The sequence below is a fragment of the Anas platyrhynchos genome, chromosome 1, assembly GCF_047663525.1.
Source record: "Anas platyrhynchos isolate ZD024472 breed Pekin duck chromosome 1, IASCAAS_PekinDuck_T2T, whole genome shotgun sequence".
NCBI classification, from domain to species: domain Eukaryota; kingdom Metazoa; phylum Chordata; class Aves; order Anseriformes; family Anatidae; genus Anas; species Anas platyrhynchos.
The window spans coordinates 101945290-102522005 of record NC_092587.1 but is presented as its reverse complement, the minus strand read 5'-3'; the positions used below and the strand labels follow the sequence as shown (position 1 = coordinate 102522005).

At 37.0% G+C, this 576716-nt stretch overlaps 1 protein-coding gene, 1 long non-coding RNA gene and 1 other non-coding gene across 16 annotated transcripts; 2 read left to right on the top strand and 1 right to left on the bottom strand.

The window, feature by feature from the left end:
* The first annotated feature begins 105377 nt into the window (after positions 1 to 105377).
* Positions 105378 to 105533, top strand: LOC113842469 (U1 spliceosomal RNA). Its single transcript, XR_003495004.2, has one exon. It is a non-coding gene; the product is annotated as a U1 spliceosomal RNA (small nuclear RNA).
* Positions 105534 to 108890: 3357 nt separating this feature from the next.
* Positions 108891 to 576348, top strand: ROBO2 (roundabout guidance receptor 2). Of its 14 annotated transcripts, none has more exons than XM_072025792.1 (30): positions 108891 to 110139; positions 159285 to 159611; positions 421677 to 421834; positions 423724 to 423844; positions 433151 to 433289; positions 447876 to 448003; positions 451411 to 451422; positions 466438 to 466562; positions 470682 to 470853; positions 477129 to 477334; positions 480885 to 480966; positions 481721 to 481886; positions 483629 to 483795; positions 487814 to 487935; positions 494936 to 495167; positions 500726 to 500850; positions 503677 to 503848; positions 509783 to 509965; positions 519793 to 519835; positions 521444 to 521571; positions 526996 to 527325; positions 527693 to 527818; positions 532153 to 532309; positions 538217 to 538477; positions 541684 to 541892; positions 550862 to 551044; positions 555745 to 555915; positions 563455 to 563715; positions 568201 to 568302; positions 569484 to 576348. In XM_072025792.1, the coding sequence occupies exons 1-30, from the start codon at positions 110085 to 110087 to the stop codon at positions 569486 to 569488; spliced, it is 4668 nt and encodes a 1555-aa protein (XP_071881893.1). In that variant the 5' UTR covers positions 108891 to 110084; the 3' UTR covers positions 569489 to 576348. The 14 variants fall into 14 exon arrangements, with proteins under 14 accessions (XP_071881893.1, XP_071881925.1, XP_071881927.1 ...); XM_072025789.1 differs by having other exon boundaries at positions 108892 to 110139; positions 527044 to 527325; positions 568201 to 568401; XM_072025795.1 differs by lacking the exon at positions 527693 to 527818 and having other exon boundaries at positions 108892 to 110139; positions 568201 to 568401.
* Positions 376922 to 396925, bottom strand: LOC139999094 (uncharacterized). The gene is made up of 4 exons (XR_011804145.1): positions 396837 to 396925; positions 387888 to 387947; positions 383409 to 383447; positions 376922 to 377157 (listed from the first exon to the last, which is right to left on the bottom strand). It is a non-coding gene; the product is annotated as an uncharacterized lncRNA (long non-coding RNA).
* Positions 576349 to 576716: the final 368 nt, after the last annotated feature.

The following is a 576716-nucleotide window of genomic DNA, read 5'->3' as shown; positions in this document are numbered from 1 at the left end:
TAGACAGAAAGAACATAGTTTTCATTATTCAATGACTGTTCTGCTTTTGTGTTTTCCTGTAACCATAATGTAGTCTGTGAGCAAATGGTCCTTTAATGCATTAATTTTATTCAGCTAAGGAACAAGTTTAGTCATTTTTCATTATTGGTGTGACATTATTTCATAATATTAAAATCATGAAACAGACTATATAAATTTAATCGGGTATGTATGGATCAATTGTATTATTAATAGAACATTCCAAGGTTTCTGAAAGCTGTACAGCCATAGGAACTTTAAAGAATAATATGCACTTTTTTAAAAGTAACTCTGTATAATGTGTGGGTGATGTTAGAGCTTTCTAGCATGCCTTTTTCCATGATAGCATGCCAGATACATACTGACACATTATGTAAATTTGTCATTGTGATTTACAATCTTTAATGACCTCAAGATGCTCCAGACTTACTTTTAGATGCACATAGACAATAAATGAAGAACAGTAAGATGGATGAAATTAGGCCAAAAAGTCAAGACATGTCAAAGGAATATGAGTGGCAAATATGAAACAGTCAGCCAATATAATTTTTCCTAGATGCTATGCTGAACCGATATAAATATTTGACTTGATGGGTTAAAAAAAACCACCCAGCAGCAATATTTTCCTGAAGGATGTAGACTCCAGCAGTTATTTTCTCCTATTTTCCAAGCATACTGTGCAAAAAATTCACGTAGCCTGGATGAAAGAAAGCACAGAAGCATACAGACTGGAGAGAAAAGAAGGAAGAAATTTCAGTCCACTAAAATAAGAGCTTTGTTTTCTTAAATTTACACATAGTTCATAACATCTTCCTGTTTCAGATTCAAGTAGCATACTTTCTAACAACAATCACCAAGAGCGTAATAGGGTAGGAGATAACTTCAGAGTTTTGGAGATGCAAAATAGTTTTCTGTCGTTCATGCTTTTACTAATGTTACGTTTTAAATGGTTATGAATGGAGGTTTTGAGATTAAAAACCTCTATTACTGTATTTGGGAAGGTTAACAAAATGCTGGATAAGAGTGTGTCTACCTAGGTTACTCATGTGTAACACTAACAAAAAGTAAGTTGATTTGAAGTACAGTAGTTTGGAGATCAAGGGCTACTTTTAAGATCAAGTCTTTTGAAGCAGAAGATACTTTTTTTTTTTTTTTTTTTTGTTAAATTTAACAACTGATCAGACAGAAATTGGGATTGTAGGTTTACCATTGGGATAAGGAAGCCCTGCAATCTGGAACATTCTCAGGTCCTATTGAGTTGCACTGGAGTTAGTCATAGCCTCCTGGAGGGACAATGACAGAATCTGCTCTCAGGTAAAGATGTTTTCATGTTCACCTGAGCAGAAATCTTCAGTTTTGAAGTGACATTGCACAAACGTGCATTGAAACTAGAACGTCAGGACTATGAATGACTGTAAAAACTGACCTTTGCTTTCTCTGTCATGGTTCCTCCAGATCAGAGTTGATAATTTGCACAGCAGCATGAAGAAGCTGTTATATGTATCACATCGGTTTTGTGTCATTAGTTGTCACAGCTATCAAGTACCTGTTGGCAGCTCTAGATTCACTTGGGATTCCTCATGAAGCCTCACATTAGCAAAGCTTCCTGGATGTTCTAAGACTGTCTGTACAATAAATGACTCAAGTTAAGACTGAGATTCAAGATATGAAACAGAAGCTGACACAGTAGTTCTGTTTTCACTTCTCTGATATATGTGTGACCATCTATCAAAGTGTAGTGACAAAAAGTGATTGCTATTCACTCTTATAAAGGAACCATGAAAATACAATTAAATTTGGTTTCTACTACAGTCCTTAAAACTGAACCTTTGCCACTTCCTCTGAATAGCCTTAAACTCAACCTCTCATGTAGATCCGCTTTTATCAGGTCAAGGAAAGGAATTTTATTCTCTTTCAATCTCTCTATCCATATGAATATGAATGATATAGGAACTAAAAAGTAACGAGGTAGAATTATTACTTTCAATAGAAGGATGAGGGTGAGTTTGTCTAGGCTTTTTATAAAAGAATTGGCAGGATATTTGCTTGATATTTACTGTTTAGACCATGGTGGACATTTGTGGGTTTAGGAAAGGACATGAAGTAAAAGAATTGCAAAATATTTTTCAGAGCAATGGATAGAAAAATGGAAAATAAATAGCAAGTTTAAAACCTTCATAAGAGTTTATTTCACTGTGTAAATAAGCAGTTTACTTTGCTATTGAGTAACTGGTGTTTACGTTTGCTGCAGAACCTCGTTCAGCAGCAGCTCCATTGTGTTCCATGGGCCTTGGTTCAGCAGCCTGTTAAAGGCAAATTCAATACTACTTCTACTGTGTTTTAGTTGCTACAGATTTTGTATTCTGTTTGGTTTACTGTTTTTCCTCAGACTTAATTCAATGACAATGATCTTGCTCATTTCCAACAACACTTTAAACAGCTTATGTCAATATTCATTTTCCTTTGTAAAGGCCGACTCACCATTTGATTTATTTGCTGACATGTTTAGCAAGCTTTCATCCAAACCCATTGTCTTCTTGCCTTCTCCCTTTTTAGCAACCACTTCTCCAGTGTAAAGTATTGAAAGTTGGGTGATTTCTTTGCATCTGATTACTGTCCCATTTGTTTGTTTGTTTTCCTGTGGAAGTGACTGTATACTTATGGAAAAAAAAAAAAAGAACAGCATATGCATGCAATCCCCTCAGCAGCCTTACAGCAAAAATATGGTTTAGTGCCTGAGTAGTTATCATGCCCTTACAGAATCACAGAGTGGTTGAGGTTGGAAGAGATCTCTGGAGGTCATCTGGTCCTACCTCCTTGTTAAAACAGGACCACCTAGTGCAGGCTGCCCAGGTCCATGGTCAAATGGCTTTTGTGTATCTGCAAGGATGCAGTATCTCCACAACCTCTCTGGACAACCTGTGCCAATGCTCAGTTGCCCTGACAGTAAATGTTCAGAGGAAACCTCCTGCATTTCTATATGTGCCCATTGCCTGTCCCTGAGAATCACTGAAGAACCTGGCTCTGACCTCTTTGCACCTTCCCTTCAGGTATTTATGGACATTGATGAGATTCCACGTCAGAGCTTTTAGGCTAAAAAATCCTAGCTCTCTCAACCTTTCCTTACAGGCGAGATTCTCCAGTCCCTTCATTGTTTTCATGGCACTAATGTGTGTATAATTAAAGCAGTCTAGCTGACTGTTACTGGGACTGTTACTTTTTATCACATACCATGATGAAAAGGAAGAGAAAATCTGGTGAGAAACAATGCTATAAACCATGGTTCACTGAAACGTCAAAAAATTTATTTGAGAACCACTGTAGAATACAGTGAGAAATGTTTGAAATTTCTGAGTTCTTATAGCTGTCATACCAGAATAGTCCTACATGATAGAAATAAATATGATTTTGTTTGTTTGTTTGCAACACTATTCATCACTAGACAACTAACTTGGGAAAGGTGAGTGATTTATTATATTTTGAATCAGCAGTGTTTCAAGCATATTTGTTTAATTTACAAATTCATCTATAACACAATACATCTGAAAATCATCAACACTGTGAACGGTATGGAAAATGGACCTTTAATGAGATGTGTCAGAGCTGTTATCACGTAGCTTGTTTCGAAAATGAGAACATTCAGCATACATACAATTACACACCATATTGTTCTGTGGTAATGCTTCATCCACGTGCATAACAGTGTTTTGATTGTGAAAAATATTTCCAGGCATGGTATCCTGTTCCTTTTTTAAATCTATCAAGTGGATATTTGGTATATTTTGGGAGAAGAGAGGAGAGCATGAAGATTTAAAAAAAAAAAAAAAAAAAAAAAAAAGAAAAACTTCAAAGTGAAATTTTGAATCAAGTCAGTTTAGATGTGTATTAAACAAAAAGACCTAAACATATACAAAATTCTATGCTACTACTTAAAGAACATTTTATACTAAGATATGTTAGCTATTTGAATAAATTCTTATTTCTTAATAAATGTAATGCTGTGTGTGAGAAAGCATTCTGCAGATTACATGAGGTTTTTATTTAATTATTTTTATTAGGGATAGAGGATAGGCTGGGATGTGCAAGCACTGAGTTTAATTTTTGACTTTTAGACAGTCTTGAATAATAATGGGAAAGCTAATTAGAATGAGTCAATGAAAATATTGTTACTGATTATAATGGAATCAGAATTCTATCTTTAAACTTCCATGAGTCTGTTTCCCTTTCATAAAATGAAGATAATAGTGCTTACCAGTCTCACATGGGAGCCCTAAGAATGAAAACATTACAGGAAAAATAATGTGGGTCAACTTATTACTAAGATAATATATAATAGGTACCCAGTTATGATTCATAGATTCAGTGATCAGATCAGGTTACAAAAATCTTTTTCCACATATGAGATGATGAAAATATGTTTTCTGCTCAAAATATAATTAAAAGATTGTTGAAAATAGCTTCTCATTCAGATTCTAAACATAGTAACAACAGAAACTGTCACTATTGCAAAATCACACTGTGAATGTAACTGGCCCTTGCATTTAATTTTTGGTAGTCATGAAAGTCAAGGAAAAATTTATTTTTCTTCCTCCTTCAAAACTGGCGTTCCTTTAGTGCTCTTAAGTAATACATATAAATCTTTCTTTTTCATGCACACTGCTACAAATTCTTGTATATAAGAAGCCAAGAAAATATTAACTCTTTACAACATTTTTTGATTAAAACTCCAAAGACAAAAAATGAGATCATGACCCAAATTAAATACTGTCCCTCTGTCATCAAGTTATCATGAAAGGGGAAAGAAATCATTGAAATTGTTATTTTGGAGAAACAAAATGTTAACATGATTTTTTTGCCACAGCAGCCTTTTATTGGGGTGAAAAAACTGCAACATATAGGATGAAATGTTTGAAATTAAATAGTGGATGGGAGAAAACAGTCAAACTGAATTCAATCAAATGGAAATCAGGTTTCATGACAGCATAAATGAGTGAAAGGGAGTGACCTCACTCCAAAAAGTATAGAATATGGCAAAGTAATCATTCATAAATGAGTAAGAAAGAGAAATGTTCATGCATTCTCTGATAAAGTTTTAATAGTGGAGTGGTACACTATTGAGAATGTTTAGGTGCAGTTTACACATCCTGAATAATTTTAGTTGTGATGGTGCTCTTGTAAAGTTTTGTATGTGTTAATTGTTACATTAATTCCTGATTAGAAAGGAACTCTATTTCTGCAACTGCTTTCTGAAAGCCTCTGTTCATATTGCTGGCAGGAAACACTTACGGAGAATATGAATAAACTACAAATTTGTCACAGAGACTTGTTAATATACCTGTAGGAGGGGAAAAAAAATCTGAATGAATTGTTTCTGTAATGGCAAATGAAGTAAGAATTGTCACCCAAGCTTTTTTTATATATATATATATATATATATATATAAAAAATATGTTGTTGTTGTTGTTACAAATATTTGACAAATTTCAAGCATGTATTTTCTGACTTCTTTGGTAATTTCTAACTCTGTAGCTGAAGAACATGACTACAGACAATTTTTTCTGTGTTTCTCACAACAAAAAGTAGTGTTTACAAATATGTCTATTTGCTGGGGCCAAATCCTTTAACCTACTGTACATTACAGGTTTGGAGAGGCCATTCTAAACCTATCTGACTTTGGTGGGAAGCTACCTCGAGTAAGGCTCACTCCTAGGAAGTGGCTTGAAAGGTTAGTAGGGAAAAGGTGCAGAACAGTAATTTGCTTTTTCTCTGAACACAAAATCTCATAGACACATGATTAAATTACCAAGTAACAGGCTTAAAATAGAAGGTAGTTCTTTTGTTGACTGAATTCTTTCTTAAATTGGGTATGTTACTGTTGGATTGTGCTGTTGATGCTGAATGCATGAATAGGCTCAAAAAGATGTTTGGGGGGGGAACACATTTTAGAAGGTAGAGCCTTAGGATACATCTAGAATTTCTGATTGCCAGAAATACAAAGAGTACAAAGATCACACCATATTCAGCATTTATAAGCACTACACAAGATCAAATGATCAAATGTTGTTTGTACAGTGTAAAAGCTAGGCAGCACATATTGGTTCCTTTTTGTCCCTCTGAGTTCATTTCTGCAGTAAATGTCTTACTTTTCTTCCAGTGAATATTAGATCATTCAGTGAGAGAGGAAGTGTGCTTTCACCATTCTTTCACTGCAGAATACTTGTCTGGTCTAACTCTTTTTGACAGGTTCTACCACTGTCCCCCTTTTACCTGCTTCTTCCCAGAGAACATAACAGTCTTAATACATCCTAATAAAATGAGCTGTTTCAAGATAGTACAGTCTTCTATTTTACCCACAGATATGGATAAATATTTGAAGCAAGAAAAACTTCCCTCAAAATTCATGTATATTCTCAAGAAAAATTGAATCTTCTGTTGTTAACCTTGCATTCCTTTAATAGTTGCTCTGCTATTTGGTACCAGTTTGTATGGCTTCTTCTTCCTCCTCCCTGAGTCTTGAATACGGTTGTTGCTAACATACCCACTCAAAATTCTTTCTTGCTTAAACTAATTCATTTTTTATTATTGCATTTATTTCTATTTCAGGGAGAGATAAATCTTGCCAGCACAGCAAACCTAGGTAGGTGATTCCCCATTTAGCAGTTCCCCTTTGTTCTTTCATCAAAAACTATTGTTATGGTCCTTTATTTCTTATTCTGCTTCATTTCCTTCTGATTTTATCTTTATGGAGCTCTGCAAGACAGTATCAAACAAGTCCACTGAGGTATTTATAGATAGTGATAGTAAAAATTTGTTTAAGTGCCTGCATTTGAGTAACCTGAATTTAAGCATGTTTCACTTACATTTCCAATAAACAATTGAAATGAAGACAAATTTTCAAAATTTAGATTACTCCATAGAATACGCAAGGAAGTCTCCCATGATGCAAAGGGTAATGCAAGTCCATACTTTTTTACATACCTTTTAACTTCAAATCACGAGTGTTCTCCATCATAAATTATTAAAATAGTGCTTTAACTCACAGAAAACGTTTAATCCATCAGTAAAATAATGAAATAGTTTATTTGCCTCTAATCTGCACGTTTTGTTTTTCTTTTAAACTGGAATAATCAGTTATTCCCTGTATTCGTCTGATTCCCCATCTACAAAGTGTGGGTAATGCTTTCCTCTTAAAAATCATGAGACAATATGTTTAAAGCAATCTCAAATCCTCAGGCTTAAAACACTCTAGAAGTGCTATGTATTTTTCTTTGGAGTGTATTTATAATCAAACCCTTTATCCTAGACAACAAAATTATCTTCTCTTAATGGAGATTTCATTCTTTTTTTTTTTTTTTTTGTAAACAGTATAGGAAAATTGCAGTCAGCATAGCAGTCAAAATCCTCTAAGAATTACCCTTGCATGTGCTTCTGCCACAAGCTAGTGATTAGATTAGCTGTGTGCATCATTTCACATAAACTGGGAATAGTGTTTGGAGAGGGTTGTGTGATGTTAGCAAGTTAAATGCTAAGACCTTGGCAATCTGCATATATAAAACAAATGTTTTCATAATATGAAAAATAAAACCATTCTTTTCTCACAAGATTGCATAATTCCAAGATCATCATCCATCTGTGTATATCTTTTTTTCCTCCTTTTCGCTTACTTTAATAGCTTTATTTTGCAACTTAATGTTTTTCCACCAGCAGGTGAAAGCATTCATAAATCTGTCACGAACAGTTGCCAATGAATATTCATATCTGAACTGTCTGATTGCAGTACTTTTGACATTTTTATTTGATTCTAGCAGGAGAACAAACTTAGACATGCTTCTTATTTCCTAAAGTATTCCAATTGATACCTCAGTATTGTATTGCTGAGTAAGTTAATGTAACTGACAACATCAAACTATTAATTTAGAATATAAGCATACATGAAAAGACCATTTAAAAACTAAAGTAAAATGCTCAGCAACATGATGAAGGAAGGCTACAAACATGTATGTTATTTCTAAATTTGCCTAATGAGTAAAACGTTTTGAAGATAAAATTTCCTACTGTTCAGTCACACATTTATTTAAACCTCTTGGCGGGGGTGGGGGGGATAGGCAAATGGAATAATGCTCTTTGGTTAGCTAAGTTTGCCTGTCTTTGCAGAATTTTTCTATTCTGTATTGGCTTTGCTATTTAATCATCAGATTAAGTGAGAAGCGTGACGTAGCTCTTTATTGTTTTGGCTGCTGCATTTACGTAGTAGCACTTTTGTCCTTAACATACTAGGTCAGTCACGATATTTTTTTCTACTTGTTTGCTTTCTATGGCTAATGTTCTTTTTTCTATGAGCTCAGCCAAGTATAACATGAAAAGTGTGTGCAATTTTTTTGTTTGCTAGGGTTGTTTTTTTTGACAACAATCTTCAATCTATGCTTACCTAAAACCAAGAATCTTAATTTTGCAGTCCTTATTCTCTGGTTAGTCTTTGGAAACCCAAGTTTCATTCCTTCTCTCAATTAAGAGAAAAAAAAAAGTTACTGTAATGACAGGCAAGAAACATATACTACTGCTGTTTTTCTTTAAGCAGTCATGTAAAATAGGCAGAAAAATATGTAATTTATGGAGAGATAAGATCAAACTATAAGCTGAAAAACATGAATGAAGGTCAAAGGTTTTAAGTGTGGTTTGTGTTCCTTACAGAGAAAAAAAAAAAAAAAAAAAAAGTGTATCCCAGGCATAGGATTTACAAATGTATGTGCTATCAGTTTAGATGTATGAGGAGTGGATGAGGTCACTTGGCCTGTTCAGCCTGGAAAGGAGGAGGCTGAGGTGAGGCCTCATCACTGTCTACAGCTTCCTCACGAGGGGAGGTGGAGAGACAGGCACCGATCAGTTCTCTTTAGTGACCAGTGATAGGACCTGAAGAAATGATGTCAAGCTGTGACAGAAGAGGATCAGACTGGCTATCAGGAAGAGGTTTTTCACCAAGAGGGTGGTCACACGCTGGAACAGGCTCCCCCAGGGAAGTAGTCATGGCACCAAGCCTGTCGGAATTTAAGAAGTGTTTGGATTGTCATATGTCCAATAGATCATATATCTTCATCATATGGTCTGAATTTTTGGGTAGACCTGTGTGGAGCCAGGAGTTGGATTTGAGGACCTTTGTGGGTCCCTTCTGACTCAGGATACTCTATGATTCTATGATTATCTTTTAATAGTGACGGTAGAAATAGGTTGACAACCTAATGAAACCTTCAGTTGTGAGTTGTTATTGCAAAACCATGAAATACCTTCAACTCTGAAGATAGTGCCATCAAAGTAACAATAGTATTTTTCAATCAAGTCTTCTAACTGTTTCACAGGATTTACTAGCCGTAATTAATGAGATGTGACATGATTTACACCTTGAATACTCAAGTACCACTGCCAAGTCTCGGAATTTAGCAGTCACAGGCAACATAGATATTGTGAAATCATTTATCAGTTTTAACACAATAAGAGTTAACATAAAGAGTTAGGATAAAACAACACTTACTATATCTTTAAATAAACTTTTAAACAATTAAAAAAAAAAAAAAAAACAATTAAATAAACAATTTAAAAAAAAAAGTTTACTTTCTGGCTGTTCCTTATCGGTGTTAAGAACCTGGCAGTTGGTGAATGAAATTAATATTATTATGTTATTCATTAGCTGTTTGGAAGGCTATGTCAGTTTTAAAAACAGGATTCCAGCTACTGGGTCACTTAATCATAGCTGAAAATTAGACCTAAAATTAGATCTGTAAAATCAAATCTACATTCAAGAAAAAAGAAAATGGGATTCAAAAGTGTCTATCTCTATAAAGAAACAAAACTGTCCAGCTGACTTTACATTAATGCTTAATAGCAGCTTTTCACAATCTGTGAACACTCGTATGCCTGTGTATTCTTCAATCATGAAGAATATCACTGTTTTCTAGAACCAGGTTTATGAATGAATGCAAAATAGGTAATTCTATTTATGCATAAGGTGGTGAAATTTGGCTTACATAACTGGAAATAAGGGATTACTGGAAACTGTGATAAAAAGCACGTTTTGATCCTCATATTAACCTTGTGTAAACAGAACTGTACTGATTATTTGATAATTTATTAATTTTCCAGGAGCAGTGGACAAATTAATGCTTGCTAGATCACAATTGAATGAATGATTTGAACTCCTTTACAAAATTCAGTTCTTAGTACAAAAATAGTACTTTTGATCTTATTAAATTTCTCTGCACTATACTTGGTGATTATTTGTACTCTTTTCTAAAGGAATGTCAGGAAACAGTTAAAAAGCAAAAGCGCATAACTGTAAGTCTTGAAGAAGGCTACTTGTATCAACCATACAAGTTTCCCTACTGTAGACAAGGATTTTAAAGAAGTAAAGGAAAAGACAAAGCAAAACAAACAAACAAACAAACAAAAAAAAAAACACAGCACAGTGGTATCTACATTTACTTGTGTGGTTTCTTTTTCTTAGAAATATTCAAATTCTCTTATGGAGTGGGGGGGGGGGAGGGGAGAAAGAAAAAAGAATGTCTACAGGAGATTAGAGAAAAATACTGTAACCCTGAATTCAAACCTGTACAGAGCACCAAATTCCAGTGAATTCTTAAGTGCATGTCCTTTGTTCTGTGTCAAATTCTTATATGAAAAGTTGGGATGCCACTCTTGATTTGAATAATTCCTGGTATTACATTGGCTCAGTTTTTCTGTTACAAAATAATCAGAGCATGGTAAACACAATGTATGATAAGGGAATATTTGTATGAGTATATTTCTAGAGTTTTTGTCTTGTGTAGCTATTTAGAACTGCCATTTCATTCAATAAAATTTTTGGGAATCCCAAAACCTTATTGGATGATTATCCATCCAAAGCAACAAATCTTCAGGAAATTAGAGATGGGAAAAAAAAAAAAAAAAAAAAAAAAAAAAAAAGGAAATTTGAGGAGAGTTATCGAAGTAATGAAAATATTTAATTCATAAGGAATACGTGCACAGGAAAAAAAAAAAAATGACCAAAATGAGGTATAGGTTAAATGTATAACTCAATTCTGATGAGCCATTTGAACACATTTACTCCTTAAAAATTTAAAACAAACAAACAAACAAACAAACATCCAAGACAAACCCAAGCTCATGTTATGCACACTGCAGGGCTAGATCTAATCCCAGTGTAGCTTACTAGCTGAATGTATAGATCTTTAACCTTATCAATGTTAGGAAATAATGTATTTTTCAGTAACATTTGTCTACACTCCAAATGTACTATAATTTCAGCTTTGTTACTTTTTTCTCTTCTATGTGGTCTGCAAAATACAGTTACTTTTAAGCAGATCCTTTCTGTTAGGCTTCACCAAGCAAATTGCACTGTAATAGCATCTATTTGATCTTTCAATACCTAAAAACTGCCTAGAGGCTACATGTTTCACTTCATTTCATTGGATCAAAGAGAGGGAAGTCTAGGGTTTTCAAAGCACGTCCAGACTCCAAGTGGTGAAAAGTGTTCTTTTGATTTCAACCATCCAGAACAAGCAGCATGGATTTAGTATGAACCCCATTAGTCACTGAAGTCTATTCTATTTAATAGTGAATTATTTTTTCCAAAGTAGCACAGTTATAAGTTTGTCACAGACAGTTCAGTGTTACACTCTTCAGATGTTTAACAAGGCTCATATAAATACAGGTTGAAACAGATTTGCTTTTAATTACATCCTGATTTTATACACAAAATTTTCTTAGTGAACAAATGTATGTCAGTGAGTGTAAGTTGTATTCATGTGCTCTTTTCCTGATGCTGTTAATTTAAGACACTCAAATGGAATTTTGAAGCCAGTTAAAGTACAATTTGGATATTATCATGAAACGCTGTTTTGCAACAGCAGTGAAAGTAGCAGTAATTATCCTTCTTCTTCTAATGTCTATACATATCTTTAGCAATTGTGTTTGGGAAAGCTCTAACAGCTGTACTGTGCAAATGTCTAGGAGCATTGAGTCATATTTGAATCTGAAAGAAAAGATGCCTTTTAAACTTGATATCCCTTTTTTGAAAGAGCTCTAAGATGCCAAAAGAATGCAAGAAAACAACTTAAGTGTATTTTAATCCAACTTTTGAACTAATTTTAAAATTTAATAGGTGAATCTTCAGTGGAAAGCAGCCATGGTAGTATTCAGCTACAAAAATCTGCAGAGAAGTTCAACCAACTATATTGTTTTTAAATTCTGGGTTAAAATGAATGTTCAGATAACTCCCTTATTAAGTCTTTTAAAAAAATTAACAAATCGTTAGAAAACACAGTCCAGGAAACAACCCTACTTTGGCCGAAATATGACCTGGATGATGTTATATATCTCTAATTCCAACACGATTATATCTACTGCTTTTCATCTTTGAGTACATTCAGTTGACCTTTTACAGTCACTGTATCATGCCTTACTCTTTAGCTGATTAAACAGCATAATATTCAGAACTGACTAGTAGCTTTCAGGAAAATAAATATCCAATAGGTTTTGATCAGAGAGATCAAGAAAATATTAATACAGTGCTGTAAACATCAGTAGGCTTTCAGTCATAAATTTGAAATAGATGCTGACTTTTTTCCTTTTTTTCTTGAAGTATTTGCAGAAGTGCACCTCTGCTGTATGCTGCATTTCCTTTATAGGTTTAACCTATTTCTTTTCAACAGGTGTTTTGAGAAGATATGTAGTATAACCCTTACAACAGTACACTTTTGAAAATGAGTCATGTATGGAAAAAGTAACAGAATCTTGCATATGTAATTAGATTGAATTAGCTGTCAGAAGAGGGTAATTTCCAGAAATTGAGTAGTAGCACCTGCACATCTGAACAACTACTCTTCATCCCATGGATTTCTCAAGAGTCTGATCTAGTTCAGTCATTTACTAAATGACTAAATCACTCAGCCATTCCTACTGCTCTTACAAGAGAGAATGACTTAAATGACCTCAGTGATGTAGCTAGAGCAACATCTTATTAACAAGTTGTTTCTTTGTAAACTATGTTCTCTTTGCTTCCTTTCAACTCTGCATTACAACACTGAATTCTGTGGGAATTAGAAATTTCTGCTGGACAATCATAAAAAAAAAAAAAAAAAAGAATAAAAATATCTAAAAAAACAAACAAACAAACAAACATGAAAAACACAAAACTGTGCTTCACTATCACATGTTTCATCTGAGCTGACTCTTCCTGAAGTGCAGCTATGACGTCACATAATTTGTAAAAAAAGATTTCTGTAATACAGGAATGGCATTCAGATAAAGTTGTCCCCTGTATTTTGCTGATTTCATGTATGCTCAGCTTTATTTCTCTTGATCTAAGACATATCCACTTATATATTTTAACACTTTTTTAAAAAGAATGTTATGCATTTGCTGAAATTTTATATATTATAAAATGCCCTCATAAGGTTTGTAACCAAATGTTAAATCTCTATATCCAGTGTTCAGGTTTAAAATGTTAATGGATGTCCTCATCTGAACTTCAGAGCAGAAGGTTTTTGGGGTTTTGTTTGTTTGTTTTCCTAAATACTTATTGTTTACTTTGAGGTGTTAAAAGTCTAGGAGCTAATGGGTTGAACTTCAGAATTCATTCTTTGAAGACTGCCAGGTTTAACCTAAAATGTAACAATGCTACAGGATTTTTTTTTTTTTATTTTTTTTTTCCCCACAATAGACTAAGTAATCTGTTTCTACCACTACCTCACCCAAAATATGAACACTGAAAAAATCTTTCTTTTTTTTTTTTTGGATAGTATCCAGGACACCTTTCTTGACCTCTGTTTTCCAATAGCTTTGTCAGCTGGATATGTTTTATGGCAGCCTGCCTTTACTAAAGTAACCATATATGAAAAACTTTAAAGGTTAAAAGAACCGCACATACAAAAAGATAATATTGGATTTCAAAAACACACGTGTTAAAGGTAATATCTCTCTTTATCACACTTCAGTCTAATGTTAAATGAAAGCAGATGTACTCTTGTGGTCTGATCTAAAGATCAGGAAGGTCAGCAGGATCTTTGGTAGTTTCTATGAACATTTGTTCATAGTCTCTCAATTAAACTTTCTCTAATGGGCTAAGTCTAGGGACTCAGAAAACTTGTTGGACCAGAGAATTACAAAGGTTTACAGCAGATATTTTGTATGCCAAACTTTTCAAACAAATCATTAAATTATTTAACTATCTGCTGCACAACTGTGTAGCAGTTTAAGTAGGTACCTCCACCATAATTATGAGACTACATGCATCCACTGAGCCTGCACGTCTGCTGCTCCTCCCAGTTTTAGGTCCCAACATCTCATTCAAACAATTTAACCTACACCAGTAATAACTTATCTCATATCCAGGTATTTCCTCAAGCTTTAAACACTTTTTTTCTAACCAATATGTATTTGATTACCAGAATGGATTATCATCCATTTCAGCTGTTTTCAGTTACAGTGCAGCAACTTTTTTTTTTTTTTTTTTCCGCATTCTTTATGGTACCTTGTTTTATTTTGATCTTCTGGACTGGGCAGAGGGTTATCATGTCCTGCAAATTATATGTCTGTATAGATTTTTTCATGTATTCAACTTTAAGCTTGCTACTCTTCTATTTTCATGCTTTCACCCCTTTAGACTCATAGCAGTTTGCACTAGGTACATTTAATAGAATATTTTGAATTGTTTTCAAAATTTGAATCATTAAGTCAATGCAGATAAGAATAGAAAATACATTTAAAGAACACCAGTAAATGTAATTAATGCAGGTACAGATGACCAGACATTACACATGGCCCTAGGAAATAGCAGTAACTATAGAAAAGGTTAGAAAATAGTAGACTTGAAGTTTTAACTAACAGCAAATATTTCCAGCACTGCAAGTCTGAAAGAGGAGATACACTCTTAAAAAAAAAAAAAAAATTAAGGCTCTGCCTTAATTTTAATTTTGCATAATTAATTTAATTAATTTAAAATAATTAATATTGTATAATTAATTTTGCATAATTTTTAAAACAAATCTTGACAAAAAACTGACACGTTTACTAAATTCAAATTGATCCTAGTAATATGTCATGAAGCTCATTAGGTTTTAATTTTATTGAACTGTATTCAGTATATGGAAATTATATTGTTGCTATAATTACTTATATGGATTAATCATACAAAGTTTTAATTTGGTTCTGAACTTCACAGAATTTCTAGGTTGGAAGAGACCTCAAGATAATCGAGTCCAAACTTGATTTACTTAATTCTGTTTAGTCGGATATATTGGAATCACCTTTTTTATCTCAGTGCTGGTAATTTCTTCCAGTGAGAACAACTGTGAGTTATGGTACACAAGATATGTGACAATCATTTTCTATCATAACATGTGAAAGTAAAGCTAAACTGCATGTTTTCCACAAAACTGCTTAGCAACAGAGTCTAAGAGGTATGTGTGTATTGTGATACACACTCCTCTGAAACAGAGCAAATGCCAGGACTAATACCTGTAACATTTTAATGAAACCTCTCAAAAAAAGTTTTTCATTTCACAAATCTGCACAGCAAGAAAATAAAAGTTGATTTAACAGGTATTTCATATATAAAGACCACAATTTGACAATAGATTGGAGTTTGGCGACGGAAATAAAGAAGTTTTAAAAGCTTTCATCATAAGTGATTAGCACAATGACAAAAGAGAAGCTAAATATAATGACTATAGGAACCTCAGTGTGGGCCTATTTATTACAGAAAAATGAGTATTTGTTCTCCTTATTACAAAGCTGGATATAAAATTCATCTTCTTGATGAGACATGATGGGCAAACAAAGGTAAGTTCCATTAAAAATGTCCAGTAATGGACCTTTGGAAAGGAGTGGGAGAATTTTCCTCTGTAGTGTTATACACTGCCTAGCTACAGTTCTCCAAATATTATAATAGAGTTTTGTTACATTTAAGATATGTGTTGGCTTCATTCTAGATAGCAAGATTGTTTTCAATATTTTTATCATAGGGATCACGTCCTTCTCATCATTTCACAAAGCAAAAGATGCTTTATAATTTTTCTCAGCAGATTACAAATATGTATTTAGAAAGTTGTTTTCAAAATCATCACTTGAGGTAGTTTCATGAGTGTATAAATGACCAACATTTCTATCTGCAGAGCTCCAAGAACCCCATGTAAATAATACACTAGAGTAAATTCATGTCATAAATTTACACATCTATTTTATGTCTCCAGTCCAGTATTGCTTCCAGTGTTCAACATCATATCATTGTTGGCTGCAAAAATGTCATGACATTCAAAATTCTAGATCATGAAAAGTTACAGAAAATACTTATTAAAAAAAATATATAACTTTCTTTCCTTTTTTTTTTTTTAATATTTTATTTTGTTTTCTACTTGTCCATTTACCAAAGCATGTTTTCTCTATGCCTTACAGTAATTGCAACAACAGCATGTTTGAGCTCTGTGAAGTTTCAGGAGTGTGTTCACTTTAGTGTTAAAGTAATAAGCAACAATGTGCACTCAACATCACCATATGATCTACATCACTTTATGTTATTATCGTGCCATAATCATCCTTCTGTATTTTAGCCCTGATAAGGGATAATATGTATAAGCCCAATATATAATGCTTTAGAGGCATCACAAACATCTAGGCAGTGTTTACAGGAGTGCAGTATTGGGCAAAGATATCTTCTAGTTCACATTAAGCATTATAAAAAGTAATTAATGTCCATTGTTGATTGGTCACTTAAGAAAAGTTAAACGTCTGCTGAGAATAAGTTTGTGTGCTCCCGGGCAATGAAAAATGATTCAGAACTATTTCAGTTTTCTTAAAGACTTGCTACAAGCTAAAGATTGTTCCATGTTGAACCAAAAGGATGCAGTTGGACTTATACATATTTAATTGCTTTTATTTTACTAGAGCTTCCTGTAGTTATCAGAGCTGGAAGAGAAAATGTGTAATAAAGTTAACTTTATAATTTGGTTACATTCCCTACAGACCTAAAATACTGGTTTACTGGGAAATATACAGGTTATCCAAAGAATTTTTTGTACTCTAGAATTATTTTTCTTACCCATGTTAGTTTCATGATCTCTATAAATTTAATTCTTAAAGCTTTAATCCCAAATACTACTAATAGGAATAAGTAGGAATAACTCTTTCAAGTTTAAGATGTGTAGTTTATAAACTCCTCACAGATTGTGCGCTTGCCTGGGGAAGGGGGGGGGGGGGGGGGGGGGGAACAAAAACAAAACAAAAAAAAAAACACCTACAATTGATATTACATTGTTAGATAACCAATCACATTAAGATTACTTTCCAAATCTGTGGGTTTTATTTGTTTGTTGCAGTTGGACTTGTTGTGGGTTACCAAAACAAAGCCATGTTAAAACCTAAGGCAGATGTCTGTATGTTCTTTGTACAGAGTAAGACAGATTTGGTTTAGTGTTTCCTCTGTTTGCATGCCTTGTACATGAGTGAAAAATACCTAGAGCAGAACCATAGTGAAATGGTGTGTGAGCAGGTAAGGCAGAGCACCACATGGTAGCCTTTGCCTAGTAGTTGTGATTTAATTAAGTCTTAGCTGGTTTCAGGTAGCTTGCAAAATAAAGTTTCTGCCTGTTGGTGGACAGCTATGTTGTATCTTGTCTGAAAGCTCACCTAGTGTGTTTACATCCCATTTTACAGATTGTGCTAGTGAGAGATTTGTAAGGCAGAGGTAGCTTTCTCCTGGATTTGTATCACCACTCACAGGGCAGAAGCTCTGCAATTCTTCCATACTTTTCATTGTCATCTATGTGATTGAGCCCAAGTAAGGGCAGGAGCAAGAAAATGTTTCTGTTCTAGGGACAATGATCTCAGAGGTGCCTGTATAATGTGATTAATACTGCTGGCCAGACAGAATCCTTGAAAAATCAGAATCTTTCTTTAGTCTCTCAGGTCCCACAAATTACCCCATCCAGTATTCATGTAATTCTTAAAAATGATACTGAATGAAACAAATCAGATACCTTGAGAAACATGAACAATTCCTGATCAAATCTGTTAGATGAGAAACTTAATTGAGGTTTTCTTTAATAAAACAGACAGGAGTCTTATATTTTTAATGTTTCTGTGATATATTTATTCCAAAATTAAAGGAAAATCCTAGCAGTACAGCGCTACCATAGGCTGAAATATAATACCCTGTTCAAATTTTGCTCCATGTGCATGACCATCAAAAATCAGTTGGTCCCCACTTGTTGCCAGAAACTCAATTTATTTTGTTAGGATTATAAGAGGCTTGGATGTAAAGCACCCGGCGTGGGTGGGTGTTTCCTTAGGGAGAAAATGAACAGAAAAATATTGACCAGAGAACCTCTCAGTTCCACCACTGCACAACTCAGTTTGTACCATGTAGTCCCTTTTTGTTTTTAAACAAAGCCAAATATCAGTGATATATAAGACTGCAAAAATCTCTACTACAGACTGCATCCATCATGCCTGAAAAAGGCAGAACAAATTCCTCCCCCATGAATGCCACCATATTTTATGTACCTCAGTCCCTTCTGCAATGGGGGTATGATAAAGCATTTAAGCAAGCCAGTAGCCTGGCTTGTCCTGACATCGTGACCCTAATACAGGTCAGACTTTTGAATTCATTATTGCTTCCATCTGTGTCATATTCTTCATGCATCATACAGGTAGGTAAGGATCTGTAGTGTTTTCCTTTCTTAGTAGAATCTGCATTATAATGAGGGTAACATTTACCTATAATTGTATGTTGTTTAAAAAAAACAAACAGCAAACAATCAAATAACAACCAGAAAACCTAAAAACTTATAGATTAGATAATAAATAAATAAATAAATAAATGAACACAAGCTAAATGCTTTTTACAAAACAATTACTTCTCTAAAACTTTTTAAACACCCACTAAACGGTCTTGAAGTTTTTTTTATTTTACTTTGATTTAGATTGTACACCCTTTCAAATAAGAATTATTTTGTTTAATAATTAGCCATGTGACTAAATTTGTTGAGAAAAAAGTACTTTGTTAAGAGAAAGCTTAGGGAAAAATATAAGCAAGTCTTAAACATCATCTCTGTTATGTACCTCTCATCTCTGAATTTGTAAGTCCGTTTTCTCTTAGTTTATAACATTATTTTTGATAGAAATTGCTTATGCTAGGGGACATTTATATATAAATTCTGCTGCTTATATATCGGCTTTCTGTAAACACAGAAATTACTCCTAGAGCTAGTAATTCCACTCTGGAATACACAATGTAGATACATTGCATGCAAAAATGTTGCTTATTAAATTAACATTAAAGGCAATTATCTCTGGTATTTCTCTGAAGATTTTGGAACACAATGTAATAATAGCTTATCTTCTCTGTTAAATTCAGTGTGGCCCACTTAACATGACAATGTGAAAGAAAAAAAAAAAGAGCAAGTAATGTGAAAAATGACTTGCCCTTCTTTTCAGAAAGACCTTTCTGCCATATCCTGATTGCATTTGAACATGTCATCATGCTAGAAAGTGTTAGCTAAAATGTTCTGGAAATTCAGTACAAGAAAGCAAGGATAGGTTTACTGTCTGCTAACAGGATTAAACTGAAAGCTGGAAACAAGTTTTCTTCCTTCCAGTGTTTTAGAATATGTTCCTAATTAGATTTGCTTTAATCTTAATCAAGAAAATACACATTGAGTAGGGAGAAGGCAAATTGGCATGGAATCATTTGTAAGAAACAAGATGAACAGGGTATATATGGCCTGGCAGTGCAGGGACATGTACCTGACAGGGCTTCTTACTGCTCTCGAAAAGTGTATTCTTTGCATAGGCATCCACTCCATGCCTTTGTTCTGATGTACTTCAGAGAAGTACTGGCCAGTGTGTGGCCAGGTAGCCAGTGTACCTGAGGTGGTACACCATAATTTTGCTGCCCTAGGGCTGCATGTGGAAACGGAAAGAGAAGGAGGTCTCCTCAAACATTTCCAGTAGGAGGAACGGGGGGAGAAATGCTTCAGGTTAGTAGGAAGTAACAGTGGTTATGTTGTGTTTTGGTTTGTTTGGGATTTGTTGTAAGGCTCATGAATTCAACCAAAAAAATAGTTTCAGCTCCTCAAAATGTGTGCACTTCTGACTGGAATGTAGGAAGAGCATTCGATAGTTTGGACGCCTGTTTTCAGGTTAAAATTAGATGAAGGATATGAATACACAGGAAAATTGAAGCAAGTTATTTACTCATTAGAAGTCAAGTAAAACAACAGGAATAATTCTTAAACTGAATCATTTACAGGCAAATTTTCTGTGTTTCCCAGGGACCTTTAGGCCTATAAATAATTCATGACCTTCTATTTCTATAATGCTTTTGATTTCTTTCTCTGAAAAAAAAAAAAAAAAAAAAAAGACCAGGTCACATGGTCAGAGTTATCCTTTAATGTCCTTTAATATGTTTTTTCACTTTATCATTTTTCCATTTTGCGGAGGAATACATTAGCCTTTGCTATTTACCCTTGAAACATCTTTTACAGTGAGTTTTGAAGAGAAAATGAATAGTGAAATACTTGTTGCATCAAATATAGCTGAGGGAAAAATTTTACCTGAAAGATTGAAAATGTTCAGGAAAAGTATTGTCTCTTCAGGCTTACATAATTTTTTTTAAAATGCCAACTGGCTTCTTCTAAAGATTCAGATATCAGCTCCTTTTTTTTCTAATTTTATTTTTTATTTTTCCCTTTTTTATTTTTTCCACTGTGCATGTTCAAGCTGCTAGAGAAAAAAAGTTATAGATTTCATAATATAGCAGGACAGCATAGTGTTACAGTGACCACAAAACAGGACCACTCAGGCTCCTTACTGTTTTTCTATAAAGCTTAACCCATGCTTCACCCATCTAGTGAGACATTACAGATCCTTCATATTTCTGTGGATTCAGGCTAGTAAAGCTGTTCCTCAACAGACTCTTCCTGATCTGAATTTCGGATATTTTTGGATATTACACTGTGTAACAAGCCATATAAATTCCTCTAAAATTAATATAAGTTTCCAGAGGCAGGAGTCCATTCCAAAAACAGATTCCAAACTATCCCAAAATATGTATCAAAATCAAACACTTTAACCTCTGAGACTATTAAGGTTTTGAAAACAGATCCAAAAAAAAATTAGTTTTATTCCAGGCTTTTTTTTTTTTTTTTCTGGGACAAGACTTTATTGACATTGAAGGATGCCTCAGTGATGACTTGGTTAGTCCGTCTAGAAAGCCAGTCTATTGAGAGGAGTTGGAAGTATTCACTTTTATGTATGCATATAGGCATTTATTTATTTATTTAAACAGTGCTGCCTTTCCAGCCTCAGGAGAGTTCTTCTATATTAATTGCCTCTGTGCTTAGATGCCTCCAATTATTAACCTGCAGGTGTCTCTAATCACTGTATATTCCCATCAGGTTTAGGTTGAGGGCTATAAGCTATGGTGGTTAAATACAACACATGCTATGTGTTTTTTGTTTACTGTTTTATATCTGAATTTGGCATCAAAGACTTCAGAAAACAGTCATAAGCAATCAATTCTTACTAACTGTAGCACCTTGGATCACATTTTCCTCCTCCTCTTCTTTCTTAGGGAAAATATTTAAAGACAGTCTGTAGGCTAATACAAGACGAGTTTTCTGAACGTTATTCCATAGATTTAACTTGGAATCTGGTTTAGTCAAGAAAGCCATCCAACGCTTCTGCTATCCAAAGCCACAAAAATCCTATCTGGAAGTATATGTGTTTTTGCTAACACTTCAGAGCTAGGATATTTGAAAGTACAAGGAAGCAGTGGACTCCGTGTTCGTTTGTATAGGGTTATCATCGTGTACTCAGCAGTAAAATTGTATCTAATTATGTTGGTACTAGACTGAATCTCTTTTAATTGATTAATTATAATTCACGTGTAGATTAACAGCTTTTAAAGGTCAAAACCTTTCAAATTGCACTGAGTACTTGTTTATCTCTCCCTATGCTGTGTAAACCTGGTATTCCACTGCAGTCTGAGAGCAACACCATAATTACAGATTCAAAGGATGACAAAAATTGATTAGCAACCAAGGCTGGTTAGGAACAAAGGAACTGAGTCTGGTTATTCTGTTCTCCCTTCTGAAAAGCAAGAGTTTTGATTGCATTTTAGAGCACAAGATTTTGACAGCCTAAGTTCTTTTAGGAGTAAATGAGCACAGTTTAAATAAAAGGTATCATTGGTTATGAAGCTGGCACACCAAAATCAAATATTTATTTGTTCTTTAGATTCCAAATAGCATGAGATGCTGATATTATTACCTTTTTTAAAAATGTGCAATTGATGCAAAATTACTTAAACTATGTTTAGTCTAAAGCTCCATTATACTTTGTTCTTTCTCTCACTGAGGTGCTAACACAGAACACTATTCTTTGTATGCGCCACCCCAAGGGCTTCAAAGTGGTTGAATAAAACATGTTATTTTCACCTACTGGAAATACCCCCAATGCTTTCTGTACTCTACAAGCAGCATGTGATTGTTATCACATTTTTTAAAGTGCTCTAAGTGACAGACAGAGAAATGAAAAATATCAAAGTTTTCATTTGTGGTGGAAATGAAAATACATTTTTCACAATATGGAATTTGCCTGTATTTCTAAAAGAAAGACTACTCATTGTTACCACCTTTGAGGTATGGTATCAGAAAAGAGGGGTCTGTTGTTGCTAGCTATTTGACATGTCTTGTGATAAAATTAGCATTCTGCATTTTTGAGTGATTTCTTCTTTTTGTGACCCCTGGTATTCTCTTGCAATAGGGAAGAATTTAAAGCTGAAGAATGTTATTCTCTTTAAATACTATATAAAACCTCATTGGAGCTACTTTTTTCATTTGTTAATTTGCCAGCAATATGTGAATAATATCCATTCCTGAAATACTCTATTTTGCGTAGGAGAAGAAATTAAGGAAACAGTGAGTGTCATTTGATTCTGGATGTGCAATTAAAAGCACAATGTTGTTTCTCAGAGAAAGACAAAACAAAGAGAAAACTGGCAGTGCAGTTTATGGGAGAAGGCAGACCTGGAGGGAAAAGCTACCTTACTTCTAGTCCTGAACCACCATTTTCTGGGTAATGTTGGAGTCTGAGATACATGGATCCTTGCAAAGGAGACAATGCAGTGAAAGTTCACTGAGAAACTTGTTTGAATCCTTGTCTTCCTCCTATCCTATGCTAAAATAGAAACACAGTCAAATATAACAGTGTAAAAATACAATCAATGTTATTAATGGTTATATGCATGTTTTGTCTCCCTTTATTTGGTTAGGTTCCTTCCAAACTGCTTTTCATTTATAGACAGGTTCCTTCCAAGCTACATTTATCTTGTAGGCAAGGTACTACTAAATACAGTTTATAAGGTTGTCCTATTGAGTTTTGGAAGTGATTATGAGCATGGCACACCTCAAATATATATGTATATATATACAAATACATACTCTATGAGTGAAGTAAAATACTTCAGGACAGTACCTGACATGTATCAAGATTCATCCCTCTTGAGTTGGGTTTGTTAATAATAGGTAATCTTATGACAACTCAGATTCTAGGGTACAAAACATCTTCTGATGAAGTCTTAGCCTCACTGAGTTGGATTTCAATTTTTGTGAGAACTGGAATTCACCCTTTTCATAAAATTTTTTTGGAAGGAGTTGTATAAGTCAGCGGGAATGTGGAACAGGAAGGATAAATACATCTTTGAAGAGAACGATGAAGTAAACGTTGGATAAGAACACAATAGCTATAAAATCTACTTTAAAGTTCTTTAGTTTTTCAGGGCAGGTCAGGTTGTCAAGACTCCTTTAGTTCAGAAATCAGGAGAGGTATTAAAAACAGAGGAAATTATAAATGTTAGAGTTAATTTTGGCATGGTTACTAAAATGACCAGAGTCAGAGGGATGTTGCTTAGAATATGTCTATAATCAGTAGGAAAATGTTTATAAAAATAAACTTTACACATTTGCATTCAGTCCGCAAAGAGCACAAAGTGCACAAAGGAACTATGTGAAACCTCACAAGTTTCTATGCCATTTGTTGCTGGGCAGTATTAGGGTAGACATCATTGTGCTGTCAGCCCACATTTTGCAAGGAGAATAGACAGCCAAGTAACCGTAATAAAATAGAAAGAACAAAGATGCTGGGAGGAAAGATCCTGTCCTTTCCATGGCCCTGTTGGGGCCACCAGTGTCAGAGTAGCTGCTGTGGGGCTGGCTCTCTCTGCAAGCCCCCTGGCTTCCCCATCACTTCTGAGACTTTCTGTGTTGCTTCCCCTCTCTAAGCCAGGCATTGAACACAAGTACCACATGAAAACTGACTTCCTACAAACATTTCAGAGCCTTTCCTGTCCTCAGTGCTGAACAGTGTGTTGCAGTTCTGAATGGACTGAATTAAATTCCCATCTGCCTGCGAGTATCAGAAACAGGCCTCGTATGAAGTACATATTGAGGGAAAGAAGATGCCATTATTTTTTATAGTGGTGCTGATTATATAGTAACTAAATCTAATTTTCATTCATCTGACTGCTATAACAATGAAATCAATTTAAAAGTCACAATTGTCAGCAACTTGGCAGAACAACAGTAAACATCTAAGCAAGATTGGCAAGGGAACTTTGAGATATTAAGAAAATGTGCATTTAAACAACATTAATCCTCACTTTCTTTATAAGCTCTTCCCTTCTAGGCTCCTTGGAATTTAATTTGGCTCTGGCTCAAAGGAGTTATGAATGGAAGTAATTTAAAGATGGATGGATGTTAATTTAAAGATGCTGTCGTTTTCTGACAGAGCCGGGTACTGAAGTGTAAGAAAATATATAAAGAAGATAGCATGTAATCAGGAAATGCCAGTCAGGCAACAATTTGATAAGTTGATGAGAAAGAGACATGATGCTTCTAATAGCCTTTAGTCTCTAGCAAATACAACACATTTGATGAGCTAATTTCTGCTATGATGCACAAAGCAGATTTCCTAAATTGTATTCCTCAATTGTGTATGTTTATACCATAAATGGTGATTTTTTTTTTAAATAAGAGTAATATCAATATTATTTCCACTAAGCAGTAATGTAAATTGTTTAATATATAAACATTAGAGTGAATTGGAAAATTAATTAAAAGAACAAGTCACTATAATTATGATAAATAAAGCTTATCTTTATTGCTAGCATGCTTCTCCAAGCAATCTGTCTAAATGAGAGGAAATTATATACCATCAACTTTCCCAAGAGCTAAAGTCTCGTTTTAAATATCAGGTATGCTACAGTGAAATAAGAAAGAAATCTGCTTATTCAGTATCATGCTTTAAGGAGGTTTATAGAGAGACTGAACCTGTTTTTCCACCTGCTCTGCATTAATGGAATACAATTGTTGTCCCTTATAAGTTACTGACTCATCACTGAATTTCACTTACTGTGACTAATTTAGTCAGATTTCTATGCCAGGCAAACTAGTCATTATACTCTAATGATAATGTAGACATAACCACTAAATATGCAACACTTCTCAATTTGGGGCATTTGATGTTGTTTGTTGTGGTATTTTTGAATCATAGTATTCTCAAATAATATCTAGTATATTTTCACATTCACCAGATTGTAGTCACCGTTTCGAGGGAAAAAAAAATGTCAGCTGAATGTTCCTACAATTTACCATGCTATTAGAAAATATATAATCTCTCAGTCCCCTCCTGCACACTTCTTCTCAATAATGTGTTTATTTAATGTATTGGGAGGAAATTAGATGAATAATTATTCACATTAGTGTTGAACAAAGAAATATTTTCTTAGGTTGAAATATGCAATATGAATGCAATGTGCATGCAATATGCTGTTGAGTTCTTCATTGCTGCTTTAGTCCAATAACTGTGGCGATCACTTATTACAGCTTCCAGAAATCCTCCTCTGAGTTCAGATGTAGGGAAAAATAAAGTAGATTAGAAGATGCTTGTGTATATGTGGGATACGGAGAGAGGGAATGGAAATAAGCATCGCAAATCTGCACCCTCTTTTTAGTACTGGCTAGTACTAGCCTAGTGCAGCCAGGGGCAACTTTTCCTCTTCTTCCTCCTTCTCATGCACCTCCTCCTGGTCTGGCATTGGGCCAGTCTCAAGGTGCTTCTTCAAGACCTCAACCTGTTAGTCTAACATTGTCCAACACAGCTACTACTGTTGGGGGATTGGGACTATATACAGATGAGATTTAGACCATTACTTCCTGTGTCTTCTTGGTTGCATAATCATATAGAAAAATTACTTGTTCGGTTGAACTAGATAGTATTTGTGCTCACAGTTATAGTTCCATACCAGAACAGTCACATTTGTTGGGACATGGTAGAGCTCTCCAAGTGACATCATGCATTTTGTAGTTTATAAATCACAGTCTGGACATCCACACTACCCCCCCCCCCCCCCCCCCCCCCCCCCAGAAAAATGGCTTTATCTCACGTTGCTGGGAAAAACTTGACTCCAAGTTTTAATTAGTGCCATATATAGAGGAAGATGCTAATTTATTACTTAATTGTTTAGCATAGAAGTTCACACATGTGGCAAGTTAAAAATCTTACCATCTCTGATTGTTGAAACCCTTCAAGCTCAGTTTCCATTGTTCAACCTACCACAATCCTCAAAAAATCACATTAATGTGAAGATAAATTCCCCAGCAACTTTAATGAGAAAAGGGTGAACTTCCTTCTAAAACCACTTGTAGATCACAAGCTATCAAGTTAATTGTATACATTTTAATATTCTTGCCTAATTTTACTGTACAAATGAGATACTGAAAGCATATAAAACTCTTGTATTAGTACCTGCAAGTATTACTTTGGCAGAGATTGCATGAGTGGTTTCAAAACAATGTCTCTGAGTCTTCACTGCAGCTGAAGTCCCTGAAGTTAGTCAATCAATATTTGCAGATTATCTGTCCATGACCATAATTTTACCATTGTGCTTAAATTGATCAGGTGACACTGTGAAAGAGTTCTCTGGATCTGAGAGAATTTTTATCTCTTATTGGATTTATTCTGATTTCTCCTAATTGCAGTATTTCTGCCTTAAAATAGAAGAGATGGGATCTCTCTACAAAAACTTTTTACTATGTAAATAAATTTATAAATAAATTCTAAGTAGCAAGCAAAGTTCTTACGTTTTTGTGCTCAGTTAAACTGTTACATAAAGGAACAAAGAGGAGTCAAAAAGGAAATAAGAACTGTCATAGTATTTCCAGAAGGAAGAGCTATCTATATGCCCCTCCTAGAAATACTGACCACTGTCAGTGACAGAGGACAGAACCCTTCCTTAGGATTTGTTGGGAAAAAAATCGAGCTTCAGACTGTGTCACAGACCCAGCTAGCTAATGGAACTGAGCATAGTTATGAAATGTTTGATTTTTGCCACATGCCATCCAACAAGTGGGGAGGGCGCCCCATGGCAAGTTTTTCCAGGCATAGGGGAGGCACAGTAGAAAATTGAGTGTGCTAAATTTCCACTGCCACACAGGTTTTGTCATATTTCCCCAGAGAGTAAGGGTCAGCTTAAGCTCTGGTAGGTGACTATTTCCACTATCCTAATGTTTTTAGTCTCCCTGATGAAAGCAATAAGATACAAAGCTGGGACATAGAAGTTTCACAGCCTGTTCCCAGTTCTAGCAGAAGCTCTTGACAAGGTCCTAAGACATTGCTATATAGGACCTAGGTCCTAAGACATTTAGGTATCTACCCCAGGGTTTAACATCTCTAAAACAAATGTAGTAATTCTTATCTTCCTTCACAAAACAAACAAAACAGTATAAAACCTACTACTGACTGACCATAGGACAGGAGTTATTACTATGCTAATTCAGTCATTAACTGAACTAAAACCATTTTCATCTCATTTGAAACTTTAAAACGTCATTGACTGCTGTGAAAACCACTAAATACATGTCTTCCTGTTTCCAAGAATAACGATTTTATATTGTGGTTGTGGGTGGGAGGTGGGACTTTCTGAACAGTGATAGTCAGTATATACATACATACATCTCATTTAAGAATCTTTTCTTTAGTCTAATCAGGGCAAACACTGAGGTGTTTTATCTTTTCAAAACACATACCTAAACCAAGACAGCCTGGACCGTTTCCTTCTGGCCCAATACAGAGAACCATTTCCCTTGCTCCCAGATGCCCCAGCTGGTGAACAAAAGAGGACTGCCAAAGCAGGGTAGAGAGATGGGAAGATGATGAGAGCAAAGGATTATAGAATCATAGAGTCATAGAACCACAGAATGGTTTGGGTTGGAAGGGACCTTAAAGACCATTCAGTTTCAACCCCCCTTCCATGGGCAGGGACTCCTCCCACTAGACCATGTTGCCTAAAGCGCCATCCAACCTGGCCTTGAAGGATGAAGGCCACTAATATGTTTTTACTCTAGAGCTCAGAGCAGTTCCCTGATTCCCAGTTTTTCTACAGGTCTTGTAGAAGCAATGAGTAAAAAGCTGTTGCAACTGGTCACCTCCTTCATTTATTTTTATACTGAAGAAAATCTGCGAGAATCCTGACAAAATCAATGTCTTTAGATTTACACCAGCTTATTGGTTTTTTTGGTTTTATGCTGAAAGGTTTTTTTATGCTGAAAAGTTTTTATGCTGCTCACATGATGCAGACACCTGAGCAGCTAGGTAAATAACAAATATAGATATACACTCAAAAAAAAAAAATCATAATCAGAAACTCACCACGGGGGAATATTTCTTTTCTGTACAACACAGCACTGAGTTGTCATGGCTTAATCCAAAACAGGGAAATGATACAGATAAAAATAATACTTGATAAACTAAAAAAACTTTTTTTATTATTATTATACAATAAATATCTGGAATATGACAGGGGTTTGTTAGTTAGTTAGTTTGATTTTTGTACTTGCTTTGTAACAGAAATGCATGATGATTTCAATATAATACCTGGAAATTAATCTCAAGAAATTCATCACTTTTAGTGGGAGGAGACTTCAAATTTGCTTAGATAAAAATAATGGACAGAAGTACAATTCATTCAGGGATATAATTTATTCAAAATATTACAATTTTATATATCTCTGTATATTAGACATCAGTTTTTCAAACTACCTAGCACGCAAGCACAGATTGTAATACTCACTGTCTATTGTCTATACTCTCCTACATATAAAGACATAAGACTAAGAAAGAGAAAGATCTCAGTGCTTCCTATCCCTTAGTCTGAATTTCTAAGCATGCTTACATGGCTTGTCTGCACCACAGAGCAATGAGTTCTCTGTGGACTAGAAAGACCAAGACCCGGGTTTAGAGGGAAGGAAAAGCCTTCCTTTTGGAAGGAAGAGCAGCTAAAAAGAGAAAGGAAAGTAGCTGAAATTAATAAATAAATAAATAAATAATATATATATATATATAAATCAGGTTTTTGTTGCTGATTAAATGTTTACTTTAAAATAGTCATATTTACTTTCTTTACACATTAATGTTTTTTCTCTGCACTGTGTGTACAGTGTTTGCAAGGTCTACAGCTAAAATCTGACGCAGGCCCTACCACACTTTACATAGCAAAAGACTCCCCCAAAGAGTGTTATTGCATGTAATTTATGGATTTGTGCCAGGAGCTGTGGAAACTTTAGAACAGTGCCTTTTGCCTTGTGTTATTTCCGCTGTCTAGAGGAACACAACTCATAGTAATTCTAAAAAGGGCAACAGGGATAATTGGGTTCCTGCTGCTACACATGTTTATCAGTGCACTACTGCCAGATGTAGGACATATGCTACAAATGGTCTTCCTATCCCCAAAAGGATTAAAAAAAAAAAAAAAAGTAATAATAATCCTTAGTTTTCCCCACCTCCTTGCAGTCAAATTAGTCTAGCACTGGGACTAAATCCAGGAAGGGTTTTTTTAGCTCTAATACACAGACCTCTTAGCTTAATGCTTTTATCTAGCTGATGGCTTAAGATGAGGGATTGCTTTATTTTGAACATAGAATAAAAAGTCATAGATTTGCATGAGAAATTTAGAGACTGTGTGTGGTGTTTAGATGTTTACATAAAAGTTTATACAGTTTATGCTTTGTGGCTGTTGAAGATTGGATTACTACTCAAATTTTCATATCAGGTATTTCTTTACAATGGTGAGTGTTGTTTGATTAGATGCTTTTGTTCAATGTGCAAAATAAATGAATAAAAATTATTCTTAATTTAGACTTTGCTCAAGAAGGAAACATCTGAAAAGAGAAAAAGTCAAGTTTAATTCAAGATTTTGTGAGCAAAGTGTTTTATTAGACCCAAATGATAAGGAAATATTTAAACTATATTTCAGGAAACTTTAATATTGAATATAATTTTTAGATTATTAAAAAATTGGGAAATACTTACATTTATTTAAAATTTTATGCATTTTCAAAATATGATCTTTAAGTAACAGAACTAGAACCCAGAAATACTGACTGCAAATCCAGTTACGCTTCAATTTCTTTCTGTGACTCTAGTTTTTACCATGTGTCTTCCTTCTTCATCTGTAGAAGCAATTATGCTGCTGTGCTGTGAAGCCAGTGAAGTAGTCCAATACCACCTTAGTCATGTAGGACTTACACCACAGTGAAAAGTGTTCAAAACTCAAAATGAGAAACACTTAGAGAATTGACAGCTTCATGTATATGGGATAGCATGAGGCCTGCTAGGAATTCCTCCTCTTAAGACCATAGACAGCACTCAGACATCATCTGAAAAAAACAAAAAACAGTGAATAATATAAATCTGTGGAGCATAAGTCTCTAAACAGACTCAGGGTGGAAGATAAACTTGTGCAGAAAGCAAAAACTACATATAAGGAATATAAATATCCATAGTCTGTGTGGAAAAAAAAAAAATGGACTGAGGAGGGATATATAGATAAAAGCTGACGCAAAAGTACTCACTAGTGATTAGCAAATAAAAGCATGAGTGTTTTTATAAAAAAAAAAAATAGAAAGAGATGTAACTGAGACTATGTAATGCTGCATATAAAATGTATCATTTGGAGGTTGGGAGATAGAGATAATCCCTGCATTGCTCCAGGACAATGGGGTAATGGGGTACACTAGAAGTGTTGCTTTAATTTTGTTTCATTGTTATTTCCCTCGCAATGACATTTTGGGTATGTGGCTTGTGACTCAGAAAACATTGAGATATTATTTTTGTTAACAGAAATGTTAGACTAAACAGTTTCAAAATGCCAAGTCAGTTTAAAATGGCACTTACTGTGTGGACACAATTTATCTCTCAAAAAGCATGCAGTTTGCAAATTCAGAACTGATTCACACATATATCAACAGACCAACGAGGTATTCTTTAAGGATAAAATGGACCTTTTTTTACCCTTTTATACAATGCAGTATCTGTACAATAATGGATTTATGTTCAATTCACATTTAACATTTTAGAAGATTGTCTTTAAAAAGTATAAAAAATGTATTGACTAGGTAAAGAATAATGTTTACCTTCATCACTCTGGGGTGAATGTCACGTCAATGAAGAGAAATTGTAATCAAATGAGGGAAAAAATGTTGGAAAAAAATGACATTTTCTTGAAAAAGTTTAGTTTTAGTTTGACTGCAAAGGGAAAATAATTTTAGGATCAGGAACATTCCCCTTTAATTTTCCTTCTGCTAAAACTTATGACCACAGCTATATGGAGCCCTTTAGAAGTTGTCAACATTGAACTGTGTCCAGAAGCAATGATGCAGTGAGTGCTATTCCTTGAAAAAAATAATATATCTTGCAGGTAGTAGCACTCAGCAAGTAGAAGGGCACACCTGGTACAAAGCAGCACTTCAGGGTTTGTTTCCTTTGGGCAAACGAAGATCCTGAATGAGTATCCTGGATTGTAGTAGGTATTTAAGCATAAGAGGTCCAGCAGTTGGTTTGAGATAAAGAGGAGTGAGGAATGCATTTGGTTCAGAAAACCCATTTGGGGGCTGTCTAGGTCTTCATAAACATGAAATGAAGTCACATCACCATAACATTAATATAAAATGTCAGAAGCATGTTACAAACTTAGTTCAGAAGTATTGTATTGACCACAGCTGTCATTATTCAGCATGGACAGCAGACCTTGTGTTATGCTCCAAATTCTTCTCCCCATCCTTGGTATTTCATTTTCCTGCTGTCAGAAATATTTACATTCAAATTGTTACACTGTATTTTTTGGGTTGTTACCTTCGTGTCTCTCTGTTTAAGAGATATTCCTTATTCCTTTATGAACAATTACCATTACTTATGTATGGGGAAAAAAAAAAAAAGAAAAAAAAAGACTTCTATGAATCTGCACCTGAACTGGAAACTAAATTTAAATCTTGAATTGCTAGTCTGTTATTTTGAGGACAGTGAGGCCGATGAGCCTATTCTCATTGCTTCTTCAGCAAGATTAGTTGACTCCCTCAAAATAAAAGAAAAAAACGTTTTGTGGGTCTGGTGAAAATGAAACAAGGTGAAATGCCTTGTGAATAGGTAGTAGTTCCCTTTTGTTCTAGCCAAAATTGTTATTAGTAAGAGCATAGAGGTATTATTAGCAGTGATAAAAAAGAAGGAGCATGTCACTTTACACAAACACCCAAACATTTCAGTGCATGGCAGATTACCCGAGCCTCTTTTTCTCTGGGAAATTTTGCATCAAGAAGCTTAAGAAAGGAGTAGATTAGGTCAGGCAAGCAAACCCAGATATAAAGACTGGGTTGTTTTCGACCAAGGGGAGAATTATGCACTAGACTACACTGCCAGTTATGAGGTCTTTGGCACAGGCTAGCACTATAATTTGCAATTGCTTTTTCTCATCAGCATATTTAGTAAGATAAAAATATTTTACTATTTATTATCTATACATAGATTGTGACCAGCTTGACACAAAGCATCAAATGGTGTTTGAGGAAGAGAAAAATATATTCCTTCTGAGTTTAAGTAAAGTTGTTTTAGAATAATTTAGAAGGGTATAAGCAGAAAATTCTCTTTGGAGTGAATTGATAACTGGGTATACGATTTAAAACCAAGAATTACTGTGCAGATTTCTCCTTGAAACATGTCTTAATTTCCATGTCCATGCTTTGAGTCTTAAATTAAAAGGCTAGTAAGCACATTTACCATTCTACATTTGGGTTAATTTTAGAGCAGTGCTTTGATTTTTGTTCCCTAATGCTCTATTGATGACCCCTTTTCAACTGCCCAGAAAGGACCACCCTGACTAAAATGCAAGGCAGTTGCTGGAATCCACGTTAGTTACATGCTCTTCTTCCCTTTGAGAAGAAATTGCCAGCTGAGCAGGACTGTAATGAATTCTTATGTGTTTTGTAGTGTGAACTGCCATCAATTAGGAGCTAAGCTGAGACCATCAAACTCATTTTAATTAGAACCTCTGATTGGATTTATGCCAAGATCCCAAAGGTAAAAATCTAGTACACAGATTTACCATCTTCTCCAAGTGAAAATTTTAATTCTAGTCAATTCTCCTTGCTTGCTGTGAGTGTGTGCATATGTGCCTGCATTTGAGGTTAGACTTTATTTTCATATGTGAATAGTGGAGATGTTCATACACACATTACAGTGCTAAGAGCATCCTATTATTCCATCCCTGTCATACACCATTCCATTTCTACTGGCAGGCAGAAAAGCAATTTTATCTCTCACATTTTTATTGTATATATTTAATTTCTAATGAGATTCAGGGATTCTCCATTCCCAAGGCACGCTATCTTTCATTATTACCACAATACAATAAAATGTATAAAATAATAACAGAGAATAATAATAATAACTGATGTGTAATTATCAACCTCATTCTGTCTTGAATCTGTTGTTACGAAGTCTGACAATTGTATCTTAGTAATATGAACACCTAACCTCTGGATGTTGCAGCTTGGAAAGATAATTTCTTATTAAGTTTTACTATTATTATTATTTTAACCTTCAAAATCTGTGATATGAAATTCATGCTTAGAGTTCAGTAAGCCATATCCCCTTCTCTGAAATGCAAAATGGTTTCCCATATGGCTTGAAAAATATGCAAACATGCTTTTTGTGGCACAGAATATGTCTGTATATTGCATGCGTTTGTGTGTAAAGAAAAATCCATGTGTAATGGTCTCCAGAATAGCCTTCATACTGAGTAACTTTGAGATCGGTGAACCTTAGAAACGGAATGATAGCTAAGAGATAGTTTTAGAGTTAAAAATATATATATGAAAATAAAAATCTATAGAACCCTATGTAAATAGCTGGAGGCTAGAGGAATTAGACAGAGAAAAATTGTGTCTGCTCAGGGAACAGACAATTCAGACCATGTTGTTGACCCATTAAGCCACCTATGATAGCACTGAGACAGAAGCCAGGGACTTTAGTTCAATCCCCAATTAGGTCATCCAATCAAAATGTATTTAGGAATACATCTAACCAGAAGAGTATCAGGATGTCTCAACTCCTTCCCTTTCTGTATACCGTTGACTAAATCTCAGGCAACAGCACTGGGAACAAAATAAATACAAGACCACTGGTATACCAACAGCTTGCAGTTGCACTGAAAACATGACTTGAGGTATAAATGCACATTCATATTGATGACATGTTTCAGGGGTACCTGTTGAGACTTAGTTGTATTTATAGCACAATGGGTATTATTGAAACAGTATTATATACATAACTCCTTTCTCCATGGCTTAACTTTTTCTTGATGTTTAGGCCAGACCTCAGTTTTAAAAATATTTTCAGGAAGAGCTTATAATGTTAAAAATCATGGAACACAAAAACTAGTGGTTCTCAATGACATTTCAAAGGAGATTCAGTGCTTTATGTAGTTGTGGTGGTATTTTGTTGTTGTTTTTGTGCATGGCATGGAAACATTCCAAAGTAACCAGACATTTTTATACAGTTCAGAAACTCTTTAAAGATCTTAACTGAACTCTGTCTTGTGAAAAATCTAATATTTTAACAAACATTTTATTTATTTATTTATTTTTAATCAAGTATGTACATAATCTGATTATCTGGCAGGTTCAGGTTCTTGGAAAATCAAATCACTACTGGTGCCAAGTATTTACTGAAAAAAAAAAAAAAAAAAAAAAAGATGTTGAAGGAAGAGCTTGAATTTCTTGGATTTCAGAAATCTCTTCCAGGCTTATGTTTAGCAATAAGCTAAAACATGAAACATTTTTTCCTGAAGTGTTCCCAGTTATTGTCATCGTGTTACCTATGGATATTATGGGTTCCTTTTCTGGGGAAGGGTGTTCTGTGGATACGTATATGACTATTTATTTACCTTGAAGTGAAGTGCTGCTTAGACAAAGTGATTCATCTGCAGTTTTCATGATATGAAATAATGTTTATAGTGGGTTTTATTTTCTTATGTTTTCCATTATATTATGAATATATATATTTTTTTAATCGGGTGAAATCTGATAACAATTCAAATGGGCATTGAGTAGTCACAGATGCAAAAATTCATAACTGGCTATATAAAATAACAATGTATTCTTCCTGAATCAGATGTTTTGTGCACAGACTGCTGATTTTTAATTGGATGTGTACTTACAACAAAGATTTTGATTACAGTAAAAAAGGTAAAACCTCTTATGCATCTGGGCATAAGCATCTGGTAGAATGTATAAATAAAATACTAGACTAGGTCTGCATCCAAGATTAACCATCCCTGTGTGCCAAGTGTCATATTTGCAGAGGGAAAGAACTAAGTGAAAACCTCATCACCCAACTTCTGCCTTCCTCTAGACAAAATTTTAGAACAATGAAGGGTACAAGGCTTTCAAACAAAGCAACCCTTTTCTGAAGAGCAAGTCCTCTTTTGCAGATTATATTCAGCAGAAGCATTTCCCCCCACTACAGCTTGTGAATCTTCAGCTGAGTCAAGGAAATGATATGATGTTCAGCAGACTCCAGTCAACAGAGATTACATTCTTTGTACCATGAGAGTAAGGGAAAAAAAATACATTTGTTGAGACCAAAGGGCACACAGAGGCAGCCTCTGAGTAATTCAAACATAAACAGGAAAGAAACTTGATAGAAAAGCTTGGCACTGTTCCATGTCAAGGCTAATTACTGCCGCTTTTTTCATGCAAAGTTCTGAATTAATAAGGTAGAGAAAATAGAGAATGGAGAGCATGCAGTTTTGTTCAAGGGTACAACTTCACCTTTAAAATCCTTTGCTTGCTCTTGAATTTAGAAGAATCCATAAGAACCGTTTCACGAAAATGTGTTGGCTGAAACAGTGAAAACAAACAAACAAACAAATTTTGATTTAATGGACATACAAAAACTGTTGTTAGGATTCCATGGTTGTTGCAGTCTTATATTTTGTTAATCAGAGACACTGGCAGATTTTATGTATGATAGGTTAAATCTTATCTGCCTAGTGTTATGCAGCTAAGCAATTGATTTGTTTTTTCCTATAAATATTCAAAAAAAAACTTTTGAAGTGCAGTTTACTTCTTTTAGCATTAAAAAAATATGGATATAATAATTATGTAAGTAAAATGACAGATGTAGGATTTCAGCATGTAAAGTAAAAGACACTCTATTGTTTAAGGTAAATGTGGATATAAACCAAACTTCCTCTTCAGTTTTGGCACAACCCTGAAAATCCTGCTCCAAAGTATAAGGCCTCAGCCTGGTAAACAGTCCATCTGAAGGCAATGAACTAGCTTCTTAGGTGATGCATTTTAAGGGAGAGGAAGGGGAAACAGGAAAGGATCAATATACATATATATATATATATGTATATATAAACACACATACATATATAAAAACAAAAATGCAAAAAACATTCAAAAATAATTTTAATAAACTAAATTTCCTGAAGTGGAATCAGTGTCCAACCACCATTTATTTTTTTTTAACAGAATATGAAAGGAAGAAGGACTTCCAACAGTTGACAACCCTTCCCTCCCCCTACCTCCCACTTCTTTTTTTTTTAAGAAGTAAAAGGGACCTCACTTGATATGTTTGAGGACATTGTCACTGGAGTGTAAAACATTAAAGCTGGCTGAGCAAAGGGACAAACCGCTTTCCTCCTGAGATCTTTCATGATGTGGAGACAAGATTCACATTCCATATCAAGCAGTTTTCTCATGACTAGAGTGCAAAATAAGCTGTTTCTAATCGATCTCTTTGTATAGTACTCAAATAGATGCGTGTGTTTTTGGGTGTGTGCATGTTAACTCTTGGGAAAAAAAAAATAAAAAATCCTGGGAACTGATAGACAATTGATAACAATTATCTGTTTAATTTTGCCTTGAACTTAATGCCAAACAAGCAAGGGTTCATGTTTTCCCACTACCACTTTGATGTTATATTGATTGCTTTGGTCAAAGTGAAAAGCTTGAAAACCAGAAAGTTGCAATAACTTTGTATAGAATGCATACTATCACTTTCTGCTTTTTGTAGTTGAAGACATCCCTTGTTTACTAATGACTTGACATAGCTACAAACCGATTTTATGTGTGCAGCCTTACACACCCTACATATATGTGGTCACTGCCAAGTGCTAAGTATTCTCAGAGTTCAAAAATATCTATTGCCTGGATGTGTTGCTCAAGTGACATCATTCAAGCAATTTTAGCACATTTTATGAAGGCAATATGAATACCACATTTTAAATTTGCCCAGGTCCTCTTGCCATTTTTATGTCAAGAGCTGGAAAATACTAGAAATTAGATCCTTTAGTTTCAGTCCTGCTTGCCATTCTGCATGGAAAAATGTGGTTACTCTACAAACTGTACTTTTTACTGAGTGCACAAGTTTGTGTTCTCAAGGCCAAGAACATTTGATACTTCCAGGCAGATTAAGAGCAATTCTAACAGCATAAATGCAGGACACAGTATGAAGGCAAAGACAAATCTACTGTTTCACTGAAGGCCATTAAATACTGTGATTTTTGGCAAACTTATCCATTACTGTGTTAAACTATAACAGAGATACGTTCAGAGGGGAAACAGTATCCCCTTTGTTGAGCCAGAAAAAAAAATCCTGTTTCCAAACTGCCCTTATAAATTCTTACTGAACCCTTTCAAGTAGCTTGCCAAAACATTAGGCAGTTTTAGGAGAACACTGGGGTGCAGATTAATTCTTAATAAATTGATTGATATTCCTACAAGTAAGCAAGCAGTCTGTGTGCTCAGATGCAATTTAAGTCCCGTGTATCTGACAGTTTCTTCTATAAATTATGGTTTAATTCTTTAAAAGACCAGTGTGTCATTTGTATTAGGAGCCTTCAAGTACTTACAGTTGTTTCACATTATAGCTTATTGTATTACAGTTCTGGTATATTCTTTCTGTAAGTAATCTTGTGGGAGCCAAAGAAATAGGAGCCCTTCAACATGCAACAGCAATGACTTTTCCATGTTTCCGTTATGAACTGTGGTAATGGGAGAAAAGGCTGAAGAAACTAATGGAAGCTTCTTGAGCATCCAGTTTTCTTTCAATTTGATTTTCAATGGTTTTGTTATTATTACTACTATTATTAAAAAAAAAAAAAAAAAGAATCAGGGGGAGTCTGATCAGGGGGAGTCTGGTGCTTCCCTCATGGGCAGTAAATATTCACTGAGTGTTGAGTTGAAAGAAATGGAGAAAAGTTTACTAAAGTAAGTTGTCAGGGAAGAACACAGCCATATAATATATGCATCTCTTTGCACAACTTTGAGCAACTATAGTCAGTCACAATGGATATATATTTTGCAAATGCAGGCAAAGCTTTTTCTATTTTTTTGTTATGATTCCCCACCCTCCCCTCCAGTTTCACGTGGACCTTAAAAAGGCTTGAGTACACTGCCTGGGTCCCTCTTGAAATACTCATGGACAGGTAGCAGAAAGAAGCTACCGTTCTTGTCCCTGGTCTGCTGAGCTCATCGATAGTGCTCCCATGTATTGTCACTGAAGCTCAATTGTATTTATACAATTCAATCATCTTATCTGCTAGAATAAGAGAAGGGGAGACTTCCATGAATTACATCAATTTGGACAAACGATCAGCCTGTCATCCGATAGAGATGGGGAATTTGCTGTTTGGCCACCACAGTTCTGTGTTTGTCAGGGGCCTTCCAGCACTTTTGCTGCTACTAATCCTACCATTTGCATACAGCACCAGCTGGTCAGAGAGCTGCCCATGGCAAAATGAACAGGTGGGAACACCCAACAAATCTGGCATATAATTTCTGGAGAATGAGATGCATCCCTGTCAGTAAACGTAAATTCCCAGAAACCTAAAACTCCATTTCAGTTGTTTTGGTCTGGATGGTTGTGGTGACTGAGTGGAAACCCCAAAGAAATTGAAAATTTTCAGATAGAGAAAAAAAAAAGGTATGATGAGCCACTTCAGATAAGACTTCACAAGAGCTGAAATTGCCCTACAGGCAAAAACCTATTATCATATGAATTTCCAATGGAAAAGTGTGAAGAAAGAATACATAAACATGAAAAGTAATAATTTGATTGCTTTGAAAGTTGACCACATATTTGTTGCAGATGTTTGATTAGGACCATTAAGGAAAATAGCATTTTATGTGCTTCAGCTATGCTTTTCTGAGGAATAAGTGTATTTTTCTACAACAAATATGACACAGAGTCACTGAGTTTTGACTGGGAGGGTGTGTTCATTTTTTTTTTTTTTATAATTATTGTGATTTTTTTTCCCAGTTGTCAACATATAATTTTTTACATACATAGAACAGATGGATGATCAAATGAAAGCCTTGCATTTCTTGTTTCTTAAACTGAGTTTTTATTCATATACACGTTTAAAGATAAATATCCTGTAAGCACCATTAGAAATCAAACTAGAAACATTTTTTCAAACAAAATGAAACTACCATATATTAAACACGAGAGCAAAGATTACACTAAACGTCTTTTTTGTTGTTGTTGTTTTGTTTTGTTTTAGCATATTTTTATATCACACAATTTCCGTCCTTTAATTATTTCCATAGTTGCTTTTAAACTTTTGGGGCTACTTTTTGAAGAAATTGGATGTACATGTAATTTCTAGTTCACAAGAAGTTGCCAGTTGTTTAGATTAACAGGTGTTTGTCCAGTGAAAAATAGGTTCCTGGAAAGCACTTCCTAGAATTTTGGGGATGAGAGAGTGTAAATTATTTTATGTTTGTTAAATACACATATATGAGACTAATTTATTTAATTTATTTATTGCATCACTTAGCTTTTTCTACTAACTTTGCTTTTAAGCCAAATCTCAACCTTCAGTCTAATAAAGAAGTAGTCCAAGGATGCTAGTGACTAGCACCTATGTATGTGTGTTGGAATTGATGCCTGTGTTTCATTTTGAGACATACCTAGACAATAAGATGTTTGAATCATGGAAAAGGCCACGTTGAAGAAGAGCATTACCTCCCAGCTTCATCTGTTTGTGTAGCCACAAGTTTCTGGAAACCTGAGACTATATATGATATCTAAAAGTACTCTAACATCTGAAATAAGCTCTTTATTTCTTCTCAGAGAAGTGAACTTTTGAAAAGTATGATATTCAAGTTTTGAAGCTAACTGTCATGAGTGGGCAGAGGAGGAATGCTGCTGAACAGAAACAAGTTAAGTATTTTCCTTTTTTAAAGCAAATCTTTGAAAATATCTTATAAATATAATTCTGCAGGAAAGGTTCTGATTTATATTAACAGATCACTGAATATTTTGAATTATTACTTATGTAGTGTTAGAGCTACTAATTTGGTGCACATATATTCTGATACAGTCTTTTTTTGGTCATTTGATAATGGCTATTCTTGCATATGCATACTTTTTCCTTTATACTTTTTTTAACTTTTCTATGGATAAAAAGCTACAAACCCATTGTGGTGCCCAGGTAGTTGTACAACATACAATCATATACAATATTCATGTATACTGTAAGAACGCTGTGCAAGTTTCTAGCCAACTCAAAACCACAGGGGCCGTGGTGCCATACTGATCATTTCTAGACTGTTAAAATGTACTTGCAGTTAAAATATATATATATATATATTTCTGATATATAGAATCCAAATAGCTTATATATGAACAAAAATATTTTCTACTTTTCCGATTTTCTTAATATGCATCCATAATAAGGATGGGATACCATGGAGGCTATTTTATTGTCTCATTATAACGTAGTTCATTGATCCCAATCGTTAAATCATTTTTATGGCACATTAAAAATATCATGATATCAGGAAACCTGTATGTCAGCTTGAGGGACTTTTCTACAAACCAAGTGCATTCCACATGGACACTGAAAACAAATCATAGCAGTCTATTCTATAATTGACTCATATAGGCATTTTCCAATCTTGAAGTCTTTGCTCAAATCGATCTTTGCTCAGACTGGGAAAAGGGCTTGGAAATAGCTGAGTTTTTGTCCAAGCTTTTTGTTATCCCTTACAATAGAAGCATTTTTTTTTTTTTTTCTGGCAGTGGTGGTAATGTTGTGTTCTTGTTTTTGGTGGATTGCATTGAAATACTTAATCAAATATTGATAAAAAGAACATCTATTCTGAAGTAAATTTTCCATCACTTTTTGGTATTTGATTTCACTGTAAAGAGCAAGAAGATTACGAAAGCAGTTCATGATTTGGCATTATTCTGTTTCAAAATGCATGTATCATCCTCTTTACCAGACCTGTAGTAAAATATTGCACTAACTACATTTTGACTACACCACAGAAACTCAGTAGCAAGCATCACTTCTCAAGCAGTAAAGTCAAGCATCTGATTCTGATGTCAGATTTGCAGCATGCTTCACTTCATATTAGGAAAGACTTTCTAAGTAGCATGTGCACTTATATCTATCTACCTTTCAAAGAATGAGCCTTGTTCTATTTATCTTTTTCTTTCTTTTAGTCCTAAAGTTTCTTCCACTATTTGTTAATAGTGACGGTTTCCCTCCATTTCAAAGATCAAAACAGTAACTGCTGAAACAGCAAACATTTGCAGCCTTCATTTTTGTCTCCAGCCTTCCTTTGATATTCAGTCTCTGTTTCTAAATTCAGAAATGAATGTGAAATTGTCTGGGGTGGATGCAGAAGGCTGTAGAAAATCATCCAAATGTAGTTTTAATACGTTATCTTATGCTATATTAAATCGGAGCTGATAGCACCTTTGCAAAGCAAAATGAATCCTATGGAATCTGAGCCAGGGGACCTAATCCAAATTTTTTGTCTAAGAAGAACTTCAGGCATCTGCTCAGAAAGAACATAGTGCCTGCAAATACCTCGGTTTATATTCCATTTCCTGCAGAGCTTGTCATCAAAAACTCTACCCCTCTCTTTACCTCACAGAAATACTTGGGCAAGTTTTGTAGCTGTTATGAACCATCAAAATTTATATGAAGTAATGCCACTTACTAAAAACTGAGGATATTCTCATTTTTAGTTGCTGTTTTTTTCCAGGAGGAAAGAGGTCTCCTTCACTCTTCAGATAACTTCATTATTGGGAGGGTGAATACTAATTTTCTAGCTCATTCTAATTCTCTAGGGATAATTTGGCTGCTGTGCAAAAATGTAAAATGATTGTGTTTCCAACCTGGTTTCCCAGACACCTATTTCTGCATAGTTCTTCTTATGTGTTTGATGGGGGAAGATCATCCTACTCAATTAGAGACTCAAAGACTAACTTTTCAGTGATGATTATGACATGATAAATCATGTGAAAATAGCCTGATCAGTTGATAAATCATAGTTAACAAGTAATAGCTAATAACTAATTAGATGCAGTTGTTTTTTGTTTGTGTCTTTCTGTACTCTGAGGTGAAAAGAAAACAAACTAATTTAATGGTAGTATTAAGGGAACATTCAAAGCAATGGAGACTGTATTCATGTAAATACAAGGGAAAGTATATATGATATTTGTATTACTCATTGCATTAGTATTCTACCCAGAAATATTTACAATGGCAAAACATATCTTTGCTAAGAAAATACGTAGTATATATATTTTTGCAACTGTCTTTTAACACAATTTTAAAGAGACTTCATAGTAATGTCTGGTTTTGTATAATCTTAGGTATACTTATAAGATATTATTAATGATTTTCCCCAGGGTTTGTCTAGTGTGGTTGTAAAATACTGAAAAAAGAAAAAGAAAAAAAAAAAAAAAAAGTATGTATGACCTGTCCGAAAGAGTAAGAGGTGTACTTGTCTCAACCCATGCATAACCTCCCTTCTCCTGTGTACTCATAATGTGTACACTTTCTATTTCTATCTCTTTTTTTTTTCTTTTTTTTTTTTAAATCAGATTTTATATGCAAAATGAATTCTGTGATGTGAACCGGTTTAATCTACTGAGGGCTAGGTTTTGCTCTTTGTACCTATCTGTGGAAATGAAGTGATTGGCACTTAATCAGTTCAGGAAATGTTGTCCCTAAAGAAACACTCCTCTTGTACTGACATGAAATGGTTTACTTCATTTTCTTCTAAGCACAATAACTTTGGTCATGAACAGCTCAGAAAGGTGGAGAAGAAAGCAGTTTCATTTCTCTAACACATGGGATAAACATTGCATAGGTAGTTATGGTGACTCATCTACGTATTTGATGTGGAAGAATAAGAGTATCTTACAAATGAACACAAATGCAATCCAGAACAAGGGAAGTTTGGGCAAAACTGCATGCAAATTCTTCAAGAACCCCTTTACAAGGGTTCTGAAAATAAAGCAGTTCATTTCACTTTCCCATTTGACAGTTAGGCTCCTTAAAGGACCAACTTTTGTGTCGTTTGTAGGTTACTTTGGTGTTGAGCATCCATCTGCTGGGAATATAACTGAGGCAGGCATTTGATCTCCTGCCAGTTACAATTCATCAATACATCAGTAGCAATCAAATGTTGCTAGCTGAGCTATTCTTGTGGTAAAGATTAACATTATGAGCCCTCTGCCTACTGCTACTTGGACTTTTCCATAGTCCTTGATCTAGTTATGCACAGTTTTTGTCAAGTACAATCTTGAGACTTCATATAGGACTCATGTCTTGCCAGAAATCATTACTTTCCTCCATGACTGTATACATTTATTTATCAAAACTGTTACCAGAGCCATAGACTCTACAGTGGGATTCTGTTGGTATAGGTGCCCTGTGTATATGCAGCTGCATTAAAATGAAATTTCCCTTGCTGCAATAAAAGAACTTCAAGCATTCAGCACTGCAGTAATTGCAATGAATACTTTCTGGCCAGCAATGAGTGGGAAAACCCATTTTCCTCTGACCTGCAAGCTTTTTTTTTTTTTAAGTATATGTTGATAATCTTAGAATTCAACACAGAGACGTAGTATAACTCTCATCATCCAAGACATTGTATTTGGAGGGAAGTAATTGATTGCTGGTTAGTTGTAGCTGTGACTTGGGTTTCGATTAGAAAAATAACTTAAAAACTCTAACAGAAAGCAGCTATTTTGCACACTGCTAAAAAGCATTTGTGTAAGTTTGGTGTGTTTGACTCATGCATAATGTATACTCCTTAATGACCTGCATAGCCAAAGGATGGCACTTTAAATTGATGAGTGTGATATATTCATACGTAGAACAAATTAGTTTAAGGACAGATGAAGAATAGATGTGCAGTCCAGCTAGCATGAACTGTAACAATTATAGAGATTATTACAACCACAGTCTAATACCTTCCAGACATCAGAAATCATTAAGTGTCAGAGTTATGGAATCTACAAGATAGTTTATCATAAAAAAATATTATTGTATTACAGCAGTTTCAATTTTGCCGCTATATTTGATATTAAAATATATCTACTAAAAATATTTATTTTCACAGGTTTCTAACTTAACCTTATAAACATGCTCAAGAAGAACCATGACAAAAGAATGTGTACCCCACATGAAAATGAGAGGAATACAGACAGGGTGGTGAATGTGTCTTGGAGCACTTTGTTTCCAATGCACAAGAACATGTTTTAAGTCAGTAAAAGTCAGGGTAAAACTACTAATCTGAGCAAAGCCTGTCTCTCGGACAGGTGGGACTGAAAAGAGCTCATTTGCTTGAGGCTAACTTTGCAAATAAGTCTTTTAGTCATATCTATAACAAGAATCTGTAAAATATTATAATATCAGAACTCACTTCAGACTGCAGTTGTGTTAAAAAGTGAACTCGAACCAGACCAATAAATCCTAATATCCACAAGTTTGCAGGTGTACTTTGAGCTGAAAATGGTTAAATTTCATGAGTTGGACTACTCCCAAAAATTACACTTAAGAAAAAACAGTTTGAAAGCAAAATTGATTAGATATGACATTTTTCCTGTTGCAAAGGCTATGAAGGAATGACATGACTACTTAACTGGATTCTTTACTACTCTTAATCCTTCCATTTACAGTTTCACTGGCAATAACAAGTTCTTCAGTCACAAGGACTTTGCTTTTTACCTTCATAAGATAAAAAAGGTAGGTGTATGCGCCTGTACCCGAGACTACCGTGGCAATGATCAGGAAGTAATCAGGAAGTTTATGAAAAATGAGTATTTCTTCTTTTAAAAATGAGTTATTTTGAAATATAATTTTCAACATAACCCCAGACACTTAAAAAAAAAAAAAAAAAAAAAAAAAAAAAGCTATCCTTTACCCAAATCATGCTTACTCTCTGACATTCTGAGCAAATGCTGTGCGCACATTCATACCTAGATATACGCAGATTCATACATACAAGCCATGGCGTTGGTACTGATGCTTAAATTTGGGAGTCATTGTTAAGCTCCAGTATTATTCCCATGCCACTCATGGGAAATGGTAGAAATGCCATCATCTGGATGAGGAGTTGGTAAGACAGTCCAGCTGCTGGGGTGCTAACTTAGCTCATGGAGCTGTTTTGACCATAAATACATTACATTTAGGGCCATTATACATTAGATATTTAAGGTCAGATGCAACAATTACTTAGGTACCTACTACTTATCCCCAATGCTACTCAAATTTAGGTACCTGCATTCAGGGTGCACCAGTGGTGCTTACAAAAATGTAGTCTGACTTTTCTTCAAAGCCACAGAGAAAAGTCAGCTGAAGAGCGTTCAGTTTACCTGATATTTAGGTAACTAGTTCATAGAAGTTTAAAAATGAAATTTTGTATAAACAACCATAAGGAGCTTTATTATACCTAGGACTGTATTCTTGGAGTGAGCTAGCTTGGGGCTGCGTGGTGAGAGACTGAATTTAAAAGCAAGAATCCTAACTCTGGTTCAGTCAATCAGCTGCCATTGCCAGAGCTGAAAGTGATACAAAGCCCCAGACTTTCTCCCTGCAGCTGTATCTCCTTATCATAACAGTACATAATGATGAAAAGTACAATTCTTATCAAGAGAAGGAAGTAAATGAATGTGTTTTTGTTTGTTTGTTTGCACGAAAACAAACAAACAAACAAACAAAAAACAGCAAGCCAACCCTTGATATGTTGCCTGTCAACAAAATGCTATGAATCTTCACATGAGAAGTTTCTTGGTTATAATGAGGTTTATATGTAGATTTATTTATTTATTTATTTTTAATTTTAGTCAGCTGCTTGCATCTACTCTAGATTTGACTACATATGGAATGCACAACATGAAAAATAAAAATAAGGAGGACAGCATTTTGTTGTTAAATTGATGACAAGCAGGTATTTTTGGGATATATGCATCTAAATTTGAAGTTTTCCAAAACCATTTGACCTGGTTATTTAGGCAGCTAGCTGCTGTTTGGCTGCAATGGATGTTAAGTCTTAATTCTTCTCAAGATATGGCAGCTGAAATTGTTTTCTTCATAATAGCCATCAATTACTCAGGAAGGCATCATGTGAGGATTCTAAATGGAAGAATAACAACAAAAATGTGCTCATGCTTAAACTGGTGAAATTCAAATTTAGGTGGTGAGGCAAACAAAACAAACAAACAAAAAACAGGAACAGCTATCATTCTTTTCTGTTCCTAGTACTTTTTAGGCAAATTTTAGACAAATTCTGCTTATGGCAGGGCACATTATAACTCAAACCCTCACAAACACAGCCATACTATTCATGAATAATATTTCTGCCTTTAAGACCAGAAACACTGTAACATGATGTAACAACTGTTACGATAACTGTAAGCTGATGCCAACAAAATAAATAAATAAAACAAACAATTAAATTCAGTGAAAGGCTGTTATATAATAATAATAATAATAATAATAATAATAATAATAATAATAATAATAATAATAATAATAATAAAAAGGTTCCCCACCATGATTAAAATATTTGCAATGAAACCATGGGTAATCCATAATGAAGTCAGATTTTAAACTTTTCTTATAACTCCACAGTCCACTTCTGTAGTTTTAGACCTATTATATAATCACTCTCATTATTTTATAGGTCAGTTGCTGAAAATATTCTCAAAAATATGAAAATCACCCAAAGAACCGTAAGATTTCATCTTTAACATTATAGAGTATTTAATTTCCATGAAGTTTCCAGTCTATACCACTTAATGAGATCCTTCTCCATGTCATACATAAAATATTATTTTTTTCTGTGTAAAGTTATTATCTTCCTCCAATCATTTAATATTTTCAATTCAGACAGCAACTTGTTGATTCCAAAATTTTTATAACAAACAACATGTTTGTTATACAGTTCAGTCAGGTAGTTTAAGAAAAAGTAACTGAAGGTGTGCGCACAGGTCAAACTCTCAAGAAAAGAGTCTCTTCCAGGTTCAAAGTGGATTCCACCATTGCTCACTTCATCCCTGCATACAAGTGGTTAAAAGGGAATTGAACACAGTTTAGCTTCTGTGCAGTGAGTCCTCTTGGCTCCCTCACCTTGCCCTCATTCCCACACAGACTGCCCTGGAATGCCATCTTCCGCTCTCCCATTACATGGGTTAGGATGGTTTGGTATTTGGTGTGTGCAGCAAATGACAAGAGTGCATGCTCTTGCTCTCTAGGGGAGTTGTGCAGCCAAGTTCCACGCTGCTGCAGCTTCATTGCTAATAATAGCTTTAAAATAGCTATGGCTATACTAAAGCACAAAAGTAACTGAAGTAGATATACCCCAATTATGTATTGACTAGTGCACAGAGGACAGAAAATAGCGAGGGGTTTCTCCCATGGATTAAGTTGGTTCTACAGCACTGACAGGACTACAAATTTGGCAGAAACTTTTCTTTTATCTGACTGTGCAAAGACAAGGAGACCAGAGTAAGAGGTAACTTTTTCCACTGCTACTCTATGTTAAAGAGCAAATCCTCTACCCAAACTATTTCCTGTATGGGATAGAAATACAATTTAATAAGTAAGCCTGCTTTAAGCTTCTTTTCATTATTTTTATTTAATTTCAATATTTTTTTTTTCACATATTCTGACAATATGTTATTAGTACTCTTCCCAGCTATTTAGAAGGAAGTCAGGAAGGTCTATACTGTTAAGTGCTGCTTTGGTGCCATGGGATTCATGTTCAGGGGATTCCTTTTCACAATGTTGTAACCTCCTTATCTCAAGTTGACATTGCACACTACTCATAACTATCTGTGGCAGAAGCTTTATCAGTACCTTCAGCAAGAAACACTGCTCTCTAGTTCAAATAAAGTCTCTGTGTTTACAGTTAGAAACGTCAATCATTTTGGTCTGTATTCTCACTGTTACTTAGTGTCTTGCTTGTCAGTGAATAGCTCCCTGGCTTTACCAGAAACCCTGATATAATCTGGAAAAAAAAAAAAAAAAAAAAAAGGAAACAAAAAAAGCAAGGAAAAGTCTACAACAGTGCACAATGCAGAATGTCATTTATTTATTTATTTATTTATTTATTTATTTATTTATCTATTTACAAAAAAAATACTTAATAAAAGGGATCTACCTAGCTGTTGATACTTTTTTTTGTATCTATTTCTGTTGCTTAAATCTCCTAGCACTTCAGGAAACATTAGGTAGGATATGATAATAAAATGTTGTGGAAATTTTGAGATATTTGGGCTCAACTTTTGATCTGTTTTCATGACACAGTTATATAGATATAATGTGCACCTTTCCAGAAGTCAAATTCATTCTTTCCTTTGCAGTGGACATCAACAGCATGCATGCATTCCTTCCTCATGCCAAAATATAACTTAGCTTAGTTCATTGGCTAAGTCCCTCAGTCATTCACATTTTCAATGTTATGTGTACTTTGTAGTCAGTGTGTCTTCACACAAGTCATGGTTAAATAATACACGCAAGGTCAAACTACAAAGAATCCAGTTGCTCTGGCAGAGAAAGCCATTATAGAAAATGTAAGAAGACTACAGAATCCTTTTGCACAAGGTGTGTTCTTCACATTAGTATGAAACAGCCTTAACAAACTAGACACTTTAGTTGTGCAGCTTCAGAAAAAAACTTATTTTCTCCTTCGTCTCTTTGTAAGCTTTCAAAGAAATCAGTATGTCTGTAGTCTAGTTAATCCAATAGCTCTTATTCCTCTGGGTCAAGGTTATCCAGTTGTCAGATGGGATATAAGTTTTCTGTAAGACACTGACATTTGGGGGCTAAAAGGTCGAATCTGGGATTGCTGCTTTGTTCTGGTCATTTTGCTCTGCATAAAATATATAATGTGGCATCTTAAAGATCACTTGTACTGGAATTTCCAAGTCAGAGTGGCAAAGTTTGACCCCAGTTTCCAGGTAGTATCTCCTCTGTCAATAAGAACAGGTTTTGTTTCTCCACTGTTTTTTTCAGCATATGTGACTCAGTATTCCACTGGGTTGTCACCCACTATTTTAATTTGTGTGGTGGCAGATTGTTGTCCTCCTACAGTTTTTACCAATTTTATAGGTCATTACTAGTTGACTAAAACTGGTGTAATTCTCCTCTGCCAGCTGATATTTAATAATAACTGTCATTCCTACCCAGACTGTGCACAAGTAAGTTCTGACAATATGTAACTCACAGCACATATATGGATCAACTATGTTACATTCTTTTGTCAAGCCATTTACTTGACTGATAAAAATCAAGGAATGAGTGGATGAACCTTGAGAGGAAGCTAATTCATGTGTTTATTGGGAATTTGATCCTATGTTGGCCTCTTTATTTGGAATTATCAGAGTTTTGTGCTAGAAATGGCTTATTTAAAAGGTAACACTAGGAAATGTGTTAGCTTTACTCTTTGTACTAGTTATATAACGCTGAAGACCTGAAGCAGGGTGCATTGAATGTAAAGTCATAGAAAAAGTGAGATGTGATGGGGCTTTCCTGCCCATGAAACCAAGGTCAATTGCTTTATTTGCAAACTGTTTAAATCTTCTTGCATTCCAACTTTAAATGAGGAACTGCCAAGATTTATAGTTCCTAAGGGGGCCCTAAGAGCTCCCTACAGTGAAAAAGTTGGAGTGAAAACATGTCTTTTACTTCCCCTAAAGAAGAAGTATTGTGTGCAGGTAGGTCAGAGAAACACGGTTGGTTCACTGCTGACTTACAGTATGACCTGAGCAAGTTATATAAGCCCATTGTTTCTGCTTTCTTATGCGTAAAATAGGCAAGATATTTCAGAGGCTGCTTGTGTACTTTAATTGGTTGAGTGTTTCCTATATAGAAGATAAAAGCAGATCACGGCATGTTTAAGCATCACATTTCCCTTTTATTTATTTATTTATTTATTTTACCAACATGACCAGAGTTTTCATTCTTCCTCTTACACTTTGCCTGTATTTGGGCCTGAAAGTTCTTTTTCTCTCGCATTCTTCTCATCCAGTTTTTTTCTCTTTCTTTTTTTCTTTTTTCTTTTCCTTTTTTTCTCTTTCTCTTATTTAATTTATTTATTTTCATCTTCTGTGTGCCTTTGTTCTCCCTTTCTTGCCTGGTTCATTCTGCTTCTCTGCCTTTCGTCCTGCTGTTTCACTATATTCACAACATAAATCATTTTTATCCCAGGGTCTTGCTGAGTATTCAATACACTGAGGCACGTTTTTACTGCTCTCTGTGTAGACACTCTGTGAAACATCAGGCCCTGGAGGATGTGTGGGTTCTCACTTCACATTCTCAAGTACTTCTACCTCCTTTGTGCAAGTGCTTCAAGGTCTGCTGGAGTCAAACCAACCCTGAGAAGCTCAGGGTTACAAAAAGGACAGCTGCCATCCTTGATTTTGCCTGTGATTCTGGTCAGGAATCTCCCAAGGAACTTTAATTTACAAAAAATGCGACTGCTGAGTCATAATCACTGACTTGGAGGGGTCTGAGAGGCAAATCAGTGAGCCAACTATTGATTGGACTGTCATTTTATGGTGCATAATACATATGCAGAGGTGTTGGGAGGGAAACAGGAAGAGAAGGAATTGCCAGACCAGAAAAGGATGAAAGGAGGCTTGAGGGGCTGGGAGGCCAAGTTAGCTTAAAGAGGCCCTGTGCCAAATAGCAGCATTCAATCTGAATGCTTATATTGTTACAGAAATGATTTAAGGTTGTCAAGCTTTGTCGTATGAGTGGAGGTACTGCCTCAGTGCAGAAAGTGCAAAGTAATATATGAACATTGCAGCACAGTGGTACACTTGCATCTTCTCTGACACAGCAAACAACAAAAATTTCTACAGGCAAATAAAGGCAGTCTTTTAGAAAGAGTACATTATCCTTTTTTTTTTTTTTTTTTTTTTTTTAAAAAAAAAAAAGCTGTCTAGTCTCATTCATTTTATTCCTAGTTCTTAGCTGCCAAAACACTCACTTCTACACAGGGAGAGCCAAAACTGACTCCCGTTGTTGGACATCACAGAATAGATAGAATATTGGCATACAGTAAGTGATTGCTGCCACTCTCCTCTGCAAACCCCATATTTTTACTGTTCTGTCCTGGCTATGCATTGATAGATATATTTTCTCCCTGTCAATTTATAAAAGCTACAACTTGTGAGCCTAGAAAAAGTATACCTGGTGGTCTGAACTCAAGGATTTCAAAAGGAATATTAAGAAGGTTTGTTGTAGAATAAGGTTTGCGAATCACGGTATAGTTCTTTCCTGTTATATTTCACCCCCAAATAATAGCTAAATGAAGCATCCATTGCATGCTGGCATATTCTAGCACTCGTGAATCACATGTTGACTGGAACTTTACTGACAGGTTGCAATTCTCTTTTAATATCTTGTGATTTATCTGTTGAATTATGTATTCTGAGAGTTTCAGACTCTTGATAGGTACACATTTATGGATTATTTTACTACTATCCTCTTACTCCCTCTTACTCCTACCCAGGTGCAGAAAGAAAAGGCTCATCATTGCGTGCAGGTGTAAATGCAGGTGTAAAGTGGGAGGGGTAAAGAGGAGTGGGATCACAATGAAAGGTCTGGAGGAGCAAGGTACTGTATTTTTTAAAATCCTTATTTCTTGGGCTCGTCTTCACTGTGGTAGGGACTGCTTGAAAATAAATGTTTCAGGGTGTAGTTGTTCATTTTTAAACTCTAAGGTTGTTTGGCCCGACATAACCAAAACAGAATGTTCTCAGGTATTTAGTCCTTGTTATTGTGAAAAGAAAGTCCAACTGGTCTCCTTGGTTTATGTTTCCAATGTTTTCTGTGCATATGTCTAACCTTTTCATTGAGAAAATGAAAAATATGTTTATTAAATGACCTTTAGTTTTTGCTATCTACTCAAGCATTCTTTGTAGTGGCACAGTAATACCATTACCTTGACTTTTGTATCACTCATACAGTTTCTCTTCATGCCTGTCACTAACATTGGCTGAGCTAGTAAGTAGTAAGAAAAAAAGATGATAAAAAGGAAAAAGCACAATCTGATTTGGATTGTTAGGAAATTTAGTCCTCTAGATATGTTTGTTCCAGCTATGCTTACTTATTGTTTATTTTTACATTTTTACCTAGTGTTTTCTATTTCTTTGTTAAATTTGTTAATCTTCAATCTAAATATGTTTAATCAGGTATATATATGTGGAGAAACAAAGTCTAGGACAAGTTTAATGTGAGATGTTTTTGGTCTGAGTCATAGCTGTGGTTTGCCTTGATGTAAAACCTTCTACAATACCATGCTGTTACACTTCCACGTGCAAAACAGTTGCATTTCTTTGAAGTTAAAATGAAAGGGCTTCACTGTTTTCTCTGTCTTCAGCATAATCAAGCAGTAAGAGCCTATTCCTAAATCCTACATTTAACTTTTAGTCTGACCTTGGATTAATCCCTTTACATCACCATGCCTCTGTTTCCTTTCCTGCCCAGGATCAGCATGCAGTGCAGTGAGAGTTGGGGGAGCTCGGTCTTAATTCTTTAATACAGCTGGAAAAAATCCCTCAAGACATAAGCTAACAGTTTTCAAGCCATGCTTGTTGGCTGTGTTCCAGTTTGAGTGAAGCACAGAGCTACAGGACAACTAATATGGCTTGAAAATATCACTTGAAAGCCTTGATCTTGATAACATTTTGACTAATGCATAACTTGCAGAAAGATGTTTGGTTTCTATCTGAAAATATCAAGAGATTTACAACATGCCACTTCTTTTTTGTAATTTTGTCCTTTGTTGTGCGATTCATTTCCAAGCACATTGGACACTGTTGTAACACATAAATTTAATAAGAAAAGTAATCTACTCAGTTTCCTTCCTTTTCCTGGTATGTAGGAAAGAAGTATGGAGTATATACATTTAAGAATAAGTGACCCCGGGAGTTCACTTGCTTTGCCAGTGACAAGGACTCCTGAAGCAGGGCCGATGTGCATACAGATAGATGATTTCCTGTTGTTTGTTTCTACTCTAATCAAGCTGATTGGGATGAATGATAATGGTGATGTCTTTCTCACATACCAGAAATGTTCTTTGCTTGGGAGATGGAAACCATTTGCAGCAGCAATAGTAGTTGACTTAAGATGGGATATTTGATCATTACCTTCATAATGGGAGTAGATGTTTTTTCACATATATGGCTACTTATGAGTTTAGAAAATAACACCATGCTTCATACATCGATCTGAAAAAGCTCTTTGTAAAAAGGGTCAGCACTGTTATTCCCACTGAACAAATGATGAAATGGATGAACAGACATACAGAAAAGCTAACTCTAGGTGATGAGCAGACTGCTGGCAGGGGACTTGGGTCCTTACAGTCTCCTAGTCCCAACAGTCCTATGACTCCCCAAGTGAAAACCCTGAGCCAATTTACTGCCGCTACTTTCCAGAAATTAAGAGTGTTGGTCCCAAGAACAGACTATTCCTTAAACAAGCCATGGCCAGATTTGCATGAAGTCTATTTCTATTCTGATGGCTGGGGCTTGATAGTTCAAAACCTGTCGTTATTTGTATATGGTCTTGGAGTCAAATTCACTCTTCAGTACCAAAATACAAAATACAAAACCATTTTCATACAAACCCATGGGTTCTTCGAAAGGGAAATATAAATTTTGAAGTCTTGGGTAGGGATTCTTTTATGTGCAGGCTTTGTGGAGAAGGAAAAGCATTGTCATTTTGGACAGTACTGACACCTACCTACACACAGACAGCATTCTACTGTCTGTCCACAAAGCTAACGGAGGACATGTTCCACATGAAAATTAAAAGAAGTGGCAATTACAGTAAATCATATGTTAACCAAGATTTGTGCATGATTTTTAAATTTCCCATTACCTTTTTGTTATCTAGCCATTCATTGACTTAATTGATACACTACGTATCTTCTTTTGTGCCAGATACATTTGTTTTCTTCCTCCTAGGTCACAGTTTTACAATTATCACCATAGCAACATTCGTGCTATAATAAGAAGATACATCTTCTGAATGGCTGGTGATACAACATTAACTGTTAGAACATAACATTTTTCATGTTGGAAACATCTGGAGTTCACAACTAGCAAAGATCTGTAAAAATGTCTGTAGCTCTTTAATAATCACCCAAGGCTGCACTTGCAAGCTTTATTACGATACATTTACAAACATTCCTCAGTCACCAGCCACGGAATGTGATAAAACTAAACTTTATTCCAACACAAAAAATTAAAACATAAAGTTCATTGTACAAGTCATGTGGTTTAAAAGAGGGAGGGTGGGGGGAAGGATGGGGAGAGAGAGGATTTGAATTGCCCTTTGTGCAGAGGCCTTTATTTTAGAGTTGGGCCATATCCCATTCCTCTGCTATTCCCAGCCTATTACCTACAGCACTAATATTGCTATTTACTGGCTGATTATATCCTCCGGCAAGATTCAGACTGTGTCTACTTCCCTGCTGCAAACTAATCAGTTTTCAAAATTAGTTATTGATCTCAGGCTCATTGTGGAGGACAAATTTAGTGGCTGGTTCATTGAGTATCAACAGTGCCACTCTTTGTGTGAGCCGCATAGAAGTGAAAACAAACAAGATATTCAGGCCCTCATACATATAATCTAATATAAGGACATACAAGGCAAGTATAAATGTAGTGCCAAATGAAATATATATATATATATATATATATATATTTTTTTTTTAAGAGAAAGATGACCTAAAGCAATACAAGGCAATACATTCCTTTGTTAATGTACACATATAATTACTACTATGTTTTAGTAACTCTTAGTAAATATTCTATCTACTGTGCAGTGTTTTTCTAAGTCAGAATATATGTATCAAAACTGTTACTGAAACATGCTACTGTTACTTAATTTGAAGGTGGCTTTTTTGGTAGTTGTTGGTTTTGTTCTGTTAAGGGTAGGAAATCATGTAACCGTAGACTAGTTTGAATTAGGAGGAACTTTAAAGACCTTCCATTTCAAGCCCCTCTCCCATGGGTAGGGACACCTCCCACTAGACCAGGTTGTCCAAAGCATCAGCCAGCGTGGCCTTGAACACCTCTAGGGATGGGGCATCCACAGCTTCTCTGGGCAACCTGTTCTTGTGCCTCACCACCCTCATAATAAAGAATTTCTTCCCAATATCCAACGTAAAATCTCCCCTCTTTTAGTTTAAAACTCTTACCCCTTGTCCTATTGCTACACTTCCTAAGAAAGAGTTCCTCTTCTCCTCTCCTTTAGGCCCTGTTTAAATACTGGAATGCCATTATATTTGTTTCTCTAGGCTGAATAATCCCCACTCTCTTCATAGGAGAGGTCCTCCAGCCCTCTCCTTCCTGGAACTCCATGGGAGTCCATCCCCTGGACTCACTCTAACAGGTTTGTGTCTTTATTATGTTGGGTGCCCCAGAGCTGAACACGGTACTTCGGGTGGGATCTCATGAGAGTGATTAGAGTGGCAGAACCTCCATTGATCTGCTGGTCCTGCTTTTTTAGAGCCCAAGATATAATTGACCTTCTGGGTACTACAGCATACATTCTCAGCTTGTTGTAGTTTTTCATCCACCAACACCCCTAAGTGCTTCTCTGCAGCAATGTTCTTAATCTGTTCTCTGCCCAGCCTGTATTTGTGTTTGGGACTGCCCTGATTCAGGTACAAGACCTTGCACTTGGCTGTGTTGAACTTCATGAGGTTTGCGTGAGCCCACCTCTCAAGCTCCTCAAAGTTCCTCTAGATGGCATCGCTTCCCTGTGGTGTGTCAACTGTACCACTCGACTTGGTCCACAAACTTTCTGAGGGTGCACTCAAATGAGTTTATCTTTTCAAGATAGACCTTTCTTGATATTTTAAGTGAGAAAGGTGTTAGACATGAGGAAGAAATTCTTTACTATGAGCATGATGAGGCAATAGAACAGGTTGCCCAGAGCAAGTTGTGGATGCCCCATCCCTGGAAGTGTTTAAGGCCGGATTGGATGAGGCTTTGAGCAACCTGGTTTAGTGGGAGATGTCCTTGCCCATGGTGGAGAGGGGTTGGAACTGGATGATTTTTAAGGTCCCTTCCAACCCAAACAATTCTGTAATTCTATGACTATATGGATGAAGTCAGAAAGATTTTCAAACAATAGGTACTTTGCACTTGTTTTAGTGAGAAAAAAATGTATGGTCATTATCTATTGCCTAGTTCTGTGAAACTGTGTTACATGTTTTCAATTATTATGCTGTTGTTACTTCAGTTTTGATGGGAATTTATCGAATGCAGCTAATTTTTATTTGGGAAAGTTTCCTTCTAAGAAGTTGAGAGAGAAAGATAGTCAATAACCCAATGTTTTCCTGGAGAGGAAAGAGCAATGTCCAAGTTGTTTCTTTAACTGAATGGAAGAATATGAATGCTGGGTTGTGGTGTTTCTAAATTTTGTCCCCAGGGAAAACTCTAAAAACAAAAATAACTTTAATTCTTTTTTTTCTGAGAAAAAAAGTTCTCATATAGCTTCAGTTGCAAGAATGTATTTCTTAGTCCCTTTAGGAAAAGTCATAGTCCATAGAATCATATTTAAAATATGGAAAGTTTCCAAAATACACTTAATAAGTGTTTATTGCCATCCCACTGCCATAATTTAATAACTTGTTTTAAAAATCAGTATTAGATTTTTTTTTTTCTGTTTCTTAAACAGTATTATCAATCTTTGCACTGGAAGGAAAAAAATATATTTCACTGTTGAAACAGCATACAAAACATTTATGAGGTATATATATGTATTTGAAAATTAAGTTAAGGTCAAGCCTTTTATTTTATTATGAGCTCCTTGAATTTTATTTCTAGCCTTGTACTTAATGTGTCCAAAACTGAGAATGTAAAAAACACTATTTGTACAGTTTTCATTAAAAACTATAATTTTCCAAAATTCACTCAAAACTTAGCCCAATTTTCCCCAAAGCTTTATGAACCTGGACTGTATTTCTGATTTATAAGAAAACCGTAAACTGTATATATGCTCCTTGGCTTTGCTTGAGTTCTGACAACTTTTTTTTTTGTTTTTTTTTTTTTTTAATGTGCACAAAGTTTGGAGCCTTGATGAATAGTTGGTGGTCTGTAATTATTCCTATTTCTCTGATGCATATGTATATATATCTCCAAGTTTCTGGAACAAAAGTTTTTGATTTGTATTGATACAAATTAGAAATTACTAAGAGTTTTATAACAAAGTTCATTATAAGTTGAGAGCTTAATTCCTGCATGTGTAAAACATGTACAAAAGACATTTAGAGCTAGAGTGCATAAACAATACAGATCCTAAGTACCATGGGAATCAAAGAATTCTTAAAGGAGAAATAAGAGTTAACCTGATTCATTCTGTATTCCACAATCCGATTTTGTTGTATTGTGTTGTGCTTGATACATGTTTCCTGTTTTTCCACAGTTCTGGAATGAAGAGAGCATGTTCTAGAAATGCGTTTTCACTTTTGCACTTTTAGCTATTTAAGATGTAACGTATGTTTCTATACGTTTCACTACAAAATCTGAGTTAATGCATTCTGTTGTTCGCATATACTTTGAACCAAACACTCTTTTGTTTTCTGCATTCCTGCATTAAGACATCAAAAATACTTCAGTTTTAAATCTGGATTTTTGCTTTGATCTTCTTAAGCAATAGTTAATATTTACTCTATTTATTTTTTACTTGCTATGCTGCTACAAAGAGTAGAAACTCTTAAAGCTGGCAGGTCATTTCTTATTTTTGTAAATATAGTTCTTTTCTTTCCTTAGAGCATGAAAGCTGTAGAATCACTTTCTCCCTGAAAATGATATCTGGAGTGAGGTAGCATATCTCTATTAATTTCAATAAAATTATGCTCTAAGAGGATACTACAGAATTTGACTTTTTTTTTTTTTAATTCTGTATAAAGAAAAGCAGTGCAGAACTTTTTCTTTCATTTGAATTATATGATTTGAATGATTTAGATATGATTTCCTTAGTGGCTGTTGATGCCATAAATAACTTCAGTAAAGTTTTTTTCTTCAGGTCTTCTCTATTCTTTAAATCCAATTGCATCTACAAAGAAAAAAATATTTTAAGAAATATGAATGAATTAAATATTTATCTAATTCAATTTGAAGATGTGCACTGAAGTCTGGAAAAAAACATCTACCTGTCTCAATGAAGCAGTCAGTGAGTAAAGAACTTTATATACAATTGGATCTATAAAAATAAGTAAATCAATAAAATTATTTTAGAACTCCATTTCAAGGCTATATATGTCAGTGAAATGTTCCATGCTCAGGGGAATTAGTGAAATTAAAAACTATATTACTTTATATATAAAATATAATTTGGGCATTCTCTGTCTGCCTGTACTTGCTCTGCTCATCTAAAGTGAATGTTTCCACTGGTATCTGTATTGATAGTCATACAGTCAGTCTTTTGTCCCAGTCTTTTATTAGACTAAAATTGCACTGAGTAACATGCTTAGAAATGTTTTGATGCACTCAGAGATGGAACTGAGTAACTTTAAAAAAAAAAAAAAAAAAAAAGTAAAAATGAAAATGTAGAAGTCTGTATGCAGGATGCTTTTCTTTAAAGAAACAATCTCTCAATTTTAGTGAGTTTTAATTAAGAAAAAGATGAGGAAATTCAAGTTCTGAAACACTCAGAAGTGAAGATGTACTGCTAAGATACTCGATGCCAGTAGTGAGGCATAATTTATAAAAAATTTTTGGAAATTCGGAATTCTTGAGATGTTCTTGTACTGTTACACTAAAAATGGTACATACAAATGAAGTAAACTTTAAAATTGTATTTAGTTTTGATCAGTTTTGAAATTGATTTTCTTCCCACATTTTTATCAATTTTGTGTGGTTGTATGCCAACTGAAAATATTTTCATATATTTTAATTCTTATGGAATTTATGGTAATTTTATAGAGCTTTGTTTTCATATGGCAAAGTGTCTGCTGTTTTGGTTATCTTATATAATAGTCTTGAATTTAATATATGTATAAATATTTACTGTTAATCATAGACTAGAATCATAGATTCATTTGGGTTGGAAAACACCTCTAAGATATCAAGTGCAACTGTTCCTATCACTGCCAAGTCTATCACTAAACCATGTCCCTAAACACCACGTCTTTTACCTCCAGGGATGGTGACTCATAAGAGATTCTTGGTTAAAGTGTTTTTTTTAACTTTTTTAATCTTTTAACTTATTTAGTATTGCTTTGAAAATTTTCAACAGTTTATAGATTATCTTTGCAAAACATTTTAAGTTGAATACTTTCAAGGCAGGAAATTCATTCTTAGGGAATTATATTCTCATATTCAGTAAGATAATGAAAAAGGTAGAAGGCAGATATTTCTTCCATAGACAATTCATCAAAGTAGGATATGGGTAGATTTTCAAAGCGAAGATAGAGCACGGTGTGCCAAAGCCTCCCTGAATGTCAGCACAGCTATGTTCCTATGGACAGGTAAGGAAGGCAGTAGGCACGTCTCACTATCTTGGCACTTTCAGCTGCAGTAACTGAGGCCAAGTGTAAGCCAGCAATGTCAGTATTTAGCATGGCTGCCTGTGCTCCTGTATCAGAGGAGACAGTCTGTCTGCTGCAATTACAGATATTGTGTGTGTAAGACTGGCTCAGAAGCAGCTCCCAAAGGTTGGCAAAAAATGCGGAAGTCACCATCTTCCTGTGATAGGCCAGTTTTACAGGCAGCTGTGATGAAATGGAACAGGCTGCTGGTTTGGGGACTTCTTTCTGTGCCTGGCTCACTTGAGCATACAGCTGAGGAAGGGATTCTTCCTTTTGTACACCACTAACACTTAGATCACCTTACACTAATTTATGCCAAGAACAGCACAGTGAAGGGTGGCCAAATATGAGTACTTTGTGAAGTCTCTACTCTCTTATTAGTTTACCCACACAGAAAAATATATCCCAAATGATCCAGCTATGTAGAACAGTCTGAGAAAATATACTGTGGGGCTGGATCAAGAAAAAAAAAAGTCCTCAGTTGTGTGTATAGTAAGAGTTATCATACTACTGACACATTTCTGGAAAGCAGAGTAGCCATTCTGATAACATCCTACCAGATTCATACCTGCTTCCTAAGAGTAACACAACTAAAAGCAATCTGCTGAGAGGCACTACATGTTCCCAATGCTAGATTAACATGATTTTAAAAGAAAGAAAGCAAAGGTGGTGAATCTGCATCCTCCCTTCGAGTTTAGTTACTAAATAGGCCACTACCTGTGACTACAGGTACATCTCTAGCATTAGGAAGTTATAAAATAAAGTAAAAATTATGATACAATAAATGATTTAATATAATTTTCATCTGTCCTTGCTGCCACAAGTCAGGATTAATTGAATATAATCACTTATATGACAAGGATGAAAACATGGCATCGCCATTCCCACTCTGAGTATGTTCATCATTAAATGGCAAGCACAGATGTAGGGTGAGTTCAGTCTTTACAGCTGTAAAGATAAGTTATGGATGTAAACTCTAAGCTAAGAGGAGGAAAAGTCCATGTGATTTTGAGTGGTTTTAACTGCTTTTTTTTGTTGTTGTTTTTTCATTCTAAATCAGTAGCTGCTAACAAAGCTAATCACATTAGTACAGATTTAGCATCTAGCATAAATTAATTTATCTGTGAAATGCAAGGTGACTGCAGTTGGAAGCCGTTTGAAGATGCTTAGCAGTGTACAAGCTATCCTCACACAGGGCTGGTATGTGCATTCACTGCAAGTAGTAGTTTTGTGTTTTTAATTTGTGTTGTGGCTTTTCAGTCCAGAATGAATTCATCCCTTCTGAGATTTGATTAAAGAATGACTGGATAAAAGCTTTTATGGCTGATTCGGGTAGAAACATTTTTGCATTTTTGGTGCAGAACTATTTTATGTGGATTTTTTTTTCTAGTAGAAAGTGAAGGGCTTAAAATGTGCAGTCCTCCTTTACTTCAGTAGTGCTTGGAGTTGAGTTAAGAAATCCAAATAGTGCTAAGCAGGTTAATGTTATGGTGCACTTAACAGGATTCCTACTATTTAAAATATTCAGGTTTGCTTATACATTTTCCATTGAAGTTCAAAGCACAGTATTTGGTTCGTTTAACAAATACAGACACTCCATTAGCCCTCCTCACTACCAGCTTCTCATCCCATATGCCTGCTTGATCCATCTGTCATGTTCTGTCGAATGTAAGTGCTCTCAGGGAGCAGCCATGATTTCACAGTGCATAGTAAAATGGGACTTCAACCTGAATAGCCACTGAACAACATGGTAAAGTTTTAATAATAGAAAAACAAAGGGGAACCTCTGTAGTCATGAGGACTACAGACAGGGAAGAATGGCTACATCAATGTAAATATGTGATGGACAATAAGGTATCTAAATCTTCACTAAGTGGATTACATATGGATGATAATATCAGGTCAGATTATACTGTCAGTACTCTGTCTTTGAAAATACCCAATAAAAGGTGTTGAGAATAAAGCTTAGTTGGCCAAGTATTCTGAATCCTTTCCTGGTGCTTACCTCCTTGACTTAAAGAAAATAAAGAAAAGAAAAAAAGCACATAAAAATCTATGAATGTAGCATTTTAGAGTAGAAATGGATGATACTGCAATTTAAATATGTATAATTCAGCAATCTGGCCACTGATACTTACATACTTCAATTAATATTCAGGATGTCTCCATAATAGTAGTAGGAAGAAGACCTGTTTCAGTAGTTATTGTCAAGATTTATGTATTTATATACATATAAATACCTTTTTCCCTCTCTGAGCTTATACAAATGAATAAACACATATATGTAAAGAGCATACACCTATAGTAGAAATCTATTAGAAATCTGTTATCTATTATATAGTAGAAACCTGATTGTGAGTACGGCTGTGAGTATGATGGTCCAAATAAGTTTTACCCTGTTTTTAAGAGCTGTGTTTTTTCTTTTACATTTCAATTTGCATCTAATAAAATAATCTTCTTGAAAATTTCATGTTTCTTTTTATAATGATAATAAATTAATGTAATTATGGTACTAAAATTTTATCATGTAATATTTTATTTTATTTTTCTACTTGAGTTATTTAGACTGCATGCATGTCAAGGTAGTGCATAGCAATGTAAGAACAGATGTACTAGTTAAGTTATATAGCCACTATCCTCCTAGGAGAGTAATCAGTAAAAGTGCTTAGGATAAGAGTTTCATAAATGGCTAGCTATTGAGCATTTTCTTAGTATATTCTCTAATTTTCAGACAGTCTGTGGCATAGACATTTCCAGAGCCAGAGGCTGCATGCACATCTTTGGGCTTAATGGCCGTTAATGGATCTTTTTTTCCTAATCATTTGCCTAATTATTTTTTTAACTCATTTATCCTTTTGGCCTTCACAACATCCTGTGGCCATGAGTTCCACAATTTAATTATGTGTTATGTGAATAAGTACTTCCTTTTGACCCTGGATGCATTAAGAATAGTTTATCTGTATTTCTTTATTTCTTTTCTTCTCCTCTCACCTTCTTTTCACCTTCTTTTCTGTTATTTTTTTTTTCCTTCCCCCTCTTCTTACCTTGATGCCTATGTAGTAGGATGATTGCTTAGAAACTGTGATCTTTAGATTTTTACCTTGGTGTTCTTTGAAGATGTCCTTTTTCATGTTGACATAAGCAAGTATATGGACTCTAAACTGTACATGAAGGTTTACTGTATCCCAAACCATAGACAAAATATATTTCTAGTCCAGCCATACAGTATTTTAATCCTTTTTGTTTACCAGAACTTTCTCTCTCTTATTTTTGGGGACTGTCTGTCCACAATAAACTTTTGTGGTCTCATTTTTTATGAATCTAAACCTCTAAGGGTTTTGAAGAAGGGACCTTGAAAGACAAGAAGAAGGAAAAAAAAAAGTAAGAAAGGAAAATACTATAAATTTAAACTAAAAGGCCACAGAAAGACTAGATTCGGCCCAGACAGTATGTGAGAAAAAGAAAGTCATTCTTCATTTTTTCCTGTTAGATAAATCCACTATGGTCATTGGCAGATCCTGCTTTACTCTGCAAATGAAGGGAGTTGTTGCATCTGTCGCTGGTGAATTTGGCCCAAAGGAATAAGGCATAATTGAAAGTCAAGACTTGATCATTATAAATAAGGAAGTCAACTTCTTTAACAGAAGTGGAAGCAGACGGGAGCTCTGGATGAGTATAACATGCTTCAGAATTGAGTTATTTTCAGTAAATAAGTGTGGACTTACAGCAATACCTGAGGTGCTGAGGTCTGAAAATGTCAGCTTTATGACTTTTGATTTAGTCTGACAGTGGCAGAAGAAATAAAGCAAAGAGTAAGTCTGATAAAATCTCTGAAGCTAAGGTTTTGTTTCAGGCTAACTGAAAGAATCACTTCTCTGGAGAATGTACTTTATTTTAATATGACTGCTAGCTTTTTTGTGCCAGTTTTATTTTAAATTTTTTTCTTCATAGTTCTCAGGCAAATGTTCTTTCAATGGTCTTGTAAGCCAGCCTCTGCCGACCATAAGACAATAAATTATAATCCATAATGTGGATAATATCCTTCTTAGAGAGATTATCACAAATTATTTCACACCCTGTTGAGCATATCATGACTCCTGGTGTCATGCTTGGCAGTTCACTGTCCTCCAAATGCACTGCCTGGTGGTTTCCTATATCCTGTAGTTCCTGACTTTGTCATGTCTCCTCCTGTTTTGCCATCATCATGGAAGCAAAAGTCTATGTGTAATGCTGAAGCTATGAAATGATATTTCAGAACCTTAGAGTAAACGTACAATCTTCTAGTAAGCTTTTGATACATTTTCCTGTAAATCCTTAAATTGGCTATATCACATATTGGCTGCTCCACTATTTGAGAGCTTAATCATTTTATATTATTGCACCTGAAATTGTTCTTTAATAGGAAAAGTAATACAGCTTAATTATCTTATGTAGATATGAGGTTGTTATGAGGCTGTTTTTTGGTGAGCTAGGCCTGCTTGTAAAACACATGATCTTTTTTTAACTAAAGAAATATGCAATAAAGCTAATAGAATATGTATCTTATTAGATTCCGTTTGTGGTAAATGATGATGATCTAGTCAATGTGAATTGTACTATCTCATCTCCAGCATGTTTTGAAAGGACAGCTGAATCAACTGGTGAGTCTAATTATTTCTTGAAAGGGGAAAAAAAAATCGTAATGAAAATATATTTCATACCTGATTTGATGTCACTGATAGACCAGCAACAATAAAGGTCTGCTCCCTGGATTTGAAGGGTCCTTAGGCTCCTGCCACATAAGGAGGCAAAGGGTTGGTGGAAGCAACATCCTGCTTGCTTTTTCTTGCATGACTGGAGTTTAGCAGATCAAGTCTACCATTTCCTAAACATTTTCTTGTTATGTTTAGGGTTTTGGAGCATTGGCATAGACAAGGAATTCAGAATTAAAATCAGGACAGCCTCAAAACATAGCTGACTGAAATGTTTATATGCTTCACAACATATCCTGTCATCATAGCCAAACTTCAAGGAACAGATGATTTCTGCTTGAGAAAACTACATTATGAAAATCTGGAAGGGGCTCAGCGTTACGAGTTGTTTAGACTTCTTAAGTTGCATTGTTTAGTGTAAAACTTGAGGATACTGTTCCTTTTTTGGGAAATATGTAACAGCTTGCTATTTCAAACCAATGCATGGTTCATACATCATATTAAAAACTAACTTATTATCAGTGTAACATTCATGCTGTGATAGGGCTGAGTAATATTGTCTTAGTTTGTAGCATTTTAGCTTATGACTGATTTTTAAATGTCCACTGAATAGGAAATAATGCTAATCTAAATATTTTATTCAGCTAAGAAGTAACTTATTTTAGGTTTGCCTTTAAAAGTCCAAAAGTTGTGTTGGATTTTAGAGCTGATATCTTTCATTTGCAACCACAATACTACACTGAACAACTTCTACACCCCTGTTTCTAGTGAAGCTGGGCTTTCACTAAAGGAGTCCTAGGACTTATTAGGAAATGGAAATACTCATCTGTATTTTTACAAACAGCAGCGGTTGTCGACACAGTATGTTAAAATAGAGAAATAATGCTTATAGAGAGACTTATCAGAAAGGTAGGACCTTCTCACAGGGGACTCTCATGTTCCAGTATGCCATGCCAACGCTAATTTGATCAGTTTTAGGGAAGGCAAACCATCAGTGCCTGCTCTAGTTTGCGCTGTTGGAATCCGAGCTTTCCCTTGTGGTAAAACAAAACAAATAGACAAAAAGCATGTGTATACATATACACACACATATACATGTATATACAGGTATATATGTGTGTGCATATATGTATATATAAATATTTTTGTATATTTTTTAACAGAATGGGCCACTGGTACTTTGTAAACATTGTAAACTTTGTTTACTTTGTTAAAAAAATAATAATAATAAAATAAGTCTTTTTCTTGCCATCTAGAAAGAACTTAATTTCTCATCTTGTTCTTTCTCACACTCAGTTCTTCTCTTTTCTAGTCTTGATGTCATAATTCAATTCTACTATCACAAATCTTATTCTTTGATGATAGTTTGATGTGTCTTACACTATACAGAATTGACATAGAACGTGTGGTAGATTACTAAACATAGAGGCATTGGCTAGGACTGCTGCAAAAAAGCTATCCACGCTACCACTAAGAGTATCACTAAAACTAATAGACAATGAATATTTCATTAAATACAATAATGAAATCAATAGCTCTCCCCAAATCTACTAAATTCTGAGTCAAATATTGTTGCTTGTGTATGAATGCTTTATTCCTTTTTTTTGTTTTTAAATAAGAATGACAACTGAAAAGCAACAAGCTTTACTTAGTAATTTCTCTTAGGGTATATTACTGATGCTGACTGATGTTTGAATACAAATGCTCTGGTCCGATGAACATATCCTTGATGGGTATGTAGAAGTATTCTACACATATCTAGAAATATTCCAGGAATACTTAATGGGGAGTAAGAAAATTGAAAAATTTCTATGGGAATATGTATTGAATCAAATCTGGGTAAAGTAGTGATTACTTTTGTTTAATATTTTGCATATTTTTTGTGCAGTATTTTGGAATCTGTATCCCTAGTTTAGAGATGGTGTTATAATTTCAGTTAATAAGGGCATTGTATATTTACAACTCTGGGCTGTGCCAAGTTGTGGTACTCTGATTGCACTACTGCTCTTATCCAGACCAATGTATCCTGACCTCCGTGTCGTGGAAATGAGGATCTGCAGATAAGACCTTGATAGGTGCTTGCTACTTAACAGTACAGGGCTGGGATGCAGTACACATCTTAAGACCTGATCACACAAAAGCTTCCCACTGCTTTCTTTTTTTTTTTCATTCGGGGGCCTTCAGACCCCTGAGTTCAAACACACCTTGAGCAGCTGGGCACAATGTGCTTCTCTGTGCTGTCATCAGGTGTCTTCACCATTGCAGACCTATCAACTCCTCCTTCTCAGGAGAGAGAATAACAAGCCAGTGAGTTGTAGATATACTTGCCCAAAATTAGTGGTTTTCCTACAGATTGCACTTGAGCTATTTCACCAAAAATAGCTGATGAAAACTGTGAACATCAATCCTTAGGAAAAATTAGGATCTAGGTCTAGGCTCAATCCTGTTTCAGTCTGGAATGCATTTAAACACAAATCAAACCCATCCCATGCTGCTCTAAACGTTTGCATTACAGTCACGTACTTGTATTATTTTTGAAGTAGTCTCTTACAGCATTATGCAAAAGTTCTCTGCTGTTTCTCCTGTAGAACATCACTGTCATGGGAAACAAGAACAGCTAGAATTTCAGGCACAGGAAAGGATCAAATATCATAACTATTTGTACTTCTGTGAAAGACAACAGAACACAAGTTCACTGATTTAAGCCTGTGCTGCAAGCACATTTAAATGTTGAATACACATCTGAACTCCATCCCATTATTGCCCACGTGCCTTCACAATCTAAGCAAAAATTCCCTCAGACACACAATGCAATTGGTACTTTCTCTGCTGTGTTTATTCCATGTTTTAAAATTAGTACAAGTAAAATATGTAAGTAACTTAGTGATTGCTTGAGTGGTATAATTTTTGATGTTTTGGAGTGTATTTTCTGATTTTTTTCTTTTTATCTGTTTATGTATTGAAGTTGAACTTTTTCTTCTGTGAGAGAATTTCTTAATTCTTCCCTGGTGTTCTCAATCAGTTCAGTCTTTATTTAACTAATCTTCTGTAGTTCTCCACTTCTCCATGGCTAGTATTTATTGCTAGCTGGGTCTCCTAAAATATACCCAGAAAAATAAATGCTTCAGAGTTGCTTAGAATAAATATTCTACATTAAAACCTTGTCTGCCCCCTCCTTATAGTGAAGAAAACTACACACAGCTTCTCCTAGTTTATGCCTGTTTAAGGTGGTTCAAGGTGATCTTAAAATGTCACATTTTAAATGCTAACTTTGTTTCCTTGCAGTCTATGGGCAGCTATGGAGATTTAGGTTTCCCGTCTTTGATTTTATCACTGTGTTGCTCCCAGGAACTAGAGATTACTAGAAAAACACCCTAGTTTTGATTATATCTACTTTTTGGATTGTTAGGTAGCATTTAGCTAATATATTTTTGAGGAGGCTGTAGGAACAAGTTTACTATGCTTTTAGTTATCAGTAGGGGTGCTAGAGTAAGCAACAAAAGTGGTTTATGATGATGGGAGAAGTCTTGGCACTCATTGCACTGCCTGAGTTTCCTGATCTGAGTTTCCTGATCCTGTCCTAAGAACTGGGGGAAATTCACATAAAAAGATATGGAGCTATTAATACACTGAAACAAACTGAAAACTAAATGATAACATTTACTAAATGCAAATATGACCCAGAAAACTACAGCTACAACCAGGTCTCTCCTATTCTTTTTCAAAATATGACAATGGTTAGGCTATGTGGGATAGATAAATGTCCAGTTGTCATTTCATTTCACTTAAATCCACTTGATCAAACTAGAAGAACTAAATGCAAACTGGCAGTCACTCTTCCTTCTAGGAAGCTAGTCGATATTTAGTCCATGTGCAGCAGATGCGTAGCTAATGCAATAAATATGGTTCTTAAATTTTCTATATATAAAGATGAAAACACCAAGTATTTTTTAGCTCTCTCTTTGCATTTCACAAAGAGATGGATTTATCCTGTATTCCATATTTGAAAGGCAGACAATTGCTGTAAGTGATTCCAAATACTTTTGGACACTTGTTTATTAGCATAAAAGATTAAAGCTTTGTGAATAAACATAAAAACTCCGCAATTCAGAGAACCACAGCTTTGTAACTTCAGAAATCCACTTGTGGTAGCTTCTTGAGCTAATATATTTATAATCCATACATTGAAGTTATTCAGCACTTAACTGTTTTATAAATACCATTAAGCATATTAATCAGCAAGCTTTTGTGATTTCATTCATAATGAGTCCACTAGAATTCCTTTCACTTTGTAAAGTCAATCTTTCCTTTTCCTATGGTGTTTTGGGGGGTATCAGCTTAGTTAATTTCTCCAGGGCTTTATATCATTCTCCCCCACTGCATGCAAGCAACAAAGAAAATGCAGGAGAGGTTGAAAAACAGAATACAAGATGAGTGCTCAAAAATACTTCAGTAGTTCTAGTCAGATTTTTTTTATATATTATTTTATTTTTTTTTTGGTAGCAGAGTGAAATATCTTGTTCCACATAAACTGGGTTACCCAACCTTGTGTAAACTAACCTTGTGCACTTTCCTTCAATTTTAGCTATGCATTGATCATACTTCAGTTTAATTAGGGTGAAGGTTTCTACATTACACAATGCAATATAATATTAAGCATGTACAAGTATTTGGCTAGATGAATATCTGCATTTTCACTTGTGAAATCAATTACAGTTTGAAAAATACTGGAAATTAATGAACCAATGTGTATATGAGCAAAGATTTTATGGTCATTTAATGAAAAGTGCTGGCTTTGTTAGGTAAAAACTGAATGTTCACTCAGATCGATAGCAGCTTAGGGTAAAGGTTATCTAACCGTCTCACATCTTTCTGTTGTTTACTGCTTGGTAGAGTAACACCTTTCTCAGCAGGGAATGAATGAAGAAAAGTTTGTCAAGGCTAGAAAATAATTAATTGGTTGAGGTCATTAAGGAAAATCTGAAGTGTCAGTGAAAAGTTTCTCCATGAATTCTAAAAGCATGCAGAGACCCGCCAGTGTGGGGTAAGTGTATTTACTACAATTACTAAACAGCCAGGATATTTATGGCTGAAGAATTTGACTTTCTCTTCCCTTCTCTCCTGTTATATGAAAAGTTTCATTTTGCAGTAGGTGTGATATGACAATGTCTATCTCAGAAACCAGCCTGCAGCAGTAATGTTCGCAAGTTTCTTCCCATATTAATGTTTTCTTACCAGGCTGAATTGACATATTCATATACAAACACTGGAAATGTAAAGTTTAGCCAAGCACAGGTAACTCTAATGTATGTTTTTCCCTGTGCCTTTTTTATTTGTGTTAGCAGATTACTTTCTCTCTCTCTTCTAAGAATATTATGCTTTTTATATGTCAATAGCCTGCCCTGATATAAATAACCTGCAACAGATATAAAATAAGACCATTTTGCTGATTTTTCTGAATATTGCCACTGGAGACCAGGCTGAAGTAAAAACTCTCATCAATATGGAGCTTTGTATGCATTTTGCAACTAACAGAAAAAGTCTAACTTTCTTGTCCTCTTTCAAAAATCCAAGAGACCTTGATTCTGCATATAAAAGCTCTGGCAATAAGCCTGCAGATCTCTTTTCTAAGTGTATGCCAAGAGTTTAAGTTGAAAATTTAAACAGAAAAGATTTGGGGCAATATGGATAAAAATTCTGTCCTCTCTTTTCCTCAACTTTAAAACCCATTCCTTTTATGGTATCATAATCTCAAAAATATATGCAGTATTCTTCAAAGCTTTCCTTCACTTTAGCAGCTGCTCTTGATAACAAAACAAAGAAAGATAAAAGAACTCTCTGGAAAAACCTTCATTTTTAGCAAATAAATAAATAAATAAATAAAAATGTTTCCCTGCTGTTCTTTAAAGACCGTGTGTTCAATATCTAATTCTATTTATATGGGTCACTAATCATTATGGTTTTGTATTGTACTGTCCAGTTCCTGTGGTAGGTCTTAAAGCAGTTAGCCAGTGTGGGGAGGTGGCATGTATTCATCTGGCAGCGTTTCCCTTTGTTTCAGGAACAGCAGTGCTGCATCAGCCAGGATCACTACTGAAACAATCTTTTCCTCATATTGCTAACAGTTGAAGTTACCGTACTGGTAAGGTGGGATAGAAAATTGGCTTCAAATGCGGGCAGTGAGTACATTGAAGGATAACAGAGATGTTGCCTGTTTAAAGGCAAGGGGAGGAAAGGAACTGATATGAGGAGGCCTTATAGATAGGTTTTACAGGTGAAAATTCCGAAGTTTCTTCGGTCTTCGGAAGCTTAATTATTAGAAAGTAGTATATTCTCCATATAATTTTCTCATTTTGAAGTTATTTTTTTCACTCTTGCTTTTCATTTTTACAGATTCCTTAATTATGCAGGTGGGTTTATTTCTTCTCCTTGTGGTATTTCAATATACAGGCATGTTCATAGCTGAGTATGTTCTTCTCAGATGTAATTAGAGTATAATACTGTGTCCCTGGTGAATGGTAAAGAGCTGTTAATTTACACTTAGGAAAAATATTGTGTGTAGAATCACCTGAAAACACACATTTCTTGCTGTTTTATGTAGAGGTGTAGTACTCAATATTATTAATGGTGTGTTTTGGTTTAGTAGACAATGCTGCTATGTTTCAACACTTAGATACATTCAAAAGTAGATCCTGGTTTTAAAAAAAAAAAAAAGCCATTTACTTAAATAGCCTACATGGCAGGCAAGTATATGAGAGTCAATGGAAATCAATACAAAATGAGACATTTCTACCACCGAGCTTTTAGAAGAGATGTATAGACAAGGCTGTTAATTGGTTTTCAATGGAATCGTTTTCAGTGTTGTTCATAATTATTCAGTTGTGTGTGTTCTCAGTCCACTGTAATGCCTCCTCTTAGCTTCCAAACTGTTCACTTTCAATGGAACATTTATAACAAATGGCATTAATTTTCAATTTTCTAGCAGTTCATTTTCTATAAGCTATATTTCTCACTACCAAAAGGCTGTGTTTTCAGTGTCTCTTCAATTGCCCTAACTTTTTACAAGAAATATGTTGTGAGCAAAGTTTAAGAAATAATTTATAGTTTCTAGTCTCCAGTTCAAGATATTTTAGTGGTCATAATTATTCATACAGATTTTTGATATGCCACGTCTGATGTTGTTGCCCACTTCCTTTCCAAAAATCCCATGGGAATAAGCCCTGATACATGTGTCTCTCCTTCTGCCTGTTCCTCTCCCATCAGAGTGAATGATAATTAAATACTGACTATAAAAAGAAAGAGACATCTGTCCAAGAATATCATCATAATTTTTAGAAGTTTGGTCAACTTTTGCTGTACATTCAACTTACTGGCTAGATCTGGCTATGTTCTGCTTAGACAGGGAACTAAATTACTGTGTAATATAACACACTTTAGTTGTGCTACAGGGGTTATGCCTGCTTTGAACACAGTTTAATTTAAGCAGCAGAACAGTGTAGAGATGCCTAAAATATATCTGCCAACTCTAGGCATGTCAGTTCAACCTCCATTACCCTGACAACTTTGTGCATACTATATATAACTACAGTGTGGGATAGCAAGTCCTGCGGCAGGGGAAAGATTTTCACTGGAAACAATTCTGTGAAAGCTTTTAGGAATATAAGCTGGGAACAGCCCTACATAGAAGTAAGGCTGAATACAAGCTGAGTTCAGAGACAGAAAAGATACCTAAACTTAGAAGAATGCTTCATCCCTCAAATAATACAGTGTGAAAACCATATATATTTCGGATGGGAGAATAATTTTAGCCTACAAACATCCCACCCCACCCTGATTTGGGTCACACAGAACTTTCTTGCTGCTATTTTGAATTACATCGAACACACTTATAAATAGGTGAAATAAAACTTTTTTCTTTTTTAATAACTATATCTGAGAACAATACAGTAAACCATAATAAAACATTTCTAACAATATTAACTTAAAATTGTGTTTTCTCAGATATTGAATATTAAGAAAATAAGAAATATCCAATGCATCAAACTGCCCTTCTGAGTCAGCAGATTCATTTAGCCCAGTATCGTGCATCTTGGAGTAGCTGATCAAGACAGTTTAAAAGCAGACTATGTTCAGATCTGTTGCCAGCATACTCTTCCATCAGACGATATTCTATTTATCTGCTTCACACCATTTATGATTTCCTTTTTAAACAACAACAACAACAAAATAATCCCCTACCAGTTGCCTCTATTACTTGTAGCTCTTCTCTGCAGAAATGTTTCTATAACTCCTACCCATACATGTCATCATTCTATGTTTATATTACTTGTACCATATAATTTTTTCAGAGAGCATAGCCAGAACTGCACACAGTAATTAGTGTGGGCACACCAACGATTTACAAGCAGTTTAATATATCTTTGTTTATATCCAGATTTCTTTCTCAATATCTCCCAACAGTGTTTGCCATCTTGATGACTGTTGATGACAGCTAAACCATGTCCAACATTGTATATGTGTGTTTAAAAAACAAAAAACAACAAACAAACAAACAAAAGAAAACAACAACAACAACAAAAAAGAACAAAACACAAGCATTAATTCATGTTTATTGATAATGAATTACAGTTACTGTGTTATTTATCACTGGCTAAATTCATTTGATCATTTGGGGCTCTTATTCAGTTTTTCAAATACAGATTTAACTTGACCATAATGAAGAATTTTGTATCATCTGCAAGCACTGGCAACTTTTCTGATGGCATGTGAATGGAATGGAATAAAGCGTATGGAATGAAATGAATGAGACAGATAACCACAACAAGGAGAAGGTGATGACTGTTAGACATGAACACTTTTCTGAAGCAGTCATCTTAAGTTACTGCTTGCAAAGACTATTACACACTGCATTTTCTTGTCTGTGTTTCTGAGGAGTATAGTTCTGAGGAGCTACTTACTGTGGGAATGGAGGTTTTACAGAATTAGAATCCATGCTTTCTGCAGCTAGAAAATGTGTCATAGAAGAAACTGTTACCTAGAAAAAGAGGGAATCAAGCCTGTTAATGGATGACTTTAAATAGTGATGCCTCCTACAATTTGGTCAGGATTGCTGTTTATATTATGCCACTCCCAAGGCTTAGCTCAGTATATTGTCATCCCTTTGTTACCACGTTAAGGTGTGCGGTCATGTCTATTCAGGACTTTTATTCAGGACTTTTTTATTACGGCTGAGGGCACTGGGCCTGTTCAGCCTGGAGAAGAGGAGGCTGAGGGGAGACCTCATCACAGTCTACAACTTCCTCGTAAGGGGGTGTCGAGAGGCAGGAGACCTTTTCTCCATTAACACCAGCGACAGGACCCGCGGGAACGGAGTTAAGCTGAGGCAGGGGAAGTTTAGGCTCGACATCAGGAAGGGGTTCTTCACAGAGAGAGTGGTTGCACACTGGAACAGGCTCCCCAGGGAAGTGGTCACTGCACCGAGCCTGACTGAATTTAAGAAGAGATTGGACTGTGCACTTACACATGGTCTGAACTTGGGTAGACCTGTGCGGTGTCAAGAGTTGGACTTGATGATCCTTAAGGGTCCCTTCCAACTCCGGATATTCTATGATTCTATGATTCTATGACTACGTTAGACTTCCTATAATGATGTATACTGAAGTACAATGAAGGTAACATTTAAGCATTATTTTTTCCCTTTGACAGAAATATTGACAAACTAATTGTATTCTGATGTCTCAGGCTTAGGCTTCACCCCAATTGTCTCTCTCTCACCTTATATTTGCTTACATAAACACTATTGAACCTATGGGAAAGAACTGTCCAAAACTGTTGTACTTGTATAGACTTTGACAAAATTAAATATATTTAATTCTTGGGAAGTTTCAGTGAAAAGTTTGATACAACGTATCTAGGTCTTTGGCTAGCATGAACAAGAATGTTCCTGTGTTCTGCTGAGGGATAAGAAAAGAGGACGTGGAATGGATGAATGTTTAACTTTCAGTTGTGATAGATCATTTCTGAGTTTTACCATTTCTCTTTCAAATAAGGATATATTACCCAAATAATAACCTTTCCTTTAGTGATCCATTGTCTTATACGTGGTTTTATTAACTACTGTAAACTGGGCTTCTGTGTTCTGTTATTAATATAGGGACATGTTATATTTCCAGGACTTTTGTCTCTCCAAAAAATGTGTGGTTGTATTCTTTCAGGGTGCATGGTAAGAAGCGTTGACTTAACTTCTTCAGATAGTTCTGTACAAGAGCATAAGAATAGTAATACTGGCTGTGACCCAACTTCCTTCTCTTCTGGCAATATTCTATGTAAAATACTTTTTAAGAAAGATTATAATAACCTAACAGATGGCTTGTGTAGGATAATCTGACACTGATCACTTATACTTAAAGGTCGTTTTAAACCCAGAAGTATAATTCATTTCCCCATTTTTAGTGCTATTTATCATAACCAAATATTATTTTATGTATAGCTATCTCTGAATCCTATATTTCTCATGTTAACAGCAATCGGTTCTTCAGTCAAATGAGATCTCTTTATGAAAAAAATTCTATTTTCTGAAATTTTATTTTTCTCATGTTATCATATTAGAAACTTCACCATTTTTTTTTTCTCAGCAATAAATCTCATACTTTTTCAATCCTGACATTTCTTCCAGATTCATGATCATTCTCTAAGTTCACGATTTATCCCTACGTACCTCATTTCCAAAGGCTTCCAGATGAATTTTAACTATCACTAATAAAATTGCTTTTCTTTTTGCCATATTCATGAATTTACTTCTTATTTTTGTCCCTGACACACCTCTAAGCAATATGAAAGGAAGCTTCATCAGTGTGAAAAAGCTTTTGGGAATTAGGAGACCTAAGTTCAAGTACTTCCTGTTGATCAAATCAGAAACTTTCCCATAATCCTACCTGCAAAATGTGTAGTTGTTCCTATCTCACAGAATAGTGAAAATAAGAACAGTAAAGGCTACAAGAACCCAAATTATATAAATACCTCAACAAAGTTTCTTCGATAGAGAATGCTACAGAAGTGCAGGTTAACTCTGTTTGACTATGGGCAGCCAGGACAGTGTTTTGAATCTAATTGTTTTCTGAGAAAATATGAAATTTAAAAGATTTTGACATGTAAAAGTACGTAACTGTTCCCTTCATTACAGGAATATATATTTATTATATATATATATATATGAAGTTGAAATACAAGAAATTATAATTCTGCCTGGCAAAACCAGATTAAGCATTAAAACTATGACAGGAAGATTAGCTAGACAATGAAATACAGTATTGGCCTCTTTCTCACCCCATAAGAGCTTCTTTAAAAAGCAGGCATAGATATAGATAAGGAAATTATAAACAGTAGCCTTTTGTTGTGAAGGGCTTTTGGTTTAAAAAGCCTAAATAAATAAATAAATGTTTTATTCCACGTTGAAGTAATCCCATAATCCTTAGAGAATGCTGTTTATTTTTCCTAAGGATTTCAAGGATGCTCCACACTTCCTCATGAACATATCTGGGCCACACAGCATTACTGATGATAGAATTGCCACTGAGTATACTTTACCAGCTGATGCACTTCCAAGTACTTATCCCATTACGCTCTAAAACGTGTTCAGTATCTCATGCCTGTGCATCACTTTTCATTTCATCTTCAGGTGTAGTTCAGAATCTCAGCAAGTCTTCAAAGAGTTGCATTATCGAATGCTGAAAAACTGTTTGTTAGCTTGTAAGAAGCTGTGTCCGCTAACGTCAAGTAGATATACCTGATGCCACGTTTCTCAGAATCATGAACAAAGTTTTCACAATGACAGTGCCTTTATCTCTTCAGTGTTTTCCCCTTGGCTCTTCTCCTTAAGATAGATCAGTCTAAGTTACAGTTGATAGACGCTGGCCTCCCTGTAGCAAGGCAGGCTTTGGTCTAGATCTCAGTAGTGAGGTGACTTATTCCATAGCTAGAGGAAACTGAAGTTTGGGTTTGTCTTTGTGATGCTAATGAATTCTCCTTTGCTTTGGGATCTGGTGAGTTAGATGTTACATTTTTTGCCTTTTGTTTCTTTAACAAGCCTTCACAAATTCCTGCACTGAACAGCATTTTCATTTAATTTGATCTCTGTTTTCAAATTTATGGATGTGGTTCCCAATCAAGATGAATTCTATAAAGTAGTTTTGACATTTCAGCAATGAAAACATTCCACCATGCATAGGTAAGCCTAAAAGACAATTTTTTGAACGTTACAAGCAGCAGGAAAAACAAGTGCCTTTATATTACTATTACTTAGCTAGGCTTAACTATAGTTTCCACTGTATGACTCAGCAATAATTCTGTTAGCAATAAGAAACTTCGGGGAGTATATTTCCAAGCAATTACTATACTTGGGTGATTAAAGTAATTCTAGATATGACCTTGTCCCATATAACACCGCTAGCAGTATATTATAATATTACAGAAGTGCATTGCTTGTCTCATCTCATTGCTTAATTATAAAAAGTATGTAGTAAATACTCCATAGATATGAAGTGGAAACTTGTGGAACCAATACCAAAACACCCTCAAATACAAAATTATAAAATAAAGTGTAAAGTATGACTCCTTGTTTTGCCACAATATCATCTTTAATTTTATGATAAAATAAGCAAATAAATCTATCCATTTTGGAGCCATGCAAGATGGAAAGATCATAATATAACGTAATAATACCCCTATTCTTTCTTTTTACTACTTTCTTTCTCTGTTATTTGAGGCCCTTTGTGTTAATGAAGTTAATAATATCTATAAAATGAAGCAGTTAAATCAATAATCTGGTTTTCCTCAAAGACTTTCTTTCTCCTTGTATCAAAATTGAACCCAATTCAGAACAAGTACATTAAATTCACCTCTATTTCCTGTTCAACTTTCTTCTGATATGCACGTGACTGAGATTCAAACTAATTCTCAGGGAGGGGGGGGGGAAGGGAGGGGAGGAAAGTTACGTAGTCATAGATAGGATAGTCTTGTTTCTGTCTTCGTTCTAAGGATAAGAATATTATCACTATTCTGTGCTGTAGGAAAAAAAAAAAAAAAAAAAGAATCCTGAAGGAATATGTGAACTGATTATCTATTTTTCCTTTGTAGGAAATGTGTATGCAAGAAATTTCAGTTATGACACAATAATATATATAAATTTAGTCCTTATAGAAGTATTTATTCATCCTGCTCAAATGCCAGATGGAATAAATATGAGTCAATTCAGTTCAAAAATAAAAAAAAAAATGGGAGTTTATTTCACTATATAAAAGTATAAACTTAAATTATTTTTTATGTGGCATTTTACAGGATTCTGAGGCTATAGTTCCTCAAAATTGTTTAAAAAGGCAAGAATTTGCCTATACTGAACTTAGACATTAATAATTGACGTATAGGGCATTTTCTAGAGATTAATAGCTACCTGGGAGAGCTGATGGCCTGAGGCAAAGCCAAGGGCCATTACACCCTGGTTGGCTATTAAATCCCCAGGAAATTCCTAATACTAAGGTCACGATTGTTATTGCAGTCCCTTTCTAAGAAGGAAAACAATCTTGCTTTATTTCATCCAGTTCAATGCTTCATTTTTAAATGCTGTAAGTAAAATGATTTCAGTTATGTTGTTTGGACTTCTCTAGGAATCTAACTCAAAACCCCTCAATGTCAACAGAAAATCACATTTTTGTTCTGACAGCCTGTGAATCAGCCCCTTCCTACCTGTTTACAGACAGCAACCAAAATACTTTTTATCTATCTAGTACATTACCAAGGTTAATTCTTTAAAAGGATTTTTATTTTTTTAAGGTTGAAAGAAAAATGGTACTCCCCCATATTGTTGTGAAAAATGTTAGATCAGTAAGAAGTACTAAATTGTATAATTTATTTTGCTAAATCATAGGCAATATGTGCAGTCTGTTCCAGCCATTGCTGTACTTTGCGTGCAAAATCACCCATTTTATAGCAACTGGATGTAATTCACAGTACAGCACACCACAATAATATATAAGACGATCAAAACCAGAACATAGTCAGTTCTCAATATGGAAATACCAGCATATTATTAAGGAAATCAGTTACTTGGTAAAACAAGTAAGTCTGGCATCACAGAAGGAAAGGGGAAACAGTCATATTTTATTGTCAATAGAAGTCATGAAAGCATGCATATTAGATTAGAACTAACCTAATTGGAGATATGGGTGGCTTGTAGTACAGTTGTAGGAACAGGCGTTAATTTGTGTCATGCTACGGTATGTCACTACCACTTGAAATTCCATTGGGCAATATTAATTCAAACAGAGGTCTAGGCTACTAATAAATGAGGTAAATTGAGTCAATTACTAATTTCATGCTTTTCTGATTTTTGGTTTGGATAGATAATATCCACAATTTAATGCACTGTCCTCTGGAGATCTTTGCCACTTATGAAGAACATGTGTTCAGAGAATTATTTATACTATTCAAACATTAATATTGCTTCTGTACCCAGAGCAACAGGACAAAGGGTCAGAAAGAAGTCAGGTTTAGTCTGCCTTTTCTTCTTGATGTAAATCTTTCATTATTTTTGTTTTTCCAGTATTCAGGCAGATCTTTAGTTTCTCCTTGGTTATTGTTTTTCTATTTGCCTTTCAATGGCACAACCAAGACTTCATTCATGTGACTGGATTTCTTATCAATATCTTGTCACTACTTAAAGTAGTTGGGAAGAATATTTTTACCAGTGAAACCAGGCATGGGCAGCATTTACACCCCTCTCCTGCAGGAGAGACCCCAAAGTTGGACTTGAATCCCATCCTCAAATGGGGATTCAAGGATTCAAATGGGGGTTCTCCTGTTTGCTACTTTTTTTGAGACAAAACTCTCAATATAGCACTGGCTCTGCCACTAAACTATTATTCCTCTCCAGCCTGTGACTGTCAACTCCAGCAGCTCACTGGCTACACAGCCTAAGGAGCACCCTGTGATCCACCAGTTCATTTCCAAGTATGGGACATGTGAGAAAACCCACTTCTAATAGAGTCTCTCCTACTAAGTCTCTCTCACTGTAATGTAAAATGCTAAATGTCTGTTTGAGAAAAAACAAAGCAAAATAAGCATGATGTTTTGACCTGTGCTGCAGAATTGTCTGCCTCTTACTGAAATGGCATGCTATTAAACCTTTCTAACTGAACTCACCACTTTTTAGTTCAAGATGTGTATTGCCTGTTGTAGTTTCTTTCCATTTTTCATAAATGCATGCCAATCACTTACAAAAGTTAAAATAAATCAGGTCATAAAGAAACCCAAATATAAACTACTTAATGGGGAATTGTACTGAGGAAAAATAACACGATGCAGAATACATGTATCGAGACAATCTTTCTCCTTGCTACCATGGAGCAAGCTGAACATTTCAGCTTCTATTATACCTATTCACCTTTTTTTTTTTTTTTTTTTAATTTAGATCTAAACTTAATGAAGTGACTTCAGAAACATTATTTTGTGAGTTGTGTGGTGGTTTTTTTTTCTCCTATTTGTACATTTTCCTCTGTAGAATGTGTTCCAATCTGGCTTTTGCGCATACAGAAGTTCAGCCTTTCAAAATCTTTGAAGTCCTAAGCAGAGAATGAATTGTGAGAGATAATGAAGGTAAATTATACTGAAAAAACCTTCTATACATATACAAATGTTGGGGTAATCAGGCTGATGGAAAAGGAAATACAGAAAAATGCAGACGGCAGCTAAATGACAGTTAAATGATCTGAAGCCACGGTCCCATCTTTCATGGTTCAGTACAGGTCATTGGGTGAGTTTTATTTTTTGCACTGTTCTTTGTCTGGATTTGTAAAATGAGTATTCATGCCTACATCTTGAGGAGAGGTTTGAATCCCTATATCTCATGGCCATAAATATGGCTATTCAAGTTATGTATCTATTCCCTTCAACCAGAACTTGCATCTATTCAACGTTACCATTTCATAACTGCAGACATATTCTGATGGAGCTTTCCTTCTTTGTTTTTCAGAAAAAGAAAAAAGAAAAAAAAAAAAAGAAAAAGAAAAAAAATTGTTTCCCAAAATACTGGCTTTATTTTCAAATAATTTTTTTTGGGGGGGGAGAAAAAAAAGTATATATTAATTAATTCCTTCAATATGCAAGATCATCTCATTTTCAGTAAAAATCTTTTCCATCAAACCATTTCCACAGAACTCAAGCTCATCATTGCAAACCTGAAAACTGTTAATTTCTTTAGAATTGTCACTTGCTTAAAATCTTACTTAAGCACATGTTTTACATCATGGCACAGGGCTTTCTCTAACACTACTTTTTTCAAAGCATTTTTCAATGTAGCAATTGAAAGTAAGGAAGAAAAAAAAAACACTTGTGTGTGAAATATCAGTCTTCAAATTCAGATAAAATTGAATATGACAACGTATTAATATTAATAGTAACCTATGTGTAACATGAACATCTCAATAACTATTCATTCTCTAAGTTGATAAACCAACAATGATTGTATCATTCTGAAAAAACACTGTAAGGCTTTAAGTGCAGGGCAGAGACAGTGGAACTGAATTATGAAACAGATTGGTTCTCTGCTAGGTTTGTACTTTGCATGTTTGTGAGGATATTAACCTCAGGATGGGCGTTGAGTGCCCCCTAATTACACACTCAGGTTATTTTCAAAAGCTTTTAATCAGACTTTCACATAACAGTGAACATGAAAAACATACAGATAAAAAGGGGCAATGCCTTTGAATTTACATGGGCAGATAGTATTTTCAGCATTCAGCAGTAATTTTTTCTGTTGACATTGTAGATGTGCGGTTTATGCCATCTGGGTCAATAACCTCCTTGTTTCAAGAAAAATGGCTTCTTTTTTTCTGGAATGTTTAACAGACAATTGTGGAGATTAAACAGTAGTTTTTACATAATCTTTTCATTCGTGAGTTAAGAAGAGGTGGACAGGATGCATATAGAACAGTATTTGTGGATTTTTATTTTTTTTTTATTTTTTTTTACCAAAGCTACCATTGCAGTGGAAATCCGAAAATAAATTACTTTTTCATCACCACCATTCAAATTTTTTTTTTACATTTAGTCAGGTTACAGGTTTGCTTAAACCCTTTCAATGAATTTAAAAGCATCAAGGAAGTGATAAAGTACAATGGGTACAAATCCATTTCAGTGCTGAAGTTTATACAAGCTCCGTCAGAAATATTCTCCAGTTGTGACTTCAGAACTCCTCAAAAGGAATTCTAGTTCCACTGAAGTTAAGGGAAATGCTTCATTTGATGTCAGTGGGGACAGGATTACATCGTGGTGTTTGCCACCATGGATGCTAATTTTAACCCTCAGGAAAAAAACGTATTTGCCAGTGTCCTCAAAGCAGAACTTTGCAGTATTTATTATATGCTGGCTGCTCTCCAAGACAGTGCTACTTTTGTCTGCCAATTCTGACTGCATATAAATGAAATCTGGGTGAGGAACCATGAAGTTAGCCATTTTTCTGTCTTCTCCTGTGTTTTTAGCAGAGACTGATTTTGTTAGGTGACTAGTTTTTGTTAGATGCTGACATTTTTTTAAAGAAAGATTCACAATAAGATATTATCACCAGCCTTCTAAGAAACTAAATGTATCCACTATCCAAGAAAAAAGAATATAGACATGACCACCAAATAGATGTCATTTTTATTTGAGAAATGTTAGACTATTTGCTGCTTTGAAATATGGGTTTAATATCACATCTTAAGAGGTAGAAATTTAGAAGTTCAACTCTTGGTATAATTAATTAGTTGTTGGTGCATGGTTTTTTACTGCAGTGTAAAATTTATGTCTAGAGAGAGGGATACTGAAGCTCTGGCAATGGCACATTAACAACTGCTCCCATAAGGCTCCTGTTGGAGTTTTCACAAGGGAGAACAACAGCAACATCTAATTAATGGTGTAAAAGCTGCCTAGTTAAGGCTTGCAAGCAATTGTGTAGGTGAATGATAAAATAATTTCTTACATTTAGCATAAATGTGTGTAATACATTCTATGGTGGTGTTTGCTTTTTTTTGGTTGGTTGGTTGGCTTTTAGTTTGTTTGACTTGGAAAGTATGTCTCTGTGCCCAGGAGGAACACAGGTCTGCCCAGCACATGTATTAAGAAATAAATTTTTAAAATTTGTTCTCATGTACTTGCTGTGGATATGTTTATGAAATGTAACTTGTAAAGTATGTGTACAGATGGTCTCCTCTGTTCTGAACAAAGGAAGTAAGCAGCTGTATAAAAGAGTAGATAAATACTATTAGCAGTACCAGGTGTTCATCTTGGTTTAGTCTGTGTTTTGGATGTAAACAGTCCCTAATTTTTGCCAAAGCTCTTAGGAGTGAAGAGAGAACTTCCCTCTCTGCTACTCCTTAAAAGTTAACCAGTTGTCCAGTAGATTTAGTGATACAAGTCATAACTTTAACTCACGCAGTTTTGTGGACAGCCTGGATATGCAGATGGCCCTGGCATATCATTTTGTCGATGATGTAAATCACTTCTCATTGAAACGTAGCATCCCAAGCTGTTGCCATTTAATTGTTCAGTTTATACAAAGTAAATGCCAGAAGAAAAATCTGAACTGCTGGCATGCTTATTCTGTGAGGTGCTGCTTGTTTATGGCTTGTTTATGACACTGTTTTGCCACCTCATTTGACTTATTTCTGTCAGTTTTGGTGCCTTCATAGCTCTTTGGTTTGCATTCTTTTCTTTTAGCTCTCTGACCCAATCCAATAAAAAGTTTAAACTTCCTATTTCATATTGAAATAATATATATTTTGCTTAATCTGTGGCTCTGTAGTTTCCTAGAATGGCTGGTCAAAATAGTTTCCTAACTCTCTACCCAATAAATTTATGCAGATTTGAAAATTTCTATTTGTCTACAAAGTGGGAGTCAAACAGGGGGAAAAAAAATAAATGCTATCTTAATATCATAGCAAAGTAAAAGTAAATAGGTTTCCTTGTGCAAACAGGTAAGATTTCACACTTTGTACAATGAACTAAAAAGCTTACTTTTTCTTTTCCAGAAAGCATCTCCCATTCCTCTGGTCACATTTTCTTTCTTAGATCAAAACATTGCCTTTTAGATTGGGAAAGAGGCCATCTTTTCCTCTGTATGTGTACCATGCAGAACATACTATGGATATAACTCAGCTACACTATAATCTATGTTTTGTGACACAAAAGAATGCATTTGCTTAACTGCAAGTGACAGAACTGGATCATAAGGAATATGCTGGCTAACATGCCTTTAGTGTGCAGCAAACATAAAAGTATATGATGCAATTAATTAGGAACATATTGGAAATATCTTTGTGACTGTGGTGGATTTAAATGGCAATGAAAAGATTAGCTCCTTGGTCAAGCCTCTTAATTTAATGACAAATGTTGCAATGGGATAGTATTAAATACTCTGACAAGCATGCTCATTCAGGCTGGTAGTGTTAGAAATAATGCTTTAGGTGCATTTAAAAATACAGTGGTTGGGCTGCAGGAAAGTGGGGCCTGAGAGAAACAGAGGCTGTGGAAATAAAAATAAACTGATGTATCAGCTTCTCCACTCGACTTATGTTGTAAGAGGATTAGGTAGAACTACTGATTGTATAGTTCTGATAGCATAGTTCTGATAGCATTTAATTGGTTGAATTTTAGAAATGGAATTGAAGTCCACAGTGCTCTTGGACTTTTGGTTTAACTCTTAGGTGTGGGATCAGGAATTGGATTTTATCATTGTGGGTCCCTTCCAGCTCAGGATATGCTATGATTCTACTCTGGTTGTAGCAATTATAGGAAAGCATTACAAAACAGAACACTATATTGACACTTTATTTATGCCATTTCATATTTTTTCTCCCAGCTGTCAATCCATTTGGTCTGTTTATTGATATCCTTATTTTTCAGTTTTCATGGGTGACTTGCTGTGCTTATCCCACTGATACCTACAAGTGTCATAGCTTTAGTTGAGGAGGTAGGAATTTGGTTATGATAGGATTCATGTACTTTAGATTAAAAATTCTTAAGACTATATCAAATCTGTATATTTAAAAAGCAGGAGAAGTGCATCATACCTTTCAAGACATATAATCACATCAAAATTCTAGTAAAGGAAAAAGGAATAGGGAAAAGAACAGGTCAGAAAAACAAATCAGAGTTCAGAGATAATGTACAAGTCAAGATGAATAAGGTCTTGCAAAGAATGTAAAAAATAAACAGAATAATTATTTCAGTCATGTAAGTAAAAGGAGAAAATGGAAAGAGTCAGTATGCATTACAAGTTCATTATATTTCAAAACTAAATAACGACTTCACCTCAGCTTTTAAAAAGGAAGATGGTTTTGACCATGGAAGTAAATGCAGAAGGCACTATGAGGGCATGAGAAATTCCTATAGGTAAAATAGAAATGAGTTTATAAGTAGTGGTTGTTCTTTGCCAAATGAGCAGAAGAATCTTCATTTCAGAATTCTAACCAAACTGGTATGTGGAGCCATAGGTCACAAGTGTTTTCAACAAATGTATCAACTAAGATTTCACCAGGCTTGGTAATTTTTATACTTGGGGAAAAAGAAGGGAAATAGTATATAATAATAGTCTGACTACAGGAGTATGCAAAATTCTAAACAATTATACACGGTAGTAAAATTAATTTAGATATAATGTGGTGTACCAAACATATATCGTGTCAGTCTATACTGATAGTATTCTTTGTTTCCAGACAAATGTTTCAGACTTTAGGTGGACCATGGCAAGACATTCTTAAACTGCTATATGAACAAGTCTTATTTAAACTGGAGAAAGTCAGAGTTAGTAGGGAAAAAAAAAAAAAAAAAAAAAAGAAAAGAAAAAAAAATAGGTGGATATATGAGGAACTAGATAAAGAACAAATAGCAGCTGTGAGTAGTACCAAGGACTTAAGCATTAGACAAAGGGGATCTTAACCATTTGTTTTGGACATAAGTCTCAGAACTGATTTTAATTACATTTTATGAGGATGTTGATTAAAAAGGGGGATCATCCTGACAAGATCTGTCAATGAGAAAAAGAAAATAATATAAATACAGAAGAGAATTGAGGTACCATATAATAGAAATGTATGATATAAATTATACAAAATTCAGTAATACAGAAGGCAAGGGTTTCTCTTTGGAGTGTGAGACTTTTGGAGTATGGAGAAATGCCTTAGGGTCAAAAAAAAAGAGTCCAGTAATTCATAGTGGTCATAGCAGACCACTATATTATAAAAAGTCTCTCTAGGGAGAGCCTTTATCAGAAAGATCAGTCACAGGACAAGAGGTAATGGTTTTAAAGGAAAAAAGAGTAGGTTTACATTAGATGTAAGGAAGCAATTCTTCATTATGTGAGTGGTGAGGCACAGGAACCTGTTGCTTAGAGAAACTATGGATACTCCATCCCTGCAAGTGTTCACAGCCAGGTTGGATGGGGCTTTGAGTAACCTGGTCTAGGTTTCCCTGCCCATGAGAGAGAGGTTGGACTAGATGACCTTTAAGGTCCGTTCATACCCAAACTATTCTATGGTTCTATGATTTTACTATCTGTCAATGGTCTCAGTCACAAATTAAATGAAAGTGATCCAATATATCTGGAAAAGTATTTTTAGAAGAAATAGAAAAGCAGTATTACTATCATCAGAGTGTAGTAGAATAGGATGTATGGTGCTGGCTGTCCATGTTCAAGAAGGATGAACTGGTATGCATACAGCCACGTAGGGCTTGTTTAACCTACCAGTGTAAAGGCTGAGAGGAGTTACAATCTCCATCTTATAAATACCTTAAGGGGTAAAAGTCAAAAAGAGTAAACAGCTATTTAAACTCTTTAAATGTTAGCAGCAGAAGAAATAGATAAAAAATATGGCTGGAAATAAATGTGAAACATCTCACTAGAGCACTGAAATTCTGGAGATTGTCTGGCCGAACAGATACACTTAGGATGGAGCTTGAAAAGTTTATTAAAAGGGTTGTGTAATATGACTGATATTAAAGGACTGAACTCAGTGATACTGAAGAAGCTGTCTTTCCTGTAGTTTCCTATCTTGACAACAGTGAGAAGCACATCTTATGATTCTCATTGAATTGTATATTTTTTCTTAAGGCACCCTAATGTGAAGAAAAATAAGAAATAGAGTCAAAATTTGGAATAGAATGTCTCCCTCCATATGAAATCCAGATTGGAACATTGGACAATGCCAGTAGTAACAGAGTTCTGGCTGCAAAACAGTCAATTTATTGACTCATTAACAGTTCATAAAATTTAGTGCATTCTTCTGTTTCTTGTCACTGGTAAACATATGCTCTGAATTTACAATGGGCTCTGCAGTACCATTCCATAAATATTAAAAATAGTTTTGTGATCATTACGATGAATATGTTTCAAACCACAGCTGAATTTTGATCTTCAATAAAAGAATTGCAAATTGTGTCAGACAAGTTCATGTGATTCATGAACTTACTGAAATAATTCAGTGTGCAACTCACTGAAAGCCTTCATGAAAATATTTTAAAGAATCTGAAAGCAATTTCTGATCATAAATATAATTCTAGGTGTGGATTAAACATATAGTTGCTAGTATGTTTACCTTGTAAAGTGTGTCATAAGCTTTGGAACCTGTGAAAGTACATATGCAGGACACTGATAAACCAATGGAATGATTATAGATCCTTTCTGTACAAGATCAAGACATAAATGCCATTTTATCTAGTATTAAAGAGGATATGGTATATCTGCTCCTGCCAGAGTCTTGTAATCTTACTCATGTTGAAAAGTGGTATTTACTGAGTAAGGGAATTATCTAAAACCTGTATGTCAAATTGTACCCATCATAAGCACATATTGATGAGTTAGTTAATGGACTGAGTGCTTTACTGTGATGTTTCTGTTCTTCGTATTTATACGTATAAAATTCTAGTGCAATGCAATGGCTCAGCAATTAATTTGAGAAGCAGGTATATTCTATAGCATATGAGCTTCAACTGTTTCTTTTTAGCAGAAATGTGATATAGCAACTGTTTTTTTGACCACAAGGGGAAAATATATAATATAATATATATATATATATATATATATATATATATATATATATAATATATATATTATATTATATTGTATATAATATATATTATATGTTATATTATATAATATATATAATATAATATATATATATTATATTATATATATAAAATATAATATATATATATATTTTTCTTTTTTTCTTGCTTTTTTTGTGAACTTCCTTGTTCAGCTGGATAAGCCCCTTTTGTAAATGATTTTAGCTGATAGGTTCTTCAACAGTATCAAATGTAGCCAGCAGTAGACTCCTACATGTACATATATCTCTCTCTATATATAGATGTTATTTCCTCAGAAGTATTTTTTCTGGCAGTCCAGTCTGATTTGATTTGATGAGGTTAAAGAGGCAGAAAAGTCATACCTTTTATATGCAGATGTGATACTAAATCATCAAATCTGTTGTCCTCCAGTGGCAAAGAACATATACTTCTATAGAAACCCAGCATTTTTTCCCCTACAAGATATAAAATGGATTATTATTTTTATAGGTATAACTGGATTGTTCAAGTACACGCATTTGTAGAATAAAGTATATTTCATAGGGAGAAAGAGATCCTACCTCACTGACTATGTCTGATACAAGGTACTACATTTTTTGCTGCTCTTCAGTAACTGTGCAAAAGAAAGTATTTATTTCCACTTCACAAAGCAAAGTCCACCTAAAATATACAAGCAGGAAAAATATCACTGAGAAGGCTACAAAAGGTGTTATTTTTTCAGCCTAAAGTAAAGTTGGAGCTGACTGTGTAAACATGAACTTTCCATCTTGTCCTTAAGGCATCTCCACGCAGCTAGCTAGTGTATAGGCTGTTTTCAATAACTGATTAAAACATACAAAAGAAATGAAAGTGACAAGATCACAGGGACTGAGATTTGTTCCATAATGTACTTGCCTGTAATGTTCAGAGTTTTTATGGGAAACAACATATTAAATATGAAATTAAACATACATGTATTTGCAATCAAGATAAATATATCCTAAGCAAATGATGCATTAATTAACACTTCCTGCAGGAAATTGAGTAACAGTCCAAATTCCCTTTCAACTGACAGGTAACTTTCATAAATTCAGAGACCTGCAGCCCAGAAAATATCACCTAATCTGGTCTTCTGAAATGAGACTGATACCATTCATCTTCTAATAATCCCTGCACTCAGTGTCTATGCTTTGTTACTGATCTGATGAATGTCCCACAGAAGAACATTTAATCTCAGTTCTAAATAATGGGGAATAACCTACATTAGTGGGTAATTTCTGAGTGATCGTTTTCACATTTTTGTTAAAATCTTTATATCGAACTTTTCCTAAATCATTCCCTGAAGACCTGTTATTTTAACTCCAAAATATCTCGCAAGTATCCACTAAATCCCTCCTAGTTATCAGAGCATGAATTAAAAATTAGACACAGTATTCTACTGATGTCTGACACCAGATGATACAGCAGTCTCACCTTGATTTACATTTACAGGCATCAGTAATCTTTATGTATAGCCGTGTGTGATCATGCAACTAACGTATGATTCTTAGACCACATATTTAAAAAACAAACAAAATACAAAAACTCTTTAATGTCGTGTCTTGGCAATTATTTGCTTTGAAAATTTAACTAGTTGCTTAAATGTAAGAATTGTTCAAATAGCACATTAAGGCATTGTGCAATTTTATGTGAGGTATTATTTATTAGGTGGTATATAATTATTATATAATCAGAGTGAGAATGGTCTAACACGTAATTGGACATCTAAAACACATTTTTAATTATTTTACAGTTTTTAAATCTGATTACAGTATGGTAGTATTAAGAACATGGATTTAGCTAAGACCTAAAATGATCAAATTTATTAGCATATCTGACAGCATTTAATGGTGAAATATATCTTATTTAAATCTAATAATTGGCATCGATCCTGGCAAGTTCAGTAAAAGGGAGGGTGTTCAAAAAGAAGTGCAGCGTAAGTCTTGGCAATGGTATTGGTACTGGTCAACAAGAGGCACTATTACACACTAGGTACGTATTAGTTCCTAACAAATCAAATTAAGCGCATTTAACAGGCCCTTCAAATATATTGCCACATATTAGCAGTAATTCCACTTCTAAAAGTGTTTTACATGGGACAGATTGTAATAATAAACTGTTGCATGAATCCTTGCCTCAAGTTATGGTAATACTGTTATATTCATTCGAACACACTGCCTGAATAACTACTGAGCCTGTATCTGACATCCCATTTGTTTTCCTCCTCCTGTACTTTCACATCTCAGCTTGCAGCTTCCAGCTTTGCATAGGCACTGTCTGGTGTTAACCATATGTAGTGTTATTACTCATAAACTACAGCTCTTTTATTTCAAAAAGCTGTACTGACTTTTGAGATAAAACAACAACTCTTTTAGAAACCAGAAATCAACTTCATGAAGGTAATCTTATGTCTTTTATTTTATTATATATATTTTTTTTTATACTTGGGAGCAAAGTGGTTATAATTTCTGTGTTTTGAATAATACCATCCATTGTACAACCAAGAGTATCTGAACAGTCTACACCTAGTACTGGTTTCCAGATAAGTAAGTAAATGTCCTATTATGCATCAGATGTAAATAGTTCATTTTAACTTGTCATATTACATTGATCAGCTTTATATTACACACTAGTGTCATTCATAGCAGCAACACGAAAAAGCCCTTACTGAAGTATTTCTATAAACAGCTGAAAAAATAATAATAGAAAAAGCTGATAAGATCAAATATTTAAAATCATGTTGTAATTGTAGTTTCTCTTCACTTAGCAGATATCTAAGACTAACTTATTTTAAGTTCTCTTTTTCACTTTTATATCAATGGTTAGTCATATGCCAGCTCTTCTGGGAATTCATTAAAGAAGCAGATAGTCTCCATGGGCTCAAGAAACTGTTCTGCAGCCTGGAATTGCTAGTGTTCAGGGGCACACTGTCTCTCTGCCCACATTATAGTGGGTAAACAGGAGTAGGAGGTGTTGAGACATTTCTGAAACTATGCCTGTAAAGTTATCCAGACAAATGCAAAACCACAGACCACAATTACTTGCTGTTTGCATCTGACATCATTTTTCAAATGGCCAAAAAATCTCTCATCTTGCATAATAAGGTACATGCATAGCCAATAATTACTGGATATAAATAATTACTATTTCAGTAGTAGCAGAATTACCTATTATTATGCCATAATAGGCTTATTTTTAGTTCACAGGCAGAAAAGGAGTGATACATTTGTTCAGACAGTACAAATCCAGCCTTTATACAGGTATATGATCTCAGATGTCCTTAGTTTCTTTTTCTGTGATTTATGCATTGAAAATGACTTTCAGCTTGTGGGAGAGGGTGGGAGTTTATTCAAAAGCAGAGGGGTCAGAAAGGAGAGAAAACTTACCTGAACATTTTTTAAAAGCAAGTATACATTTTGATAATTGTTATGTCTCACGGGTCTTGCCCTTAAAATAAATAATTATAGGAGTGGCATTTAATAATTTAATCCAGTGGTATATTTAAGGTAGTTCCTAGAATAAATATTGCCTTTCAGAAATTAGTCTGAATCACAGAGATGTATTTTCAGACCAATAAATCCAAGTAAAATTTGTGAAGCAATAAGTTCAACAAGAGTCTAAATAAAATGTGGCACAGTAAAGTCTGAGAAGGAGAGGAGTGGGACAGGAAGGAAGGGGAAGCACATTAACTGTTGAGCACTTCTCTTAGAAACTCAGCAGAAGAGTTTCAGATCATTCTGGAAATAAACTGCAAGAACACTGGCAAAATTGCTACCTGTATCCTCATACCTCAGGCATGCTACTTTGCAGCTCAGTATTATTTTGTGTCCAAAATCCACATTCTTGCTAAATTGTCTTTCACTATTGGTGAAATATCTGTTCAACATTTTCCCTCCTCTAAGAAGCCACTACTATCCTAAATTGATTGGTCAGCTTGGTTTGAGGTAGCCTACAAGGAAAATGGTACTGAAAGACCCCTCAAGCATAGCACTTATTTCTGAGGACAATTCTCAACAGTTCAATTAAATATAGAGAGGGGAAAAAAACAAACAAACAAACAAAAAAACAACCAACCAACCAAAAAAAACACTTTTAATAGAAAGACTAACTGCACCAGCAAGAAGAGCTGAAGCTAGAGTAGTGGAAGGTAACACCAGTGCACACAACAGGTTGGATATCAAACAGGTACAACACAATCAGTGATAGCTCAAGTTGTTCATCTCTGTCTCAGATTTTTATCACTTGGACATGAAACAGATCACAGAATTAAATGAAATTATTCTTTCTTCAAAATGTTCTTTGCCAAAACTCATTTATTCTTGAATTCGTCTACAGGCATTACAGTTTGTTTTCTCTCATACATCTTTTTGTGAATTTATACTTTTATTATAAATTCTATTTAAAAGATTAACCTCTACACATACTTGACATTTCAATTTTAAAACTAATTATCCTATTGTTGAATTCTATACTGAACCTGGATGATCCCAAAAATTATGCCACAGTTTTAATACTATTTTCTTCCTGTTACTATGACTTTCTCAAACTTGAAAAGCTTGAGAAAGTGTCTATCTATATTTGCAAAGTTGGGAGAGTTTTGGTAAGGCATAGGACAGCAGAGAGAGAAAATTCACAAAACTAGTGTTTCTATGTAAAAGAAACTACGGACATTATTGACCTTCACAGTACTTACTGAAAAATATGAAAGTAACAGGGAAAATAAATTAAAAAAAAAAAAAAAAAGAGTGTTTTTTGTTATGTGCAATTAAAGAAAAGGCTTAACCAATTAAAACCAAGAAGAAAGGAAGGAGGAAAAAAATGCTTAATCAGTTCTTTATGGTGCATAGACAGAAGCACTTATGCCAGTGCAAGAAGGAAAGCAGGATAATGAAGTGAAGCTGAGATTGCTGCTTTAGAAGGCTTTACCAACCTAGGCTGGTTCAAGGTGTATGCAAGTGACAGCTTTACAGCGTAGCTTTGTCTATCAATTCTCACCTGTCTTCTTTCTCTTTCCCTTCATTGCTACTTTTCTTGTCCCTCTGTAAGCCTGTTTAATTCACTACAATCACAGAAAGTTACTCAACCACAAAGGAACAAAAGATGTTATGTTTTGTTTTGTTTAGTTTTTCCTCTGATTTTAATGAATTAGATTTGTTCAGTGAAGGGGAGGGAGCAAGACTATATAGCTAGGATCAGGATAGGTAGAAATGATGATTTAAGTACTGGGATGGGAAAAGGATGGTTGCTAGACTTCTTGTAGCAGCAATATGTTGTATCAGCTCAGCATCCTGTGAATGTTAGGCTCAAGGTGGATTAGATGATGTGACTTAAGCTGATGTAAGAAGTTCCTGTCACTGAGAAGAGATAAGCTTTCCCTACTCACATGATCCCCTTCCCTCCCTTCCCCAGTTTTGCTCTTGGTACTCACTGAACCTGTGAAGAATCAGTCCATCCTGCTAAGCTAGCAAAAAAATAAATAAATAAAAATGAATCCAGAATAAAAATATGTGCCTTGGAACTAGGCAAGGAAAGTGTTGGACTGCATGGTCAGGGTCACATTCAGGAAAGACAAAGTACTGGGAAAGAAGAGGGTGATTTTCATTTGCAGTAGTGGCAAGGCAGCAGATCAGCACCATCATAAAATGTAAAAACACTCACAAAGTGACAAATTTGTTCTAAATAGAGACAAGAGATTCTTAGTTGACTAGCTCTGAGCACGTGATTATTCCATTATGCTTTGATATATATATTCTCTTAGATATTTTTTTTGTTAAACCAGTTATTCATATAGTATGAACAGTTCTTCAGTTTCAAAATGCAAAACAGGGCAACTTCATGAAAACCTTTTTAGACATATAGCAGATATACACAAATAGTTTTAAAATATTTTAAATATGTACACCCAGCAGCTCATAACTGGATAAGTTAAGGCCAGTTTATACATTTTTCCTAAAGTGATGAATATTTTTTTCCATCGCTTTTTTCTTTAAATGAGTTTAATACAAAGCACAGAACAAACGTCATTAGCATTCACTTTCAACAAGGAAACAACATAGTTGTTGTCTACATTCATTTAATTTATCACTTCAAGCAGAGACTGCACCACACTGATTCCTAGTAGACGGAGAGCAATGTCTACATATTAACAAAGTGTTTTGCCCTGAAGTAATGATGTGTAGCTATTAAAAAAAAAAAAAAAAGTTTCTAGGCTGATCTTCAGAGCAGCAGTCTTCATATAGAAAAGGTGACATAGTAACTACTTGCCAGGAAGAACATTCCTTGATAGTCTCCTAACTCCAGCCTCTGGCTCTGTCTACAGAGAATGGAGCACTGTGATTGTCTGCAGACTCTCAAAACAATCTAAGAAACAGAAACTAATTATCCTACAGAAAAAAAAAAAAAAAAAACAATTTCAAAACAGTATCTGGGATAAAGACAGCATTCTATTATATTATGTTGCAGCAACAATACTTTGGAACAACATTGGGAAGTCCTTATATATTTGTGATTCATTACAGCTTATTTTTTAGATTGTGAAGGAAGCTTTTCTGAAGGGTTCTCCAAAAACACAGGAAGGAACAAGCTGTAGAAAAAAAAAAAAAAGTATTAGGTGAACCTCATATGAAATCTATTGATATCATTAGCTTTCTTAAAAACATCATTTTCACATCTACTTTCTTTTACTCTCTGAGCTAGATGTCAGATATTCTGGGGCAGGTAAAGATGGAGAGATGAGCTTTGGAGTGGTTCAAATTTGAAAGTTTGCGAATATGCAAACATTACCTTTGCTTTCAGTGGAGGTTAAGTATTTAAATTCTACTACATTTTTAGCAGGCATTTTTAATCTTTAGATTAAGAAAAAATAAAAAGTATTAAGAGTATAAAACAAAATTAATGAGTTTCTTAAGTACAGTATAGAATAGATTAACCAAGGCTTGCACACTATTTGTTTCCTTCCAGTTCAGCTGACCATTGAAGATTCTGAGGAAATAACCTTTCATAAAAAGTAATCATGAAGGCAAAAATCATTTTACGTAGTATGGCTGTTATATTACCATATCCAGATGTTTCTTTCTTTAACCATGTTTAATTCTATTTATGTGAGCTTTTACATATATGTACATACATACACGCATATAGAGAGCAAGGGGTAACAACAGTAGTAATAGAATGTAACAGATTTCTAATGTAAGAACTTTTGTATATTTATCTCAGATTTATGAGATGCACGCATAGAAAGCTAACAACGTATTAGAGATTACATCTCTTTGTTGTCTGTGAATGATATATTAAGTGTACACTCCATTTTCATTCTCCTTGGACCATCTTCTCAAAGGCTACTGTAGGATCATGCAATATTAAAGTTTTCTTTCTATCCATGAATCAAAGCCAGACTATGCAAATTTTGTTCTTCAGCTCCATCCTCCAGTCAGATGATAATATATTTATGAAATGGAAGACCTATTTTTAGCTGGATATTTTATGTTTACCTATTATAGAAAAAGCACTCTTCTGAGAACAGAATTCAAACCTCTGAATCCCAAATCAGAATTTTCCCATAACTTCTTCATCTTGCTAAGTAGACTGGTTCACAGCCTTGTCTTGCATGCTAGACTGGGCTAGAAAATTTCAACTAGATTTTTATGTTTCTTCAAAAGTATGACTCAGTATAATTGAAATTATACTTTTGGTGGAACAAGTAAAATGATTTGTGTCTTGCTCACTGTCATGACAAGTACGTTTTAATTCATGTTACAAAGTTTGGACTTAGCTGTTTTCAGTGAGACATAACACAGGGTTTAATGATGATTTATATTCTCTTTATGTGAAATGGGAGTTACCACAGTCTTGATGTATACTTCAGGGCTAGTTTTCAAGTAGTGTTCTGAGCTAAAGGTTTTATATTTTAAAGTATTTTTTAGCATGCAGTGAGTGCTTTGCCTTATATAGACTATCCTGGCTGAGAGTTATTTCGGTTAATTCTCTTAAGGGTGTTACTTCTTGGGAACTAGTTTAGTCATACATGGTGGTGCTAGAGTATATATCTGTGAAATCCATATGTTTTAATTCTTTTACTCACCTTATCAAATTACATATACCTTTTCTTAACTCAGCAGCGTTCACCTCGACCAGATAATGGAGGAAAATTGTAAATTGACCTATTAGGTAGTTACCCCTCTTTGAGAGCCAAATTGGAAATTTACCTCCTGGTATGTAGATGCCCCCCTGGATTCTTCCTTTCTTTTGATTACTCTTTCAAAAGATATATCTTTTCTGGAAACTAAAAAGGAAGGAGTTAAACAGAAGCTGAAAGGAGCTTATATCAAAACAAGAGATGACTGTATCGTAGTGGAATTAATCAAACTTGGTGATAAGACAGACATATCTAATTTCAGAAGCTACAAAAAAGAGTATCTTATCAAAATTGTTTCAGTGACCTCACTTCTTAACTTTCAGAGGAAATGCCTTCAGAACACAACTTTATGCTAAGGAAAAAGAGCCAAAAGAAGTAGACAGAACAATATTATTGCAATTATCAATGGATTTTTTAACAGGACTTTGTTTTTGTTTTTTTTTTTTTTTACAGCCTCCGCCTCTTATTAAAAAATAAATAAAAATCACCAGTTAAAGGAATTATAGACTATTTTTATTACTAAAGAGTTGCATGGACATACATAAATCACATGTGGCTATGATCTCAGTTCAGAAACTCGTTCATAAGAGAAATAGCAGCATCACATCCAAAACAGTTAAACTGTACACAGGAATGCAAATTGTACATGCCTGTATAAATAGAAATGGTATCATAACCATTTCTGTGTGTAATATTCAAACAAGTTTTGACAAGAATAGAATAACAGTAGGATGTTTTATCTTGAAGTCCCTTAGTAGTCTCAACTAACCATATGGTCTACCTCCAAAATATTACAGTGATTCAGCTGAATTCTATTTCTCTGTTGGACCTCTACAGAGAAGGAAAGGCAGAAAGAAAGAAAAACAGCTCAACTGTTGCAGGAACACCTTGACTTCTACGTAATTAGGAAAAAAAAAAAAGTGAACAGAGTGATCACCAAAGAGTCTTTGAACAGACGAGAATCATACTTCCTGAGGTACTGAGAAAACAAAAGAAAAAACAATGTTTTTATCAGCTGCTAGGAGTAGTTTTTAGTGTAGAGATCTGTGACATTCTGATAAAATACATAAATACTTGTTTTTTGTTTGTTTGTTTTTCTCCTGTGGCCTTATGAACACAAAAGAACAGCAACATGCAGCCAATACTTGTACATGTATTTTGTGACTTATGTTTTGTCACTATTTTCTTTAGAGGGTGACTTTGAAGCAGATATATCCTTTGGTACAATCCTTCCCATCTTCTTAAAGATCATACGTGTTTTCTTTTCTGTGAAAATAACAAAAACTTAATGCTATTAAGTGTAGTTTCTTTTCTCATGTCTGCTAACCTGACTTTGTGTTCCTGCTTTTTCACCCTGAAATGCTTTTCTGGTCCCATTTATGGCAGCTCTTGTTCATTTGAGTTTTATTCCCTGGCCTTTGCCTTGACTTTTTTGATCAGTAACTGTTTCAGTCCACATGAGATAGCTTCTCACCAAGCCTATCTGTGCTGCTTGATGAATCCTGTGGTAATTCCTATTAATACTAGGTGTACAACTACTGAAATTGTACTTTTTATACTGTAATTGTACTTTTTATGTGGTCTGAAAGAAGATGGTGCTTAGCACTTCAAACTCCCTTTAGGCAGTCCGTAATTTAATTTCTAGATCTTCAGAATCTCCAGATCAAAGACTGCATGATAGAAGTTTTCATATGCTGCCAAGACGAAAATACTTAGATAGGTGCCTGTTAAGAACCTTCAAAAGAGACTAATTACTAGAAGCGTTACTTGCACTGACTTGCAGCACTAGAGAGACTTTCACACAGATGCTATCAGCACTGTGAATCACCTTTAAATAATTTTGATAAAGCTGGTCTTGGAGAAATGTTTTTTGTTTGTTTGTTTGTTTGTTTTTCTGAAAAATTGTTTTATACTTAGCACCAATCAATATTTTTTCACAATACAGACCAAATAAGAACTAGTTTATAATATCATCAGTCTGAATACCTATATCTACAGTCGATAATTCTTTAATTTTTGATAGTCATAAATTAATACAGATTATGAAGTGATTAAAAAAACGGGTAAGTACTATACTAAAGCTGTTGCACTCTGCTCTTTTGCTTAAATATTTTAGAATGTAGAAGTCACCACAGACATCAGCAGAGTTCAGATGTCAAACATACAGTAATGCCTCTCAAAGAAACGAAATATAATTACAGTTTATCAATAAAGATTTCTCTTTGAACGTTTGGATTTTAAAAACAGAGAATTGCCTAATGTAAGTGCCTGAAGAGCATATGACAGCAATCCTACTGTTCAGCTTAATGAGCCTGTCAGTTCAGAATATTAAGCAGTTTGATTTAAGCATCTTGAATATGATGTAGACCTAAAATGATAATGGGAAGGAAGAGTTTGGAAAATGTAATAAAGGACACTTTTCACATATAAAACGTCTTCTATCTATTATATACTATTTGCCACGATAATGAAACATGGTTGTTAATAATTATAGCTTTAATTTCTAGAGACTAAAATAATTCAAATCCAAAAACTTCACTGTGTCTTAAGATTTTTCAAGACAAGTCCTCATAAGAATCCAAGGGTTCTTCACATTTACTTGCTTCATCCCTCACTTCATTTTTTTTTGCTCATCTTAACACTCTTGTAAGGAACACCATCCTTAGTTGTTAGATTCACCATTGTGATTTGACTTAACAGCAAAATTCTGATAAAGTCACTACTTACAAATCCAGGATTTAGCTGTTCAGATGTCCTAACCTCTCTGTGCCACTCTTGCATCTATAATCTTATTCCTAGCAGAACAGACATGCATGTATCAGACATCAAGCTCTGGAGTCATTGCTCTCTTCTTTTTGTCACGTTGGTGCTAGCAAAGGCTCTTTAGTTTTTTCTACACGTTGTCGAGGACATGACTTAAGCAACTGTAAGCTTTAGAAACTGGATCTAGTCCAGAAAACTCATATAATTCCTGTTATAATATTTTCTGAAGAGAGAATTTATTTTTTTCTAGTTGTTCTGATTGGAGTTAATCAGAAACATGAAAGATATTTGTAATAAGTTTTCTGAATACAAAGGAAAAAAAAAAGCACTTTTCTGCAAATCTGTTGACTACTAATATGTTCAGACATCTATAGATTTTAGAAATACAATCCTCATTATTTTTAATGTTGAGTAATTTAAGTGTAAAAACTGTAAATTGTTTATGGCTAACAAGCAAGCTCTTTCTTGACTCAGAAGTTTAGATATTGAGCTTACACTCGCTAGTGTTAGGTCAGAAGTTGGACTCAATGATCTTGAGGTCTCTTCCAACCTAGACAATTCTGTGTGATTCTGTGTGATTTAATTTAAGCAATGCATATTTATGGTCATTTGAAAATTAACACGTCCAAACTTCAGTTCTAACTGAGCATATGTTGAATCACTAACCAACTTCCAGGCTACGTGTCAGGAGAATTAAATTGTTTCATTCCCACCCCAATCCTTCCTCCAAGAAAAAGTCTTTACTCAGAATTCTATGCCAGGATTGCTATGTTTAAATGATTGGCACAACAATATGTCCTTGCAAAACCACTGTGGGACAGTGGTGGGTGACAATAAACTATATCACAATTTAAGCCAATTGTCCTTGAAATGCAGATCACTTCTAAGGATTCTCTAAAATGCCCAGAGGAAAATAAATAAATAAATAAATAAAAATTAAAATCTGGGTGGTCTGCTTCATTATTTCAATGATTTCAGTGATATTACTTTTTCGAATGGATACTGGAAATGACTTCTAGTGTCTTCTTGTGAGGATTCCAGTCCTGTAAGCACAGGACTATCTCAAGTAAATTCTGTGTATATTTCAGTGAGAATACCTCTTTCCTTCTATTCTTCCATATGGACTATTGTTTATTTGTTTGTTTAATATCAACAAAAAATTATAAATTCATCATACATCTTCACTATCTGATGCTAACTATAGGCATAAGTATTGTAATTTGAATTTCATACACAGGGCTATTTACCCTTTTTTACCTTAAAAATAATCTCGTGGCTTTGCTCCATGTATCGGCTCATTTTCTTTAAATCTGACAATTTAATAGACATGCCACTTACAGATTAAAGAGCTTGTGTGTGTATTTCCTTGGGAAATGATACAAAGATAATTTTTCACATAACTTTTTGAAGAATCACAGAAGACTCATTTCCTTTAGAAAATTTTTCAGCATGTAATTAAATCCCACTGACATATTACTATTTATATTACAGAAGTTCATAGATACACAGACCTAGCTACAGGATCTCATTGTGGTAGTTGCTGTTGAAACCCAACTCTTTCTTCACTCTCAAGATAAGTACTTTCTGGGCCGTGGCAGTGCAAAATACCCCATTCTTTTCAAGGTTGTCCTAGAAAGCTGAACTATGGCTGATTGTCTGGGAAAGATAAGCTTACAATTTGTTTCTCTTGTCTTCAGAAAGCTGACTCTAAAATAATTTAAGCTGGGAAACAAGTAATAACTTTTGGTCATCATCAGCATGAGCAAGATCTGAACTGATGACTTAGGTTGAAACGTGCTAAATTCCACCATCAGCTACAATATAGTAAGCTGTATAGTGAGAAAAAATGAGATTTTCTGTTATGTGTGTAGTGCACTTTAAATGTGAAAGAGTCTTCCTAGCTGTGGCAGTAAGCAGCTTTGAGGTAATTACTATTTTGTGTTTCAGTTCAGAGACGGACATTAAAATGAGTCATTGGCTTCTGCTTCTGTGTTCTGAGCTGGCCCCTTTGCATATACACTTTTATTGGTTTTATAGGAATGGTGTACTGGCACAGCTGCTTCCAGTACAATGGGATATGCAGCATAGAGAAAAAACATTCCCACATATTTTCCTGGTAAAAGTTTGGAGATTTTGTATACAATTTAAGCAATTAAATCCTATAATAGCTTTAACAGCAAAATATACAAAATACTGTAGTTCCTTTAGTGATGACATAGGATACTTGGTGTTTACATTTGTACTTGTTTATTTGTCATTTTGATTAAGTGCATACTCTTTAAGGAGAAGTTTTTGAGGCTTGAGGATTTTTTTTTCCTTTTATATGTTTCTTTTCAACTTACTTTTGAAGTTTATGGCAGTCTTGGCCACTCACTTAGTCTATCATGCATGTAAAGGGCATTAGCCCAAATTCTGCTGAGGGAATTCTCTGTGCTTCAGCTGCCTTTAATAGGATCACACTTTTAAAGAATAAGTCATATACTCAAACAAAAATTTAGCTAGAAAAATAAATTACATCAGCAGTGAAAAATCGTATGACTGAAACATCAATTCTAATTTAAAAGCATTTCTTCAGACAATGCAAAATGTAATTCTATTGTTGAAGTGAGGCAAGGCTGTTCTGGGACAAAACTAATATAAAAGTCTGACAAATATTGTTAATAATCCACTGATATGTATAACTGATGAGAATAGTGTTGACAGCACCATATTGCAAGAAAGAATCATAGCCTGATGGGAACATTACAACCCACTGGTAGAAACACGCAAGAGCCTCTAATACGGTTAGGGTTGCCTCCATAGCGATGGACCAGATTCTCAGGAGCTGACATCTTCATAAATCAGCAGCTCTGTGGTACCACAACAGGTCCCTGGTTTGACTAATATATGATTACAATCGAGGACTTCAGTGCAGCAGAAATCATGCTAAGCAATAACCTATCCATGCCATTGACACTATGAAGGCCAGAGATAACAAAGGGAATTCAGTAGTCTGACTTCTATAGATCATAGCTATAAAATCCAACTAAATTCAAAAATCATTTAAGATCAAAAGACAACTGGTTTGTGTCTATTAGAATTTTCAGTACTGCTCTTCTTGAAAGATGAAGGTGAATTATTAATGACATCATAAATCTTGTTTCCTATACTATTAAACTTCTTATCATTAAGAATATTTGCCCACTTACAAATGGGTATCTGCAAAATGGACATGCACATATGGATCTCCTTGTACGAACTTCTGCCCCATTAACAACTTGTGTACATATATAGTTACATATTTCCATTTTAAAAGCTGTAATTGAAGTGTAAATATTGTTGACTAATGTTGCTGGCTGTCAATATGCAGTTGTTACTGAAAATGTGACATATGTCACTTAATGATAGCATTAGCATGTTATTTATAATACAATTAAATAGGAGCATGGTGTTTAGTTTAACAGTTACTTGTGTATTGTGTACAGCTATAAATGTTGTGTTGCTGTATTTCTTGATTTTCTGTTCCTTCAAGCTCAGGGTTGTTGTGGTTTAACCCAGCCGGCAGCTAAGCACCACACAGCCGTTTACTCACCCTTCCCCCTCCCTCTCTGGGATGGGGGAGAGAAACAAGGAAAATGGAGCCTGTGAGTTGAGGTAGAGACAGTTTATTAAGACGGGGAAAAAAATAAATAATAATAATAGTACTACTACTAATAGTGTGTATGAAATAAGTGATGCACAATGCAATTGCTCACCACCCGCTGACCAATGCCCATCCCATCCCCGAGCAGCCAGCCCCCCCACCCCGGCTAGCTATCCCTATATATTGTTTAGCATGATGCCATATGGTATGGAATCAAACTGGCCTTTGGCCAGTTTGGGTCAGCTGTCCTGGGTCTGTCCCCTCCCAGCTCCTGCTGCACCTCTAGCCTGCCCGCTGGCAGGACAGAGTGAGAAGCTGAAAAGTCCTTGGCTTAGTGTAAGCACTGCTCTGCAATGATTAAAACATCAGTGTGTTATCAATGCTCTTCTCATCCTAATCCAAAACATAGCACCCTACCAGCTACTAGGAGGAAAATTAACTCTATCCTAGCTGTAACCAGGATGAGGGTGGAGCAATTATACTTATTGGTGTATGAATGTGTCTGATTACACTGTGATAGAATACATTCCTTTTCTGAGAACTTCACCTTTCTAACTCTCATGTACACAAGGTGAGATCTTATCCTCTTCCAGTTCTTCATTTAGAATGTGCTTTTTTAAATGATACGTCTGTCTTACGCCCTCTGGAAATCTAAATTGTCATTTAAAATTAAACTTAACCTGTCAATTAGAAATGGTTTTATTTTCTTGTATGTAAATGAGGGCAGAGTTTGTTAACTTTTAATAAAGAATAATGAGTGAGTAGATCACTACATTATCAAATGAATAAGTGAAATAATTCTTGGAGTCTTATTGTATTTGTAGTTGACAGAGTATATCTTTGATGTCCATATTTATGTAGGCTGGCACTTTATCTCAAAACATCATATATAGTAATTGACTTTTCCTTCATTAGTTAAACATGCATGACTTACACAGTCCTGTATGTGAGAGAGGGAATGGAAGATCCTTACGTACCAGGCAGGAATACTCACATTCTTTGTTACGAATGGGAGATGTAGAGCCATACTGATACTGTGGAAATACTATTGTGTAAGAGGAAATCCCTGACACATAGGATATGCTAGACATGGCTAGACATAGTCTGTGTAAAGATTGGAAGGGACCCACTGTGTCCTGCCGCAAATAATGAACCCCTGCTACAGCCTGCAACGTAGGGAGAGCCATAAGGTTTTTGTGCAACTTACCACACTTGGTAAAAGATTATTATTTTTACATACTGCAGTTGCAAAGGGAAGTGTTTCTAATTGCAAGAAAGCAAGAAATGATCAGCTATTCCTGTAATATTCACTGTGTAGTCTACATAGGAGTCACTCAGGAAAGGCTTCTAGCATTGCAACAGAAATGGCTTAAATCAGAGAAAAATCAAGCAATTATTTTGTAGCTTGTGTATTTGTAGCTTGCGTGTGCAGTTTTACATGATTTTATAAGAGAAGTTTGGACAACTGGACATTTTAGCACATAGTTCTCGAACAAAAGACCTTGTTATTCACTGTCAAACAAGAGGACATGCATGTTCAGAACTTTGCCAGTAATGCTTGTCATAGAATCATGGAACTTTAGAAAATTAGTCAGAAGACCTCTGGATATCATCTAATCCAAATCAAAGCAGGCTCAACTTCAATGTCTGTATCATTGTCTGATTAAGTTTTTAACACCTCCAGTTATGGTGACTCCACAGCCCCCTTAGGCACCTGCTTCACTGTCCTCATGGTAATAATAATAATAATAATAATAATAATAATAATAATAAATTTGTTTCCTGATGTCTAACTAGAACCTTCCCATATTGCAGCTGCTGTTCATTGCCTCTTGTCCCATCCCCATGTACCTCTGAAAACAGTCTGGTTCCATCTGCTCTATGCAAGTCTATACAAGTCCATACCAATCACAACAACTTTGAAACAGTTTTAGTGCCTATGATTATGACAGGCATTGTAGTCTTCACACTATAGGTTCTGAGATTCAGCCACTACTATAGTAAGTCATGTATTTCTAATGTACTGTTCTTGGTCCTTTACTATAAAGATGTTAATCTTTCCAATCCCAGCTCTGGATATATCAAAGGATGGTGTGCTGCCATATTTTTCTCAAAAGAAAAACATAGACGTGTTTCACGCAGCAGTAAAATTATCAATTGTTTTATGAATGTCACGGCTAGATTAGAAAAGCTTGACTTTCAACTCTGTCCTCTGCCCCCAGAAAGAAGAAATCTGACCCTGTTTTTATTTAGTCCATTTTTTTTTTTTTTTAAACTATGTATTATTTCTCTACTTTCTTGAATTTTTTACTGAGCTGCAAAGTGTGAGTTGCTATCTTTTTCTTTGGGCAGTAAAAGTACATCCGTAGAAGAAACAGAAAATACGATCTACAAAATCTTTACATGGTAACATTTTAACTATCATATAAATATTTGTGCTTCATTGCCTACTCTGAATCTCAGTTAAAAATAAAAGAATCAAGTAGAATTTATTTTAGGTGAGGTTGTTTTTAAAATTGTCAGGAATCCGTATCATCTTTCTGTTACCAGCTTTTGCACATTTAATGAGCTGTGGATGCAAAACTTAAAAGGAGCATATGATGTATATCAAAAAACTTGTAATAATTTAATTTACAAAATATTTACTTACCAACAGTACAGATCATTGTGGTGAACAGTTATCTGTACTAGTAATTAAATATAGTGCAGAGAAGCTAACAAAGATCAGGAGGTTTCAAAACAGGGTTCCTAAATGTTGTTTGGCTGGAATTCCTGGCAGGGGAGACACCATGATCAGGCAGATGGTTTTCCTAGGGTGAGGCTCATCCCCTGCACTCCGAGTGTGCTGACCCCTGAGATTTCCCCCAATGCGGGAAACTCAACTGCATAATTTGTTATTCTGTGATTCCTGTAGGAACAATCTGAAGTCAGGAACCTTATTATTGAAGCAGAAGGTGGTCCTCTGCACTGCAAGAGATAGGTGTGCAATAGAGAATAAAAAATATGCCTCTCATGCCCATCATTTTTCTTTCCTCCACATGAACCATAGAAGTTGTTCTAGCAAAGGAGGTTAGACAAACCTGTGATAGCCAGTACAGCAGAAAAACTAATTTTCAGGGTCCTTCCATGAGAAAGATCTAGCTACAGTGCTTATACTCTCTTTACCAACACATCAGCTTTTTCTGGACTGAGTTCTTCAACTACTTTCCAGCGTCCAGTCTTTGTATGGAAGATCCCATTGCCTGGAGCAGGAGTAACACCCATGTTTCAGCATTTATAAGGATTAAAAACTATGAATCCTGTTCTCTCATCATGTATTCAGTAGTCTGATGACATCAGAACCTGGTGACCTGGAACAGAATAGCACAGGAGCCACTGGTGGCAGAGGAACAAAAAAGTATATTATCCTGGAAGTTTAATGCGTATTGAGCATCTTTCCCCTTTTGTTCTTGTGTTTCTGAGGCAGCCTAACATTAGATATTCTCAGTTATCCTCTGGAGTTGTATTTACTCCAGAATCTAAAAAGACCAGATTCTAATTTAAAGTAGTGGCCCACGAATGGCCATCACATATCGAGCATATTACTAGGTATTAAAAATCTCTAGCCACTTCAAGCAATTCCTGAGTAAGTAGCTCTAGTATTTGGAATAAATTATATATAATCCATTTCAAGTCATCCTCTCCCCTTTAAGTGGATAACAAAAGCTTTTTTATGGCAACCAGCAGGTAGAATATATTATATGCATTTGTAACATTATGTTATAAATGGTTGGAAGTTTTACTATTGGTTTAGAAGAAAAATGCTATGAATGGTGGAGTTCACCTGAAAAGAGTACTACTCTTACAACACTTACTTTAAACACTAGATCTGATTCTCATATAAAATATTTTAATACATTAGCATAGGAATCCAAGGTAGAAGCAATGAAACTTTTGCTTTTACTGCTGTCATATATCTGATCTTACCGTTGTTTTGCTAAATTAGTCCTGCTTCATTTGTTGAATGCCCTTCATATGAATCAGGGCAATCTTACCGTGTAATTTCCTTGTTTCAAAGTCCCACCTCAACAACACTCTTTGAACTGAAGATTTATGTGTGCCAATACTGACATGTCTTTTCCTCATCCTGCTTACATAAGTATTTCATCAGGTGGCATATTGTTCATAGCCAAACAAAGAGTTGGCACATGCACTTCCCCCATAGAGGCTTTGCTGTTCACGCAAAGAACATCTGTCTAGTTGACCATGTTCATAGGAGGTTACTGAAAGACAAGAGAGAGAAGCAAACTGTTTTTAATTCTTGTATCTGGACTACATCTCATAATGGAAGCAAATGCTGTTCCAAGCGAACTATGCTCATAAGCCAGTGACTCTCATCTGTGACATGTCATGTGCTTGTAAGCTGTAACACATGTAAACCTCAACTATTCCCCTCCAGCAGGATCTCCATATGACATTTCATTTTTTTGGCTTTGTTTTGCACACTATTCAAACATAGCCCCATTTTCTCGATTTGAGCAAACAGTAACCAACACAAAAGCCAGTTTCTCAACTCTTTCAGACCCTGCTATCCATTTCAGAGGACTGTTAACTTTTTTCAAAGGAAAACAAACAAGCAAACAACAACAACAACAACAAAACACACGCTGAAGTAAATACAGGCAAAATTATACTTAAAAATACTTGATTAAATTTGGCTGAAACTTTTCAAAGCTTTGCAAAGTGATATTCTGTAGAAGTGAATGAATAAAACAGAGGCAGCTATAATGAATAGCCCATTGATTTCCCTTAGAATGTTTATATGAGTCATTATGCCCTTTTACAGGTACCTCTGTACCTAAGGGTTTTAAAGACTGTATACATCTACCAAGTGTTCTGGTCTGCATCAGCTGTTATTAAATTTATCTTAAATTTATTTGAGAAGCACAAAAAGATCTCTACAGTGCATAACTATTTCCGATTTTAAATTCTGTAATAAACAAGCCAGCATTTTCATGAACAGTGTCCTTGAAATGTCCACTGAAAAGGGAAATATTCTTTAATATTTCATATTACACACATTGCTGTTAGGCAGGTGATTTATGGTTTTCTGGTTTTGCCAATTCACAAGCACGCAGACAAAGAATACCATTTTGATCACCTTACCATGGTTAGCTTTAATTACAGCCTTCATCACGAGGTAGTCTTCAGGCATATTAATATCTATTTATCTACTGGGCATACTGTAAGTATCAGAGGACATTGTTCCCTGGTTTGCATAAAGAGGCTTTGGAGGTGTCTGCTGGCTTTGTATGGAACAGCAAGAATCTTCTTGGGCACTTAAAACACTACAAACCTCTCACACTGTCACTTTTGGCAATATTTGTCACTGATTACACGACAACTGGATAAGAAATAACTTGCAGATCATTTATTGGCATATGCGTGGGCAGTGTGTGGTTTGCAGGAATATGGTTTGGATCTTCTACATGAAGAACTTACTTAAAGAATCTCTATTATATAGATATTTCTAGCGCATGCAAAATAAAAAGCAAGAGACTCGATAAAAGAAAAAATATTTTGGATTAGTTGCCTAAGACGTATGAAGTGTTCCCTCCTCTTTAGGTAGCCCTGCTCACACCCTTAGTGCAGCAAAGCACAACTCTCACCTTTTCATTCAGCGATTAATTTTTACCTAGTGTCGTTGTCCAAAATAATCATATATTATATATTATATATTATATATTATATATTATATATTATATATTATATATTATATATATATTGAAGAGGGACGTTGATGGTTATGGTGTATATGTGTGTGTATATATATATATACACGTGAATATATGGTGTATATGTGTGTGTGTATATATATATAAGCTAGCTAAACGCACTACCCTCGTATCTGAGGGGTTTCTCTGGAAAAGTTCCGTGCCACCGTCCTTCTTCCACCTTCTCGGCGGCAGCAAAGGCTCCCCGTCCCTCCTCCCACTCACAGATCCCCCCTCACGGCCACGGCCACGCGGGGCGACCTGAGGCGAGGCGGCCGCCGCTGGGCGCTGCTGCCCCGCCCGCCCGCCCGCCGCTACGGGAGGCAGCGGCCGTTCCCCTCCGGCGGCCGGTAGGGGGCGCCCGCGCTTCACCGTGCGGCGCTTCCCCGCCGGCCCGCCAACGGCTGCGGCCGCGGGGGTCCCCTCGGTGCCGCGCGCTCCCTCCCTGCCCGGCGGGACTCGCCCCTTCCCGGGGGCTCTGCCGCCAGCGGGCGGTGCTGGGGGGCGGGAGGGGGGGTGCGAGGCAGCGGTGCAGGGGTGTGAGAAGGGGCACGGGGTGCGAGGGAAGGGGCGCTCGGCGGTGCCCCGTGTGGCGTTATTCATCCCCCAGCCCGGGGGCTGCCCGGCCAGCGCGCCGGGGAGCGAGGCGCGGAGCAGCCCCAGCCGCTCGCCCACGATCGCGGAGCCCGTGCCCGGTGCCCGGTGCCCGCCCGCCGCCGCCGCTGCCGCGTGGGTGCGGGGCGCAGCGCTTTAGTCCCCACCCCGCAGCCTCCCCTCGGCAGGCAGCCGCGGGAGCCGCCGCGCTCATTCTCCTCCCTCTCTCTCCCTCTCCCCGCCAGCCCGGGGTGTCCGCGGCGGCGGGAGGCGGAGGCGGCGGCAGGGGAGAGGCTGAGGCGAGGCTGAGGCGGTCGCCGGGCTGCCGGGGCCGCCCGGGAGGTCCCCGCGCCCCCAGCCGCACGCCCCCCGCTGCCACAGCGGCAGCAGCGGCTCCCCGGCGGAGTTGCTGCCCTCCGGCAGTTCCCGCTCGGGTTTCCAGTGAGGAGGGAGGTGCAGGGGAGAGAGGCGGCTTGCTTCGCAGGGGATGCTGAGAAAGCCGGTCCCTCCTGTAGCACATTGCCTAGGCGTTCCTATTATGGAAGTTAAGTGAGAAACTCCGCAGCTTGAACTGATTTGGGGGAGAGAGAGAGAGAGAGAGAAAGGAAAAGGGGTAGGGGGAGGGAGAGAGGCAAGCAAAATAGCCGAACAGAGCCAATGGTTTTCCTGCAAAGTGCCGGGAAGTTTGCGGAACACTTTCTAGGAATCAGGTCCTCTCTCAGAGCCTCTCCTTGTCCTCGGAAGAAAGAGCTGGCCTTTGGATTGCCATGGATCCTAAAGAGGGGCTTAGACACACGTGAATAATTCCCCTGCTCGGGCTGGATTGGGGGGAGTTTAGGAAGGAGCGTGTGTGCAAAGCAGAAGCCTTCGGAGCTCGCTCCCTGCTCTAATCTGTATGGATCTAAAAGTGGCACACTCAAGACCTTCCCATCTGCAGCTTTTCGCTTCCAGGCTTCCCTTTCCGCTCTAAGTAGCTGCTAGGAAACTGAAAACTTTTGGACCCTGCGTCTCGCTGGCTTTGGATACTTTTTTTTTCCTTTTTTTTTTTTTTTTTTTTAATTCTTTTCTTTGGATCTCTGTGGAATTGGTCTCGCAAACGATCGGGATTGCTTTTAATATGTCAAAATGGGTCTGCTGACGCCACTCCTGCTCGTTGGATTTGCATTTTTTCAAGTCTATGGTAAGTTGGCTTGTTTTAGCTATGCCCTTCTGTGCAGAATCCCCCTTCATCTGAAGCTGATTTGGGACAGCACATGGACAGCATTATGAGCTTTAGCGTTACAGAGCCTTAACTTTGTTTCTGGTATAAAAATGGCATTTGGGGGCGGGAGGGGGGGCGTGGGGGGATGGAGAATATGTTTCCAATAAGCAGCCCTTCCCATCTGCTAACTCAATGGAAAAGTAGTGTAGGAATGGTTGAATATCGGCTTGAGGAAGCGGGGAAGGGGAAAAATCCCCGTGCTAAATCTCCTATTTCGCGGTGCTGGTGGTGGTAGGGAAGCGGGGAGGAGAACGGCGAGGCAGGGAGCCGCTGTACCTGGCGTTACTTTGCCTCCTCCTATTGTTAAACTTTCCAGCGGGAGAGCCAGCTGATGAAATAAATCGGCTAGCTGTGCTTCCGCTCCAGGTGAGGCGAATTGGCCACTTTCCAGAGTCCCTAAACGCCTCCTTTGGCACGGCACGACACTACCCCCATGCCCCGCGGGGTCGGGCAGGTGCGGCCGGGGGGTTGGGGGGTCTCCCCGACACCACATGCCCTCCCCCCGGCCTTAATCTGCCCCCCGACACCATGTCCTTCCCCCCTCCGTTATGGGCTGCCCCCAGAGAGCGTGGTCGTGAGGGGTAGGAGCGCTAGGGGGAAAGGCGTTGTTGTGCTGGGTTTTCTTATTTATTTTTATTTTATTTTTTATTCTGGTGTCTTTCCCCTCCTCTTTTGGGTTGGCTCTGCCATGCTTCTGGCAGTTTTCAAGTTCAGGGAGTGGCTGAGGGGATATAAAGGAGCATTTTAGGGGAGGCACGCTTTGGTAGGGCGGAAACTTCAGCGCAAGGGTAAATTCTCTTTGGGAGTGGGGGCTGGCGCTGTTCTGCAGCATCGACGTTAAATGCATTACTGTAGCTCAAGCACACAAGTAGAAAGCAAGCATCTGCACGGTCCTGCATGTGCGTGTGCTGGGATCAAATGTTTGGCAGCCCTCCTACCACCGGGTATTTGCATCTCTAAGCAGTCTGTCAGGCTGCGGGTGAGTTTAGGCTCTGGGACCCTGGCTATTTCTGCCGGTGAGAAAAAACTTTGTTCCAGGAAGCTACTGCTTGCAGCATTGACCGTGTCAGCCCTTAAGCGAGGGCTCTAGGATTATTGTTTGCAGTTACAGGCTGCTTTGGGTAGTTCTGCCCCTCCTATCATCTCCCCCCACCCCCAGCAAGTAGGGAGGCAAAAGAGCTGAGAAGGGAGAGACACTGTAGCGGTGCTTTACTCTGCTGGCATAATAAACTGTGCAGTTTAACCTTTGGTTTGGTCTACCGATAGGAAAATGGGTTTTGCCTAATGTATGTACATGCTAAGCAGAAGGAAGTCCAAACTGTGAAAGAGTATAGTAGAACATTTGCATCTGTCAGCATGGTCATGGTTTTATGGGTATTCTTTTTTTTACCCTACTGTAGCATATTTTGATTCACAACTTTAAGGCCACCCCTCTCAGAGGTACCTTTGTATACAAACTGAAAAGATCAGGCTATAGAAATGTAATTATTAGTAAGCATTTAAAATTATACATAGCTAGAAGGAAGACAATTAAAGTGCTCAGTGGAAGTGACAGAGAGAATCAGAGGAGCTTGGTGTTACAGAATGTAATTAATGTACCAGGCTGTTTGGAGATACATGAAACAAATGCAATTAACCAGCTTGCTGGAACGACAGAGCAAGACATAATTTATTCTGGTTTTGTCACGGGGAGCACAAGTAGAACCTTTGTTCTGTTTTAGCCTTATAGGACGAGGGTGGGGGTGTGAATGAAGCACGTAGCTAGTGTGTAGCCGGACCGTTGCAGGGGAAAATATGCCACGAAACTGCCCAGAATACAAACTCCCCTTTCCTGGGGAGAGGTTTCAGAGGCTGTATCAGGTTTGCATGTTAACAACTCTTTAAAATAAATAAATAAAATAAAAATACATTAAAAAAAAAAACAGTGACTGTGTGGATAGCATATCATGACAAAGTACAGTCAAGCTGTCATTGTATAAGTGACTAACAAGTAGCTTTGGAGAAATACTGGCATGCAAGCTTGGCATAAAATACTTTTGTCCCTTTGGAAGCATAGTAATTGTGATTATACCTTTGGGTGACATATACCACCGGTTGCTTTGAAAAGATATATATCAACATTAGCACTATTTATAATACTTGAAGGAAAAAGGCAAACCCCAATTGACCACTAATTTAATAAGTCCTTGATTGGTTTTCTGTCTTTTAAAGTTACCTCCTAATGCATTTCTGTTTTTGAGGGTGGTTTTGTTGTTATTTTTTTTTGGTTTGGTGTGGTTTTCTTATTTATTTTGCTCTCTTGTTATGAGGTCCAGAGAAAGACATCACCATCTGATGCATGATAGCCATAATTTTCTCTGTGAGATTAACTTTATTTAGTGACTTTAAAATGGTATTACACAGTGGTGTAGATCAACATGGTAATTTTTTTCATCTGTGTTATTTTCTCTGTCCATGCTTCTATGACACCTGAAAATTGCAGAGCTCAATGGAAATGGCAGAAAGCATGTGGCATATATATGTTTTTACTGTGCTTTTGATTTTCTTGTAGCCCTGCCCATATTCTTGCAGTCTGTTCAGGGAATAACTGCAATTGTCTTCTTTTTTCTTTAGCTACCAATGTTGGTTACAGTTCTTTTTAAATAAGTAAATAAAATATTGGACACTGTACCATAAAATCAAATGCTAGATGTTAGAGTTAAAATAGTTAATTACATATTTTTTCATAGGGGTCAGTTGACTTTCATTGTTGTGTGTTTTGTTGTTTGTTTTTTTTTTTCAAGTCTTTCTTCCAATCATTAGTAAAGACTGCAAGAAAGAATATTAATAGAAAAGTTCCCAGCTACTGTGAACACTGGCATGTGGACATTACTATGGAAAATAGATTGAATGGGCCAAATTCAGCCCTGGTAGGACTTGCAGTGCTTTCAGTGAACATGACAACCTTTTATGTCAGGGCTGGCTATTTAGTCTGTCTGGCTCTTGAAAACTGCAAATGTGGTAATCTTGTATGTGATTGTGTTAAATTTATGCAAGAAACATTTTGTAAAAGCAGCCTTTTGTCTTCATATTAAAATTTTTCAAAAAGCTCATTTTCTTAATGAAAAGTATGGATCAAGCATTTTATCTTACGTTTCCTATTTCTTTTTTTTTTTTTTTAATTTGTTTTATTTCTTCCACTGGTGAGGTACATATCTGTGGCCTTCTGCAGATCTCAGTTGCCCATCAGAGAACATGGCTTACATACAAAGCTGGAGTATATTCTTCTGGTGTGTACTTGAGCTGACAGGGTCTTGATCTCTCATGTTGAGTTTTGCTGTTGATGGATAACCTTTGCTTCTGTGGAATGTGTGCATTTTAATACCTTAAGAGTAAAAGTCTGTTGAGATGGAGATTTTATGTTTCTGTTTCCTTTATCTTCTTCCCCAGGACCCAATTCTGCAGAGCATTTAGGTGCGTGCCGCTGTTGCTTACACAGAACCTCAGTGAAGTTGATGGGAATTTAAACATGTGTTCCAAGTTAATCATATGCTTGAAAACTTTGCTGAGTAGGGAGGAATTTATGCCCATGATGAAAAGTTCTGCTGAATTAGTCTTAATGTTGTGCTTGCCTTACTTCCTTTCTCCTAGGTTGTAATTGCAACAGCATATATTTATGTGCAAAAGATAGGCAAAGAGAAAATGCTGTCATAGCACTTCCAGAGATGGATACGTTTGAAAAGTAATTTGATAGTCCAAGTAATTTGTTTTGTTCATTTGCTAATTTGCTACACTGCAAAAGGTCTGATATCCCACAGTTCTTTTAGAAAAGACAGAATATCTTTTGTTGTTGTTGTTGTTTGTTGTTTTTTTTTTTTTTTAAATAAAAATAAAACTTTTCAGTGAATTCAACTTAGTACAATAGTCCTTCCATTAGTAGCTTTCTGGAATGATGAGGTTGATGTTGCTTGTGGAAAACATGTTGCGAAGTGAGCTAATTATAGCAATGTGAGACAAAGGTATACAGTCTTAAAAGTAGACAAAAGGATGTCAGTATATTTTAAGGACGCATAAAAAGCATCAAGCGCATGCACTAAAAAATTCATTGAGAGAAAATGGAAGCATTGGCTAGTCTGTCCGGTCAACTCCTTTTCCAGGAGTTGCCTTTTTATAGCAATGCTATGTAGAGTCATTGTACTAACCTCAAAACCTGCTCTGTCCACTGCTGAACCATTTAGTGAAAATTACTAAAGAGTATGCAATGGCTTTTTAGCCATTTGCTACCCTTGAATTGCTATTCAAATATTGATCTCAGCTAAATAGATTGCTAACAGGTTCTGTACATTCTGTTTCAGCCACCTAGGAGGAACACTGCTGTCAGGCTTTATCTGTTATCTCAGCTGGCATGGCAGAGGTTGCTCTTCCTTGTGGCTGCCATCTGGCTCACCACCTATGGTACCAACCTTGCAGAGGATACTTAGTAATCACGTTGATGCTGTTTCTTGCCAACAGGCTAGGTTACTGGTTCTCATTTCTAAATTTCTCATGGAATCTCTTTATTTTGTGTGCAGAAGAAAGCATGAATTCACTCTTCCCAAATATTTATTTATTTATTTATTTATTTATGTCATTTCAGACTGAGCAGGTATTTCCTATGTGTGAGTACAGATTTTTTATTTTTATTTTTACAGAAAGTTTATTGCATTACCCAAGTCTTCTCACATGTTCATTTTTCAAGCATGCATTCCATATACATTTGGAAAATTCCTTTAAATTTTGATACAGAGGACAATGCAGAATCTAACAATACAGAATTGCTATTTCAGCTGTAGTGCTGAGGCTACCTTTTATACAGGACTATTCATGTGGATTGCTACTAATGAGATCTTTGCAAAACAATTGCACATAAGGAAGGATTTGTGGATGTAGATTTTAGTTTCATCATCTTTACTCTCAGACCGACCTTGTACTCTACAACAGAAATGGTAGATTTTCTGCCCTTGAAGTTATACATCCAGAGGTAAGAATGAGTTGTCAATGCTGTCCTCATCTCCAACCCTTTCCTTAACAAAATAAGTATTGACCACTGGTGATTAATAGTTTTCATTATTGTTTTAGATAATTAAACAATGCCTTGTTAATTTAGGACCTGATTCTGTACCACTGAAATCTATAACAATTTTTGTATTCAGCCCTCCATGAGGAAGACCTTTGAGAACAGGTGATATCTTGAGTTATTACAGGACATGCATCTTAAATCATTATGTCATCTTTATAAATGCAAGTTTGTTGCAAGATAAAGTTGGCTTGTTCCTGCATCCTTCTGTGGAGATAGCTACCAACAAATAGAGGGTACAAGTGCATGTTGCTGATTCAGTCCTACCTACTCCTTACTTCTATAGTGCTCTCCTTACTAGTGCAGAGTATCCCTTCCTAATCAGAAGTCTGCTGCTTGTGCTGGGTTTTGGATGTAATGATGTGAATTCTTAATATTTTCCAAGCCAAATGCTCATGAAGTAAGAAATGGCTTTTTAATTCCATCTCTGCAGCTTATCTTGGCTTTGCTGCCATGGAAGAGAGCCAAGATGTGCTCTTAATTTTATTAAAATAATATCCTTCATAAATAAATACATGAGCAACAATACACAAGCTAACCAGTAGTACCCATGTAATAACCTGCTGGTATGTTCATTGAGCTGCTGTGCTCTAGTAGCCAAGCCTAATTGAGATTCATCTTTGTATTATGGACAACTGTGATGTGAAGATGCTAATTTAAACTATATTTTGGCAGAAGTTGCTTGTGTATATGTGTTGAATTTGCGGTCTTCACTACTCTTCCCCAGCTATTTTTTTGGCTAAGCAAATTGTCTGTAAACTCACTAAATAATGCAGCTCTCCGCAAGTTATCACATCAGATTAACAGAGCTCTGAGCTAACTTTCTGGTTACAGCCTAGGCTGACTTGCAAACATCTTTTCCCATGCTTAATTTCTTCCTGAGCTTTAGTTGCACAGCAAAACCCTATGTTAGTGAAAACCACATAGCTTCATTTTGCGTAATGTTAAAAATGACTTGTTTGTTTTGCTTTGTTTCCTGTTGGAATTATCACCTTTGGTTTGCTGATAACTGAAGGCCACAAATCTTTTGGTGACTCCAGTGTATACTTGAAAATCAATTGAGATGGGTTGCTTCCAGGTCCCATTGCAAATTCTGTATGCCATTTATCTGTCCTGGTTGTGAAGATAATTATTTGGCTCTAACTACCTGTGTGAATGATGACTGGAAGAAAACAGAGCATTTTCAGATTAATTCCTCGTCATATCAAGTGCTCACTGCAAGAGCAACCTTGATGGTTTGCTTTGCTGAATTTACCCTTCTTGTCAGTGCATCTTCATTGTACTTCAGTCCAGCTACAGTAATGCAGACTGCGGCCTGCATTTGTACAGCTTTATACTTGGTTATCATTTACTTTTTCTTTCATTGCTTTTCCTCAGCTTAACTGAGACATCAGTTTGTTTGGTCTGACACATGGAAATGACCTGGTAGTGTGAGCGGGGATTTCAGGGGCTGAAGTATGGTCTTACTCGTGAGAGTTCACCTGGATGATTATGCCACAGAGTTGTAGCACATGGTCTCTTAATATGTCTTTGTGTTGCTGGTACAGCTTCAGCATGGTGTGCCAAGGCCAGGAGAGTCTCTATAATGTGCTTGTCAGAAATGAAGATTGGACAAATAATGTAAAGAATAAGTGGCCAGCAGCAAGTTGTAAAACACAATAAACTCTGTATTTCACTTGTATTCATCACTTGCCATTGATTGCAGGAGAAACTGAGTGGAAAAAATTTAACCTTTTAAAACCAAAATGTCAGGTAACTAACATCGGTCAACTTCCTTCTCATTCAGACTGAATGGAGTAACTGTTCATGCCAGGGTACCAGCGGTACTTTTTTACTGCTGTGAAAATGTCAAGAGTTAAGAAGCAGTTATGAGAAGTATTTTAATGCTGTGTGAGCCCTGTAATCATGGTTTCTCAAACTGTCATTCTGTGCAGTTTTCAAGGTCTGCATGTCCTGTAGCCCAAATGATTTCATCATGGCAAAAGGAGTGATCAATTTTAGCCTAAGAGATTATACTGTATCCTGAAGAGAACCCTGTAAATACTGGGTGGGTGCTAGTTCATGGCATATCAATATTACAAAGCATTCAAATGGCATACCAAAAAAAATGCTGTTAGACTTGGGCTCAGCACACTATGTCCCCTTCAGGACCTGGAAGTGCTTGTTGGTCCTGTGAGCATGAGGGTGCTCTCTGGGGAGAGGAATGACACCGTGAGCTGGGAGGAGGGGGATATGTGCCTGGTTCCAAGCCAGGGGCTTGATGGATTAAAGGGCTGCCCCATTTTGAAGCAGGGAGTGAGGGGAGGGACAGAATAGCAGGGGAGCTGGGTTACAGGGAATGCGGCACTGGGAGTAAAGAAAGGAGCAAAACGCAGCTGTTATGCTTAACATAATAGTGCTGATGCCTAGTAACTTTGGTGGTGTTTTATACACAGTGTGCTTAGGCTTTATATCATTGCTATGTTATTTTTGCATCCCTTATTCATGGAGAGAAGGAACCTTTCTGTTAAACTGGTAGAGACCAGATTTATTTGGAGTGGCTGCAAAACAATGCTACATTGTAATTTGACGCAGTGAACTAGGTGAGGTGTTCTTTATCTTTAACTTCATGTACTGCAGAAGTGTTGTGATAGATTGGCTGGACTTCTTTTGCATATATACTTTTATGATGTGTAAAAGAAATTCAGTGGGCTAATTAAAATATTCAGTTTAAGTCAAGGCAACAGGTATTAAACAGCTATTAAACAAAAAACCTTATTTGGGGAAGAAAATAATTATCAGAAATACTACAGGCTACTACTGATTTTATCCTTGATCTATTTATTTCATCCTTTTTGTTACCAAGCTGGATGTTAATCTGGAATGCTTTGATTTCAAACTAGTCAATGTGATGTGTCTGTTCAGATGTATGCCTGAATTATAAACTTCTTCTGTTTTTGTTTTTCCGTCTGCATGAAATTGATTCATTAGCATAAGGTGTGTAATATGGTGGTTACCTAATGAGATTAGGCAGTTTTGTTCCATAAGATAGTCTCACAGGGTAAAAATCACAGCACGTGGAATAATGGGATCCTATGATAAAATTGCCTTTTAGTACTGCTGTCTTTAAGACTCTTAAGAGTAGTTCTGTGTGTGTGTAGGTCCAAATTTAATATATATATATATATTTAATAAAATCTGTGTTCTGTAGAATTACATATAGCCGTATGGATACACACTTATGATGAAGGAAAGTAACTGTAGAAACTGTAACTAATAGAATATAATGTCTCTGAAGGCAAAACTATAAACAGTAGTAGAAACTGTTAGAACACCGAATTACAAGAAAATGAAATATGTGACAAGTAGAAAAATATATCAAATTAAATATGAATCTGTGTAAAACACAACTGTTTACTATTATTTACTGAGTTCTTTCTGACAACTGATGAATTTAGGATGAAATGCCAAAGAACATATGTCTGGCTTTGTATGACCCCAAATTTCTCTGTTCTCCCTTTCAGCAGACAACATGTCCTTTTCCTTAAGTGATTTTTGGTTGCTAGGAGAAGTGCAGTAGTCTGCCCTGCTCTTACCCAGCAGTAAAACCGAAGAGTGTATTGAGGTAGAGAGAGGGGCAAAGCGTAGCATAGGCCATGAATCACAAGTTGTCACTAGTATGTCCACTTTGTTCCTACTTTTTCTTTGAAAACTTTTGTTTTTCCTAATGGTGTTCCCTTTCAGCTGATCCCTCTAAGCCATTCAGAATGGGGGAAAAAAAGTGCTGTTAAGAGTCCACTCAGAGGAACAAAAAAAAAAAAAAAAAAAAAAGGAGGGGGAGACTTTGAGAGTTATTCACGGGGACACAGTGGTAGCCGTGCACAATTCAATGAATAGCTTTAGTCGGCTGCTGTTAAAGCTGGATGATTGATACCTGCAGGTTTTGGTTGCTGGGTTGTTTTTTTTTTGTTGTTTTTTTTTTTTTTTTCCTAGGACAGGAAAGTACACAGAATGTCTTCATAGTAATCCTGCCTGTTTTCATGCTTAGATTTTGAAATTGTTCACATACTATCCTCAAATTTCAGTGTATGCAGTGTTCTCAAAGCATGTATGGAGAAATCAGATGGTAATGTTGCATATGTTTGTTGAAATTAGAAAGAGAAAATTGTTAATAATCATGCTACACTAGTTTATGAAGTCTTTTTATTGATTCCCTAAATTATGCTCTTTAAATTAACTGTGTACTGTGGCAAGAATTACTTGACCATCACCTCAAGTAATGAGCTAAAGGTGTGCTTAACCAGATGTCATTGGCTACTTCTAAACCTTTGCAATGAAAAATGGTTTTACGTAGCTAGGTATTATAGCAAGTAGAAGTGATTAGAGAATATTGTTAATATTAAGAATATCAAAATCATGAGAATTTTGGCAGATTTCATTTGAAATTGATTGCAGAATGAACATATAGAAGATATTCTTTCCTCAAATGCTGAATGAAAACCAATCCTTAAAGTAGGTTTAAAACAAAACAGTCTTAAAATAATGATTGTTTCTTGAGAAACAGAGCTGAAATCACGCGTGCAAGTCCTGGGGATGAGGACATAGAAACCATGACTGCAGGGAGCTGTGATTTGTGCTGTAAAAACAGATGACTGTGAATACAGCAGGCCCCTCTATGTATCATTCCTTAACAGAAATAAGTGCTGAATGTCTTAGGATCTCATTACCAATTTAGAATATCTTGTTGACTCAATTTAGTGACATGCAGATAATAGAGAAATTCAATGATGATGTAATTGGAAAAATAATGCAGCAACTTGCACCGATTTGTTATTCACATTTGAACAAAATAGGTTTCACCCATACTTCTGAGGTTATTGGGTGACCTGGCATTACTGGATTCAGTCCCAGCGTAATTTAATGGGATCTGTGTCTGTTTAGGTCAGGGCTGAATTTGCCCCTGGGGAAAGATGAAGATGGAAGAGATGTAAGTTAAATTGCAGGGAGCTCACTCTATCTTGCAGTCTGCTGACAGTGGGGTGTGTGTAGTGTGGGTTGCTTTTTTGGTTTGTTTGTCTGTTTTGTTTTGTTTTTCCTGATCCACACAGGATTTAGGAATAATTTAACTGCTATCTAAAGCACAACTGAGTTTTCAGTTACTTCTGTGAAAGCTGCAATTGCTGAGACCAGATTTCCCTCATAACTTACAGCAAACATTTGCCTTAGTCATTCTTCAGCGTTTAGTCCAAAAGTGTTGTCCTTCCTCCTGCTGAAAAGTGTGTGGGAAAGCAGACACATTTTTGTCATGGTATGTGGATATTGCTTAAATTTAATAAGAAATAATTAAATTAAATACATTTAATAATAAATAAATAATGAATTAGCTGTTAATATAAATGATGTGCCCAGTGTCATTCAAGAAGTCCATAGCAGAAGGGAGAATGAGATCTGGTTTCTAAGAGCCCCGGCATGGCTTAGGGCACAGGGGTAACTTAAGCTGATGGTACTACCTGCAGCTCTTTACCTTCCGTTGAAAGCCAGGGAACTTTTGAGGTATAGGAGGACACAAATGGTAGAATCATGGGCCATACATCTGTCCTCTAGTGGTAATCTTTCTTCCTGAGACTCAACAGTCCTATTACACTACGTTATTGAAGAGAACAGGCAGAGAGGGTGATTCAGCACAGTTTTTCAGCACAGGTTTTGGGAGTGGTTGGTGGTTGGCATGTGGGAAACCAATGCAGAGAAGGAAGTGGTTCTCTGTTTTATTTGATTGTGTTTTGTTTTTTTTAAAATTATGCAGAGCATAAGAGACTGACTTAAAACTAACCATAGAACTGTGATCAGAAGGCTTACAGATGCAAGAAGCTTCACCTGCTCTCTCTCCATTAGGCACTCACCAGTCAGCCAAAATAATGATGCACAACACATATCCAGTAGTAAACAGCATAGTCAGCAACTTGAGAAAGAAGTCTGTAAAACCACACAAACTACATAACTTAATCTTCAGATGAAGGCTGGCTATTAACTTAAGAAGATCACATTCAGCTGTATCTGCCACGAGGACTTTAACTTTCAGTATTATCTGGAAACACATTAATCTCTTAAAACCCATTTGTGATAAATTTGAGAAGTAGAAAGGCAGATGCATTATTTGATGAACAAATTTCCTCTGTACCTCTTAGCATTTCTGAACAGGCGTCTTGTTAGGCTGCTTTGTATTTCCAGAGCAGTGACAAGGTTGAAATAAGTTCGTGCACTGTCTGGAGGAAGAATCATACAGGAGTTAGTGGTGGTTTGAGGGGGATGGAGAATAACTGTACACAAGTGTTAGTCTCTTCTGCAATCTGCAATGATACTTTGGGCATCTTTTGACATAGTCTCAGTATGTATTTTAAGGGTCCAAATCTGTATTTTACCATACATTTTATCATCACAGTCTAGGCTAGTCTTTGTTAAAGGATACGTCATGTTAATCCCATGGTAGTCCTGTTATGGTAGCATACTGGTGTTTCTGTGTGATGGGGAATCACCAAGAAAGATGCCTGAGAAACTGTCAGAGTCTGTCTTCAAATTGGAATGAACGAATAATTTTTGAATACCTGATATGTTTTGCAGTCATACCCAGATAGACCTATAGAGGGAAGAAGGTCTCAGCTCCTCTCATAAAGGAGCTGAGAGCTGGAGCCATGTCTCAGCGTGCTTCTTGTATATTACTTGCACCGTGGAAATTCTGCTCCTGTGGAAACTATAGATGTGAAATGTGTTAGCAACACCTAGAATAAAGCATAGTGTTTTTCTTGTATGCCCAGAATACAAGGGCATACAAGTATACATCTCAAGATACAGGGGCATACATCTCTTGTACCTATTCAGGGTTCAGGGTGGGGAGAATTCTAAGGTAAGTTTTAGAGGCAGATGGATTCTTGAGAGGTGGAAATTTCTCTAGACAGATCCATGCAATGATAGATGCCCCCTTCCCTTCCCTCCTCCCTTCTTTTTTTTTTTTTTTTTTTTTTTCCTCAACAGCTTTGAAAATTAATTTCCTAGTGCTCCAGACTTTTGTTTAGCATTTTGAACAGACAGACTGCATTCTCACATCTAACAAGTGTGATATATTAAGCTAGGGAGAGAAAAGATAGAGAAGGTTAGTTTTAATATGGACTCGGCTGGAGGCATGCTACCTAATGAATCACTAATACTGCATCCTGCAGTGTTATGAGTGCTAGTGGTCTCTTGTCCAAATATAATTCTTGCCTAGCTTCCTTCGCTTTCACGTCTCACAGGGTCATATCATAATTCTTGTATCTGCTTTAGAAAGATGCTAGATTACAAGTTAGACTAGCCAAGATAGAGCGTTCTGAACAAGTTTCTTTGGAAGCAAGACTCTTGTGGAGAAATTTTAATAGACAAAGACAGGAGTTTGTAGGAGCAAAATTGTTCAGATTGGCCAGTGAATATCTGGAGTGGAAGTATCTTCAATATTCTATGCTGAATGTTTAGGAGGCCTTTCAGGTCATATTTTGCTTGTGTATCTTAAAGCTTTTTAAAACTTGGTATGAATTGGTTACATGTGCGTGTGATATATAAATAACACCTAACTGAACGTTGTAAGCAAAGGAAATAAATCAGCCAGTGATTCTTTTGGCTATACTCTTGGTACAACGGTCTTGGAGAACTATAAATACATATCACATATTACTTTTACTCGCTTTTATTTTTTTGCAATCTTCAAATGGCAAATAAAGCCATTTAACAGACTTTAAAATCATTTGGAAGATAGTTACAGCATAGATCATTTTGAGGAAAATAATGAATGTCTTTGTTTAAAATATTTTAGTAATGTCTAGATGTTGGAACAAATAGATAAATTCTCAAAACAAATGACTAAAGATGTTTCTTTTGTGTCTTCACGGAAGAAATTCTCTAGAAGGTTTATAAACATTTTTCTAAGTATAGTGTCTTATCCTTGGACTTACCTTTTTGTGGAAAGAGCTAGGCTGGGGGCAGGGGATTGGAAGAGCAGTTTCAGTAAGTATAGTGTAGCCTAATACATCTTAGAGAAGTAAGGAGGAAAAAAAATACCTATCACACAGACATATTATTACCTTTTTTTCCTCCCTTCCAAATATGTCTAAATCAGCAAAAATATTGCGTGGTTTCGGTAACACTTTCTTTAAAAGTAGGTCTTGCTTGTTTTTTTTTTTTTTCTTTTTCAGTAATGGAAGAGATTTTTCTATGTAAGAATTTTTGGAGGCTTTGTAAGCTGCCTGTAAATGTGGAAAAAAATAGGTACAAGATTGGTCCGCCAAAGTGTTTGAGTGTTCATGGAATTTGTATGTAAGGTAATGTAAACATCACTAGTTCTTTTTCCCCTTTCCCCTTGTGGGGGAAAGATCAATACTTATGGCTTCAGAATACTTCCCTTACCAAAATGAGAGAGACAACAACGATGGATATGGTTAACTGTCTGGCAGCATGGCTGTTATTTTTATAAACCAAATATTTGGAACTTTTAGGGAGATATTGTTAAAACATAATATTCCTGCCATCTGCCATTTCTTGCTCACTTCAGTGAGATGCTTTGGAGGTAAGTGAGAAGTGCTTCTCAACAAATTCAGTATTGACAGAGTTGAGAACATTGAGACTTGGTGAGATTCCTTTATTATATAAATAGGTAATAGAAGATTATTAACAAAGAGTAAAAACAAAGGGGGAAAAACAGTTGCTATAGATTGTGCTTTTAACACTTGGCCACATAAGAGGAGAGATTCATGGTATACTTTATAATCTACATATACATTTATTTTTAATCTCTTTAAAGTGGTCTGAGCAGTTGGACTAGCCTTATGATAGAAGCTGCAGAACACCAGCAGTCTAGATGAAATGAATTAATGAATTTATTTCCAACCAAATTTGAGAGCTTAAGATTCAACTTCACATGTGCAAATCCAAACAGGAACACAAGAAGAAGAAGAAAAAAAAACACCCAACTAGTAAATGTCCTCATATGGATAATATATTTTAAGATCCCTATAAAAATATTGTCTTCTGAGTGTTTTGTGGTTGCAAATAATGGAATTTGGATTTTGTTAAAAATGTAAAGTAAATTGAATAGAGTTTATGTATAATAATTTATAATTGGAATCCTAAGAGATAGTAAATGTTAATTGTAAGCCTGAGAGCCAAGACAAAGAGTGCCCCAGATGAACCGGGCATTTGAACAGTGCAGGAATAAAAATTGCCTGGATTTTTTTCTTCCACATTGAGAACTATTGATGTTTGTACCAAAACTTGATTCAATGTAGCTTGTTCACTTGTTGAAGATGAATATATAATAAAAACAAAAAAATGCTTTAAAAAAAAAAAGCATATCTCAAAATCAACATTGAAAATATTGAATGAAGAGAAGATAGATTTAGATTCAGCTTGCACTGCATTCGTGAAAAAGGCTGCTGGGGAGAAAGGTAGAGGTGACCACTAGATGACATTATTTTATATTCATGAACATTTGGGTCCCCAGCGATGGTAAAATGTCTACTTTTTTTAATATTTTATAATAGTTTATAGTAGTTCTTATGTTGATGACACAGCTTAGGAATTAGTAGGCTAATGCTGCTCCAGACATGTTTTGTCACATTTATTTGCATTATGCAAAGATTGATAGACAGTGAATTGCACCTACTCTTATGTTGTGAGAGATTTCCATACATGAAGAGGAAGATGATTATCCACTTTGGTGTTGAAGTTTTTTGAGCTTTGTGACTCAAAATATATTTGACTTTGGTTCCTTTTGTGTTTTTAGGTATATTTAACATTAAGAGGGAGGTTTATATTTATTATAAAAGGTATGGGTGGGTTATTGGATAAAGTGATGGCCTTTCACCTCTAAGGCAACAGTTTAATTTAAGTGCTGGATCCTAAGTTAATTGAGATGAATGATTTTAGCTTTGTCCCTGGTGTAAAGTAGTCTGTATTACAAAATCACCATACATCTGTTTTTGCAAACTTGATAATAATTGGCATTCTCTTAGGACTGAATTGGCATTGAAAGAGAACTATTTCTTATTGCTAAGGAAGGTGTTCCTTTTAGGTCAGGGTAAATGTCATTGTCAGATCTGTGAAGAAAATCTGCTTCTGCCTCTGTTAATAAGTCATTGCTGAAAGATTTGTCAAGAATGGTTTAAGTGTGTACTGGGTCTGGCTGGGATGTTAACTTTCCATGCAGCAGCCCATACAGTGCTGTGGTCTGCACTTGTAGCTGGAACAGCACTGGTATCACACCAGTGTTGTATCTGCTGCTGAGCAGCGCTGGCACAGCATCGGGACTCTCTCTAACACTCCTAGGGGTGGGCAAAAAAGTGAGAAAAGAAACATCACCAGGGCAGCTGACCTAAACCAACCAAAGGGATATTCCATACCATGTGATGTCACACTCGGCAATAAAAGGTGCAAAAAGGAAGAAGAGGGGAGGGGTGGGCTCTCGTTGGGAAAATGTCGGTCCTCCTCCCGAACACCGGCTACATGCGTTGAGGCCCTGCTTCAAGGACGTGGTCAAGCATCACTCATTTGTGGGAAGTAGAGAGCAATTTCTTTCCTCTGCACTTCTGCATAGCCTTTAATTGTTGCTTGTTGTTTTTTTTTTGTTGTTGTTTTTTTCCTTTTCCCCTTCCCTTTTCCCCTTTCCTTTTTTTTTTTTTTTTTTTTTTTTTGCTTTAGTTAAATTGTTTAGATAATAATAATCTTTCTTTAATAATAATTATTATTTTTTTCCCTTTAATTAAATTATTCATATCTCAGCCCATGAGTTGTTCTTTACTTCTTCCCCTCCTCATCTCAGGAGGGGGAGTGAGAGAGCGGTTGTGGTGTTTAGCTGCCTAGCACAGAAAAACCACCACAAAGTGCTACAGTTTATCTTCTTAACTAAAACAAACAAACAAGCAACCCCCCCCCCCCCCCCCCCCCCACTTCAGATAAAAAGAGAGCAAATGAGAGTGAGAGAGACCTTATTTTTTTACATCTTGTAGCAACTCAAATGCTCAGAGACATTAAAGTAGCCTAATTCATCATTTACTAATGACAAGTAGCCTAAAAGTTCAATTATAGTCTTTTGAATGTTCTCAAAGAAGATGTGGAAAGGAATACAAATTAATGTAATGTCTCATACCTCCCTGTTTTAGCTGGCAGGAGAAGACCTGGAGGGATGTAGGACTGAAAACAACTTTTAATCAGCGCCTCAACCCCTAGCATGTACTGAAGTGTCAGGAGGCAACGCAGGAAGCTGTAGTTGCATTTCAACCACTGTAGTCTGTCTGCTGTTATCTAAGGCAATGTTCCAGTTGAGGGCATAATGTGTTAGGTGCTATATTACTGTAAGTGGAGAACAATCTTTCCTCAAACCTGTGGACTTCATGCAAGAAAATAATTGGCATAGGGGTATAGAGAAGACAAGGATTAGGGAAAAAGCTCAGGAAGATGGTAGGGACATATTTGCCCCTTGTTTGCTCTCTTCAGGTACCAAGAAGAGAAGCAATCTTAAAATGGAAAACCTTTTAAATTGCATATATTTATATTTCTGAGCTAATTAAGGAACAATTTTCTTAAATTCAGGGAAGATTACAGTATCTTTTTCCGTTGATAGATTATGTTCCTATTTGAAAACAGATCATAAATCTTACTTGTTTTGGCTATAAAAAAGGTATTGAAAAATTATTAGTAAAATACATTCAGTTTATCAGATATCTTTTTAAATTGAGAACCTGAAAAATGCATAGTAACATTTGTTTCATTTTTATAGCACATGCAGTTATAAAGGAATCAAGAAAAAAAATGCTGCGTGTCCATAGAGAATTTATATAATAAGTTAATATACATGTCCTAAATCTGAGTAAGTAAATATTTGGGTCTGTAGGTCAAATTCAATTATATGTTTGAAAATGTGAACCTTTTGTTTTGATAACAGGTGTCTGTGAGAGTGCCCTCTTCATTTGTCATGCTCTCCAAAAAAAAATGTGGAATTTACCGTCTTATGTTGTGATTCGTGCTAGGTAGTTACTGGGATTTCTAGTGATAATAGGTGGATAGAGTCCTGTGATAAATTTTCTTAGATGAGTAGTTTTAATAAAACATGCTCCTCATGTAGTCTTTTGCTGTATCATCTGTAAAACTTATTGGCAGGAATGGGAGATGTGATCTGTCCTAAGCCTTAAGTAGCTAAAAGGGATTAACTTTACAAAGAGGATTTATTAATGAAGACATCACACTTAACCAGACACACAGAAGGAAAGGCGAGAGTTGTTGATCAAGGAATCATTCTAGAATCATTCTAGCTACTTGTTCTTCTTGTTGTTCTTCTCTCTCTCTCTCTCTCTCTCTCTCTCCCCCCCCCCCTTCTTTATATATCCAATTGGATACTATTCTCATGTTTTGTCTTCTTGTCTTTATAGTTGTTTGCCATTTTCTTACTAACTGGCAGTTAGAGTAAGATACAGTCTATGAACAGACAGGCATGACAGGAGAACTGTAAGCTCTGATGACAACCTGTTTATTGGTTGTTGTGCTACTTCATTTTTATATGCTTAGGGGTAGATCCTGCTACTTGAGTCAGTAAATAATTGTTTTTTGAACTGATGATAGTGGGAATTCTCTTCAGGATATTTTTTTTTTTTTTTTAAAACCAGTGAGAGATTAGCTTTGTGAAATTCGGGGAGAAAAATGCACAGGCTCTTGTTTTTGTTAGGCTTTTTAGCTTAAACTTGTGATTGATATTTCAGTAAGTGTTAGTATTATTTTAAATATTTTTTGATTGAATACTCCTGCTTTATTTCTATTCTGTAAACTACTAATTAGCTTCAAAGTTGGAAGCCAGGCAAGCACAAACAAGGTTAAAAAATGAAACAAATGGGAGGAAAAAAAAATAAAAACAAAACCAAGGAAGCAAACAAAAACAAATAGGAAAAAGAAACTTCCCACTGAAAGTCAAGAAGGTATGGTGACAGCTGACTTCACTCTCATGTAGTCACTCTGTCTCTGAGTGCTGGCTTCTGTGATTATTAGTTGGGAAGGGCAGGAGGAGGTGCACAGAACTGCATAACCTCTTTTATTAATGAGTTGTTTTCTCCTGAAAGCATTGTGGTCTTGTCAGAGCACAACTTTGTAGGCAGAGATCAAGCAGGTATCAGCAAGTTAAAAAACATGCCTGTTGCTGCTGATTCCTTCCCCTGCTTTCTTGTCATGTCAGCTACAGGTTCTGTGGTGAGACAGGCCACCTTACTCTACACTTCAAATGCATCTTTGCTGCAAAGAGTTGAAGCAGATTTTAAGCTACTTAAGCTACTGTTGTTCTAGCTGCAACAGTCTAGGTTTTGGCTAATAGAGCATGACGTAACTTTTTGTGCTCTCTAAAACAATGTTTTATTGTATGTTTATATACACACAGACAATTGTAATTACTATATGAAGCGCTACACTGTAGGTGTTCTACTTTACTCTTAGAGAACATAAAGATGTTATTTGTAACAAAGCATATTGTTTTAACTGAATCAAATATAAAAGTGAACAGTCAATTATGAAGTAGTTTTCAAATAAGGAATGGTAAAGCTATTGCTCTGCCAATCAGGCTATGATCTTTCTAACTATATGTCCTACTAAGAACTAGTTAGAACATATTCAAACAGAAGTTTATTCTAGCCTTCCAGCATATCCTGCATTTATCTGTGGCTTTCATCTCACAAATTATTAATGCTGTTCATATGCAATGTATATTGAATAGTACAGATAGGCATTACAGATAGGCATTGCTTTTGTAGCTTTGAAATTACTTCAAAATGATGAAAGTTCTCAGCTGTTATTGCAGATGACTAAATTCAAAATTCAAAGTTACGCTGGATCACACCAGTTGTCCTTTGTCTCATGGTGGATAAACAATGCATTTTGGAAATTAAAATAAAATAAATTTTAAAAAGTGGGACCAGCACTTAATGAATCATTCCCAGCTTCTAAGTGTTTGTGGTTAATTTCTTCTGTGAATTTAGCCAGATATATTTTTTTAAACCCAACAATTATTTACTCATTGCTTTTTGAAGTCTTTCTGAGCAGAAGTAACTAAACCATTCCAACAAACCATTCTGTAGTATTTGCTGGTGTCTGTCCATAGTTTGTTTCTCTTGCCCAGTTTTAGTAAAGATTACCAACAGATCTGAAGACATTGCCATAGACTTTTTTTTTTTCTCCTGTGGTCAAATAAGATAATATAAAATACTAAAAACAGGCTTGGCACCTGTTGAACAGAGAACCAAAGTAATTTTAAAAATGCAGGAAATTCTGAATTATTATTTTATTTTTTTCACAACTGTAGTGATTTTGCCTGAAAGGTTAGTAATATAATCATTTGAGTTTGCTGTATTTGCTTCTGATGCTAACCTTTAGGGTAGCTGATAAACTGACTTTCTTCTGGCAGGCATCATTAATAGGAGGCTCTGTGTTGTCCTGAATAATTTTCCTCACAATTAGCAGCATTGATCTTGTAGGTGCAGCAGCAGCTGAAGTTCCTTGAGGCAATCAGTGAGTGAAACTGGTTGAAACATGCACTGAACTGCAAGACATTTGTTTCTATTTGTCTGTTGCAATGATCACTTTTTTCTATTTCTTGTTGTTTGTTGGTTCATAAATGTAGTTTATTCTTTCTGCTTAGATCTATTTCTCAGTTACATTTCAATGTAAGAAATGAAAGCCTGGATTCACTAAGCTGTTCTCTGGCCGATTAGTTCTAATTGGTAAGACACATAATCCTACTAGCTCAAATATAATGGAAGGTATGGAAGGTGTGTTTTTGTTGTTGTCTTTTTTTATTAAATTCTGATTGAAAAGCCACCTTTATGCAATTATAAATTAATATTGATGGTTTGGGCTCCAGTAGAGACTACATGCATGTTCTACCTATTAACAAGATTCACAAAAGCTCTTACGGAAATGAGTACATCATTTGTGTGGAAGTTAGAGAAATCAGCCCATGGCTTTTTTGTGATAATATCTTGCCCGTTAAGCAGGCTGTAAAGAAGGAAAGCTTGGTGCTCACATGAGGGAGTGAAGTGGGAGCTGTAGCTGTTGAAGAACATAAAAGGCTTGTAGGGCTGTTGAGGGAAGGAGAGAGTGACCTCTGTGCCAGACTGGCTTGTAATGTATTAAATGCAGATCACAAGCTGTGGGCCTAAACCTTCCTTCTTGAACTCCATTAGTAAAAAGTTACCCCAAGAGTTGGTGAAAGTTAATTTTAATGCAAATCTTACCATGAATTTTCGTGAAAAACAACATTCTAGATAAAACTTTTAAGACAAAAACTTTATTTTGGATATAACATTATCTCAAATGTCTGTCTTCACTGTACTATTAAAAAGGGGTTCAACAAATCACCTCCCTCGTCCTGCTGGCAATGCTGCTTTTGCGACAGCCTAGCATATGGGCTGCAAGCATGCTTTACCAACTCACGTCAAGTTTCTCATCAACCAACACTCCCCAGTGGGCTGTTACCAGTGAAGACTGAGGCAAAGACTCGTCAGCTCCTCACCCATCCCCAGGTGGATCTCTATGCCCTCCAGCTGCTCATTGACATAAGGGGTGACACCTGTTCCTCATCTTCCTTTCCTGTTATAGTCAACACACCAAGCATAGGAACCATCCCACCACATCTCCATGATACCAATGAAATTGTAGCCCTGCAGGTATGTGTACATCTCCAGCTCCTCTTGTTTATTCCCTGTGGTATGTGTGCTAGCATAGCAACATTTAAGCTGGCTCCCTGCTGAAGCTGATATGCTGGCTGGAGCAGTTGCAATTCCTTTGTGCTGTTCCTCAGGTGCTCTTCCACTGACCTGTGATCCTTCTCCAGGCTCTGGGCATCTGTTGCTGGCACTGGCATCAAATTGGTAGGAGTTGGGTGGACTGAGGTTCCCCTCCCCTGCTAACTTTAGTTTAAAGCCCTCTTCAGCAGCTTGGCAAGTTCTCTTCACCAGGGCTTTACTGGTGCATTTTCTGGGCATTACTTGAGTTTAAGGGGTCATCCCTGCTGAAAGCAGGTTCTGTTTGTCTTTTTTTTTTTTTTTTTAATCAACTTGTTCAATGTCAAGGTTGTTTCAAATTTAATTGGATGACTAGTTTTTATTTTAGAAATAGCATGCGGGCCATAAAGCAACATTTGTTTTTCTCAGAAAAGGATGAAAGGAACACGTTGTGCTGTCCTATAAGTAAATATATATTGCAGAATTTCCATAAATACTGCTTTATGGATGCTGCTGCTGCTCCTTCTAGTGTTTCCAGCATCCTGAGGAGATTTTGCACTGTGAGTCTCTACAACTGTGTTTAAACACATAGCAAAGCCCTAATCTGTAGTTAAGCCTTTTCTGACAAAGTGTGGAAAGCACCTTACACTGCTAGACTTACGCCAAACTACAATGCAAAGTGAAATAACAAACATTGTCTGGTAATCTTGTCCTATTGAAAACAATTTTAAAACTTACAAATTGATTCAAGTACAAGAAGAGGGCAAGTCTTTCTAGAGTAATTTTAGCACTAGATAAAATTACTGGTGATAGTGTCACTGTCTTGGTGATTTTATGAGAGGAAATTTGTTGCGTTATTGCTGTAGATAATGGGGGAAATGGATATGTAATGTAAGTCCTGATGGGATGCTAACATAAATGATGGATTTGGGTTATAAACTCTGTTCTGAAACATTGATGATCTAATTTCTTGATATCAGCCTACCTATCTGCTCTATCAGTGTTATAAATATTCTTCCGAATTTGTCATGCAATAATCATCATTTTTAAGATTTTTTGTTTTTTCTTTTGGCCTCATAGGAAACAGAAAATCTTTCTCATCCAGTGAGGAAATTGTGTGTGTGTGTTTTGAGGTGTATATATAAAGATAATAGACATAGTCATTGTATGGACTTTTTACCTTTTGGAAGGTATGAGTTGGTTATGTTATTGTAGTAATAAAAACTAGTAGTGTGGGAATTTCCATGGAATGTATGTAAAATTTATTTGAAGTTATGAAGCCTTCTTTTCATTTTGTGACTAAAGTAACATTAGAAACATGAACCCTAGCAAAGTGAAATTGTCTCTCAGTGGTTCTAGAAACACAGATATGCTTCCAGGCATTTCAAGAGGACAGAGGGTAAAGATCAAACACAGCAGACCATGATCTCACAGCTAAATTTTGGCTGTGACTGTGCAGCAGCATAGTAGGAAGAGTGGTATCAGCCACATGTTATTGTAAGCCATCTGTGCATGCAGAGTATAGGTCAGGAAGGTACCTCAGTAAGATGACAATACTATTTATTATATACAGTTTCCATCAGTAGATTGCAAATTGTTTCACAAACAAGTTATGCCAATATCTGCATTTTAAAAATATAAAAAATGAGGTAGAGTGAAGTATCTGCCATGTATCAGGCTGATGACAGAGCCTAGAGTTCAACTCATATGTCATGTGTTAAGGAACACGTGTGACTGTACATAGGTGCCGGAGTGGCATATGCACCCTGACAAAATGAATTTGGTTTGAAAAGAATCATACCAGCACAGAATCCAAGCAAATGTCTTGCCATCCACAGGGAGAACAAAGTGGTGACAGAAATAGAGGACGTTATTTTGTAGCTCCCACTGTGTTTAGCTGTTCTTATATATGATATCCTGTTTGGAAGTGACAAGATTTCTTGTTACTTTGATCCATCTGATAGCAAATCTGCGTGTATGGTGCATATGGTGCTATGTAACAAACTTCAAAATTTGGTACTTTTCTATTTCAACACTTTCTGAGCAAATGTCCAGCTTGAACAAAAACAAGATTAATGAAATCAATATCTAATGCCAGTTTAACTGTGAAAATATTTCCAGGTGAGAACTCAAAAGCAAAATAAAATATCAAGGATTTTGTATTCCTATAACAGAAGAAAAATGAAAATCCATTTTATGTTCTTTAGTAATTGCATTTTTTTTGTTTGTTAGAGAAAGAAATACATGCAATTTTAGGGTACAATTTTACCTTTTCTGTAACATTTTAACATAGTTTTTGAAAGTCATTAGAATTGCCAGTTTTGCTTTGAAAGAGCACATCCTGTAGGCTGTGATAATATCACTTCCTTTAGGTAGCAGCAGCAGTGAGAAGCAAAGACTAACATTAGATATGTGTGAATTTAGTCCAGATCAAAATGTTCTTGTTTGAGATAATCGTAAGCAGAGAATTTTACAGTGAAATAGGGAAGAAATTGATTTGGGCTTTCAGATCTGGAGTGAGTGTAGTTACACTGTTACTAATACAAAGGGATTTTAGGAAGTTTGTAGAATGGCTAGGAAAGAAAATGTTATAATCCAGAAAAACTCAATAATCAGATCTTATGTGTCAAGGAATAAGATGACTGCCAGAGACCTCTGAAAGGTGTTTTTATACTCATCCTTCTCTACAGTGTACCCTAGGTATGATTAGGATTTGTGTGAGTGCTAGGTTAGCCACTGCAAAACAAGGGAGATTGTGGCTTAGTAAAGTCACTCTTAGCAATAGTAAGCTATTAGAACTACCTCGCAAGAGGATACAGTGAAACTAAAACTTCTATTGAATATAAGCTCTGTATGCTGGCTTTCTGCAGATGGGAGAATTTAGCTCTCTAACAAGTGCAATTCTAAGTCTCCTGATGTAAAATCATGTTAGCAAACTAGAGAAATTTCAAAAGTAATGACGAGATAAGTAAAACCATGGAAGAAATTTTATGAAGAATTAGAAGGGAGTATGCCAGAGGAGATTTATTGGGGAAAAAGAACTTTTGAATGGGGGAGGGGGCGAAATCCGGCAGACAGTTACTGTTGTGTGAGTTGTATGTGATTTTTTTTTTCCTCATCTTTTGCATGTTTCTTCATATTCTCAGGCAAAATACTTAAGATGAGGGTTAAAACTTAAAGTATATCTGCATCTTACAAAAAAATACGATTGCCACTAATTTAACAGAACCTAGAAAATTGCAGGTTCTGATCAAATTGAAACACTGTTAGACATTGAAATGCATAGGTACATGTTAACATGAGGAGCTGTAAGCATCTGCAAGTCTTTCAGAAGTGTAGTACAACGTAGCTTAACTGAGTATAATGAACTGGAATTATGCACATGAAATTTTAGTCTTGTGTGGAACACTCTTGGGTAAAATAAGGGAAAGTAACTGATATTTAAGTCATTTTAAAGTGGACTGAACAAAGCTAGATATCACTTTGTAGCTGACGGACGAAAATGCTTAACAGAGAGTAAAAGAAGATGTGTTTGATTTGTGTAATTATTCTCAGATGTATGAAATTACTATATCCTAAAACATCATCTTAGGCACAATGTTTTAGGCATTTAACACTGAGAACTATGTTGTGCTGCAACAATTGTCAGACTGACAGACTCTGAGGAAGATGATCATGAAAAGGCTTGCTTCAAAAAAGGTTTGTAAAGCATTGGTTAAGTTTGCTATGATTATTTTGAGATAGAAGGAAGGGAGTGAGTGTATTTTGTTCTTCTTTTCCTTAACTCCCCCAATGGGGCTGAATGATTTTTTAACTATGAACAATATCTGTAGCTACATAAATAAAACATGCAGCGTTTGATCAATGTGTGGACTTCAAGGAGTAACCTGATCACCTGCAGGTGTTTGGGAGCTGCCCACGTGCAGCTCTGTACAGCTGCAATGAGTTTGCTTTCCTTTCTTTCCACTCTGAGCACAATCATAGAATGACTCGGGTTGGAAGGGACCTCAAAGATCATCCAGTTCCAACCCCCCTGCCATAAGCAGGGATGCCACAATATCGTAAATAAAGTGATCGTAACATCATCACGTCATCATAGAATGGATGATGTACTTAGCAGCTCATATGGTGTGGCAGCTTTTACAGGGCTAAAATTTTGAAAAGATCTGACTCCATTAAGTAGCCCAATGTTCAGTATTAATCAATGTGCCACTTGCTATGGGGAAAACTAGCATTTCAATCTAACTTGTTTTATATTTGCAGTTGAAGAGGTTAAATCTAGTACTTGATAACTGATGGAGGAAGAAGTTTGGAGGAGGGTACAGAAAGGGAAGAGTTAGGGGAAAATATTTTCATAATCTTGAAAAAAATTGCAAGTGAATGTCAAGCAACTACATTGAGACATGTTACTGGTACAGATTTGTACTTCTGCTTTATGACAATAATAATATCTGCATATTGTAATCATTTCAGTTAATTTTTGCAACATTTTTCTCTGTGCTAGGTTGTGGTTTTGTGGGTTTTGCCCAACTGGGTAGCTGAACTCGCTCCCCCTCCTCAAATGGAAAGAGGGAGAAAATGGAAAGGGCTCAAGGGTTGAGATAAGGACAGGGAGATCACTCAGCAATTATTGTCACAGGCGAAACAGACTCAGCATACAGACATTAATGTAATTTATTACCTATTACTAACAAGCTAGAGCAGTGTGAACCAATACAAACAAACAACCCAGCTCCTGCTGCACCCCCAGCCTCCTCGCAGGCAGGGCATTGTGAGAAGCTGAAAAGTCCTTGACTTAGTGTATGCACTGCTCTGCAACAATTAAAACAAGTAGGTGCTCTTTCTGAGAAGAAATGTCTGTCAGGCATTTGAATGGGTTGCTTAGGGAAGTGGTGGCGTCACTGTCCCTGGGGATGTTCGAGGAAAGGTTGGACCTGGTGCATAGGGACGTGGTTTAGTGGGTGACATTGGTAGCAGGGTGATGGTTGGACCAGATCATCTTGAAGGTCTTTTCCAACCTTAACAATTCTGTGTTACACTGATGAGAGGCTAGAGCCTGACCTGGAAAACGTCGTGTAGAACGTGTGGAACAAGGTAGATAAGGCTGCAATTTGCTAGGTCCTGCATTTTTGCCACCTAACCTTACCCATAAAACTGGCCTAGAAAGCTGTAGAGGGACTCTATCAGGGACTGTAGCCAGGGAACCAGGAATAACGTCTTTGAACAAATGGAGGGGAGATTCTGCTTGGATGTGATGTGAGGAAGAAATTCTTCACTTGGAGCACAAAGCACACATGGGAATTAGGGCTGAAGATGCACCTTGCATCTGTTCTTTTCTGTAAAGAATAGAATGAAATTACCTAAAAAACAGTGTTAAAAATAAACCCAGGGCACAGGATGAGAGGTGGAGGGCAGTCCCTGTGGCTAAGGGGCAGCCTTTCTCTCTGGCAAGCCAAATGGCCTGGGGGAGCCAGCCCCAGAAAAGGGGCCCTTGTCCCCCCCCTCCCCCCCAAGCATCCTCCTCCTCCGTGTGAGGACAAGGAGGATGCCATGTTCCAGGCCGCTCCCAACACAGCTGCCTTTGGCCACACATGGACCACTCCATCAAAGAGGCTTGCTGAGGTCACGGTGGCCACCACTGCCCTGCCTTTGCTGCAGGCCCTATAAAATAGGACCCCTGCAGCTGACCCACCACTCACTGAGCATCTCGGCCCTATGACTGACAGCTTGTGCAGCAGGAAGGAGACCAGAAGAGCAAGACGAGCAGCAGGCCTCCTTGGTGTGCAAGGACAGCGATGCAGTCCAGTGAAGCACCAAGAAAGAATGCACCTGACCAGGAGATGTGTCGTGGGCGGAGGGATAGCGCTGGTGGCACAAGAGACACCAGTGCCCAAGGGACCTCTGGCGCCCAGCCTACAGACAGGTGGTACCATTGGCACTGCAACAATGTTGGGAACAGGATGGCCCCTCAAGCACCCAGCAACAGGGGGCCTGGGCCATACCATGGGAGCAACAGTGGTGTGGGGTGAAGGTGGGAACATCAGGCAGAGAGCCGTGGGGAGCAGAGGTGTGCCCATAGTCTGGAGCACAGTGTGGGATACAGTAATGGCCATAAATGAGACAGCAGTGTTGGACCCATGCATGAAAATCAACCCGACAGTGGCATGGGAACAAGGTGTGGGACTGGACGTCCCCCTGGTTCAGCACCGTGGCCTGAGAACATTCCAGATGGAAGGCATCCCGTTTGGGCAGTCCCGGGCAAGGACTGGCTTAGCCTTCTGCCAAACACTGTGGAGCCCGTGGAGCTGGATCCACCAGATGTGGAGGAACTGATGGAAGTGGATCCACCTCAGCCAGAACAGACCTGGGACTACTGTGGTATGTCTTTGTGCTCTGCCATCTAAGAGCACCGACAGCATCGCAGGAGTGCCTGGAGAGCCCCCTACTTGTTGCTCAGGCTCCATCGCAAGCATTAGCTTGGAGCCACTGCAGGCTTACCTGCAAGATGTCCTGGTAATAAACAGCTCTTGCCTATTCTCAGGGGTTTTGAGTGCTTCTTTTTTTTTGTGGGGGAATGGGCTAAAGTTGCACTAGGGGAGGTTTAGGTTAGGTATTAGGAAGAACTTCTTTACTGAAAGGGTTGTTAGGCATTGGAACGGGCTGTCCAGGGAAGTGGTGGAGTCACCCTCCCTGGAGGTCTTTAAAAGACATTTAGATGTAGAGCTTAGTGATATGGTTTAGTGGAGGACTTGTTAGTGTTAGGTCAGAGGTTGGATTAGATAGATGGTCTTGAGGTCTCTTCCAACCTAGTTGAATCTTCCTGCATGGGCTCCTCTCCACGGGCTGCAGCTCCGGCCCGGGGCCTGCTCCTGCGGGGGCTCTCCATGGGCCACAGCCTCCTCCAGGCCACATCCACCCTGCTCTGCTGGGTGCTCCTCAACGGGCTGCAGCGTGGAGATCTGCTCCATGTGAGACCCATGGGCTGCAGGGGGACAGCCTGCTCCACCAGGGGCCTCTCCACAGGCTGCAGGGGAACTGCTGCTGTGTGCCTGGAGCACCTCCTGCCCTCCTGCTGCACTCACCTTAGGGGCTGCAGGGCTGCCTCTCACTCCTCTCTCCCAGCTGCTGTGGCAGAGCAGTATTTTCTTCCCTTTCTTCAATCTGCTCTCCCAGAGGCCCAACCAGCATCTGTCCGTGGCTTAGCTCTGGCCAGCAGCGGGTCGCTTTGGAGCTGGCTGGAGCTGGCTCTGACCTGATATGGGGCAGATGCTGGGCTCTGCTCACATAGGCCACCCCTACAGCCCCCATTAACAAAACCTTGCCACGTAAACCCAACACATAGGTAACTGCAGTGACTTTTTTTTTTAACCATTGCTTTCTGTAATACAAGGGATGGCTTGAAGTTAACATAAATATGATACAATTTGAAAGAGATAATGGTGCACAGTGGAACCACAACACTGGGAGAGTGAGGTGAAACTATGAGGTGATGCCCTTTCAGCAGAGACCATTTTTTCCCAACAGAACTGAAATCTAATTAAACAGATTTTTTTATCCCTCATGTATTTAAAAAAACAAAGGTTCAGAACACACATTCAGGCATCAAAAGACCAAGGGAGCTGCATGATTAATCTGAAGTAAAAGTACAGAAGTCTTTCATTATTCATCAGTTAATGACAGTTAGGAGCAAGCTGCAATGTTTCGATAAATGAGAGATGTAAAGTGCTGGTGTGAAGCAGCCGTCTTCTCCTCAAAGTAGAACACAAGACTCAAACAAGCTCCTCAATGAAAATGCTAATTCCACATGATTAATCCTTTCTTCTCTCCTGTCAACATGAATATTAAGTAACTTCCTTTCCAGGGTCACTGTTGACTTGTAGCTGCTTTACTTCAGGCTCCCACACACAGCCTGACCTTAACACTTAAAATGGCCCTTGTTGTTCCTGCCCTTTTGAACTATCCTTCTCGCTCCTCCTTGTCATGCGGAAGGAAGCTTTTGTGGGCTGACTTGCAAGTGGCAAGCAGGCTGGGCTCAGGAACAGTTGCTCATGGGCTGTGTGGTGCTGACTGCTCCTTCCTTTAAGTAAGTGGTAGCTTCAGGGAAGTTAGTGATGAGTCAGCATTCTGGTTCAGGCAAGGCAAGAAAGGGCTGTTCTTCTCTGTGCATGTGTATGAGAGTGGCCACAATTGCTGAGCCGTAGGTTAGAGTATTTCATTTGTCATGTCTGTGTGGTTTACAATAGCTAATTTTCTTTAGAGGCCTAATACTCTAAAATATTGTATTGCTCACTGTGATGCAGCCATGCTTTCCCATGGGTGATCTCTCTCCATTTCAGTATTACGTATAAGCTAATACAGACTTAAAGGTAAAAGACACAGTATGCTAGTTACCACATACACATGGGTATATTAGCCACTGTGATTAAAAAATTGAATTTCAGTTTTATGGTATTTGTGTGAGGAAAAGAAACAAGACCTGGCCTACAGCTCAATCTTCGATGTAGTTCTTCACAGCATGCAGAGTAAATCTGTAGCATAAAGATATTATTAAATCAATACAGGCATGGCTATTATAAAAACTGATTTAAAAGATGACTGTGCCCTGTGGATGCATTCCAGATAATAACTTGACCCTCTCTTTCCTTTATAGTATCCCACAGTGACCCCTGCCACCTGCATATACTTTAGTTACGTTCCTCTCAGCTCTTAATCGTGCATCATGCCAACTGTTCCTTCGGTGTAGAGGGGCTAGCAGATGGGGCATTGATGCCACATAGGTTCTTCGACTGTTAATGACTAGATACACGGCCCCTCCTCTTTTGTGAATATCTGCAGTATCTCTGGTTTCAGCCAGGTTACTTAGAGTGTAGCAATGTCACTTCTGGAAAGTGGAAGTCTCTTATGGCACGTTAAAACACACTTTAAAAATGTAATTGTCACTCAGAGTGAAGGTCAGGTCTGCTTGATAAAGTTTTCAGATAGATTGTGGACGCTTAAGATTTGAAAATAAGGAGCAGTTTGAATTGTTTCTGTAATCTTAAAGGAGAACAAAAACTTCTGCTTATTCGTCCCCGATTATAGAGGGGAACCAGTCTCCCTGAGACAGGCTGTGTAAAATCAGGTGTCTTAATTGGATGTTGGTTAGGTTCTTTCTGTGGTCATTGAAAAGACTTGTGTTAATGGTTCATCCTGCTCCTCCTGACCTTAAAAACTATATTAGGGTGGTATGAATCTCTTTGGAACCACATTTGTTTTCCACTGAATAATAAGCCTGGATGTGTAAGTTAGACAGCTAAACTGAATTCTCCATTTAAGGCGTCATTTCAGAAGAAAGAGCTGTTGCGATGGGGAAAAAGAATTAATATATTTCTACCAAATGCTTAGATCATGTGAGAATTAAATACATTTTGTGCTCATCTATTCACTGATAATACAAATCCTGAGCGTAAGTATGTGGTCCTGTACTTTCTAAATGGATAATGAAAAAAAGAGACTATTGTTTTTTGCAGCTGAGAGTTTGCAGATGCCTTTTGTTATGAAACTGAACTCTGTGTTAAAAAAATTGTGATGAATGTTTTACAATTTTAGTGATAAGCAATGGTATTCAGAGTGGATCTATCTGAGAAAGAGCTGACTTGAAAATTATATTGGAATGTAAAACTTACCAGTTCCATAATTTGTCTGATAATTCTCATAGTGGTCTTCCCCTCCTCTCTCATATGATCTTCCCCTCTCCCATGCTTCTATTCCTTATGGGATTGTTGACATATGTCTTTCAAGTAAGTTATGTTGAAGCTGCGACAGGGCAGGATATCAGGACGAGGTTCTTCACTGAGAGGGTGGTCATGCACTGGAGCAGGATCCCCAAGGATGTAGTCAAGGCACCAGGCCCGTCAGAGTTTAAGAAATGTTTGGACTATGCTCTCAGTTATATGCTCTGAATTTTTGGGTAGACCTGTGTGGAGCCAGGAGTTGGATTCGATGATCCTTATAGGTCCCTTCCAAATCAGGGTATTCTGTGATATATTCCTGTTCATTTTTTTGTAAAAGTATGATAGTGTGATATGGATAGTTATGTTCAGGAGCTGCTAATAAGTGGGAGAGTGCCATCAGTTGGTAAGTAGGATTTGCATAGTTTTTGGTTAAAATCTAGGTTTCTATTTTGCTTCGAAGTAGACTGAACTTGTAGAGTGAAGTTTATTTTAACCTCTGCTTAGGCTATTTACTCTCTGTCAGAATTGATTAAAGATAACTTTGATTATGGAGAGAAATCTGATGTGCTCAGCTTTTACGATTTTCTTCAGTAATATCGTGATATCACCAGAGAGGATGAGGATGTCATGCTTTGGGCCATGTACTGCAGTGCAGTCAGAAGGCAGACTCCATAGTTGTCCTGTGTGTTAATTGAAAAAGACACTGGGAGGCTGCAAAGGTGTTAGTTACAATTGTTATGTTCAGTGGAACTGTTTTGAGGTGAATTTTTAAGACTACCTAATAACTTTTTTTTTTTTTTTCTAGAGAAATATCTAGAAGACACATACATAGTCCATAGAAAACCTTGAAGTTTCTGTTACTTAGATTGTGTGTGTGAGATCTCCTGTTTTAGAGAGGTCCAAAGTAGGACTTGCATTTGGCTTTGAACATGTTCAAATGTTGGCTTGTTTCTAGTATTAAGGTATTTTTGCAAAGAACAGATGATTCTGCTTAATGTTTTTAAGTACAAATTTGATTTGTTTTTATAAATAAAGGTGTGTGTGTCAGTATTTTTATACCTATCTATCTGTGTGTATATTCAGCCATATCTCTGTAAAGTTTTCTCATGCTCTGTGTGGGAGGTTCTCTCATGACATTCATGTTTGTCTTTCCCCCAAATGTGATATGGTTTACTGATGAAACTCATTAAATTTATTTAACTTCCAAAACTAAATATCAATGTACAATCATTGCATTGTAGTTTTGCTTATTTGATTAATTAAACTGTAATGGCTTTATTGAAGCTACTGACTCAGAGTAGTGCTCTTGCACTGGTTTTAATTAATAAAAATAGGATTTTTTTTCCTACATCTTCTTGCATAGAACGCATTAAATCTATCCTGATCTTTCTAATGATTCTGTCACCCTCTGCCAAATTTCTACAGACGGGTTCTAGGTTGTGGCACTGGAAATGCTTACAGACAACGTGCTGACTATTACATACAACGTCCCTGACTATTTGGCATTCATGCTGTGTGTATTGCTAAGGAGAGGCAGGTTAAACAGCAGAAGCAGGAGGTTAGATAATCTAGCGTCATAAAACATGCAGTAGGTGAGAACTAGGACTCTTCCTGGATATAGGCACAGGTCAGTATAATTCTGTTCTATAATTCTACAGAATACAATGTTTTTCAGTCTCTTAGCAGGGAAAAACTGAATTTGCTTGGGTATCCATGCTGCCATGTAGATGAACAATTGGCTGAAGGCTGTAAATAAAGGGTTACAATAGATAGTAATAAACTGATTTAAAGAAAGGCATCAGTTGGTTTGCCACAGGGATCTTTTTATTTGGATTGTGTCTTGTTTAACATCTTCGTTAATAATCTGAACGAGTGGGTAAACTGCATGCTAATTAAATTCACAGATGATACTAAGCGGGGAGGTGTTGCAAACATAGGGTGGCCAGATTTTCTAAGTGAAAATCTGACCACCTGTCATGGCAGGCACACAGAGGAAGGTTTTTAGCAGGGCTGAGGGAGGGGGTGTGCACAGAAGGACTTGACAGCTTGTGGGAGGGGAAGGAAGGCTGCCCACTCCACCCCCTCCTTAGCCAAGCACACCCTTCCTTTCCTTCTCTGGCATCCTCTGGCCTGAATCCATTGCATTTATGCTGTTTGCTGCCCTCAGGTCATGAGAAATTTACTAGGTACCTATTAGCTGAAAAACCAAACCTCCTAATTGGGGGAGATATGAAAGGTTGAGAAGACAGAAGGAAAAAGAAGCAAACTTAAGACAAATCATCCTGGTAAGCCTATCTCCCAGTGACTGGAAATCTGGATGACACGGGTATTTCTTTAAGATGAAGATTGGAAGCTGAACCTTTCCCAGTTGCCTGATTTATGTTCTTCTGACAAATGTGGACCTACATATTTTATATAGAAGCTCTAATAGCAAAAGGGCACTCATGCCTCCCTCTCTGTATCTGTAGACTTGTTTAATGGTTGAATTTACATAAGTGCTTGTGGACCAGCAGGAATGTAGCTCATGGTGCAAGGCACTGAGTAAGTGCCTTATGGAAGTCTTCTTTTCTCCCCTTTTTCCTGCTTATGTGAGATAGAGACATTACTCCTCTTGTGGCCCAGCCTGTTTTGTTTTGGTTTTCTTTCATTTAAAAAAAAAAAAAATAATCATTTTTTTCACATAATGTGGCTTCAGAAAAATTCAGTTCTTATTCTTCTGTCCTCACAGGATTTTGAAGTTTGAAAACACGTTAACTATAGCAGTCTGTGATCACATGAACATATGAATAATGATATGCACTTCTATAATAATCCTACCTTCAGCTTTCTGGAGATGTCCTAGCCTTGATCAAGGGGAAAGATCAACTTTGTATTCTTAATAAGGCAACTGATGTTAAAAGGAGAGGTGCTATTCCTTCTGCCTCTTACTTCAGGTCCTTGCCTCAGAAGGTTGCCTTCATTCTTAATTCCTTTTCTCATCCCACTAAGAGTGTATTCTGTAGCCTGAGGCCCTTACTGTGGCAAGAGTTTGGGGGAAACCAGAAGGACTATAACTTCAGTTAGTCACAAAGTCTTGCTCTGTTTGTACACTTAGTTGTGTCTGTGTAGAAGCTGACTCACTTGAGAGAGGGAGAAAAGGCTTGAAGTTTTAGGGTCTGGCAAAACGTTCTTTTGCATTTTCTCAATATCGTGCATTTCTCTTGGAGGCTTATTTAGACAGTCCCTTTGCTTTCATCAAGTTCAGTGGCAGTAATGCAGAAACCTCTGCAGTCTGATGTTGCATGTAGATGTTATGTGTTTTGCTGCAATCCAGTTCCGTATTTGCTACCTCAAACAATAGATGGTTCAAAGTGTAATGGCCATGTGACAAATGATGAGCATGTCATACTGCCTTCCTGAAGCTTTTTACTCTTGGCTTTTGTCTCCTAGGCATCTTTCCCGGGCAGTGTTATGCAAATTAACCAATTAATGACAGACAAAATGGCCTTCCTGCATCGCCATGTTTGTAATAAGAAGGGCAATGCTGTAAGTCACGTACCTATTCAGTGTGCTCTGTAGGCCACTGCGAGGGCATGATTAGCCTGACTGTGGAAGACAATTGCAGAGGCATCTGCTCGGTTAATTTTGAGAGAAAATTTACCAGATGGAGGCTGAAGATTTAAGTGATTAGAAGGTAGTAGATTGGAATACAAATTGGATTAAAAGAAATTAGATTGATATAAATCGAATTGAGTCACAACAGTTTGTGTTGTTTGTACCAAGGGGCAGTGGATTATGGGAGAAGCAGATGCTCCAATGAGATAGGAATTAATGTGGCTTTGACGGTCCATCTGGGAAGGCCTGAATATCGAGTACATCCCTAATCTCTCTCTCCATTTATCAATGCCATAATGTTAATTAGTACTTCATTCATTAAGTTACTTACAGAGGAAAAAATCTCACCCCTAGCCCCTCTCTGCTTGAGGATTTGCTGTTGTGCCAAGAAATGGAAATCTCTCTTTAGCTGAGCTAGTTACAGTTGACTCTTATGCTAGACCTGTGTCACTCTCCTCAAGCTTACTGCTGCTTTTGGCATAAATGAAATTTATTAAGCTTTGTTTTGCAATAAACTTCTCTTCATAAATCCAGCAGGATAGTTATTTGAAGTCCTGTCTTCATGCCTATAGCACATCAATCCCTAGCTTCTAGTAATAAGCTTCCTTCTCATGGCTTTAATAAGGTATTGTATATATTCTATTTTATGTAGCATTTTGTTTTATGATCAAGATGTAGATATGACATTAATGGTGAGAGGCAGATCTTCTTTGAGAGGAGAGAGAGGGAGGAGAAAAAAAGACTTACAAGCATGTTTGTGTATGTAAAAACTCTGGTAGAAAAAGTTGTGTGGATGAAGTGCTATACCCAAAACATCTGACAAGAGGCATGTCTTCAGGTCTGCAGAACTGGCTGGTGAGAGAACTGCTGGCTTTTAAGTGTGTTTCTCTTACTTAAGCTGTATTATAGAAGGTATATATACTTAAACTATGAAAGGTGACATGACAGCATGAATGATTTTTTTCATTAGATGGAGGAGAATTACAAGAGGAAAGAAACCTGTAGAATATGTAAAATATACCAAGATTGTGAAGGTATTACCTTTTTTTTTTTTTTTAAGTCACAGTCTTCTGGAGATTAAAGTGGGATAATTAAATTTAAGTATGTTTAGTAAAAATACAAAAGAGAAGAGTACTTACTTTTCTCTCTTCCTTCCCCAAAGTACGTATAAATATGATGCAGTAAGGTTGTATTCAGCCACTTGCTTACAGTGCAAACAAACATTGGAAAATGCAGGTCTTCATGCTAGCCTCTTCATGTCACCCTGGAACTTGTCTTTCCATTTTTCCATAAATAGTTTTTTTGTTTTGTTTTGTTTTGTTTTTTCTTAGAGGAACACGCTTAAAAGCCAACAGTTCCCTAGTTGTGACTGCCATTAGCAACAGTAGGATTACTTGTCTATGGCCAGGTCAGAATTTGGTCTAAGAAAGCCATTGAACCAGTGCCTTCAGTCTGAAGAGAGACATTTCTGCTGTGTGCCGGCTGTGATTGTAAATAAGAGAAACAGCAGAGGTAAGAGAAAAATCGGTATTGGCTACTTAAAAAGGATTCAAGAATTGGCACAGTTACTGGGAGTGTCTGTGCTCAGTCACCAGGTCCAAAAGCAGTAAGTCAAGTTCTGGCTGTGAAAGCTGCAGACTTACAATTTGTGATCTAATGGAACAGATAACTGGATGGCTTTTCAATGGGAAGAGGAAACGAAAAAAAGATTCTTCTTTTTAAATAGATTGGAAGAGCTCATTTGAGTCTTGGATAACGAAACATACTACCTTATTAGCTACAGGTTGCAAGGTAAAAAGGTTACAAATTAAATGCATACACTGAAGCATGTGTGAAACGTGCATAGAGAGCAAAAAGAAAGTAAAGGGCACAAGGAAAGAAATGCTTTTGTGAAATTGGATGTTGGGGTGGGTGGGACGGAAGCAAAACAAAAAATATTTTAAAATATTTTAATTAAAGACAGTGTATGAGGTTAAGTGCTCTCAGGTGAGCTGAATTGTACTGTATGAAAGAAAAAAGAGAAAAACTAGAGTTAACAAGATATTTGCAGACAAATTTAAATGCTGTCTTAAGTTCAGTAATTACTACTGATGAGAATTTCCTTGCTTAGAGTGTTTTTTTAATGTTTTTTTTCTTCGGGTACGGGTGTGATAACTGTTAAAAGCTTGTAGCATTTTGGTGATCAAAATATGCAGTACACAAAAAGATGCAGTATTTGCAGTAAAATATTTATTTAAAAACATCTTCTAAAAACTCCCCTGCTAAATATGTGAAGGGACAAATACAAGTCACAAAGCACTGGAATAAAAATCATGGTAATCTTTTTTTGTGTGTTTAGGGTGTCAGGAATTTTATCAACATGACTTACACAGAAATAGCAAGTGATTGAACTTTCTCTAAAAGTTGCTTGTGAGCATGGGGAACTACGTGTATCTGAGTCCTTAAAAAACAAGCTAGCAAGAGGCATTTTCAAATGCCCTTTAAATCTTGTATTGCCTGTACTTATTCACCTGGTTCTTGTATATTGGCATATATAGCAGAGAGACAGTTGTGAGGAAGTTTATGCTGATTCAGAAAGTCATTAATCCTAAGCGTGTGAAGGAGTTCTTACTCAAGATGGGGTTTAAAAAAAAAACAACAGTAGAATTAGCAGCTGTCTTTGTAAGAGCTTGACCTGTTTTCATCCTTGGATTTTTGGAGAAACTTTTATATCTAGGTGACGCTTGCAGAGAGAAACTGTTAGACAGATGTCCAAAGTGTAACCTGTAGGTTTCTATATGAAAGGACTTTTGGTAGCAGTCATGTTACTTTCAATTTTATTTTGAGATTTGATGGTGAATTAATATTAATTGGCTGATAGTTTTTTAGAACTTTACAAATGCATGTATTTTTTTCTTTTTGGATGTTTGGCTCAAGTCTTACATAAGGTATTGGTATTGTCTAGTGGCAATTCCCTGGCCATCCATAACTGGTGCCATTCAGTGGAACAGGGTGGGGAGCCTTTGCTGCCAACGTCAGCAGTGAACTCAGTGGCAGTAGGGAACAATTTAGAACACCAAGGTCAAGTGCCTGACATGCTCACAGTAGGAATCCCCCACGTTCTTCAAAATATTATGAAGTCCATTTCAGATGGGTGAAATTACATTGATTTCCATAACAGTTGTCTAATGTTCTTATTTTTTTGTAATACTTGGAGCCATGGACATTATTTTCATGGTATTCAAAATGTATAATTGTTTACATCTGCTAACTTCATTAGGATTTTTCTAAGTTGCAGTATGTGAGGATAGCTTTGTTGAAATGTGAGGGGACCAAACTATTGCTTTCCAATCACAAAACTTGTATCATTTTAACCCCCTTGAGATTTATCTGTCCTTGTTTGACTGCGGGGCTTTTGCCTAGCTGTGAAATATTGCAGACTTTCAAGTTGCAGGATAGGGGGAGTGTGTTAGTGACCCCAGGGAGGTTTTTATGAGCATGAGGATAAAGGAAGAGATCAAAAAAGTAAGTTTCCTTGCTTTAAGTAGCTGTATGTACTGTCTTCTGTGAAGGTTAGGGTGGCAGAACTACCTGAAAATATGGTCAAAACTTGTTACTTGTTGTGTCGTGGAGAGATCAGTTATTGATCAGAACTAAACTACAAGCAAGAAACTTCATCATTGTTTATAATGGAGAAACATTGAGAAATTTTGGCTTATTTTTCAAAATATTTATGTGCAAGCTAAAGACCAGGTCATTTTAAATTTTTTGAAGAGACTTTCTGAAGACATGTTCCAAGTATTTAAATGGAGAACCATCTTCTTTGCAAAAATCAAAGTTTTATAACACTTTATTTGCAAAGTCACTCTGATTTCAGTCTTACTTTGCAGCAATTGTATCCTACTCTGATAGCTATTTGACACATGATTCTTGAAGGGATCTGGACCACATTGTCATTTGAAAGTTATTATATAGCTATATTTTTCAGTTTAAATATATTTTCATGTTTACTCATTTTTAAAGGTTTTAAGTAATATTTAAATGATGTCTTGGATGGTCATTATGATCTGCGAATAGAAAGTCAAACTATGGAGAACCTGTGGTTATCAGTCCTTATGTGTAAAAGCATAAAATTTACTCGCACTTAATTAACCATTGTGGCTGTGTGTTTTTGTTTCTGATTTTTAAGCAATGGTATGTAGGAGTATTAAAAGCTTCACTTTGACTGCCTAATAAGAAGCCATTGTTAGTTCCCCAGTGCTATGTTGATAATGTGCTGGCTGTATAGTAAGGAAGTTACTGTAGGTCTGTAAACAATGTCTATAGGTTCGTTCTTGACCTGGGAAAGACCTAAAAGCTGTTTGGTGGTGTTGGGCGTACACTCATGCTTAGTTTTGCTTAATTCCAGAGTGGTTCTGGAAGGTTTCCGAAGGAAGACCTGTTGTGCTTGAGCTCTCCTGGATGAAAAGAGTGTGGAAAAAACCTCTTTGTATCTGTTTGATGCTTTTGTTACATGGTTTGTATATTTCACAAAGTAATTTGTACTGGAAGGGACCTCTGGAGGTTGTCTGGTATGTGTGTGTTTGTGTGCATACATTTCATACACATACACATGGCATGCCTTTGTGTATATATGCTGTGTGTAAATACATATATACCATACATACACAAACCTTTTCATTTGCTTTGCTTTTCATAACTGGAAAAGTTTATCTTCTTTCTTTTTCTTTTTTTTTTTTTCATTCTTGGCATGATTTTTATCATCTCATTGTTCAGAGCCACTGAACATTTATGGAAACCCACACTTGGAGTGGAACAGCTATTTTAATTTCAAAAGCCAGAGGTTTTTGGGGGAAAAGAAAATAAAAGAACAAACTACTATACATAGGGTGTGGTGGTGGTGGTGTTTTTTTTTTTTAGTTAAATAAATAGTTGTCTGTTGGCTGCCTCCAGGGACCATGCCTACAGTAGATCTTTTTACTTCTTAACTGAACTCCAAACCAGACTGCTTTGCCACAACCAAATCAATATACTTTTCTCATTGAAGCAGTGACTTGTATTCATAACATCCCTTTTCACTTGGGAAAAAGTGATTCATTTGCCTGAGTCTGTACACTACTTTTCAGGGATATTGTGATAATATTCACTCCTCTTATAAATGCTTGTGAGAATCTCACACACCTAACAGCGGAGCAGTAGAATACAATGACTTTGGGGGAATAGTAAGACCATGTGAAAATATTACAAAACAAAGAGCACAAGCATCAAGATTTAAGTTGAAAGAATGTAGCTAATCTATTCGCAATCTGGACAGTGCTAATACAGTTCTGAAAAAAAAAAAGTGCATTTTGAAAAGGAAGGGAGGTAGCTCTTCTTATTTCAAATTATATAAAGATGATCCACTAGGAAGACTCTTAATCAAGATCCAATTTGCACAACTGAAAACTGCACAGAACTGTTCTGCTCTGTGCTGGCTGTTCTGGTTTCCCATCCGTAATGCAACTGAATTCTCCCTGCAGTTGAAGTGTGAAACTTGTATCTTGGTGTGTAAGAAAAATTTTGGAAAGATGTGAATTGGAATAAATTTCCATTGAGTCTGCATAGTGATTTTGGAAAGTATTCCTTAAAATAATTTCATATAAGGAATAGGGTGATTATGTTGTGTATTGGATTAATGTCCATGTTTAAACAAACAAAATGGAGAGTCAATTTCATATTTGCAGTATTTCCTTATGATTAAAATTGATTACACCTCTCTTAGCAAAGTCACAGTTTTATACAACAGAAACTTAATAGGATCAACCTTGCAATAAGATTTGCTCAAATATTTTTAATGACGGTTTTATTGATCTGTCATTTCTGTGGTGTCTGCTCTCCCTTCTTGGCAGACATGCGCTACAGGAAAGGTGGCTTATCTGCAGATACATGTCCTGAGGAAGTTAGGGTGTGTTGGTTAATGGATTAATTTTGCTCTAGAAAAAGCTTTCAGAGGACCTTGTCATAGCTGGCATGGCTTTGAACAACAACCTTACCTTGGAAGCCGTCATATCATTGGAGTCTGCTCCCATCTGCCAAATCTCAGGGGAGAGGGAGAGATTGTAAAGTATAAATCTTCAAAATGTAATCTTTACCCTGTCACTTTGCCTGGAGGAATGTGTCTGGGATAATCAGCCTGATTCTGGTGCATCAGCCTGTACTCCAGTTGAGTTTTCTCATTATCTTGAATTTTTTGTACATTATCTTTTGTTCAAACTAGGATGTGACTGACTGGATCTCTATTTGAGATCTCTGCTCGCTTTCAGTCAATTCTGTGGTTAAAAGGGTAGTGAAAGCAACACACTTATTCATTATATCTAACAGATATGTATAATAAATGTGTCTGATAAGCACTTCCTAAGTGGAATAAGGCATATGAAGAAGCAAGAAAATGAACAGTAACTGTGACTGGCTTTCAGTAGATTTAACTAAGTAGCTGCAGGGGTGTCTTTTTTCAAACTTAATGTTATCTCATATGAAAGTGTTAGTTTCCATAAGGAAAAAGGAACTCAAGCCTGGCCATGTGACAGATCCTGCATAGCCAGAAAATGGTCTGCAGATGCTATTGTAGCTATCCATCATGTCCATAAAGCACATCAGTCATTTAATTGTGATTTTAATAACTTAATTTCAGTTGTATGGGGTTTTCTTGTTTGTTTACTTTTTTTTTTTTTCTTTTTGTTTGCTGCATGGGAAATACCCAAGACATTAGGATAAAAGAAGGTTATTTGACATTAAAATACAGTTTTGGAGCTGTCTTCTCAGTAAGATCAAATATATTCAGGCCCTCTCCTTCCTGTGTCTACTAATTTGTTGTAGGTTATTTTTTTTCTATTAGTTTTGGTGTTTCTTTTTCTGCTAACCAGGCTGTTTGCACTCTCTGAGGAAGAGTGCCTCATTGGCTCCTGCCAGTGTGCATTCAAAATACTATTCAAAGTGCATTCAAATTACTATCAAAGGTACAGAACAAGCTAGTAATCTCTCAGAGGCAGCAGTTTGCTTTCACTCGTAGCTGGCATAAACTTTCAAATGGCAGTATGACCTTATTGGTAGATGTTTCTGTATTCCACTACTGTTTTATAATAAGCTCTACATTATGAAGTTTCAAGTTCAGTTGTCTTTGAGATGTTAATTCTTCTCGGACTAGATATAGATAAAGGCCCTTTTTAAAAATGGCCTTTCAGAAATATCGAACTGAAAATGTTTTAAATGTAGTACACAATGCAATATATATTTTTAAGCTCTGCATAGCACATTTCTTCTTTATATATACGTGTGTGTGTGTGTGTGTGCCTGTCAGTATTTGCACAATAGAAAATTGTTACCTCTGTATTTTGGAGTTATATCCTAGTACGTTAGCAGCAAAGTAAAAACAGTAGGGGGACAGAATACTAGATAAGTACTCTATAGTAAGGACAGTGTCTTCTGGTATGAGTACTTTTAAGTGGCTGGTAGTCTTACTATTGAAAATCTAGTCCCATCTTCCTTTTTTATCAAAATACATTAAAGCTATGTCTTTAGAATTTTAAAGAAATGAAAACGTGAGTCTTCAGAAAGACTATAAAGGAGCAGTAGCCTTAGAGATGAATTTAGAAAGGGCTTTTCTGTGTGTAGGCACTCAGGTAGTAGAAAGCTGGAAAAGAGGTGTAGAGATGCAAATTGATGGTATGTGAAGTGGCAGAATCACTAGTGGAAAGTGGCGACAGGAGGAGATAAAGTCAGAAACAGGGAGAGAGGGAGGGAGGGAAAGAGAGAAAGTACTGAAGAGACTCCTGAAGGGAATTCTGAGATGTGTATTGTGAAATACCATATCACAGCATTAACGTTTAAGATGATACTGTATACATATATGTAATTGCTCATCAGTTATGATAAAATCCCTAGCCTTTCTGACATGTATTCTGTGCCTTTCTATTACTTCTGATTAGCTCAGTAGCCATGAATGTTTTGCTGACTTACTTTAGGAATGAATTAAATCACTATGAACTTGGTCTGTGCTGTTGCTTTTCCTGTATGGCAGACCACTTGCTTATTAGCTGCTTATGTAGAGAGGAGGGTTAATAGGTGAAATCAGCTTTTGGTCTTGATATGAAGCTAATAAATTAAAACTGGAAGGGCATGAAATGTTGTAAATGAAAAGGGTTTTCCTTGACATTTGAATGATGGTGGCATAGGAGAACTAGAAGATGCCAAATGCCTTTTTCTGTGAAGATATGTGTATAGTACCCATTCATCCCATTACCTTTTGTGAAGGTGTGGTGAAGAGGGTGGAATATTGACTGTTTTCTTTTCTACTTACTGCTGTGTCTCTATAGCAAATCAATTACTTTGATTTTTTTGATTTTTTATTTCCCCTCTTTTAGTTTAAGACCATTCTCCCTTGTCCTATCATTATCTACCCGAGTAAAGAGTCCTTCTCCATCCATCTTTTTTGTAAGACCTCTTTAAGTACTGAAAGACTGCAATGAGGTCTCCCCAGAGCCTTCTCTTATTCAGGCTGAACAACCCCAGCTCTCTCAGCCTTTCTTCATTGGAGAGATGCTCCAGCCCTCTGATCATTTTTGTGGCTCTCCTCTGGACCTGCTCTAACAGGTCCACATCTTTCTAGCGCTGGGGGCCCCAGACCTGGAGACAGCACTCCAAGTTGGGCCTCATGAGGGCAGAACAGAGGTAGACAACGACCTCCTTCAACCTGCTGGTCACACCTCTGTTGATGCAGTCCAGGATGCAGTTGTCCTTCTGGGCTGCAAGCAAACACTGCTGGCTCGTGTTGAGCCTTTCATCCACCAGAACCCCCAAGCCTGCAGGGCTGCTCTCAATGAGTTCCTCTCCCAGTCTGTACTCGTGTCTGGGGTTGCCCTGATCCAGGTGTAGCACCTGGACTTGGATTTGCTCAACCTCATTCGGTTCACATGGGCCCACTTCTCAAGCTTGTCTAGGAGCCTTTGGATGTCATCCCTTCCTTCTGTTGTATTGACTTCACCACTGCTTGGTGTCATAAACACCATGTTGTCCATCACATCTGAAATGAGATAAAATGTCTTCAGATGCCCATAGTATAATGTGCATTCCAGAATTATTTTTTTATATTTTTGTAGTATTTGCTCACTTTTTACTTTCTTTTCACTAGTTTGATTAGGAAGTAAGCGTGCAAAGTATACAAAGTCATAGGACAGAAAAGGAGATCAGGTGGCAAATACATTTCAACGGAAGTGCTGCGTCTGTATATCTAGTAACTAGAGCTTCGTTTTTGCATTTTTGTGGCAGTGTTTCCTCCAGCAGCTTCTTCTCACGCAGCTCCAGCTGGGTTTCATATATTCAGTGTCCTGACCTTTGTAGACATTAACCATGACTGATGAAGAAGTGATTCACATAAAGGTAGATCTGAATGCAAACATGCTCATTACCTGTGAAGTGATAGTTGATTACAGATCTATAAAGTCAGCAATTATTATTACAAGAACTACAGCATTTCCCATTAGCTAACATTTAGCAGGTCAGAAGTTGCCAACAGGCTTTGATATCTGAAAATGAAAACTGTGCTTGTTAGTGACAAAGCATTGTCTTGCAGTATCGTAGACAATACAAGCTGATAACTTGATGTTCACTTTTAAATGAAGATGACTTTATTAATAAGTAAATGCAACAAAGAACAGCATTACCACTTCTTGAAAAATTTAATTCAAGAGTTCATGAGCCACACTTTAGTTTTCCTTTGTTAACTGTGCAATAACTTATATTTTATTATGTTATGAATTTCAGATATATTCTTTAGGAAATATGGAAAAGGTCTGCATTTAAATATAAGTATTGGCATCTACCAGTAAAGCCAAAAATGATATAACATGAAAGCTAGACTTAGACAATTCAAAATTTTACTCTTTACTTACTCCTGTCGATGACTGAAAACCTTGTATAGAGCTTTTTTACTGAAATAAGTGTTTCTATTGGCTGAATGGCTTTGAAGATGATTTTTTTTTTTTAATAGAGTTAGCTTTATAACTGTTTCTTTTAATTCAGTGCTGACTTGTAGCTGAAAGTTGAACAATGTTAAATGGGGTGAGGGTGAACAATAGCCAACAATTAAACAGCAAAGTAACAGTTTACTGTTACCTGGGGGGGGAAGCGAAAACGTTTTAATCTGTAAAGGTGAAAAACTCACATGAGATAAAGCCACGCATTAATACTGTTCCATAAGTTATCTCCTGCTACTGTAGTAGTTCTCATTTGCTCGCTGAGGACTGTGAAATTCCCTTAAGTTACTGAGGAAATACTGCATGAGAGCCTTGGCCATGTTACATTTCCTAGCTGCAGGAGCATCTGATGTACTATGGCAGCATACATCACTTCACACATCTCCAAATCCACGTTTTCTGAAAGCCTGAATTATTTCTACTAATAGGTTTCTAAGTAGGTATGAGAAGCTGCTTTGCAGATGCTGCTTCCTTCCTTGCCTCATCGTCGTTTAGAAATCAAACAGAAAAACACCGTCTGAGGGAGAGAAGTTTGAGCTGTCTGGTATAGTGTGGTGGTTTTGGCTGTAGCAGGGTCTCAGCAAAAGTATTAAGACAGAATGTTTTTTTTTGTTTTGTTTTGTTTTGTTTCCTTCTTCCTTGAAAGCTACCACATTGAACTAATATTAAAATCCAGAGACATTGAAATTGTTAATTTTTTATATGAGAATCTGAGCTCAAAGAAGATAGATTGGGATGGTTTTCAATGTGTGGTGAATGTATTAACGCAAGCACCCCCACATTGCTGGGGTGTGTGACCAGCAGAGTTGCAGGTGACACTGAGGTTGTGTGAATGCTGTGGGCTTTTTCCTTGCTTTTTGTGATTTTTGTTTCATGATAGCATCAAGGCAGAATGTTACTACACCTAATTCTTTTATAACTTCACTTGTTCTTGTCCTCGATTTTTTATTGGCATTAATATAAGAGTATCTGATTTTGTGGCAGATGCTAGAAATGCAATAGGATTGCTGATTTTTATTTTTATTTATTTTGGTTCTGCCTGACAGAATTTGTAACATATGAGATGAGGGTTTCAAGATACACCAGAGAAGAGTATAGAGAGGCAAGTTGAACAGAGGTGGCTTATGTCTTTTCATTTGTTGCAGTGATTTTAGCACCTTTTTGTTTATTGCTGTAGTATAAACAATGAAACAGTAATTTCAAAGGTAGAATACTGTAATAGGCTTGCACTTCAGCTTTTTTCTTATGTGGTGTTTTTCTTGTTGTTGTTGTTGTTTTGTTTTTAAAGGTGGCTTTAATTATTCTGTGTAGTAATAAGCAAAAGTGTGAGCCTAAAACTTTCTCTGTGAATTAGTTGATAAGACCTATATGAAGCTACTCTTCTGGAAATGGGCAATAAGCAGCCATCCATCTGCAATAACTATGCAAACTCAAACACACAACAAGCATTAGAATATTCTGTGAGTGTGTTTTCAGAGAAGTATCAATGTTTCCCTTTCATAGGTGCAGCTTTGAATTAGTCATGGATATTGCAGGACATTTCCAAAGGTGTGGTTTTGTCCAACAGCATGTAACAACTAATTTGAAATCGTTACAGTCCATCATGGTAATGGCTACTTAGGGACTCTTAAATTCAGGGGTTATTCACATGCTGTATGCATCCCTGAGACGTAAGTGTATTGGAAATCCTTGAGGGAAAAATTGAGAAGGAAGCTGCACGGATAGCCCAGGATGCAGCACAGACTGCCTGCTTCAGTGAGGCACCTTGCTGTCTTGGATAGGCTGTGGTTCCTTCTCACTCTCCAGTGAAAGGAAAGAAGGTATCTTCTGGTCAGTTAGCTCATGGGATTGAGCTAACTGTTTCTTCTATTTCTTCTAAATTAGGTTGTATCTGGGGGGGAGGGGGGGGAGCTACAGTGGAAGAATCGAAACCTAACAAGGAAAACACCATATGACACGGTCACTTTCAGGCACGTAGACAGCCAGAAAAGAAGTGATGGGGTCAGGTTTTTGGTTTTGTTTGCTCTTTTAAAATCGGGGTATCTTTTTGGAATAGCTGTTGGTGCTCTGTTTATATTTGAAGGAGGAAGTCCATGGTTGATTTCTTGTGTGTTTTCCTTCCCCTCTCTTAAGTGCACACCGAAGGAAATGACTTGAAGCAGTTGATTGCAGAAGGTACACCCAGACATCCCAGGAGTGCGTAGTATGAGCCCCCTCCAAACATAGTCCAAGCCTCTCTCCTTGCTCATTGGCACCATCTCTGCTGCCTGCAGCTCAGCCCTTCCTTGAGCACAGACGTTAGTAACCATAAGTTTTGTGATTATACATTAGTAATGAAGAGGAAGCATTAGTTGTGTTATGACCTGAGGTGAGGCTTTGAATTGGTCTGTAGAAGGCAAAAGGTTTCATTTGTAGTGGAAGAAAGCCCTTTTCACGGGATTGGATAAGGTCTGTAGTTGTCCGTAGAATGTGCTGCGTGGACTTCTGAGCATTGTCACCAAATATTTGTGCATCAGAAAACTACTTCATATTTTGGATTTGCACTTTTCATTGTTGTTACAAATTTGGTTACTTTTTGCTAACTGTCTAAAAATGTAGTGAGATCTGCCAGTCTTCTCTGACTTCGGTCGCTCTGAAATTCTTACTGGTAATGTTAGGAATTTCTTAACGCAACTGGTGAGTGGCTTTGTCTTCAGAGTAAGAAATGAAATAAGCTGGTAGATATGTGTAGAGAACATTATATGTGTCTCAGTGTTTGCAGTTTACTTTTTTGTCCTATGTATTGTGAAATTCATAATCTATAATGGTGATTTCAGTCTTTTTCCATGTTGTGTATGCAGTCACAGCATAGAGATACCTAAGTTTAAATTCTCCTGTTGGATTGTAAATGTAATTTTGACAGTAGAAGGGGCAAATGAAATACTTTTTTACTATTCCAAGTGTGTTCTAAGTATATCTGTTTGTGTTTTGGTATAAATTGTTGTGCGTATATGCTAGCAGTATGGATTTACAGATACCTTGACTGTACTGGTAGTAGAATCTGGTAGCTGCTGAGAGAGTCCATTTGTAGAGGAGTGGCATAGCACCTTATTTCTATGCCAAGCCTTAGTTTAATGACCATAGTGTTAGTAAGACTAAGTCCAAAGGTGGATTCAGTATGTAGAGTGGGTCCTTATTCCTTTTCTCATAACTTTTGGAATCAGTGAGGTGTTGACAATATTTTTAAATGTATAATGCCTAGAATATAGTTAAGATACTGTTATTAAATCTTGTTTCTACTACTCAGCAAAACTGCTGGTCAGAAGATTGAGACAAATGTTTCACTGAACTGCAGAAGCTAATATAGACCTTGTATTTAAGAAGTGCGGCCCAATTGTGCTGGAATGGCAGCACCACTCAAAGGATTTTTATGACCCATGCTAGAAAAGATGGTTTGCGCTAGCAATTAGGAGGGCAGTTTTTATGAGGAGCAATTTAGAGGCGTGAACCACTGTGATGAGTTTGTTGCAGAGAAGCTGTTTGCTCAGCTAATATATTCTAATTAAATATGCAGTAATGAACTATATCTGAATAGTTGAAGCTCAAGTTAGGAGTGCTGGACCTTGTGTTTCTGTTGGGTGATGCTGTTCTTGCATATATTCATCTCTGCAATTTGCAAATAGCTGTAATGAGGCGCATAACCATTTTGAAAAAATAATAAACTTTCTTTGGGTAAAAAAGGGTGTTGCAAAATTTGGATACTGTTGTGATACTGGTTGTTTTGGTTTGTTTTGTTTTGTTTTTCACAAGAGTTCAGTGAAGGTTCAGGATGCTCTGATTTTGTGAAACTGAACTATGAGGTAAAGTCTGTGATGGAAGGTTGGCACTGGATTGTCTCCAGGATGATAAACTCAGTGCTTATTGCTTTCTCATACCGTACTTTTATGGGGTCTCCCCTCCTTTAGCACCTCTCCTCTCTATTCCAGGTTGTTAGTGATGGGAGTAAGGGTGTGTGGGCAAAGGATGGAGGACAATGATCCAGTTGTGCTTCTTTGCTGCCCCGGGCTGTAGGAAGGCAACTGAGTGTAAAGGAACTACAGAAGTAGTGTTGAAGTGTCTGCACAGCAAAATACAGAGCAAGGCACAAAGCTACTACTGTAGAGTCCACTAAATTACTGTTGTATGCCTGTATTATATTTGTGTGTGTGTGCGTACATACATGCAATTCACTGAAAATTTCTGAAGTGTAGTTGACATTAGAGATTTCCAAATAAAAGTAGAGATTATGAATGACTTCAGATACTTTAAACAGCTAAAACTGCCAACTAGTGCACTAGAAATTAATAAAAGAAGGGATACTTGTCAGGATTTAATTGTTCTTTTTTTTTCTTCTGTATTGGGATTTTTTTCCTTTGCTTTCCATACATGCACAATGCACACTATTAAATGGCGCGGGGGGAGCTGGGGTGGGGGGGAAAGAGTTAAACAATGGGTCCAAAGGACTTTTGGAGATGTCCATATGCCAAGTCTGACAGATGAAAGGATGGGAGAGCAGTGGCCATGAGTGGCATTTGAAAGGGTGCAGGGATCTATAAGCTAATGTAAATAGAAAGATTTATGTTCCAAGGAAAAAATGTCATGCTGGTATATGTAAGAAATTCTCTTACATACACGTCCAGTCTACATGTGGTATGGATTTGTTAATGTCTTGGTCAGAGGTGTGTGTTTCTAGTACAAAGTCTGGTTATTAGCTGTGAAAGTCTGTGATACAGTCTCTGACATCAGGTAAAAACAATAGCAGATGATGTCATCTGCGTACAGGTTGTCTTTTTCTTTTTTGTGAAAATTTTGGCGGCATTGAAAGAAAAACTTGTGAGAACTTTCTGTGAAGCCAAACGTACAAATAAATTACTCTTCCCCCACTCTTTTCTTTTTCTAGGATCTCGTCTCCGCCAGGAGGACTTTCCACCTCGGATTGTTGAGCATCCTTCAGATGTGATAGTTTCTAAAGGAGAACCAACGACCTTGAACTGTAAAGCTGAAGGACGGCCAACTCCCACTATTGAATGGTACAAAGATGGAGAGCGAGTGGAAACTGACAAAGATGATCCTCGCTCCCACCGTATGCTGCTGCCTAGCGGATCTTTATTTTTCTTACGAATTGTGCATGGACGCAGGAGTAAGCCCGATGAAGGAAGTTATGTTTGTGTAGCAAGGAACTATCTTGGAGAAGCTGTGAGTCGCAACGCATCTCTGGAAGTGGCATGTGAGTAAAGTTTTGTATGATTAGCACTGTGTAAGTCTTTTAAAGTTGCTTTCACACTCTTATCCAGCACTCGCGTATGTTCAGCAGTTTGGGAGATGAATGCAGGTAAGTGTGGCATTTTGTCGTTAGCTATAGCTCTTAGTCAAGGCATTTCTATGTGCATTTATTCAGTAGCAGTGACCATACAGAATGTGATTTATACTGAAGTAGGATTCTAACCAGTGTATAATCATGATTGGCACAAGCATGGACAAAGGCTAATCTTCCTCTAAAGAATAATCTAATTTCTAAATTATGACTAAAGTTGGTTATACTGAAACTAATGTGGAAAAATACCTATCATTTAATATAAGGTGCACTGTCTGTTTCTCTTTATTTAGTCATCTGTTACCTCAACAGAAACAGACAGCTTCTTGGCGACTCATGTTCTGTACTGCTGGAAACCTCAATGCATGCTCCTTTATCATAAACTTGATACAGGCATCATTCATTATGTGAATGGCAAGTGAAATTGTTGGCCATTTCTCATATCATCCAGAGCAGTCTTACTCTCTATTGATTGTCTTAAAGGAGAAGTCATCACTGCTCTTACAGAGACCACCCAGTATGCATGATATGCTTGCAGTAGAGTTACCAGAGGCAGTCATTATATTCATATAGCAGACAAGCTCATCGTACATGAAATACAGTGTTTTGTATGTTGATTTTTGCTGCTTGGTCATGTTGGGGGAAAAAAAAAAACTTTTTTTTTTTTTTTAATTCAGAGTATCAACTAAGAGTAGCTCTGTTTCGTCACATAAATGTGTGTTTTAGTAGAATTATAAATGTTGTCCTCTTCCTGGAATTCAATTTTCCCCCCACAGTTCTTTATTTGACACTAGTTTCAGCAAAATGTGTATGACTGAAGTAGGGCTTCAGCACAAACTTGCATCACTTATTTGGTAGAGTGGATTTAAGTATTCACAAGAAGGCATAGTAGTTTAAATAATGAAAAAGCAGAAAAGAAAACAAAAATATTCCTAATGCAGTCTGCAGACTCTCATAGCTATTGCTATGTAATCTTCAATATTTTCAATAGGTTTCAATATTTTCATAAATTACAGAAAATGCTATTCTTGAATTATTTAGATGTTGGCATAGGCCACGTAGAACAGACTTGTTCACTGTACTTCACCTGTCGTAAGCAAGAGTCGGAATTGTTTCAAATGAAAAATGAAAACAGGTTTGTTGTTCATTCAAGTCACTAATAAATGCACATGTGCTGATATAAGCTTCAGAACGTTACTCAGTTTTGGTAGTTATTTAGGACTTGAGAAGACGACTGATTTGTGGAAGGTTGAAAGCTGGGTGAGTATGACTATATATAAACTTGAACTGAATAATTTCTGTTTGTATGTGTGGTTTAAGCTGTCTGTAGAGAAATCCTATGTGAAAAAGACAAACATTTTGAAATCTTTATGGCAATCCTGTGGAGATTCAGACTTCTCATTTTGAAGTTCAGAAGGTTGTTCTAGGTATGCTTTGAGTCATCAAATTGAAGTGATTGGTTATTTTAAAATTCAGAGGTGTTCTATATTCTGTCGATTTTTACTGCTCCCTTCTTCAGTGGCCTCTGTGTGACTCTTGTTACAATATCCGCAGTCTTTGGAGTTACTTTTTTAACCACTGTATCTGGTGGCAGGTCATGCATGAACTGCATGTGAGACAGTAGAAGACTTCAAAATAGCAAAATCAGATTTCATTGTCAGAAGCATTTTAGAGAAGGGTCATAGAACATGCAACCTGAGATCTGAAACCACAGCCAAAGTTTCTTCAATAGCAACATGCACCTGACACCAGATTATTTTACTGTTTTCATAGCTTTGAAATGTAACTGACTGAAATTTTCCAATTAAACGGTTTAGCAGTCTAAAGCTGGCATTCCATTTCTACTTAAATTTAATGGTGCTTTGTCTTTCCTTGAGCCATACCATGGCTGTGCTTAAAGGAAGGTATTTTCAAAGGGAAAAAAAAATGTGATAAATGTCTTTATTACTTGGTTAATTTTAGAGATTCTGCTGTTTTATCCTCCCTGGTTGTGAAAGCACATGGCAATGCTAGTCATATATCAAAAGAATACTGTGGAGGATGATAGCAAAACTGCCCAGTTTTCTTTGGGTTTGAGACATTTTTTGTTTGACTTTTGGCTATAAATCAAATTTTCAAGTGACTTTCAGGGATCAGCTATTTCAAGGCTCTTAACTGTTTTTCTAATGCTAGCATTTCAGGACTGAAGAAGGTGGGCAGGCCCTGCAACAGTCCAGTTGCAGACTAGGGAAATGAGTTGTTGCTGACAGTCTGCTGTCAGCGGGACGTCCTCCTACACCTGTGTCCCGCTGCTGCTTAAGGAGGTTGAGCTGCCTGGGTACCACGGCCCTGCCTGAGGGAACCAAGACAGCCCCATGCTATCAGGGCCTCCTTGTGCTGTCTCTAATGGTGTTGAAAACTGCTCTTTTCACACCGAGCTACACTGTTTTCATCACCAGAAAAAGGAGGTTATCCTTTGCTGACAACAGGGTTTTGGATTATTAGCTGACTGTAGGTGGCCTCAAATTGTGCCATTAGAGACAAACCGCTGCTTTTTGTGGGTCTAAAATGCTTGAGTCTGCTGTTTTCCTGAAAGAATCAGTAATTGTTTTACTTTGCTTATTAAATTGTCAGTCCCCAACAATGCGCACTTGGAACTTTTGAATGATTTATGAAGAAATATATTTATTTTTTTCGTATCTGTTAAGTGTGGTCATGCTTGTGTATTCAAGTGATACAGAGATGTTAATTGTGGCTCATTCTTTTCTCTTTCCTTTTTTCCCCTCCATGGACATCTGGCACTGAGACTGAAAATCTTCTGATGTATCTGTATTATTATTTTATTTTTATTTTTTTGGCATAAAGACATAAGAAAAAAACTTAAGTTAAATTCAGTTGGTTCATGTAGTGATTCAGAGTGCCGAATGTGGCCCATCTTGAATACAATCACTTTCCCCCTTATTTCTGGAGTGGTTTTTTTGCAAGTCGATGAAGTCCCTAAGCTCTTTCTGATCTAGGAGCAGTTAACTTTCCCAAGCAAGATGAGTTTAGATGCCAGCCCACCTAAAGCAATTAAGTCTGCTTTTAGATCCATGCCTACTCAGAGCACGTGCATAAATCAAGAGCAAATATTTGGTTGTGCCGATATACTCAGAAAAACAGAACCATGGAGTCACAGAATATAATTCTCAGAAAACAAAGTCTCAAAGTCAGTGGAACAGTGAGGAACTTAGGCTTGAGAAGTTACTTAAACAACATCCTTAACACATATGACATGATTTAAGAACCTTGTCTTTAATTTTAGAAGTATCCATTCCAGAGGGATACCTAGGAAGAAATAGGTGTTTGTATTTGAAGGCACAGTTTACGATTGATATGATATATACCATTTCATTCTTGTAATGCATTAATCCATGATGTGCTTTCTGTGGGTCACTTCTCTTTTTCCCTTTGAGGAAGCTCCTACAATAAGAAAGAAAAAAATAATGCTAGCAACAAAACCATTCTTCCATTGTGTCTGTGGCAAATTCTGATGTATTCATATATTCTATGGTTAAATCTTTTAAAAATAAAGTTTCTAGTCCTAAAACTATTTTTAAAATTGTATTCAAAAGAATAAAACATTTCTTCTCATTTTAGTGTATTAAAATGTTGCAGTTCCTTAAGTGAAACTGAACAGGGATTGGTATTATTAGAAATATCTTAATGATGAAATTGTCTTGAGAGGGTTTTAGAAGAGGGTAGGTTTGAATTAATCTTATGAAATTATACATTTTATAAAACTGTTTTAATTTTTGGAAGCCATTCTTTTAGACTTTTAGTTTTAAAATGAAAGCAGTTTTTCACAGTGTAAGAATTAACAATTGAAACTATGTGGTTGAGCTTTCCATTGGGAATATCAGGAGATGCATTTGCAATAGCTACCCTAGATAGGATTTCAGTTGCAAGCACTGGGGTGCCACATGTAAGCAACAGAAAGAGCACGAGGGGTCCTTGCACTGACTCAGGCAGCCTCTGATCCAGCCTGAGTCAGCAGCAGCCCCCAGAGAGAGCAGCTGTAGCCCCAGGTGTTAAATATGTGACAGCAGCTTGATCTATCGACCGCTGTAAGAGCGGGCTTTGGCCTAAATGAAAATTCATGAAAAATTGATGAAGTCCCCAGATTATTTTTTCCCCCTTTTCCTTTTTCAGTGCTGTGCCAGTGCAGCGAGGAGAGATTAAATGAGGTGTTGAACGCTTTAGTGGCAAGGAGGTTGTGGTTCAAAGGTCGTGGGTCAAGGGATGGAAAAAAGACCAATTTTCTACCTTACTTTCTTTTAAAAGAAAACAAGGCTTTTCAGATTAGCCGGGATTTACTTCCATTTTAATATAAGAATAAAGCTCAGGAATATTCACAAATAAGATTCCTTTCTGTGTGGCTTGGCAAAGGGTAGGAGTGCGTGGGTTGGTGCTAATAGAAAACAGTAGAAGACTCAGATTCATAATTCAATTGGAGAACCAGAAATAGATTGAATTTTGTGACGGCTGTACAAATTTGGGCTTCCATCTCTCCAAGTCTGTGCTTGAACTGAAGTCATTTGGAGAAAGAAGAGGTCTTGCATTATTTATGTCACAGATTGCTTGAATAGCAGGCTTTGGAACACTCTCCAAACATAATGATCCTGTTTATGTTAAATCCAAAACTGAATGATGTTTTATCTGTAACAACAGCAGTTACAGTAGTACACTGAATTTAGTGTGAAGAGTCACCAGTGTATTCCAAAGCAAGCGTAAGCCACATCTTAAACATGGGAGGCAGTAATTTTACAAATAAAACAGATATGTTGCAAGACTAAGTGAATAAAGGCTGAGAGGTATAAAATGCGTGCTGTGTGATCATCTTTGTACCATAATGCTAATGACCATTTGGTGAAGCATCTGCAAAAGACTACAATATGTTCGAAATAATGGAGTTCATTTGAGATAGCTAGGATAAAGATCACCTGTAAAATAGCATTAAAAACAACAAAATGCATGACTGTAAAATGGGTGGATAATTTTTCATCTAGCTTCTGTTAAACATATAATTTAAATATAAAAATTGTTATGAATTCTGATACTCATAATTTCAAAGTCCGGCTTGCTTTGGTCAGGGTTACTTCGGATGGTGACATGTGAAGTGTATAAGTTGATTTAATTGAATCCCTTTCATCCTCATCCTTCTCAACAGTGTGTGAAAAGCTTCCTATCTGAACCTGCAATCTTTTGCTCACATTAAGACAGAAGTAATTAGTGTCGAAATTGAAATACTGGAGACTGCTTCTTACAGTGTGGTGGATGAGCCATAGTAGGACATTGAAAATCATTGTGCTTTTTCTTGCTTTTCATTTTTCTGAGAAGAAATGTAACAAACCATGACTATTATTGCAGCACACTTAATGAAAACAACATTCTCCTGGAAGAAGAAAATACATAAAATTGTATCTGGTTAGATAACCAGAGACAAGTCAGGATTTGTAAGATGGGATGAATGTTTTTAACCTGTGTATTTCTGAAGCTTACAGTAAGAAATTTTTGTTGATTAGGTTGAAACTATTGGGAATACCATTGTTAGAAACCATTAAATAAACACACTTTTGTGTAGGGCATAATTTAATTCTGACAGTCATTATTTGAAATGAGAGGTTAATAAATACCAATGAATGAAGGCGTATCAGATAAATCAAGACATGACTAATGTCTCATCCCAAAGTCCCCTTTTGATCAAAAAGTTCTGATTATTTCATACATGTATATTAGTTTGGCTTTTAGCTGTGTGCATTTCTGCTGCTTCTGAATTCATCTGGGATTAGAAGTATAAATGCTTGTAAGGGTGTGATTTTTGCCCCAGTTGCCAGAGCAGATTAGTATTTTGTTAGAGGTGCTCTTCATTGAGATAAGCTAAATTGTATCTGCTGATTTTAACACACTTCTCACAAACTGTTTAAGATTATGCTTCAGCCTTAATACCCTCGATGTGATGAAAACAGTACTTTCTGTCCTTGTCCAGTAGGATTTAAGCACATGACTGCATCACTAAATCTTCACTTCTTACCGTTTGACATGCATATCTAAATGTTTAATTCGAGGCCAAAAATGCTAATGGCTTATCAAATCTAACAGCTATCACACTGATGGTTGATCCAAAGATATTTAACATGATTTCAGTTGCTGCAGAATGCTTCTGATTTCTCCATTTTCTTCTTCTGTCTCTTCTTTGTACTGTTGTCATCCTATAAAAGATTTTTTGTGGGTGTTCAGAACACAATGAGCGCGAAAGAGAGATGTTCAGGCTTGCACAAAATAAGCAGGCTTTGGTACCTGAGGAGTGTTCACTGTGAACGCCTTACCTTAGTTGGTCATGTGTGCTGAGAAGATGCCCAGTGAAAAATTTCCTTAACAGCAGGAAATTGCTTCCAGTGTGTAAATGAATTCCTTCAGAACTGGTCAGAATGTCTTTACAATGTACCCCATTGCTCTGTGTAGACATACACACTCTAGTACTATGCCCAGCTTTACCGTAGTAAAAGCTAACATCCAGAGCTTTCCAATTTCTCTCATCCAGAAATGGTTAAAGAAGCTTTCTGCAGGATCTCTGCTTTATTCCTTGAATTTTTCTCTCCAGGGTCTATACTTTTTCCCACCTAAAAAAGAACTTTCAGCATATACATTTTAGAAGCTATTTGCAGCACTCTTGATCTGAATCTGCTTCTAATAATTTCTTACACATTTCCTCATTTGATTTTTATTGGCTTACTTCCTTCCCTTTGCCTTTGATTTTTTTTTTTTTTATCAAATCCTGCTGCTTATATATCTTTGAATGTTCTACCTGATAAAATGTTGAAAGCAAAAGAACTGTTGATGACTTTACAGAAACCTTGAAAGAGATCAGCTATTGGCTGATCTTCTGTTAGTGTGGATGTCTCGTACTCATTTTTTAGTTGACATTTCTCTGATTTTTAGTTCATTTGGGAAATGAAGGAGAACAAGATAACACTGCATTTTTACACCTCTGTTCCCTTTGCTTAGGAACCTATAAGCACTGTTTGAATATTAATTGGAATATTAGCTATTGTTGGCTTGTGCTTCAGACATGTTGTACTATTCTCCAATGTCGAATAGGCTTAAAAAATACTCATTTGAAGCAGTACTCCAGACCATTCATTTGCAAATGTTGCATGATCTCAATACAAATGAAGTTCATTACTATGCTAATTAACGGCAATTATTAGGGTGAGATAGGTGGATATTTTATATGTATGTATATACACACATATATGGATGTATGTGTATAGCTTTTTATTCTGATAATCACTGTATTTGTTTGAGAAAATCATCTCTGAACAAAGACGGGAAAAAAAAAAAAAAAAAAAAAAAACAAGAAAGAAGAAAGAAGGCTGAGATCCTGGTTACCCTTCTTCCATCCTTGGAGGACTAAAATTTAATCAAGACTTCGGTGGTACTTCCACTTCAGCAGCTCTCACAGATGTTGTACCTTGAATAAGTTACTTATACTTCGAACTTATGTGGGAAATGAAGTAGTGGATTTTTGTTCCATTCCTCTTACTTGAAGTTTTCAGGTGGCAGTGGTGTGAATTTTTACTGATGCTTTGGAAACTTCCTCATCATGTTAGAGGAGGGAGGTGCACAGTTACTTTCTGCTGTCTCAGATATGTCTGTTGTTGTATAAAGGGATGAAGAGATGTGAAGAACTAGGAGCCCTGGGTCATTGAGAAACCTGTATTCTGCGCAGCTGTATGTTATAATTCCATGCAGAACCATTTCAAGCTACCCTTTGAAAACCAATTTGTTTGGTTTCTCCTTAATCACCTGAGCTCACACCAATCCCTATTTCTGTTGGAAGCCTGCCTTAGAACTTAAGTCTTCCAATGGGGAGAAAAATAGTTCTGAAGTTTCCAATGTAAAAATAAACATGCTTTATTTACGCTTGTTCTTGTGATAAGATTTTTCTTTAATTCAGTTTATTTTTTCTTCTTTGCATTTATAGACCACGGTGGTGTAGCTTCTCATGCATCCTGTTGCTAAGTTTAACAAGAAAAGCTTGTCTTCTTTTGGAAAATGTTTACTTGGTCCTAACAGTCCTTTCTTCACCTGTTCTAGTGTTCATTTATTTTCTGAGACGTGGGTGGTTTAGACTGCATGTAATATTTAAAGACTGGCATGCCATGCATTATGAAACAGCTTTTAATAACTACCTTCTCTGTTCCCTTATCTATATGTCCTATGATCATGTTTGACTTTTTTTAAGCATTTGGTAGCTCATTAGTCATTCTGTAGTAATCTGATGCAGATCTTTCTCTTCCTCTATAATTTGTAACGGATGACCTTCTACTTTACAGCAAATTTCCCTGTGATCAGTTCTAAAGCATATGACGTTGCGCTTTCCAGCTTATCTAGCATTTCCTATGCTAGTCTTCAGTATCATCCAGTTCTTCCTGTTTAATATGATCCTCCTGTTGAGTCCTGCTGGGCTTGTTGCCTAATCTTGTACGTCAAAGTAGAAGGTGGCTTTGGCATTCAAAATTGGTGGTCTCATAATCCACCTGCACTGTGCAGGAGAGGACTTCAATTCTACTAATTGGACTTGAACCTGTCTCTTGCCCATCCATTATACAAAATTGTTAAATGAAATAAATGGGAAATAGATGCGTTTCTGCCAGCCTATGAACAGAATACCAACCCAGCCTGTTAGAAAACCTGAGACATGGGAGCATCACTTGTGGGAAGGAAATTGTTTCACTGACTGTCACTCTGCTTCTGTTGCATTTCAAAACAACAATCTGTGCATGAGAATCTTAGAGGAAAATGTCTCCAGCTCAAGTGGATAAGGTGGATTGTGATCTTGCAAAATAATTCATGTTGGTTAATCTTTCGAATTACCTTTAAACTTTAATATATACAGTCCCTCCTCTGCTCTACACATGCGTGCACATACAAGTATATTTTAGAAGAACCTAGTCATGGAAAAAGAACAAAAGAATTCATTGCAACCCTCTAACTGCAACTTTGGGAATTAATTATTGGTGCTATACATTGTGTTCTTCATGACTGACAGTATTATAAAAGCCTAAAGCTGACAGATAATAGGATGATCGTCTTATATTTTTAGCAAAGACAGATAAGTGCAATTTTAGGTGTGGTTAGGATGTAAGAATGCCTATTTTTTATCCAGGGGAAAAAAAAAAAAAAAAAAAGAAAAAACACAAAGAAATTAGTGACATCTCAAGACAGCATTTAATTAATTTCCATGTTAAATGCCAATTCTTCATGGGTTTTATTTGCACATATAGCCTTTAGAATATGCAGACTATCAGCTGTGAGCATGAACAGACACTTTGGTTGCAATATGGCCATGCACAAGGTCTGAGAATCCTACCTTTTTTTTTTTTATTATTTTTTATTTTTTTTTTTTTTATTAAATGCAATGGTCACCGGGGTCACACCAGTTGGGCCATCCAGCCCAATGTCTGTCTTAGTGTCAAACAAAGACTCTGTGAGTTTAATGTGAGTTTAAACACCTTAAGTGGTTCATTCACCTCATGGATTCCGAGAGAATGCAAATGTTAGATTAAGAAAATTGGGCATTGCCTCCTAACTGGAAGAGAGGCAGTTGCAAATAAGAAGAAACAAACAGACTGCTTGTTTGATTTGGTAGCTTTTTGCTGTTTTTAGTAACTGTAGCAAGCTAGCATCTCTCCTGAGTCCACAAATGTTTAGTGGACAGGCAGATGCTCTATCTACTTGATACAATTACTGTGATAATTCCTCTTCATCAGCCCAAAAGGTTTGCTTAACATCTTTAGAGACCATGAGAAACACTGGCCAGTAAGTTTCCCCAATTGGAAATGCTGCAAAGGGTTGTTCTCTTCCCGCCCAGCTCAATAGTACTTTGGAAATGGCTCTTAATCCTAACATCTTTTCAGGCTGTCTTTTCTTGTCTTATTCACAAAACTGTTGGGAGGATTTTAGTTTGTTTGTTTGTTTTAAGTTTTATTTCTATATGTAGCTAGTTCCTCTAGGAGAAGAAAATATGTGCATGCAAGAAAAGGCCCTGGCAGTATTTTAGAACTCATTTCCTTTCTTGGTTAGCATCAGAAAAGGCCCAGGTAGTATGAAATGTGTAATAGGTGAGAGCATCTGTTAGGGATGAAACACTGAGTCATCTTAGTAATTGAGATATTTGTTATCTTTACTTCAAGATTGCCCATGTGAAAGAAGTGTGAACACAGAATTACAAGTTCCCTTTCTTTCAAATTAAGTTGGCAACAAAGCCAATATGAGAGGGAGCAATTTAGGTATACACTAGATATTACTAAAGCAGCCTGGAAAGTTGAAAGAACCTTTTGAAGGCATGTCAGGACGGGTTTCTTTCCTAGCAAAGTATCTTGGTTACTAAAGAGGAAAAGATGAAAAAAATAAACTCGCATTTTTAAAAACCTATTTTATTTTCTGTTTCATGTATGTTGTTTCTACCTCTGTCATCTAATTTTTATGTATTTCTTCTATATTTCAAGTTTAGGACCAGGAACTAGAAATCATATCTTCCTTGAAGTAGTCCAGTTCTGGGTTTATTAGATTATGTTTGCTGTTTGGATTGCTGGAGGAAGAGAGAAGTAGCCTCTAGTCTAGATACTCATCTGGGAAATGTGATGTGAGACACTGCATGTGCTAAAGTTGGAGCCCCTCCTCATTCAATCAGCATCTATACAATTTTTATCCTACCCTTTCACTGTAGGAGGAACGTAAGTACCTGATTCAGATTTGTAAATTCCACTCCTAGAGATGTGTGCCTAAAACTCAGTGGTGACAATTCTGAACATCAGACTTTTTTGAGATTCAGAGACATCTAGTCAATGTCTTGTATCATGTTGATTGCAGAACTACAAGCGGAAAGCAAATCTTCTGATTGGTAACATGATATCTTAAGAATATGAAGGATATTCTTCATTTAGTTTATCTCCCTCTGCTTTCTACAAAAAAAGGTGATTTTTTTCATGCTTTTGTTCAGATTGCGTTCCCATCTGAGCAGCATCTGATTATGAATGTATTAATTTCTTGAAGTTTTTGGCTTCTTAATGTTTTTTGTGTTATATGAACTTTGATTCTGTCAAACTTATTGAATGATGTGGATTTTTTTTCCTCCCTTGAAAAACACTCTCCCTATATATATATGTGTATAGATATGTATATATAAACTTTTATATATATATATAATTTTTTTGAGAAGTGGGTCATAGGGAAAAAAAATCACAGAAGTCCAAACTAAAGGCTTCCTTTGTCTCCAAGAAATTGACATCTAAAACAAACAGATGGGTAGGGTGGGGAAAGTAGGTACAGCTTGATCAGAAAATTGTAGAGCTACTTTTTCCCCTACCACTGTAATTAGTGTGAATGATATCTCCACCAGAACCCATGCATTTGCATTTTTGGGGGGGAGAAATTAGAAGTGGGGAGTGTGGGGCAGAGGCCTTGCATGCACCTGTTTGAGTGTGTTTTTTTTTTAACTGGATTTTCTTAGCAGATACCTTGGTCAGGTTGTAATGGTTGGCTTTCACTTACTAGAATAAAAGCATGTCTGACTATTCTGCTTTTAATTCACTTCCTAATTTTGCCATTCATCAAAATATTTTGACTAGTAATCATAAATACACTGTGCATATATGCAGACCTAGGCTTGTATGTCACTTTTCTCATTATACACCTGCATATTGAACAAATGAGGATTTAGTTTCTGTCATTTTATTCCAGTGCTGCAGATGTGCTTAGAAATAGTTTAATAATACTTGTTTTCACCTCTCTTGGAAATAATTTGGCTTTTGCAGAATGGTTCATTACAAGGAATAGAGATGTAAAGAATGGAATTTAACAGCTCTGAGAAACTGTTCTGTTTTGTATCTGCGTGTCATTATAGTCCTAACAGTGAAATACAGATCATAGCATGCAAAATATTTATTTATTTAAGGGTTCATATTCCTATTGCTTTAGCAAATTATAATGAGTTATTGGCAATATTGTTTGGGATCTGTACAGCATACAGTTGTATTAAATATATATGATAGAGTTAAAATATAATGTAATTTTAAATTTATATATAAATGTAATTATTTGTATGTGTGTGAAATACATAAACATTTACTCTCGCTGATGCATATTGCTGTTCGTATACTGGACAGTGCAGAGGTTCCAGTGTTGTTTGTCGCTGTCTGTACTTTAAAGAAGCTTCTTTGTTAGGAGCATAGTCTGTGTAATACAACTGAGTATAAGATGTATGCATTTTTGTCCGCTCTCACTGTATACCAGAGACGGTCATTGTATACTATTCTTGCACCATTTCCAGTAGTCTAGCAAATATGCAAAAATAATTATAGAATAAATGCTAAATTAATACTTTCAAATGATTTTTAGTGGTCTTTTCTGCAGCATTCATGCTTCTGCTATGAAAACATATATCGGGTATTTGTTAAATGCTTATTTTTGTTGTAGTTTTTTAACCAAGGAGACAAAAAGCCCTACAAAGTCAAGGGACAGTAAGCATCTGTACTTGTTTCCATATGCATCAACTGCAGGAAATGTGCACACTTCTGCCATTCTTCCACCATCCATGCCAAACTCCTCAGTTGAGGTGACCTCTGAAGTGACTGCTGCAGTGAGTGATGTAGTTAATGAGATCCAGCGACACCATGACCCTGACCCTCTCATGGCCCTGGTTCTCCTCATCCATCTTCCTAGCCCCACAGGCTGTGATGTGCTGGTTGGAAACAGGATCAAGCAAGTGTGAATAAACAAGTTCAAAGCTTTCTGTCATGGCTGCCAACACAGAACATCAGGAAAATGAGACATTAATAATGTGGTACTGGGGAGGCATGTTGCTTTGCCATGAGAACACCTGGGGAAAGTACCACTTTCTAGGTGATCAGTTTTTTACATGCTAGGAAAAGTTTGTTTAAGACTTCTGTGAGGATCTGGTCTGCCATTCTTCTTAGTCATGAAGCTGGCAGCAGTCAGAACAGAGATAGAATATATCATCCACAACAGTGTTGAAAAACCTGCAAAGAAAGCAGCATCCTTTGCTTGTATCATGTGCTATGTGGGCTTAGATTCAGCAGAAGTAACTGGAGACTTTTTGTCTTTTTCAGTCTGATTAAGGAATATTTTACAAGAGGAGTTTTGGGCTTTGTGATATATTTATATATATATTTGTGATATATATGTATATATAACATGTATATATGTATATATTATATATATATATATATAACATATATATATATCACAAATATATATAAATATATATATGTATATCACAAAGCCCAAAACTCCTCTTGTGTGTGTATATATATATAATACACAAGACTTATTGAGGGAGGTATATATACTCCTCTTACTATATATATTATATAATATTATCTTATTTAATTATTTATCATATATTTATTTCATATATATATATAGTTTTAATGTGGTTTCAGCTTGAATTCATACCTGCGGGTAAGATGCTGAGATAATAAGATACTCTTTTACTTTCCTGGCTGTCAGTGCTTCAGGTTGTACCTATCTTCTCTTTGTTGAGACACTTCCTTTACCCTGTGGCACTTTCTGATCAGTTGACTAGTTGGGGATTAAATACATTCATTTAGTTCAATGGGTCAGAGCTGTTGTGGGGGTAGAAAATTGCTGATGGATTATCAGTTTCATCACCTCTGACATCTGGCCTTAGCATAGTTCATCATCTGAGCATTCATAACGCATTTGCCCGAGCAATAACATGCTCAGCTACCTGTGTGATCATGGCTCTGGGTACTGGGAACATTGTGTTCAGGATTGATAGGACCAGTGTCACAGAAATTAGAAGGGCATCATCTTTTGTGGTGATAAAAGCTCCCATTAGTACTAACTACTGGAGAGTTCACTGGGGTCAGTAGAAAGCTTAATAAGTTACAAAGATGTAATTCACCTGTATTTATCTTTTCCTGTAGTATTTCAAGAAATAAAAGTTCTTTTCAGAATTGGAGGAGCTTTGACTTTTTATGGTTAACTAACTGTACACTTATGAGGCAGAAAATAAGTTATGATTTTTGGAGCGTAGAAGTGGCTATTTCATACTGAAATGGGTATCTTTCTAGAGACATCTTAGTTTCATTCCTGTTACACAGTAAATCTTATTATTATTGAATGACAACTTAGAATAATATTTTTTTCTACTGTCCAATCCTAAAATTACTGAGGGTGAGCCCAGTTGGAGATGGTGAATTACTGCATTGCTAGGTTAGAAGAATCAGAGACTTCTTATGTTGAAATTTGTCATGAAATAGGAGGCAATATGGAACATTTAAAGAATGAAGAGGAACAGCCATTTTGGACACCAGAGCACTGCCAAGACTGATAAAGAAACAGTGGGTATCATGGTGGGGAAATTAATATTTCAAAAATTACTCTAATAATTGAGATCGATCTTCTCAGTGTTTTTATTTGGTTGTTGTTGTTCTTGTAATTACACTAAACTTATACTAAGGAGATTTCCACTGTTCCACTTGTGGAAGTATTATGTTCATGCCTTCTAGGTTTTGGTCTTAAGAAAATAAATTGCATTTTTTTCAGTGGTATTGTAGCATTATCTATCCCCATAGCACCATAGCACCTTCCCACCACATTCCTGCGGATTCTTGTCAAGTGTGGGATACAGGGTGTTAAAAGTAAAGCTAGTTTGAACTTGCATATGTATTCAATAACCAGATATCCACCAGTTCTTTTATCGGGCAATTCTTTCCTTCCACAGAAAATGTTGCTACAATGTGGAAATGGTTAGTAAGACAAATTCCTTTGCTCTGGCCTGTTATTTCACTGAATAATCCTTGTGTTTCTCATTTGCATTATGCACTTCAGAAAGAGAGCTCATTTTTCTACTAGATATGCTTTTGTACTGTTATGTAGAAAGTAATGAGAGAGGGAGAAGATGTGGTAAAAAAGAATAGTAAATAACTGGAATGGAAAAAAAAGTGTGAAGATAAATTATTGAGGAAAAAATACAACTTTTTGTTCTTCAACAGTTAAGGCCCTAAGGTAGGATTTTTCATTTATTGGCTGTATTGGAATATTTCATGACTTACGTACCATTTCAGAGAGAAAACCACTTCAAGTTGTTATTTCCTCATGTTGACATATCCTTATTTACTGTAAGCACTCAAGATATAAAACAAAATTAGAGGCCTGTGATAAGGTTATTACAGGATAAAAGGGAGATACCATCCCTTGTTACTGAAATAACTTAATATGTGGAGCTATATTGCAAGACAGCAGTTATGGAATATTGGCCATACTCTTCTTGTTCTAGCCATTGTGGTTGCATTTCTTTACCTTAATTTAAGGGTGCTGCTATCCTATAACAGAGTTTACTACCTTTCCCTGATAGTGCATACATCTTGCTCATTAAGTGACACTTAAATGTGACTTTATAGGGTATGTATAGTTATCTTTTAATTAAGGCATGTTTTATAGTCTTGATAACAATGAATAGGAAGTTTAGTTTTTCAGAACATGTTGTGATCTGCAGTGATCTTTTGTAGTGGAACTGGACATCGAGTTACCTCAAGTTACTGCTGCTGAAGTGGAAATCATGACAGACCAGGTATTTAACAGCTGCATAAAGAGCTGTGGTACAAATGTGCTACCCTACCAAAAACACGTTCTTTGCGGATGATGAGAGGGGTTTTATAGAGAAGGGAAATTTTCATCATTTAAAGTGCAAAAAAGCTTCTGTTTCGCATTATAGTAGCTGTTAAGAAATGTCTTAATACAATTGAAACTATTTATTTTACCTCTGTAGTGGATTAATAGTCATGTTATGGATAAGACTGGTAATTCAAATTCTTACAATTTTTAATCTAGTGTTTTTTTTGTTTGGTTGTTGTTTTTTTTGAGAGGCTTGAGAAATTTTCTTTTTCTTTCCAGTTCCGAGTCTTACAAATACCTAATCCCTAGTTGTCTTCTTTTAAATTATCATCCACTTTAGGAGCCATTTAATATAGCAGTTCTATAGAGATACCATTTAATTCCAAAAAGTTTACAAGTATGACATTTGAAACCTTTAATGTCATGTGCAGCCAAGGGGAAAATATGATGCTTTGGGAGGAAGTACACTGATTCACTGATTGAATTAAAAAAAAAAAAAAAAGTACTGTTGCCTCCCCCTAGGATTAAACTACAATTTTATTGATAGTACTGAAATAAAAGTCAGACCCAAACCTTTCAGTAAGTGCTTGTGTCAGTTAAGCAATGAATGGATATTGTTCATGCTCATAGGTTCTTTCACGGGCTCAAAATATTGTCAGTTATGGAAATGAAGTTGAATTAAAGTTTTGTGGAAACAGGCTGCAGAAACAAATTTTCATCTTCTTGTTCAGTTTGTAATGTCCATTCATTGAATGAAGTATTTGCTAGTGTAGAGTTTGATTTCCTCCTTTTAGCTAATTGTCCATCCAGGTTTTTCAGAATGGATGAAGGTGTGCTATGTGGTTCAGCTACAGATCTGTGTATTACCACCTCCTTCTCTTTCACAAAATGACAGTTAACACATCTTTATCTCAAAAAAGAGTTTGTGAGATGAATATACTGCTGATGGGAAATGCTAAGATAACACGACTACCACAGATACTGAGAGACATTCTGTTCCTGTTGAGGAGAGCTTTGTTCACCCATTTTATGTGATCCATATTTAATCACATGTGCAGCTTTGTATGCAAGTCGTTCCTTGAGCCCAGCGAGACTTCACATGCATATGGTTGTTCTTTTTCTTACATGTCTGCAAAGGCACATTAGTTTCAACTGCATACTTGATTTTTTTTTTTCTTTTTGATAAATGTCTTGAATATATTGAGAAGGGGAAAGTGATAAGAAGGCATTAATCTAAAGTGGATTATCCAAAAGCATTGAAGAACACATACAGTACTTGAAATTACTTTTAACCTAAGGTTGACATTTGACTTGTTTTAGAGTTGATAATATCCTTTTGAGATCTCTGATTTAAATCAACCTCATTAATTCTTGTGACTTTTCTTGTTTCTTTTTATTGACACATTAGCTGTATTATTTTAGAAAATGAATTCCAGTTCTTTGTCACAATTCCCTGTTACAAAAAATGAAGTAAGGTTAAACTACATGTATGCTTACAATATGACAATAGTTCTGCTCTTTCACTCGGGGAAGCATGCAGGAATTAACAAGTTAGACCCTAGAATTTGCATCAATTGTTGTGATGTCAAAGCTGCCATATTAATATTCTTAGTTTTCCATTTCAGCGGTTACGTATAATACAGATCAATCTAATGAGGTTTCAGGTACACTAAGTACTTTTTGCTTTTACAGCTGCTTGGGCTTGAGTTAAAAATAAGCTTTTTAAAACACATAGTCATAACTGATAAAAACTTCTAGGTTTAAATAAAAGGGAAATTTAATTAGGAAGGAAATTAGCAAGGATGTAAGTTTTGTCTTTTTTTTTTTTTGCTTTGTTTTGTGTTTTTTTTGTGTGTTTGTTTGTTTGCTTGTTTTTAATGAAACATCCTTGTATTGAGAAGCAGTGTTTAAATCTTTAAATTTGTAGAGTTTGTTTTGACTAAGTTTTTAGGTGGTCTTAGGTGGGCCTAAGAATGACAACTCATCTTACAAAAAAAAAATCTTCTTTAACAATTATTGAGGTAGATGGTGCTTAGTCCTTTAATAGCCAGGTCTATCAATGTATTTTCCCATCTAAATATTGACAGAAAAAGTAAGAAAGCTTCCTAAAACTGAATGCAGTGCCCTAGAGTATTCAATTCAGAGTTGCAGTATTGAAGCCTTTTCAAATTTATGCCAAGAGTGTGAAGGTTTTGTGTGTTATAATTTAACCCAAGGCTTTGTTCAGTACACTGCATTTTACTAATATACCAAGTGTTAAATTAAAAAAAAGAAAAAGCCTTGTGATGTCTCATCATGAGAGCATGGTGTTCTCATGAAATAATGTCACGAACAGTGTCTGATGTATTTAAAGCTGAAAACGGATGGCATTTTCTTTTTCTTATCTCCTCTCCACCTTTCTGGTCCTTGGCCAGTATGTGCCTGCATTGCTTACATTCTAGCTATACAATATAGATAAATGTGGACAATTTCATGGTGGTCGCCAGCCAGGAGCCAGAGGAAATTGTGTACTCAGAAACGGTGATTTTTTTTATTATTATTATTATTTTTATGATTAAATCTGCAGATAAATTGGTAAAAGAATAAAGCCCTGTGTCTTGAATGTAAAAGATGAGTGGTTTTAATGAATAAACCTGTCTATCTATGTAATTGAATAGTTTTGAAGAAATGTAACCACTGTATCTCCTTATGAGTACCTGTGGAGATGCCTCTAAATGGAAGAAATTGTAGATTTTGGACAGTACATAAATATCAATTTATCTTTATGCTCCCCTGCCTGATATTTTGTTTTTGTTTTGTTTTAAGATCTTCACTAGGGTTCTAGCATAGAAGATACGTTATTAGGGAACAAACCACAATAAAACTTTTTTCTATTTTCTACTATACATCGTAATTAAGGAATCAGATACTGCTGGTTTATTTTAAGCTAACATTTTTAACAACTCTTTCCTAAGATTGCTTCAATAAAAGGCAGGTATGTAAAGATAAACCAGAAGTTATTTTGGCTTCTTATGGCATGAATACTTGAAAACTAATAATAGTGTGATTTCTAACTGCCATCTGCATGCCATCTGTAAAATGGGCTAGCCTAGGAGTCTTGGAAAGCCTTTACCAAATTTATTTTGGGTGGAGATTCTGTTAAAGGAAGTATGCAAGTACTTGGAAGCAGGAAGGAGGGTGATTTGTGCATCTGGGTTTCAGTTATTTCTGGGTGTTTCTGATTCTTGTTTGGCCAGTGGGCTTGAGAGGTGCACGTGGCTCCTGCATACCATTTCAATACGGCTCATGGAAATACCAAGCTCTGACTTGTTTGTCTGGAGTGCTTTAGTGTGGTTGGGGGTGAGGTCCGGTCCGAGCATGCAAACCATTGTTTGAGTAACCTAGGTTGCCAGCAGCTAAAGCAGAGCAGAGGCATTTGTTACGTGACATGTAGATCTGATTTTTTATTTATTTATTTTATTATTATTATTTTGTGGGGGTTTTGCTTGCTTGTTTTTGTGTGTTGTTTCTTTTGTTGTTGTTTTGGTGTGTTTTCCTTTTAATTTGCATACAGCAGGGATACATTTGCCTGTGATGTGATTTTTTTTTTAATAATGTAAACTTACGTCTGAAATATGTATATGTTGTATATACATCTTATGTAAATGTGTATTTATGTAGATAAAGGGTTGCCTGTCAAACATTATTCTGCTTTTATCACAGTAGTGTGCAATTACATGACCATTTACTTCATTTTCAGATGGACCACAGTCTGAATCAGTGCCCAAAATGGATGGTGCTCAGTTATTTTTCACAAGATGTGAAAAATAACATGTTCAATGTTTTGCTCAAACTTCAATTACTGTGTACTGCTGAAATCATAATTTAAGTGAGGTGATGTTTTTGTGGCTTTTTGTTTGTGTTTTTTTTTTTTTTTTTCCTCTTGACAGTTTTTAGTATTGTTCTCATTCCAGTTCTTATCTTGAATATAGGAGGCAACATTAGCAATATTATGCTGACACAGAACAATGCCAGGGTACTTAAATGGTACTGGCTAAAGAGGCAGCGGCAAATACAGAGCTTGGGTCTTTCAGACTGACTTTTTTACTGTTTGTTCTTCCATGACTCTCTCTTGACTTTTGGCCTGTCCAGGGAATGGAGAAAGAGTATCTTGGTGTTAGGATTATTTAATGTGTCAAAGACTGAAGGGGAGCAGTGAAATCTGAATATCTCACTGATTCTACCACAGCTCTGACTTTTTATGTCAAATTCTCAGACCAGTGGTCTAGGCCAACGGACAATTCATCAAATTTTCATTCTTTTGAAAGGAGCTTTGCAACAGGTACTAGAAGATAGATCTTACAAGAAATCAATAGATTGTCACCAACTGGTGAGACCATGTCATAGTACAATTATACAATTAGTTCAGCTAGTTCCTTTCTATAGTATTTCACTTAGAAATACTTTGCTCAAAAAGAGGAAGTTTTCTAAATTTTCTGTATTTGTAAGTCAAATCAAGATCTAAAACCTTAACTGATGACTTAGCTTTCTAGCTAGCAGGCTAATTTATTTTTTTTTTCTCTCTTGTCATTTGGAAGTCTTAGCTTAAAGAAATTATTAGACCACAGTCTCTCTGTACCTGCACCTTTCACCTACCTCTGTAAGTGCAAACAGTAAAGAACTCTGTTGTTTGTACCTCTGCTGACTTTTACATGCACAGAGCCATGGAGTGCTGATAAGTAATACCAGAGAATCCACTGTGTGTAAACAGTCTTACAGAACTTGGGAAAGTCTCATCTAATAAGCAGATTGCAAAGGAACGCATAGGTATTTCTGAGCCTTCCATTCATGAAAGTTCCCGTTTTTGCTTGAACTCTTGATCTTTTTCATTCTTCAAGTAAGAAAGTGGCTTTAGCTTCAGCTTCCCTAAAATAGCTGTTACTACTGATTTTTTTTTCACATTCTGTCCGTTACATCTAAAATTTGTAAAAGCTAGTTGAAAGTTAGCGTAAGTTAAAACAAAAATGCAACTTGAACTGCACTTTGATCCTTGAGGGTGAGTGTATGTGAATATATGTATTTAACATAAATGCATTTCTATTTGTGTTCCAGTATATTAATTTAAAGCAGTGAAGAATATTCATCTAAATCACCTGCTCATGTTATCTCCTCTTAACCTTAGTGTGTGATTTGGTAGCATTATAGTTCAGCAAACAAAATGCACAGTATTTATATATTAATGAAACAAATATTTCAGAATTTGTAGTAAACAGATGCTATTTGTTTTTCTCCTAACTGATGAAATAATAGAGATATCTAAAGCCACATTGGTTATTACTATTGAATGTCACTTGATACTCATCCCCTATATGGAGATCTGATCCTTGGTGTGGACTTCAGCATTTCAAATCAAAGTATAACAACAACAACAAAAAACAGACATAAAACCCTTCGAAAGCTTACCCACTGGCAAATTACTCTTTTATGAAGCCTTATCAGGGCCATAAAAAAGTGGCAGTATGACCCTTGTGTATCGTGAGGAAACTTGGTGACATTTAGCCAAGTGGCATATCATCATTCAACTGAGGCAGAGCAAGCAAAGGATTGGGTTAAAAAAAAATAATAATATTAATAGTCTGTTAAGAAGAGAAATTCTGGAGACCACTGTGAAGTTGAAGTAAGGCTTCCTATTGTGTATGCAGCTTCCAGCCGTTGTACACATTTGACCCCCAAATGACAAAATAAATGAAAGCTGCTCTTCAAAGTAATGCAATCAGTTCAAAAATATTGTGCTAATAAAGTTATAAATTCTAATTGAAAGATTTATGGCAATCCATTTAGTTGTTACTAGGTTATTTGTGACAGACAGATGCAGAGTAACCTGATTAGAGCCAGCATTGTGATGACTTGTAACTGCGGAGGGGAATAAAGCTTTAAACCATTGTCATAGCCCATTCTCTGAGATGCATTTGGAAGCTGATTTAAAAGAAAATATATGGCCATTAGACATGCGTTTGCAGCTGCCTCAAATAGGTTGGCCCAAACAAAGTGCTAAAGTGACTAGTGGGTCTTTCTTTACCTAAGTTTTAATTTGTAACTTAATTTTGCAGATGGGTTTAGAAGATATTCTATTAAAACATTCTCTTCAATAAAATGAAGTTTTCCATTCATGTTAGGAGAAAGAGTCTTAGTTCTGTTAATGATGGAAGTCCTGGTAGGGACATTATTCTTTTGGATTTGATAAACTTTATAAAAAAGATACTGCCTGTATGAATATACCCTTGACAATATTTTTTAAAATATTTTTAATAAAAAGATGAAATATCCGCGCATTTGAATGAAATATAATTTGTAATTAGAAGAGCTTAGCTTTGTTAGAGCTAAATAAGTTTGATTGGTTCTAGAAACAGAAGGATGCTAGCTATTGTCTGGTACGTGTCCCTAGACTTAATACATAAAACGGACATTGTTTTCATATTTTCCTTAAGGTGTAATGTGTTCTAGTGGTGATGCCTGTAGAATCATTCTACAAGTTAGAATCAAGTCAATTATGTGTTTGTTATGCTTGTTGACCTACTTATTGTATTCAGGATTAAGATAGGAAAAAACTGTTTTGTTTCATCAGGAATAAAATGTATCAATGTTTGCAGTAATACTTTGGCACTGTGTATTGTAAAGCCATTCCTAGTCAGTCCTTTAACTTCAGTATACCTCAGTGCTTTGGCATGATAAAGCAATGAAGTGATCCAAGTTCAGACTTATTGGCAAATGCTGGTCTTAGCCCTTCTGATTAATACAGATCTTCTGCTGTAATATGGGAATTTACATTATATTCAAAGCTATCAAAATAGACACAGTAGCTGTCAAAGGACACAATTTTGACACAGCTACTCGTGTATTGAGAGTTAAATGTTTTTTATGGCTCTAACCTTTTAAACTAGTATGCTTTACTTACTGGCATTCATTTAAAAAATTATTTGTCTAATGCTATACAGGGATGAAAGAGATACTAGTTTACCTGACAGAGGATGAATTGTAGATCTGATCAGTGAATTGATTATTAAATTCTCTGTTAACGTAGAGTAGGGCAATTTCTTTGGCAATTTACAATACTGGCTAATTTCCTGTTAGTATTGACTAGTAAGTGAATTAAAATAGTAGGACCCCCCACCTAGGTGGGGGGTTGGAACCAGATGGTCTTTAAGGTCCCTTCCAACCCGACTCATTCTATGGTTTAATGAAATACCAAACAGGAAAAATTGTAAAGTGTGTGTCTGTATTAACAGTTCTTGTAAAACATCTATATGTTTTTGTGTATAGTAATCTTTTTTTTCTCTCTTTTTTTTCTCTTCTTTTTTTTTTCCCCCTCTAATGTAAGGCTGCTTTCTGCACCTTACCAAGCTCTGTTATCACTTCATATGAAGAGGCCATGTTTGACTGCCTTCAGGATGACTTCTTGTGAGTGCTGTGATGGGGAAAGAAAAGCAAAGAAACAGAACCTCGCCCCTCTCTAAAAAATCAGCTTTTTTTAATGTAGTAAAATTCTCTGAATACCTCCTGACGATATCAGGAGGAAGGATCTCCAGAATCCTAATCCTAATCTCTGGAAGGATTTGGGAACACCATTAGTGTATCTAGTTCTTTACCACCAGACACCTATGTACTGGAAACTTCCCTTTCACTTTGCCATCAAAATCTACCTAATAAATTGGTGTTTATAGGTGTGGATTACCAGCTTCCAAGATCTAAGCAGCAAGGTACCTTGAAGATTTCGTCAGTGTAAAGAATGTTCAAGACCAGGTGAACAGGATCTTCCCTCCAATTGATATGAACACTATTCAAATAGTGTTCATGTGAAGCTCAGGGGGTCTGGAATGGTTGCATAATTCCCAAAGCGATAGATTAGCATGCAGAGAACAGTTGAGATGGTCAAAGGTGCATGGTAAATGTAATTCATCGCATGGATATTACTGTTCTGTCTGTGTGGTTTCTAGGGAAGCAGCCTAAGCACGATCTGGAAACTGGCAGAACTTCTATTTTTAATCTGAGCGTCCTTGTTTTTACATAAGTTTTTAATCATAAGTAGCAAAATCAGTGTGATTAGAGCTATTGGTACAGCCTTGTGGAAAATGTTAGAACTGATTTACTACAGTGTAGGAATACTAATATTAACCACAAACTATTTTGATATGGGAGCAAAACAAGACACAGATCTTGTCATCTCTGAATTTTTATTCTGCTTGAATGTGACCCTTGCGCAAAATTTATAACTCCAAACAGACTGTATTAAGGACTGTAGCAATGAAATTTGGTATTTTCCAAGGCTTCTTCGCTTTGGAATTTGAATTGAAGCACAGAATTGTGATGTGTGGAATAAATATCTAAGCTCTTTATAATCATTATTGTTATTGTCAATATCTTAGTATGTTAAGAAGATTTAACGTAAGGGACTGTTTAAATAGTTTTGAGACCAGCTTGTAAGCTGATGGTGCGTGGACTCTGTATTACTTCATGTAAATTTTGTCTGTGTGCATCTCTGACAGCCTGGCCTGCTGCTGCTAACAAAAGTTGTGGTGCAGCTTCACCACATCTGTAGCAGTCCAGGTGATCCTACAAGGTGTGCTGCTGCACAACTGCCATTAGTTCCAGTAACTCTCCTTTTAGAAGATTAGGGTAAGCAGCTTTGCTGCACGTATTTTTCCCTAGTTTAAACAAACAAAAAAACTGTCTCCAGATTCCCCATTAGGAATGGTTAAATCTAATTCTGAATCTAACGCTCAGAAGCCAGTGGTCTATTCAAAACGCAAGATAACCATGTGCTATTTTAGCTGGGAAGAGAAGCTCTGTTTTGCTGGTACTCAAACGTGTATTTGGCATATCTGTTCTTCTCTACCTCATTGCTTCCTAATCTCTTAAGTAGCGTTTTTGAGGGCTTATTTTTGATTCACTGACGTGGATGATCCTAGAACTTGAAAAACTTTGTAAACGAATAAATATTTGTTGCAGATAGGACAATTTTAATTTGGGGTCAATTTTAATTTGTAGTTGCAGTACACCCATACTTTGTCAGTCAGCGAAGTGGCCGAGGCAGTGCTACACTGAAGAGAATTGAAGAACTGCAGGGAAGGGCTCAAGCGTTTGTCGCGGGTGCGTGCCACTGCCGCGCTGGTTCAGTTCAGGATCCAAACTGCTGCAAGGGGTGTGTAGGGTTTGTTCTCGTCTCTCTCTGTGAACACTTGAGAAGCCTTTTTAGTACCCTTTTTCCTACTACTCTCCCTGATCAAAGCATTGCTTGCTTACTGAGGCTCTTAGAAGATAATCATTTAATAGCAACTCTGAGCCAGGAGACAAAAGGAAAGGTAGTTGAAGAACTCATTGCTAATTTCTCTCCCAGTGTAATCAAATCAGTACAGCTCTCCAGCCAGGACTTATAACCCTTAATAAGTCACTCTATTCGATTAAGAGGAATTGATTTTCTTCTACCGTGGATCATAGTGATTATGACAAATATGGTATCTGCTGCTCACTTCCCTATCTTCCCTGCTAGTGTCCATTTGTTTGCAGGGACGGCAGGTAAACGAGCCAGAGAGATGACACGGTGTCATTAACTGCAGTCAGTGTCAGCGCCTTGACAGCCGTGGAATTGAGTGGTTCCCTAGATCAGAGCAGAAGCCAGTTCTGAGGGTCTCGCACAGCAATTACGTACTTCTGACAACTCTACTGACAGCCTTAAATGCAGGAAATGATGGGACAGTAATTTGTAATTGCAACTAGGAGAGCAACTGGCAATCGGTGATGGTGTGGTGGCAGCATACGGGCCATAGTTTAGAGGTTAGCCAACATCAAAGCAGATGGGAGAAGCGGGAAGGAGAGCTGTCAAGCTGCCATGTTTCAGAAGCAAAACAATATTGACCTTATCTTCAACCAGAGGTTACCAGTGGAATCATTTCTTGACAAGGTTACCTATTTGTTTGCTTTCCCTGAGCTTATTGGCAGTGGAACATTTAATGGACTTAAATTTAACATAATGAATTTTGGGGAGGTTGGGGGTGGGGAAGAAGGTAGGGTAAATGTCAGTGCTGTTCCAGATAATTTTAAGAATGGTCACATAAACACACATAAATGTGTTTTTTTGTATGCCTAATTCTTTGGGCTATAATAACAGCCAAACAATAAAACAAAGTGCTTTATCTACGGGGAATTTTTCTTTCCCCATTATATAATAGCAGCCTATATCTGGATGTCTGGAGGTTCTCAAGCTGTAAACCATACAGCAGGTGCAGATGAACTCTGGGAAGGTAAATTCCTGTTTATTTTCATCTGTTGAAACTGCAGTAAAAATGAAGTAAAACACAGCAGGGTTTTGTTTGTTTTGTTTTTCCCCAGAAGTATTGCCAAACCCACATCTGGTTATCTGCTTAAGAAGCTTTATTTTCAAAACTATTTAATTACCTTCTTGCTGAGCAGGGGAAACTAAATGACCATTGCAGTGTTGAACTGCATAATCTGAGTAAATGAAGGAAAAGTTTTCAAAATCAATATGTACAGTCTGACAACCTGCGTATCTCAACCCACAATTTCTATAGGGGAATCAATATTTTTGTCTGTTTTGTTTGTTTTAGGACTTGATTACATTTGGTGGTATCGTGAATAAATATTGAATCCCAATGTAAAGCCTAAAAGATTTCAAGTAAGGAAAATTACCTCCCCTCTCAACTGTTTTAATATTGAGGTGTCTCAAAGGTAAAACTTACTACTTCATGAATTTTAGTTGTTCTTTTCCAATTAGGTTTTAGTTCATATCTTTTTAACTTTTACAAACTGAATATTCCACAGGAAAAAAAAAAAAAAAAAAAAAAAAAGGTTTTGCTGCCCACACTGCTGCGACTGTGGTATTTCTGAGATGTATTACATCTTAAATATTGCAGCTGTTTCATGCAGTTGACATTTACTTTCACTGAGTAGCTACGTGGAATGGTGGTAAAATGGGAATCAAATCACCGGATGCTATCTCATACTATGTAAGAAAAACTGCTCTTGAGTTCTGTTCAGATGGCAGTCCAATAGTTTTGGAGTACCTGAAATCCTCAGACTTTGGATCCAGAGACAGTTCAGAGGGAAGCAAGGTAAAGATGAAAAATTTTTCAAGTTTCAAAATTCAGAATAATTTGAGAAACTCGCTTTAGTAAGGGGGGAAAAAAGTTACCTCCATTTCAGTAACTATTAATCCCTTTTTAAGCTTTATTTGCAAGTTGGATTTCCGTAGTTTCACCTTCCAGCCATGATATACTGACATCCTGTAATAGGATGAAACTAAGAGACAAACCTTGAAATATAGCAACTTGCATAATTTTTCTACCTCTTTGGTAGGTCTACTCTATTGAACATTAAGTATCACATTCTAAGTTATGATTTCCAAACTTCATGTTATTATGCTCCTCCTTTTTTTTTTTTTTTATCACGTCATTGTTTTAAATGTACTTTAAAAGTGTGGAGACTAATTCTGGGCAAAATATTGCATGGGTAGTCTAATCATTGGCAGACATACTCTGGAAAAATACCTTTACTGTTATTCTCTCAGATCTGGAGATCATTGTAGCAAGTTCAGGTGCACTGTTAAGTCAGGTGTTTGTGTTCCCATAGTAATTTCTATTTTCCTCTAGTATACAGTCCTCTATTCTGTCATGGTGGCTTTGTTTGTTTTGAAATACTATCTTACCATGGATGTTGAATTGTGCCCAGTTTTCCAAGCAATACTTATTTATATAGATTGCTTACTACTTCATTATCAATAATGTGTGTTGTCTGAAAATTGGATTAGTAGTGACCTTATATTTTCTTCTCGATCACTGACACAGATATTGAATTGTTTTGAGGGTGTGAACCAATGCCAGCAGGACTCCACTAGGAACTGGCTTTTTCATCAGTGATTCCCCAGTGATATCTCTTTTTCTGGATTTATCAATTACCAGTTTCAAATCCACTTAGCATGTGCCACGTTTAATTTGTACAGTGCTAATTTTGTAATGCAAATGTCATGTGGTCAGATTCTTCCTGTCCTATATAACCTTTTTTCCACGAGAATTTATTGATCATAATGTAGTGAAACATGATTCATATAGTCAGCAGCTTTCTGAACAGCATATTTGAATTTTTTATTCTGGATTATTGCCCCTTTTTAAAATATATATATATATATTAGCAATCTTGGCTGTGTAGTGCAACTTTGGCTTGAAGGATGTTGCTTGTTGGTGTTGTTTTTGATCATGCAGTTCTGCTCTTGCTGTGAGAGAAGCAAGACAGTCTGCTGAAGTACACCAGTGCTGTTTAGATTATGAGGCTGTGTTAAATGCATGTAAAACCTGTATTGTAGAGTAGATAGTGGAATATTCACCAATGTAAATGTTTCATGATTTAAAAATAAAGGAAATTTTTCAGCACCATATTTTATTAAGGCTTTAACTGGTCATACTTATTATTTTAGTAGGAATGGTTGCTGGAAATAAATTTGAAATTTAAGTGACTCTTTTTACCCTGAAATTACCTATGTAAACAAAGCCTTCCTGTGATCAACTCATTTCTCTTTAAGGCCTATAAAGTGATCTTGGTTGGGTCCTCTGTAGATATAAGCCTTGTTTTGGCTTATGCAATTTAGAGATGTTGGAACATAGTTAGGACCACAGGGAACCCATGGTTAGAGTAATAAAGAAGGGATTCTTGTTCTGTGTTGGGTGTGCATGCTCTCTCTCTCTCTAACAGTGTTTAGAGGATACTGAATATCCCTTGGTCAAACTATTGTCCATCTAGGAAAGATGTCAATGACAGCATTTGCTTTTTATATATTACCTTCTTTTTATATACCTTTATGTATTCTCTGCTTTTTATATATTACAGATTTTTGCTTCATGTGAAACATAGTATATTCTTTTTTTTCTCATCATCAAGTGGAGGTTAAAATTTTCTGATATAAAGAAAATAAGCATATGATTTAGTTGCTAGAATTTCTGTAATAATGAATGATTAAGGGTACTTGATGTTATAGGGATGATTGCATTACCAATGCCTCATTTAAATAAATACTTTTCACTGAAAATATTAGCTAAAATGTAAGCTATGTGTCAGAGCAGAAATTCCAGTGTGTCTTGTTAGAACTGGTCTTCAGTTGTTCTCTTAATACCTACTGCTATTTTTATATAGGAGGTCTTGTCAAGTTTACTAACCCAGGATTTTTTTTTCCTTTCTTCAAAAATGCAGTAGCCAACTTGAATGAGCATCGACAGTTAGCATTACTATAGGAAAAAATGATTTTGTAGAAGGCTGTATTTATGTCACAAAACAATATTACACATATAAATGCTAAAAATTGTAATCAATATAGATTACAAAATGCGGGAGCTCTGGCATATCCTTGAATTTGTTTTTTTTTTTTTTTCTCAAGTACAATGTGAATTGAGCTTGAGAAATTGAGTGTTGCTTGATGGTCCTAAGCAAAATACTGTGGCTGAGATACAAGCCCTTGAATGGTGAATTCAGAGAGGTAACAGTCTTCTCTGTAGTGAGAAAAAAAATAAAATAAATAATAATAAAAGCTGCCATTAGATGAAGTCACATGCTTATGAGATAGAATCACAAAGGACCTGAAGGAATGGTTGAAGAACATAACACAGTGAAAATCACCAGGGTTCCTTTCTGACTTTGTTGCATTTGTTAGCTGCTTTCTGTGAGCTCATCTGATGCTGGAAGTCAGAGAAGTCTCAGTGGACATTTGATGATTGCTCATGATGCTTACTACATCATTAGAATTTTGAATAGAAACAGTTGAGGATATAATTAATTAGTTTATGTTAGTAAAGTGCTCTGTAAATACTAGCTATTATAAAATAAACTGACAGTATATTCTGGAAAAATGGTACAAGCATCCTCATTACTGTAAATCATTATGTTTGCTAACAGAGTTCTGCTTACTATTAAGGAGAATTTATTACTGATGAAGGGTTCAAAAGTGACCTGGAGCCTTGAGTCCTTAATTTATCACAGGAGCAGGACATTGCTGACAAAAAAAAATAAATGTTGTGGTGCTTCTAGTGCACCCTAACCTTGACCCAGATGAGACATCGCTGGGTATGATCAGGTAATTCTTGCTCCATGCCCTGTAATTTGTGACCTTTCCGTTACGATTACCAATAAGGATATCCATTACTCTCTGCTGAAAGTTGAATTTTATTAGTATTAACTATGATTTATATTACACTAAGGTCTAGAGAAATGGCTCCCCAATGTTGTAAACAATGTAGACAACAAAAAGACTATCCCTGCTCCAGAGAACTTGCATTTGCACTCTCGTGCTGTGGGCACTGGCACTTTTAGAGATGACTGTCAGTTAGACTGCCTTGCAAGGAACCCAGGGTATTGTGGGCTGAATTATTTGTTCGTAACAGTTGGGTGCAATCTTTAGGGTGATTTTTATTATTTTTTTCCTCCTTTCCTTCAAAGCAAGGCTTACTCATATAACAGTTTAAAGTCTTATTGCACAGCAAGTTGGTAATGTAAGTACTAGAATCTCTAGCTGATGGTCTCCAAGTGCAATCTCAGGGCAAAGCTTTCTTGAGCATTTCTATTGCTCTGAAGGGTTTTAAAATCTTTGCAGTTCACTTGTGTCATCATAAAGTTTGATACCAGCAGTAGCTGACTTCTTCAGGTCACTTTTTTTTTTGCCTGTCTTGGTATTTATTAGCAAAAGTCAATTTCTTTCCAATCAAGGCAGATTCTGACAGCCTCTTATGTGAATGAATAAAGCTATGGTTGACACATTTGTCAACATTGACATCTAAAATAAATAGAGAAAAATCCAGGATTAATCTTTACCTTCTTGTGATCAGGTGAAAGTGAAAACCAAATGGAGTTGGGAAGGGACCAGTGCTCAAGTGCACTGCCTTTGCCAGCATATATATATATATGTGTATATATATATGTGTATATATATATGTAGTGTTGTGAAACAGTGAAACATTCCTCGGTTTACAGGAGTGAAGGACAGTATTCAGCCTACTCAACATGCCCTTTCAATGTATACTTTCAGAACATTTGCTTTGTGTTCTAGAAGAGTGGAAGTGCTCAAGTTAAAGCAAGTTTTTGTTGAGGCCATTGATTGAATGCTGTTAAGTAGAACACTTACCTAATTCTGTTCATGGCATCAGAGAAAGGCTGGGGTTGGAAAGGACCTCAGAGGTCATCTGGTCCAGCCTTAACATGGGGTGTGAGCGCTGCCAGCTTCTCTCCTGCTGCTCGGGTCTGAGGCTCCTCAGGTGTCGTGTCTCAGAGAAGATCCTGTCTATCTCTCTTTTATCTTCTCTAGTACTTAACAGCCTGCTCACTTCCCCCCACAAACCCATTTGACAGCAGAGCTCCTGTGGGACAGGGGACATCCCTGCTGGCATCAGAGGGGCCCCAGGCACTCCCTGCAGCCTGGGGCTCACAGGGCTGCGTCTTTACCAGCTCGAGTGCTCTCTGGGTTGAAGCCTCCATCCTAGCAGGGATAGCTGCCCCAAAATCTGCAGGGGAAACGGCTCTGCAGCATGTCACTGCCATGTCCAGGATGCAAATCTGTTGCAGGGATCTGAATTTGACCAAGGCACCCTTCTTTGCACCCGTCCGTGCAAACAGCCACATTTGTTTTGTGCTTCTGGGAGCTGATCTCAGCGCAACCAATGCAAAATGTGGTCTTTATGTAATGCCTTTCAGTCTTAATCTTTCTAGGCTCTATTTACTAAATCATTACTCTTTCAACTGGATCATACACTACAATATTTTTCAAGCTATCAAAGTGACATATGAGAACTTTTTATGGAGATCAGTATTAGAAATGTGAGTGTCACTATGGCTTATATATATGGATTTATTTGCCTGAGAGAGAACACTGAAAGCAAATTCTTTTAAGTTTTGACCTTGATTAAGTTAATTGATAAAAGACTATATGTGTCATTCTTAATAAGTTTCAGAGGCACTGAAATGGGGGGAGGCCTGTAGACATTGGTATGTTAATGATAACAGTCCTCACAAATCATCTTGAAAATGCAGATTTGGAGACTTAAGGAAAAAGAGCAGGGAAGCCTCTGTTTGTAGAAATGTATATAATACCAGGTTTTGTCTAAAAGAGTGTTACCAGAACTGGTTGTCATCAGTTTCCATCGTTCCAGTATTTATAAATAATCCTTTTAGTCATTCACCTGCTTTGGTATACAGAGAAATAGTCAAACACTTTCTTGGCAATACACAGGTATTTTTGACACTTTTTTCATGTCAGTTATTCATTATAGTAACGGTACTTTGTGATGTGCAATTTCTGGATTTATGACCCATTCTCGATAAGCGTGAATCCAGGCTGCATGTGCATCTTTGATAAGGTTCTAATTGGATAGCAGTGACCTTTCTGAATGTAATTCTAGGAGGAAGATTAAAAAGCAGTCCAGAAAGTGACAGGTTTGGGACAATAACATATGAATTCAGCTCTGCTGGCAGGCATGAGATGTAAGCCATGATAAATTAGAGGCAGGGCAAGCAGGCTTGCTGAATGATTGTTCATTTCTGCTACATCCTTGGGTAAAATCCCGTGAGTAGTGCCACTGGTGCCATATTTTCCCTATCCTCCAAATTCAGTGTGTGTTGATTATACATGCTAAAAAATTGTACTAGAAAGTTTCGGAAGACAGTGAACAGAGCCTATGGAGCAGTACACATCTGAATTATGCTGTCCCTTCTTGTGATGGTGGTCGTGCATTTATTGCCCTCATTGAACTACTTGGCTTTACTTGCTGCTTTTTGTGGCTTTTTGATCTAATTAAGCTATTAAAAAAATAGCTTTATCCAGTGTTTGATTAAGTAGATCACAAATCAAAACTAAAATCAATCTGAGTCTTCATGCATCTTATTTTTTCCCTTTGAAAGTAAGACAATCATGAAATTGAGTTACAGAACTTGTTCTATGTGCTTGGTTAGAGGTAATGAAGGGATGCACTGGAAAATGAAAACTTTATAAAAGAAAAAAAGTTAAAAATTCATATAAAAAGTTAATTTCAATAAAAATTGGTAGTTTGGTTAACTTGGCAATTTTCCAGAAGAGTCATCAGATGCTTCCTGGATGGATAGATTACTTCTGTTACTTGATAATATTTGGGGAATATTTCAGATGCCTTTAGATATCTGCATTACTATTTCTACGTATTTGTGGAGAAAAATTGACAATGTAAGGCAGGGGAAGAAAGCAACAGAGACCTGTGTATCAAGTCTTACGTTGATCTTCAGGTTTTACATAAACACGTTTTAAGGCCTGTTTTTACTCTTTAGAGCCAGTTTTTGCATTGTGACAAAAATGTTAAGAGTTTGAAGTCACTTTTTACCTCATGGTGGCAAATGCTCTCTCTGCTATATGAAATCTGAGATCACTGAACTGAAGGGAAAAATATTTTGACTGCAGGAAAACTAAGTGAATAGCCTGCTTTTAAAGTCATGTAAGCTATCTCTATTTGGTCTCCAAAGTATGTAGTGAAAAATTCAAATGGACACTTGCTTTAGTTTTTGAGATAAAGTGGAGCTGAAAGGAGAGAATAGTTACGAATATAAGTAGGGCTCATGGTATCCATGCGAGTACAATAGAGGTTACTGAAGTTGTAAACAGAGATTTGTAGTTTTATTTAGGTTTATAAACTTAACCCCATGGAGAATAAAAAGTGATTTTGTAGTTTGATAACAAACAAATTTAAATCAGACCTCCCCACACTCTAGTGATATTTGAGAAAAAGGGATGGATTTATGTATTAATGCCTTAGCTTATTATATAGCATGCTAAATAAAACAAGCTGTGGTTACCTCTCTGATAGATTATGTTTTACCTTAATCTGTCTTGAAAGGCTTAGAAAATGGATCATTGTAAGGAACTGTCAGACGTTACTGCCCATAGTTGTCATTAATAATCTGCCTAATGAAGATACTTAAAAGTAGATAGAAAATGAAATACTCTCACCTTTCATAATCAGAAAACTTCAATTTGGCAGAAAAGTTTTTAAAGTGAAAGGCCAGATGTTAGTCTAGTAGAAGCAGAGAGGCTCAAAAGGGAGGCTTTTCCACTCTTTCCGTACCTTATCAGGACAAATGCCCATGAATCAGTGAGAATTTGACTCCTTGAAGGACAGGTACCGGGGTGAGACACCCCAAATGGGGGTGGACTCCCTGCCCTGTTGCTGTCAGGCAGAGGCAGGGGACCTAGGAGTTGAGGAGGAATGGAGACAGGTCCCTGCTTGACATCGCAGGTGATGCCCCCACCCACCGGCCCCACCTTCCCAGGTACCCTTACATAACAGGTTTGAGGCCTTGGAGCATGTGGAGCTTGAGAGACTGGTAGCTGAGGGAAAGGTAGAAAGTCTGCCCAGGAGGATGCCTAAGGCGAGGAAGTCGACTCCACGCCTCAGGACTGCCTCCACCAGGACAGAAAGAAGGGTGATGGTTGTGGGCAACTCCCTTCTCAGGGGAACAGAGGGACCTATTTGTCAGCCTGACCCTACCCAAAAGAAAGTCTGCTGCCTCCCTAGGGCCACGGTCAGGGACATTGCCAGAAAGCTTCCCAACCTGGTTCACCCCTCTGACTATTATCCTCTTTTGATAGTCCAGGCTGGCAGCGATGATGTTGAAGAGAGAAGCCTGAAGACCACCAAATGGGACTTAGGGGACTGGGACAGTGAGTGGATGGAGTGGGAGTACAGGTGGTGTTTTCATCTATCCCTACAGTGGCAGGGAGGGGTACAGAGAGGACACGGAAAGCCCACCTGATAAACACGTGGCCAAACCAGGATGAGGAGACTGACGAGGAGTTCTACAAGTAGCTGGCAGAAGTTGCGAAATCGTCAGCGCTTGTTCTTGCGGGGGACTTCAACTTCCCTGATATATCCTGGAAGCACAACACAGCCCAGAGAAAGCAGTCTAGGAGGTTTCTGGAGAGCGTGGAAGATAGCTTCCTGACACAGCTGGTTAATGAGCCTACCAGGGGAGGTGCCCTGCTAGACCTTCTCTTCACAAACAGAGAAGGACTGGTGGGAGATGTGGTGGTTGGAAACTGTCTCGGGCAGAGTGACCACGAAATGGTAGAGGTCTCCATTCTTGGAGAAGCCAGGAAGGGGACCAGTAAAACCGTTGTATTGGACTTCCGGAGGGCCGACTTTGTGCTGCTGAGGACACTGGTTGGTAGAGTCCCTTGGGAGGCGGTTCTGAAGGGCAGAGGAGTCCAGGAAGGCTGGGCACTCTTCAAGAAGGAAATCTTAATGGCGCAGGAACGGTCTGTCCCCACGTGCCCAAAGACGAGCCTGCGGGGAAGAAGACCAGCCTGGCTGAACAGAGAATTGTGGCTTGAGCTTAGGAGGAAAAAGAGGGTTTACAATCTTTGGAAAAGAGGAAGGCCACTGAGGAGGACTATAAGGATGTTGCGAGGCTGTGCAGGGACAAAATTAGAAAGGCCAAAGCTCATCTGGAGCTCAATCTGGCTACTGCCGTCAAAGACAACAAAAAATGTTTTTACAAATACATTAATGCAAAACTGAAGACTAAGGAGAATCTCCATCCTTTACTGGATGCAGGGGGAACTTAGTTACAAAAGATGAGGAAGAGGCGGAGGTGCTCAATGCTTTCTTTGCCTCAATCTTTGGCGGCAAAACCAGTTTTCTCTGGATACCCAGTACTCTGAACTGGTGGAAGGGGATGGGGAGCAGGATGTGGCCCTCACTATCCATGAGGAAATGGTTGGTGACCTGCTATGGCACTTGGATGTACGCAAGTCAATGGGGCCAGATGGGATCCACCCGAGGGTACTGAGAGAACTGGCAGAAGAGCTGGCCAAGCCACTTACCATCATTTATCAACAGTCCTGGCTATTGGGGGAGGTCCCAGTCGACTGGCGGCTAGCAAATGTGACGCCCATCTACAAGAAGGGCCAGAGGGCAGACCTGGGGAACTACAGGCCTGTCAGTTTGACCTCAGTGCCAGGGAAGCTCATGGAGCAGATTATCTTGAGTGTCATCACCCGGCACTTGCAGGGCAACCAGGTGACCAGGCCCAGTCAGCATGGGTTTATGAAAGGCAGGTCCTGCTTGACAAACCTGATCTCCTTCTGTGACAAAGTGATGCACTTGGTAGATGAGGGAAAGGCTGTGGATGTGGTCTACCTTGACTTCAGCAAGGCTTTTGACACTGTTTCACACAGCATTCTCCTCAAGAAACTGTCTGCTCGTGGCTTGGACTGGCGTATGCTTCGTTGGGTTAAAAACTGGCTGGATAGCCGGGCTATTAGGATATTGGATATTAGGAAGAACTTCTTTACTGAGAGGGTTGTTAGGCATTGGAATGGGCTGCCCAGGGAAGTGGTGGAGTCACCATCCCTGGAGATCTTTAAAATATGTTTAGATGTTGAACTTGTTAGTGTTGGGTCAGAGGTTGGACTTGATGATCTTGAGGTCTCTTCCAACCTAGACAATTCTGTAATTCTGAGCATGCAGCAATCTGGAGTGCTCATGTCATGATATGTCCCGAAAGTTGTTTGTTTGTTTGTTTGTTTTTTGGTATGCCACATTGCATATTTGTTGGTATTTTAAAGCTTTGAATGTTTTGAAGCCTAGTCTTTACAGTTACTGACTCAGTAATCAGGTAATCAGTAATTTCAAAATATAGACAGAATATGTTGTATGATATGTTGTACTGAACTCATGTAGAGTTCAGTAACTTTTTAGTAGTAATTCAGAGCAGTGAGTTAAAAGTGGCTCTCACTTTCAGAATATGTGGCTAAAAAGAAAAACAACAACATAATAAGCAGAAAAACTAGCAGGTGTGCAATAAAAGGCAGTACTCACTACTGTAAATTGATGCTGTTGTACTGGAGCTGGTGAGCTTGCAGTTTCTGTAGTGACTTTAGGCATTTCAGCTAATTTTCCTTGTTACCATACTTTTTGTTTTGTGTTCTTTTTTCTTAAATCTAAATGAAGTTGCTGCCTTACTGCATAACAACTCTTATAGATGGACATAATCAAGACTTCTAAGATAGAACTTGGAGTGTTGAGAAGTGTTTTTTCCTAACTCAGTCTAATAGGAAGAGAAAGGGGAGGGAGGGGGGGAGGTGGGGGGAAGAAAAAAGCTTCTACAGTGAGTATGAGCACGTAGTGAGATATAAGACTGTAATTGGAATTACTTTCTCATGGAAGACTCCATTTGTATGTTTTGGTACTGGAAGATCACATTTTATATGGAAAACTCATAATACACGCAGAGCTATTTGTTTTATTACAAAGTTTGCACTGTTAATCATCTCTTTACAAGCAGACAATGATGCTTGTGGGTGAGTATGTACCACCTTGCAGTAGCTGTTTTGATGATAAGGAGCAGAGCCCACATTCCAGTTGCTTGTTGGTGTGCTAACCCTGGTGCTTTAATGTTTTGTGTGGAAAGGCAGCATTTGTCCCCCACAGGCGAACTCCCATGCTGCTGTTCTGTAGAGAGCCAGGAAAATCAAAGAGCCACCTACTGACCCTACCTATTGTCTGTCCTTGTCGCCTTCTATCAGTAGCATGCCACAATCAGCAAGCTACATGTGTACCTCATGCTTGCTTGGGGTTTGGCAGCCCCGTCCCTTGCACCTGTTTGCTTATGCATGAGCTGTGCATGTTTGAATCCAAACAGCTGACAGAGAAGGAAGGCAAAGGGGGAGGGAAGTCACCATCAGGCGCTTTTCGTTACAGTGCTCAGAGGAGCCAAGGCACAACAATGCTGTGGAGGCAAGGAAACATTGGCGCAGTCCACCAGCATACTATAAAACTCTAAGTTTTAGCAGATGTGGACAGTTGACCAGGGCATAGCAGTTAATAAATGGTCTGAGGAAAGAAAGACATCAGATTTTCCTATTTGCTATTGTTCTTAGCTTTGATCTCAGATTACATAATGTGGGGATGATTGGAGAATCTGTACCTTTCTTCAGCAGTCCCTTGCTCATGATGTAAGTTGATTTAAGTGCTCTTCAGCATGAGTAAGGATGACAGAATGTAGCCCATTTTCTGCTAACTAATATAACCAGTCCTCTTGGTCTTGTTGGCATACGTTTACAGTTATTACAGATACAAGTTCATTTATTTATTTATTTATTTTACTTTTTGTTATATAAGATTCTGCATGAGAAATATCTATAAATTTGTGGAGCAGAAGCACAATAAAACAGACTCCACGTGCTTGTACTTTCAGTGTTTTGAGAAAAGTACAAGAAAAGCTTATTCCAATACAACACCCTGACAGTGGGTGCGGAGCCTTGTTCTTGTTCTCTCATGCATACCTGCCCAGAGAATTGATTGTGCTCCCCTATGGACCGGTATAAGATACCATCTGTCAGGCCCCACCTTTTTGGTGCTTCTTCCATACATTTCTTACCTTTTTGCCTAGGTCTCTGCTTTAAAAATCATTCTTTCCCTCAAGGCATTGTATATAGATGCTGTCTAATTTAGCTACTTTTACTTAGGATACTTATTGATATCCTTATTGAGTTGAAGGTAATAATCTCTGCAAGTGATAGCAACACAATTGCAATTCTAGAGTTACATACCTAAATGTCATCAAATAAATGAATTAAGCCTGAATTAAGATGATGTATAGGGGATAGATCTTTGCTATAATAGAGGAAATGCCTGAATAATTTTGGTTCCCATATCATGCTCTTCCTATGCATATAGAGGTGGTGTTAGATCCCCTGAACTTAAATTGCTAAAGCTTAGGTCATTAATATGTATTCCTTCACAGGGAGGTAAGCATCTAAATAGCTTTGAGAACGTAGGCGCTATGATTAATTCTCCTTTGAAAGTAGGTTTTGTGATCTGAAGATATTTTTGCAATTTTGTTCTTACTCAAAGGACCCATGGACACAGAGAGCTATAGAAGAATGTGTGGGACTCAGAGTTACTAAATTATTAGTGTTAATAAATCTTATGTGCTTTGTCAATGAACGTTTCTCCCAAATACATATATGTAATTACAAGTACTGTACTGATGACTCCTTTTTCCTCCACTTTTAAGTGGTATCTTTATATCTTGATGAGAACCAACCCAAATTTAGGATGACAGAATGTTTTCTTTTCCTATAAGGCAGGAATGTTTACTTCCATTACATAGAGAATGGTCTTTAAATGTGATTTCTAAAACAAATTTCTGCTAATAAGTTCGTATCGTTACTTGAAGCATTCCTAAAGAAAACTTTTCATAAGGTGAAGTTTTCGTGCTATAAATTGTGATTTCAGTAAATACTTTTGCATGTTAAAATGAATTTATTTTATATAATTCATTATTAAGTCAGAGAAGTTCCTGTGCTTTTTTTTTTTTTTTTTTTTTCTGGTGTGAATGAGCCTGTGCTTCTAATAAGCTTATTTCAGTGTTTCACCTCCAGTCCTTTGTCTCATACAGCTGTTGTCTGACAAAAAGGGAGATGAAAGGAAAGAACACATTCCTGTGACACATTCAGCTAGGTTAGAAAAGAAGTGTTGAGTCCTGCAGTAAGGAGAATTGCATTTGCAATTGAATATGTGTAATGAATTCCGGAAAGACGATTCCTCTTACTCCTGTTGCCCAACAAAATCTTAAAGCTGTTGTCTTTCTGTACCCCACGCAGACTGAACAAATGAGCACTTTAAAACTTTGTATAGAGTTTCAGTGCTTGGGCAGAAGGCAGTAGTACATCTGCAGGTCCTTGCATGACTAATTTCATGTCATCAATGGATCTTTACTGCCCTTTAAATAAGAATTTATAATAATAATTGCAAAGTTGCCAGATGGTTAGACTGGTAAATTTAAAGCCTCTGAGCTTAAAAATATTTAATTTATATTTACCTGTCATCCTTGAGCCCAAAAACAATTATTTTTTTTTTCAGTCATTACTTAACACACTTTTTTTTTTGGGTTCCTCATGCTAACTCATTTACTGTGATGCAGTTGTCTTTTTCAGTAGATGTTTTTTCTTTAACAGGGGTTTTCATCAGATTGGCTCTATACTTACAGAGTCTGAAGACAATTAACTCAAAAGCACAGGCAGAGAACTCCCTTTGAATTCAATGGTAACAGTGGGAATTCATCCACATTGTGTCCCCTTCCCAGTGGGACCATGGCATACAAAAACAGCTCCCTTTGGGAGCTCATATAGCATGTAAACCCTGTCAGGTTTAAAATGTCCAGGGCTGACTTGTGCCATCTTTACAACCTTTAGAAACATAGGAAATGTGCCTCAGAGGGCTGTGTGCATATTTTCTGTGGCACCATATAGTGGTTATCACCTGTGCGGCACAGACTGTGAGAAGTGCTGTAACCAGGCTATCTATGAAGAAAAGCATGAGCCTCCATTAGTCTGACCAGCGTTCACACTCTGTGGGCTTCAGAGTAGGAGAAGTGGCACTGTGTCCCTGTCCCATCTCTTCCCCTGCTTTAGGGACACAATTCCAAAAGATACTGCAATTACAGCTTCAAAGACAAAATCAGATTTCAGGTTATGAAAATACAGTTGGATACTATAGTGGTTTATTTAAAAACAAAACCACCACCAAAAACTTTCCTCCACCTATTTTTTTTTTTTTTAATTTAGCTATTTTAAAACCTTTTAAAACCAAATGTAGTCACTTAGATAAATGGTTTTGTTTGTTTGTTTGTTTTTGTTAATGTTCCTGTTTTGTTTTTGGCAAGATATTTAAAGCATATTTCACCAATTTATATAAATCTAATTCCTTTCCTGTTTTAAATCTAATGAAATATAAATACCTTTACCTGGTAATTTTTTTCTTAAAGTTAACATTCAGCTATGTTTCTAGATGTCAAGAAGCATTGCTTAGATACACAAGAGGCACAAAACCTGATGCAACTGGGTACTCTTGCTGGGGTGTAAATGCAACTCATCAGTGGTATATTACAATTAGCTAGGACTTTAGCTTCTGTAGTGTTGTGTTTTTATTGTTACTTTAACATGTAATAGAAACAAAGAACTATGAAAACAACACAATCTATTGTATGCTATTAGTAGTAACGGTTGTATTATTCAAATGCAGTTTTCTTGTAAGTAAAGCAGTAAAAACACACCCTTTGGGTTGTTCTGTAGGGCTTAATTTTTTAATTTACTGGATGTATTTGGGTTTTCCTTCAAGTTTTGTAAATTATATTAAACACATCTACTTTCTTTGGCACTAAAAGTTGGTGTATCAGTTTCATTTTGAAAACTTATTTAAACAATTGCCTCTTAATATTTATTTATTTATTTATTTTGGGATGGATTTTGCCTGTTTAGCTACAGTGTATATGTGACTTCGTTATCTTAAGAACTTAAGATCGTTAAGTAACCAAACATGCAAATATAGTGCTTGGAAGCCCTTTGAATTTTACAGATCTTATGATTTCTTCTGTACAGGTAGATAGTAGTATTTAGAATAGGTTAGCTGTAGTGGTTTTGTAGATTTCTTTTCCTGTTCCTGGTGAGCTTTTCTATTATGTATTAACATGTTCAAAATATATAGAGATGCTTTGACGGCCTCTGGTGTAAGGCAGTAAATTTATCAGGAGTCCAGTACTGGTCGCAGAGTGTATATTTTCACAGGTCTCCTTGGTTTTATACATCTTTCAGTAGATTTAGGTCTTTTACTACCATTACTCAGACTCTAACATCCCTCCCATCCAATTCACAGCTTGAACTTTGTCACCTACCAATATATGTATTTGCTGCCTAAAAAGCAAACTGTTGAAGCAGTGCTTTATGAAGGATAGATTATTGGCTTGGTTACATTCAGCTTTGTCACAGGCATGATCTGAATAAAATATTTTGGTGACAGACTCTTCCATTTCCAGCTTCTTCCTTCCCTTCTCATCTTGTTTCGACTGTCAAGTAACGTTCTTTTTTCTCTTTTATTTTATATTCTGCATATTTTCTTTTTAGGTTAATCACTTCTAATTATGGTTATAGATAATTTGTGAAATAACAGGGAACCATATAAAAAGCAGGAAAGCAAAGGTAAAGTGCTTTCCCAGGAAAATCTGAAAATTGGATAATTTCTTTTCTCTCTCTCATCTGTCTGCTTTTTTTTTTCCTCTCTCTCCCCCCCCCCCCCCCTTCGCTGAATGTATAATTACCTCATTGTTTCAGTAATGTGAAACAAAAATTAGATGCAAGAGAAAAATCTAAATAGAAGGACTCTAAATGCTTTTTCAAAATGAAGAATTTAACTAAACCACTCTAAAGTCCCCTGCTGGGCTCAGGCAAGCTGAAATTAATTCAAGAAGGCAGATAAAAATTTTAACCAGCCCGAGTGGAGATGACGGATGTGACAGCTCTCAGTTAAAATGTCTTTTAGTGGCAAATGCATGCATATTAGTCAAGTGATGTGACATAACTGTCCTGGGTGAGAGAAGATGAACCAATGACCATTTGCATTGAGAACAAAAGAAAATTTTGAAGACTAGAAAAAAGAAAAAAAAAGTTAACATCCTCTTTCTATATATATACGTATACACACACATATATATATATGCACATGCGTAAGAGTGAGTTAGCCTACAAGATCTTGTGGGTGATGGGAAGTCATTTATGATGATTTTTTTTAAGTTTTGTTCTAATAGAAGAATTCAAAAACATATACAGACTTGTTTGAATGAGATCTACAAAAAATAGTGTTTGTTTTTTTTTTTTTTTCCTTTTTTTCCTGTGCATAATTGACCAAAAAAAAAATGTTGAGGTGTATGTTGCTAATCTATACACATTGCATTTTACAAGTCTTTTTCTTATGAAAGATGTTTTGGGCTCCTTCAGTGAGTTCTCAGGCTGAGCTGATGTACAGATCTAATGCAAGCAATCTCCCGAGGATGCAGTCCATTGTGAAACACTCCAACAGAAATAGATGACAATAGGAATGGACTTTTAAGAAAAGAAATTATCTGTGAGTAAAATACTTTAAGAAATCTTGGTTAGTTTAACAATGTGGTTTTTATTTTATTTTTTATTTTATTTTTAATATGATTTAGGAGCATATGCCTCCAAGTCACAATAGCTCCCAGTTAGAGCTGCCCAGGTAATTGAGTTTCAGTATTCTTTTTCTTATTTTTCCTCACTATAATCAAATTGTATTATCATAATTTTGTTATTAGGATGCACCTCTTACTGTGTATCTCAATAACATTCAAGGCCACATCTGGAAGTTACTGTTGTTAGAATTCTGTGAAAGGGTGGAGAGTAGGGGCACTGGAATACCTTGTTAATATCAGTGGATTGTAAAATAAGACCTCCTCCTAAACACTGTTGTAGAGGGAATTCTACCAAAGGATTAATGGTTGGAACATCAAAACTGATCAGGCATTTGGGATGGCTATTTTTGGTATTTCTCTATGTGAGAATGTCCATAATTATTCATCCCAAAAATGTAATTTTAATACCCTATCTAAAAATGTGTATTTTCTTTCCAGTTCTGATCTTTATAAAAGTCTTTGTGCAGCTTGCTAGATTATTGTATTTCACTTCAAAGAAGTAGTATTCATTAAAAGAGTTTCAACTATTGAACAAAGTACACTAAAACAGGGTCAGAGGGGTAGGAACCATAAAATGCTGACCTGTTCAGAAATAAACTGCAATTCAGCAAGCCTACGGCAAGCTACTCATTAACATTTTAACAAGGGTAGCTAATAGCACAACAATCTTATTACAATGTATCTGTATACATTTGCTCTGCAGATTTTTTTTATACCTCCTCTTCGCGGTTTCTTTTAAGATAATACTTTAAAAGTTGATCCAAGCTGGTAAGAGCTATTTTCTAGAGACTTTTAGTCAAAAGGAGAACATTTGATTTATTTATTTCAATTAGAGATAGCCAAACATGTTTGGGGTTATTGGTATTTATTCTGATACTCATTGTGGGCATGCACAAGAAAAAAGGGAAGATCAGGGTGTAAATCAACTGCATTTCAAAGCTACCAATTTCCAGGTTTTCTGTGTCTTCATTAAGGTCTTTCTTGTCACTGTTGGACTAGGTGCTAGTTTGCAAATGGATGTAATTTCAGTTTCCTGCTCTGTCAGCTATCTCCCAGACCTTGAACAAACTCCCTTAGTTTTTTTGTGCTTCAGTAACCAATCTCTAAGATGAAGATGTTAACTTTTCCCAGCATCACATGGACACTAAATATTAACTGCTTTTTTGAGTCAGAATGTGAGAAGAGTTAATGTACACCCTTTCGGACAGTGTACAGCCTTTCTGGGGAAAAAAGACCAAGGTAATATCTATAGGCTTGTGCCTGACAGCTTGGAGTTTTCTGTTGTGTATCTGGAGATGGCAGAGAGCACGAAAAAGATGTGTGCTAAGATCTAACAGCTTTAGGTTCCTATGTCTTTCAGTAAACTAGATAATGAAGAACTGTAACAGAAAATACATGGACTAAATTACACCAGAATAAACTCCCCATGTCTAAGGTGTTTCCATTTAAAAATTTGGTTGCTTTGTTAAGTAAGCTTAAGCTATTAGGAGGTACTCTAACTTACTGTGCCTATCGTGGTACCTACCATGATATTGCCTGTCTCCCTTGCTAAGGAATATATTGATATTTGAGGAGAAGGGATGTTGCCAACAGAGGAGATACCTTTGATTGGCTTTCCAAATTACATGTAGTTAAGGAATACTTGGTTTCTTTCTGTCACACTAAAGTTATTTCAAACATTAAAAAATATCTTATATAATTGTTTGGTATATATAAAGTCCATATGACACTTTTAAGTGAGTTGATCTTAACCAAGATTAAAATTACAGTTTTTAAGACCTTTAAGGTATACCTGTTCATTGAAGACAGCAATGCTCCTTTAACTGTCATTTGCACTTGTATTGGGTGGATTCTGCCTTCAAAAATGAAACAGTTGCTGCCAGGTGTCTTTTATATATAAATACATACATTTTAAAAAGTCAAAAAGGAAACAGCAAAAATATTCTAAGAAGGAGCACAGAATGTTTGTCATGACTGTCGATGGTTTCAGGTAGTCTGGGAAACTTAATAATGAACTCGCTACAGGTGATTTTTTGGGGATGCCCTTTGGATTTATTTCCTATAGACAGATCCCACTTTATACATTAGTAGTCAGTCACAAAGCAGAATTCATGTAAAAGGTTTCATTTGGTCTAAGTAAGAACTTCACCTTCCTACAACCTCTGTTTAGGATTTTGTAGCAATGTCTACCTTAGTGTGTAACTCCTGTTACTTCTTTATATATAGGTCTAGCAAATTTGTACTGTTAAAACATTTAAGAGCACCAGTGACTTTCATTCTTTTCATATCTCTGTGGCATGTTTGAACCCATGAACATGTTTGTCTGAAGGTGACTATTTGCAGAGAGAGCTGTCTAACCGAAAATGAGACCTTGTGAGAAAATACATAAAGATAAGCCAACGTCGTAAGAAATGGATGTGAAAGCAATGGCAGTGGTCAGGTTGAGTTAAGAGTTTTTCAACATCATATTGTGAGGTAGTTAGTGATTGATTGGAGTCCAAACCAGATAAAAACAATTAATCATTTTTTTTCTCTGTAGTCATAACTTGATTATGAAAGGGACCTACAATTAGGATGTCTTTTGGGGTATAGAAGAAATCCATTTACTTTCACAAACAACTTCCAATGTATTTGTTAAGTATATATCAAGGTAATGTAGGAAAACTAGTATGATTAAACTCAGTGCAAGATCTTATGGAAGAGGGAAGATGATACTTATCTACCAAATATTTAAGCAAGTTGTTTTTAAGCATTCACACTTCGAAGCTACAAACTCAAAAGAGCGAAGGTGCTTGCGTCTAAGTAGGCTGATTATGATCACTTGCGCGTGACACAAGACATGGGATGCCAGTTCCTCTTGACTGGCAACAACAATCTGGTCTTTGGACAGATCTTTGGTCTTAACATAGACATCACATTCCTTATTTTTTTTTGTGGGAGCAGTGTCCTGGGAATAATATCCTTCATTATCAATATAGGTCATTCTTTTTAAACCTTTGTTCTGCTTGTATTCTGGTGCTTACACACACACATTTCCATTTCTATTTAGTTTATACCAGTCCCTATCTGGTACAAATCTGTACAGTAATCTTCTAGGGAAAGGTATGTACTATTCACTCGATTGTAACTCTGATTTTTAACATATTGGAGATGAGGATCATTATTTATCTTCTGTGACGTTGGGTTACTTACATATCTCAGGTGGAACCTGTGTTGAGGTTATTGGGGTAAATAGAGTAAATTCAAGTGAAACAACAAAGTGGCTATTATTCAGTGTTCTTTTATCAGAATCACTTCAGGTACGGAGAATTTCTTAGAGTTTTTAACAACATAACTAAGGATGAAGCTGCTATTTAACCTGCTAATAATAACAGGCAAGATATTAAAGATCCTCTGCTCCTGGTGCTTTTAGCTCAAATTTTTAATTGCCTCGTGAAATAGATTATTTTGTTAGAAGCATCGTGCAGCTACTATCTTCATTTTCACTGGATTAGTCTTGTAAAAAAAAAGTCTGAAAATTAAGGAAGATGTATGTTCTAGATCACTTTTCTGATTTGAGTATTTACTCTAATTTGGATCTGACACTCTTAATTAAGTTACTGCATTGTTCTTTTACTCATAATGAAGGCAGGCTAATCTTTAGTTATGTAGCAACTTTGGTTTGCAAAATATGATATTTCCAATTTGCATGTTTTATTGGTGCAGACATATAAGCTTTTTGAACCCAGATGCTGATACTTGTCCATTCCATCTGAAAGCATGAGATGTGAGTTGAGGCTAGTGTTTGAAAGACCTCACAAAAAGAAACTGACTGATTCAGTGATGGTTGCCCTCCAACGAAGATGTGTGTCTATCAGAAGAAAGTTTATTTAAGCAAATGAAACTACTAAAGAAATGACAGATCAAAAGGTCACTGTTCAAGCTCTATTAATTCTTTATTAAAGGCTGGACTAAACCTCATGGTTTCAAGAGACTCATAAATTCTTCTATTTGTGGGGTATAGCACCTCTGATCTCAGTTGTGATTAACAAATGATTGTCATGTCACAGTGAGAAACTGTGGAAGTCATTATGCCAATTTGGCAAGATCTGGAGGGACATCTCCATTATCTTCCTCCACATTACGCTTGCCAAAAGTCATCAACTTATTTTTGACAGACTTCAAACAAAATTCTCTGTATTATGGAACGTTAATCAAGTGAGTAGTCTCATGAAAGGAATACTTGCGAAGTTTATTCAATCTTCTGTTTTTGTTTAGGAAATACAATATTTCAGTTCTACAACAGAGGCGCCAATGCATTATAGTCATTGAATGAGTTGTTAGCTATTCATTTTTTCTACAGAATATTTACAATTTTGCTAATCCCATGTAGTAAAAAAAAAAAAAAAAAAAAGGCAAAGTAAACCATGTTTTTGTGTTACTTGTGTTTGAGAGAGATCAAAATGAAATTACTGATCCAAAGCCTAGTGGATATCCAGCTTCTATCCTTAAACCTATTTATATATATTTTTATATATTATAAATATCATATTTTTATATATTTTTGTATATTTGTAATATTTGTATATATTATATTTATATACCTTATACCTATTTGTATATTTATACCTATATAATATTTATATATTTATAAATATTTATATGTAGTATTTATAAATATTTATATATTTATACCTATATAGCTATACCTAATAAAAATGGAAAAAAAATACAAGGACAGAAATAAAGTTCTGAAGTTGCATATGATTTAACATAAATCATCAGGTGGTACTTTGCATTTGAGTTTTCTAGTCATGTTCAACTTTGTTATTTATTAGAAAGCTGAAGTACAAGGGACGTCATCGTCCAGCTGCTTACAGGGAAAGAACAGAGACAATCTATGTGTCACACAGCTTGAAAGGTAGAACAAGTGGTTTTGAAAATCATCTGTTATGCCTTTTGGAATCACCATTCAGCCTTCTTGCAGTTTAGAGCACTTGCCGGTTGGTTCATTCCCTAAACATGCACATCCTGTATCCCTCATAGAACATCTTGAATTCAATCTTAACTTCACAATTTGGTGGTTCTTCAGACTCTGGTGTTCATCTTTATCTCCTTCCTGGGGTGCAACCTGTCATTAAACCACTTAGGCAGACATTGATCATTAGATGGTTACAGATAGAATTAAGAACTTAGTATTAGAATGTTCTGAATGTTGAAATATTGGTGATCATTGAAGAAAGTGGTGCATGTGTTAGGTGGTGAGTTTTTGTGAAGTATGACAGACGGTTTTACTGTTGGGATCTGTATACAGTTACTGATGCCACCTTCAGACAGCATTAAGGCACCTTCTGCTTGTTTGTCATTGTAAGGAGAATTACATTTTAAGACAATGACCAAAACTGAGAAGTGCAAGTTTTGTTTCAAAGTCTGTTTGATGTTGATGTGTGTGTGTGTTTTACTGAACTCCTACCACCCATAAAAAGCACTAACCAATGGTTTTACTCTTTCTGAAAATCTTACTTGGTATGAATGTGGCTGCTGGCCGTTTTTCCTTTCTAAAGGAATAGGCGTTGTTGAGGTGATCTTGTTTTATAGGAACTAAACTTCAATTGTTCAGGTGGTTAGTAGGGTAATGCAATAAAAATATTAACAAAATATATTTGGGATAAACTGGCACTAGTGGTAACTGTCCAATTTTGAGTAATATTGATGTATGCTGGAACAGCATTATTGAAAGATACATTAGATATTTGAAGTAGGAGTACCAATATTAAAGAAATATTTTACTGACTTCTCTTCAGCTGTGAGAGAAGTTGTACACAGTAGTGTGCTATGCTTATTACTATAGTGCGAAGAGACATCAGATTAATAGAAGTTTGAAGCAACATCCATACTTTTAAAGCTGTAAAACATTTTTATATATATTCTGCTGTTACTGAACATATTCCAAGCACTTAGAATATACCATCTAATAATCTAAATAGATTTATTCGTACTTATGTTAGTTTAAAATATATGTATATATAATTGATAACAATGTGTGTTTATGCCTTTATTATTTTTTTATGACAAGTTATTGAGTGATATGCAGAGAGAGAAATGCACAGTGGTTTTATGAAATGGAAAATTCTCTCTTGTGCTCCTCTTCATTTTCTCCTTATGATAACGGCTGATTGTCACTCTGAAAGAAAAACAATATGCTGCCTTTTTTGAACACTAAAGTTAAATCCTGTAGATGCTGCAGCAAGTCTCTCTCTTTTTTTTTTTCCCCTCACAAAATCACAGACATATATTTAGTAAATCTCAAAGTGATCTGGGAAGAAAAAAATCCTCATGTATTGCAGATTATATCACAGTGGTTTTAAAAACGTTTCAAAATATGGATTATTAACTAAAAACATTACTAAGCAATTTTAAATTATGGATCATTGATTCAACAGAGCATGTTCTCTTCTGCAGTCATTCTGTGAGGTTCAGCAAATCTCTCCTACTGGAAGTTGAAAATTATTGATCCAGTATCACAAACTAGTGGCCTGTTACCATTACTCTGTTTCAGTAAGTTATTTCTCTGTAATACGTAGAGGTAATGACTCAATGAATCCTTGCTATGGAAGTTCATAATCTGTGTGTTATTGTCACAGAATACTTGTATGGCAATATCATATGTTGTCATTGGTTATGTGGAGATCCTAAAACAAAGCAAAATATCACCCCCAAAAACAAGCAAGTAAACAAGCCAAATGAACCATCAGTTGTCCATTGGTGATTTAGTCAAGTCTCCTTGTTATTCACCACTCCTATAACCAGCAGTTTGTAGATAGAATTACTTAGATCCCAAAATATGATGTCCTGAAGTCAAGTGAAATCCTTCAAATTTATAACAGTGTTTTATTTGAGACTGCTGATGGTAGCTGTTGCAGGAACATACTCTGCAATCAAATTGCTTGTGTTGATATGTAATAGGTTTATTTGTTAGTGTTGTTATTAAGTTTCTTTATGTTGTACGTACCTAGAGGTCTAATTAAGAATCAAAACTTCCCGTGTACTGTTCCAACATGGGGCATTGCACAAACTGTGCTCCTTAGTCACTGATATTACTGTGTTTCTTTTGAATCTTACAGTAACTATTCCCTACAATACCTCCACTGTCATTAGCAGTATTATTACAGATGCTATTATACCTTTATGTAGCATCATAGGTATAAATAACGCTTTAACACAAAAAAGCTCATAAAGTATTTTACTGAAAAATACATTGTATTATACAATATAATATAATACAATATAATGCAACATAAAAGCACAGTGAAGTAATACTATATATTTACATAATACAAAAAAGATCGCATTACAAAAGAGGGACTGTTTAGATATCACTGGGGAGGGCCTAATGGGGAACTAATGAAAGTGCTTGATTTTAAGTGGGGACTTGAATAAGGGAAAGCAGCAGTTGCCAGAAATGAAGTGGGAGATTTATCAAGCTCTGCCTTTTTTAAAAAAATAAAATAAAAAAATCTCAGGAGCAGCTTTCTAAAGGATATATTGCAGGTAGTCAGCTTGGGAAATGGAAGTTCCATTTCTGTGAAAAATCATTTAGAACCCATCTGTTTATATTTCACAGAAGTGGTGAGTGCAAGACATATAAATGATTGAAGATTGCGTGACTTGCAAAGGGCAAAAGTGTGAATAAGACTGTCTGTTTTACTTCTCTTGGAAAGAGAGTTGCATTTTATAATCCTGTGCCTAAAATTGCTTCATCTGATGCCAAAAAATTAATTAGAACTAATGCACGTGCACTTATGAGGTGGGATTTTTAGACCAGTTTGGGGGAAATACGGAGAATATCCATTTCAAAATGGAAATTGAGTGCTAAGGCTCTCAACCTCTTAAACAATACCTAGTTATAAATGTGGATAGCTGAGGAATGTTGTTGCCCTACTGTGCCTCATGGAAAGAAAGGGAATGTGAAAAGAAAAGGTACTCCATAATATACCATACAGGGAGTGCGTGAGGCCTACCAAAGGAGATAGAGGGAGGAACAAGACATATCCATAGACTACAATTCCCTAACTGCTCATTCAGCAGAGGAGGAGCACGTATGGTCCATTTCTTGGCTGCCCTAGGTTGTCCTCAAACACCCCCATAGGCACCAAGTGAGGTAGGTGCTTGCTGTGCCATCACAGCAAGTGGCTGTAGAAACTGAGCTAGCTTTAAGAAGCAAGTAAATGGCAGGGTCAGACCCACAGCTGCTGTGAATCTGGGCAGGTGCATTGACCCTCTTCTGATTGATGCCTAGTCTGCAGTGGTCTGTGAGGCTGCCTGCCTGTTAGTTCTGTACAACGCTGTGTGGTACTGTGTCAAAAAGGTAAAAAGGATTCACTCTAAATCATGTGACTTGCCCAGCAGCTCTCAGGGCGTATCACAGCATAAACAAGTATCCTGGTACCTATGGGAGGTTTTGCTTGTACTGAGTAGTACCCTTAATATGTTTAAAATAGATTCCTCCTGTATCAAAATTCTACCTGAAGACGGTCAGAAAGAGCACGAACCATTTCCCTCCTTCCAAGCCTTTACATTTCAATGTTGTTTCTAAAAAGTCTTGCATTTACCCATTTTTCACTTTGTGCCATCCAGAAAGGAATACATACTAATTCATTTCTCATGCTGCACAGGAGCCACAGTGTGAGTGGCACTAGGGGAGAGTCTGGGGTATGGAAACCTTGTAGGATTTGCCACCTGGGAAGTTTCTCTGTTTTTATTCTGATTCTGTTGAGTTACAAGCATCAAGCCCTCGAGGGAGAAAGCCCTACTTGACCTATTTTTTTTTTTTTTTTCTTTTGAGTCATATTGCTTCTTTATATGTGTATGTTACTGACAAAACCAAATGAAATGACTTTTTATGTGTCTGGAGAATCCTCTTACAAAAAAAATCACCCAGTCTGAATCAGGTAATACTAAGGTTTATTTGATACTACTGCATCAGCTTATATTCTGGTGGTTTTATAGGCTATTTTTCATTAATTTTAGTGGGGAGAATCTTGAAACTGTTTTCAGATAAAATCATTTAGACAGTTTCAGTGAATTCCCACAAAACTTCTGTATTATTTTTAATTGTTGTTGTTTAAATGCCCTAGCAGAAGCATGCCTTGAAAATGACTGTTGTGATACAGACTAATAGAGTAGGTGATGCTGCTATAAAGTATCTTCATTTATAATGTTCAATTCATTGCCTGCAAAGAAAGGGAAATTCTGGCCCTACAAAGTCTACGATCAGTGTAGTTTATCTTGTCTGAGAACTAATTAAAAACCAGGAATGTTTCCCATGTGAAAATTTAAAAATCAACTTTTTTCAAAAGTTGTTCATAGTTTAAAGGTCATGTGAGCCTTGTGGACAAAGCTTTAGAAGAGTTCATTGACAAGGTAATAGTATTTTTTGAGAGAGCAGATGTTGGAAACAGATGCCACATATTTTTTGTTTAGCAACACCTTTTCCTGAGTTGTTATTCTCTATTTACAGTACTATGCCATAAATAATGTATTGACTCAAATTACTTGCTGTTCCCCTGTATTCCAGTGATACGCATCATCATATACCTGGGCTGAGCTGGCTAAAGTGGAGACACTTGCATATTTAACAAGAATGCCTAAAATGTAATCATTTCAAGGCATGGTGGTGTGTTCACTTTAAGTGAGAGGAGTTTGAGGAAGGAGGAGGCAGAATTTTGATTCACCCTTTTCTTCCTCCCTGCTTCCCCCCAGTCCCAGAAGATTTAGTTTGCCATTGCAAGCTACCAGCTACATTGCTGTCAGCAAACTGTTGCCGTTTTATGTATAAATTGAACTTGATAATAAAATAATTCAATTATATATAAGTTAGGATATTACTGCTTGCTGATGGTTGCTGTCAGTGAATTTCACAGGGAGTTATCTGTTTTTAATCTGTAGAGAAGCAAGTTATAGTGTCTGCAGTGCAGTCAGGTTGCGGGGCATTGTTTGTTTCTGGGCTCAATCTTGCCTCAGTCTGTCTGCAGGGAGCATCACAGTGGCTTTCTTGACAGTTTTAGTATAACTGTCTGGGTGAACTCCAAAGAAACCTGCAGGTGTTCTCATGGGGATGAGGATTTTCAGCTTTTAATGTCAGTTTACGAATAATAATAATAATGATAATAATAAAGTCTTTTTTTTTTTTTTTGGTAAACAATGTCAGTTAATTCGGCTAAAAAGTCAGAATAAACTTTATTAAGTATTAACTGACACTTGTAGAATATTAAACTCGAAGTATCAAAAAATTTGATGTTCTTAATGTTGATTCTTTAATATTTATTATATATTTTTCCATCTCCTTTTGCTATTGTAGATGTTTGTTTTTATGGACCCATACAGGCCTTACATATATAGGAAAGTTTTAGTGATTTAACTTAGAGCAGCTCTAAAAGCAGCTACATAGACACCTCTATTTAGATTTTAGCATTTTATTCAGCTTCTCTTAATGCCTTACAGACTGAAAGCAACAACAATAAGCCCCTTTAACTGAAATGGCAACTGTATTCTTTCAAATATTCAGGATAATACAAATGGAGATCATATTATTTCAGGAAAGTTAGAAGGAGTGTCCCTTCAAATACGTAAGTCTTATCAGTTATGCTTTTGCATATTCTTTGCAAATTCATACTTTTGCCAAAGAGTATAAAGTATAATACAGGAAAAACAACTTTAAACTCTGTATGTACATGTACAGGCAAACTTATAAACATAAATACTAAAATATAAATCCAGTTTGTAGGTGATGATATGCAGGTTGACTTCATAAGCTCAGTATTTACTTTTGAGACTTTATGTACATGGAAACATACACCAATTAAAAGTAGAAAGCTGAATGTATAATTAGAACAGCATGCCATGGAGTTGCAGCTGGAAAGACTTTAGTTATGGAGTCACTAGGCTGTAAGCATCAGTATTTCTAGATGTTTGTATCTACACTACAGGTATAACTTACTGAAGAAAATGTTCTTCACATGGTGTGTCATACTTCTGAGATCCCTTTATGTGGCATGTGATACATGCATGATTATGAGAGTATGATCAAAGCAACTAAATCTGAGTTGCTTTGAAATGAAAGGATACTCAACTTCTTAGTTTAATATTACTTTTTATATGAAAATGTTTTTCCTCAAATTGTGAGCAAGCATAATGCTTTGTACTTACTGTGTAACAGTGCAAAATAACTTCATTATTTTCTATAATATTTTTGTTCCTATTGCTAAGTGTTACATCCTGCCAGGCTGCAATCAAGTGAAGTTCTCTCTAACCAATGGTTGAATAAACACTTCAGACCTAGGGATTTGTTATGATGAAATATTTATTTTAATTTTACTGGAACAGGAAATTCAGGATGTTTTAAACTCTATCCATCTACTACCCAAGTAGTAGGTATGGGAGCTATCCTGCAAGGCTAGTCATGGTTTGACCATGGTATTTAGATGCACATAATGTTGGTAAACTTGCTAACATTGTTCTGAATTTGTTTACTGCTGTTAAGAGGCCTTCAACACATATTCTATATGCTGTAGATGTATAGTAACAACAGTACCTGTTTTGATATTATGAATCTGTAATGCTAAATGTGCAAAAACTCCATAGCAAAAAAAAAAATCTATGAAAATACCCTTAGTTTGGAATCCAATTTTTCAGCCAGTACATTCTGAAGACTGCCTAGCATAAGGGATTCATCTGCAGTAGAAAATAATAAACATTTCTTTAGAAAATAATAAGCATTTGTCCATTAAAGGAAGATTGGAAAAGCTACATAATGAAAGAGAGAGGCCAAACAGTGAATGTCCATAGTTGTGATACAGTCATTAAAACCTATCAGTAAACTCTAGAAGTAATCAACAGATTGCCTATGTGTTACCTCCCCAAATGAAGGCAGAAAAGCTCATCAGCAGAAAGATAGTTTCCAGAGCGTTCATCTTCATGCTGCCCTATTTGCATGGAAATACTGTTATTGGCAGACATCACGTGGCCCTAATGAGAGCAGGTGTGTTCCCTCATGGATCCCAGCCAGTTGTGGGTGGTAATGAAACCAATCTGTAAATGAGATTTTAAAGGGTGCAATACTTCATCACCAGCACTGTTGTCAACATGCAGACGGCCCTTCCCTCTATTTAGAGTGGAATGCGATTAGGTGCAGATTAAGAGTGATGACAGAACAGAGTTCAAAGCACACCCTCCATAGTGTCAACAGGCCCTAATGATAACATACTACTGCTTCCCTTAAAGAGTTTCATGTCTTATTCAATGTAAATGGTAAAAATGTGGCATTTTAGAACCAATGATGTGTTTTTCTATCAATGCTGTCATAGTAGGCAGCTGCTGAAAGAAGAGCCGTTTGTCAGATCCCATTTTCCTCAGTGATTCATCAACAGTGGCAGTTCATGCATGCAGTATCAGAATGGGAATAAATAACTTTCAGCAATGCATTGTAACAGTGTACTGTTTTATTAATCTGCCGCATACTCTGATGCAACTCAAGGTGCCAAAGATTTTGGGTAGGTTCACACGATCATGTGTTCACTATTTTGCAAATCACATGGCAGTTTTGCAGGAGCAGGACTCAGGAATGTTAATGAGTTAATGGATGAGAAAAACAAAACCGCACTGTCTCATTCTCCCTGTTAGGAGTTTTACACTACCCAGAAGTGCAATCAGTTTGGTCTTTTCTCTTACTCTTAAATTCTGTATTAACAAACTACAGTCATTCTAAGAACAGAGGAATCAATGTAATAACTGTACAATAACTCAACATTCAAAAGTAATTCAAATCTAATTTATTCAAATAGTACCTACGATCACATATATCACTAAAATGGATGGTTTGACTTAGTGGTAATAAAATAAGGGTTTCTAGTCCAGAAGAGTATTGGCATTCACAAAACATTAGTGCTCAAATGGTTCTGTGTGTTTCCGGGTGTGGCGTAAGTCAGTAGATCCATGACCTCAATAGAAATCCAGATCCTGGCTATGTTTAGCTGCCATCTTGGGAGGGTAGCATGTAGCTTGAAGTTTTAAAATGCCTGAGATGGATTAGTTTCAAGTACCGTGTGTCTTTGACAGTTTAGGCTTTGATGTGAAATGATTAGAGAAAATGGGAGTATAGAAAGCCAAGTAAAAAGCCTAGCACATCATAGACTTCTCTTTTGAAAAGTAGGTATTAACTAGTGCTATGAGAGTTTGACAGATTTTCTAGTGGGAAATGCTGTGGAGGGTTTGCATAATCTGATGCAGGGTGCCTGAGTCATTGGGCTACCACACAGAGACCATGGGTCTTGGGCTCCGCTGGGATCCTTCTGCCTAAAGAGCAGAGGGTAATATTGCATTGTATATGTAATAGTTTCACCCCACCTTTGTGTGTGATTTTTTTTTTTTGAATAATAGCAAATATCAGTCTTTTTTTTTTTTTTTTTTTGGGGGGGTGGGAGGGTGGGTTGAGGAGGTAGGGTTTAATTTCCCATTGAATTTCTGTTTTATACTCTGAGTTCAAGACACTCTGGCAAGTCCTTCAGTGTGAAATATATTCTCCAGGGTTTGCTGAAAGAATAGGCATTAAAAAAGTCGTTTCTTTTTAATCCTTCTTTGTCCACAGTAGCTAGTACTTGCAGAATTTGTACTAGGGAGCAGCCTTCACATAGTCTTAGAGGATAAAAAGCTTCTAAAGTACAATTTAATAGGAATTCAATTGGCATAATGATTATAGTTTTCAGTAGATATTTTTGTGGTTATTTGTTTTGTTGGTTCATATTCCAGCCTTTCAGCTCACCTGCCACAGTTTTCCATGCTGCTTTCTTCAACCAAAATGTAGGAGAAACACACACAAAAAAATATGTTCAGGATAGTCTGAAGGGCACAGCAGTTGATCTCTCCTGTGACAAAGATGATACTGTCCAGCAGGACCCTTTGTCTAGAGCTGGATAAATTAGCATCATAACAAGACTATAACAAACACAAGACCACTACTAATTACTGCCAAAGCAAATGTACATGCATACATGTAATCATAATCTTCTTGTGTATCATACATACGTATGTGCCAACACATAGACTAGCACATACAGTATACATTAGTCACACTTTGTCACAGCAGGGCAAGTTGAGTTTTCACGTCTTCTTTTTCACAGAAGAGCTCGTTTACACATCTGTTGCTGGAGAAGTACAGGCAACTGAGATATTCTTTTCAGTGTGGAATTGGTAACTTTTTCTGTGAAGAACTTGCTGGTATTTTTCTGTTTTATTTGGTCAAGGTCTGACCATAACCCCCAAAAAATGACCTGTGCTGGAACATCCTTCTAATACAAGTAGTGGGCCAGGAAATGTCACTACAATTAAGGTAATGATTTATCAGTTCATGAACAGGATTTATGGATATTTATGAGAAACCAAACTCTAGTATACCTGAAAAGGTTTGCTCTTACATTCCTGATTTCATTAGACAACTTAACATTGCCCCATTACCCAGGCTGCTGAGTGGGTGATCACGGGATGCAAAGATGCTAAGGTCCTAGTTAGAGAGCAGCACGTGTTTACTGACAATGAAACAAAGGATCCTTTCTCTTCTGAACTACAACTCTATGCAGCAGATAGTTGCGTGAACTTTATCAGCATCAATTCACACGAATTTCCAGGTGACACTCCTCCCAGAGTGCATCTTCTTGTATTCCCATTCAGGAGGCATCAAGGGCAGAAGTTCTAAGAAATTAATGTATAGAGGATAATATGTTTTCAAAAATAATAAGTGCCTACACTTTTCATGTATTTATCATATAATTGCATGGTGGTTATTAGTTAGTAATGGTTTGTGAAACAAAGTAAAAGGTGCAAGTTAGATATAACTGTTCTGGGCATAAATAACCACAATATATATTTTCTTTTCTCAGCAGGTGATGAAATGTATGAGATTCTCGTTTTCTTAAAAAAAAAAAAAAAAAAAAAAAAAAGTGTAAAATGCTATTAGAGCATTTTATGTGATCAAATAGTTAACTGATTACATGAGCAATAGAATGAGTACTCTGGTGGACAGTTAATTACAAGCTTACTTCACATAGCTGTGGCCCTTGAAAGAGCTTGGCTTCAGAAAGACAGTGAAGCATGACTGTCTAGGGCATGTGGGTCCCACAGACATTGAGCTGTTTATTTAGGATTTGAGGAAAAAAAAAAAAACAACAGCACATTATGGTTATAATAACCACATTGAATTAGATTTTTGTACACCAAATAATTGATCCTTGCATGAAAGTGCAAACCTAGCATAATTTTCTAATGCTTCACTTACTAATGGAACAACGTAAAACAACGTAAATGTAGAGACACAATTGTCTGGGAATTTTATCACTATTAATTTACCAAATTTATTAAGTTTATGAATGCAGTCTCATAAACAAAATTCATGGTTTGCTCTCTACCCCCCCATCTCCCCCATCTCAATTTACACAACATAAATATCAGATGATTTGGGAATGTTTTAGGAGTCAATATTTTCCTTTCCTTGCTCCAGTGGAAGCTCAGTGCAATAAGATATCTAGGTGCAGTTCTGGCCCTGAATCTTCTTTTGAAGGCCCAGGTGGGCCAGAAGAAAAGGCTACCTGTTGTGCTGTGTTCTAACTATCTCCCACCTTGAAACACTGAGCAGTAAGCGGGGATCATATACTTTATTTGGTTGGGATCACTTCATGTGAAGGTTACATGCTACCGTGAAAGTTTCCTTCATAGTTTTTTCTAACTTAACCAGTGATTACTAAAGAGTTTTATTACTGAATTCTTCAGCCTTTTTATGAGGAGCTGGAAGCAACAGTGTAAAAATCTATGTGTATTAAAAAAAACAACAACAAACACAAGCAATTAGAAAGGAGTATTGTTTCTGTTGTGTTTTAGTCTTTCTTTTTAATTAAATTGAAAAAATAAATATCTTGAGAATAAAGAAATACTCTTTTATTTCTGAAAATAATCTTATACATGTATCCATTCTCTGACATTGTTTCATTTATTACTTTTGTTATAAATTTTCTTGAAATGGATTTTAGATAGAAACTGTAAGTATGATCCTGGCCAATGCATGTGGTTTTTCTCCTGACCCTTCATTCTTTTTCTAATTCTTGTTCAAAAATGCTTGACATAAGATCTGTGTCATCAAGGATTATAAATGATTTTTTGGGGTTAGAAAAATACCAACATATGGTGGTATACCTAAAAGTCTTTGCAATGGTAGTTTTATTAATTTAGGCTTTGTTTTGTGAAAGTGATTTTTTACTGCATTCGTAATGGAAAGAAAAAGGAAAATTTACCAAGGCAGAGTGGGAATACTGTTTCTTAATCTGGCTAGTTATAAATTTAATGAAAGTGTTTGTCCTTTGTTTTGTGTTCTTCCATTTGAAAGGAAAGCAGTTCACCTAAGCAGTTCTCCTGAAATGTGTATGTATAGCTACACACAGGTAGGAGAATATTAAGAAATTATATTGATAGGTAGCTATTCAAATGTCCAGTGAATATCCTTTTAATCCTTAACTTCCTCATTCTCCTTTTTCATGTTCTGTACATTTCCTTCATCTTAATGGTTTTCAAGGCTTTTATACATTTTTCTCTGTGGTCAAACCTACTCTCTGGGAATGAAGAACCTGCACAAAGAGCCTGCAATTGTAACACCCCATTAAAAGTCAAACACCCATGAATATTATATGAGTGAGAATTGAGCATTCCCACTAGTCAGAAAATGTAATAAAACCAGCTGTGGTCTTGGGCAGAGGATTTTCATCACTTATTAATCCACCGATGTTTAAAAAATAAAAATAAAAAAATTAGAAAAACACCCCCCAAAACAAAAAGTGTAACAGTAGAGTGCAATGTAATGCTCTAAGATACGCATTTTATAATGCCATCTCTTAAACTAAACTAAAATAAATCTAAAACTAGCTGTGGTCTTGGGCAGAGGATTTTCATCACTTATAAAGCCATAAATGTTGGAGGAAAAAAAAATCCAAACCAGAAGGTAACAGTGTAACAGTATAGTGTAATATAATTCTCTATGATGTACACTTTATAATTCCACCTCTTTAAAAATATATAAATCTATAAGCAGTCTATAACAATGGTCATTTATTCCTACTCAAATTCTTATTTTGAATCGTATGCAGTCCCATGCATGTTAATTTCCATTGACATTTGCCTCTTCCTCTCTCTCTCCCCCTAGCCCTCCATGTATCTGTTCTAAGGGAGCCAAGGTTTATTAGTCACACCAGGAGATGATCTTAACTACCTTTTGCCTGGAATTTAAATGGGGCCAGTCTAGATACTTTGAAATTAAAATAAAATTTAAAATTAGTACCCATGATTATGAAACAGGATGTGAGAAAACAGTCAAATGGGATGGGTTTTTTTTAGAACAAATTAACCATCTTTGATACTGCTATATATAGTATTTGGTAGTTACTGACATTGGACTGGATTTTGACAAGTGTTTTAGGCATGTGAACATATGTGGAAAGGACTAACTTCCTACCTGCTCTCAACATAGACTGACTGAAAGCTACAGTGCTGAACCACAGGCGAAGACACTGGCAGCTTCTCTGTCAGCATTCAGAGAAAGGGGTTTGCATACGCTCTGTGGATGTGTGAGGCACCAAAGAGGAGTGAGCTACAAGTGTGACTCTAATTTTAGCATCTCTCTTATTGGATGCATGACAGAAAAGCGCAGATTAGGTATAAATTTATGCTGCTAATTCAGATTTATCCAAACATTTTTGATAGGTGAACATGACAGCAGCCAGGCATTATGCCATGTTGTCAGTCTTCCCAAAGTTGCTGCAAAAGCATATGGCCAGCACAGAGTTCATATTGTGTGCTGCGGTGCAGTTAGCAGAGATCAGATTTTGTGTCCTTGCTGATACAGGGCGAATGCATACTTTGATCAGGAACAGAGATCTGCTCTAAGTAATTATAGAATTGGAGCCTCAGTGGCAGTACTGAATGTAGAGTATTTTATAAACTGTATACTAGCTAGGGAATCACCAAGAGATACTGTTTCTGCTGCCTTAGTTTAGCATAATCGAACATCATCTTGTTATGACATGAACTTGAACAGAAATGTTTGTACTCACTGTAATGAAAAATGAACGCTGGAATTTAGCACGTTTATTTGATACTTCTGAAGGCAAAATGAAAATGTAGGAGTAGTTCCAAGTTACATGCCTGCATATCGTTAGTTACTATTTCCATTTCAATAACAAACTCAGATTCTGAGTTTGTCAGAGTCAGACTTTAATATCTCTTCTTTTAAGAACTCCTGAAATCACAAATGGTTTCATACGTGGAGTTTGCTGAGGCTTATTTATTAGATAAGTGAATTTGAGGTGAAAAACACTCAGGTTTGTATATATTGGTCCTTATCGGCAATATATTACCGTATTCAGGATAGACTATTTAAAACTTTAATGGAAGAAGTAGGTTGTACCTTAGTGCAGAACCCTGCATTTTACCTGAACTTATGAATTTAGAAGGAAGTTATGGAAAGATGCAATTCTCTTCCAAAGCTTTATCAGCTCTCCTAAGTACAACATCATAAAATTAAAGAAGTGTTCTGTTTAAACCTTAAACCTTTCTAAAAGGTTTTAATTAGCAATTTAATGATCAATGTGAAGGAAAATGGAACTGTGTTTGCTCATTAAATGAAATTAAATTAAATAACACATTTTGATTTTGTAAGGCAAGCTCTTGTTGTGACAAGCGTGAATGTTTCTACGAGGATTGATTAGCCTTTTGGCCTCTTTGCTTAATATTTTAGCCATTCTTTTATGGAAGTTCCTGTGTGTCTCCCATCAGGAATATTGGAATTTGGAACCTTATCTATAATTGTCTACCAATAGGGGTGACACGATGTCTCTCCGCTGCATTAACTTTATCGTTCCCTGTAAAACATTAACACAGCAAAAATCTGAGCTTGTAAATGAGAGCCCTGTCTTCATCTTGATCAGAGAAATGAAATTTGTAATTCAAATGAGAAAAGTTAATGAACTTAATGCACAGGCTGGAAAAAAGTGTTGTAATGTGCCAATTTGGTCTGCCTGTGGGTGCTTCCAAACGTTCCCATTAAGGTATTGATTGTGTCCATTTAGCAAAATGAAGGGGACAGTGAACTCCCTAAAGGTTTGCACATCACACCAGTAGAGGCCAGATCCCCAAACAAATGAAACCTATCATGATAAGCCTTAAATTTCTTTTAACATCTGAATTTAAGAATGTGTCTATTAATGCTATTGTCTGCAACATGTTTTGGCCTTCTAAAGCAGCACAAGAGGTGGCCTTTTGTGTTCATGTGTATGTAGAATTTAACGTTCCCAAGTTCAAGTAATGGCGGAGGGTCTCTCATCACATAAATAGTTGCTGTATTTTTATAGGAACATTTATCATTTATTATGATTGTGGTAACAAATTGGAAATTCAAATTTTGCTACTTAGAGAAAATACAATTTCTGTACTGGTTACCACCAGTTGTCGTTTTATCTGCTGTCAGTAGTTGTTGATGTCACACAGCAGGTGTTCAGGCATGCTTATGTGCACAGAGCGTTATTAGTAGGGTCCATAGCTGATGGCATACATCAACTTCCAAGTTACCTTAGTGAGATAAAAAATATTAACAAGGAGGAGAAAGAAGGACAGAGGGGGAAGGGAAGATTTCTCTGTAGTGGCTGGCTGAAAAGAGAAGCAAAGAGAAGCGAAGGGTGCCCCTGGGCAAGGGTCTTCTGCAAAACAGCAGGTGGTTTCCCCAGACACTTTTCTCTTACTACATAGTATATCAAGACCTGCTCAAATTCCTGGCTATTTTTTCCTGCTCATGATGCTATAAGCATTTGTGAGTGTATGTATTATCAGGTGCAGGTCTTGCACGTTGGTTGGTGGTAAAGCTTTGTGTGCATGAATGTTACAGGAGCCATCCCGTTGGATCTGTATGCAATTAATCTGTTATATTATCTGTGGGGTGCTAAAGTTTAACCTAAAGGACACAAGGGGAAGGGTGGGGAAACCTTAGCCTGGGCTTAAAGGTTAAGAGCCTGGACCATGAGGTAGAGGGTGGTTCAGGCATCAGCAAGTCATTTTCCCCAAGAAACCAGCACAGCAGTGGTCAGTGCTGGCACCAGTGCAAGGCTGCAAGCAGAAGAGCACTTGGGGCAGTGGGAAAGACATTGCTGCAGTATCGTCAGGGTGCATGCAGATGGCAGGTCTCAAGGTTGTTAAGTGTGGGTCAGGCTACAAAATTGGAAATGGAGGACCTCTGGTGCTACAAATGCTAGGGCAGTAGGCAGCATAGCCATGCCTCCTGCAACCTGTATAGGAGATTTGGTACTGTAGTAGCACCAGTTGATTTCTAGATGACTTGTGTACAGAAGAAATGTTTACAAGTGATGCAACAGCAGCTGCTGACTAGCCCCTCATGTCAAATAACAGAATGAAGTTCTAATCTACAGCTGCAGTTGGAAATTTGCTTTTTTTTTTTTTTTTTTTTTTTTTGCAAGTTGTGGAGTGAGCCTCCTGACAGCTGTTTTGTTCTTCCTACAATGAGGAGAGTGGTCGAGTGGTCTCTGTGAAGATTCATGTCCCATGAGTTGTGAAAAACTAGGTTTTTTAACTTGAAAGATTGTGTCTACCAGCTTGCAGTGATTTTACTGTGTTACCATGTTAATTGCCTACATTAGTAGGTTAGTAGGTAATACATAAACAGTTGGGGACTTTGTGCTTAACAAAACGTTCTGATTGCCAGGCAATATTTTCAGCATGTAACTACACTGAAGTTCATTTTAAATAAGGTTGGTTTTAACACAGTATGCGTGAATTTCTTGTAAAGCATGGCTATATAGAAATACAAGTCCACAAGGGATAAGTAATAAAAATAAATAAACACACAGTGATTCTACATGGATTTTAGTTGCACTTGTAAAGAAAATAAAATTTAAGCAAGAAAATAAATCTGCTAAGCTTCTTGTGACTTGAAGTAAATATGCAAAAGTGATAGGACTAAGATACTTTCCATGAAATCAGAGTTTACTACACCCCCTCCAAAAAAAAAAAAAAAAAAAAAAAAAAAGCTTCATGATACATTTAAGTTTGAAAGACCTGAAAGTGTTTGAAAGGTAGCCTGTGCTAAATGCAGACCTTGAGCAGTGGCACGCCTGAGCATAGAACAAGTCAGCGTACTATTGATTGGAGTACGGTGGGATAAATGTGTGGCTTCTGCCCTTAATGGAAGCTGATTGTTCAGGGATGTGCCGGCAAGGCTGGTCGATTCTTTAGCTGTTGTTTACTGGGGAGGACGATATCAATTTTCCAGAGGGATGATTGGTGGGATGTCAAGGCTGTCACCCTTTTCTTCTCATCTCTGACAGACAGCTGAGTGACAATTACAGTGATAGGACATTGTCTGCATTGGCATATACACCAGAGGATAACTGGCAAACAAAAAAAGGCAGCAGCATTTTAAAAAAGATATAATCAGCAGTTGTCAGGACTAGTTACATATATGATGTCTGAATAATAAGGCCAGAGTGTCCCGCCTCAGACACTGACATAAACTGTACTGTGTATTCCTCAAGCCGCATAGAAATTAGCCCTGGGAAAGTTATTGACTGTTGCTAGTGGTAATCTAATTGGGAATTAAGTTTCAAGGGACTGTGTTTTCAGGTGACTCCCTGAAAATGAAAAACAGCTTTTCTGCAGAACTTCAAAATGCTGGAGACAACTACCAAATTTATAAACTAAAAGGCCTCTTGATTCTAGGAATCCTCTGTTGGAATTTCTCCTGAATACTACCCAGACAGCTAATCAGATAGCAGACTCTGAGGGTACTTTGTGTTTGTGATAGGTATTTAACCTGCCAGCCCAGAACACACAGGCTGAACTTTAGATCTTTAAAGCCTTATTTTACACTGCATAGATAAGCATATGAGGTGTGCATAAGTATTTCTCATGAATTAATATCTTGTAGTAGATACAGGTCATTATGTAGAAGACTTTGTCCCACTCCTATGAAATCACAGGTAAAGTTTCATTTCAGTAGTGCATGTTGAGGACCGAGGATCCTAATTATGCAGTGTATTAACTGCTGTTACTTACTGTGGCTTCTGGAAGTTGAGATTAGAATAAGTCTTTAGGGGGGGGAAAAAAAAAAAGAACAGAGGAATGACTCATATGTAGACTAAAATGTTAGATTTGCAGTGCAAAACACATCTGACTTATCTCCAATCAACGGTATTCTGCTCTTCACTGCTTTTCTTGCCACTCCTCCCAGAGGCTCTGGATTGAGTGGACCTTTTCAAAGGCTGTTTCAGATGTACTTTCCTGAAACCTCAATTACTATTTTGACAGAACACTTACATTTATTTCAAACTCTTACCTCAAATATTCATCATGCTGAGACCTTTCTCTGGTCTGTTTCCCAAGGTCTTCAGCAGCAAGTGCAGGAGAGAGCAGAACATTTGGCTCCCCACATGCAACTTGCCCTGAAGCAGGGAGAGGTAATGGAGGCAGCTGCTTTGGGAGAGATCACGTTCTTTACCACAGACCTGTAGCTCTGCACCTGGTCATAATGGACTAAGAAAAAAGTGCAGTAGTGGTCTGTAGTTCAACAAAACCATGCCTCTCCAAGACAAATGTATGAATACACTAAGGGAATGTGAATGTTTCCTCTCAGACCTACAAGTTATCAGTGCAAAGTGGTAGAGAGAATCTGCAATTAAGAATACATAGCATGAATGCTTCTCAGGCGAAGCAATGGTGTTGCATGAAACCCACTGCAGTACTGTTTGGATAGCTTCCCTACCTACTGAAATCCTGAGTGCTAGTTGTGGTGCGTACTTGGTGCAGTATGGATTTACACTGTTGTAGATAGCATATGGTACGAAGACCACATACATTCATTTTCATCAGTTTAGGCCTCTCATCTCGTTTTTTTTTGTTTTTTTTTTCTCTTTATAATCTCTTTTTGTGTTGTAACTAACTTGTTCCTTTCTCTTTTTTATTTTGCTACTGTGCTATTTTCCCTCTCTTTCTATATAGCTTATATGCATGCCCCTTTTTTCTCTGTTTTTTCACTGTATGGTGTAGAGATTTTTATGGATGCCTCAGGTTCTTGTACACAGACCTCTCAAACCACCAAACCCAAACTTCTAGTCCAAACTTTTTTGCTCAGGCATGCTTCATCCCTCCATTCTAGGCCACTGCTGGCCAAAGAAGAATTAGAACTAAGTACAAGGGCAAGTTGTCCTGTTGTACCTTCTGGATCTCGGTGGAATAATGTTGGAACAAAATTGAACAATGGAACAAAAAGAGAAATCTGTTTCTGCTGATGATGTCTCAGGCTGGAGACTCTTGAACCCCTGGGACTGTTAAAGCAAAACTTCAAAGCTGCTTCCTGCTGATAGGACACAGGTACAGTGGCAGCATTGGCAAGGAATTGATCCAGAATAGCTTCTCTCATACATATTAAAGAGATGTAGTTTGCACCTTGATACAATGTCATTAGGCGAATATTAATTTACTTAATAGCTCACCTTTCTTGTCTACTGTTGAAACACGAGCATTATCTACTGATGCTGCTGTGTGTGGAAGTTACAGTTTATTTTGATTTCCTTTTTCTTGAGTTTCTGGTATTCTTTCTGCTTGCACCCAAGATGAAATTGTGTTAGTGGGCTTAGAGGAATCTTCTCAAGTAGGAGATGTGATTTGAGACCTGTGAGTTTCCAGGTACCAGAAAAAAAAGTCATAACAAATCATACTTTGGGATGAGTTGCCTCTTACAGTAGATGCATAATAATACAACATACGAAGTTGGCTGTCTCCTAGCCAGAGAATTACATCAGACATTTATCTTCTCTTTTCTGTTCTGTCTGAAATTCTATTTCGTTGAGTGCTTTTTTCCTTTTTCTTTTGTTTTCCCCCAATCTATCCTATAGTATTTTTCAGGTTGGTGACTGATGTGAAAGACAGATATAGTGATACTGGCTTTTTTGTACTTCTATTTCAAAGCAATCATTCTCTAGCCTGTAAAAGAATAACGATGCTTGTTATTAATATTGAAGTTTATTTTTGATAGGTCTCACGAAAACACCAAATAAATGTGATTATGAATTTCTTTTTCTAAGCCACCAGCTAATTGATTTTGCACTGGGCTCATTAAAAATAGATACTTAGCCTTTCAGAGGACTGTCTGGGAAACCTAAGGCAGGGCATGGCTCCTCAGGGACACCATTGACTGACCATTCCATCAGGCAGGGAGAGAGTGGTCGTGGTGCTTGTCAGAGCTGAAGTATATTTACTTCATCTCCCTGCAGATAAACATTTGCAAGGCAAATAATAAATTAGCCATTAATCAGAAGAGTGGCTGTGTTTGATGAACCCTGAATAGAGTGGAGATGTCAGGTAACAAGACAGAGTAAACTGACGTTGTAGATTGAGCCATGTGGAAATGGCTGCTAGCAGTTTTGAAAGCTTTTGTACTGTGTTTTCAAGAGACTCTCAAGGTTAAAGTAAAAAAGACTGAAGATCTGGGGCAACCAGAGGTTACTGGTTTTCAAGATGATAGTATTATGCAGTTTTTCTACTGAATTAAATCTGTATCATTCCTCCAATGCACACCTCTATGTGATTCAGGAAAAATACAATTTTACAGGAATGGTACAAACTGCCCTATTATTAGCAAATTATTCAAGGCATACATTTGTTCAGTCTTAATGATCTCAATACATCTTTGGGTGAAAGTTCACATTTCTGATTGACGGTGTTTCTTAAATATTAATTTCTACTATGTTAAGTGGATGTTTTTACAGCTTTTACAGTGTAAACAAAAGATTATTATTATTTTTTTTTTTATCAAAATGTACTGGGAAAACAGTAAGCAAATTCTACTCTGTTATTATCCAGGCAATTTTATTAAGGATTGGGCGTGCATTAATGGCTATTATTGTAAACAGAACTGAAAATAATGGCTGAGTTTGGTAATTGCTGTTTTTGGGTGCTTCACTTGATCATCAATCTAGAATTTTTAACTAGTCTAGGGAGGCTTTAGGTGGTCAAACTACTACTAAAAATTGGACAACTGATGTTTCAAAGTGATTAGCCCAAATGAGTTTTTCTTCATGTAATATAACCAAAGATAATAAGTAATTTGGAAATAAAACATGTAGGTATGCTGTAAAATTTCCAAAATTGAAATAAGACTTGTAGTATTTAGTATTTTTCTTTTTAACTGAGAGGAAAAAATGGCAATTCTTAAGTTGCACATCAGTTGTTCTAGTAATGTGGTATGAACTCTGCACTGGACATGTGCTTGGCCTTCAAGTGTCACAGAACAGTGTGTTTGAAACAAACTGACCTTCACCTTGAATACATTCTTTTAATAAATAAATAAATAACAAAACCAAATAGAGTTGCAAGTTTTTAAAGCAATCAGAATATTTGAAACCTTTAATTTCATCTCCACTTGTTCAACACAATATAACTCCTAGAAGTGAATCCCCTGGCTCTCAGAGGAATATCTTTGTTTTGTAAGATTAGCTGTGTTGTTGTTCGTTTCGAGGCTTGCCTTGGCTCTTGAAATTCAATAAGAATGTTTTTATATGCACATCATCCAGGGCTGAAAGGTTTTTTAAAAATTTTTTTTAAAATTAACTGTTGCTTAATAATATACTTGCCATGAGTTCACTTGTCAGTTTTTACAGGTCACGGATTATCTTTTCTCTTCTTTTGCTCTGTCTGAATACAGAAAAGAATACCCACAGAGGGAGAAAGTGTTCTCAAATGTAGATGTTATCTCTGTTCTCTTGTGATTACAGCAAATCTCACCGGTCGTTTATAATACCATAACATACCGTTCATTTTTTAGTCAGCATTGTGATTCCAAAATTAATGGTGACCCTTCAGATTTCAATTTTCTGTGGATTTGCTAGGTTCTTAACTGAGCCTCAGAATGTGATGCTGGCCTTTAATGTCTGTTTTCAAGAATTACAGGATGCTGGTCAGTGAAATAATTTTATACACGTGGTAATGGAAGCACAGGACCGGGGTGGAATGTTTCCTTCAGTATTTTTCTTAACTCTGTTTTGATATATGTGTATTTTTCCATTGTGATTTGTATCTAATATATCTGTAATTTGGGCACAAATAGCTGATGCCCCAGAATGTGCACGAGAACCTCCTCATCAGGTAATATTCAGAAAACTGACCTTGAAAAGACAGTCCTGTGGCCAAGTGGCTATAAGTCTCATGACTGGAGTGTTTCAGGCCATCTGGCACTTTGTCTTCGGGAAGGATTTGAGTCTGCTGTATCCAGATAGGGAGATTGAACACTAACTATTGTAACATTGGATTCTTATATATTGATACTGAAACAAGTGTTTCTTAGGAGGATTCCCAGGACCCAGTGTCCCTGAATGGACAAAGGGTATAGGACCTAAGGCCAAAGCTTTACGTCACCCCTTGGCTGGCTTTAGGCTTCTGCAGAATGGTTTTCCTTTTCTGCAGCTGGATGACTTGGTCCTTACCCTGTCTGTGGACTTTAAGAGGTGAACAGGAGGCTGGACTACACAGAGTGAATCACGTACCCAGAAGGCAGATTTTGAGGCACGGCCTTTTTCATGTTCCAGGTGTTCATTTCTTCTAACTTCTTAAGAATCTGTACCTCTTTGAAAACAGTAGTTTGAGAATATACATCACTTTAAACCTTTTTAACAGTTTTGATTTGGGATTTCTACTTCAGAGGAAGAGGAATGGCTTTGATGGCGATAAGAAAGGAAGTTTTTAGTATTATAATAACATGATAAAAAATAGAATGTACGTTATACAGCAAAATAGGTTTAGCCCTAGTTTGTGTTTGTGCAGTAAAGGTCTGTTGGAGGAAATGTTTTGCTATGCTGCTTAAGGATATCTGAGTCTTTCTTGCTCTCAAAATGCGTTACGCTGATAGTGAGCTCGGATCACTAGCTCACCTGTGTCAGGTAACCAGGTAGTCTGAACTTCAGCACCTTAATTTATTTCAGGCTTTTTGGTAATTCTCAGGTTTGACATTGTCACTGTAGTCTTCTAATTCCATAACAGTACAGTGGGGATTATAATTTTTCCCTGGAAAGGGATTTGCATGGCACTCTGAAATAAGGTGAGAAAGAAGAACCCATCCTTCTATTCATCTGTCAACAACGTTGCTGGTAAATAGGAGAAAATTATGATAGCAAAGGACACCCTTTTAATAAGTCTTGGTTATCAAAGCAGCAGGGGAACTGGGATGATGCTAGTCTCATATGGTATTTTAGCCATTAAAATGGATAACAATAGTATAAATATAAACAAGTGAATTATACAGTTACTTTGCTATCAGTATCACAAAATTTTTAATACCACAGTATAAACTGGTACTTTCCCATTGAGACATCAGTGTGAGACTGACTAAGCACATTATAAAACCTGGTCAACCTAGCTATGGATATATTACAGTTCTGTAAGGTTGGGCTCCATACCTGCTCTTGCCATCTGTAATTTACCTTTGCTCTTTCCTTGGCTCTAATTCCTTGTTTGAAAATAAACATCCTAGTGAGCTGAATGTCTGCTAAGTTTATCTTCCTTTTTCCTCATTCATATTGAAAATACGGTGGCAGATAATGCATCTTAAGGTCATATTATGTTATGTAAAAAACTAACCTGACAGCACACAAAAATGGAGAAAGACAAGAAGTTGAGGCTACTGTGCTCTCTGACTTTAGAAAACAAAGGTCTGTCTGTTAATTTGTATCTTTTTAATTTCTGGTCAGCATTAGAATAGACGCCATTACACCTGTGGCCTGAATTTTTTGAAACCATAATTTAACAAGTGATCTTCACTTCCCCACTTCCCAGGTTCACTGATTCTATTAGGAAATCAGAGCTAACACTGCTTTCTGAGGTTGTTGAAATACTGGCACCTACTACCTAGGCAGTGATTTCTACTTTGCCTTTTCATGGGCTAATTTGTAAGACTTAGTAATGCTTAAAAAGCCAGACAAGATAGTATGGAGCTTTGCACATTAACTCAGATCACTTTTTTGAAATCTGCCCGCCCCCTCCCCCCCCCCCCCCCCACACACACTTACACGCACTTTTTTTTTTTTTTTCTGTTTAGCCAATTGCATGGTATAATTACATATGTTGCTAACAAGGACTCTGTAGGACAAACTCAGTAGGACTTTAAAGATTCTCTGGTGATTCACCGCAATTTTGTTTTCCCAGCAGTAAAATTAGCAGAAAAAAAAAAAGTGTATTAATTGGAAGAGATCCATCATGCAGCTTCTTGTATTTTATCCCTGTTATGTCTGCTTTTCAATCGTGTACTCTAGTATGAGCACTTTCCTTTATACCTGTCACCAGAACATATAGCAAAGTGGTCCATAAAAGTTGTTAGTTGCTGAATTGCATTTTCATTTTCAAAGCTGTCTGATAGCATGTTGCAGTTAAAACTGTCCGGCTACCCATAACTGTTTCAGAATTCATAGTCTATCAACTTGTGAGTTCCGTTTGGCTTTCCCGCAGAAAAGTTCTTAGCTTTATCACTTGGTCTTGGTCTTTTCACTTTATGGTAACCACTCCTTAATCATCCAAAGACTGTGACTCATGTTGAGGGCACAGTAAAAAGAAGCAAAATGAAGATCTCCTGTTCAGGTGAGGGACAATCCTGGATATCGGCAGGGGCAGATTCTTAACCTCCCCCCCCCCCCCAAGCTCAGTTGCAGATTTGAAATGGCTCCTCAGGGCTATGGCAAACAGTGGGCTCCTGTCTGCCACATGACATCTGTAAATGCTGAGCTGTCTTGACTTAAGGAGGGTTGAGTTGCTCCCCTTGCTTTTGTAAACACATTTGTTTCTCTTACTGGTGGTGTTTCAAAAGGAATCTGTGACTCCTATTTATTTGCTGAAAGACAAGACTGAAGTGCCTGTCTTTGTGCGGGAATCCTCAGCAGTAAATGGGATCCCAGGAGTGGTTGAACAAAAAGCCAAACACCAAACCAAAACAGTGGTGTTGAGAGCGGAGGAAGCACTGTGCTTACATCTTTCACACATCCACTCTAACTCCTGGTTTTGAGATGTACTTTCTTCTCTGGAAGCCAGATAAAGATACAGCATTTTATTAAAGGCAATTCTGCCTGCTAATTTTACACATACTGTGGAGCAGGTAAAAGGTAGAGCAAAATATATACCTCACCGTTTAGCCATATTTCAGTTGTTGTGAACTGGATCGGTGTTACCTTTGCTTGCAATTGGGATGAACTGTCCATATGGAGGATGTTGCCAGAGGTTCTGAAAACTGCTTTTATTTTTTATTTTTTTTTTCCTCTTACTGTTACTGAAGTAGTGGTTTTGAATTACTGTCTACTTCGCACAAAATTGAGTTTGCCACGGGAGCAGTAGATGGGAATTTTAAGAAGGAGCAGTCCCTGTGAGCTGCCAAATAGTAGCATGTGTGGGTCAGTCTGCGCTACAAGTTGCACCTGGGGTGGACTGTGCAGAGGAGATAAAGTTTCACTAACTGGACTCCATTTGTAATTAGATAAGGAATACTGACAGGAGCAGTGAGTTAGTGGCTCCCCTCCAACGAGAGCTATTGACTTAACATTAGGTTTTGCATGAGATGGTGATGCAGTCGATAAAAGCATCAGGCCTTGTTTGGAGTAACACTGCCGATTGCTCTCTAATTTGCTGCCTGGAAGTGAGCCACAGATATTTCAGCCTTGTGTTTAGTGTTGATGAGATCTAGAGCGAACATTTAATCTTCTGTTTACTAGCAAACCACTTGTAACGAGGATGCAGCTAACAAAAGGCTAGCTCTCTGAAGGCTTTCCAGCAGTAAAGCTTTGTTTTAGCTGTAACCGGGTTCAAAGCTACAACTTGATATAGGTTGTTCATTTTGTAAACTATAGCTTAAGGCAATCTGTTAAACCTTTGATGGGTGACTTTTTTTTTAAGGTACATCCGATGTTTATCTTGTGACTAAAACAGCATTTATTTTCCAAATTACAGCAAAGTCTCAGCTCTTCAAAGTGCCCTAGATGGCAGGGGCTGCTTCCTCACTTGTACGGTCCCATTTCTGAGGGCCCCAGGACTGCAGCTGTCTGCCCATGGCAAGCAGATTACAGCACCTCTTCTCCAGCCTCCTTCTTGATCCTTTGTCATGCTTCTTACCAACAGTGCCTTACAAGTGTCATGAGCTTTTTGCATTCATTCATTCAGTGAAAAATTTAAAGAAATGTTTTGTTGTTTTTTGGTTTGTTTTTTTTTTTTTGTCTAGAATGTTATATGTACATAGTGACATGTGATTTGCCTCATATAAGGAGCACAGGCTAATAACTTCCAGCTGAAGTACAGCTTCAAGTATTGTAAGCTAGCAAATGTCAAATGAAGAAAATACAGAAGAGGAGAGAGAAGTGTTACAGTGTTGAAGTGTTTTTGAAAACAGGAATGCATTTGTATGATTTCATTTCGGTTCTGCTTCCAGGAAATTGGATAGTTCAAGTATCTAAAAAAGAAATCTCATTCTATTCTCTGGCAATTGAAACTAAATACCTGGGGGTAGGGGGTTATAAAAATAAAGAGTAATGTTAGATTAGGAGAATTTTAATTTCTTGTCTTTTCATTTATTCACACCAATTTTATTTTTCTTTATTATTTTTTTCTTTATTTGCTGTGCAATGTTAATTTGGCTCCTTAGCAGTGAAATATCCAAATTACTAAGTGAATGCAGTAGAAAAGAATGAAATAACACACCAAAGCATACACAGTTCCTCAAATCATCATTAACCCTAACTGTAATTGACTTGCTTCAAAAGAGGTCAAGTGGCACCCGTTCATGACCCTTCCCAGTTTCTTTGTAGTTGACTGGTTTCCCTAAAGATGTCCTCCTCCTTTTCCCTAAAGATGTCCTTATTTAGTGTAATAAAAAGTCTTGAAAGATAGACTAAACTGTTCAAAAAGAGATTGTTAGAGTTTTATCAGGAGTTCTTGAAGTTCAGGTATTATCCATAGGCTTGCTGCATGTCAAAAGAGCTAACACAAATGATAACAAAAATACCTCCTGCTTGCTTGCCACTTGTATTGCTGGCATCCAAACCAGCCCATAAGATTTATTGGAACTCTTGAGTATACCTAAATGCAGGATTCAAAGTCTGGGCACAGAATCTCAGGGCCTTAAGAAATCCTTTCTTTGGTGATATCACTGCCCTCTGCCAAAAAAAAAAAAAAATAAAGGGGGGGGGGAATATATATATATTTATAATGCAGATGTTAACACCAAATGACTTGATTTAGAAACAAGAGATAAAATACACCTTGTATTAATAGCAAGTTTAGATCAACTCTGACAGAAATTCCTGTCATCCTGTCAGCAAGGTGGCAGAAAGCTGGACCTGTATAGGAGTTGGGCTTCAGGCTCAAGAACAATCTTTGTGTTTTAGATTGCTTTAGCTCAAGGAGATCCAGATCCCTATCCAGTCAGTGAGGTCGTTTCTGAGGAGATCAGTTTTCTCAGCCTTTCTATAGGTCTGCTGATAGCCTTTGTCTACATTTGATAACACTCGAGTACTTTAGCATGGGAAAACGGAGTTGTCCTTGGTTCAGTTGATCAGCAAAACTTCTTAGTGACCATTCCTGTATTTATCTAAAACTTAAAACGAACAAACAAACAAACCAAAAAAATAATGTCTCTAAGAAGTTTGGTTTGTAATTTTTTATGTGTTGAAACCATTCAGACACAGTGACAGTCATGCTCCACAAAGCATGAAATTTATTTTCGTAAATTTTGGATGACTATCATGGGCTTTTCAGAGGTACTTTGGAAGAGATGTGTAAGCTGAGGGAGCCTCCCAGGAGCTCTTAGTAGGGCAGAACACAAAGAGCAAAATGACATGACTTCAAAGTGGAAGGCTTGATAAGGTTGTAATCCTAACAACACTAGTTGGAGATGGGGAACTGAAAAGGATGGATTTTAAAGTCCAGGAACTTGAGAACGAAAATCCTGAATTGTTCTAGAGAGACTGGTGTAGGAAAATGAATGCTTCATGGGAACAAGGAGGGAAACTAATTTAAGGAAATATGTACAAGTCTGATTTTTTCTGCTTCTGGAAATAATTCCTTATGTGAAAGCAAGAACAGTATTTTTTTATTTTTATTTATTTATTTTTTTTAATTGTGTGTAGGTCTGTTTGCATAAGCTAGTATAAACTACAACCTGTCCCTTACAAAGTCCATCCGGAGCTGGGATTTCTGGGAAAAAGTGCATTTATTCTAAACTTTCACTGTAGATACTCATCTAAATTTGGGTATCACCAGTAGTGTTCTGGTAGCTTGGCGAGTGGGTTGTATGAGCTTGTTTCTGTTGAGAGCTAGCTCTAATTAAGAGGAGGTCTATGCACAGCAATGCACTGGAGAAGCCAAGGACTAAAATAGCGTGACTGTGATAGAGGGAAACTTGAAGAATGCTAGGCCTGTTTGGCTGGATACCAACAGAGCAGTTCTGTGAATGTGTGGAGGAGAAGCTTGGACAGGCTGATGGTGTCTGAAATGTTAAATCATCTCAGAAAACCCTCAAGTGAGAGTTAGAGCCAAAGCCAACTGTAGCCAACCGGGAGAAGAAAAGCATTGGTTTTTAATCAGAATTTGAACCTATTTACTAAAAATGCATACATCTGTGAAATTCTAGCAGGTTATTTTCCTTAGTAAGTAAATTTCCCTGACAATATTTGATTGGTCTTTTTTTTCCTTGGTTTGGTCCTTGATTCTAAGAGTGTAAAGCACATGCAAAAGTGTAAAGCACATGCAAAACAAGCAAACCAACCAAACAAATGAGGAAGAAAAACAAACAACAACTTAAAAAAACAAACAAACAAAAAAAACCCTCTTCCGTTCAGATATACATTTAACTAAGGCAATGGAAGGTCATGACTACATCTATTACCAATAAAAAACGTTTTATTAAAATTATTAATGAATAGATCAGTTGTATTTACCATACTGTGTGTAAAGGTCATAAGAAGGTACAGAAAAGATAGGAGAGATGGAAACAGTGTCCCACTCAAGAGAAGAGCTCTTTGCAAACAAAATTAGGTTGTGATGTAGGCCCAAAAGAGTAGGTTGAAAGTTGGAGCAACTGCAGGACTCAATTAGAGATGGACTAATTTGGATATTTAAAGGCTGGAGAAACTATGCCCTTAGTGAGGTTAACAGTATTACTGTTCTCTGTTTTGTTGAAGGGTAGTCTTTCCCTCAAAACATAGAATCCCTAAGCCAGTGTGACAGATACTGAAACTCATGCAGTTGTGTTCATGCTCTTATAGCTGCTCATTGTAGTGATTTAATTGAATTAATTAAGCCAGAACAGTAGTTGAGCTCTGAATAAGTTATCAAAACAGATTTAAGAGAAGAACCAAAAAAGTATATCTCCCAGATTTTGCCTTTCATGTTGGAAACCTCTTTGTCCTCCTTTGGTCATGCCCTTTAACAATCTGAATGTTGTACTGAAGTCCGGAAAGTAGTTGTGGTGGGCATCTCAGGAGCCACTGTGGGTGCATATGGTGTGGGACCGAACCTAGAGGCAGGCTTCTCAGCCAAGACTGCTGTAAGGAGTGATAAAATAAGATGTGGTACCACGTAGTGGGACAGGTGGCCTGCCAGGAATGGGCTTTTTCATGAGTAAATGATGTATAAAGTTCTATTCAGAGGCTTGTAGGGCTAATCATTAATTACATGCATGGTTGATCAACCGTAGGTTGGTAGGATCTATATCAAAGAGGATAAAAAGTTAAAGTCCTGCAGGAAACCTTCATATTTTTTCTTATAGTGGTTTGAAGCTGATTTTTTGTCAAAACATTTTAAACTTATAACTTTAATGCTGCTTCTTACATATTTTGCTTGTTGTGTTTTGTTTAACTTTTATTATTTTCCTAGAAGATTGAAGTAAATTGTCAATTCTTTTCAATTAGAAATTGGTACCTTCAACAATTTGCCATAATGTGCTTTGGTTAGTTTCACACTTTTTTTTTCTGGAAGAAGCACCAACTGTCCCATTTAAGTTGTAGTCCTGCTTCTCTTCCAACAAATAATATATTTTCAAGGAACAATATTGTCTCTTTATATAATATATTTAGAGAGACCATATTGTCAAGGAACATGCACTAAAGAAAACCCGCCAGTTCATCTAATTGTCATCAAATACATCTGTATACCAGATAACAAATGTGTAACTAGATAGTCTTATCGTTAGGGTATACATTTTGATTCTTTTTTTTTTTTCCCCACAAAATTACTTCACGAAATACTCCTAACTACTCATGAAAATTCACTTGCCGCTGACATACAGCTGCCCTCAAGGTGAGAGAGAACCTTGTAGTAGCACCTGTACTACAGTAAATAAATATAGCTAATGAATCGAAACTGTAGGTTTCGTTAGGCAGAATGTAATTAGGTAAATTAGAATTTGGACTGGATCCTGAGAATAAATGCTATGTGCTATTAATGTTGAGAGGACTTCATCAAAAACAATAACAACAACAACAAAAAAGAAACAACACCACCAACAAGCAACCCAGGGCTCCCAGAAATGCAGTGCTGCCTCACTCTTGCCCTGAGGTGCAGATTGAACACTATGTTGTGTCTCATCCAGTCTCTATTAAAGTTCATGGGGAAGAAAAATCCCCTGTTTTTAACAGGCTTTGAATCCCTCCCAGGGAGGCAATTGTCAGCCATCAAATCATCAGACTGCTTCCTGGTGCACCTGTGTTTTCCTTGGAGGACTCCCATCCAAACAGGGGAGGCACAATCTTGCTCAGCCCCATGAGATCCCAAAAGATCAAAGCCTGAGGCAGAGCTGCTATAGAGGCATGAATGGACGAGAGGAACCAGCCACAGTGCAATCACTGAGCAGGGCGATTTCCTCTGGGAAACCTTTTCAGTCCTCCATAGGTGATAGCCATGAGGAAAACCATGGCCAAGAAAAGAAACTGAGTGATGTTGGGCTGGATGCAGCCACACGGTGGTTAGGGGAAAGGGCACACAGCTGTGTGCATGCTACTTGGGTTGCAAGATAAGGACCTTGCAGACTGGATGAGATCCATGGCATCAGCACAAAGGGCAGCCTGCTGACTTTCCTCCCTTTCTCCTATAGATCCATATCTGTGAAGCACCAAGAAAGAGGTTTTCTTTGTGATGTCTTGAGTAAATTAAGATTAGTAGGATTAGTAGTTAGCTTCTACAAGTAACTGTAGGGTAAGAAAACTTGCTGAAATCCCTAATTCTCATAAAAACATATTTAAAAAAAAACTCTAATTACCATAAAGACGGCTACTTGATATCAATCCCCTACCAAAGTACTGTCAATTTTCTCTTAATCTTCCGGGGCTGTGGCTTTACTCATGATATAAAGATAATTGTGCTGTTCTTACAGGTCTACTCTTAAACCTTGTGATAGTCAACTGTATTAAATCTTTCCAAACAGTCATGTGCCCAGAATACCTACAGGTAATTAGGTCTTGTTTTTTAAGATTGGTATAAGAATAATTACTCTAGAGGCATTCATATTACTGGTCAACACACCTGCATCTTAAGAGACAGCGGCACTAATTGTTAAGTGTTTTTTGTTTTTGTTTTTTTGCCCTTGTGCAGCTTACATCAGCCTACTTTGCAAAATCTAAGATTAGTAAAGCAATTTAGCTTTTGTTTGGTGCTTTAGAGGCTGGAAACTGAGAGGATTTAAATTTTGATATGGGGGGTGGTAGGGAACAGCCCTCCTTGTGCAGTCTAAAGTGAATTAAGATAAGGAGAAGTTGTGTTCCCTGGAAATACCAATTTTTCTCTTGTCCTGTATCCACTCTATATTATTGGTCATGAGTTTGCATAGTTCATACCACCTGGCATATTTGTTTCAGTATGCATTGGATTTTGTGGAGTATGGATTTGAAGTAACTTGTCAATAAGAAATACTGAACTATAGTGTTTTGATCACCAGTGAAGCCTTTTGATACAGGAGGAAAATGACCTGTGTTGCTATCATTTTCAGTATGACTGTACTGGGTGAATTTTAAAGTGAAAGAGGATAAAAATGCTATCAGAGATGCTTATAATATTGAGTACTAAATCATAACACTGAAAAACTACAGTTCTACAATATTTCTGAGATCTTTTTTCTTAAAGCCTCTAGGGCCCTGCTTTAATAACGAGGTTTATGTAATGATTTGTTTTGTTTCTGATGCACAAGGGTAGCATCACATATTATTCTAATGAGTACAAAATTAGGAGCACATTAATTGTTTAAAATCAGTTTGAGCATAGGATCTACAAGTGTAGAATTTTACCATTTTGTGCAAGGTGCTTTTCAGATTGGGGCTGTCAGCTAGGTAGTTCATCTGGAACATGCACACCCGGAAGTCCCTAAACTGCAGACAATTTTGTTAGAAAGTGAGCCTACAGCTGGAATGATTTTGTGTTTACAGCTGTAGTCGTCCTTTCTTTAATTTACAATTATGTACATTGTTCAAATAACAAAGCCTCTGATATGGCAAAGGTCTCTAGCTGTAGCCAGTGTAGAAAAGGATAAAAATTGCAACTATTACCTTATGACTGTATTCTTTTATATTTCACTGCGAAGACCAAAAGCCAATTTAAGATTAATCCTCAAAACCATGGCCATTTTTTTCTGAGCTTTGATTGCTGCCTGCCCTTTTGCTGATGGCTGCTATGCTCTTTTGGCAAGCGAGCAACAAGGAGGAAGGCTGCCCCATTCCCTTTGTCCTGGCTGCTGTGCCATGCCCTGAGTGGCAGCTTTCAATGAGGCTTCCCAAAGCCATGCTGTGGAAGACTGAGGGGAGAGGACTGGGTGTGAGCGCCTGATGGGCCACCGAAAAGTAGCATCTGGGGCTGGGAGGCGGCACAAGGCCGGTGTCTGAGCCATGGCAGACAGGAGGGTGCTCAGCCGGGGCTTTTCCTGCTGCTGCGGGGCCTAAATCCTAGTGGCCAAGGCAATCAGCAAGCTGTGGGTGCAGGGCAAACCCAGAGAAAGCGACCTGCCAAGACAAATGCGTTTCATAGGAGACAATGCTCCTTTTTTGTCTAGCCTGCTTGGTTAGTCATAGAGGTTTTGCTTTTCCAGTTACCTGATCTGGCAGACACAGGGTCCCGGTGCAAGAATTTTCACATAACCGATTTCATCGACGGTGTATACAAAAGAACGCATCCTGCACAGATGATGATATGAATTTTTTGAGGAGCTGTGAAAAGGGTGTCATGGTGGTATTGCAAACATGACCTTGCATGTTGTACTTCTTGTGAGTTTAGGAATCCATTTTGGCTATGGGCATTTTTCTCCATTTCTGTTGCTCTTTTTCTTGAAACCATGTACTTTGTGTCGATCCCATGAACCAGCAGCAGGAAGAGGGACCAGAATTATTGTTGCTGCAAGTAATTTCACGATCTTTGGCGTCAGATCAGCAAGTGACCATATACAAAGAAAAAAGCCTCACAGAGGCTGTTTTCTTCTCTTGTTGCAAGGCTCCAGGGGTGCTTGTTGCTATTATTTCTTACTGGATGTGCAGATAGTTTCAAAAAGCCAATAACTGTCATAAGAAAGTGTGGAATTCTTCTGTTCAGTGTGATTTTTTCAGAATTTTGCTTATCCATTTCTTGATTTGCTTACTCGTTTGTAGTAAAATAGCTAAAACTAAGAGGTCAAATGTTTTCTAGGTAAGCACACTGTTTTCAAAGACCAGTAACTCACAGTATTTTCAATATAAGTATATGGGTTTGGAGTGATAATGATTTCTGTTATTTCTACATTTTGCCAACTGTTCCTCACAATCTTTCCAAAGCCCTTTTATAACAAAATCAGACCCTGTAATAGAAAATTTGCATGAAGCTCTAAGCTGTTACCTTTCACTTACATTGTAGAAAGCACTTTACACTTCTTAGGAAATGAGAAAATGCAAAGTTTAGTCATTTAACAGGGATGCACTTTTATGATAGGAAGTGAAAATGGAACGAGGTATCCTAGAAACTGGAGAAGTATGTCATTGTACATCTCTGAAAGCTTCTTCGTTTCATGAGCAGCAGGTGAAGTTGCACGTTAAGGAGCGTGACTACCCACCCATACAATGCTTCACTTAAAGAGCTGTGATTTGTAGCTTACTCAACCAGAAATTTCTTAAGACAAGGATAATCATTCTGAAAGGAAAAAGCACACAAAACCTGACCTACTAGCCTCCTTTTTTTTTTCTTTTTTTTTTTTTTTTTCCCCTCCTGTCCTTTAAGCTTTAATCTCATGATTCATCCTGTGGAGGAAAAAAGAATTCTATCTCCTTTTCAGATAGTGTCATAATTTATTCTGAGTGCAGCAGGTACACACTGCTATATTTGCTGTAGTGCACTCAAGTCCACCCCCAAGGGACACAGATTGGAATGGAGAAAAGACTGATGTTGCCACGCATGTTTTGGCCTTTGAGCTGCTTGAAGCCTATTGGAAAGAATCACGGGATTCTTTCAAGGCAGGCATGTGAGAACATTTCCATTTTTCCATGATAATTGTTATGTATATTTCCAACAGTTATCCCTGCAGCACCATGCCTGTGTAAGTTGAGGTGGGATTGAATTGGCAAGAAGGAAATAATTTTGTTCTGGCAATTTTTCTGGCAAAGCCATCCTGCTGCACAATATCCGAAAGCTGTAGCACAGGGGTGGATGGTCTTTATTGTCACAAAATCATCGCTTCATTCCTCAGATATATTGATCTCCTGGAAAAGATACTTTTTCTTATGAACGACACCGTGGCAAATTTAGTTACAGAAGTATTTCAGTCCCGTTAGAAAAGGGAGGAAAAAGAAAATAAAGTGGAACTATGAACAGAGCTTCAATTTTAAATTGGAAGCTAAGAATGTGTTCCTTATAGAGCAGTCCAGCAAAAATGCTTATGTCTTACCTCATTGGTAGGTGTTGGTGAGATGAGGAATAAATATGTTGGTTTGCTTGAGTGCTTGGAACATATATAGGTTAGATGCAAAGTTACCAGTATTAGTGAACCTTCAGCACTCCTTTATTGAAAGCACAGTGTGCTTGCTTTTTTTTTTTTTTTTGTGCATGTCATTTTGACACTATTCATAACTTCTCAACCTTAATATTTAGAAAATACAGGGGAAAAAAAAAAAAAGAAATTTAATTAAAACAAAAGCACATGCATGGGACATAATCTGGATTCACAGTCCCTTGTGAATTGCAGGCAATTCACAAAAAATTGCAGGCAATTTTTTTTCATTTTTTTTATATCAGAGAAAACAGTATCTTTCATCCTTGAAAGAGCAGATGCTTTCCCTTTTTTGCTCCTCCACTCTCTCAGCATCTTGTGTCTATTTCTGAGACCACTTAACACTTTTTCTGATGTAGTAATAATGTTGATTAAGGGTGTCCTAGAAACCCCTAATACACTTGGAGTTTTACTGGAGGGAATAAATAAACCAAAAACTTGTTACTGTTTGACTGGGGAATGAGAATTCTTATAAAAGTATTCTGCCAGGGGAGAAGAAATTTTTTGCAGTGGAATAAACTCGATCAGTTGAAATTGTAATAGCCAAAATGAGAAACGAGCTTTTGATCAGAAATGTTGTGCTTTGTCATAAAGTTAATTTTGCTCTCCAGCTGAAAATGCTCCATCAATATTATGCTAGCCACTTTATATTTTGCTAATAATAACAGTAAAAAATAAAATAAAAATCCATCTTTTTTTTCTTCTGGTAAAATGTACACTGACATACCTTTATCAATTCCATTAGTACCTGAATTGTAACTGACAGTACATGGGGGGGGGAAGGGAAGTTCCAGAAAGAGAAAATCACTGCAATGCAATTTTACCGTGTTGATTTTTTGTTGTTTTTTAAGTGTGTTAACTGTTTCTGTCCCTACAAAAGTATGTAAAAGTTTAAAGAGTTTACAAAATGGGAAAGCATGTAAGCCACCATGAAATAGTTCAGCCCATGTTACCTTAGTTAGTTAGTCCTGATGTGCAAACTACAATGTTTCGGTCCTTGGTCAGTCTCAACTTTGGCGGAAATTGGTAATTGTATAGTTGCTTCATGATGTGGCTAAATGTGCACTAGGGATTAAGTCGAGATCACAAATCTCTTAACTCATGACCTCAGACAGACATGAACGTTGGCCTCTGGAGACGAAAGGTTAATACACAACCCCACTGCTGCCATCTTCCCACTGTGATTTTTGCCCTCAGTAAAATCAAGAAGTATAAGTAACTGTGGTGTTTTTTTTTGTTGTTTTTGGTTTTTAACATAGATAAATGTGAATACCTAGTAATTACATGGCAAAGAAAAATAAGAAAGTACGTACCAAAAAGTTGTAATGGGAGAATAAGGAAAATTTATAAAGCTCAGTTATAGAAACACAAGACTTTTGAGTGTTTCTGACAATTCCATTTACTCAGATGAATCTCAGGAGATCCAGGCTGTGACAAGGTAACAAACAAACACACAAATTGTCTGAGACTTTAACACCGATCTTTTAAAACGGAACATGGTTTTTAAAGAATCCTCGTTCCTGACAACAAGAATTAAATTAGATCCTTAAATTTCTTGACTTGTGGTATCAATAAGAATTACTGATAAAATATGCTAAGCAGAGATGGTTCAAGTTATAAATTACATTTCCTTTTATGAAAGGTGGTGACCTGATGAATCAAAGCACAGCTGTGGAAATGACTAAGGTCTTTGCTAAAGTGAAGGTGATATTAGTGACCTTAAAAGTGAGCTAAACAAAAAGATTGAGAATTCTCACAGATGATGCAAGTTTAGTGTTGTTAGAAAAATGTGTTGTGTTAATATTTATTTGAGAGCAAATATCACAGTATGAAATCTCTATTCAATCAGAAAAGAAGAGAGAAAAAAATAGTTAATGCATTTCATTTTTCAGAAACTTTATTATGATTCCCTTCTTATAAAATTGCCATTGTAAAAAGCATTTTGGCTAGTATGTTCCATGCAGAATTGATGACTACCCTAGTTTTGGAAGTGATTTTTTGTCAATTTTAGTGAGCAGAGTGCTAAACAAAAAGGATGATCTCCCAGGACCATTGGATTGGAGATTATGTAATGGTTCCTAAGGAAAGAGGTACTTCTCTAGAATCCAATCCTAAAATCAACAGGGGCGCTTTCATGCAGCATGTGTTTTCCAGGGTGCAGAGATACCACCCAAGACTACTCTTGTACTTGCATGTCAATGTGTGCCATCCTGGGTGGGTAGGCCTCTAGAGAGTGATGGATGAAATGAGCCTGATCTCATCCCAGGGCTGGTCCAGTTGCAGAGCAGGGAGGTGTTGTTCCTTGGTTGGCGTGAGGTAAGCCTGCAATTTAAATCAAAGCAATGGGCATGACTCTCATTTTTGCATTTAAAATGGCTGTCATGAGAAAGACTGCTGTGAATAGTAGAGGAGGTTTAAGGTAGCTATTTAAGACTTTTATGTAGTTAGGTTGAACGAGCTCTTTTGTTGTTTAATAATGTTACTTATCTTGCAAGTCACTTTTTTTTTTTTTTTTTAATAAGCATGATTAGCAATTTGAACCTTAATTTACAAGTTAGGAATTTACTGTATCTCTCATACTAACAGAGAAAATAACTTCATTAAATATGAAGAGATCTTCTTGAAATGTTCAAAACATAATGACTGTGTTTCTAGGGTCTTTAGGACATTTGCCAAACCAAAGCACTTCATCAAATCTGATTGCCATGGAAAGCAAGATCACAGACGTTTCATATTTAATGTGCAGGCTTTTGTATCAGTTTTAAATATACCTTTTTTATTAAAAAGTCCATTGAGATAATAATTTGTTTTCCTGTCAAGCACTGAAAAACTGTCTGAATGAATGGTAAATTCTCTACCAAGGAAGCCGTGCTTTGTTTTCCCAAGGCTGTATGTTCATTTAAAGTTATGAATTTTCAAGAAATCCCATATGGTTACACTTCCATTTTCTTAATGGAGGACAGAACCATTATTTCCTTGTAAAAATGAGATGAGCCTTGAGCAAGCTTGTTAGTTTTACTAACAAGTCCATTTTGTTAATTTTTTTTTTTTTGACAGCACATTCTCTCAAGATTGTGGGAATAAATCAATGCAGAATGGATAGAGAGGTATCGGGCCTCGACAGGAAAGCATTTCACCACATGATTAAGGCTGTACTTGCATACCAGAATGTTTCACATCCACCCCCTGCTTAATTTCAGGTCTATGATTTAATCTTTTGAAGTTCAGCATATGGTTATTCTTCCTAATTGGGGCTCTAGCTGAAGCATCTGATATATACATTTTGGCATTCTTTCATTTCCCTACGATGCTCCGTTTCTGATAATGTACATTTTTCCAGCACTTCTATAGTTTGTGCCTACCATGTTCATAGATCATACCACCCTTTGTATGCTCTTTACTTTGTATGACAACTGAAAGGATAACTTTTGAGGCAGCATTCACATGAAAATGGCTGTTTCAGCACACATCTTTCTTTTAACATGAGTTACGCTGCTGTATACCATAGACAGTCCTTCGTAACATCAAAAGTTTAGAAAAAGATATTTATAAGGTAGGATGCAGAATCTATTATTTTAATGAGATACTACTCCTCTGCTATGTAAAGCTGACATGAATATTTATGAACCAGACACAAAATCTACTTGCCCACCTTTCATTATGTTGATGAAATTGTAATGAGATTTTACTCGCCTGTCAAAAAGTTGCTTCCCTTGGATGAATTAGCAAAGAGAATTTTTGCAGCACAGTTTTGCACACAGTTTCTTGTCTGAGTTTTCTGTCTGAGTAAGAAACTCTCAATTTTCTACTAAGACTAAGGAATATTTTGTAGTTGAAAAGATCCACTGTAGTTGCTGTACCCTATCTGGAAGATAGGTGACAAGAAGAAAATGCATTTCAGACTGCACGATGCAGATGAGGGTGTTGAGCTCCAGTCTCATCTCTTGCCCGAGGCTTATTAAGCCAGAAGCACAGCGCTGGCGCCCGCTCTTTAGGCAGGGCGGGTGTTGTCCTGATGCATCAGGGCAGCCCACGGCATGGCAGACCCTGTGGGTGATAAATGTCCAAAGCCCTCCAGGCTGACTACACATTTTTCATCATTAATCCAGCCTATTGTGAGCTGGTCACTCACATTGATTCCAACTAGAGGGCATCATCTGCCGTTAAGAGGGTGATGACTCGCTAAAAATGAAGGCCTGAGACTAATCAAATATAGTTAGAGCCTTTGCTGGCAGCTTGCTTGGATAGCTGTAGGGCACTAATAGAAAAGAGCGGCAGACGTGGGCAGATCCCTTCAGGCCCTGTGCGGCTTTGTATAGGAATGCACTGGTTTCCTTTGAAAGCATGTCATGTTATTAGAGCTATTATTGAATCAAGCTCTCTTATGAGAAATTGTTCTCTTTTCACATTTTTTCTGGATGTTTTGTAATTAAAGCCAGAAAGAGGGGTGAATTTGGAACAACAATTTAGCACCCGCCCTGTCAAGACAAGAGCGTGCTAAATGATCCTGCTACAAAGAGAAAAGAATTCCCTCTGCAGAGATTTTTGTCTGCCTGTCTAAATCATCTCCGTGTCCCTGTCTTTCTACTTAGCTACTTATTTATCTATTTATCTAAAGGCTTTGCAGTTTTTGTTTAAACGTACCACAAATGCCTGGCTCAATGCCTTAATCAGTGTTTGTCTTTGAGTAGTTTTAATTTGTTTGTACAGAATAAGTCCAGCTGAGAAGTAAAGACTGGGGATCTGTGTAAATCATAGCCTGGAGTACAGATACAGAATTATTGTGTTTGTAGGCAACTGTCGTCTCTGCTGCAAGAGGAGGAGGGTTTCCCCCCTCACTTTTACCCTCTTCGCCTCACTGAGCGTGTCCCATGTCTAAAAGTTCACATCATCACTGGAGCTTCCCCCCAAGGACTTACCCATGCTGGAGAGGTCCCTTTTCAAACATTTACTCATTGCTGGCAAAAGGCTTTCGAGGAGCCCACGCTGCTGGAGGGACCCACCCCTCCCACGATGTTTTTTCTGGGATCATCCTACCGAGAGTTCATGTTGAAGAGTGTCAGCATTTTTAATTGGTGGCTCACAGAGCTCTCTCCTTGTTAAGTGCTTTGCCCCCAGTTAAAGGTTGATAAACATGGCAGGCAGTGTTCTACTTTGTTTTTATTATGAGATGTGCAAATGATGCCTAGTGGCAACTTTTCAGAAGGTGAAACTTGCTCTTTTAGAGCCTTATTTAGTCCTCTTATGAACAAGTTCAGCTTCCAGGTCATGCTTTCTTAGAAATCTGTTTATGCTACAGGAATAACCGCTTTATGCTGGGGAGAACTGCTGAGAGTGCCAGACTGGGCCATTCATTTAGGCATAATACATTGATGAAGTGGCTTACTAGAAGAAAAAGGAAAACAAAACAGAACAAACAACAACAAAAAAAGCCACAAAACCAAAACCAAGGCTAGGATTTTGCAAAAACTGGGGCAGCTGCTGATTGGAACAAGGGTTAAAGGAAATTCCCTGCTGCAGACTTGCTTCCACTCAGACAACTTCACTGAAAGGAAGCTAATTCAGAAGCACTGAAACCACTTTGTGACTGGCATCAGTGCATGCTGTGTAGGAGCCATCAGGGAATTTGCTTCACAAATGCACTCTCTACAGCTGTAAGCTAAGACATGAATGTAGACTCAACCTAAGGGTCAGATTTGTGAAAGGATAAGTGTGACTTTGGTAGCCAACACCCACTGAATTCATCTAGGCTGCAAACTTTTTCTGCTAACCCAGAGGTTTCAAAGCCTTTACCTATGCTGCTGTTGTGGTGAGTAACTTCATAGATCTGAAGCAATGTAGAATGAAAATGCCCTCCATGAAGACTTTAGAGTATTTGTTGTTTTTATCTAGAAAAAAAGCAAGATAATTCAATTAGTTATGGGATGACTCACATAAAAAATTAATAGCACATTGTTCTGTACTTCCTTGGATTGTTTAGTTTTGTATGGTGGCCATTCAGTGAATCTAATATTTGAATAAAAAAGGTAAGACTATTTTGTTGTTGGACATCAATTTCAGCAATCCATATCTTTTCAGAATCCCAGGCATTTTGTATGGAAATACTTGTTGGCATAACAGATATTCTGATAAGCCATATAATGACATTCCCAGATTTTTCAGGATTTATTTAATTTTCCTCTGTCAAATCCAGCTACACTGTAGACCAGAACAAAGAATATTTGTGTTCATACTGTTGTTTGCTTTTTTAAAAAAACACTTTCTTGGGTTTAGTGTCTTTGTGCATATTGTTCTAGCATTGTAGATTGTTTTTTAACGTAGTTTATGGCATCTTGGTAATTTAATGGAGAGAATGTTATGTGTATTTCTTGTCTATTCAGCATCTTTAATAAAGTGAGCTATTTTAATTTTTCCTCCTCACAAGTAAATGAATGAAATATTGCTTTGCTCATGCATGCAGAAGCTGAAGAAGGATTTTACAAATAATATCAAAGAGGAGAGTAATCAACCAACTGTGAAATTACTGATCATCTGGATTTTCCCTCTAGTTTTGACTGCATATAGTGAACTGGAATGAATGCATTTTCAGCATATACAGCACTTCTGCCTCATAGCAGTTTATACCAATTTGCTTCTCTTGATTACATGTCCATCTTACTAGAGAAGAACTACTGTACTAGGTGGTTTGTAGCATATTTTCTGGTGAAGCTTCATGAGAGGTTATATGGGGCTGGAGAGAGGGCAAAAGCCTTGCTAATGCATATTTGCCCTTAATGTCCTTAAGAAAAACACTCTGAGGAAAGATTTTCCTTTTAAAAATGGAAATATCCATTCTCCATACTGTTTTAATGTAAACAGACACCACAAAACTGATGTATTAAAATCCTTTTTGCACTTGAGTTGTGTATAATGAATTGAAATGATCTTTTTTGTTGAGTGCTGAGGATTTCAGGAGTGTTTTAAACATTAACTTCAGTTGCTGGGAAGGAATGAGCTTAGTTATCTAAGGAAGTCTGAGGTACTGCTAGTTGATCAGATAAGCAGAGCTGAGCCTTTTCTTAAAGGAGTCAGGCTTTAGGAAGTTATAAATAAGGGAGCCTCAAGACTGATCCATTGTCATGCTTGTTGCAGTCTTCAGCTGCCCTGCATTACCTATGTAAAAGGGTGATTGACATCATATATGATGAAAGTAAAGCTTATCGATGTATCTGTGACCCTGCGACAACAAAGACTTCAAGGCTTTAAAAAATAAAGATTTCTAGAGTGAGTTTGGCATGTTTACAATAAAATGGGTGAGATACTGTGCTGTGGTCTCAGTCCATCATCGCCTTTAAAAACAAAGAAGCAAAGCCCTTAAGGGGAGGTTAACATGAAGGCTGGGAGCTGCATTCACAGTGCATAGAGGCTGTACTGTTTCTGTAGGGGTAAAGTTGCTTTAAAAGGCCCCTGTTGCTGGGGGCTAGAAAAGAGTACTGGGGGCTTGTCTGGTAGGTTGCTTACTTTTTGCTGGCTGACTTCAGCAGTTCTGAGCACAGCTTCACCACATCCCCAAACAAGTCCACTGACAAAACTGGAGGGGCCAGGGAACTGCAAGCCAGGTGACAGGAGGACATTGCTGGTGGAGGGTGTAATGGGAACTTTGTTAACTGGCATTGCAGGCAGAGAAAACTTAAGGTCAAATTACACCCCAATATACTTGAAGTTAAGTATGTGCTCAAATATTTCGCTGTTCTGGAGTCTGTATTGAGTAACTTAGTACACACTCTTGCTTGAAACAGTAAAGAAGTGAGGACTGTAGTGCCAGAACTCTTTATTTTTTTAATGCTGTGTTTGTTTTGGAACACGTTTAAATTAAATTTGTAAGTGAAGTTGGGTTAAATGTTATTTATTTGAAGCATTATAACCTCTTTTAACAAGCCTTAGCTTTCTGTGCCTTAGTTTCTGTGTTCCTTAGTTTCTGTGTCCTTTCCAGACACGCAGTGGCTTTTCCTTTGTCCCTCTGCAATCCTCTGTTCTTGTTTGTTTTGTATGCATGAACAGAGGTTGTATAAGCACAAGGGTTATTACATGCTTGTATAAATTAACTGTGTCCGGTTCTGTGATGCTCTTGGACCCATCTTTTGTGGAGGAGGGAAGAGAGATTTTGCAGTGCCCCAGTGACACTTAGAGGCTGTGACAGGCCTCGGGGCTTCACCCATATGGACATTCCTGCTGCAGTGCCCCCAGCAGGTTGCCCCAGCTGCTCCCTGGTACTTGCTGATGAGGGGGAGAATGGTGTTTCCGCTTGGAGAACTGGTGGAACTGTTCCTGTGATGAGGTGCCAACATATTTGAGGCAAAATGAGCTGCATTAGCTTGAATGGCTTAGATCTTTGCTAGGGTGACTTAATTGGACTGAAATCACTCAGAGAACTCATGATGCAGGTAGTACCACCAGAGTAAGAAAATTGGAGCTGTATAGCAGGTTGCAACTGCAACCAGCCTGCGTCTTTTAGCAGGAAGAGAGGTGAGAAGAACCACTAAAGTCGTCTCTAAGTGCTGTTCAGTGCACTGGAAGTGTTGGGTGTTAGAGACACACATTTAACACACATTTTGTTCTTTTCTTGTAAAAGAACAGTGTTCTGTGGTGAAGGAAATAACTTTTTAACTGTAGCATCTGTCATGTGTTCTTTGTAATGGAACCACAGCTTTAATTCCCTTGCATTCGCCCCAACTATGAGTGTTGCAAAGTAATGAGGACACATCCGCCACTTTGTTCAGCTGAAACAACCTTTCCAGGAAAGAAAACATGACTGCTATGTAGTGTAATTAGTCAGATTAGTGGGCATGAAGGTGGGGGTGTGCCAGGACCTCATGCCAGCAGTTGTTGTTTTGCATGGTCTTCATAATCTTCATATTAGAGGTAACATTTTTCCTGTCGTTGAGGTGTAGACAGAGAGATGCTTTGGATGTATTAGAAATAGTGGCTCTAGAGGAAATGGCAGATTTCCTTCTGGCTGTATACATGCATCACGTTATAGGAACAGCTAGGAACAGCTAGATTTGCTTAGAAACTCACTTCTCAGGGACCTAGCCAATTTATCACCAAAGAAACAGGGAAAAATTAAAATTACCTTTTGTCCCATGTATCATCAGCATGATGATGCCTGAATTTTGAGAAGTCCCATCTGCACAAAACACGTTAATATGTCATGCAAATTTGTTGTGTTTTAATCTTTTTTGGTGTGCCTGCAGTAGAACAACAAAAGGCGGTAATGGAGAGCAGCAGTTCCTAGAGCTGTGACTGAAAGGATGTAATAATTTTCCATTGTGTCAGCAAACATTGTGTCATAACAAGTGTTTTAATTATGTTTTTAGATGTTCAGCAGGTAGATATTGGTTGTGTTAAAATTGTTATCTTTCAAACCGTGTCTTTTTATGACCTTAGCATTCAGTATCTGGATGTACGCCCAAGGTCATGCATCTTGTAAAGTTTATGTGCATCTTGATGTGGCTGTGAAGAATGAAAGGTCAGTACGTGCTTGCAACTCTCCAGTATGCACACAGTGTGGCTGCTGGAGCCAAAATCTTGGTGTCTCAAAGAAAATTTTGTTAAGAGTATCACAGAGAAAGGAAATGTTTGGCAGCGGCATGTTTAGGCTCTGCAATGAACAGTGTGTTTTGCAGGTGTGGAAATTCAGAGTCCTACCATCTTTAGCACGTGATCCCCCTGAGGTGTAAGGGTGATAAATGTTCCCATCAGATTTTCAGAAGACTTCCAAGTGTGTTTCATGTTCATATTGATCAGAAACATGCCAGGACTGGGTGAAGTTTTGTGTCACGCAAGGTGCCTTTTTCAAGTATCTGTTCTTCCATCACAGCTTTGCTTAGTGACAGTGGTTAATTAGAAGCTGTAAGGAAACATGAGCCTTGGTGTCTTGCAAGTTCGACAGTTCTTGTGTTGCTGTTTTTTCCCCCACTAGAGATTAGATTTTCAAAACTTGTGTGCCTCTTTGCATTATTTAGCTGGCTGGTACCGGCGTAACATATTTAGGGGAGTAAGTCTGCTTGTGCACATAAGCCTGAGGACCAACACCTGCACCTCCATATCTTTCCTGGTCTTGAGCCATGCCAAGCATTGATAAGTAACTTGAAAGCAGGCAAGCAGAGGTGCAGGGCAGAATTTAGTCATTTAGACAAGAATAAAATGTTTCACATTAAAAAAAAGAAGCGTGCTTTTTTATTTTTATTTTTATTTTTTTCCTATTTCCTTCCATTTTCTGTGTTACTGGGATCTGTCTCAGACCTGGCTTTTTTTTTTTTTTTTTTTTTTTTTTTTACAAGAGGTGTACCTCCTTTTGGGGTTACTCTTAATTTAAGTCTTCAGGCTGACTTAATGCATTACTAAAAAGAATCATCTTGAAGCAAGGCTACACAAAGTTCTCAGAATTGTCTAATCTTTTGGGCAAACCTCAAGTTTTGCATGTCTTAAGTGAGACATCTCTAAAGTATATGGTTTGCAAAAGGCAGACAATCAGTACTACAGGAAAACTATGTATTTTGAAGAAAAAAAAAAAAAGGAGAATATCATCTGGGGGATCCTGAGGTAAAAGTGATCACAATCACTGGTAAATTAAAAAAATAATGATTTGCAATATGAACCATGTTGTTAAAGATGGAATCCTGTTATTCTTGCCAATGTTTGAAATTGATCCTTCTGTACAAAGCCCGCCCTTGGCCCATGCTGTGCTGTACTTCCACTTGAATGCTATTTGGAGACTTCAAGTGGGGCTTAGTGGCAGGTACAGTTTGGGCAGTCCTTCTTCAGGTTTGACCTGAGTAGGAGCAACAGGAAGTTGCATAACATAGCACCAAAACAGAAATTTAATCCACAAAAGGAACTCACGTTGTCTTTTGTGGCCAATGTAAATAAGGAAATTAATATGAATGCAGTGTGCTTTTCCAAATACTGTTAGACTCAGACGCATGCAAATGCCTTGTGATTAAAATGATTAAATTATCTCCAGTTATAAGAATAAAGCAGTAATAAAATGATTTTAATGCACACCAAGGTTATTGCATACTTATGGCAAGATATTTGGTTACAAATAAAGTCCACATATTCTTTGTGTGCATGCTCTTTAAATGTGCAGCCAAAGAAATCTGTTTTCTATTGATCAGAACATGTTACCATCCAATTAGAAATAACTTGAACTTGATCTTTGTGCAATAAGTGTTCTTAACTGGATACGTGTCCATGGTACAAGACGCACCACGCAGCAAACATCCGGCATGTTAGCAGATGACAGGCCGAGCAGTGAGTTCATCTGAGGAGTGACCTCTCCTTTCCTCCTACAAGGAGGCGCTCAGGAAGGCAGCCAGGGGATTCTGCCCACACCCTGCGTGGGGCTGCAAAACGGCCACGTTTGGGCTCCTTGTTACTCACTGCGGGCAGATGAATGTTTGCAGGCACTCTGGAACCAGTCTGTGATTGCATGTGGAGGCACTTTTGTCAGAACTATTGTATTTAAAATGACTTTGGTGTTGCACATAGTGTATGAGTAATCAAATAGTCTGACCAGTTTTTAGCAATCCAACATGGACATTGAGGTGTGTGGCTGTATGCCTGGGAACTTCCCTCTTCAGTACATTGTTTAACGCCTTCTTGTTGCCCCTGACCTGCTAAACAGTCCACTCATGAGAGCCTATTAGTCCTGACCTAATTAATATTAATGGGCTGAAGCTACTTATAATTTGGGTTTAAACAGGCAATCAATCTCATGTTACTTCTGAATGGCGCAGGCCTCACTGCTTTGTGCCCTGCCCTATGTCAGTATCCTCAGTCACCTGGAATTACTGTTGCATTTAAAAATATATACCTGCAATGTTTGCCAGTACATAGTTCTAGAAGTACGTAGAAATTTGTAATGGTGTTGAAAAGCACTGGCCATCCTTGTAAAGGAAGGTCAAAAGGCAAATATATTTTTTTATTATTTGATTTATACATGTATTTATACATACATACATACATCTATATATATATATTTAACAAATCTGGCACTCGTTATGTTTGAAAACAAAGTTGGTAAGATGTCATGCTTTGAGGCAGTGATGTCATCTTATGGCAGTTCTGTTCATTTTGGAGTTGGGGCATTGGCTTGAGACTTGAAGCTTTGCTTATAGTACCCCATTCAATAGATAAATAGTCAAATATTTAGTTTTGAGTGAGAACTGAGAAGCTATGCAGTATCAAGTCATGAAGAGAAATACATTACACTGTTTTGTCATTCTGGTTGGTATCATGCCACTACTTCCTAATGGATAACGATTGTATAAGCAATACTTGGTGGGCACCCTGTCAGCTTCTAGTGTCTTTTTACATCTCAAGTGAAGAACAGAAGGTAAAATATTTTTTAGCTGCAAAATACTAATTGAAGCTGATTGATTCTCCATTGCCTGACATCCCCATCAGTCTCTTTGCAATTTGAGCATCGTAGGATATAACCTCTTGTTTAGTCCCATACAATCTAACAGAAAGAATGGCGAAGAATTTTTGTTCACCATAAAATTCTAAATTTTGGTTAATGTAACAGAATTCTATTATTCTGTATTCTGTTTTTAGATACCAACAAAAAAAAAAAAAAAATTGTTCCACTAGTTGTGCTTAGGGTGTTTAATAATAGAACACATCTGCAAGATTTGAAAAAATCTGTACTGTTTTTTCAGTTGTTGAGAATTCTGTTAACGTACTAAAATTTTCATTTTTGTTCTCTTCAGACATCATGGCAAAAGCTGCATCAGTAGAAAATATATTTGAATTAGTAAACAGTAATAAAATGATAGTTTAGAGATATTTTTTAACATGGTTATCCCTTCAATGGGATAGTATTTTAATTTACTATAGAAAATACCCTAACACTATAGGATTTCTGTTTTTCTTTAAGTACATTATGTTTTAAAAGCATCTCACTCCATCATGTTCTTTTAAATATAATTTAGCTCTTGTATAATGCATTGTATCATCAGATATTCTACATGGTATTCTAGAGTGTATGCTATTTATATATCACAAGCACTTATTCATGTAAGCGATGCATTAGAATAATTTTCCTGAATACAATGCATGATTAAAGGACAATGTCAAAGTAATTTTTCAAATAATGTCCCCTTTCCCTGTTGTTTATAATAGCTTTTTGGACGAGTAATACTTCAGGTATATTCATCTGAAATCAAGTAATGTCTCAGAACATTTTCTAACTTGCCTCAGCTAATTTTGGTAAGCTAATGAAGAGAGATTAATATCTGTTTCACTATTAAGACATTAATGAATTTTAAGTCCTGAGCACCCAACTTAGCCATTCATCTGTCCTAAGAGACAAATTATTGCATAACTTTCGATAATGCTCCAGAGTTTTATTACATCTATAATGAGAATACTTGTTTAAACAGCATCATTTTTATTTTAAATGGCTAAGGGGCATAAGCCAGGTGAAGTATAAATAACGCTGTAACTTGACTGATGAGGAAGTTCTTAACATATTTCAATAAATGTCTCAAGTCACGTTCAGAGCAAAAGCCTACCTACGCTTGTGTCCTGACAGAAAGGGAGCAGGGACGAAAACTTGTAAGTTATGCTTTGAGGAGTTTTGCCTCCTTCCTGTACTTTTTTTTTTTTTTTCGTTGTTTTTATAACTACTGTGAAAAAGTGGTTTGCCAACCTGTTAGAAAATACTGAATTGTTTTACCCAAAATGAAAGGCCTATTTTTCAAAGGTTCCTTCACTCTAGACCTTTGGCTACCTCTGGCTTCTAAGTAGCATGCCTTCTATAGGCATTTTGCTATGAGGGATGCTTTTAAGGAGTTGCACTCCTGAGAGATGTTCGTGTATCTTGAAGATGTCACCACTGGGTAAATGTACAGAGATTGGAGCCAGAAGTGGCCTTTATGTTTTATAGATGTGTGCAGTCTTTTACATGAAGGATCTTGATCCTTGATGGGTGCCTCTAAGCTGTTGCCACAGTAGTAGTAAGCTGTTTCTGCAGATTCTGTAGAAACATTCACAGAATTTCTCTGCGAGCTGCAGAAAGCCTATCTGGGTCTATTTCTCTCTTCTAACATCCTCTGTGCCAAGAGGGAGGGGTGGGGATTTGCAAATGGTATTGGGTTAATTGTGGATGGATTCACGTGGCTGGGATTACATAATTGATATCTGTATTTTGCTCCTTCTGTTGAGATCCTTGGGCTTAGGTTTTTCTCTCTCTGCCTCATACCCATTTTACATGGCCCAAGGTTCAGAGAAGTTTTATTCAAGAAAATCTGGATTGTTCATCTATTTCTGTAATGTAGTTCCACTTACTACATCAACATTATTTTGCTGTTTCCACTGATTGGTTTTCCTTCTCTATTTTTTTTTCTTCTTCATTATTTATCTGGGTATTGCAGAACTCAAGCGTATTTTGCTCAAAACTTAATCAGCTGTAGAATTGGCACCAATCTCATTGATAAGTCAGTTGAGTCCCTATTTATTTCCTTATTCTAAATATGAAGGTCCATTGCACTCTGCAGACATCTGGTGTTTTGGACACTTAAAGCTGCAGATCCTGGACAAGTCTGTTCTTTCTGTTTAAATATGCATGATCTGTTGTTTAGGTAATCCACCCTGTCAAAACAGCATCAACCATAATACATCGCTGACCTTCTCTTTTAGAGAGGACTGGAAAAGTCTGCTCACGCTTGCAACTACATTGGTTGTGTAACAGTTTTTATATACTCCAATCTGTGAAGCATCATGAAGTATAAAGGCTGTTGCATTGTAACATTTGTTATAGGTAGCTTCACTTATTCATACTTTTTATTTATTTGGCCCCAGACAGGATATGACATTAATCTTTTACAATGCAATCTTGATCCTAGGGATAAGGGAAGGCAATGAGATAATTTGGCAAGCTGTAGGGCTTACCTTGCAGCTTGTTCAAAATATATCATGACAGAAGTACTGGTACTTGGACTCCCTCCTGACCTTCAGTCGGGAGGAACTGCAAGAGCCTGAAGTCTTTGTAGATGTGTTTTGGCTTTTGGTATCGAGGGAAGCAGGCTTAGCATCTCTGTGCCTCCAGTGGCCCCTGGAGATTGCTCTGGCGGACAGCAAAGAGCCGCGCTCCACTCGTGTGCTTCCTCATCAGCTGAGAAGCGCTGCAAGTGTGTGGCAAATGGCTCGTGTGGCGAGCTGTGTGCTGCGTCGAGACGATCCTCAGCCGGCCAGCTCAAGTAGTTTAATGACTGAATTGGTGCTGGACTCTCAAGAAGCAGAAGCCTCTTGGGATGGCATTTCACACAATTTGTATTACATGCAAAAAAGGCTCTGGGTTTACAGTCAAGCTGTGGCAGTTTACCTGCCATGTTAACATACCCCTTTCAGCGAAAATTACAGCCTGTGTCAAATGAAATGAATAATGTCTTTTGATTTGATGCATTTTTTTTTCTTGTGGACAAGCAAAAGTTGAAAGTGGTTTCTAAAGGGTCTTCTGAAATCACTCATTTGCTATCTCTGCAACAATTTTGAGTTATAAGACTTGACCTTGCCTCGACTTGATATGTTTATGGATTTCTCTGCTGTAATTATGGGAGATGCCTTGCAGAATCTGTAAAATTACAATTGTGTAGAAGCTTTTCAATTTGTTTTTCTAAAGAAGATTGACTACACTCATTTTGTTGTTTTTGTTTGTTTTTAACTCTACAATGGGAAGTCTTGCTATAATGACAGATATGATTTAAAAGGGACAGGCTTGTCTTCCTGCTGATAGATGTATTTTTTTAATAGGCACTTAATCCTTGTGAAAGGTGCCGGATTGTGACAGCATTCGAAGATGAATTCCTGCATTTTTCTGCTGAAGTTGTACAGCAGAAGACAGTGGCAGGGCACACTTCTTACAAACATCTGAACCCTGACCTAGAGAGATCACCTTTCGAGATGAGTCTCCGTGCCCATTCAATCCTTGACCTCCCTGCCGGGAGTCTATCAAAGTTGCCAATTTATGATGTGGACCCTGGGCTGAGAGTACCAGCTCATTTCGAGTTGACTACCAAACCAGCTGTGAATGATGGCAACTCGATAATGACCTGGAGGTGGTTTCAAGCCAGTGGTCACTGGGGAAAGGCTTCCATCCTATTACAGATCTTTTGAGCCATGTAGCTTGCAGAGCAGATGCTCTTCTTCATTGTTGGAAGGTTTGGGCTTTTTAATTTTTATCCATATTCTGTGTTTATTTTCTTAAGGTCTTCCATGCATTTTATTTATTTATTTTTTTTATGTAGCTGAGTGTGGGGGGGGAAATAAAAATTCTAAGGCTTGCTTTTACATCAGGAGTCTGAAAATTCAGTGTGTGCACACTGAAATCACAGAGAACTATATTTAGCTGTGGCAGGTGCATTGGCCTGTTTTTTTTTGTGACGAATATAGCGTGTGAACAGAGGAGGAAGGTTTGTTTCTCTGTGTTTCTTCCTTCTGTGCACTTCCTTCTGTCCTTTGGATGTGGCAACAATGGCAGTGGCCATTCTGCAGCAGGTTCAGCAGAAACTCAGGGGTGCCTAAGCAGATGCTCCCCAACTTCTGCAAGGAAAAGATGGCATGTCAAAAGTTTTTGTTTGTTTGTTGATTGTTTTTAGGCTGGGGGGAAAAGTATAGATGTATATAAATATATCTTCGTGTCAGTTGTAAGTATGTGCACCTATTTAGGTATCTTGTATATTCTGCAAATAATTTGATACGTGCACTATACATTGATGACGCCTATTCTGCATCTTTGGTAGGCTTTATCCCTGTTGTTAGTAGGTAACAGGAAAAGTATCTTTGATCTCAGTGGCATTGATTCAATCCTTTGTCCTTGCTAATATTTTCAGTAAGTTTCTTGGGCACACAGAAAAAAAGAAAAAAAAAAAGAAAGAAAAAAAAAAGAACTTTGGAGTGATATGCAGCCTATCTTTCTTATTTTATTATTAGCCTCCTTTTACATTAGGAGTAGTAAGAGCCAACTAATGCATTTTGTGAGATTTTTCTCCCTTATCTTTCCTTTAATAATTCATACAAACCGAGCCTTTTTTTTCCTTTTTTTTTTTTTTTTTTTTGTACAAACGGTATGGTGTCAGAGCCCTTTTCCTCTTTCCCATTCTGAAGCATTTGAATAACACTGCTCATTTGGAACCTGTCTTAACCTCAGTAATATGCTTAGGCTGTTTGAATTCTTGTTCTCTTTTTCCTCTTTGTTATTCAATGTACAATTTGTTTAATATGGCTGTAGCCATGCATTTCCAGTCAACCTTGTATATAAATTCCATAATAAATTAAATAAAGCTCTGTATGGGTCAGCTTAGACTAGCCCGATTAAAAAATGATTTACTAAAGAGATAGAGGTAGCAGGATGGTAGAACGTGCTTCTAAATCAATTATGAGTCCATTCACTGTCGGCCTATTGTGCGTAATAGTGTATTAAAATGCATTCTATATTGTTAAAAAAAAAATTGACTCTTTCATTGAAACTGAATTAGCATTTGCAAGCGCATAATAGTGTTTGGAAAGCTATAAACATTTAAATTCAATCCTTCATTGTAGGCTAAGTGTATACTGCTAGAATTGTAATATCCAGATAAGTCTTTATGTTGTGCTCATTTCATTATTACAGCAAGATGTTCACCATACAAAAGGTAAGATTGGGTCAACACTTGTGTTTATAAGCCCATAATTACAAGCGGAAGGCATTACCACTAGGCCGTAAAAGTAAAATTCACTTTGAACTGAAAATTAGTGTCTGTATATACATGCATTTCTGTGTATGTATATACACACACGTATACATGTATTTAAGCTTCTGTTGCTAAATTTTTGAAAAATCCACTTAAAGAAAGTGTCCTAGTCTGAGTGCATTGGCTGGTCCTGTAAAACAAAACCACAAAACCTTCTGGGCATCGTAGCAGAAAATCCACAGCCCTCATCTTCAGGTTCAGAATCTTCCTGCCTCCCAGCCGCCTGCTGAGGTCACACTGGGGTGCACCCTCTGTACCCCCTGGCCCCGAAGCCTCTCCTCTCTCTTTTCCTTGAGAAGAAAAGGCACGGTGCAGCCAGACAGGCTCTCCAGTCCCAGTGGGCTAGAAACGAAGGCTGCCCCTGTGCTTGCAGCTCAGCACAGAGCCTGTCACCTGAGAGGCGCTATCTTCCTTTCCCCGCACCAGCTGTGGGATGTCTTGGTCCCAGACAGGGGTTGCGCCTAAGGGATTTTGGTGGCATTGGGTGGCCTGGCTGTAGTTACACGTGAATTCACATGCAGCAGACACCGACTCCAGTGCCCCCACGGCAGGAACGAGACTGCAGGGGACACAGGGGAGCTCCCTTCCCCAGGAGCATTTCTCTCTGGGGACAAGTACTGTCTTTAGTGAGATTTGGTTTCTTCAAATTCAGCTAATTAACTTTTATGGAACAAATTCCAAAGGAGCTGAGACTACAGCTTTCCTCTCAGTTTTACTTACATGTCTACTCTGTATTTTCTGTATGTTATAAAATAAGTCTCAACTCAATCTGAATTCAGTAATATTCATAAAAGGAATATTCATAAAAAGTATAAAAGGCAAGTAAACAGCGCTGGATGTGCGGGGAGTCTACGCTCCACCAACACGCATACACGAACATCAAACATTCTAAATATCAGAACATTGCTTTACATACTAAACCCGAGTATGCCCATACAATCAGAAAAGGTAACAAACAATTCTTAAAGTTCCATGACTGAACAGTCTCCGTTTTCCATTCCTTTTCTTAATTACAAACAAGTCTCCATTTTCCATTCCTTTTGAACAATATGTCTCGCTCTAAGTTGTTAAGCAACTCGGTCTTCAGGCCTTATGTATCCCGTTTTTCCCGGATCGAAGAAAAGCATATCCATCTGCTTTTCAAGGCCAATAGGCCTGGGTCAAAAGGCACGTCCAGGTCACCAGGGGGCGTAACAGCAAAAGCCTTCGATGGCTGTAGCAGCAGAGGGGCCCATGGCGTAGCAGTCGGATCAGTAAAGGAGCCCGCAGCTCCCTCACTGTCTGGCAAGCCACACGTTTGTGATTGTGGCCCCACAGGGCTCCTTAAGGCCTCAGAGACTGCTCGCCAGGTGCCGAGCAATCCCACTGCAACCTTGCCATTTTTAGTTGCAGAGTCCCACTCCTTGACCTCAATTTGGTCCCATATTTCAGGATCATAAGCTGTCTGATTGTCAATAAAGAGAATAAGCTGTAAGGTTACCAGGACGGTCTTTGCTCCTAAGGCCGTATGATTCCCCATAATGCGCAACTGCTTACCAGCGAGGGGCAGTTGTGTGCGTGGCTCCGCTTCTCTCAGCTCGAGCTTCTCTGCAGCTCCAGTGCGCCCATTTCCAGCGACTTTCAGTACGAGCTTCTCTGAGCGGTTTGCCGAGTTTGGCTGAACCTATCTTCATGAGGCGATCAAAGTGCCTGCTCCTGTCCTGGTCTCCATTCTCCAAGCCTGTTCCTTTACATTCCTTCTTTCTGCCTCCCCATTGACGACATAACTTCATTACATCGTGTTGCCTTTTTTTTTTTTTTTTTTTTTTTTAATCCTGAGGACAGGCTCCCCTCTTATACCCTTTTCCCCACAACAGTTCTTTTCAAAACAACTTTTCATTGGTCAAACAACTTTGCAAATAACAGCAACAGGAACCACCCAGCAACTTCCATGCCTTAATGGCTGGAGAAAAAGCAACCGGAGACTGCATGGAGTCTCCTGAATCACCCTTCTTTGTTCCCTCTAAACTCTTTTACATTCCTGATGGCCTCATCGTTAAGAGTCTGATGTTATCATCAACCACGGGGTATGCCGACCCCCATGGCCACACTCCCACATCTCCCCCTTCTTTATTAATATCAACCATTTTCTCGACTCGAATTACCACTCCATATATAACTTTACCAAAAGGGAATGAAATCTACAGGAAAGAGACTGAGCAGTGTCATTTTATTGGCAAAGTTTGAGAGTTTTAGAGAAGTTATATTCAGTTTTGTTTCATAGGGTTTAAATACTGAGGGTGGTGTTTAGTCCTTTTGTCTTCTTTATAAACCATGTTTGCTTCCTTTATGTATTGTCTTTTTCCTTTGGATGAACATTCTCCCTTCCCATGCACACACATGATCACTTAAGTACATAAATCCACAACAAGCGGCTTTTTGTATCTGAAGCAGATCAGTTTAAAGCAGTGCCCACAGCACAAGAACAGAGGTTGTATGTTTATAAAACATTTGGGGAAGATGAACAAATAATGGATTATAATCTTTTGTGACTTGGAAAACAGGTAGGGAGTGGGAAAAACCCATTTTGCATAGGCTTTTATAGAGTCTGGTGTTCATACCGGAGTTTCCACAACTGCATGAACAATTCTTTCAGCCTTTTGAGTTTACTTACATTTGTTGTTCTGAAAAACTGTGTGTAATTTGTGTTGACAAGGAGGATGTTTGCGGAAACCTGTGAGAATTACCTAAACATTTTTGTTTACACCCACAAGGGACATAGGCCTGAGCTAGCATGAAGGCTGATTTATTTCTTGTCCCTGAAGAAATATAGACCTTCAGATCTCTGAAAATATCAGTTGAACCATAAATTCACTACCGTTTATTTCCAAACCAAGGAAAAGCATGTATGGCTTTAGATGTTGTGTGTTTCAAGAAAAATGTAATTTTATAAGTACAATTATAGCTAACTGTCCCGTGGAAATACAGAGGCTGTGCCTCTAGGTAAATATAGACATATGTATATTTTACTATAATTTCTTAAGGCTGAGATGGGGAGAAACTTATGTGAAGAGGAATAAAACAGTCTGTCAAAGTGTTCATACTGTGGAAAAGTAAGTTAAGGTTTCGGGTTGATTTTCTCTTAATTTGTTGTAAGTCTGATGTGGTTTGCTCTTCTTATAAATTTACATGATTTTTTTTAATAATGCAAATTTTGTATGTTACGAATTTTTACTAACTAATATTGCCTATTCCCTATAACATTTAAAAAAAAAAAAAAAAAAAACGAAGACACATTTTGGTAGATTAGCTACCACCTGATGCTCAAAGTGATGGTCAAATGTTAACCTCACTTCAGCCTCTAGGTTCGTAGTATGATGCAGGAGCTAGCGAAATGAAACAATTGCTTTGTCCAGCAAAAAGGTGGTTTCATAAGAGGACTGAACTGTGATTAAGTGTTTCTCCGCTGGTGATTGGAAGTATCTCTCTCCACTGGATCAGGTAATTCTAAGGTTGTGCCTTTACTCGTTCATGCTAGGCCGCTTTTCCAATAAAATAAGAAATGTAGAACCCACTACACAAATGTAATATTAACCTAGATTTCTCTGAGGACAAAGGTGAAGGCTATAGGGCTTGCCAAAGGCAAAGAAAGAAATGATATTAAAAGGATATTAGAGAGAGAATTGGATGTATGGGACTGTACAAAGCTGGAAGGTGTTGGAAGATTGGGGTGTATGAATTCTATATTAGTTTATGTTTCTGTTAGGCTCGAGGAATCTAACTGATGTTTTAAAAACTTGAATTCTACTTTTCTTGCCCTACCAGAAATAAATTACAGGTAATGGATTTCTGGAATAAAAACAGGGTTTCAGACAGAAGAGGAAGAACTAGTCATGCAAAAGCAAAGCCCAAAGATTGTCTTAGAGCAGGCTTAATTTCCTTGAAACATGTTGGGTCGATACTTGAGCAGGACTGTGGCTGTCCAAACCGTGCTTGTTCAGAGAACAGAATGAAAAGCAGAAGTTTTATTGAAATAAGAAACTCCTTTTTGAATTTAAATCCTGAAGTGACCCATCAGGCTTGGGGATTTTTGATGCATAACTACCAGGAATGCTCAAAGGCACATGTGGATTTTTTTTTTCCTGTTTTATCGTACATATGTCAAAATTACACATGTAAATGCTGAAATGCAGTTCATGTCTAGCATGCATGAGCATCATATTGAGCAGAGATGATGGTTTCATTGCAGCTAAATGGGGTGCAATCTGGATGTATGTTTGATGCTGTAGTGGAATAAATGTAAACATCTGGAGAGATGTTAGGATAGAGTACTGGTGGGAGGAGGGAGTGCATCTGAATCTATTTTATGAACATCTCATTCATGTGCAATTATGCAGCTTATGTTCACTTGTGTTGCAGTTAGCCTGAGATCTGTTACTGGTGAACGTTTGGTGTTTTATTTTACTACAGGGGCTGTGAGTGTCACAAAAGTCTGGAGTCCCTAGTACACACAACAGCCAAAAAAAAAAAAAAAAAAAAAAAGCTTCATTACATTGTGTCTGGCTACTTTCAAAAAACTAAAGATTAATTACAATAATTCTAATTTTTAAATATCGTTAAAAGCATGTGCTTTGAAACTATCATGGGAAACGTTTTGAAAGAGGGAGAGAGGAATAATTATTGCTGCAGTATATACCATATAAAGTAGACTCTCTGTAAACTTGTTATATTATATTTGAGCCCAAAGATAATGGCTAGAGAAGAATTTAATAATGACAAATATTTAGTACTTTTGGGAGTTCTGTTCTTCGTTTTCACTCCTTGTATGAGAAAACTCATTTTGTATTGTTCTAACTAGGAAAAAATCATATCTTGATTTGACTGTATGGGGGATGGTGAAGCTTCTTTAATCCTAGTAATTGAAAGTCAGAGGTGAGCAAAGACAAAAGGGCCATTCAGATGTTAGCACTGTTTTACAGATGATAAAGCCAAATCTAGCAATGGCAGTTGAGATCGGGCATTTGGGGAAATTATTTTTGCCTGGATGGTTTCTCTGTGTCAGCAGAGCTGACCTGGCTCCTCTGCTGATCAGCTGGTAATGCAAAAGACAGGACCAATTTGGAGAGAAGCTGCATCTCCCCCTCTTTCCCACTCCTATACCTGCATCCACCCTGTAAGTGAAAGGGGGCCTGGCTCCTCAAAGTAACCCTTCCCAGGCATGTTGGTCACGCCACACTGAGTAGGACCAATTCACCAATCATGTAGCACCAGACTTTGAAGTCCTGCTTGCCTGAGTTACTGTTGCTGTCTGGAAAATCTTGAAGTCTGCTGCAGGTAGCAGATAAACATTCTGCAGTAATGATTTCCCAGATCCCTGTATGGGTAACACTTTAAATCTTTTGGCAGGGTGAGCATCGGTGAAACTCCTGAGCCATTTCCAGGTTACAACAGTTCAGAGTCTCTACTCAGCACCACGGTCCATGCTGCATTCAAAGCAGTGTTTAGGGGAAGCAGCCTGGGGCATAAGGAATAGCTGGTGACAATTATTTGTCCACAATAGCTACTGTGTCTGGTGGAGTAAGCATCGCTACAGCAGCAAGCTATTCGCACTGCTTTTTGTTGGTTATCTGACAAACCAGTTACTTTTAGAAACAGGATCATCTTGTTAGCAGAACAATCCATTTCCACTCTGGCAGACAGCTGTTGTCCAAGGACGATATTAGATGCCGGTAAATTCCATTGTGCCTCCCACTGTGCAGCTCTTCACTTCCATTCCAGCTGCTGTGTGAGCAGGAGGAGCACGCACATTGGCTCACCAGTTTCTTGGAGGACGTGTGTCTTGCCTGGGATGACATTGTGCCCTTGGGCCTGCAAAGGACTGGCGTTAGTGAGCTTTGGAGAAATACCTGGCTGGGCTCTGACAGCAAGAAACAGGAGGGAAACTTGTGTGTTGGAAGCTTTTATTTGCCCGCCTGCCATGAGAGGGAAGGCTAGGCTTCATGGTTTATGGGTTCAGCATCACAGATGATGCTGCTGCTCAGCAGCCATTAATATAGCTTTATCTATAATTAGTGAAGGTCTAACACCTTTCTGGCCATATGGAAAATGATAAGTTAGCTCCTGTCATAACAGGAAAATAATTATTGGATAAAGTATAAATATCAAAACATGATGAATAATGGTTATCTCAACAATCCTCAGCTGGATAAAAGTAGCATCTGCCTTCACTTTGTGAATATCACACATGATTAATCTGGAGATGGCAGGGTGCTTTCTCAGCTGTGCTGGTGTCCATGGGGCAAGCCTGGCCAGGCAGGCAGTCCCATAAAGGAGACTAAGGCAGGAATAATTTGAAGCCCTCACTTACCCTGAGGCTCTGAATCAGAAGTTTTCACCCAGAAGCTTTTTAGGGAAAAGTAGGAAATAGTGGATAGGGGTGAGGTAACAGTGTAGCAAGGGCTGGAAGTATGCAGTTTGCTTTTACAATTTTGTTTGTGGAAAGTGCATCTAAACAACACTTGGGTTTATTCTTAGAATTTCTGTCACGCTTCTTATGGGAGAATTTCTGTCAGCTCTTGCCTGACACAGAGCCGGCCCTCCTTTCACTGTCAGTTCACCCCTACGTATACTTTGAGTTTCCAGTTTCATTCAGGTACTTGACCTGACAAAATGGTTGAAATCTGATTCAGTCTTCCACAGTGGATGCTTTGAAAAGCCTGTCACAGGCTTCTGCTGAATTGAACCCTTGACGAGCTTTGGCATTGCCATCACCCTGGCAATGCCCAAAGACATTACTCTTTAAGATAGAGAAAACAAAGATCTTTGAGTCTGTGTTAAAGGGGGAAGAATAGGGGAGCCAACCCCAATTCTGAGGGAAATTCACTGATAAAGATAGATAAAGAAACGAGAACTGACATTTCCCTTGCATTGTTCCTGTGGAGGCTTTTGAAACTAACTGGGTCTGGTCTCAAAATTATGAAGTATTTATAAAAGCTTTGCTCCTATTTGAAATGAAAGGCATTGGCATAATACTCCAGCAGGTGCTGAGGTTACTACTGTAAGCTTAGTGCTAACCATTGATTCTCCCTGATTTGGGAGACTGAAGGAGGACTGTGCCAGCAGAGAATTGGGACTGGTTTTCATATTTGTTAATTTCATATAATCTCAAATATCTGCACATGGGTAGAACTTCTTAGCAAAGAACCTTTTTTTCCTTTTTTTTTTTCTTATTTTTTTTTTTTTCCCCTAATGAAACTGAGTTTTCTGTGGATTCTGCATGGGTATTTACTGCTTAAAATCTGCTTATCTAGCTTGAGGTCCATTAGCTTCCCTTGAGCTCTGGGACATCACCCTTTGCCTCTGGAAATTAAATATTTAATATTGCTTTGTCTGTGCTTACTTTGAAAAGCATTCATCTTTCATTTGGGTACCATGTCAGAATTCATTGGGAAGCAACAGCTAATGTTGCCAGCTGAAATCAAACCTGACCCTCTCATTCCCTTTTTACCCTCAGGGGCTCTGTTAGTGTTACCATCTCAGGAAACTCTAGGGTTGCTCATGATGAAATGAAGTGAAATTAGGTCCCTAGCAGAAGGCGGTTTGGGATCGTAAGGAGCAATGCAGAAAAGGACCCCTTATGTTAGTTTGCTGGTAGTGAGATCATTCTTGCTTGAACAATTCATGCAGGATAACATCATACATGTATGTATATGACTAAATGCCTTACAGTGGGCAAGGCAGACTAAATATGTAGGAAGCATTTCTTCTTTTTCCCTTAACAGCATTGCTTGAAATGAGCAATGCATGTATAGAGGGGTTATCCTGCCAGCTAAAAATGTGTTTCTTCCAGGAAGAGTATGAGATGATGGTGTGACATGGAAACAGAAAGGATGTGTGTGGTTTTAATATATTTTAAATTACATTTTTGCGATCTTTTTATTTGTATCTCTAGTTTTTATGGTGACCTACCTCAGTGCTTTGCCCATGAAGCATCCTTCCTGTCATTAAATGTAGTGAATTTATTTCTAAAGTCAGTGGACAACTTGCATATCGTATGTAAAGATTCAATTCATATCAACACTGAGCATCTCTTCTAAACCTGTAGGTATTAAAATTGAGAATGGTTTGGAGAGACTATCCAAATATTTAGATGGGTCATATCAGCATCATTATAAACAGTCACCCCAGTTCGTAGCTCTTTCATCTTCTTAAAGTGTTTTTCAAAGATTTTAACAGTGTAGGTAACATATCTGTGGAGAAAGATGCTTATATTTTATGAGACCTTGTTGTATGTTGTTAAATAAAATACTGTTTTTTTTTTATTCTTGGCTTGGTAGTTGAAAAAATGAAATTGTATCTATTCAATAAATTTATGGATGTTTGTTTTGGATTAAAAATAAATATGTAAATAAATAAATAAAAAGTGAAATGCTTCTTCCAGTTCTGTTCTACAAGTTTAACCAATCAATTATATAATTCTTAATTGAAACTACAGTTGGTTAAGGTGTCAACTTTTATACTATATAAAACAAATATGAAAGAGCAAATATTTTTTTTTCTGTAGCATTAAAGGAATAAATATTGATATAAAGACAGTATTTTTCTTAAAGCTTATGGTAAAGTCTTAACGAATGTTGTATATGATGTAAGGCACTCCTGGGAAACAAGGGGATAATATGGTGTTATGACAGATGTACACTGTGCTCTTCTGTATTTTTAGGTTATTTTAGGTACCCTTGAGTTCCTGGGTTATGAATGTTAATGTTATTTTAAGATGGTGGGAATGTTTTAAATCTCTTAATTTGTTTTCTTTTTCTATTACGTCCAGTCATTATACACATCTATTCTGTTACATAGTTGGTTTTTTTGTTTGTTTGTTTGTTTGTTTGTTTTTGATATGTGTGTTTTACTAGCTCACTTGGATGCATGTTTCATGTAAAATTAGGTCAATATTTAATAGAGGAGGGATAAGATTTCATTCTTCCAAGTATTTGCTTTACTCTTGACTGGAAACAAAAGAAGAGAGGCTAGAATGGGCTTAGTCCAGGCTTGGAAGCAGCAACTGAAAGGTGCAGGGAGATCTCCCTCCCCATGGTGTTTCAAGCAAAAGGATGATTGCCTGATGGTTGGGGTGCCACAAGGACAGAGCATCTTGTGCCCACTGGGGATGACCAGAGTGCAGCTGAGGGCTGTGCTGCTTTCTGTGCTCAGCAGTAAAATTGTGTGAAAGCATATGCCACAGCTTCTAATAGTCTCACAGGTTCTTCAGTTTGTGTCCCTGCAGTGTTTTGGCCATTTCAGGAGAAAGGCTGAGTGGGCATTCACTTGTGCGTAGTCCATCTGCTCTTCTTATCCTACCTGTTCTGACTCGGGTAAAGTGTAATGGCTTGTTTGAAGATTTAAACTCACAGATTACATTTTTCCCCATGTTTGAAAATTTTACCTGTTTTGCATAACATGTCTTTAACAGCATTATTCAGTGAACAAGAATCTCCTATTTCCTTCTCAGAATGTGCTTCCAGATAAATTTGGGGAAAATGAGATCATGACTTTAAGCAGCATAATGTTTCTAGTTTATTAATATGCCAAATAACATGTCAAAACAAGAAATCAAATGCAATTTGGCAATTCCTTCCTACAAAAAAAAAAAAAAAAACACAAAATAGTGCTGCGCACAATGTAGTAGGAATCTTAATTTGATCTCGTCCCTCTAGATTGAAGTCAGCCACCAAGTTTCCAAGTAAATTTAATACCCTATAAATGTGATTGATTGCTGATGTGGTAATACAGTTAGATGCTGGAATGTTTAATAGCTGGAGAATCCATTTAGAAAAGAACAAGGATCTTGGGGTTAAGATACTGGAGTATTTTCAAGAAGTGTAATTTCAATTCTTAGCTTTGGGATGAATTTGGAATAAATTGCCTTCTCTATGCCTCTCTTTATAAATAGGAATTTCTGTCTCATACCCTACCTGGTGGGCATGAACAATGGTATAAACAATATTGTACTGTCAACATAGTTTACAACCTGATGGCTTACATCTATAGTTTTTATTATATTTAGGAAAAATCAAATAGAGAAACGCTACATACAGCTTGTATGGTTTTTGAAGATCGTAAGCAATTGAGAAAAAGGAAGGGAGAAACTCATCCCAGTTTGGTGTCTCAGCTCACATACTGTCTGTTCTGGATGCTGATAATTGTAGTTCTGAGAACAGTCGGAGGCTTAACAGCTTTTGGGTGCTGCTAGTTCTGCACTTAAGATATGGCATCTTATTAGTATCTCACTCCCTCGGTAACAATGGATCTTTACATTTAAAATGTTCTTTTGCTTGTATTCATACATACAGGAGCCTAATGATTTTAGCTTTTGTCCTTTTCCACTAAAAAAAAAGGTGAATGTCAAATGATTTCTGTGACAATTTATGTCAAACTTGTGCCTTCCTTTTTTTCCCATTAGACAAATCCATCCCACTTATTATCTGTTTAAAAAAAAAAAAAAAAAAAAAAAAAGAAAGAAAAAGAAAAGAAAAAGCTTGCATGTGGTGTGATATGAGTGCATAAAAGCATGCAAAGACAATGCTGGTGTGACAGCTAATTAAAAACAGGTACTTTAATGCTGAGAAACAACAACAAAAAAATCTTTCAACTTGCTGAAAACCAAAGTGTTGTGATGGCAAAACAGAAATGCAGAGGGCTTTTTCGAAGGACAGCTTGAAAAAAGATTTATGGAGTAGAAAGGAATATGCATTGTTGTGGCTCCTAATTGACAAGTTAGTGTTGCTTTGGTACTTGGAGACTCACTGTGGTTTCAAAGCAGGTATGGGTGACTTTTCAGTTTGTGATACCAGATACCAACAAAGCAGAGCATTTTAGATCAGTCAGATCCCCTCCAAGTTCCTTTGCGGGTGGTCCTTCAACCTGATAGGTGAGTAAGTCCTCCAAAATACTGCTCAACCTGATGAGATAACTGTGGTATTATTCATGCTTGCATATGTCAAATATGTATCTGTATTTTTATTGAAGTGTTCTTTTTGGCCCTAATACAACTGTTAATAGCCAAGCAATAGTATCGCTGGGAAGAGACTGTATATTTAGATCACTTACTTGCTCAGATCTGAATGCAGTTTTTAACTATATGTTTTGAAGTACAGATGTATTAATCTGAAACCTTTGTGTATTGCTAAGCTTCCTTCCTTTATTGCCAGAAGGTCTTATGATAAACACAGACACTTTGCAAAGCCCTGCCATTTGTGGCAGGGTAATTTATAGAGTGGCTTTACTTAATATTTTAAACACATCTTTTTAAGTTCCTTTTTAGATCCTGTTTTACGCTTTTGCTTTATCATTGTGTGCATGTGCTGGGCTCCTGTTTCAGTGAAGCCTAAGCACGTACTAGGCTGCACAGCAAGGAAGCTGGTGGTTAGAAGATGGGATAAGGTTATTGCCACTAATGCTTATCCTTGAGAGAAGGCTAAAGGGAAAATATAACTGTTGTCTTTGCCTGGTGGGTGACCACAGAGAAGGCATTCACACTCTCCTTTGAGGTGTGCAGCGAAAGGGCTAGAGGCAACAGCTACAGGTTGCAGCAAGGGGTGTTTCAACTAGATAAGGGGGAAAATTCTTCATAATGAGAGGGGATTTGTGGCAATGACTGGAGAGGAGGAGAAGTCTCCATTACTGGAGGTAGTCAAAACCCATCTGGAAAGAGTCATGAGCAAAATGACCCTGAACTTTGAAGTTATGCCTGCTTTAAGAGGAGGATTTGAGCAGGTGACCCCAGAAGGTTTTCAACAAGGATTATTCTGTGATTCCATGATATGTGTATACACATATTAGCAATGGAGTATGTATTGGCTTGTGGTTTGCAATTGGCACAGACTTGCAGAGTGTTAAACATGCACAGGTTAAACAGAATTCGGAAGAAGTGGCATTCCTTTCAGGAAAAAAAAATAAAAGTAACATCATACAAGAAACTGCAGAAATGTCTCGAAGTGGCAGCAAGATGTCATTTGTTTGGCAGATAGAGATAACATTTAGGCCTTGTGGGAATAGATTCCTTTTTCCCCTCCTCCTGCTCTGTTTTGCTTTTAGAACATGCTTTTGGCAATTGAAAATGTCATTCTATGCATCATGTAACACTTTGGTTGCAGGTTCTAAAATAGGACTCAGATGAGGGTGCAGTCAACAGTTGAAACCAACAACTGTACATGGAGAGCAGACATAAAAGACTTGCACTGAAAAAGATGAAGCCATTGCTGTTTCATTTTTGGAGTGCGTTGGCAGGAGTTGCGATCACTGACATTTCAGGGGCAGTTCCTGAGGAGTGCAGAACTCAGTTGTCTTGCTCTGTTATTGCCACGTCAACATTGACACAGTTTGTTTGTGCAAATGTGTTGTCAAAATGAAAGCATTTGTTTTAAATCAGTCCCGTTTTATTTCAAAAGTGAAGGAAGATTTTGGCATGTATTTTGCAAAGCCATAGGAGATAATGTCTAGGAGGCAAAGCAGCAGAAAAAGGGGTGTATGGTGTGTTAGAGATATGAAGAAGCTGTTTGTACAATACATACAACAGCCTGTGAATGAGTAGCTGGTAAATTTATGACCATCTAAACCTCGTTTGACTTTAGAAAACAAGTGTGTCATGAACTAGAGCACTGACTATGTTCCTTAAGGGCCTTTGTGTGTCCAGTTTTAAAGCAGGAAGGAAGATAAGACCTTGGCAGGAGTATCATGCATTTGGGGGACATTTGAGGGATATGGAATATTGAGATACAGTAAATGACGGTGTGGGAGATTTAGTTAGGCATGTGTGAGCTTTCTCTGGATATTTGCAGAGGAGTGTAGTAACCTTTAATAAACCCTGGGAATGGAATGAAACAAAATCCCACAGGTTATGGCCCAGCTATATAAAGCTTCAGCCTGAATCCAACAAACGTGATGTGAACTATTTGAAAACATGTTAAATTTCCTGTGGAACAGTGCCCCTGCTCAGGTGTTTATTGGCATTATACCTTGTACCTGAGGTGGTACAAGCATCACGTTTTACCAAATATGTATAAGACTTCAGGGTAAACACTGTTTTTGCCCAGAATTCCACCTTATGTTTAGGAATTTCAAGCAACCTCTGTGATTTATAGGTCTGAATTGGTGTGGTTCCATGGAAGCTGTTTTAATATGCCTTGATAATCCTAATCCATATCCCGAAGCGTGAAGTTAAATGTGAAAGTGAAACGGTAACTGGTGTATTTACAAAAGAATGCTGTAACTGTGCTTTCTCGATGACATTTTTATTCGACATAGAACATTTTTTTAATGAGATGATCTCTTTTTTGCTGCCCTATATAGTTGGAGAACATGATATGCAGAGACCAGTCCCCATGTTTGTGCAGAAATCCTCCTGATTTAGCGATGCTCTTGTATATCAGGATAGCTAGCCTCCATGCTTTCTGTATAGATTGGGATCAATACTAATGGAACACAAGCACTCAACAGAAGAACAGCAAAGAGAAATCCCAGCTTGTATTTTCATGAAAAATAACCAAAATGTCTGTGCAACGCCTATAAAGACTTTTAGCCACTTTGAAATATAAGGCGTGACATGTTGTTTTAACTTATATACAACAAACACCACATTTCTAAAGTTGCTATTTGCTTTTTTTTTAAAAGATGAAACTGATGATAGCTAAAATGAAATGAAGTAAGTTTTATGCATGTTGCATTTTAACAAGTCTGCTGTCTCATTGGAATGCACTGCCTTCTTGTGCTACATTTTATTTTTGGAATTTAATAAGGCGCCTGTCATATCTGCCTCAAGGCTAAAGAATATCATGAGGGAGAAATCCAAAGTACTGTCATGTTTGACTGACAGGGGGCCAATTTTAATTTTTTTATGGGAGGTGGCTGATATTAACAGGCTGTAGTGCTGAAGATGCATTGCTCTACCATCTGCTTTAAACACCCTGTGTTGATGAGCCAGTAATGACGTTGCTCAGTGACATTTATCAGGTGAATTTGGCTCTGGCACTCAGTAGAGGATTTTCATTAAAAAATTAATTCTGTGCATTTTACAGTGAAGCCCATTGTGATGATAGATTCTGGGACAGTGCCATATATCTCCAGAAGCTGTTCTAATTACCTGAGAAACTTGGGAAAGCAATAAACTACTACTTTCCATTTCTTGTGTGTATTCCTTAGCATATAATTAACACACTGGCTCACTTAGCTTAAATCTCTAAAGATCTATGTCTGTGTGATGATTACTAGCTCTTCAAAGCAATAAGCAAATGCAACTCAGTGTTTAGATGAGAGTAGGATCAGCAGCCTTCCTGAGGTACGGGCTGGTGGTGGTGTTCTGTAAATGTGCATTACAAAAGTGAGTAAGATGAAATAATGGGGGAAAATGATACAACTTGGGTGAGCATTTTAAAAAATGAAGATGGGGGAGGAGGGGGATATCTAATCAAATATTCCATCAACCACTTCAGTCCAAAGGGGGGAAAACCTCAAAGTTTCTGTTCACCACCAAGTCAGAATATGAACAGGCCTGACACCAAGTCAGGCCTGGACGCTGCCTTAATTGGAGAACTGGAGGCTCTGAGGATGCTTGCTACTGATATAAATTGTATGTCTTCTGTTTCAATATTTGTTGTAATATTCATTCAGCTTGTTAACATTATTTCTCATTAGCTTTCCACTAGGAAAAAGAAAAAAAAATACACCAAGATCTTGTCTGAGAAATTAACACTGATTCTTTAAGAGGCAGAATTGCTTAATTAAGTTGGGCACTTAGTGCAGCATCTTTTCCTGTTCTTAGAGACGTGCCAGATCTGCATGTATTCCTTCCCCAGCACAGAATGACTTTCAGGTGACCTGAACAGAACAAGTACTCTTAGCAGAGCTTTTCAAGCTCCTGTAAGTGCAGCTGGTGGGTGGCAGCACTTTAACTGACAGCACTGGTAGAAAGAGTAAAGGCTTAATAAAATATAGTGAGTGGGGTTATGGTTCAGTGTTCATTAATACTCCTCTCTGTTAAGCTAGATTATTTTGCAGTACTGATTTGATTTGAATCAAGGCTAAGCACAAATTCTGCTGAATTAATTATAGCACGTGATAAGGTGTTTGTGCCAAGTTTATGCAGCTAACTAGAAGAGATGATGTTTGTTCCAACATATAGTTACAGATACATGCAGAGCATTTCAGGTGCAGCATGAAGGCCAGATTTAATATATTATGGAATATGACCATATAATGCCATCTAATGACTGGGGATATAATGTCTAAATAGAGCAGCAGAAGGTACAACTACATTTTTTGTGGATTGAGAAATACATCAGGCAGATTGCATAGCATACTGCGGCTGATCATCAGAATACTTTAAAAAGCAGCTTAATGTGAACCAGGTAAGATCTCCATTAAAGTCTGTGGAGTTGGTTTGATTGGACATTTAATCTAGTCAGATAATTTTGGATGATAAACATTCTGTTTAAAGTATTATGATTTTTTTTAACTCCTCACTTGTTTTTTTTTTTTTTATTTTATTTTTTTCTGGTCACATGATTGATATTTAAACTAAATATTCTAACACCGTTTTTATAGAAAATTAAACAGTATTTTTCAGACTGCTTTGTTCGCCTGGTGGGGGAAGCGGATTCTTTCTCTGACATTCTCTGATGTGTTTCACTTTCCCTCTGTGAGATGGGGATACTTCTTCATTGCTTAGTTTATTAACGTTAATATTTACATGTGTATTTGGTTCTGCAAACCATTTGCTGTAGAATTGACAATAGCCTACACCTGGCTTGGGAGTTCTATACTATTAAGAGATGGAAAAAATAATATTCACTTAATGGGAGCTGTGGAAGAGTCAACTTTGTGATCTTATGAGAACAAGGTCTGTTTTGGGAGAGTTTTGGTGGCAGGCAACTACCGTATGTGTTCATCACCTTAATGTGTACCTGCAGAGGTCACCTGGGTCAGGTCTTCAGGCAGCTTTTCTAATCAGGGACCCCTGTTAAGTGCTCACTCGAACAGCCCCGGCTGCTATATGATCTCCCTTTTCCCATTGATGTGTTCCTTGTGCCTCCCTCACTCTCTGAAGTGAATGCCAGCCAAAGGAAAAAGGGAGACTGGGGTAAGGCAGAAGGGGCTTGCTCAAATGCAGTTTCCTCCTTCTGAGCTATCCAGTTTCTAAACCCTCCATTTTCTGCTCTTCTCAAATAGAAATGTTTCCAGCCGACTGCCTTGTCCAGGTGTTACTCCTCCTGTTACCTTTGAACCTTTGTAGTGTGCTGGACCTCCTGCTGCTGGTCGAGGCAGAGTTAAATAACCGTATGTCTGCCTGCTGCAGAGCTCCCTTAGCTCGTCACTCACAACCTGAGCAGATGGTTGTGCTTCTCAGCCTTGAGAGACAGGCCCTTTCTCTTCAAAGAGCAAATTAGCCCATGGCTGGAGACTCGTGGAGGGCTTGCTTTGTTTCTTGCTTGTTTTCCTACATCAGGAAATATCTGTGGGGCTTAAACATGAGTCAGTCAGAAGTAGCATGAAAACCAGCCAAATAATAGATGATTGTCACAACAGGAACCTTTATTTAAATGTTAGTTTAAACCTTAAACAAACATGATTTTTATTTTTGTGTGCCTAAATGTTCATTTGCAGCTATAGCTTGTTCATTTACTTGCCCACCTCTCAAGGCTCTGCCTGATTATTTCACATTTGCAGCACTTCGGACAGATGCTGTCATTCCCCTTTACAGGGAAGCAGGTTTAAAGCCATAAGGTTTTTTTAATCACCAGCTGCTGGTCATGAGTGACAAACCATGACACAGAATATGTCTTTTTTGCCTGGGTCTTTCATTTAAATTAAAGAAAAAAAAATGCTGATGAAATGATTTCTGTCCTTTTTTTCTTTCTTGTGAAAGAAGCAGTTAGTTCTGGACATCCTAAGCCTTTTTGACAAAATGGTAATTCATCACGGTTCATTTCAGCCACACTTCTGAAATCTTTTCATACTTTTAGCACTAGAAAGGTAGATTAGGTGCATCCCTAGTGTTCTGAAATTGGAATTAGGGGCAAGAGGCAAATTGCTTTCTTGGAAAGAAGAAGTGTAAAGGGGATCTCCTCTTCTCCTGCTCCCCCTTTTTTTTTTCCTTTCACTGCTTATTTTCTCCCAGGGTGTACAGTACCAACAGCTGGCTGAGGCCAGATCTTCAAAATAACAGGGACTCTGAGGAGAAGAAAGGGCAAGAGAAATGAGAAAGGAAATATATTTTCCTTTGATCAGAATAGAGATTTGAGTTGACAAAAAGGCTTCTATGGATATCAGCAACTTAATGACAGACCAAAGAATTTTGTAATATTTATTGTTACATCAGAGGTGTTGCAGTCATAGTCTAAGCATGTAAAATAAATATTTTCAAAGTTATTTTCATCATGTCGAGAATATGTGGGTCTATTTTTCCAGTGTTTTCAGCAGTTGAAGTGAAGTACGCTTCCTTCCCCTTCCAACCATGTTTCTCTTATGATCTTGAACTTCGGAAGAAGTCATGTGAGAAGCTTAAAACCTAATGTTTGTCTAGCACAAAATCAACAAATCATTAGTTCTGCTGCTCAAGTTTTGTATTCCTTACCTATAATGTTATAATGGTGTTAGAGGGCACAAAGATATGAAGAGAAGTGGAAAAAATTCCTGTTGAGTGGCTGGCTGGCGGTTTAGTGGCTTAGTACTCCAAAGGTAAGCATGCCACAGAAAAGGGATTACAGGAGAAGGGGAAGAGTGCCTCTAACTGCTTGTGGAGCAGCAGGTTTCAGAAGAATTTCCTGTGCAGCTGCCTGATTCATAGTGGAAACAACTGGCATGAAGTACAGGAATTGTAGAAGGAGAAGGATTTTATTAGCATGGTAAAGAAATGACATTGGCATAGCTGCTCCTAGGATGAAGCATGTAGAGCATTTGGAGTTGGAATCATCTAGATGAATGTTAGTTCCTAACAGTTCATAAGAACTGTCTTCTTTGTATATAGAGTTACTCAAAAAGCAACAGTGTTTGCCTTCAGTGAGTAAGTGCTGTGATTCCCTCCTTTTTCCCCATAGAGTGCAAGAGGAGAGATGTTTATTACTAGGGGTTACTAAACCCATAGTGAATCCTCAGTAATACAGGGAAGAGAGCACTGATCACATAAAGACTGGTTTAGATGTTAGGAAAACTGTGCCAAAAAAAAATAAAAATAATAAAAAAAATGTAACATTATCATAGAAAGGAGATTTCTTTCTCGGTGAACCAAGCAGACTAGCCAGATGCATTTATTGGGCACTACTGCCCAACAGTTTGCTTCTGTTCTTTGTTTTCTTTTCTTCGAGTGCTGAAAGCCTTAATTCTTTAGGGAATATAGTTCTAGTGACATATATCCTAGTCTCCTTTTTATTTATTTTTCCACAGCTCCATTTATTGCAGTTGTTTCTTAATTCCAATTGTGTAAGTTTATTAATCTATAAATCAAGCCACAATATCCCTTTTTCAATAAAGGGACAGGAAATAAGGGGATGGGGTCTCAACAGGTAAATATTTGATTGGTGTTTAGCATGAAAGAAGTTATTACGTTACAGCCCTCTCCTAACAGCATGAATACAAAACCTTTTGACGAGTAGCATCGTCATTTGCAACAGAGAAGCTGAAGTTATACTGCTGCCTGAACATTAACCTCTCTATGCAGGAAGGTTAGACTCCATGGACAGGGAGATGTGCTAATTTAAGGGTGAGCACTTGCAAGGTGATCATGGCCTTTTTTTTGTCATATCCATGAAAACAGGTCATTAATTTCTCAAGTTCAAGCAGAAACCAAGAATATATATTGTTGTTCTTGAGATCTATAGGTCCAATATAACTTGTTTGTACTTATAAGTTATTAACATTCTGTCGCTTAGCATACCATGCTCAGAGGCATCTGTTTCCTCCACTGCTATGTCTGCCTGTTTTGAGGCTCTGGTCTCTATGACTGTCAATCTAAAAATGTTTTTTAAGTGTTACAGTCCTTTTCTACATTGGAATGAAAGTTACCAGACAAAATCTCAGAGGGGTTTTCATAATATCTTAAACTTTAATGTCTTTTGTTGCTTTTTCCATTAAACTCCTAATTTTGTCAGAAAGAAGAACAGTGCCAGGATCATAGTTATAAGTTTGTCATTATATATGTATAAAGCATCAGAAGAAACAACTCAAAGATATTGGACATATGTGTATGATCTAGTACAAGCCTTGTCTCCTTTTTGCTATAATCACCATATGAAATCACAGTCCTACAATGGAATTCAGCTACATGACCATCGATTTTTATGTTTCTGAGTAGAATTAAATCATTATTCTGTCCTTTTTATAGTGAGTTTTTCTGCAAGTCCTGCTGATGAACTGTTTCTAGTTTAAGCCAATTCTCAACTCTTCAGTGAGAATTGGCAGTGATTTACATATGTCAGTAAAATTCTTTATGTATTTAATGTGTGGACACTTATGTAACAGTATCCTGATGTTAGTAATATTCTTAAGCACCTAATAAAATATACCGAACAACTATGGATTCTTGACTCTTATAGCAAACCAGCATTATTGAGTTTTTGTTGTTGTTTGTTTTGTTTTGTTTTTAATCAAACTGTGAATTTCACAGGGTAAAAGGAAGGGGTAACGCATTTCCTGAAATAAAAAATAAGAGGTTTTATCTTCTTCAGTAGGAGAATTAGGGAATTAGGCTAGCATGCCTAATTTGCCCAGTTTCAGAAACCAAACCTGCTTTGATCTTTTTATTCCTCTCTTCCTTAAAGTTTATGGTGGATTTTTAACAGACTAAATTTCTCCCTTAATTGTCCAGAACTGGAGACTAATACTGCCTATATTGGAAAAAAAGGAATACATGTAGTCAACTGAAAAGATAGGATCCACTGAAGTATTCATCCAATTTCCTGAACATTGTATAAGTGTCTGTAATGGAGTCAGAAGATCTGCTGGAAGCGGCAGATATTCTATTCTGCACCACAGGACACAAACCCTTTGAAGTATATCAGGTGACTCCAGTTGCCATGGTCTTTGAATTTTTTTTCAGTTTGGTTTTTAAATGGCATGTAGTTTCAGTGGACATAATTCAAATCAAAAAAAAAAAAAGTAATATTGTAGTAAGTAGACTGAGATCTCTGAGGAGTCTGAATTCTAAATTTATATGGTGCATTTTTGTTGTTGTTGTTTATTTGTTTCTTGAGGCAAAATTCCCATGGACCAACAAAATAATTCAAAATGTCAAACCGAAGTTGAATTCAGTTTAGGATAATTTACACTTTCAGTGCTGGTATAATTTTGAATATGGAACATGATCTTGTGGTTGAATCAGTGTTTTTCTATTTATCTATTAAGACTTCTCAATATTTATTTGTAATGTGTCAGATTCTGAGCAACTCCTGTGTGTTTTCCTTCTGTTCTGTTATCTCATTTGATCTATTTTTTGTACTAAAGGAAAGATTGCCAGTAAAATTTGGAATATGGCTGAGGGGAAAACTGGAGGTGATGAGCAGGTGAATTCATATATCCCGTGTTTAAGAAACCAGACAGTGTTCTCTTCATGGAAATCAGTCACTGTGTGCTTAACCTGACATCGCTGTGTTGAGTGGCGGAGGTGCTGCTATTTGACCTCTGTCTCTGACCGTTCCAGGGCCAGCACTGAGGGCCACACGTGAAGTGGCAGCTGATGGCTGCAAAATCCAGGTGCTGGTGTCTGGAATGTATTTTTACAGCTGTGCCATCTGTAATTTTCTTTTATTGTGTCTTAGTCTGTCTTCACTTCTGCTGGACAGTGGAACTTCCTTTGGGATGGGTCAAACTACTGGTGTTAGTCCCTTATCATTGGTGCCATTTGAACCACTGAAGTGAGAATGATTTACGTCTGTTGGTGTATCAATAGCATCATTTGAAAGAAGCAGAGCAGTTGGTCTTGAAATCAGGAAGGTTACCGGATGTGTTTAATATTACACAATGTGCTATAGATTCGTTGCTCTGCATATCATTTATAGGTCAGAAATAAAACCATTACCCTCTTGTCTCAAAGCACATCACACAATTGTTTTATTTTATCATTTGCTTAGATTTGATGCTATTTCTGTACCTTTTCTACCACCAGAGCTGGTGGAAGTGTTTCCTTAGCACCAAGTGTTTGATTAAAAGAATAAAAGTATACTGGCTTGTTAATGAAAGGGAAGATAACGTTTAAAAATATTATAATAATAAATAAATAAATAAAAAGCTTGTTAATACGTAAGATTCTCCCTAAAAATAAAGTCAGGATTTTCTGTAGTTTTAGTTGTTTTCTGCTTTCCCCCACTGTGCTAGGTAGTCTAGTTCTACTGTAAATACATTGCTACAAATTTCAATGGGCTTCTATAACATGGAATTGTAAAATGTCCAAAAATTGCATGTTATGTTGGCTGTGCAAATGTTCTCTGTCAAGAAAATATGTAATTGCGAGAGCTGGACAAATTTAATTATTAAAAGTGGTAAAGAGTATTTCTTGGAGAAGAGCTCTCATGTAAAGCAGTGGAAAATTGCCTATATAGAGCAAGATAATATAAAGTCACATATCAGTGAGGTAGATCAAGGCCTTCTTGTAAACTTTATGCTGCTTTACAAAAAATTACCAAAGCTGCCAGAGCAAAGCAGAATGGATCATGCTTGAACCCTGCTCTGTAGCCCTGTGAGAGGAAGGGAGAAGGGGCTGAAGGCAACCGTGCCTGGTAAATAAGTCCTGCTAATGTGCAGGATGGAGGGAACAGCTGAGCAAGCCTCTCTACCCTGCGCTGCTACCCTGACCTGCAGGACACTTCTCGGGGTGAGAGAGAGGTCAGTTCATTTTGCAAACTCAACAAGCCATTCAATCCTCAACTTGTTTGCTGTGGCTGCCAAGGGTGCCAATTAGTGGCAGCTGGATTGGTGGCGTTTGTGATGTGGACAGCTGGCTGCTAGGAGCTGAACCGAGGCAATTCTCTCCTTCCACATGGACACAAGAAATTATAAAGGAAGACAATAAAAATGATTTTTTTTTCTATTTTTTTTCTGGATGATCAATTTTATTTATTCAGATTTTATCTGTCACTTTTTTTTTCTTTTTTTTTTCCCTCCAGCTTAGTGGCATTATATCAATATGATATTCCAGATAACCAGCAGTGCTGGTTGTGATACATACTTCAGTGTAGTATTCAAGATCATCTTGTCTAGCCAGGGCATCCCCATTGTCTAAGGTGATGTGAAAGTGGACTAGGTTAAAGTAAGGACCTGGTAATCCTGTAAGAGTTCCAGTAAACCATGAGGAAAAATTTCAGTTGAAATATTTGGAAGCTTTTTTTTTTTTTTTTTTTTTTTTTTTTTTAAATGTGAGCTAAGCCGGTACGTCAGTTCAGATGCTGACAGCCCAAAAGAACAATTACATTGCCTGACACTATCTTCAGGCTCAGAAGAGAGGGCAAAGGTGGTAAGATGAACTATCCTTCTGTCCTTAGATAGTCTGTCTGGGTCATATTTAGGTGGCTACTGTGGCAAAGTTTCTTTTACTGTCTCTCTTCTCAAAGTTAGAAGTACTCTATCATTTCCTGTGCAAAGAAATGGAAAGTCTGATGTGTAAAAGTTGACTGAGTAGTAATGAGACAGATTTTTCCTGAAATCTTTGCATTTCAGATTTCAAAAGATTTTTTTAAACCTTTGAAACACTCTGAACATGTTCTTTTTTGAAAAGCATCCTTGGCAGAGCAAAGGAGCACACCATCACAAAGCTGTCTGTTTTCTCAAATAGTAAGTAGAATGGAACTGGACCATCAGGCCTGCTTTAGCTTCTACAGCTACATAGCTTAAGTTGAAACCATGAAAATAGTTCTTTTTGGAACTTGGCAACCACATAGTAAGAAGTAATAAATAAGCGAAGTACATATGACCTCATCTATAGGAAACCCTATAAACTGTAGCAGCTTTTTTAGGTTGTTCTGTTGCCAAAGAACACATTTCAGACTTCATCTTGTATATGAGTAGGATTTGCAAAGACTTTACTTTTATTCAGTAAAATACCATTTCTTTGACTGGCTTCATCTCAGCCCTACTGAAACATAATGCCTTGAGGCTGCCTATGCAGTAATTTGCACTGCTTCCATTTTGTACAGTCTGTCTTTAGCTGGAAAAATATATATCTTGAAAAACTGTTATGCTCGTTTTCAGTAATGTTTGTAATGCATACAGCAGCTTTGTGTTGGAAAAAAATCTCACATAAGCAAGAGTGACAGCAAGCAGATGACCTTTTCCTGACTGCCTCAGTCTTCCATAGTACCTGTGTTCAGAATTCAAAAGGAAATCCTGTGTAGGATGGAATATTTTTCAGAAAGCATTCTCTCTACATGTGTATGCAGAAATACGTGTCCATGTGTAGATAGGGACATTAAGAAATTAGAATTTATATCCACAGCCCTAACAAAAATTATGCCACATAATTTTCCTTCCCTGTTGTACTCAATGGGATGCACAATGGTGCTGTGTGGTGTTCTTTAACAAAATATGGTACCTCATATTCAGACCTATACCGTATAGTACCCTGCTTCTCTCTTATCACCTTGCTTCTCTTTTATATGGTCTTACAGTGCTTTTTTACCTTCTCAATAACAGTGGTAATTTGAAATCATTGGGCCAAGCTCTTTATAGGTTTATGATTGGACCCGGCAAGGTGCTAGCTACTTTTTTCACACGGTGAGACTCCCACTAAGATTAATGAGCCTGTCAACTGGGGATTTGGAGGCAATGCTAGCTCAAAGGTCTACTTCCTGGCTCTTCATCATCACCTCACTGGTGCAGCTAAACATCATCTCTCTTTCAGAAATGCTGCCTGCCCCAGAAAACTTAAATATTTTGCAGAAGAAAAGCTATATATCAAATGATGATAGCACTTGATCATCTTCTGTTCGTATCTGAACATCCATCAATTGGCATATTGTCAGCTTTAAGTAGAGAAGGGTTAAATACGTGCCTTGTTAAGTAATACTTAATGATTTCTTTATTTTATTTTATGGGACACTCATACTTCTGTAGTTAAAATTAACATCCAAATTATATTGCTTGTTCTGTGAAGACTGTAGGTAGCATAGCAACAGTGATCGCATAAATGTTTCAAGGAAACCAAGGAAGTTAAATCTGTTGTGAATACTTGTAAAATTGCTAAGAAGAGGTCTTCAGAGCCATTTCAGAGGGAAAAATTAAACATCAAGGAATGCTGAAAACCAGTATGTAAGGATAGTATACCAATTTCTCCATGTTTTCTGCATTTGGGACAGGAATTAGAGCAAATGGAAGACATAAGCAAGAAGAGTTTTGAAAGCACAGCCTGTAAGAATGCATATGTAGAGTATTTGATTTCCTACTTTATTTGGTTAATGTTTGAAGTAATTTAATTTTCTTTTTTTGATTACGGATTTACTTTAAGAGAGTTAAGTGTTTTTGTTGTTGTTGTTGTTTTGTTTTGTTTTGTTTTGTCTGTTCTTAATGCTGGTTTAGTATAGTCTCAAACTGCCCACAGAGGTTATTTTCTGAGTTCATTCAGTCTTTAGCACTTTTCTTGGTACAGTATGTCAATTAATACTGGATTATCATGGTGTCTTGTGTGTAGAAAACTGTTTACTGAGAATCTGACAAAAAACAGCAACTTCTTTCATATGGTCAACCAAAGAGGAGTTACTGAAAACTTCAATTATGTAATGTGATTAGATGAAAAGTTGTAGATGTTAATACCTCTGTGTTAAGTGTTGTAATCCATCTCTTTTTGTACTAGTATGAAATTAAATGATCTGAAATTATATGATTCATAAACCTGAATAAAAAAGTAAATCTGAACAGACACAATTTTTTTTATCCATAGACTGATTGTAGAGTAACATGTACACTATGCTCTTAGACTGATGCTTTCGATTATCTTAGGCCCATAGGTAGTTTTAGAAAGTGGTATAACAGCAGCAAAGGGATAATTGTGATGGTTTGAAGTAAGGTCTTCTGTAAATCTGACTGCACTCAAAAGCCTACTGATGCAGGTGTTTTTATCTGACATGTAAAAAATGGGACTGTGATATAAGCGGAAGTGTGAAAGTTAGGATGGGACTGGGTCTGCTCTTTAGTACAACACACCTTCAATGGGCAGCAGTTGCACAGCTGTCAGCCGGGGATATAGGGCTGGGGCCTGGGCACCTGTAAACATGCAGAAAATGCACAGGTGAAGAAGACAACTATAAAATCCTACTTTTTAAATTCATCTATTTCTAATTTTTGTTTTAGAGCCCAGGTACTATGGATCAGATGGATCAGGTTGTACTTGCATAAAAAGGAAATAGGGCAGATGGAAAAAGCTGGGGTGTGTTAGTACATCTGTCTGCAACAAAATCTGATTGTGGAAAGGACTGGGTCAGTGTGCATGGAAGGAGTGAGCAATAACAATAATAATAAAAAAAGCAGTTTCTTTGTAAGTGGGGTGGTCCCTTTAGCTCATGCATTAGTGGTTGCACCACAGAAGACTAGTAATTTATTGATGCAGATGGCTATGTAAAGTGCATGCAATTTGTGAGGGGGCTTGACCCTTGACTGATGGGCCATATGTTGCAAAGCCCCAGAGGCATCATTTGACTGAGTTCTCTTCCTCTCTCTGTCTCTGCACCTATGGTCGTTGTTCAATCACTGCATATTGAACTATAGACTTACTAACTCCCCCAATAAATCTCCAACTAATGGCTCACAAAGGCTATAACTTAACCCTTTACATACAAAAAAGTACATAATTTTGCTTTGAATTGTTCACACTAGTTGAAATAAATATTACATGACCTAGCTAGTTATCAGGGACCAAGATGTCATAAAATATGACCACCTGCAGGTTTGTCACTGTCTGGATAAAACAAGTTCACTGTGAGCAGTCTCAAACCTTAACGATGTGTCAGAGTTATCACTGGGAGCTGTGTTGTACATTCAGTTGGACATTACTGTGGAGCTGCATTTCTAAAATACCACTGCTGAAACACAGCGGAGTATTGAATGTTTCTAATTAACTGCCTTATCTTGGTTGCTACTCTTCTAATAGGGTTAATAGTAAGTTTGTCATGACCTGGGCACGTCTTCAACTGCATGGAAAATTTTGACAGACACCTTTATCCCAGTGGACAGGCTTTCCATAATCCGTTAAAATGTATCCACGTTCTTCTCTCATGCAAAATCCTTTCTTAAGAACGGTTAATGTATTCATGTGCAGTATAATTACAGCTGCAATTTATTTCATATACTATCCTTTATTCCTTAGACTGTAAGATGCTGTAAGTCACTCCCAAGCTAGACTTGACAAATGGGGGCCTAAATTGTTGTGTTCTGCAGGGGGCTGTAGGCTGCTATTAAACAAAACAGCCCTGTTAGGAAGTTGCTTTTTGTCATTAAGCTGTTTTTATATAAGAAGCAAAATAAGCTATACAAAGCAAGACCTGGTGGTTAAGTCTGTAGAAGATTAGTACTGATGTAGCTTTTTTAAATATTAAGCGGTGACCCCAATGTAATTCTAGGGTTTCAACCTTAAAATGAAGACTTGAAATTAGACGGGCTGAAAATTTTTGGTAAATTCAAATAATCCAGGAACAAAATGCTGCCAGGTGGGTAACAGCTATTCTTTCTTTGCCAAGTGGTGCAGAGTGAGAACTCTGCTCAGTGGAGGTCAGTGGGAGTTTTAGAGTTGCTTGCAAGGTCCTCATTTTACCTAGCTGAGGCACATGTAGGTGAAGGGACATTTATTTTTATTTTTTTCAAACCTGTAAAGTCTTGTGTGGTAATTTCACATGGGAAGCTTTTTCTTTTAACTCTCCCAAGCTTGTTCTGGCAAAATTCCCATCAATAGCGAGGTTTTGTCTGAATAAGCACTGTGACAATGCCTAAAAAGCAAGCACTTGGTTACATTTTTATATACTTCTATGCTTAGAAAAGCTATGAAAACTTTAATTCACTTAGGCAGTTGCTGTTCCATAGCATAAAGTATGTGTACGGGTGATATTTTTCTTTGTTTTGTATATTACTTTTTTGAGGTAGAAAATAGAAAACAAATCAGAGCGATTTTGAGTTCTTGTGTAGTCAATCTGAACTCGTTGCTATGGTATGAAGAAAGTCAATGCATGTAAATGAATAAATTCATTCCTTCCTTTCTTAAAACTGCTTCCTTAGCAGTTTGTGATGGAGTTAGGAAGTGAGATTGTTTCAGCACAAATCACATGCATTAATCATGCATGTATTTGTTTCCAGTTATTTTTTATTAAGACTTGTAGTTTTAGGGAGTTTTCACATGGATTCTTTTTCTAGATTGGAGGCTTTGTACCATTACTGTATTACTAGTCTTCAGGCTTGAAGTACTCCATGTAACCAGAAGCCACTGATAAGCATTCCCTCCTGAGGTTATTATTTCACAATTAAAGTGATGATATTGAAAACATCGATGGCAGGGGGATTTGCAAGGGCAAAGGTCTTTGCCATTGCTTAGAATACCAGAAGCAGTTGAAAACATCAGTTTTCACATTTCCTACATGCATTAGTCCCCACGGAAAATGTGCTTTTATGGGCTTTGGCGTGTGTTCTGAATGAATTGGGCTAGGCTATAATTTAATGTGTATTTTGTATAGCTTCATCCAAAATTTGTTCAAATCAAGTATCCCAGGTGTGATTGTATACCTCACCTGATTTCTGTAGTGACTACCTTGGTTCAAACTGAGTAGTCTTTATACCCATTACATAGCCATTCAACTCATTCAGACTAGTCAGTCCTATTCAAAATAAACAAGAGTGTTAGGATCCCTCTTATTTAGGAGAGCAATAAGGAATTTACTGAGTAGCTTTGAGCTAGAACAAACAGGATAGAACTGTAGGAAAGTGTTGGGGGCTTATGCAGACCGATCATCAATCACTTTACAGTAGCATTTCTGAAAAACCTCAGTGTCAACAAAATGTCTAGAGGTGACCAACAGAAAATTCTACATTGCAGGAAAAGCTATTAAAAGCCTACTGCATCCTGTGGTGCATCAAGCATGGCATTGCCGGTCAGCTAAGGGAAGTGATTGTCCCGCTCTACTCTACATTGGTAGCCTCACCTCGAGTACTGTGTGCAGTTCTGAGCACCACAGTACAAAAAGGATGTAAAACTGTTGGAGAGTGTCCAGAGGAGGGCTATGAAGATGGTGAAGGGCCTAGAGGGGAAGACATACAAGGAGCGGCTGAGGTCACTTGGCCTGTTCAGCCTGGAGAAGAGGAGGTTGAGGAGGGACCTCATCGCAGTCTACAGCTTCCTCACGAGGGGGAGTGAAGGGGCAGGAGCCAATATTTTCTCTTTAGTCACCAGTGATAGGACCTGAAGGAATAGTGTCAAGTTGTGACAGGGGAGGTTCAGGCTGGACATCAGGAAGAGGTTCTTCACCGAGAGGATGGTTGCACACTGGAACAGGCTCCCCAGGGATGTAGTCACGGCACCAAGCCTGTTGGAGTTTAAGAAGTGTTTGGACTGTGCTCTTAGTCACATGGTCTGAATTTTTGGGTAGACCTGTGTGGAGCCAGGAGTTGGACTCCATGAACCTTATGGGTCCCTTCCAACTCAGGATATTTTATGATTCTGTGATTCTATTTGTTCCCACTGCTTGTAAAAGAAGTTGTAGAGACCAGCCTGCAAGAATGGTGTTAGTGAGCATGAACACCAGTGAAAGCCATTACCCTCTTGAGTTCCAGATGTCAGACTGTGGGTTATCACTGTCATACTACCTGTAGTGAAATGCACCGTCTTTAATGAGTTTGGGGTTTTTAAGAGGCAATAATGGATTATCTCTTCTGTCAACCACATTTCTATCCACTTCTGTTTGTTTTTCTGATTTTCAGGTAGGGGTAAGGAAATACCGGTTGCAAGTTAGTGTACTTACACTCTTTTTTAGAATAGGTATCCTTATTGAATGCTCTTCTGAGCTGAAAGGAAATTGAGAGAACAAAAAAGATTAAATTAATTCCAGTTGGAAGCAGGGCAATTTTCAATAGCTAATACACAGCTTTTCCAATTTAAAATTTGTATGCAGCATGGGAATCGATACAAACTAACTGCTTGGACAGCAGTCCAAAATTGTCCTGCAGGTACTGATCTGAGAGAGATCTTAAAAAGATTTGAAGTTTACATCAAAGCAAGCACCAGAAATTCTGAATTCTCCTCCTTCGTGTGCCCCAGTACGTTGTATAATCCCAAGCAATTTGCTGCTCCTGGGCATGCCTGAATTTTTCACCTGAAATAGTTTGACACTTTTGTTTCATTGAAGTCCATTACCTGCCTCCTGTCTCCTAAACAGATGTATAAGCTAACAAAAAATCCCTACATAATCCCAGAATAATAAAGTGTAGGTATAAAAAGTAAGCTTATTGCTAGCAGTATCTTTAAATGTAAATCTGATACAAGCAAGTCTTCGTTGCTAACTGGCAGAACAAAGCTTCATTTAAAAATATTGTGGTTTTTTTTTGGTTTTGGCCTTTGGAAAAGGTGCAAAGAGAATAGGTCAAATGGTTCTGTGCTGCAGCTTGAACCACTTTTATAATTGGGTCAGCTGAAAAAAAAAAATCCTCCAAGAAAATAAGAGAATTGTCAGTTCTGCCATTTTAGATATAGAATAATGTTCTTTGATGCCATTGAAATCAAGCTGTATAAAACCTGATGTTGCTTTCATCAAATTATATGTTTTTAAGGGAAGGAGACCTTCTGAATGGATTTTAGAGATTCAGAAAATATAATAAAAATCAAGGGCTTCACCAGACCCTTTTATTTGAATAAGGGTCTTTTTCATTTAAAGTAGAAACTTTGTTTATATATGAAAATGTTTTTTAGTACACAAGAATAGCAGAAAGATCTCGTTATTACAAAACTGATTTATTTTTGTTCTTCTTCATCTCCCATTATAGTTTATTCATAGCAAGCTTTTATCCTGTAGAAACAGTAATTGAATTGGTGTTGAAGAGAAAGTTGACACACATAAATAATAAAAAGGACAGCTTACGTGTCTATATATTTCAGTTGTATTTTCATTGTGACCAAAGGCTCTAAAGACACAAATAATAAATTTTAGCTCCTTCCTTCAAGATTAATATATTATACCATAATATTTGTTTATGATACAGGTAGGATAGTTAAGTAATATCAAATAAATCAGTGTCTTTTACCACTATAGCCTGAGGCACTTTATTGTATTGTATTTTCTCTCCCTGCATGAAATTTTAGGCACGTGATTTGGTGTACTTGAGATATACCTAATGAAAATAAGGCTTTTGGGTTTCTAATGAAAGTAAAGAGTACCAAGTATTTACCTCATTTACTGAAGACGTGATAAGGATGGTTTGGGGTGGTTCTAACTCCGCTAATGATACCACATGATGCCTTTCTGAAAGAGACATCTTCACATATTTAGACAAATTACCAGTGCTAGCACCTGTGTTTTGTATTTGCTGACTCATGTGCTATTAAGTGTGCTTAATGGGGTGGATGTCAGGAAGAACTAATATGACCACTGCTAGGGCATTAACTATGGTGTGGTTTTTTGTTTTTTTTTTTTTGATTGCTGTTGGTGGTAGTTTTGTTTGTTTTCTTGATAATCCTTTTGTGTATGGGCTTTATATTAATTCATACACAAAACCTTGTCCTTCTTACCTTATATTTCAAGAGAAGTGTGGCTGAGACCCATCGTTTCCAGAGTTCTCTGTTTGCTGATGAGCTCAGAGATTTGAGTCTGTTGTAAATAAAACTGCAGAGCAATCTCAGTGGAACAAGGGAAGCTCAGGGGCACTGAACAGGTTCTGCAAAGTTGTTACATGGCGCTGCATGTATTTTAATGTGCACTACAGGTACCTTTTGGTTAAAATACTGAAAGCACATACAACTCCTACTGCTATATTCATCAATACTGTGATGCTTGCCACAGTATAAAAAATAAGAAATCCCTTTTCCTTCATGATTGTCAGACCCCTGTATATTTTTCTTGGGTGAAATATGTAAGAAAGGTCCTTTGTGTATTTATTTGTGTGCTGGTTGCAAAATAGAGTGTTATCCCTAGATAGAAATTAACATGTCAGGCATTACCCAGAAGAGTATTTATAAGAAGCAGTTGAAGAATTAAGGAACAGCAGAGTTGTGTAAAGCAAACAAAGGTACACAGTATGATTAAATCACTGCTTGATGTGCTATTCTTAGACAGTTTGTTTGCCACAGAAATCCTCCCATTATTTTCCTATTTTTTGTGTTGGTCTGATTTTAATGTTCCTGTGAAAAGCTGATGGCTTTAATAAATAGTGGAAACCAATGCAATAGGAAGGCAGAGTGGAGAATTCATTATCTATATGTCAAAAGCTGTTTCATGGATATGGCTGCTTTCTATATCATGCAGTGGAAGCTCAGGAATGTAGGATAATGTCATAGCAAAAATGTTGTTTTCCCCATTACATTCCCAGTACAATGTCTCATTGTTTCTTCATAGAATAAATATATTCATTCAATCTTTCATGCAGGTTTTGAGGCACCTTTTTTGCCTTCTGAATGCTTTTATTAGGTAATGTCATGCAACGTGGCAGTATTATTTACTGTGACCTTTCTGCCTGTAGTTCTGGTTTTAATTTTCTTTCCTTCTTCATTTAGTGAAATAATACATTTTTCCTGCAGACAGCTTAAGGGGACATTTAGTCTTAAGCATTTATTTGGTTAATAAAGGTACGAATATTGGAAGTAGTAGGTGACTGTAATTTTACTCTGAGTGAAAGTGTTCCATTTCTGCAAACTGTTTTATATTATCAAGTTCAGCTATCAACTAAATACTTTTAAATAGCTGATTAGCTGAGGGTGAGGAGAACACCTGTTGATAAATGATATTATTTCCCCCACCAGAACATTAACAATTTTCCTTCAGTTGAACAGAGTATTACAATAATGAAGAACAGGACATGTTATCTTTTCTAATGTGTAGAAATGATGGAAGGAAAAGAGGAAGAACATTTAATATTTCTTTTAGATTTGTATTCATGTGACCTGTTCAGGTGTGATACTGCAAGTATTTTTGTTTTGCTGTGTTTTCAAGACTTTAGAAGAGTGACCTGTAAAACTATTTGAAAGTCATAGCTAGAGACAACATACAGCCTCACAATAAAATGAAACAGAACATTCCCTTGCCAGTGTTGTTGTTCACCTGATGGTTTGGCTGGTAGAAGATTGGGATGTTCTGGACATCATATGTTGCAATTTTGAGGAAGCTATGAAAGTTATGCTTTACGTTTCCAAAATGATGTTGAGTTTGTGTATATTCTTACTCTGGAAATGAACAAAGAAGAGGGTCTTCAGATTTGTTACAAGTTCCCTTTTTACAAATGGGTAAACTGAGGCACAAATAAATTCACATGCCTGTTCTTTCAGGAACAAACAAACAAAAAATAAAAATCAAGAAAGAATCAGGAATAGAATAGAATCCTGATCCTCTGCATTCTTTATGTAAGCAGTAGCTACTCCACATTTAATGAAAGATTAAAACATTTCAAGTCTTGCATTAAGAATGACTATGCAGTTTGTGCATAGGAAAGTGATGAGGATAAGTTGTTTCACTGATGACAACTTGCTGCACTTTAAACAGTCCTTATGAGTTTAAAAATAAAATAAATAAATAAAAAAAATTCCAAGATACTCATTCATCAGTTTCAAAGTCTGTTTGCATGCGTAAGCACATATCCAAAACCATGTAGTTTTGAGATTAAGTTGGAAATCTCAGAAGAATAAACTTATCTGTGGGTATCTCTGGTTTCATTTACATTCAAAATGAGATGACTCTCTTGTTGTGAAGAATCCCTCTTTTTTCTCCTTGTCTAACCTGGGTTTTCTGCAGGCATTGCTTAGAAGTTAAAGTAGAATTTTATAATTACCGCATTAGTATATAGCCCTAGAAGTAGAGCTTTTATTTTAGCCTAAAACATGTATTTCTAAATGTATTATAAAGAGAGAATTCTTTCATATTTTTGTTGTGCTGCAAAAAAAAAAAGATTATTTGCCTTCAGGATAGTCTATCAGAAACAGTATATTACTCTTGTGTGGGTAATAATACAGTTGGAATTGTCTTTCTAGCCAACAGGATTAAAAGCTAAAAATCAGCAGCCTTCCTCAGAGAGAGAGAGAACTCTGCAAAGTGTACTCAGCCAGCAATCAACCTCTACCAAATTGTCCCACAAAATTGGGCAGCTTGGTCTCGTGTCTCATTTGTATTTCAGGAGGTCCTTACTCAGTGTTGTCAGTGGGTGTCCAATTGATGCTGTAAACACCTGATTGGCACTTGTCATTTAAGACTTTGTACTTCATAGTGAGCTAATAATGTAAATTATATAAATCTTAGAAGACCATTCTTTTTGTAACACAGCCATCTTTGGTGTACAAAGAAAACAATGGGACTTTGAAATTGTACCGAGCTAGTAGAAATGAGATAGACTTCAGCATCTCTGAAGGAAGTAAAAACAGCTTGCCAGAGGAAAAAAGTGGTGAAAAGCAGCCACTGCAGATGGTGGTTCAGCTGAGAAAGCAGAATCAGAAAACAGCAATTGATTCACTAACCATCACAGCATCAGTCCATTCAAGAGGCCTGTGCAGATCCTGTTGCAGGCCTGCTAAATTAGGCTAAATTAAAGCAGGCTTCCTGGAAAGGAGTGAAAGGGAAAGTAGCATTAGGGAAAGTAGGAGGGCATCTGAGTCTATTGATTCTGAATTTTTCATCAGTCATGTGAAATTAAGATCAAATTACATGCATATTGTTGCATTATAATTCTGCATATTCATTTATGACATTTATTGGCAAATTGCAACAACCTCTTGCTGAATGTGCTGTTTAATAACAGGTTCCCAATGCTATGCACCTAATTTATCAATTCTTCTCTGAAAATTGCAAGTAGTTCCTTAAGTAAAACAGTTTATAGTGGTTGCTCTTTGCTAATGGTACTGCACAGTGACATCAAATATATCATCTGCTATCCTAAGAAAAGAGAAATATCATGGTATCATGAATATCAATTATGTCATAACACTTGGTAAATGGCAAATTTTTAATGGGAGCCACATTATGCCTTAATGCAAGCCAATTTTACAGTGCATATAACTGTAAAATTTTTTCCTTCCTTCCAAATAAATTGTCTCTTGTGTTTCATGAGTACCAGTGTGGTAATAGGTCTTGCAGTGAAGATGACAGAAGTGCAAATTCGTATAGAATAAAGGTTTGTCTTAGAATTCTTGAAAAACTACATTTTCTCTTCTTTTCTCTTCTCTTCTTTTCTGCCACTAGAATATTTTATTTTGGAGACAGTAATTACTTTAAAAGCATCTCTTTCCCCAGACTTTAGCATATGTATATTAGAATGTGTTCATAAGGAAGATATAAAAACATTTTTTATGCTAAGCTAGGCAATCTATGCAAACTGTTGAACTTGATCTATATAGCCATTTTGATTCTATGAATAATGTAAACTTACTAAGGCTAGATACTTGTTTTGCTGACCTTATTGATTTAACTGATTGAATTTTGTTTTTGAAAGGACGTTGTCAACTCTGTAGAATAGGGATGTATTTTAACCTTCCTTCAAATGTGGTAAGGAATAACTGGCAGGCCTTCTTTTGCGGTTAAGTTGCAAAAGTTAAGTGGAGAACAATCCAGTGAAGCTTTCACTTTTGTGAATAACCACCAGTAGTCAAAAGCAATTCAGTAAACATCCACCTCGTCTCTTTTCAGACACACAGGAATATTCAACAGTCTGAAAAAAAACGTTGTGTGTTTCATCATTGTCAAGTGAACAGACTGAGATTTTGAGCTTGATAAATCTAGCTGTACAGCATGACAGTTTCTGATGGGAAGCGGGAGCAATAGAGATATCATGGATATGCTGAGGCTGAATCAGTCTGTTTCACAGCCTCTGAGAAGATGACTTGTTAGGGAGAAGGGCTTAGTGAATAAAGTGCAGTCCTGGAAGTGAAGAGAAGTGAAGAAAATTGAACAGAGTGTAATATACCTTCCCGTTGTTGTTCCTTTTGCTCCTGAGAATGTTTCTGTGCATTGCTGATGAGCTGCTTTATTTATATTTTTTGTGTGTGTGTGTGTGTGTGTAAGCAGGCTACCTTCAAAGCTGTGACTGCAATTGATTGTGGCTCTGTCTTTACTGTTGCACAGGTCTGTTGACTTGCAACCTGTGATGTTCTGAATATTTCTCCAACAGACAAATATTCAATTCCTGAATGTTCCATCATGCAAGGAAAACAGTCAGTATGCATGACAAATGGCTAAAATTCACAACTGTGTTTTGTTGCATCATTGTTACAAGCACAGTCATATACACCCACTACAGCCTCCTAGTAGAAGTTAGCTGCAGAGTTCAATCTTCTTACTGCCAGTGCTGATTTTGGATGCTGAAGGTGAAGAACTGTGGACAGATAAGCCAAAGAAGAGAGTAGCATCACATGTGTTTCTATAACCATATGTAGTGTGATTCATGGTCGACACTGGTTCCTTCTCACATTTGAGAAGTTGATCAGGTGTAGGGATAAGTAGACATACCAAGGAAATAAAGCTGATATGTTCAGTTTGCAAGGGAATGTGACTAATTTAGGTAGTGTGAAGTTTGACACACAAAAAATTGAGGCATTTTTTCTGTTTCCAATACAATTGGTCAGATGCAACCTGCTATTGAATTAATTTGCAAAGTGTTTATTCAGAGTTGAGACCTTGCACAATGCAAACAACTTACAGTATACCAAAATGTAAATATCACAATATAAGAAGGTTAAGTTTAGCTTTCATACACTTGCGGCTTCTAGTCAAATATTTTGTTGTCTAGGATGAAAGAGGCAACTTTTTTTTTCACTCTAATTTCTAGTTGGGTGGTACGAAGTCCAAGTCATCTAAAATAGTCATGCTTGTACATTTCTTCTTTTATTTCTTTTTGTCCCATTCTTGTTATCCCTGCCAGAGGTTATTACATTGGTGGCTTACTGGGACTATGTTTTCTTTGCTTTGCTTTCAACGCTTTTTTCTTCATTATCATCTAGCCCTATTAAAAAAAATATAATAATAAAAACGTGATTAAGTGTAAGTTCATAAAGCAGATGTTTAATATGCACAATCACAATATGTAACCAGATTTAATATTCAATGCACCATATTCTTACAAGTCATGTATATGTAGCAAATGGTAACATTTGACTGTTCTCTGGTTGGACTGTACCATGTATGCTAACATTTCTTATAAATCACGATGCGCTGTGATTAAATTAGTTGATTCATTCTTAATCCAATAACTCAAGCAGTCCGATAGTGACAAACCTGGTACTTGATTATTGTGCAAGCTCTAAATCAAACATTCAACAAGCATGAGAAAGAGATTGTTATTACTACATAAGAGATTAATCATGAGATTCAGTTTTGTGAATTAAAATTTCTGTTTGGATTAGAATACAGTTTTTCAAACTTCAAAATTGTGCTATCTTTATTTGTCTCTTTCTCACTGTTTGGTTGTTGGTAGCAGGCTTTCAGCCCAACTGCTTAAAACCTCCCTAAACTCCCATAAACTTTCCTAAGTTCCCCTAGTTAGCAAATATTCAGGTGTGTTCTGGCCATGTAATTTTTAATGCAAGCTGTTTTAGGCAATCTATGGTGGCTTTGTCTGTTGTCTCACTTTCTATGGACTCCTAACTAGATCTGAGTATGTTAGGGAGGTGCTGTATTAACAGAGTAAAGGTTCAGCTTTTGAATGCCATTTTCCATAAAAGAACCCTAAATTTGGTGAGTGCCCTTGCAAATCAATCTGTATTGTATTTGAATGTAGCACAAGAAGAGATTGCATGACCCATCAAGCCATGAGGGTCCAGGAAAAGTCAAGGGCTCTTGATGTGATGGTTGCATGGCCTTCACATGGGCAGGAGTCCTGAAGCTGGCTGCAGCTGGTGGGAATGCCCCAGTCTCCCCACCATCTGGACAGGAAAGTTTCCCGGCAAGGGCTTAAAGGCTACAATGAGCCTGGATTTTGTGAGTAAATTGAAGGTATTAGTTTGTTTGAGTTCTCATTTAATCCAGTGTTTGGAGCTACTGAAGAAATAGACTTTTCTGGAGAACTGATATTCTTTCAGCATTTTACTACAGATTTGCCTGGAGGTATAGCAATTTTATTCCCACAGGTAGCTGGGAAAAAAATCCAAGAGCAAAAACAAACCACAAAATAAGCTTCCAATATATCTGGGCATGTGTAGGCAGTGTAACAGGTTCTGCTGAGGGATCCTTGCACACAAGGAAGATTGATGTGGATGATGAGACATGACTGCCAGTCATCCCCTCTTGATGTAGTGAAAAGCCTGGGATGGGAAGAGCATGGGCAATTTCAAGTTAGCTTGTAGAGTCATTTTATGGCGCTTTCTTAGCAAAAAGGATGTCTGTTTCAGTTTCTCTTGAGTTTCTTGTGAGTGTGTAACAAGATGACAAAATATTCCGAGTCCTGGCACAGAGCAAATAATCTCACATTTGAAAATACTTTTGCTTATTTCTGTGTCCCATATTGGTTGTTTATCTGATAGTGATCTCCATTGAGGGTATCTTTAGCCAGTGTGCTTCCGTGCATGGCAGTCCTCTTCCGTATCCAGTCACAGTTGACAAAATTGTCCTTTACTAGAGGTAAAGGAAAATATGGTCCATGTTCTTTGAACCAACAGGCAAAAAGAGTGGGGGAAAAAAAATAAAACCGACATTTTGAGGCAATCACGTACAGCTGGTTTAGTCTTTGTAATTTAGGGACCTAAAGTCCATCTGTTTAGAATTTGGTTGGCACAATCATTATACTGAGAGCATGTTAGCATTTGCTCACTTTCCACAAGACCACCCAGACATTTCCAGTTATTTTTAAACAGGAGTTGCTGTGAAATTGACAGTGTGAAGAATGCAGCGATACTGTTCTTTCCATCCCCTTCTATGTTCCCTTCCTATCCCCTAAAACAAAGACAGTATTTCAGCTGTGCACTACTCATTGAATTGTTGTAAATCTGCCCAGAGAACAAATAAAGGCATTCAGGAGCTTCTAAAACCTTTCAGTTACTCTCAGTCCCTTCTTTTAGTTAGGAAATTGATTTATGGTTGTGATAAGATGCTGCAGCATATATTTAAAAAATAATAATAAATGAAATATTGTCAGGATGATTGCATAGAATTAATCATGCAAAATATCTGTAGCCATTATCATGTCACAGATTTTGGGATGCTGTCTTCTAGTACCATTGCTGCATCAGACAAATCTGAATCTGCTCTTCAAGAAGTTTATGTCATATGAGCTGTTGGAGAAACTATTAGTTGCATAAAATCTGTAAGAAAGTTTTAGGCAGGCCTGTTTGCTGCTGTGAGAGAGGAGTCAAACACATAACCAATAGCTAGCTTATTATAGAACAGTGTGAAGCAGAAGGCTTGTTTCAGGAGCTTACTGAATTTTATAGTGCATCTCTTATACAGTTAGGGTCATGCTATTTTACTTATTTATTTATTCAATTTTTATTTCTGGAGCACAGCAGCATCTACATCTTTTATTTTTGAACTGTCATCCTGATCATCCTAAGATGTACTCAGATTCAGTAGCTCTATATTAAAACATGTAATGCATGTATTTATTGAAAGAAATATGAAAATGTATGAAAATTGTGTATACTGTTTGGATGGAGAATTAAAGATGATAACCCCTTTTCACCATTCAACAGAGCATGAAAGAGTAAGAGAGATTCAAAAACTTCATTAATTGCTGTAACATGACGTTACAAGCCACCTGCACTTCAAAGAATGTACAGTGAAGCAGATGGATTGATGAATAAGCCATCAAAGATTTTAAGAATGTTTGTTTTAAAAATAAACTGCTTTCTAAGTCATTGACAATCAAAGCATACAGTTTACAAAAGTATCATTGCTCTTTTTTTTTTTTTTTCTTGTATCCAACATACTTTTTAAAATGTCTTTGGGAGTGAGATTCAGAGATGGCATTTTCATAAGCAGTGACTGCAATACATTTGAAACAATCTTCATGTCATAAGAAGATTTATAACTCCCTATGCTCCTTGCACATCTAATAACTGAGGGCAGAAGTGGCGTGTTAGTGGTTTTTTAATTTGACTCTGCGGGCCTGGGCCTCGAAGAGGCACAGAACTAGCTCATCTGACTAGACTTCAGAGTAGTGTGGTAGATGCGGCTCAGGCATGGAAGATAATGTACTAATAGTCTATGCTGCCAATTGTACAAAAATCTTGGGTTTTAACTTCTTTTGAACAGAATTAGTGGAAATGCATGTTAAATAAGTGTGTTTATGACTGGTACAGCATAGGTCTCCCTCATCAGAGGGCTCAGGAGTCTTGAACTGAAGTAAGCATGTTGCACAGATGTGGTTGATGTCCTAGGTCCGGTCATTCCAATCATAAGAATGTTATATATGAGGTGGGGAGATGTTACTGTTTAGAGCTAAATAAAGATATCCGGGACATTGCAGAGGGAAAATTAGTAACGTATCTCCTCCCTTGTGAGTTTTGCTACGTATTATTTTTCTTCTAGAATACTTTGGCTTGTCAAAATTTATTTTTGTGGTTAAACATTGATTGTATCAGAACTTTGCTGTAAAATTACTTTTGGACTGACTTGCAGTGTAAATTCCATTTTCACCTTCATTTCCTGAAACCATTATAAAAAGAAAATCTCTTCTAATTTTTAATCCATTTTAGGACAGTTATAGTGTCTGTTAGATGAGTACTTCTAAGAGAATAACAGATGCATGTTTTTACTTTCAAAAAAATAATTCTTAATTTTGTGATTTGATTAGATGTTGATTGTGCAATAAAGTCTTTTTTGAAATAAAAGGGGGTGGGGGGGAATGGGAATGAACGTCTCAAATTCAGTTAAAAGAAAGTAACAGTAAGCCTTTTCTTTCTTCCATGTGGAAAATATCTGAATGTGAAGAACAATGAAAATTATTTAAATCTGCTAGAAAGACTGGAAAAAATGGAAAGAAAATCAGGAAAAACTCTTAAATGCTTAGAATATGTGATTTTCCATTAGTGGAGCAAAAGCATGAAAGAGCAACACTTAATTTTTATTAAACGCACTGAGAGCAGGTTTTTTTTTTTTTTTTTTTTTTTTTAGTCAGGTAGTGGTATACTTGTCTAGATCTGCAATTTGGTGAAGAACATTCAAACGAAAAAGGGTTAAAGGGTTGACCTGTCTGCAGATAGCAGGGCAATTTAGTCCATATAGACTGAGTCATTTTCTTGCTTTATGAGAAAAAGACACAGATTCGAGGAGGATGAAAAAAATACAGCTGTGTTGTGTCAAATTTGAGTTCTCCAAAGTTTGAAATGTATGATTTCATTGTGTCCTTTCCAAGTGGTTTCATTTGACCTTCATACATGCAACTGTGAGCATAATAGACTAAATATTTACTGAAGTCTTCAGTGATGAGTATTTGAACAGTGCTGTTTTTTTTTCTTGCAATACCAAAGAACAGGAATAACAAAAAAAGAAGAAATAATGTGCTAATTACCGACATTTTATACAAATACTTAACAATGTAGGAGAAAACGTTCCCTTTTGGTGGTCTTTTGGGGTATTTTTTTTGTTTATTCTTTTTTTTTTTTTTTATGGGGGGCATTGTACATTTTATTACTGGTTGAAATGGTAGGGAGGAAAAGAAAATCAGGGAGAAAACCTTATTAGCTTAAAGAGATCTTTTAAAAGTGGGAGAAAAAAATAGTTTCATTGGGCTTATATTTGCTACTTTACTGAAAAATAAAATGAGGGCATCTGCAAAAAAAAAAAAAAAAAAAAAAAGTTAAAACTAAAATCATTCCTTATATTAAATGCAGAATTACTTGTGAGCCATCGCTGTTCAAAAGCATCCTTCTGCTTGAGAGACTGGAGGCTGGTGGGAATGAGAGAGGCTGTTAAAACCAAGTGTTTGTACCTAATGTTGAGCCGTACCCTGGCCAAGTCGGTCTGTGACATAAGTGTACCTCAGGAAGCAATTACTTTTTTCTTGCATGAATTACTCATACCTTCCAGGATGGTGGGTGAAACACTAGCTGTAATAATATATATATAGTATTGCTACTTTAAAGGAAAGAATTCGAGAGCTTGCAACTCTTCTCTATAAGCCAGAGTTCCCTCATTGTTTTTCCTATTTCTCCTCAAGATAACGAGATAAACTAAGCTTTAGTGAACTATTATTGACTTCCCATCTTCCTTTACATGGAAAATGATTGAGATATAATCACCACCTGGTGATTATAAACTTGATTGTTTTTAAAAAGGGTAAAATTTGTCATTTACATTAAGCTAGGTTTCAGTACTATTATTTAGTGTACATCACTTTAGTTGTTCTGATGATACCAGTCTTTTAAATGCCTGAGATACACAGAGGCTGCCAATATAAGTCTCTAAATAAGACAGCACTTCTGGTTTCCCTTGATTCTTAGCATCACAAGTGATGATGCAAATTAAAGCATGCTTCAGTGCAGTTGGAAAAAATCTGAGATACTAAACAACAAAAAAACCCTTTTGTGATACAGGCATGATTGGAGAGATTAGAAGGCACAAAATAAGGGGGGAGCACGCTATTTTCCTCTTGAGAAAGAGGGATTTGTAGTCTTTCAGATAGCAACTTACCCAGATTTCACTACCACGTCAGTACTTTGGAGTGTCATTTGAGAAATGACTGTAGTTCAGATGTGGTAACTAAGTGCTTTGATGTCTCTGTTCATCCTCTGCAGATCATAATCCATTTTTCTCCTCCGATCACCTCAGACTGTGATGTAAATCAGCATAATTTATATGCACTGCTTAGAAGAGGGTCTGGATGTTATTGTTAAAAATGTTAAGGAATCTGATTAAGTAATGTGTGATCTTTCTATTTTGCATTTTTTTGAAAGGCTCGCTAGCAAGAATGTTAAGTGTTTTTTTGTGAAGCTATTGTTGTTCCAACAGCTTCTCAGAATGAGATTAAAAGTAATGTAAATATTTGGGGGTTTTGTGGCTACATTTTGTGACAAGCAATTAGCTTCTGTTGAATTCAGTTGTGTTTTAGTGCATAAAAAGCATCATAGTTTGTTTTTCCTGCTGTTTTGTTTTTTGTTTTTTTTTTTTTTTCTCCCCTTATAATACTGAGATCAAATATGTGACTGCAAAACTGGTCAAGTGTGAAATTGTTTCCCTGTATTGTAGGAGATGGTTCAAATGGCAGCAAGATCAGGAAAATTATTGTGAAGACTTTTTAAGTGGCGCTCAGAAACATACAATATCACTAAATCATAAAGATAACAGCTACAAGTGTATGCAGTGCTTGCCTGATAAACTGTTAATATTAATAAGCTCTGTCTGATCAGGGCCTGCGTTAGCTTTGGCAATACCTGTAGCCATTACCACAGGTGGAAAAACTGGTATGGATCTTATGCCTTATGGCAACTACCACTGACAAGCAATTAGAGTTCATTATGACTGTGCTTATGCTATACTAATTAACATTCCTGTTGGGCTGTTTTCCTTGTTTGACCGTGTAACAGCCACAGGCCTAATGATCTCCATGAATAATCAGCTAACGAATTACTAAATGTGGTAGAATTTATACAAAGCACCTTCAGACACATGTGATTGTATTTTCTGGCAAACAGTGTAAGCAAGACGGAATTTACCCCGAAATCCCTGTGTAGTAACTGCACAGGGAGGCCAGAAGAGACTAATCTTGAACTTGCTCATGCCCTTGTGGCTTGCTGCATGTCTGTCTGCAAAGGCAAGTTATAGCAATCAGAGAGTAGGCCAGTATATGATTCAATATATGATGAGTTACTTAGTTGGGTGTGCTAAGCAAGCTTTGCTACATACAGACGCTCCACATCTTCTTCAGATGAGGAGAAAAGTGCTGTTAAACTAAATGCTTTGTCTTCCATACGCCAAAAAGAAACTGACCTTCCTCTTTTGGGTCTTGTTGCTTCCAGTTTTGAATGGGGACCTTGCAAGTCATAAAATCATCCCCACAAGTACTGTGGCTAGTGTCAAATTGTGTCCTGGATCATCTCTTATAAATTTCTGACAACATGTTTATGTTGTAGAGGTCTGGAGGAAGACTGTGTGGAAGGCTTGGGGGATGAAAATGAGATGGACAGGGTTTGAGTCATTTGCACTCAGGTATAATGTGCTTTTTTATACATTTTGTGAATTGGAACTACTTTTTGTTAACATTTGGCAAGCTTATTTTCCCTCCAAGGGAGGTGTTGAATGCAATGTTTGCTGTGGTCAGAGACTGAGGAAGGCAAGGTGGTATGGCTCCATGGTGTTACAATCAGATGGCAGACAAATACCTCATTGCGCTGATGCCCAGGGGCAGAAGCTCTCGGATGTGTGAAGCATTTCCTGAGCAGGGTAATGCACTGCCTGCTGGCCATAACAGATAGTTCGTCAGTTTTATGGCTGGCATCAATTTGAATACATTAAGTCTTGAAAACACATTTTCATTTGGGTTCCTGAAAAGGCAAAGGATATTGAATGGTTCTGAAGGAGAACAAAAGACCCATTATATTAGGGTCTTATTTGCCTCATATATTGCCTTTCTTCATTATTCATGCTTACATTAGAGACAAATATGTCAAGGTGGAAGTTACCTATCTTTATTTTACTTTTTGTTCAGTTGCTAAGTGCCAGGTCTCTGGCAAAGGACAGTATTATGAATAATGTATGAGAAACAACCTGAGGATGCTATCCTTTGAAATGACTGCTGTGAGAAGGGTAGTGGATCATTCAGAGTGCAGTATCTTTGACACACAAAAGCCCAAGCAGTTTACTGCATATATGAATGGGGAGGGGAAGGCATTCTTGAATACGTCTTCTATCCTGGCAAAGTAATGGAGAAAGCAGGGACTGTGTAAAATGCAAGTGATGACACTTTCTTTCCTCTGTCACTTTCTCTCTGACTTCTCTCCTTAAATTGCATGTAGAGTTAGCTGGGAAAATTCTGACAGAACGGTTCTTCAGAAAACTCTGAGGCACTGGTTTCAATCTCATTGTGTGAGATTCACAAGTGAAATCCTGACCTAGTTTTCTGCCATTTTGCCTGGGGATGTTAGGGAACCCGGCTGAATGTCCATGGGGTATCTGAGGTATGCTGCACTGTTAGCTTGTGGATCCACAAGCCATCAGCTTCCAGGGCTTCTTTCTCAGAGTAGGAGCATTGAAGCATGATGGCCTTACAAAAGGCATTGCTGAGGCTCCCACTTTGCAGCAGAGAGCTCATACTTATTTCAAAGTCCAGGTGAAAGCTTGGGCAGTCAGTGCTTCTGGAATCTTACCTTCGTGTGCTGACCTTTGGAGGCAGGGGTAATGGCATCACAGTCTAGGAGCAGGAATATCAGCAACTACTCCCTTTTTGAAAAATGAAACCTTCTGATTTAAAACTATTAGTAACTTATAAAACTTGTAGAAAAAGAAGATGGGATTTGCCTTGTATATTATATGTTTCTACAGTGCTGGTTGGATTACTAGATTTTGTGGTCTTCTCATGAGCCTTCGATCCCCTTGAGTAATATCCTTTTGCATGGTCTTTCCTGTTCTGTTAGAATTCTACACAATTTCTGGAGAACTAAATGAATCTGAGCAATAGCTATTATCTGTTAGTTGTTTCCTCACTCCAGAAGAGGTATTGGCATCACCGTCCAACTCCTTTTTTCTTTCTGGGAAAGTAGTATTAGGCACTTCATAGGAAAAATGATCAACATTAAATAATTTGGGAAGTACGTAGAATGACCTGAAGAGGTAATGGAAAGCAAGAAACAAAAATTTTGAGCGTTTGAGGGAGAATAGCACAAGTGACAACAGAGAGGAGGTTTGAAATAATTAAATGGATGAATGCAGAGAACTCAAGAATAGCTGAGGCACAGGAGAGAGCAGGGGAAAGAGGAATTAAGCACAGAAATGAAAGAGACTGCAAGGTTGCAGTAACACATAGAATGAAATGCAAAATAGAGATTAAGGAAAGGATAAGCAGAGGGAATAAAATGAGTAAAAAGCAATACAAAACTAAACATGGGTTAGAAGGAAAGAAAGAAAATTAAACAAAAAGACAAGTATGGGAGGAAATATTTAAAAGGGAATTCTTAAGTGTAGTACTAAGAAGCCTATTTCTTCTGCCTTTAATGAGCAGTCAAACCCTTTTATCTTTCAGTCTGTGACTGCACAGGGTAGGTTACACAGCCTTTGATGAAGCAGGATATAGAGGCTGGGAGTCTGTGAGCTCTGGGAGGAGAGGGCTCACCATGGGCCTTGGCAGGCTACTGTGCACTTTGGTGCTGAAAGAACTAAGAACTGGTTTACAGCACAATTTTAGTGATTCAGGGCAATCCATCCTGTGATTACATAGTGCTTAGGATCTTGCTGGAGTTGTCTCAAGTGTGCATTCAGAGGTTATTGCTGCTTGGTAGCAGAGAAAATAGTTAAACAATACTGTCCTTGTGATTGGGAATATTAATTGTATTAATTTTATGATATTCTTTGGCTAAAAGATGAATGTAGTGTACATCACAGGAGAGATAAGGAGAAAGTTTCATGGAAGGACAGAGGTCATGCGGTTAGTGTTACTGCAATGTGAAATATGTGTGTAGTGTGAAATATGTGTGGCACAGGAGTGGTCTGTCCCCATGTGCCCAAAGACGAGCCGGTGGGGAAGACCGGCCTGGCTGAACAGAGAATTGTGGCTTGAGCTTAGGAAAAAAAAACGGTTTATAATCTTTGGAAAAGTGGGTGGGCCACTCGGGAGGAATATAAGGATGTTGCGAGGCAGTGCAGGGACAAAATTAGAAAGGCCAAAGCTCATCTGGAGCTCAATCTGGCTACTGCCATCAAAGACAACAAAAAATGTTTTTACAAATACATCAACGCAAAGCAGAGTACTAAGGAGAATCTCCATCCTTTACTGGATGCGGGGGGAACTTAGTTACAAAAGATGAGGAAAAGGCAGAGGTGCTTAATGCCTTCTTTACCTCAGTCTTTAGTGGCAAAACCAGTTGCTCTCTGGATACCCAGCACCCTGAACTAGTGGAAGGGGATGGGGAGCAGGATGTGGCCCTCACTATCCATGAGGAAATGGTTGGTGACCTGCTATGGCACTTGGATGTACGCATGTCAATGTGGCCAGATGGGATCCACCCGAGGGTACTGAGAGAACTGGCAGAGGAGCTGGCCAAGCCCCTATCTATCATTTATCAGCAGTCCTGGCTATTGGGGGAGGTCCCAGTCGACTGGCCCCTAGCAAACGTGACGCCCATCTACAAGAAGGGTCAGAGGGTAGACCCGGGGAACTCCAGGCCTGTCAGTTTGACCTTAGTGCTGCCCGGCAGAGAAGGACCTGGGAGTGATGGTGGACAGTCAGCTGAATGAGCCAGCAGTGTGCTCAGGTGGCCAAGAAGGCCAACAGCATCCTGGCTTGTATAAGAAGCAGTGTGGCCAGCAGGGCTAAGGAGGTGATTGTCCCCCTGTACTCGTCTCTGGTGAGGCTGCACCTTGAGTACTGTGTTCAGTTTTGGGCCTCTTGCTACAAGAAGGACATGGAGGTGCTCGAAAGAGTCCAGAGAAGGGCAACGAAGCTGATGAGGGGTCTGGAGAACAAGTCTTATGAGGAGCGGCTGAGGGAACTGGGATTGTTCAGCCTGGAGAAAAGGAGGCTCAGGGGCAACCTTATCACTCTCTATAGGTACCTTAAAGGAGGCTGTAGCGAGGTGGGGGTTGGTCTGTTCTCCCACGTGCTTGGCGACAGGATGAGGGGGAATGGGCTGAAGTTGCGCCAGGGGAGTTTTAGGTTGGATATTAGGAAGAACTTCTTTACCAAAAGGGTTGTGAGGCATTGGAAGGGGCTGCCCAGGGAAGTGGTTGCGTCACCCTCCCTGAAGGTCTTTAAAAGACGTTTAGATGTAGAGCTTAGGGATATGGTTTAGTGCTTGTTAGTGTTAGGTCAGAGGTTGGACTCGATGATCTAGAGGTCTCTTCCAACCTAGAAATTCTGTGATTCTGGGATTCTGTGTGATTCGGTGATAATATAACCCTCTAGCCTTAAGTACATCACAAATGTACAACCTTCTTGTGATGCCATTCAATATGGAAAATAGTTTTTACCTTTAGACTTCAAGCTTAAAGTAAAAAAAATAAATAATAATAATCTACCATAGTTCACAGCACAAAACAATTAATAAATGTATGAAATGGTCAGCTACAGAGGGTAGATAGTTGGGCAACTGCCAGGAAAACATTTAGATAAATCTTTAATTTCCTTGAATAATTCAGGTATAGATGCATGAATTAAATGAAAATAACTGTAATACAGTTTGGTCTTGCTTATGATATTGTTATCTGTTCGGGTGAAAGGATTGCTGAAGGGAGAAAACGTATGCAGTGCCTGCTTTATGTCCTCACACTTCTTCCTTATCCTAGTTTAAATAATATTTCTCCAGTTAGACCTATAAATTGTGTACCTCATTAAGCATAGGATCCAACAATGCACATATGCCACCAGTGTCCACTTTCCTTCAGAGATTTAGGGTGATGAGAAGATAAAAGGTCTGCCTACCAGATGGAGCTTGTCAGATTAGCAATTGGAGCAGTGTAAATAGCACTGTCATATTGTTTTTCTTTTTTTTTTTTATTTTCCTTTTTTTTTTTCTTTCCCTGAGACACAAAGGAATCCCTTTATAACGCATGTGCATATTTTATGTTTTTTAGGAAGAAGGGGAGAAAAAAAGGCCTCAGCAGAAGGTTGCTGCTGGTGGTACCCCTAGCAGAGTAGCCATTGCCTTCAGGCACTTTCCTGCTTTCTTCATAATAAGGAACATTAGCAACCAGTGGCTCAGGAAAGGCAGAGTCAAATAAGTCTCTTGGGGACAAGTAGGCCACATGAAGTGAGAGCCATCAGACAAAGCAATGAGATTACTGCTCCAGAAAGGGTTTACCACATATATTACCACATAGATTTTACAGGGCTGCCAGCTCACTCAACTTACAAATGTCAAGCATGATTTAAAAGGTTATTATACTATCAAGAACAAAAGAGGATGATTTTCCATCACTGAAATTTCTATTTCATTCTGTTGCACATACTGCGTCTTGTGGAGTCCAATATAGCCAAATAACATGCTTTTATCTTTAATAAGTGTTTTATGGACCTCAAATTGGAAAAAACATTTTCACTTTATTTGTATTAGAAAATATGATCTCCTCTCATCGCTTAACTGTGATAAATATTGCATGTAAGTCAGGTATCGAGAATTTGAAGACTTGTCTTTTGGACTGTCTGTATTTGTATGTTGTATGTTGAAAAGGGCACGTATCATTAAGTACTGTGAAATGGAAGTGATCTATTTTAAAAGCAGTATTTGCTTTCCCAATACATTGTAAGGCAATAGGGCTGTTTAAATAAGTTAAAAATTTGAGATATGCTTGTCTCTACTTAGTTTAGTAAATTATTTGAAGGTTTTTGTCTTAATTGATTTTTAAAACAAAACATATTTTTTTCTAGTTTGTATCCCTAGACGTTTTCTTCTAGCTTAACAGGGACCTCTGTTGGGGTATGTGTTTAATTGTATTCTATAGCCAGGCATCAATTTTAAGCAATTGCTTCAGTACAAGCTACCTGGTATATTTAGCTTTCCAATCAGAATTAAAATTGAAACTTATTAAGTACTGGCTGTTTTGTAACCAGTTATTTTATGGCTTCCAGCAGTGTTGCTCAATTACATGATACAACGCATCCTTACTTCAATTTTTTACCCACCTAGAATCCTTTGCAATTTGGAACAAAAGGTGATTTGTGTGATCTGGACATTTAAAATAATACCTTTATTCTTTGTCTGCTTTCTCCTTCTGAGGCTTCTTATTTCAGCTTCTCTAAAATAGTAATCATTTCTTCAGCCTTGCTTTCCACATGCACAAATCACCCCCATTCCCACTCATTCTTTGTATTTCTAAAATGTAATATTGCTAACCTCTAATCTTCAGCAGACACCAAGTATAGCAGTGCTTTGGAGCTGGTAAAGAATGACAGCAGTCACTAGAGTTTGGGGCACCAGGTTTTAGTCTTTGATATTCAGATGATACAGATTTTTTCCTTCGTTTTCATACTAAAGCATTACATTTAATACTCTGAATCCACACAGGTGCATATGTACCAAGATTAAATTAAAATGCTTAGAAAAAGCTTACTGCTGAATCTCTGCATGAAAGGCAGAACTGAATTATTCCGAAATCATCACGTCTGTTATCTTCATCTGTCACTGAAAGTTTGAGAGTTTTCATGTTGCAGTGGGCAAAGTGCCCAATTTAGAAAGGAAACAGTCTTGAAAGAAATAGAAGAAATCACCAGATTGCCCATTGAGAAACAGTAATAATTGGTCTTTCCCATCACCTTTTTTTTTTTTAAAACTAAAAATATTTTTTTTAAGTTTCAGATATTAAAACATATTTTTTCATACCTCCGGAGAGAAGTATGTTGTCTTTATGAACAAAATGTTTTACATTACACAGTGTGTCAATCATCTGGCAAAATCCATGTACTTCCTTCCTGGTAGAACTTGATATGAAAACAAAAAACAGTGAGATGAAAATAAATTAGGACCACAGGAATGAGCTAAGTGCTCTATTTTATCCTGTTCCATTGATGTCGAATTTAAGTGGCATAAACATGGAAACCTATTTAAAAGATTGCTTGCAAGATATAAATTACCTGCTTCATTTTGCTTGGATGCAGAGAACATAACTAGTTGAATAATAATATTTTCGTGTGTGTATAACACTATTTGCCTGAGTATATCAAAGCACATTGTAAACATCATCACGTGAACTTTGTCAGGCTTTTAAATAAGATCTCAGTTTTATGGACTGCGATAGCAGGAGGAAAATACCAATTATATTTTGGGGCAGAGCTTGAGAAGGAAGTCAGGAGTCCTGATCCTCATCTACCTGATGAACCATTAGAAATTGTGCAGGTGTAACCAGTCACCTTTCACAACATAGTCCCTGCCATGTGACTCCAAGGTAGGCATTATGTCTGAAGCATAAAGGGAAATATTTTTCAGAAAGACAGACTTGTTGTTTTGCATAGCTTATTAAGTGGATGTATTTCTCAAACTACATTGATAAGCATCACATAAAGGGAAAGCATCAAATAACAAAAATGAAAATATTCTTAGAAGACCAAAAGATCTCTTTCAAAATCTTTTTTTGTGAAAAAAAGAACAGATATTTCATATTGGTTTTAAGAGAGGATTTTTTTTTTATTTTTTTTTTTAAAGGGCAACTTAAAGAGAATTTGCTTATTGTTGGGGTGTGGGAGAGGGACATGAGGGAAGCAAAAAAATAATAGCTGATAATTTGTTTCCTCTCCATTCCTCAAGGAACTGGGAAAAGATCAAACCATTCTCCCAGACTAAGGGAGAGAGCAACAAGGTTGTCTAAGTGGTGGTGATGCAGAGACTACCTGAGTCTTCTCAACGTAACCTTTGTGAGCAGTTCTACTGGCAGAGAAATAACAAAAATAAGAACAAACGTGGCGTAATGGACCTTGTTGCATTTTAGGAAGCTTCACTGAGCTGGCAGCTGTCTCTTACACTTCTGTTATGTATTTGTTTTTGTAGGGGAAGCAGGGAGCCTTTTGATTTTTTTTCTCTGAGGTGGTGGTGATGGTGATCCAAAGGCAGGAAAGTAGGGCGGTGGTGAAACAGCAGTCTGGCCCAAGTGCTGCTCAGCTATGGGGAAACATGCAACAGGAGTCGGTTCAGAATACTCGTTCTGAAAAAGCTGCTGCTTTGTTTTCTGTAGCTGTTTGTCCTTTTATATATACACTTAACCTGACTTCACTGTAGCTGTTTGTTGCATGATACTGGAGGTCTGATCCCACTTGCAACCCTTGGATACTGCTGCATCAGAAACAGTAATGAGGAATTTGTTTGTCAGGTTTCTCTTTGCTTTAATTGGACCTGTCAACCCCTTTTTAACTGGAATTGGCTTCAGAAATGTTGTAGTTATGTGACTCTGTGTGGTCTACAGCTTCAAGGGATAGATTTGTACATGAAGACTGGTAACATTCACTGACAGGCATTTTTGCTTTGCACACACTTCCACAAATAAAACTGAACTTTACTGTTTTTATGCTGTTATAGCAATTTCTTTGTATAAACTAAAAAGCTGAAGAAAAAAAAAAAAGTATAGTATCTATATATTCTATGTACTACTTTCAAGTCATTTGAAACTTTGTTCCTCCATATTTCATTTCCATCAGGAATTGCCATATGTTTAGGGGAAAGAGACTAGGAGATCAGTGGAAGAAGCTGGGGAAATTATAAGTTACAATTGGGAAATGTGCTTCCTTGCATGGCTGCTTTGAACTGTTGCTTATAATACAGCAATTACTGGAATCAGTTTCTATTCTTTTTGAAATCTGTTTTCATGCTTGCCTGTATTTATTGATCTGGGCCAACTCACTTTTTAAAATTATTATTATTTACTTATTTTACATCAGTAATATGCATTCTTTTACAGATAATTTTTTAAAGTTTGTGATCAGAGCCTGATTCCACTGAAAAAAAGAAAAGAAAAATAAATCACAGGACTCCCACTGGTGCCAGCTGAGCTTGGCATTTTTCTCCTCCTCATGAATCCCCAGCAAGTCAGCTGCTGTGGTGAGGGTGGTTACTGAGACTTCTTGCCCCATTAACTGAGTTCCCTGCTTCCTCTTGTACTGCTGTGCTTGTTTCACAGATGGTGCACTAAGGTTGTGCACTGAAATGCTTTTGTTTAGAAATCACATTAAAAAAAAAAAAAAGTTATTGTGTCTCAAGAATCCCTTGTAAGTAGCAAGACAGGTGAGAGCATAGGTTAGATTTTTTGAAGTGTTTTACATAACATTTCTGTGATGTAAATGAGAGTAGGCATTTTGGTAGGAGATGTGTGTGTAAGAGTCTTGTAGATGTGGGCATATCTTCATTTTGTAGTGCTGCATTATACCTTACTACATTTTCCATCTCTTAAAAGACATTTAGAGCGGAATCTCATTACCTAAATGTAGGGATCCAGTGGCATGTCCCAGGATGCTTTTTTCCAGTTGCTGTTCTAACAATGCAAGAGTCTGTTGCAGATGCTTGCATTTCAGCTAGCCTGTCCTCTAGAAATGCCCCAGGTACTCAGAGAGGTAACCACTTCATGAAAGCCAGTCCCATCATTCGGTCAGGATGAAACTCTAGATTCTAGTCCCATATGTTGAGGTATCCAGCTGTAAGAGGCAGAGTGGGAACCAGGTGTCCAAATGCCCTTTAAAAACAATTTAGACCCAGACTATGCAGTTATTGGATTCAGCTGCCTACACAGTCTGTCTTGGTGTTCTCCTGATGCCACAGATTTTATTGAGCCACATCTTCACTACCCTAAATTTAATGCTTAGACACCTACCTCATCTGTTGCTACCTGCATTTGGATGCTTGTGTTTAGCTGTCCACAAAGGGAAGCTGAACACGGTTCATAATTACTGTATTGCAGTCCCTTTGTGTAACATGGAAATCACACAGCTTTACCAGGAGGTCTAACCTGTTCTTACGAAATCTCTTGTCATTAATGATGATATAAGAAAAGGAAAAATAGAAGAATTTGAAGAATACTCATCAGAAGAGTTATTGGCGTTTGAACTGAGACTTTTAGGTGAAGACGTAAATATCGATATGGAATTTGTGTTGGCATTTTTGCACATGGCTTTTAGTTCAGCTCAGCTTTTGGAGTTTGTCTGGAACTAAATGCTGGAAAGGACTTCAGAATATGCTTGTTAATGTTGGTGTAGAAGTCTGATTGTTTGGCTATAGATGTGCAGGAAACATTTCAAGATGATTCAGAGAAAATATTTTGGCTTTAGAGGGACTGTTGATGGGAGACTTTGTGTAAATCCAGGAAATTATTGACAAATTGGAGAGAGTTCAGCAAAGAGTAGCAGAGATTAAAGGGCTAAAAGTTCTGATTTATTATGAATGATTGTATTAAATATGAAAAATTTGATGAAGTGACAACTAAGAGAGATCTGATAACTGTCTTTAACTATTAACTGTGTGTGATGCCAAAAAGGAGAGAGTAATTACTTAGCCTGGAGGGACTGGATATCAAATACACCTACTAGGCTAAAAAGAGTAAATGGGCGAGTTAAGTCTGAGACTTCTCATATCCTAATTGCTCTAATGTTCTCCTCCCCTATTAGAGCTCATATTTTCACTTCCAGACTGTTAGAAAAATGACTGCCATTTTACCATGTTAGCCTCCTTTTCCAGTGCTTTCACTGATTTTCTGTCACCCCTAGTATGAAACACTTCAATCTTCCCAATTTTGCTTTTCAGTGGCTGTATTTTGTGTGTCTCTAGCATAGATGCTGACCTGGAGGATCTGACCACTGGGGCTTAAGGCCATAAAGCCCCTTCATAGAGAGAAACGTGTGCCAGAATCACTTACACAATTCTACTTTTAGCTTTTAACCCATCTCAATTCACTTCACTTCTACTTGTGTGAACTTCAGTGCCTTATTTGTTGCTTTTGTCTTTTCTTGTCTCTGTACCTTTTTCCATGCTGCCTTTTATGTATCTGTATCAAATTAGAGCTCTCAAAATAAAAAATAAAATAAAAAAAAAAAAAAAAAAAAAAAAAAAAGCTTGGAAAGCTGGAAAGGGGGAGAGGCTAGCATATTTTCTGTTGCGTATGTGGCAGAATGACAGGGGACACAATTTAAAATTGTCAGCAGATCAGCAGCAATTTGTTAAGTTGCTGTGATTCAGAGCTGTTAGCCATACTCAACATTTCTCCCTACATGCTTAACTCCAGCATGTAGAAAGACAACAAATACATTTGAAGGTAGGGGTGGTGCTGCACTGCTAGGAGGCAGAGTGTATGGAATTCATCAAAATATGAAAAATCATCAAATCAGATTTAACATTATCTCTTTCATTTGGTTATTTTTTGCTACTCATAGCATAAGATCCTTAGAATAGTTAACCTTTTCTGCATAGTCATAAGCACATCTCTGGAACCAAGCAAATAATGGTAGAGTTTGTGTTTTGTAGCTGCTAAGCCCATCAGATTTCAGTTTCCTTACATAGCTCCAAACCCTGTGGTCTTTTTTTTTTTTTTTTCTTCCCTAGATTGGCTGGGCAAATGCAAGGGGCTTCAACTCTTTTTGCATTCATGGCTGAGTTACTTTTGGAAAGTTCCAGTAAGCTCTCAGAATTACATCATTTACTGTTTGTAGCCAATGCATTGATGTTATCACTGCATGTTTTCTAGCTAAAGAAATGAGGTCCCACAATGAAAGCTAATGGCATTCATACATATCTTAAATATATTTTAACACATTAGTACCTATACTAGTAAATAATAAAAAAAAAAGCTCTAATCATATATTATATATGTGTGCATTTGAAAAGTGCCAAACTCTTATGAAGTAGTTTCTGTGAAATCTTTTTTCATGTCAAAAGTAGGGCAAAATAGCAAAATATCAAATTTGTCCATAACAGGCCCAAGGAAACACTTTCATAAAGTACAGTATGTGCTGAATTGATAGAGAAAACTGAAGGCAAAAATTCAGCTTTTGGCACAGCCACATGAAGGGCTCTGTTACAGGGGTCTGTTCCTTCTGTTACGTGCAACAGGGGGATTTTATATAGGCCTCACTGGCAAAGAGAAACAGCAGGGTGAAGGAAAGCTGTAAAAAAGCCTGGCGTCTATTCGCTGAAAGAAGATGAAATTCATGGAAAGCTGAGCTATAATACTTGACCACCAAAAATGTATCTGGAAAATGGGCATGTTTGCTCACTGTGTGCACAGGTGGTGTGTATTATAAGGGCAAAATTAGGCAGTTTTACTGCATAAACTCTTTTAGATGAAAATACAGCTTTGGTCAAAAAGGAAACAGGTGTCTTTTTAGATTTTATGAGCTTCTTTTGGATGCTGAACTTTCAAAATATGCCTTCAAGCTGCATGCAGAGAGAGATAGTCAGCTTAGTTTTAGCTCAGAGAGCTTCATTAGCCTGTCTGAAATCATGTCAGCTAAGGGTGAAGTGAACAGTTAGCTAGATTGTCGGTCTGCCCAGCAGTGCAGGCGGCTGTGTCCTCCTCCTAGCTTTTCTGCCTGCTGGATAGGAAAGCTGTAGTGAAATACTTCATTGTTTATAATGATGAAGTACTTGCCCATGTCTCAGCAGGTTGCCAGGAAAAAAAAAAAAAAAAAAGAAGCTGCAGCACAGGCAAGTTTGATAGGAAAGCTCATCCAAGCATTCCCAGCCAGAAATTTGGAAGTTTTGATGGATGTTGCTTCTCTGATGGTGTGTTGATAGATGAGCTAAAAAGGAAGAAGTACAACTGGTCATTAAAGTGCTAGATAGCAGATTTAGTGCAGATTGAGAAGGAATAGAAAATGGAGTTTCTTCTGTAAATAAATTGCCATGTTTTGTTTAGACATCATATATTTGCTCACGGTTACTCTCTGAGTAAGCAATAATTCTAGGCAACAATCATAGAAAGATCTATGGATTTAAATTCTAATGAATCAAAGAAGAATAACCAGATCTCAGTTTCAGAACAACAATTTCCCTTGATAGGAAACATTGCACTTGTTTGCTTTTTCTGAGTATCATCTCTTCTAGGTTAGCAGAAACCTATTACAGATGTGGAGTAGGTAGTCATTAGTGTGTTTGTGTGTGGTTTTCATAGATTTTGACAAAGAGGCAGGACTAGTTGACTCCCTAATCTGTGTGTGTTAGCATGTTGTGAACAGGGTTGAGAACTGATGCGACTGATGATGGAAAGAAGAATTGTGAAGATAACAGATGCTTACTTTATGCATGAGCGTAAGTCTGTATTGAAACAGACTTATTGTGATTGTCAGCCAGTATGGAAACTCCTTTTCTTGAAGGGAAGGTACGTGAACTACTGCCCCTGAAAAAGGTGTGTGTTTGTGACTGGTGGTTTTAACCCTGCACCAGACTCACTGTAATATTTCATCCTTTGGCTGTGAAACCAAAAGTTAAAGAAAGAGCATTTCTCCTGTTCTGGATGATAGTCACATTTACTGAAGTTCAAGAGTAAGGTGGATTTTTTATTTATTTATTTTGTTTAAGTTGGCAAAGCAACTGACGTAGAATCATAATACCTGAAACCCACAAACTACTTATTATTGGTCAAGAGAAAGTGTTTGTTTCAGTGCACTTGAAAGTACTTTTCCATTTAAGTGGAACTGCCTGCAATTTCTATGTATAGAGCTTCAGTGGAAGAATATAAGGTTTTCTTAAATGGTAGTTGTGAGTTACAGTTGTTAGCTGGTTGAAATGTCTGCTGAAGTTCAAAACAGAAGTTATGTTAAGGAAGCAAACATTAAACCGCTTCTAAAGATAATAACAAGGTTATCTTTTCCAAGTCAGGGAAGGACAGCACAATTGCCACTTGTTATGTCTCTTTGTGTACAAAGAATTTCACTTTTTCTCAGTATCAATGTTCAGATTATTGTTATTACTAAAATAACTAAACAGATATCTATTATTGAAAGAAAAGGTATAATTATTTATTAAAATACAAGAAGGAACGTGTTTGACAAATAAATAATGTTAAGTTTTCAGCTATATGCAAGTATAGTGTAGGTGACACATCTGCTGAGACACTTCTGCAACATGATATTGTCATAAAGGTCTGAGTTGGCTAATTTTATTTGGGCGGTATCCTGATTTTGCTACCAAAATGTACTGACATAGCAATAGGTTGCTTGCTAGCCAATTGCAGAGACCAGGCATCATGAGCTGAATCATTAGAGAATTGCAAAACCAAATGTGCATGTAAAAAACCCACTATATCGTATGGCCATTTTACTGTAAAAACATGTAATTTAGATTTTTTATTGAGTTCATTCCCTGGGGTGCTTTCACTTGGTTGCCAAGGAATTTTTGAGTAAATGTAACAAACTTTAATTGGACAAGATATCAGTCTGAATATAATTGCATATTTATTTTATTTATCATGTTTTTAGGAACCAACATTGTTTGAAAATATATTAGAAGGGATATGTACATTTATATACATCTTTTTTTTTCAGGAGTTAAGGCATGATTTTGTCTCCCACTGCCTGCATGCATTTTTCACCATGTCCAAACTTAATTCCAATTTTAAGTTCGTATGTTTGTATGAGGCCTCTCCAGGAACTTGAACTTGATGCAGGGTATGGAGCATTTTAGTTCACAGTAATTATTAGGATGATGGCATTTAAGCAGTAAACTTCCTGGGATAGAAAACTTGGACAGAAAGAAGCTTCTCCATTACTGCTTATGCCATATCCTATGCTTGAATTCTCTGTTCCCTATTCAAGCATTAAAATTCACTTGAAAAATGTAAAGAAAAGAAATGGAGTGGTGCTTTAAATTTGTGTACTTAAGAGGTGATTGGGAAAAAAAAAAAAAAAAAGAAACCAAGAAGAATAAGAAAACAAGAACACCAATGTGGCGTATGTGGGTCACTTTTTAGATGACAAACATTTTCTGGTCCATAACATTGCTTCAATGTCTGTTATTTTCTCCTACAGGTAATAATAATAATAATATTTTCTGTGGGTTAAGATGTTTTTAAGTGTATATATGCACCTATCTGTAGATGCCTACATATGAATATACATACAAATATATACTGTATTTATAAATATAGTTGTTTGCCAGGTATAGTATTTACTATTCTGCCGGTTCTAAAGTAAAATTGTTGTGGGAAGCCCTACGTTACCAATTTTATAACTTCAGTTTGCCAGGACTGCCTTTTGTTGATTGATCTTCTGGGGATTTTACAAACCCTGGAAAGGGCAGGAGGGGAGTGAGGTGATGGCTGTTCCCATACAGCCAGCCTTCTGTCCCCTCCTGTGCCTCATACACACTGTTCCTGTTGAATTTCTCACTTTCTCAACTGTCAGGAGCTCTCTGAATTCTGGCATTTCTACAGGGTTTCCCTGTACGCCATGAAACACACTTCTCTTTTGACCCCGAGCTCACATTAATGCCAGTCAAAATGGGATTGCTGAGCTTGAGTTGCTGACTTGGAATAAAATAGGACCCCCTTGAGGAGGAAGGTGACTCGGGGGAAGAATGTTTTACATGAGAGCAACTGCCATATACTTTCATTAGACATTATACAGCCGTATGGAACCATAAGCAGAGCAATGATATAGCTTTCAAATGAAAGGGGCTAGAGCCTTCTGCCAGTATTTGAAATGCAGGTTTTCCTTTCTCATTTTCCTTTCTCTAGAATCTTTAATTTTGTGCTGACTGTTGCCTTCAAATGGTGGTTCATCATAACAGCATCTTAAGGACTTTCCGTGTGCAACTGATACCAGCAGAGAAATCACAAGGCATCTGCTTGTGTCCAAAGGCTTGCTCTTACTGGAAATTGGAGGTTTTCTTGGATGATGATGTTTTGTTTTCAGATGGCTTCAGCTTCCTTTTTGGGGCTTGTTTTCTCTGAGTTGTGGCAGCTTTTGAAAGCCTCTATTTGGTAGGAAGGTGTAAATGCAGTAAATGGGTTTTCTGAGGAGTTTGTTGGAATAATTTATAATAATAATGTGATGGAGAAGCACACTAAGAAAATGCGCCTGTGTTGCAGTACTAGAGATCAAAAATCTCACATCCACTTGAAGTTCCTTGCAGTCTGGGGATCCGGGATAGCAATCCCATTGTCCCTGGATAACAAAAGGTCTGTTCTGTTCTTTTTGTCACGTTTGTTGAGGTTTTGTCCTCATTTGTCACAATTTGTCACATTTTGATCGGGTTTTCTGAGGTACAGTTCTTTGTGATTGCAGGAAGTCATTCAGTTCCGGAAAGGTAAGAGGGAGGTCTCGGGCAAGAGTCCTCTTTGAGATTTACAGCTGTGCCAACTCTCCCTGTATTAAGATCCAGGCACGCTGTGCTATTTTGATTATGATGCTAATTTGCATAACCTTTTTGTAGTGGTCCTAAAATAACATTTGTTTTTTTCTTAACAGAATCTCAAACAGAGAAAACCAGCTACCTGATATGTTTATTTTTTCCAGGCAGGGGAAAAAAGAAAAAAAAAAAAAAAAAGAAATTATGATTTTATGTTCTGAAGCCAGAATACTGAAATTTCTGTTAAAAAATAAAAAAATAAAAAAATCTTAAAATACTGACTAGATAAATTATTATTGCACAAGTAAAGGAATCTAATTGGTTTCTGTTGCTATGCTGTGGTTTAATTTTTTCAGAGTTATGGGGGTATAGCCTATTTTACTTAGGGAAAAAAGGCAAAATAAAGTGGAACCTTAAAGTAAAAAAATAAATAAAACCAATCAAGCCCCATTATGGCAGCCTTTCTCCTCAGCTGCATATGCATCTCTTAAGGGTTTATAGTGTAAGCTCAAACAAGCTACCACGGGGACCAATAGTGTTGGACCTTTGTCCTGCTGTATTGAGGGTTTATTAAGAGCTTTGCCCATTTTATTTGGCTTTTTGATGTTTATATGTAGCTTGATTCAGGATTCTACCTTTCTCCAGTGCTCATTAGTTGTAGTGGCCTTTCTAAACCAGGTCTTTTGGGAACGGCAGTGATTGTGACAGATGGTAGAGGAACAGAATTGCTCTGGGACATTGCTTCCCGCTCTGTCTCTGTCTCTCTCTTGCCTTCTTCCCTCTTTTTCAGTGCCGATGTTAGATTCCCATGCATTTGCCCCTGGAGAGACACAAATTGCAGTAGTTACTTATGCAGCACTTCAGAGTACTTGTAACAATAAGCTCTCATGCTTCTCTTTGTCAAATATGTATCAGTTACGGTTATTTTTTTGTAGCTGGATTTCTCTTTTTTCTTTCTTGTAAAAGATAATGCACTGAGAATATTGGAGTCTAAAGACCCATCTTTGTAGAAAAGCACATTACAGTTGAGCCAAATAAATCTTTAGCTGCTTTTCTAGACCTATTTGTAATTAGACACACTGATGGAGAAAAGTGGTATTTTAATTCTGGCCTCTAAAGAGCCAAGATTACTTAGAGCAATATTCTCCCAATTTTTATGATCAATATATCCTCTGTACTTGTCCAGTGCAAATGCGAAAGGCGCATCACTGTCATCCAAGCTGCAGAAAAATAGTATTTTGCCTTGAAGCCTTGAAGAAGCAAAGCAAAACTCAGAGAAATTTTCAACTGGGGAAAAATGAAGAAAATTAAGGGGGAAAAAAAAAAGTCAAGATGCTGGGAAGCAAAGAGGAAAAGAGACCTTAAGCTTTTTTATTTATGTCCTTTTCTCTTAATTGGTGAGATAAAAACTTGTGCTTTTTTCGATCAGTCATGATGTGTTGTTGAGATTTTCTCAAGATGCTGTAAAGAGCACAAAATCCCAAGATTTTGCATGAGAATGACACCTACTAATGTTTTCGAAAATTCAATGTAGAAGCACTTAAAATGCAGTGTCATAAATGTTTGTGCTGTCTAAAATTTTAAACCTAGATGCACCTTCTCTCTCTCCAGTCTGCTGGTACTAAAGGCTGCCTTTCCTTTCCTTTGTTTAAAAATAAAAATGTAATACAGGGAGTACTGTATTGTCTCCAGTCTTGCAGAGATGACAGGCATCTTTCTCCTCTTCTCTGTGTCTTTGCAAAGATTAATTGCCTCTTCAAACCCATGTGTGTTTTGCCTTCAAAGCATTCTCCCTTTGATCCTTTTCCTCCTTAGCTGCCCATCAGCACTGGATTTGTACAAGGGGAAGCCTAAACTGGATTTGCTTGTATATTAGGGAAACTCACTGTGCGAAAGAGTAGTGCTTGCACGCTTTCCCTTGCTCATGGAGTATTATTGGATTAACGCTAATCATGAGCTGTAGTGTATCCTGGAGGGGTCCTTGGAAAAATGGAAATAGTTGTGTAGTTCAGGGTCAGTGCTCCATCTGTCTCGGCATTCTCTTGTCTTAGGTGGAAATAAAGCCTGCTTATTTAGCCTCACAAAATGAAAGAGGCTATCTCATGTCACTCTAGAGACAACTTCCATAACTGTTTACTAAAAAATAAACCATCATTATATTATACTTACAGTAAGAAAAAGTAAACAAACAAAAGCAGATGTGAAAATAAGTGTCATTCTTTCCTCCAATATTTTCATAGGTGTTTTATAACAAGGTATATGAAAGTAGGTGTCCTGTTCCATTCCATAACAAAGCACAGCAGCAAACATATAATTGTCAGCGTGTTTCCAATGATTTGTAGTTCCTTCCCTTTGTATTTTGTTTGCCCAGCTCTTTACAGCCCTACTCTACTCAGGGTCATAGGCAGACTTCATTCTGTGCTCCCAGATGCACAGAAGAAATGGAGGATGCAGATGCTTGAAAAATGACAGAAGGCTTTGGGATGTTGGCACCGCATTTTAAGCTGAACTTTACTGTCATTCACTCAGAGTGGTTTTGTTGAATTTGTGACCATGAAACCAAAACTGTTTTAATCAGTATACAATACTACAGTGTATAATAATTTGATTACGTAATCATAAATTACATTACATTGAATATCACACACAAACTATGTGAAATAAGAAAAAATAATTATGAATCCTTAATTATAGGTATCTAGTAGAAAATACAGTGCTCTCTGTCTTTTTCTTATATAACCTTGGGACTTAAAGTGTTACTTACTATTTAAAATAAGATTGAGGTTTATTTTTTCATATATTAAACTGTAGAGAAAATCCTGCCTTCTGCTGCAGATGTAACACTGTTTTTCAAACTAAATTAAAGGAAACATGCATCTCAGGGTCTTCATATCTTGTTTCATGTACTAAAAAGATGGGGAAATGGATTTTTACTGTAGTATAACAATTCAAACCTTCTTCCTTCTTTCTGTGGTGGATTTGGTGGATTTTTTATTTTTTTTATTTGTCTTGCAATATGTTTCAAAAGTTATTCAAGTGGAAGAAGGCATGTGCGGCTTATACCGTGGCATACAATTTTAATTTCATGGGGGGCAATGGGTTTTTTGTTCTTTGCCAGGCCTTTTATGAACATGCTGCTAGATCCCCTGTCTAATAGCACCCGCTGTGCTAGTGATGGGGATATGTATAATGGTATGTCTACCTTGGGAGATTATGGGTATAGTGAGGGCAGGGGACCAACAGGGAGGCCAATGTGTGTGTATACTTTCCAAATTGCCAGCTACGCCCCTGGCTAAATTGCACCGTTAAAAGTAGCGTGCTGTTAACACTGGAAAGTAGAAAGTGAAGATTAAGAAAAATAATAGATCTCTGCATGTTAATGACTGTGTGTTCTCTGTGCTTCCCAGCAAAAGTAAAACAAGAATAATAATCTCTCTAAGACAGCAAGAGAGCCCAGTCTCTCAGAGTGGTAGCCATTCCTGGAAACTGGAAAGCAATGTTGTCTCTTATAGCCTCTGTCACCTTACATTTCGGGCAATATGATGCTACGTTTATGAATTTCACCTTATAGGGGACTAGTTATTAGGGCAGATGCAACCAGGGAGTTGACAACCTCCTACACACATTGACTGGACTGACATTTGCTTAGCGGTAACAAGCTGCCATAGTATGGTGCCATGGGGGCCCTTGGGCTTGATTTAAGTGTGCTGACACCAACTGCTTGTTATTTCATATTTTAGAGCTGTCAGGGAGGCAACTGATGTCAGCATAAAATTATTTGATAGCTTTAAATCATGAGTAAGGTTTGAATCTATTGACAGCAATAAGCTAGAGATCAAATTGTTGAACCCTTCAATTGGGAGAAAATTGACAACTGAACGGTGTGCATGCACACGTGTATCACGGGTATAACATGTTGCTGTAGCCCATCCTGTGCCTTCACTATGAAACTCATGTGTATGATTCTATCTTTTAATATCCCACTATAACTGCTGCTGTTACTGCCCAGCAGACTTCCTAGCAAGATAGCGCATTTCAGTTTCCATTGTGATCTCGCTGAACTTTTATTTGGCAAGTTTGGTAATGGCAACTTTGTCATACATTGTACAAATATTAGCAATTACATTTGTCTTCACCAATTTGCCTCTGGAAAATTTTGTGTTCAGAAAAGGCTCCTAAGTAGGAAGATAATAGTAGGTGGTTAGGCTCGTGGTGAATCTTTTTGAGGCACATTGCATTTGAACCCCGCCCCAAAAGCCAGATCAGTTGCTTTACATATATCTTGTTTCAAGTTTGCTGTTTTATTGTTTTTTTGTTCTTGTATTGTTCTAAGTGATTCAAACTTGTAAATTTCAGTTGTGGAATAGCAAAAAAAATAAATAAGTAAATAAAAAAATTGTTGTTGATGTTGTTTTCTCTAGTAAATACTGGAAACAAATAAGACTTTAAGTGATTTTACCTCTACAGCAGCTTTTTCTTCTTTTCTTTTCTATCTGCCAGCCCCCACCCCTTCCAAGAGCATCACATGGATTCTCCAATTCTGTCCCAGTATATACCAATTGAAAGCATTTAGTTGTGATTAAAGCAGATTGAATGAGATAATCCCTCTGAGTGAGCAGCTTCAAAAAGCTCAAACACAGCTCTTTGGGGACATGAACTGACTCAACACAAGCTAATTCCTGCGGCATATCCCATGTGATATGTTAGGCACATTGCTTGCATGTTGTTCTGTTTACCAGTTTCCATTAGAATTTTTTGGTTTAAGAACTGATTTTTTAAGTAAATTTTAGCAGTCATGTAGCTAGGAATTGTACGGTTCAGAATACTTCAGGCTGTGCAATAAAATTAATATTTCTGTAAGAAATTAGAGCAAAAATCTTTCTAATGGAAGCAGTGATGCATTGAGTGATGACCTCTGGAGGAAGGGTAATAGTATGCAAAGCACAGGAAATAGGATTGTTTCACTTTCAGCAATATAATGCTATGGTTAGACAGTATCACGCTCTCCAAGCCATGCTGCCTGGCCTCATGTTTAATACTTTGCACTTTTTCCAAGTAACATTAGAATGGTAGCCAAGAGTTTGAATCTGAGGCCTTGGAAGTGCAGCTGCAGTTAAGAATGTTGTAATGCTGACAGCTTTTTCCACTAAAGAATTTTCAAATGAGATTACAGCGTTTGATATTTGTTTATATGTAAATTACTTACCTCAGTTTTGTTACTGCCGTTATTTTACGGCACTTAAACCTTAAGCTTTACAACCTCTGTAGATATAAAACTATCTGGTTTTGTTCGTTTGTTTTACCTTCCTCCTTTTACCTTCAAATTACTGTAAAGGAATTCTTTTGCCACGTGTCTTCAGGGTCCAGGAATGATCTAATTACAATGGTCAAGCACTAGCCACGAGACTACAGTAAAACGTGATGCAATTGCTGTCTTCGGTCAATACTTCTTTTCACTATGGAGAATAGGCTTAATTAAAATGTTTGAGAATGTAAGATACTTTGCTACATGCATATGAACCAAATTCAGTCTTTGCTGAATGCTGTGGATAGTAGAATTCTGACCTAAAAAGCAGAAAAAAATAAAAATTGTTTCCTTCTAGTCTTCTCAGAATTTCTTATAAGATCATTACTATTCTTTATTTTTAATCAGTTGATTTCCCTAGGGTTTTTAAGATCCATGTGTACTGATTTCTCTACTTTTTCTTTCATCTGTTTTTCATTCAGTTTTACCATGCAAACACTGATAGAAATAAGGAAGGTAGTGTTCAGAAATCTTATGTGGTTGGTTTTATCTTGAGTCAGGTGCAGAAAGTCATCTGAGGCAAAAGCTCAGGAAGAATAAAAGGATGTCTCTGCTCAGCATTTTAGTGTAGAGCAGGAGTGTGATGCACTACAGAAGTGAATCTTGTGATGCTCCCGTTAAGTGCTTCTGTGAATAGTGTAATGTTGGGGCATGGGAGCTATTTTCCTTTTAGAAGGAATGAAATCAAAACAGGTACTTCAAGAGAAAACCTGATGTGTTCTAGCAGGATGTGGACATTCAAGCTATGGGATCAGACTAGGTATAATTTAAAGGAGCTCTATCAAAATCATGTAGTTTATGGATATGGGGTTCTCATCACCAAGTCTTTTATTCTGCAGATCTACTCCTGTTATGCTACAGTTCTTACTAATGTGGACATGACATAGACTAAGATATAGACTAAGATGACATGTAACTGTGAAAGGGGAGGCATGGTGATAGTGTTAAGGTTTTTTCGACATAGTGTTTTGTGTTTTGAAGGTAAAAGTAAAAACAATCGTTGTGAGTATATAAGTTTTTAAAAATGGATCGTACAATGCCAAAATGTTGATGACTGACATCTGAAAGTTGATCTTACATGGTCTCTAACATGAAGTATTTTGTCTTACTAAATATGGACCGAAGAGAAGTTACAGACTAAAGTTTGAAGCAATTGGAGAGATCCTTGGCACATGTCCAGCTGGCAAGTGTCCATACGTTGTGTCAGCTCAGCTCAGTCTGTTTTCCCAGCCTTGCAGCAGAGAGATGGTTGCTGAGTCTGAGACAACTGCATGTGGGAGATTGTAAAGATGTTGGTCAAGTGCCACCTACCTCCATCTTTACAGAAGAAAAATTAACACATTTGTGGTGAGGTAAATGCTGTTGCATTTTGCTGTTGCTCACCAACAAAGAAAGAACAAGGGATTAGCTTTACAAGTTGTCTAAATGAAAGTGAACAGATTTTAATGTGCCTGAGTAAAAGCAATCATGTATACTAATAGAATAAGTTTCGGTCATGTGTCAAGTGCACTGTTAGTTCAAAGTATAACTTGCCAATTCATACCACCTGCAGTTGTAACTAAATGTATTAGTGACACTTGATTTTGAATCTGGGACCTGTTTTCCTAGAGTTCATACCCTTGAACAGTGATGGGTCAAATATTCACAGTCACCTGTGGAACAGATATGGCTCAAATCTTCACAGTCACCTAGAGAAAATTGAATTTTGCCAAGCAGGGAGTGAGATATTGAAACTTTACAGAAACCAAGCTTATTTTGCAACATGAAAGGGAAGAATCAGAACTGGTGCCAGAATTATTTCTTCCAGTGACACAAGAAAGCTGGAAGAGTGACTTCAGCAAACCTGTTTTTTCAAGATTAAAGAATAGGAAATGCTATTCCTGTCAATTTTGTCTGAACTTGAAGTCAGCTCTGACTTGGAACGACTCTCTGTACTTCATGGTTTTGAGAGACATGTGAGAGGCAATCGGAATAAGAGAAGGGAGAGGATCCTGTGAAAGGGAGGAGTACCTTTGCTACAGAGCTCATCATGTAAGCATAACAATAATTCCCTTTACATGGCTGAACTCATGAGGAAGTTATGAAAGAATGGATGGCTTAAACAGTTTCTCTCTTTTTCACCTGAAAAACACTACCAATTCCTCATATTTATTTTTGATATATCATAGGGCCATTACAGAATGGAATTACTTATCAGCTGTAATTATCCATGGTGATCACCATTTCAAGGAGACATTAAGTTAACTCTTGCATATTGGAATTTGTCAGTGAGACAAATTCCATTACAGGTCAAGATGAGGAGGTGCACGCAGCAGGAGAGGGAATACTGGTGGGACTGAGGGGAATGGGCAGAAAAAAATGGGTAGCCCTTGTCTGGGCATGAAATGGTTAACTACGTATATGAGAGGTTCATTTTTACTTTATGCTTTGAAAAAGAGAGTCAGGCTTTGTTTTAAAACCAAAATAATATTCATTTATTTACTTAGGCAAATCGGTTACCAAACTGCCTAAAAATTGTCTGTGTCTGGCCTAGCCATGCTGAAGTCAGCACCAGTTTGAATGGGCAAGGAATTCATCCCATATGCACGAACTATTCATCCTCAACAAGCCCGAACATTTCAAAAGTCTAAGGGAAAATAATTTTATCTTACAAAACTTTATTTTCTTCTCAGTATTTTCTGTCTTTATCATGTAGTCCAGATGCTCTAGAAGGCAGAAAACCAGAAATATAGATTGCATTAATTTCTTGAGATACAGAATCATTCTCTTTTGTCTCAGCTTTAAGATTAAACTCATAAATCTCCCATCAGCTTGTTTTTGTCCTTTTAAGACCTCAGGAAGGTGAGACAGATCAGAAGTCAATACATAATGCATATAGCAAAATTACAGTGCTGTCTCCAAGCTGAGAGACCTTTACTTTGTAGGAGGAATCTAGGACCGTTGGGATGTATGAACGAAGTCATTTGACTGAGGGAGGAGAGTTGGTTATTTTAAGAGCATTATGTTGCCCACCGAAGTACCATAGGTTGACATAAGCTAACCACAGGTTGTGGAATGTTTTCAGGATATTGGTGAACGTAGAAATGGCCTGCTGCTGTTCTAAATCAACCTCTTCCAGCACCTCTCTATTTCCACTGATCTGTTTGTCTTTATGGAAGACATTTTGTTTAGGTGCCTATATAAAGGTATGGTCATATCACCTCCTTAGTTTTCCTAGATAGCGTTTTATTTTGGCAGAACCATTTATGAAACTGAAAGGACTCTCTCTCTTCCCTCACCACAGTTTTTAACATGATGTATGAAAAGAGAATCATAGCCATGGGAGTTGAATCTATTGTATACCATTAGGTAACTGCTTATCAATTTATTTATTTATTTTTACCAATAAGTGGTTTATATTACCTGTAATATCCATGTAAAACTGAACTTTTTAATTATAATTTTTATTGTGTCAAATTTCTTGTCTGACAGATCTTGATAAAGGCTGTACATGCATTGTTTAGGGAAAGATTATGTTTAGGGCTCCATTAATAATGGATATCATCCATCTGTCTCTTGAAAATGAATTTTCATGATCTCATTGTTTTGAATGTTATGGGTAAAGCTCACAGTTGTCATATGTAGGAATAAGAATTTGCACTAGTAGATTAGACCATTGGTCCATGAAATCAGGTATCTTGCCTTCACCAACAGCCAGTTCATTGCTCTCCATATTAAGAACACTATTCTGACCACTTGGTATACAAATTTTTCTCTAATTTAAATGAAAAGCAGTGTGATAGGGCTCTTTCATTTCCCTCCAGGATATTAGGGCACATCCATGGAAACCTGTCAGGGACAATGCCACATGCTGTGCATATCCAAAAGGGAGGAGAAATCAGTAGAAGGGGAGCAGCAAATGGTACAGACAGTCACATTGTACTGATGCTCTTCTTCGTAGTTCTTTGAAGTCTTTTAATAACTGCATAAGTAGCTGAAACCCTTGGACAACTTTAACTTCCACAGCAGCAGTTGAGTAGTAGAACAGCCTGTGCATTAGTGACCTTGACAGGATTACATAAAACATATTTTCACCTGCATAAAACATTCTTCAATATTTTTTCTTTGCTTTAGGCATAAATAGTGTTTTATCCAATGTTGTGTTGGCGCGTTGTGTTTCCACTTACATGATAGTGATCACTTTCTATTTTCTGTCCATGCCAGGCATGCCACACTCTATTTATTGTATTATTGAAGGGCTGTTACAGGACGCTTTGTACTATTATCTACCTTCTATCAGTTTGGATGACATCACTTGGAAGGTTTTTCAGAAGTCCCTTTATATTCTCAAAACCTTGGCTCCACTGAAGTCAACACCATTTGCTTTTGCAGGGCTGAGTTATCAAACCAGGAATTTTATCCCCTAAAGCAGGTAGTTTCTCATGGTTTTAGTTGAGAAACATCTTCAAACAAAACAGGACCCAACAGATCTTGCCAGAATATCTTAATTTACACTTTCTGTGGAAGCTGCAGATAGATTGCAGTTTCCAACTGGTAGCTAGTATGACAGGTAGCACTGTGGGTGGCTGATGAGGTAGAACTTTGTATTTCACATAAAATTTGCTATTCTTCTCTTAACTTTCATGTGATATTGAGAAAAAAAAAAGTTACAAAATATCAATGGAAAGAAAAAATGTGGTGTAGAGCATGCATGTGTATATTTGCACACCTGTTCTTAAAGGAAATGTTCCTATAGAAAGCCTTTTTTGATTTGAAAGCTGTTCAGGGTAGATACACTTATGTAATATTATGTGACTTGTGTAAAAAAATACATATCACAAGCAGTGAATTATAAAGGTTAAAAAAATAAAAAATAAATAAAAAAAACATACACCCAAAACCCAAAGAAATAGACAAAGTGAAGAGTCCATGTAACTTAAGCATAATCAAGTATGCATGATTTATTCATTTCTTTGAAACTGATGAATGTTCAGTGAGGAAGGATGATTCATAGTTAAACTGTGAACATAGGTAGGTTTTTTTATTCTTACCATCTTTAGTAAAATGACAATAATCATATTTCTGTAGATTACAGCAGTAGTCTAAAAATAAGGATTATGAAGTTGTCCAGTACTAAGGTCACAGTGCCTATGTATGTACACACAAGAAATGCAACAATTGAAAATTCTCTTCTTTATGAATGTTTTGCTTTGTTTTGTTTCTGGCTATCCTACTCCATTTATCTGTTTCATCTCAAAAACATTTTTAGAAACAAGAAAAATTCTCTTCTAATGTCTCCTTTTGATGAATTTAGTAGGACCTTATTCCAAACCTTAATTTGGGACCTTATTAGAGAAAGGTGTTAAAAAACAAAAATATTTATTTTATAAACAAATAGTTAAAGGCAGTCTTTCAACACTCCTCCTCCTTTCCCCCTGCAGTTGGACTCAAAAAGCAGGTTTCTTGGATTAATAAATCAACTGATGTGTATCACTAGGTTTACTTGCAGGGATTACAGGAAAGAGACTTAACGTTGACTGATGATCTTGCTACTGAAAACTTTGCAAAGATCACCTTCCAAATATACATCTCCATGTCTTTTGATCTATACATAATCTGTCTTTTTGCATTTTTGGCCAATTGCAGTGGATTAGTTAACCATATACATTAAAAACAGCAACAATGGAAGAAAGGCATTATATAATAAGATGGCCTGTCTTTGGAAGTACAGAAATAATTTTCAGCATTGTCATTCACAAGATAACCTTATTTGGTGAATAGTGTCCAAAGGCTTCAGAAAAACAAATGTAGCAAAGTAATATTATAAATACAATAACAAAATAACAAGTAATATCAGATCTCAAATTGGTGGAGTTCCCAGTAGCAAATATTTTCCTGTGGAACATCTGGGTGTACATTTGAAGTGTCAAAATGAGGGTTATTACTTGATGCACATCAGAAGCTTTATTGAGCCCTGAGATGGACTGCTCTGGCTTTTATATATGGGGTCATGTTACAAAGTAACATTGCAATATGATATTCCCATACCTAGAACTGTAGCTTGTTGTCTTGACCCAGCAATTTGGCTTAATATGGAAAACTACTTCTATTCCTCAATCACTTTTCAATTCACAAGGCTATATGAACTTTGTATTTATGGACATTTTTGTTTGTTTTTGATGTATAAATGTATCATCAAAAGAAATAAAAAACTGAATTGTTAAAGACTTTTTAAATGAGACTTTTTATTTTTATTTCGCAACCATCTGTAAGTGTCTGGTTTCAGATGGATCGATGGATCTAGTTCTAGTGTACTCCAAAGAAAACAAGAGCAGAACCTAGGTTATTGTTTAGAAGCCGTTCTTTGTTTCCTTGCCTAATGTTCTTTAGTTAGGTAACAAGTTAGTGTTCTTAACTGCTTTGTGAGGGCTAGAGGCTCCCATTTTCAACATAACATGTGACCTATTTGAAAGAAAAGTTAAATCACCCCGTCAAGTGTGCTCCATGATTGGGTCGCTGTCATTCACGATGTCAAAACTGCATGGCACGGTCTGTCGGACCAGTCCTTGCAGGCAGAGCTGACAGGGGAACTGCCCCAAGGGCTCAGCGGAATAGCCCTCCCATCCTATTTCAAGGCTACTCACTCAACACTGGAACAACTAACCGAGTGATTAAATAAACATTCTTTTCCCCTGTTGTATTCAACTAGCCAGTAACCAAATCCACTTTAAATGCATGGGAGCATATCCTTAATAAAAAGGTGGTGAAGTTACCATAGCTAGGTGGGCCAAATGTGCAAATAAGGCAGTAGACAATTGCAGTATGTGGTCTCTTGCCTTAGGGAGTGTCTTTTAATGACTTGATGTGATGCCTTTTGCGGTTTATCGTGGATGACATTTTGAGGACACACACAGTTCATAGAACAAAGAACAATAAAACTAGGGTATTTTCCTGAATGCAGCTTATTATGCCCTCCAAGTTATAAGTGTGTTCCAGCAAACAGAAGTAAAGACTACTGTATATTATTGTCCCTGAAGGTAATAAGAAAAATGCCTTTCTTAAGGAGAGTGACATTAACTATGTGATAATCGGCTGGTAGTAACCTAATACAAGAAGATCATTTTTGTAATTGAAATATTATTTTATTATTGATAATTTCATTGATTTTTATTTTTATAATTTTATTTTATCCTTTTTTATATTCCTTATTGATTTTTTCTGACCTTTAGATATCTGAATCTTTAGAAATTACCTATATATCATTTATACATACACATCTACATGTTTTATATGCATGTATACATATGCACATATGATAACTAACTTATTAGGAGATTGTACTGTGTCACGTGTGATATGTCGGTCTTCAACTTGGAGCTCCAAGTGATCCTAGGTGCACACAACTCTCAGGTTAGTGAATACCTTGACAGTACAAAGAGCTTGATCTTGGCTTGTTGGCTTGTTTAAGGAACAAGAATCCCAGTTGCTTTGGAGGGGTTCTCTGGCATTATCAGCTAGTCTGGAGTTTCTCAGGACTTTCTTCTCAGTCATGTCATTCTTTTCCCTCTGCCTTTAAACAGGAAATCTGTATCTTCTCAGGAAAAAAAGAAGAGGGAATACAGCTGAAACATGTCTGCAAGTGTGTGTTTATACAAACAGACATAATTTGCTATACATGAATCTTCACAGGATAATATATTTACATTGTTATCTGTAGATACAGATTTAACAGAAATACAGTAAACATTCTGATAGATATTACATCAATATACTCTATAATCACATTTGAGTCGCAACAAATCTGCTGTGTTGTACAATATGTTCAAAGTCTATTTGGACATTCCTGATCTTAAAAACTCTTTTGGATCATGTTACTTTACATTCAGTTTCAGAGTTGCTTCCCACTTGTGCTTACTTTATAGCAGCCCTACCAGTATCCATTCTAAAGAATTTTCTCTTCCTTTCTGATGGAAAAAGAAAAAAAAAAAAAAAGTGTGTGGGGGGGGGGGGGGGGTGGGGGAATGAGAGGGCAAGGAGGGGATGAATGAAACTTAAGTTATCCTTCTGGTCTTGGTGTGATCAGGAACTGATCAACAATAGGCAAGTGGTGGAGTTGCCAATTTCCGTCTTTGTTCGATACAGTCACAACAGTGACACTTAATCACCAGAAGTGAGATTAATGCAGAAACCATTCAACACAGTCACTGAATACGTGGCCAAAACATAGTATTAACGAAGGTTACAACAAATGTATATCAAAAGGTATCTGTTTTCACAGTTACTAAGTTTGTGTTGTCATTACCCAGATGTAAATATTTTGCTGTCCAAAGCATGGTCTGGAAAAAAAAAAAAACAAACTAAACAAAACAAAAAAACTCTGTTAAATCATAAAATTATTTGAAGAAAAAATCACACTCGTAATAGTAATAACATTTTCTTTCAGAAATTTTCTAATCTACTTTAGCCAAAGTCAGTGGCTCACTGAATCACCCGCAGTCGAACGGAAGCTTACTGCTGGAGTTTCTTGTTCTCCACGAGGGTTTCACAGATCCTGTTATGTTTCTGCCCTTGTTTTTACAGCCTAATAGGTCATGAAGCAGTTAGGATTGATAGGACAAACTAAGTATTGCATTGCAAATTTTATTTAATTTGCCCTACAGTAATTGCTAACATTTAGTATTTTATCTTGTGTATTCTGCACATGTAGCAGCAAACTCCTGCTGTTCACCATTGTTACAGGTTTTCAGTCTGGGTTTCTGCTCTTCTGCAGGAAGCGTGCTTTGCCAGACCACTAGGTCTGCCCTAGGGCTCTGCCCTGCTACCAGTCTACCACTAGGAGAAGAACAGCAGCAGCCAGTTCAGAGGAGCCATTGCTTTCTTCTTTAGTGCAGTCATTAAACCAGAAAAACTTACCAAAGCTATAAGGGCTAACAAAAGATGTATACTGGCCTGGTTTCCATTTTGAGAGCTTCTCTTTCATTAAGTTTTACAATTTGGAAACCGTTCTGTTGCAGATCAGTAGCCTATGGCACTGGAGCAGGGAGCTGGGCTTGAAAGGGCTTTGACACAGAGATTAAAAGTCCAAATGAATGTGTGATATCAGAAATGCATTAATGAGGAACTAATTGTGAAGAGTGTTAGCATAGCCTCCATATCTGTTGTGGTTTAGCCCCAGCAGCCAAAACCATGACAATATTATAACTGAATGTAGAGTAATAGGATTAAAAGAAATAGGGACATAGTTTAATTTGCCTATAAAAACCATAATTTTGTAAGGAAGGAAGGAACAGAAACAATTATATTACTCTTCACATTGCACTGAGGTGCAATATAATGTATCTGATACTACCACACTTTAAAGGGAATCTGCTAATGAATTTTGTCAGAATCTTCAGACAAACTGAGTCAAAAAAATAAATAAATAAAAAATAGTAGCAGGCATAAACTCAGTGTTTTATATCAGCTGCATTTCCAGATCTCTGAGCTCTGTATAAGAGAGTGATTAATTTTCTCATTGGAAGATGGGATTGTTCATCAATATCCTTTCAGTAAGTTTTAATTAAAAGTGGTAATTTGGTATGGTATATTATAGTTTATTGCTCCACTTTTATTTAAGATGGCAGGATGACAAGACTTCAAAATAATAATTGCAGCAATTTTTGCTGGTTCCCTCCACAAGCAGATTTGCTGATCCTTGTAGTCTTATATCTTCATATTCTAGCGGATCCTGAAAATTTTGCATTCCTGCTCTTTTCTACCTTCTGACCCTGCAAAATCATTTTAATTTTAGGTTTAGTTTATTTTAATTTTCTTTTCATTCAGGTACCAATTTGTTCTTGATGTGTAATCCCTCTTGTTCATGATAATCCTTTTATTCCCTAGACTTTACTGAATCCAATCAGGTCAGACAGACAGGGAACCTTTCCTGATGGAAATCTGAAGTGCTTTTGCAGCCCCTGTCGATGGAATAACTTCACACTGTTGTAGCAGTACTACATGGAAAATATACAAGTAGCCATGTCACCATTGACCTGCCTGGCAATTTTGTTTAAGGGGAATAGAAATTCTGGCTGTGGAAGGGCTAGTGGAAGAACTGTTCCAAAAATTAAAGCTAAAGTGCTTAAGGTATATCAAGTGTTACAGTAACTGAGAAGAATGTAGTGAATTAGAAACCTAGATTTCTCCTTTCTTCCCAGGTATCCGCATACCTGGCACAGCACTCGGGGAACACCAGCTATCCGTTCTTGGTGTAGTTGTATCACTGGCATATGTGATAGTTTTGTGCCCAACAAAACAGTTGGGGCAGCACAGCTCCTGAGTGTAATGCAACATCAGTGATAAAGTGTGATGCATTGTTTCCTAAGTTGTCATTTTCTCTAAAGATTTTTAATTTGCTTAGCAAATGGTATTCCTTCAACTGAAAAGTGGAGGGGGAGGGTAGAAAGGGGTGAGAAGTAATTTGGCACATGAACTAACCTAGGATTTTTACCTATCCCCTAGTGCAATCCAGTTAAATTAGTCAAGTGTCTGTTTCCATGCCAGCATGGCTGATTCCTAGCCTTGGAGCATACATCCCAACAAATCAAATGGTTTGCATCAAGCAATAAATCTGTAGGTATTTGCTGAAGTCTAATTCCACTGTCCTTGAAATGCTCCACTGAACTTTTAAGATTTTAATAACCTCTCATTATTAGAAATATTAATGTCTCAGCTTAGATGGTGGACTGTGGAGGGTTAATTTCTGTCCAGGTCAAAGATCAAGGGTTCAGTCAGCTGTCATAAGAATACAAAAGAGACCTCTGCATGACCCTCTTTAAAGCAGATAAACTTCCAAAAATGTTTAAGACCATAGTTTTCTTTCTGGAAGTAAAAAAGAGGATTTAACATAATCTCTGTGAGGGAAAAAAAAAAAAAAAAAAAAAAAAAAAAAAAGAAAGCACCAGTGATTTCTCTGTGCATCTTTTCCTGCTACTTAATGCTTACTGAGTTATGATACAGGGGATCAGAGAAATAGATGTACCAATACAGCATTTTTTGGAAATGAATGCCCTTGACTATACTATACATGAACACACAATAGACAAGCTGGCAATTTCATATATCTTCCCATCCCTGGAAAAGCACCCACAGTTTTCTGAATGTCTGGGCTTTGATATGCAGAATAATTTCCATAACAAACAGTTCCAGTGTCATGTACCTGACTCAAGGGGGGCTGAAGCCTCACCGTTGACTTCAAGTGAGCTGTGTCTTTTTACAAGAATTGAGGAACTGGTCAGTGACTGCCAAGAAAATCAAAAGTTCACAAAATGTGGGCCTTTTTAAAAAAAAATAAAAAAATTTTTAGCTGTTCATGAAAACTGGGGTAAAAGAAAGGAAAAAAATACTGGCAAAGGATTTGAAGGGAAAAGGATTATTTCTTCTGTTCTTTTTTAGAGTGGCACAGTACTTCATGGAAAGAATTATCAGAAGTATCACTTAAACTGTGGGAGATAGTTAATGGTAGAATTGTTAAGACCTTAGTAGGGAACTTCAAATGTTGTGTCAATTTGTTTGTCTTGTTGTGCATTACAGTGTTTTCCTATTTCCATCATAGTAAATAGAAATAATATAGGTAAAACTCTCATTCTGTTTTTTCGAAGTGGGAGATTATGAAAGCATGTTTGGGCATTTTTTTTTTTTTTTTTTTTTTTGTCTGTTTTCTTTCTAAAGAGGGGAAGTTTATTAGAACTACTACTGTGAGCACCAGTGTATTATCATAGCAATTCTTCACTTTTCTTAGGCACCTGAGCATATGCATTGAGGAATGGCATGCATAGATTATAATAGAAGAGTCCACAATCCATAAAACAAATAGAAAATAACATCTCCCCATCTCTACTTCAGTACTATCCATGAACTGAGATTAGTGAAACAAATTCTCTTTTCCTGACCCCTCAAGATAAGGTTGACCCTTTCGCTTCAGGGCTGTGTGCTCATACTTGGCACATTAATAGGAATAGAAGACAAAGGCATGTTTCAGTAATAATGCCTTCTGTTTGTATTGCCTGTGTCAGTAATGTTATAAATGAAGTCTCAACTCAATCTGAATTCAGTAATATTCATAAAAGGAATATTCATAAAAAGTATAAAAGGCAAGTAAACAGCGCTGGGTGTGCAGGGAGTCTACGCTCCACCAACACGCACACATGAACATCAAACATTCTAAATATCAGAACATTGCTTTACATACTAAATCCGAGTATGCCCATACAATCAGAAAAGGTAACAAACAATCCTTAAAGTTCCATGACTTAACAGTCTCAATTTTCTGTTCCTTTTCTTGATTACAAACATCGAAGAATTCCAGGGCTAGTTGTGGGAACGATATGTCTTGCTTTAAGTTGTTAAGCAACCCAGTCTTCAGGCCTTATGCATCACGTTCTTCCTGGATCGAAGAAAAGCATATCCAGCTCCTTTTCAAGGCCAATAGGGCCAGGTCACCAGTGTACGTAACAGCAAAGGCCTTCAATGGCAGTAGCGGTGGGGAGGGCACGATGGCGTAGCAGTCAGATCAGTAAAGGAGCCCGCAGCTCCCTCACTTGTCTGGCAAACCACACGTTTCTGATTGTGGTCCCGCATGGCTCTGTAAAGCCTCAGAGATTGCTCGCCAGGTGCCGAGCAATCCCACTGCAACCTTGTCATTTTTAGTTGCATAGTCCCACACCTTGACCTCAATTTGGTCCCATATTTCAGGATCATAAACTGTCTGATTGTCAATAAAGAGAATAAGCTGTAAGGTTACTAGGACAGTCTTTGTTCCTAAGGACATATGATTCCCTATAATGCGCAACTGCTTACCAGCGAGGGACAGTTGTGTGCGTGGCTCCGCTTCTCTCAGCTCGAGCTTCTCTCCAGCTTCAGTGCGCCTATTTCCAGAGACTTTCTGTATGAGCTTCTCTGAGCGGTTTGCCGAGTTTGGCTGAACCTATCTTCATGAGGCGATCAATGTGCCTGTTCCCGTCCTGGTCTCCATTCTGCCAGCCTGTTCCTCTTCACTTCTTGTTCCTGCTTCTTTATTGATGATGCAACTTCATCGTGTTGCCTTTTTTTTTTTTTTATCTTGAGACCAGGCTCCCCTCTTATACCCTTTTCCCCACAGCAGTCCTTTTCAAAAACAACTTTTCATTGATCAAACAATTTTGCAAATAACAGCAACGGCAAACACCCAGAAACTTCCATGCCTTAATGGCTGGAGAACAAGCAACTGGAGACTGCATGGAGTCTCCTGAATCACTCTTCTTTGTTCCCTCTTTTACATTCCTGATGGCCTCATCGTTAAGAGTCTGATGTTATCATCAACCACGGGGTATGCCGACCCCCATGGCCACACTCCCAAATCTCCCCCTTCTTTATTAATATCAACCATTTTCTCGACTCGAATTACCACTCCATATATAACAGTAAAGATGGAGCTGAGCATAATGCAGCAACACGAATACAAGAGCTCTCCCTTGATTCTCCCAGTTAAATGAACTGAAGGGGGCTATATCTGTGTCATACATCTCAAGGAATTACTGCTCACCTAGCCTTAGAGGGCTCTTGGTAGACTGAGTCCTTGAAATATGTAAGCTGCAAAGGAACTGAAACACTGTTTTGTAAAAGGTGTTTTCAGGAAGAGAAGCAACTTAGCACAGGTGCTTTTTAAAAGCCCATATGTACATGCAGAATGATCTCAGACAGTCTGTTCATCTTACTTTCCAGTATTTGAGGATTTGTATTTTTGAGGTATTTGTATGTTACTCTAATGTTGTGAATAAATTTTCCACTCCTGCAAGTGAATAATAACGGTTTACTTAAAGGAGATTTTTTTTTCCAATCACTTACCAAACGCATGATGATTTAATAAAACAGGTGCTTTCTCTTTTATACACTGACTTGGGATGACTCAGGCAAAGTCAACTAGTTGATAAATGCCAAAGCTCAGTCAAGATTTGGGTTTTCTAGTGCCAGCACCACCATAGAAAACAGCTTTTTAGCATTCTTAAGTGTGATAGGAAATCTCACTTGACAGATCTACACCTCTCCAGTAGGCCACATCTTGGAAGAGATCACAATCCAAGTATAGAACTGATATAGTCACTACAGCTTCCTAGATGCCCTGTAATTGATCTTACAAAATCTTCTGAAGAGATATTCTTTTCAAATTTGTGTCCTTTCCAGGTTCTACATAGAACTGAAATATTTATGTAAGCATAGAAAATGATGACTTAAAGATAAAGATTGTTGCTTCTGATCATTATGCCATTTTTAAGAAATGGTGTTAAAGCAAACGTTGTTCCAGTATACTGTCATGTTAGTTTGATTTCAGCTGAGTATATATAGCCTAGAATGAGCATCTTTAAAGAAAAACATTCTCCTTTATTTAATCTATTAAGTAACTATTTGTTTTAGCTCATACTACTGTGACTTGCATTTTATTCCAGAGAACAGCTTTCTTTTCTGTAGCTGCACATCATGAATAACAGCTTTATTTGGTGCCACGTGAGATGCCCTGATTTGTTAGCTTTCTATAAACATATCTGAATTGTTCAATTTCCTTCTCATTGCATAATTTTCATCCTGGCCTTCTGCCTGCTGATATTCAGATAAAGAGTGCATTCAAGTCATTTACAAAAATGCTGTGAAACTGTTTGAATGTAGCCTGCTATCAAATGTAACAGGATTGTTTGATTTTTATTTATGTGTAATATAAGTACTATTCACCATTTTCTTGTAACAGCTACTTTCACAACCATCTTGCTGTAATAAATGGTAACAGGAGAAATAAAAGAGCACTGCAAGTTACCTGCCTAAATGAATATACTCCATGTTCATGGCAGCATGTAACATTGATTGTTATTTATGGTTTTGTTTTAATGCTTTTTGTTTGCTTGCTTTAGGAAACAAGCAAGATAGCTTATGGTTTCCTTTTTTTCTTCTTTTTCTTTCATGTCACCAACATGGTGATGGATTCCTAACCTGGATATTGGAACTCCTGTGCAAATGCCTTGGCTTTGATATAACTCCAATAGGTAAGTGAATAGCACCAAATTACTACAATATTTTTTGCTGTAACGTATCTATTTAAATTTTAGAATGTAAAAGAATTAAAATGGATTTCTAAAACATCATTTTAAACTTATGTAGGATTAAGTCCAGCAAAAAACAGAGTCAGATGAGAAAAGTAGAATCAACATAACTTTTAATTTTCCAAGGAAAATATATCTTCCCTCTATTTTGGCTTCAGTGTCAGGACAAATTTAACACCTTCTCTACTAACAGCACTGCAGCATTTTTCTTCATGGTTAAACATGAAGAAAGAGTTACAATGGAAAATGTATTCTTTGTCCTTGAACATATATTCTATATTCAAGGAATGGGAAGAAAAAAGGTAAGAAAATAATCTCTCTCTTCAGCCACTAAATTACAGGCATTTTGTTATCATCAGTGATGTTTATATAGAGAGAGCTAGGAAGCTCTTATGTTACATGAAGATGGATGAGAAAGTGCAGCAAAGCAAGGTACATGACTGAGAAACTGTTTTCTGAAATCACTCTGACCAATGGATGCTATAGTTACAGTGTCTGTTGGCTATTGCTATATAGTAGTAAGCAAAGCAACGTAGACAATAGCAAAATTGTCTTAAGGAGATGGACATCCATGAAGACTACTTCAAATCCAGAGAATTCTTGAGGTACTCATTCCTGCATGTTTAGCAGAGTGACGAGAAATGAAAAATACATATAAAAAATGTCACTGAACTTCATCCCACAACCAACTGATTGAAGATTTTAAACTATGGTGTTTAGTGTTATAATGTGTATCAATCTTGCAAAGCCCTTTTTTTTTTTTTTTTTTTTTGTATGTATGTATGGACTTCCTGTGCATTTGTGTAATGTTATTTTGTCTCTTTTAAAGGCAGGAAAAGAACGATGGGGCTGTCTGTATGTTTAAGTTGACCCTCAGTCCTGAATTTGCATTCACATCCTCACCCACAAGCCTGGGCTGTGTCCTAGTCTTGTCGTGTGAGAGCTGACTGTGCCTTGGCAAGGAAGACCCAGTGAGGCATTGGAAAGATGACCTGCAGAAAGAGCACACACACACTTAATTACATCCAAGAGAGGGTTAAAACCTGTGCTGCTTTAACGTTTCTCATCTATTACTGCCACTTCACAGCAGAGATTAATTACTGCAGTTCAGTGCAGGAGTGGTAGCTGTGGAGGCTCCCTGACTCTCAGCCTGAGTCCCAGCCCTTTACCAACCATGGAGCGTGGATGTGTCCCGTGATGGCACTTAGGGTGACGTGCCTCTGGGAGGCTTTTCTGCAGCTGCATGCAATGAGCTGCAACCTAGTGCTGCGCTATGCAGGTAGTGGAACAAGCTATTGCGTTTTTTAGACTATGGCAAGGAGAAAAGCAAGCAATCCTTTCATGGGGGTTGAATCTCAAGAAAATCAGTGTTTGTCATTGTTGCCAAAAGAAAAATAGGGCCTGTGATGTTGCTAGGGTCTCTCGGTTAGCACGCTTATTGCATAATGCTTGCTTTGCCTGTTTTTACTAGGTAGCCAACATTTGGTAGAGCAGATATGTCGGTTTGCATTATTGCTATAGACGTTTATGAGAAACATTAGGAAAGAAAGGATATATCTTAGAATACTGTGTCAGTGAAAGCCAAGAAACTGTAAAACCTGCTAGCTGTTAAGCAGATGTATAATTTTGCTGGTTTATACCACTCAGATGTACAGCTACTTTCTGTGTGTTTGATATATGCAGACAGGAAGAGAGGAAAGTAGAGTGTATTGTACTTGTTCAGGTACAGTATGATTACTCAATGTTTTTTTCTTGAAAAATCTGACAGTACTGTACTTCAGACTGGAGTTACAGGGTTCACTGGGGAAAGAACAGCTGGATTCTTTATTAGATTTTATGTTGTACATAAGGAGGCCATGTTTCCCATTGTCAGAGTGTAAAAGAAAATGAAAGCTCTGGGCATCATTAAAATCTTGGAAGTGTAGTATGTGTCAGTTCCATTCCCTCAACACCTGGATTGAAAGCTTAGTGTGAGGCCACTTAGCAAACAAAACCAGACTGTTTTCTGCACTTCAGATTTTTTGCATTAAGTTTCCAGTAACTTTTGATTTAAGCTATGCACAACAGTATTCTCATGGGTATTATACTTATGGAGGGAACTGAAAAAGGAAAGTAGGCAACTGTAGAAAAAACTTTAATATCATAAAAATTATAGAAGCTGCTTCTGCCTGTCTTTTCTTCTACACACTGAATTTAATAGTAAAAATTTGAATTAGAAAAATCAGTGATTTGATCCAAAGAGATAGAGAGGTGTCTCTGGGTTTGGTATTTTTCATATTTGCATTTACACATGTTCTGCGATGCAATACACATTACAGCTCTTGAGTTTGCTGAACTAATTGGGTCTAACATGAGAGAATTAGACTATTAATTTGGTCAAATGTGCATAATTCTGAATGGCTACACAGAACAGGAAAAAAGCAGACCAAATTTTTATGTTTTTTTCTAAGAAGTAATATGATGATCCAAATTGCTATATCAAGATTGAAAAGAGATATGTGACAATGTGAGTATTTCAGGAGAGATAGATGACTTCTACCAGGGTTCATAGTGCTTAGTATACTAAATAATGTAATTTCCAAAATTGTGTACAATTCTTACCAATATGACAAATTAGCCACAAAAATATATAAACTGTTAGCAAGAGTAAAAAACTACTGTTATTTTTCTACATGTTAGATTAATATTTAAAATCTAGAATGTTGTTTTGTTGAGAATGTAAGATTACAGGGAATGAGACCTGCTTAATATCAGTAAGCAGATTTGGCTAGGCTATGAAAAAGGAAGTTTGTACTTTAAAAAATATAAATAAAACGGGGTTGAAATAAGTAATTTGTTCAAAGAGGAATTTGCAGTGGAACAGATACTTGCAAACAGGACTGTTATTGATTCATTGCAGCAAGAAGAGGCATCATTCTGAGAAACTGATGGAGAAAATGGGAAAATTCAGAAAATTATGAAATTGAGAAAAAGAATTGTAGAAATCATAAATTAGGCAGTGTCTGAATAGGTTATTTATGTTTCCAATGTCACAAGACAACTGTTTCTCTTTGCCATGTGTCACAGCAGCACAATTCAATCCCATAACAACTATGTAGGTGCAGCAGAATTTAGGAACTAGTAGTGTTCATGTGCTGGTTTTTGATTCCTGGGTCATTAAACATCAGATGAGATAGATTTTTTTTTTCTTCTGGTTATTCTTGTTCTTTCCCATACATTAAAGTTCTACTGGATGTGGTCATATACACTGGAATTTTCGTAATGAGCTACTTTTATTTATATATGTATAGATGTGTGTGTGTGCCTGTGTATCTGTTTGTTTTAGTTGCAAAGCGTGTTATAGTTCACGTCGGAAATGCATTGCAGAGAGACACTGAAGCATAATGAATCATGTAGCACTGAATACCAAGAGAACACCTGTGGTTTTTAACTTACAGCTGAATCCTCCCCGTCTTTTCCTTCCTGCACACAGAATTTTATTTTGTCTTCCAGACATTATTTTAGATAGGTTACTGCCTAGCAGACTAGGCTGCTTGCTGTTTGGTAACTGCAGTCTTAGTAAATCATTTATGAGGTGCCAAAATAGTTGTGAGTAAGAACACTGAAACACATTGGTTTCCTGCAGCAATTTTAAATGCTGTTTCTTCCCAAAGACACATGATTTAATATCATGAAAGTTTAGTGAAGAACATATAATAATCTCGTGGAATGATAGGCATCAGCTTTCTAAAAGTCTGGGCTGTGTTGAACCTCGTGAAGTCAGTAAAGAATGTTTCCAGTCCTCAGGTGAGAAGTCATGATACTGAGACTGTGGTTAATATCAAGGATTCAGGTGGATCAGCACTTCATATTCACCAATTTTACCTGGGAAGTTAGAGCAATAGTGCAAGCTGTAAATAATGAATTAGCCTCCAGGTTTTGAAATGTGTGCGTCTACGTAGGGGTACTTTCCGACCATTCCCCTCCAATGTAACTGTACATACATTGTGTTCATCATAGGAAAAAGCTACCAAAAGTGCTACAAATACTTCAGTTTCTGATACAGGAAATACAGGTTTGCAATAAGCCATACTGACATTTACAGCATTCCAGCTAATCCACGGTAGTATCTACCACTGACCCTTGTGCTATTTTGAACGCATGACACACGGAATGAAGGAGCTTACTTGATTTCACCAGCCTGAGTGCAGTCATGGAGACAATGTGGAGTCCCCAGTGTGCAGTAAATTCACAGTCAAGTCTGTGGGGCTGTAATGTCTCTGTGTAGAAAAGCCCTTCATCAGAAGTGGGGAGGCTTTGTGAATTACTTTGATCAATCTCTTCTATCAGGGTTTTCTCTGGTCCGTTTCTCATTAACGTTCTATTACAACTTATATCAGTAGAGTAGATCTCTGCAAACTCCCACTATCTGCCATTATTTGCCCCGTATTTTATTGACATCTATATTTAAACACTTAATGCTTTTCATTATGCTCTCAGGATCAGTAACAGCAGGCCATCGATGTAAAGCAGCTCAGTGCCATTAAAACTAAGCTATGAACTTATGCCAATCCGAAATAGACTTGCAGATACAGATGTTGTACACTCTCTGTCTTGCTTTCATTCTACTTCTTTTGAGTAGTGTTGTTGTTTAAAGCAGATGAATTAAAGCTCAGAGACTTATTATATTTAAGGTGTTACAGTGAGCTTAAATGTCTGGTTAAAATCATTATACGTAAAGTTGGCTTTTCTAATTTCACTCATCTGAAATATTTTCTGTAAAAAAATAAAATTTTGATATTGGACAAAAAATAATTTTAAAAAAATAAATCATCTACATAGTTAAACAATGCTAAATTATGAGCATAACACTAAGGTGGTTTCAAAATGTATAAAGAAAAATCTGAGCTTTATTCTGTTCTATATTTGAAATTTTCATTCTGTTTAAAGAAAAGCTACTAAAACAAAAACTTTTTTCAGTGAAAGTCAGCTTGATATGGAAAATCCACTGGTTACATAAGGCATGCATAAATACACCAAGGTCATAACTTTGGACTTGAGAATCTCTCAATAATACTTATGTATATTTAAATACATAATATAGTTTTAATATATATATTAAGTCTGATGAGCATCTTAGGTGCCTATGGCAATTACACAGTCTCAATAAATCTAAAATGCATGCTTCTGGGTCTATATATTAAGTGTGGATGTAGTTGTATGCTATGTGGTTTTGTTCAGTATTGCTTTGTTTCAGCTTTGGGATGCTCCTCTGCGTTAAAAGGGTAGGGAGAGAGGTGATAAAGTTATTTGTTAAGTTTTTGTTCATACAGCGATAGAGGCTGTAGCATAGCAGAACAACAAAATTCTTGTTTGTACCTGCTGTGTGTCATCTTGAAAGCAACCATAGGTAGGCAGAACTGCCAGAATGTCAGAACACTTCCACAATGGCAAAGTAAATGAGCTAAATTTTCCTGTCCTGTTCCAGAACTATTTAACATCTGGGGGAAATCAGTGCTTCTGAACTTCCCATTGTGGGGCCTCATAGCATTATGGAGGGCTTCTATGGAATATATTATGGGCTTCCTGTAAATAACATCATTAGCTTTCAAATTTTTTTCCATTCTGTAAGGACTGAACACTTGTATTAAAATCATCATTCCATTATACCTCAATCTTTTTCTCATTAAGAATTTCTTTGGCCAGCTGCAGAATTTACTGAGAATACAATCTGGCATTAAAATGCATGTTTTCATATCCCTGTTTTTTTGAAGGGGGGTTGACATTTTCATTCAATTTGATCATATCAAATTGGGTGCATATATAAACTCTTTGCTGGGATCCTGTGGCACAAACCTCTTTCAGCTTCTTCTATCCTTTTTGAAAGAGAAGAGTGATGGGCTTATATATATATAATGGTGTGTAAAGTAAATAGTTGGAGAATGGAAGCACCATATATATATATAAAAAAAAAAAAGTAATAAACTGGTATGGACTAATAAGTAATAACTGAGACTTTGGCACCTTTCTTAGGTGAGCAATAAAAAGAACATTCAACATGAAAAATTAAAGGTGTTATGGAGATGTTGAAAGTGATTTTCTGTTTCTTACTGAAGGATTATGAGAGAGATGAAGGATTCCAATCTTTGAGAACAGGAGATAGTAATTTCACTAGTTCTATGGGACATGCTATGCTTAGGAATGAAACGGTGTCTAATAAAATCGGAGGCTGAAATATTACCTCTGGCTTCCAGAACTTTATTCCTTTTATCCTCTCAAAGGAATGCTACATTCCAGTTAACCATCGGAGTACCAGGGTTCACCAGTGCTTGATAGTTATTTCTGATATATCGTCTGTGTATTTCTCTGTGTGTATGTATCACTGCAGTATTTTTCTGAGTGCAGGGGTAGAGAGGGAGAAATGTTTCTCAACTGTAAAGTTAAATGATAATCTAATGAACAACTTGCAACACAGAAAAGCCTTGCTGTAGGTGTTAACCATAATTTTTCCTCCCCAACATTTAGTTAATGAAACCATTAAATCATTGGTGAGTAGTATTATACTACTTGCATGTATACATGTTAAAGGGTCATATGAATGTCAGACCTCAGTACTCCAGTTGTGATTCTTCTTTGTATATGCAGCCTATTTCCAACAAATACACACAAATTTTTAACCTCCCAGGCTGGCAGAAAAGCAGGAATCCTGCAAGGATGATATCAAGAAAATAGAAAGGGCACGGAGGATGCAGTTTATGCGTACAGAGTACTATTTACTAGACACATGTTCTTCCTGGCTTTGCCTGCTTTCTGTAAAATGTCATGCAAAGGACATTCTAAGCTATCTAAAATGTGAAAATAGTTGTTTAATTTTAAGAGAAATGTAATATTTATTCTCAATTTGCACTATTTTTTTTGTCCTGCCTTTTTTTTTTTTTTCCTTCCTTTTGCTACCATATATTTCCTTTCTAATTTTCTTTCTTTTCTGAAGCATGGTTAGAAATAATCTGCATGAGTTTTTAGTGTCATGCATTTTTAAGGCAAGGTTATTAGGACAATATTTTACAATTGTAGCACCTTCCTCTGAAAACATTTTAGAAGTTGTATGGCTGTAGAATTAATGAAATGTATTATTGCCAACTTTCCAGGATTAGAAATACATCCAAATCTCATCGAACTCAACTAAAATGTATGCTTGTAGGTCAGTTTCCCTGAGGCTGATTGCTTAAGGCATCCATAGCTACGGACACAGTTGTGAGAATTGCAAAACCACAGACTCATCATTTAACTGATTCTGATTTTGTAGCTGCTTCAGCAAAGGTTTTTTACTTAAATAGGTTATGAATAAGTTAAGAATATAAACTGAAGCAGACCTATGGGGACAGAAAGAAAAGTAGGGATGGCATTTTTAAAGTAAAATGCATTGACTTCAGCCAGTTTCTGAGCTCCCTCCTTTTTGGGCACTTAATCATTGATCAAAGGAAATTAGCCATGATTTGCTTTCCTTTGGGACACCTACCCTACATAAATACACAAAGAAAAACCTCTATTGCTGAAGGTGTTGCTCTAAGATAGTTGTATTCTTTGCTTGTATTTGGATTCTTTTCTGCTTTAGATTTATTTGTTTACATGAAACGTATAAGAAAAACACAGTGGCACCTTATAGCCATTTTGCAGTCACTTTTCAAATTGAAAATGGTTGTTGACATTGTAGAAGCAGGAAAGAATCAAGACCTCTGTACCTACTTATATTTCAGCCCCAAATACTTTGTCTGAGCTTGCCCACCTTAGGGTTTAGAGATGAAGAAGACAAGGCACAATGTTCAGTCAATAATCCTAAATGTAGGCTTGTACTTTTCCTAAAATAATTTAGAATTTCCGAATGGAAGAGAGCAGCTTATTATTTTACTGTTTCCTTCATGAAGCTGCAGACTTTGCCTTAAGACTCTTCAGCAATATTTTTCCTTTCCCTTAACCAGCTACCTCATGAAGGAAATATCCCTAAAAAAAGGGGGAAAAAATCTTGTAGAAGTTTAAAATTTGTGGTAGTATTCTGGGAAGGGAAAATGGAATATATGGTGGTGAAGAAGGTCTCGGATTAATTCCTTCAGAGAATAGAAGTAAGGCAAGGTGTCTCACTAGTTGTTCCATAGTTCAACTTACATAGTAGTTTATTTTAAAAGGGATGAAAACTGTGTATGTTTTGGTTAGTGACCTGAATAAATACCACATACATTTTGAAACTGTCTGAATTAAGAAATACTTTATTATACCTCCTTGATGCTTAAATGCAATGCAAGATTTTCTGAATTAATTCTATGCACTTACTGTACACTAAGTCATGAGCCAGATGGGACATTTTGTTGCAGTAAGTGCATAATTAAAATGTAATACATAATAAACCTAGAACTTTTTCTGTGTGGAAAAAAATAATCCACAGATTTGCCCTAATTATGATGAGAAAGAACTGAACCCAGAAAACTCTTAATTAGACCTTTTCCACTGCTTTTTACCTGGATTTTTTATAAATACACAGAAACTACTGGCTTCTTTCTTTAACCCTTCATTTTTCATTTTTATGTTATAGAAACTGCTTCTCTTGAAACAAAAATAATAATCAAGTGGGACATCATCGTTATGGAACTTTATAATTCAGTTACGGATCTCTTGATCAGAGCTACAGTTTAATAGGTATTAGACAGTGACAGTTATTTATTGACAGCTTTAAGAGCAAAATTGCAGAGAAGTGTGAAGGGTAGTTTGCACATGAATTATATATATTCTGTTCAACTACACTTGGAGAAAAGGAGTATCTAAGAGATGTGTATTTTGATTGAGTAAGCTGCAGAAATTATAGCTTCGAGCAATGTCATTGCAGGGAAAAATTGACAGCCAGGGAGGAAGAAAAGGTCACCTGATTCATCTATGGCCAAGTGAACTCATTCACAGGATTAGCGGTGCTCTATCTCCAGAAGGGGTCAGTGCTTACCAGACAGAGCCACTGAAGTGAGGGTTGGAAGCAGAGAAAGCTTCAGAACAGCCAAGACTCTTGCCATTTGCAATACCTTGTGACTGTCTAATGTCCTTTTCAATTTCACAGTGAGGAAGGAAAGTATATATTTAATCAAGTTGAAGACGTGTTTGTGTCTATCTGATGCCCATGCGTGGTCTCTATGCAGAGGGACAGCTGGGTGGAAGGTTCAGGTTCAGATTAAGATGAGTTAATCTGAATTCCCTTTACAGTCAATAAAGCCATTGGAGCCACGGAAACATCTTAAAGGAGATGTCTCCTGGCTGTTTTACTGAATCTTTTAGACCACTAGGTTTCGCATGACTGTAATGGGAGCTTAGACGTCTATGTAGCTTTCCAACCTCAACTTTTAGTTGTCTACATTTTGCACTGAATCTTATCAGCTGACTTTAATATTAGGATGCAGTTGCCTCAGCATAGGCTAATATTTATCAGTTGCAGTGTTTTGGAAGCCACTGCCATATGCACCTCTTCCACAGCTTCCACCTACTCCCATGTGGATTTTCCTTAAATCATATCTGCAATCTATATGTATGTGGACATCTTAGAAACATCCAGACACTTAAATGGTACTAAGACCTGTATTTTAGGCAATTGTATGCCAGCCTTTTTCTTTTGCCTGCAGTTGAGAAGAAGTAGTAGTAGCAAAGTAAAAGTTAACTTTTATAAGCTGCTAATTCAAATCCACCTAGTCCATCTTCTTTTACTGAAAATACTTGATCTTTTATTTAAGACAGTTAAATTAAGTTGTAGTTCTATGAATTTGAAGGAAGACCAGTATAACCTTACTAGAAAAGTCCATATTAATAAAGAAAAGGTATCACAGTAAATATTAAATCTTTAAAGAGCTGTTTCAACACACCACTAGTGTTAATCTGCCTGGTTGGGGAACACGTAGCTGAGAAACCAGAGCAGCACTGCCTACCAGATTGTCCTCCATCATCCTTAATCAGCAATGAAAGGTTTAGAATCATTGTTTTTCCTACACAAAGACTAATGACATCCTAGCTTAAATAATTAAATATTATAATCAGGACAATAGGAAAAATTATTGTAGATTTCCCTCTCAGACTGGTGGCTGTCCCAAATGGTGTATTAAGCCTACTTTCATCTTTGTGTCAGGTAATTCCATAATTCAAAGTAGAGGTAATGTTGGTTCTGACTCAAACTGGGCAGTGGGATATGTCACTATTACTTGCAGCCCCGGCCTGTGTACATCTAGTTCTGAAGAACTTGTACCCATAAAGAATTATAAATCAGGATTTTTTTTGCAGAATTATAAAAATAATGAATTGCTCTAAATATGAAGGGACTTAGCTATGTGGGAAAGATGAATCTCTAAGCTCACAATATGTTTGAATGAGATGAGGCTACAGATGTTATTTATTCACAGTGAATAGACATGTAAAAAGGGATCTTAAAGTCATTTCTGTCAGCTCTGAGCTAAACAAGAACAAAGAAGTATATGAACACTGGATTGGGTGCATGGAGGCCTCAAAGTATAACACGAGTTTGGAAATCAGATTCTGGTAGCAGTCAGGAACAAAATACTGCCAATTGTTTGGACTCCTGTAACAACTTGTTAGAAATGGGGTTAGATGTTTAGACATCCTTCATGCATTTCATTTGCATTGAGTTAGTTGATTACAAAATATAAGATTTTTTTCCTTTTTAAGACAATTGTAACATCTTGACTATTTGCCTTTTTCTGGAGCACCATTCAAAGATTGGTTTCACATTCATGCCACTACTAGACAAATTTTCTGAATTTGCATGGATCCTGGCATTTTTCTGTGCCTTCATGGTGTTTATTAATGCAGTGTAATGAACTGAAGAACTTTCTGTCCTATTTAATATCTTTTCAAAAGCCTCCTTTTTACTTTACTATGGATGTTTTAAAGATGGAGAGAGATTTAAATAGTCATTCTGTTGCTGAATACTCATTTAACATGTTGCAGCTGATCCTAGTGGAGTGCTGTGTACAACTTAAGTATCAACAGTGGGGTTTCAACAGAGCTCAGAGTTGCTGCAAATTTCAGTTCTTGGCAAGAATGTCAATTTTGTATGTGCCAAGTGTCTGTTATTTAACCAAGCAGAGGATATTGAGTTACTGTAGCAGAAGCAAGATGTATGATTCATGTTTGCATATCCTTCTTCAAAACAGAAACAAAGAGATCTCACTTATAACATGTCATGCTTCTCTCACTAGCCTTTTCCCACTCACATTGCAATTATTTGGCAATAAAAATAAAATGATTAGCTATTTATTCACTTATGTAATGAGATGGGCAGCAGAATATGCTGCCAGGTACTAAACCAAACTAGGTAGGACCAAAAACTGCAGCAGCAGAGTATGCTTTTGAAAGTTGGGGAGCACTACTCTGTGTTGTAAAAATTCTGTCATTAACAAATACAATGCATTTTGAATAATAATTAAAAATCATATTTGCAAAACAATCATAATTTAAAATCAGACATTTTATTTTAGACTCTTATGCTGGTTTGGATGGTGGTGAGTTTTCATTTGCTTAGGGTTCTTTGCTTTGGTTTGTATGTTTTTTTATTATCTTTTTTGTCTTTTATTTTTTTTATAATTATTTGTTGCTTTTGAAAAGATTTTTTTTTTCCAAAAGTTATAGTTGAGTGCAGTTTGAATTTGATGCTGTTCCTTTAACACTTTATCTTAAGACTGTGGTCACTGTCAAACCAGATCAGCTCAATGTCCTGTTTAACCCAGTTTTGTCAGTGTGCCACTGGCCACCCCTGCGTGCTGCAGCAAGCAGGGCAGTGTGCACTCCCACCTGTGCCAGCTCCTATTGAGATATTTAACAACTCACCTGGCTGTTGCTGTCTGCCAACTCTGCTTACTCTGGGCTGTTGGTTGGATGTTGTTAAAGAGCTTCTTGGGACCCGATGAAGTTCTCTATAGAAATGCTAATCGGATTTTCCTGATTCAGCTGTCCTAGATGAGAGTGGTTGTTGAGTCTGGTCAAAATATAATGAAATGGGTACATACATGGATAATTCACTTTAGGACAGAGATTGTTTTTGCTGTAAGAAAACTCAGCCTGTGCTGAGAAGAAAAGAACACTTAGTGTGTGCTTCATGTTCAGTTCCAGATTATTTTTTAGGCATTTGGAGGTGGCAACTGACATGAATTCAACATAAGTAAAATCCCGCTGGATAAAAGCAGGGACTACAATGCTATGACGTGGTCTGTCTACAGTACGGCCTTTCCCTTTGCTACAAATGGCCATGAACCTTGCCTTGAATGCTTGGTACCTTCGTGCGATCAGAGAATCATGTAGTTATCTGAACCCCCTTGGTAGGGGCCAGCATGTGGCACACAAGAGTAAGTCCTGGATAAGCCTGTGGATAAGCAACACTGCTATGGACTACAGGAGCCTATTAAAAAATGTCATGTACAGTCTCTTCGGTTCATTTGTAGCTATTCATTTTTATTCTTTTGAATTAAGATTCAAAAGACATTTGAAGGATTATTAATGTTTCAACAGGCTGAAAAATTTGGTCATCTTAGATCTGTATGACAGCATTTCCAGTACATTGTCTAGCATATTCTGTGTAACTGTGTAAAATTCTGTGTAACTTCACACTCTTGGATAACTGCAAGAGTGACTTCACTTAAAATGAGTACAACAATTGTGGCCAAATAACAACACTTATTTTGCATTTCATCAGAGCTTTGCATTATTTAGTCTGGGATTTTATAATTTACCTTAGGGTCCTGCATAGCAGGAGGCATTGGTTCCAAAAAGCATTTATTGCTGACCTGTGGGTCTAGAAAATAGGACAGAAAGCGTAATTGAAGCGAGTTTGACACAGTTTTCGTATTCTATTTCAGATGGGGTCACTGGTGACAAACTGGTGGGGCAGGCATGAAGTAGACAGCTTAGTTTTTATCAGCTGCACTGCACTGCTCAAGGAAGGCAGATTTCCACTTTGTATAAAACAGGCAGCATTTTCCTTTCTTTATACAACTTCTAAATAAGGGTCTCATGAATTTTTACAAAAGATTCATACTAATTCTTCCATACTCTGTCTGAGGCTAAAATAATTAATTCACTAATGTTAATCTTATGGAGTGAAGCAACCAAATGTCTGAATGCTTGCTTGAAGCAATTGGGAGTCAGTATTGTGAATTTCAAAATTGGAAAAGGCCTATCCATATGTAGAACAACAACCGTGGACATCGATTTTTCACAAAGCTTCCCAATTATCTTTCCCCCCCCCCCCCCCCCCAATATTCTTTAAAGCTTTGTTAACCTATCTTGTTACTAATATGTCAACTTTTAGTTAAAACTTATTGAAATTACATGATAAAAATGATACTTGTCTTTTATTATCTAGTGTTGTGGACAGAAGTTACGAATGGATAAAGCAAAAAAAGAATTAGAGTTTATTAAATATACATATGTAATTTCAGTGGGTCATGGTAGGGCAGAAGTGAATGGTAAAGTCTGCATTTTCATAACAACAAAGAAAATTATAGTGAGCTTTGTTGTCTAAGATGAAAGATATACATTTTGTTTTTTTCTATTCCTTTTGTGAGAAGTTTTCTTATCAAGGTCTGTGTGCCCCCCACCCCTCCCCCCATCTGCCCCATGCAGGGTAATTTTCCAAGTTCTGCACCATTTTATCACAATATTTATATTCTTAAAATAATTTCTGAGCTTAGATATTCAGTGGGCATGAACTGCCAAAGTCCTCGTTTGATCTGTCCTTGAATCTGTTATGAAATTGAGGATATAAGACATAATTGCGTTTTTTCTTTAGTATTTAATTCTAGGAAATAAAAACAAATTATATACATCATAGTACTGAAGTGTTTGGATTTGGATTCTTGTAGAGGAAGAAGAGGTGTTATTTTGGTGATCAGTGCTGCAGAAGTAAAGAGAAAAGTAAGGGAAAATGCTTTCAGTAATGCATAAAACTGAGGAACTGTAAAATAAAGAAACACAAAGGAGACAAGAGTTGAAAGAAAAAAAATGATAAAGAAAACCAGCAGATGGGGATTTTGGGGAAACCAAAGAAGTAACAGAAATAGCCACGCTTTGTTTTCATGTACCGCTTGGCCTTAAAGCTGTGTTAGGCTAAAGTGTCCTTTTTATCAGAGCAGTGGGTGTTGCAGAGATTATTTCAGTGGCGAGTCTGTGCAAAGATGAATGTGCTTCTGTTTCCCTCTGCTGATTAGCACAGTCCCAAATGGCAAGTGTGATAAACCCTGGTCTTTTGATGCCCTTTTTTTCTCTTCAACTCAAAGACTTTGAGATCACAGGGTAATTTTTTTCCCCTAACAAGACACCGGTGTTTTCTCCTGCATTCTTCATAAATCAGACATTTAAAATACTTAAGACTGTGTCCTTACATTTCCTGTTTCCATGGAATCTATAGGAGGTTTAAAGTATTCCAGGATGCCCTGCCAGCCCTTAAAGCCATTATCAGATTTTCAGTCTCTTGTGTCTCACTTAGATCTTCTGAGGTATATTGCATAGCTGTTTTCAGCTGAGCAACTCTGCATGAGGAGCTCTTAAATGATGCCTTCGAAACTTCCTGTATTCCTTTGATTTCACACTGGGTCTATTTTTTGCATCTTACTGACATTTGTCATTCCCTTGAGGCAAGTACTTCAGTATATACAACACCCACAGCTAGATAATCACAAGCTTGGACCTGTGACTACTTAAAGTGAAGTCTTTTTAAAGAAATAAAACTGAAGGAAGTGTTCTTGTAGTTAGAGACTGAGACAGCATCAGAGGGAAGGCAGCTGTACAACCATTTTACATAAGGACTGTCTTTCTGAAACCCCAGTGTCTCCATTTCTGTTTTTAGGTGGCTTCCTTTAAGTCCACCACACCCTAACCTTTTTCTCAACTTGTACAGTAGCTGCAGTGCAGGCCAGCAGGACTGCTGATGAATGCATCCGACAGCTCTGCATGTTCGCTGTACATGAAGACAAGCCATGGTCATGTTTTAGTCAGGAGTTTTGACTACGTCTGACATTTTCTTCACTGGAGCCAGGCTCTGGACCTGAGAGCGAACTAGTCAGAAACCATGGCTGACTGCTTTGGCCTGGCAAAACATCACTGTTCAATAGAATGAACCTCCTGGCAAAGGAGAATACAGCAGAGTTTAAATCTACTATAATAATAATGCTTTTTTTAAAAAAAATTAAATAATATATATATATATATATTTATTTTGTCAAGCCACCATTAAATGTAATTACTGAAAGGTTTTTATTGTGAAGAATCCCTTTCTGCTGCACGTATTTCAAGCATTCCCCCGTGAGCTGTAAGTTGAACAACCAGTAAGTTGCTTGATTGTTATGCAGTGCTAAAGCATAACATAGCTTCTGTGCGCTAATGTAATTGTTCTGTTTGGTTCATTTAAAATGTTCATTTAAAATTTAAAAGGAGGATAAAACATAGCAAATAAAAGAATGCCAGAGAACAGCGAGTAAGAGATAATTAGGGTCTCTGACTGTGGGACGGGAGATCAGAGGTCTGACTTTTGCAAGAGGAGACAAATTACAGTCTAGGGCCAACAAGCTATGACCAAGGTAGTTTGTTGTGAAATATGAAAAGGCTGTGCTAGGCGGTCAGTAATTACAAGCAAGTTTCCACATTTGGCAGCAGTACCACTGGAAATACTCCTGCATCCATCATCTCTTGCCTGGCCGTGGCACACCAGCTCCCTCCAGTGTGCTGGTGGCCATGCTGTGAACTGCTGTTCAGGTCTGCTGAACAGTCACTCAGCATGTTTTTTAGGAAGGACACAAGAGGAGATTTGGTAGATTAGGTTGACTGAGCTGCATCACAGGGTGGTCCTGCGAGCTGTTGTGTGGATATGACTGAGGCAGCAAAGTAAGGATGAGGATGGATGCTTGTGGGGAGGGAGGCAGCAACCATTAGGCAGCCTCCACAGCTGTTGAACTGAAGTGTATGGTACTTCGGTGTCCTGATATCCTCACATGGCCACAACTACACATTATAAAGTATTTGCAAATTGCTCCTAATTTTCAGGAGTGTTGGATGGGCAGGCTCACTGTTTTTTTGTCCTGTGATATGTTTGTGTGAGTGAGAACACATTTGCCCAGGGCAAAGAAGTGAAGTTCCCACTGTTTCTGCCTCCTGCTGCCACCTACCCTGCCTCATCCCACAGCAGCCAGGGGGGTCAGGCAGGTCCTGGGGCAGGCAGGGTCAGGCCCTGACAGCTTCCTGATGTGTTTTGGATGTTTCTTGTGCTGCCATTATGCCATTAATCCGTAGGGTATGCTTCTGAATACCTAGATAACCTAGAGCTCTGAAACCTGATGGTGGCTATACGCGTTTTATTTATTTATTTATTTATTTATTTATTTATTCTCATAATTTCTTGCACATCTTTCCTTCTGGAAGAATTTTTTGGGGATGATGTAGTTAAGTCTTTCCAGTGTTCCCTGTGAATTGATTCCCATCAGTTCTAAGAAAGATTAGCTTCTTGTTCACGTGAGCCTCGATCCTGATATTTCATTGAGATAATACTGTACTTGATGTTAAACACAAGGCATAAAGGGTTGAATGTGATCCAGCATTCACCAGGAGACCCATGAGGAAGATGCACCAGTTGGCTGATGTGTTTTTGGAAATCTGCTGAGGAACGGTCACAGACCTTATTGAATGACAGTTTTTGCGACTGAATAACCCTATCAGGCTGTCTGGAAGGGGAGAAAGAATAGCATGAGATGGCCCTTTCCAATAAATACTTATCTAGAAAGAACTGTGATTCAAATGCCTGCCAAGTATGAAAAATAAATAAATAAAACCCTCGTCTTCCTCACTAGAATTGATCCTAATTTGCACCAAAGCAAATGGGAGCAAAGCTGAAGCAAAATCAGGGCCAGGACTGCCTGGGTAAATTCATAAACTTCAAGAACATTAAGAAAGACACAGAACAGAGAACAAAGAACATTAACTAAAAATCTTAAAACATTGTTAAATATTTGCATTCTCTTTGTCTTACACCATGATAGGCTTCTGCCAGATAGAGCCCTTTTAAACATAAAAAAAGAAAGGATTAAGAAATAGGGTCAGCAATATTGTTCTCTTACTGTGGGTGAAATCCAACCCAGTTGGAGCTAGTGGAATTTCAGCTATTTAATTCAGTAGGGTCAGGATCTGACTTCAGGTTTCCATTGTTTATAATGACCTGGACATTATATGTCTGGACACCATTTCAGTACAGGAATTAGTTTCCACTACCTAAACATTTTTCATGCTTGTGAAGAACAAATGCAGTCATTCTGCCACTCTTCATTTGTGCTGAATATTAATTTTGTTTCTTAAATTTTAATATTTTCTGGTAGTCATCAAGCAAAGACAGTAGTAAGAGAAGCCAATATAAAACAACAAAGTAACTGTTTTTACAGGACAATTTTTCCATGTGTGATATTACAAGGAAGAAATAGGGCTATTTTGGAAATGTACAGGACAAAAGCAGAGCTTCAGTTTTGTGGAGGGTACATGCCTGTAGATAATCTTCCTTACTGTGTTGAGTATAAATGCCAAATTCCAGTTTGAGCTGGGATATTATCACAGCTCTTCAATTTACGGCCTTTTACAACCAGCCTTTTACAGTAAATGGACTGTAAATCACGAAAAAAAAAAATAAATAAAATAAAATAAAACAAACAAACAACAAAACAACCCTCTCAGTATATCAATGTAAACTGCAAAAATCTTCGTGAAAGAGTAAACTTCCTGAAAAGTAACTCTTGAATGGAAGGGGGATTTAGCAATTTTAGGTCAATACTAAAACTGTACAATTGTGTGTTGGCTCGTGTCTTGATATTGACATTTTTAGAATGACGCAGAAGTGTTAGCTATTGGCAGAATTATAATTATGCCTTGCTCGGTTTAAAGTCCACTAACCAGTGATCTTGTCAGCATTTGTCAATTGGTTTGCCTTTCTCACTGTTGAATCCCTCAAGAACGTGTTCTATTTCCTTTGTGCTTTTTTTTTTTTTTTTTTTTGTGTGTCAGGTGAGCGGTTTTACAACATCTCAGATGTGTAATTTCTACATGTATTCTGTGAATTTAATTTCAACTTTAATTTCATTCAACTGTCTCTTTAATCGGATTTTCCCTACACCACGATTGTTTTTATAATTCCAGATGGATAATTATGAGCTAGATGGTTGTACTTCGGGGGAGGCAAGAGAAGTAGGTGGTATGCAGTGGGAGAAGGGATTTGAAAAATGCTGTGGGGATTGGCAAGGAAAGGAAGAAAGGCAGAATCTTGTGAGAAGAAATTTCTATGCCTTTAATTTAGCTTTAATTCAAATGCATGAATCCCTATATGTTGTTTTTTTAATGTGATATATTATAGCTAAAGATACACCAGTGGTGCATACAAGAGAGAGAAAAGAAAGCCTTGCTTTTCCTGAGGGGATATAAAGTCTTCCCATTTTCCTAGATTCTTGTCATCTCTGCACTCCAAATTAAATTGGAATAATAAATAAAAAATCCACTGTATAGCAGGGCAAAGGTTTCTTCTGTAGATCTGTCTTGTTAGCAAGTGTTATACTTCTCTGTGGAGATGCTTACTGATTCCTGCTGATTCATTATGGCAGGAGTGGCTCGTTAACTCTTGCCAGAAAGACGAGTGACAAGTGTGGCTTTCTGGTGAAAAAGAGCAGAAGGGCTGAGGCTGACCTCCCTGCAGCCAGTGCAGATTCTGTTCAGAGTCATGTGGGATGCTGACACCAGAGGCTGATTTGGATTTTATCAAAGCAAAGTTCTGTTTTGAAAATCTTTTCAAGCAGCTGATCAAACATCCTCATCTAATGAGATACAGGCAGACAAACAGCCGCTTAGGCTATCACAGAGATACTGCATGGGTGCAGAACTTGGAACAGCACTTCCTGCGCGGTGAAACATTTGTCCTTGTTTTAGCAGCTTGCTTGGTGGGATCATTTGACTCCATGTGTTGTGGGCTAATTGTGGCCCAAAACTTGGCCATATGAGAACTTTCTGAGAGAGCGCGTAACTTGATCTTGTGTAGCAAGCAGACAACTTGTGAGGTAAATTGTGATTACAGTCTCAGCTTTTGTAGTACATTGATTTACTTACATAAACATTTGTATATTGTTTATACTTATATGTATATACACACATATATGAAGCCCACACTTCTCCCTTTTAGCCTCCACTGCCTTCTGCATGCTGTATTACATGTGATTATCATGGTGCACAGTGAAAGCATATTCTGAAGGGGTACAAAGATTCCCCTCTGCTTGGTTTGCATCTTGTTCTCATGCTCAGAGTTTGAAAGGAATTTTTTCTTACAACAAAAGGGAAGTTTCTGGTTCTCTTGACAGTGTGAAGATTGGTGTGCTTCCATGTGCTCATTATTAGATTTCAACTAATAAGTTTATGTTTTTTTCAAGTATCTGTGTATACTTTAGCCTTCAGCTGCCTGGCTATGCAATACAGTTTAAAAGCTTCAGCAGCTGAAGTATTTTAAGTAACAAAATTGTATGTGTATGCAGGATAGGAGGGTTTTATCCTGTCCTGTGATTTAGAGAAGGCAAACTAAATTGCATAGCAGAAGTCCTTTTCATAGATGGCCATGTAAAGATGATACTGACCAACTGTAAATGAAATAAAAATTAAATCAAACCAGGACATTTGAGCTTTCAAAGCTATATTTCTATAGCTTGCTTATTGAGACTGTAAGTAGGTCAGCTATTTTTTTCCAGTGGTAAAACTGAGTGGTTTTCTTAAAATTTCCATGTAGCTTTCAGATGTCATGGCACATCCTGGTGTGTTGTAGTAGTGTCTGAACAGGCAAGATTGTTACAGCACGGAAGCATTGGCTTTTGTTATTCGTGTGCACAGGGAGAGAAGAAGGAATATAGTTGCTTCAACACTTATCTGAGGCTACTACTTTTAAAATATCTCCATTACTCGAGCAAATTGAAATTTTCCTCTTATGCTTTCTTTCATCTATTTAATGGTAGAATTGGCTATCAACAGGTATGCTGCTCATAGAATGTGATTTAGCTTTCAGTTGCTCTCCATGTTGTATCACCTAGAAATTAGTTAAGGTTTTCCATTAAAGTTCGTATAAAGTATTTGTTCAACTGCATGTAAATACCTAATTAGTACTATGCTAAATGGTTTATTTTTCCTCTGTCTGCTACAGTATACCCTGAAAATTACTCTTTTCCTTTGGTGTATTTGTTGTTTCAGAGTACCTTTTGCACGTGTGAGTTTCCAGTTACAATAATTCATACATTTTGTACACAGTTTTAATCACTCGAAAAACCGAATTAGTCTTTTAATTATTAATAAGGTGAAATCCATTGATTTTCTCCAGTTGTTCAAACATGAGTCTGGCCTAATCCTGCCTCAGGCTTGAGGGGCACTGAGATGAACAGCAAATCCTTGAGCTAAACATTCATTTCATGGGATTTAAAGTGTGGAAGGGGAGGAGGAGGGAGGCAGTTCTCTTTTTTTTTTAATTCTCCTATGACCTTTTCTTTTAGCATTTTCTCATATGCAAACATATTTTTGAAAATTATAATTTTATGATCACAAAAATAAGGGAAAACAGAGTGGTTTGAGAAAAAAATGTTCCAAGGCAAGTTTACTACATACTTAAGTCTACACGATTTATGTGGCTGTCTGCAGAACTGATGAAAGACCTGTGGTGCAGAAGGCTTTACTACCGAGACATACAGCTAATAAGGGAACCTGTGAGTATTCTAGCACATAAACGTGCATAAGATAATGCAGGACTGGTGCGCTCTGTTAATGCACATGTTTATGTGAGGTTTATCCTATGATTAGTGTCAGATTTTCCCTTTTGTGTGAAGGACTTTTCACTAAAGCCTCTGGCTCAGCTGCATTTCGGTGGTTTGATGCAATTTTGTCACAGTTTATTTCTTTAATTGATCTGATCCTCCTTGTTCTTTACATATGACCCTAATTACTTAAACTTGGCATCCATCCATCCTCCAGAAGTCAAATAATCTGTTTTATTCCTTTTTCTTTTATCAATTTAGTTTTGCTTTAGCTCAGATTCCCTGATGTTGTATTATTGTAAGACATCTCTTCTGTGAAGTCTGAATTCAAGGTAAAATCATTTTAAAAGAAAGGCAGGGGAAATAAAAGTCAGCAACCACACAGAATGTTGTGTAAAAACCTCCACAATTTATTACTTTAAAAATATGTAAATTGAAGATGTCTTCGATACCTTTCTGGAAATCAGTGCCAAACTACAGAGCTTTGCTCTATTATTTTCCAAATTTTTAGCCTCTGTTTGAACAAAGCCTTTTCAAATGCTCAGAATCCCTGATCTTGGGACTTAATTCCCAAAATGATATAAGCATTTCAGAAAGCATCCATGAATATAACAAGTTCAAAGTGGCAAGTATCAGTACCTCAGTTGTGCACAGGAAGACAGTATCCATCTTCTCTGAAGAGAAATAGTGTTTTTCGCTGCTGCCACTAAAGGGAAGCCTCCTTTGGGACCTTGTTAGATGCTTTCATGTGAGGACCATTTGACCCACTTCTGACTAGTGAGCAGGCTTAGAAGGCAGTAGTTGTTGGGGGTATGCCTTTGGCTGATCTCCTCCCCCTCTTTGCAGTGAGACAAAACCCTCAGTGGAATATATTAGGGATAATAACGGGGTAAAATTGTCAGTTAAAGAAGGGTGACGGATGGAGTTCCTATATGAAAATAATAATAATAATAAACAAAAATCTTCACAAGATACCTCTGTGTTTACCAGCATCAGGATAACTTCTGATCCCCATTTTAAAACAAATGGCAAACAGATATTTGTAGAACTATTTTTGTTTGTTTGTCTTAATAACAGAAATAGTATTAATTACTGGATATCTCTTAATGTGGATTTATAAATCAAGCTCCAATTTTCCTTTTAACATGATGAAATCTGTTTTATGAAATTGAAACATATATTGCTTAGGAGAAAGTTGATTGGTTTTTGACTGCCTGTTACCAACAAAGAAAATAGACGGACTGCTTTTGAAGAGTGTGTATACCTAAGTCATCTGAGAACAAGGTGGTATAACAAAGCAGTTGTGTGGTAGGAAAACCATCAGTGAAATAATTCAGAATATGTACATGTGACAGACTCTTTATGTCTGATATCTAAGGAGAAAAAAGAAAAAAAAAGTTCAGTCATAACACTGTTTCTTAGCCAAAACAAAATACCTATTATTTTTTCCATCACAGCAGGTTCATTCTTTAGCCAAATACAGTCATTTTGGTGTTTTCCTGCAGAAAAGTCCACTGTAAGGCAACCAGTCTGAAACGGGTAATATCTGCTTTCTTTTAAGACACTGAAGTTCTACTGAGTCTTTTCAGTTTTTTTTGCATGATGCAGCAAGCCTTCGTGCAGGAGCCAGTGATTTCTGGATTATGAGATTATAGTGTTTGTATTCCTGGGAAAGCTGGTTTTGATGCATGATTTCCTCCCCAGTCATCTCTAAATATGCAAGACTGGATCTACAGCAGTGCACGTGGAAGAGATCAGAAATAAGTCACTTCTGAAAAACTGATTTATGTTAAGCTGTGTATAACTACATCAAATATGAAATATTTTCCTTTCCTGTCACTGGGGTTACTCATAAATAATCTTTCTGACTCTTGTACAGATCAAAGGAATAACTTTATCAAGAGAGGGAAGCCAGAGAAACCAATTAAATTGTTCTGGCAAGTAGAAAACAAGCAAGGGAGAGAAATCCTTACAAAACATAAAATTTCTGCTGTTTCTTGGTACTCAGAAGTCCACTTAAACATTGGATATTTGGGTCATATTTCAAGGTGTCGTTTGTATTGTCAGAGAGAAACTGGAAACCAAGAGATGCAAGTCCGTAAGAAAAATTGTTTCCTAGTATCTTTTGAATGCTTGTCAGAGCCTTTCAAATAAAAGTATGGCTGAAAAAACAACCAAAGGGATAAAAACAGAATGTAGAGACAGTGTTAGGCCTGAGGAATCCAACAGGATGTAAGATAAAGACATCTGTAGCTGAATAAAGACGCCGCCTTTAGGAGATTATCCTGAAAATGATTGCAGCTGCCACCAGAGAGCAGGAGTGCCAGATGCTGCCATAGCCCCCAGGGAAGTGGCTGTGTGTGATGAGTTGTCGGAGAAAGGAGGCTTGGAAGAACAGGCGTCCTTCTCCAGATCTTGAAGTAGGAAATCAGGCTGACAGCCCTATCCTTAGTCTTTGTTACCAGTGAGGGAAAATTTGCTGTAGGCCTCTTGCCATCAATTACCTTTTTTAGTATTTGAGATGTGATTTCTTGTTGGAAATAACTAAGATGATACCTTGTACGGACAGTGAAAGCTCTTTACGGAGACTTTGAACTGAAAATGTGTGTTGCTCCATAAAGCGTTAGGATTTTTAATTTGTTAATTATGTGTTTCATGCATTTGGAAGCCAGATGATAGCATTTTTATAATATAAATGGTGCTTTGTTGCAGGAAAATGATGTATTTTTGATTCATTTAGTATAGTGCAGTTCAATTTATGTACAGGAATCAAGTATAAAGCTGTGTCAGCTCTGTGGTTGAAGCATTTGAAGTAAGATGAGGGAAAGCTGAAGAAGCTCTTCAGCAATTGGAGAAACCAATAAGCTGAAGATTGCTCAGCAGATTGTTCTTGTACGTAGAAGTTAAGTTATGGCAATTCTGGGTTTGTTTTAGTAGAGTACTGACCGAATATTCAAGAGACTTTTCTGCATCTTCGGTTATCTCATGGTCAGCCTGTCATTTTGAAAGTTAATTAGCATTCCAAAAAAAATCTGAAAGTCATTATTGTTCTGAAGAAACAGGTGATTTTTCTGAATTTGTTCTCAAATCCGTGAAAAGAAGTCATATATGATAGTCATTAAGTAAATATCCCTTTCTTCTCTTTACTGGCTATTACTAAGAAGCTGTAGTTTTATGTTTGTCTATTAATGCAGACTTTGGTTCCTTTAAAGCAATCTGACCCTCTTTTACTGTGTAATGGTAAATCTTTAAAATGAAAAGAACAAACAAAAATCCAAACACCCGTAATTGTGAAAAAAAAATAAATTTGGAAATGCGAACTCAGAGACATTGAAAATACAAGACTTTATTAATCTTGTATTGCTCTTAAAATGATTCAAACTTCCTTACATGTTTTTGACACCCCAATTCCTTTTCTCAACTGCATATAACCGGGGAACTTAGAACTAAAAAGTTCTAACCAAAAATCAGGGCTTTCTTATATCAGGAATTCTTCAATTGCAGTGCAGCAGAAAGGCTTTTTGTGATAATGTCATTTAGGAATTCTTTAGGATGACAAAAATTTTTGTGTATCTATAGTCTGATTTTAATGCACTTTTTTTCAAAGATGAAGTTTACCTATACATGAAAAAAAGTTCTGTTAGTTCTAATCTTTTTTTTTTTTTTGCCTTTTGTCTGCCTCTGTGTTTATATTGGTATTGAACTACTAATTCTCCCTCCCTATTACTGTGTTCACATCAATTATTTTACTGCCCAAGCACTTAATTATGCTGTAAGAAACTTCCTTTACTCACTTGTTCAACCCACTCAGCATGTTGAGCTCCTGATTTTAATATCTGTCTCAGAGTTCACCACATGTCATATGTCTTATAGACAGAGTTTATAGAAGATAACCCATATGTCAGATAATAACATCACCATCCTATCCTGTTGACCTCACCCTTTGACCCTACGTTGGATAGATTGCTGTCTTGCACAGTCGCAGTTGCTAAAGTGTCCTGTCCACTGCCAATTAGGATGGATGTCCTGAATTTTCCAACATATACAAAATACTTTAGCCAATCAGCAGTAGGCTATTGTGCCATTTGTCTTCATCTTGCCAACTTCATTTTATATTGTGAGGCAACCAAGGAAAATGGAAGTACTTTCCTGGCCCAGCCATGCTGTAATGCTAGAGAGCTAGAGAATAACATGATTTTCTTCTCTGAGTGGTAAGCAGTTCAACATAATGATGGCAGATCTCAACCATCAGGCTTTAGAGTGACAAAAACAAGAAACAAGTTTGTGTTTCAAGCAGTTTCACCTAAATGCAGTCTAGAAGTTGTTAAAAAGAAAAATTTTAACTCAGTGTTAACATGTATGGAGTTTGAAAAAGGCTCCATGTTCTTTATGTATTATATACTTTTTCGTATCAATGTTAATCACTTAGATTACATTCTGTTTAATGATATGTAGGTCATATTCTGTGCAGTTCAAGTTTGAACTCAGCTATTTCTGGGCAGGTATGTGTAGCCATAATTAACTAAGAATAAAGTAGTTCTGTATGCTTCCTGCTGTCTAATTTTATCAGAAGTTTTGGAAGAAGACGGGTTTTCTTTGACTCCTTAGAAAAAAAAGTATTGTCTAGTTCCCAAGTGAACATATTTATGGGACTATTCTATAAATGATGCTGGCTTTAAGTTATAACTAGCCTGTCATCCACCCCAGAAGGCAGCGGGATGAGAATGCAGTTCATGTGCAGGTGCCACAACTTTTGTCCATAGCTCTGTTCATAGTCTGAAACTTCTGAATGTATGTCAGGAGCAACTTTGAATAGGCTTGTGCTGCAGCAGACAGTATTTGACCTGACAGAAATTTGCTTTAATTCCATGCTATCACTGAAGAAAAGCTACCATTTCTTTGAGAAGAGCATATGCAGACAGCATTTTCAAGTACAGTGAGCCTAAGTTTTTTGTTCTTGTTATCAAACAACTTCTGTTCTCTATGTGCAGGGCTTCAAATTAGTTCCATTCACGTGTGTTTCTCAGCTAATTACTGACAAAGCCTGCCAGTACCCTCTTGAGGCAGTTCTGGGCTCTGGAGTTGCATTTCTGCATAGTGCGATGCCTCGACTTGCCAACTACTGGGGCTTTACAGGACTATCTATATCAGAGCTGCAGAGTGGAATCTGGACTTGTTATCTCTGTGGTTAATACATTGCTAATCTAAGCTCTTCTCAGCCTTAGCAGTCTCCTTTAAGCCGTGGTAAGTCTGCTGAGACCCTCTATCAGGAGGCCCTGCGAGAGGATGAACAGCAATTTCACAGCTGAATCCGTCCGCTCTCTCTGACATGAGTCAGCAATATTTCATGATTATTTGCATCAGAAACCGATAGCTCTCACAAAGTCATGGACATCTGACCTTTATTGATCTTTAGAAAGAGATCATTGAACAGAGATATAAATGTTGTCTCTGTGGAGAGATGTGCAAGTAAAATTTTGCCACAGACACAAAACCCATCAAATCCTTGTGCAGATAGATAAGCACTTCTACATAATTGTGATCTTTTTGATACAGCCCCCCCCAGCATCCCTGCCTAAGTAATGATTTAGATCAATTTCTGGGGACAACACTAAGTGGTATGGAATCAATTGTAGAAAGTAAGGGCAGAAGAAAAAACTCTGTTGGTCTGCTTCCATCTCATTACCTGTGAAGGATTGTTCCCCATTGGATATTTTCTAGTGATTTGTCCGTTCCGCTCTTAAAAGTTTCAGGGCCTGGATTTCTGCTACATCCCTTGAGAGAATGGTCTTAATGTATCTTCTTGCCAGGAATTTTGATTGTTCTTGAGACTTTTTTTTTTTCTTCATTTTGTTTTGCTGTTACCTGTAATAACGTTACACAAAGTGTAATTACAATTTGAAGAAGTTCTATAATGAATGGGTGAGCTTTCATTTATAGCAGATATTTAGTTCTATTTGTAAGTATTTGTAGCTTCTAAATCAGGATTTTAAAAGTCTTTCTGTTTACAACCCTTTTACAGGCCCCAAATATTCAAGTTTATCAGTATCTTTTTTCTAAAAATTGTACAGGAAATAACACAGGTTTGTTGTGGTGCCACAGCACAGCAGTATCAGAGGATTTATAACCATCTGGCTTTCCCAGTTGACTCTCCTTTGTGTAACAAAAGCTATATTAGACTTTCTGTAGACATTTCTTTCAATATATACACAACTTTTTGTGCATTAATACAGTTTAGATGTTTATCCACCTTCTTATGCCTACTTATCTTAGATTATTTTTCCTTCAATATGTTATTCACCATTGAAATTGCTATTTTTTTCCTCATGTTTCTAAGAATCTTTTTTTTTTTTTTCTGTCCTAAGTGATGTAGGCAACTTCTCAAAGAGTTTATTTGTACAGCTTCACTGGTAAAGAAATTAGGAAAAATGTAAGAATCTTATTGTAGAATAAGTTATGTTCTTAATGAGGAGTCATTTAAAATTATTTGGGTCATAATGCAGGCAGTAGAAAGAGTTTCTAGTTTCAGCATTTCTAGAAATTGAGATAAGAGTACAAGGTTGTATTACTTCCTAACCCAGTCACCAAAAGGAATTGATCAGTGAGCAAACTTGTGCTTACCCTGCTTTAGAAAGTCATGGTGGTTTAAAATTTATCCACAGAACTTGATTTATCTTGCTTCATCCATTTGAATATGTATAATACTAGAAATATTACTTTGTCAGTAATATTAGGGGATTTTTACTCCAGAAACCATTTGAAGTGGTACATCTACATTTTACTTATCTGATATACATAACAGTGAAATTTGAATTTTGGCTGGATATTGCATGCTGTCCAATCTCCAAAAATCCATTACTGCACATACATTCAAGTTGTTGATAATCTCAGCACTGCAGGTTTTGCATCAGTTAGCAGAAAAAACTAGCCAGATCAGTTAGCCAGAAAAACATAATTTCAATAAACATGAAGGTGTTTTGTGGAGAGAAGACATACTTACATATTATATCTTTTGTCCACAAAAGCAGAAATCCAGGATCCGACTTTTCATGTAAACTGTAAACCAAATAAAGTAAGAGCTGGCCAAAAAAGTAGTTGAGCCTGGTTATGTTATTTAGTATTTTTCTACCTTCTAGCTATTTCCTTGGACCTACTTAGACTGTTGCTCTCCTTATTGTCATAGCAGAGGAGAGCCCTGTGGACATGCCTCTGGAAGCTCAATGAAATGTTAAGAAGTCTGTGCTTAAGTGCCTGGGACCACTTGGTGGCAAAGGGAAAATGTATTTTCAACAGTGTGTCATGTAAACTTGATCTGATGGAGGAACAAGCTTAATTGTGCATGGAAGAGTAATTTGTGTTTTGAACTAAGATACAAATTCTGCTTCTGTTGTACCCTTTCCTTAAAAGCCCAGATTCACTGGCAAAGTAAAAACATTTGTTATGATTGAACAGAAAGTAAGAAAATGGACAATATCTGTCCAATCTTGACAATGTTATTTTCACTCAGGTCCTTAGTGGAATCAAGAAAGCATTGTTATTTGTACAAAAGGAGCATGTTTTAGGAAAAAAAATAATGATTCAATATAGCACCTGGAGGGAAATCTGTATGTTACTGCTATTTCAACTCGCTTTTGTTTGTTTTCTCCTAATTTCCTGTCACTAAGTAGCAAAATAGCATCACTCAAAATGAAACCAGTGTACAGAAAGCTAAAAGGCATGATAAAGGTTTCTTACAGAGTTTATACATTGACTTCAGTAGAAGGAGGAGAGACCTTAACTTGAAAAAAAATTAAACCTTAACTTGAATTCACTAGAGGTTTTAAAAGTTCCTTAGGTTTCAAATTACTTGAAAAAAAAAAATTGGTAGTGCAATTTGGTGTTGGTATTTTGGCTCTGACCAGTCCTTCATGTTAAAGAGAGAATGTGTAAGAGTCAGGCTTTGTTTTCTTGGGGTCTATCAACGTGCACATTTGTGTCACTAACTGTGCAGTGTAGGGAACCAAATTCATTGTGCCAAAGGCATTCCTGGTTTCATACTTAAAGGTGAATTTCTATCCTTTGGTTAATGAAATTCACTTTTTTCCTCTGTGAATTTCCTTGTTTTGTTTTTTAACTCTGAGCTGATCCTTTCCAAATGTCATAGTGCCGTGTGAAGATCTCAGATTCATTAAAAATGTTCCATGGAGAACTGCTAGGTATTTTTAAAATGTCCCACTTGTTTCCAGGTGACTGAGAAACCTAGTCATTCAGCTTATCAGTCAGTTTATAGTAAAACAGTCAGTTGTTAGTAAAAAGAATTTTAAATCTTTCTTTTCCCTTTTGTTAAAGTATTTGCACTTAAATAGTGAAGAAGTATGGTGGGGTAAAATAATGATAAACTGCATCATCTCTCAGAAAATACAGTTGTATTTCTAGGATGTGGTCTTGATTTGATATATGCATACATTGAATTACCAAGTATTTTATTTTCTTGCAAATGTCACCTTTTGCAGGTAATAGTTGACCCACAAAATGCACATTCTGGTTGTCCTAGGAAAGATAAGACAGGCAAAGAGTTTTCTGCCAGAGCAGTTACCTCAAGTCTCTGCAAGAACACAAAAAATAAAAGGACATTCAATTTAGGAAATATTTAATTTCTCCAAAGCCACGTAGTGAGATCATTAGTTTTCATTCATTTGTACAAATGACCCTCCAGTGGCGTACAGGCGTCCTTGTGGGGCACTGGGTCAGAATTACTGCCAAAGGAAAATATTCAGCAACTAAAACTCTGTCTTCCGTAGCTGGGGTGCCCTGAGGGTGCTTTGAGAGATTTCACATTGAAGTATTTTCTTAGCCCCTCCCTGCTGAGTGTGTGAGAGCTGATGAGATCACAGCTTGATATCAGATAACTGCAGGCCAAATATTCTCTAAGAAGATAAATAACCCAGCTATATAGGTCACTAGAAGAAATCTTGACTTCCCTAAATCCGATGAAAGCAGGGTTTCACCTTATAGGTATGTAAGTAATCAATTTACTGTCAAGATCTATTTACAAAAAAGGTCATTTTGTTTGAAAACACGCTTACTTTTCCTACTTACTGTGATACTTGAACGTTTTCGAACAAGTTTTTATGTGCTGAAAGCATGCAGAATTATAATTAAGCTCAATAATTAGTCTAGTAATAAATATTCAAAGAGCAGACCATCACAAAGGCCTGATTAGGCTATGCATAAATCTATGATAAAACTACAACCCTTTTGCCTTTCTATACAAAATTGATACTTATGTTCAGACAGACAGTGCACTTTGCATTTTTTAAAGTGTGAACAGACTAAATCATAAAGAAGAAATGCTGTATTTTATAGAGATGTGTGTGGAACTTTTAACATACAGATTGAAAACATCTTGCAATCGTCACTAGGGGAAAGCAAAATCTTCTGTTGTGTCCATTTACAATGAAGAAAATTAGGACATTTTTCCATTCATTTTATGTCTTTATTAATGTTTTGTGTTTTTTCTTTTTTTTTTTCATGGTTTGATTCTAAAATCAATTATAGGGTGATACCATATGTGAATGGATTCAATTTTTCATTTTTCCTTGCACTGTTGTCAGCAAACAGAAATATGTCCAGAGTCCTGAAAGTCCCTTGGAGCAATTATAGCTTAAGTATAGTTTTAAAACAAGTAAAAACAACTGTCCGCACCCTTTATATCAATATTAGCCTTCTGCAAAGTGTAGGTGTTTGTCAAACAGCCATAGACAAAGGTCCATTAGGCACTCGTTTTTTTTTTTTTTATATCATTATTTAAATGTCATATGAAACCTTCAGCCAAGTAAACAGGTACAAATTTTTGCTCAGAGAAGAAGACACCACAGGTGAAGCAAAGCAGTGATCTGGAATAGGCACCAATCATCAGTAAAATTAGTCTTGCCCTGAAGAGCAGTTTTTCATCCATGCAAAGAAAGTGAAATGCCAGGGAAAGTTCTCAGTTCCTTCGACACCTCCGATGAGCAGCAAGTGGTCTGTGTGACTTTTCAGATGGGTGGTGAGCATTGCTTTGCTACTGTGATTGTTAAACAAAGTAGGGAATAAAAAAGAGCCATGCGGGGTTAGGAAAACTCTGGGACGTTGTCTCTTAATGTTGGAGAACCTAGGGTGTAAGTTAGGGATGCAAATATTGCTCTGTAGGAAAAGCCACGACACACAGTTCCACAGAAATTTGATTTTTTAGTACATGCCCTTCGGTCCTTGAGGTTACAGTAAAACTCTTACACAAACAACTTTACTTCATAAATTTAATTGATGCTTAAAGTACAGACAAAATCTTGGCTCTTGAACCTTAAGACTGAGTTAGGACTTCAGTGGATGCATTTAATTTAAGATTCCAGGGTTCTGACATAAATATTTCCTAATCCTTTATGCTGCACTATAATTTCTTGCCATGCTTTGTTTTGATCAGTTTATGTGTTACATTAAATCAAGGTTACTTTCCTAAAAGAATATGTTCCTAATTTTTCAAATGTGTTTCAGGTCAAAAGAGCTTTGAAAGATCATATTTTCTTTTGCTTTTAGTTGTTCTGTGTTTTATGAGTAAAAAGACATATTTTTAATCAGTTTCTTTGTTGGCAGACAGTAGTAGCACATGGCAAAAAACTTTTTTCCTTGGTTTGACAATTACCCTGCTATACAGAATCTGTAAACAGTCGTGCTTAGATTTGTACAAAATCTGATCATCTCCTAATCTTCAAGGCCTGCCAAGAGCAGATGAGAACTGATAAAACAGAAAAAGAAAGCAGGCTGAAAAATGACAAGCGTATGGGACAAGAAACAAGACAGCCTTGTGATCTGTTTATAAAATAGATATTATTTTCTCTCTGCTTTATTGCTGCTCCCCCTCGGTTCCCAGCTTGCTCATGCTCTAACCAGAGGAGGGGATTACCCCTCACAATGGAGGGGCACAATGGTGTCTGCTGGAACAGGGTGAAGATCCTTTTTTTGTATCTTTCTCTCACCAGTCACGCTACAAAGGGATGTTTTTTTCCTTCTTCATCATGATTGATGTTGTCATAGCCCAAGTTAAATGCCGATCCTTTGACAATTGGCTAATAAATAATATGCCTCTGAAAGTGTTGCACTGTGTGTGTGAAACACACATGAAAATTATATGATATCTACTTAGCATTGCTAATCAATATGTAATGCATATCCTTCAGCTAATCTTTTTGAGCAATTAAAGCAAATTCAAAAGAGAGATTATCATGTGTAAACAATGACGGCTTAGATATCTTGCCTACTGGCCTAAGGTCTCGCCACAGATCCTGCAGAGTTTACCTTCTGTATCAGTAGTTAATTAAGGTGAAACATGAGGTAATTAGGGCTAATCCCAGTGCTATCCTGCTGGCCTATTGCCTCTCAGGCCATGCCCTATACCAAAGCATTTTCACAGCTTGTGAGATGTTGCCATTTTCAGAGCAGATTTTAAAAATTGATGCCTGTGTTTATTACAGGCAGTGTTCCTAATCCTTTAAGGGAGCTACAGTGAATACAATCCAAGTGGAAAGAGGGAAAGGACGGCACCATTTATTTTTCTATGGGTTTGAAAACTGCAGTGTTGATACAACTTTACACCAGGACATTCCTTGTAATTGACGAGGGATTAGGGGGATTAAATTTGTACTCTATGCTTGTTTCCAACTGCTTGTGTGAAGCTTCTCTTTTTTCTAATGCTTTACATTGATGATACGGGAGAGGGATGCACACTCTTAGGAGGTGAGTTCTTGCACAGGCAAATAATACAAACTAAGAAACACATGACAGTGCCTTGAAGAGCTGCCTGAGAAGAACATCGAGGTGTTATTCCTCAGGAACATTTTGGCCTTCCTGACGCAGTTGAGTGGCCCTGCTGAGTTACATCTGATATGTATCCTGATTCAGGATACATATTCCATTTCCATCACGAGGATTTCAGTTGCTAGAAACTATTTTATTATGGAAAGAATAGGTTTGACTGCTCGTTAGATATGTCTAACTATGCGGAAAGGCTTACTCTTTTAACAGGAAATACAACAAATTTATTTTAAGCCAATAATAAAATAAAGAGTCATCCTGAAGGCATTTTAATATACTGTTAAATTTTTAGCCTGTCTGATCTCGAGTCACAAATCTGATAAAATGGTGTAGTTTTCCAGTTAGCTGCAGGTTGGTGTGAATACACTGTCAATTGGTAACTTCCTTCTTTCATGCTTCCTGAAGATAGTAAGCTGACCCAAAGCTTGTGAGCACTTCAGTTGGACATTTAGGTCCCTGTTCTCCTCTTGACCATGCTAGTCCCCAGCAGACAGGGAGGGATGGGGAGAGGTAGTCAAAATGTAACATTCACAATTTATGGAAGGGTGGTTTTGCTCTCAGTTGACGTATATTTGACTATTCTAATTACAAAACTGATTTTGATTATTACAATTTTGTCATTTTTCTCTGCTTTTCCAACAATATTACTTTGCTTGACTCTGCCTTACGGTTTGAAGTGTCAGTGCCCTTAATGAGTCAAAGCACTAGCCCACTTTGACTCTGGTTTACCAAGCTGTTTGCCTCGGAGGCTGTTAGTCTTCAATGCGGTATCACTTACCAGAATGCTGTTTATTTTGAAGTGCTGGAGAGTGGATGGGCACGTTTCTTCAATTCCTTGTCATCCATTTTGTTTTTTTCTGTTGGAATCTTTATCTTTCTTTACTGAGGGTTGCAAACCTTACATTTTAGATAAATAGGCATTAAAATCACAGGCCTAAGAATGAAAGGTTCTCTCCTAGATTTATTGGTTTTTAGACATTTAATATGCTTTTTACTTGATTTCAGCTTCTAAAACTGGAGGAGGGGCTTTTTCTTCTGCATAAATGCAAAGAGGATTTGCAGCATGACATTTAGAAGTATATTGTATGAGGTTTGCTATTGATCCCTCTGGTGGGGATGAGTGCTCAGAGGGAATAAATGGGCTGCTTTTATGAGGCTCCCTGTCATCATGGATTTAGCTGTTTCATTTGCAGATTCCTGTAAATGTTTGCCTGATTTATGGCCAGTAATTTTCGTTGGAGAAGGAATCGACATATCGTCAGCAAATGACTGCGTGTCATTAATACTTTCAAACGGCATGTGAAAATGTTCGTGCACTTCCATTGATCCAGACTGCTTCCCACTTTACAGCTCCAAATGTTTTAGTGTTTTGTTAATATTACATACACGAGGCTTGGGACACAGTTTGGTAGTAGGGTGTGGGAAAATGTTAGATGAATAAATCATTACTCAGATTCATTGTCTAGCATGAAGTTTCAGGGAAAAAAAAAAAAAAAGGAAGAAGGAACAGACTTCAGTATTTAATACTGAGAATTTGAGGTTAATTTTGCATTATTCTACTGGCATCAGAGGTGGCTGGAGGTACTTTCTTGGTTAAATATAAAATAGTAGCCCACATTATATAGACTCTAGATTTAAGCATTTTCAATTTGCACTCTAGGTTAGCTTCAGAGCCAATTGATTAAGTGCTAATTACTTATTTTTTTCTTATATCATTTTATTTTTCACATACTGTTTTTGCTAGCAGTTAATCCACTGAAGCATCCCCTAACCAAGGTAAGTGTTTTAGTGCAGGAATTCTCATAGCTAGGATAGTGCTTTTTAATAATAATCCATGAAAAATACACGAAGATTGTATAACTGATAATAAGAAAATGTGAAGCCTAAAAGCAGTTCTGTTTTTTAGAGTGCTGTGTGTATATGATACTGCAGTGTAAAAATACCATCTTTGATTATGCTTGGAGTGAGATCTCTTTTTCAGGGAAGCATTCATATTAGCATGAAGGCATTAGTTATTTGTTTTTTATCTGCTGGTGATCTCTTTTTGTTTTTCTTATTTTCTGGTGCTGCCACAGCAGTTGCTTGGCAGGTGGCTTTATCCTGTATTTATTCTGTATGTTGCACACTACTAAGCTAGTGATCATGCTAGTAATATGGTCACTAGCTACACAAAGAATAGTGTACATTATTTTTTACAGTACAGCGTAGGCTTTGTCTGCCTGGCATGGCTGTTCAGCGCTGGAAGAGATGAACTCCAGGTCAAATCAGTTTACACTATTTAAAGGTGCCAACTGCTTAGCTTGCTGGTGTAGAGCTGTAATACTGGTTCCTGTTCTGTATAATCTCCAAGTATATAATATAATACCAGTATATAATACCAGTGCAGTACTGTGGAGTCCTTAATATCAAGCACTGAGATATCAAAAACAGAAGGACTTTATAGAAGCCTCTATGAAAGTATGAATAGATAATACTGTGATATAACTGTCAAATAACAGAAAGGAACCTATTTTTGTGTGGATTTCTATATTGGTCTCACTGTGTGTCTACATAAATATTTAAATATAATTTTATTGCAGTGTCTCAGGAATCTAAATTCACATTCCTTTTTGTCGTTATCAATGAATACGCATGGAGTAAGACAGTAATTGATAGCCATGAGAAGAAATATTAGAGAAGAGTACTTCAGGTGCCTTGCAACCATTCCGTAAGTAGACATGCTCACAGCTTGGCTGTACATGTGATGTCAAAGCAAGATAAGGAGGAAGCAGGTTACTCAAGCAGTCTTTCACTTCCAAACTATCTGTTTAAATTGAATTCAGCAGCAGGGTCACAATGCAGCCTTCAGCAAGTAGGATCTTCAGCAGCCTTCAGCAAGTAGGATCTTTCTCCTTACTGAAATACAAGCATGCACAAACTTTTTCTGAAGAGTATGTAGTCACCACTTTTGTGATGACCCCAGGAGATGCTGGAGGCTGATTAAGAGGAGTCAGGGAGGTAGGCTCTCTTGCCTAGAACTGGTCTTCAAATTCAGAGAATACTTGTGATTCCAGAGGGGGCATCTTCCCGAGTGACTTGTGGGTGTTCATATTAGTACTGGGGACATTTTTGTTTGAAAAGATAGTGCTTCCTTGTTGCAGCCAAACCAGTCTTTTTCTTCACTATTTACAGCTTCAGGCTGCCCTTTCTTAGTTTCAGACACAGCAATTTAACATCAAACATGGATAAATAGAATAATGCATGACATCTAAGTGGTAGTGGAGAGGTATTTTCATTACCGTGAATTTGGGGGGAAATGTATCTAGTTTGTTCTTGTGTTCAAGTATTCTCTTGTATAGCCAATGCTCCTGTGGAGATATCACTTAATTAGTCAGAAATTTGCTGCATGTTGCCTTTATTATTCCACGCCGCGCCTGCTCCACCTCTTTCTCACCACCAGCCTTCAGCAAAACAAACCCCCTAGAAAGATGAGCTGCGGGAAGCAAAGGAGAGGATTATTCATTATTAGCAATTGTTATACAGAAAAAAGCTAATCTGTTTCAAAACAGCCAGCTTCTTCTTGCATTAGGAGCTCCCTTTAAGAGTTTTTTGACCTATCTTTGAAAATTTAACATTTTTTTGAAAAGTTACTTTACTTTTACAAGTAACATTTGGTTACTATACAGATCAAAAGATAAATTGTGACCAATGTCTGTATATTTCTCTAGCAAGGTACTCCTTGCTTTGTATTACAACAGTGATGGATGGGAATATATTTGTTTTAAAATAGTGAATCTCCAAACACTTTTCAAGATGTTAGCATCTTTTTTTCAGTTTTTCCAATAGGAATCCTGAAAGAGCAGTAAATAAATCTTTCTGCAGGTGATATGGCAGAAACATGCTAACATTTGCAGTTGATTCACAATGCACAGTTCTACCCATTCCCTCCCATACTGTAGAAAAAGACAAAACAAAATACATTAATAATATTTTATATTTTACCAGGTGTTTGAGCATATCAAAATAATTTGATATGATTTGATATCATTAATAATGTTAATGAAAAAATGGCTCACAGTGCTCCTGAAAAAATGTCTGTGCCAGTATTTGAACCTGTGTGAACTGTGAAGCTGTTTTTCCAGATAGAGTCAGTTATATTTCCTTCATATATGTTCTATTAGAAATCCAAATGAAACATCAGTGATCTCTGAAGCCTCTTGTTTCTTTTTGAAGATTTTTGATAATCTTGATTATCTGGAGACGCATCTTAAATTTTTTGGGCCATATATATATATATATGCATTATTTATTAATGCCTGATGAAAATATTTAAAAGGAGCGTAATTAAGCTCTGCTGAGTTATTGCTGATATCAGAATCTTATGTTTATATTCTCCCTAATTAAGATTTTGACTTTGCTGTCACTCATAATTTCTGATAATGTATAAAATAAATCATGCTACTTAACCTTGAAAAAGGAAAAAAAAAAAAAGTAGATTTATTGTATTTATTTCACTTTTAAATACTACAGCAGAGATGGGAATATTAATTTGGTAAAGTGAATGTAATGGTGATACATCAAAAAAAAATAATATTTTTTTGAATGAATAACTTTGAATACACCAGAATCACAAATTTGAGAGGAAAAGTAAATGAGTGCATAAATGCAGGTGGTTTTTTTTAAACGTTAGGTTTCTGAGAAAACTTTATATTTAAGCAAGCCTGTGCCCATTTCTTCTAATAAAAAAAATGACTGTCTTAAAGAATTAGATGTCTAAGCTGACCTAGTGTAAATAGTAGACAGCAGAAGATTGTGAATTTCTTGGGATTTCATCTGATTTATCCCAGCTGATGACTTGATGTCTGAAATGCTGGTGTAACAGCCAAGACTCAAATGCTGGCACTGCTTGTGCTGAGGCTTTGTACTGGCTGTTTAAGTCTTGGCTATACACTTCCACCCGACGAAGACCAGTTGTGGAGAGATTTTGAAGCTTCAGCCATGTTAGTGCACCAGTCAAATCCTGGGAGCTGTGTGGCTTATGAGGAAGAGGAGGAGGAGGAGGAGGATCCACTCCCACCCTACAGGAGGGTAGCATGCAGAGTACCACAGGAGGCGCCGCAGGTTGGTGCAGGTTGCTGGGCCAGGCCCAGAGGGCATGTGGAGTGGTGTCAGGTACACGTATGTGAAGGTGATGCGGCCTAGTCAAATCCCACCTATGCTGTGCAGTGCCAGTCACCATTGACAAGCACTAAAACTGGTTATTATTCCAACGAGTGTGTCTCAGACGTCTAACAGAAAGGTTAATTTTTTGCAATACCTGTAGTTACATCCTTTTTAGTAAGAAAATAGCCAATCATTTTTAGCAGCTAATCAAATCATCGTGATTCTTTTTTTTAATAGTAATTTTGGAATATCTCTTTGAGGTCGCATCTGGACCAGAAGAGCCTCTTCCAAATGTCAGGATTTCCTTTTAGGGAGAAAACACTTCTGGAATTGTGGCACAGATCTGAGTAAAGTTGTTAGAAACTTTATTTCCAGTCTAGGTCTGGAAATAATGCAAAGATATTTGGACTTTAGCCAATGCATTAACCCAAATCTCAGATTACTTTCTGGAGAGGAGACCTTGGATTACTCTAAATCTTCAGCTCAGGCATCTGCTGTTCTCTCGCTTCTCTGGTCTGTCTGTACCTCCTTCCAGCACCTCCTACAGGCTGATTAATGAAGCCCTGTTGCTGGCACTCATGAGATGTGTTGCGTGTAGCATCCTCCCAGCGGGAAGAAATGTTGCTTGTTGACGGTTGGCTGCACGTGAGGGAAAGCAGCTACCAATGGCTGAAACTGTGGATGTTTCCTGCAGATAAAAGCTGGATGGTGACTATTGGCAAAAGGACGAACAGACAAAAAAGCCCAGCAGGCTTTTGGATCCATAAAACACTTGCTCCCCAACTGTCACACTTGCAGCCTCAGCATCTGGCATTCTGTTGACTCATTTCACCTGAATCAACCAGCCGGCTTCTATCTGTTTGAGTTTTCAGCTTTAACACATAACATGAGATCCTTCCCCCACATACATCTGCACTGCAAAAAATTCATAGCTCTAATAAGAAAAAGAAACAGTTTTGCTTTCTCTATTTAATGAACCTAAGCATATGAATTCCTAGTTTTATGTGTTTGTTGGTGATTAGAGTTTACACTTGGGCAGATAGCAGAACATTTTTAGTATACTTAACTGCTTTAGTTAGTTTTTAAAATATTAAAAAGTATGAGTTTCTTAAACTATTCTTTGTGCTCTTGATGTCTTATATTTCTCAGAAATTATTATTTTGCACGTTTGCACTGACTAGTATCATAACTTTAGAAGATCTTTACAATGTTCTTTTTTAAGAAAGACTAGAATATAAAGAAACATAAAGAAAGAAAGAAATGTTTAGGAAGGAAACGTTTCTGGTCTTTTTTTAAAATTATTTCATTTTATACTTTTTTTTTAACTGGCTTGAATATTTTCAGAGTTGTTGATATTAGAGGTCATTCCCATGGCAATAAACATAAGGAAAGGAGGACTGGATGAAACTGCATGCATACATATGCTCAGTTACCCTGTCCTTTATTGATCCAAGGACATCAAGTACACGCTCCCTGTTGAGAACCGAGAAGATGCTGAGTCTGTCCTCAAATAATCTGTAAGGCAAAGTGGATTACTGTGCTCTTCATTTTACTGCCTGTGGTTGGCCAAAACTGCCTCATGATTCTCTGGGCAGCTCTGGGTCACAACTACCCCCGAGCACTCTGCATTGAAAGGCATTAAATATGGAGGAGAAAACACCTCCAAAGAGAGGGGGGAGAGGTGAAAGCGCACGTTAGTGGCTTGGGAAGTGCAGCTGTACAGGTTGAGGGAGAGGTTGGCTGGAGCTGCCCCAGAGCACAGCCCAACCCCTGCCAAGGGAGACAGGTAAAATTAGAGGAAGCCATCAGTGTTGGAGAACAGCAGGAGCTGATGGGGTTTGGGATTGTGTTTTGCTAAAAATACATGATGCATTTGACTGGATTAGAGTTGATAATGCTTCAAAGGAGAACTCTGCTGTAGAAGTGCATATGTGTTATGCATAAAGTAGCATATGCAGTTCAGATTTTCTTTCTCTGTAGCTAGAAGCTTTGGAGCTTATGTTTTAGTCCTGTATATTGACAAGTTAAGCTGAATGTTGACTAGATGCAGAGAGAGGAGGAGAAATGATTGGATTATATGAGAAATAAACATTCTTACATTTGCAGTTAGAGTCATACTTTGGGGATTTAGAACGAAATGGAAGAATCACTGTTCTGTGCCGCCTGTCTTTTCTTGAAAGCTAGGGCATCACATGTACGTGTGGGTATGCGTACCTACATACACTGTCATTCTCAAAGGGGTGAATTAGAGATGAACCACTTCCCGAAGGCATCTAGTTCTGTGTCTTTTCAAGTTCTTCGGCAACATGAAAAGTAATACCTAAATAGGATTGAATTAAACCAATAGTATTTCACACATGGCATGTTTAAGAATCTTATTTCATGTATATTATTTCCAAATCTGAATTGAAGTAAAAATGAAAGCCCAAAGTCATATTTTGTAAATGTTGACAGAAAGTCATTAGAAGGAAAGGAAAATTTGTGTCAGAATATTGTACAAAGAGATAAGAGTGCTTCTGGACAGAAATACAAAACAAAAAACAGTTTATCTGTCAAGGTCCAGCTACATTTTTTCATGCACAGATGTGTACAGTTTTTAAGTCGTCTTTCTCTCTCCTCTCTCTCTTTTCTGCCATCCAAAAGATTAGAAATAAAATCAATGAGGTCATTTCCACTGATGCATGGAACTTTCAAAGCATAACACCGAATGATAAAAGGCAGCCTGTCTGTTGCTGCAGTGCATGGACTGTCTGTAACCAAAAGAAGAGGGGAAGGTAACTGAGAAATGCATAATTTTGTGGCAAATGCTGTGAGAAATAGCATTTGTTAAAAACTTATTTTAATCACTCTGTATAGGTGATTTTTTAAAAAAAAATATTAATTTTTGAGACATAAGCACATTGAAATGTATAAAGGTTACAGAGTGGAATAGACTTGGCAGGATACTTAAAATTTTCACATTCTTTTTGAGACAATGTTCTCAACTGAAACATGTTTTCATCAGTTCCGCTGATCTTTTTCTTATTCTCTGCATTGTCTTATTTTCCTGATTTCCTCCTGGAGCTTGCACACATAAAATTACATGAAAGTACAGCAGTTCCATGTGCTCTTGTCCTTCAGAAAATCTCTCAGAGAACAGCCCAACACAAAGCTCCTACAATTCCTTCCAAAGCAATGGGGCTGAGGCACTCTCCCACCCCCAAAAGTGAGGACTCTGAGGTCTCTCAGTGACTGGGCGTAGGGAGATCTGAGCAAGAAACAAAGTAACAAAGAAGCAAGGGTGCACATTTGAATAAGTTGCCTCAAATTTGAAGTCTGTATAGTTTTGGAAGGAGCTTGCTCCTCAGACTAATCACCTGCCTCTCGGGGCAAGTGCAGTCCTGGTGCCTTTGCGGTGGAGCTGAGTGCTGCCTGTGCCCAGGTGCAGGCCTCATTGCATGCCCAGGGCCCTGCGGAGGGACAACGATGTGCATCTCTGCTGCTTGTGGGGCTGCTTGCCCTTGCCATCTGCCTGACAGCAGCATATGCTCCCCAGAGCAGCATGCGACACAGCAGGACCTACTGCCGCGCCACTGCTGACTGTTCACCTTCAGACATCTGTTACTTGTGAGCCAGGAATCGGGTAGCCTTGCTCGCACCATCTACAGCCTCAGCACACAACTGGTGTCCCTCGGAGCTGGTAGGAGAACTGAGGAAGTGTGATGATGTTCACTCCCAATTTGTGTATTGAGTCCAGATCAACAAATTGTGCATAGTTATCTCCCGTTCTCCCTTACATATGCCCTTCAACTGACAGAAAGAACAGAAAGAGGCAACTTTTTTTTTTTTTTTTTTTTTTTTTGAGTTCTTCTCTTCATAATGTTTTATTAAAAACGGGGGTAGAGGAGTTGCTGTTCTACCTATGATTTTTTTTTTCTTTTCCCCAGGACTTTTATCCTCTTTATTCAGGTAGTCTTCAGACTCGAGCAGCCACTTCTTTTTAATAACATGAAGCTTAGTTTTTCTTCCTTCCTCAACAATTATTAGAGTTATGTTTTCCAGTGTGAGCAGAGTCTGATGTAATTACAGGACTCATGGATTAGCATTTTGCATTTTGCCATATTCCCTATGCTTCTTATGCAGTCTTTCCTAGTCTTGAGTAAACATTGTGGGCTTGCGACCTGAATTAATGTGATACTCAAAGATGAGTTCATAATGATGGGTGGTCGGAAAGGACAAAGACAATGCATTTAAGACATCTCTCGGGTCAGCAATGCACATATACTAGATGAGAATATAACCAACTTTGTACATGAAGGTTTCAGCAGGGAGCAGCGATGGCATGTGTTTCCTCTTCAGGGGACTGAACATGGTGGGTTTGAGTGAGTGTTTCTTTGGAGATGCTGAGCCCAACCTCTCTCTGTAACATTTCTCAGGCTGGGCTCCTCAAACCAGTAGTTTCTAGAAAGCTAGGCCATGGGCTTATGAGAAGGAACCTGGAGAAGAACACCAGGGAGGAGTACTAATCATTGGTAAGGAAATGAGAGGTTTCAGGTGATGTTTCAAGGATGCTTCTGGGTAAGCATAGGAGGAGGACACCAGGGTAGTAGCCAGCAAGATAACTTTGGCCAAACGAGAAGGAGAAGTACAAAAGGGTAGATGAGCTGGGGTGAGAGAGAAGAAAAAGCAGAGAATGGTGCTGGTGCTCAAAGAGTCTCATTGAACTAAGAACAAGTTTTTTTTATATAAAAGTGCTGCAACACAACATCTGTCAACCTACAACAGGCCTAAAGGTTTTGGACACAGTGCTTGCAATCAAGAGCTGTTGTGCATGATGAGTGGTAAATGATTTGTGGTTCTGCTGATTCCCTGCTCTTTCAAGGAACATGGTTGAAAAAGTAATAGTCCAACAAGAAAACATATTTTTGTTGCTTTTCTATTATCCTTTTCTTTAGAAACACACAATATTATTTCATCAGTTACTTCTGTTTGTGATCTAGTGATACTGATAGATTTTGCAGGTCTGCTTTGCTACATGTAGCTGTAGTGTCAGATCATCCTAACTGTATTTTTCTTAAGTTAAAATCAGTGGGTTGCAATTAAAATTTTGTGCTGGTTAATATCAAACAAATCTGATTGATAATTGGTAGGTGGTGATGTCATCAGAAACTTAGGAACTGTAACATGGTTTTAACCATATATGTAATCTTAGCATAAAATCAGGCACTACCTTAAGTAACCATCTTGACCTAAATTGAAGGAGAAGAGGGTTTTAATCATATTTATTGGTGACAGCCAGGTTTGCTGCTTTAACTTTAGCCAGTGTTATTTTTCCATTATCAGTACAAAGTGAAAACTTTTAACATAACCATTGGAGGCATGGTTTTTATGGAGTCTCTTGTCACTTGAATTTCTTTAAAACAATCACCTACTCCCAAATGGTGAGAGTTTGAAACCTTCTGTTTAACTGGAAATGTCTGCATAGTATTTTAACAGCTTGTTAACCGGCCTGCAGACAGGTACTAATTACACCCCAATTTACAATACATCAGTTTAGCACTATTGATCTGTTTAAAAAAAAAAAAAAAGAAAAAGAAAAAAAGGAAAAAAAAAAAGTAAACTGAGCAAAATCCAGTCTTGTTGCTAAAGGAATGATGTATTGATTCTATCTGACAGTGCTTTGTCTACAGATCAATTTAGATGTGCAGGACAGACCACAAGAATGAGAAAGGGTCACCAAAGGTCAGTAAAAGAACAGGGTGTCCGAGATTATTGGAGACAATGAAATGAACATATCATAAAGTAGACCTGATTGGTGTTTGTAAAAGGAATCTACCAGTAACAGGTTTTATCACATGAGAGAGGAATAATATATTCTAATTTATAATTAGCTTCAGGTGCTATCCATTTAACAGTTATGGAGGTTTCAGTGTCTGTTCAGCTGTTGCTGACTGCAAAGAGCCTTACAAAACTGAAATAGCAAACTGCTTACAGTGCTACAAGGTTGTAAAAAATCACAGGTATGCTTCTGAAAGTTGTCAGTTTTTGTTCAACATAGTAGGCCATTTTAAAATTCAAGTATTCAGAAATTCTTAATCCTATAAAAACTACAGGCCCTTGCTTGGTTGTAATTGCTGGTTCTACAGTGCACAGAAATTGTAGTTTTATTACATTTCAGCTTTCCACATTTAAAAAATAATTAGGTGTGTGGTGGTTTAATTTGACAACAACACTTAAGTGTCTTGTACCACAGTGTGTTATTTATTCATATATTTCTTGTGCCTTGATGTCCTCTGAGACCAAGGGCTTTATATTTTAAATAAGGAGGACCACTACTATAATATGATTAATCCTTTGCAGCTTTCATGCCTTCTAAATCCTTCCTCATTCTGCTTTAGAAATCTAACTTTTACAATGAGAGGGATGCCTGCTCTACACAAGTATTATAATTTAGGGCTTAATCCCCAAAATTAATGTTTAATCTGCACTGCAGCCTTGTTTAAAGAGCTTCTGAATAGGTGTCATTCAAAAAAAAATTGCTTCCAGAGCTTTCTAATCCACGTTTTTACATCAATGCTATGATTTCCTTATGTTTTACCATATTTTGTAGCTGAGTGTCTAACACTGGGTGAGAAAAGGTTGAGGATACATGTTCTTCCCATATAATCACAGAGGAACAGTTTACCACACTGCTACTTTACCCTCCCCTCTAAGCAGTCAGATCTAGCACAGTTTAGAATTAAAGTTGAGTAGTCACTGGATCTCTTCAAAGCACGTATGCTGTTTTGGTTCACAGGAGCTTTGCAGTAAGGGAAACAATATCTGCACCTTTTATCTCAATCCCCCCTTTTTTGTCTTCTGGGACAAGATAGTTCTTATGGAAGATATGGTACTAGCATTTAGTACAATTGCTTTTAAGAATAAGATTGGTTATAGAATGAATTATTAACATTAGAATACCTTTAGGGACTTCAGGTCTTTAAGATGGTCAGATGTGATCTGTCAAGACAATGCAAAGGGAACGTTTAAGTTTTAAGGGAAAATGTTTCCTGGGATGGTGCTAGCAACAAACAGTGACAATCTATTTGAATTAGAAATGACTTAATGTAACTCACATATTGTGGCAAAAGTTGCTCTTCCTAGAATGTATCCTACCTCTGCCTTAGAGAAATAGGGATGGAACTAAAAGCTGAGTTTTCAAAGACGTGTCAGTTCTTATTTGTGGTTTTCAGCCTACTCATATTTAGAAAATCAGTTTTCATTCATTTAAAATCCTGCAGAAGTTTTAAAGAGAGAGGTAAAGACACTGAAATCACTTCTTTGCCAACGAACTGGTGGTCAATTTTGAAGTTCACTGCCTATGCAAAGTCAGGCAAAATGCCTATTCTTCATTTTATTGATGTACTCTATTTGTCTTTGGAATAAACAAGGAATTTCATTTTTTTTTTTGTATGATTAATCCTTTGCCATTTGTATGCACAGTGTTCATCACAATTTGTCCGAGCATATAAGGTAGACCAGAAATATCCATTCATCTCTTTTATGAACATTACCTTATTAACCATGTTGGAAGTATCCCAAATAATGCATTCATTTGAGGTACACGCTGTCTGAAATGATCATTTCAAAACCTGTCTCCCCAGGGGGTTGGATTTATACATACTGAGTTAAATGATTAATGAAACTATGGCACATTAAGTGTTCAGTATTTCAAGTTACTGCAAAGTGTTCATCAATGTTAAGATGATTTTGATTTAAAACATCACAGTCAAAATTTCTGTTTTCATTTGTAATTTCCTATTCCATTTTGTTGCAGTCATGAACCATGATATTAACTAAATTTCATCTTGCAAGGTGATGACCCTCCTAAAAATCACTGCCTTTCTTAGGATTTGATGGTTTTACTCATTTCACAGGAAGACTTGGATCTTTCAGGTTTGAATCCACTAATAGCAAGAACGAGTTGACTAAATAGCACAGTAGGGAGTGCATTTTTGAACATCCATTTTGTTTTAGGACTGAAGAAATCTAATCTGTCCTTTATAAAATAACAGAGATTTATTTAAAATACTAAGTGTATTTCTTCCTGTGAGATAAAAGCAATTATTCTGGAGTTATGGCCTTTCAAGAATCACATCACGTTTCCACAAGATAAAGAAGGAACAGTCACTGGGAATGTGCACTGAAGGTTGCTAGCAGATAAGTATGGGATGAACATGGTCTGGTGATGCTCTGATACCACATGGAGCCTACTGCCTCAGGACGCTGATATTCCTGCAGGGCTTGGGGACCTGTACTGAAGTGAAGGTTTCTGAGAGTTTTTGAGAACCCAACTTCAAAATACCAAATTGACCTAAACTTTTGTTGTTTTTAGAAGTTGGAACTTAAACAGCATAGGAACAGTTAATGCCAAATCATGTTCTGCTGAAACTGCGGGGGTAAATGCTGGTGAGCAAATTCCCAACCTCCCATTTTGTCTTGATGAAGTGTATTGGCTGATATTTGTTACCAAAAAAAAAAAAAAAAAAAAAAAAAGACCAATATTCTTTTGACATTTCTGTGGCTATTGGGCTATTGCACCCACACCCTCAGAGAATATTCTCAGGTGGTTTGGGTAGAAAAAGACATTCAGAAGCATGGCCTCCATACATTCATTACGTGTAAATAAAGAAGAATACCTTACACTATTTACAGCTAACTGAGAACTATTTACTTTAATAATGACAAATTAGTCAAATCTTGTAAATCATTAACAAGCAATTAACATTGTTTCTAGAGTTTCAGCAGTATGGGCTATTCTTGCCACTGGAAATGCCAAGGGACTTTATCCACCTCCCGAAGCAGCTGATGGTTAGACAGCAGCATGTGATGTAGGGCTTTGATATGGCAAAGGTGTCTTGGGAGAGTGAGGCACAAACTGGCCTTTTCACCTGCTGCCAAGATCCTCTGTAGCTGTCGGTGCTTTCTCTCTCAGATGAGGTATGTTGGTACGTAGAAAGCCACGCAGCTTTAATGGAGGCAGTATATGATTAGTGCAAGGTATTTGGTGTGGTGTATTCCCAGACGGGGAGAACAGCTCTACTTTGTACTTCATTTTGCACCAGTTAAAATGCATCTGTGGCAGACATGCAACTAATGTAGCATGAACTGGACTGTATTATATCTTTCATTAGAAAAAAATGTAGCATCATTAAATAATAATTTGAAGTAGGATACCAAAAAGACACTCCAACATCTCCTTTAGTTTCAATGAGTTTAAAAAGTGATAGTCAACAGTGTAAAAGATTCAGACATTTGTATAGATGTGTAAGTATGGATTTACTTGCTTACTTCTAGACTTCTATTCTCTAAACCCTGGGTTTATATAAATCAAAAACTAGGCCATATTTTTCAGGAAGTTACCTTCAAAAAAAGCTACCTCTCCAAGTGAATTACTGAGTCATGAGTAAAATGAATGTTTGATGTAACATTCATTTGTTTAAAGTTGTAGTCACTTTTCTTTTTTCATTTTTAAAAGTAAAACTCTTTAAGAATAGCAGCACATATAGGTGAATCTTTTTCAAATCATGCTTTCCAAGATAAAATTGAAATGGTTCTATTTTCTGGAAACCAAAAGGCAGCTAAGCTTATGTCTACATGGAAAGTTCCTATACACTGTGACTTGTATTAAAATGTTTGTTTTGCTACATTTTTTTTAATTAGGTTGCCCTTCCTATGAGAGAATCCCACTACACTGTTAAGCAAATGTTATCAATCTTTGCGTAATTTTTAACTTCTGCCACAGTCTTGGGATTAAAATCCCTACAATGCAAATTAAATTAGGAATGCCTCTCCACGGAGGAGATACATAACCTTTCCTGAGTGTTAGTGAGGCAAACATGCAACATTGTCCTCTGCTTTATTTTATCAGGGTAGTCTAATCCAGCCCAGGTCTATGGAGTCAAGCCTCTATTGTGCTGAACAACCACCTCAGAACAATTTCTCTAAAGAAAATAAATGGGTTTCTTGTCAAGGCCATTGTAACAGAAGAGCTGGGGGCATTGATACTGAAGGGGTCATTTTTTTCCTGTTGTACACTAATTTGAGGGTGACATGTTGTAAATGCTGCAGTTTCATAAGTTGCATGAGACATCACTTTGTCTTTTCCCTTCCAGATATTTTCTAAATGTGTCATCATCAGTCATGTATAAAGCATATAATCTTTTATCATCACTATGCACATTCTGACACTGTGGTGATTTAGTCTTAATACCATCCCTATTACTCTGTAAATGAAAATCCCATATTGTATTAGACACATGGTATCTTGTTTTCCTGCCTAATCATTTTCAGCTTCTCTTCCCCATCATCTAGCACCACTTCTTTCTGTATGCTAAGGCTTGTTAGTAAGCTGTTTCACAGAGTAATTTAAGATGTTGATTTAACTGAAATTATGTCAGTGAATGTATTAAGGGGGAAAAATTAAAAAAAAAAAAAAAGAGGTAGACCAGTGGTCTTCCCATAGAGCTGTGACTGGTAACAATTCTCTAGAGAAGTCACTGAAAACGAGTGATGGAATTGGACAGCTTTTATAGAGCCAAATCCTCAGGGTGTTACTCAGGCAAACTAACTATTGAAATATCAGGCCTCAAGGCTGAAGTCTTCTGTGTGTATGTAACTTTATGCACCGTGAGTATTGCTATTGACTTCAGTGGGATTACTGACAATGAGTATAGTTAAACATGTGCATAAATCTTTGGGGCATACAGGTCTTTAGAGTTTTCCCTGTTTATGAATGAGAAATTCAAGGTTTATTTTGTAGAAGCTGAAGAAAAAGAAGCTTGATCATCCTCTTTGAGAGTCCTGGACAAAGCAGGAACATAGTGATTTCTGTTTCCGTTTTCAGCAATTTTTCAAATAGTGAAAAGAATATTTATTTTGCAAATGTAACTGTGACAGTTAATATATAATTTTAGCCTTCAAATGAAATATAGGTTGTTCTTAGTAGCATTAACCTACATTTCAGAAGATTAAAAAAAAAAAGCCATGTAGTTATTGAATTTGGCTTTAAAATTGTACGTGTTCACATAGGTCTATATTCACACATGCACACACACACACATTTATATAATTTCCTTGGAGAGATGGAAGGTTTCTTAATGTATCGATTTTTAGTTTTTCCCACATTTACTAAATGAACTAAGTAAACAGAAGTAGAATATCATTTACTGATTACTGTGTGTTGTTTTAAAACTTTGGATGAAATAAGGTCAGTGTACAGCCATTTTTAGGCAGAAGAGTTTTTTTGAGAATGCAAATATGAATTGCCATAGAAGTTATTTTGACTAAATACTAAAGGTGACTTTTAACTGAAAAACTATAAAGTACTTTGCTTCAATACTAAAGATAGCTTTTAATTGAAAAGTGTAAGTGAACTTACAAAGCAAGGTTAACACTCACTGCTATAATTTTATACGCGTACTTTGGCAGTCACAGTGGCTTTGATTCAACCTTGACTTCCTACAAGATCATAAAAAGGCACAGAATAATTTGTTATAAAAGAAATGAGGAATAGAGTACAAATATGAGTCGCATAACAAATTCTGAAGATGAAATGGTAGTGTAGCAATTTATGCCAGCGCAATAATTCTCAGAAAACGTAACAAAGAATAGTCTACCATTCTGCCCTCCTCTTCCCAACTGCAGCTCTGTAATGGTATTTAGACCTTTATAGCTAGATTAAAAACATGTTTAAGGAAACAAAGTGTCCTGTACCCTTCTACAGGGTGTTGAATTCCTAGTCACACTAAATGTGTTGAATTGAGCTCTTTTCCCAAGCACCAAGTGATAAGACAATGGGAAATGGCCTAAAGTTGTGCCAGGGAAGGTTTAGGTTGGATGTGAGGAGAAATTTCATTACTGAAAAGGCCGTGTGGCATTGGAATAGGCTGCCCAGGGAAGAAGTTGAGTCAGCATTCCTGGAGGTCTTCATGAAATGTGTAGATTTGGAACTTGGTTTAGTGGGGTACTAGGTTAAAGGTTAGACTAGATGATCTTAGAGGTCTTTTCCAACCTGAATGATTCTATGCATACCAATGCCTGCTTCTTGTCAGTGGCACTGGTAAGAAGTTGGGACTTTCATCTTCACCTTCAGAGAAGCCCCACTGAACTTGCCTTCTGTTAAATCTTGCACGCTAAACAGCTTCCATCTGGTTGCCTGCATCCAGTCCTGCTGCTTTGTGCCTGCATGCAGCTACTGAAGTACTGGGAAGCCTTTAGTGAGTGGGACTGAGAGAGAGCTCCTGTGAACATGGCAGAAGGTACTGCTCAAATTAATGACTGACCAATTCTGCAGTCCGAAATAGGTAACATCTGCACAATCAGGACACTTTTTGAATAAAAAAAAATTAAGGATATCACCCAAAGAGTCTAGCATCTCCATAAGTTGTAGAGTGACTGTGTGGAACAAAGTTACCAGATCTTACCCAAACCCAAAGGCATTGTCTTGCTTGATGGCATGATTCATCAAGTTAGTAAAATTAACTTGGTGTTAAACAGAATTGAAGGATCTTCATTTGAACTGAAAGATGCCATAGCCTTTCTTTCTGAAGGACCAGTAAGAGATCACTGAATTATTTGCTAATTGAAAGAAAAAATTGTATTGATTTTTGTGTGTGTGTGTCCCTGATGAATGTTAATAATATCATACTTAGGTCACTAACTACTTTGCAGTACCATTTAGTGCTAAGAAATCACTTAGGGAGATAAAAATAATTTTTTTTTTTTAAAAAAAAAAAAAGGAAAAAAAAGTGGGTGTTAAAGCCAAAAAAGAAAAAAAATATTAGGTGGTGACACACACCTGGCAAGCGGCATGTTTCCAGGGCTTGTGCTTTCTCTACTAAGGAGTTGTCAGGGAGGAAGCCATATATACTGTCTGACAGTAATAACCTACAGGGAAGCCAAATTCACCCCTTGCCTGTACTGCGTGTGCTCATATTATTTTTATGACTTTTATTCTTAAATCTTGTGAAAAGTTTTGGTTATGGCCTAGGAATTTAACTGCATTTCACATTTATTGGGGAAAAAATTGCAAAAAGTTCTCTTAAGAATACATGCTGTATGCAAAATATAATGTGGTTCCATAACAGTGGGATATATTATTTATGAATACACTTGGGAATTTGGCCCTAATATGTCATTTTAGTTTCCACTTTTAAAAAGCTTTAATTTGGGGGTTATTTGCAGTAAAGGCTTCCATTTGTAGAATGGAAGCTTTTTTCTCTGTGGTTTTGTATCAAAAGTCATATACATGTTTATATGCATATGTGAGTTTTAGTTGTTGTTTGTCTGTTTCACTTTGGAAACAGAAGTGGTTGTTGGTAACAAATTAATCTCTGGGACAGAGTTGTGATGATTGTAAAGTTGTGGCAGATTCACTCTTGTAATCTGAGTGATATTGCAACAAAGAAGTGCTTTCAGAAAATAATACATGAGCAGCACTGTGCTGGTAAACAACAGTGACTCGTTAATTTTGAGGAAATTTAGAAGGATATAAACAGGGAAAAGAATGGAGACAGATCCTGCTGGATGACTGCAGCAGACTTTTTATACAGGGAAAAAATCGATTCCCATATGTCCCAAAATAGACATTAAAACCAATGTACCTCTTCTTTGACATCTGTTAGAACAGAATGAGTCCATTTGAAATCCCCCAAACACTCTCATAGTGACAAAGTGTAGTAAATGAACCAAAATGGTTTGGGGAAATGAGAATGTGTAAACAAGCCAGTCAGATGTCATTTACTTTCTTGGATCACTTTGGTATTTTTTTCAAGTCTGGCTATATTAAGTATTGTGCACAAAGCTGTATTTACTGCACTGACCATAGATTTTCCACTGTAAAGGACAAGCCTTTTAAATCATGGCTGTTTTGCAGCTCTTTCTCTTAGCTTATTTGATTTGTAATAGGCAGAGCACCCATTTAACGAAAACAATACGTAAGGTTCTTTACTGTTGTCACTAGTGACCAGGCTATTAGTGGGGTCATTTCAATGTATGCTTTAAAAATATTTGTTGTTCTCTGTTAGCACACCAGGTCACTGCCTGTACGTCAAGAACCCGTCATATGTTTTGTTTAGTTTTTTATTTTTGCTTTCGATGCTTGGTAATGACTTCTGTATCTTTTCTTTTTTTTTTTTTTCCTTTTTCTTTCACCTATTTCACTGCAGTGTAGTTGAAGGTGCCAGAAAAATTCCAAATAAGATATTGTTTGGTAGTACTAGCTATTTGCAATAATTGAGGACCTTCCTTCATTCCTTCATATTTCGTGCATTTATTTCTTATGCGATAGTGCTCCTATCTGTTTTGAGAGAGTTCTGGGGATACAGATTTATTCAGTGGTAGATCTACTTTTGTCTCTTTACAGCACATTCTTGCCCATATTGTGGTTTATATTTTGGAGGACATTGGCCAGAAAATAAGTCAGGTTTCATGACATTTACAAAACTAGTTTATATCTAAAATGATTAAAACTACCATTCAGCAGAACCTGTGGCTGGCCTGTTGTTCAGTCTCACTAGCTCAGAGCAGAGTTCAAAGGTCAAACAGTAGTCTAATCCTAATTTAAGTGAAGAAAAGTGATGCACCAAATTATTTGAACGTTTCATTCCTAATCCCTTCCTTGTCATAGATTAACACAACATAAACTAGAGTGCATTACAGGGGGATACGACCAGTATTCATACACACAATTCTGCCCCATGTATGTTGTTTTTAAGGAAGGTTTCTTTATATTGGTGATTTCGGGTCAGATATCAATGTTTTAAGCATATTTTGAGCTTTTATGATAGTACATCATTTTTTAAATGCACAGATACTTCTGGGAAGCTCTAGATGTGCTTTTTCATTTCTTCTAGAGGGAGAGCTGGTGCTTTTTTTAACAATAGGATGTAGGAAACATCATCCAAATCCAGTTCTGTCTGATATAATTTCCCTCTGCATTATCCACATCTAGCAACAGCTACTTTTGTTTCCTCTAGTGTCGTTAGGAATGAATTGTATGAGTATTCAAACTTTACAAATTAAAAAACAAGCAAACAAACCCACAGAAGCAATATCTTATATTTAAAAATTGTTATGTTTCCATTCAACTAAATTTTTTCCCACCATTCACGTTTAAAGCTTTTTTTAGTCTAACCTGTAACCCAGAAGAGTCCAAGATCAGAAACAAAGGCTGTAACAGTAAAGGATAAAATTGGCACACAGATTCCTCAGTAAGGAATGTTTCAGGCACATCTTTTCTTACACATTCTGAACTTCAAGTTTAACTTAGGGTTGGATAGAACCATGATCATGTTAAGTTGCATTTTACTCTGGTTATTTCTGTTGAAGTCATGGTACTGCTTGCAAGGAAATTGTCCCTGAACGTGCTTGAAATCTGTGGGTTCTGACTGTTTTATACATTTGAAGTATGGAGAGGAAGCTGGAGGAATCAGCAGAATGAGAAGGTGGGCTCAGGCTCTAGGGATGGATCTGCCGCTCACGTGCTGCATGACCCTCCTCAGGTGAAGTAAGCCTACCTTTCCTATAGAGAAAATTACCTTCTGGCAACGGTAAGTGAACTCAGAGAAGAGATGTGAAAAGTTCTAAATGTTTGAACTTCACCCCGGAAGGGACACTGACAATGGTAATGATATCGGCATTAATGTAACTTGGTAATTGTATTAGCTGGTAGCAATCGTAACCAGTTACACTAATCCCTATCAAAAAAAAATAGACTGCATTTTCATGCGATCAGTTTACTTTGGAATATTTCTTACGGGTAAATGGAAAAATCTAATAGGAAACATTGAATCCTATGAGTGATTTCCTTTGCACAGAACTATACTAATTTTCACAGGAGCTAAGTGAACAGAATACTGTTCAGATAGTCTTCTGTGGTTTCAGAAGAAATATAACAATTTAGCATTCTGACCATATTAAAAATTGTGAAACTTGGTAACTGTGGGGTTTAAAATAGTTCCAAATGTAATTATTGGCCTTTTGTTTTTGTTTGTTTCTGGTTTTGTTTTGTTTTGGTTTGTTTTTGTTTTTAATGATACACAAAAGCACAACATTTTTGTCAAAAGAATACTTGATTCTAAAGCAGGGGACACTGGGGAACTGAGAGATAACATCCTGATGAAATCAAACCCTTATGAGCGTTGTAATATTCAATGAGCACTGAGGACAGTGACAGATTTTATGCCCTTACTAATACATGTTTTAGAAGGACAAGATTCATAAGGAATATGCATACATGGTAATTACTAAAATACATAGTATAATAAAAATAGAATAGGAAGTTTGTCTTAGTAGGCTCAGGGTATCATTTGTAAATGGATTTATAAATGGTATTTTTACTGTCCAGTTGGGAATTGCACTTTTTACAATTTAGGTTTGGAATGGGATAGTGGGTATTTTAACCGTCTGGCAAAGGTATATTGAAAATCATAATATATATATATATGTATATATATATATATAAAAATATATATATATATATATATATATAAACTTCTCTTTAATGGTAGGACTGTATCTTTCATTAAAATTCTGATTTAATCACATATCTATCACAGCTAAGTGAGAAGCCCAGGAAAACTAACTTGCTTGTAGGTACTGACTCCAACCGCTGTATAATTATTTGTTGTATTAGATTTCAAATTTACACCATACGATTCCAACTGTCTACTACAGCATCTGTGTGCTTAGCTTGTAACATTTCAATTACTTTATATAAAGTTATTGCTGTGGGGAAAAACAGTGCATATTTGCAGTCTGTTGACTATCTAGACTCAGGCAAGAAAAGTAAGATTTGTAATCTTACTTTTTTCCTTACAAGATTTTGTAAGAAAAGTAAGATCTAGTAATTTAGACATCTCTTTTGGTATAAAAAGCATGCATTCAGGTTCCTTGACAGAATGGCAACAGTAAGTTGAATTAAAGATGCTTTGTTTTGCTTTCTTTGATGTCTTCACTCTTGTATTGAACATGATTTTAAGAGAATGGGATTGAGACCCACATTCTGGATCAATAAATCTATTCTCCTGCTATTCTGGACATGACATTATATCATTTCTTTCACAAAGTTATTGAGCGGGCTTCATCTGAAAATCTGTTTTATTCCTCCACTATGCTTGTTAGAAAGTCATTTCAGGATCTGATGGCTCTAGTAGTTAGGGGCTTTCTAGCACAAACTTATTTGTGACCAACCTATGACTTTTTCGATAATACTGGTCCTAGTTTAAGTAATTTTTTTCATCCCTATTTGTTTTTATAAGCACAGTCATAGGTTTTGTGTTATAACAAACTCAGCATTCCAAATTGTCTTAAAGAAGGCCACCTCATATTACAAACAGCTATCATTATTTTAAATCCCAGAGACAAGTGCCCATGAACTTCACATGGTCAATACATTTATGAAGAATTTTTTAAAGAAACATGGGATATTCCTGTTCCTTTTCACTGACAGAAAGCCATGATGCAGAGCACAGCATTGCTGCAAGGGGCTGTGCAGAGCTCAGCTGGAATCTGATTCTGTTCCTGGAAAACTTCCATTAGCATCAGCGTGGCAGTACCAAGCCTCATGTTATTAGATAAGCCTGTAATGATAAGAGAAGCCAATATTTTGGCTAGGTACTGTGGCTCATGCAGTGATAGGAGCAGGGGTGGCAACAAATACATGCCTAGTGTGGTGGCTCTGCATTTAATGCAGAAGGGACAAACTCATAGAAACAGGTGGTGATGTATACATTTTGTACATTTATAGCTGTTACAGAGGGTCAGAAAGCTGTTAGAGGAGAAAATGGAGAGAAGTACCATGAGATTGAGACATACAAAAGACTTAAGTGCCACTCAATTGCCTTAAGGCATCCCCATTAAACATAATTACCATACTTACTAAGCACCAATCATAGCTATTAAGTATCATCGGGTTTAAATTAGTTCCCTGGGAGACATCCCGTTTAAGCGGATTTCCCAGTTAAGCACAGGAAACTTTTTTTTTAACAGTCCTCTCCTCTCCTCTCCTCTCCTCTCCTCTCCTCTCCTCTCCTCTCCTCTCCTCTCCTCTCCTCTCCTCTCCTCTCCTCTCCTCTCCTCTCCTCTCCTCTCCTCTCCTCTCCTCTCCTCTCCTCTCCTCTCCTCTCCTCTCCTCTCCTCTCCTCTCCTCTCCTCGGCAGCTCCATAACTATCCGAACAAAAGGATTCCTGATGTGTTTGTTAGGTACTAGGTACTAAGGCAAAAGAAATATACAGATGGTAACAAATACATGCCTAGTATGATTGGTTTATGCTTCCAAAGGAAATATCACAAGAATTGATTCCTCAGGGCACTGTTGAGTTAGTCTCATTTTAAACGCTGTGTCATGTCAGTATCTACCAAGAGTACTTATTTCTCTGGAGTGTCTGTGGATTATTACCATATATATTTTCCTGTGAGTTTGTCAGGCACTGTTATTCTATTTTTGTCTGTTCTCAAGTCAGTGCTTCCAACAGAGAATCAGAGAAAAACTGAGGCTGGAAGAGACCTTCTGAGCCCTCTAGTCCAGCTCCTGCTCAAAGCAGCCCTAAGGAGGTCAAGTTGCTCAGGGATGTGTCCAGCTGAATCTCAACTCCTCCAAGGATGGAGATCGCACAGCGCAGCTTGTGCTTCACCACCCTCATCAGCAGAATATTTTCCATACAGTTTATTGTAACTTCCCACCTTCCACCTTGTGCTCGTTGCCTTTTGTTGTATTGCCTCCAAGAAGAGTCTGGCTTTGTCTTCTCTGCATCCTCTGGTCAGACAGCTGTGGCCAGCAACAAGGCCTCTCCTGAGCCTTCTCTTAACTTCTCCAGGCTGCAGCAGCCCAGCTCCCTCAGCCTCTCCTGATACCTGTCATGTCTGGCACTTCACCATTTTAGTGGCCTTCACTGGACTTGCTCCTGTACCTCCATGTCCATGCCCTGGCAGTGCCAAGCAGCGGGGAGGCTTCACTCCCCTGACATGCTGCCCCATGCTCTTGCTGATGCTGCACAGGATGTGGCTGCCACGCCTGGCACTGCAGTGCAAGGCTGCTCTCTCGGCTGCCACCACTGAATCTGGGCATGTGCATTAAGCTCACAGCACAGGGCTGAAAGGAAAAGAGGTTTGTTCATTTTGATGCTGATTAAATGGCTACCCTATGCTGATATTTTATGAATGCGTTTAGATGCAAGAGGCACAACATCACCTGCTGATGATCAGTGTCAGCTATTACAGTAACTGAACCTTTGCCTTCCGTGGTCAGGATGAGGATGATTCTTAGACCATATCCTTTTAATTCTAGGAAGTGAAGGAATATATTCTCCACTTAGTATCATTTAGCATCAGGGCAGTGTTTCTGATAATCTAAGATCAAGCAACCATATATGAAATAAATTATTACAGTTGGGAGACCAGGAGAAGTTTTCCTTCTCGTAAACTGCAAATATTTTAACAAAGCAAACTTAGCAATGTACCTTGAAATTGAAAATAACAGAAGCAGAAAAACCGTGGATGCTTCTTGTCCCTTGTTGTCTGATGTATGCTCTGATTTTCATAAAATTAATTTATTTTTTTTTTTCCTTTCTTATGCAAAGACTATTACAGATGCTCTATCTTGTTTCTCTTCTGGTCAGCATGTTCTGAAACCATTAAGATCTCACTTTCTTGGATCTGCTGTTACTATAGATGTTTTTTTTTCCAATTGAAGAAAATGGCACTGTTTTCAATATTTTTATTACACTTTCTGATGGTTTGGGGAGGTTCTTCAACATCATGCTGGAAAGACTGATTTTCAATGATAGCTGCTACACTGATAGATCCTGTGTCTTAGAGCAACACAAAATGTGGAGAGGCTTGTCTGCTAGAGTGTTATTTATTGTCTAGCTAGCAGTTTGCTGCAATTCTAGATTTCCCTTTTCAGCTCTTTGTGGATCCGCAACAGATAGTTTTAACAGCAAATCTCAAAGGAGTTCTTTAAATTAAAGAGCTTATCTTCAGTGGAAACTATTTTATATGCCATTTTTTTGCCCCTATAGTAATGAAAATGAAGCAAAACCAGTATCTTTTTTATGCCTGCTATACTGCATATGTTGCTGATTTAGATATGCATGGAACCCTTATCTGTTTAGTACATTCATTACTTTCCTAAATATTAGGTGGAAGTTGACTAGTATGACTCATTAAAGTTATTAGAAGATAACTACTTTCTAATTATGATGTGATTATAGTTTCTGAATGATTCACCATATATATGTGCCAGCACTCCTAGTTTAAATTCAGGAATGGATTTCAGGTGCAAACTACAATGAGGATATTAAGGTGAGAGTTGAGAAAATGAGTTTCAGAACTTGGAAGTAGACAACCTTTCTGAAATGCTGCCGTGCCCTGGAATAGCTGAGGTATGTCCTGTCAGGCCTCTGCAGCATCTTCTGGCAACCAGTGTTGTCCTTAGAACAGAATGCAAGATACCATAGCTACTGGAATATTGTTAGTGGAACAATATGGGGACAGTAGTCCTTAACTCAAGGCTTAAAAGTTAAATTAAAGAGTAACCAGAAGATAAAAGAAAGCCCAGTGAAGCATGTGTAAATGACAGGCAGTCATGAGGTCTCTATAGGAAAGCCCTGCCTCTCAAATCAACTACTGAGTGGCATGACAAAATTTAAAAAACATTTTATGATAGGCTTTTAAAGTACACACATAGTTTTGGAGTGAAAGTTAAAATACTGTCCTAGGGTACAAATCAGGAAAAAGAGACAATGCTAAGACTAGAAACAAGGAATTATTTTTCATCACAGTGATGAGATTTAAAATTATTTGCTTTGAGTTTCATGCTAATTCCAGCAATGTTTCATGTATATATTAAAGTGTTTCCAAATATTTTTTTGAGTCTTTATTAACTTTCCAGAGTAGACACAGATGTATACATGATAAATTTAGATTTATCAATGTATACCAATGAATATGCTCAAAAAGGCATGATTTAAGATCCTGTAAATAAAATAAAGTCCTTGCAATAGTAGAAAATATACTACTTAAAAGAAAAAAAAAAAAAAAAAAAAGAATGATGATCTAGCAGTCATATTAGCAAGATAATGCCTTTAATTGTAGGTAGTGTAATTGTTGTGGGTAAGTGGGCTACTCTCTGGCCTAGGTGTTGTAGAGATGTACATAAGATATCCCTTTTATTCAAGAACAAATAATTTACAGGTAGTTTGCCCTTTCTGCAAACACGGTCTTGCTATTTTAAATGTCAAACGTGGGCTGTGCCCTTTCTTAGCTACCAGACTCACCTATTCTTCTTTCGGCCCTCATCTTCCTCACTTCTGATCGTGCTCTGTTGCTGCATTGTCTTGCTGTTCTGTTGTCTAAATCTGGGTGGAATAAAGCAGCTGTTGAAGTGTACAGTTGAGCACTGCCTAGCAGAGTGTTTCTTGCCCCGATTGCATGTCGCCATATCAGGCCTGCTCTTCCAAGTCAGAAGGTGAAGTGTTGAATTAAAAGGAGCGCACCAGTTGGCACAGTGCTTCCACCCTGCCTCCTATCTACAGGGGAAGCTGAACACTGTGGAAAAGGGAGGTAGTGGGAGGCAAAATAAAAGTTGGAGAATCCATCTTTATTTAATAGCTGATACTCTCGTTTCTTTCAAGTGGTTGGCAGCTCTGAATAGAAGAGGCCTGCAGAAGTACAGGCTCAGTGTATTAGGAGTTGGAACATATGGGTAGGGAGCACCTTTTATACAGCGCAGAGAACACTGCAGTACCTCAAATCCCTGCGGGGTGGCAGTTGGCAAAGAACAAATTCTTAGTTTTCCTGTGCATGTATTCAGTCAACAAGTAATGCTTTGGTTCCTTGTATTTGTTTTCTGTCCCTAAGGTTCTTATGCAATGGAGATTACTTTTTTTTTTTTTTTTTTTTTTTTTCTGTGAACTACAGAGCTTTGCTTTGCATATGGCCTCACACATGGAGCTCTGCTCTCAGGGCGGTGTTCAGGACACAGCAGAACAGAGCGCATGAGCAGAGTTCCTGGGCTCTACTCTCCTTTTCATTTGCATCTGTCCTCTGATTTAAGTACCATAATATTATATTTCACTTTAGTAACAGGAAAAATTAGTCCCTTTTCGATAAATAACGTGTTGTTCATCTACTGTACATTATTTTCATTAGCTGGGTGACCCTTGCCAGTGATAAACATCAACATATGCAACAGTATATGTTTGCTTGGTTGAACACAGCTAGGTTTCAGTCAGCACTGCTGTTCATTCTTGCAAAATGAGCACAGAAGTATATAAATACAATATACTTTCTGATATTTGTACGCACAAAGAAAAGCTTTTCTGTACTTAGAGCATTTATTTTACAACTTTATAATTATTAGGAAAAAATAGTAATTACACTCCTGTTTCCTTGGCCATGAGGAAACACTCCCAGTTAAAAGGAGTGCTTTGGAGCATAACAGATGTTTTATCTCTTGGCCTCTGACTTCAAAGGAAAACAGTTATCTGGGAGGCGGAAGAAAAAAAAGGCAGTAATCAATTGTGCTGTCATATTTTCTGAGCATGGCAATTGCTGACTCAGCTGCTTAATCCAGAGTGGTTGAGATTACCTGTTTGGGCAGGCTTGAAATCTTTCAAGTAATGGCAGGATGCTTGGAATTAAATTCTAAAATTAATTATGTGTAGTTTTTTAAAGGTCGGGGTTTTTCTTTGTTTTTCATAAACTCCCTAGTACTGTGTATGACTTCTTGGAAGTACAGGTTTTATGCCTCTCTCGTTGAATTTCAGAATACTGGCTTATCATACTAAAAGCTGTTTCTTTTCAGCAGAGACTTTAATTAAACTGGTCATAACAGTTAGATCAAAAATCGTAAATGTTGATATAAAACATAGCTGAGGGTTTGTTTTGCTTTTTCCCTCTCTTTATTTAAAGTTTAAGCATCATATCACCTCTTTCCTACCCCAGAAATATGCAACAGCTTTTTACCCTTTCACTTACTGTAATTTATCTTTTCATAGGATATTTCTTCAAGAGCAATATGGATATTATAGTGTTTCAATGCTAAGAAAGAATACAATTCTTAGTATATGAGCCAGTCTGTAGTCTGTGGTCAAACACCCTTGTGAAATAAGACTAAGACTAAGAGTAGCAAGGGCGTAGTCTTGAACTCCAGCAGCCCTTTATGGAATTTTTTTTCTTGGCAGATACAGGTTATTGGTTCCTAAATACTTAGTTAAAAGAAAGTCTATTACATTCATATTTTTCCCCTAAACAAAAACAATGTTAATGTTGTTTACTCAATTCTGTATTTCTTTAAAGTGACCAGCAAGAATATACCATTAACAAACAATATCTACAGAGCCATTCATTCAATTGAAACAGTTAAAAAGTAGCAACAAAAAATATTAATTTCAAGCTCCATTGGTAACCAGGAAAATAGCATTTGCTAAATGATACAGAAGAAATGGTATGAAAATATTTCCCTTCAATTCTTTTTAAGATATTAACGACAACAACAAAATAACACTAAGATGATGTGTTGAGCTATTCAAAAATATTCTGGAAAAACACACATGTTGATATTTAGTTTTCATGTGACAACATCACCGCAGAGCTGCAAATGCTTCCTCTCACACTGAGTTTGGACATGAATTTAGACAGAAGCAGGATTCCCTGCTTTCACATAGTCACCTGCTCAGTTTGTCAGCCCTTCCAGAGAAGGTTGAAGAATGTACCCAGTTGAGGAGCACAGGATACAAGGGGAGAAGTCTATCTTCGTCTCTTGCTTTTCTCCTCTCCCCCTTTTCTCTCTGTTTTCCTTCCCCTTGTTTATCTAAGTCTTTGTGGTACCTTCATACATCATCCACTTTCAGCCTTTGGGAATGTAGCAAAAGAACCAGGTAAGCCTAAACCCATGTAATTACTCTGTGGCTGCCTCTTCTTCAGCATGTTCACCCTTCTGCATGAGCAATAGCAGATGGAGATACCATCGTGCTGCAAGAGTGCAGCTGCAGTTCAGTCTCCTGGGGAAACTCCATGGGTTTGTTACAGGGCAGCAGCTGCTGGTCTAGAAAGCAAGGAGATGGTAGGGTTGGAGGCTGGGGCCCCCTTTTCTGGAATTTGGGGTGCACTCATTTTCTGGAGGGAAGAAGAGCTGTAGGGTTGGAGTGTAATTCAGGTTGGAGCAAGGAGTTATGTGATTGTGCATGCATGCAAAGGGGGCCAGTTGGAAGGTAGAGCATGTATGAGCGCTGTGCTACTGGAGGAATACCTTTAAGAGCAGGGTCACCTGAACAAATAGAGAATTACAGAATTTAAGTAATGAATAGGTATTAATCCTTGGGAAAAGTACGACTGCCAGCACACAGGAAAGGAAGGAGAAGAATTCTGTGTTTGCATAGTGAACAATGAATTCTCAAACATTTTGAGCCTCTATTTTCATTTAAATATATAGCTAGATGTCTAATTTCTGAAGGGGAGTTTAGAAACCATTCTTTGCATCTGATTTAGACTGAGTCCTGCTTCAGTGCTCTGTATGAGGGAGCAGCTGGAAAGCACTGGCTGTGTAGCTTTAGGAAGAGCTCCACTTATGTAGGTGACTTCCGTGGGCCTGTTAGGCAAGCACTTTCCCTCTCGCATTACCATGTGGGATTAGTGCACCCAACCTAGTCCCAGCCCCTGCTCATTTCTTCTGAGCTCTTGTTTGAAGATTGCTGAATGTGATAGGTGTGCTGTCAAGATTACTTCTGTGTCTATAAAGAGGTGCAGTGGAGAAATTATCTACATATTATGGTTTGAAGAATAGCAGTACTTTTTCATGACTTACTATTTAATATGGAGACAGTAACATATTTTGGGAGAAGAGTAGGTTGTGTCAAAATCTGATCAATGTAAGCATTGGCCATCATTTCAGGTCACCATAAAATTGAAATGTTAATCATGCAAGTTGTTAACATTGCTGGTGGGATGTGTTCTGTGCATTTGGAATTGCAACTTAATGATGTGTCTATATGGATTTTTAAACAATTAGTCTCAGTCCAGCTGTGCTCTTTGGGTATGTGTGCACAACAGAGGCTTTAGTTTATGGTAGCAATGTGATGCAGACTATCTCAGGACTCCTGGCATATGCTACAGAGTTGCTACTGAGTAAATTCAGTCTGTTCATCTTGACTGTATACTTGATTGGGCCAGCTAGATTAAGCTCGTGTAAATACATCAGGAAGTATTATGCTTAGTTCTTAATGCATTTTGGTAGATAGGTCCTATAATTGCAGCTGGTATATGATAGATTCTTTTGTTTGTTTGTGCTGTGCTTTATTCTTTTTGTATTTGAATTCCAGGCAGGAGGCAGTACACGTCTTTGGAATTAAATTTGAAAAGCACTACTAACAGATGTTGATAATTGTACAGTGCTTTTCACACTGACAGAGAATAGGGTGAACACAGCTGGTTAAAATGTATTTATTGAAAATAAAATGCTGTGAAAAGTTCTGCTTATTTTAATATAGTGATTAGGCTGAAACAATGTTCAAGCATTTGAACAACAGAAAAAAAATTGAAAGATTTGGTGTCAATTGTAAAATAATGTTTTGGAGTTCAGAAATAATCTAAATTGACTGCAAATCACACAGTGCTTTATTTTTGGAACCTCACTGCTTTTATCTTTCCTAACTTTTTCACCCCTCTATCTCCATTTAGATGGTTATTTCCCAAACTATTTGGAGCACAGATAAGACTTTAATAATTCTTTCAAAAGTATATACCTTTATACCTGATATGAAATTAAATGCTCTTTCAGTATCAGTATTCACATTTGAATGGATCTTGGTGGTACATCTCAGCCATCTTTATCCTTCGGAAATTAGTTTTGTGTTTGCTGTTTTTTCTTCCCTTTCAGTGTTATTTCAGCTTTGAACCCATTAATATATGTATTGAACACCTGTCCTGTTTCAGATCCCTGAGGTACCCAGCTCTGAACTTCTCTCCACTTGGAGAAGGAGTCATTAATTACCACTCTTTGTTTGCTAACACTTAGCTAATTTTTAATCCACAACTAGAATTTACCTCCTACCCTATGGTTATTTATTTTCCTTAATAGTTTCTTGTCAAGGATCTTCCTTGGTTTGACAAAAGCATGTGATAAGTTATATCTACCAAATCTTCCCCCATTCTCCCTGTTTCATTAATGCTGTCCGACAATTCAAGTAAGACAGAGGCAGCATTTTCCATCCAGGGAGGTTCAACTTTATCAGTGTGTATTAGAGAAGTGCTTCATTGTTTTGTTCTTAGTCATGTGCTGTCAGCTACAATAGAGGCATTTTGCCCACAGTGCCACAGTGTCTTTACCTTTTTTTTTTTTAAATTAAATATTATATTCTTTTTTGTTTGTTTGTATATATGTATATATACACTAATATTGGTGACAGCATCTCACTTACCTTTTAACTTAGATGCATTCTTCAGCAGTCATGGTTCATAACTTTTTTACAGCAGGGCAGTGAAGTTGAAATCACAACTAATTTTCCTAATTTTTCTTGAAAAGACATTTTAAGTATTGCTTTTCAAAATGTTTCAGTTATTAAAAGTGAAAATTAAGGTAAAGTCATTTCTCTTCTCTGCGGTCAAGATGTGCTGTCTGATTAGCCGCAGGGCGTTATGCAGAGGCCACAAGCCCTCCTCCTGCCCGCAGGTCTGTCACCATGTAGGCAGGGTTGCTGTAGGCACAGGAGGGCCGGGAAGTTGGGCTTTATCACAGTGGGAAGGGCAGGGGACATGGAGCCTGGCTGCTTTGCTGCTCTTCTCAGGCCTACCGGCCACTTCCTTCCATGTGGTAGCTGCATGGGCCTCTGCCCACTTGGTCTTTGTTTCCCCATGAAACTTCAACTTACGCAGTAACCTTTTCACACTGACCACCAAATTTCCTGATGCAGTGTGTATTAGCTTCATGCTATCTTCTATTCTAGACTTTGAAGTAGTACTTCCACATGCCTTCAAACAGAGAATTCAAACTTTCATATTACATGCAGTGGGGTGTGAAGCCACGCTCACATATTTCTCCCTTCTTTCTTGGGTCAGTCAGACTTGTTCAGAGTTTGTGAAGTGCTTCAGAGTTTTGAAGTACTAGGACATTGCAGAAATTCAGTTCAATTTACAATTACTAATAAATTAGTCAAAAATAGGAAGAGAGTTACGATGTTCTGGTATCTTACTGAAGTTGTGGGAGAAACACTGACAGAAAGAAGATCTTAAACGCTACTTTCCTCTGTAACCCTCGTTGTATGGTTTTGTTGTGAAATGTTCAATCACAGATAAAATTAAAAGCCCATATTTCTAGGTGAATAACTTAAATTATTGATCAGTCTTTGAACTGTCTCTCTGTTGTGCCAGCAGTTTCCAAACTGAATTTAGGAGACTCCATAGTTGGCTACAGGCTTTATCTTCATTTTTCACCTCCCTTCCATCTGGAGAAGAACACTTTCTAATTACTTCTTGTTTCCCAGATCACTCCTGGCCTTTGCTCACATGCTGGGTGGAGATTACACTCTCCTATTAGCCCTTTTAAGGTCCGAAGAATGCCAGCCATGCCATGTGTGAGCAATCCACAGGCACCATTAGCACTGCTCGAGTAGCTCTTGATAACGCTCCCTTTGAAGTCAATTAAAGACGTCAGGGGGTGGGCTGGGCTGCTGCTGTCTACTAACACCTCTCATTAGGGGGTGGAGGATGGGGGGGCGCTCAAACAGGTGATTTTTAGTATTTTAAATAAGAAATGGCAGAAGTACCCAGAGTTTCAATCCCCTTTGTTTGTCCTTGCCTTCCCTTCTTCTCAAACAAATCTGACGTTTTAAAAAGTCTGAATGAAGGAATAACTCAAAATCTCAGCAAAGCAAATCTAGACAGACTGTAAAGACAATAGAAATCAGGTTAGTGTTTCATTTGTGAAAGAAAGTCTTTGGCAGTCATTTTTCAGTGCACAATCTGGATGTGAACAGCCCCTTTCGTCACCATTTGGATCGAGCTGAGGACACTCGCTTTTATAGAAATGCTTAGCACTGTGCAGCTTCGGAAACTTGAGATGTTATAAATATTAATGTATGTAACGTTATTTAAAGAGTTAAGAGGAAGTTGGTGTATTTGTCCTTGTGTTTATATATAAGCTTCTAAAGGTTCTGAAGCAGTATATTGCTAGAGAGCGGACCAGTGAAGCTGGTGCATGGCCTCTTGAGTTTGCGTGTATTCAGATGTTAAATACCACTGGCGGTTAACTCCTAATAAATAATAGACAGTAATTTTGTTACAAGTTTAAAAATAATCCAAAGAGGTTAGTTTAAATTTGACAGGCCCTTTCAGTTCATATCAGCACATCACTTGTGTTAAAAGCTCCTATTCTATCCCATTGGTGATCATTTCTATTCTCACTGTGGCTTCTCTCCCCACAACAACAGGGGGATGCAGTGAACAAAATGATTCAGGCAGCAAGTATATATTTGCAAGCATTATTTCTGTATGTTTCTCTTTCTAAATTGCTGTATCAATGCTGACTTAAAATGGTGTTGTTTTTGTCTGCTTTTGTTTGTTCATAGAATTAACCTAATAGAGGTGTTGTTTTTTTTTTTTGGTGTTTTTTTTTTTTTTTTTTTTTGAGGTGCACAGCCATGATTCTGCAAATCTTCCTCTAACATCAGTTGTACTTATGTATTTTTGCTAAACATTGTACTTAATAGACTAGTCATCCCTCCCATAAACAGCAATTGAAAACTGAGATGCTAGTACCTTTTCTTATTCTTTTTACAGCCTTTGTTGCTGATTGTTCAATTTATGCAGTGCTTATGTAGGGAAAAACTAGTCACTATAGTATGTAATTACTTCTCTTTTTCCTCAATGTGCCATCTATCTTCTATTGCATATTTATAGTATCTCATTTAATTTTACTTGGTTGATGCAAGGAAATAAAATGGAGAGGGTTTTCAACATTAATACTTATTATACAAGTTATTTATTTCCAACCATCTCAAAGAGTGTTTGAGAGAAATGGCTTAACTTATCTGCTAGTGTGTGCAATAAAGATAAAATGAGAGATTGTTTACTTGGCTAAAAAAGACACATTATTTGTTTTCTTTTGAAATAGCTGAGTATGTGACACGCAAATGATTGTAGTAACAGCAATGTGCATCTCCAGCAGAAGGGTTTGGATTTGTTAAAGGAGTATCAAAAGCAAATTTAAAAACAAACAAAAACCTGACTTATTGTTTTAAATAACATTTATCAGCCTAGACACTGCTGTATCACTGAGTAACTGTCCTGGGATTTTTTTTTTTTTTAAATAAATTTTGTTATGAGGTGCATTACTGAGTTGTCACTTGGACCACTGTGGGAGGAACTATATGAAGTAAATAGAGGAGATTGTAAAAATCTTTGAAACTGATTCATTCGAATAATAAAAAACATGAGCACAAGAATTCTGATTTAGTCCCCATTTACATCTGGGAACTGAGATCAGTTAACTGTCTGGAGACAACCCCCCCCTCCCCCCCCAAGAAATGTATGGTAAGCTTGATAACTTTATTTCATTTTGTACCAGCCTGGTACCACGGGAATGCTGTTTTATTACATACAATTGTATTTTTTTCACTTGTTCAATAGAAACAACAATTGTTGATTCACTCAACAGCTGCTGAAAATGTTAAATTCAGTTTTTGTTTGACTTTTTTCTTTAGATTGTTTTTGGTTTAGTCTATTGTTCTCTTCTAATGGTGTAGAGCACAGCACATTTTTCTGTTGTTCCATTTACACTGACATGTCTAACCTGCTGCATCTGCTTTTAAGTTTAATTGTCTCTGCCTTGCTTCAAACAGCAAGTTTGAAAAATCCATGTTGGATGTGTTGTGGTATATGTATGTTATATACTTTTGTGTATATATATATATAGTAGAAGTAGAAATAATAATATTTGTAGCCATAGAAAAGAACAGTAACTTATACTAAATTAACACTTCATGGAATCTTAAATGGTATCATGTTAGACAGATCCTTGACTCACTCAAGGCTTCAGAGCTTTATTTTTCCCATCCAGGAGTCCAAGCTACATATCCTGGCAATGTATTGCAGTTTTTCTAATAACCCTTCTTCTGCAGTTAAAGTCAGCATGTCTCAGTTAGCAAAATGTTTTCCTTAGCAGATGTCATACAGCAAGTAGTGGACACTAGATATACCTAGTGCTGAGGTTACTGAGGAGATGTAGCTTCTATCTCTAGCATTGGATTGTTTTGTTAATATATGTTTATTTGCTACTGTAAGGAGTTACATTGAAAACAAGCCTGGACCTCTGCATTTCACAGAGTATTTCTGATAACCATCAGAGCAATTTTTTCTGATAGAAATTGTTGAAATAAGAGTCATTGGGCTTGTATGTTAAATATAAATCCATTAATCACATATCTAACCATAATAACATCCACTGTTATAGTACAGACACTTCCTGCTCCTGTGTGCATATATTTGGCCAGCAGTACATTACTGGTTCCCCCAACCTAATGCTAGCAGTGAAGAGCAAGATAACACATGGTTAGCAAGGCTGTGCAAGAAGAATCCTTTTGTCTTTGAGCTAGGACAGCCCCTGTCAAGAGGCAAAGCAAGAAAGAAGTGGTGATGCTACTGTAGCAGAATTGCCCTGGCTTGAGGGCTTCTGCTTCTGAACATGGGCTAGGGCAGAGTCACAGTTATGCTGATATCCTTCTGAGTCATGTCTAGGTGCCAGCTGACCTTTGCTCTATCATGTGCAATGATCTCGTAACAATAAATGTTAAAAATTACGGTAAGGCTTTGCACTTGAGAGGCCCCTGCATTCCTGGTTTTGCCCAGTACTGAAAAATTATTGTATGGTCATTATATGACTTTGTTAGAAAGTCTGACTTGTAAAATAGATTGACAGCAATTTTAAGGTATTATTTTAAAATAGAATTTTACCTAGAGATTAAACTGATGTGTCTTAATATCAGTGCAGGTATCAGTGTTGCTTGATTTTGTAAGCTGTATTGACATGAGCACTTCTCCCAATTGGAAAACACAACAGGGAGTAAGCAATAACATAAAATTATTTTTAGAAAATGCATTTTTAATTACTGAGCTGCTTAATTATTGAGTACTACTGAAAATATCCTGTGAACCTCATCACTATGCAAATGTATTCAGTTTTGGAAACAATTAAATGGTAATAAAGCATTCTTTTTTCTTTTACAACATATTACCGTAATGAAGCTGTTACCTCTCAGTGTGCATTTTAATGAGTTTTAAGTAACATTTTAATGAGCTCAACATTACCATAAACCCAAGGATTAGACAAAATTGAATTTACTAGTGAAAGGGAAGGGTTCATTAAGAGTTAATTATATTGTTTTAGAAGAAATATAATACATTTTATGATGTCCCATCAACCAAGAATCCATCGTGAGATCTATACTTATTAATAGGTGCAGCAATGACATTATTATATTGACATAAAAACATGGGCTTGCACACTCCTGCTCGGGTTTCCAATGAAAGCTTCTGTATTGAAATCCCTGGGTCAACTTTATTCTTATCCAGCTTGTTATTACATCTGAGGAGAAAAAATGCCAGGCTTTGTATTACTGGTTTGTAATTCCACCTACAATTTTTATAAACATCATGAACAGTGAAAGCAAAGTTTAATGGATTTACCATTGCCACTAGGATCTAAAGGCAGGTTATGAATAAATGTCTTGGATTTGTTATTAAAAATAAATAAAAAATAAAAAAAATAAAAAAGAAGAAGAAGAAGAAAAAAAAAAAAGACCAGTAGAGAAATTTGAGTCTAAATTGCCAGCACTGTTGGCATGCCCACTCCAACAATAAGCTGTTGAATTTCTGCAGTCCAGGCTCCTGGAGGCCCAGAAGTGCCAGGTAAATTTGTACTCTGTGCATGCAGCAGCTCTTTGTCAGCTGCACCGTACATTCAGATGAATTTCATTAGCAAGCTCTGCACAATACGGAGTTAAACTCCTCATGCTCAGTAAGTTCAGTTACATATTAGATTTACTGCTTTGCATCTGCCAATGTTGGCATTTCTGTTTAGCTGTTTGAAAAATTGTATGGAGGGTTGTGGCTTGGAGCCCTGAGATGTCTGGTTAGAAATGAACATAAAAAAAAAAATCTATTTCTCTCTCTATATATATTAATTGCACTGAATTAGTATAGTGCTCTCTTGTTCTTACAATAGCCTGGTGACCTGCTATTTAAAAAAAAAAAAAAAAAGAGTTTTGTTGGTGTCACAGTCTTTTACTGGGAGTAGGAGGGGGAAGACTCTGGAGGGCTCAAAGCTTTCATGATTTTGAGAAAAATGGCATTGATCTCTCGTATCCTGCTGGTGTGGGGGAGAGTTCTCACAAATGTCTGTGAAGTGTGGAGTTGTGATCAGCAATTAGACCTGTTGGAGTCCCATCACTCCTCTGTATGTGAGACCCAAAGGTGTGCCCTGAGAGTGGTAAAGAATTAGAAAATTGCTGAGTTTCAAAATACTGTGGTGAACCTGCAGACCTATGCTGGAAGAATGATTCCTCAAGACAGAAGTCAGGGTACTGGAGGCATTAGAAAAGAAGTCTAATTAGTACCTTGGATTGAATAGGTGCCCAAAAGGAAGTGCAAAGTGTAGCTATTAAGCAGATAATAAATTTTGGATATGACAGGAAGAAAGCAAAGAGCCACTGAATGCCTAATTGTGAGCTACATTGTGCTCAGCCTCCAGTTGTTCGCCAGTAGAAGCGCTTCCATCTCTCATGAGTTGTTTGCAGCTGGCCCGTATGTTCCCAAGTAAGGAAGTCCCGATGAAGAGAATTAGATTGTTAAAATCAGACATGTTTGAGCTATCACCTGGGCATTGTTTCGTGCCCCACATATTCCCCCCCCCCAGAAGCTCACCTCTTTGTTCGAGTATGGAAGCACAGCCATGCATGTGGAAGTCTTCAGAGAGAAATGAAAATGTTCCACACCCACATCTGGAACTGTTCAGAAATGGAGGAGCAGAGCTACAGAGGTCCTCCTCAAGGGACAGTTTAATTCAATTTGCCTTAATTGAAGCTGCACAAGCAAACTAGAGAATGTTTCCAGTTCTCCTGGTCTCAGAGAAATCCCACAGCATGCACTGGTTATAAGAGCTATTGTGTTTTATGTATTCCTTGTTCTAAATATAGGGAAATATAATGCATGGTTTAACAATACATTTTCCTTGGTGGAAAATCTGGTTTAAGTAGTTCTATTCTCTCCTGGCCACTCATTTCCTCTGCGTGTAATAGCTTGTCATTCTCTCAATTGCTTATGGATCTGGGCTGTGAACTGAGTCAGTGGAGTGATCTGGGTTAAAAATCCCCCAAACAGGAGAATTTCTCTGTTGTTTTCTGTTTTGTTTTGTTTTCTCTAATTGGCATGGAAGAAAACATTTGTGCTACTTGGCCTAAAATCTATCCCAGGTGAATACTGTGGCAGGCTAAAAATTCCCTTCATCCAGTCCTGTCTAGTCTAATAATCTAATCTGCCTATTTCAATATTATACTTTGTCTATCATATGGTGCTTGAACACTTTATCTTGTCAGTGTAGCCTCTTGTTTTCTAATCCAATTGAGAAATGACAGTAGCTATACGAATGTACACAAATTAAATCTTTTGTGGGAGTTACAGACACAGGTACCTTGTGTCTAGTTAAACTCAGTGCTAAGAAGGAATAAAATGGATGACTTCAGTGGGCTGGGAGGTTCACATTTAAAGGAATACCTCTTGGAATATTTAGTTATTCAATGTGCCAGTGCTGGAATAGACTCTTCATTGCACTAGTTGTTTATGTACAAAAGCCTAAGTGAGGGGAAAGATTGTAAAAAAGATTTTATGTTTTAACTGTGGGATTAAAGGTTGGACTAGGTTATTTCAGAGGCGTTTTTCAACCTAAATGATTTTATGATTCTATTAGCAGAGGTGTTTCCAACTCCAAGAGCCTTGTGGGGAATGTGAGCCCTTCATCAGAAAGGCTCCAGCTGCTGAGTGGCACACCCATTTCAGGCTGCTTTAGAGATGCTTCCCAGGTTGTTTCTCCTCTATAGTCTGGGATAACCAGACTAGGAAGAGTTGTGCTGTTTGCTAGTTTTCTCATAATTTAAAGCCCTCAGCAGTTACATAGTTACCTTGATTTTCTCTTGTATTGAAGTGCCAGAGGACTATAGAGCACCAAGAGTTTAGAAGGATGGGTGACACAGGGGATTTATTTTGTTGTTCTTGTTTTATTGTACTGTTAGTTTTTCTATTATGCAAAACTAGTTGTGCATGAAACAGCACTTTGGGAAAGTGGTATTAGTTAGGAAAAAAAGTTTGTTTCACCTCTACTGCAAGTCAAAATATTACACTACTGCATTTTCAATAGTGTGTCTGGTAGCTGGTGTAACTGCTCAGCTGAAGGTCATTTTGATTCTCAGGTACAGAACAGAGAAACTGGAGGGTGGAGCTGGACACCCAGGCTCCAGTCTCCCAGTCTCCCTCTGCGTACTTAAACTTCGCTTTCAAAATCATTGCTTTAGGCTACTACAGTTGGTCTTTGCTTCTGCTTCTTTTTTTTTTTTTTTCCCTCTTGGCACAGTGTTGTGAATAATAATGAGGGCAATGTGAACTCTCATATACTTTTTCTCTTTTGAAAGTAAATGGGACAGTTATATTTCATACTGCATGAAAGTAATTCCTTACACTATTTGAGCAGCTCAAAATTGCATAAGATTTCCTGCAAATTATGTTATTATCTTCTTTGTTTTGCATAAAATCACAAATTTGGGCATCCTGTCCGTGGTTAGACAGTATAAAACTACCATTTTATCTAGTTTGTGGGTCATTTCCTAGTTGGCAGTATACCGACAGAACTCAAATGACTCTCTCCTAGGAGTGTTTAATATGGTGTCTACATAACATACTGCTCCTTTGGTTCTTTAGAGCTCTGCAAACTGAAATGCATGAAGCAGAATGATAAGTAAAACATGATTTTGTATTATTCAAGATAATCCAGAGAAATTGTCATCTAACATTTTGTGGACGTTTTTTAAACCTGGAAGGAGCCTTTTATGAAGAAAATTTCATCATGGAAAGAAAGAAAAAAAAAAAAAGCAACAACCAAATACTTAAACACAGGAGCACAGGAGGATAGGAGTTTTAATGAACAACACCTTTGGAACACACATCCTTGTTTTTTGAATTTAATGTAGAACATTACAATAATATAAAATTGGAATAATATGTAATCATAAGTATTAGAGGAGTTTGAGGATTGGGGTTTTGCTGTAAATTCTTGGAGAGAGGATTGCCTAAATTGGCTACAGCCGTGCATGCACATACTGGCAGCTCATCGTCTTCTGCTGTCCCACTCCCTTCATCGACACTTTTTTCTTCGCTTGGGCCTTCTGTTCCTTACCCTCAAATGACAGGGCCTGTCTCAGTGACATCGATGCAGACATGCTTTATGCAGTTTCCAGTCTCTATTTGCTGGGTCAGGCTCTGAAAAAGTGAGAACAGCCAAGCCCTCCAGAAGGTTAGCAATTAGAAAGTCACCCTGGGCTCAGGCCCTGCAGGAAATATCACTGCAGAGCCTGTCTTCAGTGACTTGCCCGTGTACAGGACAGAGGGCATGAGGCCAGCCAGGCCTATACAGCAGGCCTGGTGAAACGGCATCTGGCAAGCACCTTAACATGGCCTGTTGGCACCAGGACAGTTTGCAGGATGAGAAGTGAGGCAGTCCAGAAGCAGCAGGAGGCTCCCACCCATTCTGTGTACCAGCTGCAGGTGCATCTCCTGCTCCGTATTTGATGAAGTGTGGCTGTGCAGTCCCCCTGCAAAGCTTATCGAGCTTATGTTATGAAAGGTTGTTGAGAAATACACATTGTGGTATGTCTGCTCAGATATCTTGTTTTCAGTCCTGACTTCTGAGGAAAACAACACAAAATCTCTGAAAAAAAAAAAAAAATCATAATCCTGCTCAGAAAAACTGAATAGATGACTTCTAGTGTGTAATTACCAGATGTAGCTTGATAGAGACCAGGGTTAGATGAAGAGGATGGGGGATGGAAGGAAGAGAGTTCCTATGTTAGAGGGCAAGAGCCTGTTTTGTTTGATGATTTGCCTAACGTGGCTGAAGTATATAAGTAATGTGGCAGTGACCCCCTGCCAAGATGGGAAAGCATCCCAGCTGCTGTTGTATGTGTTGTGCGTGTGTACACAGGAAATTTATTAGAGGCTATTCACACTTCAGCGCAGCTCAGAGATTGCAGACTGTATTATATTGGTTAAATGAAGCATGTAACATTTTATATTTCTTGTACAAGGAATATTCATTCATTTGTACTTGGTTTTGTCATTCTCATCCTTTTTTATTCTTTTGTTTTACTGAAGGTACATGTACATTTTAGGTGTGTTGACTGGGCTTGAACTGGAAGCCCAGAGGACTGAAGTAGCATAAGTGGTTGCAGGAGAACCAACTTGAGTCTGGAAACAGAAAAACACAACTGCTCAATGTTGTGGCAAACTAGGTAGCATTCATTAGGTTGAACATAGTGCTGCATGTACCTGGCAATTCTACTGTTGTGCTCACAGCAGTAAAACTGCATGCTGTGATATGGTGGTTTGTGCACTTACTAATTAAATCTCTGTTTTCTGGGGAATCTCCGTGGTGTACTCTGTATATATGATGCAGTTTGTGCATGCTCTTCTGAGGTAATTAGTCAAAAGTTCATGCCTGATTTTCATTCACGTATCTTTGACATTCAGTAACTTTCAGGTTTTTTGGATGCCATTGTTTTTGAAATATATAGAGATATATACACATATAGATACATATATACATATACTTGCTTATGAGAATGTAAGAATGTCTGTAGTACAAGAGGGCAAAGGCCTATCCAGACCAGTATTCTTTTTTCTGACAGTAGCCTACAAGGTATTAGTGAGGATTGCCTCTTCTACCAAACATGGTCTTCCCTGCTGCATTGCTTGGAGAGAAGCTCCAAGCATCCATAGCTGATGCGAAGAGTCTTCTAGTGGTTTTGGGGAAACTAGTCCCATATTCTTGCTGCAAAGTAGACATGCTGGCGTACAAGCAGCAGTGAAAGATGCAGTGGTTTTTGAAGCTGTACTCAGTTCCACACCTGATATTCACATTTGTTGGGAAAAAATAAATTACTTGCCCATAATCTTCTGAAAATGTAGCCCATTAAATGTAAAGAGCATGTAAAAGCTAATGTCAGACTTGAGTTTGAAGGATTGTTAAATGACTGTTGTAGTAAACTAATAAATGTCTGATCCTTGTTAAATCTTAAGGCTTACAACAGACAATGGATATTTTTCAAAGTTTGCTGTCTGCAATTGTGATACCAGTTCTTCCATAAAGTCTCTAAAATTTTTAGCAAGTAATAGGGTTTTTAGTGTCTGAAATATAACTCTTGGTAACATGACCCTTGTTAGCATTAGCAGTCAGGGCAGTGCATTCATCCAGAGTGATTATGCTTTAAAAATAAGAAAAAAAAAAAACTGCTTTGTATCCTAGAGAAAAATTTTCAACATACTGCTTTGTATAGCTTTAGATTTCTGAAATTATTTAAATGTGTTCTTTGTGATATTTGCATTCATAAAGAATTCTTGTTTTATGCTTCCCTTTGCCTTTCTTGACTGTCAAAACACAGTGATGCTTTTAAAGATTTATAGCAGATGGGTAATGAGTTTGCTGACTGTTAGCTGTAGCCTTCAGAATTTGTTGGTGGAAGGAGGCGGGAATTTAAAAAACAGAAGTTTATTGGTACCTCAATGCAATGAAGACAGGTGATAGAACTCTGTTTTCAATCAAGAAACTTAAACATAAATATGTTATGTTCTGAGTTAGAAAAATCTCCGCTCTTCTTGCCATCTAGTAGTCAAATAAAATCTTTCAGAAAAATTATGGAGATGTCAGATTGTATTCAAGTGAGTACAATGAATCACAATGACATGATACAGTTTTTCAGTGAGTGTGTATTCAAGCTGTATTGCATACACTTAATTTGGCACAATAGCAGCCTCTAAAAAATCAGAAGCAAATCATAACTAATGTTTGCAATAACTAATACTGTTTAGTATTAGTTTGCAATAGCTAATATACCTGTGTAGTTGTGTAAAAAGGGAAAATAGGTCAGCAGTTAACTGGGTTAACTGTTGGAGAAAGATGACAGTCTGACTCTTGCAATGTGTGCTGAAATGAGACAGGAAAAAGCTTATCTTCTTTCCTAACCTTTGTGTAGTCAGCTAGTTGGGGTACATCTCAGACAGAAGTTCAGAGAAAAAGTATGAAAATCTCCCAATAACTCCATTTGAAATCTGTCTACTTCACAGAATCATTTAGGTTGTAAGAGACCTCCAAGATCATCTAGTCTAACCTCTGACCTAACACTAACAAGTCCTCCACTAAACCATATCACTAAGCTCTACATCTAAACGTCTTTTAAAGACCTCCAGGGAGGGTGACTCAACCACTTCCCTGGGCAGCCCATTTGAATGCCTGACAACCCTTTTGGTAAAGAAGTTTTTCCTAGTATCCAACCTAAACCTCTCCTGGTGCAACTTTTGCCCATTCCCCCTTGTCCTGTCGCCAAGCACGTGGGAGAACAGACCAACCCCCACCTCGCTACAGCCTCCTTTAAGGTATCTGTAGAGAGCAATAAGGTCGCCCCTGAGCCTCCTTTTCTCCAGGCTGAACAAGCCCAGCTCCCTCAGCCGCTCCTCATAAGACTTGTTCTCCAGGCCCCTCACCAGCTTGGTCGCCCTTCTCTGTACTCTCTCAAGCACTTTCATGTCCTTCTTGTAGTGAGGGGCCTAAAACTGAACACAGTACTCGAGGTGCAGCCTCACCAGAGCCGAGTACAGGGGGACAATTGCTTCCCTAGCCCTGCTGGCCACACTGCTTCTTATGCAAGCCAGGATGCTGTTGGCCTTCTTGGCCACCTGAGCACACTGCTGGCACATATTCAGCCAATACTCCCATGTCCTTCTCTGCCGGGCAGCTTTCCAACCACTAATCTCCCAGCCTGTAGCTCTGCTTGGGGTTATTGCACCCCAGGTGCAGGACACGGCACTTGGCCTTGTTGAACTTCATGCAGTTGACCTCAGCCCATTGATCCAGCCTATCCAGATCCTCCTGCAGAGCCTTCCTACCCTCGAGCAGATCGACACACGCACCTAACTTGGTGTCATCTGCAAACTTACTGAGGCTGCACTCAATGCCCTTATCCAGATCACCGATATTGAAGAGAATAGTGGACGCCACTAGTGACCGGTCTCCAACTGGATATAACTTCATTCACTATACCTATTTAATAGTGGCTGTTCATGCACCTGACTTCTAATACTATGATTATCAGCTTCTCTGTTAACTTTGTTTAATAAATTCTCTGTTCAGAAGCAAGGGTCTCTCACTTTACGTTTAGATTGTAATGCTCATCAAAGGTCCATATTCTATAAACAATTGTATCTGCATATAGGAGCTGTTAAAATCTTTAGAGGACATATAAGAACAGAGTGTTTTTCCCACATCATTGTTCTGCTTTTTGCTGAGGCCTGAAAATAAAGAGCAAGTTCCCTATAACTGTAAGTAGTAAGTAGGTTATTAAGTTCAGAAACACATGGAATATTGAGTGAGAAAAATGGATGAAGCCAAAGAAAAGTGCTGAATCTGAAAGGAAGAGCATTTTCTGTTTCTTTATGCAGATATCTCCCTACTACTCTCTTCCTCACTTTGATTTCCCGGGGCCCTACTAATTGGACATTGTTGAAGAGGCTGGACTCTTTGAAAATACTCTAACACCTCTGAAAATTAAGCTTTTGGGTTTTGGACTTCCTTGTAAACAGTGAAGTCTGAACATTTTGAGTTATAGTAAATTACCTAGCATTCATGTTTCCTAGGCAATATCTGTATCAGGAGAGAGGAAAAAGTAGACACAAGAAGGAAAAAGAAAAAGTGTAGTTCTTCACATTTTTTTTTATAAAAATTTCCATGATTGTTTGGCAGCTCCTCCAGGGCTGTGCATATGCAGAGGGAGCTCAAGACTCCCTTGGAGTCCTGCCTAGGACTGTTGCCTAATTGTGAATTTGTTTATAATTTCCCATACAAAATGTGACAGAGGTTTAAACAAAAGGTAGGGCAGCAGCATCCTCTAAGTGTATTATTCTTTTTAACAAGGAAGTCTGTCTGTGACCCCTTGTTCTTGTCACTCCATTCCAGCAGACAGTGCCAGCTTGCTCTGAGGCCATTTCTGTAGGTGATAAATACTACCCAAGCTCTGAAATACCCTCCCTACTCCATACATTATTTCAAGTATTTTAATCCCTTAATCTATAAACACATACGCTGTGTGACATCTAAGCAGTTATCTGACATAATAATTCATGTTGACTGTGCATATCAGTATGTGTCGTAGGAGAAAAGTGCCAAGCAGTGGTGGAGAGACAAGGATTTAGGAAAATACCTGGGGGGGGGGAGCAATGTCTTGGGATCAGGGGAGACCTACTTGTGTGTGGCATATAACCAACCTACCACCAGTGTGGCTGTGTAAATTCCTTATGTGAGAGTCATAATATCCTCAGATAAGCACCAAATGGAACAGAAGGGACAAGATAAACTACCAGGACCCAAGTTACAGAAGCACATTAATATTTATTCAGTATCTCTTTATACCCTCTAGTCAACATGACAGATGTAGCTGTGTTTTAAGACATTATCATTCACTGAAAAAGGGGAAAAGGAGGTTTTCCCTCCCTCCCCTCCCCAATAATGTCAGATGTTCGCTGTGTACATCGGAGGAAGGAAGAGGAGAGAGGAGCGCTGGTGGGAGAAGAAGGCAATTATTCCAGAGCCTCCTAGTGGGCACGTGCTTCTTCCTTCCAGCTTCACTGATTTGGCCATGGGCCGGGGGCTCGTGGGACATGGACCAGATTGAAAAAGTGGAAACAGACAGATGGTTATTTGTAGTCATCATGTAAATGTAAATCCTATAAACATGTTTTCTTTCTAAGGGCCTGGAAGCTGTTGTAGTGGAAAGCAGGATTAAGGTATGGATATCTAGCCTAGAATAATTTTGACCCTTCCACCTTTCATCCCACTCCATAAACATTGTTGTTTTATCTCTGGCTCCTTTAAACAGATTTCTGGAGCCTCAATCAAGGAAATTAATTCAGTTTCCATATAATTCCCTGAGTTTACGAGCATTGGTTTGACCAAGGCCTGGATTTGGGCCTAAGCTGGCAGGTGCTGGTGAGCAGTTGCCGTGGTAGCGGGGACTTCTTTTTGTCTTTTTTCCTGACTCTGGCAGGTGCCTGGCGTGGAAGCGTTTATCTTGCCGCTGCTGTTGTTAGACGTTGTTTTCGTTATTGCCATCGTGGATACCTGTAAGTGGCCATGCAGGGCTTTGCATCCCTTAAAGACCGATGTGACAGTTCGCAGACATCTATCTTGTTTGAGCAGCATCAGCCTGTTAGAACTACAAAGAGACTGATCAAACTTTAATTAACTTTTGTCCACAGCACTATCGGGTGCTGTACGTGCAATCTAGCTGTCCTTTCTACCCTCTAGCCCTACAGTGCCCTCCCAAGCAGTGAGGCCCTGGGCTCCTGGAGCTCATACAGTATCGAGGCCATGCATGGCCAAGTGCAAGGGAGCCAGCATTGTGGCCGGCTGGTGGAGGGGAGCAGCCCTGCTCTGTTTCACCTGGGGAGCTGGGCCTTCAGCTCTCCAGCCTTTTGTGTCCATTGTTAAATGTCAGGTAACACCGAGGGCAAGCCCAGCCTGTGTTAACACTGGGCTATAGCAAGGAGGAACAGGAGGTGAAGAGGAGCCTGATGGCGGTGCTTCACCTCTTGTGCTGAATGTGTAAAAAAAAACAAAAACCAAAAAACAAAAACCAAAAAACAAACCAAAACAAACAAACAAAAAACCACCACCAACAACTGAGGAAGACTGGCTACATGAGGGAACAAAAGCCACCCCCAGTGCTGGGAGAGGGGATCCGCTCCGGCACAGTTGCAGTTATTTGGAAGTGTATGGCAATTGTGGATAATTGGCTGAGGAATATTCCACAGCTCTCAACTGCTTTTCTGTTTTCACAGATGATTGTGCCATTAGATATGGTGAATGCACTAAGCTGTGCTGCAACTTTTCCATTTACCCTCCTAATACATGTGAGCTCCACTTCCCATTGATGCTCCCTCCTTCTGTTGCTTTCTGTTCTGCTGAGATCTGCCGCAGTGCTGGGGCAGCTGAGCTTGCTGGCCAGCACCCCGAGATCTCCTCCTTCCGGAGCCCCATTGCTTCTCTCTCAGGGTAACGTTTGGATGTGCTGGGATGGCTGTGCTGATCAGATTAATGTCTGAGCTTTGTGTTATCCATGTTATGTTGTGTTAAAAGCACTGAATCAGAGAAATTACAGCCTGTGCCCTCTATTCTTCAGCTTTTATTTTTTCTTTTCCTCTGTGCTTTTGTTCTTACTCTTTTCCTTCTTTACCTGGCTTTTTCTTTTTACTCTCTCTGAAATTAGTTTTCACTGTTTTCCGCTCTGGGCTGTTTTCTCTCTTTTATTTATATTCTACAAATTTTCTGTTATCTCTCTCTTTCTGTCCTTGCTTTATTTTTCCCTATTTCATTTTTCCCCACCATTTTTGTTTTTTTTCCCAAACACAGAATGCTATAGATGGAAACACTGAGATATATCTATTCAAGATTCACGTATGTGTTGAGGTACAGAGCAAGATTAAGTAAACCCTGTAGCATCAATTTTGTCTTCCATTCAAGCCACATTTGTAGTAGGACTTGGGTAAAGGAATGTGATAAAATCAAATCTGCCTCATATTCTCATATTCTGCTGCTGATTGGAACTTTGCACAGTCGCTGGAATGATTCAGAGAAAGTTAATGTAATTTGCTATGTATCACCTCAAGAAACTGTGTTTGTCAGCTTCATATAGCTGTGTGTAACATTCAGGGAAAATGATTTCCTTGGTATTGCTGTCAGGAGTATAAAGTCATGATGTAGGATCTGCTGATTTTCTGGGGATTTTCCACTAATGGATTTGCATTGGAGCTTTGTAATTATGCAAAGAGTCAAGCCAATAAAAATTAATACTAGTTTGTGTGTAATCATAATGGAAGAAGTTGATGTATCCTGTCTGTTTACCAGTTGCGTGAAAGAGAATATCACTGCCCAGAAGTACTTTTTTTTTCTTTTTTTTTTTTTTTCCCTGTATCATAATGATCACGGAGACACATGAAGATGCTTCCCAAAATAGGTGGTTTTGTATGAACTTTTTTTTTTTTTTTTTTTGTGGTTCTTTCCCCGAGGCTGCTAAAGTATTATCTTTCGTGGCTTTGTTTGAAAAATGGTGTAATTCCAAATAGTCAACAACCCATGATCTTCAGCTTATTACTTCTGTGTTGTGCAGTTCTTAAGTTTATTCCGTTTCATTTTGAAGCTCTATAAATTCTATTTCTGTCAGTTTGAGTATTGGGAATCAAAGGATCAAAGGCATAGAGTGATTTGTAGTAATCAGAAATATTTCATGGTTGAGTCTTTCATTATCTGTTGGGGAAAAAAAAAAAGTATCTATTTGGTGTGTTTCTTGAGAAGAATGTGTTCTGTGTTCTTGCCAGAGTTGCATCCATTGCCAATTGTGTCCTATCAATGCTATCTTACGCTTGAAGAGCAAGACCTAAGTAATCATTCTTTTCTTTTTTTTTTTTTTCTTCCTGTTAGAAAAAGAATTAACTGCCAATTAATTTCCTCCTTCCTTTGGGATCTACCTGTGTATCCCAAAATGCAGAACAATAAAAGTTACCTTGTATGTCATTTTGGGTGCCACACTTATACAGCCTGCTCACCTCAGCCCATTCAGAGACCAATTCTTATATGTATTAATCATAGTTTCTTGTGTCTTATTACAGAACAGAAAAATATTCAGTTCCAAATGTTAAAATGGGGCACATTTTATTAACATCAAAAGCAGTAAATTATCTCTGCTTATGAAATGAGACTGAGCAATTTCTGCTGAACTCTTCCTGACTTGCCCCTTCACTAGGATACGGTGTTTTCTAATTTCTCAGAGGGCCCTGCTTCCATTAAGGGCAAGAACTGTTTTAAAGCTGTAATGAAAGCCATACATAGCTGAAATTCAAGTAGAGGAAATGCCCTAAATTCTATTTCAGTAGCTCATCTAGAGATATTTTCAGTTTTATATTTATAAGAATGTCAATTAACCTAGAGACTAGGACACCCATGGAAGAATAACGATGAAGTGGATGTCATTTTAACACACTGAAGTCAGGTAGTTGGACCTAAATCTTCTTTATAGGAGCTTGATTTACATAAGAAGCTAGCATGTGTTGCCTAATCTAATTTTCAAGCAGCTTGGTGATTTAAATGCTTTTTGCTTTCAATGTTGTCAGACAACACTGGTCAAAGTTGCAAATACATATATATTAAAAATAAATAAATAAATAAATAATGTGGAAGAACACTGGCAGTGGCATGGTTTCAGTTTCTCCTTTCCAAACTGGTGATCAGTTAATCATGTATTGGTGATAACAATAATAGTAGTAAGACTAGTAAGAGTAATAAAAATAATACTCTTAATCAAAGTGCAAGTCAGCAACAAAGTACCAGTTGGGTCACTTCCTTATCTAGCTACTCAAGTTGGAGATCCAAGCAAGCCAGATACTCAGCATGCTGTTTTCTGTTATGAAGAGAACCAATATCAGACCTGCACTACCACTTTTACAGTACTACTTTTCCCATAATGGGAAGTGACCCTGTCAGCACTAAAAAGACAAAAATACTAATGGGTGCTACAGATCTTTTATTTATTTATTTATTTATTTATTTATTTAAATACAGGCTGGTGTTTTTATCTGGAGGGAAAAACAAAAAAAGGCATCTATATCAAATCTGCTTCCATTGAATAAAAAGGTCATACCTCACCAACTTATTTTATGAGGCATTTTGTAGTAAACATAAGATACAAAGTCATCACCTAATAATAGTTGAGCAGTGTTTTGTTGTTTTTGTTTTTGTTTTAATTCTACATATATATATTTTATCCCCCCACTTACAATGATGGCACTCCTAGTAATTTTGTTCTTCTCTCCCTCATTTTCGATGTTAGTGCTACGAGATGACTTCCGCCAAAACCCTACAGATGTTGTGGTGGCAGCTGGAGAGCCTGCCATATTGGAGTGCCAGCCACCTCGTGGACACCCTGAGCCTACCATCTACTGGAAGAAGGATAAAGTCCGCATTGATGACAGGGAAGAGCGGATCAGTGTGAGTACAGCTTGGGTGGTTGTTCACCCAACATATATGGGACCTGCAATAAAGCTGAGTAGCTGAGCATGGTAGACCGTCATAGCTTCAGGTCTTTCTCCATAGCTAATCATGTACACCACTGAAGTGGATGTCAGAAACTGCACGGCTTTGAGTTTGCAGACCCTCGGAGTAGGACAGTCTTGTGCTGTGTGAAGTGGTGGAAGGACAGAGAGAGGAGCCTTGGCTTCTGAAAATGCAGAGGGAGAGAGGGAGAAATATAATGTATTCACCTTTCCCACAGAGACTTCTTGTTGCACTTGACAGTTTTTGTCCGTGACCTTTCCTAAATGAGGCGTAAAAGTTGTTTATTTCTACTGGTTTAAGTGTCCAGCTTGAACTTCCTGAGGCTTGCTTTGTGCACCTGTTGCAACTAAAGTCTGTTAGAGCCTAGATTTGGTTGTGTAAAGTATGCTATTCGATGTGAGCTGTCTCACCTTGGGACTCAGTGGATCTCTTTGACCAGTTTGGCCTTATCTTTTCTAGATCTCACTTTCCCGAAATGAAAACAATATCAGGCTTTATTTCAGAGAGCTGTTTGAAAGATAAAACCAGTCATATCTATGAGATATGCAAATACTCTCTTAGAAAACAAAACAAAACAAAACAAAAAAAAACACTAACTTAGGATTACATTGGTAATGTTGAATTTAGTATAGTAATTGGGATGTATGTTCTAAGCAAAGACTAAAGTTATACTTAAAGAATGATTGTCCCTGAATAGGAATACGTATTAAATAAAGGAGAAAAATTGTTTGATTTTTGTGATGGATCATTCCGTGAACTGAATGAAAAAAGTTCCAGCAGAGAGAATTATCTTATCAAGTGAATAGAAATGATATAACGGTCTGTGCAAACTAATGGGACAAATGAAGGGTGTGTGGACATAATTCCTAATTTTTGAATGTTAATTTTTTTTGATCCTAGTTTTTGAATGTTGTTTTTCACTATTGATATTCATTTAATAAAGTTTTATATTGTATGTAGGGATATGTTATTCATTCAGTGCTGATGTTATTCGATGTGGAAGTACTGTTAGGAACTTGTTCATTGCTTTGGATGCCTAAAGAAGTATTCCAAGCTAAACAATCCAAATAGTTGCTATTTGTGGTATTATGGGCCATCCTGTTTCTGCTAGTCTACTCAAGAATAGAGGAGGAACGTAGAGTGGCAGGGAGATATCATTCCCTGACTCTCCAGTTTCTTTGGCTATATTCCAAGTTTATTTTGAAGCACTGCATTCATGTTCTAACTTTTAACCTGCAATTTTGTTACTTTATTTCTTTCACCTACCCTGCTTTTTCTCTCTATAAATATCCTTTATACCCAAGAAAACATTAAAGCTTGTGGGAGTCAGGTGAATTCTCAGTTTGGGCTACATTCAATCTGTTTGCATCAAGGAGAAGAGAAAATCTGTCTTAAATCAGTGAACAAGGAAACTGTTCAGGCACCAGTAACAATAAAATGAACTAACTAAATAAACCTGAGTGAAACTGCCTTTTTCCTCAGAGAGATGTCAAAAGTGCTTTACATATCATCACGCAAGAAATGCAACCACTCTGCATTGCCAAAGAGGTAGCAAGGAATGAAAGTGTTTGAAATGTAATGCATCTAATGAAAAATAAGGGGATAAAATGAAACACATCTAAAATCAATCAGTAAGATAAAATGCATTCTAGAGCAGCATAATGATATTTAGTTGTATGGGATTATTATTTTTTTTAAGCCTTTTATATATTTACAAACAAAATATTAAAATGTTTAATTTGTGGAATTTGCCTGAGTGTGTATCTTTTTCTGATATCTTTTGTTTATCTGAATTTAAAAATATGTTTCTTGTTTTGAAACAGATACGTGGTGGAAAACTAATGATCTCCAATACACGAAAAAGTGATGCTGGCATGTACACTTGTGTTGGAACCAACATGGTGGGGGAGCGAGACAGCGATCCAGCAGAGCTGACTGTCTTTGGTAAAGCTACTCAAGCTTTTGTTTCCTTTTCACTACAAATGTTATATATTGAATTGATCTAGGTGACTCATCAGAATATGAGACAAAATCAGGTTAACAAAATGCAATAGCATTGCTTAAGCTGCATTTTGTAGCTCCTGATTTTAAAGGCTGGAATTTATAGTGATGGAACGGTGATTGCCCAATATTTTCCTTCTAAGCACGTAGTCTAAATTTAATTGGAGGTCCTTAGTGATATGCATATGCTTAGAAACGGTAATCCAGGACATAATGCTCTCCCTCACAAAATTGCCAAATGTAATTGAGCCACTTCTAATACAGTTGACAATGCCTACTTAACAGAGATTTGGACCAGCATTGCCTATTTAAATAATTACTTATTCCTGTGGGGTTGTGAAATCAAACAGTTGTAGGAGAGCACAGCAGAGCACAGTGGACCAGTAAAAAGTCATTAGAGAAAATCCAAGATCAAGTTTTTGAATGTATAGAGGTATGTCTGTCATCTGTTTTTTAAAGGGCACAAAGCAGCTTTGCATCCTGAAAACCAGGGCATTATTTTGGTTTCTGGTGTTGCTGAATGAATCAGAAATGGATATGTGAGGGCCTAGAGCAAAAATAGAGTAATACTGATTCTAGGCTGGATCCATCCTGCTAACAACTGGATAAGAAGCAAAGCCATTAAATCCTGCTGTGGTACATCCTGTAGTCATGACATTTCTATTTACCATTAGCTGTGGTTCTGTAGGAATCAGTGATGAGGTCTTGAGCAAACAAGAGAAAATCAATAAGGAAAAAAAACCCTCATTGCTACAAATACATACATACAAAAGAGAAAGAAATATCACTAATGCTTCCTCCTTGATAAAATACTGACATTTCAAACAAGACTACTTGTAATTCTAGTAAGATTTTCCATAGGTATCCTGAACTACTTTGTAAGGCAGGTGCTCTTAATTTGTTCACTTTCTGCTTAATATAGTGCACTGGAAAACCCGATCACAAATACTACTGTGTTTGCATGTATGTGCAGTTCAATATTTGTTTGTCCACTGTAAAAGACACATTATGGTATTCACAAAAGATGCAGAAAAGTTTCTGCTTGACAAGATCTGTGAGTGAATGAGGATTTGGTGCTCTCTGGCTGTGAAGGCTTCCACTCTACTTATTTTGTTATGTATTTGTGGAAGCACGTGACTTAAAAAAAGAACTAATATACCTTAAAAACAAACAAACAAAAATAAAAAAACAAAAAGGAATCTCCATCAATTTATGTCCTTTATGTCCTGTTGAGGTTGTGCCTTTATACAGATGTTAAAGAGACATGATGTATCTTCTTCATCAGTTTAAATACTGATAATCTCTGTTATTACTCCCTGTGGATAGCAAGCAGATTGCAGTCCTAAACTACGAAGCCTTAAGAAATCCTTAAGAAAAGAATATGTTAAAAATTTGTTAAAACTCATATAATACAATTGAAGTCTAATTTGCAAATAGGGAACAAAATCAGCTATAAATTAAATTAGAAGTTTTAATTCTTCATTACTGTGTTAGTCTATTTAAATAAAAACTGTATTTAAAATTCCCTTTCCATATGGATATCTTCCTATCTAAAATTCTTGGGTGGCCATCTAAAGGTGGCTCAGCTTTGCCTTCCACCAGCAGAACAGTTTCACTCCTTTCCCGGGGTACAGGCACCAGCTCCTGTGTGCGTGTGTGGGTGTGTGAGTATACGGTGCACTGGAGAGCATTATCCGTGATGTTTACAGGAAGTAATGCATCTACTGGACAGTCCAATCAATCTAAGCATACACAATAAATCCAATAAATCCAGCAACTCTGGGAAACATCAGATTGGTTGTGCATGTTCAGATTGACTTCACTGGACACAGGCAAAAACACATCATCTGTTAAGTCCACAGCCTTCCTGTGCATTCATAATAATATGAATCACAGTTTTGGGAAACGTGTGCAAATAGTGCAAATGTTGAGAAACATATATTAAAAATATCATAATGCTTACATTATTATTCAAGAGCCCAACTTCAACTGTTTTGAACATATTTGAAAATAGGTTTTATATTTAAAATTGAAATATTAGCTAAAAGGCTTAGAAACTGTAATAATGCGGCTGGTAAGCCTACAGCTGGTGCTGATTCTGGAGAGGAAGGTGTATTATTTAGCTGATTATTAATGTTCCTAATGTTTTTCTGAATAACAAACACAGAAAACCCTTTTCATACTGTGAAAGCAGCCTTAGAAAACACACTCCTCTGTAGGAAATGGAGCTGTTTCACACTAGTTCTCAAGCCTTTCCAGGAATCAGCCACTTGTTACTTTTGGCTCTGCAAGTTTTTCTGTAATACTTGAAGTTAATTTCTGCATGTCACTTGTGACAAGTCTCTGGCTTGTGCAGTAAATTTAGCTCGGGGCATGGCCTGTGGAAAAACTGAGTCAGTGTGGTGGTAACTGGTGGCCTAATGGGAACAGCATGGAAGCCTAGCCTGAAAGATTACACCTTTCCTGAGTAAAAAGTAAAATAAAATAAAATAAAATAAAAAGTGCAATAAAACCCTTGGAAAGAAATAGGAAGAGAAAATGAGAGTTTCCCTTATGTAGAATGTATTTACTCAGATGGGTACCCATTCAATAACATTTGCTGAGAGATCTTTGTGAATGATACCTGTAGAGCCCTCACAAAGCAAGCCATTTTCTTCCAACCCCATCTATATGGGAAACATAGTTTTCAACATTGAGGCACTCACCCAGAATGAGGATGCTCAAGCCTACTGTTAGCATCTGTGCAGATTGCATTTCTTTTGTTCCCAAGTCACGATTCTTCAACAAGCAGAAATTTTGTGAAATCCAAAATTTTCACAGTAAAATATCATAAATAAAATTGATTATGTAATCAGTGCTTCCCAAAATTATTCCTATGTTTTGAATATTGACAACGATTGCATGAGATTTTGTTAGTGTTCTCCTTCAAACACTACTGGTAGTTATTGTCTTTTTGAGGCTCCAAGGTATTATCTTGGAGTAGATCAAGAAGACCGAGTACCTCAGAGCCTGAGGTGGCCTTTAAGTAAAGGTAAGAACTAATCCATCAATCCTAACATTCCCCAAAAGAGACAGCACGGTATTTTATTATTATGTACACATATTCTAAATGCCAATTCAGAAGCATGATACAAATTAAGCAGCTTTGTGTTTAGGCTCATAGCCTTTGACTGAACAAAAATCAGGCAAGATGCAAAGCAGAAACAGTTCCATTTCAATTTGTAAGAAAGCTTGGTTTGTAAATACATAATGTGGAGCCAGAAATAAAATAAAAGGAATAACTGTTAACGTTTTATAATTTTGTCATACTATTGCAGTGTTACCAAACAAGTTTTCAAGATGGTTTAACTCTTTCAGACTCCTTTTTGTTCCTTTGGACTTTAAATGTTATGTTTGAAGAGAATGTACAAAGGTGTATCTTGTATATTGATTCTGAAGCTCAGTGAAATCAATGAAAGCCTTAATATATCGACTTCAAGAGGCTGGCACCAGGCAGTGGAAAAAGATTGAGATATATTTAGAAGAGCCTCAAAAGAATGTAAAGTATAACTAATAAGAGTACAAAAATGTCTTAAAAGATATGTCAATTCAGACATATTAAAGATTGTTTTGGATTAATCTTTGATTTTAGCTTTGGTGCCTGAACCTTTCTTCAGCTAATAAGGTCCTCTGGGATGAAGAGGTATTTTCTTCTGATGCTCGAAGAAGTATTTGTGTTTGATGTTTTTGTGATATTGTCAGGCTGAAAGAGATACCGTAGTTCCAGCAAGAATATACTGTGATGACATGATGTTAGAGAAAGAAATCCAAAAACCCCTTAATGAAGACATTGTACCTCATTTTTCTACTGAGAATTCTGACTATATGGAAGGCCGTAGCAGAGAGTCTAGTCCCATCATATCTTTCAAATCAGTCCCAGAAGATTTCCCAGCCAGAAAAAATGCCTAAATCAGGGTGTACATTCGCAGTTTAAGACAGAGAGGTTGACATTCCCTATTTTGTCCCTCAGATCAAAAGTCCTTCTGTTTTTCTTCAAATCCTTTTACTTCCCACTTGCAGTGTGCTTGTGGTAGTTTGTAAAGAATCATTGTAGCTTTGCAATATTTGCTGTCTGTGGGTACTAACAAATTGAAATAGGATGATACAACTGTGAAAAAGGGTCCGATTGCTCTCTGAAGTCTGTTCTTCATACTCAGTAGAAATTGTTTCTGAAATTAAAACCACGGTAGATAGATACAATATGAAGAAAACACGTTTGATAAAAATCAGTCTAGGTCATTTGCATGTTTCTCCATGCACTCACTGTGCAAACTTACTGCATTTTGTTAGTACTGTGCAATGTCTGCAGAAGTGTGCAATATCTACACAACTCCTTATTTCTCAAACAAAACAATAATAAGTGCATGAAAAGAGGAAGTAGAAGAATGTCTTTAAATAGTAAAATATCTACTTTTGCAACTATATTTTCATTTATTTGGTCAGCATCCTGTATGCTGTCTGCTTCCTCATCTTCGTTTTTGGCAGACAGCTTTACTTTATCCAGCTCATGATGCAGGTAATGAAATAGCTACAGTTTTGACAGCATTCTGAAATGAAACTTACTTCTTATCACCTAATGTTTCTTTTTTCCTTTGCATCAGAACACTAAGGTGAAAAGAAACTCTTTTTTAAAAAAAAATATTTGCTATTAAATACCTCCCAAAACTCATCCTTCTAACTCGTGTTTGAATGCTTCTTTTTAGATCAGGAGAACATTTTTAAAAAATGATGCCTTCTCCCAGTCAACAAGGAGAAAGCAGTTCTAAATCAGATTGAGTCTCCACATTATGGGGACCATCAAATCCTTCACTCTAGCAGTTGCCTCAGCAGACAAAATATATTAAGGCAGTTAGGATCATTTTAATTAGATTGAGGTCCCATATATGGCTGTCTAACTTTTTGAGGAACAGAGAAAGGGCAATAATACATCTGAGGGTCATCCGAATCTCTCTAATAGAGTGTGATACACAGACCAATTGTTAAATAGAGGAAAAATTGAGTTCAGGGGTTTACTTCTGTCAGCAGCCAAAGCAAGGAAGGGTTTTCTTATGTTTCTGGCTTGGATCAGTTCTGTAATTTTCTTGTAGTGCCTATCTCAGGCACTGCAACATACTGTAGGTGTGTGCCCAGATTGCATTAACAATCCCCTTTTATAACTGCACGCAGAGTTTATTCTGAAGTTATAAAGGTCACCCCAGTAATAGTACAACTGGTTGACATGACATATAACCATGACCTATTTTATAGTTCTCTTCAAAGATTTTTAATATTCATCAGTGAAAGCCTGGGAAGTAGGTATTTTATTTACTCAGAGAAAACTTATAAAGTAACTATATTAAAAATTTTATATATGTCCATGATTTTAATGTATTACCCTTTTGTTTCTCAAATATATTGTGTTCTGAATGCTGTTGACAGAGTAACAATATTTAATTACACCACAAGGCTTTATTTGTGGGTGAATCATTTAAAAAGAAAAAAAAAGTCACAAGGTATTTTCTGAGGTTTGGCTCTGAAACTGTATTTGACCTGGCTGTGCAAAGAAATCTTCTCTATTTAGCACGCTCAGGCAAACTCTGTCTCCTGAGAGATTAACATTGTAAGCAAGTTATGCAGGTGACTCAAATCCAGTTAATCTCACATAAAGAATGTTAATTGCATTGGCAATGGCATTCCCTCTGATCACTTTATTGCTGTATAATTAGCTATTGGACATATTCAAGGGGTTGTCTAAGTGATACAAATCCAGGAAACAACATGAAAGAGAACTTATTCTTTCCGGATTCACACTGTACAAAATGCAGAGATGAAGAAATGGAAATAGCATTTATTGTTATTTGTGTGTCCTTGATAACTGTGGTCCGTACTTCCATAGCTATCTATTTTCTTGCAAATATGTAACTGTTTTGGAAAATACACAATTTGAGAAGCTGATCTGAAACAAACATGTATATGCTCCTAGATTGTCTTGGTCTGGAATCAAGTAATTTACCTAATGATCTTTCAGCCATTTACTGTCTCATCAGCTGGGTTCTCCTCAAAATGTGATAGGAATTTATTTTATTATCTCCTGTAGAGAACCATTTACAGCCACAAATAGCAATTTCATAAACATGAATATGTTTATTTCTTAGTTGTTTACAGGCAGCTTTTGTAAGGAGGGTCTGAGATAATTTTTGCATGCAGACCAAGCAAACATACCAGCACATGCAGATTTATTAAAGTTCAAAGTGAATGGACCAGGGCTTCTAAATCACCTATAAGGATGCTGATCTGAATCTAAATCTCTTGGCTAAAGATCATCTCTTGAAAAATAAATTCCAAAATATAGAATGTGTTGTTTGTGAGCTCAGAGGAGGCATTGAGCTATGCTTTTAGGTGAGAAATTCTGGATAAGATACTGCTGCAAACGTAAAAAAAAGTTTAATTAAGATATTCCCTTTTAGATCCACGTATTTACAGACAGGCCAAGAACTTAGAATTTGATGCGAAATTGTTGCTACTATACCAGAGATGTAATTTTTTGCCTTCCCAAATAATTTTCACTAAGCTTAGCCAATTATGCACCTCTTGAAATAAATAAGTAAACTCATACTCCTGAGAGACCGAGTAGAGTATAGTTCTGAGCAGCGGTTTTCCTCCAGTGCAGTCTAGCATTGCTGTCAGTCTCCTGCAATGATGTCTGGTTACTTCAACCAATTTTTCTTGTATTAATACTCTGGATGGGCTGTATCTGGATGGCACAGAGAAAAGAAGCTCCAACTCAAGTGTAGTTCAAATATGTAATATAAAATTACATCAGTTTGCTAAAATGCACAAAGAATTTAGAGGCATGAATACATATATTTGGAAGGGAGACCAGACTTGCACATTTCCTGGGTTGAGGCTGTGAACGGCAATGTTCTGGGCTAGGAGGAGACAGGCTGAAGAAGCAGGCTGCAGCTGGGAAGAGCTGGCACAGCTTACTAGCTGGAGCAGAGGTGGCCATGAGGCATTCTCACAGGCTAGACAAGACACAAGGTCAGGGTAGGTGCAAGCCTAGCTGGGACTGGGAAGGATCAGGAGACTGCATGCTCAGGGAAGGAAAAATCTGGTGGGGCACACTCAGGGCAAGGAGCTGTAACAAAGAATATATACGGCTGGCTGATACACAGGCTTGAGACAGGGAATGAAGACTGGATTTCAAGGGGCAGAGGGAGACCAGAACTGCATTTACTTGCCCAAATGCTACTGCAACCTGCCAGCACAGTGTGTAGAAAAACAATGAAAAGTGAGAGAATAGCAATGGCTTGGGAGAAATGGGGAAAAGAAGTCTGTCCTTTAGACTTGTTATTATCTTTAGCACCTGGAAAAGTGCTGTTGATCCTTGAATGTGTCAATTCTTCTGCTGACAAAATACATTTTTCTCTGCCACTAGGTACCTCTGGTAGTATCATGTAATTCCTATGTGATATTGTGTCACTCTTATAAATATTTATTAACAGTTGGCTTTGTGTTCCTTATTTTCTGACTTAATATTCTGATTTGTGAGAGTGGTAAACATTTTATCAGCTGTAACTGAATTCAATGGAAACTGAGCTTCAAGCATACAAAATTCATGCTGAATTCTCATGAAAAAATACGTTGGCAGTTTTGTGTCTCAAGTTGGGCATGAAGATTTAGCAGGTTTTTTTTTTTTTTTTTTTTTTTTTACCTTGCTTTCTTAGATCTCCATCACACCTCAGAGAGGGGCTATGAAAGTAGGTGAATTGTTTATGAAGCATTAAGATAGGTGTAATGGAGATTGTGAGGAAATTAATAATTCTCTCTTTGAAGTGAGATTTGAGAAGTATGACAGGAGGCCACCCACTAAACAGTACAACTAAAGCAAAATATTAAACACCTGCTCATTAAATGAATACCAACAATCTGGAGATGTTTGGGGAAGAAATAGTTTGTGATCATGTAATTGCAACCAGTCCCATAAGGCATAAACAGAAAGGGAATGATGAAAGGGCATGCAGACAGACTTAATTCTGACACTTCTGGCACTTAGGTGATGCACACTCGATTTTGCAATCTTATTAATGTTCTTTTAATGTTTTTTTCTTTTTTTTTTTTGGTTGTTGTTTGTTTGTTTGTTTGTTTAAATTTTCATATATTAAATATGGATACCAAGCCTATAAACTCATCTCTGTTGTTATCAAGACAAACTGCCTGAGTCAGAATCTCGTATTGCTTACATTTGTGTGAATTTTGAATAATTTTCTAAGTGACATCATAGCCTTCAAGTTGCTGAGAATGAAATGTGAAATGTAGTGTGTAACCGGTTTTAAATGCCTGTGTAATAAATCGCTGTCTTGAGTGGAAATAGTGCTTCATATAAACCCAGTCTTATAATGGTTTGTCTCTGGTATAAATAATTTATGACAGTGAAAGTGCAGTATGGCTGGAAGAGGACAGAACCAAATTTATGCAATCCAAAGGCAACTTGGAAACTAACCCTGGTGACATCCTTTCAAATGAAATTACCGGTACTCTGAGTTTGTACCAGTGTAACTGAGATCAGATTGTGGCTCTGCATCTGGATTTCAAGCAGGCCTGTGCTACATTATGATGATTAATTATATTTGTAGCTGTGCAGGCTAACATAACAAGGGTAAACAGAACTGATTATTCAAACCTTAATTTAGTTTTCTGTGGTGAAGTTAGTGATGGGGATCAGGGAAGATTTGACCTCGATACAATAGCCCTCGATCAGCTGAGCCGCATAACACAGAGTTTACGTTTTCCTCCGAAGCATCCAGGTATTGATTATTGCCGAAGGCGGGCTGTCTCCGCTGGCAGCTCGTATATTGCTAGAGCAGACAGCAGCTCTTAAATCACACTCCATGCGTGCAGCAGTGCACAGCCAAAACATTCACGCGGAAGGGCACGGTCTTGAAGACGTCCCCGGTGGTGTGACAGGCAGGCAGTTGGGGCTAGTGCGTGCTTCATGCTGGTGGCACTTGGCTTTTACGTGAGGGCCAGACGTGACAGTCGCCGCATCTCCAGCCTGGCTGTCGTTGTCCTGGCTGCTGATGCACATCATCAGTTCCACTTGTCTGAATTCGCGGAGCTCAGCCCTCCTTTCCGCCTTCCGTGAGTCGGTAAACAAAAAGATGCTGAGAAGTCAAAAGTTTTCATGTCAGCCCTGTGACTCACTGAGGAATTCTGATGTCTCTTTTCTAGAGCGGCCCACGTTTCTCAGGCGGCCGATTAACCAAGTGGTGCTGGAGGAGGAGGCCGTGGATTTCCGGTGCCAGGTGCAGGGGGACCCACAGCCGACCGTCCGCTGGAAGAAAGATGACGCAGACCCGCCGAGAGGAAGGTGAGAGTAGCGTTCGTGTTCCCAGTGCTTTCAAATTGCCGCTGTCGAATGACCCTGGAACCACTCCCAGCTAGATTTATTTCCCGTGTTTCTGGTCTTTGGCAATACAAACTGTGTTCCAGAGCCAGCTGAGTAGGGAAATCCACTCAGCTGGGCTGTCCAGCTTGTGGATTCCTGTGAGAGGAAGAAAATTGATGTGTAGATGTCAACAGATTCAATTCACTGCATTGCTGGAGAAAAATAAGGATGTTTTAGGGACTGTACCAGTGATAATAGCCTTCATAGCAATGTGTTGACACCAAAAGAGAGAAAGTTTGGCTGGAGAGCCCAGAGCTTCTCTGTCACATTTATGGGGTGGGTTAGAGGCAGGGCTTTGTTGGCTCCTTTGCTGATGTCAGTTGGGTCTCAGAAAGAAATCTTCCTCTGGAAAAAGCAAAAGAAACAAACTATCAGAAACAGAAAATAAAGATGAAATCTGGAACAGGGCATTTGTGTTCAAGAAAGATTCATTTAATCTGGAACAAATTCCAGAGTGATCAGGGTAAGAGAGTCTGTCTTACAAAACAACATTGAATTACCTTGGCTCCTTTCAGCTAGCAGAACAGAGTTTGGTCCTTGCTTTCCAGAACTCTTCCTATGTTTGATGCTGAACCATTTTTAGATTAAAATATCTTAAAACAGAAATAGGTTTGGGAACAGGAATGAGAATCCAAGTCTCCATAGCCTGTCTTCTCTTTTGACCCTGTGACTCCTAATTCATTGTTTGCACAGTGTTTTTAAATTAAAGAGAAGATGTGAAGAGTGCTGCTTTTTTCCCACTGTGCTTGATTGTTGTTTTCCATCAGTGTTGTTTCCTTGGATGTGGCAGATATAATTTGAAGAAAAGGAGAACATCTAGATATTTTCTTCTTCAAACAAGTGCTTTAAACACTGCATTTATCCTGTGTAGGCTAGTTGCCAATATTATTTCTGCTTCTCCAATCATGACCACAAAAAAAAAAAAAAAAAAAGAGCAACTGCAATGTTGTTTGTGTGACTAGCTTGATCCTGTCAGAGTATATTAAGTGTGCCGTGAACACACTACTAGATTGGGCCTAAGTAAAACAAGTTAGACATTGTGGCCTTCTTTCTTAATCACAGCCTGTCTTACGTTTTCACCCCAAGATGGTAAAATGTGGTAAGACTGTTGTCTGGCAGTCTTCATCCAGTTGCTAAATATGGCATTTAGTGTCACATACAAATTCATGAGAAATGATGGCAAAATTCCTTGGAATCACGCAGTGTGCAGTCATCATTATGTCTAAGGTTAACGTCACTTGTTTCTCAACATCTAAATCTTTAATAAAATAAAAAAAAAATCAAATTGGAGAATACCTGTTTTAGATTCCACATCCTCAACTCTATAAGATGTCTTAAGTGAATATGCAATTATTTAATTGAATATATTAGTGTATGTATTAATGTAATGATAATGTATATTCTAGAAAAAGACAAAAACATTTCTGTTTTAACAGAAGAGATACATATAAATGTACATACATTTTAAAATAATCTCTCCTTGCGACTTAAATTAAATTTGACATAGTTTTTTTACCTAATTATTTAGGTAGATATGTACGTATGTAATGTGTAGAATATTATTTTGAAGAGCAGTCTTTTGGATGGCAAGATGAATTTTTCCTTGCTATTTAACCATGCATTGCAAAGTATCCCATAGTAAATGCATTTTGCTGCTGTGATTTAGTCCGACTATTGTGCTGCTTCTGTTGTTTAAATCATGTCTTCTAGGTCTCATAGGCAGAACTGATGAATTGACAGTGCCTTTGATAAGGTTGCACATTGCATTAGTTTTTTTTTGGGTGTGGTTTTTTTTTTTTTAATGGCTTTATATTCCTTTTTTATCTATTTTATTGTGGAAAAACTTAAGTACTGTGTATATTGAGGTAGCTTCTCTTCATTCATGATGAATGAATGATTTCTAGGAAAGAAGAAATGTAACAGGAAATGGGAGAGTTTACTATGCTTTTAACTAAGCGAAGGGCAGGTTCATCAGATACACTCTGATGATACTCAACTTCAGGCTCAGAAACTATTCACAGTGTTCAGCAGTGTTTTTACACTGCATTTACACATTTAATTTACCGTGGTTTGGCATCTTAAGATAGAAAGGGAGGGTATGTCTTCAGTTACGTTGGCTTCTCAGAACATGACAGTGAGGAACGGGCAAATTTGAGGGGTCCCATGCTGAAGACCACCTCGGGTGGTAGAGGACTGCCACTGCTGCTGTCCCAGTGGCAGTGCTGCTTTAAAAGCAAATACCTTCAGTGATTGGGAGTGTATGTTTTATTTTTCAAAATATATCATATTGCATAAGAGTATATGTAAGCAGAATCCTAAGTATCCAAAGAGTGGAAATTTCCAAACCATGTTGTTTAATGAAGGAGGGTAAACTTGGGATATGTGAAAGAAAAGGTATAGTTTTTCTTGATTTTTTTTTTTTAATGCAAGCAAAGAACTTTACCTGGGTGTAGTTTGAATGAATGGAAGAGAAAAATAAAAATGTGACCATTTTATAAACTGAGAAGAGTATTCCTAAGTTTTTCCTTCTTGAAGAAATACAAGATTTTCTTTTTTTGAGGTTAAAATAGCAAGTGGCTTTCATCTCCAGAACTCCTGTATTTTAAGCATTTTAACATCTACAGTGGATTATGAAATCCTTAAGGAATACCCTTTGTTATTCTTTCTGCGTAAATAAATCCCTTTTTCTGAGCAGATCTGTACAGCTATTTGTCTTATAGCTTTCAGTGCCAATTTCCTGTTTCCACAGCTAATGATGTTCTTTGCACATCTGTCTGTATTTTGTTGTTGTTGTTTTCCAATCATTTCCTTTAGGCCACATCCCTAGTTTACAAAGTGATTATAGTAGGTACCTGTTTCAACAAGTATTGCAAATTATTGAATTTTTCTGTTGTTAGTTCAACTTTCAAAAATGTCTAGGCCAGTGATAGTGAAGTGGGATAAACTAAATTATCAATTTTTGCATGCATTTTGTTTCTGTAATTTGCTTCTGATGAATGCCAGTATGACTGATACTAGACTAGAGTCTTTCAGAAATCCTTCTCTGTTTTTCCATCTTACTTTCTTTTAGCCTTTTTACATGTGAAAGCAAAGAGAAAAGTAATCACAGTAATTTCTGGTGACAAATATAAACAGTATTGCTCCACCAATTGGTGTGTTGAGTAATAATTGGAAAATAATTTCAGGCTATTATAGTTTTAATTATAAAAGTCCCTGATGAACTGTAAACATTTCCAGTTGCAGTTAGAATGGAGATGGGGGGGGGGGAGGAAGACTTCTAAAAAAATAAGTGTTTGAAAATATGAAAATAATAAAAAGTCTTAATGTGGCTATTTTGTTTAATTGTCCTTATAATTACCCAGAAATTTAGGAACAATCAAACAATCATGCTTTAAAAGTGAGAACAGATGGGCAGAAGTTTATTTTGCATGTAAAAGTCTTCAGTCCACATTTTTGCTGTTTTGAATTAATGATCTAAAACAACTACAACAGTCTATATTTTGAATTTAAGAACTTAGGTTGCTCTTATAGTGCACATTGTCAAAATGCCCATGAAAAAAGGTCTCGCTAACATTCAAAGGATGTAACTTTTCCAAATTCCTGTAGACCTGACCTTGACATTTCAAAGACTTCTGTACAAATCATGGAGCTTTTTTTTATATCTTTGGGCAGGAATTAAGAAAGCAATAGGAGCACTGTTTCCACCAGGTGGAAACTGTTGTGAATTATGCATAAGTGCTTTCATAGCTTTTATATATATATATGTGTGTGTGTGTGTGTGTGTGTGTGTGTGTGTTAAATAATGAATTAATGTGATTCTTCAGATTTGAAAATTCTTTTTAGGCCCTAAACCAATCCCAGCAAATGAAAAGCATGCTATAGAAAATGCTGATACTGCACCAACAGGCAAAACCAAAGTACATTGTGAAATCTGGGCTATGTAAAGCTTTTTTCTAGAAGCTGTCCATTTTGAATCAGTGATCCAAGACCAAAACGCATTGTGAATCAAGGACAGAGACACATGGTGTATATTTTATTTTAATTACTCAAAAAATTCAACATCACACCACAGCTTCCACAGTACACAAAAGCTAGGGGAATAGTTAATCATGTATGACTCATGTCAAACTACTGGAGGTGAACAGGATATTGTGGGGTCACCAGTCTTATGCCTTTGGCTGAAATACTAGGTTCGCTACTTCATGAATAGAGTTTCTTTTCATTATAAGTGACACAAGGAAATGGCAAAAAAAATGTACTAAAGCAACTCAGGCAATTGTGGCTATGCAGAAAAATCAGGAAATACTTAGAATTAAAGAAAAATCATTTTTACACATTGAAGTCTTTTTCCAACCACATGTTCAGGTAGCTTTCCTTTGATGTCTGCTTGACAGAAATAGAAATTATACTTTCCTGCTACGAGTCTGATGGTCTCCTGTGTTGTGAGGAACTCAATATGGCCTCAATCAACTCTTGATCCATCTGTTTTTTAGTCCTGGTAACAGGAAGAAACTGATATTATTTGAGAGGCTCCAATGTGAGAGTGGCATATCTATGACTAGCAATTTAATAAAATTTGAATAAGGTTTGTACAGTGTTTCATGCCTTTAAATTTTCTAGCAGAGCCGAAGAGAGCAGCTGCATAGTCTGTAATTACATAGCAAGTAATAAGGATATTTTATTTTTTCTTTCCTTTTTTTTTTTTTTTTTTCTGAAGAAGAAGAAGTTGGGAGATTTTCATTTACAAGTTAAAATTTGTGATGCACGATAATAACTGTTTAAACCTTTTGCACAGAAGAAGCTAGCAGTGCCAGCTCTTTGGGAGAGTGAGGTTAGCTCAGCAAATGTATTTTTCAGTTGCCTTAAAAATGACTGAGCAATCACTTGGGTCTTTTTATGCATTCCAGCCCAGAACAGCTGGCTTAGCTCAGTAAATACATCTTTAATGAAATTACAACCTGCTATTGTAAGTTGCATTTACAGGCATTGTCTGATTAGATGAAAATTATATTAGAAATGAAAAGTGGCAACTGCACCAGCAGGAAGAGGTATTTGTTTTATGTGCCGCCCACACAACGGGAGAGTGTAGGCAGAAAAATCAAGAGTGATACTTCAGAAGGAAAACCGTGTGTAGTTTACACAGAGTGTATTGCTAAGTGTTACAAGATTGCAGGTTATTAAATGAGACAGAGCAGTGATACACGGTAGTGAAAATCATAAACAGCACAGTAAGCTTCCTTACTCACTAAAAATTAAGAATGTTCCTTAGAATAATTTGGGAAAATGCACTTTTCTGGTTTTGAAAATTATACATATATTTAAGTGCAGAAAAGGATTGTCATTATTTGCTGAAAACTTTAATTGCCGTGACAGGCCCTAACGTTTAACCTTAACTACAGTTGTGTATTTAGACTTAACTTATATGTGTTAGCTCCATCAAAAGTCTTTGTAGGTAAGTTAGTCTTGCTGTGTTTTTAAAACCAGCCTCTTGTGCCTGAGGAATACTTGCACACACATAGGCTGCTCAGAAATTCTGTCTGTCGCTTCTGATAGGCATGCGTTTTCACAAAGTGCTGTCATTTCTGTGCTTTCCTCCATGAATTCCTGTGGGCTTGAACCTAAGGGTGAGAGATGAAATTTTAAAAATGTCATAGTCTTCCCAGGTACAAATCTCTAAAACAAATGTAAATGCTATTTACAGCAAAACTTACCCCTATCAATTCAAAAAAGTTAGATTTTTAAGGGAAGATCCAGAAAGGGCATGATTGCTAGAGGTGTTCTGCATTTGTGTTTCTGCATGATCTCAAGATAAGGTAAGCCAGAGAAATGGTAATTTTTAAGAAATGATGGAACTATGGGTTCTGTGTGTAAACGCAGTTCTACATAATTCTATTTATATTCTGTGGATGGGATAGTGAGGTATTTAACTACAGCCTCCTCTAGACACAACCAAGGGGAGAATGACCTTTCAATGAAATATGAGTTAATAACACCACAGCACTGTGTGCTTTGGTTGAGTTAATCTCCATGCAGAATGTAACAAAATTCAGTCTAATGTGTATTGAAAATTAATTAAAGAGTGTGTTTTAGTACCGTAATGGATATAATCTTTGGTTACATCAGCAAATTTCTGTTGCAGTTAATAACAATTAACAGCTTTAAATAAAGGGTCAGGAAAAAAAAGGATGTTTTTCATATTAGCTATGTTATGTGTACTATTCATTACCTCTGGATAGATCCAGTATGATTTGCATGTCCATCTTTTGTTTCCGAAGCTAGGCATCAAGGAGAGATTAACTCCCTTCATGAGGAGTATAGGGGAGAAGATTGGCTGTTCTTAATAGCTTGTTGAAAGGAGACAGTGAAAGAAAGAGGTTTAATACGTTATTTGTATTCTTACATACATCTGAAGGGAGTAGAGGTGGTTCACAGAGGATGTTGTTATCTTGGGCTTAATACAGCACATGGCAAGCTGTAATACAACTTGTAGAGAATCCACATAGCCTACTGGAACAGGCAGATTTCAGCAGCATGCAATGAAAGTGTGGTTTTAGTTGTTATGTTGAACCATTTGTGGAAACTTCTGTAAAGCCAGAGGTATGATTTAGAGAGAGAGAGATGATGAGCAGTAAAAGGGAAGCAGGGGTTGGTTTAGTTTTCTGTATGTAGGTAGCATCAAGTGGATGTACCCTACTGTTGGTTCTTTTGGTTTGATAACCAATCCTGTTCTCTGATAGGTATTTTACCCATCAGTGACTCCTTCCCAATCTGCAAGTGGAAAAATATTCCTTATAGTTTTTGGAGGAATACATGGCCAAGTGAAAGTGTAAATCAGAGTGTTTTTTGACTATTAAATTATTAAAGTTATAATAATAATAATTATTAAAGTCCCTCAAGGCATGGTATTGAATAACAGCCTGTAGATGAATCATCCCATCCCCAGAAGTCTGTCATCTAACCCAGTAGCTATCCACTGTTCAATTTGCATGAAATATTAAATGCTGTGAGCAGAAGTGTTTGATGTGTTTCTGTGCTGGACTGAACAGCAGAGAAATGGTTAATAGCACTGACATTTAAATTGGCTTCATGTTAAGTGTCAGGTCTCACCACAGAGCTGAAGAAGAGCTATTGTTTCAGGCAGTCTGTTTGCAGATGCATGAAAACAGTCTCCAGTTGCTTACATAAGGGTCAAGGTTGGGAAAATAGCTTTACAACTCCATGGACAACAGCCTTAAAGGAACGTGTCAACTACCAGTCCTGCCTATGTGTTTTCTCTTTATGCTGTATGAACCATTGGTGATGTGCAAAGTGATCACTGGCAGTGCATTTAAAATAGGATTGCCACAAGAGGATTGTTTAGTTTTTATTCTCTGTTCTGTAATGTCCTTAAATTGTTACGTCTGAAAATTAATGGAGTCACTAGCAGAGTTCTGAAGGGAAATATAATACCAGCAATAGTAGCCTCTGACATGGATTTCTCAGAATTTTCCAGTCATGAAAGATTGCGGGAAATAAACGCTCTTGCAGAAAGAGACCCAAGAAAACTTGGTGTAGAATTTCACTCAAATAATCAGTTTATTGACTATTAAAATTACAGAATGAAAAAGTAAAGATAGTTAGCCGTGCAGTTTTTCTGTGAAACATTCAGGAAAGGCAAGCTGGTAGTTATGCTCAAGTGAGAATAAGATTCAAGAGCTGTGACCATAGCATTGTTGATGCCATTGGAATGGTTGGTTCAGAGAGATTTCTTCTGCTTTATGTACATTTTATCCCTGAATGGGGTACAAAAGTCATCATCTCAGTTAAAAAACAAACAAACAAACACACAAAAAAACAACAAACTGGCAGTGAAAACAATGAAAGATTAAAGTTTTATCTTTAAGAACAATTGCTGTTGTTAATTCCTACATTAGCAAAAACATGCTTTTTAAGAATATGTTTTCTGGCTCAACTGTAATGTAGAAGGCACTTTCATTAAAGCATTAACATGACTTCATCTTTAATTACCACTTCATGGTTGGTTACTAATTCAAAATACAGATTAAAAATATTTCAGTTAGTTCTCTGACAAGTTTACCATAATCATTCATCATGCTTAAGGCAACTAATAACAGGCCAACACAAACTGGTTGTTTCAAACTACTTGTAATCTGTGTACTCATATTAAAAAGTAAAAATAACAAAATCAGATAACCATATTTAGTGAGAGCAAAATGTCAGTTTAGCTCAGATCTTCTTATAGTGTCCCAGTCCTTACAGTATCCTTTCCTTTTTTTTTTCTTTTTTTTTAATAATAGAAATAGACAAAAGGATACTTGCAATGACTGGAACACAGTCCTTATCTTAAGGAAAAACAAAATACTGTTTTTCCATAAAACTAATTTCCTTAAAATGCACTCATATATGTGTGTTTGTAAGAGCAGTGCTGCATAGTCTAATGCTTCCAGAAAAGTTGGAAAACATGATTTTCTTGGACATGGGAATGGTTTCACAATGTTGGCACAGTTACTGCAACCGTTGCGTACATCTTTTATGAGATTTAGGCCATTTTGTCGAGTATCTTCGCTTAAGGCATATTGCAGTGTGGTTCTCTGTTCTGTATTATTGCAATTGAGAGTGTCAACCATAAAAAATTATAAAGAAGCTGTTGGTAACAACCCGTAAAAGATTTTGGACTAAAGCAGAACCTGCTGTCAGTATATTTTAAGAATAAATAGTGTATAACCTGTATAACTTAGCTCTTTTTCTGGCTTGTTGACATAAAGCCAGTAAACCATTTTCCATAACTGCTTGTATACACACCTCACACTAAGAAATTCCAGGTGACGTTGCATTGCATTGTACCTTTCTCTGGTATGAATGGAATAGGCAAGGAATAAATGGGGATTTGCACATGTGCCCGTGAGTGACAGCTGCCTTGTCCCTCACTCTGGGGATAGCTCCCTGGTAGGACAGTTTATTGTAGCCTTCAGCTGCATCTTAGAGCCACCCAGCAAGAAGCAGCCTTGATTGCAAGCGTACAAGAGAACAATTTGAGACACCAGTACACACAAATCTATGCATTCTTGCACTCTCTATCACTAATTAGGGTTTTCTAGGGAATGAAAAGGAGAGGCACACTTATCTTTCCCTGTGTCACTCACATAGGCTTGTGCATGGGCTGTAAGTGAAAAAGAAACAGTTTGTGTAAGGGAGCTGGTAGTAGGGGTGGATACATCCCTGGTGGGAGTGGCAGATCTCCTTTCTGCTCCTGGACCACACAAGGCCGAAGCAGGTAAGGGACTCACGCTTCCACGCTTCCATCTTCACTGCAGTTTCCCTCTGGCTCCTTCCAACTGGCACGGGCAGTCCAGGAGCCAGTGGAAAGCTGTGGCACTATGCTGGGAAGTGAAGTGCTAGCACCACAAAAGAGAAGTGGAGACAGAAGCTTAAGCCTCCCTAACTACCTCCTGTTTACTCTGTTTTTTGGCTGGTAGCATCTCTCTATTTGGGCTCCCTAATCATTGATGTTGTGAGTAATCTTCAAGCTTTGTGTGTGTGTGTTGCAAAATTGCCTGGCAAACAGGCAAAAGAAAACAGAGGAAAGTAATTTTTGTGCCCTTTCTATAAGAAATAAACAATAAATGGAAAGCCTACAAAACCTACATACAACGTTTATATATACATACAATATATATATATGTATATTTACATTAGAGTAATATTGAAAAGAAAATAGGTGCCTGGTATGAATTGATGTAATTTTTTGATGCCAACAGCATGAGTTTACAGCAATTAAGATGTGACTTTTGCAATTTCCCTTTAGCAGGAAGGACATCTTTTTGAGTTGGTTTTGTTGAATTTAGTGAACATGTAATGCATTGTTACAACTTTAAAATGCACAGGTGAAGCATCTGCATCCTCACTAGTTATACCTACTTGTATATCAAGGAATGTAACGACTCCAGATGCAGACGCAGCTGCTCTACCTGTGCATACGAAAGACAAAGAAACATATTTTTATGCATAGCTGCATGCACATTTTTGAAAATCTGGATATCTAAGGGTTATTCTATGAAGTAGCAGAATGTATATCAAATGCAGCAAACATACCACTAAATCTATCCAATTTCAGTAAACTTTCTTATTCTCTCTGTTTCTCTCTCTCATTTTTTTTTTTTATTTAATAACCATGGAAGATTGGTGGGTGAATACGGAGAGATACACTTTTGAATATGAGGGGGTGGAAGAAAAAAAAAAAAAAGGAAAAGAAAAAAAAATCAAGAACTGCTAACTGCAACAAAAACAATATAATTCAAGATTATTCTTAGATACTTAAGCCAATGCATGAATCTAACCTTAGTACATTAATTTGTGATACATAAAAATAGTTAATGTGTTTTGTTTTATTTGTTATTTGGTTGAGCAGATGGTAATGGTTTTGACACAATTCAGGATATTTTATTTTTCTTTTCTTTTCTTGAAAAAGACAAGGCCCTTTTTCCCACTTTGTCACAGCTGGTTACCAATCAATCTCAATTCACGGTACAGTGATGATAGCACATGTTGTTCAGGGGCCAAATCTGATTGGGTTGCATTTTCAGCAGTGTTTCATATAAAAAAAAAAAAAAAAAAAGAAAAAAAAAAGTGTCTGTATGGCAGTGACTGTCAGCACACTATTGTACAACTGTCATTAATCAAACTAGCAACAATGAGTGCATTCATATGTGCCAGAGACTGCCAGATTTCACTCAAAATCACCCAATTTCTATTAGAATTTCCTCACCAGCAATGTTTCCTCATCTGCTTGTTGTTTCTGTTTGACTCTTCCTTCGCAGTCCCCTGCCTCCCTTCTTTCTTGGGTAATTAAAGACAGACCTACTGGAGCTAGGACATGTACAACACAAGTTATGTAACACGATGCCCAAAAGTGGCTGGGTTTTATCCCCACACAAGCTGACTAGCTGTTTAAAAGACCTCTTCTAGTTTAGTCAGATGGCTGAAGTTTAAGCTAAACTGAAAGGTTAAGCACCTCCAAATGTTTAACAAAGGGAAGTATTCAGAACCAATTAGATGGCCATAAACATATGAAGCCCATGTCTGACACCCTACATTTTGTGTTGAAATTTGGCATTACTTGGCTAGGAGTCAGCAATATTTGGGTAATACGTTGGAAGGTGTTTCTTGATGCTGCACGTATTTTGAAGGCAATGCCTTCTTAGCACACCAGCAAAGTTAAGGACCTGCATAACCAGTACAGCCTGGTTTTCTGCCACTCCATCATCAACCTCTGTCTGTGACTGGTATTGGCAGTCAGAGAGGCCCTGAGCCTGGTTCCCAAGTGTCAGCTTGGAAGTGATCCAGGTGAGAGTGATCTTCTCCAGAAACCCAGGAGGAAACTTGTTGCAGGCATATGAAGCTCTTGGATCAAGAGGTCACCAGGCACTATTCAAGACTTCACAGGCCGTTGCTTGAGAAACTGAAAGGATACAAGCACATTCAGCCTTCACGACTTGCTTCACAGTCCCTTTCTCACACAAGTTCCTTGTGCTGCTGTGGATCAGCTAAAGCTGAAAACCAGTTTTCTTCCTTTCTCCTTCCTGCCTGTCAAAGCTCTTCACTGAACCGTGGTGACTTCTGGGGACAGAGTGGGTGGAACAGATGACTGCGGGGAAACATATCAATACTTCAGGACAGCAGATGGTTATAACATCCCATGGGTCCGTCTATATATGAATCCAATTGCTAGACGGCATGTTCTGCCAGGGTGGTCCAAAAACCCAGCATGTCCTTGTTGGAGAAACAGACAGGGAGAGCTGGGCCACTCCTTGAAGTGATTGGTAACTGGGCCATGACAGTGACATGTTTACTCCCTCCATTTCTTGACCCAAGTGGGAGATTATGACTGTGCTCTCGCTCTGCGTCCTGGCATGCCATGCAGCTGGCTCTTTCCCCCAGCAGCCTTTGCACAATTTGCATGATTGGCAGGTGCAAGCATAAAGACTGCTGAAGCCTCCAAGGCAGCTGGCTGGCATGCCGGCACCAGCACGCCAGTGAGATGAAGAGCGAGTCAGCTGCAGCCCACAGCAGACTGTAGGGCCCTGTCCCAGGCTGCCTGCATCCCATTTCGAGCAGCCAGCCAGTCAGATTCAGCCCTGCTGCCTGTCTGGTTTTATCTCAGCAGCGGTAAGTCAACCACAGGGATGGTATTAATCTTTAAAAAAAAAAAAAAAAAAAGTCAGTGTAACAAAATAAGTGGCTAATTTTTCCCCAGCTTTATAATCGTGATTCCTGTATCCAACCCATATTTACATTACAGCTTATCTTAGTTTTATCATCTTACAGGAGCCGAATACAACTTCATGTTTTCGGTCCCCTAGTGCTGGCCTTGTGTCAAGAAAATGAGTGTTTTCTTTTGTCTGTAACTCTGCGGTCGCCAAAGACAAATAACTGCTCCATTGTTTTGGGATACTGTTGTCATATTCTTGAGATTTTTAAGGGAGACCATTTGCCTTTTCTCTATTATGGAAAAATTGATTCTCTTTGCCATTGACTAGTGCGGCACAGCATGCAAAACTACCTAATCTGTGAACAGTTGAGAAGAAATGTGCCTCAGCTGCATATGGTTTTGGAATGTGTATTTGCAATAGCTCTGTACTGATCCAGAAAACGTGTATGAAGCTCTCTGTTATCATAACTATTTTTGCCCCTCAATGGTATTACACTAGCAAAAATGGTCCCTAAAAAATTCAGTAGAATGCCATGGCACCTAGTTATTTTTCCCCTTTGCATATCTCTTATCAGTTAAATCTGACTAGCAACATTTATATACAATTAAGTGTAACTGCTAATGAAATGGATATGATCTGTGTTTATGTTTTTCTCTGACAGAACAGTTAGCCACAATTTGGTCTTCTTTAATTCATTTTTTGCTAATGAATAGACCTAGTGAATATAGAATGAAGCTGAATTGTGTTGTGATGAATGTAAAAAGATGCCTTGATTTGTCTTTATTCTTGGAATTACTTTACTAGTAATACTGTAATTAATGTTGTGGGCTTTACTTAGACATAACAGAACTTTAAACGTTTCAACATATATGATCCTTTGAGTTAAGATGCTTTTAAGTCTCTTAGTACAGTACTCTCGCTACAGATCTATAATAAAGGAGCCAATAGCAATGCACGTAATGTATATATTTGATGTTCCCAAAACCTTTAAACAATACTCATAGATGGAGCCTCACAACATTTCTGTATGTAATAGCATTAAATTCTTACTCATCAAAACATGTAAGTGTGCCCTTCTTTATCATTTCAATATGTTCTCTGAACAAGCTTGTGGGGTCTTTGCTATATAACAAAGAGAAGGTAAATTAGTTTTTCTAAAGTTAGTGAGCATCTATACCATTACAGTACTGACATCTCATGAGGTCTAGATCTTTCTTTAGTCTCATGTGCCTCTTTTGCTATTTAATGCACGAGAATCTGAAGCTAACTCTTGGTTCAAGGTGACTTAATTAAGGTATCAGGGGCTTACATATAGAAAAAATATCATTGAGAATAATTTTACAAGAGAGTATTTCAAGAGTAAAATATCCATGCTGAGTATCTATGATGTTTTCCCGATTCGGGAGCCAAAGAAATTTCTTACAAGTCTTCAGTTGACTTTAACGAGTTTTGCATCAGAGCCTAAAATAGTTTGTTAATCTTGACTTCTACAGGCTGATAACAATTTAACTGTGAATATTTTCCTATTTTTCTTGACTGAGTTACTCTCCTGAATGAATGTTCACTGCCTGCTGAAGTGTTTTGTATTATTTCAAATTTTATATATCCTCATAGTTTTAGAATTTTTACAACAGCAGAAACAAAGAAATGGACAAAGCATAATTGAAATGTTTTGAATTTATTTTAAAGAAGAGAAAATGTTATAGTCCACTAAATGAATCACTCTGTAGTATTTCTGTGAAATTGATAAATCTCCTTTAATGTGCCTCTTCAATAAATGTCACATTCTAGAGCTTAAATATATTTTTATTGTTTATAATATTATAGTGTCAGATCCTACAAGTATGCCTAAGGGGTTGCTGCTCTAGAGAAAAACTGTAAAGGAAAAATTCCAAATCAGCCAAAGGTAAAACATGTAGCTCACTCATATAGGCATGATAAACCTGAGCTGTCATGTATTGATAACTGATGTCTGATAGCTTAATTTTATCATATTGCTCTAGATCAAGGACAAAGTGAAAGATATTATTAATAAAGCCCTAATACTGAGTGAACATAGCAATACTAATTTTATGTAAAGTTTCTAACTAATGCAGAGTGCAATAAAAATGTCATGAAGATTAATGCTTGGTGGAATTATCTAATGCTAGATAATAATTTATCTTCCAAAGTTGGGAAGTTGGATCCAAGATAGATTCAGACTGGCATATTCCAGGTGAGAGTTTTTGTTCATTTCTGTTGGCTACAGAATACGTTTCCATTCTTTTTTTTTTCTTTTTTTTTTTTTTTTGTAACACAGGTATGACATCAAAGATGACTACACTTTGCGCATTAAGAAGGCTATGAGCACAGATGAAGGAACCTACACATGCATTGCAGAGAATCGAGTCGGAAAAGTGGAAGCCTCTGCTACCCTTACTGTGCGAGGTGAGTGTTCCTGTGGAGAGAGAGCCTGTGACCTGTATGGATCAATTGCTTTCTGTCATAATGGGCCACATCCTTACAGGGCTTTTGTTTGGGTTTCGCACATCCTTTGCAGTTGTGGGTGCTGCACTGATTTGCAACAGAGCTGAAATCCTGGTCCTGTTGGTATCTCAGGCAAAATTGTAGTTATATCCTGTAGGACAGGATTTTTCTGCAGTTAATGATCTGTTCCAATATTATTTCTTTTATCGAAGAATAGATGCACAATGCATATACATTCATAAGCAAGCACTATGTAACCGTGGACATACACTTTAATATGTGAGCCATCGGTTTAGGCTATTATTATTAGGGTTCCTTTCCCTAATAAATATAAGAAATGTAGTACCTATGTTTATCTCTGCCAAAAATAATGCAGATAGTATTATTATACAATTATCTCTGCTGTAATTAAACTCTCTGTCATTACTCTTTATCTGTAAGATAAAGCCAAGTCAAAAGAAAAAGAAAATCTTAATTAATTTTTGTAAGTATTACAAAGTAACAACTGACATATTCTCTCTTTAAATATTCCTAGTGTCCAGTATCCATACATTTTTTATCTGGTGCTTTTTGATGTGGGAAGGAGGTTTTAAAACCAGTAGAGTAATGACTTGCCAAAATGTCTTTTGTGACAGTAGATATAGACATGCTAAAGATTATGGGGAGCGAAAAAGTTTGTGGGCTAATATTTCCATATGAGTAAATAGGATACAGTAGTTATTACTTCATTCCAAAAGATAAGCAGCAATTTGGCACAATGGATATCATGCAGATACTATTTCACAGTTTAGTGGTGCATGCTGACGGTTTTCAGTAGAGCTGTGAAAGGTTAATAAAAACATTTTTAGCTTTATCTGTGCTCCTCTTTTCATACACATTAAATCAAATGTTCAAAGTCTCAATGGATTGCTTTATTAGAACTGGGGTCAACTGACCCAAGAGGCCAGCTTCCATTTCCATCCATTTAATGCATGGACACAGTTCAGTTTAATTTGCTGAATTCAAAGGGCAAAAAAGCACCGAGTGGCTTTGTAGAGGGGGAGATATTAGTATATAACAAATAAAAGAAAGTATTGTGATACCAAGATATTACCTGCTAAAATATTACCTTAGTGTTCGCTTTAGATAATACATGGTGATGCAGACCTCCCTGTTTTAATCTGAAGAAGTAGATTTACCTGCTGCATGTGCATGTAAGAGATTATTCTTCCAATTTGTAACGTGAGAAAAATAGTCACTACACAGAACTCTCAGAAATGCTCTAACTCCATTACTTTGTCACAGGCAGGATCATGATTTCCAGTACATCTGGCAACCAATTCAGTAGCCTTTAAACACTCCTGGAACTGTGTCCACTGTATGTGTTACCAGAGCTTTTTAAAAAGCTTTTTTTTTTAAAAAAAAATAAAGCTTTTTTTTTTTTTTTTTTAAATAAAGCTTTTTAAAAAGCTTTTTTTTAAAAAAATAAAGCTTTTTATTTTTGCTACCTATCTCATGATATGAACAGTAACAAGAACCAAGCAAAAAATCCTTTGAAATTACTGAAGCTGGAATCTGATCAAATTAAGGTGGAAAAACAAAACAAACAAATAAAAACAAATAAATATATAATTTAATCAATTTCCTACAGTAAAAGTAGACTTTCATTATCTTGGGTACTACTGTCCCCTGGGATGGCCATTTACAGTCACATACATAGTGTTTATCCAATACAAAGGAAGTCATGATATTATAAGCACGTTAAATGTTCAAGACAACAGCAAATGAGAAAAGCTCAGACATTCAGTGGAGAAGTTTATTACTTTGTATTTTCTGGAAACAAAGGACTAGGCAAACTCCTGTTGACTTTAAAGGGACCATGAATGATATTCCTTTTAATTAAAGGAAGATTTAATTCTGACTTCTTAAACTTTTACCAGTTTTAGCATAATCACCCATCATGTAGAGAAGAAATGCATTTAGCACATCAAAATTTACTTTGAGAGTGCCTTGGTCCTTGCAAGTGTCCATAGTTACAACTACAAATGTGGCAGCAATAGCATAATCCATAGCTCCCTTATTCATGGCTCCATCTTCTCAAAGAAGGGGTTGCAGATGTATATGGGGAATTCACATCATGCTGTTGTAAATGATAATAGAATTTGAATTCTGTGACTCAGTGTTCATGGCCCTGTCTTGGAAAGATGTGCATCACTCATTCCTTATCTTTCAGTTGGAAAAGAAAAATGTCATAATATTAAAAGCCAGAAAGTCTTAAAATAGATGATGAGTGAGAAATGGCAGCAGGCTTGAAATGGTTACATAAAGTGGATCTGACAAAGTAAGAATAAAGCCATAGAAAAGCTGAGAACTAGGATGGCACTCGCATGCTATGCTACACAAGGATATGCATGTCTTCTCTTTGGCTCTAGTCTGCACATAATGTCATAGAGCTGGTTAATTTATTAAAAAAAAATAAAAATTGTTCCAAAGTGCGTGACCATTTCTGTTGCTAAAATATGGGAAGTTTCACCTAACCAGATGCAACTATGAGTCAAATTTATGTCCAACTTTTTGGCTGTTCTGAAAGGGGATATCTTCATTTTATTAGCAGAGGGACTGTCAGCCTTCTTTCCCAACACAACTATATAAGGGCTGTTCCTATAATCAAGAAATCACTTGTTGCAGCAACAGCTTTCAGTCTCTGTATCAGTCCGAAACTGTATTAACCTGTCGATCATTCAGCAGCAATTTTTTTTTTAGGAAGTAGAAGTTATCTAAACAGTAATTTGGGAGATTCTGGGTTGAAATCCCTGCAGCCATTTCAGCCTATTTGTTATATTTTCATCAGCCCTGTCAGTGAGGAAAAAGCAATGTGTTGTAAGCTTTCATGCCTGTTATTGAATGAGAAAAACTGACCTGGTCTTTTTGTAGCCCCTACTGCTGTACTGACTGGCCATGTTTAACATTCAATTGGTATTCAACTTAAAAATCAAATGCCTTGCATCTACTGGCATGACATTTGGTAGTGTAGCTTAAATTGATGTGTTCATCAAGATCTAAAAGTTTGTGCTAATGCAAGCAATTTTTCTTTTATCAGGCACTAACAGTGATACTTGATGTGGCATGTGAAGATAATAAAAATGCTTCTCAGAGAATGATTCCAGTCAACTTGTTCAGATGCTATGCTCAAATAAATGTGATAATAGTAATGTGTGACTAAACAGTAATAGCAGTAAATATTTTACTTAGACTATCATTTGAGGGGTTAGCAATCATGGTAGTATCCATAGTTGAACGTAACATTACACGTCATGCATTCTGACAGATATTCTTTTCTTTTTTAATTTCTTTTTTATGTTCTCACTACACCATTGTAATGTCAACAGCTCGCCCCGTTGGTAAGTAACCATCCTTCTATCCATTTTAGCATGGCTTCATGCAATGCTTCATCTTTCATTTGCAACAGCATTTAACTGGCTTGAGCTAGCAGCCAGTGCTTAATAGCGTTAACTTTATAACACCAGGCAAGTGATTTTGACTGACAAAGTGCTATTTCTGAACTTTCTATTTTCTGCTATGTCATGTATAAACACATTTGCTAAATCACCAATAAATACCATTCAGTGAAACTGGGGGTGTGTGGTGATACTAAGCCAAAATCACTCATTCAGATGGTTTTGACAGTCTATTTAAGGGCCTGGTATAAACGCCATTGAAATCAACAGAAAGGATTGTATTGACTTTGGTGAGCTTCTATCAGGCCCTAAATGATCAGCTCATTATGCTTTTATTGCATAGCAGTAAAAGCAAAGGCTTTGCATGTCCCGTCTTTCTTGTATCTTTCAAAGATTTTTGAAATGAAAATAGTCCTGAAATTGAAGAGGGGATGGAGTAGATTTCCGTGCTTGTTAAGAAAGTTCATCACAGATTTTTGTCCTTGGGTCATCTTGGAGTGCACTTTGGAATGCACTGTATAGGATGCAGACTGTTCTGAATAAAAATTCCAGGGGAAGACAATCTGGATTTTGAAATCCCACTGTGAAAATTTGATTCTTTCCTATGTCTTTGAAATTACTTTTAAAAATTTATAAAAATCTAACTGAGCATAGATTTATAAAAATCTAACTAATGGAAAAATTGCAACTGTCCATAGCTGAAATTCTCTTTTGGTGTTCACAAACACCCGGAACTTATTATTTAGTTTTCATTCACGGATGTTTACTCTGTGCCTATATGGATTTTCTGAACAATTTAACCAGTTGCACTTCTCTTCTGATTTTTGTAGTTTGCATTTAGATGTATCTTTTAGAATAATTATGTGTTTTTTGTTTTTTGTTTTGTTTTTTTTTGTTTTGTTTTGTTTTGATTAGTGTGAAAAGTCTGTACTGGTGTTTACAGAGATTGCTGAGGGGGTTAGTCTTTCTTTATATAGTCAAAACTTATGTCACAAATATGTTTGACTACCGTTTGTATTTGACCTTGTCTCAGCTCTTCACTGTTACGAGGTTGGAGGAAAAGCAGTTGGAATAATTTAAAGATAAAATCCAGATTAGGCATCTGTTTCCAGAACTAAGATGGTCCTATGCTTATTGGTTTGCTTGAACTAGCATACATAGAGCCAAGCTGCAGTCATGGCATTGCTTATCCACAGCTAGAGAATTCCCTAAGTAGAAGAGCAATTCGAAGTTCTCCATTTGAAAAGTCAATAGCAAGCTTTAAACTCAAGTCACTAGTGTATTACTTTGGGAATCAGAATAATTAAGGTTGGAAAAGACCTTAAAGATCACCTGGTCCAACCACCCCCCTACCAACCAATGTCTCCCACTAAGCCATGTCCCTAAGCACCACGTCCAACCTTTCTTTAAACACCCCCAGGGATGGTGACGGCACCACTTCCCAGGGCAACCCATTCCAATGCCTGATTGCTCTTTCTGAGAAGAAATTTCTGCTAATTCCCAAACTGCACCTCCCCTGGTGCAACTTGAGGCCATTCCCTCTAGTCCCATCACTAGTTATCTGTGAGAAGAGGCCAACACCCAACTCTTCACACCTTCCTTTCAGGTGGTTGTAGAGAGCAATAAGGTCTCCCCTGAGCCTCCTCTTCTCCAGACTAAACAACCCCAGTTCCCTCAGCCTCTCCTCATAAGACTTGTGTTCCAGGCCCTTCACCAGCTTTGTAGCCCTTCTCTGGACACGCTCCAGGGCCTCCATGTCCTTCCTGTAGTGAGGGGCCCAAAGCTGAACACAGTACTTGAGGTGCGGCATCACTAGAGCCAAGTACAGGGGGATGATGACCTCCCTGGTTCTACTGGCTACACTATTCCTGATACAAGCCAGGATGCGTTGGCCTTTTAACCACCTGGGCACATTGACAGCTCATATTCTTAAGAATTTAATTCCCATGAGTTGTAATGGTAAAACTGGAGTAAATTTGTAATTTTTTTCCTTTGCTTAGAAAATTTAGAATTAATTCGGTATGCTTTTGATATAAATCTCTCATTTATTTTTTTTTATAGCTAATAATTAAATCTGCTTCTCAATTCACTATGAAAATGCTGCAATGTGAAAAACATTTTACTTTTATTTATTTTTCTCTCTGCTCACTATTAAAATAAAGGCAAAAAAATACTGAAGTAGAGATTGTTTCAAAATCAGTGAAAGCCACATAAAATAAATGACTGAAGATTCACAAGAAAATAATTTTAGGTTTTAGCAGCGCTGGTGGTGTCTCATTTTCGAGCACTGATTCTCTTTAAAGACTTCTCAGGCCATTGAGTTGTGAACGATTCCATATCCAAAGTGTATGTAGAAGCTTTCGGTATCAAGTTACTTTATGTCCAGGTGAATGATTCTCTTGTGTGACCATGCCATGGTCAATTTGTCATATTCCCTGCCCACACTATTTTACTTTGTAACGAATGAACATCTGGTGCAAAGAAAATTCTTCTTATTTATGATTTATTCAGGAAAACATAAATTAGAGTGGTTGACCTTAAAATAATCATTATATGGACATATGGTCTTTATCAAACTATTTAATTTAGTGTTTATCTTGTGAATTGTAAAAATGTTTTAAAGTACATCCAACTCCAAAGATTTTTAACATCTGTAACTCCTATACAACTGAGTGTGCAGTGGTTGCAGTGTATAAGGAGATCATCTTCTTTGGATCACTTGTGTCTAAACCTGCACCTGTAGAAAAGGTTCCTTATGAGACTACCCTTGCCTCCCCTCCCCTCATTCCTCCTTCTTTCCTTCTTTTTACTTAAAGAGCTGGAATGGTTTCCACAGTTCATTCTGTTTCATTCAAAAGTAGACAAAGCAGGTGGCTACCTATCCTATTAAAAATTTAAAGCCAGGTAATGCAAAACGAAGTATCTTCCCTCTTTACCATCATTTCACCACCAAAATGCCCAAATGATCTTCTGTTGAAATTGTCATTTGACAAGAATAGTGAGTCAAATCTTTAACTTTTTAACTTGTTTGTTTGTTTAGAAATTTAAGTGGAATGCAAAGCAAAAATCACCTGTCCTTACAGAAAGGAATCTACACTCACAACTCTCTAGGAGAGTGACATTTTAACAGAAATATATTTATATATTAAGGTATAAGATGAACTGCAGGGGAGTAGTTTAAAATTTTATACTCTTTTCTGATACCTGCATATTATCTGGGTACCTCTACTTTTCATCACTACCTCCATTTCAAAGCAGATGTTTTTGGTCTTTTTTGTGTTTTAAACAAGACCAAAACATTTTATTTTACTGGCTTGTTGCTGAAGAATAAAGATATGTATTTTTAATGTTCAGGGATTGTTAATTCTTGTAATTCTTTGCAGTAGTTCTTACTGCAAGCTGAATAATTTCCATCTACTATTTAGCTTTACCTGTTTCAAATATTTGTATTCTGTTAGTTGTTTTAATTTAATTTAAATTTCATCTTGAATGGAAAATTCAGTAGTGGAATTACTTCTGCCACTGACCATGTTTGATTCAAGCAGTTTTTTAACATATGGTATGTGCTGCATAGACAAAATGAGGTATGGTTCTGCCTGAGGTGGATGGCAGCTGGTGAATTTAACAGCTCTATACCAGATTACTCATCATGTTTGGATTTGCTGCTAGGTATAAATGTGTTGCCTGTTTCTGAAATAGATGTTCTCTTATTTATAACCTTTTGAAATGATTTGCTACAGGATTTATAACAGATGGGTTTAGGAAACAAGATATTTATTCATATTTATCCCTATTTCTACTGTTATTTAACTTGTTGGATGGATCTTCCAGATGAGGAAGTTTATATTTTCTCAGTTTGGCATTCTGCTGTATTTCTTATAACAGCTGTGCAGAAGAATAGCTATAAAAAGTATTCCAAAAGTTAAGAGGAGTTAAGTTTCATATAATCCTGCCTAAAAGTAACAGTAACCTGCTTTTTCAATTGTTATATTGCTCTGAGATATAGACTTAAAGTTGAGTTCAAATAGAAGATCTGTGGAGATCTGTGTCTAATGCTTTCGTTACCTTTTTGCTAATCATGAAAAAGGTCATTCAGATGGCAAAGTACTGTTTTCAATTTATTTTCAACTGTGTTTCAACAGGTCAAAATACAGTTTTTTTGCATTTCAGTTGCCTTGTAGTTTACCTAATTAAGTTTATTTAATTAATTGTCATATGATATGACTCATCTTCTCAGAAAGAATTGCCATTCAGTAAATAGCCAGATCATTTTGTCACCTGAATAGAAATTATCTGCAATTAACAAAGGAAGTAAAGGGAGACCAATCAAGTCACAATAACCTTACTTCCCTACCATGTTGGAGAACAGAGAAACAGATAAGACATCTGCCATGAATTTTCTAAATTTCATACTAATTGAATACAGCCTATTCATATTTAAGTGAAATGTGGCTGTATGATGCATTTCACTCTGCTCTGGGAAGTTTTCATGTCATAAATCAACCTGGCATGGGTTAATGATCTATTAAGAGTGGTGCAGCAAGAAATAATATAGAAAGGTCTGTATATTTAAGCAAGGTTGCATTTGTTTGTGGCTGGAAATCACATTGTTTAGATGATAGCTGGCAGAGTTCTCTCTATCCTTTTCCATTTCATTCTGACTCTTGCAGGAAAGTCTATATAGTGTGAATACTTTTGTTTTTAGTGTATTCATGAAACTATCACCTTCACTTGAGACACTGAGGATTTATAAAACTACATCAGCAGTGGTAATTGGTGTGTGACAGAAGAGATGAGATCATGCTTGGCACTGCTGTGCCATCTTTCAGTGGCAGAAATCTATTATCTATATTAAAGTGCAGTATTTTGCCTGCCTGCCTGCTGCTATCGCATATAGAAATTTTCAGAAGAGGGTAAGGACACCAGAAGACATTAAGCTTTTTGCATTTTCTTCTTCCCTAACTGAAAGAATTCATTCTTTTTATTTATCACTATGCAAATCCTTTATATTAAAGAGAAAAGCTTGGTGCTGAGTGAAAGAAATAATTGATTTGTTCGGACACTTAGTAGCCCTTGAAAGAACACTCTAAAAAATCCAAAAGTCCTTAGCATTTGTACTTTGGCAAAATTCCACTAGCTGAACTTACACTTGAATCTCCATGACAACTTATGGTACCATAGAAATACATTTGTGATCTATGGGCCACAACAGCTCTGCAAATGGGGACAGAGCACATTAACCACCAGGCATTTATTAAGGCTGGTCAACAAAACTCTGGCTTCATTTTCAACTGCTCCAAGTCTTTTGGGTATACCAGAGAGCGGTCAAAGCAGAAATATAGAAGTTCTGACACAGGATTCTTCTTCAAGGATAAACTTGAAAGATGGCTGCGTATCTGAAGTTTTAGTAAGTCACACTGTTACATACTGGGCTCATTCCACTACAGTACCACGGATGTGCCTGCACTCATACTGTTTCTGTTACAGAAAAGCCAGGTATAGCAACTTCAGGAAGTGATAAAAGGGCCTATCTATTTATTTATTTTACTGCTGAACTCTAGCTTGGGAAATTTTTGAGAGGTTTAATATGTAAATTTCCTGAGTCCATTATGTATGCTCAAATCAGTAGGAATTGTTTTCTTGTTTCAGTGGATTCTGTCTTCCCATGTGTCTTTGAAGATTAGTGTATGAAAAATAGTCTTTTGATGTGTTGTTCCTTCCCTGTTTATAAAAGGAGAAATTAGTAATTTTTCTTTCAAGAAGAGTGTGGAAATCAATACAGTAATCCATCCACTTTTCTCTTTGCCTTCTTTACTCAATTGCTGCTTGCTTGTAGCACTGAGTTTTACAATTTGGATAAGTCCTCAATATTATTCAACAGCAAAACTACTTTATGTCCTATTCTTTGAATGTTACCATTGTCAATCAGCATAAATAGTCCCTTTTCTTCCTCACTCCTTTTCCTCTCTTCTCTTTACAGTGGCCCAAATTGAGCAGAAAGTCTCCTCTCAGTCTTTCTTTATGATCAAGGGTAAATGAACCAGGAACTTGTCATCTTTCTCACTATAGCTGTATCCTATTAGCCCAACATACCCCGGCTTTGCTTTTCTTTTCACCACCTTGGCTCTTCTATTCAGTGTGTGAATTCATGTTTGTTTATTTTTTGAAGCAAATAACCAAATTACTCTTGTTTTTTTGATGAAATCTTACTAAATCAGCAAGAGGTATGCTTTTCTTTTTTAAATGCTGTATGAGCAAACCCTTCTGCTATCACCCATGACAAAAAGAATCATAGCAGATTACATGTGTTTTTGTTGGCATAATTTGCTTTGTTTGCTGAATTCACAGAAGGTAGAGGGAAGGCGCATGCCATCACCTGATGTTACCCTTTACATAAGCAAGTAGACTAAAGTATTACAAATTTAGGAGAGCACTTTTTTATCTGATCTAAACAAAAGGCATATCCTGAATCTCAGACACTTAAGGAGAAATTAAAAAAAGAAGAAAAAAAAAGGAAAGAAAGAATTGTCTAGAGTAGAGAAAAGTCCTTATTAATGTAAGGTATTGAGCAGTCAGAGGCAGTGCTACCTCTCTTTATATGTATCAAAGCTAAACAAAGGACTTTCCAAGAGGGATTTTCCAGGAGCTTCTGTAAGGTTTGAGTTCCACTTAGAAGAGATGATTGGACAAGATATAATAAAGCAGAGATTCAAATTCTAGTGGGTTACAGTCCAATGTTGAGATGAAATTCAGACCAGATATTGAAACTTCATGTTTAAACATACCATAGAACAGAGAAGAGAGGTCAGGAAAGGAGCTGTTCAGAGAACTGGAAATGGGGCGAGGGGGGGAAAGTAGGTTTCTTTTTTTCTCAACTATGTAGGAGACAGAGGTTTTTTGTTTGTTTGTTTGTTTGTAAGTATTCTCATAATTTTCCTGTATTGAAATTAGTTGTAGTCAATAGGGAAGAACAAGTACTTGGCAGTATTTTTTTTCTTTGTGCTTAAACTCCTGTTATAATGATAAATGAAGATTTGGCAGTTATCTTAATTGAAATTGACAGGGAAACTTTGAATATAAACCATATAAACCAAACCTTTTTTTTTTTTTTTCATTATTGTTTATCTCACATCTCTTTTTTTTTCACTGCACAGATTTATCCCACTTCTTTCTTTTAGGTCATCCAGGAATAAAAGAGAGATTTTATACGTCAAAATATATAAGGCAGTTAGCTGTTTTTATTTATTGATTCTCTAAGACTTCTTTTACCTCTTACAAAAAAAAAAATAAAATAAAAAGCTTGTGCTTCCATGCTCTCATAAATTATCTGCTTCAGTGTTTCAGAGCAACTGAAGGATAAAAATGTTGTTATAAGTGAAATTCAGATTAGAACAATTAGTCCAAGTATGAAAGATGGCTTAACATTCTCAGTGAATCTGAAACCAGAAAACAAGCAAACAAATAAAAGCAACAAACCAAATAAAAACACTATCACTAACAAAAGGGAATTTCTCATTTTCCATGAGACAGCACCAGTGTGAAGGACACTTATACCAGAGCTGCTCCTGATGATGATCTTGTGGAGATAGCTTCCCTCTGCCCTCTACTTCTGTTCCACTGTAGCTTGGTACCTCTTCCCCAGTGCTTCTTTTGTATTCAACTTGCTGAAAGTTCTCCCCACTTGCCCACTTTGTTTTTAATTGTCTATATTTGATTTATCAAATATACAAAATGAGAATTAATTTTGAAGTATTGTCAATGTTAAAGATGATATCTGATCTATAGATTATAGGTGTTTTAAGAATAGGTTCTATGAAGCTGCTTTTCAGATGAATCCAAACCAAGCACCTGCTTTGCCACATCCACTTGTGTCATTTTAAAATATCACAGATCTAGTGAGGGGCTTCATGAATCTCGTTATCCCTTACAACCTACCCATTCCTCATTTTTACTGACAAAAGCCATATTCTTCCACCTGAAGAATAAATCATAGAAGAAAACAAACTATCTAAATGAGAAGGGAAGGGAAGAGGAAGAGGAAGAGGAGACCCATGCACTTGTTTCAAAGTCCAACTGCACTCCTGCAGACTAGGGTTTGCAGCTGTAGTTTGCTGCGCTAACATGATACTAACGGCAGAGAAGAGAAGGAAATCAATTTCCCAGGCAACTCAGCAGTAACTAGCATGATGAAAATTTACTTCCTTCACTGTCTGTGAGTGCACCTGATCATTAGAGCACACCATAAGATTAAGTCTTCTCACCATAAAGACAATGACCATCCTAAACTTCCATTTGTTTATCCTTAATAAGAAATATCTGCATTAGTAGTAGGCCGAAGTTGTCATCCTTTCAAGTTCCTCTTATGGCTTCTGTGTCAGAGGCTACATCTTTGATTTATCGTTAGTCATAACTAGTAGTTCACAAACAACTTTGTTTCCTAAGAACCACATGTTATGGTCTGTGCCTGTGAACAAGATCTGAACTTCAGAGAAAAGAACTGCTCTTTCAGCCCAGACTTACAGTGTATGAGACTGGGTTTTCCTCTATATACTCCATCAGCAACAGTATAATATCAAACCATGTTTCACAATGCATACGCTTTCATGTCTGTCTCTCAAGAATTCCTGTACTTCCTTCAACTATCTTCTAGCCCAGTATCACTGGAACCAGCAAAGCAATCCTATAAATAAGCAGTCATACTCCATGGATAATGTCAAGGGTTATATCCTTTTTGAAAGTAATACTTCAGTTGGAACACTGGGGACTTCTTCTTCATATAAACATCTTAGAGGCAATTCTTGATCTGTGTTGTGTAAGACTGGAACTGAGCTTTATGCCTTAAAATGTGAACATGTATCCAAGACCAGCTTGTGTCCAGATGAATATTGTCACTGCAATAGCACATTGAGATACCCGGTTTCAAGTCTCGTAAGGAAGGCAGAGATGTTGCTGGGATTCCAGAACCTAGAAGACCATTCGGGGAAGACTCCATTATCTCATCATGTTAACTGAATCTCTTATCTCAAGCTAGGCAACTGAGTATTGTACCAAGTATCATTTTGATTGCTCAGAAGGTAATTATGAAATTGCTGCAAGTGTACGATGCAAAAAAAGAAATAATAATAATTAAAAAAAAAAAATAAAGACTGCAGATGGGAATTTTAGGTTGGTTTACTGTCTCTTCCCTGCTGGAAGCAGAGCTAAGAGTTACAGAATCCGGGTTCTTTACCAAAATGTGTGTTTCCGCCTGTTCTTCAGAGCTTTTTCCTCCATCAGGAAGAGGGATGAGTGTTGCCTAGAAGGCTTACAGGTTAACATATTTCCCCTTACCCTCTTCGAACCAATCACAGAAATATGTTTACAAATAATAGGCAATTCCAGTTTATAATGAAATACTCATCTTTATCGCTTAGCTAGCATAAGTAATCTTCATGACAAATTTCATTCGCAGTTGACTATTAACTGAAATTAGTTGCAGTTAAAGGTTATCAAATCTATAATTTAAGCCCTATAAAATTTGTTGCTTTTTTTTTTATTTATATATATTATTTTTTCAGTGAGTCTGATCCAAAGACCATGTAAGCCAACAGGAGGATTTCTGCCAGCTTCAACGAGCTTTGAATAAAGTCTCATACTTCGTGATGATATCTGAGGATGTTTTATTTAAGTACATGTAATTAAAAGATTACTAAAGTTTTCATTATCTGAAAATTGTCTGGATTATATAAAATTAGTTTGATCTCACAGTGGGGCTTCCTTAGTTAATTGAAGGTGTTAGGAAAAACAAAAACATGAGAACAAAAATCCCACTGATATTACTTGCTGTGGTTACAGTGCTATCTCTGCTTGTGGTAGCGATATTGGACTAAAACTTGGTACAATATCTACTTTCAATTAAAGTCACAGCAATATAACATGTGCACCCCAGTGCACCTGGACTGGGGGAGCTGCTCTGAGCAAGTTATGATAACAGAATTCCCATAGGATCATTGTGTTCAACGTGAACCACAAATCACAAGACCAGTTTAGAAAACTGTCGCTGAAAGAAAATGTTGCTTGGATTTCATATGGGATCACAGTGCTTTTTACTGTAAAATCACATTTTTCTGTGGTAATTTTCCTCTCATCTTCTGAGTAACATTTCTTATCAGGTGACTGGAGTTCAGGTAGGAGGAATAAACTCACCGTGTTGGTCAAGATTTTCTACATCAGTGTCTTTGTCAGCTCCTGGTGACTCAGCATAACCTTTAGTACTCAGAGATGCTCCCGGGAAAGAAATTAATGTAATCCATCACAAAATATTAGAGATCCTGCTAACTATTAGGATCGGAAAAGAATTGAGAAATCCCTTTGAATATTTTGCAATATTTGTATCATTTTATTTATTGATTTATTTATTTAACAAATGTTTAACAATTAAACAGAGGATACCTTCATATGCATTTATTACTAGAAAAAGAGAACCGTCTAGTGATGGATCGTGACATCTAGAAAGAGTGCAACAGAATGCACTGTTACCATTTTGAACAACTAATGCTTAACTACTGCTCATGCTTTTCTATCTCCATTTTCATTCTTACAGTAGAATACTGTTCTGTGCTGTAAAAACAGTTCTGAACATGATGTGATTAACCTTAGGGTCTCCCCACCCCCTCATCTCAAAGCCCACCTCATACATGGCCTATGGTTTCTATTCATGTTCAACCATCTGATTTCCATATCATCCCACTCACCCTCACCAGCCTCTATTAGCATAACAGAGCTCTAGTGTGACATTGATTGAAGCAAGCGCTTGCTGAATGCCATATCAAAGCATAATTTGCCAGAAATCAAATCTAATTTACTGTATACTATTTAAATTTCTCAAAAAACAAAACAAAACAAAACAAAAACAACAACAAAAAATAGAAGTGCACTAGGTCTATAATCTTAATTGTTTTTGTTTTTGTTTTTTTCCTCATATTTTTGTCTGTTATCCTGGAATTCAAGCAATACATTTCCTTTTAGTCTTTGATTTTCAAATGTCACCTAAGCAAGAGTTTCTCTACCCTGTTTATTCCAATGCAGATAATGTTACATCTGAAACAATAAAGGGTAATAGTTTGATAGGCGCAACACTCAGTTTGCAGCTGCATAACAGTTTTTTCAGCAGATTCTTCTAATCATCTTAATGTTTAGACTGAAATAAGCATTAACATAGCTCATAGCTCTTTAACAGCTGAAGCATATCAAGCCTGCTGTTATTTCTCTAACTGTACCTTTTCAAACTGTTTTTAAAATTAAAGAACAAACACACACACAAAAAAAAAAAAAAAAAAACAACAAAAAAAAACAAACAAAAAAAACATACTTTGAGAAAAGCAATAATGACTTGAATAAGGTTTTGTCCAATGTTCTACTAATGCTGAACTTTGAGCAAGTCATGTTCTTAGCCAACCTTTCTGCAAAATAGGAGTAGTAATATTTACCTTACAAACAGCATTTATACATGCAGATAATGAGTTCTTTTTTTAGGAAAATTGAACTGCTTATTCAAGTCAAAAAAAAGCCTTGTTGTCTCTGAACAGGGTCACATTGCATTCTCTGGGGATAATGGCAGTCCTACTGCTTTGGTAGTTATACTTGACCAACATTTCTCCCGCAAGTATTAGGTGTTACTTTCAGTTGTCAATTCTCAGTAGTCAAGTGAAATTTGATAGATAAAATTGGTATGGTGAAAACATTGTTTCAGTGATATAAACCATGTCATTTTTATCTGTCTGTAAACGGAATTATAGCTGATTATGACAACAAACTGGAGAAAAACATGAGTTTATTTCATTATAGAACAACTTATTTGAATACATAAAAAATGTATGCAAGGTTTTATTTTTTTAAAAAATGAGGGTTTTCATGTTCTTTAAGAGTATACTGTTGAATAGTTTGGCTGGTGGGATTGGTTTTATGTTCTAATTAATGCAGTGACCAGTAAAAGCTAGCTCCCCTTGAGATTCTGGCGCTATATTTAGATTAAAGCTCTGGTTCATTTATTTATTTTTGTAATGAATTTCTATTAATTATGGATGCAGAATAATACTAGAAAACAGATCTGTGTATAACCATATACTGTGGTTTACTGGTGCCTGCAGAAAGTGTAAACTTGTAGCTGTGATGCCACAGATCTCCTGTTCATCTAGAATGGTGAATGCTGGGGAGGATTTGGTGTGCGGCAGGAGGAGAATAGAGCAACAAGGTAAATCTACACCAATTGGATTATCTGGACTGAGTCACCGCCTAAATTCCTTCTTCTTTTCCATATATTTTTGCAAAATAAAGGTTTTTTTTTCTGCTCATAGAAAAGTGAGGAATGTTCAAAGTTAGGCTTAGGTCAGATTATAGGTAGAAATTAGGAGGTTTATATTTCATACCTGAATTTGGTCTTTGCTACAGCAACAAGTACTTTCCTATTATATCTACTCAGACCTTTGAATTACTGACTTGCAGTACAGCCTTGTGTGTGAGAATGTTTCAGGTGAACCCTTAAATTTATATACCTGTATTTATTTGGTTATGTGTTTTGAAAGATAAGCTCACAGAAATGCCATGCCTTTCTTTTGTCTGTTGAGCTGGTAGCACCATCCTTATAACATGCCTCCAGTGGACTAAGCATGCCTAAAAAGCGATGCTAGGTATTGATCATGCTTAGGTATGATCTGTGGGAAGGACTCCTGACAACATGTTTTTAGCCTCATGATAGAAACATTATGGTCTGGAGGCTACCTATAATTTAGCGCAGACTCGTGCATAGATCCTGTTGAATGCAAATGTAACACCTGAAGAAGTTAGAGGTTTTCTGCTTTCCGCTCTGCCTGAGGTTGCTATTGATTCCATATTAATATCCTGAGCAGTGAACTTCTCTGGCTGAGCAGCAAGCACTGAACAAATTCAGTGACCTTTATTAAGTGGGTGGTCAGAACTGTAGAGACACCTTAGTGCACCGTATGCCTACAGGAATGGAAGTTTCTAATTCACGACTAAAAGATCTTTATCTCCCTTCCCATATGATTGAATGAACAAATGCACATACTGTTTACCACCTTAGTGCTTTCCAACACCTGTAGGGATTGTATTACAGATCTGGTAGGTAAAGCAAGGTAAGAGAAAACCAAGGAGCATGCTACAGTCCAGTGCTTTAGGAATAGGACAGGCTGAGTTCAGATCCTAGAGTATGTGTAGCAATACGTATGCACTTATAGATGCCTCAAAAGATATGGGTCTAAATGGGCAGCAGCAGAGCACCTAGCCTTTCATCCCTGTGCTTTCAGAAGACTGATGTCTGCTGAGGCCCTGGAAAGAGGCTTGTCTCTCAAGAAAAGCCAAAACTTGTGCTCAGGAATACGAGACAGAAAGAATATTCCTCCTTCAGTGCTCACCCTCTGCCTTCTAAATCAAGAGTGATGCATGTTTATTAAGTGCTTTACAGTTCTTGTTTTAAGAGTACATTATGCTAGTGCTATTTGACTTGTGATCTTCAGAATCCATGAGAAGTACAAAACGTATTTCAAAAAGATCAGATCTGCATACATTTCTATGCTGTTAGCATATCTGCATCTGTGCTGTCAGCAGGTGTAATCGGAAGCTGAGTCTTGATTGCTCTTCGTGCCTAATTAAATAGTTTGTAATTATAATGGTGAAAATATGGTTTTCTAAAACACTTAAATTCTGTTTACCTAAAAGCTTAGTAGTTCCTAAACCATTGCTCTCCACAACCACCAGAGCAATAGTGGAATGAAGAGAAAAAATAACTTTTTTTTTTTTTTTTTTAATTTTACCACCTTCTTCAGCCTGTTCCAAAAGTCAGCTAGTCTTTTGCTAAGAACAAGTGGGGATGCTGATTATCTTTTTTAAATATGCCAAACAGTATAGTTACAATTCCACTGAATTCCAATGTTGAACCAAGACTGAAGGATTTGCATATCAAACATAGAAAACTTAATTTATCACGTCATGCTGAGCGTAGTTACTGAAGTTTTTTTTTTGTCTCATTTTCCACCACTGCTTCTTCCCCACTTTCCTTCTGCACATTACCACCTTTTTTCTCCCTTTGAGCTCACACCAAACATTGACTGTTCTACATTAACACTCCTAAACAAGTTAAACTATACCTCTCCTTTTGAAATTGTTCAGTTCTGAATGTTGTTAATGCTATCTACTTGAACACAAAGCCAGTCCTGACTCTTTTGGTGTTTTAACTCCAGTTTCTCCTTATCTTCTTTTCATTTCCTCTTCCTGAGCTCCTGGAATACCTGTTCCTTCTTACTGCTTTCTGCAGCCCACTAACTTTTCAACTCTTCAACTCTTGCTTCTTTCTTTTCTTTACATAAGCCAAAATCCGGATCTGCCAAGTCTGTGATGTTTCAGCAAACCTCGTTTTCACAGCAAGTCTTTCCACCCACTCCTTTCTTAAGCGCATTGCCGCTAAGAGAACTTGAGGGAACTCCTGAACTTGTCTCTCTGCTGTCATCTAGAGCTTCTTCTCCTTTCTCAATCATTGTTGAAAGTCTAGATAGTCAGAATGAAACAAATAGTCTGTATACCATGATTCATCCTGTGCAACACGTGATAGCTCCAGCAGAATAATAAGCTTTGTGTAGTGTAGAGTGTATGAGAGTGCTGGTACCTGTCCAGATGAAAGGTAGAATACATCTAAACCAGCATCATAAACACTGGACTATTGTTCCTTAGCATTTCTTGTCATCTGAGTTTACACTAATGTGTATAATGTTTTTGTCGTTGTTGTTGTTTGCTTGTTTGTTTTTTTAGCAACTGGGTATATTAATTCTGTCTAATTAGTATATCTGCTGTTATGTCCTATGGCATAAAACAAATCTCCATTAATTTGTCTTTTTCCTTCAATATTCCTCATCTCCCCTTGCAAAATATCCTAAATTTACACAATGTTTTTTTCTTACATTGTAGCTCCTCCACAGTTTGTGGTGAGACCACGAGATCAGATTGTAGCCCAGGGTCGGACAGTGACTTTTCCTTGTGAAACGAAAGGAAATCCCCAACCAGCTGTTTTTTGGCAAAAAGAAGGAAGCCAGGTAAGTTATAAGCACCTTATAAGTGTTTCAAGCCTTTCTAAATAGTCATACATCTTAATTTTCAAAGAAAGACATTTTAATTCTTCTAGTCTTTTGCAAGAATTTGTTTTTTAAAAAGTCATTATCCTCTATCAACATCATGTTGCTGTTTTTTGCTTTTTTTTTTTAATATTAACGTTGTAAAGAACTCAAAGTCCATTTAAGTTGATGAAACTTATGCTAGCTGCTGTATAAAGGTGTAAAAAGCAACAGTATATACCTTAAATGCATCATTCTAAAACACCCAACAAACAGGTGGGTGAGACAAACCGTACATAAAAAAGCTATGGCTCAATTTTTAACTAATCAGAGTCAGTAATTGCAATTCATAACCTGTCTAGACATGATCAAGTGGATATGTATCTAGCAAGCTTATTTGCATTGGCATATTCTCACGGTGCATACAGATATAGGTTTTGAACACTCAGCGGCTTTCTTCAGTAGAATTATCTCAGGAAGTTTCTGAATCTGTTTTGGAAATATTTCCCTGAATCCTTACTGTCATTTTGTGAAAGCAAAATTTCCGATGTAGACAATAACGTTGCCATCAGCTAATACTGACTCAGTGTTTGAATGCCTTGCCATAACTTCTTTTTTTTTTTTTTGTGCTGCTTTTGCGACATTGGTACCATGTTACAACAGAAGTCAAGCATCCTTGCTTTCAGCTGCAGTTCCTATGAGCATGTTAACTTTGGACATTGTAAACCTAATGCCAAATTCTCCTTTGTTCCTGAAGAAAGATTAAAAGGGATAAATGGATGTCCAAGGACAGTGTCTTCTACAGCTTTGTGATGAAACTTGTCTGGCCTGCATCTGTCTATGTAGCTACACTGTGTGTCCTTGTCCCTTGGCTAAATTATTTTTTTTTTTAGAGCACTGTGCTACTTTTTCCCCATACAGTGATATACGAATTAACTCAAGTATCCACAATGTGCTGTGCAATGCAGATGTGCCTGTAATCTAATCTGGAGGCACTGTGTAACAGCTCAAAGTGTGAGAAAAGAACTGAACCACAGATCTCCCACTCTGCCCCACCCGCTGCTGTTTCATCATTTTACCAGGTCAGATAGCTGATTATAACAACAAGACCAAGGCTGACAGCATTTGGTGGGAGGTTGCAATTTACATAGTATAACACTATTACTTTATAATAGTGTTATTGTTGCACTTATATGAGTGTAAGCTTAGTCTTCAATGTACTTCCTTCAGCATATTAATTAGAGAACTTCAGATCCAGTCACCACGCATCATGTGGTATTAAGCTTCTGGAAGAGCACAGTATTTTGTGTCTCAATAAGGTGAACATTGTTCTAAAGGAAAAGTAAAATAGCATCTTGAAATTAAAGTAGGAAGTACTGATGTGCTTGCAAACATTTCAAAAACCTGCCTTGTAGAGCATTTTAATAACATGGTAATGTTTATGTAAAGTGAGCTTATAGTGTCACACTCGAATCTAATAAAGTGGACATCCATCATGCTGTAATAAAGAGAAGAGCTTCTAATTAAAGCAGGACATCATTTGCAGGATTAAAGTCATTTAGCGTAATTGAAAAGTGTTAATACTCTATTTTATCCTCTTCCATTGGTATCACTTCAAGGGTAAAAACATTTTAAGGTGAAAATGCATCTTGTGTCTTTAATTGAATGTTATTACCTACTGATTGTACCATGTTGAAGCTGTTTAATTACAAACCTGGAAAATTAATTACCATATTGAGAACCAGATCCCTGAGGGTTAGAACGTTCTTTTTTGGCAAATAAATGCAACATAAAAATTGATACCTACATGGTTTATTATCGAATCTTGAAACATAGCTCAATGTGATTCATTATACCCTTATGTTAATCTTAATTGAGCATCAGTGAAGTAACACAGGTTAGTGTTACCATCTCAACACAGAACTTGCTACAATTTGCAATGAGATGCCCTAGAATAGGTGAGCTTCCACATACTGCATTTCTTCATTAAAATATAGAGGACTGTGTTTTGGCCAAATTAAGCACTATCCATTGAACTTGCTTTAATTTGCACTTTTGCATGACTTGCTACAAGTTGTTACCTGGATTTACAGTCTTACTTCTGCTTTTACTCAAGGAACCGTTTGCAGCACCACTGCTAGTGTTTAAAGTAATGTTATGTAGTCATGTTAGCCCACTCCAATAATTGTAGGGCATTTTTCATTCTGACTCTATTTCTCAACCTTGTTTTTTTCTGAGCACTACCAGCTGGAAAGGAGGGGACCTGTTTCCTCCTGTGTAATTTCTTGTGCCAACTTATGCATGAATGTCTGGTCCTTAGTACTTGGTAGCCTTTAACCAGGAGTCTAACATCCACCCGCCAATGAAATACTCCAAGGCAGGACATCTGTAATCGTTGAAGTCTCTGAATTAAATTCATCCTTGAGATAAATCCAGAAAAAAGTAATATTACACTGGAGGTGACTTTTGCCCCACTGTTTGCAACCCGACATGCAACCATTGTGCCCAGATGAGTAAACCAGCAGCTTATTAAAACCAGTGAAAATGTAAAAGCATTAAAATAGTGGACTGTATTGTAATGTAGGACAAATTATAGTCCATCATTACCTGGTCCTTGAAAGAAGGAGTCATGATCAGCTCTTATTGAAGTGTAAAATATTGTCTGGAAAAAATATTTAATGCCCTACTCTATGCTTTTAGGTTTATTTTTAGCCCATATAGATTAGCTTCAAATTTAGTAGTGAGTCATTAATAGAAAACACAGCAGAGGTATACAGAGCCACAGTAAAGGCTGAAAGCTTATCAGGGTATGGTAACAGGGTTTGGGGATATTCCTGAGACACAAATGTGTATCTTTTATACAGGCTTGTTGAGTTGATATTAGAGACAGACCTGATGTGCCTGGAAAATGTTTGCTAGACATTGGAACAGGCTGCCCAGGGAAGTGGTGGAGTCACCATCCCTGGAAGTCTTTAAAAGATGTTTAGATGTAGAGCTTAGGGATATGGTTTAGTGGGGACTGTTAGCTGTGAGGTTGGACTCAATGATCTTGAGGTCTCTTCCAACCTAGAAATTCTGTGATTCTGTGAATTTATCCATTCATTACTACTGTTTAATTTATCTCCTCTGTTCCCCTCTCTGTCTCATTGGGCCATCCTGCTAAACTTTCCGTTCATATTGCCTCTCTTTCTTTTCCTGTTCTTTATTCACATCTAGAGTTGTCTTAGACAGTATAACTTTTTCCTTGAAAACACAGCCCTCACCACTAAAACCTTTTAAGTCATTTTATCTGTATTATTGATTCATTCAGTCCTTCATCATATTCAATGACTGCTACATTAATTTTAGTTATTCTTACTGACATCTCTCTTTTCTCCAGTCCAGCCCAAAGGCAAAAAGCAAATCTCCCTGTGCTAACTGATGTCTTATCCGTTATAAAATTATTTTTTTCTTTCTTATGATTTCCACGTTAGATTTATACCCTTCCTATTTACCCTCAAGGCTCCATGTAGCTTTTCTGCTTTGGTATATTTCAGTTATAATTTCCTTTTACTTCTCCTGTAAGCTCTTGTGCTATGCCAGCTTCTCCTACTTTATGACCTGTTTGTATCTTCCTCCTACCTTTACTTCTGTGCTGTACTCTTACTTTCTCCTTCACCCAGATCATATTCACTGCCAAAAAATAGCCCTATGTTCCCCCAGATCTCTAGAATTCAATTCTTCTATTTTTCTAATATTTACTGTAGTTGTATTCCCGTCTTTGACAGCTAACCAAGTATATTATTAAAATTTTTAATTCAGAATGAAGTTAAATGTTTAACAAATACAGATCAGTCAAAAGTGGTTGTTGGAAAATTTCTTGGTGCCTAAATCCCTAGCCAGAACACACCTTTGAATGCTATGAAAGGGCTGTTTCTAATTTAAACTGCAAGTTGCCCAAGGCAGGAAAAAAATGTCTCTGTATGTTCATAAATTCATAACCACACTTACTTTTTATAGAGAGAAATTTTAAGGAAAAATTATCATATCTTTAGCTGAGAGAAAGGTGGCTCTATTATGATTCTATATCTAGAACTGATGCGAGATAAATTGTCTTTGCAGAATCTGCTCTTCCCAAACCAGCCTCTCCAACCCAACAGCAGGTATTCAGTATCACCAACTGGAGACCTCACTATTACCAACATTCAGCGGTCTGATGCGGGCTACTACATTTGTCAAGCACTGACGGTTGCTGGAAGCATTTTAGCAAAGGCTCAGCTGGAGGTGACTGATGGTGAGCTATAGAAATTCCTTTTTTTTTTTCTGTAAGACTGTATTTTAATGTAATATAAATAAAGGCATGTGAGATCACATAATTCATACAAATAAATAGATAAGTTTCTAAAAAAAAAACCACACACAAAACAACAGCAACAACAAAAAAAAAAACCAACACTGTGAAAAGGGGTCTCTGCACAATTCTCTGCAGTGTCAAAAGGGCACTGAAGTCCAGTTTGCCTTTTACATGCTCTTAATAGTACTTAATAGCCCAAACAAAGGACAAAACAGCTTAGAATACAGTTGGTGAGAAACAAAACTGATCGGTTCACTAGAGCTAAGGTAGGACTGCAAAAAATGTTGTGAGGAGTGAATAGTTATGTGATTAAAGCAATGGACTGGGGTGCAGAAAAAGAAGTCTCGATTCCCATCTCAGTCCCAGCCTTCAGTATTACATTAGGCAACTTGTTTGGGAGTGTATCCATAGCTCAATTTAAATCAACATAGTTGCCTTCAATTGCTGTAGTACTGGTAGTTTAGAACAGCTACAGCATGTAGCCTTTTAGTCCATGTGTGAAAAAGACACCAAGACATTTCCCTACTTCAGAGCTGTGTTCTCAGTATGTTTAGGTGTGAAGAGATCTGTATAAATACATAGGCAAAGAAGAGTTGGCAGGAAATAAAAAGCACTACATGATCTGACTTGATGCTTTCCTTTTTCAGAATTTTGGGCTTGAATGTTATCATGCCTTGAAGTTTACTGTACCCCCTATACAAATAGCAGTCCTTTTCTTCTATCAGGAATCCCACCAATACCCCTCTTCATCCTATTGTGAGTAGAATGCAGTTTGCATTCTTTAATGTTAGTAAAGACAACAAGAGAATTCCTCTTACACTAGGAGATTGTGGCATTCCCCTGCATCATTATTCCTTATCTTAACTGACTCATTAAATATCTCCTGACAGACTTTGATGAATTTTTGCCATTAAAACTGTTGTTATATGCAGAGGTCTACTTTTACGGTCCCCTCAGAGACCTGCCTGCACCATGAAAGTTTGAAAAGATGTCTAATTCTGAATAATCTGGCTTTTCACAAGAGCATATTCATCACAAGTGACAGGCAGAGAGGTTCAGGCACGTTACAGAGGTTTGAGCATTAATTTGATGCCTTTTCTTTGTTTTCCAAAAGCTGTCTATATTTTTATGACAAGGGGAGATAATTTCTGCCTTATCCTTGCATCTTTACAAGCATATTGCTTTTTGGTAAAGCAGTTTCTGGAGACTAAAGGCTAACCTTCACTCTGCAATCTCTTTAAGTCTTTTCTGTCATGGTCTATGACAAAATGATGCATTTTCATTCAGTTCAAATTTAAATGTAGATTAAAAGGTCGTTTACAATTAATGGAAAGGCAGTATTTTTTAATATCTGTTCGTAGCACTGCCAGATTCAGTGCCACAACTGTGATTGGAATAAATAGAACACACAAACATTGGCTAAGAGGGCATTGAGCTGTTAATGGTTGCACCTGCTGATGCTGTACAGATTTACTGCAACAGGGGCTGAGAGGATAAAATCATGTTCAAGGATATCAGTGATGAGAAATTCTTCCTCTTGACAGACAAGTCCCATGGTCCATCTTTATCTATTTCTTAGGGGGAGGAACAATCCTGATTGACTGCACTGGAATTTTCACTAGTTTATTTAACAAGTCAACAGAAAGCTCATAAAGGTGTCCCTGCTAAAATGCAAACTCAACGACAATCAGTCTTGATTAAAGGTGGTGTGCATTCCACATTGCTGAGGAAAACCATGAGCTGGTGGCTCTGCTGCTGAAGGAATGCAAGGCCTGTGTTCTTCAAACACATTCCAGAACCTACTGTCAGCATGATCATTATGAAATAATAGAAGGTTGCTTTATAGAAATGCCATTTCATCCTCAAGTCAAAGGGCAGGTGAGGTCAGGAGAAAAGTGCCAAAACAATGCTGTGGAACTGAAATTGTATAAATAAATGTCCCATTAGATCACAGACATGTTTTAATTGCTTCCAGTTAGGAAGTTAACCATCAGTGTCTAACTAATCTGTTTTAGTTAATGCTGAGCAGAAGTTATGGAAGCTAATGATTTTTATCAGTAGGGAAATCTAATTTCATGGTTTTAAAAATATGATAAAAGATAAACGCTGTGCATTCTAGCTATATACTTAAGCATTAGTGTCCCAGTTTTTGGCTGGTGATTTCAGTTTTACTTCACAGCCCTGAATTTTTCTGTTTGGTTAATGATTTAATAATAGTGGCGAACCATCTTTTTCATTTTCAACACATTTTTGTTTGATCCAGGGTAATTTAGATCCAATTGAAGTTCCAATACAGAATGAAAACATATGTCATGTGCAGAAAAACAAGTGCTTAATTATACCATATATAGCAGTGTTTCAGTTGTTACAGTTTTGCACTTACACGTCTTTACTGGAAATATTTTTAACTCAAGTGTTCACATGAGAAGAGATTACTAGCTGTGATGAAATGTGCTGAGTTGAGTGATAATTTTGCTGATTATGGACGGTGCTAAGAGCCCTCGGTGTATTTGAAATTCAAATCTTGTGTTTTCTTGAAAGGCTATCATATAATCCACTGTCGAATGCACATCTGGAAAAGCAAAATCATTTACAAAATTGAGACAATCTTAGCAGTCTTTTCAAACTCCAGAAGTGAATATACAGCTCAGAGTCTTAAAGTGACAGATCATGCAAATAAAACAAATGCTTCCATCTAACCATGTCTGTACACAAGATAAGAGTAATTTACATTTTTAAATTTACTCCATAGATTTATCCATCCTACACAGAATATTTTGGATAAGTTCTCAATTTCCCCTAATATAGTCAGTATTCATATTTATTCCTAAAAAGAATTGACCACTGCATGCTCACCTGTAGGATCTGCCTACAGTTTACCCTGCAGTTCCTGTTTGGGATGAATATTGCACTGAGGAGCAAGCTTAACATCTCACAATAGATTTCTATGATAACATGAAAAGTAAATGTTTTAGGATACTTAATTAAAAGGATCATGTCTATGGGCATTTAAATAAAGCAAGAGGCTGAATCTATAAGGAGAATTCAGGACAGATGTAGAAAAAGAAAAAAAGAGGGGAATTGGCAGCATATCTCATCAGCTCCCTCTCCAATGATTTGGAATAGACACTTAAGTCATTTTTCCTGACCTCCTATGCAAGTTCTTAACTATAGGTGTGTTGAATATTCTGGAGTATGTCTCTCAAATCCCCCTGGAAGAAAGCAGGAGTGAGTGATTTAATAACAGTCACAGTTCAGCTATCTGCAAATCTTGCCACCTTCATTCTTATCCCAGATCTAAATATATATAAAATATTTTATAGCAAGCGTTACAGTTCGAAACAGGAGAGATTCAGAACAACTATGAAGCTCTTCTGCAAAAATGACAGAGGAAGGAATGACCTCTGCTTTTCCACCTTCCAGGAGAGCACACTACCCTATCATACTAGTGTTCATCATAAGAATTTTGTGAGTTGTGTCTAATTTTCCTTGTTAATTTGCCAGGAAAGTTTCTCAAAATGTTGATTTTGGAAGTGCCAAAGTAAAGTTAAGACTTGATTTTGTCATTCTATTTTTTTTAATTTTCTGTCGTAATTTGACAAAATTCCACCCAAATTTAAACATGATTTTAGTTCATCCAAATTGCATCAGTATTTTCATAATTTAGTCATATGAAATATTCTGTGGAATATATGTAGAAATTTAATGCTAGGAGAGAACAAAAAAAAAAAAAAAAAAAAAAAAGAAGTGGCATAAAAGAAACTAACAAACACCTCTATCTTTCTGTGGGCATTTTTATGTTATTGCATTATTCCTCAGAATGCTTATGCTATATTTTTAAACCTCTGAGTTTTGTATCCTTACTATAGATGAGACCTATGTAGTAGGAATACAAGCACATATACACACATTTGAGAGAAGATTTACAAGTCAGAGTTGTGAAGACAATATAGTCGTTCACAGATCAGTGGAAACCCTAAGTGTTCATTTAACCTTTAGCCTTAGTGTCATGGAAACCTGTAGTGGTCTTTCACCCATAACAGCCTTGAAAATGAAGATTCCTTCTGGCCAGGAGACTTTCAATTACATTATTGATCAAAGCTATTTAAAGGATTATGAGCTCCTCATTTGGGCTGTAAAAAGAATCTAATTACATGCCAAAGAACAATATCTGTAATGCAGTAGGTTTTGAAAATACCTACATTGCTATACATATGACAGGTAATTAGCTGCAGGAAATAACTACAATGGAATAGTTAGCAAAATAGTTCCAACCCCCCTCCATTTTTTTTTTGGTAGCTTGAAAACTGGGAGTTGCCGTTCTACATTGAATCTAAATGAAAACGCACACAACTGAATTTTCATTTAAATATACTACTAGCATAGCTGCAAAATGAGTCTCAGCATAAGCTGAGATCAATTTTTGTTTCACCAGATGGCTGAACTATGTAGTCATAAGGAACCTTAATGAGATCAAAAATCTTACATCAAGGTGAAAATATGATTTTTTTGTTTGTTTTTGTTTTGTTTTGTCTTTTTGTTTGTTTCTAATATAGTATTTCTTGTCCTATCTTCCTATCTCTGAATTTAGCAGGTGATATCTTAGAATTTCTAAAATAGATTTCAAGTTATTTCATTAATAAAAAAAAATCTGTATTGGTGTTCTATTTTCAGTTTCAGTTTCAATAAATGTGGTAAACTCACCCTCCAAGGTGTTACTAGTACTAATGATTCTATCCTTTGTATATTTTGTTAACAAAATTAAGGTAGTTAGCTTTTTTTTTTTTTTTTTCAACAATTTCAGAAAGAAAAAAAATATATATTTTTATTTTTTAAATTTAAGTATAAAATGAACCACCAACATATCACTAATATTTTCTGTTTATTAAATAGCATAAAGAACATGCTTTGGAACTGTGGAAGGTTCCAGAGGCTTGCATCTTAAAGAGCTCAAATACAACAGAAAGTTATTGCTTCAGAATAGGTTATTTTCATCTCATTGTCAGAGTCAGGTATTGTGTATGAAATATAATGACTCAGATTCTCAGCTGGAATAAAAGATTAGAACTCAGTCAACATCAGTGGAAGCACTCTAATTTTTACACTGTCTAAGAAGCTAATCCTGTCTATTACAATATTTAATGTCATATGTAGAATTGTTAGGTTGTTCAAAGATTAAAAACAACAGCAGTGTTGCAGGCAAATACATAAAAATGAATTCTTGATTCTGTTACACTGATTTTATGAAGGAGTTATAGCCTTTTTTAATTCAAATATTCCACGTTCATTTTATATAAACACATTATTTAGGAACAAAGAGTTATATTTTGCTGCCTAACAGATGGCTCTGAGAATAGGTTCAAAAGCAGAATTATTTATGAAAAATTGTTCTTTCAAGAAAAATGAGCATGAGCATTATACCTCATCTTCAAGATATCCCACTGGTCATGGAATGAGGCTTACATGCAGCCATGCACTCGCTCACTGGTTACAGAATCCTTTATGAAGCATTTCAAGCATGCAAATGTTAAGTTACTGGGGAAAAAAATAGCAAAGTTCATTGCTTTATAATGTATGAGATGATTTGATAACTAAGTTGTTAAATAGCTTGTTTGAACTTTTCTCCACAAGGCAGTTTTTAGATTGCACTGAGTATTTTCTAATCTTGTTTGATATTTTTGCTGAGGAATGCTCACAAGTTGAACAAAAATGGGGAATACGGTTTGTGCCCATGCTAGAATGGCTATGGTGCTTCACTTTGAACTTTAACAGATTTTCTCTTTTATGCCTTAAACCAGGTAAACAATTAAGCAGATTTTGATGTGACATTTAAACACATGCTTTTTTAAAACATTTAAGCGCTGAAGTGCTAACATTAAGTCCTAAATTGGAAGAAATAAGAAATATAACTCTGTTCCTTTTTGAATCAAGGTCTTAATTTACATCTCCTCTCCATCAAATGAGTGTGATTATCTTTGCTTACAGAAGTTTATATATATAGGTGTTCTCTCACAGTGGCAAAATAAGTCTTACAAAGATGCTTTTGAAATATACCAGTCAATCATAAGGTGTATCTGTATCTGCAAAACTAACATTTGTAGCCATTTTGAGGCTAACATAACCCAATCTGTTAAAATTGGTAGTGTCAAGCAATGGACTGACTGCAGTGCACTATTGTCAAAGCCATGAATGCTAATACGTGCGTTGCTGTTTAGTCTTGACAGATAGACCTCCACCCATCATCCTCCAGGGGCCTGTCAATCAGACGCTGGCAGTGGATGGGACAGCTCTGCTGAAGTGCAAGGCTACTGGCGACCCACTTCCCGTTATCAGCTGGTTAAAAGAAGGCTTTACCTTCCTGGGCAGAGACCCTCGAACGTCCATACAGGATCAGGGGACACTTCAGATTAAAACTCTGCGGGTGAGTGACGATAACAAAGCAACTACTGCAAATATGGTAGTGTGAGCCTCAAGCAGCTCTGCTATCTTGCTGTCTGCTGTCTTCAAAATGAGCGCTGTTGTCTCATCTACTGTGAAACTATCATCAGGTCCAAATCCTATTTCATTCTTTGACATTATGGTAGTGAAGGGAAAAAAGAGGGACCAAACTAACATCTGATACCACTATTAAAAATCACTTAAAAATATAAGTGATGTTAAAAATCTTATGTAAGTTGCAATAAAACATGAGTTGCAGGTGGATAGACATGTAAGAGTCCTGTTTATCTTTTCAGTCAGTTTTAAGATGAAGCCATTGGTCTGTTGACTGTGTTAAAACTTAGAGCAGTTCATTTTCAACACCTGGTCATTATTTTCTAAGGAGTTTTTGTACTAGCAAGGGATTCTGGATTTCATCAGGGGTTTGGCCATGCTTTTTTTCCATCAGTGAGTCTTGGCAGTCTTGAGCTGGGCTGATTTATTCCAATGTTACGCTTGCTGCAGATGTTTCGTAAAGCTGCGGATAAGAGCAGACAACTTATACTGTAACATACATGCAGTTATATTCAGAGGGATTTCTGTTCAAAATGAAATGCCTATCATAATATTTGCATTCTGACACATAAGATATAATATGGTATCTTAAAGGTACAACCTTGTTGGTAAGTGCTCTATAACTAATCTTTGCCTTTTTTTTTTTTTTTTACCTTTAGATAAAAATGCATATTTGTTTTTGTGTGTTTGAACAAATATGTATAGAAAAATACTAAAGTGTAAATGTAATTATTTGTTAAGAACTTACAGACAATTTCAGCAGTCCTTTAATTTAATCAGCAGTAATTTCTGCAAAAAGCTTTTTCATCCAAAAAAAATAAAAATGTCAAGAAACATAGCTATTGGGGGCAAGATATAAACAGCAGTTTTGTTTTATGGTACCATCTCATCAGTGATTGTAGATGGATTGCTAATTTCCTTGGAACAAAATGGAATTTATTAAAAAATTTATGCTACCTTTCCTTGAGTAAACAATTTATCCTTCCTCCCTGGGCTGAAGGCAGGTTTAGGCCATGAAGGTTAATGCATTTTTCCTGTACGACTGGATTAAGGAGTGCACTTGAATACTCAAGATTCCCCAGTAGTATTAGAAAGCAGCAATTAAAGGTGGAAGCTTAGTGATTTCAAACAAAATTTGAGGCATCGATGATGGGCTACTGTGGAACATCCATGAGGCAGAAGCTCCTGGGATACTTGTCTGCATGCAGCTATGCAAACATCAAAATAGGTTCTGAATTGTGCCAGCGCATTCATCTTGCTGGTAGATGCACAAGGTCTGTAAATGAAACAAAAAAAAATGCTTACAAGGGGAGTGGAAAATAATATTAGTAGAGAGTGTGGTTTTGAAAGACATTAAGCTTTTATTGATCCTTAAGTGGCTAATTCACTAGTAACTGGTTTTCCTTAAAGGCTCAGAAGGACATTTCTTACAAACTCCTTAATTGCAGTAATGTTTACTGCTCAAGTCAGGCTTACCAGCAAAAACCAAACATCACCTTTAAAAAAAAAAAAAAAAGATTTTCTCTTGTAGGTTGAAATTTTAATGTATTAATTGTGTTTAACTTCACTCTCAGAGTCATTTCCCAGCAGGAACTGACAACACTTCCTAAGCAAAATAATAATAAATAAATAAATAAATAAAAATCCCATGAAATATGCCCAAGTATACTTATATATGTATGCAAAACAAATGAATATCACCTCCATGTCCTAGTCCTCAGCCTTCTTCTCCCCTTACAATTAATAATCATTATTGCAATCATAAAAGATATCAAGACATGGGTAAAGGATGAGCCACTACCATTTAAGCCTTTGAGACCATCCTCTTCTGCTGTGTAATTAATCTCTCTTTCTGTGTGTAAATCACGAGTCTGCAGCAACCACAATGACCCATGGGCCACAGACATAAATATGAACATAGAGCTTTTTCTGATGAGCTAGTCTTCCAGGTTGCCCTGGAAGACAACTGAAAACACACAATATGTCACTCACTCAGTAGTACCCTTTTAGACAGGTCAACAGTGGAGGAAATCTTCCTTCTGCTTTGTAGAAGTGTACCATGCCAGATGTAGCCATCTGCATAAGAAAACTGTTTATTATACAGAATAGCAATGATTTTCCATTGATCTTCCCTGTTGTTGTTTTTTTTTTTCTCCCTCATAACATAAAAAGTATAAATAATTGAATTATCAATACACTATGTCTGTGTCTAATCCATCCACAGTCTGGAAGTTAGATAATTTACCATAACTTGCAGAGGCAGCATATCTCCGGCTTGCTTTATATGTCAAGTTTGCCTTCTGCAAGTTACTCTGTTGTGTATACCACATACTTCATTGGGTTTGCCATACGCCATCTGTCACAGTGGTACACAAATGAAGTTAAGAACCACAGCACTGAGAAATATTCTCCATCATCACATAATGAAAAATTATAGATTTAATAAAAGCTTGGAAGGAGCAAGATAAAATACAATACTTCAGAATGCTGTAAGACTCTCTCCTTTGGAAAAGCTCTCTTTTCAAGAGTCTTTCTCATTTTGTTAGCAATGCCTCTATATTTGGGGTCCATGAGCCATTGTCAGAGGGGTTAAATTATTCCTTGTTTTTCATGGTAAAATACAAGTTATGCTCATTTAGATAATTAAATTGGCATTACACAGTTGCTTCCTGCCCCTAAGAATGGTACACTGCAAACCCAGTCTGTCAGAAGAAATCACCAACAGAATTCTAACATGAAAAAGTTAAAGATCAATTAAATTACATATCAACAAGTAATCTGAAGAGCATCACTCTTATTTACCTTAACATTCTTTTTGAAGGGTTGTGTATAAGCACATTTGTCATAGTTCCAATCTGCATTTAGCAGACCACCCATTACAATTCCTTAAAGTCCAATAAAGCTTCTTGGATGCCGTCCTACTTCTGTCAAGTCATCTGGTGGTGAATATAATTCTTCTCCATTATCACTAGAGTCAGCATTCTCCCTCTTCTGCTGTTATCTTGAGATTACCATGCTTTTATACATAGTGGTAGGACAGCTCTTCTGTATATTCTGTGCTTTGTAAAGTTATGGTCTTCCATCCATGTCTGTTGTTTTCTCTAATTCCTGTCACAGAAATCTTTATTTTAAATCTTGGTAAGGAATAGCAAAATACTTGGCAAATTTTTCAACAGAACAACAATGAGAACAATATTGACAATATAATTTAAAAGCTGTTCCCAAATTAAATTTGGAATATATGAACTGACAAAGGAATCACAATAATTTTGTACAAATCCAGAGTCTTTTGCTACCAAATTTTAGTTCTCTAAAATTAAGCCACCATTAAATAATTATTTGAAAATGTCCTCTAGCCTGTTGTAAAATATAGGCTAAGTCATTCTTACCAGGAAACACTTAGAAAAATAAAATTTGAGTAAACTCTGTCATCTGATTCCGAAAAACTAAAACTGCCCTTAAATGTTCTTTATGTCTAGCTGTCTGATACTGGAACTTACACTTGCGTTGCTACAAGTTCAAGTGGGGAGACATCATGGAGTGCTGTGCTGGAGGTGACAGGTAAGACATGTCCAGAGGCCATTTTTCAGATGTCACAAAATGAAAGCATAGACTATGTCAGAGCAATCTGAGTCAAATACTCAGTTACAGAAATTCTGGGTTTGAGATAGAGAAGGTTTTAAGTAGGAAGGCTGGCTTTCTTCACATGCCTTAGATTTCATTGTGATTATCTCTGAACACCCATTGACATTGCAATAATTTGTCTCCAGTGACACTTACAGTTCTTCCAAACAGGTGCATTAGTAAACTCTGGATTCACCCTGTGATTGGCTTGAGCGAGAAAACTAATGCCTACCCAGAGTGCACCCTGTGAGCACCAGAATTGATCTGGACATAGGAACATTCACAGTCTTTCTTGTAGCTGACGTTTTGGTATTTTATGTAAATTTTAGCAAATTTTTTTTTTTTAATTATTTTTTTATTCTATATATATATATATAGAATAAAAAAATAAAAAAATACATATATATATATATATACATATATATATATATGTGTGTATATATATATATAAACTTCTGAGTTTTGTGGCTTTTCTGTCCTTTTAGTGAGTACCAGAAGTATGACAGTTCTTCATCCTTAAATACATGTGTATCTGATAATGCAATTATTGACTTAGTTCTTTGCAAATTAAGAATATTGTTTATGCTGATTTTGTAGGTATTTGGCATGTTTTTTCCTTCTAACCTTCTACTTTGGTCAGATTTATACAGTAGAGGATAAAAAGTAAATGTTTTGCATTTGCCCCTTACAGAGTCAGGTGGAGCAACAGTCAGTAAAAATTACGACATAAACGACCTCCCTGGGCCACCATCCAAACCTCAAGTCACTGATGTTACTAAGAACAGTGTCACCCTGTCCTGGCAACCAGGGACCCCTGGAAGCCTACCAGCTAGTGCATATATCATTGAGGCTTTTAGGTATGTGAATTATTCTACTTTTAGTCTCTTTCCTTTATAATTTTGCTTAAACCCTAGTACCAGCTGTTCTGCTGGTACTGTGGTGTTCTTTTGGACTCTACATGTATTATTAAAAGTTTATTAAAAGACTTAACTCCTATGGAAGGCATTGATTCTTATTCTTTAAGGCATTTTAGTTTGTTTGTTTGTTTGTTTTAAGTTATCACATTTTTTTAAAGTGATTAAGTAGAGAACCATCTATCTTCTTCCTCAGGTCAACAGACATATAATGAGACAATGTCCACTCTTTATTTTTTTACTGTTCCCTTAATTCCCTTTCAAGTGAGAGTCCACCATGGGAATGCTGCAGTTGAAACCATTTGGGCCAGTAGCATTGCCTCAACTCTCAGAGTGCAAATAAATTGAAAATAAGTGGACAGTCTTTAAATCGCTCTGTGTACTTGAATTCCTGTTCTTGTTAAAGCAGCACATATTAAATAGTTAAAGCACTTTAAATTTCTATGCTTAACTGTTTTAGATGGAACAAAACTATTAACTGAAAAGACTGGTGTTGATAATATATGATTTCATCCTGCAGCCTAAGGTTGAAGAGGATCCAGCTGCTCTGTTCCACACAGCAGCACTTAATGTGTGGTAGGAAAGAACTTTCAGGCTCCGATTCAGCTAGTTTGTTTAAGCATTGGCTGTACCTCTCATATGCATAACAAGAATAATATACTCTTCTGCATGTTAATGGGCACATTCTTACATGTTTTTCTGAATCAAGATCTTCAGCAAATAACAAATAGTATTGTTTATCTTTTAATTAAAATTCAAGCAAGAATTTGTCAAAATAATATGCTTGCTTATTTTAAAAGTTACAGTGATAATGCTTCTGTGTATGTTAATATGCAAAGAACATCATTGCAGTGCATGCAGATCACTGATTTTTGTTTTAGAACTTGTGCAGAACTTTTACATTAAATGAATGAAACAATAGAAACATGAAACTAGCAGCTTCCCATTTTCTTTTTCCTTTAATATGCTTAAAGATTTTTTGTCAATGCTATATAAGAAAGCACAATAAAATCAAATTTTGTCTTTTAACTTTTGTGGTATTTCACCCTAGATAAGCTTTAATGGCATCCCATAAATAACGTTAACAGAAGCCAGGCATTTTTATTAAAAGAAGTTTTAACAATTATGTTTGAAATCTCTTCACACAGTGCATTAAAATCTAATTATAATATTGTCCAATTGAAAATATAATGACAGAAAAAGTATTCATATAATTTCCTTCATTTACAAGGATATTTTTAGAAGATTTTTGTTAACTTTACATATGAATTTAGTTCAAGGAGAATATTTCTCTTCTAATGACAACTATTGACATATTTTACTTTGCGATATAGAAATTTATTATTGTAATAGGTTTTTCTTTTCCAAGTTTTATGTTCGAGTGGTATATTTATCATTCTAATTTACTGCATTCCACTCTTTCCTTTTGCAGACATCTGTTAGACAGATAGGAAAACCTTTTGCTTTTGCTTCTGTTGAAAGAAGTACCTTTGAAAGCTCTGTTATTTTTTTAACTTGTCTTGATGAGTTAACTGGAACTACAAAGTCTTTTTTATTTTTACCTTGCTCTTACTACTTTTTTCTGTAGACTTGATACAGGTTTACAAAAGTAGTCCTTTTTTACTTCTTTTTTTTTTTTTTTCTCTTGCATTACTCTATAATCTTCAACTGCTTTCTCATTGCAGCCAGTCTGTGAGCAATAGCTGGCAAACAGTGGCAAACCATGTGAAGACCACTCTCTACACCGTGAGAGGACTGCGCCCCAATACAATCTACCTGTTTATGGTGAGAGCTATCAATTCACAAGGTCTGAGTGATCCCAGCCCAATGTCAGATCCTGTCCGAACACAAGGTAATAGCAATTATTAAGGCTTATATGCTTGAGTTAAAATAGAAAGGAACTGAGAGTTGACCAATAGATTTGGACATTTTGTGTTAGCATGCTGACTGAAGGAATCAGGAATCCAGCTTAGCCAATATAGTCCAATGACTTCTGTATCAATCTTGAGCTCAGGAGAGATAGGTTAACTCCTCAGTGCCTTGGTACATTTTTAGTTTTGTTGCGGTTTAACCTGGCAGGCAGCTAATCACTACACATAATTTCATTCACTCTCCTCACCCCAGAGTGGGATAGGGAAGAGAATATTTTTTGTGGGAGAAAAAAAAAAAGTAAAAACACAGGCTGAGATAAAGACATAATAGCATAATAGGACAAATGTGCATAATAGGACAGAAAAGGAAGGAATAATAATAATAATAATAATAATAATAATAATAATAATAATAATAATAATAATAATATACACAGAGCAAGTGATGCACAATGCAATTGCTCACTGCCCACTGACTGATGCCCAGCCAGTCACCAAGCAGTGACCTCCCCAACCCACCTGGCCAATTCTATTTATTGTACAGCATGGTGCCATATGGTATGGGATGTCCCTTTGGCCAGCTTGGGTCAGCTGTCCTGGTTCTGTCCCCTCACAGCTTTTTGTGCAGCCCCAGCCTTCTTGCTATCAGGATAGCAAGAGAAGCTGAAAAGTCCTTGAATTGGTGTAAGCACTGCTCTGCAACAACTAAACCACCAGCATGTTATCAGCATTATTCTCATCCTAAAACCAAAACACAGCACCATGCCAGTTATTAGGAAGAAAATTAATTCTGTCCCAGCGGAAACCAGGACAAGTTTGCAGGTCACAGACAGCTGGTGTGCTCCTTGATTCACTGTTTCCATTAAAAGCCAAGTGAACTAAGCATCCCTCCTTTTTCTGATGTGTTATGAATAACATGTTCTCTTATGTTATATCCTCTGTCTTTAGTTCTTCTCCATCATCAAGTAGAGATATACTATCATAACAAGTGCTTAAACAGACAGACAGACATCATGTTTAACATTAGTTTTAATCACAAGAATTGCACAAAATATCCATAGTGTATCAATTAATCTGGTCCAACATTTGTGCAGCTGATTCATGTAAATTAAGGGATCTGCATGATAAAAATACTTTAAAGTTATTCAAAGAAAAGTATAGATCTTCTGTTTATAAATCTACATTTCTGAATTATTTAAATTCGTAATTCACTGAATAAACCAAGTTTCGGTTTATAAATAATAAACCAAAAGAGAAGGCTGAAGGGAAATCCCTTATTTGTTGGATGATGATATAATTGATAGCTGTGATCCTCCATTGCATGTGTGCAGAGGGTCTGATGACTGTAAATTCTATTCACATTACAGCCAGCTCTAACCAAGTGTAACTGCCATGAACAAATTTCTCTTCACAGCATGTTTTTTTTTTTGGCTTTGACAACATATTGCTTGAATACTTCATTCAAGAGTGTAGTTCTGCATTAAGCAGGTTGGAGTACAGGAATTAATCATTTTTTGAAATTGTAATTTTTTCAAGTCCAAAGTAATAGCTCCTCTCACAGTTAATTTACAATGAGATGATCTTTCCCTGTTTATGGAAGTTAGAAAAGTGTGTGTGGAGAGCCTGTGAACCCTGTGTCAGCCTTCAGCATGTGTAATTGGAATTGTGTCCTTTGTTGGTCCTAGGTGGAAAAAGATAAACAAATAGGGTGGTATTTCACACACATCCAGCTTCTCTCATCTAGTCTGTTCCTGAATAAATCTGTCCTTATTAGTTACATCCTTTAAATAATAATAACTGCTGTAAAAGGAAAAGAGAGCTGCTTTCTGAGAAGCTGAAGGAGTGAGTTGGAAGGGATTCTATGGCATGACTATCCATGGAGTATCACAAGTTTTCTTCTTTCTTACTCTCCCGTTATGATGAGGTGACTCACACTTTTCATTGCACCAGTCTTTAGTCTGCATAACTTATCACCTAGTTTAAAAAAAAAAAAAACAAAAAAAAAAAAAACAAAAAAAAAACACAAACAACTTTGGCATTTCAGTGTCAAGTGTAGACTTTTATCTGACATACTGACAAGCAATTTGATTTCAGCAAAAACATGTCTTTTAATTAGCTACAGCATGTGTTGCAGCTTCCATTTCCAGAACCTGTTTAGCAGTCAAGCACACTGAACCATGTACAGGATTTATAGCTTCTTTGGTAACCTCCAGTTTAATAGAATTAAATCATAAAATCAATTGAAAATTAACATAATGTTTTGATGTGATTTCTAATTATGCCTGAATTCAATTCAGGCTGACAGAAGAAGCTGACACACAGTAGAAAGCGTGTTCACTGTGGCCATTGAGGAAGAAAAAAAAAACAGATATAGCAATTCTATGTAATATTAATTTTCAACAGGTTCCTGTGGTAGCTTTAATATAAGCATTTGATTTCCTGGTATTATGCATAGCAAATACAAGTAATAGGAGTTTGTGGATATTTTTACTAGTGGACTACAAGTAGATAATCAGTCACTTTCAAAAGGCTTACCTTAAATTACTTGTATCATATAAGTATAGAGAAGTCAGTAATTAATCTGAGAAAATTTTTGAATGATTTTGTTTGTTTTTTCTTCACGTGTATGTGAGGTTGATCCAAAAAGAAGCAAAATGGTTTTGGCTAATGAATCTCATGAGAAAACTAAGCAGAATTCATAGATGGCTAAGCAGGCCTAGCCATGATCAGGTCTTTTTGAATATGATCTGTGCACGTGTTTCAAATTTGCCTTTTCTGGAAAAGTACAGATAATTTGAAGCATAAATAATCAGTATACATATATCTAACAGGCATGTCTATCTACGAATAAAAATTGACATAGTTAATAAGGTCATCAAGAACATCATTTTAAGGTCTTTGAAGGATCCATTAAATGTATCTGAAACTTCACTGGCTTCTAGAAAGCACCTTCATTTCTGTCTAAGGAAGAGGCAAGGCACAGGTTACCGTATTGTATTGTAAGTGATAGCTGTAGCTCAACATTCTCCTTTTGGTGCAACACAACAGAAAATGGTGATTTCTAGGAACTATCAATAAAAATACATGTGGTATTAATTCACATTGCACATTTCCTACTCCCCTTTCTGACACATACTTTATATTTGCTGCTCCTAGTTAGGAAAGGTAGTACAGCTTCCTTCATATTATCACAATGCACTAACTTAAATGCAGTCTTTAAAAACTAAGCACTAGGGCCAAATGTGGTGCTTGGAGATGGTTTTCATCATAGTTTTCCATGGACCTGTACTAATTGATCAAATCCCTTCTTGTTTTGACTAGAAGAAGTAATTTTCCTACCACTTTGAAAGAGTCTTTGGCATAATTTTGAAAAGATTTTTTTTAATGCCTTTTATAAGATCAAAATCAGATTGGCTTTTTATTTATTATTTTACTCATATTTGCACTAAATTTCATTATCTATTATTTGTGAAAGGAAATTTCATTTTGCAGAAGAAAATACTATTTTTAGTGCTTGCTTTCTTGTGTGCATAGTATATGGGGATGAGACATTTAGTGAAAATTTGGAAACATATAATGACTTAATGTCATGTATGGTCTAAGGAAAAAAAAAAAAAAAACAACTCTTAATATTCTTCAATTACACTAACCAGTTTGGTTGCAGACATCTGTGCAACATTACCGTTATCTGAACATTTTAGAAGTAGTAAATATCGCATCTCTCTCATCACTTAGCAAATCTGAGAAAACTGCCATCAAGTCCGAATACTCATTTAAGTATCTTTTTATTCCATGATTACCTAAGCAGCTACTTGGTATGTAGCATTTACTTGATACATTTTGGAGTCTGTGTTTAAACCTTAGAATTGTATTGTTTTAAAGATACATACTATATGAGAGTGTTTAAGTCAGGTCATGAAGCTATTCAGTCATTCTAATAAATGCCATATATGTTCTCTCATTAAAATAACACTTTCATGTGTGTTCTTGGCCTGGCAGATATCAGCCCACCAGCACAAGGTGTGGATCACAGGCAAGTTCAGAAAGAACTGGGAGACGTCATTGTACGACTACATAACCCTGTTGTGCTGACACCCACGACAGTTCAAGTCACCTGGACAGTAAGGCTTCTGTTATAACTACCATACGTTACTTTAATTTTGCCTATTTGTCCTTACAGTGCTTTTTTTTTTTTTTTTTTTCCCACTTCCATGAAAAACATGAAACACGTCTTTACTCTAGCATGAGTGCTCTGCTAGACTAACATCATCCAGGCATAGATGTGTTAACAATATGGTCTTAAAGGGAGCTAGGTTTCTGGCTAGAAAAATACTATAAAAAATGGATATGCTTAACAACATAATCCAAAGGGTAATTGATCTGTGGATTCATTACTGTGCACATCAAAAATAAAGTTAAATATCAACTTTAAATTGTTGCATAAAAAGCACTCTCCACTTCAAAGCATAGAACCTCTGACAACATCCTATCATTTGGTAACTCTAAAATGCAAAAACAGCTTCCTGTAGGGCATTTGTAGAAAATCCAGCAGCATGTAATGCTGATGCCTGATCCACTGGTAGTGTCTGGTATTCTAGCATATGCTTTACCACAAGTCAGTGGATATTCTTTCATTATAGAGGACCAGAATCTTTTTGGCAGTACTTAATGTTTCTATTTGAGGGGCTAAAGTACTGTGTAGAACTTCTAAGAAGTTAAGATATAAGTATTTGGCTTTCAAAATGCTATGTTTCTCTTCCAGAGGCTTGAAGGAAATGATCTGTTACCATATAAGGAGGTTGTCCCTAGGCATTCCACACCACAAATGAGTGCTTTGCTCTTGGGGCATCTGCTCTGGAGGAAGTAGAGTCATACGTGGAAGATAGAGACAAATAGTATTGCACTGCATATCACCAAAACAATTGTATTAGGTAGAATGAATTCTGCAAAAGAGATATTCATGATACTCAGGGCTTTTCTATTGCATGTAATATTGCTTAGAGGTTAATGTGTACAGGGGATTATACAATAGGAGATAAGTGTGGCAATAGATTGTGTATTATAGGGATTACTGTTGTTTTTGCACAACTCAGTCATATTTATCAGGGCTTATGCACCATCCTTGTTCTGACATATTTCAATGGTAAGGGGGCCAGATTAGAATAAATAAATAATTCTTGTCTTCCTTAGAAGATTATTTTGAATATCTGTTACTGCCTCTTGCCATTGATGATGTCAACACTCAGATTGCCTTTCTACAATGTTGTCTGTTTCAGCTAAATAACTCCAGGCTAGACAGACTTTCATGTTCAGGTGCCTTTGTAGCAAACGTTTTTTTGCCCAAGCAGATGGGTCAGTAGTTAAGAACGCTGAACATTAGCAGCCAGTAAACGTAAACCTGGATCATGTCTGTGTGGTGCTCTTTCAAGTACTTTACTGGGTGTTAGAGCTATCAGAAACACAATTTCATAGGCTTGCCACTGTTTATAAACAGAATTCAGTTTTATGCAGTGTGACCTCTTTCATTATATTATAATGAATGCTGTGAAAAGTCTCTTGGTGCCCCTACTGAACTACTAATGAGTAAAGAAAACATGGTAAGTTAAAGGTAAATCATTATGAATGTTATGGGTATCAGCTTATCTGAAAAATTCCTTAAAGCAGTGACCCTGTGCCACCTGACAAGTGTACAGGTCTCTGCAAAGATGTTTTAAAAGCGAAGAGAAGAAAAACACCAAAATAAATAAATAAATAAATAAATCTCTGGAACAGCTAATTAGAAGCTTTCCGGCAACCAGAACAAAAACAACTAGTTAACCGTAAGAAAACACCACTCTGTCCAAAGAATAAGATCCACACTATTAATTTAAAATGATTAAATAGTGTAGCTAACATACAGAAGGACAGAAGTATCATGAGTGTCATAAGACACTTTGTGCTGACCTTCTGCAATTCGAAGAGTGAATGCCAAGGAACTTCCTTTATTACTGAGTTTCTGGTGTCCTGATTCCCAGCAAAGTAACACCAATTTCCCTCTTCTTTCTGAGTTTTTTTTTGTGTTCCCTTTTTTTATCTATTATTTGAGTTTAAAATTTCAGAAATAGTTCTCTGCTTCTGTGTTGTAGTCTTAAAATGTTTTGAAATAAAATGCATATACATATGCACACATATTTTGTCTATTTTAAAAGAAGGTCACGTTTACAAAGTCAGTGTTAAAAAGGAGTGTCAGAAGTTAGATTGTCACTGTTGCATAAATTTATCTCTCGTGTGCGTAAGTATTAAAGTACAGCTGTAATTATCTGGTCACATACAGTATCTATTCTTCATGGAGCTATTCAACATTTCTTTTTATCTTCTTTATTCAATATGTGCTGCCAGGTCTTATTAAATTCATACCACTGAAAACTGGCATTGAATAAAAAATTATTAGTTTGTCTCACATGCTTATCTGTCATGCTTTCAACTGCAATATTTGGGTGTTTCACATATAATACCGAATTTATCATCACAGTGATAAAGGTGTCATTATCCTAACCTTACACATAGAAAGGTGAGGTGCAGAGATATTTATTCTATGTCAGATATGCCCACTGTTACCAAAGGCCTAATTTTAAATATCTGGCCTGATTTATTTTTATTTCTATCAAATACTTTTTGCATTGCCCCAGCATATTGTATACTCAAAGCACTTTCTTTAGCTAACCTCAACACTCTGCACCCAATGCTGCTCTCCTCAGTTTTCTCACACTGGGAATTAAACTAAGAGTTTAATTAGTCACCAAATGTGAGAAATTTCCTAGCATTATGGAAGAGCCCTGTGGCGTAATCAAGAATAAAATTCTTCAATGTGGCAAAATAATTGTTGCTTTGAAATCCCAATGCCTCAGGAATGTTGAGGCTACCAGGCAGAAGGCTAATGTATGTGCCGTTGTCTTTCAATTTGACATTGATTTTAAATGGATGTACTTCACTGGAAGTTTTAGTCAGGTTCTTTGTGTAGTCTTCCAGTGTATCATCACCCTTTGTCTTGTTTCTGTATGGAGCTAGTGCTGTTTGAATTTCCAGAGATTTCTGTGTGGTGGGTTAAACCCTGTAGGTATCACAGCTCCACCATGCTGCTCTCTCACTTCCTCTCATCAACAGAATAGAGGCAGAAAATATGAAAGAATAAAATAAAATAAAAAAAATAAAATAAAAAAAAAAAAAGCTCATGGGTTGAGATAAGGGCAGGGATCCATTTGGAAACAGCTGGAACTGTCTCTTACCTGACATGGAGCAGCTCCTGGACTCTGCTCACAGAGGCCACCCCTGCAGACCCCAGCTACCAAAACCTTGCCCTGTAAACCCAATACAATCAACCTGTACTAGTGAGTTCAACACAGTATGCCAGGTGTTCTGCCTGGATGGAGAATTGCCATGGGTATTGGAGCACAGTGGGAGCACAGTTTTACTTAGGATATATTGGAGGAGAAACTTATGTACCAAAGAGCATATTGTAAAGTGTCTTTAGGGTGCAGATTATCAGGTTTGCCTGAAAGCTGCCTATATTTGCAGCATAAGCTGCACTATGATTTTTTTTTTTTTTTCTTTTCCATTTTAAAACAATCAAATAGCCTAACAGAGTGATCTAATAGTCACTGAATGGGTCTCGTGTTCAGATGTGATATGTGCAGGTTTGAACTTCCATGGGAAAAGAGTTCCAACTTCTGCAGGAATGAGCTGTCATCAGTTTTATAGATACATCCCACACTCTGTATTCATCAAAAGTGAGGGAGAGGGATCAATTATTCCTGTAAGTTGCCTTAGAGCATTGGGTCAGCACTGAACAGAACCTACCTAGTAACTGCTCCCTTCTACCTTCTAAAGGAGCATTTGCATTTTCTGCCATCTGTCTTCTGAGGTAGAAAATGTATCTTGAGGTCAGCAACTGTTACAGCTCTTTTGAGGTGATATCACCAGGGCTTGTGCAAATCCTAGAGCTGGACAAATTTAGCAAGATTAGAAGTAGTCTGCAATACCAGTACTCAGCAGAAAAAAAGTTACAAAAAATAAATAAAAGCAACATAAAAAACAATAAAGGAGAGAAAGGAGAATAAATAGACATTATTACATTCTTTCATCAAATCACAGTGTCTGTTTCTGCAACTGTGGCGTGAATGTGTACCAAACCTACAGAATTAACTGATGCTTCACACAACTGAATACAGTTCTTTAATGCTAAGCGTGGTTTTAGTGGTCTGCTGTTGGACTGACATGTAACTACCACATAACTGAGGAAATGGTGAAGTCACAAGCTTTTATATTATGCATAAGATTGTGTGTATATGTAGACAAACATATATGTATACATACACTTATGTAAGCATACACATGCAAACATGTACATGTATGTATATGTATATACAGATACACGCATGCTTTTATAAATTTGTGTGTATATCTGTATGTGTATGTGAAATACAACTGTCGTTATGCACCTCCGACTAAATATATATACACCTCACATATATCTCTGGTTAATCTGTGTAATTATCCAAAAATAAGTTTTTACTAATCAGAAAACTCTGAACAAAAAGAAAAATCCACCTTGCTCAGGAAGCGAGGTGCCTCCCTGAGTGGCTTCTCAACAATCTGACCATAGGAGGAATGCTGGTTTTTTCAGATAAACTTTAGGTAGGTATGAAAGACAGCTTAGTATCCTCTCCTGATATTGAATACGACTGGATGTTTATAGAAAACATTAAAAATGCATTGCATTTTTTTTCTGAAGTACCCTCCCAGACCCCAAACAACTGAATTACTGTCAATAATCTGAAATCCAGACAGATCCTCCAGCTCTGCTGTAATCAGACTTGCAATTGAAAGCGCTGTGAAATTTGTGTGGGCCCCAAACTAACCTAGTTTATAGCAACCCTGTAATTGATGGCCTTGTTGTACTGCATTCTGTTTTCATATTGCTTGTATTGTTTAGCCTCTCTGGTAAGGAATTCAAAAACCTAGGGGAAATAGAGATGTATGAATAGTTTGAATATTACTTATGTGTAAGTAGATATGAAAGTGTGATAGACTTAAAATTAGTACAGTGTACAACAGGTGTACCAGAGTCAGTGTCAAGTAGCCCCAAATCCCGAATCCCAGACATTGGTAGTTGTTTCTCCAAGAAAGCTTTATGGAGCTTCAGGCCAGGGGTACATTTTTTTGCAAGTTAGTGCATGTGGTTTTGTTTGTACCACATCGTATAAAACAGTTTCCATACAATTTTTTTCTTGCAACACACAGTTACTGTTCAGTGTAATTCTAAATTTTCAGATCTTCTCTGCAAGACAGCAGTCAGTAGAGCTTAAAAGTGCAGCAAACACAAAATGGAAAGTTCTGAAAAAAGTTATGCTGTCTGTCAGCATAACTTCTAACACAGAAGTTGGGCAGGAATCAAACTTAGTGTTTGATTATTAAACGTCATAGCCTTATATTGTGATATAGGTTGAGAACCTGTACTCCAAAGTATATGAAATTGATATTCTTGCTGAATTTTCTAGTAAACATGAGGTTCATAAAGTCTTTATGTCGGTAAAACATTTAATTAATGAAAGTCAAACATGGATAAAAACAATTTACTCTGATTTACAGACTCCCTTCATCTGGAAACAGCTGCTTAATGTTCTTCCTAAAAACACAGCTTGATTCTTTCGGTATTAACAAGCTATTATTGTGAGTTATATCCCTCTTTCAGTGCATAAATTCACTTAAAGTGAATGTAGAGAAGTTTATAAAATGCAAGCTTAATGTTGTTGTAACATATGTTGCAAGGTTTTTAACAGTGACAGTTTTGATGAAAGACATTTCTGCTTTGCTCTCATAAATAAAGCTTTCTTCTTGCTTGCCCTGCTTTTTAATGTCTTAAGAATCTGGGTCCCCTCGGAATGACTCAATAAACTATAACAAGATTATAGCAAAAGCATAATAGACCCGGGTTTGTGTTTTCAGCCTTAAATTCATTTATTCTTAAGAGAAGTCAAACAAATGTATCTTTAATTCTGAAATACCCTTGAACTAGCAAACTGTCAAGATCAGAAATGGAATCTTACTTGTTGAGTCTTAGCCATAACACAGAAACTTACCAAACAGCTAGCCATATAGCCTTGATATTTGCACTGTGTTTTCTTTGGCTGTTTATTTGTCAGCAACAGAAGCAGCTAGTTTTGGTTTGGTTTTATCCATCATATTGTTTTGACCATTTTTTTCAGACAAAAATTCATGCAAATATCATCATAACTCAAATCTTTTCAAGTCTTTTTTTTTTTTCCAAGAGAAATAATGCATGCAACCCCTCCCAGATAAAACATATTTTGAGTTTTTCCTTCAAATAAAAGTCCTATTTCATAGCTATGATAAGTTAGAGTTTTAAACTTCTGTGTGTGATCCCAAGCTTGAATTGTGTTCGCCTAGCAACAATTAGGATATAAAACAAAAACAACATTCCATCTCCTTCTGATGGACTGAGTACATCACAACCGCAGGATGCAAAGAGAGTGGTTAGACAGTGAACACAAGGAACAGCACATATCCTTGGATGTTGTTTTCTCTGCATCTGTCTTATGTTTATTTTAGTTTCCTGAGTATCTCATGAAAAGATGAGCTGTAAGCCAAGTAATGGACAAACTGAAAGCATATAGGGCATCTTCAAAGACTTGTCCTTTTCTGAAAAGAATTTGTTTTTCTTTTCTTCTCATATTTCAGCACATCAGTAGCCAAGATGTCCTTAATAGGTTTACATGCAGTAAGCGTTATGCCAAAGTTGTCTTTTTAAGATTTGTTGCAGAAGTGAGAGCTTGTTTTATGATTTAAGATAGTATTTGTCATGACATGTTTAAAAGTAAAATAGAAAGAAATGTTCTACAAGTAACATGAGAAAAATGTTCCTTTAGAGATGATTAATAAAGAGTGACTTACAAGAAGGCAGTTCAATTTTTTTAATTCAGCAGTGCAAACAATTGTTAATTTTTTCTTTCTCATGAGGACAAAGTATTCTAGGCAATTTTTTTTGTTTGTTTGCTTCTTTGTTTTCAAGAGGTTTGATCACTTTAATATGTTTATTGACACATTATTTAATGCCATGTCTAGGTTGACCGCCAATCGCAGTTTATTCAGGGCTACCGAGTAATGTATCGCCAAACGTCTGGCCTACCGTCTCCAGCTGTGTGGCAGAATTTAGAGGTCAAAGTCCCAACAGAGCGCAGTGCTGTTCTAGTCAACCTCAAAAAAGGGGTCACTTATGAAATTAAAGTTCGTCCTTATTTCAATGAATTCCAAGGAATGGACAGTGAATCAAAGTCTGCTCGTACCACGGAGGAAGGTTAGTAAAATGGTCAGAAATCATTTTAGGTATTGTATGTATGCTTCTGTTCAGCTGTATTTCTTTCACATGATTTCTTTTTGTTAAATACAGGTTTGGCATTAGAATTCAACCTCATATTTGGGTTTGTGCTATAAATGTTCCAGGAGAAAGCATTTGGCCAGTCCTATATTTTTCTGGCTTCTATCTCCTCATTATGTACAAGTAGCTTTGAGTCTTCCAAAAAGTGTGCACAGCAGCACTCTTTTATAAACCATCCTTGCTGTAATTACAGACTTGGGTTTGCACTTTGAAAATAAAACTAATAAATTAAACCTTTTGCAGATGAGTGTTTGAGACACATCTTTCTGAAAGGGCAGTACTGTTAAATGTAGATCAACAATTTGGTTAGGAAATGGAGACTAGTGAAGGAAAGATATTTTGCTAGTCTGAAGGATAGCCCAGTCTCAAGGGCATGCACTCCATTTTGCTAGCTGTTCATGAAATTGCCCTATTAGTTATTTGGAGAGTTTTCTTAAGAACCATTTAGGTGTAGGTAAAACATGCAGCGTGTAGACATAGTGAACATTTTATACTACTGAAATGCATAAGTATTCATTTCTATAGCATGTAGTATATAGTCTTGCGTAAACATATGCACTTCAGGACTGGTTTTTTTTTTTTTTTTTATATATAATTATTATTAAAAAATAAAGGGAATGAGGTAAGATATGTCATTTTTATCCTATTCTCTTGATATAGAACAAACAAACTTATCTATCTAATGCAACCTGTGCCTGGAGAATCTGAGCCATTATCAACAGCTCTTCTATAGAAGCTGAAAGATGTAAAAGTGAGGCTTCATCTTCATGCTTTGTATCATTGATTTCTTTCAAAGCATAGGAAAGAAACCGATGCTTTATCTATACTTCATACCAGTGAAGTTTTAAAATGCTCATATGGTTTTTGTGCATTTTGAGTGTAATCTTTCCATCCTACTGAAGATGCATCTTAATCACTTACAGTAGTCTCCTGAGGTTTAATTTAATGCTGATTGCCAAGTACATTTTAATTCTAGAAAGGACTCACTTATTACTCACTTTTCTCTGTAATTTGTTATGATTATTGCCAAATAAATAAATAATCCGGAAGATAGCTTGGTTGCTGCCCTACTTTATAGATGAGGAAATTCAGTGTCCTGCAGCATGTAGGAAGGCATTGTTCAAGCCAGATTTAGAATTTGTGACCTCCTGGTTTCCATTTCTTTGCTCAGGTTATAAAGCCTAAACCAGTCAGTTAAGAATAAGTTTGTAACAGTTTAAACAAAGCTGAAAATGTTTTTCCAGAGTTAAAGCATAGGATACCCCCCTCACTAGCAGATGTGCTTTTTGTCCATTTTCACTTGATTTTTGTTGTTTATTCAGTTCATCTAACTGCCTCCTGCTAAAGGTAAGAACTAATGAAAAAGAGATTTCTATTTCTATAAAATAAATGAAGAATTAAATTTTCTTGTATAAACCTCATCACCCACAGAGTCTGTCAAGTAATTTCTTACTTTAAATGCCACTTTCTTTGTGTGAAATAATTTTCCACATAGTGAAGATTTTTAGAACTTTTATTTCCTACAGTTATGTATAATTCACAACCTAGGATTTGCCTGACAGATTAATATAACCTTCAAGGAACCTATTTACAAGTGTCTCTTTCAAAAAAGTGACCTGTAACTCACAGTGTTATGACCAGTCTATTGTCAGCCCCTGTAAATAATTCTTCCTCTTGCTTGGGTGATAAAGTTAAGTAGTTCCATGAGAAAGTTAAAAAGTTTATTAAATGCAGTTCTACAGATATTGCCTTTAACTCCCCACATTATCTTTTTAATTATATTGGTGTTCATATATTTCAAAAATACCATCAACTAAATGTTTAATGACTGAGGTTTGCTTCTCATCCAATAAAGATAAATGGCAGTCTATTTAAAGATGTCACACTTGCTGTGTAGTTTGTGATTCCATTTCGAAAATGAGCTTTTCTAGACTTGACTTTTTTAAAATGTCAGTTATACTATTTTTAGAAAATAATTTGGAAGAGTTGGAAGTTTTTTGCAAGATCAAAATGAATAGCCCTGGTAAAGGCAAAGTACAGCCAAGGGGTAGTGGCAGCTTTCTGCTGGATTAAATTTTACATGCAGTGTTACTTCTGAGGCCTACCTCTAAAAATCAATTTTGCTGCAGTTAGGCTTTTCCTCTGGATCAGACATTTGTCACAGTTCAGTATCCATTCATCTCCTACCTCTTTGGCCTTGTGAAAGTAACAAATGGAATTCTGTTTGGCTGCGTCTGGAAAAGATGAGCAGCGATTTGGGTTCTTTCATATCTGTAAGAAGAAGCTGAGCACTGGAATAATTGACCTGTCAAGAAGCAGGCAAGGTGTTCTCCACAAGCCAGCAGCAAGGGAAATGAGAAAACGGCTTTAAAAATGTTATTTTTCAATGTGGTCTATTTAATAACTGCAGCAGTGTCAGACAAGTGGCTTAATTTATATCATGGTGCCAGCTTAGAGTGATATTATCATAGAAAGAGGAAGCAAAAGTGTTATATACATATGTGTGCCTCCACATACAAAGAAAGAGCTAAATAGAATTTGTTCATTTTCACTTCTTTCATCCTTGCTCTAAAGACAGATGATATTTCTTTTGCTTATATCCACTATTTTAAATCTTCTAGAATAACTTTGTGGAGTGGTATTTGTTCTGCATATTGTTTGTCACCACAAAAATACGACAGTTGGTAATGGAGGTCGCCTTAGTTTTTATCAGTTGCTGTCTTGCAACTGATATCAATTCCTGCTTGCCTTAGTGCAGCTCTTAAAGTGATACTTTCAGCCACATTCATCAGTTGTGGTTTTAATTTTGCTTCAAACTTAGCATGTATCCTCCAAAACAAATAGAAACCACACACTGGTAGAATGTTAGCTAGAATATTCATGCAGTTTAAATGCAAAGACAAATCATTACAGTGTGCTTTTCTTTACATTTAAAGTAAGGTATTCATTTTACATATACCTCTTTCTCTCTCTGTCTTCCTAAGTACGTGTATATAAGAAATTATATTTCTGAATGTCCTCTGTAAAGATGAGAGTAAATACATATCAGCAAGATGTTCCACTGTAATTAAAAAAATAAATGAATTATAGTGTTGTTTTGCTATTTTTGTTTATTATTTTCATGTAAAATGTTCTAATTAATATTGTGCACACATTTGTTCATGGTTTGTTGTTGCTGAATATCTTTAAGGTATTTTAAAAGTGTTTGTTTTTTTTGTTTGTTACTCTTTGCCTAATTATTTCACTTGCCATAAAATTCACAATGCAACTTTAACTTCACCAATTTCATGCTTTGCACAATGGCAAGGAGTCACCTGTCCATGTTTTGCTTGAGCTAGCTAAAAGTCAAATTGTCTACAACAGAGCTCCATTTCTTCTTGCCAGAACTCTGTTTCTAACTAGCACTATTTGCTTTGCCATTGAACCTGCATCTGAAAATGTTGTTGTCAATATGTGCAGCCTCAAAAGAGTCATGCCTGTGTCATTTTTCTCCAGAATATTTGTTCTTATGTAATCTTGTATAGTTCCTCCTCCCCACCTCTGATACCATAGTTTTAAATTGTATAATTATTGCAACAAGATACTCCTGCCCTTCAGGGTTACCAGAGATTTGAGCTCAGCTCCTTGAGCCTGTGCCAGGTCAAGTACTGAGAACCATCCAAAGTGGGAACATAGCCAGTCTCAAAGAGAAAAGAAATAAGGAAAACTGGAAAGACTCAGGAAAGTCTAGTATTCTTGATATCTGTGGCTGCAGTTGTGTTAAACCTGCCAGACAGTAATACAAAGATGCCAGTGACTTTTTTTCTTTTCAGAAAAGTATGGTCCAAAAACGTTCACATATTCAGGAGCATCTATTAAAGATAAGACTAGAGTGCCCTCAGAATGTAGCAGTTAAGAGTCTTCTCTGGATAGGAAAACTTAAGACTAGGGAACTAGAGTTGGGGAGCCACACAACATGAGGTGCCTAAAACCAGAGGACTATTTAAATTTGAAGTTGAGATGGGGAGAGTGGAAAATATTTTAGGTTCTGATAAAAGGTCTACTGTTATTCTTCAACACAAGCTTCCATATTTCATATTGAATACATTAAGTTTGTATTAAAGGTGGTGACAAATTCATGGGAGAAAAATTCTGTAGTTATTAAATAAAATGTCACCATGGAACAGGAAGTCTCTGAGCAACAGGCCACAAGGAGTTGCAAAACTCTCCTGGAGAACTATCATTATATGCTTACTATATTAGTCCACACTTTCCTGGCATTTTTCTGTTATGTTATGTTGTGTTTGTTTGTTTGTTTTGAAGACTGGGTAAATGGACCTGGATAGATAGACTAGATGGATCATAGGACCAAGTCAGTGCAGATGTTGTTATTATTTCCCTCCCAGGGACATACTGTGATATGACACACTCAACTTTGGTGACAGCTTGTCACTGCAGTGGAGTTTCAGTGCTTGCTTCAAAGTAAGGGGGGAGAGAGTGAAGCTGAAGAAGTTTTAATATCTTGGACTGGCCGAGGAGGGACATGTGCCTTTGCTGTGGCATACCTATGGTGGGAGAGCCCCCGCGTGGATGCAGCAGATGCTCACAGAGGGGACATTTTAATCCCTATCAGACTTGCAACACCGCTTTCTAAACATGTCCTAAGCCAACAAAAGCACCCTGCTGTTGGTATAGCTGCAAGAAGGGCTTTGCTAGCATACCTCTGATCACTAACAGCTATGAATTTTTTTTTTCACACTTCTAGCAAGTGAGTGTAGTGGGGCTGACAAACAATTGCCTGACAGATACGGCCTTGATGTGCAGTGGCCACTGTGAATGGTTGAATTGTATGGGACTCAGGAGAAAGAAAGATTTGCCTGGGGAAAAGAGGACATAAGTATATATCTGACCTAATTCACCATCTCCCTAGTTCACTGGCGTTTGGTGTAAAACCCCAGTTTAACCCTTTTCTGCCTAGAACTGAAAAGCTTTATGCTTAAATGCTTTATGTTGAGTTAATGTCCTCTTGGAGTACAAAAAAAAAAAAAAAAAGTAAACAAAAATTCTTAAACTTCTGCTCACAATAGTGTTAGATGACATCAGGTAAAAACAGTCAAAGGACTCTTCAGGGCAGGTGATGCAGTCTCACATTATGACTTAGTTGACATATACATAGCTAATCATGTATTATGGAAAACAAATGAGAGTGTGAGAATAATTCTAATGCAAGTTTAAGAAATGCTAAATCTAAATAAAAGAGGAATGATCTGTATTGACTCTCCATTGCCACAAATTCTGTATTTTCATTCAGTGCAATGCTTCTCTTCAGAAAGGCATTATTCAAAATTGTCAGTGCCTAACAAAATGTGCATACCTACACCTGCAGGCAGTGTGAACTGTATGTATTCTCTTCTTGCACTTACACAGATTCAGCAAAATTTGCGCTCTAGGAAATGTATTAATGTCTTGCTTCTGTTTGTTCCTTCTGTTTGGTGCAGCTCCAAGTGCCCCTCCTCAATCTGTTACTGTCCTGACAGTTGGAAACCACAACAGCACAAGCATCAGCATCTCCTGGGATCCTCCCCCTCCAGATCACCAAAATGGAGTCATCCAGGAGTACAAGGTAGAAAGGATCTGTACTGAGAGGGATGTGTGTTTAAGGAAAAAGCCTGTTTGAATTAGAGAACAACAGCACTGTTTATAGATTTAGATTCTGACAGCATTTATTGCCACCCATATAATTATATGGAGAAAGAGGACTGAGTGCTTATGGATTTTTATTTATTTATTTATTTTTAATTTAAGCAGCACTACTATTACATTAAAAGCAAAAATAACATGAGCTAGATCTGGAAAAGAGTTGTAGATGGCAGATAGCTTACAGAGCCTTTATTTCTTCCTTTTCCCTGCTGTGGAAAGAGAATGGTTGTTTTTTATTATTATTTTTTTATTATTATTTATTTTTTATTTTTACTTAGGGGTTATCTACGCCCAGGACAGGTGGTGGAGCCTTTTTCTTAGAGTGTCTTCACTCTGGCATGAAAACTGGCAGGAAAGATACTGCTCCTTTCCACTGCAAACATGCTAATGTTGACACTTCAAGGTCAAAGTCAAGGACTATGGCTCTGGGAGAATAGAAGTCTTCTTCCAATGACTATCACTGTCAAGATTCAAAACTTAAAGTGCTAGGTTGTTTGCTCTGAGGAACAGGTTGTATATGCAGTTTGTTACTTGGCTGCTTCCTGCATTGGCTGTCTCCTCTCCTCCTTTGTCACTATGATGTCTCAAATTATCCATTGCTTATTTATCACCTTACATTTTGTAATGGTCTGTAATTCCTCATTAGGCTCGCTTTTGCACAAGTGTTTTTCACAACATGGAAACATTGCAGTGTGTTATTGGTGGTGCTGGGGAATGCTATGGAGAAAATGATCAAGCTAGGTTCAGCATTGTCACAGGCTTACAACTGTGGAACACACAGTTTGGTAAATATATTCATGTTGGCAGGCTTGTATATCCAATGTGAAATTTTTAATTGAAATAGAGCAGGGTGGCTTCCTTGACAATCCTGCAAAGGGTAGAAATATTAGCTTTTTGAGATGCAGGTGATTGTTTTACATAGGAGGATATAATGTACTCTTCCTGATGTATCTTGAGGGAACACAGCATAAAGAAGGGAGAAACTGCTTAGCTTTTAAATCAACTAATGTTTCAACATCTTATAGCTTATCATTTGGTCTGAGGGATGCAGTAAATGCTCACAGTATTTATGTTTAGCTTAGCATTTCTTTTGTTTTGCTTTTAGTCAATATTAAGATTTATTAATCCCAATATTCTATTGATCTCATTTTCATATCAATTAATAATTATCTTTTGCCTTAATTCATCTTGATACTGACTCCACTATAAGTCAATATTAACTATCAAGGGCTTTCAGACAAACAAGTAAAACGATCTTAAACCACAAAATATGTTGATATGAAACGAAGTTGGATGATGGTTAGTAAAACCCACATTCCATGTGAATGCTCAAGCATATAGGCTGTGTATAAAAATGGCTGGAGTCACTACCTATTACATCCCTTCTGTGTTAGATTAGGTGGGTGCTTAATTAGTGTGCTGGCTATGGTGAATCTAATGCAAAGAGTCTAACATTTCCTTTAGTATAAAATGGCTACTGAGGTTTCACAGGACATTTACTAACAAATTGAATGTAGGTCTGTTGATTCCAGTTCAATCATGAGAATGCCTGTAAATTCATTTATGAATTCAATACCTTTAATTAGGAGCATCTCATAGCTGCTATGACCTAAGACCAGGACAGACAAGGACTGAAAGAATGAATTGCAATAGTCTCTCACCCTAATGCATTCAGCCCTGCAAATAAGATCCACATGAGCTTAGGAGAATTCGAGTTTCTTTTGTCCTCCAAGTATTCTCAATACTTCAGAGAAAAGAGATGAGGTTTGACAAAAAACTGAGAAGGGTCAAAAATAAGGGTAAAAAAATAACGATTTTTATAATTTTTATAATGATGCTTAGACGCATCAGTTGGTTGCTGATAGTGGTTCCACCAGCAGTGCTTTCTTCTGCGATTATAATTATGTAGTGTACATATGATACCTTTATGCATTGATTTTCTTGAGTGAAGTGGTAGCAAATGCTTTCTTTAATAATATACAAGCAGTATGTGGAGATAACATTAACTGAAGAATCCCTTTTTCCTGTTCTCAGGAAAAGCCTATGGCTGAATGCAAGAGATAGAACATCACTCTGAAATGATACACAATTCTCATAAAAAATGTGAATTCATATTAGAAATTATTTTGTTATATTTGTTTAATTAGAAAATAATTGAGTCAGGAACTGTTTTCTGAAAAATATAGATAATCACAACAGTGACAATAAAAGGTTGTTTTTTACTTACTTCACTTTAGAAATTTCATGTCCCCCTGTTTTGTAGCAAAATGAAGTTGAAATTTTGTAAGTTTTTTTTTTAGTCTTTAGTACTTTACAATGCATTCTATTAGTTGTTTTCCTTTTGCTGCTGGAAAGTAAGGATGAATAAAACTGATTTTTTTTAAGGAAAGATCTGCCAGTAATCATACAGCTGAACAAGATTTCAATTAATGTATAAAGCATCTTTTTCATTCAGATGATTCTGTTCTGTGCTTCCAAGTGTACCATGGAACTGCACTCCTTTGAGAGTCAGAGACCAGAGCAGTGTTTGTAAACAGTCTTTGCAGCTTACTTGATTTTATGCTAATCTGGGTTAGTTTCCTGAGCTAAAGCATCCCCATTCCAGCTGCTCCTGGATAGTAGCATTGTTTAAAAGTCCAAAGTACAAAATAGTGATTGTTATGCAATACTTTGATATGTCATATCTATGAGCTATTGTTTATGAGTATGAAGAAGGTCATATTTTTTAACACCTCAACTTTTGTCCCAGATTTGGTGCCTAGGTAATGAGACTCGATTTCATATCAACAAAACAGTAGATGCAGCCATTCGGTCTGTAGTAATAGGTGGCCTATACCCAGGTATTCAGTACCGTGTGGAAGTTGCTGCAAGCACCAGTGCAGGTGTGGGAGTAAAAAGTGAGCCACAACCCATAATAATTGGTAAGTAAATTGTCTATTCTGTTGTTTTGTTTTATTTGTTTGTTTGTTTTGACTTTCAGAAATGCTCTCATAAATCACTTTTGGAAACAAAAATCCATGGAGCAGAAGGCAACATTTAAATTGAGCTAGGTGGTTAGCTTTTAACATCCCACTGCCTGTTGATGTTTTGTCTTGATTTGTGCAGATTTCACACAGCCAGTACTGAGAACTAGTTCTTTCTTTGCTGAGACATTATAGAAAATGCAGTGTACCTAGTGAAACTGATTTAATATATTTTAAATTAATTTACCACTTTTGCAGCTTGACAGATTTATGGAACTAGCAACTAGAGCTCCCTTTTTCTCCTCTTCAGATGACTGTAATATTGCTTTACTCACAGTGTTGCTGCCTAAGGCAATATTTACAGTTAGCTTTCGGAACATATGAAGTCAATGTTTCTCAGGTATCCCAGGCAGACAAGTTTCCTCTGACAAAGAATGAGTAGCCTGTAGTTCAAATGCAGTGCAAAGGTGGTATTAGCATCTCTGCCTTTAAATGACTGTTTCTTATTAGTGGTTTCCATGCTGGATTAATTTCCTGACCCAAGGGAAACACAGATTCTGTTTCTTCTGAGATTATTCTCAAATATGAAATATAAAGTCAGGAACGATATGGGAAAGGTAAGAATAGGAAAAGTAACTATATTTAGCAAAACTGAATTGGGCTATGCACAGCAACACCCCTTCGGAATGCATAGTGCAGGAATTTTGTTGCTTTCATCTGTATGATCAAATTTAGTTATTGCTTAAATAGGCTTTTATTTGCTTGTTTGTGGGTCTGTTGTTATTAATTATTTTCTTTCTAGAAAGTGTTAACAACACAATTTCCCAAACATGGACATTTCTATTATTTGTAGTCATTTAGAAAAGGCCAACCCGTTAGAGTTGCTTAAATGTTTAATGATATTCAGGTTCCACGTGTATCAAAGTAGAGATATTCTAGCTTTGGATATATTGTCACTGGCAGAAGAAATATAAGATTGCATTGGTTTTAGAAAGAGTCAGTCACAGAAACTCTAAAGAAAGGAGGGGGAAAAGGGTTTTCTAAAAGCAAGAATTTGATTTTTGAAAATACAAGAAACCTGTCTTCTAGTAGGCCTGAATTTTGGACCTCTGTGTAAATAGCTTATGCTGTGAGATTGATCTGTCATTGCACTCGCTTTGAGCAGGGCTTTTCTTATTTCCCTTACTGAGAGGGTCCCATCCAGCTACACCCTACACACGTTGGGCTTGTTCCAGCAAAGTACTTAAGTGCGTTTCAGTTTGGGCATGTGAGTAGTCTTGTGTCACTTAACCTGTTGTGAGTTAAATTTACACTAAAGTGCTTTCTTGGGTGATTGCCAGAATGCTCAGCTCCACATCTGGATGCAGCCCTTCATCTTGTCTTTTTCCTTAAAAAAAAACAAAAAAGACTAATATAATCAAGTGTTAATTGTGGGGAGATCTGTATTGTTACATGAAGGAGGAAAGGGACGCTAGGTTGCAAAGGAAGATACGTAAGGAAGAAAAAAAGGTTTTGGCATTTAGAGACCATGGAAGTTTTGCATTGCTAAACTTAATGATTTATTTATCCCTTTAATGATCCCAGAATGTCTGCTCCAACAAGTCTCTGGTAGCATCTTTACACATTTAAGAGTCCTTTACTTGAAAAGCAGAAGAGAGTCTTTTCTGTTTGGGTTGCTTTTCTGCTCTCATTTCTGTTTTCCCTTTGGGGAGCACAAAGCTAGATGTAGTTATTATTATATGGTCTATATCTCTCTTTTCTTTAGGTTCTGTTTTTCTGTTGCTTATGAGCCATAGTTGCTGGGAGTTATTTCTCAGACTATAAATTCACTTGATAAAGGTAGTAGTGTTTAAGTGACACAATTTCTGGAAAATTTGAGTTGGTTGTCTGTCAATGTTTGACTGAGAATCAGGAACATAAAATAAGTGGTTCTTTTACAATGGAGTCCTATATGGCTTATATAGCTATACTATGTAATAGCTTGCAACCAGAATGAACAACTGCAGGAATGCTAAGTTATGGAGAGAGCATGTCTGTGATACAGAACAGTTAAGTCTCATTGCTAAACAGTATGACTTCCATTGTCACAAAACAGATTCTGACATGTAAGAAGTTAAGATATTCTTAAATACAGGATATGTTCTTCTAAGAATTTATTCTGAAAGTAACTGATTTTCACCATGGATAATCAACTACTGATTTCCCAAACCAAGTCTAAGTAACAGGCTAATGAAAATCCAAACAAGATTTTCATTAAAGAGGAGAACATGGAGTTGTAGAAAATATATTATTTGTTTAATTAGGAGTCATGTCACAGTTACTGGAATTCCATGCCCGTACTTCAAGCCTGATGTTGAAAAATGTTATGGAAGACTCAGAGGGAATCAAGAATAACATTTTTCCCATCACTATTGATATGCTGAAAAATTTTGCTTGGAATATCAGAAATAGAATTAAAGATAACAGCAATATTGGTTAACAGTAGAGCTATTATTTCTCTTCATCAGTTCATCACAGGCCTGTTCATTCTTACATTCCATCATTGGCATAATAATATGAGGAACAGCTGCAAACTTTCACAGTAATAGGTACAATCGAATCTGATGTGTCTAATTAATTTTTAGTCCGACAAATTAGTTTTGTTCTTCATTACTCTCCAATGGGAGGAAGACATTATATTTCATTATGTTTTTGTCTTCAGGAACAATGGAGCGTTACAGGTCACACACTTCCCTTGTCTATGTTCTAATTAGTTGAACTGACAGCATTGTTACAGAAACACCTGCAGTATATGAAATAGTACACTGTTACCTTGGATGACATATATATTACTTCTGATTAAATATTATATAAAGAAATACAAAATTAATGTAATTTGTTTTCCAAAACCACAACAATTCTATTAATTTTATGAACCATCAGTGGGTAATGCTCATCCATATCCATTTATTTTTCAGTCACTGAATTCAGAAAGCATATGTTATTTTGACATTTAAATTAATTATTACTTTTGCACTCATAATTGGTAGGCACTGAAGGGCAAGAACAATCAGCTAGACTGCAAACTTCAGAAGGTAATTTGGAGACAGGTTGCACCTTCCCCCAAAAGAGAGGGAGAGTTGAAAGTCCAGTGAATGCTCTCCTCAGGCAAACGTCTCTACAGTTTGTTCTCACATTCTCTATCCCCAGAAGTCTGCTTTTTGACCATAGAGAAAATACTGGATCTATAGCATTAGGATATTTTGGAGGCTTTTGCTGGAAGCAGTTGTTTTTTTCTGGAACCCAGGAGTGTCTGCTCCTATATCTGTTGTCTCTGAAGCACCTTCCCCATCCCCACTTCCCACGACAGTGTGGCTGTCTCCAAAGCAGTGTGGATGTTTCCTGTTTCCTCACCGTCCTGCTGCTCTTACCTTGCCTCCAAAGGGCACAGAAATTAACTGAAAGTTAATGGCAATTAGAGCAACATCAACTCCCATGCTGATTTCTACTAGAAAATCAATTGTGTGCTTAGAAGAGCATGCCTCTTTCTATTAGTTTTAGTCTTCAGCACTTCCTCTTTTAGCACTGGGGTGCACCTGTGGGTTGTTTCCATGGGCAACAAAAAAAAGGGAAAATCTGACAAAGGAGCCACCACTGCCTCCCAGCTTTTCCTTGTCACAGGCATTTGCTAAGTTACTGTGAATTGTATCGTTTTTTTGACTGTGTCAAGGAAAAATAGGAAAACTTGGGAAAGAGCTGAAGCTAACAGACCTTGAGACCCATAAAGCTTACCTGCATGACCCAATATAAACTGGTACAAGGTGAAGGCTTTTTCTCAGTTAGCAGGCATAGTGTGACAGCATCCTTCTGTGGGACCTGTTTTGTTTGTGGGAAGCCTGCTTTGTTTCTTGAGCAGAACTACTGAAAGCAAGCCAAGCTCTAGCATGGTTTCAGCAGTTTGTTTGCAAAAGCAGACGGTCATCATTACTAAATATTGACATGGTGATGAAAGAGAGAAAGCTTAATAAAATCACAGAGATCATTAACAGAGTTATAGCAATGTAATGCAGTGCATTACATTTCTTCCTGAGTAACTGAAGCCAGCTCTGAGCTTAGCAGAGGACCTAACCCTGTGTCTTTGCTTGGGCAGCACCATTTTGAGGCCGATGCAGGTGCAGGCAGGGAAGGCATGGGCAACCTGACATGCTCTGGGACAGGTTCGCATTCGCAACCTTTCGGATTTAAACTGTTGAATCCCGTGAAGAACCATCTGTGGAAATAAAGCCAAAAGTGTCAGACTTTCCTCTCTCTCATCTACTTTAGCAAAGGACTTATGTTTGCTTTCGACTGAAGCTGCTGTGCTGACACAGCGACTGCTTTGCTTAAAGAAAGGAGCGGTAAATTTAGCCACTGCTGACTTACAGAAGAGGAATACATAACATACATTTTGACAGCAAAGCATAATGCTACAATACTTATAATAATTTGCTCTGAATGACCATTTCAATGTTTTATTACCGTATTCAACTACTTTTATGTATGTGATAGACTCATAATTGAGAATCATAGTATTTTTTTGTCTCAGTAGAGTAGGTACCCTTGCAGCTTGAAATCTTTCTTCTGCATGCATACAGGCATCTGATAGTATTTCATATGGATTTCAAGGACTGAGCTATATAAATGCATTTATCAAAAATGATGGACAATTTCTTCACCACTTTCAAAAATGTAGATGTGGGCAGTTTATATCAAATACAGTAGAACCAAGATTCATATTTTTTGAAAAAAAAAAAATGTTCCACATTTCTTGGTTGTAAAAATAACCGTTTTTGACATGGAGGTTTTGGAAGTAGAAAAGTGCCAACCCTGGAACGATGTTTTAGCATTTCCTGAATTTCTTTCTACATTTTTTACGAGCATTTGTTTTCAAGCCGGACACCAAGCTTTTCCTTTTGGAAAAGTTCCCTGTTAGAGGAAGAGGGAGAAAAAACAAACAAACAAACAAAAATAAGTGGGAACATCTACAGAAATTTACAGTTTTCTAAGGTACTAGACACAATTAAGATACTATATAGTTATTTTTGATGCATGTCACTTTAATTGATATTCCACATGTCATAATTATTTCTTACAGGTTGATGTTAAGGATTGTTCATGCCTATTCTGGGTGAAAAAATAGCATCTGTTCCTGTGATTTAGTGCTTACAGTTACTTAAGCTATTTTCTGCTTTGTGTCAAAATCAGTGTGCTTAGGATTCATTTGGATTGCGTTCACCGTGAACTAATTGCTGGAAAAGACATTTTTGCTTCAATTAAACATACATACATTGTATTATTTATTTTAATTTTGAATCTCTAACATAAAGAAAAAGATGAGTTAAGATCTTTTGGCATGCTGACAATAATAAAAGAAGGAACTGCTTTTTGTAATAAAAGAAGGAACTGCTTTTTGATACTGTAGCAAGTCTTACATCGGATTTCTCATTTGATTAGTTGCTTGGGTGTTTTTTTTGAGTTGTTTTTTTATGATCCATTCTCTCATCATTGTATTCTTCCTATAATAATAAATGAACAAGAAAAAAAAACACATGTATACTGTTAAAAAAAAAACAACAAAAGGATACCTCTGGACTGGCATCTCTTACATTATTTGGGAGAGTGCTATAAAGCCATCTTTCCAAATACATTCTGGCAAAATTGCAATAGACTGTGGATTTTCTTGCTAGAAGCATTGGTTTTCAGGTGTGCATTAATACTTAGTAAACCTGTCCTACTGTGGATAAGTCTTTTGAGGTGCATTAATGTTTTTTTTGTTGTTCTGTTTTGGTTTGTAATTTTTATTACCAGTAGCTGGTTCCTGTTTGAGTTACAGAATCCATAATAACAACGTCCTGTCAACTTTCTTTTGTGCAGGAGGTCGTAACGAAGTTGTCATCACTGAAAATAACAACAGCATAACAGAGCAAATCACTGATGTTGTCAAACAGCCTGCCTTTATAGCTGGCATCGGTGGTGCATGTTGGGTAATTCTGATGGGTTTCAGCATCTGGTTGTACTGGCGCAGAAAGAAGAGGAAGGGGCTCAGTAATTATGCTGGTAAGAACAGTAACTATTTATTACCATCTCATCAGGTTCCATCATGAAGAGAACAGGTGCAGTTAAACCTACTTAAAAAACATGTTAAACTTAGAGCAGAGGTGGCCCGGGTGAATTTTGTATGCTTGTTTTAAATGTATGCTGTGAAAATGCTGGTGTATGAGAAGCTTTAAATGCATTGCTCGGTACAACATTTCATCATTATCATAAGACAGTTTTTATTTTTACATCTCCAGCATCACATAAAAAGGTACAAAGAGGATTACTCCTTCCACACAAGGCACTCTGACAGTGGTTCAGCTCCATTTATGTGCTCAGAAGTGAGTTACAATAGACCTTTATGAGGAAGGTCAAAAAGAGTATTTGGTATCCTTCTTCATTCCCGTGCATCTCCATGTCTTTGAAGCCATGGGAAATAAACTGAGGTACTTAATCAGTGACTCCATATCTATAACCACTGGAGAAGAAAATGACGTATCAGGGAAGTGTGGTCAAAATTTACCTGTGGCAGAAGTCATAAAAAGTTTTGTTGGAGGGGGAACACTTTGAAATGCCCTTGCAATGTGTTCAGTTTTGTGCCAAATGTATTGTTCCACTTACAAATTAGCTTTTGAAAATTACATTCAGAAAAATAAATTTACCAAATTAAAAGGCTTTCTGCCTCCCCCAAACTGTTTTCTATATTGTTCTGTGCTTCAGGATTCTTATATAGTTTTAGGAAGTCAGGTGAATATAGGATTACAATAAAATGGGTTGCTATGGAGCCTAATTTAACATGAAAAAGCTGTTTGTCAAATATTGGAGTAGTTTCTATTGTTGTGCTTATATAATACATTTAAAAAGAGAAAACATTTCCTGTTTAAGCAGGATTTGCACAGTTGAGAACACAGCATATTTGATGTTGACATTATATGAGACTAAATTTGCGCTACTACTCTACAATTTACAAGTTGTCACATGCCAGCCAGAAGACACAGGTTCCCTAGGTGTCTAAACATCTCAAATACCTTGCTCCTGTCAAAAAAAACAACAACAACATTCATTTCCTGCTCCCAACCGAACAGTTCTATGCCTCCTCACCTTGGTGTTAGTTATCACCAGTGTCCTCGATGTCCTGACTGGACTCACTAAACCACGAGGAAACTGTTCATGGTTCTTGAGTTTCTTGGGGGGGGGGGGGGGGGAGGGAGGAGGAAGAGAGACAGGGGGGTGGGGAGGGGACTTCAATCCTTCTTGTTCTTACCCCAGCTGAATTAGTTTTCCACTGGCTTATTGAAATGAAACAACCCAAGAAGAGATCAGGCAAGCACCAAAGTCAGCACAGTGGAAACAGAGAGAAGAGAGACCTGTTCAATGGCAGCAGCTCTTAGATATACTCAGCTTCTGTGGAACCTCACCTTGCATGACCGTGTGGCCTGTATCATTCATAGGTTATGCTTTTTGATGAAGTGTTTTTAATTTCCTTTAACAGTAATTACTTTTAGTCTCTGAGACATGGTGTAAATTGATGAACTAATATATATCACACATGCCAATATATGTGCTGATGTGAAATACCAGTTTAGATACCAAGATTTTTCATATTAAGGGAGAGTTGTACTGCTATTCCTCTTAGGAAGCAGTCATAGAACCATAGAGTGGCCTGGGTTGGAAGGGACCTCAGAGGTCATCTAGTTTCAACCTTCCTGCCGTAGGCAGAGACACCACCCACTAGATCAGGTTGCTCAGGGCCTCATCTAACATGGTATTGAACACCTCCAGGGATAGGGCATCCACAACCTCTCTGGGCAACCTGTTCCAGTGCCTTACCACCCTCCGAGTGAAGAATTTCGTCCTAACCTCTAATATAAATCTCCCCTCTTTTAGTTTAAAACCATTCCCCCTCATCCTGTCAATATCTGATTGAGCAAAGAGTTGCTCTCCGTCTTTTTTAAAAGTCCCCTTCAATTACTGAAACATTGTAATGAGGTGACCCTGGAGACTTAACTTCTGCAGGCTGAACGTCCCCAGCTCTCTCAGCATCCGTGTCAGTCATACAGATAAACTTTGGACACAAGCTAAGACAACTCTTTCTTAGCATGCAGAATGATTAGCCCTTTGTGTGTGAGTTGGCATGCTGGGCGGGAGGGTAGCTTAAGAAAAAAGTATTTTATACCTTAAAATATATACTTGTAGTTGTTTATAATAGTCATTTTAAACAGCGTGTCTCCTGCAACTCATTCCTTCTCATGATGTTTGCTGCATTTAAGTGTGATGTGAACATTGCATCATGACATGGAATTCCCATTACTGGAATTATGACATTGCGTATGCTTTTAGCAAGGAAAGTTCATAACAGATCGTGTTTCAGAATCCATCCTAACATATACAATGTGGAGAACAGCATGTCCACACAATAACTGTCTTCAAACGTGACTGTCTAAATCCACTGCTCACCTTTCCAACTGTCATTTCTCATTGGCTGCTGGCTGGTTAGTGCTTTAAGCTCAACTGTTATGTCCTGCATATGATACTAAGCCACAACTGAGTATATTCCAGAGGAAACTTGTGCCCTGCAATTAGCGCTTGTTATCGGGGTGTGTAACTCACAATGTGTTTGCTTTCTTGTTTTGCAGTTCAGTCCTTCACCTTCACCCCTGCAGGTACTGTCCATTAGTCTGTCTCTTACCTCACCAACACATCATTGCAAGCATTAGCAAAGTGTTTATAAACGTGTGAGTTACGCAGAAATAAAGCCAAACAAAAGCAGAAACCCTTCTGCTACTTATCTGTGGTAAAACATAGCATTTATTCCACTAGTGGTTCTAGGGGAACTTAAAAACTACCACCATAAATGTCTTTGCCATAATTCTGCATGCTTCTTACTCATCTAACTCTTCAAAATAATGCAGTTTTGAAAATAATTTCAAATTACAAATGCTTGAGCTAACATAACATAAACAAACATTAGTCACGTATGACCAAATTTTGGATTTTAAAGCTCAGAAAAAGTATTTCGAATGTTTTTGAAGGTCTGAAATAGAACTTTCTTCCACTTCAGCTGTTAGCTGTGTATACACCAGCCTTACCTTGAAGTATTCTGATCCGCAAGCAATCCAGTGATTATCCTATGCACAGATTTCAATTACAGTGTTTTTGAAATTGACACGTTTGTGGTTTTTTTTTTCTGCCTACTTGATTCAAAGCTTGATAACCTAGTTTTCATATCTTTAATAAACGTAGCATACAGTAGACCATTATAGTAAGCATGATTAAAGATACATGAAGAATGAATGAAGTGAGGCTGAAATAAGAGATGGCAAACAGCTTAGTGAACATATAGATAGCCAAGAAGAATAAAGTATACAAGTAACAGTAATAATTAATACAAATAATTAGCTTCTGCTCTCATACCTAAGCTTGAGTGTCATAAGCATACTAATAATTTAGTTCCACAATAATAGGCTGATAAGTTTCAGTGTTTTCCAGCAGAAGTCTGTAAGGCTTTTTATGTATAGCATGGACCCTCAGTTGCATTTGCCAAAGCTGTCTCTTTTGTCCCCTCTGCCATACATATGATAGAAACCAGTCTTTTAACTGCATTGTGGGATGGTTCCTCATGCTCTGCTAGCTGCTTTCTACCTCTTGCTGGTCTTCAGCCACATCTCAAGTTTTAGCTTAACACAAAAGAGCAGATGACTGTTGAGGCAAATGAGTGGAGGTGGTGGTGTCTGCACCAGGGACTGATGACATTGCTAGGGAGAGCTCTCCTCCTCCTGACTTCTTGGTGTGTTTGTCAAAGCCAGAATAAGTCGTGCATCCTACCCTAAACACTCTACTTACTTTGAGTTACAATGTGGGACTTTTTTAAAAAATAAAATAATACGTCTTTGAATTTGGTTCTTAGTTGTGCCATTGTCAACTGACTGTAACTACTATTTTTTTTCCCATTGCCTTTGAAGCTGACATTGGTACAACACAAGATTGTGTTAGAGCTGTCGTGTGCATGATTCGGTGTAGCTGATCCACATGTGCTGGGTGACTAGGATATGTCAGAGGCACTACCAAAAAATTGTGTTTTAAAAATAGTTTTGACATCTCATGGACTTTATAGAATTATTAACAATATGTAGTTCTGTTGCCTGGTCTATGATAATTTCTGGAGGCACTGATAACCTAGGCCATCCCATAAACAAGTCCAAAAAAACCCACATTAATTAAAAATAAAATAAAAAAGGAAGAGGATACATAGTCCATGTTTTTATCTTTATACCTAAGGTTCCTTAAGAGGCATCTTCAGTTCTCTGATGTTTGAATTTGCAATTGGTAATCTCATTTAGACAAACATCTACACTTGTGGAAGTTTGTTGACATTTAACTCTATGTTGTTCCCTTCAAAGTTATGATTCATAAACACTAAATTGGTTTCAAATCTAAATATTTAGACAGTGGTATGTAGCTTTCAGAAGCTCATCAGAGACAGCTGTCAGTAAGGTTTTACTGAAGATGATTTTATCCTAATATATGCAGAATTTAGAAGTTGCACACTTTTGGTTCGAACATCTGCTTTAAATTCTTCCCTTAAAAAAAAATAATGTGCAGAGTTGACTGTAAAATAAGATGTTTGAAAGTATTAGTGGAACATTTATATATTTGCTCTATTTCATACACATCTTTCTGAACATCAAAGATATTTTTTTCAGTTATATCTGATATAAATGTTTTTTGTTGTTGTTTGTTTTTGTTTTCTGAAGCTTCCTTTGCATATGTAGAGAACTTAAAGTTCTAAAAATGCTTTTTAAAAGTCTGGATTGAGCAGTTATGATTACTTGCCAAAAATGTTCTACCTGATCATTTTCAGATTAAAGGACTTTCCTAGAACTCTGCTATTTGTTATTAGGCTCCTAAGTGGTATAATTTCTGCTGACTAAACAACAGTAGCATTCTATGTAGAAGAACAAACAGCAAATGTCACGTTATGGGTAAAGATTTGTGCCAGAGTAGAATAATTGAGTTAAAATCATTAAGCTTTCTGTCTTTGTGAACATTTTTGTAAGTACTGATCAATTGCTCAGATGGCCAGAAACAAAACGTGACACTGAAAATCATAGCTAAGTCTTCTTACTTATTTTCAGTTAACCAAATCCTATAGTTATTCAGTCCTGATTCTCTATTTCACTATTCCTCCACTTCCCGTTCCCCTGTCAGGACACCCCAGGCACTGATTCTCAATAATATCAGTATTATAAAACATATGATCGTCTATCATGATCATTAGATGAGTGTTTTGCTTACCTGGTAAGTAGTAATGTCATGATTTGCAGCTGTACAACAAGTATACATTTTGGGGACCATGACAGGCTATCAACAAAACCAAAACTGGCACAGAGACACTGAATTCAGATGTTATTCCTTTTTAGTGATCTGTTCTGTGATATGAAGAATAGATTGGTCTTGCTTTTATGAGTTTCTGTGAAAACTAAAATTACCACTTTACTGATTTTCTTTATTTTTGCAATTACCCTTTACTCAGGTTGCCAGATATAAACATGCACTGTGGGTTTCTACCTTATGCAAGAAATGTTAGATGGCACAGAAGAGTTTTCTGACCACTTCTCATGTAATAGATGAGTTGTTTCATTCTCATATTGCAATGACTGAACAGAATTTGTTTATTTACTACTGGAAGTTGCCATTCTTTTCTCTCGTTTTCGTATAACAGAGGCACAGTACCCATTTATAGAAATAAGAGAGATTTAATTTATCTGCTTATCTTTTCTATGCCTTCAAACTCATTGTTGTGCCAGTAACTGCTCAGTTGAATACTCTGGTGTTTTCAGGAGTGTCTAGGCCATCAGTCATGCAAGGAAAGGAAAGAGTGTTTTCACTTGTGAGTAGGTAAGCTTATTTAGTGAGTGGTACTCCTTGGGATTAAAGATTTCATGAAACCAAGTAAACAAAAACAAATTAAAAATAGACAGATGGAAAATTATGGAATGCTACATATTTTATGCTCAACTCCTGAAACTGTTAAATGAGGATAAGTATTTGACAGAATTGTCCGAAGGTAGTCAGAAGATTTGATGGAATTTTTATATGCTGATTATCTGTTCTAAGTTAATGCGTATTAAAAGAGGATTAATCTACATTCATATTTGAGGAACGGCTTATCAGAAAAAGGAATGAGACTTGGCTGGCAACATTAAAGTTTTCATTTGTGGTAGGAAAATGTGGCCTACTAGAGATAGGCATACAGAAAGCTTTCTAAAGCTTTCTTGCCTCAAAATGTCAACTTACTATACATTCATATTTTTCCAGTCCTAGCAGGCATGAAGATTAAGTTTAACCTTGTCAGATAATACTAGTAAATAGTATGGGCACCTCCTTATGTATTTAATAAAAACATATAAAAAGCTCTTTAACATATGCTGTTCTTCATACAAATGTAGACAATATAATTTCCTTAAATATTTATGCATTTAAAATGCACTTTGGATTATATTTCTGCATTCTTACAGTCCTTGAAGTATAAGCTAGTGGGGATTCCTTCAAAATCTCTCTATGCAGAGGTTATTTTTTTCATCTTCTTTTGAAAGCCAATCTCATCCCTGCAGGTCCGCAGCCTTTCTCAGAACATATATCAGATGCAAAGAATGCTGAAAGAGCTTTTTTGCTTCCTCAGTGATAAAAACCAAGGGAGATGGGTGGGTCAGTGACAGGGACATTCTTCCCTTCCTCCTCTTACATTGCCCCTTGAAATTGCTCTGCATCTTTTTGAAGTGGAGACAGGATGAATAAAGCCAGCTGACTGTGTGTTTTATTTTCACAGTGACATCTACAAGTCTGCATTGCATTAAGTATGCTCCTATTCAGGCATTTAGACTTGTTTTGTAATTGCAGAAATCAAACTGCAGGCAAAAATGCTGACAAAATGTATGGTAGGAATGATAAATATAGTGCTTATGTTGGCAGCCTGACCATGTCTTCTGTTGTTAGCTGTCTTTCCTTTCACAATATTGATGCTAAAAGAAAGGCACCTTCTCTATCCACTTTCAGGTAACCTATTTATGGAAGGCATCAGGAATATGGTGGTGTTTTTTTTTTTCTTTTTTTTTTTTTTTCTGTGACATACTGATGGTATCTCACTTATTCCAAGAAGAATTTTGGCTAGCTTAGTTGATATTCCAGAGTCCTTTTCACCAAGTGTACTATCTACAATTCTTTCTTGTTTCTTTTCTTATGAAAATTATAACCAACCTTACGTTGGTATGCAGGGAGGGGGAGGGTATATGAAAGAACCTGTATTCCCTACCAATTCGATGCTCATTATGTAAGCCAGGCACTGTCTTCCCCGGAAAACTGTATCACTGCAAGATGGGTTCTTCTAAAAACTGAGTTTATATTGGGAGAGCATAAAATTGCTTAATGTAAAAAAACAAACAAACAAACAAGCAAACAAAACCACAAACAAACAAACAAACAAACAAACAAACAAAAAAAAACAGGGAATGGTTACAACCACAAAGGCAGCAGAAAAGAAAGCAAACACAGTGATACTTGTCTCTTCTCAACAGGCTCTTATGCCACAACCATTCTGCAGTGATTATGGCTCTAGAGCAGAGGTTTCAATGTCATGTCTTCTCAATATGTTTCTCACAGCATGCCTTTGAGTTTTCTCTATACCTCACTGAACAGAAAATTGAATGTGTCTGGGAAACATTGCTGTGATTTCCTACTAGCTCCCCCATTTTAGCTTTGCTTTATAGAGGTACACTAGCAATATAAATATTTTTGAGACCATAAGTATCGATTTTTTCCCCCCCTTATGACATCCATAGATAAAATATCAGACACATATACATGCTATTCAGTTGTTGGCAACATTACTTTAAAATCATTTCTGGTAGTCTGTAGTTGAAACAAGATCATTAATCCCAGGAATTTTTCAGAAAATATGTTGCACTATAATTCTTTTAAAACTGTAAACTTTATTTACAAAGGTTGTTATTGAATGCACCTTTGTTTCTCCTTTTCCTTATTTCTTGTTGCTTTGATAAATGGAGAAGGTTGCAGTATTAAACAAGAAGGGGAGAAGGAGAAAGGAAACAGCACCTATACTGAAGTGCTAACGTACTTTTGACCAACATATTTTGAACATAGCTGGTCACTACCACCTCTTTGCATAGTCAAACGACATCCACAGCTCTTCAGATTATTCACGTTTAAGCAATGAGTGATACAGTCACTTGACAGCCTGTTAAAAACAATGTGAATGAAAGTAGCATCAGCTCAAAACTTAATTAGCCACAATGTTTTTAACATGTCCTGTTTTTCAAAGCAGACTTTTATTTAATACTTCCCATACCTGAATTTTGATTTTCTTTTCATTAATTGGTTTAATTACATCCTTTCAAAATTCAGCTATTAACCATTTTGATATGACATGTGACTGCAGTGATTTTCTGATATGGATATTAGTCTGTTCTGCAGTGAAGGGTAATTAATCACCCTACCTAAACACTCTTCAGCAGGGCTTCCAAAGGGGTCAGTTTTGTTCCCTTTGCTGAATGTATACTGTGAAATTACCCTAGGAATTAATGAAGTGACGAATATTCTCTGAGATATCAGAAGCATTTAATCAGTGGATTTATGTCATTTCTAACTTTTTAATGACCACAGCATTTCTATTGGATGTAGTAGTTTTGTCTGGTTAGAAAAGTGTATAATATAAAGCTTAATCTTGAATTAATGTACTTTGGACTAATATTTGGAAAGTGTTGCAAATATTCTGGGAGCTCTGATGAGAACGTCTGTCTCAGAAACGTAAATAGTATTTCCAAGCCGGGAACTGTTTCAAATTAAGTTGGCCATAGACTTGTTCGTTCCTCTCTGAAATTTTAACCCTCAATTTGTTAGGGACCTGTAAGGATTCAGGTCTGAATCCTTATACTGATATATATTTATAATCCTTATACTGATCTAATTTAATTGTCAGTCCTAGCTATGCCCAACAATAAGTAATAGAACATTACCACTGAGAACCACAGTAGTTTCTTGGCCTTAATTCAAAATATTAGCCAGTGCTTCAAAAAGGAGCGTCAAACCTTGTGAATTAACACCTCACCAGTAATGTGTAACTTATAACATAATCCTGGTAATAAGATAGATAAAGGAATAGGCTGGTTTTTGTCAGATACCCATGAATGGTACCACAATGTATCCTTGGCATCCCCAGTTGCAAGACTGAAAACAGCTTTTCTTCTCCGTGATTCTGGCGTGTACGCATTTATGTGTGCTGTTTCTTATACTGTGCTGTTAGTGGAAATGCTGCGGCTTGATGCTTTTTTTCACTCCTTCAGCTCTAATAGAGCTGCCACCTCTTTCTATTTATCCTGGGAAATGGCATATTTGTGTGGTGACATTATATTACTGCATTACAACATGATGTTATTAACTTACTGGTGCAATGTCATTATGTATTGAAGCAAAAGCATGCCAAGAAAACAATTTCATCACATGGCACAGTCTTGCAACACAAAGTCATATGAAGGGGTCTGTGGTAAATTCAGGATTTTTTTCCCCATGAGGCCAGCTTGCTTTGCAAGCTACAGAGCAAATTGATGTTAATCAATAATGTGAGTGAAATCCTAAATAAATTGTAATCCTGATGTGTTTGATCCTGTTCTTATAATTTCTGTACTTTATTACGTGATGATGCCAAGAGGCCTTCGATCTTGGACACTGAGCAATTTGAATTGTTACTTGTAATTATTACTAATTCATTTCTCCCTGTCTTATATGTGTGTGCGTGTGTGTGTGTATGTTTTGTTTTTCCAACCAAAATACAGTCACTTTCCAAAGAGGAGATGGAGGACTAATGAGCAATGGAAGGTATGTTTCTTTGTGTAAAGGTGTTTCCATCATATATTTTTTTTTTAATTAGGAATCTGAAAATTCTGTAGGTGATGCACTTGGGTAATAAACGATCATTTATAAGACTGACAATTTCAGAAGGAGTTAAGTAGCTTACCGCAAGGTTTAATGATCTATCTGTCATGCACTTTAGAGGAATCAAGCCCAGATGTTTCATATCTCCCAGATGCCCTAGAAGAAATGCGTAGTAAATATCACAAGGAATGTGTTCATTTGTTACCAGGATGTTTATTGCATTAATTAGACATTAGCAAATGAAGTTGCTGTTGTTTAAGACTCCTTATTGGCTCCCCCTAAATTGCTGTGAGTGAACAATTACACTTAATCGATCACAAAATAAATGATTCATGGATGATGAATAGGCTGTAGATTGATAGGACTGGATTCCACAACTTTGGCTACTCAATTGAAATTGATAAAAGCTGATAACGGACCCATATATCCTCATCTATTTTCCCTTTGCCAATATGGAGATTGTAATTAGGCTCTGGTAATAACTTCCAATCTCCCATTTAATCAATATTTTAGCAAAAAGAGATTAGGCCTAATGAGAGCTAGTAGATGTGTTGAGAAAGCCGCTGGATCTTCTTATTGCTGTTTCCATAGAAACCTATGTTTCTCTTAGGGATTGTACCAGACAGGGATCTATCAGAACTAAAGTACAATGATTATAGGTGTTGCTCCAACTTCATGAGTGCATTAATAATCTAGAAGAGCATCAGAAGGATCAGGGTGATTTTGTGATTTTGCTTGGGGGAAGAGAGTGTTTACATGACGTGATTTGTTTTCCTTGTTAAATACAAATACAAACAATCCATGCGCGTTGCTAAATTCCAGCCTGTTTGTCCTGGGGTGAGAGAGGCACAGTGCCCTATGGCCTGAGTTTACCTTCTCTTCCAACATACTTGCTGTTTAACACTGCTCTCAAAGCTTGAAATTACAGGGATATAAAAGCCATGCAGTAGTGGCAGATAAAGATAGCAGTAGACTTTCCATTAATCCTACTCAAACCTCTTTGCCTCTAAACCATACAAGAGTGCTCAAAGAGTTACCAGCCTGTAGATGACAGGCGTGCATTTGGGATGCAAGGGAAGGAAGAAATAGTAGCCCAAAGTCCTGGAAATGGCTGATACGGAGCAATCAGTTTGAGTGATTGTTCCCTTGAGGTGGTAATTTATCATTCAGCCCTGGTTTAGGATCCCATGATGGTCGTGCCTAACCCCTGTTTCACACAGACAACGGAGTTCATTTGGATTCTGGCAGAATCACAACTGATGCCTAGTCCCACTTCTACTGACAAAGTTGATTTGTATATATCCTTAATTAACTTCTCAAGGTCTTTAAATCATCAAAGGCTACACAATTTTAATTTGAAATAAATTAAAGTCTCCTAAACTGTTTCTTATATACAATGATAGGAGAAAAGTGATATAACATCTTCGGTCACTGTTGTGTCCAGAGTTGTCTCACAGATATTTAAATTTTGTTTATATGTATATATATGTGTATGTATATATTTACATGTATATATATTTATTATTTTATTTTATTTTTTTTCTGCTTCAGTCGACCAGGTCTGTTGAATGCAAGTGACCCCAGTTATCCTTGGCTTGCAGACTCTTGGCCTGCCACAAGTCTGCCAGTAAACAACAGCACTAGTGGACCCAATGATCTTGGCAATTTCAGTCGTGGAGGTTGGTTTCATTTTATTAAGTCACAATATAGTATAAAATAGATTTCTCTTAGTTAACATCTAGATAAATACTGTGCAATATTTTTATACTGCTATAGTTCTTTCTATGTTTGGCTCAAGATTGGATTTTAAAATTGGTTTTAAAATGTCTATTTTGCCGTGTCTCCTTCTGTTTCTTTAAAACATAGTTTTACTTTGCAATTTACCCCACAGTGGTGAGACAGGGACAGAGCACCATCTCATAATGAGCTTACTTATTGCTCAGATCGGTTCCCTTTTGCATGGATGTGAGCAGGACAGTATAGCCAGGGACAGAGGACAATTGTAAGAGCAGAGACCTGGGGCACACAGGAAGATTGTTCCTATGTTAGACTTCCTAGCATAAATGAGTATGTAAATATTTTTAAGACCTAAATAAGTATACAAAAACCCAGACAATTGTATATATTAAAAAATAAATTAAAATGCAAAAAAGAATCTATAAAACCATCAAAGTGATGAATGTGAAAAGAATTTAATTTAGAATGGTAATAAAATCTGCCCTCTGAAAACTGTCCCTTACTTTGGTTATACATTCCCATGTAAAACTTCTTCCCTGTGGTTTGATTACTTTTACTTCAAATTACATTAAAGCATTCTGGATTTATTTTCCATATAAGAATGTTTTCAAGCTTTCGCCTTACAAAAATATTATAAAGTAAACAAGAGGTCTGATAATATTTACAGGACAATTGAATATCTGCCAGCCTCTTTGTTTTCAATATATTCGTAACAAAACTCTTCAGTACTTTTCTGTCTTTTCATGAGCTCACATAATACAGAAAAATTAGCATTTTGTTTTAGCATTTGGTTCTATAAAACTTAAACTGGAAGCATGTTTTAAAGCTTTTGGCTTCAGGGTGGATAAGGCATAGGTCCAAATTTGTCCAGGAAATGCAACAGTTATATTTGAAAATTCAGCAGCTTAATTCAATTCATGTTTTTTTTCGGTCCAGCTCACACTTTTTTTCTGGCTGGTTCGGGACCACTTATCCCTGACTATTGAAACAGTTAAGTTTAGATGCATCTGCAGTGAAGGTGGACCTGAAGTGAGATGTCTTTTAATATGATTTAACAGCTTAGATAGAACTCGGGCTTCTTTTCTGATTAAAAGGTCTGGAGTAATATTAAAGGCCTGTAAGAATTCTGAAGACAGTAGGGTGGCAATCATTTACTCTGGAGCAGAAACTGAGGGAAGTTTTAATGTTGTTTTTTAGAGTGAAATCCACATTATTCCCCAGATTGGCAATTGAGAACAAGGCTGTGGGTGGGAAGCAGAGGTTAGGTTTGGAATCACATAAGACCACAAAATAGTACTGAGTCAGCAAGAAAGAGATTCCCTCAGAAAGTACTTCAGAACTATTTGAATTATCTTAGGAGTTACAAAACAAGATGGATATTGGAGAACTTTTGGAACTCTCCATTGGGAAATGTGGCAAATGTCCATTGGGAAATGTATGTTCATCTTTGGTCTTAAATGTACAGAGGTTTTTCTGCTGTGACAGCTTAGTGGGAAAATCACACTTGATTTTTACTAGGTGATTATGGCACTTGGTAAAATGGTGCTTTAATAGCTCTTTGAGTGCTTATTGTATATGTCTCTTTGAGGTTAAAAAAGTAATTGTGGTTGTATTGAAAATTTCCAGAAAGTCTGGAGAACTTTAGTTTATTAGTAAGACAGACTGAAAATCCTTGGCTGGTGGGAAACTATGCAACTATGCAACTTTCCTTTCAAGCGGGTGCAAATGTATAGTTCTCCATTCAAAAAGGACTGTCTAGAGATGACACATCTTCAGCAACCAGAAATGTGCTCTGAAAGATTTATTTCTGATTACTTGAGAGAGGTAAACATTTTGCTAATGTTTAGTTCTGTCAGTCTGCAGATCCAACATACGCATGTTGAGCTGGACTTGATTAATTTTGTACACCAACAACAGAATTTACTTAATAAATTTCAGTCTCTTGGATTTCAGTCCAGTGGGACTGTTCAGCCTGGAGAAGAGGAATCTCAGAGGGGATCTTATCAATGTGTATGGATCTTATCAATGTGTAGGGATCTTATCAATGTGTACCCTTCCTAAAGGAAGGGTACAAAGAAGACAGAGAAAGGCTATTTTCAATGGTGCCTAGTGCCTGGACAAGACACAATGGGTACAACTGGAACACAGGAGATTCTGTCTGTATATCAGGAAAAACTTCTTCACTGTGTGGGTGACAGAACACTGGAAGAGGTTGGCCAGAGAAGCTGTACAGTCCTTGGAGATAGTCAAAAGTTGTATGGACATGGTCTTGGACAACCTGTCCAAGGTGGCCCTGTTTGAGCAAGGAGATAGAACCAGATGACCTCCAGAGGTCCCTTCAAACCTCAGTCGTCCCGTGTTTCTGTGATACATTATGTTTTGATTAAGCCAATTGTGGAAAGGTTGCATCTTTATATTGTGGATAAAATACATGAAGAGTAGGACTGCATTTGTCTCTCACATCTCATTCTGTATTTGCACGTAGATGTTTTTGTGATCGTATATTGCCCCTGGCTACCTGGGCACATGTGTATTCAACACACTGGATACATGCAGATAGATAGTAATAACCTGGGTTTGAGAGATGACCTGTAGTTTGCATTAATCATAACTTTTTTGCACTTAATTTTTTTTCTGCAAATATAAGAATATAATTTAGGTATTTTGAGTATGTGATGGTTCCCATCCCCCTGTTGTTGCTTGCAAAAATAAATTCTACCACTAGTCCCACATAACATCCTTATCTCCAAATTGGAGAGGGATGGAATTGATGGGTAGACCATTCAATGGATAAGGAATTGGCTTGAAAGTCACACCCAGAGAGTGGTGGTCAATGGCTCTTTGTCAAGGTGGAGGCCAGTGATGAGTGGTGTCCCACAGGGGTCTGTCCTGGGACTGATGCTGTTTAATGTCTTTATCAACAGCATAGACAGTGGGACTGAGCGCACCCTCTGCAAATCTGCAGATAAAACTGAGCAGAGTGGTGCAGTTGATACAAAAGAAGGAAGAGATGCCATCCAAAGGGACCTGGACAAGCTGGAGAAGTGGGCCCATGTGAACCGAATGAGGTTCAACAAGTCCAAGTGCAAGGTGTTGCATCTGGGTTGGGGCAATCCCAGACGAGCACAGACTGGGAAGAGTCCTTGAGAGCAGCCCTGCAGAGAAAGACTTGGGGGTTCTAGTGGACAAAAAACTTGACATGAGCCACCAGTGTGAGCTTGTAGCCAAGAAGGTCAACTGCGTCCCGGGCTGCATCAACAGAGGAGTACCAGCAGGTCAAAGGAGGTGACTGTTCCCCTCTGCTCTGCACTTGTGAGACCCAACTTGGAGTGCTATGTCCAGGTCTGGGGCCCCCAGCACAAGAAAGATGTGGACCAATTAGAGCGGGTCCAGAGGAGGTCCATGAAGATGATCAGAGGGCTGGAGCACCTCTCTTATGTAGAAAGGCTGAGAGAGCTGGGGATGTTCAGTGTGAAGAAGAGAAGACTCCAGGGTGACCTTATTGCAGCTTTTCAGGGGGCTCATAAAGGGAGCTTATAAAAAAGATTGAGAACAACTTTTTGCTCAGACAGATAATGATAGGACAACGGGGAATGGTTTTAAACTAAAAGACAGGAGATTTAGATTAGGCATTAGGAGGAAATTATTCACTGTTAGGGTAGTGAGGCACTGGAAGAGGTTGCCCAGAGAAGCTGTGGATGCCCCATCCTGGAGGTGTTCAAGGCCAGGTTGGGTAAGGCCCTGGGCAGCCTGATCTAATGGGTAGTATCACTGCCCATGGCAGGGGTGTTGGAACTAGATGATCTTTAAGATCCCTTCCAACCAGAGCCATTCTATGATTTTATAAGTAGACTCAGATTTAATGTCTGTTTAAGTATCCTATTTACTGAGCACTTGTTATTGACTTATTAATTGCTAATATTACGTTGTTACCCTGAGATTGCAGATGTTAAGGTTCATATTTAAATATTCAGTGTTGCACACATGCATACAATACAAAGTAGTTCTGTGGTCTAAATGATCAACCCAGAAAAACAAAACAAAAGAAAGAAGAAAAACAAAACAAACAAACAAAAAACAACAAAGAAACAAACAAAACAGTGGGAGGAACCTGTGCTATCGTATCTTGTTAGAAAAATCCTGAGACAGTGAGACAGTGAGGCCAACTATGTTGTATTAGGTTGTAGGGCACCTGTTTCTGAGTCTGGAATGGAGCTCCAGAAACCCTTCTCTTTTGTCTTTGGAGTCTAATGTATATAAAAATCTGTGACACTTAAAATGGGATCTGAACATCCTCGCTAATAAGACTATGCATTATCTCAATTACTGTCCAGCAATTGGAACCTATATCTACTATCAGATATTAGAGCAAATGGCATATAAATGATGCACTTTTCTAACATGTAGATTCAAGAATTATTTCATCTTTCCAGAGTCTAAATAAATTGTAAAAGTAGCAGCATTTGAAATAATTGACCTCTGAGAGAACAAGAGGAGGGTTATTGGCTAAGCTGTGGTTCTCCTTGGGACATCATGCCGATCATCATTACATTCTTCATGCTTCAGTAGTCTCAACATCCAAATCTAGTATTCCACCAGCAAATGTCACTACAACGTTTAATGAGGAGACTGCCAATCTAACCAATTAAAAATACAAATTGTGGTGTGTGATAGGTTTCAAAAGATATAGAAAAGTCAACAGATATTTAAGTAAATATGCTGTACGGTTATTTTTCAGGTAAATGTACTGGAGTATTTGAACAAGTTGTTCTCCATTACCAAGACTGCTTTAGCATTTTAAGAGACTGATCACTTAAATCCCTTCAGTATAACAGATTTTCTTTCACATTTCGAGAACAACTTGTTTTTGTCAGGTTTTTCTTTTGTTGAAAAGGAGAAATATACTAGCTAATGTCAAAAAGAAGATTAGATAAGCTGATGCATAAAACTTGAAGGAAGTCAAGGTAATGGCCTTAAAAAATTACTTTGAGAGCTTTGGCATCTACTTAAGTGTTTTGCTACATATTTGCTGGGAAACTTTCCTCTGTGATTTGTAGATTCACTCCTTTCATCATTTCCCTGAAGCCCAGACAGTTTCATTGGTTCTGACACAGAATGAACAATTGAAAACATTCTTCAGTAGAGAAATATTCCAAACTTCACTTTCACAGTTGAAGGTATGGAAAAAAAAGATGGTTTTAGGCAGTGAGACGTGAAGGACAAGTAGTAGGCCTGTCACAGATGCTGATAGCTTGGCGTTGGTTGTATATCATCTTCCCTTCGTTGGCTCATGGACCTGTCTCAGCTGAAATGCAAACGTGCAAAATGACACATTTATTTTTCATCTTAAACCTTGATACTTTCAGGGTTCCTGTGCATCAATGATTTGTTTCATTCCCCTGTGCTCACCACAGATGTGCTGCCACCAGTTCCAGGGCAAGGAGATAAAACTGCTACTATGCTTTCTGATGGAGCCATTTACAGCAGCATTGACTTCACCACAAAAACTAGTTACAACAGTTCCAGCCAAATAACGCAAGCTACACCATATGCCACCACCCAGATACTGCATTCCAACAGCATCCATGAATTGGCAGTTGACTTACCTGATCCTCAGTGGAAGAGCTCAATTCAGCAGAAAAATGACCTGATGGGATTTGGTTACTCTCTTCCAGACCAAGGCAAAGGCAACAATGGTAATTACAGCTCTTATTTTCCAGAGCCCTTGGATTTATACCTTTTCATTTTGCATGAATTAGCAAAATTTTAGTATGTGAGACACTGCTCATATTTACTGTAACTAATGTTTACACACCTTGCATGCATGCTGAACCTCATGCAGTCACTAAATGTAGTATTCTGTGCTTTTAGTTCTCTTTGTCCTGTGATAATCACCAACCCATATGCCTTCCCTTAGGCTAGGACAGATATACATTAACAAAAAAATCAAAACTCGCAGCCCCACCACATCTGCCACTGACTTGCTAACTGCGTGTGTTGCATGTGCTTGTGCTGTCAACTAATCACACAATGCCACTGTGACCTTTGCCCTTTAACCCTTAGCCTTGCTTTACATCCCTGACTACCGCGTGGCTGAGGGATTGGCTAATAGATTGCCACACAACCAGTCACAGGATTTCAGCACCACCAGCTCCCACAACAGCTCCGAAAGGAGTGGCAGCCTCTCAGGTTGGTTCCACTGCTGTGGGTGGGTGAGGGACGGAGGGGTGTTCGTCAGCAGCTCACCAGGGAGGCAGGAAACCTCCCAGACTCACGTTGCAGATAGGTATGAGCTTGCCTGCCCACTGGGACATTGGTGAAAGGTGTCACATTGGTCTCTAATGAGAAAAATAAAAGCCCCCAGAAAAACCCAAAGTGTCTTTTGCAAAACCTATTTGGAGCGAATTGGAGAATCCTTCCAGCCATTGTGCCCAGCACTTGTCAGCACAATTGCAAAGCTTGCCTTGTCACGTCCTTTCCCTGATAGCACAGTTTTTAGTGTGAATATGTTTCCACAGTGGTCCTCAGTTTATAGGCAACCCCCCAATGAACTTCATGAGGAGATTAATATTTTTGTTGAGTTGTTAACAGATTCACCACTCTCATGAGCTGTTTGTAAATGCTGTATTTCAGTCAAGAAACTCAGAGATAAAAGTAGGCCCCCCAAGATGATTAAGGTTTCAAAAAATGCACCAAGTCTGCATACAAACAGAATGTAAATTGTGTGTGTGTGCTGCATGTTATATTGGAAACACGACACATTTTCATTGGATGAAAATGATTGTAATATGTGTGATTACATATTATATTTAAATACACCTTTTTCTTTATTTAATTTTGCTTACTTGTTGCTTTTGTTATATATAATTATGCATTTTTTTCAAGATGAAAACTGAAAAGCCAGCAATTAAAAGGAAAGTCTTCTATTATACATAACCAAAATATGAGAGCTGAAGGGACTTCACTTTCAAATTCCTATTATATCCATAGCCTTTTGAATTTCCACTGTAAGACGGAGCAATCACAACAGTAACAGATAAACTCTAGAAATGGCTTCTTTATGTCAATTTAAATGACTATTCAAATTGAATGTTGAGATTAGAAGCGTATAAACATTGGCCCATACCTCAGATAGGCAAAGGTATTTGCAAAAACCTTGTGTTCTCGTGGGTAATATTAGCTGAGATAGAAAAATAGACTTATAGGTCTGACAGAGAGGTATGTGGGAGCTGAGTTCATGTAACACTTCAGGAATGGTTCTTGTTCCTTGGATGTAAGGTGTATTAGCAAGATGCCTAGGAAATTAGCTTGCTCCTGTGGCTACATGAAAATGCAGAAATTGATATGCTCAGGTACATATGTGCCAGTTATCAGAGGGTAGTATCACACTTTAGATGTGTTGACAGCTACAGCTTCCTGAGAACTTTCTGAGAAAATACAATTGAAGTTTTTTGTTAGAAAATGCCAGTTGATCAAAAGCTGGACTTTGAAAAAATATTTCAAGCGAAAAATATTTTGTGTAGTATTTCTCAGCCTGAAGTACAATTTTTGGTGAGACATGGAGACTTCTGGTAACATGCTTTTCTATGGCCAGACTACTCCTGTTGTGATCAAAACAGCTCACATCTGGATGTCCCGTGGCTCAGATGAGTGTCAGACTACTGGACTGCAGAGTCAGTATTTTGCTCTCCCTTGCTCACTAATTATGTCTGCAGTACAGACTAATTATCTCTGTAATACATGAGAAGTTGGGAGAGACCTTCAAATAGGCTGATAATTAGAGCATTATTGGAGTAAGAAACCAGCTTTGATTACCTAGTCCCATCAGGGTGAGCAGGGACTTGTTCTCTCATTTCTGCAGTAAGTACTATGTATTATTCTGACTAAGTCTCTCTTCTATCTCCAATGAATATAATGAGAAATCTCATCCTAGTGTGGAATGAAAAATAGCTCAACACTCAACTGCTTTGTGAGCTAGGGAAATTTTGTGGATGTACTTTGCACAGTTCCCACCTTACGTCAGTGCTGTGATCATCAGGCCGACTGGCAAATTCTTTTTCCAGGACCTGAATCATCTAGAGATTTAAACAATATAATTGAATTTCAGTGTGAGGAGACACTGAAATATCAAGCCTCATTGCTACGGGGAAACAAGGCTTCTGTGTTTCAAACACACATCAGGCATTATATCTATGAGGTGTCTGTTCCATAGTCTGACAGGGGAATATTTCTGCTCATGAGGATAGAAGAAGAGAAATCTCCTGCCCAACTGTACAGCGTAGACTGCTTTCCCTACCAGTGATGACCTTGGACTTCCTTTCTTTTATTTCTTGATTTGAGATCAGATCTCTGCTTCACCCTTTCTAACAGCTCTGTTATCTTTGACCTTTCTCTACAACCCCACCCTAAATCCAGTTGAATCTAGCACCCCACACATCCAATCTCCATTTTACCAGTCTCCTCACATTACCAAGATGCTATACTTTCAAAATGTCCCTCTCCACCTCAGCTAGTCTCTAAGCTGAACATCTCTCCATTTCTCTTCCCTGAGTACTCTTAGTTTAAATCCCCCCGTGACACACACACATACACACTTATGCATGTGCTTTCATTCCAAAGAAGCCACTCCTGCCTCAGCTGTTACCTGCTCCTGATCCTTTTGACTTTTCTAAATTTTCCCCACAAATTTAAATTCACATCCTTCTTTTGTACCTGCTTCTAATGCTGCTTTCCCCCATACCTGTGCTTTGAAAGCTTCGTTTGCCCTCCAGAAGTTTCATATATTTGTTCCTTCATTGCCACCATCACTGCAGTTTCTTTACTGTTGACCCAAATGTTCTTTCCCTTTTCAAGAAAACCTTCCTCTCTGCCAGGCTGCAACAGGAGAGAAAAGCCTGCTTGCAGCCTACTAGATGGAATATCAGTTCAGTTCCCACATAGTGAGTGACAGGATCTTGGCTGGACTTACTGTAAAAACTCCAAGACAAGCAAGGAAGAGCTCTGGTCTGGAATTCAGTAGTGGAAAGAGAAGTCTCTTGTGCAATCTGCTGTCAGACAGGCTGATTAGAAACCTTGCCGGACTCATTGCCCTGACTCTAGCAGCCATAACAGGAGGAGAAAAGAGAAGTCTCAGCTACTTCTGAATCACACAGTCAGGTTGTTCCTTCCCTCTCTCTATCACTTCTTTTTTTGGTTCAGCTGACTGCTGGAGATAATAGAAGAGAGCCATTGTCTTTTAGACCGAAAGCGCTGTGACAAGTGCTTGTCTATGTTACCAGAATTGCACCTCCTTCTGGATGTGCCTAAAGCTAAGACCATGACATAGAAGGTGGTGCTACACAATGCCATTATGCCTTACTAGTCAGTTGTGGCTTTTGTGATTAATTACTGTTGAGATTTTTTTGTTGTTGTTGTCTAATCCTTATAAATAAGCATGAGATGACTGTGTGTTAACTGAATTAGACTGTGCTTTCTGCAGCAGGCAAGGCAGGAGTAACTGCTAGCTGGCTACCCCACTGGAAAGGCATATATGACAAACCATTCTTCCAACCAACAATCCAGTTTGAAAGCCTCGGTAAAATGGCAAGAGATGGGTCAGGAAGTAGTCAAGGAACTGAAATATTTTTGTTTGTGTCCCAGTCTTCCTACTAATGAATTCCTGACTAGAAAAAAGGGCCAGGGCAAAATAAAAGAAGCAAAACAAGTAGGAAGAGAGCTTTTTCTGGAAGATCACTTTCCCACAAATTGAAGTGTCTCAACTGGAAAACTGGGCAAAAGAATGATAAGAAAAGAGAAGAGAGCTTAAGTAAAATGCATTGCTCAATTCACTTCCTCAAGTTGTTCCATTAGAGCTGTATGTCAGGAATAGAGCCTGTTCTCTATAGCGGCACAAGGTATTGAATCCTGTGAAACAGGCAGTCCTAAAATATTGTAAATGACTTCCTGGTATTTTAAAAAATAGAACTTAGTAAATTCCTATCAGCAAAACACCACTTCTTTTTGGTTTTGACAACTTACACTTGTCGTTCTGGCTGAAAAAAATCGAGTCTAATGACAATTTTTTAGATTGTGTCCTTAACCTCTATGTTTTCCACAGAAAGAAATTATGCAAAACAGTGTTATAAGCACATCAGATTCTGACATTTGAAAGAATTTTCTATGGTCCATTATATTTTTATCCACCAGTGATTGTAAGAAGTCATAAAGCATACATGAATAAATCAGTAAATATATTTCTGAGGCAACAAGATATGTCTTTCCTTGGCACTATGGTGGTGCAAATATATGGAGTTCACATAAAAAAAAAGTGACTTTAAACAATTATTCAGAATGTTTTTCCATTCTATTATTATTTATAACCTCTAACAACATTAGCACATTAATACTGATCCTGCTAAGATATAAATACATCTTCTGTTTTGGGGCATGCCATCTGGAATACAAATTCTTTAAAAGAAAGTAAAATAGACAGCTTTTTTTCACATCATATCTCAAACATTTTATTTTTCTTTTTGAATTTACAGGTGGCAAAGGAGGGAAAAAGAAGAAAAACAAAAATACTGCCAAACCCCAGAAAAATAATGGTTCAAATTGGGCCAGTGTTCCCCTCCCACCCCCTCCTGTGCAGCCACTTCCAGGCACAGAGCTGGAACACTACGGGGTGGATCAGCAAGAAGCAGGGTAATTTTTTTCTTTTTCTGTTGAAGAAAAGTCTGTGGTTTGTGGAGATGAGTTTTTTTTTTCTTTTTTTTTTTCTTCTTTTTTTTTTTTTTTTCCCAAATGAGAATGTTATTCTATTTTGCTTAAAAAAATGAGAGCGCCTTATCCTATAGACCTGTTGAAGGCTATGGAGGAGGAATATTGGAATAGCTTCTTGTGATAGTGACTGAAGATGGAAATAAAAGTGACCTTGCTTCATCATCATGTAGGGTTTTCTCTGCTTACTCATGCTGAGAAGTATCTCACTTCACATGTAGCCTAATTGAATTCTGTTGGAACTGCTTGCAGATGATGGGACTCAGTGAGTAAGGATGACATAATCTGGCTCCTGTATTTTTTCACTGGTTTGATGTTTAGAAATATTGGAGCCAAAAGAACGTAAACCCCACACTAAATTGGATTAATTTTAGAAGATCAACCAGTGGACGATAATCTTCTCATCGGCTCTTAGAAGAAATTTCACAGTTCAGGAAGGCATGTTATTTGTAGGCATTTTTTGAATTTAAACAACTCTTGAGTTTCTGGAACCTTACACTTCTTTTTTTGGATAGCTTAAACTTGTTCTTAAGGACACAAAATCACACAGAAAGCAGTAAATAAGAGGAAAGAGACATTTCATGCACAGAGAACAATTATGGAATGCTTTTTATAATGTGAAATTACATGAAATACCAAATTGTCAAACTCTGGAGGAAAATCAGAATATATTTAAAAAAAAAAAAAAAAAGTAGTTTACTGTGATCAACTCTGTTGGAGCCCTTGAGAAACATTGGAGTTTGGTCTGGGACAAATCTGCCTGTTTAAATACATGGATTAATCAATATTTCCTAAGGATGAACATATGTTTTAAAAATCATTGTAATAGTTTTACTGAATAAAAATATTTCAAGTGCTATCTCTTTTGTAAGCATGAATTGATCATCGCTATTTTTATGGTGAAAATCAGAATTAAATGTTAATTTATGCGAAGTCTTTCAACTTTTAAACTGAACAGTAACTAACTGTAAGTCAGTTGAATTCCTTTTAAAATTCATTCAGGCTGTATTAGAATTAGACTTCCAAAGTAAATGTAAGGAAAAATGGATTTACATAGTAGTTTTAAGTATTGTTTAAATGTCAAGGCAAAAATTGCAGATAGGCATTGTTTTCTGTATCCTGCTATAAAAAGCTAAAATAAATTTAAGATGGTTTAGCCATATAGTATTTGTCCTTATCAGTTTATGTCCTTAAAACATGTGTTCAGTGATTTCACTAAAATAATTATGCTATAGAAGGCAAACAACTTGGATTTTCTTCAAGGACAATGAAATAGTATAAAAGGTAAATGGAAATACCTTCTAGGGAAATCCCTTGTGACACAGGGCTTGACTCCTCAGTTTCATAAAGTATCTGTTATGTAGCTACAGGGAATTATATTGGTCACCAAGACAACACTGGTTATCTAAGCTTAAGGTAATCACCAGTGTTACAGGTTCCCAACAATTCAGTTTATCTTTCAAATTAGTAGTGGTTGTAACAAGACCTTCTAGTGTGCATTTTACCAATCAAAGACAAATACAGAATCTTCCAATATCAGTCCCAAGTTACAGCATTTTGCAAAAAGCTTCGATGAACCCAATGAAGCTGCAATGCCCATACTTCCTGAGGATCTACCTAGTGCTAATAGTCATATCGTATTCAGGGGCTGATCTTGTTTCTGTGGTTTTCAACATGCTAAAAAGGTATGAATTATAGACTGCATTCCTTATGCTCCGTTTAATATTGACATGTTGAGTTTTAAAATGTCTTTTCTTTTTAATTTTTTAACTGTTTTGTTTTTCTTGGTTTTCTTTGATGTATACTATGTATGATAAGTTCAATGTGTTTTAACTTTAGAATTAATTATTTGCAGACATAATTATATGGTGAATTACAAATGAAAAATTAATTTCCAGTCAGGAAAACTGAAGACTTTGTTAAAGTTCTCACAATGTGATATAAAAGGTGAACATTTAGAGCAATAAAACAAGGAATCTGGCTTATAAACAGCTACTTTTTCTGTGCTTCTCTTCCTATGACTCTTGAATTCAAGTGTGAGTTTCATTGGCATGAGTTCCCAAATAAACTAAACAATTTTGATACCTGATTTTACTTACTAGGTATTAACACCAGAGGCCTGTTGGCTAAAAACGTATAAGAAAAATCCACAACAGCAATGTTAGAAAAAAGTCACACAACTTAATCCTAAAGGGAAGAAAAACAAAAACAAAACAAAAACAAAAAATCACATTCTTGACTCTCTCTAACATCTTCTCCCCAGAAGAATCAAGGTCTGCATTCACCTCCATTTTTCCATGAACTGCAACGCACATAAGAAAGGGTGAATACGTAAATCCAAGCAGCCATTCTTTGTGACATGGTATAATTGGGGATGTACTGTATTCCCATTTAACCTGTGCAGAAAGTCTGTTTTTAGTATTGTTTCCCTAGTGAGCTCTTTTCTGTGAAACTTTACCCTTCTTCTTAGTTTTCTACAAACTGTGCTTGTCCCTTGCTGTTTTCCTTAATTTTCACTTGTATATACTTCAAGGTGTTTGAAATTTCTCTTTTCCTGGAGTAGCTTCCAATGAAACTTTCCCTTTCTGCCTTTTTCAGAGAAGATGGTTTTGATTGGTTTTATGTAATAAGCTCAACAGTAGGGAAATGCTTCTTTATTCTTTTTTATCATCTATTTATATTTTTTTTTCACCAGTAATATGCATGATCTTGAGCCAACCCTGGAAAAGGCAGTCTTCATATAGTTAACATTTGTTATTTTTATTTCTTACTATTGATCACACCTTAAAACAGAGTATTAGCTGCTGGATGTCAATATATGTGATAGTAGTTTTCTTTAAAAAAAGTATAGAAGATAATACCTTTTACATTTAAAAAAAATAAAAGAATGCTTTCTTGCGGGGCCTAGAGAGGGAAGCTTTCTCTCCTGCAACAATATTTGTATTGAACCAGAATTCTTATAGAATGTTCCCTATCACCTATCACCTATTTCTTATGTGAAGAAGAAGCACTGTCAATGTAATGAACCATGATTTTTAACAGAAAAAGATTAATATAGAATTAAAGTGCTAAGAATAAAATAAAAATATTAGAAATGTAGAGTTTCATGTTTGTCCAACAGAACATATTTAAGGACTTAAAATTGATTATTATGAAATTACTGTCAGAAGTCTCTATTGAAATTAAGGTGTTTGGAGTTTAATGAGAAGTATTTGGGAAAGGTTACATGCATTTTTCCAAGCTGTATTTACTCAGGGAACCAGAAAGAACATGGATGCGACCAGTATTGACTGTGGTGGTTCCAGAAGTTTAAATTACTGTATAATTTATGTAGTTACTATATACAGATGATAGTTAGGTTTGCTTGCTTTTCTTTGCAGGTTTATTTTTGGTTAAATGCATTGTATAATTGGTGGCTTTTTGCACATTTTACATTACAAAGGCAAACATTCTCATACCTGAAATTTTTAATCTCAATGTCCTAAGCTTCAGGCTTAGGTTCATTTCTATTTCAGAGAAGACCTAGGTGAAGATCAGTAGTTGTGCAGAACCTTCTTGTTAAGGAATAAACAATCAAGCTGAACATTTGGGGGTTTGAAACAAGTGGGGTCAATAGGAGATTACATCAAAAGCCCATTTATGAGTTATTGGAAAGCCACTAAGGAGTCTCTTACAGCCCTGCCCCTTTTAAAGAAGCCATTACAAGAAGCATAAGGTTGAGAGTGTAAAAGTGTAAAAGACAGAGCTGTTGCACTGTAAATTTTTAGCAGCATGAGTTAGGATGGTCTCTTCACCTTTAGGTGCCAATGTCATGAGTAAATATTGCTAGGAAAGAGAAATTAGAGCTAGTAATACCCTAACCATCTCCTAAGCAGTCAAATTTATATCATATAACATTTTCTTAAAATTCCATGTTATGAAAATGGTAATGGATCAGTCACTCATAGCTCCTAATGCCAACTGTTAAGATGCAACATTCATTTGTCCCTATGTATACATAACATGTATGTGTATCTGTGTACAGTTACATCTAGATATGGATTTAAAGTGACACCAGCTTTAATTAAAAGATGTATTTTCCACAGGCTTTCATCTGATTAAGCCAGATTTGAATCTGTACTCTCAAATACAGCCTACACATTTTAGAATAAGGAAAAAGAATTTTAGTTAATTTTAGAAACCTTTGTTTTTGCTTAAAGTCAATCTTCTGTTCATAGTACAGGTTATGAAACTCCTCTGTTCCCAGCATTTTTGTAACCTAGCTCCTCACATGAGAAAATAGGCTATGATTCATTTTGGTCTGGTAAATTGGTAATTCCTTCCAAATAAGGAACCTTAAAAAAGGTTCCTTTTTTTTGAGAAATAAACTCTATAACTCAATGCATGGTTAACTGTGTTGCAGACAAAAGAGTGTACCTTGTCTGCAGTCCTTGAAGGTGGAAAGAAGATGTGACTTAGGTGATGCTTGGGGAATGGCCTTTAGAGTACAAGATGATTTGACAGTGAAGGAGCTGTGAGAGCTTTTGGTTGTCTGCTTGTCTTTTCAAAAGAGCTGTCTATCTTGAGGTATTTTGGAATATACTGGGAGTTAAGAAATGTGTGCAGATACTCAAGGGACTGCAGAGTGGATGTGTTGAGGATGGGAAGAATAGACAGTGGTGTGACTTGAGTGAAGAACAGACAGAAGATTTGAGTGGTGTGATTGTCAGCAGAGCTGTTTACAACAGAAGTTGTGTTCAGATTAGGGAACTGCTCTGGGGAGATAATGCTCAGGGTATTTCAACAGTCACTAGGAGCCTACATGTTTTGGGTGATGCAGGGACAGGATCCTGAGATGGTATTGTAATACAGCACCAGACTGAAAGGTCTGTGATAAGAACAGAGACAGGAAAGGATTGAATTACTGACCAAGTTTAAGATTATAAGATTATAAAGTGTCTGTTTCTAGCCCTGATCAGTTATTTCTTCCTTTCCCTTAGTGTAAGACCAAAAATGGAACCAGAAAAAATGTAATACCTATTAGAGCATTTCTTATATGTGAGGAGAGAATTATCAAATTCTCCTTCAAATTGAAGGACATTGGTGGTTGTTAACCTTTGAATTTGCTTTGGGCAGGTGTATTGAAAGTGTTCAGAACTTTAGCGCTGTCTAGGTAAGTCCCAAGAATGTTTGGTTAGGAGGTGGGGTGCTGGCAGAGCCGTCAACATGCATGCTAGATGTGTCTTAGCTGGCACTGCGGGATAGCATATGCTAAGGTCAGTGCTGCTGTGACATAAATGTGTTACGCATCATTGTAGATAGCTATACACTATGTGGAAAGACCAAAATTTATGTGGAAAGTGTGGGGTTTTATTTAAATTACAAACTAAAAAAAAAAAAAAAAAAAACACAAAAAAAGACAAAGTGGAAGGTGGGAGTAAGGAAGCACATAAGGGCAACTGTGTAAAGCTCACTCTGCCTTTTACGAATGCTACTATTTTCATGTCTAGGTCAATTATCAATACATTCTCCGAGGTTAATGATCCAGGAAGTGAGTTAGTTCATTTTTGTTGCTGATTGTGGGGGAACATTATTTTATTGCCATTAACAAATGTGATAATGTATCTGTAATTATTTTTGTTGCACATCTTATTCAAGTTGCTTAGCAGTTGTGGGGAAAAATTAAATGGAATCACTAAGGAGGATTTAAGCAATTATGACCCTATTTTCAGTAAATGTTAAATCTCACACTGTATGCAAGGCTTCAAACTGTATCACAAATCCTGTATACCCTCTGCTGCACCTCAGAGCTGAGATTTGATATATACTAAGTTTACTTGGTTTTTATTTTAGATATGACAGTGATGGTTGGTGTCCGCCTTTGCCCGTTCAGACCTACCTCCATCAGGGCATGGAGGATGAGCTTGAAGAAGATGATGATCGTGTTCCCACACCTCCTGTGCGAGGAGTAGCTTCATCACCTGCAATCTCCTTTGGACAACAGTCAACTGCAACCCTCACACCTTCTCCACGAGAGGAGATGCAGCCAATGCTTCAAGCCCACCTTGATGAATTAACCAGGGCCTACCAGTTTGATATAGCAAAGCAGACATGGTAAATGTTTGAAGGGTGCACCTGCAGCTTGGGAAATGAAGCATAGTAATAATCTATTCCTTGGTGGCATAAACATCAGTGGTGCTCAACAAATTTCAGTAATGTTTCCAAAACCATAAGATAGAAAAAGAAATAGCAAAACTGTATCTACAATGCAAAGGCCTTAAACATTGGTAGTTGCATTTGAAACCATAATGCATGGCAATATATTAATTGTTGGCTAAAAACACATGAAAATAATATTCCTCTGGAATTCTGCATATATGCAACTGAAAAGTTAACACCCACCTACTGACAACTTGTATGCAGTTCACAGTAGTCTCTTCTCAGGCTAGCAAAAGGCATGATTTTTTTAAGAATTTCAGTAATACTGGGAACCTAAATTTCTGCTTAAAAATTATGCTAGTTACTTGAAATAGCAATGTAGCAGATTTTATTCCTTGTCACATGAGAATGAAGCATTTGTAAATCCGACTGTATTTTGAAACACCATGAAAATTTCTGATTCATAAGCAAAAACAGAAATGACAGGAAGGAAGTTGTTAGAATTTACAGAGTGGATCTTGCATATCAGAGTGCTTTATGCTTATTTAAGGGAAGAGCAAGCAAATATCACAGTAACATTTCCCCTGTAAAACAAACATAAGCAGTCTCTTTGGGGACTGAAAAGGAACTTGTCGTCTGCACCAGATGGGGATGCGATGAAGGTCAGTTGCTTTCTGGATGTTCCCTAAGTGGCAGTTGTCCTTTAAAAACTTTTATATCCAGACAAAGCCCAAGACTCTCAGAGGACAGGAGTAGAGATAGTTACTGAGTGGCACGCTGCCAGCGGGAAAGCAGGCTTTCCATACTGGTGAATAAAGCCACAAAGTTATTCAGCTTGAGCTACCATAAATAGACCAGGCAGGTAGGCAGGCCGTGCCAAACCAAAGCCAGCTGTTTTCCCTGGACACCGTTGAAGCCTGGAGGCTTGTCTGCAATCTGCGCTTCATCAACAGGGTACTTTGGTCTCACAGCGGTGCCACGCTGCCAAGCACAGAGCCCAGCCTGCTGTGGGACAGACCCAAATCCCAGGCAGCAGCTAAACCTGGCCTCTTGAAGGTTGCTGGCTTGTGAGCCAGCACGCAGATGCACACCCTGTCTGAACAGGCAATTGCTGCTGCATTTTGCAGCTGTTATGCTTTCTACACCCTGCAAACTGCAGGTGCCAGTCTGGTAGTAGATAACATGGCTGAACTCAGTAGCAAAGCCTCTAGCTTTGTATGGGAAAGGTCCTGCTCCCTTTTTGGAGAAATGAAAATCGATCAAGGACATTCATAATATAATTAGGAATATACAGGTTTTAACATCACTCTTTTATAAGAGCACAGTTAATTGTACATGAAACTAAAAAAAAAATAATGATATAGAGGCAATAACCTGTATTTTCATACTAGTACCTTACAGTAGGTTTTGGGGTAAATATTGGGAGCTGAAAATAGAAGTGATGTGATATTGTTTGGCTGAAGACACACCATGCTGTTAATGCATCTAGTGAAGGCTGTTCAAAGTCAGTGAAAAGTCCTCCACTGTCTTAAACGAGAAGGAAGATTTCTTTATTTTCTTTTCACAAGTTAACCTGTCAAGTGTAAAGGGGAGAAACAACAAGGTGAGACCTATCAGATAGGTTACTGTAGGAGTAACAGAAGAGACCAGACAACTAAGAATTTAAGAAAGAGCACATTAGTGATTACAGGAAAAGTACATAATCATTATGGCCTTGATCCAGCAAATCACTTAAGTATATGCTTTACTACAAGTACATGAGAAATTGACTTCAATTGTTATATCACATGCTGAACATTAAGCATATACTTTAGTATTTTGCTTGATTAGGAGCTAATCACACTGTTTATTGAGGGTTAGTGAGATCATAGTGCCCTTTTGCGCAGTGTTTTGAACACTGCATAGCCAAGACCCTGATGTCCAGGGAGAAAACTATTCAAGAACTGTTAATCAGAAGGGGGATGTATATCAGAAAGGAAACCTTTGCGCTGCAAATAAGCCTTAGGATAAGCAATAATTTAAAACCTACACACGAAGGCAAAAAGAGATTCCAGTGGTCCATAACATTTACCATGACATTCTCCAATCTGATAGATTTACATTATGAAAAAAGACTGTTTGCATAGCAAGAATTACTGTGCTTATCAAGTGTAGGCAATAATACAGCACAAAGTGCTCAGTGAAAACACAGTAGATCTAGGTAGCCTTACAGGTGACAGTTGCAATTTTTTTCTGGTGACCAAGCAAAAGACCAGCAGAGTCCTGGACCACATCCAGCATTCTGCCAATTGGCATCAGGTCACAGCACCTCAAGAATAGCCCCCCAAGGCCTCCCACAAGGCTCAGCTAGTGAATTCAAGTCCCGTTCATGCTCCTATGCCAAGGGCAGTCATGTCTGGGTCCCCTGACACAGCTTGCTGTGTACCTGTAGTGCTGTGAAAAAAAGCTGCACTGAAAGCAGAATTAAAAGCTGATGGTTGTTCTTCTCCTCTTTAGAGTCTCAGAGACCACATAAGTGAAAACCCAAGCCCAGTGCTTGCCTTTGGCTATTTAGCTATCCTGTGGGTGTTTTTTATCTTTGTTTTTCCTTTTTTTTTTTTAATCGTGATTGCTGCATGCAGTAATTTCATGCATGCATGCCCTAATACTGCTGGAAATAAATCAATTAAACTACTTGGAATTAAGCAAAATACAAAGTCTTTACTGATAATGAATTCATTGGACTTCAAGATTTATTCTGCCCTATTGGTCATTTCCTCCTCTTGAGGGTAAGTTTTCCATAAGACCATTGAGTCTGTTCAAGCAGAAGGAAAAAAAAAAATTTGGCTTAAATGTGTGATTTGCAAGGTGGAATGTTGGTTGAGACACTTGTATACTAGGCTGGGATTCAGAATTGTGCTTTTCTGTGGACTTCCTACATGATTTATGTACTATCCGGTTACATCAGTTCCTCACCTGTTAAAGGATGATCTTGACCTTCCCTGCGTTATAGGAGGGGTTGTATATTTAATATTGGAAAGTGCACAGGCTTTATTGGAGTTTGACCTAACAAGCGTATTTTGTAAATCTGCATGATGACTTACTGAGAGTCTGATGTTCTGTTGACCATGGGGTACAAAGTTTCACCTGTTCTGATGCTGTTTTCCTGTTTGTTTGTGTAGGCACATCCAAAGCAATACACAACCTCCTCAGGCTCCAGTTCCGCCTCTAGGATATGTATCTGGAAACCTTATTTCAGACTTGGAAACAGATGTTCCAGATGATGATGAGGATGATATTGAAGAAGAAACTGTAGAAATCAGCAGGCCACTGAGAGGTCTAGAGCATACTCCAGGCTCCAGTATGGACAATCTAGACAGCTCTGTGACAGGTAACCAACCACGGTAAACATTGACACCAGCTTGTTCCTCACAGTAAAATACATCATTAATCAAACACTTTTTAAGTGAAAATTTATTCCACTCTATTTCTGTAACATTTAAAATGTGTTAATATTAAACACTAAAGTTAAAGGAGGATTTGAAAATACTTTGCTGCAAAATGATAAGAAAATTCATGAATTTTAAAAAGCTTTAAAGACTTGAAAGAAAACTCAATTATCTCCTAGCTTTCATGAAAAGTTCACTCTACTGGAGAAGCAAGCCAGTTACATAAAAAGGAGGGGGAAGACCTCAGCTTAGGAATATATATTTCAAAATCAGGAGCAGCATAACAATTTTATCTTAAATCACTTTCAGATGTTTCGCTGGGTAAATGCTTTTACTGATGAACACAAGGAAGTTAAAAGACTTCAGACTAAGCGTAGATGGATCAGCACAACATTTGCTTGTAGCGTAAATATAACATTTATGTAGGAAAATGTGTACTTTGAACCTATTTTGTATTGCTGAATTTAGTAATTGTTCCCTTTCAGTGAAGATATTTAATTATTCTGACACTCCTTCTCCCTGCTTTTCTCCTTTTGCATGCATTGGAAAGTTACAATAGGGATCGTCAAAGGGGAACTAGAAGGATATGATAACCTAACATACAGAAACTGAATAAATAAAATTGCTGTCGATAAAATATAGTCAGGGAAATATATATGTATATATATTTTTTAAAAATACAGACTTTATATGGGCACTATGAACTTTTTTAGGTGTCACCATATTTCCCTTCAGGTTGAAGTTGGACTTCTATATAATATACTATATCCACAATGTACAGCTTTCATATAGACCCAAATGTACGTAGTGTCCACAGCTCATGATGGCTGGTGGCTGCTTCTTCAGTCTTTTATCTCTGTGGAAGAAAGCTAGTTGTTAGCTGCACCTGCAGGGAGACTGGCTCAATAACACATTACTATAACAGCACTGCTTATTTTTTGTCTTGTTGTGGACTTTGCAAATTCTAAGAATTTTGCACCCTTTTTTAAACATTGTTATTCTGAAAACACTACAGGAATATGACAGTGATGGAACATCAATACCTATAATTTCCTTCCCTTTCCCTTGTTAATTAAATAGTGTGTTGCTTTATCCCACTTTCCAGGTTTTCCCTCACCCTAGGGCCAGACTGCTTGCCAATCTAATTAAGACTTAAGAACTGTAGCTCTAATGCTGCAGTTTGAAATCCGGATCCAACTGAAGGCTGTAGAGTTAAAGTTTAAATCCCTGAATTTTGAAGGTTAACTTATTAGTGCATGAGTATGTTAAGTCACTTTGCTTGAATTTCTAGTATAATCTCCTTCAGGCTATAATTCTGCATATTTTTGCATATCTCACAAGTGGCTCAGAAACCTCTCCATTAGGAATGCAGTAAGGGTTTTTGCACTGGTAATATAGAAATAAATAAATAATCAGGTTGCTATATATTTTCCATTTGGTATGTATTAATATGTTGGTGTTGATATATCTGTAAATCAAAAAATGAGTTTTTTGCACATTTACATTTTCACCTAATATTTTGGACCAGCAAAGTAACAGACGTATTTCTGCTACAATTCAAGGAATTTTGTGCTCATTGCAGTTTATGTTTTTATGAATAACATTCAAGCTTTTTTTTCTTAGTTAAATACGTTACTTAATTATTGAAATGTTAAAAACCCGCTGGTGTTATTTTTTTGTTTGTTTTTGTTTTGTTTTGGAAGAAATTGGGCAGAACCTGGTAACATAGACTGAGCTTGTTTGTAAGGTGATCTAAGTGCACACCCACTCATCCCTACCACCTTCTCAATGTTGTTTCACCCAGCTGAAAATTAAGGGTTTTTTTTGCTTTTTCCTCTGCTTGTTTAATTCCTGGCTGGATCTGTTCCGTGATCTGGTTCACTGCATGGCAATGTGTTTGTCAGCACTGCAGGAGGGGGCTGTGCAGTCAGAAGGAAAGCAAAATGACAGGCTGCCCCAATAGCTTATAGCCAACACTTATATCGGCTTAAAACAATTAGGAAACTATAGCCCTGCAAAAATACATCCAGCGAGTTAGTTTAAATAATCTATAAAATTGCAAACTCTCAGAATAAGAAAGCTTCTCTTTTCCTTGGTTACTATGTGGGCAAAACCTTAATTTTCTGAGCTGGGCTTATTTTTTATTAGGAGGCAGAAGGAAATTGCTTGTTTTACTTGGGAGAATTGTTTCAAAGGAGAATTTTAATTTTGTGTATCTGTTTCTGTTAACCTGTCCAGGTTGCATTTACTAGTGTTAAGGAGGGTATAAAACAAATTGCATCCATTGTTTCTAAGCTGTTTCTCATTCTCTTACTTGATTGCTTTTAGAATACTGTAGAAGTATTTTTTTTTTTTTATTTTAACTGAGAAAATACATATATAAGCTACTTCTTTACTTCTTTTCATAGGGCTTTTGATGATTTAAACAAGCACTTTCCTAGGAAACTATGTACTACATTTTCATTTCTTTAAACATTACATTATATCAAAAAATTGAGGCAAATGAGAACAGCTAACCTGGAAGAAGCAATATTTCTGTACATTTTTAAACATGTCCTGTGAGTTCAGTGCTTGTAGTAAAAATGAATTGGCATTCCTCAGTCAAGACTTCCCTAGAATAGAGTTGCTGTACAATGAGCAGGATGTGTTTCCTCACTGTTAGCATGCCTCAGTGGTGGCTTGAAGACACCCACTCCAGGAGTGCAGCGGTACTTTGTTCTTCATGGCTGAGCTGAGACTGAGGTTTTCATCCAATGCCAAATTTGAGATTCTCAGCGGGGAAACACTGGCACTGGGTGAACCAAGCTCAGACTGCTAAATTTCTCTGAAACCACAGTGTTGCTCTTATAAACTGCTTAAAAGTTGGGTTGCCTTCCAGGCTCTTGAGTTTCAGTTACAGCTAACTGGAGATTCAGACAGGGATTTAATCTGCGCTATTAAGCTTTTCTCTTTGCAGGTGGCAGAGACATAACATTGACATGTATAACAGAGTGAGGAGAAAGGAGAAGTACACAGTAACTGTATCTTAATATTTTCCAGATATTGCAAAGAAAACTCAAGGGGGGTGTCTTAGGTTTGGAAGTTTGTATAATGGAATAAGAAATCAAAGTCAATGTTTTGATTTGTTCCCAAACTGGTTTTCTAGGATACTAAGTTCCTAGTTTGGATTTAAAGACAAAACAAACAAACAACAACAGCTGAAAAGCAGGTGTAAAACTTCTGCTAACTTGATTTTCTGTTCACAATCATTTAAGGTTCCTTTTGCTTTCACAGACACATTGAAATTTGCTTTATCTTTTGCTTATTCTTAGTGTTTACCTTTATAATGAATTGCTGTGGAGAATTATGGCATGAAAGGTTATGAAGAGTCATATTATTCTACATTAATAGATGTAATTAATTTCATATAATGGATATATGAAATTATTTTTTTCCCAATGAAATAACAGAAGAACGCTAAGTTTTGTCAGATCAAATTACTATTGTTGGGGGGCTTTTTTAGCCCTCCCCTTATCTTTTCTTCCCCCAGCTCCACCAGTGAAGTTAGTAGTTCAGTCCTAGTGCATTTTTACTGAGGGTAGAGATACACCCATTAACTAGCATGGAAATTAGAACAGGCCCTCTTCCTCCCTAACTGATACAAACTGATAGAAGCAGAAGGATATTCTTGTAAAGAATGCCATTACATACAGATAGCAAAACTTTTTTTTTTCTTAATAAAATTATCAAGATCTGAAATTATAAAGATTGCTATAGGTTATATAGCTCAGTAAGGAAGAAAGTCACTTATTTGGCATGTTTTGGTCTTGATTAAAAGAATCGGTGATCATTGTCTGTATGGTAAAAGTTGTTCATTCATTGTGTCTGAGCACAAGTGGAATACTTCTTGGAAATTACACAAAATCATTTTTATGAACCATATTTTACCATAGCAGAGTTCAGTATTTGTATTGATTTGGTTAGCGATGCCTATTGCAGAAGATTCTATTTTGTAAGCAGTTAGACAGATTGCATTTAATAGAAAGAATGTGTATCATGGATTAAATATGTGCTCAGAAAATAGGAAACTGCTAGTTTTTGTATCTCATAAAAATGGTAATGCAACAATTAGCAGGGTCATATTATAAAGCACAGACTTTACTCTAGCTTAATGGATCTAGGGATATGCATTCATCAGCAAGGATGGATTTAGCATAAAACGACATGTAAATGAATTGATGACTGATCATAAATTAATTTTAGTGCTGAAGAAGTAATAGAGACACAGCAAGATGCCACTTTATCATAGTATTTTACAGCTCAGCAACATTTGAGCAACCACTTAATGTTCTGTGTGCATTTCTTTTCTAACAGCTTGAATAAATTTGAGAATTTTTTTGTGCCTTTCAGCAATATGGAAACCAAAAAACCTAAGAAGATTGAAAATGCAAACACAAATAAATTTGGCTAAATGACATAAATTCATTTTTCATTAAATGGTTATGAAGGATATTAATTATGGTTGGACCTCTGAAGTGCCAAATATGTATATGTGTTTTGACTCAATTTATTTAGAATTTCCTGTCCCCACATAAAAATTTTAAAATAATAATGGTTTATTTTAGTTGTATACATTTAATATTTGGGATATCTCTGGGGAAGTATATTGTAAAGTATAAGTCCAAGCTGAATTTTTAAAGTATGATCACATTTATTCTGCATTCAGGAGTTTCCATTATTCATGTTTATTCTAATGCTACAATGACTACTGCCCCCTGTTATTTCATCACTTCCACTAAAATTATTGGTTATTCCTTCTTTATAATCATGACCAAAGAGGTCAATGCCTTTCTCCTATACACAGGTTAGAGGAATTCTGTAACCAATTTCAGCTGGAGTAACATCAGTCCCTGGGGACTTCACCTATACCTCACAAACCTGATCAGTCTGGTCCTGTTCCATCAAAAAACCTGCAGAGGAATAGTGACTTAACATTAGCATGCACTTAATGGTCTTATAAAGGAAAGCACATAAGCATGCCCATACAAGTCCCAGTAACATTGGTTGTTAATTTTAAGCATGCATGTAGAGTTTTGTGTATGGAATTTTCAGAAATGTTAGGTTTGTTGTGAGCAGCTTTTATTTCACAAGTGCATTAGATTTTTTTTTTCTTTCCGTAAAGTAAAGCAAGAATATGCCTTGCAAAGAAAAATAGTGTTTTTATTGTAGGCAAAATACCACTAAAAGCTGTAGTGTGCAGCCTACAAGAAGCTAGCACCTCAAGTACCCCTACCTTTCCCTGAGAGCAAAGAAGCTTTCTGTTTGCGTTAGCACCAAGAGATATTTTATGGAGCAAGAAAACAGAGTTCAACTTTTCACAGAGTTGATTTTGTTCCATATAAAGCATTTACTGCTGCTGTCAGCAAGAGTAAAATTTACAGTTGCCAGAAGCGTAAAAACTCAAATGTGCTCTTGGAGAACACATAGTGAGTTGCATGTAAAGGAGACACTAAAAGCCTATTTCATTCCATTTGCAAATGCACAGTTGATCTGAAAGGGATGTCAGCATCTCTTATCCTGCCTTTATTCAGAGAGAAACAAATGTGCATCTGATTTGGGAAAACAAGAGGCCGGTGGATGCCATTAGAGAAGGCATCCCCATGTGCACCCAGTGAACAGAGCTACGTGGTGGCTTGAGGGGCCTGGGCTGGGCTGCAGCAGGCCCGTGCCAACCGGGCCATGTCCACACCCCTGGAGGGCAAACACAGGCAGAGTGAATGAGTGGATATTATGAGAATTCACCAGGTTAGCGGCACAGTCACACACAGCTGTTGGTGATGGCAGCTTGCTGACTTGAGCAGTTATGAAAAGCTTTGCTTTGGTTTGCAGTCTGCAGGTGGTCCAGCAACCAGAAGTCACGTCATCATTTGCTTTAGTTGTTAGCTGCATTGACGTCCTCACCCAGTATAGCTCACATCCATGCCAGGATTGAGCCGTGCTTGCAGCATGACAGGCGCTGCCTCCTCACGTAGGTGATAGAGGCGAGGGGAAGGAGAAGCGACCCATGGGCAGAGCGCCTGTTGGTGCTCTCTGTCCGTGGGAGTGCAGAGGAGGTCAGGAACAGGGCTTGTCTAGAGAGTTAGCCTGAAAAATTGGCAGTCTGAGGACAATGCTCTACTGATAATTAACATTTTGGTGTTGTTAAGAAAACCTGGCATGGCTGTGAGTATGTAAAGAGAGAGATGTGTGCACATGTGTTGGACAGAGCGTTAAGGACGTTTGCAGATTTTAAGTGTATCTCATACTTAAAATGTGAACTCTTTTTTCAGCTGGATTGAGCCCTTCTAAGAGTAGATGAAAAACAGCAACTGCTCCTAGAGATACTTTAAAACTGTTCCATCCAAATGATCACATGTATTATATCCTATGCAACAGCTCAGTGGCTGGTTAGCAAATGGACAAAACAATGTAAGCAAATGGAAATTCAACCTTAATTACCTTTAAAAGGTCCTCCAGTATATTAGAAACCTATGTATGTTGGTTCATACTCTATTCAATATGTATTTCCATATGCATCTACACAGAAAATAGAATCATATAAAAACCTTGGGCCCTGGAACTAACAAAATACATTGTAAGTTTTCAGCACCTGAATATCTTTGATATCTGCAGGTCTAATCATATTTTATGTTTCAGCTTGTGCTTACATATTTTGCAGGATGTGTTGATAAGCAATTGTTTGAAATTGTCCTCAGCTATAGCATTTCATTTTCTTACATCTGCACGAAGTGTTTTATCTCTAGTATCTCTTTTCATACACAATCAGAAACTCTTACTAAGACTTTCTACTCTCCATTCTCTATGATGTTCTATCACACTTTGATTGTTAGTTCAGAAACTGTCTTCTCAGAGGAAATGAAGTTTTAGCCTTCCCTTGCTGTTATCTAGGCTTCCTTACATCTGTCTACATCAGGTCAAGTCTGTTTGGAAAATAACAATTTTTTGTGTGCTCTTGGCAAGCAGAATCAAACCCTGTCACTCTCTGTTGCACTTAACACACTTTCTGCCTGTCAGACCTCCATAGACCTTTTCAGTTTATTTTCTTGTATCTTAGGAGTGTATGGACTTTTGTTTTTGTAGCCCACCACTTTGCTGACATTAAAGATTCAGTCACTGCCACATCACAGAATAATCTATTGTTCTCAGGCTGTTTGATGCAGCATGCTACAGACTAAATTTCAGTATTCATTTATTGTACTCATTTCTTATTTTTTCAGTATATTTTATATTTTACATAATGAATGTAGTTATATAGATATAGTTATGTAGCCTATCAGTTTGGTTCTAATAACTGGGTCAGCATTGATTTACTAGTTAACAATTTCAAACAAAATAATAATTTCTTGGACAAATAGTAAAAGCGCTTTGAAGAACATGACTTACACTGCTGTACATTTTATGTATATTCACATAAATTCACCTGTGCTTACTGAATAGTAAAGTCAAGGCCATTATGTATCCTTCCACGTGTTGTCATATTTTGGAAAACTGGTTCTCTGCAGATCCTCATTGGTTCACTGGGATTTTTCTCAACATATGTATGCCACTTTTTAAAAAGCAGCCTTCAGCAGCCTTCATCTTCATTATAAGATGAAGAGGAACCTGTGCCATCTCAGAGCAATAATACTCTATGTCTACATGGTGCCATGCAATGCCATGTGGTGACAGGTCCCAAAAGCAGTGTGGTGGCTTTGTACTTTAACTGGGTTTGGTAACAAATAAGTGTGGCTGCCCTGTTCCTGGAGCAAAGCTAGCTGTGTATTTTTTGCCTCATTTTCCAATGCACGTTGTAGAATTATCCTGTGATATTTATGCATGATTTTCAGAAGTACAAAACACCATCAACTCCATCTGTAACCTCAAAAGAAACAGAATTTCAGTACTTCCAGAAAATTTGAATTCAGTGATGGCTTTGGAAAATACATATTGTACTGTTGATAGGTCCTTTGTGCACTGAAAAAAATAAAAGAATATAAGTGAAGAGTAAAATATGATTCCTTCCGTCAGTGTTTTGCTCTTCACATTTTATTTACATCAAGATTTCTATATTCCTTTTTTTTTTTTTTTTTTTTTTTTCCCCCCACTGGTATCTGGTTTTCTGGGTCCATTTTTATGATGTTGTTATCACTTTCCTCTTCTGCAGTGGTGGTAATCTATAGCTAGAAGGTATGGCTCACTGACTGACTCAGTATTCATTTTGAGTGTGTATTTGCTCTGCTCTTGAATGTCTATTTCTAACCTGTTAAAAAGGAAATTTTAATCCCCCGGAATGAACTGCCATACATCAGCTTTGTTTGGGCCATAAAGATTGCTCATCTGTTTCAAGGTTTGTTTGAGAAAATGATATGATGCTGGTCTTGTTCAGGATAGCTTTTGAAGCCTATGTCTGACTTCAGCCGTATCTGCTGAGACATACACTTGTGCTGTCCTAAATTAAGACTTCATTTTGCAAATATTGAACTAGATACTGCTGTAAAATAAGTCAAGTAAAAAAAAAAAAAGTATTAATTTGAGTCTCAGGGAAAATATATTAACTTTCAAAAAAAAATTTTTCATGCTTGTAGAGGATATGTATCATTTTGTTTACAGGATGAAAGCTACATGGAGCAAGCTATGAATGGGATCCCATTTAGTTGTGATAGTGCTCTTTTATATCAAATTGTGTCGAATAAACTTTGGGTTTCCTGTTGAGAAAGAACATATTAAGTGGGTCTTTAACCATTAAATGAATACTGCTCTTTTGTACAAAGTGTTGTCAAAGTAACTTTGAGTTTCCTGTTGAGAAAAGACATGTTAAGTCAGTCTATAAGCTTTAGATGATCAAAAAATATCAAATCTGTACAACTCACTAGACCCCTACATTTGTTTTTAGGTTCAATGGTAAATGGATGGGGTTCTGCGTCTGATGAGGACCGTAACTTTTCTAGTCATAGATCTAGTGTAGGTAGCTCCTCAGATGACTCGATCTTTACCAGCGGCAGTTTTGCACAAGCACTGGTTGCAGCAGCAGATAAAGCTGGTTTTAGGCTGGATGGAACCAGCCTGACAAGAGCAGGTTTGTAGACTCAAAATTGATGCTTTCTGCATGAAGGGTGTCTCTGCCTGTTCTCTTCTTTTCAGTGAACCTGCGTTTTACTTCACATTTGTCTAACATGCATGTAGTAAGGTGGATGGAGATATTTTTATCAGTATATTTTAAATGAAACCTTACATTATGTTTCATTTTAGTCACTTGAAGAAATGAATAGCACAAGCTTCTAATCAGCACTTCTAGTCTGCTACTATTTCTCTTTATGCTGACTCCTCAATAGATTTACTGACATATGCTCTGTTTAATATTTCAGTGAAGAAATCACTAATTCTGTGATGCAGTCTTTGATTTCATTTCTGCAATGTCTCCTCACAATCATTTACATTTTCAATGATGAAAATCACATTTAAACTGTTATCTCCATCCCTGCTTTTCTGTTGCATCTTCCTGCAAAAAAAATGTATTTTTCTGTGACGTTTTTCTAAACATGGGGGTGGAATGGTGTGCTTTTATTATTAACAATATGAACTGTTTAAAAGTATTTTCAATCAGCTGGCTTTAAAAATATTTAATTCAATAAGTTATTATATTTGATTGAATTTAACTTTAATTATGCCAACTGAATTAGCCAAGTTAAATGTAACAGAAGTGACTACTACTTTTGAAAACAACCGATCTTATCTTCTAGAATGAATGAATGAAAAGTAAATATAATTTTATTCATAGTTTTAAAGCTCCTTATTTTATTTTTAGGAAAAACAAGCATGCAAAAAAACATACTTTTAAATATTTGGTACAGAGAATATGTTTGCATGTTCTCAGTCTTATTGAAATAGCAAAAATACCTCATTATTTAAATCCAAACAACCTATTAGCAAATATGAATTTGGGTCATATCTTCTGTTACACTTTCTCTTCCTATTCCTACCCACAGTTCCCGTAATATTCCTATCATTTTAAAATTTTAATTATTTGTCTTGTATAAAGTCTATCCTTCAGTAAAATATGACATTCAGGATAAATGTCTCCAAATGTTAGGGATGATAACTGCTGGCTTTCTGCATACGATGACTTTATGACAAACAGTGCCTTTTAGGAATTAAGAAAAGAATCTACAATCCTATGCCAACAACAAACTACAGGGTGAAATTCCAGTTTTTTTAAAATCATTGAGACCTTTCCCATTGAGTTTGGTTAGACATAATCATCCTTAAAAGATGGCTATTTTACTGATAAAAATAGTTAAAAACCTCATTTACTTCTTAGATTAGTGGGACATTGACTGAGTAAATTTGTTGTGTCATTTAAATAAAAAGAAAGGAAAAGCTGCTGTAGATCTTCAGCCATCTACTATGGGCAAATGGGGCCAACCAATAATTTAAAATTATAGTGTTTTGCTTGAAGAGTCTCCTAAACAGTCTTGAATGAAAGGAGCGAATCCTTCCCGACCTTTTAATTTTTGTGTTTTTATGGCCTCAATAAAAATAATGCAAAGATTCTCCCCAATTTAATGCCACTTGTTTCAGTCCCTCTGAGAAGTACAGTTTCCACCACAAACATGCACATAACAAAAATATATGGGTATGCAAACACAGAGACACTTTTAAAGATGATTTCTTATCATAGCTATGTAAATGCAATATACAAGAATGGGATGAGAGCTCTCTTGTCAGTTATATTTTCTTAGCTTAATCAGGTCACAAATGCATTTAAACTGAGCACTTCCATGTAACTTCATGGATAGATTATTAGAGTTTAGGGTAAAAAAAAAAAAAAAAAAAAAAAAAAAAAAAAGTATCCAACTCCTGTGGCTACCTTTCTATTGCCTTTTTATTCTCTTAATGATCCGGAGGCAAAAGTGAAACAGGAAGCACCTGTAAGGAAACAGCCCTCCCCTTTTTTCCCCCCACAAAAATATCAGCAAATGGAAACAACTCCATAAGGCTTCCTGTAGTTTCATTACGATATGATACCTCCCAGAGTAGCGTGATCAATCAGACCTGCCTATTACGGATCTGCTGTACCACAGTAAATCCCTCATAGTGCAAAATGGTGTTCTGTAGTGGAGAAGCAGCAGAATTATTTCTGTTCCCTGCTCTGGAGGAAAACTGAAGCTCCTGACTTTTTACTCCTTTGCAGTTGGGACAGTTATTTTCTTCCCTTCAGAACAGCTGTGAAATATTCTCACTGATGTGAAAGGAGAAGTCCAACTTAATAGCCTCACATGGATGTGTTTGATTGCCAAGCATAAAAGGCTCTGGTAAATCCAGGCACAAGGCAAGGCATCTCTCCTGCAAGACACTTTGATTCCATTTTCCAAAAACCATCGTGTGATTTGCCAACGTAGTTCAGCCAGTTTTCCTTTTAACACCCATGGGAAATTAAATCAAGAATTAGTGAATTCATCCTTGTCTTCATTTGCACACACTAAATCTGCTATAGAATCTGACACTGTTCAGCAGTTCTTCCTGGAAGGGCTGCATACAAAAATAAAATGCTGTAATCAGATATTAGGTGCATTGAAAGATGTGTTTTGGGAGCCCACACACCATTTGTATTTGCCCTGTGTCCGATTTAGGTCAGTGCTATTTTATTTTTCTTCATTTTCATGGAGGGATAAAAGAGAGAGTTTTTAGAGTATATATTTTTTCCAAACCAACTTTCTGAATTTATAATCACATTGCTTTACTCCAGAGAATAAGTGTGAAAGTTCTTCATCCAGCACTTGCTAGTTGTGCTTGGATGTTGCAAGTTTATTTTTACAAAACATATGTATAGCATAATGTGAACTAGGATGGAATTTTGGGCTTAAATCCGAATTTCTTTACATTAGTGGCCCCCTTTTTTTTTTTGTATTTTTAAACAAGATCTTTGATATTTTGTCCATGCTCATCTACTCTTTTATCCTTATCTATGAAACATGGGCTTGATCACTTTTCTTTGTCTAGCTGCAGCTGTGCAAGCTATAGAGGTTGGTGTTTCCAGCCTTCAGCCCAAATGCTTATTACTGCTTTCTCCCATCTCCAGAATTAGCTGCTTGGGTGGGTGTTCTGCAACCCATTTCAGTTTAAATGAGCCAGGTTATCAAAGGCATACAGTTCATATTGTTTAAGTTCAATTTGCTTTTTTTTTTTTTTTTTTTTTCCAGAGAAGAGTTACAAAACGTCCACATGAATGGTTCAAATGTGGTAACCTCTGGTAGCTGGCAGTGACATGCAGCTGTGAGGCAAGCCAGCCTAAAAGCAGGGTCCTCCTAAGGGTGCACATCAGTCAGAAGATAAAAGCTCAGGCCTTAGGTAGTCAGAAAAAAAACTGAAGTCAAATACAGAGGTGTTATTCTAACATGGACTTATTAATGCTAAATAGTATGTTAGACTATGGCTACATTTTTCACTTTGCCCTCTTTTTGCATTGAGAATATTTAAAATAGTGTAGTAGGTAGCATTTTACTCCTGATTAGGCTTATCTAAATCCAGTTGTATGTGGTGGCATGCTGGAAGTAAGCATGTCTGTTACAATGCATGAAGAACAGTGTGGTACTCAAGCATGCCTCTTCCAGAATTTTGCCTCTTTAAAGTCTTTTTTTATGAAAAAATGTAACTCACAGGAGGGTAGACTCTGGTCTAAGTTAACTAGAAGATAAAGCAGCTTCATATTAGCTTAGGAACAGTTGATCAGAAAAACAACAGCCGTTTTGTCATTTTTCACCAAATCTCAGAGCATTTGGGCCTACGCTTGCACTGACAGAGCAGAAGTTCTGACTGGTTTATAAGCTTCCCCCTGCAGAGGAGGTTAAAGAAAGTAATAATGTTATATACAAGTTCTAAACACATTAGAATATTAACAGCACTGAGATGCTGGTAAGGACAACATACAGGAAAAAAAAGAAAGAAATAAATTAAAAGTCAGTGATACTTAGTGTTCTCAGATATTAAGTAATGAACAAGCCTAGCAAAGTGTTAACTGAATAAAAATATCAAAATAAGAAGCGGAGTAAATGAACTGTGCTCCTGCAGTTTCTGCTGTGATGCTTATCACAACCTGCTCCATAGAACAGCATCAAAGATGATTTTAAAAGAGAAATCATGTAGCTTGTTTAGTCTATATATAAAAAACATTTGGGGAATAAATGCATTCAGAATACATTGTATTTAAACACATAAAATACTGAAAATGAACAGGAAAAATTTACCTTTTAAATTCCATCTTTATTTCTTGAGAGAAGAGAGCCCTTAAGTATACAAAGCTGCACTGCTACATAGCTTGCAAAACCAGTAATGTTTATCTCAATGGAGTTACTCCAGATATACCGTGCACATGGGAGCTCCTAAAATGAGAATCTGGCTCAGCAAACGTGAAGGTGGAAGGCAGGAGGAGATAAATTTGATATGATTGCAGAACTGTTTTCTTTCCCTGCTGAAGGCTGAGGAGTTGTTATGACACATCTGTTCTGAACACAGAGCAGGTAGGAGTTACATGGCGTGCAGTAGTTTTAGCACAACAGATGGAATGGCTTTAATTACAAAAGTAAAGACAAAAGAATGCCAAGTTTCTCACTTCGCTTGTGGTGTAACTTAAGCAATTGTCATCAGCGGGTACCTCATGGGGACACTTGCTTGCCTCTGAGAGTTAGACCCTATTTAATGTTTCATAACAGACATTAATAGAACAGCCTGTTTCAAGTCAATAATATTTTTTTTTTCATCTGGTTTCTCTTTTTCTAGGCAAAGCATACCCTTCCTCTCAGAGGCCTCGGCCAAGCAGTCCTTTTTCTACTGACAGCAACACCAGTGGAGCTGTCAATCAGAATCAGAGGCCAAGGCCCACTAAAAAACACAAGGGAGGCCGGTTGGACCAACCCCCCTTGCCTCATCGCAGGGAGGGAATAACAGATGGTAAGTGTGGTGGTGGGGAGCTCCTGGCAATGGGCTGCAACAAGCGGGTGTGCAGAATGGGGAAGCATAAAGCTCTCTTTTAAGGCATGTCCATTACCATGAATTACTTGTTTGGTGAAATGGGGTCCCCAGCTTGTCATGTTGGCAGTATTGCAGTGTGGCAGTGCTAGCAGTGTGGAACCTGGTTAAGTGACTCTTCAAGGAGCTTTTCTTTGTTTCAGCTCTGAACAAGTCAGCATCTCTTAGTTTTTTTCAGATCTCAGTATAAATCTTACCAAAAAAAAAAATGTGCTGTATATGAGTTGACATTAAAACGTGACTCATGGGTAATTTCACATTAAATCTAAATAGCCACCACCAGCACTAGCAGCAGGTAGTGAATTCCTAAGGAGAAATGTACAGCCAGTCCCACAGTACTCTATTTGGTTTGTGCTGTTTTTTACAGCCACCCACAGCTATAGTAATACGTGCCACACTTTCATGTGAGGCATGATTCTGCCTCACATCTCGTCTTCCCTGCTTCATTCCTGAAATTCACTGACATCAGTGACTTGGTTTTCCTCTTTCATCTGCATTTCTCTCTGACCACCGCTTTCCATCTAGAAATTTCAGGTGTGTCTGCTCTGCTCTTCTCATCACTAAGATCAGCTCAGCTTTCCATTATCTTTGTCTACCCGGTCTTGAGTTTGGCAAAAGATGCAGTTGCTGTCTGTTACTCTTTGAGGAGGGCTGGATAGGAAGGTGGCCAGCTGGCTACCTCCCCCTCTTTTCTTCTGATCTGACTGGTCACTGTAAGTGTTGAAATGGTCAGAGGGAACAAGCAGGCAAATGGAAAAACAATGTTAAAGGAGCCACCAAGGACAACTGTAATGCCGAGCAGATGGGAACGTGATCACGTTCCTCATGCTGACCTCTCTTGCAGCTTTCAGGGCAGGGTGATTCTGAGAGCTCAGCTGATCCACCTGCCTCAGTGGCACTCCTGACACTGGCTTGACCATGGAAACAAGTCTGATGCCAGTGAGTCAGTCTCCTAATTTTTAGTACACCTCAACAAATCTTCCAGCAGATGCGGAAGGTTAAAAAAAAATAATCACTTTAGAATAAAAGTCCTCTGAATTCTAGTAACCATTGCTTGAGAATCCCTTCATTATCTTCTTTTGTCAGGTAGCATGTAATAAATAAATTTGGTAGAGGGCATATTTAGTATGGTTTATTTATTACTCTAGGTGCATGTAAAAATATGTTAACAGTATTCAAGCTGGACTGTGGCCATTAAAACAACCACAGCTCTCCTCTCAGCCGTGTTCATCAGGTATACAGATAGTTTTGCAATATGTTCTGACAGATTCCTTGATTGTCAGACCACAGAGCGTAAAACGGGTTCCAGAAGTGAAAGTCTTTACTAGAAAGGTTATCATTATATCTCATGTTCTGAGACTCACCCTCCCTGCCATATAATTTGAGGAAAGAACTCAAAATAGCTTAGACCCTACTCATATGCTTTTCATTGGTTTAAACGTTAATACCCGCCACTTCTGGATATATTCCAGAAGCCTCCATGCTACACAGATCTATTAAATAGATGTGTCCATGAGAGCAGTAGAAATTCTATAGAAATTCTGGGTGTTGCTTTTGGTGCTGGCAATACTCTTTCTGTGAATACAGTAATTCAACACTTCTGTATGGCATGTCCTGTCACACTGAACTATGAACCTTTTGGGCCACAAATTGCGTATACATGTGTGTTTGTAATGCACTAAGTGTGCTGGGACTTTAATCTTTATTTTGAGTACTATTACTGTAGGAATATTTATCAATAAGGTGATTATCAGAAGATGAGAATCTAACTCAGGTCGTGAGAGAAGCGTGACTCCTCAGAGTGTGACTCCATCATAAAATCTGACATTGTTTTGAATTGGTGAAGGAGAATGGATTTTAAGATTTATTTAAAGAGAGGGATCTTCTATGGTCTTTGATTTATTCTTTATAAAGCATTAATTGTAGTGGAGTTTTTTTTTAGTATATTTGAGTCAGACCACCAGTATTATACCCTTATGCTCAATGATCAACCACTCAGGCATAGGCAGTAACAGTAATAACTTTTGTACGCAGGTAGCATAAAATTTTTCTGTTATAAACCTAATTCAAATGCTTACTGTATGTAGTAAAAATGTGTAATGTATTAAAATCATAGCAAATCCTTTCTCATTCTCTCTTACCACAGAAACAAACACAAATTGTACTGTTTTTCCATCTCAAGTGTTACTGAGTCATTAAAGTGTAAAGGCAAGTCTGAGTCATAGCTAAATTTGCAAAAGAACATTTGTCTATTAATGAAGCTAAAGATTGCTGCTGCCACCTGTATGCATGTAAACAAACTAAATTTAGGCACCTGTGGTATACAGAAATTAAAAATGGGAATTGTGTGCTTTGTGTAGAATATTGCAATGAAATTAACAAAGATGTGCAATGCTACTGTTCTTAAGCTGCTGTTAGAAAAAACAAGTAGGAGAGCATGGGACAGGTCCAGCAATTCTGAGCTCAAATTCAGGGCGGTTTATTCAGCCTGGGCCTTCCTGATTTCAGTGGGAAACATCTCTATACATTTTCTCTTGGTTTGGAGTTTTCTCTTGGAGATGTCTCTAATCCATTCCCTTATTACTGCTTCCCCTTGGATTTCTCACATGAGAATATACTTGGTTTGTCAGTCTTATTCAAATTCCCAAGCTGGATGAGTCTTAGCATCCTGTGTTTAGGGCTCATCACATATTGAATATGTCATTTTAAATTTCCATATCAAGTAAGCTCCAGCTATGTCCTTTCTCTGCCCTTTCTAGTACACTTCCCGAGCACTTCTTCCTTGTTAACTGTAACCATGTGGGATAGTGTAAAAGACCCATAGAACTGTAATGTTTAACGTGTATCACACAGATCCCAGATGTTCTAAGCATATGAGGATACAGCTTCATGCTTGCTTTTGACACCAATCCATACAAATCTCCTAAAAGCCTAATTTTTCATTTCCTTCATTTTAAGGTCAGAATCCTCTGGAGACTGCTTCTAGACTGAATCATTATATTTGTCCTCCTGTACAACTTGGTTTTTAACTTCCCTATCCTAAAAGACTGTAGAAACAACAGAAAATCCACAGAGGAAGTTAAAAGCTCTTCCTTAGTTGAACAAAGTGTTTTGTTTGTTTGTTTGTTAGTTTGTTTTTAAAAAAATAGAGGAGTCATAGAGGACATGTAGTTATGGATTAAAATGGAGAACTGTGACTTAAGATTCCTATTAACTTTCCCACAGTCTTGCTATTGTGTATTACAGATCAATTTTTGCTAAGGTGTGCTGTAGAGACGTTGCGTAACTACTGATGCTAGAAAGTAGTTCAGAGACTTATTAAATGTAGCAGTAATTATCACCCCTAGGAAAACAAATGAAACAAATGACTAGCACAGATAGAAAGATATGTCCTTATACTTCTTGCTTTGGTTTTATAACTTGCTTTTTTTTTTTTTTTTTTTTTTTAGTTAATAAAGACAGGTTGAGCCTAAGCTTAACTGGTGCCTGAATCATTTGGCCTATGTTATGCCTTCTAAAGGAAGGCTGGAGTAATCCCAAGCCAAACATCCATCTGCCTCTGATAAGGCACTCTGATGTTCTACAGCTTTTCAGTCACAATCCCTTCATTACTAAATCAATAAGACCATCACTGCCCCTTTCCTCCTCACCCCTCCCTTCCTTGATACACTTATAAAATTGCCTTGCAAGTCTGATAATCCTGCCATTAGATGCTGCAAGTGGAAGTTTGGATGGCATCCCACTAGCCTAGGAAGTTACTAGCTCAATATGGATTTTCAGGTGTTTTACCTGGCACCTGGAAGATTAATGTCATGTAAATGGAAGTGCAGTGACAATCAGTGACATTTATCTTTACAGAAAATCCTCCTGAAGTCCCTAATTTTCTACATTCAAATCTTTTTTGGAGTGATTGACATTATGGAATGAGTTTGCTTGCCTCTCTGTGGTAATAAGTCTGCCTGTTAGGGAATGAGAGGACTAAGTCGTCTGATCTCTGTTACCCTTTAGTAGCAGCTGAAATCCCAGTCATTAGCCATCATGAATGTACAGACTTACAAGTGTGTGCTGAGTCAAATAGATGTCTTTTGCTGGGAAGAGAGATGAGAGGTAGGGAAAGGTGAGACTTCTCTGTGGCATTGGAGACAGAAACTCATAGTTCCAGATGCACGGTGTCTTTATATATGCTCTGACAAGATAACAGCATATTTGTTAACTTTACCTAAGGCAGAAGATCTGCAGCATACGATGAGTTGTGGAACAAATCAAAAGACACATTGCCACACAGAGCTCTCCTCCAGCTTCTTTTATTAAAAAGGAAGGGTAGGTGTTAATGTGACAATCAACCTCAGTAAAAAGGTGAAAAAGCGAATGGTTTAGTCAGGTGATGGTTGGCTAGAATTAGTAACCTCCTCTACAGATCTTCTCAGACATATCTGGCATAGTTCAGTAAGCTTGTACTCAGGCTGGAGACAGCTTATATTAATTCTGTAGTACCTGTAATCCTTCTAGATTTGTGTGAAGCTTCATCAGAAAATAACTTGAGCCAGCAGTGTGCCCTGGCAGCCAGGAGGGCCAACCGTGTCCTGGGGTGCATCAAGCACGGCATCGCTAGCAGGTCGAGGGAGGTGATTGTCCCGCTCTACTCTGCGCTGGTGCGGCCTCACCTCGAGTACTGTGTGCAGTTCTGGGCACCACAGTATAAAAAGGACATGAAACTGTTGGAGAGTGTCCAGAGGAGGGCTACGAAGATGGTGAAAGGCCTGGAGGGGAAGGCGTACGAGGAACGGCTGAGGGCACTGGGCCTGTTCAGCCTGGAGAAGAGGAGGCTGAGGGGAGACCTCACCACAGTCTACAACTTCCTCATAAGGGGGTATCGAGAGGCAGGAGACCTTTTCTCCATTAACACCAGCGACAGGACCCGCGGGAACAGGGTTAAGATGAGGCAGGGGAAGTTTAGGCTTGACATCAGGAGGGGGTTCTTCACAGAGAGGGTGGTTGCACACTGGAACAGGCTCCCCAGGGAAGTGGTCACTGCACCGAGCCTGACTGAATTTAAGAAGAGATTGGACTGTGCACTTAGTCACATGGTCTGAACTTTTGGGTAGACCTGTGCGGTGTCAAGAGTTGGACTTGATGATCCTTAAGGGTCCCTTCCAACTCAGGATATTCTATGATTCTATGAACTTTTCTTTTTTTTTTTTTTTTTTTAATTTCAGCTACCTCAGCCACAGGTCTAAAACACCCAAAGAGCTTCACAAACATGGTTTTTCATTTCATTTCTATTCATCAAGCAATTATTATGCCCATTTTGAGGATATGTAAAAGCAAAAGTCAGGTTAACATCAAATCAACAGCATAATCCTACTGTAATTCCAGGAGTAACAGATAGATCTAGAACATGCAGGACAGGTCAAGTACAGTCTTTGCTTCTCAGTATCTAATTAATAACAACTATTAGATTGCAATTGCTGAAGAAAGGTGCTGTATGTTAAGTTTATATAATGCAATAATTTAAACCTTTTTTTTTTTTGGTAATGATACTACTACTTACAATTTTAGTTTATATTAAACTAAATATTTTATCTTGGAAAATTGCATTGTCCAGTGACATGTTATGACTATCCTTACTGGATTCAATACATCTCCATTGCTTACACATCACAAATTCAGTAATATCTATTTCAGATTGCATAAGCAGATGCCAGTTGTTCTGTACATTAGCTGGTTATGATTGCAATAAAATCAGTTATAAGAAATGCCATTTTGGAAGCCAACACTATAAGCAATTTTAACATTGGCAAGCTCCCATACTCTCCTGCTTCCACCTACATTAACTCAAGCATAGTCATTGTCATGAAAGGTCACATCTATATTCATAACTAAAAATTTCTCAAATAAATTAGATCTGCAAATAAAGAATACACCAAGCTGGCTAGAAGATTGTTATAAAACCATTCTAGCCAGAAGATAGATATCTTAATCTGGGATATAACACTTCAGCTCTTAAAAAATATACAGAAGCAACATCAGATACAACTTCTTTCTCTTTTAGATACAAATAACCCACAGATCTGCACACAGCAACTTTGGAAGCATTTGTGCCCCAAATGTAGGAGACAGAAATACTACCTCTAACAGCAAGGACATGAAGCTTCATATAAAGCTGAAATAGAGGCTTCAAAATAATTTAGCTTCAAAGGCCTCCTCAACAATATATAAAATGAGTTTAAGTCTCACTAGGATTATGAAAATCAGCTCTTTCTACAAGTAAAAGGGTGACTTACTCTTCCATGCCTTTTGAATTCCTTGATGAACCTTCACAACATGAATGCACAAAGTAATAGAAAGTGAGGTGTAACCATACCTAGTGTAAACTAACATAGATTTAGTGAAGTTAGTGAGGCTGCATGGATTTATTTATGCATTGACCAGAACAATAATTAAACAACTAAATATAAACTAAATATAAAACAGGTAGCTTATATGGGAGAGTATACTATATGCTCTCGTTTTTCTTTCTTTTTTTTTTTAATAATCTAAAGATTTTCTTAACTCTTACTAGTCTATCGTATGGTTTATGTGAAAGTCTTACATTTAGATTTGCCATTGTCCAGATTCTATAATTAACTTGGGTCATGAACTAAAAAACACAGTGTACTTTTGCCTCTGCAAATGTGATTAGAAGCTCTATCACCAATTTTACAAGCATCTTAGTCATAGACTTGAAAAAGATATGTTGATAGAGAGACCAGGCAGGTGTCTTTCACCTTTCAACTGAAATTGTATTTTGATTGGTTATATTTGCAAGACTGATAAGCTTAAGAGTGGTGGTATTCTTGTCTGTGAAGACTATAGCTTTCGAGAGAACTTTGAAATCATACTTGAATAAAATGTTCACTCATTGCTTGTTCCATTTGAACATGGATTTACCAGAGACACATTGATGCATTTTCAGTGACAATAGGTTTTGTGAATAATTCTTTCCCAAGATTTTGTGGATTTTTTTTGCATCTTGTCGAAGTAACATATTTAGATTTTAAGTGTAAGTCTCAAGCTGAAAATTAAACCCAAGAAAAGGGGGTGGTGAAGCAAGCCTCCCAATATGATAGGGGAAAATTCCTCTGTCAACTGGCACTGATCTGGTTCTTACAGTTCTTATTACTTAGTCGCTACTCAAAGAGCCAGATGGAAAATAAATATCATTCTTGAAAGTGTAAGTCAGGGCTCAGAGTCTATTGATTATTATGGATGTTAGAAAGAGCTAGCAACACAATAACCTGCTGTAGAAAACTAGTGGAAAGTAAACAGACATTTTTGATTAACATGAAATTTCCTCTTTTTAAAATCAACAGATTCATACCATTTGTGAGGGATTTCTTTTGTTTGTTTCTTTTCAGCATCAAATAGAAGTTCTGTTTCAATTAAAAATTAGTTCATCTAAATCTTATTCACGTTTTTTAGATCTTCCACCACCACCCGACCCGCCTCCTGGTCAGGGTTTAAGGCAGCAAATAGTCCCTGGCCAGCGTGGAGGCTCGGCAGAGAGGAAAGGAAGCTCTCTTGAGAGGCAGCATGCACCCAGCATAGATGACACAAAGAGCTCCTTGGACCGGCAAGCTAGGACGTCACTAGAGTGGCAGCGGCAAACCCAGGAGTGGATAAGCTCCGCAGATCGCCAAGAGGATTTCAGGAAAGCCCAACACAAGCAAGCATTCGGATCAGGTGCGTGTGCGCTGCACCAAATGAGGCCACGTAGACGGCTTTTTGAAGCTTTTCAGTTGAGGATTTCTGTATCTGGCTAAGATAGTCTTCCATCCCTGCATTCCCACATTGCTGGGGCTCACGCTAGAAAATGAAAAAGAGACTAAGTGAAATTGGAGCTTGTGGTCCAAGTTTTTTCCCTCCTGCAGCCATGAAATCTCATTAGCACCTAACTTGATGTGTTCTTTGCGGTGTTTTGGCAATTAATAATGTTGTTAAGCATAGCAGTAGGAAAAAGAGGAGCAGTTTCAGTCAGGCAGGAAAGGAGGAAGAGATTTTTAGAGTAGTTTCTGCTAGATGTATTTTTTCATACATACAGGGCTATATTTTCTAGTTCTTTCAACTTGCATCCAAATCGGCAGTTGTTTCAGTATGTGTCCTTCTGAACTCCTGACACTCATTCAAACTATATTTATAACACTGTCTTCTCCTTATTCAAGTATATGACAAAATAACATTCATCTCCTAGGCCTAGCAAGATTATAGCATGGGCTTTCACCTTTATACAGGACCTACTTGTTGCTAAGTGCTGACTTTATCTTTTAAATGGATTTCAAGTCTGCAAAAATGTGTAAAGTAGGCAATGATGAACTGGAGTTGCAGTTCTACACCATTTGCAAACCCCTTTTCGCAGCCTGACCACAAGTGAAAGCTGCTGTTTCAGAGCCCCTTACTGGGGTATTTTCTTTAAGCCACTAATCATATGTTATCCGAGTGATGATTGAAGTGATACAAGAAGGCAGTTGTTCAAAGACAATTAACACACAAAAAATTACATGATACACGGAGCTTTCTCTAGAGCTACACTACTTCTTCAAGTCTGTATGTAGCTGTATTGTAGTGACAATAGACACACTCATATTATTCATCTTTTTTTTTTTTTTCAGATTTTATCCTAATACTAATTTTCCTAGTTAATTTATCACCCTAATATCAATGACGTTCTAAAAAAAATAGTAGTATGCTGGCAAAGCTGCCATGGGGGCAGGATTTACTGAGGAAAGTCCTCCTAGGAAATATTGCTACCTATATTAAAGTTTAAACATTTAAAATACAATACATATTTTAAAATGTAAAAGTAATGATACAGTTAATACCCCTTAATCTTTCAGCTGCATAAACAAGTGGTTAGTTGTTCATGTTGCTAAACGATGATGTGAAGTCTCAGTTTAAAAATAGCATTAGTGTGTGAAATTAATGCTACTTGGTGTAATGACAATTTTAACTAAAATGTACAAGATGTACAAATGTATACAAAATAGCACAATATACTTTACTTCATGTATCTTCATCTTTTTTTTTTTTTGAAATGAATATTAAGTATATTTGTTTGACCTTCTTAACCACAACTCTCCTCCTTTCCTCTACTTTAAGTGTACAAAGAGAAGTTGTCAGTTATTCTGTGACATAGAGGGTACGCAGTAGTAAAATTCCCATACTGCATGACTTGCATTTTTTGACCATAAATAAAAAGAACTTGATATTGACACTTCCAGTGCCCTATCTGAGCACTGACTTTAGGGCTGGAGTGTCTTGTTCTTGTCAAATTCAGGATGACCAGGGCAAGTGCTTATCCTTCATGCATGACAGAGGGTTGCTCTAGGAGGTACTGTGGTTTTAAACTGGTGGGACAGGTTCAGACCTTCATACCTGTATGTCTTTCTTCCCATCCCTGCTTCTGCACTATGGCTTTCTTACTCTGTACTCTTTTCTCTATTAGTTTTTTAAAAGGCTGCACTTGGATGGCATGCTTATTTTTTAAATAATACTAGTTGTGCTTCTTCTCTTTTCCTTTATTAATGACAAAGATCTCTGGTAATATGTTCTCTTCCAGTTTTCAAATATTTCCAGAGGGAGTTATCATTAGCTATTCACTTCCATAAAATAAGTGTCTTGCAGTTAAGGAAGCTTCATTCAGACATTGTGAGGCTTTGGGTGAAACTTTGAAAGTAGACCCTTTGTTTTGAAGGTGAATAGAAATAGAATATCTGATGTTGGGAGCCAGGTGTCCACTGATTGCATTCAGAATAGACAAGATAGCTGAGTTCCTGCTAATGGCTTAGTTGTGGGACAACAGGAGAAGCACATCAAATATGACATTCTCAGCTACCCCTCTACAGAAAGTAGTGCTAAACAAGGTTAAAATAATTTTGACAATATTGGTTATTCTCTTGGGTATATTGGTTAGCCTCTTGGTTATTCTGTTGGGTATAGAAATGTCTTACTTCCCATGCATACCCAGATTTTGTATAGGATAGAATTATGTTATAGAATAACTTCAGAAAAGGCTCAGTCTTTCAAAGAGAAAGGCGCTGACAAAGCCTCCCCATATTCTTTGCAAGACTGAGGCATGGGGCACGGTCTTGAGAGCTGTCTAATGAAAGTGAGCCTATTCTAAGGACTTCACACACCTACCTTTCATGTGCTACAACGTTACAGAAAACTTAGCCCTAATTTTATGTTACAATTGCTTATTTTATGGATTACATTTATTTCTGAGGACAGAACAGGTAATTTAACACACCATATGCTCTATAATGATAATGTACTTTATATTTATTCATGGTCGTTTTTTCTCGATATTTCATTGAACCCAAAGGAGGCCTTATCCTGAGTCCACAAACTAGAAAAACAAATCAGTTGACCATATATGTCATCTTCAGACTCTTTTGTAATGCTAGTGACTTTTCCTTCCATCCTCTAAAAATATATCCAGCTTTCTGCTAAACTGATTTATGTTGCTTGCTTTATTGCTACCTTAATGCAAGCTGTTCCATATTTCAGCCAGCCTTTGGAAAGCAGGTTTGCATCAGATTCTGTTGTTAGGAGTTGATATATAAAGAACAGGTAACATAATTTAGGAGGCTTTGGCTGTTAAATGGCATTTTACTATGTCTTTTAAGCAATTCCTTACATTTCAGCAACGGCAACACAGTCATAGCACAAAACACTGATAATGTCCTTATGTCCTGCAGTGCAAATATTCTGGTCCCTTGGGCAGAGCCATAGGGAGATACTTCGGCAGAGAAAGAAGTCGGCTGTCTGCCCTCTTCTGCAACAGATTTATCTTATGAAAAGGTTCTGTTCAATAGGAGATCATATGGGGAATTCATGTATCCTATACACTTGTGTTGGTTGACACAGAGAATAAAGTCCTGTGTCTCCTCCACAAATATGTTCTCGTTTAGCATTTCCCTAAGTTGACTGTGTGCCCCTGCTGCAGCCAAGGCAAAGGCTTCGAGATTGTGAATAAAAGCATTTTTATCTCCTCTTCCTTTCCAGTCATCCCCACCTACTTTTCTTTCTGCTCTCTGTCAAAGAAAGTACGTTTCTCCCCATCAGATTGTTTAAGAGTGAAAACAATGGAAAATACAATATTAAAAAAGCAACGGCAACAGCAACAAAACACCTTTTAGCCCAGATTCAATTGAAAAAAAAAAATAAGATTCAAGCAGGAGATATTCTGCTGATTTCAGAAAGAGTAATTTTTGTGTTCAAGGTTAAAGATATATGCTTAGATTCTATCTTGATTCAAACTATTTAGCAACATCTTTTTCTTCTGCTTCCAAGACAGCAAAAGTGAATCATACGCAACAAAGAAAATAGTTCTTCTATTTCAGTGTTAAATCAGTGCTGCTGTTTTGCTTCTTAGGTCAGGATTATTACAATATGCCCCAGAAACTCTGATCAGATGAGATGTCTTGTTTTACTTGATGCTATGTAAAGATATTCAGTCCTGCGTTTTATTGAGTATTAATGCTACTCTTGCAAGCAGTTCATTATTACAGGTCTTTCCTAAGAGGTGAAGTGAGCAAAAGTGAACCTTTTCCTCATAACAGAATATGAAACAAGCTGCAAGATTTACTCACCCCAAATATTACAACTGCTAATGTTATGTGTAATACAATATTTTCCAATGTAATTCACAGCCAGTTAAAAAAAAATCTTCAGCGTACTTTGCATCATTAGAAATTACTGAGCTGCTGGAAGCTAATTAAATTAACTGATATTGTAGTTTTTTATCTAAATTGATTGAGGTAATGTTACCATAATTTAAACTAAAGAAAAGGAAAAAGCATATTCATGTAGGCTTGAAGCAAAAATCTAATTATAGCTGCATTGTTTTGGAAATTGTATGTGCATCCATTTTTATTAAACAATCTATGATTCATGATCTATTACTTCATAATGAATCTGGGCATTTTATAATTAATACAAACTAACTTATGCATTTACAAGAAAGAAAGATTAAACTCATGCTTTTGTTTGTTTGTTTGTTTTTGGTCTGTGGGATACAACGAGTTGCATATTTTCTTTGGTGAAATTGCTATGCTGTAAAGGAAGATAAAAGATAGATACCTGAAAGCAGGGAATGAATATGATGTCCAGAACAGAACAGCTTGTTTATTTCTAGTGTATTGATTTTGTTTTGTTTTGCTTTTCTAGAAGAGGCACTGGTACCGTATAGTAAACCCAACTTCCCATCCCCTGGTGGACACAGCTCTTCAGGAACAGCTTCTTCTAAAGGATCGACCGGACCTAGAAAAGGTGAAGTCTTGCGAGGAGGTCACCAACGCAATGCCAGTGACCTTCTTGATATAGGCTATGTGGGATCAAACAGTCAAGGACAGTTTACTGGTGAATTATGTAAGTTTATCTCTAGCTGTAGTTCGAACTCTCAAATACACAAAAAGACACAAATTATAAATCCATTGTGAAGAGAGGAGGAATTTCAGTGTGATAATCAGATTAAATTTTATCAAGATATTTTTGACTTCTGTCTTTTTCCTTTGATGACAACCAAATGAAGTTCATGTGCTGTTTCACTTGAACCAGTTCAAATCTGTTTAAGTAATGCCAAGGTTATCTACATAGTACATCTTTAAATGTGTAGTAGTAGTGAAATTGGAAACACTGTCAAAATTAAATAGAAATTCTAATATTCTAGAATTTTCTTTGCAAAATAAAAAAAAAAAATGGTATTGGAGATTTTTCTCAGAGGAGTGAATGAAAACTGAACTTCCTGGGCATAGTGGCAAGGTTGTGCCTTTTCCTAAAAGGTTGTGTTTTTCCTAAACTAACAAGGTTGTGCTTTTCCTAAACTTTCTGTTGCTTGTTGAGTAGTGTTCTGCTCTTGGATATGGGTCCCATTATTCAGCTGTGTACCCAGTTTCTCAGTTGTATATCCCAGCTCCTTCCTCAGTTTTCCTGGCCAGAGGAATTATTTTCCAAACTTTTTTTTATTATTACTCAGTATCTGTTAAACCTTGATAGAACCACACTAATGCTGCACACATAATGGTGGTATTAAATGCCTGAAAGGTTTAAGTCTCTTGCTTGAAGAAGTATGCCAACATCTAACCTAGCTCAGGCATATTGGTATTTTTACTAGTAAAAGCAATGTAGTTGTTGGCATGTCTGCCTCCTATTTGTGCCAGTCAAACTCTCAGTACCTACCTACTGTTACCTCCCAGTAGCTTGTAAGAGAGCTGTTGGTGATTCACACACCCTGAAATGTGCTATCTCAGATATGGATATGGTGTTGGTAAGTGCTGAATTTTAGCATCCATCACTTTTCATCTTAGCAATTAACTCCCTTCTCCCAACCTACTGAATATTCATCTTGTGCTGCAGTAATATTTCCATAGGCTTTGGTTTGTGTTTTTGTTGTTTTGTTTTGTTTTTCTCCTTATTACAACTTCTTTCTTTCTCTCTGTTTCTTTCTATAGAGTAGTTGAGAAGACACATTGCAAGCTGCTCTGATGGACCATCAGGTCTGAACTCATGGAAGTGATGACACTAAACAGTGCAATGAACATTTTCTTTATTTATGTACTATTAAAAGAACTGTAAATGCAATGTAAAGACACACAGCCACACATATCCCACAGATAATTTACTTGTGTTCTTCTCTTTAATACACCATTCACCTTAAACTATTCCTTGTCAGGAGTATATAAAAAGAAAAAAAAATCACCCTCCAGGATGAAAAGGGTTTCCTTCTGTATATAATTTCTTTTGTTGCATTGCTATGCAAGTTCATCTTCTTTTTAGCTATGTTCATATTCATGTCTGTTTTTATTGGTCTGTTGTACTATATGTGAATTAATAGGCTGTGGTGCCATATATTAACTTTTAATTGTGTAACTTTTATGTTTAAAGTTTGCACTGCAATTTTATTTGGTGATAAGCACAAAACTTTACTCCTCATGACATGAAGAAAAAAAAGAGACTGAATGTGTGAAGAAGGTTTACGTACTGTAAGCTACTTTGGATAATGCTGGATGTAAAGGAGTATGTTAGGTGGTTTTCCATTGGGGTGTAGAAATGAGAAAGTGACAGGCAAAACTGATGTCAGTGAAGACATCAGAGACCGATTTAAATCTTTTAAAAGCAGGCAACATAGCTGCTCTTCCAATTTAAGAAGGGGTCAAAAGTTAGAACTGTTTGTTTAAAGAGTGAATATGAAAATTAACAGTAGCATAAGGTGGCCTAGACCCTTTCACTAGAATGATACCCTTAGTATCCATTTTTAGCCATCCAATGCCGCTAAGTAAAGAGAAGAAAAACAAATCTTGCTACAAACAAAAGAAACTAAGGTGTTTCACTAAAGCTGTTTTATATTGCAGTTTGGAAAGAATTATCATTAATTTCTGCAACCTAAAATAAAAGTCAGAAATTTCCCAGGAGTAACAAACTGTATAAACTCAAGGAATACCTAGTAAGTAGTTAAGGATGCAATTTTATTAAGACTGCTTATTATTCAGGCTGCTTCCAAAAAAATAAATGTCAGAGTATCTTATTTGGTCTTTCCAATACATGTACAGTACGTTAGAGGATAGAGCTGCACCACTGAAATTCATGACATTAATTGTTTTGATGCAGTCTAGACAAACTTTCATGTTCTTTTACCTGAAGTCTGTGAGAGCTGAAGCTGAATTCACTAAATTTTAGTGTTTGGAAGGAAAATAACAGTCAAATTATTTTCAGCTTGCATTAAAGATATTACTTGAGATACAATGCATCCAAAAAGTTGGATATTAGCAAAGAAAATCTTTGACCTTTTTTTTTTTTTTTTTATGAGTGGCTTCACACCCTACTATGATGAGGAAATAATGCATGTTTATACACTTTTTAATAAACCAAACTCTGTAAGTGGACATTAATGACAGCATCCTGTCTCTTCAATAATTTTCATAACTTTGTCCAAATCTTCTGTACCTCTCAAATCTCAATGAGAAAATTGTCAACTTTTCTTAGAATATTGTATGTGGGTAGCCCACTCATTTGATGCTTAATTTAAATATTGCATCCTACAGCTTATTTCTGTTAGTTATCTGACCATAAACACTAGTTTCCATTTGAATACCTTTTTCATATAACCAGTCTATGTTGTTTTATATATTGCCTTGGAGCTCACCAGTATTAAGGACACTTTTAGTAATGGCAGAATTTTAGAAAAGTAAATTAAAATGCTAAATATGTGTTGCTTTTCATTTCATTAACTTGTTCCATGATAAGATAAAACACTACAGCCATCAGCTATAACTCAGCACTATCAAATATAAAAAAAAATGCTAGTTGACTTCCTTAAGGTCAAGATCGTTATTTAGCAAGTTACAAACCAAAAAAAAAATAAAAAAGAGAAAAAAGAATGCTTTATCTCTATATGTGACCAATAAGAATAAGTAATTTTCCTGCTTGTTAAGTCATTATAGTTAAAACCATGGCTTAAAAATGTGCAAAAATGTTCAAGCAAGATAAAGAAGGCATCGTATATAAATATGAATGATTTTTTTACGTTGTTATTATCATATGAAGAGAAGATTATTCGGGGTACAATTCAAATTGAATTCTCCTGAAAATGTTTAACTAAGTAGAATATTTTTTCTGTCAATTTGAAAGCTTGTGCTGAGCTTTGGTGGAACACCTTACTATATTCTATTTAAAATTCAGTATCATTAGACATTGATAAAGTCATCCCAATTACTTTCAAATATGTGTTTTATCTCTTCCACTGGAAAGTAAATGTGTGTCAGTATTAAAGCTGTGCAGTACCATGATACTCACTAACTTGTCCATCTGCTTCTGTACATTTTTGTTCATTAATAATTTGCTTACAATATTACATGAGGTGTTGTTGTGTATCTCAAAGTGTCTCCATTATCTTACAGGTGATGTCTCTTCTTTTTTTCTCTCTCTCTTTTCTATACAGTGTACTTCCAATGAACCACAGTACATATTTTTTAAAATGCCATTTAATTTACTATTTTAAAAAAAGTATTCTTTTTTTTTAAAAAAAAAATGAAAACATTTATTGTGAATAATGTGTTTAAAGAAAAGGGATGTTGTGGCAGCACTTAGAATTGTTTTTTTTATTATTATTATTTTTTTTAAATACAAAACTGTTTATTGGCTACAGTTGGTTCACAAAAAAGTATGACCTCTTAATGTGTTTCATTGGTATTGTTAGTGCAGCAAAGTTTAATTGGCATAAAAAGTTGGTTAATAGTACTGTTGAAGTGTGTATTGTATATTTACTGGGGAAAAAATAAAACATATTCACATTTCAAATCTATGTTAAAAGACCTTGAGTAAGGACTCAATATGTGAAAATCCTAACTGGAAACAATCAGGCAATAATAACATAGACTGAGCTATAATCATCATTGTCCACTTACAGGTAACAAGGATCATTTTATAACATGTTTTCTGAACTAAGCTAATCTTATAAGTAGCCTGATGGCATCACCTGCCATAGGGATTTCTGATGAAGATTCTCTACGTTGAGAATAGTTGTACCAATGAAATTGCACTGATGCAGCTATTCTAGTGATACATTTGCATCTTTACTGTCAATGTACTGTACAGTACAGTACTGTACAGTACAAGCTTACTTTGTTTAAAGCCCATAATGTAGTACACATGTAAAAACCTGTGTTTAGCAGGTCTGAACCCCTTGTCTTGGGGTTTTGTATTGGTGGAGCTACTGCCAACCCAGTACAGGGTGTCCACAGAATGTGGCTAGGTGCTAGGTCAATTTTTCTCAATCTTTGCATTGCATATATGCTCAATTTTTAATGTGGGAGGGCTGAAGAGTAAAATAATAAATTGTTACATGTACTTCAGTGGTGTATTGCTACCATATCAGTGATGCAAACAGACTTTTTTGTTATTTAATATTTCTCAAGTCCTTATCCAAGTCAGTTAACCTTCTGAGTAACTTTTGGCTGTCACCTGAAATTCCTTGGGAAAAAAAAATACAAAAAAAAAAAAAGAAAAAAATACAAAAAAAAAAAAAAGAAAAAAAAGGAGCATGGAATGTTTTAAGTATATTGATTTAACTATAAGCCAATGTAAAAGGAAGACGTGACTGTTAAAAAGAATAATATGCTGGTTTATGCATTGGCAGTCAGGAGAAAAGATGTATACTAGGGCTGGGAAAGAGTCCTCACAACTGACAAAGGAAAGGTACTCAGGTTGGGGGAGATTCTGTCAGAAACTGATTGTGTTTTTTCTTTTTGTTTGTTTGTTTGTTTGTTTGTTTTTAAATAGAGGCAACTTCTTTGGATTTTCTACAATGTTTTTTTTTCTCATGTTGTTTTTTTATTTATTTTTTAATTTTTTTTTAATGATTAACAGCCTTGGGAAATTTTAGCAGGGGAGCTAGAAGGAGAAAGTTGTCCTTTTTTTTTATGAAGTCTGCGGGGAATTTGTTTGCAGAGGGGAGGATTTTTTTAATTTCACTTTTATTTTTTTTAACATGTTATGTTTTTTTCCATCTATCTGGAACACATTAGCTAAAAATAAATTATTTTCAAAAAACATGTGGGCAATGGACACTTCATTTAGGAGGTACATTCAAGCAGCAGGAAATATAGCAAAGAAGAAGAGTTATGCTGAGTTAGAATCAGCCAGGTCCACCTCAGTTTCTCATGTAACTCTGAACTGCTGATAATATGTAAGAGCTTCATTGCTTTAAGTGTCCATGCCACAATAAATTACCAAAATTTAGTGTCTTTGGGACACTAAATCTGGTCCTTTGTTTTAAATGTGTGGTCAACCCAGGTCAATGGAACTGAAATACACTCAGGGTGTGTGAGACTCCGTCCCTGATTGTTCCCACCCCAGCAGTCTGCTGCTGCCAAGCAGATGTGGCAGCAGGCCCAGCAGGCACCACGGGACCCCTTCCCTAGGCACCTTGTAAGGCAGCTTGTACCTTAGCAAGGATGAAGTCTGTCAAGGCAGGGAAAGTCTCCAGCAAGTTAGTCACTGCAGACTTTCACCTTGGGACTGCAGATCAGGCAATTCTCACGTTTTGGAACCACCCTCTCCAGTCCTTGTGTTAGTGCTGTCCTGCTGAGGCGTGTACACTTGGTGCTGCCTCTCTCCCTGGATCCAAGGCATCTGGCACAGGGGCTGCAAGAAAAGAGGTGTGGAGGTGCTGGGGATCATGCAGGGCTCTGCATGTCTTGAGTGGCTGGATGTCTGCCCTGCTATCTGGAGGGGGCCAGGGATCACAGTAGAGCAGTGGTACCCAACCATCCGCTCTGCCCTTTCTAGCATGTTTCCCTGCTTCTGTTTCAGACTGACCTCTTGCCCTGCCAGGTGCTCTTACACCCAAAATAATAGGTATGGCTTAGAGACATCTGGTGGGACCCAGAGGAGACTCTTGGCTATTCCTAGATGCTGTGAATGTGGGCAGTTACTGGACGTCTGGGGAGAGCTGGCTCTGAGCTCTGGTGCTGTTGTAAGGACGAGCTTGCTCTCTAACCTGCCTTTATGTAACTGTTCAGCTGCATCCAGGAAGGCCCCAGCAGAAAACAGATTCTTTGAGCATGCCTCAGCACTGCAGTCTCTTTTTTGACTTGAGACTCCTCATTCAGTCTGGCACAGATCATCCTGAATTTGATGCCTCTGTCTCACCACATGGCTTGAGGACTGAAAATTGCATATGATGACAGTTAGGCCAGTGATGTTGTTGTTCCTCTCTATGCAGCAGAATGAAAAAAAAAAAAAAAAAAAAAAAAAAAAGAAAAACAACTGTCACTTTAACAGAAAACTTTTTAAACAATCCTCAAAAATCCAAAACCAAAGCATCTGAGATGTACATGTTTGCTTTTGTTTGGGTTTTGGTATTGGTTTTGTTTTCCTTTTCCTAGCTACCATTGAAATTGCTTTTTTTTTTTTTTTTAATTAGCTGCTGAACTCTTCCCTCCTATTCTCTAGTACTTTCAGCTGTAAATAGGTTATGAAATAGGTTATGACATAGCAAATAATTACATTTGTGTACTTTCTGTGTTATAACTTTCAACAGCAAGGTCCACAGTTGCATTCACTTCAATTGATCAAAGCCAGATGGGGATTAAATGTGTTTTTTGTTGTTGTTTTGTTGTTGTTGTTGTTTTCTAAAAAGGCCTGCAACTATTTGAGCTGATATTTGTTCCCCATTTATGCTGATCAGTGCATCTTTTGCCTTCAAGGATGCCATTAGTAATTCTTGTTTGTGTTCAAAAGCAGGAGTCCATTGTGCAGCACTTGGAGAGCCACTCGGATGCAGGTAAAGAATATAACAGCTTGAGCAAGTGCTAATTAGAACCAATTAAACTTAATTGACCTCCTTTGGCAGTAAAATGCATAATAGAACTTGCTCTGTCCTTGCAAAATGGAGATCTCGCCTCTAAGCATGAGAGTGAAGCACAGTTTCATGTATCAGCCTGTAGTAATTATGTGGGTATAACAACCAGGAAGCGGCTTGCTCCAATTTGTTCTAATAACTGAGCTCTACTGTATCAGAGCAGTGCAATAAAAGTAAGATTTCTGGTTCAGTCTAAAAACCTAATTTTTACAGAGCAAATGAGCATCCCAAGATACTAATACTAATCTCTAGGAATGAATTGGCAGAAAAATACAGAGTCTCTTTTATAGGTAAGTAATGGTGTGAGCATAAAAAAAGGCAATTATATGCCTGCAAGTTGGAAGTGGCTCTGATGCTGAGGGGCTGTGTTTCTCCTGAGTAGTAGGTGTATGCCACAGGGTGCCTTGTCCTTTCTGAATGAGCTGCCTGCAGTTCAGCACAGGTCCTGCTGCATCATGCAAGGAGGTGTCCTGTGGGCTTTCACTCAGAAGGGGGCAGTGGCACCCATTTGAGGTTTGTGGTTCTGTGGTACTGGGACACGGGGAGGGTGTGTGCACCGCTTCTGTGGCCTCCAGTGTGGACATAGCCAGAGGTATCAAAATAGAAATGGGGAGAGAGGGAGAGTATGAAGGGTGGGGAACCTAAAACTGTATGAACTCAAAGGCATCAATGGTGAGTGCTCAACTATACAACCCTGTGAAAACCCCTTCTTATTAGTAAAAGACAATTAATCCATTTTCAATGACCATGCTTTGCTGACTTTTTTCCTTATCAGGGCCCGAATGCGACTGATTTTGCTGCTAACTTGGCCTTACTATTAACAGCAATAAAGGTGTTAGTCAGGTGGGGACTTTGATGTGACCAGTAGCATCACTCTTGCTTCAGGGAATGTTCTTGTGCTGGCTTGTTAATGAATTTCTTTCCTAATGAGTATCATTAAAAACCCTTTGATTAGCTATTTGCGTGAATGCCCTTCCTTTTTCCTCTAAGCACTAGCTACTTGCACTAGCAGTAGAAAGATTTTGCCCTAGGCTGAAAGCATGCAGCTGTATTATTTCTTTCCTCATGAAAACAACTCTGATGCAAACCGTAATAGGAAAAAAAAAGAGGGGGGGGGGGGAGGGCAGGGGGACACAGACATATGACAGAAATAAATAAAAGAGCTCACAGATGAGCTGAAGTTGTTTTCTACACATGTACAACCTGAGCAGGCGCTAACATTCAAATGAGACTGTCATTAGGGGAAATTAAGAGCAATAGGTAGTGATGGTGAAGCATGTAACAATAATTTGCATACACCTTGAATGCCAACAGGCAAAGAAAC

Coding starts and splice junctions, on each gene's coding strand:
- ROBO2 (XM_072025789.1), top strand. CDS start 110,085: ATGGGTCTGCTGACGCCACTCCTGCTCGTTGGATTTGCATTTTTTCAA. Junction 423,845..433,150: donor AGCAGAGCTGACTGTCTTTG/GTAAAGCTACTC, acceptor TCTCTTTTCTAG/AGCGGCCCACGTTTCTCAGG. Junction 495,168..500,725: donor TGCTCGTACCACGGAGGAAG/GTTAGTAAAATG, acceptor TGTTTGGTGCAG/CTCCAAGTGCCCCTCCTCAA.